The following is a 576716-nucleotide window of genomic DNA, read 5'->3' as shown; positions in this document are numbered from 1 at the left end:
AGAATTGTCAGATTTAGAACTATGCGGGGACTATAGATATCAATGAATTAATAGATTTAGAGTTGGAAGTGACTATAAAAGTCATCAGATTTAATCCCTTCTTTTCATGTATGACAAAACTGAAACCCAGAAAGTGGAGGTGATTTGCTTGTGCTCACATAGCTATTTAGAGATTGAGATAGGATTTGAATTAAGGTCTCTCGACTCAAGGTCCAGAATTCTGTCCACTATCTACCAACCACATTGCCTCTTATTTTGCAGATGAATCTTATAGAAAAGTGATTTGACCAAGATCACACAGGCAATAAGCAGCAGAGTCATGATATGGATGTAGGTTACCTATTCTGAGATCTAAAGCTCTTTCCATGCTACCACCTACATTTTCTCATTAAGCAATTTGTCAGTTAATATTTATTAAGTATTGTAATAAGTACTGAAGATTTAAAAAAAAAAAAAAGGTAAAAAGATAATCTAAACAAAGACTGGATGACCACCCATTAAATATGGTGCAGAGGGAACCCATTAGTTAACCCCTTATCTTTTCCTACTCTTGAGATTTTATCCTTTTGGGACTATCATAACTATAGATAAGAGAGAAAGGAGATCAAGTAGGGCTGGAATGGTCAGAGAAGGTCTCCCTTAGGAGGTGGAACTTCTGCAGGACTTTAAAGAATGGTGAAGATTTGGGTAGGTGGAAGGAAGTGGAAAAGGTACTTCAGGAAGGAAATAGAAAAGGCTCATGTGCAAGGATGAACTGATTCTTTTCACTTAATGGTGAAGTACCACAGCTTCATTAGGGCAAATACTAGATGAGGAGAAGGAAATAAGTTCATAAAGATGCATAAGTAGGTCTATAAAGATCCAGGATCTTCAATCCAAATATTCCTATATATATAAACCCAATCAAAAGGAAAGAAGGAGGAAGCCAAAGAGTGGTGAGAGTGAATGGCACATCCATTGAACTCTAAGAGAGACTTGAAGGACTCATGTATTCATGAACAGACTAGAACTTGGCCATACCACCTTTATTGAGGTTGATACTAGGGAACTGTCAGAGGTTTACTCTGTTGATTGGATCTAAGGCATATCTATCTTATAACCAATTCTGCTTTGCAGTTAATGGTATGGCAAAACTAACTAGGCTACTATGTTTGTACCAGCTAAGGCTCATCACTAGAGTGGGAAGGATGATTAGAAAATCAGACAGCTTCTAGAATAGCAAGCACTTTTCCCTACCGCTTCTGCTTTCCATGTTGCTCTCCCAATCTTAGTTGTAACTCCTTTAATTCTTGACTCCATCCTGGCAAATTGGTTGATGGTTCAAGTTTAATTGTCTCAATATGGCCTACCCCCATTCCCTCTTCTATACTGTACTGACTGAATCTTAGCCAGAGAACCTGAAGAATATGCTAATCTACTCTCACCTGGAAACATTTTATTGAATTTCTCTCTCCATCACCACTGTAAATGAACTATTTACTCTATTGGGACCCTGACTTCAGATATCCCAATAGCAGATGATAACTTTGTTAGAAAAAAAGGAAGGTAACTTGTTCAAGGAAATCTGAGGAAATAGTAGATGGCTAGTACCACATGCTTGGATTGTATGAATAACTTCCCTCACCTCCACATGCAGCCAGAGCAACTTTCTTAAAACAGCCTTGACTGATTCATTCAGAATGTTCAACAGAACTTCATTCAATTATCAACAAATATTTATTCAATGCCTATGTTAGGCACTAGGGATTCAAAGATATTATAATGCAGACAACTTCAAAAAGCTTATAATTTAATTATAATAAATAATTTATAATTTATAAATACATAAATAAGCATAATATAGAGGAAAGTGTAATGTAAAAGGGAGGTCTAGTCAAAATATTAGGTGGAATTTTGGGAGGAAGTGAATATTCTCACTATTTGGGACATTAATTCAGAAAAGGTTATGAGATAAAGTATAAGTTAGGCTGAAAGGAAAGATATGTGTAGATAATTTATTACAAGCATAGTAAAGACAAATCATGGAGATGAACAAGGCAAGAGAAGAATGGTGGATTTGGGGGGCAGGAATGTAGAGAACATGAAAGGTAGCAGTGTGAAAAAATATAAAAAATAGTTATACTCAAAATTTGGAAATTTGAGTAGAGGAATGACATCAGCAGAGCATGCATAATGAAGATTATGTGAGCAGTGATATAAAAGAGATTAGAGAGGGAAAAGCAATGATTGGATAGGAGGCTATTATAATTATCTGGACAATAAGAGGTGAGTGCCAGAACTAGGGTTTTTGCAGTGGCAGCTAGTACATCAAGGAAAAAGAGATCAGAAGAGAGTAATGAAGTTTATTGGCAGGAAGGTCACAAAAGTGACTGGAGGGAATTGTTCCAATCATGAGGAAGGAATATAGATTTCATCAAATTGAGGAGTGAGTGGGTAGCAGGTAGAGGTAGTGACTGTACAATCTATTCTAAAAGATGGATACTAGAAGGAAAAAAACAGAGAGGATGATAGTTTGAAGGAGTCACAGAGTTAAGAAAAGAATTTTGGTTTTAAGAAGAGGAGACCTTTTTGTGTTGGTGGGATAAGGGAAGAAGCTGACAGAGTGAGATATTGAAGATCTATGAGGGATGAGGCAAGACTCAGGAAGTAGTAAGGGGAGATGGAGTACTCCCTCATCTTCTGAGACTAGAAAGGAGGGAGGATGGGTGAGAATATTGAGAGGTTAAAAGAAGTAGAGGAAGACAATGAATAAGTGAATGAAAAAGCATTTATTAAGTGGTAACATTGTTCAAAGGCCTATACTAAGTTCTGGGGACACAAAAAGAAATGTCCAGCTCTTAAGGAAATCACATTCTAATGGGGGAGACAACAGTTAGAGAAGGTTTCAACTACAAGTCATATGAAAAGGTCTAATGAACTTTGATTTGCAGCAGCCAATCATATAGTAATACTGCTTCTTTTATGTTGTCTCCATTGCCAAAAGCAATATCTGATGTTGAGTCATTTGAGAAGTGCCAGGATTTTGGGGGTAAAAACTTATTTTCTAGGTCTTTACTAGCTATGACTATTGAGAAGGCAGGAGGCTGCAGCATCCACAGAGGTGGTTGCCAGGACAAATCTCCAAGATGTCTGGAGGATTCTGCTGTTCCAAGCTCTTGGGCTCTGGGACTTGGACTGCCTCTCCCAAGGTCTGGGGGAGACAGTGGTCAAGATGGGAGAAGTTGTTTGACCCATCTGACACTTCCTGTCTTTCCTTCAGGATGCTTTTGCTGCTTCAGCTAGGTTGGCTTGCCTGCTCCTTGGCGGCAGTTGGTTGTGATGGTGGTGACAAGCCTAGCAAGCCTCTTATCTACAAGATTTGCTCCCCAGGATGGCTGCTGCAGGGGCCAAACTGGAAGCAGAGCTGGTGGTAGTTCAAATCTTTTCAATAAAATAGGAGATAAGGTTGCCTGCTGACAGTGGAAGGGGGAGGTGGAGTTTGAGGCTTGTGGAGAGAGAAGGTTTGGAACAGCTGTTGTGGGGAATGTGATAGAGACTCAATAAGAGAGGAATAAAAATACTTCATACAGCAGAAAAAGTCCAATTGAGGTCAGCAAGAATCTGTCATGGACCCAGTGAGCACAAGTTGGATTTGCTCTATCAGGATTCCTCAATGAGAGGGGGAATGAGCCTTATCCAGGGTCAGAAATTAGCAAGGAAGAACACCAGAGGATTGAGGGAGCATAGAGCAAGATTTTGAGGATGACAAGGATTATTTCCAAAGGGTCAAATGTGAAGTAAGACTGGGAAAAGATGAAAATAAATCCAGAATAGGATTAGCAGACTGAGAGAGCCTTTGGATCAGAACAAGGAATGCATATGGGAAGAGTAAGAGAAGTAGAAGACAGGAGATTGTAGTCAGAGAGAAGAATTCCAAATTTCCAAATACAGAAAATATGCAGTTTTTTTAAAAAGAAGTTTTTATTGATACCTTTGGTTTGACATCACAGTCATTTCCAAAAATATCCCTCTCTGTCCCAAAGATGTGTACGGAACTGAACTATCCTTTATAACAAAAGAAGAGTTCAGCAAAAACAGCTGATACAGTCCCTTGGCTCTAAAAATACATTCAATCATGTATACATATTTAACTTACACTTTAATATATTTAACATGTATTGGTCAATCTGCCATCTGGGGGAAGGGATGGAAGGAAGGAGGGAAAAAATTGGAACAAAAGGATTTGCAACTGTCAATGCTGAAAAATTACTTATGCACATATCTTGTAAATAAAAAGCTATAATTAAAATAAAACATTCAATATTCTTTATCTCTCTACCAAAAAGAGAGAGACATATTTCATTATATCTTCTCTGAGACCAATATTGTTTTTTTATTTATTCAATTAGGCTTCTTTTTGGTGTTTGTTTTCTAATGTACATTATTTTGGTCGTGTATATATTATTCTGTTTCTACTTATATTACTCTGCATCAGTTCGTTATTTCTTTGAATCCTCTGAAACAATATATATTATTGTTTCTTTTGGTGTAATGATATTATATTCATGAACCAATTTGTTCACTCGCTTACCAGTCAATATGCATCCATTTTGTTTTCAATTCTCTCATGACACAAAAAGTTCAATAAATATTTTGGGATATATTAGAACTTTCTTGATCTTCTTAAATAATTGGATTTAAAAAAGAAATAAAATAAACAGGTACAGTGCTAAGTGCTTTGTATTTATCTCAGTTCTCACAGCAACTTTGAGAGAGTTAGGTGCTACTGTAATACCCGTTTTGCAGACAGAAGTTGAATGACTTGCCCAGGATCACATAGTAAGATGCTGAAATCAAATTTAAACTTCAGTCTTCCTGATTCTAGGTCTAGAGCTCTATTCACTGTGCTACCCAACTGTTCTCTATATAAAGCCAGTAATGAGATCATTGGAACAAATGTATGAATACTTTGATCTTGCATAAATCCAAGTTGCTTTCCAGAATTAATGAAAGAAAAACATTTATTAATCACTTCCTCTATGTGAAACACTATGCTTAAATCTGAAAACAAAAAAGAAGCTTCTGGGTTATGCTGGTAGTGCTGGACCCAGAATTAGGAAAACTAAATTCAAATTTGACTTAAGATACTAAGGTAGCTACCAGATCCTAGCAAGTCATTGTATCTTGACCTGCCTTCCATTTCCTTATCTGTAAAATGCAAATAACATTATTGTTACAATGATAAAATAAGATGATATTTATAAAACACTTAGCAAACCTTAAAGTGGTAGCTATTATTATTATTTTTAGAAAGAGGATAATCCCTCTTTTCTAGAGACTCACATTCTAATTGGGGAAGGCAACATCTATAAGCGAGTTAAATTTTAGGGGACTGAAAAAACTCTTGAGATCCTTAAAGTATAGCTATAGGGTCAATGTCACAATACCTTAGGGAGGGTAGAATGGGTCTTAATGGCCAAGCAGTGAAGAGATTCTTGTTCCTTTTGCAAGGGGGAATGAAAATTCATTTTCTAGCCAGGAGGAGAAAAAGGAAAGGTTGTAGCTAGGCTTTAGAGGGAAGGGAAAAGTGAGACACTCCCCTTCCCCCCTCCCCCAAGCTAATTCTGCCTGAAGCCAAACCAGACTAGATGGACCAGTTAATTAACAGCCCATCAATATTTCTTGTGTCTTTTCTGTCAGTCCCTCCAACAGCATGTTCAACAACAAGTATTTATATATTAAGCAATTGCTAGGTGCCAGATTCTCTGTTAAGTTCTGGGAACACAAATACAAACAAAAAGATAGTCCCAATTGGGACTTGTATTGTAATGGGGGAAGATAAAAAGAAACTGAAAAGCAAAAAAAAAATGGGCCATAGTGGAGAGTCAGAAATGGAGTTCAGTGAGAAATGAAGATGGGTCTGGCCTGGACATTTCCTTTACATGGAGATTCTGAAAGAAGCCTGCCAATCAGAAGGAAGGGGCTTTATGTTCAGAGAGTACTTCCAGTGTGAGAAAATCAGGACCTGAGTGAACTTCCATTTTTAAAAAATCATCTTGACCAATTTACAATGTATAAGGTAAAAATCTCAGAATTGTTTTAATTTTCTGGCACTATGAATGGATGCCCATTAATTGGAGAATGGTTGAGTAAATTGTGGTATATAAACATTATGGAATGTTATTGTTCTGTAAGGAATGACCAGCAGGATGAATACAGAGAGGACTGGCAAGAAGTACATGAACTGATGCTGAGTGAAATGAGCAGAACCAGGAGATCATTATATACCTCAACAACGATACTGTTTGAAGATGTATTCTGATGGAAGTGGATCTCTTCGATAAAGAGATCTAACTCAGTTTCAATTGATCAAGAATGGACAGAAGCAGCTACACCCAAAGAAAGAACATGGGAAATGAATATAAACTGCTTGCATTTTTGTTTTTCTTCCTGGGTTATTTTTACCTTCTGAATCCAATTCTTCCTGTGCAACAAGAGAACTGTTCAGTTCTGCACACATATATTGTATCTAGAATATACTGTAACCTATTCAACATGTAAAGGACTGCTTGCCATCTGGGGGAGGGGGTGGAGGGAGAGAGGGGAAAAATTGGAATAGAAGTGAATGCAAGGGATAATGTTGTACAAAATTACCCTGGCATGGGTTCTGTCAATAAAAAGTTATTTAAAAATAAAATTCAAAAAAATTTTCTGGCACTATACTGGATATATATACAGAGGAGCAAAAGCGTCACTCCCTCCAAGAAGCTTCCAGTCTGGTACAGAAGAAAAAATGCATACAGGATAATGGTGGGGAAGGAGCTGGAAAGGAAGAGTAGTATCAAAGACAGAGAAGGAAAGGGGTGAGGAAGTTGGCAGATAATAGCCACAAGGATAACTGGCAGATGGTCAAGGGCAGTCAGGTGGCATGAACTTCAATTAAATCCCAAATCTTATTCATGCTCTTCAGTCACTCCACATTCTGACCATAATCTCCCTGTCCAGCCTTATTTTTTTCCTTTTGATGTCATCTATGCTATAGCCTGACTGCCCTATCCCTACCCCCCCTGCACGCTTTGCTCATATCACTGTCCCATTCTGAAATGCCCTCCATTGCCCAGTGCCCACTGCTACCTAACTTCTACCCAAATCAAAGCCAGTACTGAGTCCCACCTCTTTCTTCTACACTTAATGTCCATCCAATTCATTTAGTACTTGTACATACCGACTAGACTATAATCTTTTCAAGGGCAGGAATTGTGTTATATTCATAGTTACATATCATGCAGCACCAAGCAAGTGCTGCTACAGGGAGTGGGTGTTAGTAATTATTTATTTGATGGATGGATGGATGAATGATAAAGACTATGGAACCCCACAGCTGTCCTTCCCTATTGGAAAACTAGAGAAGCCCAGTGCTTCCCTCCCCTTTCTCCCCCTTCCCCCCACCCTCATTTTCTTTTTCCCTTCTGTGGTGCCAGATGCCAATGAAAATTTCCTTGTAGCTGAAGCTTGGATTTTGGCTGACTTCTTAAATGCCCCCTCTTCAAGCCCTTGGGGGCTGTGCCTCCTAGGCTTAGCCTGTGAAGGGCACCCTTAGGCCTCTCTGCTGGAATGCCCTAATACTTGCCCTGGTTTTTTAATTGTAAAGAATTTACCATTCGCTGTTCATTAAGGATGTGGTCTTGTAAATTTTCCCCAGATTGTGCATCATACCCACATCCCGTCAGTGTAGGGCAGGGTGCCATGATGCATCACCCACATGCATCATCGGTCAGCTGTCACTCTAATGAAGCGTTAGTGCAATATGCCTTCTGAATATAAGATTTTCATGATATGTTTCCAGAAATATAGACTCATGGGAAAGGGTGGAGGCAGTTTAATCTGAAGGAAGGTGGGCAGAAAAAAGTGACAAGAAATTTATCTAAGGGTCTAAGACAAATAGACTGTGAGGGAGGATTCTTCCTGAGGCTTAATCTAGGTCTTAATTCTCCAGCTTTTGACTAATGATCCAGATCCTTCCATCTTACTCTTCCTATCTCTTTTTACTACCACTGGGACCACCTCCATTAAAACATGTATAATGACAGAAACACAGCATTTAGAGTTGGAAGGAATGTCAACAACACCTAATCCAGCCAATAACAGAGAGGATTCCCTACTATCAAATTTATTGCTTTGTTCCCCAAGATTAACATTTACCAAGTCCCCTTGGCTAATAGAAGATTAGTCTGCTAATCTTCACAGCAGCCTGGGATTGAGGTTTTAGCAAAACATTTTTGTGTATGTTCAGAGATGGGAGGTTGGGAAGAATGAAGAGATGAAGAAGAGGAAAGTAACTGGTACAGAAAAAACAATGCTGACTCGGAAGTGAGAAGAACTAGGTTCTAAAATATTCCCTGGTGTTTTACTAACTGTATGATCTTGGACAATTTGTTTAACCACCCCAGACCCCAGATTCTGTATTCATTAATTGAAGGGGATGGTTTATATGGTGGCTAGGATCTTATGATTTCTCTCATAGTGTGTGTGGTGGGGGGTGGGGGGGGAGAGGGTGGTTGTGTGTATATGTGTATGGTGTGTGTGAGAGAGACAGAGAAAGACAGAGACAGGGACAGACAGACATAGAGAGATAGACAGACACACAGAGACAGAGAGCCAGGGGTGAAAAAAAGAGAGAAAGGGAGGGAAAAAGAAGGGAAGGAGAAAAGCAGAAAGAGAAAAAGGGACAGAGACAGAGGGACAAAAAGAAAGATAGTGAAATAGATATAGTGACACAGAGAGACATACATGCATACAGAGATAAAGAAAGACAAAGATAAAATCGTATACACACAGAGGGAGAGAGAGAGGGAAAGAGAAGACATACACACAGAGACAGAGATACAGAAAAGGGGGGTAGATGGGAAGGGAGATAGGAAGAATCCTAAATTCCTTCTGGATGACAGTAAATAAAAGCTAACATTTACATAGAACTTTATAGCTGAAGTGATTCCCCTCCTAAGAATCCTGTGAGGTAGGTAGTACTAATATCATTATCTCCATTTTGCAAGTGAAAAAACTGAATATAGGAGAAAAGGATTAAGTAACTTCAGCAAAGTCTTAGAGCCATCAGGGGATAGAGGTGGAACTTGAATCCAAGTCTTCCTCTTCTATTATGAATGCCCGTTCTACTACATTAAGTTTCCTTTGCAGATTGCTATAAAATTTAATGTTATTGCATAGAACTTTGTATCTTTCCATGAAAACAGGAAATCTAAAATATTGAAGTGACCCAGAGCGTAGAGGCCACCTAAGAATGACATTGAAATGTCCCACAATGTCCAAATCTAGAAACCAAAAAATCACATGAAGGGAAATTTCATATACTGGAAATGTATTTCAACATTCTGCAAAGAGAACTGGGAGTCTGGGGTTCTGGGTTGGAATCTTGGTTCTAAATCTTATTAGCTGGTTGTCCCAGGGCAATTCCTCTGCCTCAGTTTCTTTATCTGTGATGAACATGATAATATTTGTCCTACTTTTCTCATAGAAGTATTGATTTGACAATTACAAAATTTTTAAAAATAAATGTAAGATATTGTTAGAGCTGAGAGATAGCATATCTGGTATAATAGCAGTAATAGTTATAATAATAAGCATGTAATGCTTTGCATAGCATTTTATATACTACTTTTGATTTTTACAACAATCCTATAAAATAGATGTTATGATTATACTCCCTTTATAAGTCATGAAATTGAGGCTGACAGAGGATAAGTGATTTGTCCAGCAACACAAAGATAGGAAGCATCTGAGGTAGGATATGAATTCAAGTTTCTCTGCCTTCAAGTGCAATGCTTAATTTTTATGCCAACTGTCCAGTGTTGTGAATAAGTAGCTGGTTCTTAACATTAGGAAGACGGGCTTTAAGTCCTGACTTTGATACTTAATGATTATATAACCCTGGGCAGGTCACTTAAAACCTTATTCTTTAGGTAAATTTCTAACATGATAGGTTATAAAGCAAATGCTGACCCATATTGGTAGGAAGAGTTTCCTTACTATGAAATAATAAATCCAGTCCCACTCCATTTACCACCTTCCCAAAATTTTATTTACTTCAAATTCCTCATTTTTATAGAGAAGTAAATTAACACTTGCTCAAGGACTTTTAGTTAGTGTCACAATTGGACTTAGGACCTGTATCTTTTGAATTAAAATAGGAGCCTTTCTAAGCCCCACTGTCACCTCACATTCTTTCCTGAATGAGAGGACCTAGCCTTCTCTTGGGAATTCTCAGAGACACTACTTTCTGGAAAGTAAGAAATTAAATACTCAAGACCAAGGGGGGAAAACCCCCCACTAATCTTCATTATACAAAGAGCTTTTTTGCCACTCTCCAGGACATTTAAAATGGTATTTTAATGTCTAGGGGGGAAAGGGGGAGGCAGGGGGCATGCATACCAGCAATTATTACTTTTGTAGCCCCTAAAACCCAGCCGTCACTTTCAAAGAGTGTTTCTCTCCAGTTTTTAGACATAGACAATTGAGTGATGGAAAGATCTTATGCAGGGACTAGACATAAATAAAGTGGGCTTCAGTCTTGTCTGGAATCCAGGCTATATGTGGAACTCGGCTAATGCCTTCAATCAGGTACTAACATGTTGGTAGCTTCTATATGGGGTGCCTGAGTTTTAATGAAGGTGCAACTTGAGGAGACAGAGGAGATGAATTCATGGAATTTAATCTGTCAACACATTTCTGTGTGTATGTGTGTGCACATCTATATGTGTGTGTATAGTGTATATGTATTACAAATAAAATATATGTAATGTATCTCTAATGTTTCATGAGAAGGTGCTACTAATATTCCCCCATGCCAGATTATCAGCTCAGTAGTTTGAGGTGCCAGGTTCAATTCCTGGCTCTGATGTGACCTCAGGAATGTCACTGAATATCCCTGGCCCTTCGTTTTATTAATTTTAAAATGAATTTAGACTCCAGATTCTAATATGTGTGGTCTAATATGACTCCACAATGGAACTACAGATTCTGAAAGTTTCTAATTATTGTTTGAATTTATTTAATTCATATCTTTTGTTTTCCCATCACTCTTATTTTTAATATATTTCTCCCATTCCACCACCTGGATAGCTATCTCTTATAACAAAGAATTAAAAAAAGAAAGAGAAAAGAAGCAATTCAGCAAAACCATCCATCAGCACATCAAACAAGTATTTGAGTATATGCAATGTTCCATTCCCATATTTCCCCACCTCTTCAAAGAAGATTCAAATCATTCTCTAATTACTGTACATTCTCAATGTTAACATAAATATTTTGGGGTATCTAGAAGACAAAGTGGCTAGAGTGTGGGACCTGGAATCAAGCAGACTCCTTTTCCTGAGTTCAGATACAGACTCGGACACTTACTAGCTGTGATCCTGAGCAAATCACTTAAATCTGTTTGCTTCAGTACAGTTTACAGCCTTATCTGTAAAAATGAACTGCAAAAGGAAATGACAAACCACTCCAGAACTCTCTGGCAAGAAAACCCCAAACGGGATCATGAAGAGTCAGATACAACTGAAAAATGACAGGAAAAGAAATATTTTCATGTCTTTGAGACTTTTTCCATCCCTCACTGGCCTCCTTATTTAAAATGATATTTCTGGGTCAAAGAATATTTACATTTTAGTGGGAATATGGAAGAGATGAATCTAGTAATGAAGATAAAATTAGATAATAGATCTCGTAGTGAAGACAAAATTCCACAACAGATTATAAAGTTCTTTAAATACTTTATATGCAATAGGGATGGGGGAAGGAGGAGGAAATAAGCATTTATTAAGCATCTACTAAGTGTCAGGCGCTGTGCAAAGCACAATATGACCTCACTTTATCCTCATAATGATCTTGGAAGATAGACACTATTTGGATCCCCATTTCACATTTAAGGAAAATGAGGCAGACAGTGGTTAAGTGACTTCCTATTGCTTCTGAGAACAAATAGAAAATTCTCTCTCTGGCATTCAGAACCCTTTATAACCCGGTCCCCTCTTACCTTATTCCTTGATGCATACTCTTCAATACCCTGGTCTCCTGTTTATTCCGTGAATAAAACACTCCATTTCTCTGACCTAGTCATTTTCTTAGGCTGTGCTTTATTCCTGGAATGTTTTCTCCTCTACTCTGCCTATTGACCTCTTTTAAGTCCCAAATAAAATCCTTCCACAGAAAGTCTTTGCCAACCCCACTTAATTCCAGTGTCTCCCCTCTATTAATTATTTACTATTAGGTATATTTGTGTATGTTGGTTGCCTATCAGGTTGTAAGCTTCTAAAGGGCAGGGGATGGTTTTTTTTGTTTGTTTGGTTGGTTTTTTGGTATAGCTAGGGCTCAGCACATTACCCAGAACAAAATAAGTGTTTAATAAACGTTTGATTGATTGAATGTCACAGGGATCTGAGGCCACATTTAAATTTGGATCTTTCTGACCATAAGCCCGGTGCTGCACCCACTGTACCACACCACTGAAAGGGATCTTAGGATTTAGATCTGTAAGAGACTTTAGAGATAATTTGTTAAAGATATATGTGCACAACTATACCATAAAATTTATGGGCAGCTGATGTCACAATAGAGTTCACAGTAGATAAGAGTGTTGGAATCAGGAAAACTTCAGTTCAAAGCCAGCCTGAGACATTAGTTATATGACCTTGGACATCCGTTTCCTGTTTCCTCGTTTGTAAAATGGAAATATTAATAGTATTTACAGATTTGTTGTAAGGATCAAATGAAAAAATATTTATAAAGTGCTTATCATAATGCTTGGCATATAATGGGTATGATAAAAAAGTTAGCTAGTACTGTTGTTATTGTTGTGTTATTATTGTTATCATCATAGTATAGGCTGGGAATTTACTAAATACAAATGCAATTTCTCAGGCTAGACTAATTTTGCAATTCATATTATAGTACAAAACAGATTCTGTCCTACTAATCCAAAATTTCATAAATCCAGTCATCTTTTAAATGCTTTTCAAAGGTGGATCTTCTAAGATAAAAGAACATCCCAGAAAAGTATTTGATATCCAGCTGTTCTGGTAGATTCATTAGGCTTCTTTCCCTATATTCAGATGTGGGTCAGGGGTGCTGCCTTCACACATATGTACACATATTCAAGAGCACTAGACACTTAAACACAGCAACCCACCCACATATATGTACATATAAAAACAAAATACATGCATCCATAAATATGCTGCAACATACAAAGACACACATATGCATATGTGCACACAGACAAGCAAACATAGATACACAGAGACATACATGCAAACATAGACATACAATCACTTCTTGTTGTTTAGTCATTTATTGTTGTGTCCAACTCTTTGTGATCTCATTTGGGATTTTTTTGGCAAAGGTACAGGAGTGGTTTACCATTTCCTTCACTAACTCATTTTACAGATGAGGAAACTGAGGCAAACAAAGTTAAGTGACTTCTGTAGGGTCACACAGCTAGTAGATGTCCGAGGTCGGATTTGAACTCAGGAAGATGGGTTTCCCCAATTCCAGGCTGGGTACTCTATCTCTACACCACCAGCATTGGCAATCATATAAACATATATAGACATCACGGAGGATTTGTCAGAGAAACTATATTTAATTCACAGGTTAACATACTCCTTCTAAACAAATTGCTTATTTCTTTGGGGCCTAATTCTTTGTCAGTAAATGTAGGGTTGAATTCAATGGATTCTAGTTCTAAATCTGTGATTGTATGAGGCTCACCAAGACATGGACCTCTCTGAAAGAAGTTTCTTTCTTAAAGAAGTAGAAATTTGCAGAATAAGTATCTGCCAGAATGTTTAAGGCCTGGAGATTAATCTGGAAATTCTCTCCTAGAGCCTACTCTGAGTCAGGCTTTACATTTGTTTCTTTTGTGTTAGGGAGAGGAGATGATGATAAGACAGAGTTTCTCCTCTAAAGCACTTTACATTCTAACAAGAAGAAAGAATATATTTGGAAGAAGAAATCAAAGCTATTTATAGTTATAGAAGAAAAAAATGCTCTAAATCACTACTGATCAGAGAAAGGCAAATTAAAATATCTCTAAGGTATCACCTCCCATCTAATTCGGTTGGCTAACACGACAGAAAGGAAAATGACAAAAACTGGAGAGGATATGAAAAAATTGAGGTATTAATATATTATTGGCAGAATTCTGAGGAATAATTTGGAACTGTAATAAAAGACTATAAAACTTCATACTCTGACTCAGCAATATTCCTACCAGGTCTATATCCAAAAGATATCAAAGGAAAAGAACCTATGTATATATAAAAAATATTTATAGCAACTCTTTTTATGATAGCAAAAAATTGGAAATTGAAGGGATGTCCATCGATTGGGAAATGACTAGATATGTTATGGCATATATTGTGATAGAATATTATTGTTATAAGAAATGGCAAGAATGATTTCAGAAAAACCTGGGAAGACATAAATGAACCAATGCAAAGTGAAATGAACAGAACCAGAAGAGCATTGTACAGAGTAACAGCAATACTGTAAAGATGATCAAGGGTGGAAGTTACCTATGCTATCAAGACAATGCTCCAGGACAGTTCTGAAGGACTTATGATGAAAAAATGCTTTCTGACTCCAGAGAAAGAATTGATGAACCCTGAATGAAAATTGAAGTGTAATTTTTTCACTTTATTTTTCTTGGGGTTTGGAGGGTTTTTTGGTTGTTGTTGCTGTTGGATTTTCATTCTTGTTTTTGCTTTTATTTTTTTTTGCAACATAACTAATATGGAAATATGTCTGTATGATTTCACAGGTATAATTGGTATCATATTGCTTGCTTTCTCAGGTTATAGGCTGAAGGAAGAGAGAAAATTTGGAAGTCAAATTTTTTAAAAAATGAATGATAAAAATAAATAATAAAAGTTATGAAAAATATCTACATTATGTGCAACAACAACAACAAAAAGATACCATGTAAAGCTTACATACCTAGTAATCTTCTAAATGTTTGATAAATGTCATTTATATTGTTGTTAGTTGTTGATTGTATTGTTGAGGAATAGTGGAGAGAAAACACTGTGGACTGAAATGATTAGGGAAAACTTCCTACATGAGGGAAGATTTGAACCTTAAAGATTTGGTTAGGTGGTACTGGGCAGGAAGATGGAAGGAAAGAAACATGCAATGGAGCCAAGTTTGGGAGATACTTAAATAGTCAAAATTAGAACACTTGCTCACACTTCCTGACTTTCTACCATCCTAGATCCAGGACAATGTTACATTATAAGTATGTTTGAAGAATGCACAATAAAGCACAATTCAATTAGTCAGTATATATTTATTGATCACTTATGACATTCCAGGTACTGTACTAAGCACTGGAGATACACCCCCCCCCAAAAAAAAATGGCATATGATAGTCCATGCTCTGAAGGTGCTCACAGTCTAATGATGGAGACAACAAGCAAATGAACAAATATATACACATAAAATATTACATAGGATAAATAGGAAATAATTAACAAAGGAAGAGTACTAGGATTAGGAGTGATTGGGCAAAAATTCCCATGAAAGGCAAGATTTTAGTTGGGATATAAAGGAAGTCAGGGAAACCAATAAGTGGAGATGAAGAGGGACAGCATTCTTGGCCTGAGGAACAGTCAGAGAAAATGCCCAGAGATGGAACAGCTAGAAAGCCCATGTCACTAGGAGAGCAGAGGACAGGACAAGAGAGAAAAGGAAATGAGAATGCATGTCAGGCAGTAAAGTGTAATATTGGAAAGCCAGCAGGAGATTAGGTTATGGAAGGCTTTGAACACCAAGTGGAGAAATTTTATATTTGATCCTGGAGGCGATAGGAAACCACTGGAATTTATTGAGTGGGGGAGAGGGAGTGATTTGGTCAGATCTGTACTTGAGGAAAATCACTTTGATGGCTGAATGAAGAATAGACTGGAGTGGAGTGAGATTTGAGGCAAGGGAATCTGCCATAGTCCAGGAATGAGGTAATGGGAGCCTGCCTCAGAGTGATGGCAGGATCAGAGAGAAATGTTGCAAAAGATTGGATATGGAGAACAAGAGATAGCAAAGTGTAGATGACTGCACTTGGGTTGTAAGCCCAAGACAAGAGTGTTGTCTTCTATGGTAATAAGACAGTTAGAAGAGGGGAAGATTTAGGGGGATAAATAATGAGTTCAGTTTTGGACATATTGAATTTTAAATGTCTATTGGACATTCAAGATGTCTGAAAGGCAATTGAAATGGAAAAATTCTAAGTCCTTAGAGAGGCAATCATCAGCATAGAAATGATCACTAAATCCTTGGGAACTGATGAGATCATGAAGTAACATAGAGGGATAAGAGTAGAGGGCCAGGACAAAACCCTGAGGGACACTTACAATTAGAGGACATGATCTGGATGAAGATCCAGAATAGGAGCCTGAGAAAGAACAATTTGACAGGTAGGAGAAGAACCAGGAGAGAATGTTGATCTAAAATCCTAAAGAGAAGAGATTTGGCATTGATTTGGTAATTAAGAAATCTTTGATTACTTTGAAAAAAGCACTTTGGTAAATGATGAGGCTGGAAGCTGGATTTTAAGGAGTTAAGAAGAAAGGGAGAGGAGAGGTAGCCTTCTCTAAGAATTTTATCATGAAGGGCAAAAGAAATAAAGGATGGTAGCAGGAATGAGAGGAATGAATAAGGGTTTTTCGAGGATCAGAGAGACACAGACATGCTTGTAGGTATAAGAAGGGATGGGGGAAAATGAAAATAAGTAATAGAGTGGAGATGACAGAGGGGGAAATCTATTGGAAGAGAAGGATGGTAGGAGATTGCACAGGTATACGAGTTAGTCTTAGTAAGGAAGAAAGCCACTTCTTCATATAATATGGGGAGAAAGAAATGCTAGCAGACATCTGAGGTATTATGAGTTGAAGAAAAAGGGAGAAGAGGGACCCAGTATTTTTTCTGTAAAATATGAGGCAGGTTTCTACAGCTGAGAGCTGTAGAAGAGGGGAACCAAAGGAGGCTTAAGTAGGGATTTTTAAAAAGGTTTGGAAGAGTCACTGTGGGGAGTGGAATAGTAAGTTGATAAGGGAGGGATAGTAAATTGCCAAGCAGTAGTGAGGGCTCAGTTGAGGTGGTGTAACATAAATTTGTAGTGGACCCAAACAGAAGAGTTGCATGATTTTCTCATTTTTATTCAGTAGCATGTGCAGAGGAGTAAAGAGGGCAGAAGGTAGAAGTGATTGAAGGCTGAAGTTTGTCAAGGTGCAATTGTTGATATAATTGGGGATCTAGGAACAGTGGAGAATTGAACTGGTTCCTCAAGAGATCAAAATGGATAAAAGAGGATATAGTGGGATGTATAAGGGAAATGTCTGGGAGAAAAAATAAGGGTTAAAAGGATTGGAGCTCATAGTGTGGAAAAAGAGCAGGGTTTTTAAAGGAAGACAGAAGGAGAAATGGAGGCCAATAGATACGGTCAGATAAGGGGATTTCAGAATTCTTGAATGTGCATTTGTGGGTGATGACAAGATCAAGAGTTTGACCTTTATGTGTGACTGAGATGGGTATAGGAGTAGATCACAGAAAATAAGTTGAAGAACTGAATAGCGAGGGTGTTGGAAGGCAAGTTAATCTAATATATATTGAAACCTTTAAATATGAAGGCAGGAATTGGAGATTCAAGGTTCAAAGGAAAAAGGTATTGCCCACTAGATCACAAAAGGTTACATATGAGATGGGTTTTAAGGGAAGAATGAAGATTTAAAAACTAAGGGGGAGAGTGAGCATTGGGAATAGTGTGAGCAAAGGCATGGAAGTAGGAGCATGAAGGCTATGATTAGGGGGATAGAAAATGGTTCAGTTCGTTTAGGGTGTAGAGTATGTGATGTGGAATAATATGAATAAATCTAGGAAGGCAAGGGGAGCCTGAGAACAGCTAGTAGAGCAATGGATAGAGCAATGGGATTGGAACCAGGAAGATTCATCTTCTTGAATTTGAATCTGGCCTCAGACACTTACTGTCACTTTGAGCAAGTCACTTAACCCTGTTTACCTTAGTTTCATCATCTGTAAAATAAGTTGGAGAAGGAAATGGCAAATCACTCCAGTATCTCTGCCAAGAAAACTCCAAATAGGACCACAAAGACTGAAATGATTGAACAACAAAGGTAGCCTGTGGAAAGGTTTTTGAACTTTCTCATTGAGCAATAGGGAGCCACAAACAATTCCTGAGCAAAAAGTGCTGTGACCACACACAAGACAGAACCTTTTGACATTGTGTGATGAATGCCTTGGAGGGAGGAGAGAGCAGAGATGAGAAGAATGTGATAATGTTACTCCATTCATTGATATGGGTGGGAACCAGTGCCTAGGGTGGTGACAATGAGAATAGAGAGCATAGGATGGATGTGACAGATGTGGAGCTGAAATTCAAAAGACCTGATAATTAATGGGTTATGAGAGGTGAAGGAGAGGGAAGAGTCAAAAATAACCTGAAGGCTATGAACATGGGAGAACAGGTGATCAGTGGTGCCACAGACATAAATAATGAAGACAGAAGGAGGACCTTATTTAGAAGAAAAGATAATGAGCTCTGTTTTGGACATATTGAATTTGATGTTTTTGTAGGCTAGACAGGTGGAAATGTTCTGTATGCTAGTTGGAAATGAATATCTGGAGAGAGGAAGATAGGTCAGGAATTAGAGAGATATTTCTGAGAGTCAAGTCAACAAGTATTTACTAAGTATCTAAGTTTACTAAGTAACTACTATGCACTGGGAATACAAAGAAATGGGGGAGAAAAACCTGCTCTCTGCTGTCCAAGAGCACACACAAATAGCTATGTACAGATTAAATAAATAGAGGATAACCGAACACAATCTCAGAAGGAAGATACATAGTAGTTGAAGTTTTGAGAGAGAATGAGGTTGCAAAGAGAGAAGAAAAGTCCACAGACTGACCACAGAATTGCCTATATTAAAGAATCAGAAAGATGAAGAGCTAGGAGGATGAGATCCCAAAGGTGGAAATAGTATCTAGTGCTTATTCCTCAGTCATTTCAGATGCTTTGTGACCCCATTTGGGATTTTCTCAGCAGAGATAATGTAGTGGATTGCCATTTCTTTCTCCATCTCATTTTACAGGTAATGAAACTGAGACAAACAAGGTTAAGTGATTTGCACACAGCTAATAAGTGGCTAAAGCTAGACTTGAACTCATAAAAATTAGTGTTTCTAATTCCCAACCCAGTGCTCTTTCTACTAAGCCTCCAAGCTGTCCCTAATGGAATGTATGGTCAATCATATTAAAATCTGCATAAAGGTTTGAGGAAAGAGGGAGAAGATGAAAATTTTTCAAAATCCACTGGATTTGGTAATTTGTAAGTCACTCACTGGTCACATTGGATAAAGCTCTATCAGTAGAGTGATGGAAACAGAAGCCTGATTGCAAAGGGCTTGAGGAGAGGTGGGTACTGAAGAAGAGGAAGCACTTCAACTCTTGTAGGAAGTTTGGCAGTAAAGGGGAAGAGAGAAATGAAATAGTGGCTAGAAAGGCTAAATACATCAGTGAAAGCCTTTTCTAAAAGAAATTGGGGAGATATAATCATTAGATAGAAAGGGAGAAACTAACAAGAGAGACAGTTTGATGACTATTGTAACAAGATCTGAAAATACAGAGGAAATATGACAGAGAGCACAGGTAAGAGCATAAACTTTAGTAAAGAAAAAAAATAAAAGGTGTTATCTTTTCTTTTATAATCTAGAGAAGGAGGAGAGAGAGATAGACAATGCTGAATATGTTTAAGGAATCTAGATAGGGAACTGAGGAAGGTCCATTCCAGATGTCTTCAATTTTCTCAGTGAAATAAATCACCTGCTGTCAATGTGACTGGTGAAGGATTGCTTGATAGCAAGGGAGAGAAGAGAAGAACAGTCATTGTGATGAATTTGATCAGTAGATAAGAATTTCCATAGAAAAGATGAATTGTTGAACAGCTATCAGGACTATGGTTATATACCATGAATAGGTAAAATCGGATCAATTGCATTACTTCTCCAGTGATATTAAGCTTTGTGAAATTAAATTTTTGGAGCAGAAAAAATGATATCAAGTAGTAGGAATTATTCAAAAGTCTCAAATGACAGAAAGTCAAGAGGGCAAGGGATATTAGGATAATAGGCTATTTCTATATTATGGCAGATTGCTACTTAATATTGAAATTGCATAAGGAAAAATTCCTTAACAATTAGGATTATCCAGAAGGAAAATGAGCTGCTTTAGAAAATAGAGGTTTCCTTGTCCAGTTCAAGTGATGACTGGTAAGCTAACCAATGGTTAGAGGTACCATAAAAGAAATTCCAGTCAGGTATGAGTTAGTCTAAATGACTTCCAAAGTCTTCTGTAACTAAATTTCTGTGATCTAAAGATGAGAAAAGGGAAGCTCAAAGAGGAGCGATGACATTCCTTAAAATCCCATTGAGTCCTTGACTCAATAAATATTTACTAAACCCCAACTGTGAAAATAGCTCTGTATTAGATGGTGGGAATGGGGAGGGGTGTGGGTTACAAAGACCAAAATAAAAAGGAAAAAAAAAAGAACCCCTGCTCTCAAGGAACTTACTTAAGAGAAATAACATATCCATAGGTAAGTCACTACAAAATATAATAGTCAAAAAAAAAGTGAGTGGAAGGAAGACACCAACAATTTTTAGGAAATAGGCTTTGTGTAAAAGGCAGCCTTTGAGTTTAGTTTTGATGAAGTCCAAAGATTCCAACAGGTTTAGATGAAGAAAAAGCACAAGGCTAGGAGTAACAGACAAGCTCTCCAAAGTCCCAGAGGTAAGAAATGGAAGGTCATCTTTAGGGAAGAACAAATTGGGCAGTTTAGCTGAAATATAGTAGATATGAGGGGGAGTATTGCAAAATCAGTCTGGAAAAGTAGATTGAAGCCAGAAAGTGAAGGCTTTAAATGTCAAACAGAGAAGTGCGTGTATATATCCTATGAAGTAAGAAAGACAGGTATTTTTATCCCCAATTTAGAAATGAGGAAACTGAGTCTCAGAGAATTTGAATGAGTTCCCGAAAGTCACACAATTGGCATGGAGAGCTGGTTTTGGAATTTACGTCTCCTATCTCTAAGACTAATGTTCTTTCCCCTCTAACAGGCTGCCTCTCTAGAACTGTTGGCTTCCTGTCCATAGAGGAGGAACCTCCCTTAATTCCTAGCCAATAGTTCTGGGCAACCTTTATTGGCACCAAATTCTCTACATGGATGGGATTGCAGGGTGTTACAATGACATTTCAACTCATCCAAGCTGCTTGTCACCTCCGTGTTTTATTCCTATAAAAGTTGTAAGAGCATGGCTCATTGCTGTAGAGAGAGCCCAATTTGTAGATATGGCCTTTTCCTGAAGAATTTTTGAAAGGTTACTGACATGGCATTGGACCTTCATGGGGGAGCTGTGGGCACTACTCACTCCATCCCAGAACCTCACTGTAACTTTTCAAATTCTTTCTTGTCAATAGGCAGCACAATTATAGCAAAATATGGCCTGGAAATAAAGAAATAAAGAATTCTAAGTCATAAACTTAGATTGAGAATAGACCTCAGAGACCATGTAGTCTACATCTTCATATTATATGTGAAGCCCAAAGAAATTAAGTCATTAGACCAAAGTCATATAGGGTACAAGCATTTGTTAAATGATTCCTATGTACCAGGCACTGTGCTAAACTCTGGAATACAAATTCAAACAATGAAAATATTCCTTTTCCCTAGGAATTTACATTCTAATGGGGAAGACAACAATTACACATAAAAAATAAATAGCATAAATATGAACAAATACAAATTCATGTAATATAAATGTATTTTATGTGTAAATATAGTTGCAATATATTTATATTGTACACACTCAAATATACATGCACTTGTTAAATACAAAGCATTTGGGGATGCAGGACACTAACAGTTGGGGGATTGGGAAAATCAGATGCTTTATAAGATGCATTCTGAAAGGAAGAAATGGACCCGATGGCATGGAGGTAAGAGAGTTTATCACAGACATGGAGATGGCAAGTACAAAGGTACAGACACTAAAGATGGAATATTGTATGTGAGAAACAGAGAGAAGGCTACTTTGACTGGTTTGCAGAATGTGGAGAGGGAAGTAATGTGGAGACCAGGGATTTTAAAAGCTAATGGGGAGGAAGGCATCTAGATGATGCAGTAGATAGAGCACTGGTCCTAAAGTCATAAGGATCTGACTTCAAATCAGGCCTCAGACACTTAACACTTACTTATCTATATGACCCCGAACAAATTACTTAATCTCAATTGTCTTGCCAAAAAAAAAAAATCATGTAAAAAAAAATTAATGAGAAAAGTTGTGTTTCATACTAGAGGAAATAGGGAACTACTGATGATAGTTGAATAAAGAGTCATATGGTCAGTTCTGCAATTAAAGACCAAAACCTTGGCAGCTTTTGTGGAGGGTTGTTTGAAGATAGAGAGAACAATTAGAACAATTAGGAGGATGTTGCAATAATCTAGGCAAGAGACACTGAGAGTCTGAACTAAAACGATAAATACATGAGTGGAGAGAAGGGCTGGGCTGTAAGAGATGTTGTGAAGGTAGAAAAGGCACGATTTGGCAGCTCGTTGGATATGTGGGGTGAGGAAGAATGAGGAGCGAGTTAAGGAAGGAAGAAGTTAAAACTGAAGCCAACATTACCAGACTGAGAGCCTAGGAAAATAATGGTGGCTGTGACAGAAATCGTGAAAGGATGAGGATTTAGGAAGAAAGATAATGAGTTCAATCTTATTCATGTTTCAGTTTAAGATGGCTCTAGATAGTCCAGTTTAAAATATCCTATAGACAATTACAGGTGCAAAACTGAAGCTCTTGGGGGAGACCAAGGCTGGATATGTAGATCTGAGGGTCATTTGCATAGAGGATTCAAAGGAAAGTCTCCTGACTTCAGATCCCAGACCCCTTCCATTCCCACAACGTTGACTTCTTAGTTTGAAGCCTGGATTTGACCCTGAACAATTTTGTGTCTTTAGGCAAATGGACCATCTCTCTGAAATTCAATTTCATCAGTTCTAAGTTGAAACTCATAATATCTGTTTTGCTTATCCATAGTATGAATATGAACTCCTCTTTTTGGAATTTAATACCCTTTTCATCTTAGTTCCAATTTATCTTCCTGGACTAATGTCATGGTACTCATACACTTTCTTTTCTTTTCTTTTCTTTTCTTTTTTTAATTTGTACAAAAATATTTATTTTTTTAATTAAAGTTTTTTATTTTTAAAATATATACATGGATAATTTTTAACATTCACTCTTATAAAACCCTGTGTTCTAATTTTTTTCCTCTCCTTCTCTCATCCCTTCCACCAGTCGGCAAGTAATCCAATATACGTTGAGCATGTCATACTCACACGCTTTATGTCACAACTAAAATGACCTACTGGCCATGACCAATGCTAATACACAAAATGTCTTTTATGCCTGGAAAGCACTTTCTCTCTCTCTCTCTCTCTCTCTCTCTCTCTCTCTCTCTCTCTCTCTCTCTCTCTCTCTCTCTCTCACACACACACACCTCAGTCTCCCTATCTGTAAGATGAAGCATCATATAATCTCTAAAGTTCCTTCCAGAGCTAAGATTTTGTGATTTCATCAGCGCCAATCTACTTATCTCACAATGCTGTAGTGAGGCTTAAATTCAATAATGAGATAACCTTTTGTACATTGCAAAGAACCATATGCATCTAAGGGGTTATTACACACAGAAAGTCCTTGCATTTTACCACGGTGTTTCCAGGAATTGCATTTGTAAAGGACATCACTACAAATCAGATTATTAGATCGATATTATTTTATGAAAGGAAATATGGCATAGTGGATAGAGAAAGGGTCAAGGAGACCTCTGACATAGTCTGACTTTGTGACCTCAGTCAAGTTATTTAACCTCTCAAATGCCCCAGCCAATTAAGTCTCCATAGGTATAAACTACAGAACTATTATTCATCTGCATTGGTGGAAGGAGTTTACTTACATCAGTAAAATTACATGTCCAGACCCAAAATATATTATAGTAGTTATGTTATACTGTGTTATATCATGTCATGTCAATTTAATTGAGGGTTCTATTCTGACCAAGCAATCAGAATCACATAAGTCATAATGCCTTTGCCATGGTAGGCATTTTATCAGTATTTGTTTAATAGAATGCATTTGTTAACAATATTACATCATAAGAAATACAGAAAAACTATAAATTTTTATTACCATTTGAAATGTAAAATGATGTACTAAATGTATTCACCATATTAAACACCTTCTTCCCCTCTGTTTTTCCTTCATATCCCTACCCCTCTTTTGGACTACATACTATGATTGTTGCTCTGTCAGTCTGTCTGACTCTTCGTGACCCCATTAGTTCTCATGGCAAAGATACTGAAGTGGTTTGCCATTTTCTTCTTCAGCTCATTTAAAAGAAGAAACCAAGGCAAATAAGGTTAAATGACTTGCCCAGGATCACACAACTACTAAGTGTCTGAAGTCAGATTTAAATTCAAATCTCCCTAATTCGAAGCCCAGTACTCTATCCACTGCACCACCCAGCTACCTGGCTACATATTATGGAATAATATTAGAATAATTTTCAGTCTGAAGTCTTTCTTTCCACCTAAATGAGACACTTTGTCAGTTTCTTCATCAATTCTTTATCAATTCCCAAACAATGTCCTATACTGAAAATTCTTTATATTCTTTACATTCCAAGTGGTTCTATAGGTAAGAGTCCTAGCTCAAGTCAGAAGGATCTAAGTTCAAATCCAGTCTTGTGACCCCTGGGTAAATTGATTAATCTCTAGTTCTCTCTTCTGTAAAATGATGATAATAATAGTACTTAGCAGGGAGGGTGGACCATATTGAGATATCTATAAATCACCTTGCAAATCTTAAAGCAATATATAAATGGTAGTTGTTATTATTTATATCATTCTAATTGAGTGCAAAACCATTTCTAACCCACCTTCCAGATTCATCACTACTCCTGTTCAGTCCTGAAAAGAATCCTCCCAGAAAAGATCAGACTAAGAAAAGATTTCAGAATAAGAGAGGGAAGAAGTCTTGGATTAATTCAAAGAATGATGTCTCTCCTTGGAGGAGGAAATAGTATAAAGAAGATTAAATGGATTCAAGGAAAATAAGTCTTAAGGGTACAGTGACATTTTAAGGTATTACTATTCTAAGACTGATGCAAATATCTGAATTATAATTAATAATTATAGTTAATAACACTAGTTATTTATAACAATGTTGTTGAGGGAGTATATAATGAAAATGCCTGCCCTCAGGGGACTATACAAATTATAATAATAGTGATAATTTGTACTTAATAATATTAGTTAATTAAATACTAATAACATAGTTTTACCATGTGTCCTCTTTTTGTATATAAGGAAACTGAAGCTCACAGGGATGAGGTGCCCTGTTCAGTCACACATTTAGTAAGTGACACAGACAAGACTCCAACTTAAACTTTTAATTAAGTCCAACATTTTTTTTCAGATATAAAATCAGAATCTCTGAGTTGGCTGGGGATAGCACAGTTATTCCTCCCTTTCTTGTACCTACCCATAGAGTTTTACTGGATTCAATATTGGGGACTGGGCTTCTAATGAGAAGGAGCTCCCTTATCTCATAATAACTGGCTCATTGAGACCTCTACCCTGGCTCCCTGGGAAAAAAATTTACTTATAGCTTTCAGGGGTCCTCAAACTACGGCGTGCCGGCCAGATGCGGCAGCTGAGGACGATTATCCCCCTCACCCAGGGCTATGAGGTTTCTTTATTTAAAGGCTCACAAAACAAAGTTTTGGTTTTTACTATAGTCTGGCCCTCCAGCAGTCTGAGGGACAGTGAACTGGCCCCCTATTTTAAAAGTTTGAGGACCCCTGCACGCCAGGCCCTTTCAAAGTGGGAGTGAAAGAGAAGGGTACTAAATGTCCAATACAAATCAAGGTATGGAGCTGGTAATATAGCTCTGTACACAAAAAGATCATAGCACACATCAACAGAATGATTGAAACAGAATTTGGTAATTTATTATTACTGTCACTATCTGCTGAGAGGTTGATATTTGAACCTTATCATAACAGTTTCAGGTGTGCTAATTAGTCATTTTGTATTTCAAATTGTAAATAGTAAAATGTCCAAGTTTGAGACAATCTTTTTTGCTGTGGTCACCCTCTCCAATATACAAACTTGTCATGACACCAGTTTATTTTTGCTGCTGTCACAATTGACCAGTCTTCTCATTGGTCTCGGTATATTTGTAATGTTTTAAACTCAACCTGTTTCCTTCAAAGTTGTGTTTAGGAATCTACTCAGGAAAGGACCATAAAAGAGGTCACCCAAATCTACATTCAGTTTTCTTAAGCAGTATATGTACTCAATCTCATGGAAGTCTATGGAGAGAAAGTGATAATTATCCCACCTTGCTCTGAGGACATATCTAGAAAAGAAAAGGGAAGGGGGTAAAAGAAAGGTAGCTTAATTTTGTACATCCAATAACTCATTAATTCCCCTGGCTTTGGAACTAATTAGGGGATTCCATCTCTCACGGTGCAAGTTCCTCAATGATTAGTCATACATGGGCTAGAAGCTTGTCCCAAAGGTTCCTTGGTCAACCAGAACCACGGAAGGAATGTACGTACATATGTGCTCTCTACAGCCCACATTACAGTCACTCACAGTCTAGTTCTAGTCAGAAGTAGAAAGAATCTTAAAGATAAGCTTAACTCTTTTGACCAATGAGATAACTGAAGTTTCAAGAAGAATGCCAATGAAGGATAGGAAAGACTCAGAAAAAGATTAGAAACTCATTTGTGAAGTTATCAAACTGTGCATACCCTTTGATCCAGCAGTGTTTCTGCTGGGCTTATACCTCAAAAAGAAAAATATTTGTGGCAGCCCTTTCCATAGTGGCAAGAAACTGGAAACTGAGTGGATGTCCATCATTTGGAGAATGGCTGAATAAGTTGTGGTATATGAATGTTATGGAATATTATTGCTCTGTAAGAAATGACCCAAAGGATGATTTCAGAGAGGCCTGGGGAGACTTATATGAACTGATGCTAAGTGAAGTGATCAGAACCAGGAGATCATTGTACATGACAAGAAAATTATACAGTGATCAATTCTGATGGACGTGGCTCTCTTCAACAATGAGATGATTCAGATCAGTTCCAATAATCTTGTGATGAAGAGAGTCACCTACACATCCAAAGAGAGAATTGTGGGAATTAAGTGTGGATGACAAAATTGTATTTTCTCTCTTTTTGTTGTTGCTTCCTTGCATTTTATTTTCTTTTTTTTCACTGGTTTGATATGATTTTTCTTGTGTTGTACAATAATTGTATAAATATGTATGCATATATTGGATTTAACATATATTTCTATGATGTTTAACATATATTGGACTACTTGCTATGTAGGGGAGAGCATGGGGAAGGGAGGGAAAATTGGAAAACAAGGTTTTGCAAGAGCTAATGTTGAAGAATTGTCCACACATATGTTTTGAAAAATAAAAAGCTTTAATAATAAAAAAGAAACTCATTTGTGCAAAAGACCTTGCATAAGAGCTGATAAACACATACACACACACACATACCAGGTATAACATGTGGGAGGTTTATCTTGACAGCTAGCCATATAAATTAGCCACAAGAGATGTAACAAGAAGCAAAAAACTAAGTACCTTGTTTCCAGCAAAAATGGATCGAGCGGAAAGCAATATTTTACAGGGATCTGAAGAGAGAACACTGGAGCTGCTAATGCCAAGTAACTATTATATAAAAAAAAAGTAGCAAATCTTTCTACACTAGAAAATGATGGAAAAGCTAGAAGAGCTTCCCCATACTCTTCAGGGCACCAAGGATAATAACTTTCTAGGAATATCTGAGGAGTTGTAAGTAGGAGGAGGGGTGACCAAGCAACAAAAACATATTCTCTCTTTTCTCCATATTTCCCTCAAAAGGTATGGATTTCAAATACTATGATTCAGCAGCATTACTGTCAGTCCCAATAAAACTTTAGAATATATTAAGAATGGCTTGAAATCTACATGATCAAAAAGGGTATTTCCATGGATATTTCCATGGATAATAGCATTTATATAGTCCTTTAAAGTTTACAAAACATTTTATATATGTTAACTGGATCATACATTGATTTATGAACGAGAGCAAGGGAAACTACAACCACTATAAACCAACATCAGTTCAACAAGAACAGGTTAGCCCCAAGAACTAAGGGATCACTTTTCAGTGATCTATGAAGAATGTGTTGTTTGTGTTTCTGCCTGTATCACATAACAGAAATGTATGCATAAACTATGTTTGGGGTTTTTTTTCTTATTTTAGTTGATGAGTGGGTTAGAGCAAAGCCTTTCCATTATCCAGAGTAGAGAATAGGGTGCATAAAATTTCCCTGTGTTCCCATGAGAAAATAAGGTAGAAAAAGATCAGAAGTCCCCTCTGCCTCTTCAAATTCTACATCAAGATGCTGGAGGATGAAAGATAGAAAAAGATAAGAAAAAGGATGAAGCAACTTTTGGAATTCCTTTAACAAGGATAAGACATTTGCATAGAAAGCAGACTTAGACCAGCTGAAGAATAAGCAGTTACTTGTGCTCCAAGGAATATAATATGAATCTACAAGTAGTATCTGGAGAGAAGTCACCTGGAACTAGTCAGAGAAAGGGGGATCTCCTGAGGAGAGATCCTGACATAGCCATCTATTGAACTAATATGACTTACTAGAAGGCATACTGTCTACCTGGGATAAATAAAAGAAAATCTATTGAACCTTCTCAAGTCTGACATGCAGTCCTTCAGACAGTTGCTAAATCTTACAAAATCTAGTCAAGTAACACTCAGGCATCAAAGCCAAGCCAGTTAAAATTGAGTCATAATGAGAAGTTGCCCACAGCCAACTCAGAAAAGTTATATTTCACAGTCACTTTGCTAGGTATGATAAAGAGGCTGTTAAGGAAATGTCTGATTTTAGTGCATTAAATTATGAAGACTGTAAACAATGTGATAGCAAGAGTTGCAAGGAAATACAGCAAAGAACAATAAACTGTTAAGGACCATCAGTGGACAGAAGATGGGCACTCTCCCAAACTGATATCCAAATATCTTTCTAACTTAATCTCCCACTACAGAGTTTTTGTTGTACAAAAGTAGCATTAATGTCTCCAAACTAGCTATTTGCCAGTTGATAAGCATGTCCTTTATGGGCAGGTATGGATGGAGTTCAAAACTAGTCTCAGATACTCAGTTGTGGGCAAGTCACTTAATCCTGTTTGCCTCATTTTCCTCTTCTATAAAATGAACTGGAGAAGAAAATAACAAACCACTCCAATATCTTTGCCAAAAAACTTCAAATGGGGTCAAAAAGAGTTAGACACAATTAATTCACTAAACAATAATAAAGGCACAAACTCTAATTCTACTTTTGATTAGAACAAAAATGTTGCTATAAATAATTTTTGTATATACAAGTCCTTTCAGCCTATCTTGGTTATGTGTCTAATAATAGTATACTGATTCAAAGAGGATGCATCATTTTGTATATTTTGGTTATTCTCTTAAATTAGTTTCCATAATGATTGGAGCTATCTATAGTTTCACCCACAATGCCTTTATTTGCCACCATCCCTCCAAGTACTACCATTTTCCTTTTGTGCCATTTTTGGGAGCCAATTTGATGGATATGAAGTAAAATCTTATAATTGTTTTAATCTGCATTTCTCAGAGTTTTGCAGCATCTTTCCATATAATCATTAATAGCTCTTATATTATTAAAACAACATTTCATATTCTTTGACTCTTTGTTGACTCTGGGAAATTACTTTTGTTCTCATATTTTTGTATTATTGCCCTGTATATCTTAGATAACAAGCCTTTATTAGAGAAATTTTGTGTAAAGAGTTTTTACAGTTATTTCTTTTTCTTTTAATTTCATCTGCATTGATTTTGCTCGTACAAAAACTGTTTAATTTTACGTAGTTGAAATTGTTTCTTTGATCATTTGTGATCAAAGCTATAGTTATGAAAGATTTCTTCTTCTTCTCTTCTCAAATTAAATTATTAAATGATCTACATTCAAGTCATATATCCAATCAAAGATTATTTTGGTATAAACATAAAAGATGATGCCCTAAATCCAATTTTTTGCCAGACTACTTTCCAATAGTTTTAATTGAATTAGATCCTTAACTCCATTATTGGCATTCTTAAAGATTGCCTAAAATTGCTACTATGTTCAATTACCTTTGGATATTGTGTAACTAATTTGTTTCATTGATACATTTTCTCTTAACCAGTACCAATTAGTTTTAATGATTACTATTTTGTAGTGAGATCTATACTGGTAGGTCCCCTCCACATCTACTTTTTTGTTTCCATTTGATATTGATATTCTTGAACTTTTGTTCCTCCAAAATAAATTTTGTTTTCATTTTCTCTAATTTTATAATTTGAATTACTTTGTTTCTTATATTTGTTTGAATAATAGAGCTATAAACCTGTAAATTTGTTTTATTAATAATGTCATTTTTATTATATTGGCATGGGCCCATAAACTCCTTGTTCATTCTTACACTTTGTGACTCCATATGGGATTTTCTGGGCAAAGACATTGGAATGTTTTGCCATTTCCTTCTTTAGTGGATTAAGACAAAGATAGGCTAAATGATCACACAGCTAGTGTCTGAGAGCAGATTAGAACTTCAGTCCCAATGCTCCCTAATTATGTGAACTACATAATATTTATTTCCACAAAGAGTATTTTTTAGTTATCTTTATGTAATTCATAAGTGTGATGAATTCTTAGTAGATGAAATCCCAAATATTTTATATATTTGGTAGTTATTTTAAATGAATTATTTCTGTCTTTTCTTAATAGGTTTTTCTGGTAAAATACAGAAAATCTGATTGTTTTTTAGTTTATTTTATATTCTGCTATTTTATTTATTCAGGGGAAGCTAAGTGCTGCAGTGGATAGAGTACCAGATCTGGAGTCAGAAAGGCTCATCTCTTTGAATTCAAATCTGGCCTCAGATATTATGTAGCTGTATGACCCTGGGTAAGTCACTGTTTGCCTCAGTTTCCTCATCTATAAAATGAGTTGGAGAAGGAAATGCTAAACCATTCCAGTATCTTTGCCAAGAAAATCCCAAATGGGTTCACAAAAAGTTAGACATGACTGAAATTCCTGAGCAACAATAAATTTTACTGAAATCAATTGTTTCAATTGATTTTAAGTTGACTCTTTAGGGATTTTTAAAGTACATTATCATATCATCTGCGAAAGGTAATAACTTTATTTCTTGCCTATAATTTTTCTCAATTGCTTTATTTATATTATAATAATTAGCATTTCTAAAATGATATCAAATAATAATAGTGGCAAAGGACATACTCATTTTAATCTTATTGGAAAGATGCCTAGCTTTTCTGAATTGTAGATTACAATAACTTTTGGTTTTATATATTAAGGAAAAGTCTATTTATTACTACTTTTTAGTTTTTTTTAAATGTATTGATAAGATATGTATTGTATTTTGTCAAAGCTTTTTTGTATAAATTGACATTATCATATAATTTTTTATTGTTTCATTAACATGACCTATTATGTCTATAGTTTTCCTAATATTGAAACAACCCCCAATTCCTTACCTAATCATAGTAAATAATCTTTTGAACAGATTGCTATAACTTTGCTAATGTATTACCCAGTCTTTTACATCAATATTCATTAGAAGTAGCAGCTCATAGTTTTTTCATGCTTCTGTATTTCTCCTCAATCTGGTTATCAGGGCCATCTTTATCTCATAAGAGTTCAGTAAGTTACTTTCCTTTTTATTCTTTCAAACCATTTATGCAATATTGAGATTAATTGTTTTTCAATGTTTGTTCAAATTTACTTGTAAATCCATGTGGACTTGTAAATCTTTTTTTTTTTTTTTTAACAGAAGTTAATTTATGTCTTGTTCGCTTTCTTTTTCTGAGATTGGATCATTTAAATTCTATGTGGAATCGGACTGGACTGGTCAGGACTTGAGTAGAAAAGTAAATAGGAGACTTTCAAACCCTCCCTCCTGCTTTTGAGATTATGAAAGAATAGGGAGAGAAAATTAGGTGGGAGGGGGAGAGGAAGCAAATGAGAAAGAAAATATCAGAAATTGGATCCAATCAGTGGAAAGATAATAATATATAATATGTTCACTATATGTAATAGTATCACATGATCCCACAAAAGAAGGAAAAAAAAAAGACAAGAACCTTGTAATAAACTGTATCGAGTATTTTGGGGGTTTGAAACCTCAGATCCATTTTTACAAGATGGGACTGTATATTTCAGTACTAACTCCAACTGAGAAAAGGAATTGATTGGATATCCAGGAAGGTACAACTCAAATCCGATTAAGTAGGCATCCACAGGTTCATGACATCAAAAGAGATAAGCAATGAAGTAAAAGACAAAAATAAGTTCAGACCCTTCCAAACCCCCAAATTTGAATTAGAAAATATTTCCCATCTACTCTACTGCCTTTATAGAGAATCAGCTTTGCTATAAGTAGCCTAAAACATACTAGAAATAAAAAGAAGGAACCTAAAAGGAAAAAAAAATTGGAAAGGGGTGTTAGAAATTAACATTACTGAAATTAAGGAATGAATGGGGAGGGCAAAGAGGGTTGGGTGTTAGGTTTAGATTATCACTTTTAGCTGAAGTGGGAAAGGTAGAGATTAAAACAAACAAAAATGAAATAATAATAATAACAATATCAGTAAAAGTAATCTCCAGAAGTTTCAAATTGGAGAGGATGATGGAAAGGAGTATTTATTGAGGAAAGGAGATTAGGTAAGTGTAAGAAACATAAATAACAGAAGTTAAGTATTTTATTGTGTATGCACATATATATGTAAGGTTTGACAAACTTAATCATTATAACTATGAATTGTATAATGTATAAAATTCCTCAATAAAAACAAAAAGAATAGAGGAATGACTAAACAGTGAAACAACATATTCAATTTTGGGGGTTACAACTCCACTAGTCCTCAGAAGAAAAAAAAAAGGTTTTTCCCTGAAGCTTATGTTAACAAAATAGAAAAGAAAGCATCAGTGAACTGAATATGCAATTTAAAAGACTAGAAAATAAATATATTGGCAACCCTAAAAGAATTTAAAAAGGAAAAATCTTGAAAAATCAAAGAATAGGAAAACTACAAAATAAAACTATAGAATTGATCAGCAAAATTAAAAGTCTTTTTTTAAAAAGGTTAATAAAAACAGATTAATAAAATCATAGAATGGTATCTAAAGAGTTGATCTTAGAGTCATAAAATTCTGCCTTTGATATATTCTGAGTGGGTAAAGAGCAGTAAGTCATTTAGGTTCTCTGTGTGCCCACACAACTAGCTAAGACTAGAAGAAGTTTTCTTACTTGAAATTCCCAGCACCAATGAAGTCTCAGGGTAAAACTATGAAAAGACCCTAATCATTAAGCCAGAATATTCTTGGATCAAGAAAAAAAGAGATTAAAATCAAATTACCAAAATAAAAAAGAATAAATAAAGTAAACATGTAACAGAGAAAATGAAAAGAATGAGCAGAAATTGCTATACAAAATTTTATGCCAACAAATCTGAAAATTAAAAAAAAATAATGAATACCTACAAAAAATAAAATATCCAAAATAACAAAACAAGAAATAGAGATTTTAAACAGCTCAGTCTCAGCAAAAGAAATTGAGCAAACTATAAATGAATTGCCAAAGAAAAAAACCAAGAGCCAGATGGATTTATAAGTGAATTCTATCAGACATTTAAAGAGCAATTAATACCTATGCTATAAAAATTATTCTCAAAAATAGAGACAGACGGCTCTCTATCAAACTCTTTTTATGAGTCAAATATGGTCTCTATACCCAAACAAGAGAGAAAGAAAGCAGAGAACAAGAACTACAGAAAAATCTTAATAATGAATATTGAGGCAAAAAATTGAAATAAAATCATCACTAGTGGTTTATAGAAATATATCCCAAAAAATGACTCACTATTACCAAGTTGAATTTCTACAAGGAATTCAAGGATGATTCAGCATTAAAATAATAATAATAATAATTACCACAAGTAATCATATAAATGCCAAAGATGAAAATCATATGATCATTTCAATCAATTCAAAAAAGGCTTTTGACAAAACAAAAAAGCAAAGGCATGAAAGGACTCTTCTTTCCTTTGATCAAAATCATATGTTTAATATCAAGAGCTATTATTATTTGTAATGGAAAAAAACACTGGAAACTTTCTTAGTCCAAATAGGAGTAGGAAGGAAAGAAGGAAGGAAGGAAGGATGAAAGAGAAAGAGAGAGAAAGAGAGAGAGAGAGAGAGAGAGAGAGAGAGAGAGAGAGAGAGAGAGAGAGAGAGAAAGAAAGGAAGGAAGGAAGGAAGGAAGGGAGGGAAAAGAAAGAAAAAAGGAAGGAAAGAAGGAAGGAAGGAAGGAAAGAGAAAGAGAAAAAGGAAAAGAAAGGAAGAGAGAAAGAAAGAAAAAAAGATGCCCTCTCTCTCTAATATTATTTGATATAATCCTAGAAATTTTAAACTATAGCAATAAAACAAGAGAACAAAGTTAAAGATATATTAACAACCAAGAGACAAAGCTATCTCTATTTGCAAAGAACATGTTATTCTATTAAGAAAATCCTACAGAATTAGTGAAGAAATCAATTACGAAAATAGCTTTTATTAAATAGCAGTATACATAATAAACCAACAAAAAATCAGAATTTCTATGATATTAACAAAATGAAAATGGTAATGAAATTGCATTCAAAATAATTATAAAATGCCTATTTTGACATTGGACCATGTCAACATGATAAAAATGATACTATGGCCTAAATTAGTTTATAGATACTTTGCTATATCTTATATATCAATGTCTAAGGTTATACTTTTTTAGAGTTAAAGAAAATAAAAGCAAAATAAAAAATCTTGAACAACAAAAGATATAATATCTCAATGAAAATGAGAAAAGGCATAAATGAAAGGGGAATAATATTATTGTTGTTTTGTTGTTGTTGTATTTGATTCTTTATGATATCATATGAGGTTTCCTTGGGCTTAGATACTGGAATAGCTTGCCATTACCTTTTCCAGTGGATTAAAGCTATTGTTTGTCCTTTGTTCTAGAAGAGGATCAATACTTCAGTGAGGGAATACCATGATGTGCAAGTGAATTGGATTTAAGTGAGGGAGAGTTGTGCAAGGTCATCTGCCTCACTTTCTCCTCCAGAGCCAAAATATAAATTAAGATAAATGGAGATGGCCTTGGATGTCATGGGAGATCTTGGTCTTTTTAATAGAGGTAAAGTGACTTGCCCAGGGTCATATAGTTGGTAAGTGCTCAGACACTGGCCACATTTGAACTCAGGTTTTCCTTACTCCAAACCCAGTACTCTATTCATTGAGTTACCAAGCTACCTTACCACATCTAAAAATAGTATAAATCAGTAGCCATCAGGACCATTTGTTACTGAAAAAAGAGGAGAGGAGAGAAAAGGAGGAGTAAAGGGAGAGAAAAAGAGGAGGAGAGGAAAACAGACAAGAAGAGAGATGGGATGGAGAAGAGATGAGAAGAGGGAGAGGGGAATTAGAGGACATCAGTGGAATAGGCTACCTGAGCCAAAAACAGAAGCAAACAGAAACAATATTTTAAAAACCAGAGAACATAAGTTATTAAGAGAAGGATTCTTTTTGATAAGAACAGATGGAAAAAACAAAAAGTAACTTGGTAGCAATTAGATTTAAATAAATATCTTATATATCACAATAATCTCAAAGCAGATACATGATCTGAATAAAATCACAACATTAAAAAAAACTACAAGGAGATCAGGTTCCTCTTATAATTAAGACAAAGGGGAGAGTTTTTCACTGAACAAGAGATAAAAGGAATAATAAAAGACACAATATGCCTTTTGACTACATAAAATTTTAAAGCTTTCACATAGTGCAAGATTCAGAATTCATCATATAGGTTATCAGATACAGTCTCTGTATCGAATGATTTTTGCTTAATTATTTTTCTTTGTCACAAGGGAGGATTCAGTTTGGAAGAGAAGTTAGAAGAGACAGTGATGTTAAGACAAAAGTCATCAATAAGTAGAAATGTGATCTGAATATTAAAGATGAAACAGTAAAAAATTATAAAAAAAACAAGATCAAATATTCTTAAACTATCTTTTAAATAACAAGGGATAAACAAGATCATAAAAAATTAAACAGATAACTTTAACTACATAAAACTCAATAGCTTTTATACAAATAAAATCAATAAAGATAGAATTATAAGAGAAGCAAACAGTAAAGTGGATAATATTTGCATCAAATATCACTGGTAAAAGGCTGCTATCCAAAATATACAATGAATTGACATAAGCATGAAACACCAAGGGGTATTCTCCAATATAGTCAAAAGATATGAATTGTTTAAAAAAAAAGAATTGCAAACAGTAAGTTACCATATGAAAATACGTTCCAAATTACAAACAGAAATAGAAAAGAAAAAGTTTTAAAACTCTGAGATTTCACTTCATATTCATGATATTGGTAAAGATGTGACAAGATGGGAAAAGCCAATATTGAAGGATCTGGAGAAAGAAAAGATGAACTCTTATGGAAATGTGAAATAATTCAACCATTCTGAATCTCAATTTGGAAGGATGCAAAAAAAGATATCCATATCTTCTGATTCAGAAATCCCACCACTGGGCTTATATAACCCACGAAAGACAAAAACAGAGTAAAAAACCCAATATATACTAAAATATTCACAGACATGCCCTTTGTGACATTAAGAACTAGAAATAAAATGGATGTCAATTGGAAAATGACTGAAAAGCCTGGGATCTAATCATGTAAAGGACTATTTTTGCATATTATGAAATAATGAATATGATTAATTCAGAAAAATATGGGAAGGTTTGTATGAACTGGTGATGTACTATCAAGTAGAGAAGGTTAGTAATAACTAGGTGATCAAAAAAAAAAAAAAAACCTTCTTGAAGGAAGTTTTAGGAGTCTATTATAAGTTGGCTTTTTTCAATTTTAAGGGCAACTAGGTGGCGCCATAGTGCATAGAATGCTGAGCCTGGAGTCAGGAAGATTTCATCTTCCCAAGTTCAAATCTGACTTCAGACACTTATTAACTGTGATGCTGGACAAATTACTGAACTCTATTTGCCTTAGTTTCCTCATCTTTAAAATAAGTTGAATGAGGAAATGGTAAACCACTCTAGTACTTTTGCCAAGAGCACCCCAAATGGAGTCAAGAAAAATTAGATGTGGCTAATGAAAAATAACTGAACAAAAGGATTTCAATAGGAAAAAATTAAGTGGGAAGCAATTACAAGAAAAAATAGTGGTATAAATGAAGGTTCAAAACTTTGATACTCTGATATTTTAAAGCTTAAATAATTAAAAACAGCAGTAGGACTTTTGGGATACCCTGTGTATATTTCAAGAAGAAAAAGTAGTCCAATAGAGCTATTTAACAGTTTATGAAGAAGGAAATATTATGACAATAAGGCTTGAAAGATCGGTAGATACTAGATTGTGGAGGAGCCTATGTGCCAGGGAACTAATTTTGAACTTTACTGAACTTTACTCAACAAAAGTTTTTAGACCAAAAAAGTGACATTATCCTAATCTGTGAATAAAACAGATTATTCTTATCTTAGGAAATGGAAGCAAAGTTTATGTTCTGGGACAGGTCTGGTTCAAGCTAGTCCAGTGTTTCAAGTTCAGCATTAGAACACAATGAGACACTCCATAAAATTTAATAAAAATAAATTTACTAACAATTGAAAAATTAAAATAATACAATTTTCTAATTCAAATGGATAGCTTTTCCCTTCTTATTCTTCATCCACCAAAACAATATTTCTGGGTCAGAAAGATGTCCCTCAGAGCAACAGGAATTCTAGTAAATCTTTGTCAAGCCAGCTCCCCATAGGATGAGATTTTTATACCTTAAAGAACAAGGAAGCAAACAACCAAATCCTGTGGATAGTCTCCTTAAAAGAAGACTTTTTAAAAAAGAAAAGAAAAGAAAAGAAAAAAATACATACCAGTCTATATAAAAATTACTACTCCTACCATATCCTACCCCTTGCTGACAAGATCCTCAAATTCATCCAGGGGAATCTTTTATCACTTAAATGGTTAAACATTACTAAAAAAAATTCTGACCCAGTGAAGAAGCTTAGTACAGGCAAAAAAGAAGAAGGCCTTTAATACAAATAATTTATATGAAAAAAGTATGATCTATACAATGGACATGAAAGGTTGTTTATAATAGGCTTCCAAATACCACATATCAACAATATATAAGGACAGAGTCAATAATATCAGGGCCATAGCACCAATGATGACATCTTCAGCTTGATCACCAATCACCATCATAGATCAGTATAATCTGTAAGAAAATAGCTAAGAAATCACCAAAATACTTCAGAAACTTCATAAGGAGATGATAAAATTTTTCCCCTTTAGAGCCTTCTGTTGAGAGCTGCAAAGAATGAAGATTTTCACCTTTATCAAAAGATCCAGGGTTTCCATCATGTCAACCAAGGATCTCCCTTTTTTCCTGTGAATTCACTTTCCCCATAATTATGCAGATAGTTTTACTTCACCCTTATAGTTAAAAAGCTAAGACTTTCCCAACAATTCCATCCCTTATTCCCCTTTCTAGAAAAGTATTGTCTGAACCATCCCAAAGGGGGGAAAAAAGAGATTTATTCATTTAAGAGGACCTGAACTATTAATTCAGAATATATAGAATCTGTCTTGAGGGCAAACACATAAGACCTAAGTGTTCTTGCAGAGGATATAATAAGAAATGGCTTTAAGAAATGAGGAGAAGGGGTAGATATCAATCCCCTATGTCTAAATGTAGTCTGTCCCCAAGTAAGTATTCCTGGAGGCTCAATCTAAAAAGATTATGGGCTGGAGAGTAGTTCTTCCTCTTTCTAGGTATAGCACATAACTTCTGGAAGAAATGATGTTCAACATAAATGAGAGGTAAATTGTAGAAGCTATTGTTTCTGGAGTCCACTAAAATATTTAACAATACCAGGCTGCCTGAGAATTCATTAAAAGATGGGAAACCCAGCAATTGGAGTGACAAGCCCATCCTTGGACCTGCTTGGCAGTAAAGTGGGAGAGACCTGATCAGAGGCATTGGGATGAAGCCAGAGGAAATATAAAAAAGAAGAATATGTTCTTTATGAGCTTTCCTAGTGACTACTAGGGTGGTAGATTTGATTGGAATTGCAAATGTCATATCTTGGATAAGTATCAACATCAGTAAAGATAAACCTCTTTTCCTAAGGTAGGGACAACACGGTCAATTTGCCAGTTGGATGCCAGCTGAAAACCAGACAAAATCCTGCCAGTCTTTCAAAGATGGATGCTCAGATTGGCACAGGGAACATTATAAAACAGAAATAATTGCCTCATCCTTAGTTGAGAGAATCAAATGGTTCCACACCCACTGCAACATGGCAATACATCCCCCATGTCCAGATTGATGATGGACCTCGTCCCCAGTCATTGCTATTCTCATGAAAGCACCAACCTGATTATTCCAATTTGGCAAAGGAAATATAATATTATTGATGGGCACTAATAGGCCTCCCAAGCAGATGTATATGTTGGGAAGCATTGCCAAAATTCCCCCATTGGTCCTGATTCCAAATGGGAGAATATTTTAATTGTCTACTCCTTTTCTCTTCAGGCCCCATACTATTTAAACCTATGGCCACCATCAAGGAATTAGTATAGAGGAAGACTTTATCTGCTCCATTTGCTGAAGCTCTCTTCAATCATATAACTCAGCCCACTGGGATGACTTGTCAGGAAAAACTTCCTTTTTAACCTGTGGGAGAGTAATATTAATAACTCATTATGAAATAGACCCAGAAACATGAAATTCTCCCAATCCATCATATTGCCCAAGGTGAGCTTGCTAGACCTTAAATTTCTTTAGAGTTGATCTCTTACTCATTTGCTTACATATCAGCCACCATCCAAATTAGAGCTTCTGAAACTATGATCTTCAGACCACTTGATAGTAGAGCATCAATGTAAATGGTTAGCCTTTTTTTAAAATTTTTTTTGCTGAGGCAATTAGGGTTAAGTGACTTGCTCACACAGCTAGGATGTGTTAAGTGTCTGAGGTCACATTTGAACTCAGGTCCTCCTGACTTCAAGGCTGGTGCTCTATCCACTGCACCACCTAGCTGCTCCAATGGCTAGACTTTAATGCCTTCAGAAAATGGAACCTCTTTTAAATTTTCTCCATTTCTTCTTTCCCCCACCCTCACCCCAACCCTGCCCCAATAAACTATAATAATAGGAAGGAGAATTCTAGTTAACTCTAGAACATATACTGACCTCCTGCCTAGGTAAAAGCAAACTGTTCTTGACATGTCTTGGTTACAGGAATAGAGAAAAAGTGAATGGCTAGATTCTTTTTGTACAGCAAAATAACTATTAGGACATGTATACATATATTGAATTTAACTTATACTTTAACATATTTAACATGTATTGGTCAACCTGCTATCTGGCAGAGGGGGTAGGGGGAAGGAGGGGTTTTGCAAACAAAAGGTTTTGCAATTGTCAATGCTGAAAAATTACCCATGCATATATATCTTGTAAAGAAAAAGCTATAATAATAAAAAAAGAAAAAAGGAAAAAAAAAAGAAAAGGAGAAAAAAAAGTGATTGGCTAGATCAGTAATCCTATCCTTGGAGGTACCCAGTCTAGGTTTATAGGTTTAGGATTAGCCACAGTGAATAGCATGGCAACTTTATCTAGTACCTCAAAATTCACTGTGCCTCTAGGTACCATTTGTCTTCTTCAGTAGTCACACAGGGTAATTACAAATGTAGTTTATATAGTGAAATTCTATAGCATCTTTCAAGTGAAAATATCCTAAGATACAAAAGACAGATGCTATTCTTGCCACAACCTGATAGAAAGCTATTTCAGTAATTTATGCTGAATTAAGGTAGTGATAGTGGAAACAGAGAGGTGGAGACAAATACAGAAATAGTGCAGAAGTGGAATTAGTAGGTTTTGGAAACTGATTGGATATGAGGAGTAAGAAATAGGAAAGAGTCAAGATAATGGTAACATTATAAACATGGAAAACAAGGTGAATAGTGAGTACATGGTTAGAATGAGCAAAAAAGAAGGAGATTTAGTGGATAAAAACAAATTCAGATGAGGACATGCAGATTTTTAGGTACAGGTAGGACATTCAAATGGAAATGTCTTAGAAGCAAATTTAGAAGTGGAAGAGACATTAGGTCAAAATCATAGGTTTACATGGAAATGGTAATTAAAGCCATGGGAATGAAAGAGATTGCTAAGGGATAGATTGTAGTGATGAAAGAAAATGCCCCAAACCAGTCCCTAAGGAAAACCTATATCAAAAGATTGAGAAGAGAACAAGAAAACAAAGACAAAGAAGATCCAATAGAAAAGTCAGGAAGACAAGTTCTTTACTACTGGAATTGGCAGGGGATGTTTTAGGTGGGTCTAGACAGGACAAGCTTATATCTCAATATTATTATTCAACTCCAAATAATATTTTATTCACCTGTGTAATAGCCCATATAACATTAAATATGAAAGATTAATGGAATAACAATTTTTTCCAGGATCATTTCTATGTAAACCAGTGAAAAGATGAGAATAACATGGCGATTAATAATGCTAATAATAATGAGTATGGTAATAACACTTCAAATTATAATAATGCTTTAAGGTTTCCAAATCTCTTTATTTGTATTAATTTAATCTTCACAATAGTTCTGTGTGATAAATACTCCAGCAGTCCCAAATTTTCAACTAATTCACCATGTGATTATGAACAAGTCACTCAGGTCACTGTTTAAAATCTGAATATATAAAATGAGGAGATTGGCTAGATGATAATCTTTGGGATTAACCAAAAATGATACAGCTTTTTGATGGTACATAACGCTTATCCCAAAGCCCCTTCTAACTCTGACATTCTATAGTTCTATGAATACTAGAGCTAGTTTCAAACACAAGCAATGAATTCAATTGTTGATTACAGATTACAGCTCCAACATTAAAAGAAAAAGAATTCTTCAGAACTAATGTCTGTAGCAATTGCTTTTTGACCTCTCAACTCAACTTCCCTGTCTACCTTGCTGTGCTAACACCCAGGGCATTCTAGTTAGTAGGTCCTGCATTGTATGGCATAGGGTAATTGTACCAATTTGCAGTGCCCTGCAACAGCCTGAATCTATTATCTAGACATTTCCTAGTTCCACACCCTTTTTTTATTTTTGGTTGGGGGTAAAAGGAAAAAAAAAAATAAAAGTACAGGTGGGATGATAATGAAGGTTATATCTTGAAGTTAAGCTTAAGGTTCCAGTTAGGATAGACTGTGGAAGAACCCATTCAAATTCTGTTTCTGCTGCCCTAGAGTTTTCTCTGCCTCCATATGCTAAAAAGAAAGAAAACAATTTTTTTTTAAGAAAAAAAAAAGGGGGGGGGGGACTTAAATCATTAAAAAAAAATACAAAAAGTCTGACTTATGTGAAATTTAATTTAATTTATTTTTATACCGGCAGCTGTCGGTTCAAAGAACAACAACAAAGTAGCCCATCTGTGCTTAATTTCATCAATCTACTGTAGATAGTCACGTGACAGCGGACTTGGACTGAGACATAACACGTGGCCTGCTCACCACGCTCTCAAGCCATGCTTTCCTATAAAGTCAGATGGAGCTGCTTCCTAAAGGCAGGGAGCCAGACTCAGCCGAAGAGGGGAGGGGTCTTTCACTGAGGGTTGAGGGCTGGTTTTCCAGGACTGAAGCCTTTCAAAAGAGAATCTGAGTTGAATATATTTTTTCCCTTTCACTGGAGGTGGGCTAAAAGTGGTATCATGGGCAAATGAATAAAAAAATAAGATTGTACAGGGCCTTGAAATCACATAGAAGAAATTACATGAACAAAGAATGCTAGTATTGGAAAGGGCCTTAAAATATAGATTATCAAAGATGGAAAGGTATTAGAATCATAGCATACAGAAGGAAAGATGTAAGCATCTCTTACAATCATAGAGCAGCAAATGTTGAAAGGAAAAAAAGTGAACACCTAAGACAACCTGCTCATTTTACAAAAGAGTAAACTGAGACCCAGGGAAATGAAGCAAATTGTTCTATATAACCTGTTTGTTAGTGGCAATACCAAGTCTAAAAACCAGTCTCCTGGCTTCTGGCCCCATGCTTTTTCCATCACATCACACTGTGTCCTCTGAATTTTTTCCTCAACTCAATTCCAATATATATCTGCTTTTATGCCAAAGATGGATCCAGCTTATCTTTCCTGGGGCCCAGACCTCAAAAGGACTCTTGAACTGATTGCAAATACAGTGTCTATCAGGTCCCTGCCTTTGGAAATCCCAGGCAAAAGGGGAACATAGTCTCAGTCCTTTCCTTACCCTCCATCATGACCAATAGAGAATCCAGGGTTAGCCAAGGCTTTATTTATCCTCCAATTAGAAAAAATGCAAGAGGGAGAGTCAGAGGGCCTGTAATTAAAATACAGATCAAGAGATTCACATTTTTCAATTTGCCATGTTAAAAAGTGAAAAAAAAAAAAACCCAATCAGCTTGTCATCTTTCTCATTAAATAACAGATGGTCCAGTGTGAGTCATAGATCCCCGACTGTCAGAAATGTGCAAACTCTTCTCCTTGCTGAGTTTTTTAACTGGGATGATAATAGCGACATCGACTTACAGGATCATAGGATCATCAGATTTTAGAGTTTTAAGGGTATTTGGAGATTATCTAGTCTGATCCCCTCATTTTACAGATTAGGAAACTGAGGTCCAAAGAAGGAAAGTGTCTGGGTTAAAGTCACACAGATAGCAAATAATTTAACTTTAGGTCTTCTGACTCTAAAACCAGTCTTCTTTCTACTTCACTAGCATGTGAAAAAACTAGTCTACTGTCAAGCCACCTATATTGGAACAAGTGTTGTGGGAAACCAGGTGCTAGGCAACACTTTCCCATCCCCTGGCTTCCCTCTTATCCCCACCTCCAAATGAGGATGTGCACATTGACAGTCCCAGTGCCAGACTCAAGAATCCACCACCCTACCCATCCCAACCCTGTTAAACAGAATTAATCATGCTTACTACGCCTCTCTTACTAGTGCTAGGAAGAAGGCTATAATTAACTTGTAAGAGCAAGATATTAAAAGTGCATTATGGTAGGAAGACTTTTGAACTGGTTTGGAAATATTGATGCTACTATAGATTGGATGGATGACATTGGGCAACTTATTTCCCCTCTTACTCATCTTAGGTTCCTGGTCTCCAAATTAGTGAGCTGGATGAGATTATCTCTCAGGGTCCCAATCGATTCTGACATCAGATATATAACCAGGAATTCCAGTGCCTAGGGCAAAGTCACCTGGGGAGCTGCGTTTGGTTAAAGATGGGTAGATGGAGTAACAGAGATTCAAATGTTACTGAAAGGGAGTCCAAAACAATACCTCCGATGCTAATTTTGTTATTGATCCCAGACATCCAGAAAGATATGAATCCTAGGACTGGTGACATGACACTGGGAATCCACTGTGGTTGGGTACAGTTATACTTGCATGGGGGTGAAAGTTGGAAAAAACTTGGAGAATAGTGTGATGGTGGTAATAGGAACAAAAGGCCTAGGGTCACCAAAGGAGAAAAGACAGTCAGGGCAAACAATCCATGGGATAAAGAGGGCAATAAAGTGCAAAATACTGTGGAAGGGAGGATGTATTCCATCCCTCTCTCCCCCCATGTTATTCCCCTGGAGCAAAATTCCAACCACCCATGATAGTTACGGCTTTGATTGACTTCCTCTGGTTCAGTGCTTCTAAGGTCCCATCTTGTTTTGACAGCCCATGACTCATGCCAATCTAATTTCATGTCCTTTTTAACCAAGCTTACCAGACTAATAGATCAGGGAAATGCCATAGACACAGCATACTTGGATTTCAGCAAGACATTTGACAAAGGCTCTCACAATAACTCATAGACAAGATGGAGAGCAATGGGCTCTACATGGTGGAACCATTAGGTGGATTCATGACAGCTTGAATGACTGTACCCAAATTGGGGTCAGTGGATAAATGTCATACAGTAGGTGGTGGTGGTGAGGGGATTCTAGTTGAACTTGTAAAAATAAACACTTTTACCAGTGACTCGAATGGTTGTTTATTTATCAAATGTATGCCTAACACAAAGCTAGGAAGAATAACAAATATATTAAACTACAGTCAGATTTCAAAAGGATCACTAGAAGCTAGAATAATGGACTAAATCTAATAAGATAAAATTTGATAGAGATAAATGTTAGGTTTTACACTCAGTGTTAAAAAATCAATCATACCAATACAAAATGAGAAAGTAATTTTACTTGTTCATAACTGAATCAACATTGTGACCTGCCAGAAGAAGAAAGAAAGATAGAGACAGAGACAAAGTCAGAGGCAGAGACAGAGGGAGGGAGGGAGAGAGGAAGGAAGGAAGGAAGGAAGGAAGGAAGGAAGGAAGGAAGGAAGGAAGGAAGGAAGGAAGGAAGGAAGGAAGGAAGGAAGGAAAGAAGGAAGGAAGGAAAAAAGAGAGAGAAGAGGAGAGGAGAGGAGAAAAAAAGAGAGGAGAGAAGAAAGGAGAGAGAAAGGAAAGCAAATGAAAGGAAAATGCATGGCAGGGAAGGGAGGGCAGAGATTTTAAATACAGTTGAACTACTTCTACAGGATTCTCATTAGTTTTAGGCATCATGTTTTAAGAACAATCCCCAGCCAATCCAAAGTAAACTGATGATGAAGGTAAAGATTCTGGAAAATGTGTCCCAGAAGGAACAGTTGAAAGAACTGGGTATGTTTATGTTGAAGAAACATTCAGTGAGTATTTATTAAGTGTTTATGTTTTGTCAGGAATTCAGCTAAGTTCAGGGGATGCAAAGACAAAAAAATGGTATGGGAAAGGAGACAAGTAACATATATACATATAAGGAAATACAAAATATATAAAGTAAATACAAGGTAATGGGAAGTAGCACTAGCAGTGGGGGAAATCCATAAAATGCATTTGTCAAGTATGTTGTAAATCTAAACCAAAAAGCTTTAAAATAAAAAGGATGGGAGATCTGAAAAACTGCTGATGTGCATCCCTCAAACTAGATTTTATAGAAAATAGCTATAATAAAAGGAGGACAATAGTCCAAAAGGGGAGACAACCAGAAGTTGAAACAAAATCCAAGAAAAGAAGACAATAGAAAAATTTGTGGCCTCAAATGTTTATATACAAATGCCCAAAGTTTAAAAAACAGACACGAAGAACTAAATATCCAAGTAAAAAGGTAAATTTGAGCTCACACAAACTGAGACTGGGTAGGATGAAACTCATGACTGGATTATGTCTCTGTATAGGTAAGAAATGTAAAAAATAGAAGATGGTGAGAGTGTAGCATTGTATATAAAGAAAAGTACTCTCCAAAGCCAGAGGGGAAAAGTCCAGCAAAGATTATTTGGGGCAACAAAAAGTGATTTTTGCCATTGAGATATACTACAGACCACCTGAACAGAAAGAAGAAGTAGATGAGGGGTTTGGGAAACAAATCACAAGTTGGATTCAGAGATATACTTTACAATAGAAATGGTAGGTGACTTCAATGATCCAGACATCAGTCTGGCACTTACTCTCTTTCAGCAAATAATTTCTTAATTTTCATCCCTCAAAAGATAGTGGAAACAGGGCAGCTAGCTAGGTGGTGCATCAGATAGAGCATTAGCCCTGAAGTCAGGAGGACCTGAGTTCAAATTTGTCCTCAGACACTTAACAATTCCTGGCTGTGTGACCCTGGGCAAGTCATTTAACCCCAATTGCCTCAGCAAAAAAAAAAAAAAAAAATAGTGGAAACAAGAGGAGATTCTACTCCGGATCTGATTTTAATAGGGAGGAACAAGAAGTATGGAAATGATAGAAACTCAAAGGGATATAAACTTTTTACTAAAGTTTGTAATAGAATATAGGAAATCCAGGCATGGTCTGACATAGTCCTTAGATTTTTGAGAAAGTCTCCTTCAAAGGACTAAAAGAAAAGATAGGTATTATCTCATGGAATAAAATATTTAAGGGGAAGGAATTCAGCCCGGGAGATCTGGGAAATGCCCAAGAATGAAATTCTGAAGATACAAAAGAAAACAATTCCTGTGGAAAAGAAAAATGTAATTTGTCTTAAGGTACTGTTGTGGCTACACCAACCAACTTAGATTTTCAAAACAAAGAAATATACAGAAGTTGAAAGTAAAGGGGGAGGGAGGAATTAGTCCTGTAGAAATAATGGGAATGTAGGTATTGTTATATATGTTTTTATATATACACACAAACATACAAAGATACATATAGAGACAAATATAGATTTTGATATAGCTATATAGATCGGGACAATAAAGATACAGATATAGTTGGGAGAAAAGGAAGCCCAAAGAAAATCTAGGATCTAAGCTTGGGGTGGAGGGATAATGATTACTGACAACAAAGAAAAGATAGAGGTATTTAATTCTTACTTACTTTGTTTCTTTTTGCTTTGCCAAAAAGAGAGACTTTTACTATGAAATGACTGAAAAAAATCAGCCTAAAGGGAGTTGAAACCACAGATAAGTTAGGAGATGAGGAGAAGAAAATCTAGTCTTTTGATGAATTCACATCACCGGTCCAAATAAACTTACAACTTTTAATCCTGAAAGAATTGACTGATATGATAATTAAGCCATTCTCAATGATACATGAAAGATTATGGGAAATGGGAGATGGATCACAAGAGTGAAGAAGAGCAAATGTCATCCTAATTTTATTTTTAAATGGAAGAGCCAACATCTATAAATTTTGGCCAATGAGATTGATTTCATTTCCTGAGAAAGTTCTAGAAAGGATTATTAAAGAGTGATAGGCAATCATCTACCTGGGGAAGTAGTGATTATAAAGAGCTAGCAGTGCTTTATCAAGATTATGTTATGTCAGACTTAACTCATTTCTTTTATTGATGGGACTAGTCAATAGACAAAAATTTATGAAGTACCTACTATGTAGCAGGCATTGTGCTAAGCTCTAAGGCATGAGAGTCCTTAATCTCAAGGAGCTCACAATCTAAAAGGGGGTGACAACATATAAAAAGAAGTTGAAGAGTGGATGATGGTTACTTAGTGGGGGGGATGATGAAGTCCTGCAGATGAGTTTCCAAATTGATTTCATCTTGTAGAATAATGAGTTTCTTGAGATTATGAAATCCCAGGGGTCAACAGAATGGGAAATTATGAGATGAATTCCTCAGTAGTCATCCCAAAACAGAGAGTCTGGGAAGAGATCCCAGACTTCCATACTTCACTTACTAAATTATGAGATGAAAGGAATTTCTAAATTTTAGAAAAACTTTTGTTAAAGAATGTTATTTTTGTAGAGAAGATGGAAAGATGTACACTGGAAGATAAAAAATTAAGTCAGTTGGTTCAAAGTGTAATTAGTTATTAATGGTTCCATACCAATGGATCAGGAAATCCCTGGATCTTCTCCCTCTGTTGTTTAACATTTTTATCAATTCCTTGGATAAAGGCAAATTTTTATCACATGCTCATCAAATTTGTAGAGGACTCAAAGCTAAGAAGAACAGCTGATAACCTGACAGAGACAAGATCCAAAAAAAGATCATACAGGTCAGAGATTGGAAAATGAATTCCAAAACAAATAAATGTAAGGTCTTCGTTTGGGATATCAAAAAAAAAAATCAACTTCACAAGAATAAGCTGAAGGAGGCATAAACAATAGCTATCTGAAAAAGGTCTAGGGATTTTAATGGATAGCAGGCTCAACATAAATGTTCTGTAGTGGTCAAAAAAAGCTAACAATATCTTGAGCTGCATTGAAGGACTCTGGCTTCTAGGAATAAGTAAATGATATCCCAATGTACTCTACCATTCTAAAATTTATATAGAATATAGCTTCCCCAGCCCCCACTCCCAGACATTATGATTTGATAAGAGCAATGATAAATAGGAGAGTGTCCAGAAAGATGCAACTAGAATTGTGAAGGATGTTCAGTCCATGGTATATGAATATCAGAGAAGAATTGGGGCAGGGGAAGAGGGGAGTTATATTTGAAGAGTTATCCCTGAAGAAGGAATTAGATTCATTCCATTTTGTCCCAGGGGCAAGGCTATTGGTTATAAGTAGTCAATTTAAGCTTGATGTCAAGAAAATTTCGCAAGAATTAGAACTGTCCATAAAAGAAATGAATTATCCCAAGAGGGATTGGGGAGGGGTGGGTTCGTATTCCTTGAAGGTCTTCAAGCTGAGGCTGGTTGACCACTTGTAGTGGGAATTCTTTTTAAGTACAAGTTTAGACTAGATAGCTACTGAAATCCCTTTCAGCTCTCAAATGGCATGATTGTAGGAGATGGTGCTTGAAGTGAGCTTTGAAGCTCTTTTTTTCTTTTACTTTTATTGATATCTTGTTTAAGTATCTCATCTTCCTTCCCCCCTGACCAGTGACCCATTCCTTGCAAAAAAGACCAAAAAAAGAAATAAAGGAAAAAAGCAGTTCAACAAAATTAATACATAACCACATTTGACAGTATATATAAGGTTCCACACCCACAATCCTCCACCTAAAAAAAGAAGGAAGGGAAGCATCTTTTCTCAAGGGCCAAGTTTTCTGATCATATTCAGTATTTATTACTTAGTATTCAGTTTCAATTTTTTATTCTTTCCATTTTCATTGTTGTACCTTTGTGTATCGTTTTCTTGATTTTGCTTATTGTTTCTTTAAGCCTTTCCATGCTTCTCTAAATTTTTCATATTCATCTTTTCCAATAGTATGATAATACTCTGTCTTTCACATACCATGATTTGTTTAGACATTTACTTTATTCTTAAATCTTTGCTTACAACAAAAAGTACTGATAGGGATATTTTGGTATATGGAGGACTTTTCTTTTTGTCTTTTATGCCCTGGAGGCACATATAAAGAACTATGCCCAAGTTGACATTTTAGTCACTTTTGGAGAGAGCTTATGTTGAATTGTTTTCCAGAATCATGAGTCCCAAATCTAGCTCCATCAGCAGTGTATTATTATTATAAATTATTTTCATCTTTTGTCATCTTTGCCAATTTGCTGAGTATGATGAAGTATATCCTCAGAGTTGTTTTGATTTGTATTTCTTATATTTTTGATGATTTAGTTGTTAATAGTTTTAACTGGAATTTGGGGATTCTAAAATGTGAATGAGAGATGATAGCATTTTTTGAATAAGAGACCTTCTAGACAAAAGCACAGACTCAGGTGATGGAATATGTGTAAGGAACAATCATTAAGCCAATTTGTTTGGGCAGTGAAATGTGTGAAGAGGAGTAATATGTAATGACTCTGAAAAAGAAGTCTGAACTCAGATTATGAAGGGCTTTGAATGCCAAAAATATGTTATGGTCCATAGGGAGCTTCTTGAACTCTTTGAACAAGGAGTGACTTGTGCAAAACACCTATACATTAGGAATATAACTCCATGGATGACAGATTAAAAAGGAGAGACACTTGGGACAGAGAGAGCAATTAGAACTCTTGATAGTCCAACTGAGAGATGGAAAGGGCCTGAACTAGACTGATGTGCACCAAAGTGGAGAGAATGGTATGGATGAGAAATGCTGTATCATAATCAATAAAACTTGAAAACATTGTGAGTGAGGGTGGAGGAGGGGAATCATGAGGAACATTGAAAATTCAAGGAAGAAAACAACTGGAGAGTTACTTTTTTACTTCAAATATTTGAAAAGCTGTGATGTGAGAAAGGGGTTAGATTTATTTTTCCTGACTTTAGAAAATAAAATTAGGAAAGAAGTTTAGAAAAGAGCAAAATCCCTTCTGAATAGAGCTGCCTAAAAGTAGAATGTTTTGTCTCAGGATTTAAAGACTTCTCTTCAAATGGAAGTTGGATGGCCACTTGTTAAGAATTCGGCAAGGAGTATTCCTGCTTTTTGTTGCTTGGTCATTTCCAGCTCTTCATGACCCCATTTGGGGTTTCCTTGCCAAAGATACTGAAGTGGTTTTCCATTTCCTACTTCGTTCAATTTAAAGATAAGGAAATTAAGGAAAACATGATTAAATGATTTGTCCAGGATCACACAGAGAGTAAGTGTCTGAGGCTAAATTTGAATTCAAGAAGATAAATCATTCTATCCACCATATCACCTAGCTGCCCTTGTTTGGCAAAACCAAGCCACCTAAAATGGTTACCTATAGGGGAGGCACTCAGAGCTCAAAGAGACTTCAGGAGCCATTTATCACCACCTGGACAAGAATCCACTCTACAACTTGCCCAACAAGGAGATATCCAACTCTTACTTGAAGTTTTCCAGTAAGAGAGGATTCACTATGTGCTGAGGCAACCCAGGACATGTTTGGATAACTTACAAGGAACTTAAATCTATCTTATATGAAACTTAAATCCTTTTTTGTAATTTCTACCCAATAATTCTGATGTCTGAGGCCAAGCAGAATAAGCCTTAATCCTTTTTCCATGTGATATTCTTTGAAAGAGTTATCACATCTATACAAACAGACCCATTTCCTTCAATCAGTTCTCATGTGGCCAAAATATTGTGGATTTATACCATTTCTCCTCTGGATGCTCCATGGCTTATCTATTTCCTTCCTAAAATGTGGCATCCAGAAATAAACACATTAATCTATATGTGCTCTTACAATGACAGAATACAGTGAAACTGCCATTTACCTCTTTCTGAACATTCAGTTAAATATACATTAGGATTTTTTTTAGGGGGAGGAACTATATCATGTGATTATGGATTCATATTAATATCAAGACCACTAAAACCCTCAAATCTTTTTCAGAAGAAAAGCTAGCAAACTATCCTCACTTTAAATTGTATTTGTGGAGTTGATTTTTGAATAAATATAAAAGTTTCTTTAATTCTTATTTCATTTTATATTATTATAATCAGCCCCATGTCTTAACTGTCAAAATCTTGAATCTTAATTCTGTCATCAAATGTATTAGTTATCTCTCCTACTTTTGGGCCATCTGCAAATCTGGTAAGTATATCTCTGCTTTTACCCAGCTCATTGCTGGATAATAAGTACAGATAATAAGCTAAGCACAGATCCCCAGAGCACTTCATTGAAGACCCTAATCTTTGGGTCTGGCCATTCCACTAGTTATTATCCTAATAACTCTTCTATTTGGAGGCTATTCTCTTTGACAGAGAAAACATTAAACAAAATAATGGTTGTGCAAGGTTCTACACTGTTATCATAGTCTCTCCCCTCTTGCAAAAAGATGGGGTCCTATTTTTTTATGATCCCCCTTTCCTTTGTTATATCACATTTTTTGAAGCCTTTAGCTGGGGTCTTCAGGAAGAAATAGAAAATTGGAGAGATGATTCTCATTTTGTATGAGCATTAGTCTAGATGATTTATGATGTCTCCACAAATTTATAATTGCATAATATATATTGCTCTTTCTTTGTCTTTCTTTTAAAAGGCAAATACCTTAACAGTGATCCAGTAATCTCAGTACAATTGAGAGACTAGGTAGAATATTCTTTTTTATATACTGTCAGAGCCCAGGATAGCCTGAAGTCACTGAACATCTGGATCAAGAACAGTTTACCCAAAAAGTAGGAGCATATAAGAAGAAGTGAAAAAATTTCACATGTTTTACTACCTACTATGCCAGAGTAGTAAACTATGTCCTAGTAAACTTCTACAAGCATCCTCACTTCCTCCCCCTTAGAGAACAATATCTCAGTACTTGGGAAGCATGGAATTGTAACTTTCCCTGCTCCCACCCACCTCCCATCCCTTCCCTCCCTTACACACATATATCCACCTCCAAAAGAAGTTTCTTGTTCTTTTCCTTGCAACTTAATATCCAAGACCTAAAGCTGTGCTTGGCGATAGTATCCCCCATGCCCGTGCTTCAGTGTTTAACAACCTGATTTCTAAGAAAAAAAAAAAAGTTATGCAGGACCTTTTTTTCAATTCAATTTGTTTCATTAACATCTTACTTTGCTTTCTTAAGTCCAGATAATTAATGAAATAATAAGTCAAGCTCCAGTGTTTAGTGTTTGCCGATTTATGGGGTATAAATGCTCACATTCAAAATTTAATGAAAGGTTCTCACAGAGCTGGTTAGCAAGCTCCCACACACTTCTGCCTGCCTCCATACCAACACTGAAGCCCTTCCTTTATCACCATGCATACAGGCAGTCAGGACCTACATTAGTAAGCAAATTACTTTCTTCAAGATTATCAAATATCTTTTTTTAAAGAAGATTTTATTTGTAGCTTTTGTTTTTATATGGTCTAAATTTCCTATTATATTTCTTCCATTTCTTCTTTCTACACAGCCATCTAAATAACTGGAAAAAAGGGGGGGGGAGTGGCAGGGAGAAAAATAGAAAAATCCAAGAAAATCTATCAATTCATAGGGGAAAAACATCTACCATTATATATGATGTAAACATAGCAGTATGAAAAGGCTCTGGAATCAGGAAGATATGAGTTCCAATCCAATCTCAGACACTTAGTAGATATATGACCCTGGGCAAGTCTTAGTGTAAAATTAGGATAATGATAGCATCTCCCTCCCTTTGTAGTTGTTAGATCAAATGAGATAATTGTGAAAGTGCTTGGAATTTTGTCTGGCACATAGTAAGTGCTATCTAAATCCTAATAGCTATCATTATTATTATACATCTTCAATGGAGCCAAGCTTGTTCTTGGTAATTTTGCAACATTCATTTTCAATTGTTTAGTGATTGTTGTTCTTTCCATTTCCATTGTGGTCACAGTATATATTGTTTTCTTGGCTCTGTTTATTTCACTTTATATCAATTCATGGGAGCCTCTCTTTGCTTATCTCTCTCTACTTATCATATTTGTTGCTTCTTACAGCACAGTCATATTTATGTACCACTATTTATTTAGCCATTCTCCAATCAATGGGCATTTAGATTGTTTCCCTTTCTTTGCTAATAAACCTTCCTCTCCCTCCCTCCCAAACCCCACTGTTGTGAGTGTATTGAACAGTTAAGTGGTACAAGGAAGAAAGTGCCAACCTAAAGTCAGTCAGACTCATCTTTCTGAATTTAAATCTGACCTCAGACACCTATTAGCTGTGGGAACCTGGGCAAGTCACTTAACACTGTTTTCCTCAGTTTCCTCATCTGTAAAATGAGCTCGAGAGGGAAATGGCAAACTACTCCAGTAGATTTGCCAAGAAAATCTCAAATGTGTTGCGAAGAGTTGGACACAATTGAAATGACTGAGCAATATCATAAACCTAAATGTATTTATGTTTAAGTGTATAATGGATATAGTACATATGGAAGCTTTTTTAAAAAAAAATAAATGGTCTCCTAAAATTAGATACTTAGCAAGGATATATCTGGGTCAAAAGGTATAGATATTCTAACCACTTTATTTGTAAAAATCTAAATTGTTTCTGCCCCTTGGGGCTTTTCCTTCTGATTGGGATGGCTCCTCCAGAACCTCCATTTAAGAAAGAAGCCCACACTATTCATTTCTCCCTTGACTGTACTCTAGACTTCTCCATTATGTCTCCAGATTAAGTACTTCCCCCCAACTCCCCCACCTTCCTCTTTCTTTTATTTGTTGTCTTCCTCTATCCATCAAAATGTAAGCTTTTTGAGAATGCTTAGTACAATGTTGAAAATATAATAAGTGCCAAATAATTGCTTGTTGTTGAATGGCTGACTAACAGAATTGATGGCACCCACTCGCAGTTTCACCAACAATGCATTAATTACTCACCTGCCTTTCAAAAACCCCTTCAGCATTGACTACTCTAATCTTTAATTATTTTTGCAATTTTCTAAGTGTGAGTGAAACTTCAGAGGTGTTTTTTTTAACTTGAATTTCTCTTATTATTAGTGATTTGGCACATTCTTTCACATACTTATTAATAGTCTGTAATTCTTTTAAGAACTGTTTGTTCATATCCTTTGACCACTTGTGTGCTGGGGAATAGCTTATCAACAATGTCTTAATTGCTAAATCTGACTTTCTTTTAGGCATCAATTTTCTTGACCTCCTGGTGCTTTTGAGACTTTTGATCATTACCCCCTCCTCTGGTCCACTCTCTTTTCCTTAAGCTTATGTGACATTATTATTTCCTGGTATTTTCTTATCCTAACATCTCTTCTTACTTTTTTTTGCTAAATCATTATCTGTGTCCCATTCACATACTCCCTAAGATTGTCCTGATCTCCCTGCATCCTCTTTCAATGATCTTTTCAGTTTTCATGAATACAGTACAGATAACTTCCAAATCTATTTATACAGCCTTAATTTCTCTCCTAATACTCCTTCCTGCATCATCAGTTGCTTGTTGGATATTCCACTTCCTTTAAGCATCTTAAATTCAATATATTCAGAACAGAAATCATCATATTTTCCCATAAGCCATCTTCCTCTAAACTTACCTATTTTTTTTTGATGGTATCACTATGCCATCAATCTCACAGGTCTGCAACCTCAATATCTTCTTTGACTCATTCCTTTTCCTCCTTGCCCTTAAACCAATCAGTCACCAAATTTTATCAGTTCTGCTTCCACAATATCTCCCATATTTCTCTTTGTTTCTACTTCCATATGGTTATCACAATCCTAGTTCAGACTCCTGTTACATCGCTATTGCAATAGTCTCCAAATTGTTCTTCCTGGTTCCCATCAACAATCCATTCTCCCCAATATTAACAAAATATTTTCCCCAAACCTGTTTTAACTATTTCATTTTCTTACTCTAAAATATTCAGTGTCTACATATCTCAGATCTCATATATCTCAGATAAAAGGTAGCTCCTCAGCTTGCCATTTATTTACAGGCATCCCCACGTTAACTCCATCCTATCTTTACAGATTTATTTTACATTTCTGCCTCAAACATATGCTTTATTCCACCCACAAGGGTCTATTAGCATTTTTTTCAAACTCATCAGAATCACCGAGTGGAAAGAGACCTCAAAAAACCATTTAATTAGTGTAACTCTTATTCAAAAGGGATCTTCTCTATTATGTACCTAAGAGTTAATAACCAATCTACTATTTGAATGCAAAGATCCCACCAACTCTCTAGGCCACTTTGAGACATCTCTGATTGTGAGGAAATTTTTATTTAAATTCAACCCAAACTTACTTTTTGTATCTTCTACCTAGGGTAGCTTAGATGGCACCACAGTGAATAGACTGCTGGTTCTGGAGTAGGGAAAATTCTTCTTTCTGAGTTCAAATCTAGCCTCTGACACTTACTAGCTGTGTGACTCTGGGCAAGTCACTGAACCATGTTTTCCTGTTTCCTCATCTATAAAAAGAGCTGGAGAAGGAAATGGCAAATCACTCCACTATCTTTATCAAGAAAAACCCAAAAGGAATTACAACTGAACAACAACAGAAACACCTTCTATCTCTTATTCCTTGGGGTTCAATAGAACAAATCTAATCCCTCTTCCGTATGATAGCCCTTCAAATACTTAAAAGCAGCTATATTTGTCCCCACTGAGTTTCCTCTTTTCCAGGTCTAAACATTCTCAGTTCTTTCAACTATTTTTCATAAGACCCCATGGACTCAAGGTCTTCTACTGTCTTGGTTACCACAAATAAGGCAAAATTCTAGATGTGGTCTGACCAGGGCAAAATATAGCAAGGACTATGGTTCTTTTTTTTCTTTGAACTCTGCCTCTCAAGTAACCCAAAATCTCATCAGGTTTTTTTGTCTACCACATCATACTACTGACACATAGAAACCTTATAATCCAGTGAAATGGCCAATATCTTTTCAAATTGCTGTCTAATCATACCTCTAATCTTGGATTTGTGAAATTGATTTTTGAACCCACACATAAGACTTTGCATTTATACTTGTCTATGATCCTGATTCAATTTCATCTTATTAAACTAGTCTAAAAAGATCTTTTTCAGATTTTTTACTCTATTGTCCATGGTGTTGACTAACCCCTTCAATTTGATATTATTTGCAAATGTGGCAATTGAGTCACCTATGCATTTATCTAGTCACAGTTAAAAATGTTAAATACCACAGAACCAAAACAGAGATTCCCATTTCACTGGATACTTTCCTTAAATTAACATTGAATCATTTATGTCTATCTTTTGAGTCTGATCCTTTAACCAATTCAATCAGCTATATTATTACCTAGTTCCCATCTCTGAGTTTTTCCCAAGAATAGCATGGTACATATGTGCCATCAAATTCTTTGTTATAGTCTAAGTAAACTATATCATAGAAGTATTTAGGAATGCTATCAAAAAGGAAATAAGGTTAGTTTGTCATTATGTCTTTTTATTTTCTGAATTTAATACATTTCAACAAATAAAAATCATTGATTGAAATGGTCTTAATGAAGCTATATTAGCTCTTAGTAATCATTATTTTCTTTTCTAGTTCTCAATCAAGCAAAACATTTTTAAGCACCTACTATACAGTCCCTGCCCTGAAGAAGCTTAAATCTAGTGGGGGAGACTACATACAAACATATACAAAATAAAAATAAATAGGAAATAAGCAACAGAAGGAAGGCACTGGAATTGAGAGGGATTGGGAATTGCTTCCTGTAGAAGGTATAGAAAATGTTAGTTGGCATTTAAAGAGAGGTAAAGAAATCATAGTCAGAAGAGAAGAGGGAGAGTATTCCAAGCATGGAGATGACCACAGAAAGTTCCCAGAGCTGTGAGATGAAGCATTTTGTAACATGTCCATGTAACAAGCAGAAGGCCAGTGGCCCTGGATAGAAGGTTGCCTGGCAAGGAGTAAAGTATAAGAAGACTGAAAAGGAAGGAGGCAGATTATGAAAGTCTTTAAATGCCAAACAAATAGTTTTCAATTGTCTTTCTAAATATTCATCCCTGGGGATGGAGATAAGCCAAGAAGTTGCCTGAGCTCCCCCCAGTTTCTCTGAGAATCATCATTAAAGTAAGTCTCTGAAAGAATTCTGAAATGGCAGAATCCATAAAAATATGGAATTTTCCAGCACAATATAACTTGGAGTGATTTCAGATAAGGTCTGTTTCACTTGGGTAAAAGAGAAGCACAGTCCAGGCAAGGTGGTATATGGCAAGATGGCAGAAGGCTCTTAGACACAGCATAATTCAGTAACCAAACCCCACAATTTTGACTCAGCAGGCCAGTGTCACAGAAAGCCAGCTGTGAAGCCTCTAGCTTCAGCACAGAAGGCACACTGCCAGCCCTGGGATCCAGGGCACAATCTGAGTCACCTCAGCACAGTGGACAAGTAGCTAGCTCCAGACACCCTGGTGCAAAAAGCCAGGGACCAGGTCCTTACAATCCTATGCAAGAAGCTTGGGACATTGTGTCCCCCACTCCCCATCCTGGGAGTAGAGCTTAACTTTAAAAAAAAAAAAAGAGAGAGAATAAAAAATAAAAAAGAGCCCTGATCATGGAACAGGAAAGATCAAAGCACAAACTCAAAAGAGAGCAATAATGTCAAAATGCCCACATAAGAAGCCCCAAAGGAGAATATGAACTGGTCTCAAGTCCAACAACTCTTGTAAGAGCTCAAAAAGAATTTTTAAAAATCAAGTAAGAAATAGAAGAAAAAGTATTATATAAGAGTTATACAAAAGAATTATGGGTTGGATGGAGGGGAAGAGTCCACAGCTTGGAAACAAAAATACAAAAATTGACTGAAGAAAAACAACTCCTTAAAAAATAGAATTGGCCAAATACAAAATAATCCACTGAAGGAAAAAAAAACTCTTTTAAAAATAGAATTGGTTAAATAGAAAACGAGGTACAAAAGGTAAATGAAGAAAATAATTCCTTTAAAATAAGAATTGGGCAAGTGGAAGCTTAAGACTCTATGGACATCAAACAAAATCCAAAAAATGAAAAAAAGAAGAAAATATAAAATACCTCATTGAAAATAAAACTGGACTGGAAAACAGAGCTAGGAGAGATTACATAAAAATTAATAAACTACCTGAAAGTCATAAAAAAAATTAAAAGAGCCTGGAAAGTATCTTTCAAAAAATTATCAAGGAAAATTACCTTGATACCCTAGAACCAGAGGGTAAAATAGCCATTGAAAAAAATCCACCAATAACTATCTGAAAGAGATCCCAAAACAAAAACTCTCAGGAATATTATAACCAAATACCAGAACTATCAAGTCAAGGAGAAAATACTACAAGCAGCCAGAAAGAAACAATTCAAATATCAAGGAGCCACAGTCAGGATTACACAGCATTTATCAAATTCTACTTGAAAGGATCAGAGAATTTGGGGAATATGATTTTTCAGAAGTCAAAAGAACTTGGATTACAACTCAAAATCAGATAACCAGAAAAAATGAGCATTTTCTTTCAGAAGAAAATATGGATATTGCTTATAAGACAGAACTTTCAAAGTTTGCTGATTAAAAAAATAGAGCTGCATAGAAAATTTGATCTTCAAATATAAGACTCAAGAGAAGTATAAAAAAGGTAAACAGGAAAGGAAAAAAAAAACATGGGATTCAATAAAATATATTTATAATTTAATAACTATATTTCTATTAGGATAGTTAGTAGGACTATAATTTAAAGAGAAGGTATGGGTATAAGTTGACTTTGATGTGATAATTAAAAAATTAAGGTAGAAAAAGAATTGTGCTGGAAGAAGAGAAAAGGGGGAGGAAGAATAGTGTAAAATATATCACATGAAGAGGCATGAAAGACCAGTAGATGGAAAGAAGAAAGGGAGTGTTTAAATCTTACTCTCATTGGTTTTGACTCAAAGTGAGAAAAACACACACACTCAGTGGGTAGAGAAATCTGTTTTGCCATATAGGAAAGTAGGAGAGGAAAAAGGAAAAAAAGGTGGGAGGAAGGGAAGCTAATGGAAGGGAAAACAGCGGTAGGAGAGGAAAAGGGGGAAAAAATGGAAAGGGAAGATTAGGGGAGGTAGTGGTAAAAAACAAAACACTAGTTAGGAGGGAAAGAATGAAAGGAGAGAGAGAAAAGCACAAAAAGGAAGAAAAACAAGATGGAGAAAAATGTACTGTTGATAATTATGATTATTATGATTATGATATTATGATGATTTATATATGTAAATATGAATGGGATGAATTCTCCCATAAAATGAAAGTGAGTAAAAGAGTAGATTACAAAACAGAATCTTTCAATATATTATTTACAAGAAACACATTTGAAGCAAAGAGCTGGCTTCAATTGAAGTTAAAATAATAAAAATAAACAAAATTAAAAAGCAGGTGAAGCAATCCTGACCTCAGAAAAAGCAAATCAAAGATAGATATAATTAAGAAAGACAAGGAAGGCAACTATATCTTGCTAAAAGGCATCATAGACAATGGACTAATAGCAATACTAAACATATGTACAAAGTGGTGTAGCATCCAAATTCTTAGAGGAGAAGGTAAGTGAGTGACAGGAAGAAATAGGCAGCAAAACTAAAGCAGTGAGGGAATCTTAACCTCTCCCTCTCAAAACTAGATAAATCTAACCACAAAATAAACATGAAAGAAATTAAGAAGGTGAATAGAATTTTAGAAAAGTTGAATACTATAGACCTCTAGGGAAAACTGAATGGGAATTGAAACTGAATTCTCACCAGTACATGTGATCTACACACACATACACACACACACACACACACACACACACACACACACATACACACAAACAAATGTAACAGGGAATAAAAACCTGACAATCAAATATAGAAAGGCAGAAATAATAAAATGCATTCCTTTCAAATCATGATGCAATAAAAATTATATGTAGTGAAGAGCCATGGAAAGATTGATTAAAAAATTAATTGGAAACTAATCTCATTCTAAAGAATGAGTGGGTTAAGCATCAAATCATTGAAACAATAAGTTCATCAAAGTGAATGACAATAATGAGACAACATGCTACAATTTATGGATGCAGCTAAAGCATTATTCCCGGGAAATTTTTTTATCTCTAAAATGCTTATATGAATAAAACAAAGAAAAAGATCAATGAATTGGGTATGTAACTAAAAAATTAGGGGGAAAATTGAAAATTCTCAATTAAATACCAAATTAGAAATTTAAAAATCAAAGGAAATATTGCTAAAATTGAAAGTAAGAAAACTATTGAAGTAATAAATAAATAGCAAGTAGTTTTATGGACAAAAAAAACAATAAAATAGATAAACTTTTAGTTAATTTTATTTTGAGTGAAAAAAGAAGAAAATCAAATTGCCAGTTTTAAAATAAAAAGATGAAATCACCATCAATGAAGAGGAAATTAAAGCAAAAATTAGTAGCTATTTTGCCCATCTATGTGCTAATAAATCTGTCAATCTAATTAAAATGGCTGAATGTTTATAAAAATATAAATTATCTAAATTACAGAAGAGGAAATAAAATATTTAAATGACCTCATTTTAGAAAAAGAAATTCAACAAGTTATAAATGAACTCCTAAGAAAAAATCTTCAGGGCCAAATTGATTTACAAATTAATTCTATCACACATTTAAAGAGCAATTCCAATATTATGTAAATTATGTGGAAAAATAGGCATATTCCTTTTATGACACAGATATGGTGCTGATACCTACACCAGGGAAAGGAAATTACAGACCAATTTCTTTAATGAATATTGATGCAAAATTTTTAAATAAAATATTAGCAAAGAGATTACAGCAATTTATTATCAGGATAATACACTATGACTAGGTGAATTTATATCAGAAATGTAGAGCTGGTTCAATATTAAGAAAATTATCAACATAATTGACTATATCAATAAGAAAACCAATAGAAATATATACTTATTTTAACAGATGCAGAAAAAAGCTCTCATTCCTATTAAAAACACTAGGGAATATGGTAATAAATTGAGTTTTTATTAAAATACTAAGTAGTATGTATCTAAAAACATCAAAAGAATTATCTATAATGGGGATAAGCTAGAAGCTTTTCCAGTAAGGTCATGGGTGAAACAAGGATGCCCATTATTACCTAATTTAGTACTACCCGTGTTTCCCCGATAATAAGACCTATCCCAAAAATAAGCCCTCCCCTTACTGTGTAAGATTCCTCTAAAATAAGCCCTCCCCTGAAAATAAGCTCTATTGAGATTGCTACTGTAGTGAAGGTGATCCCCTGTGTTACACGCTACATTACGGTACCCTCTGTATGCACCGTCTCCCTCCCCCCTTCCCCCCGCCCCAGGTGAAACACAAGCCACGCTCCGAGCTGCATCCAATCAGAGCTGCAGCAGTGAACGCATCATCCTGTTCTTCCCCAGGGATTTGCTTGCTGGCGCCATTGAGAGCAGTGCCGCGGAGGAGAGCTGAGGCAGGACAACATAAAAACCCGGTATGTAAATGGGAGTGAGGGGGCATGATGGAGGATAAAAGGAACATGATGGAAGATAAAAGAAGAACTCAGGGGGCATGATGGAGGATAAAAGAAGAACTCAGAGGGCATCATGGAAGATAGAAGGAGCACTCAGGGAGCATGATGGGGTTAAAACATTATTGAGGGGCATGATGGAGTGAAAAGAAGGACTGATGGTCATAATTTTATTATTCTGTCTGCACGGGTCATCTGTATTTTGGCAATTCGTTTGGATGGAAAGAAAGCCACACCTCTAATCATCAGTAAGGGCAAGAAAGATAAAATTGAACGTGTATCAGGCATTTACGTTGTTGAAACCGAAAAAGCCTGGTAGACACAAGCCGTTATAAGAAAGTGGGTTGATTTAATGCTGCCACTTGTTATGCGAGGTAACCAAAGAGGTCTGATAATCTGGGATTCAGCCAGTACTCGCCTCACTAAAGAAATGAAGAACTTCCTTGCAGAGAGAAGAATAGATCAAGTAATGATTCCTGCAGGAATGATTGCCTATCTCCAGACCCTTGATATTGCAATAAACAAGCCATTCAAGGACCATTTGTGCATGGAAGTCAATGACTACATTGAAAATAGAATGGAAAGAAATCAGCATGAAAACTTTGTGAAGCCCTGTCTGCAAGAAGTCGTGACTTGGGTGAAGAAGTCATGGGATAAAATTACTGACAGCTGTGTCGCCAAGGCACTATGAGCAGGTTACCTGGACAAGACATGTTCATTTAAAGAGAGCTATATTGCTGGACATGACAGGTTGGGTCCACTTCTTCTGAAGGAAATAGAGGCGCAAGACATTCAGGATGGAATTCAGGGTATGGACACTTATGACAATGTTGTTGAAGAAGATGACATGATCATTATTGAATAGAGGTGCTTTTTTTTTGTTCACATTTACCTGTTTATTAAAATTGCTGTCAATGTTCATTAAAATAAGCCCTCCCCTGAAAATAAGCCCTCTGGTGGTTTTTTTTTTCTGTCCAAAAATAATAATAAGACAGTGTCTTATTATCGGGGAAACATGGTAGAAATGTTAGCTTTTGCCATAAGAAAAGAAAAATAAATTGGAGTAATTAGAGTAGGCAATGAGGAAACAAAACAAAACTCTTTGCAGATGATGAGATAGTATACTTAGAGAATCCTAAATAATCAATTTGTAAACTACTTGAAATAATTAACAACTGCTGTGAAAACTGAAAAATAGTATGGCAGAAGTTAGACATAGACCAACATCTCATACCATATACCAAGATCAGGTCAAAATGGCTACATGATTTAGAACAGAAAGGGTGATATCATAAACAAATTAGAAAACCAAGGGATAGTTTACCTGTTAGATCTATGGAAAAGGGAAAGAATTTATGAACAGAGACAAGCCAGAGAATATTATGAAATGCAAAATGGATCATTTTGATTACACTAAATTTAAAAGGATTGTGCACACAATCAACACAACTAAGATTAGAAGGAAAGCAGAAATAGAGGAAATAATTTTTATAGCAAATGTTTCTGATAAAGGCCTTGTTTTTCAAATATACAGAGAACTGAGTCAAATTTATGAGAATACAAGTCATTTCCCAGTTGATAAGTGATCAAAAAATATGAACAAATAGTTTTCAGATGAAGAAATTAAAGCTATATGTAGTAATATGAAAAAATGCTCTAAATCACTATTGATTAGAGAAATGCAAATTAAAACAACTCTGAGGTACCATCTCATACCTATCAAATTGACTAATATTGGAGAAAAAGTGATAAAGTTTAGAGAAGATGTAGGAAAATTGGAACACTAATGCATTATTGGTGGAATTGTGAAATGATCAACCTTTCAGAAGAGTAATTTAAAACTATGCCCACAAGGTAATCAAATTGTGCATATCCTTTGACCTAGCATTACTCCAATTAGATCTGTATTCCAAAGAGATCATTAGAAAAAGGAAAAGGACCTACATGTATAAAACTATTTATAGCAGCTCTTTTTGTGATGACAAAGAACTGGAAATTGAGGGAATGGTCATCAATTGGGAACTGACTGAACAAGTTGTGGTATATGAATGTAATGTAATACTATCGTGCTATAGGAAATGATGAGCAGGCAGATTTCAGAAAAACCTAGACTTATAAGAACTGATACTGAATGAAGTGAACAGAACCAAGAGAACATTGTAGATAGTAACAGCAACATTGATGATGATCAGCTACAATTCACTTGTCAGCAAAACTCATAATGGAAAATGAAGAAATGAGAAAGAACTATGGAGTTTAAATGAGAGTTTGAATGCAGCTTGAAGCATACTAATTTTTCCCTTTTTAAGTTAGCTTTTCCCTTTTGTTCTGTTTCTTTTACAACATGACTAATGTGGATAAATGTTTACATGATTGTACATGTATAACCCATATCAGATTGCTTGCAGCCTTGAGGAGGGGGTGGTAGTGAGAGAGAGGGAGAGAGAAAAAGAATTTGAAATTCAAAATCTTATAAAAAAATTGAATGTTGCAAACTATCTTTACATATAACTGGAAAAAAATATTTTTCCTCCCACCCTCTGCCCAGAAAAAGAAGATCCGTTCTTGATTTTTCTAGGGAATTAGAAATCAAGCTCAATAGTCTATAGCTTACAGATTTTGTTTTTTTCTCATTTTTCAAAACTGGGACATGTTCCTTTGCTCAGTTCTTCAGTCCTCCCATTCTCCACAATCTGAAATATCACTGATGGGCAGGAAAGAGGTGGGTTTGGGGGTTTGAGGGCTGTAGCTTAGCAATCATATCTGTCAATTACTTTAGTTTATTGTTTTTGTGGTTCAGTCATTTCAATCCTGTTCAACATTTTGTGATCCCAATTGAAGTTTTCTTGGCAAAGATATCGAATTAGTTTGCCTTCTCCAGCTCATTTTACAAATGAGGAAATTGGGGCAAAGAGAGTTAAGTGATTGTCCAGGGTCACACAGCTAGTAAGTGAACTCAGGTCTTCCTGATTCCAGGCACAGAGTTCTATCCACTGTACCCCCTCACCTACCCCAATTACTTTGGTACCTAAGGCTATGAGGTTCATCTGGACTAAATGACTTGAATTCATCCCAGGCAGCTAAGTGCTTGCTTTTTATCTCCTTATCTTGAATATCAACTTAACCTTAGTCATTTTTGTCATCCCACTCTCACTGCAAAAATCTTTCTCCTCCCAGATAAAACAAAAGAATTATGAGAATTGAGCAGCTCTGTCTTCTCTTGTGGCATCATTCTTCTTAAGCAGTGACCCTTTTCCTCCTGATCCTCATCTTTTGAACTAATACAGCTTAAAATAAACAAACTTTTTTTGGTCCTTCCTTATCTGCCAGCCAATTTATAATAAGCTTTAGCATTTCTGGTTGTGTTTTTATAGAAGTGTGCCATGCTCATTTTTTCCCCATTCTGCTCTTCCTTCTATCTTTTGAGCATATATATTTTTTAAAATCTAAGTTGCTTGCACATTAAGTTGCATCCATAATAGTGATTTCAGACAATTTCCCTACTTTATATGGCAGATGCAAGTTCCTTAGGCCTGGAATGCACTTCTTAGAATCTTTGGCTTTCTTCATTTCTCAGCTCTAGTACCACCCTCTGCAAAGCCTTTCCCAAGCCTCCTAGTATTTCCTTATCTTCCTACATGTTGTTTCATTAGAATGTAAACTCCTTGAGGATAAAAACTTTAAAAAAATGTCTTTGTATCCCCAGCATCTAATCTAGTGTCTTTAAAATAGGTGCATCGAATTAAAGTGAGTTGAATTAGAATCTAACTGGCTCAGACTTGCTTCCTCATAGACTTACAGATCCCGTCCAGTGGATTTCCATTTTTCCAAGAATGAAGTTTTTTTTTTTTTTTTCATGGAGACATAGATTAAAACTTAATGGAAACTAAAAAATCAAATCCTAAAGACTAAGTCAAAAAACAAGTCATAGAAACAATAATTTTCTTTTCTTCTTTTTTAAATAATAGTTCTTTATTTTCAAAATATATGTAAAGATGGTTCTCATCATTCACCTTTGCAAAATCTTGGGTTCCAAATTTTTCTCCCTCCTTTCCCCTCATCCCTTCCCTAAATGGCAAGTGATCCAATATATGTTAAACATGTGCAATTCTTCTATACACACTTCCACAATTATCATGCTGCCCAAGAAAAATCAAATCAAAAAGCAAGGGAAAAAATGAGAAAGAAAGCAAAAAGCAAGTAAACAACAACAAAAAAAAGTGAAAATATTTTGTTGTGATCCACATTCAGTGCCCACAATCCTCTTTCTGGATGCACTTGGCTCTCTCCATCCCAAGTCCAATGAAATTGGCCTGAATCATCTCATTGCTGAAAAGAGCCATATCTATCAGAATTGATCATCCCATAATCTTGTTGCTGTTTACAATGATCTCTTGATACTGCTCACTTCACTAAGCATTAGTTCATGTAAGTTTCTCCAGGCCTTTCTGAAATCATCCTGCTGATTATTTCTTATAGAACAATAATATTCCATAACATTCATACACCATTCCTTATTCACCCATTCTCCAACTGATGGACATCCACTCAGTTTCCAATTCCTTGCCACTACAAAAAAGGCTACTACAAACACTTTTGCACTTGTGGGTCCTTTTCTCTTTTTTAATGATTTCTTTGGGATATAGGCCAGTAGAGACACTAGTAGATCAAAGGTTTTACAGTTTCAAAGCCCTTTGGGCATAGTTCCAAATTACTCTCCAGAATGATTGGATGGGTTCACCACTCCACCAACTGTGTACTAGTGGTCCCAATTTTCCCACATACCCTCCAACATTTATCATTATCTTTTCCTGTCTTCTTAGCCAGTTTGAAAGGTGTATAGTGGTACCTCAGAGTTCTCTTAATTTGCATTTCCTTTATCAATAGTGATTTTGAGAATTTTTTCATATGACTATAAATGGTTTTAATATCTTCAACTGAAAATTGTCTGTTCATAGCCTTTGACTATTTGTCAATTGGAGAATGGTGTGTATTCTTATACATTTTAGAAATGAGGCCTTTATCAGAACCCTTGGATGTAAAAATTTCCCCTAGTTTTCTGCTTCACTTCTAATTTTCTCTGAAAACAAAGTTTTCTGCACCCAAATTCTAACAGTCAGATTCAAAGCGGGGAAACACCAAGCTCACATAAGTGGACAACTAGGACCAAATATCTCAATATTGTACATGGAGAGCTCCTTAGGTTATATGAAACCACAAGCAACTTGAATATAAAACAGCGATGAGGTCCTGGATAACAAAATGGGGTTACTTAAGATCTTCCTAGGGCTGTAAGGTTGAGCTGATCTCCATCTGTGCCCTTCCCTGTTTACCTCATGAAGTAAACCTTATTAGTACTTCAGGCTTTTTCTCCCAACTCCACCTAGTTACGCAGAACCTTATCAACAATATATTCCAATTAATGATAACCTGCCAAAGTGAGACAAGCAGTCAGATTAGTTCCCAGCATAATGGCTTGGCAGCCATAGTATAATTGTTATCACAGGAAGGGGAGCATTGGCTTGCTAAGTCATTTGTTCCAACTTTGTGACAACTCTTTCCCTTTTTCTGATGTCCAATTGAATATTTTTTCCCCTTCTGACTCAGACTTTAAAAAAAATAACACAATATCTTATGTCTTCTTTGGCTTCTTACAACTAACATTCTATAATTTAATGAATCACTTTTTAAATAGTTACCTCCTCTTTGCTGATATGCCTTTCCCACAATACCTGGGAGATGGGGAGAGGCAGCACACAGTAGGGTCTACTCTGCAGCTCTTTGTTCTCCACAGCAGTCAGCTATGACCCCCTACTCCCCTGCAATCATGTTGAAGAGACCCACAGTTAGCATTGAGAATGGCACCACTTATTCCTGTGTGGAAGTCTTCCAATATGGGAAAATAGAGGCCATTACTAATAACCAAGGAAACAAGACCACCCCAAGCTATGTTGCCTTCATCAAGACAGAATGATTAATTGATAATGCTGCAAAGACTCAAATTGCAATGAACCCTACCAACAGCTTTTTATGCCAAATATCTGATTGATTGAAGATCTGATGATGCAGTTGTACAGTCAGATATGAAGCATCAGTTTTTTATGGTGGTGGATGACCCAGGCAGGTCTGAGGTCCACATGGAGTATAAAGGGGAGACTAAAAGTTGCTGTTCTAAAGAAGTATCTTTTATGGTCTAGACTAAGATGGAAGAAATTGCTGGAGTTTACCTTGGGAAGACTGTCACAAATGCTGTGGCCACACAACCAGTCTACTTCAACAATTCCCAACATCAGGCCACAAAAGATGCTGGAACCATGGCTGGTCTCAGTGTGCTCTGAATTATCAGTGAGCCAACTGCTGCTGTTATTGCTTATGGCTTAGACAAAAAGGTTGGTGCTGAGAGAAATTTGACCTTGGAAGTAATACTTTTGATGTTTCCATTCTTATCATTGAAGGTGGTATTTTTTGGTTCACAGCTAGAGGCACCCACTTGGGTGGGGAAGACTTTGACAACCTCATGGTCAACCATTTCATTGCCGAGTTCAAGCAAAAGCACAAGTAGATCACTAGTGAGAACAAAAGGGCTATTTCCCATCTGGGCACTACTTGTGAATGCACAAAGCATATTTTCTCTTCCAGGACCCAGGCCAGTATTGAAATTAAAGGTTCTATGAAGGTCTTGATTTCTATACATTATTCACAAAGGTATTGGCTTCTATACATCAACACATTTCAAAGAGCTGAAAGCTGATCTCTTCTGTGGCACACTGGATCCTGTGGAAAAGGTTTTAAGAGATTTATCTAGCTAATCTAGATAAATCACAGGTTCATGACATTGTCCTGGTGGGTGATTCCACTTGCATTCCCCAAATCCAGAAACTTCTGGATTTCTTCAGTGGCAAGGAACTCAACAAAAGCATCAATCCTGATAAGGCAGGATTATAGTACAGATGTCCAGGCTGCTATTTTGTCTAGAGATAAATCTGGAAAATGTCCAGGATTTGCTGCAGTTGGATATGACTCCTTTTCCTGTTGGAATTGAAACTGCTAGAAGAGTTGTGACAGTTCTGATCAGACGTAATGCCACCATTCCCACCAAGCAGACAAGACCTTTACCACCTATTCTAATAACCAGCCTGGTGTGCTTTTTTGGGTTTATGAAGGTGAGAGAGCGATGATAAAGGATAACAACCTTCTTGGCAAGTTTGGGCTCACAGGAATGCCCCCAGCACCCAGAGGTGTTCCTCAGATTGAAGTAGAATTTGACATTGATGCAGATGGCATTCTCAATGTTTCTGCTGTGGATAAGAGCACAGGCAAGGAGAACAAAATCCCATCACAAATGACAAGGTTATCTGAGCAAAGAAGACATTGGATGCATGGTCCAGGAAGCTGAGAAATACAAGGCTGAGGATGAGAAGCAGAGAGACAAGGTGTCTCCCTAGAATTCTCTTGAATTTTATGCTTTCAACATGAAGGCTACCATGAAGGATGAAGAACTTTATTGGTGATAAGAACAAATAAATGAAATGCAATGAAATAATCAGCTAGCTGGATAAGAACCAGACTGCTGAGAAAAAAGAGTTTGGGCATCAGCAGAAAGAACTGGAGGTCTGCAACCCCAAACTCACTTAGGCTGTACACTAGGAGGCATCTTTGGTGGGTTCCCAGGGGGTGAAGCAGCCCTATCTAGAGCTACTTCTTCTGGACCTACCATCAAAGAAGCTGACTAAATGCACACAAAAAAGAGCATTCCACACAGCTTTCCAAAAATTGAAGGACTCAAATTTGTAGCCCAGGCAGTAACCATTTAAAAGTAATATTTAAACTACTGTGTAAATCTGGGCATTTTGAATATTTGAATGTGTGTAGGGGGAGAGAAGTAAGCAATATTGTACTTTATCAGTATTGTAATAAACAAGTGGAAATACAATTCTTGTCTTAGAGAATAAAATTTATTAAAAAAAAAAAAAGTCTGGGATAGTTATCTGCCACTGGTTCAGTGGATAAAGCACTAGCCCTAAAGTCAGGAGGACTTGAGTTCAAATCTGGTCTCAAACACTTAACACTTCCTAGCTGTGTAACCCTGGTCAAATTACTTAACCCCAACTGCCTCATGAAAAAAAATTCTGATGACTTTGTTTTAGACTCCATCCTACCGCAAGATTCAGTTCCTAACTTTGCTATTTACCACTTGTATGATTGTAGGCAAATCACAAAATTTATCTGGGCCTCATTTTTCTCATCTACAAAATTAGAAGGTTGGAATCACTCACTTTTAAGACCCCTCCCAATTAGGATTCTATGAGCCTATTACCATGGGCAAATTTCTTCCCCATTCTGAGCCTTCATCTTCTCATATGTTAAAAAAAAAAAGTCAAGAATTGATAGTCGATAAATATTTATTAAGGTCTACTGTATACTAGGCTGTAGTGCTAAGCAGGGAGAATAAAAAGAAAGATTTAAAAGACAGTCCCTCCTATGAAAAAGCTCACAGAAATCAATTATGTACAAACAAGAAATAGAAAATCATCTCAGAAGGACTGAGCATTAACATTAAGGAGAATCAGAAAAGGCTTCTTGTAAAAAATGAGATTTTATTGGGATCTGAAGAAAGAAATCAGGGAAGCCAGGAATCAGAGATGAGAAGATAGAGCATTAGGAAAGCCAGTGAAAATACTTTGGTAAAGGGATGGGGGAGAGGGAGTATCTTGTTTAAGAATAGCAAGGAAGACAATGGCCAATAGCCAATGTCACTGAATAACAGGGCATGTGGAATGAGAGAGTGGTCAATAGGTGCTCATGTTATTGTTGTTGCTGTTTATCTTTTGTTCAAAGGATCAAGACATCAGGGAGAAGATGCTGTGACATGCAAGTGAATTGGATTTAAGTGAGGGAGGGCTGTGCAAGGTCACTTGTCCCATTTGTCCTTCCAGAGCTATCTGGGTCCAATGGCCAGATATAGATCAGGACCACTAGAGATGACCTATGTGCAATGGGACTCCTTGGCCTTTTTAAGATAAGGTCTTCCTACTTTGAAGTACCACTATATACCTCTCAAATTGGCTAAGATGACAGGAAAAGATAATGACAAATTTTGGGAAAACTAGGAGATTAATACATGATTGATGGAGTTGTGAACAGATCCAACCATTCTGGAGAACAATTTGGAACTATGCTCAAAGAGCTATTGAAATGTGCAAACCCTTTGATCCAGTAGTGTTTCTACTGGGCTTATATGCCAAAGATTTCTTAAAGGATGCAAAAATATGCAAGAAACTGGAAACTGAGTGTATGTCTACCAGTTAGACAATGGCTGAATAAGTTTTGGTATATGAATTTATGGAATGTTATTGTTCTATGAGAAACAATAAGCAGGATGATTTCAGAGAGTCCTGGAGAGACTTATATGAACTGATGCTATGTGAAGTGAACAGAATCAGGAGATCATTGTACACAGCCACAATTAATTCATACAAAGATCAATTCTGATGGACAAGGTTCTCTTTAACAATGAGATGATTCAGGCCTGTTCCAATGATCTTGCAATGAAAAAAGCCATTTCTACACAGATAGAAAAATGAGGGTAGATTACAACAGCATTTTCATTTTTTTTTGTTGTGGTTTGTTTGAATTTTATTTTCTTTATCATTTTTGTTTTGATATGATTTTTTTTGTGCAGCAAGATAATTGTATAAATATGTATATTTTGTATTTAACATTTTTTTACCATGTTTAACATATATTGGATTACATGTAATCTAGGGGAGAGAGTGGGAGAAAGGGGGTAAAATTGGAATAGAAAATTTTGTAAGGGTTAATGTTGAAAAAATATCCTTGCATATGTTTGAAAATAAAAAACTTCAATTAAAAAAAGATAAGGTCTTCAATAGGACTCAGTTTTACTGACTTAACACCTATCTAGTGATTAAGGCTAGGTAGTAATTGAAGAAAAGAATCTCCCTTTTCACCTAATCTAAAAAAATCTGGGGCAGACACTTAATGTTTCCTAGCTATGTGACCCTAGGTGAGTCACTTAACCCCAACTGCCACAGCATTAAAAAAAAAATCTGAATGAACTCATCTGGGAGGGGTTTCTGGACAAAGCAGAAATGATAGCTATTTACATTCAATCTAAATCAATTAGGTGATCAGGTATAAGAAGACTAGAAAAGCAGGGAGCTAAGTAAGTAAGGATTTTGAATGCAAAATAGGATTTTCTATTTGATTCTATATCAGGGGTCCTCAAACTACAGCCCCGCGGACCAGATACAGCAGCTGAGGATGTTTATCCCCCTTACCCAGGGCTATGAAGTTTCTTTATTTAAAGGCCCACAAAACAAAATTTTTGTTTTTACTATAGTCTGGCCCTCCAACAGTCTGAGGGACAGTGAATTGGCCCCCTATTTAAAAAGTTTGAGGACCCCTGCGGATGATAGGAAACCACTAGAGTTGGGGAGAAGGGAAATAACAGGGTCAAATCTGCCATTAAAAAATGAATGATTCTTATTTGGTGTCATTTTATCTCTTCAGAGATTCAAGACACATTTTGAAAGAGATACTAGCCAGAGAAAGATCCACAGATAGCAAGCAAGGATACATGATCAGAAAAGGTATAAAAAGAAATGGGTGCAAGCTCTCTGGGGAGGTTAAAGGAATCATGAGATCATAGCATTATATATCTTGAAAAATCTATAACCTCATAGATTTACAGCTTAGAAGGAAGCTTAAAGTCCATTGAGTCAAATCTTATTTTACAGATGAGTAAACTAAGGGATAGCAAAAGTATCTGAGGAAGGATTTGAACTCAGATCTTCCTGACTCCAAATTTAGTTTGTAATCCAGTCCCTCCAACTGCCCTAGTGTAAAAAACAGACAATGGCAGTCACAAAATCTCAAGGACCTAAGAGATCATAGAGTCCAAGCCTCCACCAGAAATAGAGCTTCCCTCTATATTAGTAAGAGGGTCATGCTTTTTTCTAATTCTTTGTCAATCAAATAGCAGTCTCTGTGTTTGTGCTGCCCCACATTCAGTTATTTTCAGTCAAAGGATGTGAGTCCTGTGCACCTCTGTCTCTAGCAAGTTCCCTCTGCTGATTAATAATAGATTGATCCATCCATTAGAAGGGTTCTATGTGCCTAAGCTTGGAGCGTGAAGGCTGCTGGGCTGGTGCAAGAACTCTGCCTTGGGAGGTCTGCCCACTGCTTTCAAATGGACTCTCAGCTAAGATTTTCAGCACCTTAAAGAGGGACAGGGGCCGAAGCTCTGATCAGGAGAATGAACAATAAATAATTCATAAAGAACCACACTATGTATCCTTGCTGGCTCCTTTCCCAGGAGTATCTGACAGCACAGTGCAGTTGTCTTTTTATTTTTGTTTTCTGGAAAGATTTTGTGTGTGTGTGTGTGTGTGTGTGTGTGTGTGTGTGTGTTTAAATTAGCTCACAATTTTATCACTAAAAAGAATAGTGTGATGTCATGAAAAGGGGAACTGGACCAGGACAGAAAAATGGGTTCCATCCAAGTTTGGCTTTGCCATTAATTAATTAAAGATCACCTTGTGATCTTTTATAGAAGGGACTAGAATTTGGTTTTGGTTCCTGGTTCTGCTTCTCACTAGCTATTTAACCTTGAAAAAACCACTTTTTCTTTGCTCAATTTCCTCATTTACAAAACAGGGGATTGGGGATTAGTGAGATAAACTTTGAGCTTCAGAGATGGTGAGGAAAGCACCAGTGTAGAATACTGCGCTTGGGGTCAGGAAGTCCTGAGCTCAAATCTGAACTCAGACACCTTGGGCAACTCACTAAACAAGAGAATCTGCCTCAGCTTCCTTTGCTGTAAAATAATGGCAGTACCTTCTTCAGGATTGTTGTGAGGATCAAATGAAATATTTATGAAATGCTTAGCACAGTGTCTAGCATACAACAGGCATTTAATAAATGCTTGTTTCTTTCCTTCTTCTAAAGAGCCTTCCAGCTCCAGGACTACGACTTAGGTTTAGATCTCAGATCTGCTTATCATCTCTTATGATGTTGGATAAAACATTTCATCCCTTGAAGCATCAGCATCTTTATTTTTAAAAGGAAGTAATTGTATCAAATTCATATCTAAAGTCTCTTCTAATTCAGCTGTTCTGTGGTTCTAAAGCTCCTTCCAACTCTGAAATTTAACATTTTTTGATTTTATCTCAGAAATTCTTAACCTATTTTGTCTCATGAATCCCTTTGGCAGACTGGTAAAAATCTGTGGACCTCTTTTTCAGAATAATATCTTGTCACCTCTACCCATAATTGAAGGAAATGCTAAAGTTCAGTTAGAGATTGGTGGAAGAAATACATACATACATACATACACACACACACACACACACACACACACACACATGCATGTATATGTAGGTTTATTTTTCACATCCAAATTCGTGGATTCCTCAGAACCTCTCAGGAGTCCTTGAATTCCAGTTTAAGAATCTGCATTTTACATAAACTGCAGAACTTATGGAAATGAGTTTGTAGCCATGAAGAATTTTGTCCCAGGTCTCCTTATTCTAGATCCACTTTTTTTATTATTATTATTCCAGTATGGTCTTTGGAAATGGAAGCATCAGGATCAAAAAGTTTGCTTTCTTACTCTAAGTCCGGACCGTTGGAAGGCAAGTTCTTCTGCCAGCTTGGGTGCCACTAAGCACAAAGCAAGCTGCCTTTGCGAGCGTCTTGCAAATGAGATGAGGTACAAAAACATCCCCTCCAAATGAAGCCTCCAAGGCTGATCTCCCAAGCTGCTCGATGAGGAGAGGAGAGAGAGGCCGCCAACATTCCAAGTAGTACAAACTCATTTCATAAAATCAAATGATTGCAAGTAAAATAAAAAACAAACATGTGTGTTTCTCCTCGTCCCATCTGTGGTGATTTCTTGAAGCAAAAGATCTTCAGTAAGGGGAGAAAAAAATGCAAGTGGAATTACTCTGCAAATAATATGGAAAATAAGCAATTAGGAGGAAAAATAATAAGGAGAAAATGAACATTAATAAGACAAACACAATACTCCACTGTTGGGGTATTTTTTTTCCTTGTTCTGCAAACAAGTGGTGACTACATGTCTGGGTTTCTCAGTTCCACAGCTCAGAGTCTAGTTGGACAGGGAAGGTTGAGGAATTTTAAAGATGAGTTCTTAGCATTTCTGGGCATCAGCTTCTAGTTGGTCATTAGAAATTAGGCTGGGGAGGGTGTCAATTAATTATCCTCATACCACTCCACTCTATTATACCTTCTTTGACTCCCTTTTCCTTACTGAATAAAATTTAAGATCTTAAGCTTTAGAGCTGAAAAGAACCTTAGGAACCAAGGAATCCAAATGCTTTGTTTTACAGATCAAGAAACTGAGGCACAGAAATTTTAAGTGACTTGTCCAACATCATATAAATAATAAGTAGTTGATCCAAGGTCTCCTCAGTTTGGTCTTTCTCCAATTCTTGAATCATTTGTTAGACATTTTGGGATGACCCATAGTCCCCTCAAACTCAACATGTTTAAAGATTTTTTCTCCCAAGTCCACCTTTCCTCCTAACTTCCCTGTCAGTGACAGAAGTAGCACCTTCCTTTCAACTTCCCAGGCTTCCAACCTGTCATCCCTCATTCCTTCCTCTGCCTCAACCAGCATTTCAAACCAATTGTCAAGTTTAATTGATTTTTCCTCCACAAAATCTCTCTCGTCACACTACAATCACTCCTGTTTGAGCCCTCATAGTAGCTCATCTAGATTATTGTGGTAACCTCTTAGCTTTCCTGATTCTCTGATCTATCCTCCACTTAGCAGCCAAAGTAGCATTCCTAAAGCACAGACCCTATCATGACACTCCCTGACTCAAACCCTGGTTTTTCCCCCTATAGTCCTATGTTCTCTAGAATCAAATATAAACTTGAAAATGAGATGATGTAAACTCTTCACAACCTGGCTCCAACCCACTTTTCCATACCTTTTTGTGTTCAGTTAAACTAGCTTTCATGCTGTTCCTCACATAAAACACTTTTATCTCCTTACACCAGAACTCATGTCCTCTTCACCTCTATTTCATCCTCCACTCAGATGTCAAAGTCTTCGTAAAGCACAAGTCTGACTATATCCCTCCCCTATTCAATAAACTTCAGTGACTCCATATGAACTCTAAGATCAAATAAAACCTTCTGTTTGACATTGGAAGCCCCACACACACACACGCCCCTTTCCGTCCTTATTTCACCTTACACTGCCCTCCTCCATACTCTTGATCCAGAGACAATCACCTCCTTGCTGTTACTTGAACAATATATTTCATTGCCTGATTCTGGGCATTTTTCTGGCAGTGCCCATGCCTGAAATGTTCCTTCTCAAATCTCTGCCCCTTGATTTCTCCAGTTTTCTTCTAGTCTCATATAAAATCCTACCTCCTACAGGACTTCTCTCAATGCTAGTGCCTTCCTTATTTTCCTTTTATTCTGTATATAGCTTGTTTGCATGTTGATTTCCCCATTAGACTGAGAACTTCTTGAGAAGAGGGACTGTCTTTTAGCTTTCTTTGTATTTTTAGTACTTGCCTTGCACATAGTAGGCACTTAATAAATGTTTGTCAACTGCCCCTTCCAGATGCAATTTCCACTGTGCCTCTTTATGAACTCTATATCCCAGTCCAAATGGACTATTTTCTGTTTCCTGAAATCATGCCCTGAAATTTATCAGGTGCTGCTGCTCTTTCCTCTATTGAGAATATCCCTTTCTCCCCAGCTCTATGTAACTCGTTTTAAAGCTCAACAGACTTCCAATCCCTCTATAAAGTTTTCTTCAATCTCCTCAGTGAAAGTTATGTACTCATTTGACCTTTCCTAGCATTTTGATTGTTTATCTTGAAATAAATAAGCATTTATTAAGTTTCTACTATGTGCCAGACATTGGATTCGGTTCTCCCAAAACAAAGACAAAAATAATATAATTCCTGCACTCAGGGAACTTGTATTTTACAAGGGAAAAAACAGTATAATTTCCTCATTGTAAAATGAAAGAGTTGAACTAAAATAGGGGGATTCTTTACCTAGGGTCTGTGTTCTTTGCATGGTTTAAAAAATTTTTAATGACTCTTTTTCAATAGTTTCTTTTAGTTAGGGCAACTGGTGATGTCCTGTGATGCTGAATGACTTTATTGCCTTTAACGTCTAACCAAGGTCTGAGTGCTCCATGGTACCTGTTTTGGTCACCTTCATGACTGTTAGAACAAATTATTGTCATCCACCCAATCCAGTGAGGGAAGTCTTCACATGCTTGAGGTGAGATATTCTCCTAGCTCACTGAAATCACCCTCAACTTGGTTTAGCCCATCTGTTGATATGGTTTTACTAGAATATGGGCACTGTGCATGCTACTTCTTGGAGCAACAAGTGAGAGCTGAGTGAAGGTGGAACTAAAGGTAGCCTTGAAAAGGACTCTCATACTAGTTTTCTGTCCATACCCCAAACACATTTAGTTGTATAATCAAGGATGATTTCTTTTAGGACAGCAAGCTCCTTTCCATTTTTTTTTGTGATAGAAAATGCATTTAGATTTGGAGTCAGAGCCAAAGGACCTGGATTCAAGCAGTGGCTCTGTTCTTTGCTAGCTCTGGACTTCAGTTTCTGCAAGTACAAAATGAAAAGCCCAGGAGTCCTTTCTAGATGCAGCATTTCTTGGTAAGACATGAGGCTTCTTTTTTCCCTCAGGTTTGGTTGCCAACTGAAAGCCCCAGTGTTTGGAATCTTATGTAGAAATTCTACACAGAAATTTCATGCATCTCTAGGTAACAGATTCTTCAGGAGCACATACTGCCCTAGGGGGTCTGGGGTAAGATGTCCTTCACCATGCAGACCAAGAGGGCATGGCTTCTACAGGAGCACCAACATTCATACAGCAAGTAACAGATGGTTTGCTCACCTTCCTCCTCTGAATGTAAAAACATCCTCCGGTCACAACCTCCTTCTTTTCCACTTATGCATAATTAGAAATTTGTGAAAACAAAGAAGAAACCTTGGATGTTTTTTAGCAAGGCTTCTAAGGTAGCAGCCAAAAAAAGGAGATGAGTGGAGAGGAAACATGACTTTCAGACCTCCCTGGATCAGAAATAAGATTTCAGACCAACAGGAGAGATTCCTGGTTTTCCTTCCTGCCGTTCAATAAACATTTGTTAGGTGACTTCCATGTGCCAGACACTCTTCTAAGTGCTGAGGGTACAAAAAAAGGCAAAACACAGACAAGGAACTTACAATCTAATGGGAGAGATACCATGCCAACAAATATAATCAAAGCAAGCTATATGCAGGATAAATAGGAAATAATTAAAGGAAGGAAAACTTCTTTTAAGAGGGGAAGGTAAACCTTCTTGTAGAAGGTACGATTTAAGTTAGAACTTAAGGAAGCCAGGGAGAGCAATAGTTGGAGCATTTCAGGCATGGGAGACAGCTAAAGAAAATGCCTAGAATCAAGATATGGGGTTGTCTTATTCAAGGAAGATCCAGGAGGACAGTGTCACTGATGGGAAGATGTGAGAAAACTGAATAGGTAAGAAAGGGTAAAGTTATAAAGGATTTGAAAGTCAACCAGAAAAAATTGGAAAGGACTCTAGATTTCCCCAATGTCTTTCATTTGCTTACCAATTCACTAAGAACCTGACAGTATACTAAAGCATGGTGTTAATCTGAGGTCCAGTTTAACTAAGACCCAAAGAAATAAAGACAGGTAGATGGTGTATTGACTGAGTTTGAATCCTACTTCTCACATTTTTATTAGCTATGTGACCCTGGGAAGGTTATTTAATGTCTGTCGGTCACAATTTCCTTATCTGTAAAATGGAAAAAATAATAACACCTGCCATTTTATTATTCCAAAAGGATATATTAAAACTGAGATTGCATGTCTATAAATTGTTTTAAATATGTTTTCTCCCATTGGACTTTTTAATACTATTGTTAATATTATATTATAAGGATGGTAATTAGTGATAGTGCTCAAATAGTAATATTCATAGAAAAGCATCCTCATAGTCAAAAGGTCTATATTAAATTCTGTTTCTATGTGACCCTAACCAAGTCAATCAATCAGTACGTCTTTATTAAGCACCTACTATATACCAGGACAGCTAAGGTGACACAGTGAAAACAAGTTTTGGGTCTAAAATCAGGAAGATTTATCTGCTTGAATTCAAATCTTGCCTCTGATACTAACTAGCTGTGTGACCCTGGGCAAGTCACTTAATGCTGTTTGCCTCAGTGTCCCCATCTGTAAAATGATTCAGAGAAGGAAATGACAAGCCACTCTAGTGTCTTTGCCAAGAAAACCCCAAATAGATTTAATGAAACATGAGTGTCAGCAAAAATGATTAAACTAGGTACCAGGCAACTTAAAATGTCATTATACCCAGGTAACTCTATAAATCACAGTACAGGTGCTGCTCTTCCTCCCCATTTTAAAATTAATTTATTTGTTTGTCTACTCATTTATTTTAGCCTGAGTCTCTCTATATCTCTGAACTGGAAATGCTGCAGCCACTCACAAGCCCTATCTGATTACTGATCAGCTGAGAAGCTTTTGATCTGCTTTGCTTCTGATCTTGGCTGTTTTCCTGGGCAGTCCAGTCCCCACCTCTGCTCTGAAGATTCACCATTTTGGTGCCAAACTTAGTAACAACACCTTTAATACTATTATAGCTCAGACCTCTCAAGTTCAACCCATCCACCCACTTCAGCCTACAAGCATCAGGGATTCTAGCATACCCACTCACTCTCCTCCAATTTTTTTTTTACACCATAAGTTTCTGAAAAGTTTGCTCATGTATATTACTTCATTCATAAAATTAATGAATTTAGATTTAGAAAGAATCTTAGATCCATAGAACATAAGATGTCAGAGGTATAATAGTTTAGGATCATAGGATCATAGAAACCATAGAAAATGTCAAAGCTGCAAGAGAATATTTAGGGCTGAAAGATGATTTTGTTGTCCAACTTTCCATGACCCCATTTGGTTTTCTTGGCAAAAATCCTGAAGTGATTTGCTATTTCTTTCTCTGGCTCATTTCACAGATAAGGAACTCAGGCAACCAGGGTGAAGTGACTTGCCCAGGGTCACACAATAGTAAGTGTCTGAAACCAGACTCGAACTCAGGAAGATGTCTCTTTCTGATTCCAAACTCAGCACTCTATATTCACTAGGTGCCCTGAAAGGGAGCTTAAGCATCAACAAATCTATCCTATTCATTTTACAGAGGAGGAAACTGAGCTTTAGGGAGAATGACCAGGACCACTGACAGAGTTAGTGGTAGAACATGAATGAGAATATAGAGTTCATGAATCTCTAGCCAATGGTTTCCCCATATTTATAATCATTGACTTAGAATTAGAAGGAATGTCAGAGGTCATCCAGAATAAAGCATTATAACTGTCTCAATAATATCAGAAAGACCATGTTTCTTAAAAATTAACTAAGGTGGGAGGGCAGCTAGATGACTCAGTAGATAGAGCACTAGCCCTGGAATCAGGAGACTCTGGGTTCAAATTCAGCCTCAGACACTTAATATTTCCTATCTGTGTGATAATTGCTTTGCAGAAAGAAGAAAAAAAGATGAAAGTTGACTAAAGAAAAATTAAAATATTGAAGCAATTTACTAAACATAAAATATGAATATCTACAAAAGTTACCCATTCCCTCTCAATAAAAGGAAAATGTTTCCCTTGGAATACAATAATATTTCTCCTCGTTATTTTAGCTAATGTCTTCTGTTGAGACCTAACCTGAATCACTGAATGGGTGTTGCCTCAATCAAATTGAGACTTGTTAAACACATTAGCTTAGAAAGGCCAAGGTTTTCCCCTGCATCCAGGGTCATTTCCAGCCTTCCTGATCTATAGATCCATAGATATATCTGGCTCTTTTCATTTCACTATCCTGTTTCTAAAAGAGCAGTTCTTTCTAGGTGGAAATGACAGTTTGCTTAGGGTAGAACTCCCTTAGGGGGGTTAAAAACTATTAACTTCCATTAATATAAAAAAAAGAATAAAATATAAAAGTATGACATAATTATATAAATCAAAGACCATCTGAAGGGAGCTGTACAAAACTCAGATAGGACCACCTTGGAGACAAAAAACACAGCCAGGAGAAAAGACCGGGGACACATTCTCAGTAATAAGCACACCACCTCCTCCTTATTTTCTGCCATTTCAACAATTCACTAACGATTGAGCATCTACTGTGTGCTCAATATTTGGAGGGCACAGAGGTAGAAAGTTGATCTCTACTGGGAAACAACTTTGCTCAATTTAATTTGTTCCTCTGAGATGACAAAAGGATGGCTTTTTCATTAAAAAAGCTATTCCTAAGTACAGCCAATTGCCATCTCATGTCTATTCATTTTTCTTACCCATTTCTAAGTCTCAATTTCTTTCTTTTTTTTTGCTACAAGATATTTTTCTTAATAGTTTTTTCATTTTTCTAAATACATGCTGGAACAGAGTTTTTTTAAACATTCTTTTTTTATAAACTTTGTGTTCCAAATTTTTCTTCCTTCCTTCCTCACCTCTCCCCTATCCAAGACAGCCAGCAATCTGATATAGGTTAAGTATGTGTTATCCTTTTAAACATATTTCCATACTTGTCATGTTGTGCAAAAAAAAAAAAAAATCAGACCAAGGGGAAAAAAAAAACACAAGAAAGAAAAAACAAACAAACAAAGAAAAAGATGAAAATACTTTGCTTTGGTCCATATTCAGTCTCTGTTATTCTCCCTTTGGATGCAGATGGCATTTTCTATCCCAAGACTACTGGAATTTTCTTAAATCATCAGAATCTCAATTTCTTTCTTTGTAAAATGAAGAAAGTGTATTGAAAGACTACTTAAGTCTCTTTCAGATCTGCTCTTGGATTTATTAGCCTGATACCATGAATGCAAAATATTGAAAATATTGCTATAACCTAAAGTAAAGGTGGATAAGACACTAAGCCTCCCTATGTCTTAGTTTCCACATTTATAAGCTAGAGATAATAAAAAAAATTGTATTATTATAAATTCTACCTACCTCACAGATTTGTTGTGAAAAGAATATTTTCTAAGTCCAAAGACTATTAAAAAATTCAAATTCATCATTCATTTCAGTCTTATTTAACTCTTCATGATTCCATTTGGGGCTTTCTTGGCAAAGATACTAGAGTCGTTTCCATTTCCCTCTCCAACTCCTTTATAGATAAGAAAATGGAGAGGAACAGGGTTAACTGAGTTGCCTGGAGTCACACAACCATCTGGGGCCAGATTTGAACTCAGGAAGTTGAGTTGTCTTATTCTTAACCCAGCACACTATATATTTAACCGGGCACTGCTCATATAATCACTACATAAAGGGAGAAAATGTGATATAACAGAAAGAATGCTTGGTTTTAGATTAGAGGATCTGGATTTGAATCCTGTCCTGTGACTTAACATCTAACTAATCAAATGTTAAGTGACTTGTCACCTATGACAATGAGTTAGGCAAGTTGTAACCTTTAGGGCCTCAGTTTCCCTATATGTCAAATGAGGGAGTTGAATTAGATGACCTTTAGGATCTTTTTAAAATTCTAAGCTTATGATATCCTTACTGCTTATGTGACCAAACATAGTGGTCACTTTTCTGAGTCTGTTTATTTATACAATAGGGAAAAATAAAATTTACATTAATCACCTAAAAGTTGGTTGTGGGAAAAGTACTTTACAAACCTTACTATATAATGTGTGAATTTTTATTATGTCTTATGATTCAAAACCTCTTTCAACTTCACAGTATGCTGTGGTTCTTCGAATCTGAGGTCTAGTTTCCATTCTGATGTTGCCATAGACTTTAGGATTCTAAAGCCCTTTCCAATTCCATTGGGTTTTTAGTAAGGCCCTTCAGGCTCTGAAAGGCTGCGTTCAATGATTCCTTATAAGGCCCCTTCTAATTCAAACAGTTTATAGTAAGGGGTTTTCAAACTCTGACACTGTGTTATTTGAAGGACCCTTCTGGGTCTTATATTCCATTAGTCTATGGTCCATTTATGTATCAAATATGAAAAATCAGAATAATTTAAGATAACTATCTGTTCTTGGCTAAAGAAAATTTAAAACAAAACATTTCTTTAAAGAGAAAAAAAAGCAGGGGTTAAATTGTTAAAGATCCTAAATATCGCTTTATTTTCTTATTTTATAAACTCACCAAATCTGAAGGGAAGTAATGCAATATATTAAATGAGAAGATTGGACTAGTGAACTCTAAGATTCTTTCCAGCTCTGGTTTTTAATGATTATATGAATTTAACCCTTTTTAACTTGTGAAGCTGGAGCTTCCTCATTAACTAATCAGGTTGTTCCTCTGGTCTTTCTCATTTTATAAATATTTATACTGATTTATACTACATGGTCTTGCAATATATATTTAATTTAAATAGACTGTCAAGATCCAAATTGTAATTCATGAAGGGTGACATTACTAAAAGCCTGTAATTCAAGGCTAAAATGTCCAGGCCTACAAACAGCTGAGGGAGCCTGGAGTAAGACCATATATTTCACATGTCAAGAGGACAGAATACACACCTCATGAACACTAGAAAAGATCTAAGAATCCTATTAGGTTTAGAAGCCTCTCAACCTACTGTTTCAAATGTCCATTCACTGGAGCTGAGCACCATGAAACAGCCAGGGGAAGCAAGGTGGAATCATTACTGAAAAGAATACTGGACTGGAAATTTAAAGATCTGTGTTGGAGTTTAGGCTGTTTCACCAGTTATGTTACCATTGGGAAGTCACTCCTGGGCCTCAGTTTTCCTACTTATAAATAAAAGAGGTAGTACTACATGATCTCTAAGATCTTACATAGCTTGAACATTTTTATTTTCTAGGATTTTCAGGCTTATTCCAGTGCTAAATTTCTGTAAAGGTATTTGATTAAATGATCTTGAAGATCCCTTCCAGTTCTGATATCCTTTGATTCTATGATTGTAATGTCCCTTTCAGTTCAGTTTTTTATTCTAAGATCTCTTCCCACTGTAAAAAGCCTATGATTCAATTCAATTCTAAAGCCCCCTTTATCTCTTTTAGTCTATGTTCTGTGCTCTAAAGCATATTTCAGACCCTGACATTCTTTCTTACATAATTTTAAGTCCCACTCAGTTGTGACATACTAGGATTCTATCACTTATGGCCAAGCATCCTAAGTTCTGGGGTAAACAAATTTTGTCTCTTTCTGGTTTCCTCTGAAAACCTCAGAGATATCTCTAAAACAATTTATCATTCTCCCTCCACATCCCCTCTCTGTCTCTTTGTCTTTTTCTCTCTGCCTTTCTCTTCCTTCCTGCCTCCCTATCTCTATCTCTTTCTCTTTCCCTTCTCCTCTTTCTTTGTCCTCCTCCTCTTCCTCCTCTTCCTCCACCTCTTCCTCTTCTTCCTCTTCCTCCTCTTCCTTCCCCTCCTTCTCTTCCTCTTCCTCCTCCTCCTCATCTTCCTCCTCCTTTCTCTTTCTCCTCCTCTTTCTCTTTTTCCTTCTCCTCCTCCTCCTTCTCTTCTTCCTCCTCCTTCTTCTCTTCCTTCTCCTCTTCTTCCTCCTCCTCCTTTGTTGTCTTCTTCTAGTTCTTATCTCTCTCTGTCTCTCTCTCTGTCTCTCTCTCTCTCTCTGTCTCTCTCTCTGTCTCTCTCTCTCTCTCTCTGTCTCTGTCTCTCCCCCCTTCCCTGTCTCCCTCTCTTTTTCTTAGTCCTTCCCTTCTCTCTCTCTCTCTCTCTCTCTCTCTCTCTCTCTCTCTCTCTCTCTCTCTCTCTCTCTGTCTGTCTTTCTCCTTCCTTCTCTTCTTCTCTCCCTGTCACTCTCTTTCTGTCTGTCTGTCTGTCTGTCTCTCTCTCACTCACTTTCTCTTTCAGGGTGGAACCCTAAACTCTGAAGGAACTTAACGATATTCAAGAAATTCTACTTCCTTTCTCCAGGAAGTTGGGCTTTAAATTGTCCAAGAATTCAATATTCAAGAAAATTTTCCTTCTTTCTTGAGGAAGTGGGGTTTCACAAAACATCCACCACTTAGCCATATGCTTCCCTTTTCTTAGAGGTTACATGATAAAAAGAAAGCATGAATGTAATAGGCTTCTGAATTGCTTCTCCATGGTGGCCAACTCTGGGGACAGGGAAGGGAACTAAATCAAAATTCAAAGATTCCCTCTGCAAATCTCTCAAGTTTGCTTTCAGGTCCCAGTTCTCTCTTAGGATCTCTTTAGAAAGGTAAAAGGCCTGACTTTATGTCATAAACCCTTCCTCCCTTTATAATCTCAGCCCAAAGGGATAGCCCGAAGCCAATTATTTTATTATCAATTAATGGGACTTAAAATGTCTTCATTCTCAATGTGATATTACTCAGAGTAACTCAGGGGTTGTTCCTTTAATCTTTTCAGATTGTCAATAGGCACGTCCACAACCTCCATAGGAAGACACAAAATCCCAAACAAGAGTTCACCACCCATAAGTTCATCAAGTTGATGATGGTGATGGTGATGGTGATGATATAGCATTCATGTAGTGATTCTTAAGATTTACTAAATTTTCCCCCCACAACAATCTTGGTGTGTTTGTGTGGGTGCTATTATTATCTCCATTTTAAAGGTGAAGAAATTAAGGCAAGAACCAGTTAAATAAATGCTTGGGGTCATCCAATTAATGCCTGAAGCAGAATACAAACTCAAGTCTTCCTGACCCAAAGTCCAGCATCACCTTGCTGCCTAGGAATTCCTTTCATCAGTTGTGTTTTATGAGTCCAAGATCCAATTCAAATATGAAATTCTATGTTCTGAGATTCTAAGACCCTTCCTAGCTCTGACATTTTCTTTTCTAAAATTAAAAGGTCTCTTACAGTTTTCATATTCTGTGGCTCTGTGAAATTCTTAGATTTATTTTTCTAGAGATGAGAATCATGATATTTTATTTATATATAGTATGTATATCAGTGTATGAGGAGAGAGGTTGAAATTATGGTGTATAAAGTTCTTTGCTCACAACAACCCTGTAAGAGGTAACCAAGACAAAACTGATTTCTCTCTGAGAGGTTGTGTCTTTCCCATAGTCACTCACTTAAGAGTCAGGTTCAAGACTAAATTCAGGTCTTTGGATTATATGTCCTGCTTTCTGTTGTACCAGATGCTTCTCTAAAATAAATCTCCCCCCTTCTAAAAGTTTTTATTGATGCTCTTTCCTTTTTTACACTTTACCATAGTTTCCTAATGATTTCTTCTCCATAGAATCAATTAATCGAAAAATATTTATTAAACACCTACTATGTGCCAGTCACTGTGCTAAATACTGGGGATATATAAAGAGGCAAAAGACTGTTCCTGTCCTCACAGAGCTAAGTGGGAGAGAAACAAATATATATATATATGAAGCAAGCTCTATGCAGGATAAATAGGAGATAACTAATAAAGAGAAAGCATCGAAATTAAGAGAGATTAAGGAAGACTTTCTCGGGATAGTAGACTTTTGGTTGGGCTTAAAGGAAGTAAATTTGGTCAGTAGTTGGAAGAGGGGAGAGAGAGTGTTCCAGGAATGAGTGGCAGATGGAGAAAATGCAGAAAAATGGAATGCCTTGTGTGTACCACAGCCAGGAGGCCAGTAGCATTGGATGGAAGAGTTTGTGTTGGGGAGTAAGAAGTAATAAGAGTTTAAAGATAGGAAGGGCCTAGGTAATGAAGGGCTTTGAATGATAAACAGAACACATTCTGTATTTGATTTTAGAAGCATTAGGAAGTCACTAGAGTTTATTGATTAAGAGGAATGACTTGATCAACCTGTGACTTAGGAACATTGTGTTAGTGCTTGAATGGAGAATGGATTGGAGTGGGTAGAGACCTGAAGGAGACAGATCTACCAGGAAGCTTTTGTAAAAATTAAAATGAGAAGCAGTGAGGACCTGCGGTAGAGTGGAGGCTATGTCATTCTCAATTGCATTAAATAACTCAGGGCTGAGGACAGGATATCTGAGAACTGTTGTGTCTCCAAATGCTAGTCCAGCTTTCCAGTCACAGGTATTTGGGATGGATTATTTCTCTCTAAAAAAAAGACTTGCCTATTCTTTAAATCATTCACTGAAGAGTCAAGCATGTCCACATCAGCCAAGGCCAGCCCTTTCCCTTGCAACCCAGGGAAAAAAAAGCCTACTAATATGAGAGGCTAAGGACCAGAGACAACAGATAAGGGGTATGTGTGCAGTATAAGTTAATTTTTATTATAATTTTTTCAGTGCCTTTGTATAGAAATGGAAGCAATGTGCATAATTTATGGAGGCCTGGATATGCACATGCCAACCTCTAGCACTCCTTGCACACGCTCACTCAAGCATGAGATGTATAATGCTAACACATTCAGACGCCTGTGGAGGACCTGGTAAAAAAAAAATTCTACTCCACTTCAGTACATTAAAATGATCAAGGCAGGAATCAGAGGTTTACCTCATTGTAAATAAACTTTGCATTTACAATTTAAAATTAAAACTGAATTAAGTGATTAAAGGCACACTATTTCTTCATAAATGTGTCTCAAGAGGGACTGGCAGAGAGGAGAGATATGGAGTCTTTCTGCTTCATCTTTCAGGAAAAGGCTGCTCTGACTTACATTTTCCCCTGCCAGCTAGATAACAATAGATTTAATAAATAATAATAATAATAGAAATCAAATTAATGTGGGCACAGAATGAGGAATATAACTTCTCCATCATCCTGCTACTGCAGATGTACCAAAGACTCTTTCAGGGAAGCTACAGAAAAGGAGCAAATATCCTAATACTTTTATTTAACAACAAAAAGCAGTTATTTTATCTGTTTCTACAACAGTCCAAAGGACATGAAGTATGAAAAAATAATAGCAGACTAGCAACTTTTCCCGGGTGACTTTTGCCATTTCTATTTGAATTCCATCAAATAAAATGAAGAAAATGATTTTTCTATACTTATAATCATAAACAGCAACCCCTCAAAGCCCCATCCATGTCCATATTGGAAGGAGAGAGGAAAGGTAGAATGCTAGCCATCCAGCAAATGACTCCTTGTGGGCTCTGAGATCACTAAGGCAGCTGTGAAGAACTGACAGAAATTTGCGCTGGTGCTACATCACAAAAAATTAGAAATACATCTCACCAGGTATATTCAAGGACCTGTATTATTTGCCAGCTCCAAGTCAGTCAATGATACAATATAGATCAATGCAGGCCAATCAGAAGAACAGAAATTTAAGTTACTCAAATGTGAAAAAGGAAAAGCTGAAAGATATGAATGCATTGAAAGTATATACTTAGGGGGCAGCCAAGTGGCTCAATGGATAGAGCACCAGTCCTGAAGTCAGGAGGACCGGAGTTCAAATCTGCTCTTAGATACTTAACACTTCTTAGCTGTGTGACCCTGGGCAAGTCACTTAACCCCAATTGCCTCAGCAATATATATATATATATATACTTAATCTTGACCAGATGGCTACCTGAAATTCTGTGAGTAGCAGACCACTCAACTCCTCCATTCCGACTCCAGAAAAGTCCTGAAATTTGTATCAGCCCTCATAATTACCAAGAAATCCAATGAGAAACTACAGAAAGTAACATTGACTATCTCAGAGAGAACTAGCGAAAAAGTTAGCCAGAAGTCAACAGACAACAGAAAAGAGAATGGAACCCTCCTTACCCTGTAATAAAGCCATAGTAAAGACTTAAAATGGTATCAGTTATGCTAACTTGACAAATGTATCACCACTATCTTCCCAGTATGTAGTGAAACAGGTAGCTTACAAAACGCTGTGTTCAGAGACTGAATGAATTGAAAGATCCCTGAGGTCCCTTGTGAGAGCTCCAGAGTGGGCAGAAACTTCAAATATGGGTTATATGAAAGCCCAGGGAAGTAAGGGAGTAACTAGCAAATAGTTACCAATGACCAATGAGCAATATGAAGACATACCAATGATCAGACCAGTTCAGCAATGTTCTGTCCTGAGAGTCCGTACAAAGCCCCATAGTTCCAACACTCTTAACTCAAGTATCCAGGGGAAACCTAACCCTAGGAGGTAGAAATCAGAGTATGAACCTGGTGGTCCCAGGGAACCAAGGACAAGACAAATTCTGGCTGTGACCCCACCCAAAAGCAAGCAGAGAGAAAAGCTTGGCCTTGCCTCAAAGCCCCAATTCAGAAAATAAATCTAAACGGATGAGTAAGTTAAATTAATAAATATAGATAGATAGATAGATAGATAGATACCAACCAGTGTAAAAAAAAATTGCAACTCTAGAGATCCTCCCCCCAAAAAAGGGTAATGCCATAACAACTAAAATAGAGATAGATTTAAAGGAAAAAATTGATTTTCCATAATATGAATAATAAATGAATCAAGAGATAAAAGCCAACAGATTAGAGTAATAAGTCAAAAACACTGTGAAAATTTTAAAAAATTTAACATTAATCAAGAACTATACTACTGAGAGACAAAAAGCAAATTAGAGGAGACAAGCTTCTGTGAAGAAGGCTATAGAAAATGTCTAGTTATATATATATATGTATATATATATATGTATATTCAAAAGACAACCAATACAATGAAAGCACAAGTTGAATCAAATGTGAAATAACAAGCTTGTGTGCATGCTATTATTATAATCAGTGATAGAATAGTTTTACCCCAAGGGAGGTTACTGAAACTTTAACTACTCTGCAAAATTAGAAAATGTCCAGTCCAGATAAGACATATAATTATTGGCTAAAATCCTGAAGAGTATTATATAAATTACTACCCAAGCAGTCAGGGTGTGCAGGAATCAGCTCAAACTGGCTGTTGAGGGAAATTGTTAAGTTGTTAAATTGAGGTAAATTGTTAAATTTTCAAAGTGAACATTTATCCCTTAGGATTCAGCAAATGCTACAAAACAGGATTTGATTTAATGTCTTATTGATTGTATAGACTTTAGAAAGTGATGGAGAATATGTTAATAATGCACCTTAAATTTTTTTTAAATTTTTATTATAGCTTTTTATTTACAAGATCTATGCATGGGTAATTTTTCAGCATTGACCCTTGCAAAACCTTCTGCTCCAACTTTCCCCTTCCTTCCCCCCACCCCCTCCCCTAGATGGCAGGTAGAGCAATACATGTTAAATATGTTAAAGTATATGTTAAACACACTTCATATATATATATATATATATATATATATATATATATATATATTATATATATATATATATATATATATATATATATATATATATACATACATACACACACACATATCCATATAGTTATTTTGCTGCACAAGAAAAATCATACTTAAAAATAAGGTAAAAATAACTTGAGAAGGAAAGCAAAAATGCAAGTGGACAAAAACAGAAGGAGTGGAAATGCTATGTTGTGTTTCACACTCATCTCCCATAGTTTTTTCATTGAGTGTAGCTGGTTCTCTTCATTGTTGAACAAATGAAACTGATTTGGTTCATCTCATTGTTGAAGAGAGCCATGTTCATCAGAATTGATCCTCATATAGTATTGTTGTTGCCATATATAATGATCTCCTGGTTCTGCTCATTTCATTCTGCATCAGTTCATATAAGTTTCTCTAGGCCTCTCTATAGTCATCCTTCTGGTCATTTCTTACAGAAAAATAATATTCCATAACATTCATATACCACAACTTATTCAGCCATTCTCCAACTGATGGGCATCCATTCATTTTCCAGTTTCTTGCCACTACAAAAAGGGCTGCCACAAATATTCTTGCACATGTGGGTCCCTTTCCCTTCTTTAGTATCTCTTTGGGATATAAGCCCAGTAGAAACTCTGCTGGATCAAAGGGTATGCACAGTTTGATAACTTTTTGACCATAGTTCCAAATTGATCTCCAGAATGGCTGGATGTGTTCACAATTCCACCAACAATGTATTAGTGTCCCAATTTTCCCACATCCCCTCCAACATTCCGCATTATCTTTCCCTGTCATTCTAGCCAATCTGACAGGTGTGTAGTGGTATCTCAGAGTTGTCTTAATTTGCATTTCTCTGATTAATAATGATTTGGAGCATCTTCTCATATGGTTAGAAATAATTTCCATTTCTTTACCCGAAAATTGTCTGTTCATATCCTTTTACCATTTGTCAATTGGAGAATGGCTTTATTTCTTATAAATTGGAGTCAATTCTCTATATATTTTGGAAATAAGGCCTTTATCAGAAACTTTTACTGTAAAAATGTTTTCCCAGTTTATTGCTTCCCTTCTAATCTTGTCTGCAATAATGCACTTTAAACTTAAAAAATCTGTCCTGCATACATTTTCCCCAGAAAACCAATTATTAAACATTTGCCAGCACATTCCTGAAAGTACTTTATCAATTTTCTCTCTGGAGCAAGCTTGATCCCATATTTCTTAACAGAAGAATTCACATTTTTATTACCAAAAAATGAGAATACCAGTGACCCTTCTAAATATATGCTAATTATCTGTTTATATATCATATTAAAAATATCATAGTGGTATGTTGAACTGTCATTATTACTCTATTGTATCTTTCAAAAAATCTACAAACATATATAGAAAAACAATATATTATCTGAGGAACAAAAATGTGTGCTAAAAAACTACCAGGAATATAAAGAACAATTGATTGTCAACCAATAATTATTGAGTAAATCATCCCAAATAATTGTAACATTTTTATCAGCTTTGTAAATTATTTCAAATCCTTTAACTTGGTTCTACATTCATAATGACTCATATACTGAAATGTATAAAATAGATGTGAGCATAATGACAGTGCCAGAATATTTGATGTGCACATGGAAACCTGCTTTTTATTTAAAACATGCCACCAAAACAACAATATAAAGAATAATTGATGTAAAATATGCTATCTTTTAAGGCGATCTGCTATAGAACTGACTTGCCTTAAATCTGTTATCCTCTCTAAGTAGATATGGCCTTCACATTAAAGAAGTCTTTTCAAGGGAAAATGAATATTAAATATAAAACTTATTTTATTATTATTAAATATAAATATAAACATATTTATAGCAGCTCTTTTTGTGATGGTAAAAAAAATTGGAAACTGAGGGGATGCCCATAAATTGGAGAATGACTGAATAAGTTGTGGTATATGATTGTGATAGAATATTATTGTGCTATAAGAAATAATGAGTAGGATAGTTTCCCCCCAAAACCTGGAAAGACTGATATATAAAGTGAAGTGAGTAAAAGAAGGAAAACATTATACACAGTAACAGCAGTATTGTAGGGATGATCAAATATGAAAGACTTAGCTACTCTGAAAAAGACAGTGATCCAAGACAATTCAAAAGAACTCATGATGAAAAATGCTAACCATCTCCAGAGAGAGAGCTGATAAACTCTGAGTGCAGACTGAAACATACTTTTCTTACTTTATTCTCCTTGTTTATGTGTGTTTGTTTTCTTTTACGTAATGGCTAATAAGGAATGTTTTGCATGATTTCACATATATAATTGATATCATATTGCTTGCTTTCTTAAGGGATGAAAATTGGGAAGGGGAAGGGAGAGAATTTGAAATTCAAAAATTTTTAAATTGATGTTAAAAGTTTTTTAATAACTGAAAAATATTTAATGAAATAAATAAAAATATATTTTTAAAAAAGAAATCTTACTAAAACATCTTATTTATCCCTTGAAACATGAGTGTCATCAAGTAATAGAGCTTCATAAAAAAATTTAATATTTTTTCTATCTAGTGGAATTTTTTTTTATTGATATCAGAATGTCATTAGGACTCAAACAATGTAAGATTCTTAATGCACACCAAAGAAAGATAAAAATAAATAGGTTTCAAAGTTAAGTACAGAAATCACACAGATCCAAGACATGAAGGTGATACTTACAAATACTGTGGTCACCCCCATGTAAGGCACATTGAGCATAACATTTATGATTCTGAAATCCTGGAGAAAAATGTATTTAAAGCAATTAATACCTATATAAACCAGTTTTGACCTATACTTTCAGAACTGGAAAACAGACTATAACTGATTTGAAAAGTATTTTAACAAACACAAATTAGCCAAACACAGAGCCCACCACTCTAAGGCAGATTGGTAAAGATAATACAATCATCAAAAAGAAAGATTAATAACCATTCTCAGAGCACATGATGAACTGGTTAAACACTTACATAAAACCCTTTGAAAGAAGCAAATATCACATTGCAGAGTACAGTAAAGACTGATAATAGGTGTATGACATTAGATTTATTGGATTTAAGTGGAGTTGGTTTATCTCCAGATGGAGATAAGGAATAGAAGGCCTTCCATGAGTGACATTGATGACAATTCAATCAATAGCATCAAACAAATGACTGAATCATGAGATTTTGTTCATAGAAATAAAGAGGTTTATGATGGTAGTTTTAGACCAGGTCATCACCACCAAAAGTTTCAAATAGGTTATCTTTAAGGAGTTCAGTCTTACTGATCAAAGTAGATTATAGAAATTGCAATTCATCACTGCAGCCTGCTAGAATTTAGCTCTTATCAAGACACACTGCAAAATACAGACCTCATATACTACAAATACAGGCCTCAAAATATGCATTAGAATTTAATAAATAAATTTTATAGGAATTAGACCATTATCACAGACAGAGCTATTAATCAAAATCACCTAAACATAATATTTATTCATAAAAATTTAAGCATATTTTAATAGATGTCACCATATCATGTACTCATGATTTCTAAACTATGCAGAACAAAAACTTTCAAAATATAAAGACCCGGAAGATGAAATCAAAATCATATGAAAACAGGAAGAGAAACATCTCATCTCCATCATCCTATTTATTACTAGAATTGTCTCAAGAATGTTTGGGGTCAGTTTGTAAATTTACTTTAAATTGAGTTTATATGCCAATTACTTTTATGATGTTTTTATGTTGTTACAAAAATCACCTAATTTATCCACCTGGGTAATAAACTGCAAGATTTTAAATATTAAAAAAAATAGGCTAGCAACTTGTTTCAGTACCATTTCTGTCTGAAATCCATTTTAAAAATGAGAACAAAACTAGCATTAATAACAATAATAATAAATAGGTCACCCCTTCATTTGAAAATAAATCAATCAACAAAAGAAGGAATCAGGGGATCTATCAGACTCAACTCTTCACCCTCTGGATAGTTTTTGAAGTAACTAAAGATCTTGGAGGCAATAAATATTTCCTCCAGATGCGTCCATCTGCCTATTTTCATTGTCCCAGCACCAAGGATTCTATAGATTCCTAAATAAAATTTGTGTTTTTCTAGGTTATTTGATGATTATCTGAAACTCAATTTCAATTTATGAAAATGTAACCCAAGAAATTAAGTGTTTAGGGAAGAGAAATAAGCACAAAATTAGGATTCAGAAAAGCTGATTCTAGCTCTACCATAACTATTTATTGTGTTGACCTTGGACAAATCTAATATCTATCAGCCTCAGTTTTCTCAATTGCCAAATGGGGATAATAATAAAAAGATGGAAGAGGCAATATAGCACAAAGTCATTGTGGGATCAGGTAAAGCTACATTCAAATCCTATTTTTAAGAAATATTGTCTATATTACTCTGGGCAAGTCCCTTTATTTAAGTGTCCCAACCAATTTTCTTAGATCAAAAGTTTCAAAACAAGTGCTAATCTGCATTGATAGAAAGATTATTTCTCATTGAGAATCTTTAGTGAGTAGAACCAAGAGAACATTGTACACAGTAACAAGATCATGTGATGATCAACTAAACTTTTCAACAATGAGGTGATTCAGTCCAAATAGACTGATAGACACAATAGACACAAGTCAATAGACTTGGTGATGGAGAGAATCATCTGTAAGCAGAGAGAGTTCTATGGGGACTGAATGTGGATCACAGCATAGTATTTATTGTTATTGTTTGCTTGCTTGTTTTCTTCTTTCTCATTTTTTTCCTCTTTTGATCTGATTTTTCTTGTGCAGCATAATAAATGTGGAAATATGTTTAGAAGAATTGCATATGTTTAATCTATATTGAATTTAAAAAGGTGAATGTTGAAAACTGTTTTTACATGTATTTGAAAGCTATTTTTTATTAAAAAGTGGCAAAAAAAAGAGTGTCTTCTATACCAAAGAAATCACGGGTCTAGTCCAAAATAAACAAATGAATAAATAATAGAATTCAGAGCTAAAAAAAAATCATAGAGATCATCTAATCATGCTCATCTTACAGATTAAAAAAAAATAACAGGGCCCAGAAAACTAAAATGAACTTTCTTGAGGTAATTTTTGTTTAGTTGTCATTTGGTGAGCTTAATCTATAAATTTTTTGAATGGTTTTCAAATAAGGTAAGGGATCTAAAAATCAATGGAATATCTTTTTTTTTTTTTGAAGTATGTAAATAGTGATTTAACTGTTTGGACTTTTTATGCTATATGGACTTGTTAGCCTCTTAAAATTTCTTTTATTGGAATAGGCAAGTTGAATGCTTCTTCAATAGCATTAGCAAGCCTATATGTTCCCCAGCTTATGTTCCCTCTAGTATTGGATCCCTAAGGTCTACTGTCTCAAATGTGAGGTATTTCATAGGGCTGCACTCTAAAAATATTGCTCATAAGCCCCCAGCCGAGTGTTTATTTTGTCTCTAGTCAGCTAAGGGACACAATTAGATGGAAGGGAATGGTAAGACAAGTAGCAACAAAGTATCTCTCCTCATAAATCTGAGTCACATTTTCCCACAAATGCCCATAACTTGGTGGAAACTGAACACACAGAGTTCATGGGTGGGGAAGCATACAGATAGTCAAAGTATATGCAAATAAAGGTAGTTTACTTTTCAAAGTCTACAGGATTGCAGGTGTCTTTCTGCTACTTCTTCTCACCATCGTTTTATAGTCTCCCCTCAATTCTCCTTAATTCTGTTTCACTGTACAGTGTAAGATGTAGCTTGACTTTATATACTGATCCATGGTCCACTGGCAACTGCAAAGAGCTGCTTAGTTTTTGACTTTATCACCTGAAGCATCTGGCTTTACGGAAATCCTGGACTAGATTACTGCTCTGCATTTTCAGAAAGAATCAGAATCCAAACCTAGAGCCAACAGAAATTGTGTCTCTGGGGCTTACTTAGAGGATCCTCAGCTTCAGGCTGAGACTTTCTCTCCTTCTGTTGACTTCTTTTAAACTGACTGGCCAAACTCTACTGAATATTTCCATGTGCTCCTACTATTAGAATATATAACAAAAAGCACAAGCCCTACAGTGTTAATGGTGGAGACGTAAAGGAGAAACTCCCTTCTTTTTTCCTTGCTGCAGTTTCCAAAAGCTGAAAGGGGAAATATGAAATTTTACCTTAGAACACATTTTAGAGACAGACCAGTTTTCTTTTTTATCTAAATCAGGAAAGAAATAGCTGATCTTCTCAGTTAAAGCTTAAAATTCTTCTGTGTTCATCAGGGGCCTTCATCTACTGGCCATTGAACCTATAATTCCATCAATGTATTGAAGATTTCCACACTTTGTTTTTGAGTTATTTAATTAGCTCCTTTATAATCTTTAGTAAAACTCATAATCCTTTATAGGAAGATTTATTAGAATGACTGTTATTGAGAATTCATCTTTTAAAAATTTATAAGTAAGCTAAATACTGTAGGATATAATAGTAAAAATTTATTTCTTATGAAAATCTTTCTTATTTCATATTACAATTTTTTAGTTTAATGTGTGTGTGTGTGTGTATGTGTGTGTGTGTGTGTGTATGTGAGTAAACAAATATTTGGCACATAGTAAGTATTTAAGAAATACTTGTTTAAGGCAATTTTCAGGTGCAGAAATCAAAGCCAAATACAATCATCTGAAAAAAGGCTGTAAATCACAATTGCAAATTAAAACAACTCTGAGATACCACTAATACCTATCAGACAGAAAAGGAAAATGATAAAGGTTAGAGAACATGTGGAAAATTGGAATACTAATGATTTGTTGGTGAAGTTGTGAATTGATCCAAACATCTGGAGAGCAATTTGAAGTTATGCCAAAGGATACTCAAACTGTATGTACTCTTTAATACTACTATTAGATGTGTGTCCCCCAAAAATCATAAAAAATGAAAAAAGACAAACATGTACAAAAATGTTTATAGTAGCTTTTTTTGATGTAGCAAAGAATTGGAAGTTGAATAGATGCCCATCAATTGAGGAGTGGCTATACAAATTATGGTTTATGAATGTAATAAAATGCTATTGTTCCGTGAGAAATGATGAGGATACAGATTTTAGAAAAACCTGGATTTACATGAACTGATGCTGAGTGAAGTGAGCAGTACCAGGAAAACATTGTACACAATAACAGCAACATTGTGTGCATGATCAATTTTGATAGGTTGCTCTTCTTAACAATATAACAATCCAAGGCAATTTCAAAAGATTCATGATGGAAAATGCTATCCAGATCCAGAGAAATTACTATAGAGTCTGAATGCAGTTCAAAGAATACTATTGTGGACATTATATGACGATCAACTTTGCTCTTTCTTAACAATTCCAATCCACAATAATTCCAAAAGACTCATGTTATCCACATCCAGAGAAAGAACTATGGAATCTGTAGATTAAAACATACTATTTTCACTCTTTTTTGCTCTTCTTTTGCAATATGACTAATGTGGAAATATGTTTAAAATTATTGTATATGTGAAATCTATATCAGATTTCTTGCTATCTTGGAAAAGGGTGAAAGAGAGAGAAAATGGAAATCAAAATCTTATAAAAGTAAATATTGAAAAATACTTTTAAAAAACTAAAATAATTTTTAAAAGAATCAACTTTTTCCCCTGTCATTAGTTCTAAAATCTCTCCTTTTTTGTCTGCTTCTTTGAATATTTCCTTGAAAGGACTATTTCTTCTTTAATTTTAAAAATCAATTTTCCAAATACTCTGGATGTTCTTATAGTCAATCATTTCATTGCATTTTGGGGGATCTTGTGGTTATAAGAAACACTTTCTCTTCTGGTATGCTTGCATTACTTTTATCTCAAAAGCAATGTGCGTGTCAAAATAAAATAGAAATGAAGGCTGCAAAACCATTTCTACAAGCCACATGTTGATTTAGGAAACCACATATTAATATATTCTATGTTCTATTATATTTTTATTTATTTTTTAAATTATTTCTCGATTACATTTTAATCTAGTTCAGGCTGCAGTCCAGAATGTTTGGAGTTACAATGTGACCTATGGGCTATTTGTCTCACTCTCAATCTTTCTCTGAAGAACTCTGGAATCGATTGTAAGATGTGGAAGATACTGACACAGGACGCCAACATGGTGTGCCTGAATCAAAGAAAGTGCTGGGTTCTATGAGTAAAGCAGAATTACATTTGCTCAAAAGAAACATGAGATGCATAATTTAGAGACATCTCCACTTCAGACATTCATATGGACTATTTGTGTCAGCTTGTGATAGAGCTCATTCTGGTCTGATCACCACAATTGGACCCACTGTATCTTGATCCCAAAATAATGATGTCATTTTGAATCTCTTCAAGAATAAAGGACAACCCCCAACCAGCCTCTTATATACTGGTTAGAGCTGTCCTTAGAATCAGGAAGACATGAATTCAAGTCATGACTCAGATATATATATATATATATATATACACACTGGCTTGGGATCCTGAGAAAGTCATTTAACTTTAACCTTATAAGTCATGGAAAAGATATCACTTATTTTTGTTAAAGGAGTTTCAAATTTCCAGTGTTGAATTAAATAATGTATCTGAGTCCCTTTATTTTACCTTATAGTATATATTCATTTTATTGGTGTATCTTTTGGATTGCTTATTCATTTCATTCAGTATCTATACTGGGTTTTCTGTGAGATTTTCCTTGTGATAAATTCCTTTCTATCAATTCTTTGTTGTCTATTGTTGTTTGTTTCTTTATCTGACTGATTATTTACCATTTTGAGAAGATGAATGGGAGACAATAATTCACTCAGTCATCTTGCTGGAATTCCCTGAAGTGACTTTCCTCAGGCTGCATGTAACCCAATGGCAGAGAAAAAAATTTAAGCTGGGGTGTGCTGACCCTGAAGCACCAGACTAAGATCTCTCTAATTCCCCTGAGGGCCTAGAGCCTTCACCCCCATCACTCAAGTGATGGCTAAGGTATATAAAGGAATTTATATCTGGCCTGGAAGAAGAAGCATCCAGGCTGCTTCTTTTCTGTTAACTATGAAGGTATCGTAATGTGTTCTTACTGGATAATTAGACCTTATTGCCCTGACTATTCACAGAGCTGATATGTAGATAAGATGGATATGAGAGAACTTTGTAAATTGAAAGTATTATATAAATGTAAGGTGCTGTTATTATTGATAAATCCCTCACCTCCTTTGAGGATCTTTGGGGGAAAAGCTAAGTATATGTAACCTTTCCTTTCAAAGGATCAAGGCTCTTGAGGAAACAGCAATTAAGCCCAGACTTTCTTTGAAAATGGATGAAAACCTATTATCGGTGCTTCCCTAGCAGTCCCTTCACAGGCTGTGCTGAGCAGCTTGCTGGTTAGGCTGTACTGCTTGTGAGCTGGGCACATGAGAACAGTATTTGCACGCCCACATGGCAGCAGACTCTATAGACCACTATACAGCCCAGCAGGAAGTGTTCATTCCCTGCTGGTCTTTTTCTTTAAAATTTCTGGCCATCAGAGGATAAGTTATGTAAGAATCATAGAAAGTATGATATACTAGAAAGAGAAGGAAGGAGTCTTGGAAGTTAGAAGTCCTCAGTTTCAGTCCTACAGTTACTTATTCCACTTCTCAATCTGTCTCCAAGTCCTGCCAGTTCTTTCCTTACTTCTCCCATATTTGCCCACTTTTCTCCTCTGATACTGATACCACCTGATACTGGCCCCCATCACCTTATACTTCAATTATTGCAATAGCCTTCTAACTGGTCCTTCTGCCTTAAGTAACTTTTCACTCTAATGCATCCTCCATTCTACACTTTTCCTAAAGTACTTTCCTAAAGTCCCAAATCACCACACTGCTCAATAAATGCTAGTGATTCCCTATTGCTTCCAGGATCAAATGCAAAATCCTGTCATTTCAAGCCCTTCATGACCTAATCTCCTGCTTTTTAATGCTTTATTCCCCATTCTTTGATCCAATGCCGGCCCCCTTGCTGTTCCAGGAACAAAAGTGCTCAGTAAAGAGGTCAGAACCAAAGATACAGATGTGAAAGTTGTCTGCATAAGGATACTAGATTGCCAAGAGAGACAGAGTAGAAATAAATCAACAAATATTCATTAAGCAGTTATTACTGTGTTGAATTCTAGAAAGAGAGCACAAATCTATAGAGTTCCTTGGAGAATACATATATTAATTGTGTAAGAAAAAGGTGAGAATGCAAAATATGAGGCAATAAAGGACCAAGAAAGAAGAAAACCAGAAGAAGACAAGGGAAGAGATAAATAGTGTACAAGAAATACTCTGTGTGTTCCTGGAGAGTTGGAGCTTGAACTCAGAAAAACCTTCAAGGCTAGAGATGTACACTGGGAATTTTTGAGCTCTGACATCTTCTATAATTTCTAAGGGGATGATGCACTATATCATGTGATAGTCCCCAAATGCCCAGTATTGGATATTAATCTGCAAGTTCCATAAACTTTTCTATTCTTGTGTTAGCTAACTCAGCTAACCAGAGTTATCTCAAACTCAATTCTATTTAGAGATGATACAACACACTTCTAACACTTAGAACCTTAGGTCATTTAACCTTATTCAGCCTTAATTTCTCAACTGTAAAATGGGAATAACCAATAGTACCTATCTCCTAGGTTATAATAAAATATATAATGATATAATATTTGTAAAAAAATAAAAACAACACTTTATGATCCTTAAAAAACTGCTAAATGCTAGTGTTATTATTATTTCCAAAATCCCTTGATACTAAGAGGACTATTTGAGAAAGAGTAGACTCTGAGAATCCTGTGTCTTTCAAATTAATTTTCTTTCTCTCCATCGTGTTGAAGAAAACTCCCAAAAGGTGGGAGGGAGTAGATAAAGCTTATTTTAGAGCAACTTTCGCCACATAAATCAGCTCAAAGGCAGCTGATTTAAGCGGCAGGAAAGCAAGAGTAGCCCAAGCTCTAATTGAGGGCTGTGGAGATATGTCACAGTTCAAAGAGCCTGCCAGTATTTCTTTTTTAATTGAACCTTTAACTACAATGCATGGGCCCTTGCCTTCACTCTAGGCATCTGGTCCATAAACCATGTTTTCCCTAACTCCCTCAGTACAAATAGGATAAGAAGGTAGTTGGCGACTTCTACATACAGCTGGGAAGCTGAAACTCTGGAACCCGAGAATCATTCATTCTGGAGTTCCAGCACTCTTTTATAAAGTTAACAACTACAGATTTCAAGGTTCTTGAACCCTGTTCTTTGGTTTTCTAACTCCATAGGCCCTGCAGATCTAGAACAAAGGGGTTCCAGAATTCTAGAATGATGAACTCTAGGATACCAAAACCATGTGTTCTAGGGTTCTTGAAATGACCAGGGCTTCCTGTGACCAATCAATTAATCAGTAAACATTTATTAAGTACGTGCTATGTGCCAGACACTGTGCTAGGTATGGAAGATAATCTAATCGAGGATACCAGATGCCTAAAAAGGTATTAAAGCCACTGGCCTTTTATACAGGAACAGTATAATACTTTAAAAATAAGTATTGTGATGTTATCCTCTGGTAGTCCTGACATATCTCAGTTAAACTGCTGGCATAGTAGTCAAGTCCAAAGCTGCTAATTTCCCTGATAGAGACTGACAGGCAGCATGATTTAGCTGTCAGAACAGCTAAACCAAATTCCTTAATTCAGCAAAATGTTTTCCTTCTCTGAGCCTCAGTTTCCCAACATACAAAATGGGGAAAGGAGGAAGAAAAAGAACCTTCTTTGTGTTAGATATTCTCTATCAATTATAAATTATAATCAATGTTCAGTCATTTTCAGTCATGCTCAACTCTTTGTGACTCCATTTGATGTTTTCTTGGCAAAAATACTGAAATGGTTTGTCATTTTCTTTTCCAACTCATTTTAGAGATGAGGCAAATAGGGTTAAGTGGTTAAGCCAGGATCACTTAGCTAGTAAGACAAGAAGATCTGAGATCAAATTTGAACTCATCTTTCTGACTTGGCAGGTCTGGCAATCTATTCACTGAACCACTCAGCTGTCCATCTCTAATTTAGAGATGAGAAAATTGAGGGAAACAGAGATTAAGTGATTTGCACAGGACCACACAGCTAGTAAGGGTCAAATGCAATCTAAGATTAATTTTGAACTCAGATTTTCCTGACTATAGACCCAGAGCTCTGCTATTATATCACCTCATTGCCTCCATGAACTAATCACACACACTAACAGGATCATGGGTTTCACAGCTGGAAGGAAGTTTATAGGCCATCCTTCAACTTCAATCATCTCATTTTATAGATGAGGAAACTGAAGCTCATAGAAGTTAAGTGACAAGTTAGATTTGAACTCACATCTTCAGCTACAAGACTAATGTTTTTTCTCCTTTACTATTCTGCCTTCCTGTACCACTTGCTCCCAAAAGATACCACTAATATAGCAAACCACAGATCCTTTCTCAACAAACTGGCCTTCCTGTACCACTTGCTCCCAAAAGATACCACTAATATAGCAAACCACAGATCCTTTCTCAACAAACTGGTCTGTCTAGGTGCTTGGGAACCCTCTTAGTGAGTAAGCAGCAGAATGATTTGATGTATAGACCCAGTCACTCAGGCAAATACATTTCCATCAAATTTGGACCATCATCAGATCATTCTTCCTGCTAGGACAAATTCTGAAGCTCATGAACCAAATCAACATTTATCCAACTCCAGGGAGGTCGGAAAGTCTCCCAGAGCCTCCCAGGATAACTTTCTTTGTTCTTTTAGGGACAATTAGCAAATGTGCTTTACAAATACATCCAACAGATTTTGGACTCTCATTTTCAAGACTTAAACATTTCATTCTCATAAATGAGACATAATTCCCATCTCCCAGGAAGATGTCTTTAGTTTAAAAAACATAGCTCTTAGAAGTGGGGCTCCTGATATTTTCCCCCAGGGCAGTCCATTCTATCTTGAGATAATTGTAATTATTAAGTTCTTTAACAAATTGATCCAAAATCTGTCCCATTAATTTCCATTTCTTAGTTTCAGCCCTAGAGCCTAGCCAAAAAAACAAACAAACAAACAAAAAAAAAAACTAAACCTTATTTGAAGACAGGTAGGTAGCACAATGTGCTAGACCTGGGGGCAGGAAGAACTGAGTTAAAATCTATATTAATACACTTACTTTGTGACACTAGGCAGTCACTTAATCTGTCTCAGTTTTTTCATTTGTAAAAAGGGGATAAAATTAGTACCTACCTTCTAGTGCTATAGTGAGGATCAGATATTTGTACCATACTTTATAATTAGTATAATTAACACAATTGACAATTAGCTTTTATTCATATTATTATATAAATCCAAAAGGGCATCTAGGCAGCATAGAGGATAGACTGCCAAACTTGGAGTCAAAAAAATTTAAGTTCATAGAAGACTGAATGTGGATCAAAGCATCATATTTCCACCTTTTTAGGTGTTTGTTTGCTTAGTTTTTTTTTTTTTTCTTTCTCATTTTTTCCTTTTGATCTAATTTTTCTTGCATAGAATGATGAGCATGGAAATATCTTTAGAAGAATTGTACATATTTAAGCTATATTGGATTGCTTGCTCTCTAGAGAGGAGGAAGAGAGGAGGGAGGGAGAAAATTTGGAGCACAAGGTTTTGCAAAGGAGAATGTTGAAAATTATCTTTGCATGTATTTGGAAAAATAAAAAAAATTGAAAAAAACCCTAAAGTTCAAATCCTGATTTATACATTTACTCTTTTATGGTTCCAGCTAAACTACTTAACCTTTCAACCTCAGTTTTCTAATTTATAATGTAGGATAAATTTTCTGTAAAATAGAATTAATAATAACATTATAATTTATATTATAGAGATTTTATAAGGATCAAATAAGATAATATAATATGTAAAATCTTTTGTAAAGCTTAAAGTACTATATGAATGTTAGCCTATTATCATTTGGAGGAAGAACAAGTATACATAAGATTAGTGCAAGGAAACATCCACAGAAGATGCTATGAAAAATTGAGATGCTGTGGGGTGAGAGGTAAAGGGGAGTTTGCATATTAAAAATGGTACCTGAAGAAGGTAAAAAGAATTTCCACAGTTGCAGACGGTAGTTATCTTTGACAAAAGAAGTCTATTATAGGAATCAGAGATATCATGAGTGCAGGTACTCAGAAACAAGAGAAATATGAGATACTGTCTCTGTCGTCTTCTCTTCCCCATTCTAGATATTATAATATTCACAGATGCCTAGAACATATCTCTTTGGATTTTGTGTAGAATAAATACAAATGCTTAGGTCTGATCAAGCAGAAAGTGAGGCAGAATAAAAAGAGTTTTGGGAACCCATCAAAAAAAAAGTAACATTAATAAAATCAGGAATCCATTGTAGTACATCTTGTACAGTGATTTTTTTGTTCAGAGTAAACCTATCTTTTATCCTTTAAAGGCATTTTCATTTTAAGAGAGCAACCTATATTCAGCTTCTAGTTTGATTTGACAAATTGTTGGATTATAACAATAAATGTTTGAAATCCAGTGTTAGGTTGTTTCTGACCCAAAAGATAGATAGGTGACAAAGAGTAGAAGACAATGAATGAGAAATAATTTGTGATTTCTGCCCCTCTTTCCAATATATAATCTTATTCCTAAATGTTATACTGATACATAAGTTGAGGAAAGACAAATTTAAATTCCATAAAATCAGCCTCAAATGTTAGGGATATATCCTTAATACCCATAAAAAGGGGTAAAGGAGACTTAAGTTTTGAGGGGAAACTATGATATGAATTGCTTAAATCAAAGGGAACATACTCATCAGAGAAAATGGGCAATGTGGTTATAATGATTACAACTTGCCTCGGGTTGAAAAGATCCAATCTTGATTCCATCCTGTATTAGTTGTGTAAATGAAGGCAACCAGTCTGAAGCTTGGTCTCTTCCCTTGCAAAGTAAAAATACTTTTATTACCAACCAACTTCACACACTGCACAGCATTTGGCAAAGTGAAGAAGGTCTGAATCTCTTAACCTGGCATTCAATTTTCTCCACAATCTGCCTCCAACCTACTCCTCATAAAATCTATCTCATGATACTCTTTCTATATTCTATGCTCTTGCTTCTGTATTCTATGCTCTGTGCTCTCTGAATGCAACCTGTACTTTCCTGCCTCCTTCAACCTTTGGGTCCTGCTGTTCTCCAAGTATGGAATGCCCCTACCTTCCTCCCCACTTATTGAATTACTATCCCTGCTGAGTGAGTAGGAAGTTTAGTCAAAAGAAAGGATCAAGCCTAAAGGGCTTTAGCTTGTGGAAGGTCTGGCTTTTTGTTCTGAAGAATTTGGTGCCTGAAGCTGAGAATTCTTTGTGGGAGATGAGAAGTGTGGACAATCCATCAATCAATGTTTATTAAACTCCTATTTTGTGCTGGGTTTTGTGCTAAGTTCTGGAGATATGATGGGGTGGGGGGGAGGAAGAGAGAGAGAGAGAGAGAGAGAGAGAGAGAGAGAGAGAGAGAGAAGAAGAAGAAGAAGAAGAAGAAGAAGAAGAAGAAGAAGAAGAAGAAGAAGAAGAAGAAGAAGAAGAAGAAGAAGAAGAAGAAGAAGAAGAAGAAAAAGAAGAAGAAGAAGAAGAAGAAGAAGAAGAAGAAGAAGAAGAAGAAGAAGAAGAAGAAAGAAGAAGAAGAAGAAGAAGAAGAAGAAGAAGAAGAAGAAGAAGAAGAAGAAGAAGAAGAAGAAGAAGAAGAAGGAAAGAAAGAAGGGAGAAGAAGAAGAAGGGGGGAGAAGAAGAAGAAGAAGGGAGAAGAAGAAGGGTGAAGGGGAAAGAGAAAGAGGTGAAGTGAAGGTATATGGCCTTTAAAACATGGCATCAGTGACCAAAAAGTAAAGTGAAGCTGTTCTGAGCCCTTCCTCAAAATGTAGGTTGTAAGAGAAAGTCTCCAATGGAATAAGGGTGAAGAAGGAACCAGGAAACTCTAAAAATGCTTGAAGGAGAAAATCTCCTTCAACTCTGCCTCAGTGAGGGACCCTGCCCGAGGGAAAGCAAACAAAGGAGTTTCATTCTGTTATCTATCAAAAGAAATTCCAATCCTACTGAATTGAAGAAATTCATTGAATTCCAGCTCAAGCTGAAACCCAGCTAGGAGATAAGCCAACTTGAGACTCCACCCATGAGTTCCCTTCAGCTTGTAGCCAAAGCTACAAAGCTTGGCTTTGCAGAGGTTCCTAACATGCCATGCTAGGCTATGCCAAGGAGTCTCTGTCCACTGGAATATTCCTTTTCAGTGCCACACTCTCTTTACCCTCACCTATTTCCTATTTCCCTAACCAGACTTTATGCCTTACCTCCTAATCCCTATAATTAAACCTCTTTTATCATTCTAGGTTTTTGGGTCAGTTATAGAAAATCTCTGCACTGCCAGAAAGGGGTCCCCCAAACTCCCTACCCTTGCGCTGAATCCCACGGGGGTACAGGGGAGCTAAACCTCTCCATATGGTTCCCTGAACCCAAACCTGCCACTAGACCTTATCATTTAACTCCGTGACCACCAGAAACCCTAATCTCATTTTGGTTCCCTACTAAAGGGAACCCCAAACCTAAACCTCATCAAGGGAGTTGCCAGGGGCCAAGGGAGAAGGCAGCCGAATCATGGAGTTAATGTCATGTACATGGAATAAAAGGGCCAATTTGGCTTGATTGCAGTCAGGGAAGGTCAATCATGTTCAAAGATGATGGAGATGGCCAAGAATGAATACCAATTACTACTGTGTGGTAGGGCAAATCCAATTTACACATACTCAGAGATATCTCAAGTAAAGAATAGAAGTGTTTATTTTAGAATCTTACAAGAAGCAAACATCTTTCCACTGGAGTTCCACCAGTGGAGAGAAGTTAATTTCCACAGAGATTGAAGTAAGTTATATAGTCGTGATCACAAGAATCCATGACACCCCTCCTTTCTCTTATCCAGTCAATTCTCACTATCTTGCTTAATGCTTGGACGTAACATGAACTTGTTAAATTTTGACCTGAATTTTATGATGGTAAGTTTCACAAGGTTTACAACTGTTTGCATATATGTTTTATGATGGTCAGTATCACAAGGTTTACAATTGTTTGCAGGTATGTTTTATGGTGGTCAGTTTTGCAACTGTTTACAACTCTTTACTTTAGCCAGTATGAGCACCCTATTTCATTTTCCCAAGTTCCCCAGATAATCTGAATCTAAGTTATAAATTCAATCTACCTTAGTTAATGATTTTGTAAGAAACCATATAATCCCCCACAAAGAGGAGATTTATTTAGAGGTAAGTAGTCCATTATGCTAGAATAACCAAGGAGACTTAGTTTACCTCAGGCTTCCTCAATCAACAAATAGAAATTAGCCAGTTTAATAGACCTCTTAGAATATCTCCACACCATTAAATAGTTTGATTCTTCTCTAAGCAGTTAAAAAAAGGTCCAGGAGATCACTTCAGATATTTCTACTAGAAGAGCAAGCCTTTTGTTCTCCTTCCCAGATCCCTAATGATTAACAGACTATTGAAATTGGGTCTGGAATTATTAAGTGACTACTCTGAGAAGTCCTCAGTTTCCTGTTAAACTCAATACCAAGGAATAAAAGTCAAAACAAGTGTTTTTTGATTTCTTTTCCTTCCTAAAAAAGGAATTTTTGTTTGTCCACAAGAAAGCTTACTACTTTTCTAAAAGATCTATAGGAAGACCTCCATTTTATCTGAAAGAGTATTCTTCTTATAAAGAAGAGATAGCCAACAATGTCATCAAACCTGAGGATTGGAAGATATCTCAAAGACCATCTAATCTAAACTACACCTGAAAAAGAATTCACTCCATAATGGATCAAACAAATATGTACACTAAAACTTCCATGGACCTCAAGTTTCTTCACTTCTAAAATAATAGAATAATAATATCTGCTTGCACAGGATTGCCATGGTGAAAAAATATTTAATGTTTTTTACAAAATGTAAGCTGCTGTAATCATTAATTGATAGTTTGAGTTGAAAGTGATTTAGACATTTACAAAAGAAAAAAGGGGGCAAAAACTATGTAATTATTGTTGACTTTACTTTTCTTTCCTTATCCGTACTTCATTTCAGTTGTCAAATCTTGTCAATTCTATTTTTACCTCTATAAAATTCCTTACATCGGTTCCCTTCTTTCCACTTCTGTACTACCCACTCTACTTCCAGACCTCGTCACTTCTTTTTAGTCCAATTGTTATAGACTCCTAATTGGTTTCTCAGTCTCCAATCTTCTCACTTTAATTTATTTGCTAGAGGGTTGCCAAATTGATATTTATAAATATATAAATAATGTATATAATAAATAAACAAATATATATATGTATATGTATACATATATATTTATATATATTTGACCATACCACTTTCCAGAATCAGAAGCTAAAGGCAGAGAGAAGATCCATGGCCAAATGCCCAGTGAGTCTGTGCCTGATCACATGCAATCTGGCAGAGACTAAATATCCTGTGGAATGACTTTAGCTGAGAACTGTCCAGCAGAGCAGCCGCTGGAGGAGAAAAATCTCTGAGCAGAAATTAGCAGAGATAACCTCATGAAGTCTGCAACTTCAGAAATGAGTTGTTCTGCATACTTATTTCTGGGTGACAGATTCCCTATGTGTATTCCTATTCTCTGCACATGTCCAGTTGATGATATACATATTTGAGGTAGAACATGGAACAGGTTTAGGTTTGTGGAGGAACTGTTTTACTCATATTTTTCTTACTCTGCTATTTTATTCAATGCCTTTGTTTTGAAATAATTTAGTTATCTGGCTGAATAGTAAAAGCAAACACATTGGTGAGGGATCTCAAATTGTGGACATGGACCTATACCTTAAATATGAGGTAGCTAGCTGCTCCAGTAGACTCAAGCTCTGAAGCTCCCAGCAATTACATTAGTATTATTAATTATCAATTACTCATGCACAATAAGAATTACATTACATACATGTGACATGCAAAACCATAGCCTCACACCCTATCCTAGATTGTTAAAAGATAAGGTTAAAAACTAATTTAGGAACCTACCTTTTTTTTTCCAAATTTGGTTATCATTTCCTGAGTAATCTATCCCAATTGTTCTTTTCTTCTCGGGGGATCATATGCTATTATAGCTGGAAGGGACCTTTATAATCATTGAACACAAAGTCAGAGTTGGAAGGTAGAGCAAAAACTGAATTTGCCTAGGGGGACCATCTCACAGAGCATGCTCAAAATTGTCCTCCCTGATTCCAGTGGACCAGTTTTGGAGACTGCTTTCGGCTGTGTGATGGCTCAGTGCCAAAAGAACTTTGAATTTTGGTATGAGATAGTAAACTCTGAATGGTTCTTCTCCTCTTCTCCTTCCCCACCCCCATCCATGTCTAGAGATCCTAATCAATTAGCAGGGTCTTTCTTTTAACAGATGCAATATTGCATTAGGAAAGTGAAGTTAGATAGACTCTGTCTCTTAACATTGTCTGTAACCTAGAGGATGAGTTAGTTCCCTACTGCTTGTTCCTCAGTTTCTCCTCAAGCTTCTCCTCACTGGCCTTATTCCTACTCTTTCACCATTTTCCTATTCCCTTTCAGAAACGGAGGTAAAGGGTATTTATCCTCCTGCCCTTTTACTGAAGGACTGTAGGTGGAGGGATAGGGATGAGAAAACAGTAGCAACTTCAGAAGATGAAAACCAAATCAGAATTAAAAGAAAAAATATAGAGCAAGTCAAAGTACTGTGTCCCCCAATTTCTGTCTGTTCAGCTCCAGCCCCACTGGCACCCTTGGTCACGTGATCCTTTGATATTCATACAGAGGCCAGATGCATTGCCACAGGTGTTCCACAGCAATTTAGAATTAGCTAATGAACACCCATATCGTAGTGTTAGCCAAATATGATTTACATTTTTTCATTAAAAATGTCACAGGAAGTCCAGTCTCCCAGCGTTAGAGCATTTGAAGCCACTGCCAACAGAGTACACTTTTGATATTAATTAAAGTGAAAGATGACAGCCCTAGGAAAAGGAACAATTTTTTCTCCGCTCAGATAAATGACCTTTCAGGAGCTCTTGTTCGTCATTTAGAGTTGGTCATTACCAGAAATTACGGAATATTTTCAATGAGGCTGAGATAGCTGCCTCCATTTTTTCTGAATCTAACTTGGCCCTGGGGTGAGGTGGAGTTGTTTCACTCTGGGCCCAGCAAAATGCAATTGTCCTTGTCCTAATTTTGCTTATCAGAGAGCTCAGACTCCTGCATCCTCCCCACCTTTCTCTCCTTGCTCTTAAGCAAGCCCTCCTTTCGCAAGTTCAGCACCAGACTCCCAGTGTCACCAAACCAAATCCTGCCCTGATACTTGGAAACATTAACTTAAACATTGCTGTCCCCTCGAATATCTTTCCTTCCTAATTAATCACCCCTCCCAGATGAGATCAGGAGAACATCCCAGTGGGATTAAGCGGTTATTGTTGCTTGATTGTGCCTGATTCTCCAAGACCCCATGCGAGGTTTTCTTGGCAAAAATAGTGGAGTGGTTTGCCATTTCCTTCCCCATGCCATTTTACAGATTAAGGTAAACAGGGTGAAGTGATTTGTCCACAGTTACATAGGTAGTAAATGCCTGAGACCAGGTTTGAACTCGGGAAGATGAGTTTTTCTGCCTCCAGACCTGGTGCTCTATTTACTGTACCACTTAGCTGACCCAGACTAAAAAGACCTACATTCAAATCCTACTATTGGGTTGTTATGTGGACTCTGTTTTTTTCCCCATGTATTTTGCTGCTAATGGTTCTCAACACTAAGATACAAGAAGGATGACCTTCCAGACTTCCAGAGAACCTAGGGAGAAGAGGGTGTGGTGGGATTAATACACCCAGTTTGGGATGAGATTCATCACATCTAAGCATTCCTGCCAGCCCACCAGAGCCTAGCCCCATCCTTGTCCCCTCAGTCTTCTACCTCCTATTCAGGACATAATAATTAAATTAACCTTACAATTGCTCCTGGAAAAGGTATGGTAGTCTAATATTATGTGGCTCTTCTCCTAATCCCTGTGATTCTGGGTCATAGACTGCCTCAATTAGAGCTTCCTTCTATTGCCCCACTTCCTCATCTCCATCTATGTTGGTCCTATCCTCTACCTTCCCCTTACATTATGCTCTATGGGACCTCTATTCTATTTTAAACAAACTGCCCTTCAAATTAGACTTTTTCCTCTCCTGCTCTTGCCATCTCTTTATAATAATAGAAACCTGCTTCTCCCTTGATGCCACTGGAAAGCCAGTTGCCCACTCCCCAGTCCTGGATGATTCTATTGGTATTCTCCCAGGCACACTGGGAGTTAGTTCCTTGCTGCTTGTTCCTCAATTTCTCCTCAAGAGAGGAGAGGAGCTGAAGAGGAGAAAGGCTGCTTATCATTCCTCTACTTCCAGGCTCGCCTTTATTTAGTGATGTCTTTTCCTTTGAACTTCAGTCAATTTGCAAATTGTCTTATCTTGATTCTGATTCCAGTTCTCTACGTTGGATTATTAACCTTCCTTTCTCAAGAAATCTGTTTCTCCAAATCTAATCTTGTTCTTATTCTTGTACATCATATATTCATTTATATATCATTGACCCCTCAAATACCTTTCTTTTCCAATTAATCAGTTTCCACAATTCTTGTGATCTATACCTTCACTCCATCTCAGCCACTAACAGGGATGAATACACTCCTGCCCCCCCTCCCATAGTATTTTTTTTTTCCAATTGCATATAAATATAGTTTTCACCTTTCACTTTTGTAAGACTTTGAGTTGTATTTTTTTTTCTTTCTCTTCCCCAAGATAGCAAGCAATTTGATATAATCATTTTAAATATATTTCCATATTATTCATCTTGTGAAAGAAAAAATCAAAACAAAAGGGAAAAAACATGAGAAAGAAAAAAACAAAGACAAGGTGAAAATAGTATGTTTTGATCTGAATTCAGTCTCCTTAGTTCTTTCTCAGACTGTAATTGGCATTTTTTGATCTCTATTCAAAAGCATTCTACTCCCACCATCTAGAGCCCTGAAATTCTCTTCTTCTGCCTCACCTTTAGATCCATTCTCCATTCTCACTATCAACTTTAAACTCCTTCACTCCTCCCTGACTTTCTAGGCTTTTATTCCAACTTTAGTCTCACTTTCCCCCCCTACTTCAAAATACTGAACTTTTAGTCAACCAATTCAACTTTTCATTATCCTCTATTCTGGAGCTCTTTGTCCTCTTGTCCTTTCCCTACATTCATTACTTTCGCCATCTGTCTTCCCTGTCTTTGGTCTCATGCTGCTGGAAATCATCACAACTATGCTGATTGGATCATCAACAAATTCATGCTATATAATTTCATCTAGGTCCTCTTCACTGCATGCCTTAATCAACTCTTCATTATATACCTCTATTATACAATTGTTCCTAATTTTTTCTTGCCTTTGTAAACTCTTTCTCCTCCCCACAAAGGACTTCATCTTACATTTCACTGAAAAAAAATGAGACCATCCATTGTCAGAACCCCCTCTCCACCATTCTATTCTTCAAATAACTTCAGTATCACTACTTCTATCCTTTTTTTTCCCCTTTGCTTCTATTTTGTAGAATGGGTGCCCTTCTCTTTGCCAACTCCAACTCCTCTTTCTCCCATCCTCTTTTTCTTCCAGAAGTTGTCCCTTTGATTATTTTCTTTCTCCCTAATTTTTAATTTCACATCAATTCTTTCTTTGTTGCCTACAAACATGCCTAGAGTTCTCCCATTCTTTAAAAAAAATTATTTTTAAAACATATGCATGGATAATTTTTCAACACTGACCCCTACAAAACCTTCCAAAGTTTTCTCCCCTTCCCCCCACCTCCTCCCCTAGATGGCAAATAATTCAATATATATTAAACATGTTAAAAATATATGTTAAATCCAATATAGATCTTTCCCATTTAAAAAAAAATTAAGCTTTATTAGACCTTTAGCATTTCTTAAGTTATCTTTTCATATTTCTTTTCCCATTCCAGCTAGTGGATAAAACTCAGAGCCAGGAGTCAGGAAGTCCTGTGTTCAAATCTTACTTCTAACAATTCCTGACTGTGTGTTCTTGGGCAAATAATTAAACTTCTGTATGCTTCAGTTTTCTCAAATATAATATGGGAGCTATGATAGCAGTCCCCATTTAGGGTTATTGGGAAAATCAAGTGAGATATTTATAAAGTGCTTACTTATTAAGTGCTTACCACAAGACCTGGCACATTTTGTTGTTATTTTAGTTATATCCAGCTCTTCCTGACCCTGTAGACCATGAGTCCTTGGGCTTTCTTGGCAAACATACTGATGTGTGTTGCTATTTCTTCTCCAGTAGATTAAGGCAAACAGAAGTTTAAACAAAATGTCTAGAATCACATAGCTAGTAAGTATCTGAAGCTCGATTTGGATTCAGTTCTTCCTGACTAGATTCAACTCTCTATCCACCAAGTTATCTAGCTTCTTTCTTACTATAGTAGGTACTTAATAAATGCTTGTTCCCTTTTTATTCTCTGCCCATCCCCTCTGTGTTCACAAACTTCTAAAAAAAATCTATCTTTACTCTTTTCCTCCACTTTTTTATCCCATATAGTTCTTGATCCTTCAAATTGATCTCCAGTCTACCATTCAACTGAAGTTATTACTTTCTCCAAGGTCATCAATGATTTCTATGTGGCTAAATCTAATGTGCATCTGAAAGAATAATAGAGTATCACAAAGAACTTCTCTCTCCAAATTTGCAAATTCCCCATTTCCACTTTACCCCTTCTAGTTAGTCACAGACTTTCTCATTCCCCTTCTTGCAAGAGAGAACACAGAATCCCATTTTTCTCCTTGAAGAAAAACACTGACTCATCTTTGTCTTTGTATACTCTACACCTGTCATGGCGTCTATATAGTAAGCCCTTAATATATGCTTATCAATTGATATCTCTCTGTGGCCACATTTCCACAGAGTTAAAAAGGGGATATTGGATTGCAGAAACCTTAAGGTTTTTCCTGGCTTTTCTAAATCTTTCATCATGATCACTGCCATTTCCCAAGAGAACCCAGATCTTGAGGGTTCACTGGAGCAGAAACATCTTTTTCAAGGGAAATTGAGATGTCAAGGGCTCTATATGGCCTGACTGGGATTAAATCTACTCCAGGAAAGGTGTCCTATTGCCAGTATTGGAGGGATTGATTACCAGCCACGACTACAGGAAAATGTCAAACTCTTCTTGATAAATTAGAGGTAGCAAGTTGTTTCCAGAGTGTTGCCCTTGGAGACAAGAGACTTGAGTTCAAAAGCTGGTCTCAGCATTTAATAGCAGTTCTGTTGACATCTCAAACTGCAAGTATATGTCATTTCATCTCTCTGAAACTGTTTTCTCATCTGTAAAATGGAGATGATAATACTTGCACTTATCTACCTCACAAAGTTATTGAGAAAAAAATGATTTATAAACATTGAATGCTTTGGAAATTGTAATCAAGGAGCTCAAGCTGTGAAAAAAAAAGGCACAGATCAGAGGAGATCAAGGGTGAACAAAGTAATAAGTTCAGAAAAATAAAGTTGATTTTAGCAGGTCAGAGAAAATAAACTATAGAAAAGAATTTGTTCTGTCTCTTAATTGGCGATAGGTCATAGATTCTGATCTCATAATAACTTGGTGTTTGTTTGTTTTTTTGCCACTTGGGGTGGGAAGACAAGATATTCTTTTATAGAGAAACCATATCTCATGTCTTGCAGGACTGCCAGATCCAATTACTTGGTCTGTAGCTTATTCCCATAAGGTACTGGCACAGAACATGCAAATTAAGCACACAAAGATCCACTCCCTACAACTAGTATGGGTTTTGGAAGCAATTGAGATGGATGGGTCATTGTCTGCCATCAAGGAACTTTGTGAAGGTCCCAGACTGTTCCTGCAATCTTACTCTCGCTGGACCTTCACTTAATCCCTATATACAGTTGCACAGGAACCTCTGCAAAGGTTCCTTTCATAAGAATTTGTATTTTTAGCTGTAATGGTGACTCAAGGGGAAAAAACTACATTATCATTCCTATCAAGATCTTTGATGGCTAAAGATTCAAGAATATATGTATATATGTGTGCACATGGATACTTACCGGGCATAAAGGTGAGAAATAAACATTTATTAAACGTCTACTAAATTGTGCTAAATGCTTTATAAATATTGTCTCATTTGATCCTTTCAATAACCTGGTGTTATTCTCTTTTTCCTTGGTTGAGAAGATAAATGATCAGGTCTGGAGTTAAGAAGATCTGAGTTCAAAACTAGCCTCAGTCCCTTACTACATGTGCAACCTTGAACAAATCATTTAATTTCTATCTGCCTCATTCCTCAGTTGCGGAAACTGAAGCAGGCTGCAGTTACGTGATTTGCTCAGGATCACAATTCTAGTGTCCTAAGCCCGATCTGAGCTTCCTGACTCCAGATCTGGTGATCTAGCCATGATGCTGCCCAGCTGCCCAGAACTAGAAAGGACTTCACTTAATTTAAGCCCTCAATTTACAGATGAGGAAACAGGGTCTAAAGAGTTTAAATGACTTGCTTCAGGTCACAAAGGAACAAGCTTTCAAAACAGGATCTGACTCCTCTTACTTTATTTTCTTTAATCACTGGGGGTCAAAAATTGTAGTAGACAGGGAGGAGGTACTTTGAGGAGAGAAGCTTTTAATTCTAGGATGATGTCAAAGATGGAAGGGACCTTAGATCAAGTTCGATTCCATGATTCAATAATCAATTATTAAGCTCTTTCTACCTGCAATAGCTGCTCTTGGTTCAGGGCCAAACGGAACGGGAGACAGTGAGAGCCTTTCCCCTTGCCACCTGTGTTCCCTTTGCCTTTCTTACCTGGTCCTTCCCAAGTGCAGGCCTGTTGGATCACATGCCAGTGGGCAGCAAGCACATTAGGGCTCAGCAGTAACACATGCTAGCCCAGCACGAGAAAGCACAAGACATGATGGTACATCAGCTAATTGGAATGTACCCCAGATGGATCAGTAGCTCAAGTCACACACAGCAAACACTCATGCTTTAGATTTCATCTATAGCTTAATCCAGATTTCGACATTTGGGTCCCTGGGGAGTTTTTCTTATCACAGAGAACTAGTGATCGGCCCCTCTTCCGCCCCCTCCCCTGTCGCTTTTCACTCCCTGTTCTCACTCCTCCACTAAAGCATTCAGAAGGCAAATCTGGCTGAATAACCCATCTCTGAGGGGGAGTGCAAAGTAGAGCAGGCCAGTCCCTAGGGTAGAGTGGAAAGAGCACAGGAGACACTCAGGATACCTGGGTTCTGGTCCTGCTTCAGCTGCTAATTATCTAGGATTTGGGGAGTGTTGTTCAGTTGTTTCAGTCCAATCTAACTCTCTGTGACCCCATGTAGCATTTTCTTGGCAAAGTTACTGGAGCAGTTTGCCATTTTCTTTTCCAGACAACTTAATAGATGAGGAAACTGAGGCAAACAATTAAATGACTTGCCCAGGATAACACAGCTAGTTAATCTTCCTGAGGTTGAGTGTGTAGGGTGGGGAAAAGATTGGCCTTCTATGGAGAGCATATGATCTACCTAACACAATTAGTGGGGAGAGTTAGAGCTACAAGCTGGGATTCCTACCTCCCAGCCTCAGCCTATCTCTAGTCTGTTCCATGGCCATCTCAGTCTGCTACCAAAGAAGCCTCCACTTACCTGGCCATCTTCAGCAATGAGATGAACCAAATTAGTTCCAATGGAGCAGTAATGAACTGAGCCAGCTACACCCAGGAAAAGAACTCTGGGAGATGACTAAGAATCATTACATAGAATTCCCAGTCCCTCTATTTTTGTCTGCCTGCATTTTTAATTTCCTTCACAAGCTAATAGATACTATTTCAAAGTCTGATTCTTTTTGTACAGCAAAATAATATTTTGGACATGTATACTTATTTTGTATTTAATTTATGCTTTAATGTATTTAACATGTATTGGTCATCCTACCATCTAGGGGAGGGGGTGTAGGGAAGGAGGGGAAAAATTGGAACAAAAGGTTTGGCAATTGTCAATGCTGTAAAATTACCCATGCATATAACTTGTAAATAAAAAGCTATTAATTAAAAAAAAAAAGTGTCCACTTAGTTCAACTCCAAATAGTCCCTAACAAATTTTTATTAACTATAGAAGTTCCCAGCTTTCCCAGGCAAAGTTTATCACTGAGACTGTATGCATTATCAAGAAGGGAAGAGGAAGGACAATATTTATTATTTATTATGCAGCAGAATTTGTGCTTAAGTGCTTTACAAATATTTTAGTGGGACATTCCTGAAAAAAAGGGTTTTCTGATCCTAGAGTAGCAGAATTTGAGATCTAGAAGGGACCGCAAAGACTACCTAATCCACCTCATCCAATCTAAAAACAAAACAATCCCCTCCACAACCACCTAAACTGGCTCATTCTATTTCATCCAAATCTGAATGATCTGATTTTCCCCTTACATTCTATATTCAATCAATTAAGAAATCCTATCAATTCTACTACATATTATAATAAATCGTTTATTCACATTTGTGACCACTTGAGTTCAGGTCCTTGTTAACTCTTCCTTGGTTGATTAGAATAGTCCTCATATTAATGTAGTCCCTTTTGCATGTAGAATCCATCCCAGAAGATTAATCCAGACACAAAGCACTCTATGAATTTTTCAAAGCACTCTATGAATTTACACCTATCCAAGTCATAGCTGAAAAGTATTTACTTCATCAGCCAATTGGAGGACAAATTCAATTCAATTGAACAAACATTTATAAGTTAAGCATCTACCATGTACCATATGTTAGATGCTAGGGATATAAAGACAAAAATGCAATGCTTAACCTTGAGGGAAAATTACATGTACACAGAAAAATAAATAGAAAACATATTAATACATGTTATTTCTTAGTTTAATTAATTCACTTAAATAAATTAAAAATTAATTTCAGGGGATGAAGGCAAGGACTAATAAATGGGAGATCGTGAAAAGTTTCTCGAAGGAAATAGTATTTGAGATGAGTTTATAAGGGTTCAAGAGATTCCTAGAGATAAAGGATGAAGGGAGAAGAACGTTCCAATCATGGGAGACAACTAGTGCAAAGTCCCAGAAGCTAGCCAGTTTAGCAGGAATGTGGAATATGTGAGAAGAAAGAATGTGAAATTGAGAAAGATAGGTTGGAGCCAGATTGTGAACAACTTTAAAAAGGAAAAAAGCAAAGTTAGGAACAGGGGTGAATTTCTTCTTTTCTTCTTTTTAAATAATATTTTATTTTTCCAATTACATGTAAAGGCAATTTTTAGCATTCATTAAAAAATTTTTTTTTGATTTCACATTTTTTTCCCTTCCTACCTTTTCTTCCCCTTCACTAAAATGGTAAGCAGTTATATAGGTTATATATGTGCAATCATGTAAAACATATTTTCATACTAGTCATATTGTGAAAGAAGAAACAGCAAATTCCCCCTTACCCCCCAAAAAAGTTAAAATAATATGTTTTAATCTGCATTTAGAATTCACCAGTTCTTCTCTGCATGTAGATTTCCATCATGAGTCAAGAAGGATGAGTGTCAAGGGAAAGATAGCAAGTTTCATCCCTAGCTTGAAGTGTTAGAGAGCTATGGAATACCAAGTTGAAGTGTCTAGCCATCAGCTGGTGATGCGAGATTGAAACTCAAGAGAGATGAACGTTGAAAATTCAGATCATCTGCCTAGTCATCTGTCTAGAGGCAGTAATTGAAGTAAGGAGCTAATGAGATTAACAAAAAAGGAAGTATAGAGAAGACAATTGGACCAAAGATAACTACATCTCTTGCAGATTCTTTTCTTATGTGCACCTGTACATAACTAGAGACGTTAATAGAACAGCATAGCAAATAAAGTGACAATAAAAGGTTTTCTCATGCACATAGAGGGATCATTCTTCCAAAAGTTGTACTATCACTGGGTACCACTATGTACCACTTGTACACAGAAAGTATGTGTGATCAAGGAACACACATGGAGGGCACACACATAAAGACTATTTGTAGTCAGGGAATGTGAATGAAAGCTCATGTATTAAGGACAACCTGATTTTGTCTTGTGGACCCTTTATAGGCCCACAGTTGAGGACACAAATTAGTGCCAGTTGAGACAAGTTTTACTTGTTGTTCATTTCTCTCCCTACCTTGAATCCCTGCCTTTAAAAGAGACCTTAGAGGTTATTTATTCCCATCCTCTCATTTTATAGGAAAGAAGCCAACCATGAGTATTCAGGAAACTGCTTTCTGCTCAAACATTGACAGGTAGTTCCACAGGTGTGAGCCCTTTGTTAATCTTGAGCCCTTGAGCCTGTACAATAATTGTCTATCTTCTGTCACCAATTTTTAGTAGCTTTTTCACATCTAGACAAATTTGAAAATTTATCCTCTTGAGGCAAAGTAGTGGTCAACTGAACATAAGCATCCTATACAAACTCTACATCATCAAATTTCCTATTTAGTTTTTTCAACTACAACAACACTAAGACCTCTGGATTTTCAGGAACATATAAGGTTAAGATCAGGTCCTCTTCTGTCTTCTATTCATCTTATCTGTTTCTCCACTTGAGTTTCCTATTTCTGTCTTACTTCAGTAGCATGACCTAACTAATAGTGAAAAGGATTCTCATGGGTCAAGTATGGATATCACCATGAGAAGCATTAGATTTTCCTATATTGGGCCCTGAGCAGTAAGATAGTTAGGGTGATAAGCTGCCCTTCATGAATAACTAATCACAGAATTATAGGTTTCTGAGCATGGGCTAAGTATCATATTATGAGGTAACACAAATGGATTTTCATTATTTCTTTAACATGATGGTCTTTTAGAATCAGGATCTACTTAGAATGGTGTTGAATTGTCAACAGGCCTCTTACATACTCTACAATTGATCCTTCTCTAACAATAAAGTATTTTTTTTTTAATTTTATTGTACACAGTGGAGCATTTACTAACTAGTTGCCAATTAGAATTATGTAGAGTTATCACTTCAGAAAGGCTAGAATGTACCAAATTCTCAGACTGTTTATATAATCAAAATTAAGGAGGGACCCTATATGCTATATTAATATGGAAGCTATTCTAATGAGCTAGACAGGAGTCGATGAAGGCCAAAACTCAAGTGGTATCAGGGGGAATGGAAAAGAGGGCACAAAGAAGCTATGACATATTAAGATGGTACACTGTGGCCAAGTTGAATTTATATTATTAGAGAAGTCTGAAACTGAGCACCAGGGCAGGAAATACCAGAAAAGAATGAGATTTCTGGAATATCCCTAAGCAAGCATTGGTTGGTTCCACCTGTCAGTTCTGTCACCCACTACCTAATTCTGAACCACAAATCCAGGAAAGAGAGGACCAGTTGTAAGCAATTCCCTAAATTGTGTCCTGTACATGAAATAAACTCTGGTAAGCAAATATTACTCATGTGATTCTGATCCCAAGAGCAGAGCTACATGTTCTAAACCAAAGAGAAGCTGGCAATTCAAAACTTTCAAACATAAAGAACTTCCTAATGGGTCGATAGTGGCTGAGTTAACTAGAAACCTGCTGAAATTTCCAACTGAAAGCAAAACCAATTTACATAAAGCTGGGTCAGAAACTTGCAGTAATCAGACCAAGCGATCAACAAAAAACCTTCCCTCCAGATTGGGCCACTTGAGAGACTAAAAACTTGCAGGATCCTAGGTGGAGCTGTGAAAGCAGCAGAAGGATCTAAGAAGATGAAATTCCCACCATAAATATGCAGAATCCAGCACCAATATAAAGTCCATAGACAAGAGTGATTGGAGGAATATGAAAACAACAACTACAAAAATAATCCCATTATAAAGAGCTATTATAGTGACAAGGTAGTTCAAGACAAAAACACAGAAGAGAGAGACTCCAAAATACAAGCAAAGCTTCAAAGGAAAAAAAAAATGTAACATAAACACAAGTTCAACAAGAATTTCTGAGAGTCAAAGCAAGAGGAATGAGTTAGAATAAAAAGTTTTAAAAAGACTTAAAAATTCAAATGAGACTAGAGTTGGGAAAAAAATGTGAAAAGAGAATTATCAGCTTAAAATGGAAAAAATACTAATAGAGCAGAAGAAAACTAATCAAAAATACTAAAAGACAGAGAGAGAGAGAGAAACTACTGAAGAAAATTTCTTAAAAGTTAGAATTGGACAAATGGAAATCAGTTATCTCCATGAAATATCAAGAAATAATAATAAAATGTTAAAAAAAATTTAAAGGCAGAACAAAATGTTAAATATAGGAAAATCAATTGATCTATAAGACAGATCAAAGAGAGATAATTTAAGAATCATTGAATTACCTAAATACATGGATGAAAAAAGAATCTAGATACCATATTTGAAGAAATAATATAAGAAAACTGTCCAGATATATTATAACCAGATGACAAAGTAGAAATTGAGATAATCCACAAGTTACTGGAAAAAGTCCCAAAATAAAAATTCCTAGGAATATTATAGTCAAAATTCAGAGTTCCCAATATCACAAAAAATATTGCAATTAGCCAGAAAAAAAAAAAAAAGAATTCATTAAGGAACCACATTAGAATTGCACAAGATTTAACAGCAATGACTCTAAAGAAGAAGAGAGTTTGGAAAACGATAATACAGAAAACAAATGATCTAGGCTTACAATCAAAAGTAATTTATGCAGCAAAACTAAATATAATCTTTAAGGGGGAAAAATGTATCTTTAATGAAATAGAGGATTTCTGGTTGAAAAGACCAGAGCTGAGTAGAAAATTTGGCATACCTACACCAGGAGTCAAGAGAAGCATAAAAAAAATCAACATGTGGGAAAAAATCATTAGGGAACAAACAAGGTTAAACTTTTTACATTCTTTTATGGGGAGATAATACAATGTCTTATATGGGGAGATGATTTTTTTTTTATCATCATTAGGAGTACAGAAGGAATTTAATTAGATAAAGAACTTAGGTGTGATTTTATTGTGTTTGAATGCTCTCAAAAGAAAAATACAATGAGGGGGAAAGATAAATGCATTAGTAGAGGGAAGGGAGGAAGAGGGAAAAGAGGAAAAATTATCTCACATAAATATGCACAGAGAAGAATTTACACAATAAGAAGGGAGTAGTGGGTGGGGGGAGTATATGACACTTGAATTCACACACACACACACACACACACGCACACATCTACAGACACACACACAGAGTTGAATATAAGAAATATATCTTATCCATGTGGGAAATATGAAGGAAAAGGGTTGAGGAAACAAGAGACAATAGGGGAGCCAAATAGGGGAGGCATTAATCAGAGTCAAAAAAAGAAGGCTAAGTATAAAAAGATAGGATAGAGAAAAATATAGTTAGTAATGACTAAGAATTTGAATATGATGAATTCACTCATAAAACAAGATAAGAGAATGTATTAGAAATCAAAATACAGTAGTAATATGTTGTTTACAATAAATACATTTGAAACAGAAAGATACACATAGAATCAAAATAAGGGGTAGAGCAGGATCTATTATACTTCACCTGAAATTTTTAAAAGGGAAAAATCTTAGATATTGTAAAAGCACATGTAGACCTAATTAAAAGAGCTAACCAGAGAAAATTTTGCTGATATTCAGTAATTTCAGTTATGTCCAACTCTTTGTGACTCCATTTGAACCAGAGAAATTTTATGTTGCTAAATGGTACCATAGACAATAAATTAATATCCATATCAAACATATAATGGTAGGAAATATGAAAACATAAAAGATCATACTAATAAAAAAAAAACAAAAAAATGATTCCAGTAGATGCAGAAAAAGCTTTTGACAAAATTAAATATCCATTCCTGTCGTAAAAACAATTAGAAAGCATAGGAATAAATGGAACTTTCTTTAAAAATGATATGTAACACCTGAAACGAAAAGTAAGCATTATCTATAATGGATATAAGCTAGAAGCCTTTCTAATAAGATCAGTATTAAAGTAAGGATGTTGATTTATCACCATTACTATTCAATATTGCGCTAGAAAGTCTAACTACAGTAGTTAGACAAGAAAAAGAAATTGAAAGAATAAGTATAGCTAAAGAGGAAACAAAATTATCACTTACTGGAAAATATATAATGGTTTACTTAAAGATCCTTAAGGAATCAACTAAAAACTAGTTAAAACAATCAACTTCAACAAAGTTGCAGAAAATAAGCCCACACAAATCAGCAGCATTTCCATATATAACCAACAAAAGTTAGCAGGAAGAAAAAGGGAAAGTTCCAGTTAAGATAACTGTGGACAACATAAAATTAAAGAGGATATGCAATGTTTATTTTATCATTTACAACCAATCGATTAACAAATACCTATTAACATTGTCAATATTAACCTATCAACAGATATCTATTATAGCTCTTCTAGGTATGGTGCTAAGCACAGAGGATACAAAACAATCACCACAACAGAATTTAAAAACACAAAAACTGTCCCTGCCCTCAAGGAGCTTACATATTAATGAAAGATCTTACATACATATGGCATAGTAGTTAGAAACTAGGAAGATTTGATCAAATCCTGACTCCAACATATATTAGCTATGCTATCCTAAGCAATTCACTTAAGCATTTAGTGCTCTACATAACTCACCAAGTTAAAATAGCAAAAAGATCATGGTGCAATCCATTTCCAAAATTGAAGAAAATGACTCCAAATTGAACATTTAGGTTCCCTGAGTTCTAGACTCAATTGAAAACAAATTTTTAAGTCAAGTCAGAAAGTAAAGACACATAAAAGGAAATAAATGAGACAAATTATGATTACACACATTCCCAGACACTCAGTCCTACTGGCACTTGTGACATAGACAGAGGTAGTTGCTCAGATACAGTAAATATGATTTACTTAATCTTGCTGGAGACAACTGGATGGTGGTTTTATCATTAGGAACACTTATTTGGATGGGTATTTTCATTGTCTCTGAAACACAACTATGAGGTGCTTATTCCTAATGGGAAAAGGATCTCATCCCTTCTCTATACTTTTTTTCTTCTTCAAGCTTCAGTTCTGAGAATCATTTTTTTTTTTTACTCATTATCATTCAGTTCATTTGTTGCTACCCTGAAACCATACTCAATGAATGCCTTTAATATCAGCTTCTCTTACCTTTTCTCACTTGAAGGAAATGGGTATATAGAAGTTTCCATCACTTGGAGTAGTGAACAGATTGTGATGCTGCTAGAAGAATCATAAACAGATCCTGGCTGTCAACTCTTACTCAAGTCTTCCCATTCAGTGCCCAATGATTCTTTCTCTTCCTTGAAAATCTTTCTATTTCTCCTTCACCTCAGAGGAAGCTTTCTTTTCCTATGAGACTTTACAAATAATGCATTTTTATAGCTGATGAAAATTCAATTTCCACATTGCACATAGCAAGCTTGGACATTTGGAAAGAATTCAAGGAAAGCAATAAAAAGTAAGAACATTAGATGAAGACAGACTGGGGTAACTAATTGGCAGATAAAATAATTGTTACTGACTCATCTTCCTCAAGGAAGATCAACAAATATTCAAACAAATGAAATTGGCAATTTTGATCTATTGATCTACAAGTTCAAATTATGCATTTAATGTGCACCTAGCACTAGGATGAATGCTGTGGATAACAAAAAGAATTATCAGACAAAAATGTTTGCCCTCAGTAATAATAAGAGCTGATATCTACATGGTGATAAAAAATTACAAAATGATTTATATTCATTATTTCTCTTAAACTTCATATAAAGTAATAATAATAACTCATATTCCTATAGAACTTTAAAGTTTACAAAATACTTTTCTCTCACCACCCTGAGCTATAACCATATATCAATTCCCTTGGATTTCTTGAATTAGAAGGCCCATCAACATTTCGAACTTAATGTCCAAAATAGAATTCATCATTTCCCCCGCTAAACCTTCCCATCTTCTTTATTTTCACATTATTGTTGAAGGGAGCATTATCCCCAGGCTTCCAACTTTGGTGTCATCCTCAATTTTTCTTTCTCACTAACTCTTCATGTCCAATTAGTTGACAAATCCTATAGTTTCTGCCATCATGTTTCTCATGGAAGTATATTTCATCATATTTCTTCCTTCTTTCCAATCACACAGGAACCAACCAAGTTCAGGTCCTGATCATCCCTTACTTGGACTGTTGCCATAACCCTTTAATTGGTCCTCAATTGTCTCAATCTGTCTTCCACTTCATCGCCAAAATGATTTTTCTAAAGTTCAGGTCTGATCATGTTACTTCCTTGCTCAACGATCTCCAGTGCTCCCTATTTCTTCTCAGATCTAATATAAATTCTGACATTTAAAGCTCTTCACAGTCTAGCCCCTTTCTACCTTTCCAGTCTCTCTCTCTCTCTCTCTCTCTCTCTCTCTCTCTCTCTCTCTCTCTCTATATATATATATATATATATATATATATATATATATATATATATGTAATGATCACGTATTTAAAATCAGCCAGAGTCAGGAACTCGGGTTAAGGGAAAAATCTTCAGTCTTTATTGAAGTGAAGAGGTGAAAAAAGATTGCAATAGCAATATGGGCAAGAAGGATTGCGATAGCAGTATGGGCAGCTGCAACAGGAAGCCAGCTAGCAGAGAGAGACCTGAGCTGAAAAGCCGTCGCAATCGCAATCGCAAAATGCTAGCAGTCTCTCCTTCCCCTTCCTTTTCCACTCCCCTGCCTCCACCCACCAGAATCGTCATTTCCTATATAACACATTAGGACTTTCACAAAGAGTGGGCGGGGCCATTCTTTCTCCAAGCTTATATATTAATAGAGTATGGTCCAATTACTATTTAGCCTCATGTGCTTGGGACCTCAGTGCATCAACTCAAGCCTCAGCCCATTACATATATATATATATCCCCCCTCCTAGCATTCTATGAGCCAGCCATACTGAACAACTTTCTGTTGCTCCCAAAAACTATATCACTATAGCTTTGTAATTGTCTGTTCTGTATTCCTGAAAGACTCTGTCCCTTCACATTTACTTTTAAGTTTCCTTTGCTTCCTTCAAGATGCCTTCAAATTCCACTATAAACAGGAGACCATCTGAATAGGGACCATCTTTTGCCTTTTTTTTTTTTTTTTTATGTCCAGAGCTTAGTATAGTGCCTGGCACAAAATAGTGTCTAATAAATGCTTATTAATTATTATTATCCTTATTTTCCAAATGAGAAAGAATACTGAAATTCAGTTCAAATGATGTGCCTCAGGTCACATAGCTCACATGAGTGTAATGTAAAGTTAATTTAAGATCCATCAGGCAAAGCTTTGTATTTATTCAATTTTCACACCAAGTTTGTTCTCCTAAGTTGATTATGCAAAGATCTTGTGTTTGAATTTTCTCCATTTTTCTTTTTTTCTTCCTAAAACTGCTTATTGAGGTTCCTAAAGTCTTCATCACATACTATAAATTTCTATCACATGAACTCAGTTTTATTAATAAACTCTAAGACTCTTCATGTAATGATGAATAAGGTTTTTTTAGACTCTATTTCCTTTTTTAAGATAAAAAGAGGGAGGTAGAGTAATGGCATATAATAGAATATAATATGTGTGTGTTAAAGGGGTGGTATTTTATTATAGTTGAATGTGGAATGTGAGCAGTGAAAAATTGTTTTGAAGAGAGAGGTGAGCAATTTCACTTGGCTTGGGATTTCTGATGTTAATATGGCAAGCATATAGCACTGTAGGAAGTCCTGAATAAATGTAGTCTCCAAATTGGTTATGAGAAGCAGCTGCTGTGGTGGAAAGAGCATAGACCGAGAAGATCTTTATTAGAGCTACAGCTTCATCCTACAGTAGCTGTGGGAATTTGGTCAAATCATTTCATCAGTTTCTTCACCTAGAAAATGGTGATAATAATACCTATGGTACCTCACAGGATTCTGGTGAGGAGCAAATAAAATTGTGGATATAAAAATGCTTTGTAAATTGTAGAGTAACATACATATTTAGGGGACTATTATATTATTATTATTCCCACAAACTTTAAAACTTTAGATTAAAGCTTTTAGATTAGTTTAGAGACATTCATGTCTTTAATCAAGAACTCACATCTGGGAGCTTTTTCCTAAGAATTTGTTCAAATATGGGAAGGGAGTGATGAGGAAAATCCGATCACACATCAAAATGTGTTTCAAAAAGGGAGGATTATTTTAATAAGCAATTAACATTTTAATATTATTATGAAAGTAATTTTGACCTCATGAGTTCATGAGTTCAAATCCAATCCAGATACTTACAAATCACTTAACTTCTATGTGCCTCAGTTTCCGCAACTGTAAAATGAAAATAAGAATTACGCCTACTTCCAAGGGTACTCATAAGGATCAAATGAGATAATATTTGTCAAGGGCTTAGCATAGTGTAAGTACTACTTCCCTGATGATATCCAGAAAGTACTCACACAATCCTTATTTCTTATAGAGCTGGAAAAGATCTCAGAGGCAATTTAGTCTTATCTCAATGTTGAATTCAAAGGATTGGATTGATTTACTAGGGATACGATCTTGTTTTAGTTTCTTAATTGGTAAAATCAAAGATCTGCATTATGTGATTTCTCATGTCCCATCTTGTGCTGATATTCCATGTTCTAAGATCGTAAGGCCCCTTCTAGCTCTGATATCCTATTTTCTATGATTCTAAGACCTCTTCCAGCTCTGATATTCTATGCTCTTTCATTTTATAGTTCAAAATCAGTGCTGTTATCCAGTTATCACTAGGTAATCTGTCCCTCCAGGAAAAATCTCTTCCTCTTCCAAAAAGAAAAGTAACAGAATCATTACTGGCATAAATAAATGGAGTACAATAGCAGAATTTATATCAAAGCAAAAATACTATCATGTAGCATAATAGCAACTCCCTACTTCCCATAAGACATTCTAGTGTAGAGGGCCACCGACAGTGGGGGAACTCTCGGTGAGGTAGAAGACTCTTTAACCCAGAGGGAACCTGCTGATGATGTCTGGCTTGGCTCTCATCTCCCCTTGGGGGCTTCTCAGTCTTCCTGAGAAGTCAGGGGTGTGTGACAACCTGTGTTCTACTTGAAACAGAGATACTTACAGTAAAGAGGCATTTACATGATAATAGCAAGGTGCTTATACTTAGCACATGTGCTGTGTGCTGTGGTGATGTAATTGTACTAAAGTATTTAAGGTTGAGAAAACTTGAAATAAACGGACTCCATATTTGACCATCTACATGAGTCCCTGACTCATCACTTCTCCTCTAAGACCAAGAACTTGGGCTGGTCCCAAGATTCTCCAGAGAGCAAGTTTGGATGGTACATTTTGGCACTCCAATGTGGAGCTCTAGAAAACACAGTACACTCCAGGATAAGAAATATAAAAAATTCTGTATTTTTGTCCTTGTGCTGAGGGAACTGTCACTACTAATAAGTACCACTCTAGTTTGATAGAAGGAATACATCATCAGGAGTTCACTATATTAATGAAATCACAAGTCTGGTAAATAAACACTAAAAAATCAAGCAAACAAAAAACCCTTTCCTAGTCAACCTTCTAAAAATGAAATTTCAAACAACATATATATTGGTAAGCTATAAAAGTCTTTAAATTCAGATAGAACAACAGGGCAAGGGGTAAGAGTAGGAGGAGAGGATAAAGGAGGTATTTTTGGAGAGGGGAGAAAGTTAAGTAATAAGAGGACAAAATATCAGGAAGAAGTAAAGCAGAGGAGTCAGGGGAATAAGAAATAAGAAATAAAATAAAGATCAAGAGTAGAATTTATTATGTAAAAAAAGCAGGGGTAGTAGTCTACAGAGAAAGAGGGAAACTATATGTCAGTCATATTAATCAATATTGTTTTAGACTATTTAAAATAACTAGACAGTATGAGATTGGAAGATGGCTGTGGCATAGGAAACTATGAATTAGTGGAGTTAGAAAAATATGGAAAGATTTTTACTTAAAAAGAAAGATATTATCCACTTTCAGAGAAATAGGACAAACAAGTACAGTATGTATGGTCTTACATAGATACATATGAATGTGTGTACATATGTGTATGATTATAGATATCTATACATATGCAAGTGTATGTAGGTTTGTGTATATGGATGTAAAATATATTTATGCTTAATTATAAACTCCTTAGGGTAGAGAAAAAAAGAATAAAGTAAAAAATGCTGTTCTCACAGCAGAGAACAAAGGAAAACCTACAAAGAAGCAAAGAAAAGATGGACAGCTCTAAACATTGTAGTATATATTATGGCTTTCTTGAAGTGGAAATTTATTGCTTTATATTTTGAATACTCTTTTATGTTCTGATGTGCCCATAATCATGTATTTTTTCAATTCCTTAGTTTGTATTTAAGTTTTAATTTTTTTTTTTATAAGCGAAATGTCTTTGAGAGCAAGGTTTACATTTTTCATCTTTATGTGCCTCACACAATGCGTGTCCTACATGTAGTAGCCCCTTAATGTTTGTTGAATTGAATTCTGCATTATCCTAGTATTACTTCTGCTTCTGGGGAAAAGTGACCAGCAAGACAAAGGACAAAATGTGCTCCAACCATGTCACATCCTGCCTTGGAAGCAAAGCAATTGCTATCTCCCAAAAGCTTTCCAGGGATGAAGCTGCCCAACTAAATCGATCATATATCAATTAGATAGATATCATGATCCCATAATTGTCAATTTCTTATTTCCAAAATTTTGAACCAAAATGAAAGTTTCAATAAACAAAAAACAGGTTAAGTAGATTGTATGTAAAAATATAAAATAAAATATAAAAGTATAAAAAAAACCAGATATAGTTTTTTGCATTTTTAGTGGATATTAAACTTAACATAGTTGTAACAAATTTGTACTGTTTCCATCCCTTTTTCTCCTGAATATTCTTTTTTGGTTTAATTCATGTTCTTTTCTTTATTTGAATCACTCCCATTACATACAAACATTTGCATCTTCCCTTGTAACCAATTAATCAAGCAAATCAACACTCTAGGGCATCCACATTTAACCCTAACCCACAATGTTTAAGTCTTAAAATAAGAGTCAGAAGACCTGATTTCTAAGTTCTATCTTTTACCAGCTGTGCATCTACAAGTACTTCCATTCACTTCTTTTGAGAAATATATGGAGGAGGAAACTGAGGCCTAGAGAGGTTAAGTAACTCACCCAAGATGACACAACTATTGAATATTTAGTGATAAGATGGGACAAGAACTTTTTTTAGACGTGTAGTAAAGCCTAATAATAATAATAACTAATACTTTAAAGTTTACAGAGTACTTTATAAATATTATCCCATTTTATCCATAAAATAAGCCTGGCAAGTAGTTGTTATTATTATTCCCATTTTACAGATACGGAAATTGAGGCAAACAGAGGCTAGATAGCTTGCCCAGGATCACACAGCTAGTAAATGTCTGAAGCTGGATTTGAATTCAGGTCCAGAACTCTAGCATTCTATGCAAGTGCATCACGTCAAGATACATTTTTAGTCAGAGGAATTAGGTTAAAAATGCACCTGTTAGGCTACTTACCAGTTGTGTACTCTTAGGCAAGTCACTTAAGCTATCTTGCTGTAACTCTTGAGGGAGACTGGGAAAGACTTCTTGTAGAAGGTGGGGTTTTGGCTGAAGCTTCTCCATAGTGGGCACACATGATCCTAACTGGGGTTCGGTTCTTGAAGAGGGTCAATGACTTCAGGAGGGTGATGTCTTTACTTGCAAGTGAACTGGATTTAAGTGAGAAAGAGCTGGGCAAAGTTATCAGCCTTACTCTTTCCTCCAGAGTCATCAGAGCCCAATGGAAAGGTATAAATCAATAAAACAAGCGATGGCCTCCCAATGTAATGGGACACCTTAATCTTTTTAAATTAAGGTCTCAGTTTGTCTGAGTTTGTCTCTTTTCTCACATTCTCCTATTTAGTCCTTTTATCATGTTAAAAATGTTAAAGGTTCAAATTATTGGCTTATATCTAGATCTTCCCCAAAAAAAGAACTAAAAAGGTATTCTATAAACAATACAAATTGGATAGGGAACAAGCAGGTCTTTTTAACTCACAAACAAAACACAAAATTCAAAAACATTTTACTATCCCACGTTAGTACAACTTAAAATAGGATCCAGTAATTGAACTACTGTTTTCTACTTCATACCCAAATGCCAGATCTTTTCAGTACTGGTTCATTATATGACATGAAGAAATCATAAGGTACATCACATTGGTCATACTGAAATGCTAAGCATTCTGTGTGATTAGCAGGAAGCAGGCAGGGAGTACATCTGAAGGCTTTCCACAATCCATGTTATAACTATGCGCAACTACTTCTCTCCTTATAAATATACAATTAGGCATGGGGAGGCAAATGTTTACAGTATTAATGTTAGTGGATGAGTTACATATATTTTAAAAAGGTTAAGTCTAAATAATGCCATCTAATCTAATAATAAAATAATAAAAATCATTAAGAGTAATACCATATTTTCAAATAATATCTTAGTGAATTTGATCCAACTTAATAAGCTCCTATTAACTTCCTGCAATGTACAAGGCACTGGGGACAAAGTCAGAAGAAAAATTAGTCTTTTACTTCAACCAACTTCCATTTCATCTACTAGGAAGAGAACACAAAGCTATATTTTTATAATCTCAAATACATAAATTTAAAATGAAGGGATTTGAACTTTCTTTGGTTTTCTTTTAAAAGTTCAAAGCATCCAGTTTATGAATGTTTAAGGCAGTGTTGTATCTTCCAGTGTTATTTTTGGAAAAGCAGATGCTGTTGTTCTCCTGTCTTATTTTTTTTAAGGTAGTGTCTTTATATCAGTAGCTGTCACTTTGCACAATGTGGATTCCTGAAAAGTTGAGGGCATATTAAATTTTTTTGTGAACAGACTTACATTTTAATTTCCTTAGAGAAAGACTCAAAAGTTAAAAATATCTTATTGTAAATCCTTAGTAAAGTGAATAATCTTTCTTTATACTTTAATTTAATTTCTTTGAATTAATAAGCATTTATTTGCCTTTCTGTTCACCTTCTCTCCTTATCACGCTTTGCCCCACTGGAAAAAGAAAAACAAGAACAGAACCCTTGTAACAAATATACATGGTCATATATACATACATACATATATATATATGTAACAAAATTACTTTTTATACCATACAAAAATATGTCTCATTCACCATATTAAATTTATTACCTGTCTACCAAGATGTGAATAGTATGTCCATAAGGTTTCTGAAATTATAGTTGGTTATTTCTTTGATCAGAGTTCTTTTTAAAAATTATTTTTTATTTTATTTCCAATGTCACATAAAGACAACTTTTAATATTCATTAAAAAAATATTTTTGAGTTACAGATTTTCTCTCTTCGTCCTTTATCTCCCCCCTCACTGAAATGGAAAGTAATTTCTTGATGAGTTTTTGTTTCAAAGTTGTTTGCTTTTACAATGTTATTATACATATCATTCTCCTGGTTTTACTTACTTCCCTATGCATCAGGAGAGATGTTTTCCTAGATTTATATAAAATCATCCTTTTTGTTTTGTCTTATGGCACAATAGCATTCCATCATAATCATATAATCATATTTTCCATTTAATGGGTCCTTGATTTCTAGATCTTTGCTATTACCAAAAGAACTGATATAAATACATTTTTACATATGAATCTTTTCCCTTTTCTTTGATCTCTTTGAGGTTAGTCATGGTAAAACTGCATCAAAAAGTGTGTTCAATTTAGTGATTTTAGAGGCATAGTTCCAAACTGCTTTCTAGAATGACTGGATCAATTAGCAGTTCCACCAACAATGTATTAGTGACTGTTTTCTTACAGTTCCTCCCACAATTGTCCTTTCCTTTTTTGTCATCCTTGCCAAGTTGATGTGGATGAGATAGAACTTCAAAGGTATTTCCACTTGAATTTCTTTAAAAGTCTTTCCATAAAAAAAAAAAAAAATCATCACCTCTTAATTTCGATTTTTAAATACATATTTTTGAAATTTTATTAAATGAAAAGCATGCTCAGTAAACACAATCCCCAAGTATAATGCTCATCAATGGGAATTCAAGACAATTTAAAAAAAGTTTACACCAGTGACATATGAATTTCCCAAATCATCAGTGAAACAGAAGTCTCTGTTAACTTCTAATAATACAAAAGCTGATTACCCAAAATGTATTTCAGATATGTCCCTCATCTTTCCATCTTCTTCCTTTCAATTGTTCAGTTCCTCCTGCTTCGAGGCTTATAAGCACTTCCACCAGGATGAGAAGAAAATTGAATGATTCTTAGTAGCTGGCAATCCTGAAAAATTTTATAGAGTGTGAATGATTTCACCTTAAGCTTCAACTTCTTTGAAATCAATTCCTTCTCTAAACCTGCCCCCAAGAAACATTCCCATCCCTCTCTTCTCACTTCTTCCATCTCTTTGTTTAGCTTTAAACACTGGGAAGTTGGGACAAAATGTGACACTTGCAGAGATCAACCAAAGAGACATTCAGAGATCAACCAAATCAGTGGGGTAGAGATTCCACTTGGCTGTCTTTTTAAATGTTCTTAAATGACTTGGAAACTGTATCACTGAAGTCGGGGCCAATCAGATCCCAAGGACAGTTTTTTCTTAGGCCTACCTCAAATTGGCTGGCTGTGGAGGAAGAAGGAAACTGCACCAGAGAAGCTAGGACCAATTGCAAAAATCAGTCAGGTCCTAGGGAGCTTTGTCTTTTTTTAAGTCAATATCCCATGTTATGAGAGAAAGAGCAAAAGATGTGTCATAAAAATACTGATCCTATCACACCATCTCATTCAATTTCGCTGAGACAACACAAGGGACTTAAAATTCTGTGGTTTAAATGGTTTAAAAAGCATGCTCTTAAAAATAACCCTGATATAGGTTATTATTGTTGGGTGGGGATCCGACTCTTTGGAACTCTATTTGGGGTTTACTTTGCAAAGATTCTAGAGGAGTTTACTCTCCTCCAGCTCATTTTACAGATAAGGAAACTGAGACAAATAGGGTTTGGTTTTAGTTTAGTGATTTGCCCAGGGTCACATAGTTGGTAAATGTCTGAGGTGGGATTTAAGCTTGGGGAGATGAGCCTTGCTAAGACCTTAGTTCCAGCCCTCTAGCTACTGTACCACTGATGGGATACTGGGATGCAGATTACTGAACCCCAAATATATTGGGGTTCCAGGACTCCCTATATAAACTACCAAATGTCGAAATGCAGGAATTGAACAAAAAAAAATGCTGAATTTTCAGCCCATTGTTGTAAAAAATGTATAGGCTTAGACCATCTCCAAATCAAGAGATAAAGATTTAATTATGCGCTGGCAACAGCTGATTTCCAAAAGGGAGTTCAGTCAACAAGGGGAAAGACATCATAACAAGGGGGAAGATGCCATAACAAGGGGAAAGTTCCTAACGAACCAGCTATAATAAGGGGACAGAGGCCATAAGGCAGGCAAAGTTCCTAAAGAACTTGCTTTTATAAGGCAAACCACAACTCTATAAGAGGAGCTAAATTCCTAAAGAAATTAGTGAAGAATTACACCATTAATTGGTGAGCTAAATTCCCAAAAAGAAGTTAGACATCATGACACTTAGTAAGTGGGCTAACCCTAAAAGAAGTTAGTGAAGTAGAGGGCTCTTTTATAGGAGAAAAATAACCTTGGGGGTTGACATCATTACTTGGCCTTCTGATTGAATACTGCAGGCTCTTGGGCTCACGATAAAGGAATTCAATAAGGATCCATTGCAACAAAAATCTACTTAAGTATAACAAAAGGCCCACCTAAGAACAAAAAGCTTATTTAAGGATGACATGACATAATCCTGTCCATGCTCTTTCCTCCCTGCTTGCCTCAGGGAGTGGCTTGATTTGCTGATTTTTTTTACAGTAATTCGGACCCTCTCCTGTTAATACCCATCTCTATGACCCCCCAGTTAGTAAAGACCAAGAACCCCCTCATCACCTGCCTGCTTCAATTCTGAAGTAGATAATTATAATCATTTTGTTTAGGTTGTATAGAATAGACAAATGAAGATCAGAGGAGTAATGTCATATGTCTAGAATCTCAGTTTCAAGACTCTAAACTATTTTCATTGTATTTCTTTGATAAATAAAACTCACATTTTTTCTCCTACGCTGATCATCTCTTTGAATAACTCCTAAGAACCCTGTTGTCATCTCTCTATGCACCCTGATTCAGATAACTAATCCCTTTGCCATATACTCAGAAATATAAGTATGCTTTTCCTAGGCTGTTTATTTATCATGGAAAAGTAGATTTATAGAAATTACAGATTTTACAAAACTAAGGTTCAGGTGTTCAAAAGGGCAACTTAAATCTGACGCTGCAAAACTTGGGATATTCACCAGCTTCCTAGAGAATAATAAATAATATTTCCCTTGATTAATTGTGGTCATCTCCTCTCAGGTCACAGAATCTCCGGCTTTACCCATGACCCAAAGGCCTTTTCTCCTGTAATTAGCCTCATGCTAGCCATCTGGGAAGCAAGACAAAGTTTACTCTTAAATACTTAGAAATAGTCTTTTGATCCTTCTACCATATCTTTTCTAATTAACCAGAAATATTTGTCATGCCACTGGATCAATAGGTCATAGATTTAGAGATGGAAAGATATCTTGTCAAATCTTATTTTATATGAGAATTCAGGTCAGAGAGGTTGTGACTTGCCCAAAATCTGGTAAGATTTGGTGGTAGGAGGTGATGGGGAGATGAGTAACAGGAGGAGGAGAAGTTATACAATTCTAGGTTTTCTTATTTTTGAATCACTGTTCTTTTCTCTACACTGTGCTTCCCTTCCCCAAGGGAAAGGTCTGCCTCTGGGACTACAGTGTAATTTCAGTGACCTACAGTGTAATGGAAGGACTGCTCAGAATCAGTAAGACTCATCTTCCTGAGGTCAAATCCAGCCTCAGACACTTAGCAACTGTGTGACTCCCAGAAAATTACTGGCAAACCGCTCTGCTATCTCTGCTAAGAAAACTTCAAATGGGGTCAGACATGAGTGAAACAACCCCACAACAATAAATCTATAAAGAAGAGATAATTTTGACTCTTTTTTGCCATATAAACACCTTTAATTCCTCTCATTTAGCTGATTGTCTTTCTAGAACTATGGTAAATAACAGTGGTGAAAGTGACTGCTTTAACAGGAGAACTGTTTGGTTCTGCAAATATGTATTGTATCTAGGATATACTGCAACATATTTAACATATATAGGACTGCTTGCCATCTTGGGGGGGGGGGTGGAGGGAGGGAGGGGAAAAAAAACGAAACATAAGCAAGTGCAAGGGATAATGTTGTAAAAAATTACCCTGGCATGGATTCTGTCAATACAAAGTCATTATTAAATAAAATAAAATTAAAAAAAAAAAAAAGGAATATATCAATGGAAAAAAAAAAAAAAAAGAAAGTGACTGCTTTGCTTTACCCTTGTTATTATTGGGAAAACTTCCAATGTTTTACTATTGTACATAGTAAATGCTTACTATGTGCCAGTCACTTTGCTGATGCTAGCCTTTGCTTTTAGAACTATAATTTTGACTATATTAAGTACTCTTTTTGTGTTTATAATCTTTAGAGTGTTTTTTTAAAACAAAAACAAATGCTGTGTTTTGTCAAAGGTTTTTTTTTTTTAAACATCTAATCAATTATGCAGTTTTGTTTTTTATGTGATTTAAACGATTTCTAATTTTTAGAAAATATTAACAATTACTCATTATTTGTCCAGCTGCTTCCAGAATATTTTTTAGTGTGTTTCAGTTGATTTTTTTAATCTGGCTGCCTTTTCAGTGGTGCATATTGAAAAGTCACCCAACCCTCCTCATCCTCATCTTTTTGTTTAGCATTTTTTTTTTTTTGGTTTGTTTGTTTGTTTGTTTGCTGAGGCAAGGGTCACACAGCCAGGAAGTGTTAAGCGTCTGAGAGCAGATTTGAACTCAGGTCCTCCTGACTTCAAGGCTGGTGTTCTATCCACTGTGCCATCTAGTTGCCCCATCACCCTCATCTTTTGTGATTGTTATTCCCCTCTTTCCATAAATCCCTCAAAGCAAATATACTAAATAAACTACTAAAAAACTAAAGAGTTTTTGCTTATTATCAGAGGTTTTTAAACTGAGATTCATGGATAGATGTCAAGGGATCCATGAACTTGGTTGGGAAAAAAATTACAGCTTAAATTTTACTAACATCTAAACAAAAATTAGTATCTTCTTCAATTTATAAATTGTGGTTAAAATAAATTATCCTAAGAAGAGGTTCATCTATAGGCTTCATGAGCCAGCCAGATAGAAGGGTTCATGACACAATTAAAGGTTAAGAACTCTTACTACAGATATTTTAAATTTCCTGTATATTAGTACAGATCTTGAATCATCCATCTATTGTAGGTTTCTTTGTTTTTTCCCCTCTTATTTCATTACTAGTCCATTTCTTTTTTTCTAGTTGTAGATTAAGGTATTTTGTGTCAAAAAAAAAAAAGTTCTGATAATAATGGTGCTTTCAAAGAAAAATAGCTATTTTGTGTGGCTCCAAGATTTCTGAATCTTAAAATAAGTGGCTTCTCTAGGGACTAAGGAGAAGCAACAAGTTTATCACAATAAGATAGTTAGAAGGTAAAAAAGTGGAAAGTGTCCAAGAAAGTCATTATATTTGATATTATTTTGATACATCCCCCTTTCTTTTTTTTTAAATTTTATTTTATTTTATGATAACTTTATATTGACAGAATCCATGCCAGGGTAATTTTTTTTTACAACATTATCCCTTGCACTCGCTTCTGTTCCGATTTTTCTCCTCCCTCCCTCCACCCCCTCCCCTAGATGGCAAGCAGTCCTATATATGTTAGATATGGTGCAGTATATCCTAGATGCAATATATGTTTGCAGAACCCAACAGTTCTCTTTACATCTCCCTTTTTTAAAAAGATAAAATCAATTCCATGAAAATGACATGTAAGGCAGAAATTCATTTACAAAAAAACAAATTTCATTTATTTTAATGGGAAATATTGTGAAATGAGTCTGTCCTCCTCATCGCCCCTTTTCACTCAAATATGCCCAAATAATAAACAACTAAAAACCTTAGGTAATATTTACGGAAAGGAGAAAAAAGTGATATATGGATGATGAGGATTAATCTGCCACCATACAGCAGGGAAAATAGAAGGATGAATACAGCAAAGAAGGCTAAAACAACAAAGGCAAAATCTTCACAGATAATAAGGGAACCCAACAGAAGCTCCTTGATGCTCACATGGGGTCAGATAAATTAGCTGGCAATCAAGTAGGCAGCAGCATCTCTTGATCACTGTATTCAAATACCATTTGTGTATTGCATGTTTACTACACTAAGAAATTTTTCCATAATTGCACAGTGTAGTTAGGATAATGAAAAATAAATATAAGTTACAATTGTCCACTAAAATGAAAATCTTTTGTTAATATCTTTATAGAAAAGAATAAATGTAAGATATATTTTTATTTCGTAAGCACTAATACTATGCTAACCACGAAGCAACTTGACCTGAAAAATCTTTCAACTAAATGCAAGACTATATTTTATTTAATTAAGGCTTTATTTTACTATGTGCTTCCCCCAGGGACTTCGTTATCTGTTTTTATTATGGTTTATTAATAATATTATTATTATTTCTAAAGAAAATGCTTGCTTACCAACTCATTCCTTGCTGGGATTGAATAAGAATGTCCACAAAGTACTCTGCTAACCTTAAGAATTTATGTAAACATGGCTATTATTATTACTTCTATGTATTATGGTTTGTAAACCACAGAATGTAAGAGGCTGCAAACTAGGGAAATATGTTCAAATAAAAATCACTTATTTTTAAATGTGTATGTTAAATCTTGGGAGATAGAAGACGTAATTGAATGGTTAGAAAATTTACAAGAGACTCTAGCTACATTATACTACTAATTTACACACATTATTTGGGCTTAATTTTTCTATTTCTTTTCTCTATAATCCACTTTCTTTCCCATCAGATACATAGCAATTCTATTCTTTCATTATCAGCTGTTTAATAATCATCATTCTGACAGTAGAATTACATCCTTGTACTTGCTTAATAACTATCATTCTATATCTTCCCTTTTTCAAAAGGGAAGAAGTTAATGCTCCAGAAATTGGGGGAAAAATTGAAATTTGACCTTTATTAACTGGGTTAATTGTCAAAATCCCTGCTTGTAAAAAAAATTTTAATGATTCAAAAGAGTAACTTTTAGAGTTTTAAAGATTAGGTTAATGTCCAAAGAAGTATGAACTCTGACCTTTGGGACATATGTCATAAGTAACAGCTATCCTAGAAAATTACTACTTATGTGCAATTAAAAATTCTTTCCAGTATCCAATCAGATTCTTTAATTACTGTATGACATTTTGATTTTCTTATCGCAATCTTCATGAACCATATGATGCCTATGGGAGGCCATTTACTTATTCTTTAAGAATGATGTACTTGGTTCTATGGAAACTTACTGATTTAGATTTACAGAAATGGATATGTTTATGGGCGAAGATATTTGTCATAGTTTAAGGTAGTAAACAAAGCAAAAATCTCACAGGAAATATGTGGAAATAAATGACTAGATTCGACAATGAATTATGCCGATCTTTGGACAGACCAAACCTGGATTATTTTTCTGTGTATCTACTTTAAGCTGTGCTCATTTTAATTATTTTCCTTTTATGAGTTAGCATTTTAAACAGATATTTGCAACCTGAGGGGGAAATATAGTACAGATTTAAAGTTCTGTCATTTAGGCATGAGGTATCAAAAGAGCTGGACCTGGGAAACCAAGCTCTTTAACGTTTATTCACTATCCTAACCATTGACTCATAAATTTCAACAGAGAAATTAAGGATTATATTAGCATTTATTTACTTTGTAGACTTTCCTTTACTCCCTTCCTATGATTAATCATGCATCAGGATTAAAATGTTTAAGCTGGGATTCATTGCTTTTAATCATTGAAGTTATCTCAACAGTCAATGAGATTTTAATAAATCTGGAAACTTGAATTTTAAAAAAGATTTTGATTATGTGCCCAAAATCAAAACTTAAAACAGAATGACAAAGAACTGGAAATTGAGTGGATGTCTATCAGCTGGGGGGAATGGTTGAATAAGTTATGGCATATGAATATAATAGAATATTATTCTTTTTAAGAAATGATAGGCAGGCTGATTTCAGAAAAATCTGGAAAGAATTAGATGAACTGATACGAAGTCAGCAGAACCAAGAGAACATTGTGTACAGTAACAAGAAGATTATGTGATGATCAATTATGCTGGACTTGGCTCTTTTTAACAATGAGGTGATTCAAAGCAATTCCAATAGACTTGAGATGGAAAGTTCTATCCATCTTCAGAGAAAGAACTATAGAGACTGAATGTGGATCAAAACATTTTCTTGTTGTAATTGTTTGCTTACATTTTTTTCCTTTCTTGTGTTTTTTCCCTTTTGATATAATTTTTGTTGCGCAGCATGATGACTATGAAAATATATTTAGGAAAACTGTACATGTTTAACTATATCAGACTGCTATCTTAGAGAGAGAGAAGATAGGATGGCGTAGAAGAGAGGGAGAAAAATTTGGAACATAAGGTTTTGCAAAGGTGAGTGTTATAAAGTATCTTTGCATGTATTTAGATAAATAAAATACTATTAAAATTTTTAAAAACAGAGAAATGGGAAAAAGAAAAAGAAAACTCAAATGCCTAAAACTTCAAAGAAGTCTGATATGGTGGAAGTGATACTTGAAACAGTGATTTTGATACTAGGCTCCTTAGATTCAAATGATCATAAGAGAGAGTGTAGAATGGACCTTAGAATTTAAGTTAATGTAGGAAGCATTTATTAAGCACCTGCTATGTGTAAGGAGACAGCTGGATGGCTATGGATAGAGACAGCTGGAGCAGGAATCAGGAAGACAAATTCAAATCTGGCCTCATGCACATAGCGCTGTGTGACTTTAGGCAGACTTAGGTAAGATACTTAACTTCTCCTAGCAAGTCACTTACCCTCTGTTAGTCTTAGTGCACTGGAGAAGAAAATGGCTCTCCATTATCTTTGTCAAGAAAATTCCATGGACAGCACTGGTGTGCGATGGTCCATGACATCACAAAGTGTCACACAGAATTAAACAACTAAACAACAATAATAATAAATATGACAGAGTCTGTACCAAGTGCTGAGGATACAAAGAAAAACAAAAATAGTCTGAAGAAGTTTATAGCCTGATGGGGCACAAAGAGAGAAGAAAACCTGCCAACAATTTTAAAAAGTCATGTCTCACTTAGTGAACTCATTGGGGATTTTCTCGGCAAAGATACAGGAGTAAATTTGCTGTTTCCTTATTCAGCTCATTTTCTAGATGAACAAACTGAGGTGAGCAAGTTAATTGACTTAATTTAGGATCACACAAACTATTAAATATATGAGGCCAGATTTGAACTCAATTCCTTCTGACTCCAGAGGCAGTTCTCTATCTATTTCACCTCCTAGCTGCCCTGTCCAACAATTATGTACAGACTATATATATGAAAAATTGAAGCTAAGCTCAGAAGACAATAGCCTTAAGGGAAATATGGAAAGATTTCCTTCAAAAAATGATATCTTCACTGAAACTTGAAGCCAGGAGATGGAAATGAGGAAAGAAAGACTTCCAGGAAAGGACAGGACATTTAAATGGAGAGTTGGGAGCTGGAATGTTATATTAAAGGAAAAATAAGGAGCCCACTATTGGTAGATAGATACCAGTGGAGAGCAATGAGGGCTAAAGAACCTGGAAAGAAAGGAAGAGACTAGGCTATAAAGAGCTTTAAAAGCCCCAAAGAGGACCTTCTATTTGATTACTAGTTATTGAATAATAGGAAATATGGTCAGACCTACACTTTAGGAAAACCACTTTGCTGAGTGAAGGATGGATGGCACTAGGGAAGACTGGACCAAGGAGATCAATCCAGAGAATGAAACTTAGGTTGTGAGCCTAGGTGAATGGCTGTGCTCTGAATAGCAATAGGACAGGTAGGAAGAGGAGAGGGTTTTTTTGGAGAAAGATAATAAATTCAGCTTTGTACATGTTGAGTTTAAGGTTTCTATGGGTTATGTTAGGTGGAGATGTCTAAGAGATGTGAGACTAGAGGTCAAGAGTGAGGTCATGGTTGGATAAATAGATTAGAAACAATCATTTTCACATAGTGATTAGCTGTATGCCCTTGGGCATCACTGGGCCTCAGTTTATTTATCTGTAAAAATAAAGGGAATGAAATAGATGGATATCTAAGGTCTCATCTAGCTCTAAAAATCTTTCCTTTTTCACCACAATCTCTCCTGCCCCCAATTTAAGGGACATAATGGAGCAAACTCCCAGTTTTTTTTTTCATTTTGACTTCAGTAATTTTTATTATTCCACTTTTGTGATCAGTTGATTGGGAAACCTTTAAGTAGCACTCAACGAAGAATTTAAGTACAATTAGAGGGAGAGGAATGGAAAGAAACTCAAAAGATTGAAATTCTATTCCATTTTCCTAAGGAAAAGCAATTTGGCCTCAAAGAAGCAGAATATATTTAAATTATTTGGGAAAGTATCTCATCATCTCTCTCTCACCTTAGGATTTTATACCTTTTAGGTGTTTCTCAGCCTGAGAATTCAAAACAACTTATCCACAGCATTCAAAACTTCAGCTTACCTTTCTATATGGATTCATTTTATAGAAGGCTTATCTCAATTACCTTTACAATAATTGTACATAGTAGATAGTTCAAATACTATTATCATTCCTATTTTACAGATAAATTAACTGAGGTAGAGTTTGAGTAATTTGGCTAAGGTCAAATAGCTAGTAAATGGGAGGCAGGCTCCAAAGTCAGATTTTCTGTCTCTTAGTCCAGTGTTTGAATACCATTCTTCCTTTCTATGACATCTCATATCTGAAAAAAATACTTCCATAAGGATGAGGGAAGAAGATAAGAGAGGGATACATGGGTGAAGGGAGGGTAAGTATTAGTAAAGCTGTTAAGGAATAAAATTAAAGTAAAAGAGTTACCCCAATGGGAAATACAATATATACACAAATAACCAAGATCAGCACTAGAATTTATTAGGAAAAAAAAGTAGGGCTAGAAATCATCAATCTCAGGCAAAATCAAACTTAAAGATTCAATCAAGAGAGAAATGTATATTATATGTCAGCCTTATTAAAATTGTTTTAGATGCATGTTTACATGTGTGTAAATGCAAATCTATGTGTATGTATATGTATCTACATATATATGAATTGTGTGGGTGAATATATATACATGTCTGTATATGTTTGTATTTATAAATATATCTGCTCTTAACTGTATGCTGCTTGGAGGAAATTGGGGGAATAAAAGGAGAAAAAAAGAATAAAGTAAAAAGTGCACATCAGAGAATAAAAGAATCACCTCTAAGAAAGCAAAGATGAACAGTCATAAAAATAATATCTTCCATTATTATACATGCTTTCTTGAAATGAAAATTTTATCATTTTATATTTTGTTTTGTTTTCCTTTTCTGTCTTTTTCTGTTTTGTTTTTTTCTTATTTTGTAATTTTAAATAAATAATTTTTAAAAATACTCTCACAAAAGTTGGGTTACTATTTTATCTATTACTGAATAACCTTACTTATTAGAAAGTTCCTCCTATTATATCCAAATCAGATTCTATTTCTTTTCTCTGGGGCAAAACAGTAGAAATCAATCCCTCTTTTATTTCACAACCCTCTGACTATTTGAAGATAAGACTCAGTCTTCCTTATCCAGGAAGGAGGATCGTAGGTACCCTGTTGAAGTATGGGAGATCCAGTCAGTTTCTCAGCATGACGTTATCTTGCCTACATTCTATTCCTAACCTTTTTTTAGGAGAAAAATATTTTTTTCTTGACTACCATTTGCAAATATCTCCTCCTCTAATTCCTAATTCATTTTGGCTAACTGCTTATATCAAGTGGTAAATTTCTAAAGAAGTTTTTTCTCGTCGTTACCCTCAAGTAAAAAGCTCAAAGTCCAGTATTACTTGCCTTGTGGTCCTTAAAGTACAGAATGTAGTTAACTTATGCAAAACACCCAGAAAAATTCAGTTAAACACTTTGCACCAAGTTGGTGGCTTTTGTTCAGTTGTCTGCTTGAATGAGTCATGCTGTTCCCACGGGATCTCAACATGTGGCAAAAATGCACAAAACCGGGTAGATCTTGATGCTCACCCTCTACTCAGATTCTAATTCTTGCAAAAAGAATATTATTGAGACTTTTATGCAAAACCCCACCTTTGTGAAAGTGGGGCTGATATAGTTACAGTTGTGTCACAGGCCCTATGATAGCATCTACTTTTAAAGAAAGGAGGAGGAAATGATGTGAAAGGAGGGAAGTTTTTAACGTGCCCTTAATTTGCTCTCTGCTTATTTTCAACAAGCAAAACACAAAAGAGGATTCATCTATCCCCTGCTCCAAATTTCCCTATTAATGCTGAAGGCACCAGGCTTGCAACCTTACTTGAAACTCATTCTCTCATCCGACCTAGCAAATTAGTTGCCTTATCTTGTCATTTTTATTGCCTTATCTTATCATTTTTGTTTCTCTCCAACATCTTTTGCCTATGCAATTTCCCCCCACACATTTATTATCTTATTTTAGGCTTTTGCTGTCCTAGACCATTGTCACTGGCTTCTAATTGAAATCCCTTCTTCAGGTCTCCCTTAGCTCCAATCCATCCTCCATCCATTTAACACAATGGTTTTCCTAAAAAGAAGGTATGATTGCCACCCCTCTGTGAGACAAACTTCAGTGATATCCCATTATATCAAGGATCAGACAAAAACTCCTTTGTTTGACATTTAAAGCTTTTAACAACTAAATTCCTTCTTATCTTTTCAGTCTTTTAACACATTCTCCTTCATGAACTTTACTTTATATTCCAGCTAGACTGGCATGTTTGCTTCACAGATAGCTAAATAGTACCAAGGATAAGGTGCTAGTATTGGACTCAAGATAACTGGAGTTCTAATCTGACCCAGAGAGATTAAATGACTTTTCTGGTAATTAGGTGCAAAAATTAGGCTTAAAACCCAGTTTTCCTAAACCTCTAGTCAAGAGTCCACCATTTTTTGTGGTTGTCAAGTCATTTTTCAGTTGTGTCTGACTCTTCATGACTCCATTTGGGGTTTTCTTGACAAAGATACTGGAATAATTTCCCTTTTTTTTTTTTTTTAATCCAGCCCATTTTGCAGATGAAGAAACTGAAGCAAACAGGGTTAAGTGACTTGTCCAGCATCACATAGCTAGCAAGTGTGTAAGGCCAATTAGTAAGTGAAGATAAGTCATGCTGATTGCAGGTTTGGCACTCTGTCCACCACTCCACATAGCTGCCCCTCAAACACTTAAATGGTTCCGTGTCCTCATTTATCTGGGTATTCTTTTTAGTGATGCTCATTGCAATCCATCCCTTATACCCAACCATTATATCTCTTGTTTAACTATTTCCATGAGTTCACCAGAGAGGATCCACTTTGCATCTTTTTCTTGAGACTGCAAGGAGCTTTTAAATTGCTCTCATTTCCACAGAGTGAACAATCCATCCTATTTGTACATTTCCCCAATAACATTCTTTCCTCTACCATCTCTTTGAAGTTCTTTATTAGATGATGCAGCTTGCTCATATCTAATATATATCTTTCCATTGCCTTCTTGAATACACATTTTTAATTCTTTGGAGATTATAGTGTTCCATGATTTGTAGGCTCACAACTTCATTAGGCAATGGGAGAAGTTTGGGGCCTTTTTAGCAGCTTTTTAATTTCCCAAAGGCAAATCAGCCCACTTGTTGCCCATTTGAAACAATAACAAATATTAATATACATGTTGAATACATATCCACATACATATATACATAAACATATATGCATTAATACAAAAATATATTTAACTATGTGCATATATAAACTTGTGTTACATAATAAATATAGATATACATACACAGATGCTTGTCTGTATACATATATAGATTATGCATGTGTCTATGTAAATATATGTTTATACATCTCTGCTTATACATGTGTGTGTGTGTGTGTGTGTGTGTGTGTGTGTATATATATACACGCACACACTGATAGATGAGCTCTACCATACACCACATTAGCAATAAATTTTCATGGAGCATGTAATGCTAACATCAGGCAATTATTTTCTTCTCAATTAAGTCTTAAGGAATGTACCAAAAGAAATAAAAATAATTTTTTTTAAAAAAAAGCAAACCTATCTAGAAGCCATGTATGAATCTTTGCAAAAAAAAATAAAATTTTCCATCTCAAAAATAATTTTTCTCTTTTATCTAGATAATATTGGTATCAAGCTGGCATCAAACTATTAAGAATGCTATTCTATACTTATACCCATCTCTCATTCTTTTAACTGTTCTGATATGAAAGGTGATAGATCAAGTCATCTAAAGAATGCAGAATTTCCATTTTCTTTGTCTGCAACTAAAGAACATGAATTTTGAGAAAGCTTAACAATTATCTATGTCAAAACAAGGGGACATGCATCTGCTTATGGAGGGAATAAAGCAAGCAACTGGCCTGAAATAGTAAACATTTACTTAAGGCTGTCAGATAAGGAATAGGAAGTTGGAACTAGTCTGACTTCATCTGCTCAACTCTTAATTGTGGTTCAGAACCTTGTGAGTATGAAAGTCCAGGCATGTTTTGCTTTCTCTTTGAAGGAATTATCATTTTAAAAGAATTTAAATGCAAGCAGTTATTAATAGAAACAGTCTTCATTTCATGCAAGGAAATTTTGCCTTTTCTAGTTTTTAAATATATTCCTATTAGTATGTAGAAAGAAAGCTTTTAAAGAATCTGTGCCTTAAGCAAACTTTTTACATTAGATGGTGGGAAAGTACAGGATTTGAGATCAGAGTAATTTGGTTCAAATCCTAATTCAGTCACTTACTACACATAGGACCTCTAAGATTGCTTCTAGCTCTGAAGCTATAAATTAACTATAATTAATAATATATCTTAATATCTACATTAATATTTTCATAAACATAAATAAATAATATGACATAATTAATAATAAAATAACAATCTTATAAACTTAAATCTGGGAAATTATTATGAGAAATAGGCTGAAACACTCCCAAGAAAAATCTGTATCATCATTTATCCAGGCTTAAACTTTAGTCATTTTTTTATTCTTCTCTCTCCCTTCACATACAATCAGTTCCAAGCCCTGTGGATTTTACCTCTATAATATTTTTCACATCTGTTCTCTTCTTTCTACTCCCACAGTAACTCTACTTCAGGTCCCTATTGCCTCCTACTTGAACTATTCTAAAAGTGTCCTAACTGGTCTGTTTGTTTCAACAAGTCTATTCTTCAAAATGCTGCAAGAAAACTCTTCCTAATGTCACTTGCCAACTCAGAAAGCTTCAGAATGGCTTTTCATTACCTTCTGATTATAGTATAAATGTTTGATCATAGCATTCAGAGTCCTCTGTGGTCTGATGTCAATCTACCTTCCCATTTCTTTCTTACATTCATTATCTTTATGCTTTGCTCATGTTATTAAACATTTTTTTGAAAGTAATTCCCATCTTAACCAGGTGAAAAATCTTTATCTTCCTTCAAAAGTACAACTTAGGTAGTATAACTGCTTCATGAAAACTTCCTTGTTCCTCCAGCTGAAAATTATCTCTTTTTCCATTACATTTTCCATTGGCACATTCACTAGAAATCTTTGCACTTTCCATATTTTGCCTTATATTACATTTGTGCTTAGTCTTTATCCCTCCTGTTAGATTGTAAGGTTTTTGAAGGAAGAAACTATGTCTGAGAATGCACAAAGCAGTTCTTCCTAAATCCAGACATAATGCCATGCAATGTTTGAGGATAAAAAATCCTTGGCTGCTTCTAGCAGATCTTATATGTGACTAAACACTAAAAGACTCTTGAAGTTTGAGCTCATGAAGTAATCCCCTACTTGGCCACTGTGCAAGAATTGATGACTCAGTGACCTTCAACGAAGGATTGAGTATGCCTTCTGGATAATAAGTACTTCCTTATTTCATTGGTACATGGCTCCTAGAGATAAAGCAAGTTTGCACCTGAGCCCTTAACTAACTTTTCCATTTTATATTTCCTTTCCAGAGTAGGTGACCAAATACTGATCTTGAAAAGGATGCGTCCAGTCTTGAAAGAGAGATTTCCTTACTAAGACTTGATGAAATAACCCTTTATATCTAAATCATATATCCATTTAAAGATTAACACTGTATAGTCTGAGATGTTAATCTGTACTTGGTTTTTCCCAGCCTGTTTTCTGGTTTTGCAGAAATTTTTATTTTACAACCTAATAGCTGACGTCTTTGGGTTATGTTCCTTGTTGTATACCTAGTCTGTTCCACTAATTGACCTTTCTATTTCTTAATAGTGCCAATTAAAAAAACTTACTGGTTTGTCTTCCTTCCCACCCCACCCCCAATTGTTTCCTTGGAACTTTTTGGCCAACTTTTAGATAAATCTTGTTCTCAGTTGTTTTTTTTTCCTAGCTCTATAAAATAATCTTAGTAGTTTAGTCACTATAACAGAATAAGTAAATGGCATTTTTTATATTGATTCAGCATATACATGAACAATTAATATTTCTCTAGTCATACATAAATATGCTTTTATTCTGTAAAGAATTTTTTAAAATAATTATATAAATATAATTTGTATATGAGAAGTTGGTAGATTCCTATAGTTATTTTCAATGGATTTTATTTCTTTCTGCTGGCTTTTGTTGGTAACATATAAAAATATTGATGATTATTTTATGAATCCTGCAATTTTGATGACTATTGTTTCAAGTAATTTTAGTTGATTGTATGAGGTTCTCTAAGTACACTATCATATCATCTATAAAAAGAGATAATTTTTTTTTGCACATACTTATTCTTTGGTTTTTTTTTCTTTTCTTATTACTATAGCTACCATTTCTAGTTCTGTGTCATATAACATTGTTGATAAATGTCATTCTTGTTTTACTTCGATCTTATTGGAAAAGCCTCTGTAAGTACATTCCTAGATCTTATTTTTGGAGAATTGTTGTTTACCATATTAAGGAAAGTTTCCTTTATTCCTATGCTCTTTCATTTTTTAAAAATAAAAGTGGGTGTTATATTTTGTCAAAATCTTTTTCTGTACTGTTATAAAAAATATATGATTTATTTCTTATTTATATAGCTTATGTTTATAATTTTCTAATATTAGATCAATTCAAAATTGCTAGTATAAATCCAATCTGCTTGTAGTGCACAGTATTTCTGATGTATTGTTTTAATTCCTTACTAATATTTTGACATTCTTAAATATATTCATTATGAATATTGGTATAATTTTCTTTTTTCTGCTGTGGCTTTCTGCAGATTAGGTATCAAAATCATATTTGTATTGTAGAAAGAATTTAGTAGGATTTTTCTTTTACTATTTTAAAAAGTTTATTTAATATTAGAAATAGTCTTTAAATGTCTGATAGAATTCCTCCTCCCCACAGCACTTGTTCAATTTCTTTTTCTGGAATTGATTTACATTTGTTTTTTCTAGTATCAACATGGTAATTTTAGATTTTTGTTACCATTCACACATTTCATTAAATTATTTTTGTTGACAACAGTTTTCAATATATTTATCTTTTCATTTTTTTGTATTGTAATTTTTATTTTCAATACTGATTCTATGTATTTCCTTTCTTTTTAAAGTTGAATTAGTGAATGGTTTGCTCATTTTATTTAAAAAAATAGCTTCTAATTTTATTTTAATGTGTTTTAAATAATTTTAATAATTTAATGAATTTTAAATAAGTTTTAATAACTTAATGAGGTTTTAGTAATTTTTAATCATTTATAATTTTGTTAATCTCTCTCTCTTTGATTTACAAAATATCTATTTTGGTGTGGAATTTAGATTTCTTAATTTGTGGGTTCTTTTTAGTTTTTTTTTTAGTTGCATTCTCAGTTCTTTGATCTGTTTTCCACTTTGTTGATGAAAGTATTTAGACACATGCTCTTTTTCTTAAGTACTGCTTTGTCTGTGTTCCACAAATTTAAGTATGTCATTGTTATGATCTTTAATTATTTACTGTTCATTGAAGTTCATTGAAGAAAAGTAAATTTTGCTCTATCCCCTTATTTTAGTTCTTTATGAATTTATATATTTTAAGTGTGCTTCTTGTACTTACTATATTATTGAATTGTTTTTTAATCTGTTCCATTCTCTGCCATAAGGGGGGTAATTTCACCTTATTCATATTTAGTTATTATTGTTAATTGTGTATTTTCCTCCATTCTATTTTTGTATAAAATTTTCTCTTTGCCTAGCCTACCTCCTCTCTTTACAAAGAAGAATGGAGAGAGGAGAAGTGCTTAGCGCAATTGTCATCTATGTTATTGCAATCTATCATATCATGTGTATTACCCTCTTTCCTTGTTAAATTACTTTTCATAATCCACTCTCCAAAATTTTGTCTGTTTTACTTATGAATAATCCCTCCAACAATCCTTTTCATTCTGTCTTATTTCTCTACTGAGTTGAACATTTTTCTACACCAAACCCTTTGTCTTAAGTGCTTTGTCCTTTACTGACCAGTTCAAATGAGAAATTTCTCAAACTATCAAATGAGATAATCTCATTATTAAATATATTTGTCAAGCATTTGACATAGTCCCTGGCACATAGAATAAATGCTTATTCCCTTCCCCTAGTTCAGATTTAAGTGAGAATCAAGTAATGTCTACTTTTTTCCTCTTTGTACCCCAGTTATATGATATTGCAAGTCTCTCCATTTCTTCCCTGAGATATTCCTATTTTAAGGGATCTTTAAGATCCTTTTTTTTCCTCTTTAAGATCACTGAAAAAAAAAAAAAAAAACCACTCCCAATTGATCCAGCAAAGTTTCTACTGGACTTATACTCCAAAGATATTTTAAAGGAGAGAAAGGGACTCACATGTGCAAAAATGTTTGTGGCAGCCCTTTTTATAGTGGCAAGAAACTGAAAATTGAGTGGATGCCCATCAGTTGGAGAAGAGCTGAATAATTTATGTATATGAATGCTATGGAATATTATTGCTTTGTAAGAAATGACCAGCAGGATGATTTCAGAGAGGCCTGGAGAGAGACTTACATGAATTGATGCTAAGTGAAATGAGCAAAACCAGGAGATCATTGTACATGGCAACAAGAAGATTCTATGATAATCAATTCTGATGAACATGACTTTTCGACAATAATATGATTCAAGCCCTGTTCCACTGATCCACTGGGTTATCTACACCCAGAGAGAGGACTGTGGGAATTGAGGGTGGATCACAACATAGCACTTTCACTTTTTTGTTGTTTGCTTGAATTTTATTTTCTTTTATCTGATGTTTCTTGTGCAAGAAGATAATTGTATAAATATGTAGGCCTATTTTGGATTTTACCATGTTTAACATATATTGGATTACATGCCATCTAGGGAAGGGAATGGGGGGAAAAGGAGGAAATTGGAACACAAGATTTTTCAAGGATCAATGTTGAAAAAATTATCCTTGCGTATGTTTTGAAAATAAAACTTCACTAAAGAAAAAAAAAAACACTTCTAAGACCTCTATCTTAATCCCTCTCTGCCCTTTAATAGCAGTAAGGCTTAGAAGTGACATGTTTCAGTTACACACTTCTGTTTATCTAAATTTTCAAAGTATATATGATCTAGGTACTGAGATACTATGTTCAAGTGTCTAAGGAGAATCTTAAGCCAATAAGCTGCAAACTTTTCAGTGTTCCTTAAATGGTCTGGTGTAAGGGAAATCTGAGCTCTGCAGTTATCTGGAAGGTTATGTAATTCAAAGTAACAGAACTATGGGTCTGCTCTTAGTCTAAGGAGCTTGGACTATATTATTCAACCATAAGCCCTAGCCAGAATGTATGAGCTCAATGTAAGAACGGATCCTGCAGGCTTGCTTTTGTTCATACTGGAATTGTGACTACCTTATCCTAGTACAAAGTTCTGGGTGACCACCTTTCTCCACAATGGAACCATCACTGGTTCTTGCCTTGGTATAAAATAGCAGGTCCCTGGTCTAGTCTCTGTACAAGGCTCTACATGAGCCTTATCCCTATTCCAGTGTCCTTGGTTCTGTAAATCTTCTTATACTGATCTGGCTGAAAGAAAAAAAAAATCACTGTTTCATTAGGTTTCCCAGTAACTACTAGGTCTTTTGCTCTATCTCAATATTTACTGTAGTAGTTGTGGGACACCTAAGTTTTACTGTTCCCCCTCTTCTGCCATTCTTTTCATGTCGTTCTTCACACATGACACTAACTCTCCTTTCTCTATACCTTTGCATAAGCTATCTCTAAAGCTTGGAATACATTCTTTCCTAACCTTAACCTTCTTAAAATTCCCAATTTTCTTTATGTATATATGTCTCTTCCCTTGGATAGAATTTAAGGACTGTTGCACTTTTGTCTTTGTATACTGAGTATCTAGCACCGTGCTTGGCCTATGGTAAGTACTTAGTAAAACTTCTTTTGATTGAAAATAGAATTCTTCCATGAAACAGTCCAACTATTCAGAAAAGCTATTTGGAATTATGGGGGGAAAAAAGTGAAAAAATGCCTATATCTTTTGATCAAGATTCTACTGCTAGACATATATCACAAGGAGGACAATGGAAAAGTGAAAAGATGTACACACACACATACATGTACATGTGTATGTATGAGTGTACATATATATGTATGCATGTAAAAATATATACAGCAGTACTTTTTGTAATCACAAAGAACTAGAAACAAGGAGTACATAAATTGAAAAAAAGTTAAACAAACTGATAGAACATGATATAATATTAGTACATGGTACAAAATAGCACATAGGATGAATACAAAGAAACATTAAAAAACTTTCATGAATTAATGCAAAATGAGATTAAAAGAAACAGAAAAATAATACATGCAATGACTACAATATAAATGGAAAGGACAATTAAAATAAATGCTGTTAAAATATAATGATCAAACAATCTCAGAGAAGAAATATATGAAGAGGTTGGATATGAAAAGTAATCTCCTTTCTAAAGGAAGAATACTAGGTAGGTGTGAAACAATGGAACATTGAACATAGTATCAGACTTTTTTCATGTATTAATTAGTATTGCTTTTTTCATTACTTTAAAAATGGTTCCCTGGGAGGGGTGTACAAATGTGGTTAATGTAAAAATAAAAGATAACATTAAAGAAAAAACTTTCTTAAGTTGATTTAAAATGATTTTATTTACATACATATTTTAGGGATTGTACCTTTTATCTAACATGAGGGATACCTTTATTTTCATACAAAAGTATTCACAGAAGGGAATCTGAGCTGATAGGGGCCTTAGAGGTTAAAGACCAATCTTTCACCCACTGCGGGAATCCCCTGTAAAACAAACCTGATGTATAGCCATCCTGTAGCCTTGTGGACATGGCATTGCATTGCTAGTCAGCTTTCATTATTAAACAGGCCTTCTGTGATAACGCGCTGAAATAGGCCTTTTTAAATTCCTACCTAGCTGGGTTAGTTTGGTACTCAGTAATTAAACAAAGCAAGTCTATCTTCGATGTCAGTCTTTCATACATCTGAAGATATTATTATGCTTTAACTATGTTACAAGGAAAATATGCCTATGTGCATATGTCTGTGCACACTCACAGATGATAATGGCAAAGAAAGGAGAAAGTGGTAAAGACTGATTTAAAAAACAAATGACATCCAGGTTCTTTTTGTGTAGTTCCTTTAGGACAGCAAAGTGGTGCTAAGAGCTAGGTATGTAGTCAGAAAGACTTGAGTTCAAATCCAGCCTCAAACACTTCCTAGATGTGTGGCCCTGAGCAAATCACTTAACTTGTTTGCCTTTATTTCCTTAGCTATATAGTGTCTATCTTGGAGGGTTGTGGTGAGGATAAAATAAGACAATATTTGTAAAGCACTTAGCCTAAAGTCTGGCACATAGATTTTAATAAATACCCATTTCCTTTTTTCCTACATAAATGATGAATTAATTTTGCATTTAAAATATGATTTATCAAAATTTTACTCACATTTTTTTCAGGAAAAGATAAAGTTCCTATGAAACATTTTTTATTCATCTGATTAACACAATCACATGGTCCTTTAATTGGGTAAATTACTAAACACCAATATTTACTTACCTGAAATCTGCATTAAATAACCAAGGTGAAAATCTGAAAAATCCATGATCCAATGAGCTTGGCTACATACCACTGTAACATACTCATTTTGTTAGATCAATAAGAATCTGAGATAAATATAACACTATACATCTTATAAAAGTTTTCTTTTTGAAGCTATCACTCCTCTATAAGCCTGTTGACAGACTATACATCTATCATCAGAAGAAAAGCACAGCTTAAGTTAATCAGAAATTGAGGACTGCTTATCAACTGGGGAATTACTGAACAAGTTATATTATAGGAAATTTGAGAGAATACTATTGTGTTGTAAGAAACATTGAAAATGATGGTTTCAGAGAAACCTGGAAAGACTTGCATGAATTGATACATACACATACATATATATATACACATATATATATATATACACACACATATACATATATATATATATATATATATATATGTAATATAACAATAATATTATAAACAACTTTTAAAAGACTCAGGAACTTTGATTAACACAATGACCAACCACAATTCCAGAGGACTCATAACACAACATGCTATCTCCAGTTAGAGAGGTGACAAACTCATAGTGCAGATTGATGAATATTATGTGTATGAATATATATCTATATATACACCTGCATTTTTGGAAGTAGTCAATGCAGGAAATGTCTTGCTCAATGCTTATGTATGTATATTTGTGTGTACATATGTATATAACATATGTGCATATATATGCAATTTTTGATATGATCAATATGGCAATTTGTTTTGCTCGATTATATATGATTGTTATGGATTTTATTTTTCTTATTTTCTCAGTGTGAGAGAAGGGGAAAGAGAAATTTAGACATGAAAATAAGTTTAAATTGAATTTAATCATAAAAAATAAGTATAGCTAAGTGTTGGAGAGGTTCATAATCAGGTTGGCTAAAAGTTGATAGAATTTTGTTCACTGCAACTCTCAAAGACATAGTCATGGAGGGATTGCCATCTGTGTTGGTAAAGGGGATACCTACAATGATAAATTCACAGATCTTTGAAGAACCAAAGTAACCAGTGACTCATCAATCAGTGAAGCATTTGGGCTGTGAACATCTCCCCCATGCCCTACTTAACATGTATATCTTAACTAGAAAATGTCACATGCAATGGTTTACAGAAATCAGATTTTTAAATCAGAATATAAATAGGGAAAATCACCTATCAATTGTCGGGCAGTATGAAGAACTTTTGGTGCTTTTTCTTGTCTGGTGAAATCCAATTACCAACTGTTTACATGAATACTACACATGGCTAACTAAACAGAAGCAAAATCTGGCATTTTCCCAATGAATAGCCCAAATAGCCTTTTATCCAAAGCATTAAGAAAAGTAAACTTTAAAATCATTTCTGAAAAAGGACTACTTCATGACAGATGGCGAAGAGGGCTCTTCAATGCCAATTTAATCACTTTCCCTCAATTTTCAAATCCTTAAGCTGTAGCTTAAAGTGTTTGTGCAAGTGATGCTATATCTACTGAAATGTAATAGGGTAAAGAGGATGACTAATATGTGCTATGACTTCACTAACTTTAAAGAGTCATTTTAGGGCAATTCCACAATTCCAAGTTAGGATTCTTTATTCTGATTTTGTACAAATACACTCTATTTGATTAATTGAAAACATGATCATTTTTTGCTCTTAAGACTGCTATAAAAATGTCCTGCAAAACTGAGATAAACATTTAGACAATGCAAAATATATAGATAGATATATTTATATCTATCTATATATATATACAATTACAAAATTCTCCAATGTCAGAACTAGAAAGGACATGAGATCCCTGATTTTATAGATAGTTGAAGGCCAAAGATGCTCAGAACTTAAAGTATTAAGAGCTGGTGGCAGTAAGGACTACAACCAAATCTCCTACAAGTCCTTTTCCTACCATCTATTGACTACTTCATTCTATTGAGAGAATATCATTTGCTATTAGTTATGGGGAAATTTTTTTCTTTGTAAATTTTAACAATGGGCCTTTGACTTGACTGATGTAAGTTACATCTGGCAACTCAGCAATTATTCTGCAATTTCCTGTCTTAGGGAACTGTCTAGAGTATTGAAAGTCACCAGCCCAAGTCACCCAGAGCAGCCTCGTGGCACAGAAGATGAGTGCTCACCTTACTGAACTAAAATCCAAGCTCAGACACTTCCTAGCTGTGTGATCCCGAGCATGTCATTAAACCTTGTTGCCTCAGTTTCCTCATCTGTAAAATGAGCTGGAGGAGGAAATGGCAAACCACAGTGTCTTTGCCAAGAAAACTCCAGGGAGAGAGAATCTCCTTCCCTTGAAGTGGTCCATTCCCATCCATTTAAGTCATTTCTATTAGTAAATTTTTTCTTAGATCAAGATTTAATCTGTGCCTAGGCAACTTCCACTGGTTAATCCTAATTTTGCTCACTGGGGCCAAATAGAACAAGTCTAATCCTTCCACATAATAAAATTTCAAATACTTGAACAAAGTTTCCAAGTCCCCCTCCTAAGGTTTTCCCCTTCTTTAGGCTATTACAATCAATACTGAGGCAGCCTTTTGCCTCGTCAAATTTAAAATGATAAATTTGAAACCTTAAACTACAGAAAGATGTACCTATGAGAAAATTAGTCACAAATAAATTGTTCCTTAGTGCTAATGAGCCAAAGAAGAAAGAGCAAAACTTGCATGACTCTTGGGAGAGCACAAAGGCTTTAAAAACTAAATAAAACAAATAAAAGAATACTTTTGTTAAAGTGTCCTAACTACAATGGTTGCTATGAAAGTTAACAATGATGTTTGGCCCTAGCTTTTTAACCTACATTATAGTTGCACAATCTTCTAAATTTCAAAAAGCAAAGCCATCAATCAGGAAAACCCTAAAACTTCAGTAGATGATTTTGCATATTTACAGAATGTAGCAGTTGCTTCTCCTCCATTTAGAGAACTCTTGGAATCCTTCTAGTGTTACATAGTACAGGGGAAAGATTGACTCTAAAATCAAGAGACTCAATGACATATTCAGGCTCTGCCCCTTACTGTTGGCTTTGGACAAATTCTTTCTAAAACTCAAATTTCTTTCTCTATATGTTTCCCGATGCCCTATCTAAACAGAGTCTAGAAGATCATAGATATAGAGCTGGAAGGAACCTTAGAGGCCATCATATCTTATCATTTTACAGAGAAGGAAACCAAGGCTTAGATAGTTAGTTAAAATTAGTTCAGTCTCTGACTACAAATCTAGTGTTCTAACCACTACTCCACATTGCCTCTTTTTCTTCTTGGCTGGATGTCACAACCACAATGTTTTAACTCCAGAAAAATTTCCTGATCAAAATTTGAGAATAATTCACCAAAATTTCTCTTGCAAGTAGATGAGCAATTCTTCTATGAACGCTCATGGTACAATACGTGTACCAGCCATGTAATAACCTTTATTTCACAAGCTACAGAAAATACAAGACAAAAACAGAATCCTAGGCACATGCTTATCACACCTCCCCAAGTAAATAAATAAATAAATAAGCAATTAAATAAATGGATGAATGAATGAATGAATGAATGAAAAGCACTCAAATCACCTGTTGGACTTCCCCTTGAAGATAAAGCCACTTGACAGACTGCTAAACAAACATTACCCATTCACAGAAGAGTGCTGGTGCAAATGACTCACAACAACATTGGGACTGTCAAGATTCATCCAGATTTCCCATCCTCCCATACTAAGCTCTACTCTTCCCATAGCAGGGGGCTATTTAGATATTCCTGTTTCTTCTCTGAGAAGCATTTTGAGGAAATGTTCCACTAGTTTATCCAGGGCTCTAAAGTCAGGACCTCTTAAATTTGAACTTGCATACAAGATAATCCCCAAAGTGGAGAAAGTCCGCTCTTAGGCTGTGTATGGACACACACTCACCTGCTAGGACTCAATACCCTTCTGTACTCCTACATCTTACCTATGGAAACTCCATTTTCAGGAATCCTAGAATAGGACCCATATTCAGAAAAGGAAACAGAAAAGCAGACAGGAGCTGGAAGTCTAGTAACTCCCCTTTTGTACTTCTCCTACAAATCATCATTATTATTGAGGTGGTTGGGAAGAAACTTCTCTTTAGTCTCCAGGAAGCAGATTTACTCTGCTATATTCTGGTATCAAAATCAAAGGAAAACTGGCCTGGGAAAGGGTTGGGAAGATGGCTCATTTTTATTTATCACAAAGGAGATTGACTCTTTTGATAAAAGTCAACTAGGGAAGCTGGGTGGTGCAGTGGATAGAACTGAGCGGCGCAGTGGATAGAGCTGGACCTGGAGTCAGGAAGACTCATCTTCCTGAGTTCAGATCAGGCCTCAAACACTTACTGACTGTGTGACCCTGAGCAAGTCACTTAATCCTGGATGCCTCAGTTTTCTCATCTGTAAAATGAGCTGGAGAAGGAAATAGCAAACTCCTCCAGTGTCTGCCACTACTGAAAATGACTGAACCCCAACTTATCAAGGAAGCAGTTACAAAACTCAATTAAGGACCTTTTTTTTAACATATAAAACAGGAACATAATAGTTGTATTACCTACTTCATATGTCAGTTACAGGGCAAATGTTTTGTTCTCATCATACTAATGCTCATTCTATGTATTTCAAGACACTTTTTAGATAGGGTAGCCAAAATTTACCAAGTACATTAATATGGGAAATAGTACAGGGAAAGGGACATTTTGTAGTCAAATGATGCTTAGATTACCCCAATTTGAAAGTTTGCCGCTTTGCCTGGGTAGAGATGGGAAGGTACTTTAGGATGCTTTCTCAAATTTTAAAAATTGTTTAAAGATTCACCATTAGATGAAAATAATTTGCATAAAACCTCCAAATTATTTCTCCCCAATCCCCAAAGAAGGAAGAGACAAAAATATTAATCACATTTTCCTTTTAATAATGGTTTGTAGTCAAAAGTGTAGCTTTGAAAACCTCTAGCTTGTTTGTGAAAACCTGAATAAGCTGAGGGGAAGAGGGGCAGGGGAGTGCATCCTCACTTGGAACAAGTTCTGTAAAACTGTGCATTGGACTATATTTTTGAAGTTGCCATTACCAACACTATAAATCAAATGTACCACTTTAAAAAGTCAGCTTTTAAAATTAGGTGAATGGTATAGTATAGTACCCTACTCTGATTCAAGGAGGAAGGACACACTTAGTATAGTAAACAAAACACAAAAAGTAAACAAATCTTAAGAAATCACTAAGAATATATAATTCAGATTATCATTAATATTTAAAACTATTAAAAATAAGTTTGCCACCTTACCATATGTGTATGTGTGTGTGTATATACACATATATATGCACACGCACGCACACATATATATATACACACATACATATATATGTATATATATTTAATTTTCCTACTCAAATACTTTTCCCCCTGTATTACTTTCTCTATTTAAAAGAAAAATAATTGCCCAATTTATCAAGTTTCTGATCTTTGAACACAGATTTTCACTGTGCTGCACTTCTATTTTCATATAGAACATTTTGTTCATCGTATTTTCTTGGCAGAAGGCAAAGCAGACTTTTAATTTTGGTTGTCAGAAAGATGGACCAATAAAAAAGTACAACTAATACTTGGGAAGAAAATACATTTGTCCTACAATGGGTTTGTAAAATCTTCCAAAGGTACCGCCTCTACCACCATTATCCCATCCCAGTCTTCTGTTTCTTTTGCCTGAAAGCAAGATGGCAATCTTATTTGAAAAGGAAAGCCAGATTTCTTAAAAATAACTTAAAAAAAAAAAAAAGAAAATCATTTTATATAAAGCAGCAAAAACATACTTTCTTCTCTGCAGAAAGAAAAATGTTAACAAGAAAACACACCAATGTAAATGTATTGTTCATAAATTTTTGCTAAATTTAATTTCACAATAAAGTCAAGATTTATTTCATGACTATTGCTTAACCTCATTGGTACTGTCAAGAGAAGATTCTTTGGCATCTTCAGTCTCTCTTATATTTTCTTCTTGATTTAGATTTTCGATCTCAGATTTGGTCCCATTAGGAATAGAGTTTTCACTATTTACAAATCCATTTTCTGTGACTTCTCTATCAGTGATAGCTTCTTCAATCTTTAAGTCCTCCTGCACTTCAGCCTCATCCTCTAGGTTTCTGAGGACAATTGGAAGTCTAGAGTCTGCCACGGTATTCTCTAACAAGGCAATATTGCTCTCTTCATATTTGGGAAGTGGGGTACCTTCCTCCATTTGTTTGCAATAGTACTCTTGGTTGGCAGCTGCACTCTTTACAGCTTTTTCCAAAATCTCTTTTTCTCCTAAGCGTAGTTTGATGGCCATTGTTGCATGAAAGGTAAGGTCATGAGTTGCCAAGAAGGATTTATCTTCCTGGATGGGAGGAAGAAATGATAATCAAATTCATTAAAATTAGTCTAAATGAAATGGTGTACTAGTACATCCAACAGAGAACGTATATGGTTTTAAACAATTATTGTAACAAAAAAAGATGTGTTAATTTTATGGTTGTATGAGCAGAGAGAGGATGATAATAAATGACATTTCTGTATTTTGTTTTACATAGATATGTCATTTGATGATTGCAATAATTCTATGACATAGCTATAGCAGTTTATAGGACAGAAAAGTGAGGCTCAAAGAAGTTAAGAACTTGTCCAAAACCATATGTGCTCAATATGTTAAGTGGTCAAGTTGGGAAATGAATCCTGGTCTCTGACTCTACCTCCAGCAATCTTGGCATTGCCTCTCAAATTTTAAGTCAGTAAGCAAACAATTAAAGCATAAAGAAAAACTTCTATTGAGAGTGATATTTCAATAAGAAATGAGGATTAATAAAAATAATGTCTACCTTTGTTTTTTAGTCAACGATGTCAATACAATTTTTGCACCAAAATTTTAAACAGAAATAAAATGGACAGTGCTGAATAATGATTCAGTAAAGAATTATAGTAAAGTGCACGAGTATAATGATGACATAAAAAATAGTAATGACATAAGAAATAGTCCTGATCCTCAAGGTGCTTACACTCTAGTAGAACTGATGAGAAAAGGAACTGTCTAATACACTGGTGTGAAACTCAAATAGAAATGGCAGTCACTAAACTACACATAAGGATCCTTATGGGATGCATATGGACTTAGAAAACCATATATAAATATTATCTATTTTTACTTTTTAAAAATTCATTTTGTTAAATATTTCTTAATTGCACTTTAATCTGGTCCAGAATGCATTCACATGTGTTGTGGAGCCCATGGGCTGCATGTTTCACATCTTTAGTCTAAAGCATTATAAGAAATGTGAGAAGGGAGAAATAATTTTCAACTGTTGTTAATCAAGCTTCAAAAACCACCACCACAGGGGTAGCTACTTGGTACAGTGGATAGAGCACCAGCCCTGAAGTCAGCATTATTAGGCAGTGGGAATATGCAGAGAAAAACAAGACATAGATCCTTGTTCTCAAGGATCTTACAATCTAGTAGTAAGATGGCAAAGTACAAACCAAAGCACAATTACCAATCAGAATTACCTCAATGGTCGTTTTATATGTTTTTAAAAGAAGGGATGCTCTGGCTTCAAGGAATGTCCAGAGTTTGACTTCATTGTCCCAGCTGACAGGAAATTCAGAGTTACCCAAAGTGAAGATTCGGTCAATAGCATGTTCTCCTATCAAATGTTCTTTCAGCTCTTCTATAAGAAATACAAAGAAAGGGGAAAACAATAGCTCAAATATTAATTTCAGTCACTAATGTTCCTTAGAAAATGTCTTTTCCAATCATCCTTGGTTTTCCCTCTAGGCATACTCATCTGACCATGATATTTCTATATGCTCCATACTCATTTGACCATGATATTTCTATAAGCTCCATAGTGGCACTGGCAGTTAAAACTTTTAGGTAAGAAAATGAGGTATAAACCTTCATTTTCATTTCTATTTAAAAACAATAGCATTATTATCATTGTATATAACACTCCCCACATTCCTCATTTTTAATGAAGAAACTGTGATCAATGAGATCGTTTCATAAGCCATCTTTTAGAATTGTATGTGCATATATCTCATTTTGACAATGCCCTCTTCTTACTTAATTACTTAGGGCAAAATGTACTGAAGTTGCAATGACTTCAAAAGTGCAAATGTCTCCAAAGCTAACAGCAACACATCCTAAAATTTTAATGCAAGAAGTTCCAATTTAAAATTCGCATGAAACAAATTCTGATGGGTTGACTTAACAAATCAGCTCCTTTACCCTCAAAATAAAGTAATTCCCCAAACAAAAACAATCAAGAAAATATCCCATGAAAATCTTAGTCAATGAAAATTTGATATGTCTCATTCATAAGAAATTTAAATACAAATCACAAGTAAATGAGTGAATGTCTAAATTACACCTAAATATATTTCACAGGACAAGGAATTTAACACAACTGCTGTAGGCATATTATTTCCTAAAGACCCAAATGTGCCTAGCCTATTCATAACAAGAAATATACTGAAGCTTCATTTGTAATTATGAGGACAGTATCTCTATCAAAGCAAAATGCCCCACAGCTGTCCTTATATAGAAATTGAAATGAAGAACTTTTGTTCTCAACAACATACTTTTATTAGTATCAGATAGATCTCCTCAAAGACTAGAGTATGAGAATAAAGTCCTCATCCTACATATGAAATGCAGACAAATTCTACTGAGCTAGAGAAGTGTTCTAAATAATTATTTTTTTGTGGTGAAGGGGAATAAGATAATCTGCTGATAATCTGAGAAATTTCATTGGTGTATATTTTTACCAAGCATCATTAGAAATTCAGGTTAAGATTTTTCTCATATTCTAAACAGACCTCTCATGCCACTTTGTTTACACCTGTCTTAGCATACTTATCTTTTGAAGTATGAAAGAAATAAAATTAAAGAATCAAAATTCATCAAGAGAAATCTGAATCTATTCTAGTCACCTGTGCATGTCATCTTAAGCTTCCTTTCCCTGCATTAGAATTCATGTTCCTTGAAAGAAGTATATTTTATTAATCTTTCTGTTTCCTTCTACTTCCATTTACCTCCAATTCTATCCAAACCTTAGAAACTTAACACAATGCCCTTATATAATGAGCATTTTATAAATGTTTCCTTAAGTGAAATCAATCTCATAAACATCCAGAACTGATATATTCTACTTTTGACAGGCAATAAGGCAAGCAAAGGCACTACCTAAAGTTTTACAGAAAATTGCTACTTCACAGGGAAAATAAACAGAAATTAATAGAATGTTTAGCTAAGAAAATGAAAAATGAACTTTAGTAATAGAAATATGTAGAAATCAAATTGGATGATATAATTTCACATTCTTCCCTGATTTTAAACTCTATAAAAGCTTACTCATATAGTAATGGAGAGCCAAGAGCTAGCTACTGGTATAACAAGAGCTTAACTCAATTTATACCAATTATCAATCTCTGTTCAGTCCAAGGTTCACACTGAAGGGGAAGAAAACAAGGTAATACCAAGACTTACTAAGAACATTACCAAAATGATAAACAGTCTTTTTCAGTAATCTTTGTCATATTTGTAAATGAACAACATATCACTTCATTTTAACTAGAAAATTTTTTGTCAACTACATTAAAAAAATATTATGAAATATTTACTTCTACCTACTCTGTATGTTCTGCATTGCTATAAATTATGTCATTGAGCTATTTACAAACAGGCCTTCATTTCCATAGAGATCAGTTATCTTCATTCTTTTCCAAAGACAAAGACTAAACTCTTAATCTCTGCCAGATATTTTTCAAATGTGTCCAGAAGAGAAAAAAAAAAAACTGTGAAATAAACCACTATGTGATTATTACTAGTACTTGTCCAACTACTTGAAATACATGCAGAAAAAGTATTGAATCAAGGAGCTGTCGATTTCCATTAAGAGTTCTAGTACGTCCCTTAACTTCGTTGAAACTTCAATGATGAAAATAAAATCTGTATGACCTACTTCACAAGGCTGTGGTAAGATAAGTATTTTGAAAGCTATTAAGTGCTAAATAAATGAGAGAATCACATATGATACTGTGAATTTATATATATTGATACATTACTCTATATATAAAGTTTGCAAAATAGAAAATGCAAAATGCATTACATGATTTCATTTGAACCTCACCACAAGTCTATAAAGTGGGCCTTAGAAATATTACTATCTTCAATATACAAATGAGGAAACAGAGATAAGTAAACTTATCCATGATCTCAAAGATAGTAATTATCAGGATTTGAATCCATGTCTCCAAGTTCAATAGTCTATTCACTATGCCATGCTCAATCAGCACTTTTTCCCCCTGAAGAAACATGTTTGTCAATACTCTAAAAATAAAAAAAAATCAGCAGATAGTCTTGAAAACTTTGAAGTAATTTATTTTTAATTACCTTGGGAGCAAATGAAGATGAGAAAAATGTGTTTCTTTAAAGTTCATAATAGTTAATTACACTATGGATTTATAGTCAGATGATTTTTGCAGCGCTTACTGCAACCTCAGACAGTTGTTGTCTATGAGCCTATTGCAACAGCTATAAAATGAAGCACTAGGAAAAGATGATGTCAATTGTCCCTCTTAGCTCTAAATACTATGACTCCATACTAAGTAAAATACAAAATGGAACCAAACTATGATACACAGTGTCATTCCACTTAACTTGAACCTATTTGAATAGACTGCTGATTTCTACCTGCTCACAAAAGAAAGGAAATGGTCATTTTTAGGCAAGAAAGGCACAACCTGGAAATTCCATGCTATGCTGAATTTTAGAACTAGTCAAAACACAAAGGTCACTGGCAAATGAGTGCCTTCTGATGATTTTACATATTCTTATCAACTGTCTGTCAATACATATACAAGCTTACTTCTTTTTAGGCTAGACAATTTGGGAATGAAAAAATCCAAGCATAATTATTATATACTATGATGAATTTCCTAGGTTTGTTTAAATTCTTTGGCTATAAGCTAAAGCCTTGATCACAGTTGATATCAGAAAAAAAAAAAGTTAAATTGAATCTAAGAAATCTTTTTGTGCTAGAACAGGAGTTTTCAACCTTTTGGAGGAAAACTGGAGTCCTTTGCCTAATTGGTAAAATCTAGGAACACTTTCTCAAAATAATATGTCTTAATGGTAAAGTAAAATACATAGGTAAATAAAATTACCATAAGTTCACAGATGCAAAGTTTAGAACCTTTGTTTTGGAGAAACTTCTGTGGCAAAACTAGTTGTTGCAACAAGGTGTTTCCCAAATGAATATTCATTAAGCTAATTGACATTATGTCTTAATTTTTGTCTGACAGTATGTGCTTAAGAAAAAACTCAGATTAAAAGTGTACAATTATGACATGAAATTGCATAATTTGTTTCCAGTTATTACTTAGTGAAAATAAAGATGTCCTAAAGTCACCTGATTACTAAATTTCTTTTATTTACTAAACTTAAACTAATGTTAATTTTTTGAAAGCATAGGTTATTTGATTCTAATGAGATTCTAAAGCACATAAAGATATGTTACTATGTAACCTATGAAAGTGGATTTGGGAGACACCTGAAAATGATAATTACTATAATAAAAATACTCACATTTATAAAGTGCTTTAAGGTTTACAAAGTACTTTCTTCATACTCTGAAGTAAGTAGTGATAAAAGTGACAAAAAATAGGTAGCATTTAGCAAAGTGCAAAGCATTTACACTTGTTATCTGATCTTCATAACAACCTTGGGAGGTAAGTGCTACTACTACCTCTATTTTACAGAAGAAGAAACTAACATAGAAAGACTAGTGTCACTTAGCTATTAAGTATCTGAAATGGGATTTGAATGCAGGTCGTTCTGATGTTGATTGTAGTACTTTTATTATACACTGTGTTTGTTTAGCTATGTAGGGGTACAAATGCTATTATTCCCATGACAGATAATAATAGCTAACATATGTTTGTTCCAAATTTTGTAAAGTACTTTTACATATATTATTTTCATTCAAATTTTGCAACCCTGTGGCTATTATTATTCCAATTTCATATCAGGATAACAATAAAATTTAGGCTAAGAAAGAGTAAGGGACTTATCTCAGATCACAAGGCCTGAATTCAGGCCTTCCTGAGGCCAGGTGCAGGACAAGTGCCTCTTCTCAGGTCATGGAGTTGCTGAGTAGTCAATGTGGGAATGAACCCAAATCCTGGATTTGGAAAACCTACAATTCTAAATCCTAGATTTTTTCTGATATTCTCAGCTGCACCATTTATAGTGATACCAAAAAAAAAAAAAGTTTGCAATACATTTAGTCAATGAAATATTTTCATCATAAAACAGCCAGATTTCTTTTGTCTCTAAGGTTGCCACCTCTCTTTCTCTATAAACCATCTTCATTTTAAAGCATTTCTAACTTTAATTAGAAAATTTATTTTCTTTACACTTCCTGAAAAATTCTTTTTAAGACAAAAGGAATTTTTCTGAAATGATTTACCTTCAGTCATACAGAATACTCGAAGGAAGGCCAGAAGTTGGGCAGAGATGGGAGGCTCAGTAAAGTGCAAGGCAAAGACACTGGAACTAACAGAAACAGTAAGCAGAGAATCAGTCACAGCAGTGTAGTTATCGACTCTCTCCAAAGAAAAATCTTTTTAATTTATGATACATGTGGTTTTTTCTCTAGGAGAACTAACAGGATGGATGAATTATACAAGTCTCAAGTATGAATTATACAAGAACAAATTTCAAAACTTTCAAGCAGAAGCAAAGGTATTAAAAACATAAAGAACTTTTGCAAAAACCTTTGTGAATTTTTGCTATGTGCTAATATATTTTTAATTTCAATTTGCATCTAGATTATAGGAACAAATATAATGCAATAATTCAAAACCTGATTTTAAATATATTAATAATTTATAATTATTACTTTCATCATTAGTCAAATATTGATAAGTTTGAACACTAAAAAGGTTCACATAATAAATTTCCACTAAGGATGATTCTTCTACTACACAACAATAAATCATAATTCTTATCTTCTTCATCATTCCACATACTGGAGAAAAAGCAAAAAAAGTTTAACTAGAAATTCTTGAATACTAACAGTCATTCATTATGGCCTATTCAGCATGGTAGATAAAGAAGAAAAAGAATTAAATTGATCTACAATATTAACCTTTTCAAGGTAAAAGACATTGATGATACTTAAGTACATATTTAACTTAATGAAGATTTCAGTAATATATTCCTTGAAATTGATTGTGAATGTTCCTAACAATTATGTTTATCTAAAACATTTGTAAATTACCATGCATCTAAATGTTCTGGATTTGCTAGGTAGCAGGCATAAAAGGATTAAGACAAACTACTTAGCAGTTTTATTAGCACTTCAATTAAACACTATGCAACTACAGATATTTCAAGTTATCAGAGGGAAAGGGCAATCAGCCTTTTTACTTACGTAGGAATGCCAGCTCGAGCCAAGACTTCAGCTTTCATTGCATATAACCTGTCACTTTTGCTCACTCCGAGCTTTATTTTCACTCTGTCATGTGAATTATTGTCAAAGAAAAAACCACTGTGGATCACAAACTCTGCATTTGATCGGGTGCCATAAAAAATATATATCTAAAAGGATGTAAAAAAAAAAAAATGAAGGCACATAAAAAAGCTGAACACCTGTTTAGTTTAGTCTTGAAGTGTAGTATTACTTCTTGTAAATTTAGCTCCACTTTACATTAATGAGACAAACTGTCTATAAAGTTCTAATCTAGGAGCCAGGGAATGGGAAGAGAACATTATCTTACTCTCTTATTTTTTAATTTAATTTTTTATAAAGCTTTTTATTTTCAAAACATATGCATAGTTTTCAACATTCACCCTTGCAAAACCTTGAGGAGAATACTATTTCTCAATTAGTGAAGGTAGAGGCCTCAATCCTTCTCAGGGACAGATTCAAAGCCCTATGCAACCTGGAACCTGCTTCCCCAGGACCCAGTGACATGGAAGAACCTCCTTCTTTGACAGGTATTAACAGATCCATTGGAGGAAAAACACACCCAAGAATACTGTACACTGTCTCAAAGTACCTATTCTGCCCTGTGTCTCTATTCATCTGAGAAAATCATATCACTCCAATCTTCTATTACCCAAATGCCATGGTAGATGAACATGTTATCTATTCTATCCTATGCCTCCTTTCATTGTCTGAGAAAAATTTATAATCATTGAGCACCCAGGTATGTGGCAGCCAATTAACAGTCCCAACTTCTACAATTTCCTTTAGTAACTATAGCCAAGAGCAAGGAGTTCTACCTAAGATTCGCAGAGAATTCTTCAGGAGATCCACTTGTCTAGGAATCTACTGCTTTTTACAGAAGCATTATCTACTCTGTTCTGTTAACCTAAGAAAAGTGGTTCAGCCCTCATAACCCATAATCTATGTTTATCCAGACATCAGGCTTTTTACTATGAGCACCCCACAATGGACTATGACCTCTGCCAGCAGGCACAACTGGGTAACAAGTACATAATCCATGTATATATAATCCATGTATGTGCTGTCTTCTGGATGTATGTCATTCTTTCATCATAATTAAATGAGAAAAGAAATAGTGCCAAGTATAAATTCAGAATTCAGTCAGATAGCTGGAGACCTAATCAGAAGTACTGAATGAGCCAGATGCACTAAATAAATAATCTTTGTGTTTGTATTCCTCCCTAGTTTTGGGAGATAGAAGAGACTGACAACCATTTTCAGTATCCTGCAGAGTGTTTGCCCTCTTCATCTAGTAACTCTTCTATACTAGCCTTTTAAATTTCCTTCTTCCCCTGAATATGTGTTATTCAGTCTAATCTATTGGTCCTCTGTTACTATTTCCTGCTCTCTCATCTCCATCTAGCTCTTCTTTTACTTTCTACTATGCTCAATTCCTCTATTCTATTTATTTGGTTTTTTGGAATCTCTATTCCAGGAGTCCTCAAACTACGGCCCACGGGCCAGATGCGACAGCTGAGGATGATTATCCCCCCTCACCCAAGGCTATGAAGTTTCTTTATTTAAAGGCCCACAAAACAAAGTTTTTGTTTTTACTATAGTCCAGCCTCCAACAGTCTGAGGGATAGTGAACTGGCCCCCTATTTAAAAAGTTTGAAGACCCCTGCTCTATTCCATGGCTAAAAAACTTCATTCTGTCTTAACCTTTTACTTTCACATTCCTTTCATGGTCTTGTACTCACAGAAGACATCCTATGTATCCCCCTGTCTAGAGCTGAGTGCATCCGATAGACTACTCCTAATCAATCTCCTTTGCTGGATTATTATTCTTTTCCTACTCCACTAAGTGTGGGTGGCCCATAAGGCTGTACTGGGTTTTTCTCTCTCTTTTCAATATAATGTTATTATATTTGGTGATCTCACCAGCTATCAAGAGCTCAGTTAATATTTCCAAAGAAATGACTCCTAAATCTGCCTAATTAATACAATTCCTCTCTAGTCCCATACTGCCAGCCATCTATTGGATTTTGCTACTTCAATTTTCATTCTTATATTTCAAACTCAACCAGAAGTACATCAACTTCTCATCTAAATCCACTCCTTGAAAACCTCCCAAATTCTTTTGAGGGCACCATTCACCTAGGAATCATCCTTAACTTTTCCTTCTCATTCAGTTGCTAAATCATGAAAATTCTATTTTCACCATATCTCTTGCATCAGTTGTCTTCTCTCCACACACATCCTCATTATATTAGTTCAAAACCATTTATCTGGACTATTCCAACAATCCTGGTTGGTTTCCCTCCTTCCAATATCTCCATGTTGCAATTAAAATAATCTTCCTGCAGATCAGAAAGGAATGACCATGTCATTCACCCACTCTTTTATAGCTCTCTATTGACCTCAAAGTTAAATACAAATGCTCAGTCTGTCATTCAACGCTCTTCAATCTGTCTTCCATTTACTTTTTTAGACTTAATATCTTCACATCTTTTTTCAAGCTTTTTTCTCCATCACTAGTATAGCCAATCTCCTCATCACCTTCTCTTGGAATTCTTAGTCTCCTTCTAGGCACAACCAATGTACCATTTTCTTTCAGAAGTCTTTTCTGATCATCCTAGCTGTTAATGTGCTCCACCCCAATTTTCTTGTATTTACTTACAGTATTTACATACTTATGTGTGTATGTATACATATATGTATATTCACTTTGTCCATCCTTCAGTAGAAAGTAAATTCTTTCAAGATAGGGATTGAATATAATCAGTACTGTCCTTTTATGCTCAATGTTTAACATATTGTAATCAATAAATATAAGTTGATTAGTCTTGAATCTACCTATTTAACACATTTTCACTTGGTATTTTAAAAAATTTATTGCTATGGTAAAATGTAAACAAGTTGTGCAATTTTCTCAACACCCTCTTGACTGAAATGAACTGAGGAAAAAACCATCATTTTCAATAACCATTATGTGAAGGGCAGCAAACAATTCTAATGTAGAATTAAGGGTACTAGTATTATACAAAGGATCCTTGTTCCCTGAATTCATCTGACCTTTCATTTTACCCTCTTCTTCTTTCAATATACTATTTTTAAGACTACATTTTGAAATTTATTGTGTTCTTCCTCTCCTTTTTATACAGGAGATTCTATTCTAGAAAGCAATGAGTATCAAAAATTTATTACTAGATCACAATTCTCTAACAAGTAGTACGTTCTATACATTCCTTAGGAAATGGAAGCTCAATATATTGCTAGACAAAGACTTTTCTATGGTTTCAGCTGAGGTTCTAGCAACAGTGTTGTTAGTTTTATTGTTCATAAAATCTGTATTATTATAACATGAAAATAAAATAAGTTTGGAACTTATACAGAAGCATATGCAATAATTTAGTGAAAAAGATTACTTACTGAAATTCCCAATTATTAAAGGGAGAATTTTTATAGATTTAAATTCAGGAACAAAACAGGAATAGATCTCAAGCCTCCTGTCTCTGCGCTGTATTTTTACCATCAGACCCAATAGTTTCTTCACAAATTAAAAGACATTCATTTATATTGCTAATAGGAAAGGGAATAGAATATAACAGTAAGATCTTATTTTCTTAGAAAACTCCAGCATTTATTTGGAATTACACTGGAACAAAATTTATTCTTAGCTTAAATTGTTACAAATGTTCACTTTAGTCATATTTTGCTACTTGTTTTAATGAGTACAGACCAAGATCCAACTCAACTCACAACATGTTTATTCTATATTTCAAAGAATGTTGGGTGTTGCAGTTAACACATGGTTTATAATGCAAAGATATTTTCAAGCAATTTTATACAAGTGAATGAATAACTGCAAGGAATTTACCTGATAAGAATCTTTCAGTCTACATAATAGATGACACTGTATAAAACATACCTGTTCTCCAACATTAAAATCTTGTAGCGCAACACATTCACAACGATCATCTTCTAGGTTGTAACCAGTAGTAATCTAGTCAAGAGGGAAGGGAATAAAAGCAGATTGATGAAGATATCTATAATTCTCTTTAATTCATCAGTTTTGCATTTTTTTTCTATTGAAGAACAGAACTTTGAATAGTATTCTTCAATATCTACATATCTGGAGATCATTCCTGAATATTTTCTAAAAATTACCACAACTGCTGCATAAAAGCTCAGATTAGTTATATCTATTCTAGAAAGTCTCATAGAAAAAAAAAAATTAAACTTGCTTGAAGAAAAAGAAATTCTCTAAGGAAAATATATTCTGCAGATTTTAAGGGGATTGAAAACAAAAGTTTATTACAAAGTAGTTGCATTCATAGTCCATCTCATGTGACACAATCATACAAACTAAGAATTCTATGTCACATTCATCAACTACCAGTGCTTTCTTTTCTCTCAATAAAGGAATAGATAACTCTGGCTCTTTGGGGAATACTATTTTTGGAGAACTCCAATTTACTTGCAAACAATCCCTTTATCAAAAATTAGGTAATTATTCTAAGAGACTTAAGAGGGTTTTCTAAGGCAGTATACAGATCGAGAACAAGGAAAAGATTCGTTCTATAACAGATACATATTTTATTCTAAAATCATGACAATAGGCCCCTTAGGTAAGTAAAAGAAAATGAAAAATAAAATTAAAATGATAATTTCATTTTTATCATTATTGCAATTCTTTTTGCCTATAATATGAAGATTTCTGAGCACTTCACAGAGTAGCTCAACCTCTGAAATGCCCTTATATGAGATAGAACAATAGTTTTCATCTAGACTATAGACTCTGAGGTCTTTGAGGGCTGGGTTGACTAGGTCTGATATGCAATGTATCTCCCAAGCAATTAATATGTTGTTAGGCAACCATCAGAGGGTCATCAGAGAAGCAGAACATCAGAGTTGGAAAGAATGATAAGGAGCATCTAGTCTGTTTATTTGATAGATGAAAAAACTGGAACTTAGAGAAGCAAAGTCACTCGCATAGTCCCACAGAACAGAAAGAGCTGGGATTTTAACTGACGTTTCCTAACCCCTTATCTTTCTATAAACTTCTGACAAACTCACTTCATAAATGGGTAATAAAAGGTTTTTTAAAAAAAAAGCCTAAAGCACATAGATTTTTTATTTAGCACACAATTGGACCTACAGTTCCAGATCTCTGAAAGGCAGTTAGAAATGTGACACTGGAGGTCAGCAGGGAGATTGGGGCAGGAAAGATAAATTTGAGAATTATCAGAATAAAAATGGTAATTAAATTGATAGGAGCTGATGAGATCATGAAATAAAGTAGTATAGAGGGTAAAGAGAAGAGGGCCCAGGACAGAATCCTATAAAACATATATGTTTAGAGGAGATGATCTGGAAGAAGGTTCAATAGAGGACAGAAGGAGCAGTGAAATAGGTAGGAGAAAAACCAAGAGTGAGTGGTATTCTGAAAACCTAGACTGAAAAGAATATCAAGAACAAGAGTGCTCAACACCATCAAAAGCTGCAGAGAAGTCAAGGAGAAAGAGAACTGAAAAAAAGCCACTGAATTTGGCAACTGAGAGAGCCTTAGTAACTGAAGAAAGGAGTGATGGAGTGATAAGGTCAGAAGCCAAATTATAAGGAGTTAAGAGAATGAGAGGAGAGAAAGTATAGGTATCTAAGATGTTTCCCAGGAGTTTAGCTACAAAGGAGAGAAGAGATAGAAAATGGGGATGAAAAGATCAAGTGACAGTTTTTTTTGTTTTTTTTTTTTTAGGAGAGGAGAGATATGGGAATGCCTGTAAGCAATAAGGAATGAGTCAGTAGAGAAGGAAAGACTAAAAATAAGTGAAAGAGTAGTGGTAACAGGTATGATAGATGAGCCAGGATTCTAGCCTTGGTAAGGAAACTTCACTATGTGAAACAGAGAAGAGGAAAAAAGTAGTAGAAGGCACAAAGAAGAAAGAGGGGGGAAAAAAGGAAATGCATGATAAATGGGATCAATTTTTTTCAGTAAAATATAAAGTAAGGTTCTCATTTGAGAGTGGGTCTGCATCTAGCAATAGAGTGGCCAAGGAGACTGTGTCATCAAAGGGAAACTAAACTACAGTTAGAGCTACATGGATGGAGTGGAAAAGGAAGAAATTTAAGATAAGGAGAAATTTCTTGCTTGTGGAACAGGTATTCCAGATGATATAGTAGAAGGATAGGTAAAATTAGAATGAAACTTTAGGCTAGGAAGGTTAAAGGTGGATGGGAATGAGGAATTGGATGATAGAATAACAAAATGAGAGTTAGATGATGACCTGCAGGAGGTTCAGAGGTACTGGAATGTGAAGGATATGACCAGGTATGAGAATGATCATCAATGAGTGAAGGGTGTCACTCCTCTATCCTCAAAGGACAGGCATGGTAGGAGGTAGGAGGCCTGACGTCAAAGGGAAGTTGGTTGTTTTATGCATTGGAAGTTCTCCATAACAGAGTTGAGGGACCAGGCTAGCAGCAGGATGTGGAAGATCCCCTTGTACTGATACAGATGGAAATAGTTCCTTTGGGACAGATGAAAGATGTCCTATCTGGCCCCCAGCAGCCTTTCCTCAAGGGAGGAACAGTACCTAACAATGAGAGCCAAATATTTCGGCATATTTGGCAAAGGCAGACCTATCAATTTTTTAAACAATTGTATCAGGTAATTAAAACATCAGATAAACATTTTTTGGCAAAAAATATTCTTCTAATTAATTTTCTCTGGTTCAAAAGCAATACTTTATCAATGAACTTTGAAAAAATGAAATAATGCTTTTTCAGTTCTCAGCATAGCCAAGCAACATTCAACCTTTGTTATAATTATATATGTTAAGATCATAAGTATGGAGCAATTAAAAGAGGGGGGAAAAAAGAACTTGTTGAAAAGATGACTTCCTCTGACTAATAACTTTAGTTGCTAAGGGGCAATTGGAATATTATAATGACAAAGGGCATATTTCCACACATAACATTTTTATAGTAACATACAAAGTTTGACCTATGTCCCAAGTTTTGAAATAAAGGTAAAAAAAAAAAATGTATCCAATTTATCTGGATATCATTATGAAAATTTTCAAAGAATGAGTTTTAATCCAAAGAAGTAGAGGACAATTGGAGTCTATCATTATTAACTTTTTCCCTGCTTAAGGCCAGACTTAAAAGAGATTTCCAAATGAAGCAGTATAATATGGACTGTACTCTCAAGTACCAAGGGAATTCCCATTTCTCATTAAGAAGCCCTGAAAGCTAGGTGATACAGACTGGATCACTTTCAAATTAGCTATTAATAGACAAATGCTGACCTTTTTCCATTTAGGAATACCACTATTAGCAAAGTTAACTTTGAATGAAAATTTTTTTTCTCATCAATTTTATATTTCAGCTTTTCAATCATGTTAAGGAAGGGAAATGGGATAGTGTCAAGTCTAGATCCAGCACAGTCTGGTTATGATTTGGGGAAATCACCATATTCCTCTGAACTGCAACTTCCTTATCTGCAAAAATGAGGATGATCATATTTTTCACTCTCTATCTTATGGAACTGTAGTGAGGGAAGTGTTTTTTTAATTTATAAAGTACCAAAGAAATATAGTTTTTATTATTTTTGAACTATTCAAATTCTCCATATCCTTTTTTAAAAATGTGAAATTCCCTATTTAGCACTATAATTTAATATAAATCTGGCCACTGAAGATTTCAGATAATCACTGACCTCAAGGTTGAAAAGATGTCAGAGGCTATTTAGTAGAATCCCATATGTTACTAAAAATTTCCTCAATGTTTTAAAATCATTTTGACTCTTGGCAAAACCATTCTGAGTTATGCTCATGCTACTGATTGCTTTCATCTTTGCATCACCAGGACACAGAATTTAGAGCTGTAATGGGTTTTTGAGATAATATAATTTATATAATTTCATTTTACAGAGGAAGAAACTGAGGTCCAGAGTTACACAGTAAAATAAAAGACATGGGATCTATTACATGAAGTTACAGAAAATCGATACCAACTTCTGAGCTTTACTTCGCTTTCTCATAGTTTTAACAAAGTAGGAGAATAAGGTTAAACCAAACAGAAAAAAAGGCAATAGAAAGGAAAAGACAAAAGAAAAAGGGAGAAAAACAGCAGAGAATACTATCACCAACACTGAAAAGCAAACATTGAATAGCTAACAGTATTCAATTATAGGGAAGTTCTTTAAGATCAGGTGACCTCCACTGGTAAGTCTAAGATGTTTTAAGTTACTTTTTAAGCGTTTCATTTGCTCTTACTCTTTGACCTGCCAGTTCTGGTCTAGTTCAATACTTGTACTAAGCTATTTCTTTACCTTTCCTTCTGCATTCCTAAGACTTGGAAAACCACACTAAAAGTGAAAATTATTCTGCCTTGACTAATGGATTTTCTTATTATTATTTTCAATATGCAAACGGAAAGGCCTTGAAAAGAAAAAACACCTCTGTTAATTCGGCTCTTATTTTCAGATGGCCTTTCATCCTAGTTGGCTGAAATTGCACATACTCAAATAAAAGAATTGATTATTCATACATCACATTTGTGTACTTGGGCTACCATTGTGGCTAAAAGCACATGCAGAATCTTTCTTCTTTGCTTAAGCTAGACAGTCCTTAGAAAGGCAGCTTCTGTTCACATAAGTTTAAGAGCAAATGAAGAATTAAAAAAAAAAAATTCCTGTAGTTCATAAATAAATTAAAAGTTGTCTAAATTTCTTTATTCAAATCCTGAATAATCCAGAAAAATGGTTTACACTACCCAACATTTCAAAGGGCTGGCATTTTTGAATGTTATTTTTGTTGGCTATATATACTAGTTTCATTTTGATGAAAGAGACTAAATTCTTCCCTTTCTGTTTCCATAACCAGGTTTTTGGTACATCGCTAGAAGCAGATAGCGTTGCTGGGTTACAAATTTCTACCCACTTCTAAGTGATATAGTCAGGTTAGATAGAAAATTAAAATAAAATAATCAGGACAGGACTGATAGAAAAAGAAAATTCTGGTCAACAAGCTAATTTTGGCTTTTAGGACTATTATTTTCTTAGGAAATCATTCCTAACATGTGTAATCTACAAGATCAGAAGATTATATTGAAATTTATCAAAGTAAAGCCAGGAAAATTCCACTTTCATATTTGGAATAATGGAAAAGGTTCTTAAAAGTGGGAAGGGCTTTATTTTATTTTTTGAGAAAAAATATGTAGAAAAAACAACAGGAGGAGGATATCAAATGACATACTTTTTACATAATGATAATGTCCTTGGCAAGGACTGAAACCAAATGACGGACTAGTTTAGGTCAGGTCTGATTTAGCAAATATTTTGATATTGTAGTTTTGTTCCAGGTCAGAAATTTAAAAAAATTTACAATCTTTGTTACTGGCCCAACCAAACAGGTTCATTATTTTTATTTATGAATGTATTTTTTTTAATTTAGGAAAAATGTGAGACTCTTCGAAAAATTTAACAATTTAAATTGAACAAACATAATGGATTTCAAATGCCTCAATAAAAATCAGCACAGTTCAAAATTAATGCAAATGCATAATTTGGGGAAAGTAGGAACCTTTGTTTTCCCATCTTAACTACTTTGATTCTTCAAGACACCTGTTGATATGCCTTTTATAATTTGCCCTGAGATTTCCTTATCATGTATTTGTTATACACTTTAAAACTATAAGTACTTTTCTAATTTTGCTTTGCTCTCTATAAAAGATTTTAAATTTTATTCATGTTGTTTCTAAATGAGCAAATGACATAACAAAAAATTAAAATAAACGTATACATGATACAAAAATGCTTTTCTGAAATGTCAGAAATTTTTCTGTTATGTGACCATTTTATTCACATGGAATTATAGTTATTAATTTTATTATTAACCTAGGCACAAAGAACTATTAATTATCATGCTATTTTGTTGTGGTCTTAATGAAACAAACAACCCCTTCCTCCCAATTTAGCATTCCTAAAAATTCATCAAGTCTGTCCTATATCACAAATGTCCCCTGAAATAGTCAAATAATGCCAAATGGAATCAGGAATAAGGGATCAAGAGGAAGTTCACTTCCCCATCCCAAATATCAGTCACAATATAAATAACAACTCTTTGAACAGAGAAATATTTAATAGTGCTATATATGAAGAAATGGTGGGCAGGTATGGAAGTATATACATGAACATTACTTTCTATCTAAAGTGAAAAAGAAAGAACAGTGGAGGAAAAAGAAAGAAAAAGGACAAAAAAGAAAAATTTCAAATCGCCTTTGCAAAAAAAAAAAAAAAAAGTTGGCTCAGTTTGTAGCACAGTAAAAAGTTTAATATTAATGCTCAGTGGTCCGTGAGAGATTCATAAAGAAGTATGGATATTTGTGTGCATGTTTTTTAGTGTGTGTTTGTAAGAAGGGCAGGTGGAATGAAAATTTTAAGAATGTGATGACAAAAGGCCATTTATTTTAACAATAATTCAGCATTGCTTCTAAATTTAACCAACACTTATAAATGACATATATGAAATTTTTACCAGTCCATTAGTGTGATTGCACATATCCCATAAAGGAATCAGAGCCAGTGTCACTCGGGATCCATCTTCAGTCGGAATCTGATTTTGTCGTGTCATAACAGAAGATACTGCCCACCTGTAAGAGTGAGAAATTCACATTATCTGGAATCTAAATGCACACCAAAACATAACAATAAGAAACTCAAGTTTATGTTCTCACAAATTTTCAAAATCTTCTCCTTAAGCAAGGAAGGTAATGCTTAGGCTTTTTAACACCATTTTAATATAGATTTAAGAAGGGGTAAAAAAAGGAAGAAAAGTAAAGGAAAATTTAAATTTCAAAGGAAATCAGTGTTTCCACAAAAAGGAGAGTTAAAGATGGGATAAGATATTATGAAGTTGGCATTAATGGGTCAAATAAGATTTGCTGTGGATCTTTATTACAAATAACATGTCATTCCTTACAAAAAGAAACACTGTAACTTCCTTTTTAATCAAATGCTGACTTTGCATCTTATTTCAATTTCAGTCTCAATATAAAGTAGTCTATTACTATTTTATGATCAGAAATCCTCTAAGAATTGTATCATGTGGTGTATATTATTTTCTGATTACTTTGCATAATAATTTAAGTCTTTTTGTTAAAAAAAGATGACCCTATTTTACACTAAAATAGTCTACTTAAAATGAAAAAACCTCCAGACCACCATACTAATCTTAATCTCAAGTGCCATTCGGTTATCTAGACTAATCCTTCTCCACTCCAGTTTAATGGCAATTTCTACATGGCTATTAAAATACTGATACTTATCCACTCTATTCATTATAACTTCTGAAAGAGTATCACTGTTATGATGTTTTAAATGGTCACAGCAGGCTTACTTCTTATTGAAGCATTTCCCTTATTTTCTAAGACCCCAAATTTCACGTGAAAAACCCCACCTTAGAAAATACAGTATACCAACCTGTAGTCCTCATAAGTAAAAGAATCCTTCAAGGGCAGTTTGTTGGCATTAGGATGGGTCTGAGAATTAGAAGTTTTAAGAAAGAAAAGAGAAAAAAAGGGGAAAACAGAAATCAGTCAGCAGAATTTCATTATTTAGCTGCCTAACAGATCCTAACAAGAGCCAAATGAAGCAGGAGGCGTCCAGCCGTGCTACAGAGGGATCATCATGCTATTATGCTCTCATACATCACTGTCAACTTAATTTGTTGTGCCCAGCAGCCGCCATAAATCTGCTTCTTCATATTTCGAGACTGGAATCCACAGACACCACACAAAAATAAAATTTAAGGTGGACTGAGTCTCCAAAAGGTAAAGAATAATGTGCTATAAATGTCTGATATAATAAAAACACGAAGCTTCAAAAATAATGTGATTGTCCTATTCCTCTTTTGCATCTTTATTCATTAATGCTTAAGTATGCATTATGAATTTATTTCAAATCTTTTTTCATGCCAATAAGAGAAATATTTAAAGACACTCTAATAAATTGAAAGTTCCTTCATTTACCTGATTTACATCAATTGTAAGATAATACATTTCTGTTTTGTTCAAGTACATTTTACATGCACATGTTTCCAAAATCAAGAAAAATACAACATCAAAAATAATTAAATGTGAGATAATGAATTATATAAAAAATGACTAAATGTATTGTAGTTAAAATAAAAGCTTTAAGTCTTTCAAAAATGTTTGTTATACTTTCTGGACAAAAGAACAGTTTGTAAAATATATAAAATCTAGCACTCATAAGAGTATGTTGCATATTTAATATCTACTCTGCCCACCCTGCCACCCACTTCACTCTAGACCTTTCAAGTAGTTTAAAACTTTGCCTCGATTAAGAAATTAAAAGCTGTAACAGTATAATTTCAATCTTCAAGTTCAATTATAGTCTGATAGACAGATTGCAGTAAGTGATCAAATGAACAAATGGTTATTTCTGAGCTACAAATGAAATTTTGCTTGGCTGTATCTTTGCACCACTGTTAATGCATGAAGCTCTATGTAGTATGCAGTTTTTACTCTTGACGCATTAGCATCACAAGTGCATGGTAATTTATCATCTCTCACTGTAATGTACTCGCTGGCACCGTGTGCAGGACAGTAGGGGATGAGGTAAAAGTGGCTCAAACCGTAAATCAATTAGAAAACAAAAGCTTGTGCTCAGTGCGCAATTTTAGGCAAATTATATATTACAAAAGGCTGCCAATTGGGTGTTAGCTCCCAGGTGCCTGCTTTCCCCCACCCCCTCCAGTCTTCAGCCCTGTTTTAACCCTTTGGAAGAAAAAGAACCAAATTACAGTCACATATTCATACAAAATTAAAATTGCTATAAAAATGAAAATAAAACAAACAAATCTCAAGTCACTATGCAAAATAGCATACTGATTTCAACTTTTAAATCAAGAATTGAAAGATTTGCTAAATAAGGAAAATTCATAATCTAGCATAATACTTTGCACACAGTAGGCACTTAAATATGTTCTTGAAATAAAATTAAATGAAATCACTATTGATTTAAATATATAGCTGAGGCAAGTATAGGTCATTTACAGAGTTACTTCATGACATTTACATTAAAGTTGTTCTCACTGTCTGACAAGATGAAAAAATGTGTGGCCTAGGAATAAAACTGAAGCTTTTTAATTGTATTTTATATTCAACTATGGATGCTATCTGAGGTTAAATTTCAGAGCATAGCATTCTTTTATTCCTAAAAACATTTCTACATATTTAACAGTTAAACCATAACTTTCACATTTTATTTACAATACTAAAAAAGGGGAAAGAATATGGTTTAGAATCTAATCAGTGACAAGTAATTTTTTTAAAATGTTACTTTAAGGTTAAAAATTTGATTCTAAAAATTCTCATATTCTTAATGCACAAAAATTAAGAGCTTTAAGGATCTTTTAAAAATGTTACAAATTACAAAAATTTACTGTATTTTTAAATGAAAATCATGAGAAAGCTCAATTCTTGCTGCTTGAAAGCATTACAATATGCTTTTTTAAAAGTATATTGTATACTGTGCCATATGTCAGAATTACTGCAAATTTTAAAAAATAGTTTTACTTATTAAGCATGACATGTTGTGGCAAGTTTCAAAATTGGACCCTGAAGGGCTGTTCATGACTGATGTGGAAATCTCTTTATTCTTATTGTTAGGTTATTTTAAACATAACCTACTACTGTCCTGCCATGAAGCAAAAGTACTTCAGTAACTACCATAATAAATAGAACAAACTCTATAAGATCAAGCAATAATGGGGAACCAGATCTGACACAAATTCAGAACCTATATCTCTATGTTTGTTAGTCATAGCTATTTATTTGAAAAGATTTAGTAAATTTGTTTCTGAAGAAAAAAAATTGAGTTTTTATGAACTGATCTTTTTGGTAATACATTATGGCTGTAAAAAATATAATATTTGCATTAATATTTAGAAACAGTCTTCTATAAAACTATATACTTATATTTAAATTTCATTTTTAAAAAGCTATTTTGCCATAGAACATGAACTTAACAGTTATGTTGAGGCAAAATTTGACACCATGAATGTTGGCAAATAGTTCCATTTAGAAAAGGATCTCATTATTGTGGCACTAATGCCACCTACTGGAGTTATGCTAAAGTAAAATATGTTTCTAACAATAATCATAGAGTTGTCAGATCTTTCTTACAAAATGATTCATCGATGCTAGGGCAAGACCTTTGCATCATATTCGAATAAGAGTTGGATTATAAAGGCAATCAAAAGGGTTACCTATTTTTTTATCTTTTGAGGAAAAAGTAATTGAGTTACCTTAAGAAAATGTAATTAAGATTAAGGTGATTTTTTTAACTTCAAAGATTGGGAAAAGATTGTTCATGAAAATGATGCATTTTGATGCATGATGGAAGACGTGGGTAATCAATAATTTTCCATTTATCTAAAATACATCATTTTCATGAACAATCTTATATACCCACCCTCAAAAATAAAAATATTTCTAGTCAAAATAGATTTTATTTAGAAGTTTTGACAGAATAAATATCTTAACATATAGCTTTTACTACTAGATATTAGTGAAATATAGGAAAATTTCTTCAAAAACCCCTAATAACCCATTTACAGTGACCTTGATTTTTCCAGAAATGTATTTGGCGCAATCCTTTGGATATAATTTTACAAAAAAGGCATTACCTAAATATTTCTCAGTATCAAGGATAAACTCTATCCAGGCTTTCCTTTTTTCTTCCTAATGTGCATTTCCATTTGATAGTTATTCTTTAAACAGTTATGAACACAGAAATTTATTCCCTCTAAAAATTAGTTTGGCTACAATTAGCAATATAATATAGAGAGCTATATACTACTGGACAATTAGCTATATAATATAGAGAGCTACATACTACTGACATTAAATAGTTTTCCATCAAAGGGTCCATTATAGATAAGACATCAAAGGCATTCCATATGTAAATACCAATATATGGCCAAATTTGAAAACAAAATAAATTCTCAAATATAACATCTTCAAGAGAATAAAATAAACAATTTAAAAAGTCTAATCTAATATATTACATGGATTATTTTTACTTATTTGTTTAGTGAGATAAAAATTTAAAGTTGGAGAAAAAAGATATAGCTATTTTCTTACAGTTGACAAAGCATTAAAGAGAGCTTGTTGTATATTTAAAAAGGTTCTTTCCCGCATTGTTTTTGGGCTATTATTCTTTATGACATCCAGAGACCTAGCACATTTAATACAATCTAATTAACATTTTTGTGATAATTATGTCTAAAATTATTATATTTCAATAAAAAAGATGAAAACTAACTAAACACTACCAAATAGATATGTTTTTAAAACCTACCATATTTGATTCTTTTAGCTATGCTTAAAGAAACTGAGACAAAATAAAATAGGTATATTTAGTCATACTTAAGTTCTATACTGTACCATAAAAGTATAAATAAATTTGCATGAAGACCTATAGTTTACAAACATTTGAAGATTCAAAAAAAAGAACAATATTCTGATTTTTAAAACTGATTTAGCATGCAGTTTCTCTTTATAGTCCCCTGATAAAAATAAAATCTTTCTAACAAACACTTAATAAAACCTGTCAATATATCTGGAAAGAAAAATGACACAAATGCATTAAGTATTAAATACCCTTGGAAAAAGTCACATATTCCATGAATTTTTGATGCACTATCTTGACATTAATGTAAAACCTTGATATTTATAATTGACAGATATTTAATAAAGTATAGGAGAAGATGGCTGCTGCACAGCGTGCAAATTTTTCAGGTTGATCAGAAATGAGAGATACAGAAATGTACTAAAACTAAACAAACAGTTAATATATGTTCCACAAATCAGCTGCAGCTTTATTTTAAGCTCAAACAACAAAACCTCTGTGGAGAACCAAAATAAACAGAATTCATTATTATTTGAATTCCTAATTCAGAAACATCAAGGATATGTGGAATAGCTTTGAAAAGCTTTGTAGAAAAGAAAAAATATTTGAAATAGAAAAATTTCCTCTCTAAATAAATACAATGATGAGTATTTCATTATGATAATTTTCAAAAGAAGGCTGTTTGAATTAAAGAGATGATTAATTGGGGGAAAAGGAATTTGGGCTTTTTCAATTTTAAATTATCCAAGGCATGGCATGTGCCTCAAAATTATGTATACAGTTACATGATATTCATCTCTTCCTACATTGATTTTCCAAGGATCCCAAAGTTCTATCTTTGCACAAACAATTGACATAAAGTATTTAAATATACCAAAAAGAAAATTATTTTCTTAGTGCAGAAAAAAACAATTTTGACTTTAGTTGAATTCTAATTTATTTTTGAAGAATTTTGTGAATAACCCTCATAAAATCCACACAATATGGGTATTTCAAAAAATACAAATGCCAGTCTAGTAACCCATCCAAACAACAAGCATTTATTAAATACTCACTGTATGCCAGGCCATAGTACTGGGTTTACATAATACTGGGTTTACATAATACTATGAATAAAACAAATGAAATACAACATCCTTAGTAAAGTGTAAGGATGTCCAAAAGTAGTTTTAGAATGAATATATTAGCTCTAGTTTAATTTATAAAACACATTATATACATAAATTTTTTAAGTGAAAGTGATATTTCTTTGTCATATTATACCACACGAATTAAGTCTAGCTTTCATTATGTTAACAAGATCATAGATAAGAGAGCTAGAAGGGGTCTTAAGAGGTTATCTAGTTTACTCCATAATGTTATAGGTGAAGGAATTTAAGTGACTTGTTTATTCATGACCATTAAGAAAGAAGGTAAAGATGAACTACAGAGCTTTTTCAATGGATAAGTGGATCTAATTTTAAGGATAGCTCCATTTTTCCTAAATTAAAAAAAATTAAAGAAGTCAGAGATATGGTCATTGAACTTTGAATCTTATCCTTATTTGATGTATGTAAGTTAAAAGAAGTTCAGAAACCTTGATCCCATCTAGAACAGACAAAGTTATATGGTATTTCTTTGCTATTCAATAAAATCCTGAGATGAAAGGTCTTAAAGATAGCAACTGTATGACACTGTCTTTGCTGAATCTTACAGTTTCCTGGCTCAAATGATCTTTGAGCACAACTCAGACTCTGCAGAGAGTGGGCGTAGGAGAAGGCAGCATGAACTGACTCAGAGTGTCGTCCACCCACCCAGCAAGATGAAAAAAGCCTCCTCCAAGCCAATATATAATAATGTTCCAATCACATGGTGAAAAGGAAAAAATAATGAGATTTAAAAAATAGGGGCACTGCTTATGAAAACAAAGAGAAAAGAGTGGGATAAAGAATGAGAACACATAGAAAGAAAATTGATGATTGAAAGGACAGCAAATTATAGAAGGTAGAGGAATTAAGAAAAAATTAAGGGGAGAAACTGATTAGGCTAAGAAGGAAATGTGTAAATATAAAGTTAAGAGGTTATTGTTGTTTTTTAACTTCTAGATGAAGGACAGCTACAAGAAAAAAAGGAAATGGAGAAGTGAAAGAGATTACAACTAGAGTAGTTTTATTACTCAAGCAGATTTGTCATGGCTAGATATAACGGCCAACAAAAACTGTATTTCAATTCTATAAATTTAATTCAATAAAACATTAATTAGGTACCTACTATGTATAAGCATTGTATAAGGTACCAGAGGAGCTCAAATTTTTATAAATACCATATAATTTACCAATTTTTTTTCACTATATGTATGTGGTCAATACGAATAATATTTGCCAAGAAAGATGATATACTTTATAGCAGCCTTTTAAGTCTTACACTACTTGACCATAAGGTGACTTAAATTAGTCCATTTTGTGACTTCCATTATGTGCAGAGGCAGTTCATTCCAACTCTAGAAAGCTCTAATTTGGGAGGAGTTTTTCTTTTTTCAAGCCTAAATTTGCTTCCTTGAAACTTTTAGTCATTGTTCCAACTTCTGTCCTCTGTGGTCAAGCAAAGTCTAATTACAGCCCTTCAGAACAATAGCTGAAGACAGTTACTATTTTCTTCCTCACACCTACAAAAGTCTTCTCTCCAGGTTAATCATCCTTAATTTCTTTAACAGAGTCTCATATACTATGATCTTGAGGCTTCACCATCCTGGTCATCCTCTGAGATAAGTTTATCCTAAAATATGATGCCCAGCGGCCAACATAATATTCCTGTTGTGGTCTGACAGTATCAAAATACAATGAGACTACCATTAATCTAGTTCTAAGCATTATGCTAAATGAAATTCTATAAGCTCGCTTGGCCACCATATCTCACTGGTGACTCACACCGAATTTCAAGACCAAGAAAGGTCCTGGTTCTTTTTGAGACAAAATGTTTAGCCATATTTCCCTCAACTTCTAATTGTGAAGCTGATCTTTGGGAGCCAAATATAAAATTTTATACCTATGTCTATTTAATTTCAACTGATATGATTTGGCCTAAGTGTTCTAGTGTGTAATCTTTTTGGAACTCTCACCCAATGTTATCAAGCCTTTTTAGCACATATAATACATATAAAATACAAATAAATATATAATACACATATGCTATTCATGTATATATGTATGTTTATCCAACCGAATATAAGCTTCTTGAAGGCAGAAACTACTTATGTTTTTACACACTGACTAGGCAACTAGCATGTGCTTTGCTCACTTGAATTAAATTTTTAATTCATCTTTGGGCTTAACTAATCAGTCCTGTGCTCACATTCTACCTACCTACATTACTGTCTAGTCCATACATTTTATCCATAAAAAGATATGAGAGACTTTTCAAACTTGGGTAAAATCTAAATAAGACATATTTATAGTGTGAGAAACATTTAGATTTTCACAAGATGTTGCAAGTTTCAATGTAATGTAGGATAACAAGCACTACTGACCAATCAGCTTTTAGAAAAAGGAACTAACTTACCCACAAAGAAAAGATTTTAATAAATGGGGTTAGAACTACACACCTCTCAGATTGGCTAAGATGACAGAAAAAGATAATGCGAAATGTTGGAGGGAATGTGGGAAAACTAGGACATTGAGGCATTGTTGGTGGAACTGTGAATGAATCCAACCATTCTGGAGAGCAATTTGGAACTATGCACAAAAAGTTATCAAACTGTGTATATCCTTTGACTCAACAATGTTACTAGTGGACTTATATCCCAAAGAGATCTTAAAGGAAGTAAAGGGACCTGTATGTGCAAAAAATGTTTGTAGCAGCCCTCTTTGTAGTGGCTAGAAACTGGAAATTGAATGGATGCCCGTCAATTGGAGAATGGCAAATAAATTATGGCATATGAATGTTATGGAATATTATTGTTCTGCAAGAAATGACCAGTAGGATGAATACAGAGAAGCCTGGAAATTAATGCTAAGTGAAAGAGCAGAACCAGGAGATCATTATACACAGCAACAAGACTATACAACTATCAATTCTGATGGACATAACTCTCCTCAACAATGAGATGTTTCAAACCAGTTACAATTGTTCAGTGATGAAGAGAGCCATCTACACTCAGAGAAAGAACTGTAGGAACTGAATGTGGACTATAACATAGCATTCTCACTCTTTCTGTTGTTGTTTGCTTGCATTTTTGTTTCCCTTCTCAAGTTTTTTTCTTTCTTTCTAGATCGAATTTTTCTTGTGCAGCAAGATAACTTTATAAACATGTAAACATATATTGGATTTAACATATATTGTAACATATTTAAGATGTATTGGACTACCTGCCATCTAGGGAAGGGGTGAGTGGAAGGAGGGGAAAATTTGGAACAGAGTTTTTGCAAGGGTCAATGTTGAAAAATTACCCATGCATATGTTTTGTAAATAAAAAGCTATAATAATAATAATATAAAAACTCCACAAATAAATGGATGAATGAATGAATGAATGAATGACCAAATAAATAAATAGATAAATAGATGGGGCTAGACTAGAAATTGACTTAAACCAGCTAGAGTAAATGACCAGGAGGAGAAAACTTTTCTTCATTGTGCTTGCTTTATAGGCTCATTGCATATTATCTGACACCCCTCCAAGGAGGGAGATCTCAGCCACCATTTTTGAATGTGGGATGTATGACTAGGGAGTGGGGGGAAAATGTATCTAGAGGAACAACATGCAAGGGATGAATGAGGAAGACTGTAAACCAGAAGGGCTCTGGACAACCAGAATACTGAAGGGAAGAAAAGGACTAACCTTAAAAGTGTTGTCCTTTCTCTATCAAGTATATGAACTCAAATGAAGTTGCTTCAGCAGGAGTGGATAAAAAGTTTAAACTGCTTCATTCATTTTGAAGTTGTTAATTTACTGCACCCTTTTGGGGGTTCAGAATTTTATTAAAAACAATAGTGCTTCCTTGATAAATTAACCCTATCAAAAAAGGAAATAAGGTTAATTTTACATTACTGAAGAAGCTATGCTCTTTGTGATCACTACTTCTTTTTTGTAGATGTTCAGTAATCATCCCCTTAAAAATGTCCTAGAATTTTGTTTCCTTATATGTGCACAATATCTATCCATTTCAGACAATAAGAAACATGCTTCTCATATTTCATTTCCATCTTTAAGCAAACATGTTTTGGGGTATTTTTATATGTAAGAAATATTTTTATTTTATTGTTAATTGTTAGAACACGAGCAGTCAACAAGCTTTCTATGTACTAAGCAATGTGCTAACTGTAGTGGTTACAAATAAATGCAAAAACATGATCCTTGATCTTAAGGAGCTCCCATTCTAATGCAAAAAAGAATTATACATAAGATATATATGTTAGTGATCTCACCTAATATGCTAAGGGCATGAGACAATAAGGAAGAAGGCAATGAAGGAAAGGCATCTTCATAGGGTGGGATTTGAGCTGAGTCTTAAAAGAAGGTACAGGAGGTAGAAGCCTTGTCTAGGAGGACAGGCAGTGGAAAATCAGTTAGGAGATAGATTGAAGTATTAGATGAACAGCAAGTAAGCCAGTGTTTGATGGACTAGAGCATACAGGAAGAAGGTGGGAAAGTAGGAAGGGGTCAAGTTTTGAAGGCCTTTAAAAGACAAAATCCTACATTTGAATCAGGAGACAATAGGGCTTCTGGAATTTAAAATGGAGGTAGGAGAAAAGAAGAAATGACATGGTCAGACCTGTACTTGAGAAAGATCAATTTGCCAACTGAGTATAAAATGGAGTGGAGAAATCCTTGAGATAGAGAGAAGAAACAGAACACTTTTGGCCATGAAGTGATGAGGATCTGCACTAGGGTTATGGCTTTTGGGTGAAAAAAAAGAGAAAGTAGAGTAGTAATGTTGTCAAGACTCGGCAACAGATTGGATATATATACAGCCTGTATGAGTTGACGATGGCACCACTTGAGAATCTGAATATCAGTCAAGTCATATCTGCTTGTTTACTTCAAGAATTTCAAAAAGATTTTAAAAATTGAATGCTTTTTTATTTTATCAAATAAGCTAAAAATTTTTAATGATGATTCTGTATTTATCTTTTACAAAAAAGTTCTGTTGTCTTGTTTTTATGCTACTTTCCCTTATTATACATAGAACCCTTCCTTGGTATTAAGAAAAAAGTATACAAAATAAATCAGCACATCGATATGCTAGTATATATTTGATTCCATATTCACAGTCCCTTCCTTTCCACTGAAAAGAGGGAAGTGAATTTCACTCTAATTTTTTCAAGATATGGCTTAAAATTTATCACCCAGCTGAAGCATACATTTTAGAAATGTACATCTAAATCTTGATCACTTGTCTAAAGAAAAGCAGAATGAAGCACAAACACCAGAACCATTGGACTTTACTGTTAAACATATTTCCCCAAGCAGTTACGACTTTTTAAAAAATCTGTGTGGTGATTCTGAACGTATCTTGTCAAACCTGTGGGCAGAGAGTAATCCTCTTCACAAAATCACCTAATAGTAACTATCAAGTTTCTAAGTTAAGGCCTCTGCTGAAAAAGAACTCATGACCTTCTGAGGTAGACTATTCTTTTCCCATCTTCCATATCTGTGCTTTTGCAGAGATTGTACCACAAGCCTGCAAAGACTTCCCTTCCCTTCCCTTCTTAGAATCCCTAACTCTCTTTATGGTTCAGCTTCAGTGTCACATCCTATTGGCAGTCTTTCTTGATGTCTACAGTTAATGGTTTCCCTTTTCCCAAGATATTACAAAAAGAAAAAGGAAGGAAGGAAGGAGAGAAGGGAGGGAGATGTTTTATATTTATTTGCCATTATATAAATTTTGTTTTTCTCCAATAAAATATAAGTTCCTTGGGGGCAGGGACTGTTTCATTTTTAACTCCAGTGTTAGCATATAGTAGACACTAAATAAACATACACTGAATTAAAATGGATTGAATGGGTGACAGCTCTAATTATTAGTTTATTCTTAAATTGAATTGAAATCTAACTCTCAGTAACTTAAAATCCTCAATCCCCTCCCCGCCCACTCCACCTACCTTCAGGAATCAGGCTGAATAAAATATACTCCTTTCATTGCACATTGTTGCTTAGTCATTTTCTGTTACATGTGACTCTTTGTGACCATTTTTCAAATTTTTTTTTTTGCTATAATGGTTTGCCAATTCCTTCTCTGACTCATTTTATAGATGAGGAAACAGAGGCAAATAGGGTTAAGTGATGGTCATTAATAAGTAAGCCACTAAGTGTCTGAGGCTGAATTTGAACTTAAGCTTTTTTGACTCTAGGCCAAGTACTCCATCCACTATGCCACGCTGCCCTCTTCACATGACAGCCCTTAAAAAGACAACTTTTATGCACTGTTACCAGCTTCCTCCAACCTTTTCTTCATTCCTTCAACAATTCTAGTTTCCAGCTTTTTCACCATTCCTGGTTGCCCTCTGTCAATTCATTTCTAATATGTAGAACCTAGATGTAGTCTGATTAGGATGGCATATAGTAAACAGGTACATCACTTTCTTCATTTGGGATGTTATTTTGCCTGACCTATAGATTGCTTATCTAAACACTGAACTTGAATTCCACTAAGATATCAAGTTGTTTTTTTTTTTTTTTCTTTTCCCCTGCTAAAAAGGCTCTTGGTCAATTTCTGCCAGTAAAAACTCTCTCTATAAAAATATAACTAAATCAATCTTTCTCTGTCTCTGAATAAACAGTAAAATCTCTCTAGGCTTCAGCTTGTTCATCTGAAAAAAAATTAGATTAGATCAAGGGTTAAGAATTTCTATATAGTATCTTGTGACCCTGAAGAAGCCCAAAATGTTCTTATCTCAGCAGACACAAATTAGAATACCATTTTGATAACAGTAAATACAGGCTCACAGATGTGTAAAATAGTTCTGACAGTCAAGGACTTTGTGTGCAATCTTTTCTTTATCATCACAGTAGTGGATGTAAGCAGTTACATAAGACTCAACAAAACTGCTTTCCTATTTAAAGTAGGTCTTATGCAATGTAATAGTCCCATTTGTAATTCATCCATTTTAGATAAATTTGAATGAAAATGTGCCTGCTATCATATTTGACAAATGCTCATTTGAAAGACCAATTCAGGCTTAGGACAATAATAGAACAAATTATCATTCTGATATAGATGAGTTTCAAATCTTCTCCTGTACTATATACTCACATCTGTATGTTATACTGGTATTTCACACAACCCACATCCCAAAACTGAAGTTTATAATTTCCCTTTTAAAAAATCTTTAAACACCTCTGACAATGGTACTATCATTCATTCAGTTTCTCATGTTCAAACTTTAATGTCACCTTTGATTTTTCCCTTCTTTCATCTCCCTAACCAATTATTTACCAATTCCTGACAGTTCTAATGCAAAAATCTCTCCTCCATTCAGTTCATCATGGACACTGCCCTTTTCATATCGCTAGTCTAGGCTACTACAATAGCCCACTAACATATCCTATCACTTCTTATTTCCTCCAGTACTTTTCCACAATACTGACAGAATAAAATTCAAGGCACCTCACAATTTAGCATCATTATATTCATCCAACAATTATCACATACTATTCCATCCTTTGTGAACTCTATACTTTGGTCAAAAATGGATTACTTATTGTTCCTTCTCCATATCTCTGACCATGATGTTCTCTGTACTTAGCTCATTATTGTTGGACTATCTTGCCTTTAAAACCCCTTTCCACCAGTGAAATCTCCTCATCTGCATCTTGAATTCCTTCTCCTATTTTAAAGTCCAACCTAAGTGTCAGCCTTCCCTGATTCTCCTAGGAGTAATGACCTTTCCTCCTCTTAACTGTTACTGAATAGATTGTATTTAGGATCATAGTTACTTCTGTCTATAATATATTCCCCTAAAAGACTAAGTCCACAAAGACATGAGTAGCAGCTTATTTAAACTCTCATTTCCCTCAGCATCCAGGACATCATCCTATACACCGCAGTAACAAATCAATGCTTGTTGACTGAATTCTTAATTACAAATTGATACCAAAAAAAGTCAACAAATTGAACTTGCTTCTTTGTAATTAAAAACATTGCTAAGTGGTTCCTTTTGTTCACTTCTGTACATATGTAAATGCATTTGTATGCTTTACCTTTAATTTTTTGGTCAGGATGGTAGGTTCTGATGCCAATAATAAACTTCTTGGACAGACTACTGGCTAACAATAACAAGAAAGGTTTGCCATGTCTGGACAACATGCTCTCTTAGGTCATTCCCAGTTCTAAAATTCCTTGACTCCTGACATTTCTCTCCACAAGTCCTAAAAAGATAACCTCTTATATCATGGTAAACTTAAAATTCTAATGAGTACAGCATATATTATTAAATGGCTATTAATAACAAAAACTAGAATGCATATTTTCATAGTTCTTTCTTAAAAGTATGTTTTTTTCTTACAATAAAGTCACAGTAAAGTCATGCTAAAGAGAATGGTAGATAATCATTGTCAGTTTTTATAAGAATACAAGTATAAAAATTAGCCTAGGAAAAATAATGTGGCATTTTTGTTGTTGTTGCCTCAGTATATTAAGTTTCAACAGCTCCTAATAAAGCCTTTGGAAATAGGTTGAATTATTCTAGTTAGTATGGGCAAGTCCAAAGATCAGACTTAGAAGCTATAGATCTTATCAGCTATCATCAAAAAACTGTTGATTTTTGAAAAATTTCTTCTGCAGGGTAACAGAAAACTATTATGGAAATATATGCACAAATGTTTACAAGCACAATATCTTGTGAATAATATTATTCAGTCTCCCCTTAGAGAAAGGCTCTAAGTATATTCCTTTCTTTAGTCATTTGTTTCCTGGAATGAGCAACAGGTTAAGGGTGCTCAACACCACCTTTAATTATATTATTCAACAATACATTTAACTGTATTAACTGTGTGCAACCAAGTTTATAAATAAATTTTTTTCACTGCTGACAACTCAGTTTTCTTCTTGATAAAAACCTTAGCTATAAACTTGCTAATAATGAAAATCCTTGGTTCATGTTAATGATTTAAAAATGCAGCAAGGATATGTCAAAAAAAAATTGGTGGAAAAGCCAGTGTTCATCCTCATTTAACTCGGAAAATAAGCAATTTCTATGAACTTTAATTTTTGAAACCATTAGAAAATGAGTTAGTATAATGTAATTCAGAGCTTGAGATCTAGGTAAATTTTTTCATTTTATAGATGAGGAAACATGGTCAAAGAAGTTATGAACTCCTCAAGATCATACAGGGGGAAAACAACTAAAAGTTAAACTCTGATTATCCAAACTCTGGTTAATTATCCTATTTTGGTTTTAGAGAATCAGTTAACAAATACCATATCCTCCTGCCTTTGCACAGGTTGTTTCCCATGCATGGAAATGTTTCTTCCTTTCATTTTTACTTCTGACTCTTTTATTTCCCTTAAAAGCTCAGTTTATGTGTCATTTCTTTGAAAAGGTCTTTCCTGATTCCCCCAGTCTTAGAGATTTTTTTCATCTCCAGTTATTTTTTTTTCTAAAGGTTATATATACTTAGCTATGAATGTCTTCTCACACTAAAAAGACTAGTTCCTTGGGAGAAGGAAGGGACTGTTTCACTTTTGTCTTTGTATCCAGAGCATCTAGTACAGTTTCTAGCAAATAACAGCTTAGTAAGTATTTGTTTGCTTGCTAACATCATGAATCATGCTTCCCTTCTCTTAATAAAGAAGTGAGAAACTAGGGGGAGAATACCGATACATTGTAAGATGCATTCATTGTATTAATTTTTTATTCTTGACTTTTTCTTGTCTCCAGAGGGTTCGGGGAATCAAAAAACTTTTAAAATTCTTTTTCTCTTTTTTAAATGGATCATAATAGAATAGGATAGATTAGAATTTTTTTTTAAAAGAAACATACTTTTCTACAAAAATGACACAGATATATAATTTCTTAATTTAATGTTTTCCCAGTTAATACTCTTAAAAAAGTGGAATTTACTTATAATTGCCCAGAATTTTTCTCCCCAAGTCTAATCAATTTGAGGATAAATTATCAATTAAAAGATACTCCAGATCTCTCTAAGTATTCCCATAGGCACAATTACTATACTGATAATGATCTCAAACATCCTGGCCTCCCAGTTCCTAACCTTCACTCCAACTCAGTCACTGAGTTAGGATCTTGCAAGGAATGAGTTACAAAAAAGCAAGGAGGCAAAGGATTTGAGATCTCACCACCAACCACAGTCCTATATTTATGATATAGAACATTGAAATTTCTTTGATAACAACTACCCATCCTTCCCTCCTTTTCCTTAATATACCTGATACTCACTGGATCACATTTTTTGTCCTCACCAGAACTTCTAATCATCTCATGTCTCCTTGTTTTTTTGGTCCATCAATACTGCTGGAATTTCACTTTTCTAACTTTGTTGCCTTTTACCCTATTAATGGTCAACTCAACTATATATTGTCCTCTACCCTTAAATCCTTTGTTCCCAAGTCCTAATAATGCTCATGCCTTGTAAGACCCCAGTCCTGTTATCTCCACTATTTATATTCTCTATTTTTTATTCAAGTTTTGCTGAGGGCTACATAAAATCGACTAAAGAGTAATTTGATCTAATTGTAAACTGGGACCTTGCTGATGAAAATCAATCCTTTCATTCTATATTAGTATATTATCTACTGCACTACTCACAGTGGTTATTTCAAAGCTTCTCTTTTTAGGTCCCCTGACTTAAGGAATGACAGAAATAGAATCCAAAAGGACTATGACAAGCTATAGAGGACTGGGCTGAATCTAATTAAGATGAAATTCTATAAAAATAAATGTCAAGCTTTGAACTTGGATATAAAAAGTTAATTTCACAATGTTTAGCTGAATTAGATATATAGAATGATATATTTCACATATATTTGATAATGTATTTCACAAGTTTTCTTGAATTCAAGTCATCCTGACTTTAGGGCTGACACACTATTCACTTAGTTAGCAGCCCTCCCAACCACCAGAACTATGTAAAAGTGGGATGCACTTCCTTAAAATGCAATGAGTATCTTGAAATTTTTGAGTAGAAGCTCAATAACTACTAGTCATATACATATTTTGGTAGGGATTCACCCTTCACTTCTGATATCCTTTTCAACTCTCAAATTCTGAGATTTTGAAGACATGCCACCTATATCAGTCTATCTTCCCTCTTAGTAGAAAACCTGATCTCTGGCTTTCAAGAGCAAAGAGGCTATCTATGGTAAACATCCTAATCTTCTTTATTTTATTTCTTATAAACCATCTATACCATCTTTTGCCTTTTTTTCCTCCTTTGTTATACTTTCTGATAAAGATCCCTTCTTGCTAAGGCTATCTCTTCTATTTATGCCCTTGATGCCCTTTTTTATATTCTACTGTAAAACTTCAATCATCTTTTTTTCTCATCCTAAATTTTGCCTTTTCTACTGGCTTCTTTTCTGCTGCCTTACAAACATTTCCAAATTTCCAATATCATTAAAAAAAAAAAAAACAACAACTTCAAATTATCATCATAGCTTTTCTTCTTTTTACAACAAAACTCCCAGCCCGTTCCTGTCTTGCCAATCTTCTTATATCATGCTAAGCAAAACATGCTCTTCGATCCAGTGATATTGGTTTCTATCCTTTTCACTAACAAGGCACTCCCCCATCTTTTAGTTCTAGGCATATTCTGTGGCTGTTCTCCACATCTTGAATATCTTCCTTCCTTAACTACTAAATTCCTTGCCTTTCTTTAGTTCCAATTAAAGAACTAAGTTCCAATTAAAATCCTATCTTTTACAAGAAACTTTTCCTAACTTCTTAATCTCAGTATCTTCCCTCTGTTAATCACTTCCTATTTATAATTCATTTCATTATATTTTGTTTATATATTGTTTCCCCTATTATATTGTGAATTCCTTGGGGGACTGTCTTTTGTCTTTTTTTTTTTGTATCCCCAGCCCTTGACATCATGTCTGGAACATAATGGTCTTTTTTTTTTTTTTAAATGAAATTTTTTTTTTAAATTAAAGCTTTTTTATTTACAAAACATATGTATGGGTAATTTTTCAACACTAAACCTTGCAAAAATTTCTGTTCCAAAATTTTCCCTCCTTACTTCCCTTAGATGTCAGATAGTCCAATACATGTTAAACATATTAAAATATATGTTAAATCCAATACAGAATATCATAGGTCTTAATAAATTTTTATCTATTATTAGGTTTGATTCTATGCAACAATAGACTGTGTGGATCTCAGATGCTAGGAAGTTCTGCTAGTTCAGACTGACAGAACTGAAGATTTCCCTTTTATCTGGAATGATTCCTTTGTGCTACTGCTGCTTCACAATATGTTCCTTTCTTGGCATCCCAACTAAAGTCTTTCTATGTGAGGAAGCCACTTTCAGTTGTCAATCATGAAATGTCAACTATTCATCCTGGATCTATCACCTAGAATTGGGTAGTAAGCAATAAAGTTTCCAGTTAACTTCTATTCCTGTTAAAATGCCTCAGTATATGAAGCAATTAGGTAGCAAAATGAATCCAGAGCTGAGTCTGGAGTCAGGAAGACCTAAACTCAAATCTAGTCTTAGATACTTACTAGTTGTATAACCTTGGGGCAACTTAGTTAACTTCTGTTTGCCTCAGTTTCCTCAACTGTAAAATGAGAATAAGAATAGTTTCTGCCTCCCAAGGTTATTGAATGGATCAAATGAAATAACTGCAGTGCACTTAGCTTAGGGTCTGGCACATGGTAATGTGCTTTAGAAATATTAGCTATTATTATTATGGGTCTGAAGATTCTTGGTAAGAGTCTAAGACTTCTGCATGTTCTGATGAATAGCATCTCCCTGTACTAGAATGCTCCTACATGAAAAAAAAGGATCCACATGTGCAAAAATGTTTGTAGCAGTTCTTTTTTTATGGTGGCAAAGAAATGGAAATTGAGGGGATGCCCATAAATTGGGGAATGGCTGAACAAGTTATAGCATATGAATGTAAAACCTATATGACTAAGTTATAAAATGATGATAAAGAGGAAGATTTAGAAAACCCAGAAAGACTTACATGGACTGATTCTGAGTGAAGTGAGCAGAACCAGGAGAAAATGTTACCATCCATGATAGAAATAGCTCTTCTAAACAATATAGTGAAAACTTAAGATAATTCCAATAGACTTGTGATGGTAAATGTTATCCATATCCAGAGGAAGAACTATGGAGACTAAATACAGATCATAGTATACCTTTTTCATTTTGGGTTTTGTTTTTCTTTCTTAGTTCTGATTTTTCTTTCACAACATGACTAACACGGAAGTATGGCTTAAAAGATTATACACATATAACCTATACCAGATTGCTCTCTTGGGGAGAGGGGAAGAAAGGGTAAAAGGGAGAAAAAAAAACTGGAAGTAAGAATCTTAAAAAATGAATGCTGAAAACTATTTTTACATGTAATTGGAAAAAAATAAAATACTGTTAAGTGGGGAAAAATATATCAGACAGAATAATAATAATAATAATAATAATAATAATAATAATAGTAAAAAGAATCCTTTGCCTTCACTGAAATTCAAGTATCTTTTATAATACTGTTAAGTGGGAAAAAATGTATCAAACAGAATAATAATAGTAAAAAGAATTCTTTGCTTTCACTGAGGCTCAAATACCACTACCTTTTATACAAGTTCCCTCATCTTCTTATGTTGGTCTCTTTCTCTCTTCAAATCACCTTGCATTTATTCATCCACATATATATTCTATTTCTTCTGTAGAATGTAAGATCCTTGAGGGTAGTTATTTAAGATGAAGGAACAAGCATGAGCAAAGACATAGATGAAGGAAGGTAAGAGAAGGGCATCTGGGAAAGAACAAATAGTCTAGCAAAGCTAAAGCATGGAACAGGCAATGAAGAAATAGCCAACTGAATAACTCTGATTCAGGTCCTTTTTATTTGGTCTTGTGTAAAAAGCTCCTTAATGTTCTCCTTGCTTCTGCTCTTTCCCCATAAAATCCACTTTTAATACAGTTGCCAGATTAAAGCAGAGCTTGTGATATATAGCTCAAAGACCTTCAGTGGTTCTCTACCATTCATCATACTGTTTCCCAAATTGGGATTTTTTTTTTTATATGAAAGAAGTATCACGAGAAAATATAGATGGTAATTATATTTTCCCATTTAAAGTACTTAATAAGAAGTTATGTAGCAGAAAAATAAGCTCAAGTTCTATTTTCTCTTGTCATTTTATCCTGGGGCCATCATACCCAGACAGACATGGATGTCAATTTATTTTAACAAGCACACTGGTGCACACCAATGTAAGAAAGTCCTAGAGCAACAGATTCAGGACATCAGATAGAGCTCTATGTAAGAATTTATAAGCCATGGATAAAACTTGTTTAGAATAGAAAACATAGACAGGTTATGACTTATTTTGTCATTGTATCTCTACTGCTTTACAGAAAGACGATTAATGATAACATCTTGACTAAGAGACTAGTAAGTACAAGGCACTTATTCTAGGCTCTTAGAATAAAAATATAAAAATAAGACAATTATTAGCCTTATAAATCATTTCCAATTTATTTTAAAAATAACAATGTTAGATTTCTAGTCTAATTATCCAGGATAAACTATTTCATATGGTTTTAAAAGATCTTCATGAATGTTATCATTCCAGATTTATTTTACATTCTTCTTTTTAAAAATTCCCTAAGAAAACACAATATACTTTCTTATCATCATCCCTTTGCTCACCCTATTCCTATTTCTCTTTTAATCTTTTTCTCTAAAATGAAAGATCCAATTTATGTAACATCTTCTTCATAAAGTTTTCCTTGATTCTCCAAGCCAGAAATAATTACTTTCCTTCTTGAAGAATAAAAAAAGTACTTTTCTTACTTTATCTCCACAACACATCCTGAAGTGTATTTATATTCAATGAATCACTGTCTCATTGAAGGATAGTCTTAAAAGGAACTCTAGATACGATCTAACTCAACCCTCTAGTTTTAGAGATGGGGAGAGAGTTTAAGAAATGTAGTGTCTTCCACAAGTTTACACACCTGATCCTCAAGGGGTAAGGACATCTTATTCTATTTTAAATTAACTAGTTTCTGGCACTGGTCTTGTCAAAGTAGGCACTCAAACATTTTTTAAAAATGAGAACAGAATGAGTATTTCATTTTATACACTTTCATGATAATTCTCTTTACATTGGTTGCTCATACTTATAAATATGGGTGAGAATGGAGAACTTATTCTAACTATAGTGTATGCTGATAAACTAGCTTATGGCAGAGAGATGACCTTTGAACCAACTTTTATTAAATAGCTATGATTCTACTTCTGTGGTGACAAAATACACTGTAAAGTTTAGGATAAACCAAGATTACTTATGATATTAAAGCTATTGCAGAAGGAAATCTATATCTAAGTACTGAGTCTCCTGAAAATTGGGAAAAAAAAAAAATCTGCTTCGCCACTTGAAATGTCAAAAACCCATGAAAAAGTAACATTTCTTTCCAGTATCAATTTTTTTAGATCATTGATTTTGTCAGTTAAGAAATTCTGTTAAATGAACATTATTTTCTTATTTAGTATTTAATGTCTTAAGCAAATGGACAAATGAGCTAACCTTTCAATTTATTTATCCTCTCCCATCTAAAAATTAAGTTGGAATACATTCATATTCTCTGCTCATATCAGAACAGTGCCAAATATGTTAACCATTCAATAAATGACTAAATGAGACTATGACCCCAAGTGGACTTTCTCTCCACTCCTCATCCATCATCTAAACCCTATCTTATCCTCTAAGACACTTTCACCTGAAACTTTTCCCACCAACTTCTACCCCAGCGATCCTTTCCATCTCAGTTCTATAGACATATAGACTGCAACATACCACTGAGCATTAATTGTTTATCACTTATTTTTAATTGTTTTTTCTTATATATTAATTCTGTTATTTTAGCTAGATTATGAGGTCCTTGAGGGCAAGAGCCATTCCTTACATTTTTCTTATGTCCCTCAGAAATTAGCACCAGGATTCAGCATAAACTACTGTTTATGATTAGCAAATCATATATATTGAGTTATTAAAAGACATTCAAGGGGCAGCTAGGTGGTGCAGTGAGTGGATAGAGCACCAGCCCTAAAGTCAGGAGGACCTGAATTCAATCTGGCCTCAGGCACTTAACACTTCCTGGCTGAGTGACCCTGGGCAAGTCACTTACCCCATTGCCTCAGCAAAAAAAAAAAAAAAAAAAGACATTCAAAATGACTGGAGGATGTCCCAGTCTCTGAAACTTCCCTGATATACAAATTTATTTGAAGAATAAAATGAAGGCTATCTCATATTTACATAAGATTAACTTAGATATTTATACTTTATAAATAAACTTGTTTTGAAAATAACTAAGATAGAATTAACCAAAAGGAAAGTTTCAACTATATTACACAAATCATAACTAGAAGTTTACAGCTACTATTAAGTCTCTTCCAACTCCATTCCCCACACCCACCTCTCATTTTTCTGTAACCATTCATCCATCCTTATGTGATTTCATTGGGAATCCTTGAAAATAAGGTCAAGGTCTTAAATTTCTTTGCATCTTCCACATGCCATTTAGATACATGCATTAGGAACTTAATAAATGTGACCAATGGATGTGATGGATTTTTTGTTGGATATAGGAAGAGGATGGAGGGATGAGTCAAAAGTAAGTAAGTTTTCCCCATTCTTTTGACAAGAATGTAGAAAGATCCAGTTTTACTTTTTCTGACTATGCCTCTGCTATTAGTACATTAAATTTAAACCTCAACAAAAGATGACTGCTACAAACTAATCTTTCAATTTGAAAAATATGGCAGAAAATTTGAAAGCTGCTGATTACCAGTGGTGTAGTGGAAAATGTACTGGATTTAGAGTCAGAAGACCTGGGTTCTGGTCCAAGTTCTGCCACTTAGCTGTGGAACTGTAGGCAAGCCACGCCATCTCTCTGAGCCTCAGTTTTCTCATCTGTAAAATGGGGATAATAATACTTGCATTACCCACCTCACAGGGTTGCTGTGAGGAAAGTGAATTGCAAGCCTTAAAATGATCTAGAAATTTAAGATATTATTGTTATTGACCTAAAATCCCATGCATCCACACATACACACATACCCTTCACATTTTAGATTTATCAGGGCAAATCAACAATAAAAGACAAAGCAACTAGAATTTTTTATAATTAGTAGCCATAGTATTCAATTTTACTCAGATGTCCATTGTATTTTGAGTGGAAAAACAGTTTCTTATCTGTGAAACAAAAACTAAGTTCAACTCTAAAATGCCCTGATAAAGGTATAGCATTCTTTATGACGACAAGAATAATATGTGTCTTTTGGTTTTCTCATCCCACTAAAGCATATATCTAGAAAGAAACAAGTATATACAATAAATAATGATGTTAACAGGAGTTCACTGTCTGCTTCTTACCACTTAAGCTTTTAAGTAAATATAGGATGTAAATATATCTGAAAAACAGAGAGAAGGGGATCAGGTGGAAAGAACTATAAAAATAACAGTGAATGTTCTATCAGAAATGTTCACCAAATAAGATGGTTATTCATTTATAAGAAATTTAAAAGCAACTGTTTATAGAATATTTCAGTATACAACCTCTACTACCATTCTAAATAATTAGTACCCAGTAAGTCCATTAATTCTAATGTTATTTTATTTTCACACACATTTAATTCAACAACATCCTGGGCTTTATATGTTTAAGACACTGTACTAGTTCTGGAATATAAAGATACATATAGTCTATTAACTAAAGTCTATTAATTAAAATCTATTAACTGACATATCATACTGGGGAATAAACCGTGCGTGAAGAGGCAATAGAAAGATCAAGATAAATTGCTCTAAGACATTTGAGGAAATCCGAGAGAACATTTAGCTAGGAGGACCAAGGAGAATGTAGTCCCTGAGCTATGATTTGAAGGAAGAGATAAGGAGGAAATCTATTCCAGTAATGGGAGGCAGTCTGCTCAAGGGTAGAAAGGGGAGATAGCTTGTAGCCTAGATTGTAAGAAAAGAGGTAATGTGAAATGAGATTGACAAAGCAGATTTGGAGGCAGATTGTAGAAAGCTTTAAATGCCAAGTTAAGAATTAAATCTTGTCCTATTGGCAACCAGAAGCAACTGAAGGTTTCTAAATAAGATTATTTTAGTAGTTATATAAAGAACAGATTGTAGTTGGGGATGCCTAGTTGCAGGGAAACCATTTTGAAGACTATAATAATGGTCCAAGTGAGAAGTGATGAGGACCTAAATTAGCATGTGGTGGCAATTTCAATGAAAAGAAATATACATAATATCTGGAAATCCAAAATAAGGATGCATGCCAATGTTACTAACAGGGCGTTTGATTCAGTTGATGTAGGTGAATATAAAAACACAGAATGGATATCGGGGCTAACAAAATGAGCCAAACAGAGTCAAAAATGAAAGCCAAATGATATAATGAAAACATATCACAGAATTTTAGACTTGGAAAACAATGCAATAGCCATGTACATCAGGGCAAAGTCTCTACTTTACAAATCTTTGCTTGAAGACTTCCAAAGAGAAAAAAAAACCCACTTCCTAGGGAAACCATTCCATTTTTGGATTGCTCTAATAATGATTTTTTTTCCTTGACATCCAACTATCACGCTGCCTCTCTCTAATCTCTATCCATTGTTTGTAGTTTGGCCCTCTTATGCCCAGAGCAAGTCAAATGCCTTTTCCATAAGACAACTCTTTGTTTACTTTAAGATAGCTTTTATGTCCCCCCCTTTTCTTCTGCCATTTAATTGATCCTTATAAAACACGGACTCAGTAGCCTTGTCACTCAATTTGCTCTCCTTTGCACACTGTCCTACTTGCTGATGTCCTTGCTAAAAATGGTACCGAGAAACAAAGACAGTATTTCAGATGTGCTTGACTAGGGTAGAGTACTAAGCAACTATCACCACCTTCTTTAAGGGATGCATCGATTCAGCCCAAGAGTCAATTAGATTTTTCAGCTGCTATGCATACCATATTGCTTATTCATAGTGCAGATCATGAAAACCTGTAGATCTTTTTCAAACAATCTGATATTTAACTACGATATCTCCTTTATCTAGTCCTCATGAAATTGATTTTTAAAAAACTTAACCTAATGTATAACTTTACATTTACTCTTATTAAGTCCAAATCTAGCTCCATTACATTATTTGAAAACGATAAACCTTGTTTAAAAAATGGGTCTACTTTGCCCATCTCCAAGTACACAGTTCTACTATTCTCCATATTTCAAAAATCACTAACTGTTCAGCTTTCATATCAGCCAATTATTTGGATACTTACTTATCAAAGGCAACCATTTGCTTATCTTGGGTATCAATTCCCTGTTAGCATTTTTCTTTATTATTTCCAATGGAAGGGTCATTTCTCCTTGGTAGAGAACATATAAGCAAAATAAGAAATGATCGGATTTGTCTCCTTCCCATTACTAATTTTATCAGGGTTCCATAAACTCTTTATAGCATTATCTACTCTTTGATCTTCCTCTTTAACCCAAGCAGATTTTAAAAAATACAAACAACTTTTTTGATAGCTTTTCTTTATCTTGATAGAGTAAGTTCCCTCTATTGGTCTACTTAATACTATTTTTTAAAATAGGATTCTGACATCGTCTTGTATCTGTCCTCTGCTGCTATCTCTTGAATTCTGTCAAGGGACTGAATATTCTGAAAAATTTAAGTTAATTGGTAGAATAACCCCTGTATCCTCAAGTCAAGACAATTCTTGTTACTACTTTCCATCAAAATCATTTCTTTTTATGTCTTCAGAATTTCATTCTTAGGAATCTTCCATCCCACTTAGGCTAAATTCCCATTTAGAATTTGAGTTTATGGTATCCTATCTATCTTTGTTCTGAACCTTTTTATATCTAATCTCTCCAAATTCAGAGTACATATGAGACCGGTTTCCTTCTTCTCTGCCATAAATTGTAGAATGGAAGAGTGGACAGGTCAGAGAAGTAGAAGCCAGTAGCAGAAGACCAGAAAAACAGAGACAGGAACAGTAAGACCAGACTTTCCCAACCAAAAGTATGAAAGGAAAGAAACCTGGTCTGAGCACAAGAACTCAAACCCATAATTCAGGTTAAAGGTATATAAAGAAATTGTTATATATAGTAACACATACACACACACACACACACACACACACACACACACACACACACACACACTCCCCTATACTCTTGGTTAAGAGATACCAGTAAGTACAAAAGAGAAACTACAAAAAAAAAAAAAAATACAAGTAGAACCTCAAGGGAAGAAATGATTCAGCTTCAAGAAATCCATGAGTAGTTGGAAGAAATGCAGCAAGGATTAAAAAAAGAAAAAAAAAAAAAGGAAATTGTAATTGACATAAAGAGCTCTGGAAGAAAAAAAGAAGTACTAGAAAGAAAAAGCTTAGAACAGAAAGTTATTACTGATATAGTTAATGGATTCCCTGAAAAATAAAATGAAACAAACTAAACAGATCTGAAAAATAGGTCAAGGAGTAATAAGAACACTGGACTCAGTGAAAATAAGAACCAAACAAAAAACCTTGATGCAAAACTTTTTAAGAAATCATAAAAGAAAACTACCCAGAGCGATAAGAACCAGAAGCCAAAGTGAAAATGCAAAAAACCCACTGCTCACATCCTAAAAGAAACTTCCAAATGAAAACTCCCAGGAATGTATATAGCCAAACTCCTAAGCTTTTACATCAATGAAAGTTTTCTATCAAGACATATAGATAAAATTCAAAGCAGGAAAAAAAAAAGAAAGAATTCAAGAATCAAGGAATTACAATCAGGATCTCACAAAACTATGGTACAAATACTATATGAGAGAAAATACTGGAACAGAAAACTTGCAAAGATAAAGGATATCAATTTGTAACAAAGAATAAGTTATCCTAAAAGACTGAGTATAAGCCTGTAAAAGAAAAAAAAAAATGGATCTTGAATAGAAGAAAGAACTTTCAAGCATTCCTCATGAAAAGACCAGCCTTTTTTCATTCCTATCTATTTCTTGTTTTGTTTTTTGTTGGGTTTTTTTTTTTTTAACATTGTATAAATTCAAATTTAACATGGTAGTTTCATAGGAGGGGCTCTACGCGTTGCCCCTTTCAGAACTACCTTCTAATCTATTTGCTTTTAAAGTGATTCCCGGAAGCTCACACAATCACCATGTCTGAAAATCTATGTCTCATTTTGCAAATCTAATCAATCACTTTTCTTTCAGGAGGAAGGAGGCATGGTTAATTAGTCTTCTAGAAATATGTTTATTGATCAAAGTCCTTAAATCTTTCAGTTTATTTTCTTTATGATTATACAATCCTTTCACAAGTTGTTCTCCTGGTTCTATTCAACCAATTCTGTGTGAAGTCATAAAAATTCTCCCAAGTTTCTATGCATCTACTCCTTTCATCATTTATGAAAGCCTAATAATATCCTATCATATTCATATTCCATAATTTGTCCAGCAACTTTCTAATTAATGGGCATCCACACTTCTTATAGTTGTTACAATAAAAAGTGCTGTTGCAAGTATTTTTGATGGTTTTTCTAATTCTTTAAAGTATGACAACAGTAGTAGGACAAATGGTATACAGAGCTAAGTGACTTTTTGAATACAATATAAATTATCTTCAAAAATAGATAGACCAATAGCATATGTGTCTCCCACACCACCGCCAATAACTATCATTTTTCTTTTACCAATCTGATAAGTGTAAAGTGAAACTTAACAGAGTTGTTTTATTTTATATTTCCCTTAATATTAGGTGTTTGATATGGTTTTTTTTTCCATTAAAAAAAGTCATTGGTAGTTTGCTTTTTTGTTCTCTGAACTGTACTTGTTCATATTCTTTGATCATTTATCTATTGGGAAATAGCTCTAGTTCTTAATTTGTATCAATTCCTTACATATCCTGGATACAAGACTTTATCAGAGAAATTTGCTACAGAGATCCATTTTACAGTTAACTATTTCACTTCTAATACAAAATGCATTAATTTTGATTGTTCAGAAACAGTCGCCACCCTCATTTAAGAAATCATCACTTCTTGTTTGGATTATTAAAATAGTCTGTTAATTGGTCTATTACTCTCCCTATTTCAATCCATCCCTCAATGAGCTGCCAAAATAATTTTTCTAAAGCACTGATCTATCCATGTCACATTCCTACTCAATAAATGTTAGTTACTTTCAAGATTAATGATGGAGTCCTTTGTCAGGTATTTAAAGACCTTTCATATACTTGCAATCTTCTTATACTTTATTTTCCTTTACTCACTCTAGGTTCTATAATACACAATTTGCTGTTTTTTCCATATATAACTAGGATTTATAAAACATTTTAAAGTTTACAAAATGCTTTAAAAAATGCTTCATTTTTTCCTGAAAAAAATCCTCAGAAATAGGAGCCAATATTATCCTCCCTAAATCGATAAGAAAACAGATGCTGACAAAGGTAAAGTGACTCTTCAGGGTCACATAGCTAGTAAGTACCTGAGGCAGACTTTGAAACTGTCTTTCTTACTTTAATATTACACCATTCTAACCATTCCATCATCTAGCTGCACTGACTCTTCCTTTTATAATCCTTGCTGTTCCCTTTAAGACCCAGAAAAAAACTAAATTCTGTAGGAGGCCCTTTTTGGTCCCCTTATTCTCATTCTTTCCTGGTACTAAAGTCTTCTCCTCTAAGGATCTCTTCCAAAAATTCTATGAAGTCTTATACTAATCTACTTACATGAATATTATCTCCTTTTAGAATGTAAACTCCAGTATAACAAATACTTATTCTTTTTTTTAACTATCTCTGATTACCCATACTTTAGCAAAAGTTCCTGATATACAGTTAGCATTTAACTAATGTGTGTTAATGACTAATTGTTGTTTTAATAAGGTATATTAGTTTATGCTTTTCAAATATTGAACTTTTGCATTCCTACTATAAGTCAGGTTTCATTATAGTGTGTAATCTTTTAATCTTTTAAACATATTTTTGTGATGTCCAAACATTTATTTCAATATTTCTGCACTGACATTCCTTAGGCATAGTGGTCTAAAGTTTTCTTTCTCTACTTATTTCTTTATCATTGTTGACTCATGAAAGTTTGATAGACCACTTTCCTCTCTTCTTTTTCTATTTTCCTAATTTTTAAAATATTTTCAAATTTGTGTAATCTTGCAAATAATTGTATTCTTAACACCTGAATTAATTTTATATCTATTTTATATCTATATATTTACACATATACCTCTTTCCTCTCCCTTCCCCCCAAAAAAAATTCATTTGGCAATGTTTTTCCTTCATTTAGAACTTTTTTTATGACTTGTTCAATTTCTTTTTCTGAGATTACTTTACTTAAATTCTCTATCCCAAATTTAGTTAATTTGAGAATTTTGTATGTTGCAAATATTCGTCTGCTTTATTTTATTTAATTCTGGTATTAGTTTTTTGGACATTTAATAGGAAAAACTTTATATATAATCTTATTTACATTTTATTTGTTGCTAGTTATACTTTTGTATTTTTGACACTGGAAATTTTATTTTCCTCATTAAAAAAATAGAATAGTCAACAATTTATAAATGTGATTAGATTTCTTAAAGCATCTTCTAAACTTATCAATCCATACTATAGTTTTTCCACTGTCAATGTAATCTATTCAATTTTCAGAATTTCTATTTCTGTATTTGGTAGAATTCTGATTTATTTAATAGTTTTCTTGGGTACTGTATTTGTTCAGATCTTTGACTTATCTCTCTTGATGAAAGTGTTTACAAAATAAATTTTTCTTTATGATTACACCCTAAACTTGGTGTAATTAAACTTAATATTGTCATTCTCTTCAATTAATTATCTACTATTTCTATAACTCATACTTGACAGAACAAATCTTAAGGATCATTCAGTTTTCATTTAAGCTTGCAATCTTTTTTCCAAAGGTCTTTTATAGATTATAATTTTTATTGCAATGTGGTCAGTAAAGGAAATGTTTAATAATTATTTTCCTTCACCAGTTTATGAGGCTTTTATGCACTAGCATAAGTCAATTTTTTATAAAGATGTTATGTAGAACTGAGGAATTTATATGTGTGTGTATGTATGCATTATCTGAATACATTACCTCCTATTCCCATGAAATCAATCATATGTAAGATATCTAAAATTCAATTACAGTTTTTAATTACTAGATATTGATATTATTAGACAGCTAGGTAAGGAACTGCATAGAGAACTGATCTTGGAGTCAGGAAAACTCACATTCACATCCTATTTCAAACATTTGCTGGTCAACTCACTTTCTATTTCAATTTTCTTATCTATACAATGGTGATAACAAGAGGACCTAACTCACAGAATTGTGAGGATCGAATAAAATAATACTTATGACAGTGAATTCAAGCATTGGATTTGGAAGTCATTAAAATCTAAATTTGAATCATGCCTTAAACACTTTCTGTGTGACTTTGGGCATATAATTTAATCTCTCTGTGCCTCATATTCCTCATTTATAAATGGAGACAATAATAGCATCTATCTCAGAGAATTATTGTGAAGATTAATGAGATGGGGGCAGCTAGTTGATGTAGTGGATAGAGCACCAGCCCTGAAGTCAGGAGAACCTGAGTTCAAATATGGCCTCAGTCACTTAATACTTCCTGGCTGTATGACCCTGGGCAAGTAACTTAACCCCAATTACCTTAGCAAAAAAAAAAAAAAAAAATTAAGGAGATGTCTAATGTAAAATACTTTGAAAACCTTAATGTGTTATATAAACACTAGATATATCATCTAAGGTGATTTTAGGTATTATGTTGTTTTCCTACTTACCTCTACTAAACATGCCTATTTTTACAGTTGACTTTTTGGAGATCATAATTACTATACCTAGTTTTTAAAACTTCAACTGTGTGAATATTTTAAGTATATTTTTAATATAATGTTGGATTATTCTATGTAGTTGATTTTGTTCCTGTCCTCATATTATGGATGAGTTCATTCCAGTCACATTTACTGATAAAATTATTAATTCTGAATTTCATTCTATAATAGCCTCTTCTTTTTCTCCTATTACCCTCTTACAAAGAAGAAGGATGGAGAAAGAGAATAGATTTGATCAAGAACAGTATTCTAGAATTATACCTTCTATACTATAAGTACTATGTCCCTCCTCCTCTGGTCCTCCTCTCTTCACCATGTCAAGATTACAATCTGAATGGTTTTGTTGTTAGTTTTTTTTTTTTTTAAACCTTCTAATTAATCACCTTTTCAAATAAATCCTCAAAAACTAAAATTTGTTTTGCTTGAGACTATTCTTTTCAATACTCTCCCTCTTGTACTTTCCTCCCTTTTTCTTATTCTTATCAGAATCCCTATTGAGTTTAATATATGACCTAAAACAATTTGGATTTTTTTCTATTTTCACTTTTCATTTTAATAGTTATATATTTTCTTTCATAATTTCTTGAAATATTGAGGTTTTTCTCTTGATTCTTACTTTATTTTTCCAAAATCTATTTTTCATATAAGTTGGTTTTAAAAGTAGGCAATTACCATTTTCTTTTATTTTTTTCAGTCATTTCATTTTGTTACTTAATCTTATTTCCTGATGTTGTTTCCTTTGTTTCATTCTAATTTTCATAGATTCTACTTCCATTACCACCAGTTATTCTAGACTATGTATTTTGCTTCTTATTCTTTTGGTCAGAGTTCTTAATTCATATACAGTATTATTCTTGATACTTTGCTTCATTTTCCCTCTAGTGCTGAAGGTCCAAGACTTTTTTATTTTTTGGAAGATGTGAGGTGTGAGGGTCAATGATTTAAATTCTGCATATTGCTGATCATCTCTTCTTTAGTTTTTATTTCTTGGCTATCTCATGACCCATAGTATTTTTTCACTGTTTAATACTTTCTTCTGTTTACTTATATCCCTAGCCTCAGTTCCTGATTTAGGACTTTATGCCAGGTACTTCTCCTTCAGCATTTCTGAATATGGTAGTCAAGCTTTATCTAATCCTATCCCTACTTCCTGAGCTTCTCTTTATTCTCTGAATTGCTTATCTTCTCTGTCTATTCTAGATTCTCATTCTGTAATTCATGAGTCTATAATTATTTGGTCTCTTTTCTCTATATTGCTCATGCAATAAAAGCTTTCAAGATATCTAGTCTAGACTCTCCTCTCTAGGAAGTTTCTAATACTGCCCTGAAAAGTTTATTCCAGGATTCCCCTTTTACATTGTATCTTACTCCCAGAACAATACCAATTATTGCGAATGTCAGAAAAGGACACTTCCCCATGGCAGGGCCTGGCCCCATCCACATTCCTGATAATGTAGTATACCACTGGATCTATATGCTTCCCTGGCTTACTTTCCACCATATTTGCCTCAAAATATACTGCCTAGGTCCAGATTCTCTTACAGATGCCAATTGCTTCCAGAAGTTTCAAATCCCTCCATTCTTGATTCAGGATGAGCACACTTTTCAAGTGCCAAACCTCCCAAGCCACACCTAATAGAAAGTTCATGTCTCCCTTCACAGACCATCTTTCTTCATTCTCTAAGAATGAGGTCATCAGGTCCATAATGCCTCATGTTATTTGGGATAATCCAAAGGTTCAAAAGAGAAAGGAGAATTCAGAAAATAAATTTGGGAGTGAGTAGGAAATAAAATGAGCATAACAGAAAAACTAGAATCTACAATGGCAAGCATCACCAAAGAAACAAAAAAGATAACAATGGCTATGAAAGGCAGATATACAGAAATGAAGGACAATCTAGAAAAAGAGAAACAAAAACAATAACACTCAAAGAACAACTGTTCACCATGCAAGCAAAGCATATCTATCTTGAAGACAAGACACATAAGGACAACCCTAAGGACAACAATCTCAGAAGAACACAAGAGGACCAAAAACCTTAACACCACAATGCAGGAAATAATAGAGAAGAATTCCAAAGAACTTTTGAACACACAAAATTAAATACCAATCGCAAGAATTCACAAAGCATCTCCAGGAAGGAAACAACCCAAGATTGAAAACTCTAAAACAAAATTTAATAATTTGAGATAGCAGAATGAAGAAGGAACCCTCTGAAGCCCTCCCAAATTCCCTTCCAAACAACTAGAAAACTGCCTCAGAATTGATTTAGGAGCAGGCCAGCAGCTTATCAGCCCAGCAGGAAAGATATCTCACTAGAGAGGGAGGGGAGCAAGGTCTACCACAGCAGCAGCAGTCAGCCTCACAGCAAAGGACCTGCAGCAAAGATCCAAGCCTGGAACAACCTATTAGAAAGGCACACCCTTCTGCAAAGAAGAGCTTCCTAGACAAGTGAGAAGTGACTCAAGCTCCAGCACAAAACACTAGCAAGGTCAGGACTCCACTGCTAACTAGTATTGAAGCTCTCTTTCCAGTCTGGGCAAGGGAAGATCCCACTTCTGGGACCAACCAGCAGAATGATACTGATAATATAATGTAACAGCAAGGCTCCGCCCTGTGGGCAGATCAGCAACAAAATTATTTCTCCAGGGTTTACTATAGAGAGACCTTGTTTCCATAGCAATCCAGCAGCAAGGCCCCACCCTGGGTCAGATAAAGCAACAAGATCCCTCCTCCACAGCCAGCCACCAGAAATATTTCTTTACCATAGCAATTCAACAGCAAGGTGTCACCCTTGGAGTAGGCTAACAGCTAAGCTCCACAAATAGGAGAGGCCAATGGGGAGGTTCCTATTCCCCACTCCCAATACAAGCCAGAAGGGAAACCTATCCACGAGAGAAAACAAAATGCAAAATATTTCATTCTAATTATATAAAATTACAAAATAATTTGCATACACAAAACCAAAGCAACCAAAATTGAAACAAAAGCAGTAAAACGGAGAAGGAGCAAGGGAGAAAATTTGCAACAAGTATCTCTCTTTCCAACAGATAAATGGTCCAAGGATATGAACAGGTAGTTTGAAGATAAATAAATAAAAGCTATTTTTGGTCATATGAAAAAATTCTCTTAATCACTCGATTAGAAAAATGCAAATTAAAACAACTCTGAGTTACTACCTTATACCTCTCAGACTGGCTAACATGACAGAAAAGGAAAATGATTTGTAAATGTTGGAGAAAATGTGGTAAAATTGGAACACGGATGCATTGTTGGTGGAGTTGTGAACTGATCCAACCACTCTGGAAAGCAATTTTAAACTATGCCCAAAAAGCTATAAATCTGTGCATACCCTTTCACTCAGCAATACCATTAGTAGGCTTGCATCTCAAAAAGATCATAAAAAGGGAAAAGAACCCAGATATACAAATTTTCTTACAGCAGTTTTTTTTTAGATGACAAAGAATTGGAAACTGAAAGGATGCACATCAATTAGAGAATGGCTCAACAAGTTATGGTATATGAATGTAATAGAAAACTATTATGTTATAAGAAATAGTGAGCAGACAAATTTCAGGAAAATAAGATTTACAAGTACTAATGTTGAATGAAGTGGGCAGAACCAAAACATTGAACACAGTAATAACAACAATGTGTGATGATCAACTATGATATTTATCTCTTCTTAGCAATACAATGATCCAAGATAATTCAAAAAGTCTCATGATGGAAAATGCTATCCACAGAGAACAAAGTAAGGAGTATGAATGCAGATTGAAGTATTCTGTTTCTATTCTTTTTAAAATTTTTTTCTTTCTCATAGTTTTTCCCCTTTATACTGATTTTTTTTCACACAATTAATGTGAAAATGTATTGAATTGTACATGACTGTATAAATATTACCTATGTTAGATTGTTTGCTATTATGGGGAAGGGCAAAGAGAAGGAGCAAGAGAGAAAATATTTGGAACTCAGAATCATATAAAAGTGAATATTTATACCCAGGGAAAAAACTGATTGTATCCGAATACAATTGAAGCATACTTTTTTTGAACTTTATTTTTCTTGAGAGGTTTTTTTTGGGGGGAGGGGGAGAGGGGAAGAGCTATGTTTTCTTTCAGAACATGTCTTTTATGAAAATGCTTTGCATAACTTCACATGTGCATTCTAATGGGGGAAGAGGGGGGAAGGGAGTAAATCTGGAAAAGATCAAATAAATGGAAAAAATGAATGCTGAAAACTATATGTGTAATTGAAAAAAAATTAAATACAATTAAGTGGGAAAAATATATGCTAAATAAATATATAAAAAGAATATTCAGGCATACATAAAAATTATCTCTGCTAAGAGCTTCATTTCTTAAATATATAGAAAACTGAATCAAATGCACAAAAATAGAAGGCATTCCTCAACTGCTAAATGATGAAATGTGAACAGACAATTTTTAGACAAAGAAATCAAAGCTGTCTATAGTCATATGAAAAAATGCTCTGATTCACTTTGATCAGAAAAATATAAATTTAAAAGAATTTTGAAGTACAACCCCAACCACACCTATCAGAGTTGCTAATGTGAAAAAAAAAAAAAAAGGGAAAATGTTAAGATGTTGAAAATGATGTGAAAAACTACAACACTAATGCATTGCTGGTAAAGTTGTGAAATACTCCAGCCACTCTAGAGAACAATTTGGAACTATGCATACCCTTTGATCCAGCAATACCAAGGTTATGTCTCTATCCCAAAGATATATAAAAAAAGGGAAGAGAATCTATCGGTACAAAAATATTTATAGCAGCTCTTTTTGTGGCAGTTAAGAATTGGAAGTAAAAGGGATTGGGGAATTGGCTGAACAAACTGTGGCATATGATGTAAAAGAATATTATTATGCCATAAGAAATGATATGTAGGATGATTTCAGAAAAACCTGGAATGACTAACATGAACTTATACATAGTGAAGTAAACAGAACCAGGAAAACATTGTACACAGTAATAGTAAACTGTTCAAATGAAGAATTGTGAATGACTAAGGTATTCTCAGCAATACAATAACCTAAGACAATCCCAAAGGATTAATGATGGAGCAAAACATCCCCCTCCAGAGAAAGAACTGATATTGATTAAATACAGAGTGAAGAATGTTATTTTTCACTTTCTTTTAATTTTTTTTCTTTTATTCGAGTCTTCATGGTAAAAAAAATAATGACTAATATTTTATGTAATTGCACACACATAACTTATATTTGCTTACCATCTCAGAAAAGAGGGAGTTAGAGGGAGAGGGACGGAATTTAGAACTCAAAATTTTAAATAAAAATATCAAAAAATTTGAAAAAAAAATCAGTTCAGAAACATGTTCTACAAGTAATTAGAAGAAAGATTTTCAAATACAAAGGAAAGAACGTTTGAATAATGCAAGACTATTTTGCACCTACTAGCAAATATTGGCGGGAATGAAAAAATGAGTTTTGAAGAATAGTAAAGCGCAGTGTGCAGCTCAGGGTTAACTTACCAGAAAATCTAAGCATCATCAAACAATAAAAAAAGACAAACATTCAAAAATAAACAGGCATTTGAAATATTTTAAAAAGTAACTTAGAATTAAGAGATTATTACTTCTTAAATACCCTAAGCAAAAGAAACTCATAGGACAAGTGAATAAATACAGAAGTCAAGAACAGCAACAGAGTGGCAACAGAGTGAGTAGGGACTTTTTTCTAAATGTACACATGAAGACAAAGGTGAAGGCAGAAATATTATAGAGATTCACAGTGAAAAAACAAAATAAGACTTTAAGGACAGAACTTAGCAACATTGTATCTATAAGTATATAAATGTTTTTTTTTTTTTTTTTTTTTTTTTTTCCCCATGGAACTATATTGCAACATGGGAGCACAAGAAAAGGAGGAGGAGGAGAAGAGGGAGAAAGAAATTGATGAGGAGCCAAGGAGAAACCAACTAGCAGTAATAAAAAGGTGACTCCTATGGTCTCAGAAAAAGAAGAGGCTATGGGGAGTAGATGAGGAGTAATGGGGAAAAACTGAAAAGAGAGAGAAAGAAAGAAGGCCTTGTTTTGATGGTGGGAGAGAGTTCCACTGGAGAATGAATGCTTCTATGGGCAAAGAGATGATCTATAAAGGACGATGTGGACCTTCAAATTTGAAAGGCTATCACCTGTCCTCTTCCTTAAAATTGTCATTGTTGTCGTCTTTTTTTTTTTTTTTTGCTGAGGCAATTGGAGTTAAATGACTTGACCAGGGTCACACAGCTAGGATGTGTTAAGTGTCTGAGACCAAATTTGAACTCAGGTCCTCCTGACTTCAGAGCTGGTACTCTATCCTTTGTGCCACCTAGCTGCCCCAAATTGTCTTCTCTTTAAACTAAAACACTGCTATTTCTTTGACTATTTTTTATATGATAGTTTCCCAAACTCTAAATTTAGTTACTATATTTTGAAATATGTTCTCATTTTTTAATTTATTTTTAAAATATGGTGCTCAGAAGTGAATCCAAATGTTAACCAAAAAAGTAAAAGAGGATGATTTTTTTTTTTAGTATGGCTTTTTATTTTTATGTAAGTTTGATAGTTATATATGAAATGTTAAATACAACTTTTTTCCTGTGTCTTTAATTACTTCAATTCTTCAGAATTGTACAGTATGATTTTTGTGGGCATTGTTTCCACCAAGGCAAACTACAGCTCTAATATAAATCAGCAGATCTTTAAAAGTTATTATGGCCAAAAAAATCAATCTTCCTTTAGTTAGCAAATGAGGCTTCTCTCTTAACTGGTCCTCAAACAGTACAGGCTGATACCTGAAGGCTGGTAAGACCTGGCAGTCTATATATTGCTTATATAGACTTCAAGAATTTACCCATCAATTTTATGCCACAATGAAGCAACCAATTAGGACTTTAATGAAAGGTCTTTTCTACAGTTTAAAACCAGAGATATCCAGTTTGAAATCAAATATTGTTCTTTCTTCCTTTGACTTAATAGCTCTACTTCCCCTCTATTACTAATGCTACCAATATAATTTAGATCCTCATTCTCTCATATCCATATTACCAACTTTAATGATACTCCTGAGCCCAGATTCTTGCCATTCAATTTACTACATTCTACAATTCAATCACTATATTATTGCTTATATAAACTTCCAATTTCATCATGTCATTTCCCATTCTCAAGAACTTGCAATAGCAATAACATCAAGGACAAACTCATACTGTATTCAAAAAATGTTGATTAATGTGGCTGATGTCAACTTGAAAAGATCACTAGATGGTAAACCACAGACCCTGTCCTTGACCCCATTCTAAAACCAACGATGTGGATGAAAATATAAAAGTCAATCTTATCAAAGTTGCGAATGATACAAAACTACAAAGGATTGAATAAGAGACTATTAAACAGCATCAGAACTCTGATTATCTTGAGAGGCTCAAACAATGAGACAGAAAAAAAGGGAATATAAAGTACTAATATTAATATTTATAATCAACTATTGTTCACATATTTAAGTTAGTCATGCACTTCAAGTCAGAAAAAATCTGGTAAGCTGAAAAAATAACATGCTTCATGTATCTGAAATACATAAGAAAATTAGCTATTGAATTTTGAGCTAATTGAAAATTCAGTTACCTTTAAATACAGTGTGAATATTTCAGTATATTTCAATAATACCAAGGTGAAAAAAAAATCATCAGTAACTGCAAAGAAAAAAGCTAATAGATTCCATTACAGTCACTAAGAGAAAAACAGTATGAAAAAGCTATTATATTACGTAAGAACATTTTTGTAATTTTTCTAATTCAGAAATCAATATAGAAGTTTCCATTAATGTCAGTTTTTTTTTTTTTTTTAAACAGTTACATCTAGAGAACTATAAATACAATTCAAATAGCCAGAGGGTAACAGATTTCAATCATTGTCAACAATGGCTGCATTTAATATATGATGTAAATTTATAAAGGCTGGAAGCCATTCCATCCTTTTCCCTAAGAATCACAATCATGAATAACATTAATTAACAGTTTTAACAAAGCACATAAGCCATGACTACTTTTAATTGATTCAGGTGAAACAGAACATTTCTAAATAAATCATAAGGAAATGTCTAATTTCCTATGCTCTTTGTATATAGGATTAACTATTTAGTACTGTTGATACAGAAATTTGTATAGCTTTATTTGAAAAAGATCCATCATCAAGTGAGCAGACTACTGATGATGAGTCTCCCAGTACTTAGTTAAGATGACCTTTAAAAAGTCAACTCAAAGCCTTTCTGGCACGCTAAAACCTTCAAGAATTTATATTCCACTAACAAAGTTTTCAAAAACCCAGGGTCACATCTATGACTATAGATGTAAAGGCACATCTCATGCAAATTTCAAAACTGTACAAAATTTCTTGAAAGATAAAACAAAAGTGATAAACTTATTTGACAACCTTTTGATTTAGTAAATGAAGCTTACACTTACCAGAGAGGTTATTTGTTACTATAATGAAAGAGATCAGCAAAATAAAGACGTAATTCCCTAGAAACGAGTAAATGAACACTTATTAAGCACTTAGTATTTACTGAGCACTATGAAAAGAATTAGAAATAAAAATAACAAAGAAAAGTTCTTGTATTTAAGGAACTTTCATTGTAATAGAGGAGACATCACATCTAGAGGAGTAGTGGCCAGGAAAGGCCAGGAGTTTGTATCTGGAGATCAGTCAGGCCCTTGACACTTCCTTTTCTGAAGAAATAGTAGTATGGATTCGATTACTCTGCAAGAGCTGGGAAGGAAAGAATGGGTATAACAAAAGCATCCTGGCACAGCAGGAAGATGGAAGTGAATTATGATCAGCTTGGTGGAACCTGTTAGATATGGTAAATGTTATAATGAGGCCAGCAAGGCCTCCGGCAGGAAAAGAAGGCTAGAAGTTAACTAGGGAAGTTGTAGCTATATCAGGAATATGGTAGTAAAACAGTGTTGGTTCGCTGGAGCCAGATCAATACAGTGATCTCTGACCAATCAGAATACCATGGCCCCAGGGCAGGGACTAATAATCTAGTTATGATCTAAAGATACAGATTCTAGTTCTGAAATAAGACAATATGGTAGGAAAAATGAAGAAGTATGGTCAAGTATCCAGGTTGAATTCCAGAAAATAAGCTCTTACTAATCAGGATAGCATAGCCACAGATTGGGAACTGGAATCAAAGAATTAATCAACAAGTATTTATTAAGTACCCACCATGCAATAAACACTGTGCTAAACTCTAGGGACGCACACAGAAAGAAGGAAATAATTACTACTTGTAAGGAACTTACAAATGAATGGGAAACAATTAAGTACATAAAACATTTGCAGCATAAATATAAAGTTAGTAGATATAAATATATAGAGAGAATAGTTTAAAGTGAGGACACTAGCAATTGTGGGGATCAGAAAAGACTTCTTACAAAAAACGGTGCTTGTGAAAGGATTCTGGGATAGCAGAAAAGATCAGAAAACTTTTGGCTCTCCAAATTTCCTCCATACACACACAAAAAAGACAAAACTTTTGTCTTTCTAAGACAATTTAAGAAGATCTCCGGAAAGACCAGACTTCTAGGACCTGTAGGGGCAGAGTGAAGTGTAAACACCTAAAGTCCAACTCTACAGAATCAACCAACAACTAACCCTGGGGTGAGTTAGGTGAGAGGTAACCTGAGGCAGGCAGAGTGTAAGGGATCTCATGATTAAGAGAAGACTAAAAAGACTTTTCACTACAGAGGTATGCAAAGCACCAGAGTGCTGAACAAGATTGTCTGGGTCTGGAGATCCTGGAGGAGCTAGCACATACTTGGTGAGTGCAGGAGCGAAGGGTGGGAATCTTGTGGGCTGTGGGAATTTGAAAGAGAGCAGAGTCTCTGGTTTTAGTTTAAGGGCACAGTGAATAGCTCTAGTGTGCAGTCACAGGAGGAACCATGAGGTGCAAGATCACTTGTAGGACAATGTAGCTAGAGACCCTAGCCATGGTTCAGGAGTGAAGAAGTAACCCTAAGGTTAGGCCCAGAGACAGAGCTCATAAGATAACAATAAGAACCTGAGACTTGGAACATTTTTTGCCATACCTTGGGACCACAACCTGATTACACTAATAACTTAAAAACAAAATAAAACAAAAAATAAATATAAATGAGTAAGCAAAGGAAATTTTTGATTATTACTATGAGGATAGAGAAAATCTGAGGTCCTATACAGAGGAAGATAAATAGACCTAAAAAAGCCACTCTGTTTTCAATGAGAAATGTTAAATGGTGGCTTTAAAACCAAGTAAGACAAGAAAAATTAGGAAAAAAATAAGAGCAGTCTAAGAAAATGTCAAGAAAAGTATGAAAATAAATAGAGAGTCAAAAACTTAATAAAGGAAATAATTTCTTGAAAACTAGATTTGGGCAAGGAGAAGTTAATGATGTTCTAGACATCATACAATCAAAAGAATGAAAAAATAGTAGAGAAAGCGAAACATTAGAAAAACAACTCATTTGGAGAAAAGATTGAGGAGAAATAATTACTTGAAAAATGATTTAAAAATTATCTTTACATAAATACAAAAAATTATCAAGAAACATTTCCGTGAAATTCTATAATAAAAAGGCAAAGCAGAAATAGAAAAAAACCAACCTATCGATCACCATCTGAAAAAATTCCCAGAAGGAAAACTTACAGTAACATCAAAACCAAATCAAAGCTCCCAAGTTAAGGAGAAAACACTGGAAGCAATAAGAAAAACAATTTTTTTAAATTTCATGGCACTTTAATAACTATTACAGAAGACCTAGAAGCCACTACATTCAAGGATGGTCTTGGAATACAGTATTCCACAGAAAAGAGCTAGAGTTACAACCAAGGATAACTGACTCAACAAAGTTAAATATAATCTGGGAAAAAAAAAAAAACCAAAAAGGACATTTAACAAACTGAAATATATTCAGATTTTTGTAAACCCAAGAATTTAAGGGAAAATTTGACATATAACATTCAGGAGATGTATATGGTAAATATTAAAGATCAATTATAAGGGACTCAATTAGGTGAAATAGTTTTCTTTGCATATGTGAAAATATCAACAGTACTCTAAATTATTACTTGTGTAGTTTGAAAGAAAGGCTTTGGCTGAGCCGAGGATGATAAGATGATTCTTAAAAAATTAAAATGAAGGGAGAGAAAAGAAGGAGTAATTACCTCATACAAATGAGGCATAATAGGAAAAACTGATATAAAAGAAGCTAATGGGGTGAGGGGAAGTGAGGAAAAATACATATATCTAGAAGAATATAAAAATCTTCTAAATTCAGAAAGAGTATAGAGATAGGGTGGGGAAAGAAAATAAGGAAGGGACTTTTAAAGAGGTGGGTAGATTAAGGACCAACAGGAGAACAAGGTAGTGGGTACAAGTAAAGCAGAGGAGTGAAGAGAAATAGGGTAAATAGAGTGAAGACAGTGAGGAAAAATAGGAAGGACAAAATTATAAGAAGTAATTGTATCTTAGAATGTAAAAGGAATGAATTTACCCTTAAAACAGAAATGGATAGATTAAAAACCTGAATTCAATAACAATATATTGGAAATGTTATAAACCAAGTAAAATAAAGGGCAGAAGTAGAATTTATTATGTTTAAAAAAAAAAAAAAGGAGGGATAGTAATGATGATCTCAAGCAAAGTTAAAGTTAAAAATAGATTTAATCAAAAGCGAAAAACAGAGAAACTATATTGATTTAGATCATTAAAATAACTAAAGGGTATAAAATACCAGAGTATATAGTTGCCAAAACAGACACAGGAACTATATGAACATAAATCTAAAACACTTTTTATACAAATAAATTCAGATCTATATAACTGAAGTAATATTTATAGTTAATGGATAGGTAAAGCCAATATAATTTTTAGATGACAATTTTAATTTATTTATTCATCATCATCCTAATTAGACTGCTAAAAATATTTTACTGTATTAAAAATGATTACAAAGTTCATTTGGAAGAGTAAAAGGTCAGGAACTTTAAAGAAACAAGAAAAAATGTTGAAGTATATTCAGCAGTATCAGAAAAACTACATTGTAAAAGAGTGCATTGTTGAAATATAAAAAGGATAATTCTGATTATTTTAAATTAAATTTTTTTTGTATAAATAAAACCCATGTATCCAAGAATAAAAGGAATGCAGAAAAGTGGGGGAAAACTCCAATATGATATGATTGGGTTCCATTCCAATATAATACTGACATGGTACAGGAAATGATAAGCTAGCTGATTTAGGAAAAATATGGTAAGACTTGGACTATGAAGGAAGAGGCTTACAACAGAAAATAACGTAGCTGAAAAGTAAAATCCATGGGAAAAACATAGATCTTAAGTGGAACAGAGGACTGTGATGCATTGCTGAAGAAAGGACAAAGCCTGAGTAGATACTTTACAATACAAAGATGGGAGTCAAGAGAAATCTAAAAAAGCAAATACATTTGAACTGGAAGGATCTGAATAATGGTGAAGTGTCTAATGAGAGGGAGTGTGATGTGTCCCTTCAATACTCTAATGTAATGAACTTTGATAGAGGGAGACAAATAGAAGGCCAAGGGGTAATTATGTTCAATTGTGATGTTTTTAAGAAAAGAGAGAAAAGGAAGGAAAAAATAAATACATGAGGAAAAAATGAGGGAGGAATAGAATTGCTGTTTCTCATAACTGGGATGCTCCAAAAAAATGCAAAAACTTAAAGAAATGTGTTTTGGTGGAGGAAGGGGAGGAGAGGAGTTTACAAATATCAGGTTAACTTCAATTTTTTCTAAACCAAATAGAAATGGGTTGAAAACACAAATTACCCCACCCCACACCCTCCACTCACCTATCCACACACATATTGTTTAATGTGGAAATTATTAAACTCTTCAGGAAATGGAAACAAGTCGGGTTGGAGAGGAGGGAGAGAACATTTAAGAGAAGATAAGAGTTGAGGAGGGAATATTTAATCACAATCAAAACAAATTTCAACTTGAGAAGTTGGCTCATGGGCCTAAAAGGAAAACATATAAGAACCTGTCTTTAAGGAGAAAAGAAGAGAGAAAATTATTGCTCACTGGTCTTGATTATGTGCCTTCTTTTTTTTACCACCTTCCTCTTGGTAAAGAGCGATGTGGGAATAAAGAAAGAGAAAAATGTAAGAAGATATGATTAAAGGAAACATACAATTAACAAGCATAACCATGACTGTGAACATGATCAACTCAACTATAAAATGGAAAAGGATAGTAGAACGGATTGGAAAGAAAAATCCAAAAACATGTTGACAAGAAACAGATGGAAAAAACTTTTCTCTTACAGTTAAAAAGAGGGGTTGGAATAGAATTTATGATGTTCCTGAGAAACTCAAAAAAGTAGAGAAGCAATCAGAGCACACAAAGTAAAAGTAAAAATAAGCATGATTAAACCCCCCCCCCACTAATAAATGACATTATACTTAATCGTACACAATGTAATAAATATTAATACTTAATATGCACTGAATGCAAAAGACTTTAAAGGAAAATTAATCAAATTACAGGGGAAAATTGATAACAAAGCTATTAATAGTTAAGAACAGCAATATACACTTTTCAAACTTAGATAAATCAAACAAAAAAGAAGTTAAGGACATAATATTTTGGAAAAACTAGATATGATAGATGTCTGACAATTACTAAATGGGAATAAAAAGGAATAAATATATATGTGCATATATATATATATTAAAATGTACTACATGGCAACTTTACAAAAAATGATCATATATTGGGGCAAAATAACAATGAAGAAAAAAAAGGAACATCAAATATAAATTTTATTGACCACAATATAATATAACCTATCATCAACCTATATAGGAGCTTTGAAAAAAAAATGATTCAAACATAAAACTTAAATAGAGACTAAATCATTTGATTCTAAGGAATTGGTGGGTCAAATATTGACAAATATATTGGGGCAAAGTAGTCACTAGTTCAATAAAATTTTATAAGTATATTTTGCTATATAACTCTCTAGACTGCAAGGGTCCTCAAACTACGGCCCACGGGCCAGATGCGGCAACTGAGGATGATTATCCCCTTCACCCAGGGCTATGAAGTTTCTTTATTTAAAGGCCCCCTATTTAAAAAGGTTGAGGACCCCTGCTCTAGAGGAATTATAAAACTGAGGCATGTTTTGCTAAATTCAGGTTAATGATAACTGGTAACAATGAAAAAGAAAAGAATATTATAGCAAAGAGTCTTCATCATTTGGCAAAAAACCCACAACCAAATTGCTTCAGAAAAACTATTTTCTTTAGGAATGAATCTCATTCAATTCAACTACACAGAGGTACTAAAGAATCAATCACTGTTGCTGATTATATATGATTTTACATATATAACATATATATATGATTATAAATACATAAAAATAATTAACATGACATCTTTGACTCAGACTCTTCTGATAACAGTTGTACAAATGATCTGCCTTATCATTCTCCCAGTAGTTATGCAAACTGAGATGACTTTCAGTGCATCTATGTCTAACTAAGAAAGCATTTTTTAAAAGTGTTTCTCTTCCATATTTTGATAGATCTGATTTCTCACTCCAAGAGATGCCCACTAATTCATGAATACAGAATGTAATAACAAAGGTAGTACTTTGTCTCAAAGTAATCACCAATCAAAAAGAAAAGCTTTAGAAATGAAAATAACCAAAAAACTATTATTATTTAGGTTAAGTCAATCCTTAGGGGTCTATTCTTCCAACTACTTTTCTTGGTTTTTACTAATTTCCCATTAGACAGTTATATCTATCTGTCTTTACTCTTGATTCCCTATGTGGCATTCTATTGATATACTGTTTATATCAGTTCAACTGAATGTTTTAGAGTCAACTCAAAAAAAAATCGAACATAGAAGTGCTTATCTTCCTTTCATATCCGTAGATTCTATCTTTTCTCAATTATGTTATTGAGGAAGCAATGCCCTATACCATAGGTCTCAAGAAAAAAACCTCACAATTACTTATTAACTACTGACCTTCATTCCAAACATCTAATCTTGTGCCAAAATCTAACATATTGGTCTTCAAGGTATTTTAAAAATACATCCATTCTAATTTGTCCTCACATCTCTATGATATACCTTTGAATAACTAGGAAAAATATTTTCCTATTTTTTTCCTAAAAAATCAGTTGTAAAAGAAAATTCCAAGTATTAAACATTATTTACAAATGATACCCATAGTAAAAGTGTTTTTTCTAGAAAAATATAAAAGTCATGAGGTCAGAATAATAGTGATTAGTGAACAACATTTAGGACAGGCAGCTTCAAATTACCTAACAAACTCAATTGTACCATCATCTAAAAAAGTTCAAGCAAATATTTATTAAATGTCTGCTATATCCTAGGTACTTGGGATTATTTTCAAATGAATTTATGATTTTGTTTTTTGGATGTTTGCTCCAAAGATATGGCTCCAACTTCAGGTCAATCTGTAAAACAGACCTTTACCCCCTTAGTCTTTGATCAAGTCAAATAAAACTCAAGTGATTATATAGATCTTCAGGGGACTGCAGTGTCCTCTAAATTGATGTGCCCAGCACAATGTCATCAACAAACAGAAGCAGCTAACCTAAGTTAAGAAATTCTTTTTCAAATTAGATTCTGTGCTAGATCTCCTCCATCAAAATGCCAAAACTTTTGACGAGCATATATATTTTTTATATATGTTTTTATAACTAGCTTGTTGTTGGAGATTGAATTGTTATTTTTGTAATTTTTCTAAGGATCTCTAATGTTTTTGATGTATAGGAAGAGAGACATCTTATTGAAAGGGAGCCTTTGAGGTCACATTTTCTATGCTGAATCAAAACCTTTTTTTCATAATTAACAAATAATAAACTTCATGGAATCATGTATTCTCAATGACTATTTCAGGTAATTGTGATATTGTAAAAAGTAGTCTATTGTACAATATCTTCAACAGGAATATTCTAGATCGGTGTACAGAAGAATCTCAAAAACATTACAATGGAAAATTTTATAGGTATATGATAATTGTTGATGTTTTCTTGGTTATCTCCCTCCTTTCCCAATATTACCTAAGTCAGAGATGTTTCCCCATCTTTAGTTTATTTTTCCCTCCTTCACATACATGATTGAACTAGAGGGCCTCAGCTCCAAAATTATAAGCCAATAAATAATCCAACCTATAATGATCCCTCACAATTATGTTGTGTTCAGCACATAACATAACTTCTTTTATAACCTGCATCCAATCCAGATACTTTTCCAGTCTTTTTCCTCTTTAGTGACATTTCTCCCTCATATCTGAGACTTTGATATGAGAGCCCCAGTGTGGTGTTATTGATCTTGATAGGTTTAAAAAAGAAATCTTCTATTTACTGTTCTCACTGTTAAATGCCCTCAGGAAGCCTTTGCATAGTTGGTTTCCTGCTAAGCTTTCTTTAAATTAATTTTACCTGCTATTGTTTTTCTATGCTTTACAAGACAAAACTGCCTATAGTTATCCATCAGCCTCCCCCATCAGATTCTATGAACGAGTTTATATTCTATGAGTTTATATAATGAATTTATATTCTTGCTTGGCAAGTAAGTCAAGCATTTATTAACTAAGATGCTTGAGGGGTTCTTCTAGTTTTCTTGTAATGGCAAATGTTTTTTGTAAGATTACTGTTGTCATTATCATTTTCCATTATCAAATGCTTAAATAGTTTAGGATTGAGTTATTTTAATTACATGTTGTATCTTTTTTTCATTATTCCTTCTTCTACAATTCAAATAATTTTGATCATTGTTCTGACAAATCAGTGGCCTGACTGAGCACAAAATCTCTAATCTCTGGGGATATAAAGACAAAAAGGAAATAGTCTCTGATCTTCAGTTCTTTTGGGAGGAAACAACATGTATATCATTAAGTAACTACAAACCATAAAGGGAAGTAAATACAAAAAAAATTTAAGGGAGGGAAAAGCATTCTAACAACTAGGAGATAAGGAAATACTTCCAACAAGAGATAACAATTGAACTGGGCCTTGAAGGAAAATGCCAAAGTGGAAGATTAGGAAGAATGGGGAGAATGGGCAAAGATTCAAAAGGAGGAAGTGAATGAGAAGGTATAATATTAGCATACTGCTTTCTATTGTTTCCTGGTCTTTTCCTAATCACCATTCTTGTATAAACAACAAACTACAAGGCATCAGATCTCAAGACTGTATCTAAATGAGCTCCATTTCACAATATACCTATTGGTGTATATCTAGTCTTTATTTAAAAAATTACAAACTAGCTCATCCTGAGATATGCAGATACAACCTGTATGTCTACTGATAGAATAAGATATTACATCCTAACTTTTTTTTAGAAAGTCACACCCAAATTGAAGACCACAAAAGGGAATTTATATTATGCAAATCATAATTTTTTAATTAAGGGAATCCCCAAGCATAAGAAAGATATGAGGAAAATAGGAACAAAAAGAAAGAGAAAACAGTTTGGAATATACATAAAGTTGGACAATTGTCTAGCAAAGTTCTAAGATCATTTATAAAAGTGTTCCTAATATTGAAGAACCCAGAATGTTATGGGATTCACTTTTCACTAAAAAACAAAACAAAAAAAAGACTTTCAAAGTCTTTTAAAAATCTTTGTCTTATTTGCTATGATACCCTATGAATTATTTCAAAATTTCTTATATCTTTCCAACCTCACAACCATAAATCTAACATAGATTTCTTTTTCCTTTTAATATTTATCTGACTTTTCTTAATCCATTTTCAGTTCATGCTTTCAGGGTTAACTTCCTCTCTACTCTGACTCTCTAGGTATCAAAATTCCATCAATCTTTCAAGGTTTAAACCTGATTTTTGCCAAAAACTTGATTTTTAGACACATGGACTTTTATATTACTCCATATTATTTTTCTAGTATTCTATATTTTGTATACATCATATTTTCTCAATAAGATTGTAAATTCTTTGAAAGCAGTAATATTTGTACCCCCAACAGAATTTTCAGTATGATTCTAAGTACCTATTTACTGAGTAAGCATTCAGTACATGCTTATTAAAATGAGTTGAAGATATAAAGGAAAATAATACTGGAAAATTGCAGATGATTTGTAAGCTTTCTTTCAATCTTTTGCTCCTCTTCTAGTAAAATATCAGAGACAAACATTAATAATAACACTAAATAGAAATAACACTAAAAAGAAATTGAACTGTCTAAAGAAATGTAATCAACAATTTTCAACCTAGAAAACTAATAAAGAATATTGTTTCCTCTTAGACAACATTGAAGAGGGGAAATGATTCTCTGAGAGAGATGTTTAAAGTGGAAATATCTGACTTATCAAAAACCAAAAGGTAATAATAAAACTTCTCTTTAAACGCATACTAGCTTTTTGCCAGGAATAGAAAGCAATCTTGTGAAGTGGTCATGAACAAAGAATTCATCACCTTGTTGTCACTTTACTAGTAATGAGTCTCTTTATACTTAGCTAGACTGGTCCTTGGCAACAGATTATTTATAATCTGGACCATACCTGAAGCCTTTCCAGCATGGTAGAATTTGCAATACTCTGTATGCTCTTGACATAATCTTCCAGAATTTAGAGTCACCTCCAACCTATGATGAAGGAGGACTTCTGGAATCTTGACACTATAGGGCAGTGAATTGGACTTCTTCAACTTGATTTTGTCTTGAAATGTTAAAGAAGTCATGGTCACAGGTCTATAGTTAGTCTGTCCTCTTCCCTTTTTTCCAAAACCAGACACATTTACCTCTAATCCTATAGTATTTTCCCTATTTTCTAAGATCTTTAAAAGACCATTGACAGCAGCTTAGCAATACTATTGGTCATTTTTTAGAACCCTAGAATGTAGTTCATTTAGGCCTAGTGACTTGAACTTGAGGGCAGCTAGATGCTGTCTTACCATCTCCTCATTGATCTTGGGTTTTTACTCCTTGAAAACCATTTTTGTTCTTTCCTCCCCAGTCCAAAGATCATTCTCCTTTTAAGAGAAAACAGAAGCAACATAAGAGTTGAGTAGTTCAGCTTTTTCACTATCATCTATAATCATCATCCTATCCACTATGAGCAGTGGTCCTATCATTTCTTTTATCTTCTTTTTGCCTCAATCATCACAAACAAATAAAAAATTATTTCCCAAGCATTTATTGCCAGGTGTCGCTCATTTGGAGCTTTACTACTGCTGATACTATTCTTACATGACTGTGGTACTTTTCTGTATTTGTCCTGTTACCTTCTCTTGCTTCCATCTTCTATATTATGTCTTTAAAAGTCTCAGTTGGTCAGTGAGGTTCCTGTACATACTCATTAGTCTTTTTAGGCAGCACTGACTTTCATTTCAATGAAATCGATTTTTTTGTGTCTTCAGAATTTCATTCTTGAGAATTTCCTATCTTGTGAGGGCTTTTCTCTAAAATCATTAGACCTTCAGGTTCTACCTATACTTTCTTTGTACTGTTTGAAATCTGTTCTCCCCAAAACTTAGGGTGCAAGCCAAATCATGCCCATCCTTCCTTTCTTCTGTTATGCACTTGGAGAGATTGGTCACTCGCTTTTGCTGCCAAGGTTCATGCAATTTCTACTTCAGCAACCAGTTGCTCTTTGTAAATGAGAATCTGATCCAGAATTGCAGTTCCCCTTATTACTTCCTCTACCTTTTGAAGGATAAGATTATAATTAAATCAAGTCACTAATCCACCAGCTGTTCTGTTTTTAAGACGGCAAGAGAAAAAGATGAAGCAAAGGGAAAATGAGGGTATGACCAAATAAAGAGAATTCCAATAGATGTCTAAATAATTTCATTATTATGTTTCCATGCTAAGTTTATGATCTGATTTCCAAATTCCCTAGATAATTTCACCTTTTTAAGTGATCTGAATTATTAATCCCCGTTTGTCCCTTGTCCCCCAGGAAGCATTGCTTTTCTTTTCCTCCTTTTAGTGATTCTCATCCAAACACAATATACTATGTTTCCCTTACTCAGGGACTGAATTTTCTCACCAAAGTATCTTCTTTATTTTAGATTACTATACTATTATCCCCTCCTCTATCAATGTTCCTTTTAAATAAGGTGCACTCTTCCAGTCATAATCCAAGCATGAGTCCCATTTCACCAAGTATCAGTGATGTCTAAGAAGTCAAACAGCTCACTGTGGAAGATATTGCTGGATGCTGAAATTAGAAAAATATCATTTGGGACACCTGGGTACCAAAATATAGTTAGTATGCATATTCTTTTTGAATTCACATTGACATATTCTGTTGTTTTAAAAAAAAGAGATTTTTGTTCATCAATTTGCTTTCGATATATAAAAGAAACACGCAGTAAATAGATTCCATATTTTCCAAGTAACAATAGCAGTATCTCTACTCTGAAGTTACCTCTGATCCACACCATGACAATTTCTTAAAATATTAGTAAAAGTTGCTATAAAAAGTTCCATTGGTTTGTTAAAAATTGTGTCCTCTTTGCTAATGTTAGGTGACTAAATTTTCTTTGTAAGATAAGAATTATATATTGTTAAAACAAGCAGTGAAAATGATAAAACAATATGGACTAACCAAAAAGTAATCTAATTAGAAGTATTTTTTAACAAGAAAAAATTGTAAAAATCATGATTTTTGCCTATATTTCAAGTAATATGCTACTCCTTTAATTTCCTGTTCTCTTTAATTTGCCCCTTTGGGGAATATTCACATAAACAATTCTTATAGATCTCATTGTCATGTCTGACCTTCTCTCTTTAAACCTCATTCACATAAGGCCTAATTCTCTCCTACCCAGCATTCATGTTCTCCTTTCTTCTAAAATCTTCCATGATTAATCTGGAGCTGTGAACATTTCTCTGCACCACACTCTAAATATGTGATTTCTTCTTCACTCACCATTATAAAAATGTATTTAATCCTCATGGAGTTTCTTCATCTGTCCATATATCTCTCACATGACAACTGTATCCACATCAGATCTTAAGACTGTAAGCTCCTAAACAGTAGGAGTCTCAGCTTAACTAGACTGTACTGTGCCATAAGTAAAAAAAAAGTCACTAATAAGTCAGCTTACATGGTCACCAAACGTGTTTATAACAATAATGGTAATGTCTGAAATGAAATAATAGACTTTTTGCTATACATGATATCACCTGTTTGAGTAATAGTGATTTTAAATATTTGCTGTTTTGTATTTTCTAAGTAAAACTGTCTGAAAGAAGTAAATAACATGAAAATTAGAGATTTTTATAAGGCTAGTTATTTGTCAAAAAAAAGATCACAAAATTTTTTCAGATCTTTTTAATTTCTATGAAAGAATTTCTACTATTTTTATAGACAACAGAGATTTAAAGAACACATATTTCAAGGCCATAAGGTACAAAGCAATGCATATAACAATGTAAATTTTAAAAATCACTAAAAGGAACATGAACACTGAATAATTTTTAAAATATTGTTTGTAGAAAAGATTTTTAAAAAGTCTCCCTCCTTTTAGCACAGAAGTAAGAAGAGATAGAATACTGTAAACAAGTGTTTCCTTTATCAAATTTCTCACTTAATTATTTTGTTATTGTTGCTATGTGGAATAGTTCAATTTCCAAGTGCAGTGGGGTGATAGGGTATATTTCACAAAATTTCCAAGATGTAAAAAAGTCATCAATAAAAATTACTTCTTAAAACAAGTTCATGAGGAATGAAAATATCTACATTTTAGAAAAATAAGAAATAAATTATATTGCTACTTATATTTGATGTATTGTGAATTCATTTTGAATTCTGAGGAGGTTTACCACTTCAAGTACTAAAAGGTCATTATTATAAAAGTAATTTGGGTTTTACTTTTAAGGCAGTTTTATGGCACAGAGACCAGGAATTTAGAAAACATGGATTTAAATGAGACCTCAGATTCTTGCTGTATGACCCTGGGCAAGGCACTTAATTTCTATTGGCTTAAGATTTTTATCAGTAAATTGGAGACATAGATAGTACCTACTTCTGTGAGTTTTGTGAGGATAAAATGAGATAGTGCTTTTAAAGAGCTTCGAAAATCCTAGACACCATAATTATTATAATGATACAGACGATGTTTCATTAAAGCAAGGTTTTATATTTATATCTCTAGCATAGGACACAAAGTAGACAATAAATAACTTCTTATTTATATACTGATATTTGTAGGATTTTAAAGAGAAATTTAACTTTAACTTAAAAAGTGATGTAAGAAACAATCTTGCAAATGAAAGTCATATGTCAAAAGTAATGCACTAAGTAGATTTTCAGATTATTTGCTACTGTTTCAGTGTATCTACTTTGAAAATGGATCTGATTTCTCTCAGAGAAAGTTATCAAGTTTCTGGCAATACATTTGTTATAGTTAAATGAAAAGAATTGCTATTCCATTTGTTGTACTAGAGAGTTCAGAATGCCTTACAACTACTAGAAGCAGATACTGCTTAGTTATCAAAATACAATTAAAAACTTAAAAAAACTTTTAAGAGTTTGGGTTGTAATTAACATTAAAACCAAAGTTTTAAATAAGTGATTTTAGAACTATACTTAAGAAATCATTTGTTTTTATTTGATTATTTTGGTGTTTTCAAAAATCTAATTGTAAAGTCTTTTAAAAAAATCTAACAGATTTTCTGAAATTACTTAATTTTCAAGTTTAACAGTTAAATATAATTTCTTTTTATTTGAATGCTCTGTCCTAAGAAAAGCCATCTCAACTTTTTATTAGGGTAAGATACAAACCATATGTATGGAAAAGCTAGGAAAAAAACAGATTTTGATGTATTTGTGGTAAATATGCAGAATGTTTAAATGTTGCTTAGATAAAAATAACACTTAATAGATAATAAGGATGAATCTAAAAATGACAAATAATATCAGGGACAGAAAATATAGGCATTTAAAACAGATTTAGCTGAAATAAAAGACTAACAGATAAGCAAATATAAAGTAATTTGAAAACAAACACGAAACTAGAGAAAACTAACAAGGGAATGGTGATTTCCCAGAAGAAGTGGTATCATTGCAGAGAGATAAAAGAATCTGGGAAATCGATATGAGAATTGAATCCATTCTAGTTACATGAGATAGCTTTTACAAATACAAGGATACAGGAGATGACATGTCAATTTCAAAAAAAAACACTAGTTAGACTGGAGAGTCCAGTAGACTAAGAAATAAATAAAGGTGGGAATATAGGTTGGAAACAAAATAGCATAAAAACCTAGGGGACTGACTTTTGAGAACTTTAAGAAGGGAAGAAAGAAAGTTGAACAGGCTTCTCTTTTTTCTTAATTCATAAAGGAACATAAAAGATCTCGGTTCTTTTTCAATTGCTAGTTTACAATAATAGTGGACCACATGAGTAAAACACAGAGAATACTAAGTTTTGAATAAAATGCCCCTAATCCTTTAATGAATTTTCTTATATTTTTCATAGAGTAAGATTCTATTTAAAATTTAAAAAAATATGCATCTCATTATGTAATTATTTAATTTGGTCATGACAAAAAGTTATGATTTATTAAAAATTAGATGCCAATCATTATCACTGACATGTAACAAGGATTTTCAAATAAACTTCAAAGTCTTTTCACAATCCTGCAAAACAAAGAAATCCTTTCTTTGTGCTTTTAAAAAAAAGTGATGCAGAAGCTACTTATAATCTGTTTTTTAGCCAAAAAAAAAAATTCTATGACATTAAATGATATCTATTTACAGTAATTATTGGTAAGTCATAATATTCCTTTTAAGGAAACATAAAATGAACAAAAGTCTGTCCTTTTTAAGCTTCTTTAAATAAAATATGAAGTTAATTTTTAACTTTCTTAAAAGAGATTCCTCTTTATACCATTAATTTCTTTCATTCACCTATTTGAACAATTTTGAACAACGACTCACCTGAATAACTTTATAGAAATAGGCATATTGTCGAGCTGTATTTTTATATTGACTGAAGACATCATGTATAGCCTGTGTTGATTGTAGATGCTGAACTTCATCTTCTTCAAAATAGAGAGGGGTATCATATTCGCTGGGAAGGGTCTGTATGTATGGCAGCCAGAAAGAGCTAGGATTTGCTCGTTCACACAGAAGATGAAATGCCAGTGTGATGTTTCCCATAGCTTGAAGGATTCGGTCTTGAGAATATAAGGCCCCTGAATTAACCCAGATATTAACAGTAGTAAGTTGAATGTATTTCTAAAAATCTTTTAGAAAAATATATGTGAATTCAACAGGATTGAATGGTTCCAACTAGAACCTTCATTAACTATAAAATGTATTGGAAAACAAACTGCATATTTCTTTCAACACAAGAGTTTTTTTTTTTTTTCCTTTTGTTGTTGCAAACACTGTATTTTAATTTATGTAGGAAACTCTGGGCAAGGAAATTTATTCTACTTATGTGGATCTTCAACTTATCTGCAATTACAAAATACCCTGAAGCAATGAGAGGTTAAGGATTTGCCTGTGGTCACACAGCTGGCATATATCAGAGAGGAACCCAGGCTGCTTTAACTCTTAAGCTCTCCCATACATTGCCTCAAACTGTGCCTAACACTATTGGTAACCTTTACATTTGGTAAATATTATTATGGGTTTAAAGAACATGTTATCCTTCAGTAATAATAAATTAGCATGACCATTAGACATATCCACACAAATTATTTAATATTCCATCATAGGTAGTTTATTATAATACATTCAAACAATCCAAAATGGTTCTCACCCAATACTGAATTTTTAGCAGATTCAACAGTCATTAACAATTTTCGTGGGACCCATAAAAATAATTCTTCTGCCTAGGGAAGAAATAAGAAAATTAAGCAGTAGTATCATAACTAATCCTACAATATACAATTCCATTTTAATTGTAAGTCATTTATATGATCATATTTCATAGTAACAGTGCCCAGAATTACATCTCAACACACACACACACACACACACACTTTTAAATGATCAGCAGTTTATTTTCCTATCCAACACTGATTTACAAATCATGTATCTAGGGGAAGCAAAAGGTTTACTCACATGCATGTGCACACACCCAGATGTTTATATATTGATACGTGCATGTATATGTATGTTAAAGGCACACATATATTACATACATGTGTATACACACACACACATGTAAACATATAAGCACTCTCAAAACGCCAAGTAACAGTAAAACAAAATCATCTCCAATTCAGCTAAAATATTAAGCACTTTCTCCGTGCAAAGCATTATGCTAGGTACTGAAGACATGAAGGTAGGATCTAATTCCCCTTTCAATGAAATTACAATCTAGTGTGGAGGTGGAGAATTTGGTGAAAGTCAATAAATTTTTGTGTGTGCCTATTTCCTCACCTATAAAATGGGAACAATGTCTACTATTTATTTTACAGTAATTGTGAGATGCAAATGAATTAATGAATATATTTTAAAACTAGAAACTATTAATAAGTAGAGATCTCTACAATAAATAAAAGCTACTATTACTCCTCTTTATCTAACTTTGTGCTTTTGCCTTAAGACACTCAGATACTGGTCCTCATAACACATATCTACATGATTTAAAACATAAATTCAGTGAAGGAAAAGACCATCTTTAGTGAGTAGGGATTAGCCTAAGACACAACACTTAAACACTAATGATTGTATACTATTCATATGATACTTAGGCACGTACTATCTTACATCTTTTAAGTTTTCTTGTACTATTTAACTTTTATTTATGTCTTTTTTCCCTAGCTAATTCATAATTTTGAGGACAGGAACTATTGTGTTATCTAACACCTACCTTCCATTTACTCTTCACAGGGCATAATGTGGTTTACTTAAGTTGCTGCTCAGTTTCTATGAAGTAGATGTATAACTATATCTGCAACTAGATCCCAAGCAAGATACATCACGTACCTAACAAGTTCAATATGGCTCACCTGAGACTTTTAACAAAAACAATTCTTTAATTAGCTAAGATATATAATTTGACAAGTTTGTAAGACCTAATCATTTGCCCATTACTACTATAACTGTACTACTGACTGAAATCATGTTATAAGATGAAATCAATAAATAATTGTAATTGGAGATGAACACACAGTCATCCCATCAATAATTTCAACTGGTTAACTGAATAAAGTTAACTATTCTTCATGTTACCCACTACTGAAAAATATGTGAACATCTCTGAACTAGTCCAATGGCTCATTTCACATTCTTTTTTCTTAAAAATCCCCAAAATCTTATCTTGTATTGATTCATTAATTAAAACATAATTTGAGTATTTACTATGTGTAAAATACTATATTATATTGTTTATGCAGGCTCTGTTAATATATATTTGTTAAGAGTAATGAGATTAGTTGCACACACTGTAAGGCTAGGACTGTTAAAATAGAAAAAAAAATCAAAGAACCTGATGAGATTAATATTTTGAACAAAATCCTAACATCTGCAATCCTTTAATAAAAATTTTTTTTTCATTAAAAAGTTTCAAAACCATCTAATTTCTAATATTATCACAATTGGAGTTTTCATCAGAATTTTACAAGAAACTCTGCAAAAGAGGAAATTCTAAACTTTTTCCTATTTCTGGTATGATCATAACAGATATTATTACAACTGATGTTTTCTCCATCATTTTGCAAATTTTTGAAAAAGAATTTTATACTAATTTTCATATTTCTGACATATTCATACCATCAATTCCTAAACTCACCTTGATTTCTCTTGTTGCTCTCAAACCAAAGCCCTCTTCTTTGAAGTTAACCAGTTCAAAACCATCAGTAGAAGCTCCATTTTCAGCAGCCCATTTTATTAGATCAGGGAAATAATCTTCTCTTTTTCCATCAAAGGTAACTGATAAACCTAAATTCAAAAGGGAAATTTTTAGACCTGTATGTATGGCTTTCTTCAGCTAACAAAATTAATCTGTGATCAAAACTAGTCTGGCTTAGAAACAAATTCATTACAACTTTAAGAAACATTTATTAAATAATTACTATGTAAAAAGCATTGAGCTGGATACTGGGAGAAATATGATTATTAAATATGGCATAGTCTCTGAGTTCATGGAGCTTACAAGCTAAGAGATGGAAATTATTACTATGGCATAAAATTAAAATTTATGAAATTGTGAAATAACGAGCTTGAAGAGAAAAAAAATATTAAAAATCTGAATTCTCTACCACTTTTCTGATGGAAGGGAAGTGGGAAGACAAGGAAAGAAAAATTCTCTTAAAAAGAATGTTCTGTACCAAAAAACCCTCAAAATCTAAATTTATGCTGTTACAGTAAAGGGTTCTCTGTAATCTCCGTTGTCCAACTCTTTTACAGCCTGTGGCTGAGAGCTCTGGAAGCTGTTGCTGCTGATTCAGTCACCCTCCAAAGGCTGTCTTGCTGGGCAAGGCCTGTGCTGCTCTTCTTTTACTCAATGAGACAGACCTTGTCTCATGTTAGAAAGTTGTTCCACCCATTCTTTTTGTTGGTTCTGTTTTTCCAGAATTTGTTTTGAGGTGTTATTTTAAAGTTGTTTGGATGGAAATTTGGGAGAGCTAAGGCAAATATCTACCTTTACTCTGACATTTTGGCTTTGTTGTCCCTCCAATATTTTAGTACAATATAGTCTAACAATCTTAAATAGTATGCTATTATGTTATTTCTAGGAAACTACTGTAACATTCTCAACTTTACCTTTTTGCTTTTTTCGGATTTTCTCAACCAGAGCTCGAATCTGTACATATTCTTCCCACTCCTTTCCAGGGCCAGGTGTTGGGCTGCTGCATTCTGAAAATTAAAAAAAGGGGGGGGGGCAATAAAAAGTTTCCCACTTTTTTTTTTTTTCAAAAAAATGAATTTCATCAAGACTTTTAAGATACTATGTTCATAGGGAATTTCAGGATACAGAAAGATGCCAGATGTAGCAATTCAACCTAGGTATTTCTGATACTGAGGATGGATTTCTTTTAAATCTGGATATTCATCTCAAAATCACAAATATTTGCTTCTTCCTGTTTTTTTTTTTTTTACAAAGCATTAATTATCCAGTTCACATATAGTTGACTCTCAATTATTAATTGCTACTGTTTTTCAAAAATTACTTTTATTAAACTTTAGAATGCACCAAATTTTTTGAGCAACAAATTTACCTTCCTTATTATATTTTGCTTAGAACAATATTAAATTGAATTTACTCAAACTATGGAATATGCCAAGTGAGAGAACAGAGGATATGGGATATGGGGATGAAAGGAATAGGGAATTTGCATATATACTAGAAATAAAATGGATGGGAAACAAAGTTGAGAAGAAGAATTTATCATGAGAAAGTTTATAAAATGGATAACTGACATGAATATAGCTGATCACAGCTATATTTTTAAATTATAATTACTTAAAAAAAACCTCACCAACAATCCTTTGCAAGTCAGGATGAAAGCAGTAAAAAATCAAATATCCTACAAAAAGAAAAAGATTTACTAACATTTGAAAAATAAACTTACTCTGCAAGAGTTCACTAATTAGGTTCAGCATTTCCTTTGGTGACACTGTTGCTGTAGCGCCAGTGCCTGATTTCTGAGTTTTCACTCGGCTCTTCTTACCCATCTTCTGACTAGTAGGATAAGAGGGAAATACATATGAAAAGTAATAAATAATTATTAGTTACCATGAAACAAAATCAAATAATATAAATATGAGGTGGCAATGTCTTACTCTTAGACTTTAAGAGGACATTAATAGCTATTTCTTACCAAGAAGTTGCCATATCCTGAAGTTTCCTTCCAGAAAAAAGTGTGCAGCAAATGTTAGTATTTTGGATCTCAATGAAAGAAAGACTGCTTTGCACTCTCTGGAAGAAAAGCTCATTACTTTTTCACTTATAAAAACTACAATTGAAGTAAATTTTACTCTAAAATTTAAAAAAAATAACAAATAAAATTCATATTTATTATTAAATTCATATTTAATTTAAAGTAGGTAGCTAGAGAGAGAAAGTTTACACAAAAGAATATTGAAACTGGTAACCTAAGCAAGCAGAAAATATTATTTTTTCTGATCAAGTTTTATGATAAATTCAGTTACAGATAAAAGTCACACCTGAGGTCATATATAAGGAAGAAGGGGACTGACACAGAGAGGAAAGACAGAGAGGTTGGGACTCACATTAAGGTTGCTCGACCAGAGTTGGTACTAGAATTAAGAGAAGAAGAAGCCAGGGACATAAGCCATCTGCTAGCTTCCTGTATAATTATCAATGTAAGTTAAGTGTTAAGCACAGTCTCTATATTGCTGCACTAGTTATATGTGCTCCAACTCCTACAAAATATCAGTGGCCTGGGACAATGTCCTCATCATCCTACTGTAATTAAAGCTCTAGTTTATTTATATTCAAACTGCCTACTTAAGCACAGAAATGCTTTCCTCCCTACTTTGCTTTAAAAAAGTAATCCTATAGGGTCACACGATTTATATATAGAAGGGATATTAGATATCTAGTATAAAAAATAAATATGAAGTCAGATTAAAAAAACTAGTCAGCAAAGACTGACTAGGGCTGAAGATTTCACAAAGTGGAAACGGAAATATCAAAGACAAGAGAAATGAGATCTAGAATAGATTAGAAGATAGGCCTAAACTATAATTGGTTTGAGGAATTGGGAGAATAAAAAAGACTGTGAATTTGAATGTTATGAGAAGGACCAACAGAAGAAACAGTAGATTTGAGAAAAAGAGCAAAAACTGAAAAGTAAAGTGGGAATAATTCAGAGCAGTGTGGGAAGACCACTTTGATATTGGAATACCTAAAACCAACGCTGGCTTTGCTCCTTAACACCTTTGTGTCTTTGGAACAAGTCCTTCTAATGTGGATGGGCTCTATATCCTCATCAGTAAAATAAAGGTTTGAAACTAAATCAAAGCTTCTTAAAGCTCTGACCCCCCACATAAAGTCACATAAATGAATGTGGTAGGCTGCAAAATGATGTTTGTTATCAGTAAATATTTGATCTATATAACTATTTAATATATCAATATAACCAGGGTTGTATAAAAATGTCTAGAGCAAAAAGGGGTCACAAGTGGAAAAAGTTTAATAAATCCTGAACTAGATAATCTCTCAAAGGTCTTTTCTATCTCAAAAATTATTTACAGATGGGGAACAAAGTTCAACAAGAAACCAGCTGTAGGGATACAGATACCAAAAAAAATGAACAATCCCTACTTTCAAGAAGGTTACATTTTATCAGAGGAAAAACACAGCACCATGATATCACGTAAATATAATAGAACAAAATAATTGTGGAATTTTTTAACTAAAAAGGACCTGAAGCATCAATTAATAAAAACGCCTAATCTGACAGATGAGAAAATGAAGACAAAGTAGAAGAGATTTGTTAAAAGGCACACAGAAAGACTAAGAGACAGACAGACAGAAAAAAAAAAAAAACTTTAGGGAGAGTAAAGAGGGAAGAAAAAAGAAGAGGGAGGAATATATAAGGACAACAGTTTTCTTGATTCCCAATAGTTCAATAGCTTTCCTGTTTTCATCTAAAGCAAACAAAATACAAATGTGTGCAAAATAAATGCTAAAACAATATGAGGCATATAAAAAAAGACTATACTGATGTCCTGCTAGCTTGAGAACTTCATGTAGGAAGTGACCTTGAAGAAATTAAAAGAATTTAGATTGGTGACTGATGTAAGCAAAAGAAGGAACAAATTTTGATAGTACAAAGGAGGTATAGAAAGGAAATTGGAATAGTTGAAACCAAGACATAATATCAGGAAATAGGTTAGGAAACAAGGCGAGATAAGATAGGTAGTACTAACAAGAGACTAGCAGTGCAAACTCCATTAAAAGAGAGACCTTAGCTAAAATTATGTAAAGTGGAAGATGTTAAGAAAATGAAAGCAGGTGGACCAATGAGAGATATTCTAGAAATTAGTATGTTCTCCACACACATGAAGCACTTAATAAATATATGTTGGTCCGAAGAAACCTTATAAATTCAAAACTAGAGAATGTGATTTGATCTGAATTACTGAAAGTTCTTAAGAGAACTAAAAGAAAACAATGCTTTATAAAGGGCAACTAACCTGAACTCAGGGCAGTTGAATGGAGTGTCAGGTCTGGGATCAAGATGCCTCCTCTTCCAGAAATCAAATCTGGTCTCACACTTAACAGCTGTGTAACCCTGGGCAAGTCATTTAATCCTGTTTGCCTGAGTCTCCTCATCTGTAGAATGACCAGGACAAAGAAATGGCAAACTACTACAGTATCTTTGCCAAAAAAAACCCCAAATGAGGTCACGAAATTACTGAAGAACAGCAAGAAATCTGAGCCCAGGAAACATTTGTGGCACAATGCATGAATGGGAGGCAGCCCTCAGCTAAAGTCAGAAGGATATAGATTCAAGTTAAGCCTCAAGACTTACTATGACATTGGGCAAATGGTTGAACCTTTCACAGTTTCCCATCTTTCTATTATAAATAGCAGAACAGTTGCCCAACTATATTCAATATCAGGAGATTCCTCAATAGGAACTCCCTACATAGATGAAATCAGATTAAAAGCAAAATAACAGTTAAAAAAAAAAATCTGAGTGCAATATAAGGAAGAAATATGAATGAGAGAAACTACCAGTTAGGAGATCACTGCAGAAATCTAGGTATAAAGTAATTACAAAATCCTCTAACAAGTAAGCTTTGAGATTGTAGGAAGTCATCCTAATAGAATAGGTAATGAAGTAACTTCACCAGATTGGACACAGAGAAATAATTAAGTTGGTCACAAGGAGAAAAGAAACAGAAGGTCAGTGAGGATATGATAAGCCCAAATGGGCCAGCCATTAAAGGAAAGCCTGAAGAAATGCTCTTGAAGACATACTAAAGTAACCATACCAAATGATTTAGTTTCATAATGTTATGCAACAATAAATATAAAAGAGCTGCCTAATACTTTGGATTGACTATAAGAGAAAAAACAAAGGTGAAACCAGAACATAAAATGAGAAAAGCACCAAGCACACCACTTGACTTCTACAAATTCAATCATATACAAAGAATCACAAAAACATAGACTTAGGGCTGGAAGAGACCTTCAATACCAACCCTATAATCAAGTCCTCTCCAAAAGGAAAAACTGAGAATATAACAGAATAAGTAACTTGACAAAGATCACATAGAGGCCATATTTGAATTCATATTGCTTGCTTCTAAATCTAGGGTTCTTTCCACTACACATATCTCAGTGTGAGAAGCTCAGGAAACTGTTACAAAGGAGGTGGCACCTTTGCATTGAACCAAGATGAATATTCTAAGAAGTGACATTGAGGAAAAGGTATATTCCAAGCAAAAAGGACAACCAAATGTGTAAGATCATAAGTGATTATGTTACCAGAGAGCTGCACCTCCACTATAGATCTAAATAACTTGAAGACCATCTAGAGTCCAATACTTCCTCATTTTACATCAAGCAGCCCAGATTAGCTAGAATTTAGGGTATGTGGGGGAGAGAAATACTGAAAAAAGAATAGAAGGATGATTTGAAGCCCACAACTGTGGAACTCTATTAAAAACTAGGCTGAGAAGTTTGACTCAGAGAAGCAAAGAGGAGCTATCAGGCCACTAGACCTTTGGAAGGTAGCTTTTGTACAGAAGATGACTTGAAGAAGGAAGAAAATGAAATCACAAAGACCAATTAGAAGTTCCTTAAATCTTAGAAAAGATAAGGATTAGTAGATAGAAGATCCCAGAAGGATTAAAACTGAGAAAATAAACATTTCTTTGAAATCAAAATGAGGAAATATAACACATTTGGACAATTTGAAAACAATTATCAAGATCACACAAACTACTTTCCTAAAGTTTCACACAGCCACCCCAGTAACTGTAGTACCTTTCAAGCAAGCTCCTCCAGAATAGGAACTGTTGTTTCACTTTTGCATTGTTATCCCAGTTATTTAGAACTGTTTGGAACATACTAAATACTTAATAAATGCTTTTTCATTCATTATTCATTCATTAAAAACACTCACAAATAAAACACCCCCAAATCCCAACATTTATTCTTTCATTGACAAAAAATAAAAAATCTAGAGTGAATAGTTATGTTAACAAATGAAATCATCTAAGATTTTCCTCCATTTGTATTTAAATATACTTTATATCTACCACTGACATTTCTGTAGAACTACTGTATTTAACATTAAAAAAATATATACTTTCAAACTATAGGAAACTATAGGAAAGTACAGTCACATTCCCAAATCAAGTAACTTGGCTATAAGCCCTATACCAAAAACATTTTCAATGACAGATTTAACAGATATACTTTTTTAGTACTGTTGGAAAGATGTTCTGCTGTTCCAAACAAATAAAGAACATAACTTTAATGGTAAGCTATAAAAATAAATCCCTTTCACTTAATAGTTCTAAAGGGAAAAAAAATTAAGTCACATAGGCTCTACCTATTTTTGTACATTGTTGCCTATGACTTAGTATGAGCTGTCTTTAATCAGAAAACCTTGATTCTATCTAATCCAAAATATAGACCTTTAATGTGCGAAGAGAGACTGGGAGGAACCATTAAATGTAATAGGAAGCAAACTTTATCTGCTAAAGATTCCTCTAAATTTGAGTATTAAATTCACTATATGTTTTTAGCTTTAGCTTTTATAATTCTTTTATGATCCAGCTTATATCATCTCTCACATGAGGCATTCCAGGTCACTCTATCTGACTTTCTACCCACCAAAATTACTTTTTGCTTATTTACATATTTGCATAGGTCAGTTGGGAGATATTTTGGAGATAGAAATAGATATACTGGGTGAAAAACATGGAATTGAGAAGTAACAATGAGATTACAAAACTAGATGACTAGAAAGAAAATGAACCTTTAATATAAATAGGACATTTTGGAAAAGGGGTTGTTTTTAGAAAAATGAGTTGTGGTTTGAATGTGTTAAGTTTGATGTTAAAAGCAATTCAGTTTGAAATGTCTCATAAGAAGACACAGAATTGAAGCTTAGAAGAGAGAATATAATTAGATACAGAGATCACTGAATGATTCAAGAAAAGAAAATTAAAGGACTGATGAAATAAATAAGAGCATCAAGAAAGGCTTTTCAGAGAAATTAACTCTTGGTAATACAATTAAAGATTTAGAGCTGTAAGGATTCTTGTAGTTCTAAGTTTGGTCTTAAAGAAACATAATAAGCATTTTGAATATCAAAAATGTTTCTGTGAAATGACAGAATAAGATAGAATAGTGAGTTCAGAAAATAGCTAGTAGTACAAATTGGCCTGGAACATAGAATGGGAAGGACAATACCATGGCCAAAGGTAGAAAGGATAGAGAAGCCATACAATGCAGGAACTTAACATCAGACTAAGGAATCTGTACATTCTTCGAGAGGCAACAGGAAACCAGTGAAGGTTTTTAAGTAGAGGAATGGCATGGTAAAGCATACATTAAGAAGATTACTTTAACAGTTATATGGAAGATGAGACAAGAAAATGGGAGAAACTAATTAGGAGGCTACTACAATATCTAGATGAGATAATGGGAGCCCAAAGAAGTGTGGTGACAAAGTAGAAAGAAAGGATATGAAATCTAAAAGCAGCATCAACAAGATTTGTCAATTCTATAATATCACTCCCACTGATTATTACCTTTTTTTAACTTTTTTTTTTTTATTTCAGCAATCCTATTTCAGGTTCTAACCTATTCTCACTAGACTATTTTTAACACCTTTCTTGTTGGTATTTTTGCTTCCAGTCTATTGTTTCAATCCTAGTCTTCCTGCCACAAGTCTTTCCACTATTTCAGTCTATCTTTTACTCAGACATCAGTGCAGGCACAACCATATCAGCCCCATATTCAGTAAACTCTAGTGGTTCTCTATCATATATAGGAAAAATATTAAATCCTCTCTTTGGTGTTCAAAGACCTTTATAATCCACTTGCCTTTTCAATTTTCTGAAACTTGACCATATATTCTTCAATTCAATAACCTGGCTTCTTGGCCGTTCCACAAACAAGACGCTCTTTTCTCTCTCCAATTTGGGCATTGTGTCTAATTGTCCCCAACCTGGAATATTCTCTTCCTCAATTTTGTCTACTGTGTTCTGTGGCTTCCTTTAAACTTCAACTAAATTTCATCTGTTACAGAAAGCCTTTCCCAAACCTTTTTATTATTATTTTCTATTTATCCTGTTTATAACATGTTTGTAAATTATTTGTTTGCATGTTGTTTTTCCCATTTGACTGGGGCTCATGGAGGTGAGGTATCCCCAGGTACTTAAGCACAGTAATAGGTACCAAGTAGGTGCTTTGCTGTTATTGTTCACTTGTTTTCAACCATGAAAATTCCTTTTGTGACCTATTTTATTTAGGTTTTGCTTGGCAAAGATACTGGAGTGATATGACATTTTCTTCTCCAGCTAATTTTATAGATGAGGAAACTGAGGCAAATAGAATTAAGTGACTTGCCCTGGGTCATAAAGTTAGTAAGTATCTGAGGCTAGATTTGATCTCAAGAAAATTATTTCCCTGAATCCAACCTTGGCACTCATCTATTGACCCACCTAAATGTTTAGAGACTATCTTGCTCCAGATTCACATAAACAAGTCTAATTGGACTTTCCTTATCTGTTTTTCTCTTCAATCAAGCATACATAGCTGTAACCAGATTATTCTTTCTAGCACAATAGGAAAAGTTCTAGATTTAAAGTCAGAAAATCAGTTAAAATGCTAAATTCTAAATTTTATTATGTATATGTCTCTTGCCTAATTCTTTTACCTCTCTGGGATTCAGTTTCCCTATTTATAAAATGGAGATGATAAATATCTTGCATTCACTATATGCCAAAAACTGCTAGGAAAATTAGAAAATATACTATAACAAGTTTCAAATGGATATAGCCCTAGATATACAGAGGAATAAGGAAGAAAACATCTTTTATAATTATGGACAGGGGAAGAATTCATGACCAATGACAGAAAAAAAAAAATCAGAGAAGGCAAAATATACAATTTTGATTAAATAAAATTAAAAAGCTCTTGCCAAACAAAATCAAGGCAGTTAAAATTAGATGAGAAAGTTATCTGGGGAAAAAAATCTTTGCACCAAATATATCTGGTAAGGATCTCATATCCAAACTACAAATGCAATTGATTTAAATATATATCATACATATATTATATGATACTTATTTTTTAAATATGTATATGATAGCTATTCCCTATTAAATAGTGAAACTATAAATATATATGTAGATAAATATGATAGATAGATAGATGTAATTCCCAAAGAAAAAAAGAATTAAGGAAAGAGGGAAAGAAAGAAGGAAGAAGGGAAAAGGAAGGAGGAAGGGAGGGAGGGAAGAAAGGAAGGAAAGAAGGAAGTAAGGAAGAAGAGAAGAAAAGGATCATTGAAACAGTTTTTAAATGTGCAAAAAAAAAAAGTATTGAAGGAAACAGACAAGATAACTTTTAAAATAACATGATGAACTTAAATTTTATTTAACAACATAAAATTTATGTAATACAAATCCATAGTTTTGCCTATCATATTCATTTTGTGTTGTTTTACATATTGAAAACATTTATTTTGGTGTTTGGGAAGTTTAGAATAAAAAGAAAAAACATATTTTAAAATAACACTTACATAACCTACCTTATGTAGCATTGTGGGAAAAGCACTTTGTAAACCTTACAATGCTATAAAAATGTAAGTTATCTATAAAATAGTAAGGATAATGCCTATAATACCTATCTCTCAAGTTTTGTTAAGGAAATTGACAGGTGTTATAGTACATGTATTATCATTATTACTATTACCGCTATGTTTATCTTAATTTACTCAGATTTTGTTGAGGTAGAAGCTGTATCTAAAACTGCAACTGGTAATGGCTGGCTAATGTTCTTATTAATACTACTGGACTTTGCACTGACTCAGTTACCCTGGTCAGTGTGTTGTTCTTGAGTATAAAGTGTTTTTCCTTGGATGGAACTACATTCAGAGTTTTAGAAAAACTGGTCCTAATACTCCTTGGATTCCACTGAGGCTATTTTAAAAGTTTCTGGTTCCACTGCCAAGTATAATATTAGGAGTTAGGGGAACAGTGCCAAAATAGCCATTGAGAATTCAGTCCTGAGCCATTTCAGCGTCTGAGATCTGGGATAGATAGATGCATGACCACTTTTAAAACAATCTCTTCCCTTTTCTCATTTTAAAAAATCATTTTTGAGGAATAAACGATAAGAGTATTAGAATTGGGAGTCAGAAGAGAGGTTCAAATCATAGCTTCCCAGGGGCTATTTCCAATTAAAATGGAAGTGATAATAATTTCAATACCTGGATTCTGAGTTGTAAGGATTTTATTATGATATAGAAAGGATTTTAAAATCAGATTTGCTGGGGGAGAATGGGAGAAGTTGACTAATTCTTTAATGTCTCTTTCAACTTTGAAGTTTCATGTCTAAGGTAAATGAATATAAAATACTTTTGTGACTATTACAGAAATATAAGTTGCTATATTTATTATAAAATGACAACAGACCTCAAAGTTTGGGGAGGCAACAAAATATAGTGGGAAAAACAGTCATAGAGTTAAAATATTGGCTACATGATCTTGGGAAATTCATGATTTCTTGGAGCCTCAGTTTTTTCATCTGTAAAATGTTGATAATACTTGTGTAATTACTGTTTATGTTTATCACAGGAAAAAAATAAAAATCCCAAAGGATAGGAGCAACATAATGTAAAGCATGTGAAGAGCGCTGAAAAATTTCAAATATCTTTAATGATTCACTAATGTTGGATAAAAAATTCACTTTCCCTTGCCTAACATTTGAGGCCCTCCACAGTCTGGTTTCATTCTACCTTTACAAGTCTTGGTTCATGTTACATCTTTTCATACATTCTAAGTGACAAACTAAACCACTATGCTCATGGCCTTCAACACAGTTGGATCTTAAATACGTTAAACTATTATTAGTAATAATTATAATGGTTGTGCAAAAATGTTTGTAGCAACCCTTGTTGTAGTGGCAAGGAATTGGAAACTGAGGGGCTGACCATCAGTTGGAGAATGGCTGAATAAGTCATGGTATATGAATGTTATGGAACATAATTGTTCTATAAGAAACGATCAGCAGAATGATTTCAGAAAGACCTTTAGAAACTTGTATGAAGAGATGCTAAGTGTAGTGAGTAGAATAAAGAGAACGCTATATGGTGTACACACAGGAACTGATTTACAAGTTTTGGCATTTTTGGTGGGGAAGAGCTTTTTGAAAATTCTGTATATAGGGATACAGAACCAGAGACAGATAAAGAAAAAGGTGGAGAGAGAAAAAGTGAGATGGAGACAGACAGGAAGAGAGCAAGAAGCAGAGAAAATATAAAAGAGGAAGAAAAGGAAGGTGAGGAGGAACTGGAGAGGGAGAAAAAAATACAGAGATAAAGAGACAAAATTTCCAGACAGAAGGCAGGCAACAAGAGTCTAGATGAAACAATGTATCTCTATTTCATACTATCTTTTAAAAAAATATATATAAAAATTTTATATATTACTTTCAAAAACTGTCCTGCTTGTTTATGCTTCCTTATGAACTTCCTTCTATCCCCTTCTGTTCATTTAAAAAAATATTTTACAATGGCCTCTTTATTTTTTTAATCTCTATTGTTCTTTTCCTCCCCACAACTGGTACTCCCAATTAAAAACAGAAAAAGGCAAAATGAATTCAAATAGTGACTATGTATAAAAATATATGTCTTTCTGCATCTTGTGTACATCACCTCTTTGTCAGGAGGTAGAGAGCATGTTTCATAAGTCTTCTGGAGACATAGCTGATCACTGGACTGATCGGAGTTTTTAAATCTTTCAAAATTGTTTTTCTTTATAAGGGCAGCTCCTCTTGTATAGACTGTTGGAATTCTTTTTGTTTCATTGACAATTCATACTACACATGATTTTCTGAAATCACCTTTCCTTAATTTATAACATAATACCCTATTAACTTCTTATTCTATAATTTGTTCATTTTCCAATTAACCAAAAGAAGATCTAAGGAATTCATCCTCTCAGATTTTCTTAGAATTCCTTCCTCTGATTCCCGTTTTCTTAAACCTGTTTTGCTTGTGACTTACCTCTCTATTACCTTCCCTTTTAATGCACGACTTCCTTATACCCTATTCCTTTACCCTCATTTGTTTCCCTATTGAATTTGATGTATTTTTACATCAAATTGTGTGTTCAATTCAGTAGTTTCAGAGAGATAAGGTTCATCCTTTTGCTCACTCACCACCATCCCTTAGTACATTATTTGTAAACTCTTCTTAAGTACTCCAATTACAAGAACTGCAAGTTTCATTCTTCTCCCTTATACATCATACTTTTATACTTATATACATACTTTTTTTCTTATTTAACTCCCTCAAAACTCTTTGGAGATATTAATGTTTTGGAAGACATTTGTTTCTCTCCCCCCCAATTCCCACAATTAGAATGTTATTACTACTTCAACATATAGCTATTTTAAGTTACTCAAATCAATTTACTTGAGTTTCACTGGACTCTTGGGCTTTATATTTCATAGTTCCTACTCAGCTCTGGCCTTTTTATCTCAAATCTTTTAAAGTCCTTTCTTTCATTAATGTCCCATTTCCCCTGAGAATTATATTCAGCTGTTATTGGCTATAAGCCTTCTGTTTTGCAATTTGTAATACTATATTCTAAGATCTCCTTTCTTTTATAGCAGTCTTATGTGATCCCAATAACTTATCCTTGGTACATGAACTGCTTTTCTGGATTGTTAGAGTACTTTTCTTTGGCATGGAGCTCTTCAATTTTCTTATGACATTTATAGGATATTTCCTGTAGGTTTGCTTTGAGGAGGTAGTTAGGCAAGTTCTTTCTATCTTTTCTTTGCTCTTTGGTTCTAATAGATATAGGCAATTTTAATTTCCAATTTTTTGAAATATTATATGCAAGTTGCTTTTTAAAAAATCTTGCTTCTCAAAGTAATTCAATGATTCTTATATTGTTTTGCTTTGACCACTTTTCCAAATGAATTATTTTTCAACATAGATATCTTACATTTTTTCAACATTTTGATTTTGTTCTAATATTTGTTGCTGTCTCATGTAGTCAATTGTTTGTTCAATTCTAGTTTTGGAGGAAACCATTTCTTGTAGCAATGCTTTTACAAGTTATGTATTCTCCTAATTCTTTCTTCTGGGTTTTTATTGAATTAGCTTTTCCTTCGATTCTTCTAGAGATCCATGTAATATTCATGGAAAAGCAATTTCTTCCTTTGAGTCTTCCCTTGAGAACAGCAATTATTATGAAGTTACTGGCTCCTTTTTTGAAATCTCTGGATTTGCAACAATTTTTTATACTGGTGGGCATTTTCTTTGATTTACTCATCTCTTTAACCTTGTTCCTGAATAGAAGATTTGTACCATGGACAAGATTTACACTTTGCTCCCATTTTTTTGAACAGGGTATTATTTATCCCTGCTTGGTCTTGCCCCAGATTCCATGCTGACCAATCTCTTGGGGTTCAGCACTCTTTTCCCCTTTTTTGAAGTTTAAAATACAAATCCTCATGGCCTTTTCTGGTATCTCAGGAAAGGGTATTAAGTTACCTGAGTCCCCAAACTAGGACTGTCCTTGTCTGATGATGCAATCCATGGCTTTCAAGATCCCCACCCTTGTACTATTTTAGGGGAACCTTCGACACTTGCTGGCTCCATTCACTGAATCATGCAGGCTACACATATCCAGTTTTTGATTACATTAAGTAGCAGCCTTCAACTGCTAATGGCTCTGCAGGTGGGGACTCCCTTTCTAATTACTTGTGGATTTCTGACAAACTTGTTCTGTAGTGCTGGATTGAATGATGTCACTCATTATAATTTCTCATTGGATCTCAAAAATTTTTAGGTCTGGGACAAACTTTAGGATTTTGATAGAACAGGTAAGGATATGTAATTGTTATTACTATATAGCAGTTGTCCTTCCACTTTCACATATATGTCACAACCCTGGTCTACAGTTTTATATCTCTAGGTGCGCAGGTCCACAACTAGTTAAAACTATGATTCAGAACAATTTAGTTGGGTGAAAGGGTGATGGGCACTAAGAACTGCCATTTAAATTGTTATCGTTTTTGCCCTTCGTTCTCTGATGCCATGAATCATAGCATCAGAGAAGTGATGTCATGACATGCAAATGAAGTGAATTTAAGTGAGGGAGGGCTGTGCAAGATCATCTGCCTCACTTTTCCCTAGAGAACCATCTGGTTTCAGTGTCAAGATATAGATCAAGATGACTGGAGATAAATAGCAAATTCTAGGACCACCCTTGAGCTAAACAGGGGCAAGGAGGAAAGAAGCCAAGGAAAAGAAAATCATATGGAGTGGAAGCTATTATTCTACCATGTCACTCTGAAATATAAAGACAAGACTTTTTAAGGATATTTTGCTGCACAGAAAATAAAATTCCAATAGGATGGGATTCAACAGGGCTTAATAGAGACTAAAGCTATAATTTGACATATTAAAAACTGTTGGGAACCGATATTCCCTCCACAAATGCAAGTTGGCACCTTTTCTGAAATTTCTAAACTTAGAAAATTACCTAGAAGGAAAGTGGAATCAAGATGGAAGAATGGGAGTGAGCACTTTTATTCGGCTCACCCAATTCAATCCTCCACAATAATTGAGAAAACTGCCAGACTGAATTCTGAAAGGGAAGGTAAAGAAAAATCATTTTACCCAGCCCAGGGCAATGCAGAAAGATAGAGGAGTCTGGAATGACTGAGCCAGGGATTGTCCAGGAACACAGAACAGCAGAAATAGAAAGCACTTTGCTTAGGAATGTTAAGGGGGCTGAGACTGAACACCAGGGCTGGAAACCCTGTTGCAGAAAAAGAACCTAGAGGATCCCAGAACCAATGCAAGGAATAGGAACAGGAGCCAATTGGCAGTTCTGTTGTCCATTATCCGGGTCACAATTCCAGGACAGAAAGGAATAGTTGAAAGTAAAAGAGACTCTAGCTATGTATAATAGCTAGAAATAGGGCAAATAAGGAAGAATTCACATAATGGAAGGGATAGTAGGAAGGAAGACAAACATTTGAACATCACTCTCATCTGAAATGATTCAAGGACAGAAAAATAAACATACACACACATTTGGGACAGAAACTCCTTTTACCCAGAGGGTAAATAGAGGGAAAAGGGGTAAAGAGAAATGTCAAGGTAGAATAAGAGAAAGGGAAGTAAAATAGACTTTTGAGGAAGGGACAAGGGAAAAAAGGAGAATAAGTTTAAGAAAATAGGATAGAGAGAAATATAGTTAATAATCATAACTGTGAATGTAAACATAAATAGAATGAACTCACCAAGAGAAGGATATCAGAATGGATTAGAAACCAGAATCCAACAATATGTTGTTTACAAGAAACACACTTGAAATCTAAAGACAGACATGAGTTAAAATAAGAATCCAGAACAGAACCTGTTATGCTTGGGCTAAAGTAAAAAAGGCAGTGATAGCAATCATGATCTCAGACAAAAGCAAAAATTGACCTAATTAAAAGAAATAATCAGGGAAACTACCTCATGCTAAAAGATATCATAGACAATTAATAGCAATACTGAACATGATATATACCAAATAGTATAGCATTCAAATATTAAACCAAAGTTAAATGAGTAACAAGATTAAGTAGAGAACAAAACTATATTAGTAGGGAACTTCAATTTACCACTTTTAGACTTATATAAATCTAACCACAAAATAAACAAGACATTAAAAAGATGCATAGAATTTGAGGGAAGTTAGATATGCTAGCCCTCTGGAAGATACTGAATGAGAATAAAAAAAGGACTCTTTCTCAGATGTGCCTAACACTTTTACAAAAGTTGACCCTGTATTAAGGCATAAAAATCTCACAAGCAAATGCAAAAGTATTATATATATATTTTTCTGACCATAATGCAAACAAAAAAAAAGTTATATTCAATAAAGGACCTCTGAAGCACAGATTAACAAAAAACTGGAAACTAAATGATATAATCCTAAAGAATGAGTGGGCCAAAGACCAAATAATAAAAATAATAAATGATTTTATTAGTGATTTAGAGCATTTTAAATGGCTATATTAAAAATGCTCTAAATTACTAATAATTAGAAAAATATACATTAAAAGAATTGGAAATTGACTTATTTAGAGTCACATAGTATGTTAAATAAGGTATTTAAAGCCAAGTTTTCCAGGCAGCAAGGTCAGTCACCTATTCATTATCCTACATTGCCTCTTGGCATTCAATGCCACAATGATGTCCCCTACTATCTGACATAAGCTACTCAGCTACAGTTTGGCTAACTAGGTCTGGCTGTTTGTAAACATTCCTTGTATGCAGATAGTTTCGTTCACAAAATATTCCTTAGCTAGATTGCCCTCTCTTCCCGTTTGCCTGTTCAAATAAAACATATCTTTTAAAACCAGGCTCAAGTTTTGCATATTCTATAAAAACTCTTACCTATAATCTCCCCACTTTAAAATCCTAAAATTTAACTCTACTACTGATCTCTCCAGCTATATATTTAGTATTGCTAATGAATTCTGCTATAAACTACAGACAACACACAAAGAGCAGAGGGGCAGGAACTTGTTAAATCTTTGAAGCACTTAACTATCACCAAGAATCAAAGTAGGCATTTGGTTTGTTAAATAAAACTATTCTCTATGCTTTTCATATATTCTTGAGTGCTATCTTAATAACCAGACTTCCAAGCTTTTCATAAGGCAATGATCTGGTGCCGAAACTTTTTTCTTTCTAGATCTTCCAAGACTTAATTAGTGGACCAACATACCATCTCCAGCATTTGTCATTTTTAATCCCCATCTTATTTCCAACTCATCTTAGTTAATCTGATAGGAGTGAGATTTACCTCAAAATTGTTTTAAAGTACATTTCTCTTATTATTAATGTTTTGGAACATTTTTTCATGTGACTAGTGGTATCTTTGATTTCTTCCTCATTCATATCTGACCATTTATCAATTGGAGCTATGCTAGTGCCTAGTATAGTATTCTGAATAAGAGGTGAATGGAGTCAGGATAGAAGGCTAGGACTGGAGGTAGAAGACTGGGTTCAAATCTATCCTCAGATACTTAGCAGCTGTATGAACTTGAACAAAACACAACCACTGTTTGCCTTAGTTTTCTCAACTGTAAAAAGGGAGATATTAATAAAACCTATCTCCCAGTGTTGTTGAGGAGGAACATGATCAGGAGAATGATGGCTTGTTGGAAAATGGAATAAAAAATGAAGATAATACAGAGCCTGGAGGTGCCGAATCTGCTGAGAACCTTGAGAGAATGGATCCGAACCAAGAGACAAGTGAAAATACAGATGGTGAAAACGAAATGAAAAGGGAGGATATTTGTAAAGCACATAGAACAATGCTTAGAAAACAGTAGGTATTACATAAATATTAAGAATTATTATCATTGTCATTAGGATATTCAATAAGTGTTTGCTGAATATTTTTGAAAACAGTCATTGTAGTCAAGGTCCTAGAAGAAATACTATTCGATTCACATACTAAATTAATTTTACTTGAAAAGACTAGGCACACAAAAACCCAATTTATGTGTTATTAAGCTTCCCAAGGCAGTTGAAAACCAACCAAATTAGGATAATTTAGTCTGCAATTCAAATAACTCCAACCTAACCTAAACAAGTTATTGATGTCTAATGATGGGATATGGATGAGAAGATTACAAGTTATCGCTGTTTCATAATGAAGCTTAGCCAGTGTCAATCAACCATTACAAAGGGGAGCCCAAAGAAACCTGGAAATTGCTTCAGAGGATTTCCTTGACATGGTACCGAAATATTACAGCAAGTGGTAGTGCCAGTTTAGAACATAAACTCACTGATAAAATCTTGTGAAGAAATATGATAAAAGTTTATAAGCAATATATCTCCTCATAAAAACATCAAGAAACAGTTAAAGAAAATAAAATTTGTAGATGATTTGGTGAGAGAGCTGATTGAACTAGTTCAACTCCAAAGAGAATTTAAGAATGAAATGTTGGCGGGGAGTTTGGGAGAGGAAGAAATGTGAAGAAAAATATAAAATATTTGTCAAAATTTCTCAAAATTTTTTTTCTCTATCAATGAAAGAGAAGCCACAATACTTGTGTTCTAACGTAGTAACACTGGCGCACTACATGAGGAAAGAGAAATCTCTTTAAACAATTTTAGGGTTGGGTTTTGGCAAGAGGGATTTGCCTTCTTATTATGTGGGGTTACTGAGAAGGAAAGAATTTGGAATTTAACAAAAATTTAATTTTAAAAATCACATTAAAGAAAGCTATGATGGGAAAAGCAGCTGGACCAAAAATAGGTCAATGGGAAGGTCCACTCAGAAAGTAACATAATTTAGGGATAGTAACTTAGTAACACAATGGAGGGATCAATTTTCAGGATGGAAAGGGAAGGATACTGGTACTTAGAAAAAAATCATGGAAATTGTTGCTAATAGGAAACGATGAATCAGAAGATATCTGTAGTTGCTAACCTATATGCCTGGTTACCTATCTTTGAGCAATCTTTATAACAACAGTCTACTTCAGAATAACCTTGTTGGGGATACATGGGAGTGAAAAGAAGAGTTAGGTTTTTTTAGTTGTATTCCATAATGGATTTGGGGTGTCTGGTCACGTGGTTGACTGAAGGGTAGAGATTAAAAAAGATCTCATTGTGCTTGTTTGCTGACTAAAGAAGGACAATTGATTCACTGGAACAGAATACTGCCTTAAGGATTCTCCTACAGCAGGGTGCCCTCCTATAGTGTGAAATTCTACTGGACTTATAGAACAGCATAGGTTACAATACAACAGAGATGACTTGGTTTGACAACCAATTACTCTGAAAGGAAAAACAGGGAAGTATGAGTTCATTAATATCATTTGCTATTATGATGGAGGATGTCCAGATAGAAAAGAATATTTTTTATTTTATATTTATCTAGAGATAAAGAAGTCTTAATTATGCTCTCATTTATTGATTTTAAAAAAAGGTTCTGACTACACAAGCCCCAGAATATCAGTCTCTTAAATGAAAATAACAAAGGAAAATACAAATGAAAAAAGAATCCTGTTTTTCAGACTACTATATATAGTTGAATGGAACTTGTCTATCAGTACATAGACACACACTTTTGTGTTTGTATAAATGCATGTATGTATATTAGATAGTATATGTGGTCCAGAATTGAAAAGAAAATGATTCTCTTGGAAGAAATAAGAAATATAGTTTTGGGATACTGTTTAGTACTTGTAGTGACTACAATTTCAAAAACTATATTTTTAACAGCAATATTTTTTAGTAAGAGTCAATACAAAATTACAAAATAATTGGGGGAGAAGGGAAAAAAACTATCCTCATAATCAAAAAACTTAACTTTAAGACTTATCTTTGATGTATAGCACTTCTGTGACATGGGAAATTTATCTTTCTTTGCTATTTAATAAGTATTTAATATACTTACCACATTGATAGAACACAGTAAATTATAGCAAAATACTATTTGATGAATTAATACTAACAGTTAATTATTGGTGAATTAAAACTCAAGGTGTCCCAAAAGTTTTAGATCAGTTTTAAGCTTTAAAAGTTTTTTAAACTATTTTTTAAAAATTTGAAGCTTTAAACTACACTAAGTCTTTTGGGACATCCTTAATTTCCCAATTTTTTGGCAATAGAAACCAATAACAATTACATTGTCCTTGCCTGTAGGACCCAAAACATGATAAATAGCTTTGAGATATTTACTTATACTATATCCATTTAAAATATAAGGCAGATGATGGAACTTGGATAAACAAATAGCAACATCTTAATATGCAGTAACGATGGATGGGGTATCATCTAACAGAAAAACAGTAACTTTTGACTAATCTAATGATTCCTTTATAGAATCCACATTAGTAGAAAGCAAGTAAGTCATAAAGAAAATGAACATTTAAAGCCCTATAAAGAAAGATAAAAACTTTTGGAGAAAGTGGTTTCCTTTTTAAGAATACTGCATTTGCTCTTAGAAGTACATTGTAGTTGCATATTATTTTTTTTTAAATCAAAATAAAAAGGATGTGCTTTGGTATTTTTCCTTTCCCCCTCCCCTGCCCCCAACATGTTACTTTCAATTAAAAACAACGCAAATAAACACTTTTAATTACATTTATTTGGTGACTTATCCGGGAAACCCTAACTCAAACAGAGCATCTGTTTTTCAGTGTAGTCCTACATTTACCCAATTTTACAGGTGGTTTAGCTATAGAATGGGGTAGTACCATGTTTTATTCTTGGGCAACCCAGCTATCAAATTCATTTGAAAAGATTGTGGAAAAGCTACTAAAATCCTTTGTAAAAAAAAAGAGAGAAGAAAATTTTCACCCAGTTTACAAGGGTAAAGTACTAAAGTTGTTCATTTGGGCACCATTAAATTTTGTATTAAATATATAAATTATATAAATGATGAGTTAAGGCAAATCAAATAGTTTCTAAATTTAAGCTGAGTGAATATATTATACTATATACCAAAAAGATATGTCAACGACCAATGGTATTAAGTAAGAAAGAATTTCTTTCTAGATACGTCTGAATCCTCAGGATTGAACAAAAGTAAAAAATTGAACACAACTGAACAAAAACAGGATTGGAAAAAAAAATCTTATTTTTCACAGACACACAAAAAATCTATTTTGAGTATAACAGCAAGTCAAATTATATTTTTATTTGTGAAAAGAAGCTTTTTGAGGGCAGGAACCTTGTTTTTACTTTGCCTCTGTTTCCAATATACTGTCTTACAAAAAGTAAGTGTTCCATCCAGCCATTCTGGAGAGCAATTTGGAACTAGGCTCAAAAAGTTATCAAACTGTGCATACCCTTTGATCCAGCAGTGTTTCTACTGGGCTTATACCCCAAAGAGATACTAAAGGAAAGGGACCTGTATGTGCCAAAATGTTTGTGGCAGCCCTGTTTGTAGTGGCTAGAAGCTGGAAAATGAAAGGATGTCCATCAATTGGAGAATGGTTGAGTAAATTGTGGTATATGCATGTTATGGAATATTATTGTTCTGTAAGGAATGACAAGCAGGATGAATACAGAGAGGACTGGCGAGACTTACATGAACTGATGCTGAGTGAAATGAGCAGAACCAGGAGATCATTCTATACCTCAACAACGATACTGTTTGAGGATGTATTCTGATGGAAGTGGATCTCTTCGATAAAGAGAGCATTAATTGATCAAAGATGGACAGAAGCAGCTACACCCAGAGAAAGAATACTGGGAAATGAAATAAACTGCTTGCATTTTTGTTTTTCTTCCCGGGTTATTTATACCTTCTGAATTCAATTCTCCCTGTGCAACAAGAAAACTGTTTGGTTCTGCACACATATGTTGTATCTAGGATATACTGCAACCCATTCAACATGTAAAGGACTGCTTGCCATCTGGGGGAAGGGGTGGAGGGAGGGAGGGGAAAAATCAAAACAGAAGTGAATGCAAGGGATAATGCTGTAAAAAATTACCCTGGCATGCGTTCTATCAATAAAAAGTTATTAAAAAAAAAAAAAAGTAAGTGTTCAACAAATGCTTTAAAAAACAAACTTGAATTGAGATAAACGCCATATAGCTAACCTTGGTTTATGCAACAAAAAAGTTTTTCTTTTTAATTAATATTTTTTGATATGCTTATATATATAATGTCTAATCTTCAATTCTACTAGAGTAAAGAAAGATATTATAAGGACAGGTACCCAGTCATATCTAATTTTTTTTTCTGCTACAACAAAAGGAACTTTATTTAAAAATAATTTTTTGACAGCATGGGAGTATGCCAGGAAAAACTCTTTAGCTCACTATAAATGGGAATAAAAAATAATTAATAAATAACATGAGCATAACAGACCTTTAACATTAACTTTGCATTGGCAAACAATGAACTTAACACAAAATGAATCTTAAAGCTCTGTTACTATTCCCTGAAAGAATATTTACATTCTGTTTCTTTTCATATCTAGTTTTTTAAATCATCCTTAATTAGCATAATGCATTCCATATATAAGATTCCCTCTCTTTTTTTAAATTATAGCTTTTTATTTACAAGATATATGTATGGGTAATTTTTCAGCATTGACAGTTGCAAAATCTTTTGTCCCAATTTTCCCCCTCCTTCTCTCCCTCCTCTCCCCCAGATGGCAGGTAGACCAATATATGTTAAATGTTAAAGTATATGTTCAATACAATATATGTATACATGTCCATACAGTTATTTTGCTGCACAAAAAGAATCGGACTTTGAAATCGTATACAATTAACCTGTGAAGGAAATAAAAAATGCAGGCAGACAAAAATAGAGGGATTGGGAATTCTGTGTAGTGGTTCATACTCATTTCCCAGAGTTCTTTCACTGGGTGTAGCTGATTCAATTCATTATTGCTCTATTGGAACCTATTTGGTTCATCTCATTGTTGAAGAGGGCCACGTCCATCAGAATTGATCATCATATAGTATTGTGCTAGAACCTATAATGATCTCTTGGTCCTGCTCATTTCACTCAGCATCAGTTCATGTAAGTCTCTCCAGGCCTGAAATCATATAGTCTTGTTGTTGAAGTCATATATCAGATTCTTAATAAATGACTACAGAATATGTAATGGTTTTAATCTTACAATTTCTCATTAAGTAGTCTATATTCTTTAAAGAAATTCTCCAAAATACTAAACAAACTCATTTAAAAGGAAACTTGCAGAATGTTTATGGCAGGCCTCTTTGTAGTGGCCAGAAACTGGAAACTGAGTGGATGCCCATCAATTGGAGAATGGCTGAATAAATTGTGGTATATGAATGTTATGGAATATTATTGTTCTGTAAGAAATGACCAACAAGATGATTTCAGAAAGGTCTGGAGAGACTTACATGAACTGATGCTGAGTGAAATGAGCAGGACCAAGAGATCATTATAGGTTCTAGCACAATACTATATGATGATCAATTCTGATGGATGTGGCCCTCTTCAACAATGACATGAACCAAATAGGTTCCAATAGAGCAATAATGAATTGAGCCAGCTACACCCAGTGAAAGAACTCTGGGAAATGAGTATGAACCACTACACAGAATTCCCAATCCCTCTATTTTTGTCCTCCTGCATTTTTTATTTCCTTCACAGGTTAACTGCACGCTATTTCAAAGTCCGATTCTTTTTGTACAGCAAAATAACTGTATGGATACATATATACATATATTGTATTTAATATATATTTTAACATATTTAACACATATTGGTCAACCTGCCATCTGGGGGAGGGGGTGGAGGTAAGGAGGGGAAAAATTGGAACAAAACGTTTTGCAACTGTCAATGTTGAAAAATTACTCATGCATATATCTTGTTAATAAAAAGCTATAATATTTTTTTTTTAAAAAAAAGGGAAACTTGCAGACTTTTATTTTTGGTAAAACAAAAAAATCATCTGATTACTTCCTGATTTAAGTGCTTCTAAAATTGAATTTCCTTAAGCCTGAGGGCACACCTACCTATATTCTTTCTGCCAAAAAGTAATCCTCAAAGCATACATTTCACCAAAGAAATGTTCAATATAATAATACATTTTGGAGAGTATGTAGTTCAATTTTCCGTCCCCCCCAAATCAAGAATTTGTCTCATCAGTAACTTTGACATAGGGTCATCCCAAGTGACAGATAACATAAAACAGCTCTAAACATAAAACAGTTCTAATTAAAAAGTCAGAGGACTACAAGATTCACAGTTTGAAAAGACCTTAGATACTCTTTTCACACAATGAAACTAACTAAAACCCAGAAAGGGGAAGTAATTTGCCCATACTCCACAGATATTAGGGGGAAAAAATGCTCCAAATTCAGTATTCTTTCCATTGAATTGTCCTTCTCTAAGACATAATGCTATTACCAAACAGGCTTCAGGAAACAAGAAATTGCTTTCAAGATTTAAAAAATTTTCTTATTGGATACAAAACTCTGGTTCAATTAAACATTGCTTAACAACTTCTTCAAAGAAGACTGAAAACCCACATTGTGGTTGGTCCCAATGTTAGAAAAAGTCTTATTGTCTAAAGACTAATGTTCCATGAAATATATGTTCCCAAACTATTTTTTTGGTCCTTGTAGTATACAGAGTAAAGCTACAAAGCAATTCATTTTATTTAAATAGTTGGAGAAGAGCAGTAAAGCATTGATAATCCTATTGTATTGATAAGACTCTTTGATCAGAGCAAGGAACTGAGGACAAATGGAAGAAAAAAAATCTCTCTATAAATATGTTTAACCCTAAAATATAGTAATTGAATGATCTCTACTAGACCTATCCCATACATTCTAATCTACTATACACAGAACCAGATTTTGTATATCTGTATGTCTATTGATCTAAAATAGCTCATCTACAACATTTTGGTCAGTCATTGCTAATCTGGTCTCTAGTAATTTGAGCTTAAAAACTGGACAGATGTACTTCAGAAGGATTGTGGGGATTTCAGCAAATTATAAAAGAAGACATAGTCCTATTTATGCAGCTTTGAGTTAAGGATTAGAATTTCCAGGTTTTCATACCAATAATATATGTCTCTTAATTAATCAAGGTGTAATGAGGTAGCTCACTTGGGTATTCATAATGCATATATAAAATAATCTATTGATATTGTTATTTAGTTGTTTTTCAGTCATGTCTGATTCTTCATGGCCTCATTTGGGGTATTCCCACAAAGATACTGGAGTAGTTTGCACTTTCTTCTCCAGGTCATTGACAGATGAGGAAACTTGGACAAAGAGGCTTAAACTTGTCTAGAGTCACCCAGCTAATAAGTGTCTGAAGCTAGATTTGAAGTGAGGAAAATGGTATCTTCTAAACTCCAGGGTCAGCACTCTATCCACTGTTCCATCTAACTGCCCCCTAGTTATCTATCATCAAATAAGAAAATGTTTTAAGTAACAAACTTCATTAAACTGTTCTAATCAATGAGAGAAAGTGGAGGATTTGTCTATTTTGATCATATTGTTCTTTTCCTGTCTTCTAAGAGGAAAGACCTCTAAGAAAGTCTCTACATTAAAGAACCTCTCTATATTAAATACATTTTAAGAGATGATACAATGTTCCAACAATACATTCATTCCTAATACATAATAACATGCATTGTATCTATATTGACATTAGCAATGGATCTCAAGTCAGGTAGAAAATAAGCAAATCAATGACATATTCCCACACTCCTATGTGAACTTGCTACATCATCTAGGACAAAGTAACACTCTCTAAATCTTAATTAAAACAAGCTTTACTTCCATGAGTTAGAGATACATTAAAAGAAACCAAGATAGACTACACAGCAGACAGAAGTAAAATGAGTCGTTTGTTATTTGCTCTCTACTCCTGTTATGTGGCAAAGAAAAAGCATTAAGCATCTGAATGGAGTGTCTATCTCTAGTCCTGCTATTTGTGTTCTATCTCTTCTAGGTACTAGCATTAAGTGATCTGTGAAGAAGCAGAGCTGAATTAAACCTCTATGCAAAAACATTCAGTAAGCTAAAATATCCCTTGCTGTACCTTGTACCCATTGATCCTAATTTCCCATTACAATGCAATCTTCCCCTGAAAAAAGGGATTATTTCCTTTTTTTATTTGTATACTCAGCTCCTAATATACTGTCTGGCACATAGTAGGTTCTTGATGCATAATGACATGTTCTTCTCCCTTACTTCAGTTCAAACAACCCGGATTCTTTCAATTAATTCTTATAACTATGTTTCAAAATATCAATGTTCCCTTAAAAAGAGTGATTTCCAGAAAAGGCTTGATTAAGGGCATTATTATACTTCCTTCTGGATATTATATTTCTATAAATTCAGTCAAAGTTCACATTACCTTTTTTACTGAACTCACAGATAATAATCTCCTAATTTTTTTCAAATTCAGGTCTCCTCCTCATACCTGTATAATTGGGTTATTTTGAACTTAAAGGAGAGATTTAACATTTGCATCTTAACAAGCCTATCTTTTTAGCCATTAGCTTCAAACCCTCATTTTCTTATACAATATATTTGTTATTCCTCTGTCATCCACAAAGTTAGTAAAATGTATCTTCTAAGTCATCAAACTTGCTGATGAACACAATGAAACAAGGTTAAATGGGCTAAGTATGTTGACAATATATTGATCAAGACACTTTGGCTGCAGTTATTCAATTATCTAGGAATCCAACTAACCAAAGTTATATACATCCCATCATACTGAGGACATAAACAGGCTTGTGACAGTCAACACTTATCACATATTCTATTGCTGCTATACTGATGAATATTCAACTGTTCAGGCCAATGGGAAAATCTCATCCAATCACTTCTTCCCCTGGATTGGCTTCACAGAGCTCACACAGGTGAAGAGCTGACAATACTCTAAAAAGGTTACCAGGATTTAGAAATAGGATATGGCCCACGTAAATGAAAAGATAAAGAGGCAATGTTTAAAAAGTCAAAATGAAAGTTACCATGGCCTTTAAAAGAAGCATTCTCAAGTTTATTCTCTATGCTGTAATGCCTGACATAAAAGAAATGGGGTAAAATCTCTATCCTGAAAGTGTTTGATCTTAAAAAGAAATGGGCTTATCATGTAGCAGTGTGGAGAGATATAGAAACCTGAGTACTACATTGATATATACAAACTGCAAAGTTTGAGACCTTAAATAAATAACTAACACATACAAAAACTGAATTTTCAGTTTCATCTCAGAATTTATAGCTTGTTTCATTTTGTTCCCCCCAAAATTAAGAAGTTAAACCTTGGAATCAGCTAAAATTATTCCTTCAAATAGTTTATGATGTCACTACTCTGTTAAGGCTTCAATTTCACTTTTGCAATAGCTCTCTCATATAACCCCCTCTTCTTTGCTGTTGAAGTTGTCACTCTAATAATAGGTGCTCATTACCTCACTAATACAATAAACTGCTGGTGGCTCTACCTACCCTAAGTCTTCCCAAACTCAAAGCTATTCTCCATTTGGCTGCCAATGTGATTTTTCTAAAGTGCAGGTCTAAGTATGTCACTCCCATACACAATATTCAACTCCAGTGGCTTTCTATCATTTTCATATTAAATATAAAATTCTATTTGGCTTTAAAAACCTTAGCACCTCATCACCTTTCCAGTCTTCTTAAATTTTATTCTCAACAATATATATACTCTTTTTGATTCAGTGACACTGGACTTCTTGTTCCAAGAAGATACTTCATCTCTCAGATTCTGTCATATTCTCTGACTGTCCCCACATACTTACTTAGAATGTTCCCTCTCCTCATTTCTATCTCTTGGCTACCTTTATGTTCCAACTAAAAGTTTATCTTCTACAGGAAACTTTTTCCAATTTCTCTTCATTCCAGTTCTTTTCTTCTGCAAATTATTTTCTATTTATCCAACAAAGCTTCTCTGTACATATTTGTTTGCTTGTGGTTTCCCCCATTAGACTGTTCCTTGAAGAAAAGAATTGTCTTTTGCCTTTGCATCCCCAGAACTTAACAGAGTGCCTGGCACATATAAGACATTTAATAAATGCTTCCTGAGTTTATAGTGAGAATATATTTTAAGATAACATTCCTATAGTTTTTAGTTGTTAAGTGGTTCCAATGGATAGATACTAAGATTATTAATTAATGCTGAATCAAAGAACTATTTTAACAGCTATTTTAAAGACTAAAATTTCAAATATCAGTGATTAGATAGGCAGGAAAAAAAGTCTAATAAAGAAGTGTTCTTTCTTCAGTCTTAGTGAATTTTCTAAAGCAGGGGAAACAGATAACTCTCCCAGATTTTCTATTTCCTTACGCTGGTTTTGGTAAATTTTCCTTCTATTTCTTTACTTTTTGAATTGGCACCTCTACCACGATAGATAGATAAGATTTCACAGTCCATAGAATGCTAAGCTTGGAAACAGAAAAACCTGAGTTTTAAATCCTGTCTCAGACACTTGGTAAGTAATGGGACAGGTCATTTAGTCTCCAAATTCTGAATTTCATCTTCTGCACAATGGGGATAACAGCACTTCTGTCTCAGGGTTACCAACATTATGTGAATTTAACAAATAAGACGCTAAATAAATGAAATTATTATTGTTGCTATTACAATTATTATGTCTTCTTTTCATCCTAGACTAGTGATTCTTAAGCAGGATCTGGGAACTCTTAGGGATCTCTGAAACCCTCTCAGGGGTCCAAAAAGTCAAAAGTTTTTCATAATACCACCAAAAGATTTTAATGCCTAATATAGTAAATACTGATAAGAGGTATGCTGCATCCAGATTGTACTAGCTGTGCTAACTGTTATATTTTCAGTAATAGTAATTAACCTTAGAAATAGATAAATGACCTATTTGTTGTTTTGCTGACAGTCTAGACATAAAAATGTGCGGAAATAAATATTAATAAAATAGATTAAACTTAAGGATGTTATGTATACTCCCTTTTCTCCCCTTTCCCCCTCCCCAGAGCCAGTTGTTAAATATTTATCTAGGTATAGCCCACATAAACAAAATCTCTTTGGGCAGGGGGTTAGTGAAGTCCTCAACAACTTTTATGAGCCTAAAGCACTCTTGAAACTGAAAATATTAAGAACCACTGATTTGGACCAGATAATCATTAAAGAAATCACAAGTGTGGACAAAAAGGAATAAACTTACATTTACATAATGCTTTGAACTTTACAAAGCATTTTCCCCAGAACAATCCTGTGACATAAAAGGATCATTCCAATCCATCCAAGGATCACATGAATTTTAATGAGGAAACTGGAGCTAAGAAAAGTTTACCCATAGTCACAATAGTTAAATGTTATAGCCACATGTCACCAAATCTAAGGTCAAGCCTCTTTCTACTATACCAAATTTCTAAAACAAAGTTTTTTCCATCAAATGGAAATACAATCTGATTAACCAAATATCCGTTAGTGTGGAATACTGGGAGGTATTTAGTAGAAGACATTTAGCTTTAAATATAATGAGGTCTTTTCATTTAAGCAGTCAATTCTCCTCCTTCCCCAAAAAACTTTAGGGAAAAAGGACAAAAACAATATCCTAGTCACTTTGAATTTGGATTATAATTACATATTAAGAAAAATACTTTTTCTATTAAAATTAGTTGTTTTTCTAAGTTTTGTTGTATTTTTGGTTGGTTTTTGTAGCTTTATATCAATGAAAAATACAGAAACATGTAGAAAACCAGTTCACAAAGATCCCTTGAGATTATAAACTATAGATCTCTGTACTTTGTAGAAAATAAATGTTTTTTGAATTGCAATTTTGAATTTTGAAAAGCAAGGATCATTGTTCTAAAATTATGAATAAGTCAGTAAAAACTCATTGTAGAAACAAGAAGGTAACAATGTGAAAAAAGCAGAGCCCCCCAAAAAATACCAATTTATTTTTTCTGTATTGGACCAAGTACAAAGGGAAGATTAACAGATCTTCAAAATCTATTTATTATGAAAACAAAATTGTAGCTAATCTTTTTACTAAGGAAAAAAAAAACAGAGAAATATTAAAAAGTGACAGGGAAAGAGAAGGAACATGTGATTTCAACTGGTATAGAGGAGGAAATTCCCATTACCAAAGCAGGTAACATCTTATTGTCAACTTAAAGTCACCCAGAGAATAGACCAAGTTACTTGCCCAGGGCTACACATATAGTTGATGAACTTAAACTTAAGGCTCCTAAGATCAGAGGTTAGTTCTCTAATCAGTACATCCACCCTTGCTTCTCAAGCAATGAATACTTATGAAAATGTATATTCACTAGCACTTAATAAGTGTTGAATACTTCCTGACTGATACACATATTGATTCTCTCTTGAAATCGTGCAGCCTCACTTGAAAAATAACTAGTCAAAGAAAAGTTTATCCATGGAATTAAAATACAAGATTTGCTTGTAGTTCTAGCCTAACTGTGCATCTAAAGTAGTTATTTTACTAGAAAAAAACCATCAAATTTCATTTCAAAAATGAAAAAAAGCTAAAGTGCAATATACCTGTATAAAAATTAGTAAAATTATTTAAGATTCTATATGAGGATGAATATGCTCAAATTTAAGTAGTTAATAAAAGCTGGCATGATAAACTACAGTGTGGCACAGGAGGTAAAGAACATGATTTAGTTAGAAAGAGCTAGTTTCAGGTCCAGCCTCAGACATATACTAGCAATTTGACCCTTAACCTCTGTTACTTTCAAATCAGATCACAGTTCTAGAGCTAGAAGGGAACTTAGAAGTTGTCTAATCCTTCTCCTCAAGGAAGTTCTGTCTGACTATAAATTTCAAAGCACTTTTCAACCTACATTGGTGGAAATTTTCTCAAAGGGAGTTCCGTATACCAAGAAAAATCACAGGTGTAGGCTTAAAAGGATAAAAGAATTTTTTGCTTTAAACTTCCTCCTACCACCCCACAGACACAGACTTTTCAGAGTATGTAAAGCTAACCCAGTCAGTTTTTGAAATTGAAAAGCTTTCTATTAAAAGATAGTATGGCAAACACTTGGGGGGTGGGGGGGAAGAAGGGGAAGGGAGATTCATAAAACCTAGACATCAGAGAATATTCTCCAGGTTCCTCCCAGAATACAGGCCATCACCAGACCCCATTTTCACTGGCTATTCCCCATGCTTCTCCTGGCTTCCCTGGTTTTCTTCAATTTTCAGCTAAAGTCTTACCCTCTACAGAAAACCTTTCCCAGTCCTCAGCAATCTTTGAGCCTTCCCTCTGAGATTATATCCAATGTTTTTCTTTATGTTTCTTTTTTGGACAAAGTTATTTGCATATTGACTTCTCCATTAGACTGTGAGCTCTCTGAAGACAAGGCCTGCCTATCACCTTTTTTTGTACTCTCAAGGCCTGGCACATAATAGGCACTAAATACATGCTTCCCCTGGCATTGTCATATGAAAATCCTACCTTATAAAAAAGAATTCAAAGAAATTCTGAGATAAGAAGTAAATCACAGATATTTATTCATACTTAGCAAAGACTGAGCAAAATGGTAGTATTTGTTGTTAAGAAGTTGGTCATAATTCTAAAATAGCCTAAATGTTACTTGACAATAAAAAGGTGTGGAAAAACTAATGCTAAAAGGATAGATGCTAACATCTTATTAACTGAAGATAGCAACTATTCATGTCACTTTATATTCCCTTCTCCCCTATATCAGAAATTTCTACTCTACCAATAAAAGATAAGTATAATAGGATTTTTGAAAAAGAAAAAGTATAGTAAATAATTTTCTTCTTCCAGTTTAGATTCCCATCTCAGGATAGAACTGGATTTACAATTTTAAATTGGGATAAAAAAGGGAAATGCAGTAGGAAAAAAAAAAAAAACTAAGGGGAAAAGGAAAGCACTACAGAAGGAATAACACTGAAAATTTTATGTTAATGAATTATATAAGTTGGGTAGTTCTCCGGGAAAAAAAAAAATGCTTAGAAAACTACTGTTCTAATTCAAACTTCTTTACAAAAAAAAAAAGGAATTCAGAAAAATGGAGTACTTCACCAGACTAGTACTAATTTGAAGTACTTAACTATTACCTATTCCCACATACAGCTACAACTAGACATGCTATAGATCCAAGAAATGAATAAGATAAAAGGTGGTTTAATGGAATATGGAAAACATTAAGAAGCTTTTAACAACTTCAACTTTCTCAAAATAAAAATAACTTTTTATACACCAACACTTGTTTTATACACCAAAGGTCAACACAAAGCATAAGAGGATATCAATAACCTGCCACATAGTTCTAATGAAAGTTTACACATAAGAAGCAGCATAAAAAATATCAACTAAAGTATAATTATAATAAAAAAAGAAGCTAGTTAATCATACATTGATAGTAAGAGATAACAGGTGGGAAGCTATTATTGGTATCCATATATTGTCAAAGTACCAGAGATGGCCCCTGCAAGCTAGTAGATCCCCCTCATGGAGCATATACAAGAACACACAGACCAAAGTTACACAAAATGAGATGGTGTAAATGAATTGCAATCTGTACCACTGGAGGGAGTATCCATATCAATGAAATATTTCAAATACCATGGGTAAAGTACCGAGAACTGACTTATTTTGCTTCTCAAATGTTAAAATTGTCATTTCTAATCAAAAGTTTTGGGAAAACATGGATATAGATTTCTCTTTTGAAAAGTAAACCCTTAGAGGAAGACTTTATTTAAAAATAGAAAGAATATAAAGGGTATCACTAAATGTGCTTTTATTTAAAAACAAAATAACCATAACCACTAAGAGAAGGGATAATGAAGTTCTTCCACTAAAATCATTCACTTTGCATTGAGCTTCTAGATCACATTCAGAAATTTATTAAAGATAATTATAAAATAAAAAATATTCACATATCTTACTATGGTATTTCCTGATTAAAAGTGTAAAGGACAGGGAAATGAAACTCAAAATTGCTACTCTTTTCTACCAAGTTCTAAATTTGAGGAAGCAGACACCACTGAATGAAGTAGTATGTGAAGAAGGTAGGATATAGAATCACAGATTTAGAGCTGAAAGGGATCTTGGAGATCACAGTACAGATCCCACTAATTTTATTGATGAGAACAGAAGTCTATGCCCAGGGTCACACAACTAAGTCAAAGGTAAACTCAGACTGTAATCAAGTAAATTATTGCCCTCCCCAGTAACTATATGTGTATGGATTAAGAAGATTTTTTTATCTATGAACAAATAGGACCTATTTCCTATAGCTGAAAATTTTTAGTGGGGAAAAAAGGAGAATATTTCCCTAAGAAGCCTATTCAGGGTACTAGGAACTAGTAGATGAGAAAATGCTATTTCTTTCCTTTCCTATGAAAGAGTTGCTATTGAAAGAAAGGAAGGAAACAGTGCTACTTCCACTGTAATAAAATGAGAAATGGGGAGGGGAAGGGGGGAAGAGAGAGTGATGTTGAGGGAGCATGAAATCTACCGTTAGGCCTTGGATTTTATTTTCAGGAGTAGCTAAAGACCGACCAGTAGAAGAAAGGAAATAAGTTTGCTTTACCTGAAATGTGGAATTTTGACACGAAAAAGTCCCAAAGGAGGGAGGAGAGATACACACATAGGAACCCAAGAAAAAATTGGGAAGAAAAAACTGAGACACACGCAGTGACACAAGCAGTGACCTAAAAGGAAGGGACACAAGACAGACAGTGACAGAACACACAATGACACAGACAGGAAATAGACAGGCCCACAGAGTGGATCTTGGGGGAAGGGGGAAAGAAAGAGGAGAAATACAACCCGATAGGGTTAAGGGGGAATAGAAATCCACAGGTTGAGAGAGCGACAAATGGGGTGGGAGGGGGGTAAGACAGGAAGGGAGAGACAAAACTGGAAGGTAAAAGGGACAGACAGACGTGGTGAGAAGGGGTGGAGACAGACATTTTGGGGGGGGGGAGTAGATACTGAAACGGGAGTGGAGGTGGAGAGGAGACAGGCGGACACTGTGATGGGGGTGTGTGGGTAGATGGATTGGGTAACTTGGGGGGGGGGCATCACGGATTGCCGCGAGGAGGGGGTAAAGTGAAGGGGGGGGGGGGGAGGAGGCGGAACAGAGAGAGAAAATAGCCCGACAAGGTGACGGAGTAAAAGACCAGCACACGCCGTGACGTGGAGATAGACACATGGTGACACAGAGGTGGGGGGACAGCCACAGCACCACAGAGGAGGAAGCGCAGGGATGGGGGAACGAGGCTTTCTTCATTTTCCCCTTAATTCCCCTCCCCAGAAGCATTTGGAGCAGCGGGAGCAGAGCAGCCATTCTCCGGCCGCTTCTTCCCCAGACTCCGAGACCAGTTCCTGGGGGCAGCGCCCTCCTCGCTTCGCCCGAGAAAAGACAGGCCAGGAGAGGCAGTGGGAAGTACGGGGCCGGAGGGCAAGGTGGCGCGGGATGGACGGAATTCCGGCTCCCGGGCCGAGAGGGAGCTAGGGTTCCCTTTTCGACTCGTGGGGCGGGGGCGGCGACCAGATGCGGCCACCCCACCACTCACCTTTCGTCTTCTCTCCTTCCCCGGGCGGCAGTGGCGGCGGCAGCGGAGGCGACAGCAGCAACAGCGGTAGCAGCAGCGACGGCGGCGGCAGCAGCAGCAGCAGCGGCGGCGGCGGCGGCGGCGGCAGCAGCAGCAACAGCGGCAGCAACAGCAACAGCAGCAGCGGCGGCGGCGGCAGCGCCTCCACTTCAGTCAGCACCCCACAGTCCGCCTCAACCAACCCCGCGGACGCGGCGGCGGCCCGGGAGGCGGGGGAGGCCGGGGGCGGAGGCAGCCGTGAGAGCACCGCAGCCACACACCCAACCCCGCTCCTCCAGCCCCCCGAGAGCCCCACCCCTGACCACCACCCCCGCCGCTCATTGGTCGACGAAACTCTCCCCCCAACCCCCTCCCGCGAGTCGCGGGAGCGGCCCCAGTTGGAGCTTATTGGTCGGTTGCACCTCTCTATTCCCCCCACGCCATCCAGCTGTCACTCCAACCGTTCTCTATCCAGCCCTTTGAGCCGGTAGGCTTCTGGAGGCCCGGAAAGCCGGCTGAGTCCTCGCCAGCTCCAAAAGAGCGATTGGAGGAAGGGAACCTTTGCACTGGCCCTTTCGGCCATTTAATTGGTGAATTGCTGCGGCTAGTCACGCCCTTGACGCTCGGGGTTCCGTTAGCAGGCTAGGTTGGTCGCGAAATCATATTTTCCAACAAGGGGGCGGGACTGTTAGGCTTTTTTGCTCCTCCTCCTCTAGCACTACCAAACCCACTTAGCATCGCCCCGCCTCAAGCCTCGGCTCTTGCCTATTTAAGTCTACTTCTCCCTTCTGATTGGGTGAAAGGTATGTTCTTCGCCCTGCCCCACCACCCCAGGCTTTCCCACCTCTTCCTCAGCTTCCTCCGCTTTTCACGTTTCCCTAAAAGAGGACGCCGCGTAATGACGTCTGCTCCCTAGCACCCCGCGTCCAAGATGGCCGCCGTCAGCAATGAGAGACGTCGCTAACTAGGACTTCGTGAGGTGGCGGGTGAGTGGATCGGAAAGAACGTCGCGCGGGTCCTGGCGCCTCGCGTGCCCGGGTGTTAGGGACGGGCGGGAGGGCTTCTCCCCGGTTCAGCAACGGCAGAGCTTTAGTAACAGTTAACGGGGACGACACGGGCCCGGCCTCATCGGCGCGGCTCTGTTGGTAAAAAGAGCGGGCCTCGGGTGTGGGCTCAGGGCGCGCTGATATCTCTTGAAAAAGGGAAGGGACCAGATCGGATCTTGGTGCCCGGGGTCCCAGTGGTAGCCTTCCTGGAGATCCTCAGAGTCGGGGGCACTTTCTTTCGTTAAGTAGGCTTGGGCCACGAAGGGAGGGTGTCCTGCCGGCGGCGCGGTCTTAGGGAGAACCCAAGGCAGTCGTGTTCGGTTTTAGAGCTGGATCTAGCTACTTAATCGCCCTCCTCAAGCCTGCCCCCACCCGTGGCCGGAATCAGCGTTGAGTCCCGAGCTAGGTCCAGGGATGTGAGGACCTGAAGAAACACATCTGGGGAAGCGGTTTAAGTAAGGCTCTGTCCTGTCCTCCAACCGTCGGGCCGCTCAGTCAAGGGCGATTCTTTACAAAAGTTACCGTCGAAAGGTTTTTTCCTCCGTTTTTTGAAAAACAAAACTGTTGCTTTATATTAAGTTTTGTTTTTAATTTTTTTTGTCTACAAAAAAGTTTTTAATCTAAATGACGAAGATTTTTCAGGCATTGACCCTAAATTCTTAAATTTCTCTGGTCAGATAGCATGATGAATAATGCAGCCTTGATTTACGTTGGCCATTACAACCCATTTTCAACTAAGTCTTCTCACTTGAAATAACTTAGAGAAAAAGGTTCCTTCTCTCCCTGGCATTGTTCATTTCTTGTTTTAAAAAATACTTTGGAAAAGAGTTCCCTGCTGAACAAATCCCTGGATCTAATTCTTTCCCTCTCTGTCACAATTGGCAAGTCACTTCCCTTCTTTCGAGCTCATTTTGCCTACGTGTAAAATGAAGATGGAGTCTATAATCTCTTGTAGTTTCTTTAGTTCTAAGACTTTAATGAAGGTTTATACAATATTTTTTGGTTGAGACTCCAAACTTTTCATTAGGTATACATATATGTACTTACACACACTTTCTGTAAGAGTTTGTAGTCTATTGGGAGACACACTATGTATGTGCGTGGCTATATGTATGACACATAGGAAACTTCAGAGAAGGCAACCGGGAAGACTAGATAGTGTTTCTTGCAAGTGGAGGCATTTGAACTTAGACTTGAAGACAGGCATCCTTAAGAGGCAGAGATGAGGAGGGATTGTATTCCAGACATGAGGAAAAACCATTGAAAAGATTAAGAATAGGAGATGGATTGTTGTGTATGAATAAGTCAATGACTGGACTTTGGAAGACTAGAAAGATATGAGGAACCAGATTATGGGTAACCGTTAAATAAAAGGCGTTTATATTTGAAATAATTGCAAGCCAATAGAGTTTATTGAAGTTATGGTCAGAGCTGTGTTTTAGTAAAAATTACTTTGGCAGCTAAAAGGAGGAAGACTTATTAGAGTGGGGGAAAAGACTTGAGGTAAAGAGAACAATTAGGAAGGTATTAACAGTAGTTCAAGCGAAAGGTAATGAGATCCTGAACTAAGGTAGTGGCTATGGAAAAGGGGTCACATATGAGAGTTGTTGGATAAAAATTTTGAGATTTAACTGATTGGATATAGGGGTTGTCAGTTTATTAAATGTTTAATAAATTTAATTAAGAATTAAGTGCTTATTCTGTGGCAGACAGTACTAAGTGCTAAAGATACAAAGAAAAGCTAAAGTAATGGAGTAGCCTATATATATATATATATATATATATATATATATATATATATATATGTGTATATATATATATGCAAAACTGTACATACAGGATAATTTGGAGGTCTTCAGTAGAGGAAAAGGACTTTGTATTAAGGGGAATCAGGAAAGGTTTTTCTTAAAAGGTGGGATTTTTTAGCTAAGACCTGAAGTGAAACAGGGGGCAGAGATTATGGGAGAGAATTTCAAACATGGGAGATGGAAAGTGAAAATACCAAGAGTCTATTTTGTTTTCTTTAATAGGAGACAGTAATTGTTTTGGTTTGTTTTTTTTTTTTTTTTAATTCTGGACAGCATATGTCTTCTATTTATCATTCACTACAGTGTGATAATCATTCATATGCCTCAATTTTATTTAGTCATTCTTTAATTATTGGAATATAGTTTCCAGTATTTTGTTACTAAGAATATACTATGTGAAGTTTTCATCAATAAGATAAGCACCAAGCTAGCTCACTTGTATTACCTAGGTTTTTTGTTTGATGTTTCCTTCATTGACTTAGTCACTATTTGGCTTTTTAATCTTCACGTTTGTCATTCAAGCACAATAGTATTGTTATATTCATATACCATAATTATTTTTAGTCTTTCCCTCAATCACTGGTCAGTTTCCCAATGCTGTAATAATCATTAAATTTGTATGCCACAATTTTATTATTTCTGTATTTTGAAAATGTAGTTTATAGTAACATATATAATACTGTATATAACATTAGGCTGTCATGACACTACCTGCTGATATAAGGCAATATATTTTCTGATGATTTTGCTGGATCATGTACATCACTTCTCCTAAGTGTTCCCCAAGGTTCTGTCTCAGCCCCTCTCTTTGCTTTTCACTTTTATTTTGTCTCACTTAAAACTACATGCAAACTTTTGAGTTCAACTGGGGCATTTATATAAATAACTTCCAGAGCTACATCAGATTTCTCGATTCTCTTATCAGTGTCAGTTGAGGTGTAAAAAAAAGAGCCAATGTCATGGTGACATATACCACAAAATCCATCATCCAGATGCTTCAGTTTGCATATAACGCTGTTGTGTCAGGTTAAAAATTTATGATAGACTTCTCAGATTTTGGACCATTGGTCCACAAAGTAGGAGATTCATGTAATAATACAGATTTGAAGGGATACAATGTAGACTAGAGAAGGAAAAGAATAGTAATGAATTCGAGAAATAATTTTTAAAATATTTAAGTTAATCTGTACTTTCTTCTTCTCTCTCCTTCTCCTCACTCCTCACATTGAGCAGATCTATTAAAAAAATAAAGCCCTCAAAACGTAAGGTACAGTATGGCTTGGCAAAATACATTTCCACATTGGTCATGTCTGAAAACATATCTTTTTCTGCATATTCAGTTTATCACTTTTCTTTCAGATGGTTAGTAATGTGTTTCATCTGCATAATTTTTGGATTTATAGTTTATCATTTCATCATAGTTCTGAAGTCTTTCAAAGTTGTTTTTCATATATACATTGTTGTAGTCTTGCTCACTTCACTGTCATATTACAAAGATCTTTGCAGTTTCTTCTGAAGCCATCCTTTAATTTCTTATAACAACATATTCATCTATCATAATTTGTTTAGCCATTCTCTAATAGAAAGATACTTCCTTTCAAATTTTTGATTACCATGAAAAGAGCTGCTATAATTATTTTTGTACATGTAGATACTTTTCCTCTTAAATTTTTTTGAAATGGAGGTCTATTAGTAATATGATTTAGTCTAAAAGAGTATACCAAATTTAGTAATATGAGGGGCACAGTTCTACATTGCTATCTTAGTAAATGGTTTCATGAGTTGTTATAGACAGAACTATATTTTAGTAGTGAACTTCTCCATCAAACTCAGGCTGGTCCTCAAACCAGTCTATTGCCATTGCCTTATAACTAATGGAATCATAGAACTCACCCTTAGAGATCATACATTTTACAGATGAATCTTGTTCTCAATTTGAAATCACTTCTGAAGAAAAAGGCAGCTAGGTGGTGCAATGGATAGAACACCAGCCCTGAAGTCAGGAGGACCTGATTTGAGTTCAAATCTGGTCTCAGACACTTAACTCTTCCTAGCTGTGTGACCTAGGGCAAGTTACTTCACCCCAAATGCCTCAGCAAAAAAAAAAAAAAAAGAAGAAGAAGAAGAGGAAGGAGGTTTGTTTTTTTTAGTTTTTAAATGAGATAGTATGAAAGCAAGGATGCCATTTAGGAGGTTATTATATTGAACCAGGTTTGAGGGTATATTTTATTTAGTCATTTCAGTCATGTCCAACTATCTGTGATGTTTGATGCTGGAGTGGTTTTTTTTACCATTTCCTTCTCCAACTCATTTTATAGATGAGAAAACTGAGGCAATCAGGGTTAAGTGACTTGCCCAGCATCATACAGCTAGCAGAGTCTGAGGCCAGATTTGAACTCAAGAAGATAAGTGTTTTACCATTGTGCCACCTAGCAGACCCTTTAGAGTGTATAGCTCAGTATAAAGTACAGGGAAAATAAAGTGGAAGTTATCACATCTTTGATTTTGATTTTACTTTTTTTCTGAATTTAAAGTATACATCAAGAAAAATTGGACATATCATAATTAGGAGAAAAGGGTTATATGTAAAACCGTGAATCTCCATTGGGTACAGCTTATTTTTCTTTAAAATATATAATGAATTTAGTTACATTTGGTGCTTTGCTGTGAACTTATGTTTTCTTCTTTGCATTTTTAAAAATGTTTCATTGGTCCTCAGAAATATTTCAGAATAAAACATGTAAGTCTGTGGTGATGTATTAAATGAAGAAAAGGAGTCTTATTTTTTTATCTCAGAGAATGGAAACGAATAACTCCATGAAAATTACAGAATTCAAGAATTGGAAAGGACCTCAGAGGATTATCTGATCCACTAATTGTTCCTGCAGCCTACACTCTTGTCTCATCTCCATCTCATAAAATCCCTCTTTCAAGACACAGCCCAAGCACCTTCTCTGTGAAGGCTTTCCAGATTTCCCAAATATTTTTAGTTCCTTTCCTCTGAAACTTACCTTGTATTTAACTATTTTGTAGTTCGCCATCACACTTGTTTTAAAAACTTGTTATTATTCCCATGGAACCATTAACATTAGGAAACAATTTCAGCATAACAAGAATTTTGTGTTTGCTTATTAAGATGACAGTCATTGAGGAAAATTGGACCATAGTGTCAGAGTATGTATAGGGAGAAGAGGGAAGTGACAGAATGGTATGCTGCTGGCAAGTTGTGGAGCCAGTAGAAAGAAGAGATATCTTCTTCCACTTGGGGAAAGGTCAATGCACCGAGAGTTCCTGAGGTGGGTAGGCTGCGGTGAATGCCTGGGGTGGATAGTCAGGAAGGTAAAACAGGTAGATATCCAATATACTTTACTTGAGAATAAAGCAATGATGACCAGATCTCCATCCGGGCCCCTACCTCTGCAAAGAAGCCAAAAGTAATCAAGATATACTGCTTCAGTTGAAATGGGCCCAGCACTGGTGGAGGGAAAAGAGGATCCTTGCTGAACACTTCACAAAAAAAATACTAAGTTGAAGGTCTTATAATCCCAGTCATCACCTGCCCCTCACAGGGCAGCATCTGGCATTATTGGTGAGGTGGCTTCCATACTGCAGTTCCTCATATTGAGGTTGCTGTGACCCCTGGAAGGGAATCTGCTACATCTTGAAAGAAGTATTTTCTACTTTTAGATATGTTATCAAGAAATTTGTTTAAATCATACTTAATATCTGCTTCTCTATAATGTCTGCTCTCCTGTTCCTACTACTATCTTCAGCACTCAAACTGAATAAAGTTCAATATCTCTTCCAAGGGAGAGCCCTTTAAATAATACATAACAGCTATCATATTCTCTTTATATATTCTTCAGGGTGAATATACCAGTTTCTTTAAATATTCATTCATATAGCATGATCTATAGATTTTTCACCATATTGGTCACTATTGATACTTTCTATGTTCCAGTTTATTATTCTTGCTAAAAATCAACCCTGAACTGAACATAACACTATGGATGATACTGTCTCACCTGCATATCTGATAAAACTTTTACTTTTATCTAGTACTAACATTTGGACCCTACTAAGGCAGCTTTTGAATGCTGCCATATCACATTAAGCCTGATAATTTATTTGGTCTCATTTTAGGGGAAAGAACTTTTGTGTACCAGAAGTGTACATATGACTAGCAAAATTCTGGAGAAATTAAATTTTAAAGACATAAAATCAGTTTAGACTATATAAATGATCTCTGCAGGGTCGATTTATAAATCTTAGCTTTCTTTGATTTTTGACAAATTCAGGAAAAACATTAAGTTTTTAGAAATATTTTTATAATAACCTAGATAGAAAAAGAAAGTTAACAGAAAGTGAGACACTCAGATATGACAAGATAAACATCTCCCTCTTTTCCTGGTTCCCCATTATTCTTACCAACTTTGATATCTAGTTTTTGACCAGGTTTCTGCTCATACAAAAGAAGAACTTGTTCCATCAGAGAGATTAGACTATGAAACTTTGAATTATAGCTGTGCTTTTCATTCCCCCAGAAGGAAAAGGGTTCAAAATGGGTAGGAAGTCATAGAAGAGCAGCTACAGCAGTGAGGTGTGGAGCTTTCAATAAGAAATTCTGTCTCTTAGGAATTGATGCAGTGAGGTGTAGAGCTTTCAATAACAAGACATTCTGTCTCTTAAGAATTGATTGTGATATAATAATAATGTAGGCGGTACCCTCCTTTCTTTAGAGTATTTTAGAATTGGAAGAGACCTTAGAGATCATATGGCCCATCCTTTACAGAAGTAAAATTTTAGAATCAGGGTATTTATATCTTGTCATTCAGCTAATTAGTGACTGAGTCTGAATTAGTTTTTCCTGGCTTAGAACCCAAGACGTTTTCTACTAAAACATTTTATATTGTAATGGAGAAAACACTAGACAGGACATCAGTAAGTATACTTGTTCCAAACTAGATAGGTGGCTTAAGAATCATTCTGTGCAATTTGATCCTTATGTGCAAAATAATGTTAATGGATATCTGTCCTACCTTCTTTATAGGAATATTTTTAAAATTAAATAATCCAATATTAAAGAACTTTGAAAAGTTAAAAGCCTTATATAAATCTAAAATATTTCTAAGCTATTGAGGAATTATCATTGAGGAATCTGAATTGGAACTCTATATGTTAATTGATTTTTCCTTCCCATAATGAGTGTCAGAAGTTAGAATAGGATTGGTTGTCAGCCTTTCAGTAGGGGAAATTTTTTTTTGAAAATTTTAGAATTTCCTCAAAACCTTTTCATTCCTATTAGGACAAGGGAGGAATGTGTGAAAGCATGCAAATGGAAGTAAGTAAAATGACTTAAGTGTTTTGAGGCCATTCCTTACTGTCTTTTCCCATGTTCCTCTTACCCCCAGTCTGGCCTACTATCAGTTTCAGCTTTATTGAGTAGTTTTGAAATCAAGAGCTGTTCTTTTCCTATTTCCAGATCTAAAATGGATCTAATATCACAGTGTAAGAACTAATAATTGAATTAATGATATTTGTGACTTTTTTCCCCCCTCAGGATTCTGACTTTCTCAGGAAACTTTTTGAATAAGAACAAGTTTACTTCAATAAATGAAGGAGAATAAAGAAAATTCCAGCCCTTCAGTAACTTCGGCAAACCTGGACCATACAAAACCATGCTGGTACTGGGATAAAAAAGACTTGGCTCATACACCTTCACAGTTAGAAGGACTGGATCCTGCTACTGAAGCCCGGTACCGCCGAGAGGGTGCCAGGTTCATCTTTGATGTAGGAACACGTTTAGGACTGTATCCTATTCTCCAAAAAGTTTTTGTTTGAGTAGATTTCTCCACACCCATTTCTCTTGGAACTAAATTAGAAATTGTAGAGAAGGTTCTATGGTGACTTCTTGGATATGTTTTAAAAAAAAAAAATCTCTTTGAAGTCTACTTCAAATTTTATTGCAATAAAGTATTTAGATTCATTTGAGGGGGCAGATTTTTCCTTTAAAGCTCCAAGTTCATCAGTTATATCTATAACCCTAACTTTTTGAGCACAAAGAATACATAAATAAGGAAATTATCTAGCTTTAAGATCATGGTTGATTTATTTCTAAAGGAAACGTGTTTGCCTATAATTCACAAGTCTAATATTTAGTTATAGCTCCTATCTTTGTTAACTTTGGCTGTGGAAAGGCTTTGTTCTTAGGTTGACTGTTGAAGTAAAATCTTGATTTCCAAAGATTCTTCATTAATGGCCTTAATTAGAACTCCAGACATTATGATACCCTGGCAACTGGAATAATTTATTTTCATCGCTTCTATATGTTTCATTCCTTTAAACAATTCCCAAGATATGTAAGTGTTATTTTAATTTGATATTTGTTTTTTCGCAATATTTATCTGATAAATGATTCTGATATCTTTGTAACTTTGTTTTCCTAATTGTAAGAATAAAACCTCTTAATGCCATTTTAACACTACTTCCTCTAGCAAATCATTATTATGTTGTGGTGTAAATTATGGTCATATTGCCTGGGGACAGAAAAAGTTTTTTGTGTTGAAGATTATGCTTTTTATTAATGCTTCCTTAAACAGTATAAACAGAAGCCAGAGCTAGTAGTATCCTCATTTTAATTTTAATTTATTTGGGGCATAGACTAAGGTGGAATGTTTTTGAAATAACTACTCATGCCTATTTGTTTATAGTTAGGAACTGCCAGAATGAAAGTGAAACTTGGATTTTACTTTAGGTATATAAAAACTATTTTATACCTTTCCAAAGATGGACATTTGAATTTTTTTTTTATTAAGCTCAGAAAATAATTAAGAAAATTATGTTAGGGGTAGCTAGATGGTGCATTGAATAGAGCACCAGCCCTGAAGTCAGGAGGACCCGAGTTCAAAACCAGCCTCAGACACTTTAATACTTTTAATAGCTGTGTGATCCTGGGCAAATCACTTAATCCCAATTGCCTCAGAAGAAAAAAAAAAATATATATATATATATATATATATGTATATATGTATATATATATTAAATGAACTTTTATAATCAGCTCTTTTGTGTCAATAATACATTTTTAATTGTATTTTTTTAATAAAGCTAAGAATTAGTGAGTTTTCTTAAAACCATCCTTTTGTATAAGGAAAAAAAAGATTTTCATAGTTATGTTTGGCATTTATTTAAACAGATTAGACCAATAAAATTCATATAAAATTTAAAAGTTTTTTGAGACTGATCCATATGTGAAGAACATATTGAACAATTATTTGCTTTTTTGTTTTCTGAATAAGAGAGGTATTCTAGGGATAGAGCTAGAGTAAACTATTTGCTTTTGTTTGCATAGTTAATTATGATATAATAGTCTTAACACTTTTTTTGTTTGTGTGTTTTTTGGTGTGTGTGTGTGTGTGTGTGTGTGTGTGTGTGTGTGTGTATGTGTGTGTTTTGTCTATAGGTGACAGGAGCATGCTGTCTCTTTTTGGCAGGGAAAGTGGAAGAAACTCCTAAAAAATGTAAAGATATTATCAAAACAGCTCGCAGCTTATTAAATGATGTACAGTTTGGTCAATTTGGAGATGATCCAAAGGTAAAGTTAACACAACCCTCCTTATCCTCCCTCCTACTCCTCCTTAACCTTTCAATATTTAAAATTATGTTAGTGTCATTAATCCTTCCACTGACATTTATTGCACCTTTTAGTGCTTCAAGGGATAGTTTCTAAAATTACTTTGATCAAAAAAATTAACTGAATACCAGATTTTCTAATGATAATCCTCTTCAGTCTGTCATCCTTATCTAAGGTGATCATAATTCTGTCTATTCCTGGGTCTGTATTGGACCCATTTTAGGTAGTTTCCATAATTCCATTGAATTTCTCATTTGCAAATTAGCACCATATCAAGTAAACCAACTTTCAACCCTTTTCCCTGATCAGAATCGAAACTTCTGTGACTTTGAGGATTTTGGTAATCAAAGAGTGTAAATAGAGACCATCTTCAGTCTGCAACAGAAAGACCTACTAATCATCTTGAAGGAAATTTCCACTTTTTTTTTTGTTGTTACATTTTAAGTTCCAAACTGTTTCTCTTCCTCCTTCTCACCCCTATAAGGCACCATTTCTCTGTCTCTCCTATATATACTTAAACAAATATAAGTATGCTTTTACAAAAAAGTTCACTGGAGGTGGCTACACCGGATCTTCCTTTTTAGGTTGACTTGAATATATTATTCAAAATAATTTGCTTTGTCATAGTTGTCCTTTGAATAATATTGTTATTACTATATACAGCATTTTCTTGTTCTGCTAACATTTCACTCTTCATTACTTCATGCAAGTCTTTTCATGTTTTTTAAAATCAGCTCATAATTTCCTATGGCACAGAAGTATTCCATCACAATTACATACCAAAACTTGTTTAGCTGTTCCCCAATTGATGGACATCCCCTCAAATTCCAGTTCTTTGCCACCACAAAGAGAGCTGCAATAAATATGTTAGAACATAGGGATTCTTTTCCTTTGGTTTTATTTGTTTTTATGTAATAATTGGTTTTATTTGTACAAAACCTTTTTGATTTAATGTATTCAGAATTACTCCACTTTATATTACATAGTGCGCTCTCTCTTATTTATTGATAAATTCTTCTCCTGTCTATAATACTTGTAGTATTGCTGGGTACAATTTTATTACTCACTGGGCATAATTCCAGATTGTTCTCCAAAATGGTTAGATCAGTTCGTAACTCTACCACCAATGTATTAATGTTCCAATTTTTTTTTTCACATCTTCAACATTTGTCATTTTCCCCTTCTGTCATTTTAGCCAGTCTGATAGATGAGGTGATAATCTCAAATCTGTTTTAATTTGCATTTCTCTGATCAATAATGATTTAGAGATTTTATCATATGACTATATAGTTTTAATTTTTGGTTGAAAAATTTCCTCTTAATTTCATTTGACCATTTTATCAATTAGGGATGGCTCATATTCTTAAAAATTTGATAGACTTCTCTATATTTTTGAGTTAAGAAACTTTTATCTAAGAAACTGTCTATAAACTTCTCCTGTCCTTTGCCAATTTTCTGCTTTTCTTCTAGTCATGGCTGTATTGGTTTTATTTGTACAAAATCCTTTTGATTTAATGTATTCAGAATTATTCCACTTTATATCACATAGTGCTCTCTTATTTTTTGATAAAGTCTTCTGTCTATAAGTCTGATAGCATGTTCCATACTCTAATTTTCTTATAAAATTTCCCTTTATATCTAAGTTATGCATCCATTTTGACCATATTTTGGTAAATGGTATAAAATGTTGATTTATGCCCAATTTTTCCCAGACTTTTTTCCAGTTTTCCCAACAATTTTTACCAGATAGTGAATTCTTATCCCAAAACTTAAGTCTTTTCATTTGTGAAACACTTAAGTTAATTACTATAATCATTTACTGTTGTCTATTGTATGTCTATTCTGTTCCACTGATCTACCAGATCTGGCCTTACTTGCATATTCTAAAGAATTAACTTAAAGGCCTTTTGCTGCAGGTTTTTACAACTAATTTTTAATTTTTAAAATTCATTTGTAGAAGGAAAAGAAAGTGGTAAGGAACAATTTTTAAATTTTTTATTTGTTTTCTGATTTGAGATAATTAGGAATAACTTTTCTTCTGAATCTACAGATAATTGCTAAACACTAGAAATTTAATCACTTAAACTGAGAGATCCCATAACGATTACTGACTACTCAAGGCAGAATTGAGATTTATCTCATTAATAACAGGGATCTTTCCTTCTGATTGAGAACTGTCAGACCAGATCAAGACTAACCAGTAGTCAAGACTGTCAGTACTGATAAATGACAATCATATAAATCTCTTGCCTAATTTACTCACCTTATTAGGTGAAAATTTACAGGACTTGGAAAATTCCTAGTTCTAGCCCAGGTATTCACAGAGAAAAAGGATTGAGAGAATAGGAAAGACTTCAGAATTTCTCTGCCCAGCCCTTGTTTTCAGTTCTTGAATCACAGTGCCATATTCAACAGAGAAATTGATGCATTCCAGAATTTTAACAATTTGTCTTATTGATTATTCAGGAACAAGAGAGAGATAAACAGACAAGGACACAGAATACTACCTTTTGTCTGCAAATTTTCTAGAAGGAATAGCAACTTTACTAGTCAGTTTTTCCTACCCAGAAATCATCCTATATAAATTTTACCCTGTACATGGCCTGTACATTGAATTGGAAAATTCAATCTTGACCCAACCTATCTGTCCTTTAAAGTGATTGTCAGTTTGACGTAAAAAAGATCCAAAGATTTGTTGGTAGCTGCTGCTGCCAATAGTACTTGTCATTACACGGAAACATTTTAATAATTGGTTTATTATATATATACTTGGGGCAGAGAATACAGCATAAAAAAAATAATGGGCCTTGAGCCTCAGTTTCAGCAACTTTATATAGTTACATAAACAACACATATACAATGGAATTTTACAAGAGGTAAAAAGGAAGGTAGAGATATATACATCAAAGAGCAGCTGAAGGGGAAGATTATCAGTTAAAATCAGAAACATAGTAAACGTTAGGGATATAACTGGAATTTGCAGGCTAACCATTAATTGTGATTATAATTATGCCTAGTTATTTGACATGCTCATTTTAAGTAAATAAAGATAGTGAAAGCTGAATCAAATTCAATAACCAACTGATCATCATCTCTAACCAGTTAATCTTTGGAGCTAAAAGTTTTATGTCAAGCTAAAGTCTTCATGCTCTAACAGGGGTGTTTCTCACAAATGGTGGCAATAGAGGCAAACTAGAAAAATTCTTATACCAGTATATCAATATATTGAGGCAGAATTCACTGCTGCTTCTGGAGACAGAAACAAGAAATGTAGAGTTGAATATCTTGGGTCCTTTCATTACCCAGAGGTGATTTTCAGAAATTGCAGTTGAGCCATAACTTTGCTATTGGCTAACAAACTGCTGACAAAAGGTGATTCTCCTAAAAGATAATCAAGTAGCCTCAGATAATCAGATAAGGCAGTTCTTCTGTTACCAAGATTGACATGGAGTACTTCTACTTTAAATATAATCATATGATAAGACTTTATTCTGGCCTGAGGCACTCCCTGTTGTTGTCATATTGACTTAGAATTACAAATTAACATTATCTCTTATATTATTGTTATTTTTACTTTGTTAAATATTTCTCAATTATATTTTAATCTACCCTGTGGGGTTGCTAAGTTTGACATTACTAAGGTATTACTAAGAGGTGAGACATTTGTAAGTATCCATTTTTAAGGGTCTCATCTAGAGTTTTTACCTTTATGACATCAGGTGAATCGACCTCACCTCTCTGCCTACTATTTTTCATTAATGAAATGACAGTATAATGTTCTCACTACTATTAATGCCTCACTAAGCATTTTGGATTTGATTTAAAACATAGGAAACTAGGACGCACTCCAAAGAGATCAAAGAAAAAGTCTTTATAGATACATAAATATTTATAGCAGCTCTTTTCGGAGTAGCACCACACTGAAAACTAAGAAACTGCTTCTCTTTGAGGAAATGGCTAAACAAATTATGGTATATTAACATAAAAGAAAGTTATAACATAAGACAATAAAATGGACAGTTTCAGAGAAATTGGAAAGATCTTTATGAAATGATGTAAAACAAGAACAATGACAGCAACATTATAGATCAGAAAATTTTTAGAACTCTTGATCAGTGTAATGATAAACTACAAATCCAATGAACTGATGAAAAAGTGTTCTACCTACTTCCATCAAGACTTAAAATACAAAATAAGATGCTTGCATTTTGGGACATGATCAATGCTAGAATATGTTTTACTGGAGTATGAACATTAATTAGGGTTTTCAGTTGTTGCTTTTAATCGCTCCCATGGTTGGGGAGAAGAGAAAAAAATAAACGCTTATAAAAATAGAAATGGGTTTTTTAAATTCCAGTTTAAATGCTTTGAATTATGAGGACATTAGAAAACATAATAGTACCTTTTGTAGTTAGCAGTGAGTTTTTATATATACTTTGAAAGTAATTAAAGGTAACTAAGTTTCTTACTCTTAAGTTAGTAATAAACAGAAATAGTCAACTTTAAAATTTGGATCCATTTTTGGATGAAGGATCATAATTTGAGTATACAATTGTATCAGGACAGTGACTATTTTAGTTGTAGAACACTGGATACTTTGCCATTTAGAGGCAAAACATTACACCTGCTAACATTCATAATATAAAAAGTCAGACACTATCATCTTGTAATTCTATCTAGTTTGCAGGTGGCTGAGGATAGACTTAGTAAGATCAGAACACTTAGTAATAGGAGGCAGTTTCTAAATGTAGAGGAGTTTTGAAACCACTGGAAACTAGTGGTTACAAAGCAATAAAATAAAATCTTAACATAATACTTTTATACTTTTAAAATATTTTTGAAGTTAAAAAATTTTTTTTTTTTTAGCTTTAAGTGGAAACCTGAAATATGGGGCTTACTCTTTGAAAATTAAATAAAAATATCAATCTAAAATGCATTTCCTTTTACCTATTAATGATGTATGAAAAAAATAGAATCCATAGTGTAACTTAGCTTACAGATGTAATCTGTGTTAAATTAGTGATTTCATATACCTAGTAATAATGGCATTTATGTTATTATTTAAGGTATCTCAAAAATCTTTCTCATTTACATATATATGTGTATATGTGTGTATGTATGTATATTATATATATGTATATATAAAATGAGTGCTCAAGAAATATTTTCTTATTGACTGTTCATTATCTCAAACCCTTAGTTTTTCATTACTGGTTTTTTTTAATAACTTTTTATTGATGGAACTCATGCCAGGGTAATTTTTTACAGTATTATTATCCCTTGCATTCACTTCTGTTCCGATTTTTCCCCTTCCTCCACCCCCTCCCCCAGATGGCAAGCACTCCTTTACATGTTGAATAGGTTACAGTATATCCTGGATACAATATATGTGTGCAGAACCGAACAGTTTTCTTTTGCACAGGGAGAATTGAATTCAGAAGGTATAAATAATCCGAGAAGAAAAACAAAAATGCAAGCAGTTTATATTTATTTCCCAGTGTTCTTTCTTTGGGTATAGCTGCTTCTGCCCATCTTTGATCAATTGAAACTGAATTAGCTCTCTTTATCGAAGAGATCCACTTCCATCAGAATACAACCTCGTTTTTCATTACTGTTAATAATAATTCCAACAGGTCATTTCTATAAAGTAAAATGAAATTAGAAACAAAACATGATATAATATCCACTCTAATGAATGCTTTGTCTTATGTAATATATGGTCTTTACTTATTTAAAAATATATCATAGAAATATGTTTTTATATAACATCATTTATAGCAATCTTAAAAGAGATTAATTTTTTCATCAGTTACAATACTTTACTGTAGTATACATGCATGTATATACAGACACAGCAGCCTTACTTTAGCACTATCCTTCCCCATGTGCTGACTTTATAGGTAAAATTACTTGATGGCAGTATCCCCTTGATGTGTCTGTAGTTAAATTACATATAGATCTACTCAATTAAGTTCTATGACGTCTAGTGAGGTCTTTATGTTAACATATATATTACACGAAATATTCCTTTTCTTGAAGAATTTGCAAGTTAAATAACTGATAAAATTGGACATTACCCAAAGCCAGTCAAAATAATTTTCAGACCAAAGTGCATACTTCCCAATTAATGGTATCTTTTTTTTTTTTTTTTCCCCTGAGGCATTGGGGTTAAGTGACTTACCCAAGGTCAAACAGCTAGGAAGTGTTAAGTGTCTGAAGTCGGATTTGAACTCAGATCCTCCTGACTTCAGGGCTGGTGCTCAATAGTAGTATCTATTATCAAATTATGATGTTGCTGCTGCTATATATGTCTTCTGGATATTCCTCTCTTTCTCCTTCAAGGTGTTAAGTTAAGAGCATCTTAGGCCCCTTGGAATGCAATAATAATAATAATTTAAAAATTTCCTTTGTGTGATCCAAGAGAGAGAGTTGAAAGGAAAATGAGTTGTCAATGGCTAGAGCATGGGTATTTGGATCAAATGCAAAAGTAAACTATGAAATTGATATAAATGTTAACAGGATCATAAATTTAAAGCATTAAAAGACTTTAGAGGTTAGGTCATCTAATCCAATGCTTCATTCTATAGATGTGAAAGTGAGGATTAGGGAGGTAAAATGACTTGCCCAAAATCATTCAGATAGTGAATGGCAGAAATTAGATTGAAGCCCATTTCCTGGGACTCCAAATTCAACCATGCCATTCTATTCTCACTGTTTATATTTAAATGTTTTTTATGTTTGTGGCCAGATGTTTTCACATTGTCTTCATTACTAAACAGTTTCAATTGCAGAGGATACAGTTCTGATTAGAAAGAAAGGCCTGTTCAAAATTGTAGTTATTTAATTTTCTAGCCCAGTATATAAGCTAATTTATCCAGTATTTGTTTTTCCCTATCCAGTTCTTGAAGAGGCACATAAATTACACCTAATTCAGGTGTCAAAAGCATAACTAGAAATAAATAAATTGCTAAAATGTACCTGGAGCTTAATTATACCAGAGAGCTTAATTTTCAAGCTGTATTGAATTGTGATTGTAAAGAGCATCACCTTTTTTATTTTTTTGTCTTAGGAAGAAGTTATGGTTCTGGAGAGAATTTTATTACAGACCATAAAGTTTGATTTGCAAGTAGAACATCCTTACCAATTTCTCCTCAAATATGCCAAACAACTCAAAGGTAAAAGAGTCAGTGTTATATTCTCAGCTCTGTCACTACCTGAACAACTGGACAAGTGATTTCCCTTTCTAGACTTCATTTTCTTTTTTGTAAAATAGAGGTGGTAATTTGGGTTGTAACGATAAAATGGACTAATATGTATGAAATACTGTGTTCTGTAAAGGAATAGATCACATTAGATAGCACTCTGCAGTTCATGGTTTTTTCCTCACAACAGTCCTATGAAGTGGGTATCTTTTTTTTTTTTTTTTTTTTTTTTTTTAATGTACTTGTGACTTTATTAGTGTGGGAATCCTCCATATTGTTTTAGAAAGTTGACTGGTGGGGTGAGAGATCAAATGACTTTCCTAGGGTAACTCAGTCACTATTTGTCAGGGATGGAACTTGAATCCAGGTCTTTTTAACTTGGAGGCCAATTCTCTATTCGCCATGCAATGCTGCTGCTTATATTCTATTTGAAAGTTTACAAAGGATTTTCTTCAAAATAATCTTTAAGTAATATAGTCTATTCAAATCAATAAATATTTAGGTACTACATATAGGCACTGGACGGTCCTGGATAAGCAAAGGCAGGCAAAAACAGTCCCTGCCCTCAACAAACTTACTTTCTAGTTGGGCAAATGATATGCAAAACAATCATGTACATGAAAGACATAAGATAATTTAGAAGTAGTTTTAGATGGAAGGCACTACCATTGAAGGGGCTCAAAAAAAACTTCTCAGAAAAGATGGGATGTGAGCTGAGACTTGAAGGCATCAAGGAAAACAAGACAGAGACAAATAGTAGAGCATCTCAAGCATGGGGTATACTCAATTTAAAAAAAAAAAAAAGCAGAATCAGTAGATGGTAGAATGCTGCTAGATCATAGAAAATTTGGAGGAGAGTAGAATGTTAGAAGACTGGAAAGGTAGAGAGACTCAGATTGTGAAATGGTCATAAAAATGGAACATTTTATATTTGATTTTGATAGGGAACCACTGAAATTTTCTGAGGAGTAATCATGAGACCTGTGCTTTAGGTAGATAATTTCATCAGGTAACTAGAGGAGAGAGATGGTATTACCCCCATATTAAAAATAAGATAATTGGAAGTCTCCTGCCCTTTCTGCTATATCATATAAATGAAATTTATTTTTGTTTGATGATAATGCTAGAGATAAATTATCTGCCTGTCTCCAAATATGACATGCTGCATAAATTTCCTGATAGTACCTTAAATTTGCAAAGGGCTCTTTATTTCTTTTATAAAATTCATTTGAGATTTTTGAAATGGCAGGAAAATGAGAAAATATATTCTGTGATAATTATATTACATAAGTACATTAATCTTCAAGTTTGTTTGTTTGTTTTAATCAGTATGGTGGGAGGAAAAGATGAAAATATAAATAGGAATTGGTATTATTTCCATTTTTAATTATCCTTTGCCTATCTGGTAGGGATTTTTTGCTTTCTGTGTATTTGTATTCTCTATCTGAACAATATTTCACTTTTGTTAAGACATTCACTGATCTCTTAAGAGTTTTTAACCCATATTTTTGTTAATTTATTCCTTTTCTTAGGTGATAAAAACAAAATTCAAAAATTGGTTCAAATGGCATGGACATTTGTAAATGACAGGTAAATTTTTACCAATATATAAAAATGATACATATGATATATAGTGTTATAAGAATTTAATAATTGGTTTGAATAATTCATGTCATTTAGAACTGCATATTTAAGAACTCTTACCAGTTCATTTACATTAAGAGTGCCTTTCAGAAAGATCATTCTTGATAGTGATTTTAGAACAAGGGTTGTTAATTTGGCTTCCAGGAAACCAGGCGGTCCATAATAACAGATAGGTTGAAAATTCCTATTTTAGAACTATGAAAGGTTAAATAACATTTTTTAAAATGTCAGCTCGATTTTATTATAAATCCTGGAAGAAGTATATTGGCAAAACTTGGGAAGCTAAAGGGCAACTCTAAAATCAAGAGTTGTTTTTTCCTCATCTCACTTTCTATGATTTGTGCATTTTACTTATCTTGATTTTAAATTACTTTACCAAGACAACATGGATTCTACTTCTTCAGTAGTGATGGAAGACTCGTTTCTGTATTATTGCATATGCTATCAGACATAGTTCATGTTTTGCTTGGTTTGGGAGAATGACTTTTTTTCTTTTTTTACTTTTTATTCAAGAACTTATTCATTGGGTGGGTGATGGATCAGGGCTATATTTGGAAATGAATGCAATGTAAAAACAATTGATAAAAATAATATAAAAATGTTTTTTAAAAAACCTAAATGAATATAATTACCTCGTAAGTGGTTATACAAGTTTTATTACTTCCTATAGACTTTGGATATAGTTATGTGACTAAATGCATTTAAAATAGTTCTATTTCTTTATTCTAGCTTGTGTACTACATTATCACTACAATGGGAACCTGAGATCATAGCAGTAGCAGTCATGTACTTGGCAGGTCGTTTATGCAAATTTGAAATACAGGAGTGGACATCAAAACCAATGTACAGGAGATGGTGGGAACAGTTTGTTCAAGATGTACCTGTTGATGTACTAGAAGGTACTGTAAACTTGGCCATATTTATTAGTAGTCTCAATCAAACTTGACAAAATCTGCCTTTTTAAAAGGCTTAAGTTGAATGTCAGCCTTATTTTCATCTCATTTCTTTCTGTCTCTGAAATACACACACACACAGCACACACACATATGTCTATGAACTTCAGAGGAAGCTAGAACTAGATATTAGGACTGGAAGACAACTTTAATTTTTAACTCAATTTCCTCATTTTCCAGATGAGAAACAGAAAGGTTCTTTCTCTCTCTGTTCATGGACAGGGATATATGGAGTTGAGAAAAAAATGAAATCCATAGTTTTAAAAGGCACATGAAGAGGAAATGGTATAGATTTTTTTTATATTTGAAATATCAGTTTAAGATGAACTTATATTTTCATTTTATTTAGACATTTGCCATCAGATCCTGGATCTCTATTCCCAAGGGAAACAGCAGATGCCTCATCATACTCCTCATCAGTTGCAGCAACCACCATCTCTTCAGTCAACACCTCAAGTGCCCTCAGTACAACAGTCACAGCAATCTCAAAGTTCTGAACAGTCACAGCCACAACAGAAAGAGTCCCAGCAGACAGTACAGCAGCAGCAGCAGCAACAGCAAGCACAACAATCAAAGAAACCATCTCCTCAGCCTAGCCCTCCTAGGCAGGTTAAACGATCAGTGGTAAGTTCTTCTGCTTTCATATTACCCCAAAATCTTCTTTGTTGCTATTTTAATTTTTAATGGATACTTAAAATGGTGGTAACAGTCTTAAAATCATCGTCTTAAATGTTAATTTAGAGACTAAATGGGTGAGTAGTTATTAGGATCGTAGACTAACATAGAATTATTAGGAATCTTAAAAGCTATTTAGTCCATCCCACTCATTTTATAGATGCATAAATTGAAGGACAGAAAGGTGAGGTAACTTACCCAGGGTCACACACATAGTGAGAGAGGCAGGACTGGAACCCAAATTCTAGAGCCAGGGTTCCTTCCATGTAAGAGTGTCTCACCATTTAAAATTCACTCAGGTTTCCAGACTCAGATAGACTCCTTTGTTAGGGTATTGACTGATGTAAGTGAAAAACCATTGTCATTACTCTTAAGAAATCCAGAAGGGAGAAAAAACCAAGATGAGCATTTACGAAAGATATGATTGATAAAAATTAACATAAGAATAAGCCATTCCTATTAATTCATCCATCTCTTTTGAGAATTTCCAGATTGGGGGAGCAAATTTAAGCTATATAATATTTTATATTTGTATTCCAGCAAGCTATTTAACAGTCACTTATAGTGATCTTGAGGATAAAAAGGAAAAAATGTAATTGAATGCTTTAAACGAAGTCTGTTTGAATAATGCTATCAAATTTACCACATGACAGAGCACTCTATATTATTCAAAAAGAAATTCTCTACTCTCAAGTAATATCTTTGTTCCTGTTCAACAGGTATTGTGTTACTAAGGACTTCAACTTCATTCAAAAAAGGAAAACTTTTTCATAGCCCCAAGGAATGTGAAAAATGGAAAGGATCTTATTAGCCACCTCATTACTATAAAGAAACTTAATTTTTCTCTTTTTATGATAATTACCATTTTTGTTTCTTCTGTAATGCTTAGGATAATATCTTATATACTTCAAACATTTATTGAAGGTGGGGAAGGAAAAGAATAAGAATAATACTTTACGATGTGCCAGGAACTGTGCTAAGCATTTTAAAAACATTATTTCATCATATTCTCACAACATTCCTAGGATGTAGATATTGTTATCCCCATTTTACAATTGAGGAAACTGAGGCAAATATACTAAATGATCCAGGGTTACACAGATATTAAGTGTCTTGAAGCTGGATTTGAATTTAAGACTTCCTGATTCTTGAGCCCAGTGCACTATACACTGTACCATTTAACCTCCTCAAATTTAATTTTAATCAATTAAGTGATTAAATCAAATAACATGAAACTGGACAAAAAGCCATGTAGGCCAAAAATTATAGGATAAAATAAAATGAAATTTTCTCCATTTTTATATGGATTTTATTATAGATAATCCTTTCATTGATCCGGTTTGCAATTTATTCATGCCTACCCATTCTATTTGACTTTTTGGTTATTTTTTGTAAGTCCTCACCTAATATGCAGTAGACCTTTTTCCCCACATTCTCTTCATGTTTTGAAGATAACTAGTGAAGCATATGAATTGTACATTAGTTATCCATCCTTTAATATTTGGCACAGCTCATGAAATTTAACAAGGATAAATGAAAAGTCATGAATTTTTTATTTCACGGAAAACAAAAATTACTAAGAGAAGGAAACTTGGTACGCCAAGTATTGTTAGTTGACCTTTGGAGTGAAAGTGTGAAGAGGTGGATAAAAATATCAAGCAATCATAGTACACATGAATAGAAACATAATATCCAGGTCAAAGAAAGTAAGCTGCATGACATTATTTTTTGTATTTGTCATAATATGTCTAGAATATTATGTTCTTAATAAGTACTTTTGAGATTTTGATTACTATCTTAAAATATTTTTAAGAGCTTTCATTTCTCTGTAGTTCTAGGAACTAGAACTAGAAAAGCATTGTATGGTAGACTGGCTCAGTTTAAGAAATTTGAAAAGTTAAAGGAGACTGTTTGATACAGTAGTATGTTTTTCATTAGGATCAGGATGTTCAAGGACAATATAAATGAAGATCTGTCAGATGTTTCACAGAATTTCATAGTTAGAAGAGACCCCAGAGGCTGTCTCATCTAATCAAAAGTTCAATAGTATCTACTTAACATTCATCACAACTGGTTATCTGGCTTTTGCTGAAACATTCTTATGTGTAAGATTGATAATAAGTCATAGTAATAATAACAATAAGATTGTTGAAGTAAAAAATAAATTTTCATAATTTAATCATAAATTAATATTAAATCATAAATCATATTAAATTATAAAAGTTGGAAGGGATTCTAGTTTTGATATAGTCCAGTCCCATAATTTTCTGTGTGGTAATAGACTCTGGGAGATTAGATCACTTAAAATCAGGTCTTGCCCCCTTCAGTTTTCCATTCTGAAAATAACTACCCCAAAATCAGCATGTCTGATGAGACATATTTACTAATATCTTATTTTTATGTCTGCATTTCCCATTGTATCTCCTCTTTTCTCCCAGACACTTCCAAAGACTGTTCCTTATAACAAAAAAATTAAGAGAGGAAAAAAGCAGCTCACCAAAACTAACCAACATGTCAGGAGTTTGACATTATTTTCAGGATTCCTTATCCTTTGTCCTTCATCTTTCCCCAGAGAAATCAGATCTTCTTTGAAATCAGGCTCATATTCTTGTGGTTTTTAGTTTCCCATTAAGATTTTGGGAAAAAAATATAATATGACAACTGTTTTTCATGGCTATTTTAGAGATTAAAATGTTCCAACACCAATCCTTTTAGAGGTTATAATACAGGGAAGGAGGGAAAAAAAATTTCACAGATGGTACTCATCGTGTTTCTACTGTATAGGTGATGTACGTATGATCAGATTTAGTGAATTTATAAAACTAGAGAAATTGACAACTCAAAAATTTCACATTTTTGTGGCTAGTTTAAGTAATCCTTTTCTCCTGTTTTACAGATGAGAAAAGTGAAGCTCAGAGAAATTAAATGATTTGTTCAGAGCTAAAATTTAAACCCAAGTCTCCTAATTCCAAGCTTAGTGCTTTTTCCATTATATTTGCTTGTCTTCAGAAGTTCTTATCAGATTTTCTGACACTTAATTCATCATACTTATTTTTTTTAAATGGTAGTAGTATATACCTTCCAATGCAGAAATCTGTTTAATTTGAGACTTAAAATATTAAATTTCTTTAATGTAACTTCTAAAATAATCACAAGTGAAATAAACTATCATTGAATATCACATAGGTGAGTATATTGGGTGAGAATTGGCCAAAATTTTCTTCTTAGAAGAAAGCAGTAGTAAATTTGGTCTAATATCTAAATTGAGATGGAAGAATAAAATAAGATAGAACACAGTTCTCTCAGGAATTCATCATCAGTCAGATGTTAGTCTTAGATAAATCACAATAGGTTTTTTCTAATAGACTAGCTTGCGAGGGTGGGGGTGGGGGGGAGGGGGGGAAGGAAAGGGGAAAATGTATCTAAGATCTTATCTATAAGATCTTGCAAGGAACTATTATCTATACTACCTTGCAAGGAACAGTTAAATAATCCTTTTTCCCCCATACATAAATCAGGTTCTTAGTTAACATTTAAAAACTTTATTTTATTAGGTTGTTTCTCCAAAGGAAGACAACAAGACAGCAGGTAATCTCATTTAAATGTTTTAATGTTTTAATTTTGCTTTAACCAAAATGTCTATTTCATAAAGATATTGCTTCTTTTAGAACACATTTTTTCTTTCCAGGACAGTAGTAGCCCTAAACTTTGAATTCCAGGGCCTGAAGTTATTTCTTCTTGAGGTTGCATTCTACTAGTGAAGATATATAATAAGAAAAGCACCAGGGTTCTGTAATGGGGGACAGGATAAATGTGTACTTAGTAATAAATTAGCTAATAAAAGTCACATTAAAAATGTTTAAATATTATTTTTGTACCCAAACTTTTTGTGTGTGAGGTAACTCAGTGTTCTTCTCTAGTCTTAGTCATACCATTTCATGAACTAATGAAAGATAAGAACTTCAGAGTACAGAAGGCGAACCAGCTAAATCTCAGAGATAGGGTAAATTAGGATACTAGCTAAATAGGAATAGTGCTTAAAGAAATTATATAGCAATTCTCCTCTCACAATGAGCTTTGTAATAAGCCAGGTTTTTTATTAGGCTCTTTCATCCGATTTTTAGTTCTACAATTTCCTTAGGATGTGAAATTGTTTATTAAGAGTTCATAGAGAAACCTCTAAAGTTATGGGAAGACTGAGAAAGTATTCCAAATAGAATAATTTATTCCTTATCTGTTCCATATTGTCACAGAATGAAATGCTCCATCTATAAAAATTTGAGAAATCTATACCCTTTTGAATTTCAAGATTATTCATTTTTTTGATATATTGAATGAAAATCTTTGTAAAATAAATAATATGCTTTTTAGCATTCCTAAAGAAGGATATAATAACTGTTATATTTACACTGATAACCTTGGAGCAGTTAAAGCATAAATAATTATTCTCCCTCATGCTAAATGGTCCTAGACTACTGTGCTTTTTGAATTCTTGAGTCTGCTTTTTCTGTCTCTGCCCTTGCTGTCAGTAATCATTTCTTGCTATTATCAGTGTGCCTGTCTCTCAGGTACCATTCTCCATCCCTCCCTGTACATTGTTCTGATATGTTTTGACTTGAAAATAAAATATTGTTGAATGCACTGTGGCAAAAATAAGACTAAATTGATTTTGAGTGAGAATTTTGAGGAGGATCTCTCCTTTGAACAGAAATGTATTAGCTTTAGTGAAGAGGACTTTGAAATTTCTTTTGACTGAATAGGGCTTTATTTGCTTCCTTTAGTCTCAGCTATGTATTAAAGAATTGAGGTTGCTTTGTAAGTGAACTTTTTGAGGTGTTTTTTAAGGCCCAAAAATTATTTGAAAAGATTTTTTAAAGTAGGTTTATTAATTTTTCCCCCATCTCAACTAAAATTAGAAAATAATGGTTGGAGAAAAATTGGAAAATTTTTTTAACAATTTGTCCTTTTAAATATAAATGTGTAATGGTTTAAATAGATCCTTTCTAAAGTTTCCTTGCAAGCCATATGATTGCTTTTCAGTTATTTTTCCTAAAAGCCCAGATCATTATTTAAAAAAAAAAAAAAAAACTTTTTTATTCTCGTGAAGAAGTATGGGTGGCTTTTTAATGCAGTTTTTCTTTTTAGAACCACCACCATCTAAAATCCCCAAAATTGAGACCACACACCCACCAATACTACCTGTACATCCACCTCCAGGTAAGTTTTCCTCTGAGATTAGCTGATTGGCAGCCAGGTTTTTTCTTTATTTTGTTAAGAAAGATTTGGAAAGAGTAGTTACTGTATTGGATTTGTAATCAAAAGACCTGAATTCAAATCCCACTTCTCACTACTTGTGTTATCCTGGGCAAAGTCACTTAATCTCTCTAAGCTCCTATGGCCTTTAAGGTCACCTCCAGTTTAAATTTATGAACCTTTGTATCATTGTGGATCTGAAAAAGGAAAGGGATAGTAGTTACTATTTCATAAAAATTCTTTTCAAGGACAATTGTAATGAAAATCAGCCCACAGATGAAGTTACAAGTTAGAATCATCTTTTAGTTTTTATGGATAGGCTTGTCTAGAAACTATGTAGAACACAAGGCTTCACTGCCAATTTACTCCTCAGATTTTTCCACTTTGAAATTTCAAACAATAATGAAGTAAATATTAAAGTAGATATTACAGAGAAATCCTTATGGAACTCTTGACTCATTCTTCTAAATCACTAGGAGGTAGCAATAATTTTTAGATTTCTTTATTGTCAGTAAAATAAAGGGGAAGATATGCTAGGGAAACCTCTTTGTTTTGAGGTGACTATTAGATGCAATGTTTAACTTGGGACGGAAATCTATTTAGTTTTTTAAATAGTAGGAGTCATTATTGTTGAACATGAATCATATTGCCACCATTGACCTGTGCATGTCTGAGAAAACTAATTTTTCATTGGCACACTATTTCCATCTTCTGTTTTGTAAAATTTGTGCATTTGTCCAGTGTCTATTTGCATATAGCATATATTAAAATTTATTATGTCAGATATCTAATATCCATGCTATTTCTAGTTTTTCCCAGTAGAGCTTATCATAGCTTCTTGGAGGCAGAATCACTTTTTAAAATTTACTTGTAAATTCCCATGATTAAATATAAACTTAACTTTTGTGATTTTTTTTTTAAAAATCCCCACAATCAAGAACAAAGTTTGAGTTGTTCATTTGCTATGTATTTAACTTTGCATTAAAACATAGTCTGTTCCCTAAAGTTACTACTGCTTTAAGTAGGAAGATCACGCAATCAAGTTTGTGTGATGTGAATTATAAGAGCTAATGGAGTTTAAAGAAAAGAACATGTTATGTGCTAGAATAATCAAAAAGAACTTAATGGAGAACTTGATACCTCAGCTGAGCCTTGAATAGTTAAGAATGCACTCTCCCTCCTTCTGTTTAGGTAGAGAATAGAATGTACAAAGGAAGAATCTTCACAGTATGAAGACTAAAGCAGGAACTATAAAGGAACAGACTGTTAGAACTTTAAGAGCAGAGTGTGATCTCAAAGTGGCATGTAGACTAATCTCCATCTAATATAGGAATGTCCTTTCTGGGACCTCTAACAAATGATCTCTCAACCTTTAAACAGTTATTTGTAAGAGGTCTATTGTAAAGCCAGGGTGTAAACACTTTTGGAAACTTCATTTGATAAACAATAGAACTATTGGAAACTTCATTTGATAAACGATAGAAATAAGAAATCTCCTAGTTAAAAGAAATATAACCAGTAATCTAATAAATCCATACTGGTATTCCAGGATCTTTTTTACAATATATTTAGCAAATAGTCATTTAATCTCAGTTTTGAAGACCTCTGGTGAAGGGGAAATCCACTACCTCCCTAGGAAAAAGCCTTTTGCACTTTTTAATAGCTCCTGTTGTTAAAGAAATGCTTCCAACATCAAGCTCAGATTAGCCAAACTGTGGCCAAACTGAACAAAAATAATCACTCTTCCACTTGACAAGTACTTGAAGATAACATAGTTTATCAAAGCCTCCTAAATATTTCCTTTAGGCTAAACATCCCTAGTTCTTCGACCATTCATTAGGAGGTAGTACCCTTTATTATACTTTTTGCCTATCTTTAATATTTTATATTTTATCAGTTTTTAAAACATGACAGCCCAAATCAAACATATGATCTGACTATGGCAGAGTATTGAAACAATTAAAGTTCCCAGGAAACTCTGCCTAAGATCATAATAGCTATCCATACATTATTGTGCCTACTCTATACTCTATTGGGCATATAATAACCAAGAAAAAAGAAAAATCGCCTCCCAAGGAGTTAACACTCTTTTCAGAGGAGAGTGCATGCATGTACATAAATAAATGTGGAATAAATACAAGGTAGTTAGGGAGGTCACTTGGAATCAAGTAGCAGAAAAGACTTCTATAAGGTGATGCTTAAATTGCAACTAGAAAAAAAAAGAGGAATTTGGTAGAACAGAAGCAGAGGTTCAGAAGGGAATGCATTCTAGGCCTGGAGAAAAGTAAGCGTAAAACTAGAATGACATAAGGTGAACATTATATAAATAGACAACCAATTTGATTGGACTGGAAAGAGCAGGAAGCAGAAGAATGTATAGTGAAACTGGAACAATAAATTGGGATCAATTTCTGAAAGATTTTAAACAGTTGTTTAAATTTTTATATAGAATGTCTGGAATTTTGAGTGCTATAGTGACTTGATCACATCTATCCTTTAATGGGAAGACAAGAATATGTGACTAAGGTTGTGACAATAGAAAGGAGGAGTCAGATGAGAGGATTGTTGTAGAAATAGAAACTAATTGGATATGTGGAGTGAGGAGTTGAGAATAACACTGAAATTAAAATTTTACAGACTAAAAAAATAGAGCCATGACTTATGGGAGTGATTGAGGTCTGCTAGTATAGTGTGTAAAGAACAAAAAGAAGAGCCTCCTGGATTATAGTATATCTACTGTGAAGGATCACATTATAAATAACGAATCCAATGTATTTATTTTTTAAATTTAGCTTATTTTTAAAAACAATACCAATATAAAACAAAAGAATACATTGTCGTGTGCCCAGCAGAACGTTAGGGAGGATTCAAAATGTATAATAACAAATTATATTCATGAAATGTACATCCTTTTTTTAAAAAAAACTTTGTTGTAAATTATTGTTTTGTTCTCTGGTGCACACCTTTTTTATTTTATTTTTTTCCCCTTTCAATCTTAAACTATAGTATACATTTCCCATGTTAAAAAAAAAAAAAATTATCCATGTTGTGTTCCTTGAAATCTTTCACATTGACTCTTATATGTTAAATTTTCTATTAGCTTCGGGTTTCATTGATCAGAAAGGCCTGAAAAATCTGCAAGTTCATTGAATGTTCATTTTTTTCTCATTCAATATTATAGATGATTTTGTTGGATATTATTTTTTTGGCCACAGACCTAGTTCTTTTGATTGCTGGCAGATATAATTCCAGGATCTGTGATCTTTTATTGTGGCTGCTCATAAGTCCTAAATAAAATCTGAATTTTTTTTTCTTGCTTCTTGAACATTTTTCTCTTTGATCTGGGACTTTGGAAATTTAACAATAATATTCTTATGTGTTTTCCACAAAAGATCTCTTTGAGGTGGTGATTGGTAGATTTTTTCTATTTCTACTTTGTCCTCTTATCATTCCAGGACAATTTTCTTGAATTATTTTTTGCATTATAGTGTCAAGGTTCTTTTTTTGGTCACAACTTTCAGACAGTCCAATTATTCTTATTCTTGATCTGTTCTCCAGATCTGTTGTTTTTCTCATAAGCTGTTTCACATTCTGTTCTATTTTTTTATTCTTCATAATTTTATTTTATTTCTTGGTCTCTTATAGCTTTATAACTTCACTGGCTTCCCCTTGCCCAATTCTAATTTTCAGAGAATTAATTTTCATCTTTGAAATTGTGTCTTCTTTTCTAATTAGCTTTTTTTTCATTATCTTGTTTTTCTTGGGTGGTTTTGATTTTTTCTTTAATGTCACATTTGATTTCCTATATTATTGATATTCTGTAAATTCTTTCTGGGAAGAGAGCCATTTCACTTTGAGGTAGAAGCTTTTTTTATTTCATTGTCCTCCCCTGAAGATGAACCTCAGTCTTCCCTGTTACCATAATAAGTTGCTATGGTTGGGTTCTTTCTTCTTAGCCTGATTGTTTTTTGTTTTGTTTTGTTTTGTTTTATCAGAGGTATCAGTATAAGCACCTATAATCATGGGGTGGGGAGATGGTGCCTCTAATTTCACTTCAGCTTTCCCCTATAACCTAGGAACCCCAAACCAAGAACTCTACCTCCTATAAGTATCCACAGCCAGCAGTGCTCCTGTCCCTCTGCCTCTGCATTCACCAGGTTCTAGTTCCTTCTTGCCCAGCAGCACAGCTGGGCCTGGCATTCCTAATCAGCTGAGGTTCATTCAGTCTTCCTGGACTCAGACCCAATTGTCCAAACAGTCCAAGGAGTGAAAGTTTCTGTGGTTCCTGCTAAGGCTCCAGCCAGATTCGATTACCTTGGGGCTCTCCATTTGATGTATTTGCAGAGCTAGCACATAGGTGTTTGTACTTCACAAGGGTTAGTCCCTGACTCAAAATTTCCTCTTGATTTTTCACCAGTCTATGTTCCGCTTTGAGGCACAAAGTTGTTCTATTTGTGGGGGATATCTGGAGAGCTTGAAATTTGCCAACCTACTCTGATGCCTAGTGTTTTTTAAACCAAAGAGGAAATGATATGCAGAAGAAGAAAGTAATTAGTAGTATCAGATTCTGTGGAGGAGGCATGGGTGATTGAGAAAATACCATTGGATTTGCCTAACAAGATCATAAATAATTTTGGACAGGTTTCAAATTATGATGTTGGTATTTAATCTATGTCTTTTTAATCCCCTTTTTCCCTTATAAGAAATATCATCTGTTCTTGAGTACCCTAAAAATCATGCTGTGTTTCCTCAGCATTTACTTTGGCCCACCTATTTTGCCTATTTGCTATCTTTAATGTCATTTCCATTTTTCTTATATGGCACATTTAGGGACTGAGCTTCAAGAGTCCAAATTCAGTAGTCCCATTTATACTGATAAAGAAATGTGTTAAAGGAATTTTCATGATCTGTCTTTGTCTCACACCATACTTTCTTCCATCTTATTTTTACCCTTTACCATTTCTTGTGCTTTATGAAGTGATGTTGCTTATAATTTTCTGTCATAAACTCTGCAATATTTATAGAAGAGTTGATACTATAAAATAATATGGTCTTTGTCCACATCTCATATATCAAGGTCAAGTTTTTGAGAGCTGAGATGGTTTCTGAACTAGTTGTCTCCACTATAATTGTTTATGTCAATCAGAGTTTTATAAGGGATGGTAAATAGTCTGTGGTGTTCTTATTTATAATGGGATAACCATCTCCCGTTTTTAAATAGGTCAATTTCCAGATGGTGAATAAATCTTATGCTGAGAGGATTGTCTGGAATTCTTCCTCAGTATAAATATTTTGATTGAAAGGTTTTTTTTGGTTCTGTTTTATGAATGTTTCTTATTTTTATCACAGTCATTTCTAGATATACTTTCTCTTCACCCTTTCATACTGAAATTGAACTTTTCTTTGGAGCTCACAGCATTAAGTAAATAAAATACCAGATTACTTCATCTAAAAACATATACAGTATTCTGCTAGAGTAGTCCCCTTCCAGCCATACAGAGAATATAGTAGGCATGTTTCATTATCTGTTCTTTGAGATTGTTACTGATGAAAGATTATTCTTTAAACAGCTTTTTAAAAACATTTTTATTTTGTTGAATAAGGCATAGTATTATAGCATAATTAATAATAGACATTTTTATTGTGCGTTATTATTTACAGAGATTTTTACATTAAATATTTCATTTGATTCTCCCCATTTTACAAATTCCTTTTTTGTTTGTTTGGTTTTAAAGGCAATTGCAGTTAAGTGACTTGCTCACAGTTTTGTTTGGTTTTAAAGGCAATTGGAGTTCAGTGACTTGCCCACAGCTAGGAAGTATTAAGTGTCTGAGGCCAGATTTGAATTTAGGTCCTCCTGACTTCAGGGTTGGTGTTCTATCCACTGCACCAATTAGCTGCCCCCATTTTACAAATTCTTAGCAGAATTAAATGATATTTCTGTATATGGGTTTCCTACTTTTCCTCGGTATTGTCATCATTTTTCCATGTTATTAGAATATTTACTAAAACTTAGCTCCTGAAATGTTTAGTCTGTTAAAAGTTTGCCTGTTGTTTGGGACAGTGAGAACAGAGGCCTTTTCCGAAAGTCATTTTAGTTGTAATATATACATATAGCAGATCCCTAAATCAGAGCCTCTTGAATAGTATTTACATTGTTTTGGTAACTGAAATTTCTTTGATTAAAAATTGAAAATGTAGCAAAAAATGGAAATGTAAATCAGTTTAATAGCTATTCCCTTCACTTTTTGTAGTCCCTCTTTTTTTTCTTTTCCTGGGGCAACTGGGGTTAAGTGACTTGCCCAGGGTCACAGAGCTAGGAAGTGTTACATATCTAAGGTTATTTTTGAACTTAGGTCCTTCTAATTTCAGGGCTAAATTTTATTTTTTTTTAAATAGACCCTGAATTGAATGATTATGGTCACTCATAACAGCCTTTCACAGTACTGGAGCATTTACCTAGACTAGAAGAGCATAAAAAAGCTTCCTAATAAGCGGAGCTATCCAAAAGCAAAATGATTGGTCTCAAGAGGTAGTTGCTTGCTTCTCCACATGAAGTCTTAATGTTGGGTGGCTACTTGGGGGAGAACTTATAACAAAGGAATTGGAATAAAAAGCCTTTAAGGTTCACTCTAACTAAAGTGAATCTATAATCTTGTGTAAACAAAGTAGTAATTCTTTGATAGAGCTTCCAATTTATAGCCATGGTTCAATGATGGAGTATAATTTAAAGCTTTAGCCTCTTAGCATTATCATTGTACCAACTGATGAAGAGCTATACCTCTTCTTTTTTCAAAGATAACAAGATTTTTGTTCCCTGTTTTATAATAGCTTCAACTTTCATGATATCGAAGTAGACAATTCATGTAGAGATTTTATTTCTAAAGAGTTGCTTTCTATAGATTTTTGTGGGTTTGGCCATTATTTGTCATTTCACAGTGTCATAGTTTGTGATCTTTTAAGTATAGTGAGTTCTAAAATAGAAATTTTGAGTTCTAAAGAAAAGATACTTTAAACGGCTGAATTATTACTTTTAGTAATCTCATTCTCGGTGGCCTAGAGAGGAGAAAGTACATTTCTCATTTGATAGCATAGGAACCTATTGCTCTCTCTTTTTATGTCACTTCTAGACCTTATGGTAAAGATTGAGGGGAAATTTTGGAAAAACTAACCAAGTTAGCATTGTGCTACATTTATAGACTCATTTGTTAGCTAAGATTCATGAGCATCATCCTCGTATCACTGGACCTAGCACATAGGAGCTTAGGAAATGTTGAAATGAACCTAGTTTGAGAATGAATAAGCATTTCAGTACATGCTGGAGAAAAAAAGACAAAAGCAGTCCCTAACTTCAGGAGTTCATTTTGTTGACAATAGCACATTCACACAGATGTTATATTTACATATATACACATACAGAATAACTATGATTAATTGAAGGATGTGTACCAACTATGAGTTTGGAAAGGAGTCTTAAAAGGAAGGTGGGGGTGTGCTGAATCTTAGAGGGAACTGAGAGTTCTAGGCCAATACAGTACATTAGGCATTATTAGCACATAGCCAAGGAGGCCCACATGCAGAGGCTGGACTGTCATGATCGGAGAAGAGCAAGTAAACTAGTTTGTCTGCAGTGAGTAAGCAGAAATAATGTATATAGTCACCTTGAAAAGGAGAGTTGTAGACAACTTGTGAAGGGCTTTAAGTGACAAGTTTATAGTTTTTTTTTTCCTAGAGGAGATAACTGGTTGTAATTATGTGTGTCTTATTTCTCTTCATATATGACTGACCAATTGAGGGAAGTTCTGAACTGGCTTATTCTAGCTATTAGAACACAGGCTTGAATTCGTATTCCAATGTTTACTAAATTGTTTGCATTTGGGCAAGTCCTGTTATCTCTTAAGATTTACAGAAAAAAAGAATTTACCCCTTAGGATTTTTAGGAAGAAAGCACTTTGGGGATTTACTTACTTTTGAGAGGCAATATAGAAATGAAAATTTGTTATGATTATTACTTCACATAATGCTAACCATGACTTGAGTAAGTTATTTTTTAAAAAATAATTTAGATAGTCATTGTTAAACATAAATCTAAATTAAATTCCTGCTTGTAATAACTAGCATTTTAGTTTGACATTAACAAAAAAGATAAAGATAATATGTAAAGAAACCAGGAAAAGTGTAAATAGGTTTTTTTTTTCGCTGTGTGATTATGACTTTTGGTAATTTATATTTAGCTAATGGTATAACTTTTGACAAAGCATTTCCTGAAATATAGCACTTGTCTCATTTGTATAGTGATCCCTGTTTTGGCCTTTTCTTTCCTCTTTAGAACGTAAGCCAACTCTCACAGCTGCAGTTTCAATGGGAGAGGGCGAGCAGACCGGCACAGTGGAGGCTGGAGATCTACCAAAAGTCCAGATTCCTCCTCCAAGTCATCCTGCCCCTGTACATCAGCCACCTCCTCTTCCTCACCGCCCCCCACCACCACCACCTTCCAGCTACATTACTGGAATGTCAACTACAAATTCCTACATGTCAGGAGAGGGTTATCAAAGTCTGCAATCCATGATGAAGACAGAAGGACCAGCCTATGGGGCTCTGCCTCCAGCATATGGACCACCCACTCACTTGCCATACCATCCTCATGTATATCCTCCTAACCCTCCTCCACCTGTCCCCCCGCCTCCAGCATCATTTCCACCACCCAACATTCCCCCACCAACTCCTGGATATCCTCCCCCACCAACATACAACCCCAACTTTCCACCTCCACGATTGCCTCCAACTCATGCTGTTCCTCCCCACCCTCCTCCAGGGCTTGGGATGCCACCTGCTAGTTACCCTCCTCCAGCTGTGCCCCCAGGTGGGCAACCCCCAGTGCCACCTCCCATCCCCCCACCTGGCATGCCTCCTGTGGGAGGATTGGGACGGGCAGCTTGGATGAGATAACATGATGCCTCTTCTCCCCCTCACCCCACCCCCACCCTTTTTTTTTTTTTAATCAAAAACCAATTTTTTTTTTTATCACCTTTGAAGTTTAGTTTAAATGGCAAAATAGTTGAACAGCAGGGTACCTTGTATAAATGCTACACAGCTGCAATACAGAAAGGGAATGAAAGGGTGAGCTTGAACTCTAGTGGGCCTTGTATGGTATAGCTTCTCGTATAGCTATTGCAAAGCCAATTATAATCTGATTTTGTACACTTGATTAATTTAAAGTCAGTTGTTACTGCACTGGATTACTTTATACTAGTGAAAACGTTTAACCAGCCATATTGGCTCAATAGTTATCTGTAAGGAGTAAATTTCCTTTTAAAAGTCAGTGCCTACTTTTGCTGAAAAATAAGTTTTAAATAATCCAATATTATCTAAAGTCAAAACTGTTTTTCTTCAGTAATACTCTTCAGCGATACATGATGCTGTTGTCAGACTTTCTTGGTTTAACTGGTATTATCAGTCCTTTCATTTTAAAATTGTTTTGGACAGGTTGGCCTTGCTGAATTTGGGGCTGTTTTTTTTTGTTTGTTTGTTTGTTTGTTGTTTAGTGGGGGGAGACAAGGGAATAGAAACCAGACCTTGGAAAGTAATGTATGTTTACATCTATTTACAAATTCCTGTACATACAGATATATTTTTAGAGTGTGAATGTAACATCATACTGTGAATTCCATCTTGGTTACAAATGAGACTCCCTCAGTTACCTACCCAAATAAAATCAGTTCTAAAAATATAAGAATGGTTTGTTTGGGGGGTGGGGAGGAGGAAAGTGGAGAAGTGACTTAAAACCTCAACTGTTGCATCCCTTCCCTGCCTCCTTATGCTTCTGGAGTTCATTTTCCCTACTGAATCTTATGGGCTAGCTTATGGGGACTAAACTGCCACTGTTTTGTGAACTTAAGGGGGAAAAAACCCATTGCTACCCAACTATGTCATCTTATTTCTGTTCTCTGAATGACCAGGAATCATATTGAAGTACTTTCCAGGATCCTTGGGAGAGATTTTATAACTGAATTAGAACACTATACTGGATTACTCTGGAAACCGGTGGACTTGCCTTTCAGAAAGGACCTGAATTTAGGCATCTATATGGGGGAGATGTATGGGTAAGGAGACTCCTGGTATCTGCTCAGGTGCAGAGGCAATTTGAAACCCAATAGTGAGGCTGACCTTAATCACCAAGTTTGGAGACATCACAGCTTGATTACAAAGAAGTTTATTTCATTTAACTGCAAGTATACACTATCACAATCGTATCTCTGACTTCATTTTACTAAAATATTTCAAATCAATGTTTTTAACCACACATTATTCAAAAACTATTTTCCTCCCAAGAAAATCAAAGGTTTCAATAAAAGGTAAAAATCCGTGCTAAAAGTCTAAAGGGCTTTTTGCTCTGTACACAAAACAGTAGGAACATAACTGTTCCAGTTCTCATGTAAATCACAGTCTACGGAAAATGGGGGGTGGGATAAGTGGGGCACTGTCAGGTCACAGGCTATACAGAAATCATACATTTGCCAGCAGATTTCCACAGAGCAGCGCAAAGACCCCCCACTTTATGAAAAAGTTTTTTGTAGTCACACACTTTATGTAGTATCATTCAGTAGTATCATCAGTATCATTCTTAATTTCACCAGTTCAAAAAATATGAAAGGTCACTTTCCTTTTGTTTAAACACTGAAACATCCTAATGACATTTGAATTAGAATGTGCTGCCTTGTGCTCAACAGATTTGGATTCTGAGGTCTAATGGGTCACCCCAGCATAGTGTAGCAGTAAGCACTGCAGTACAGGTGTTTTAATGAAACTTCAGAAAAGTTGTTAAATTGCTCTGGAAGACAGGAAAGACTTAAGATTAAGGACAACTAGAATCTAGGCTTAAAGATTCATTGGTATTCAGGTGTTTGTTTCCATTTCTAGACTTATGCCACTTTGTACTTTGACAGAGTTATATCTTAGATTCTTAATAAAATTTCTTGTGTCCCCCAAATAAAATTTGAAACTTAAAAGTCCATAGAGGAAACAATAGCTTCTATTTTATTTGGGAACTTTATTTAGTGCCACCTTCCACTCAGAAGCTAAAGTTTCTTTCTGGTTTTGATGCTGATGCCAAATTAATAAAGAGACTAAATTTACATGCCAGGGTGCTGCCAAAAAGGTGTGATTCTGTGGGAGAACTGCTTCATAACTTGTACCCCAGTTTGGAAACCACGTTAGCAAAAAGTCTTGAGCTAAAAGATACTTGTAACAGTAACTATTTGATTTTGGATTTATGGATCAAATCAGTGTGATTATTGCTGCTTTGTGGAGTTGTCTTAGCCAAATCATTTCCAAATACACATCAGAGATGTCGATTGTCTCTTATCAAACTGAATTTCTCTCATTTGCAGGTTTGCAGTGTGGAGAAAAATTGAACCTTGTTAGAAGGGGTCACTCACATCCAATAAAGGACTCTCTTCAAGGCCATTATGTTCAGAAGTCTTTATAAAGATATGAAATCTTCCTCATAACTTTTACAACTATTACAAAAATGTACTTTATACTTACAAACTGTATTTGCATCTCAAGATTGAATTAATAGTGTTAAGTCTTCATTATTACTCAAAAGCCCCAAGATGATTGAAAGAAGTCATACAAATGAGGGAAACCACTGAGTGGAAGGGATAACATCTCATAATCATATCCCATGAACAAATGAAGATTGGTTTCAGTATTTTTTAAAAGTGAATTTTTAAAGATAATGTAGGGAATGGAACTGAACCTTTGGTATAGGAAATTCCCACTACCAACTTAATACTTTGCCACAACTTTTATAGCTTTAGAGAACTGGAAAGTTAAGAGATGTATCCAGGGTTACATCTTGCTGGCTTTAAGAGGAAATTCATGTACTATACTATCTCAATTTTTAAGGAAGGGAATTCAGATCACCATATGATGTTGAAAGAGAAAAATGATTCAGGAGAGAGCTGTATTTCCCCTTTAGTAAACAAAAGGAAACTTAAAAAAAAAAAAAATTATCATTTGTCCTATAACTCATTGGAAATGACTGAACTAAAACTACTGGGCCATCAATGAATCAAGACTTTAGATTTAGAAATCTAGAACCTAGGGCTGAAATATATAGTCCAACCTCCCCACTGTACAAATGAGGAAACCATTGACATGACTAATCTTAACATTTTCCACCTTCCAGAAAAATATCATTTTGTGGAATCTTCAATTTTGCAAGCCTTTTTATGTCCATTATCTCATTTGATTCTCATCTGTATGAATGAGATAAATGATTCAAGACAAAATAGCCCTAGAGAGAATTAACTTAGCTAAGACCACATAATAACTGAGGAAAGACTGGAATACAGATCTATGAATTCCCAATTCGGTACTCTTTCCATTATACTAGAGGGTCAGATCTGATATCCCAATAGTTAAGTGCCAGTCTTCTTATCCAGGTGGTCCTTGGGCAGTGCCTTAATTTTCTTTGACTTTGGAAAATTACTTCCTGACTCTAGTCAGCTTAGGTCAGCTCTGGCTCTGCTTTCAAATCCATTAATTCATTCCTAGAATTAAAAGGTCAAAAATAACATTTCATACCAAACGTGTTTTTCAACATAGTTATTAAATGGTACATTGGGGAAACAATAGTTTACCTAAATTTTAGCAATGCAATATAAAGTATCTGGAGAAATACTGAATAGATGATAGCGCTATTAAATTGATTCAGAAATGGATAAATGGTTCATGGTCAGTATACCAATAATTCCATATGAACTTCATAGGATCAGGGATATATGCCTGAACTATAATAGTTTTTGTCAAAGATTTAGATAAGTGGAGATGGCATCCTTATCAACTTTGCAAGGTTAGAAAATCAGACCAACTCTAGAGATGCTATAAAGGATAAATGTAAAGGCTTACACAAGTTCCAAAAAGCCACAAATACAAGATTGGGTCAGATTCATTCATTAGAAAAGGTCTAGGAATTTTTAAAAATCCATGCTCAATATGAGTCGACAGTATGTGGCAGCCAAGGAGAGCTGTTTTCTTGTGCTGTGTATGAAGGCAGAATTTGTGGAATAAAGTGATTTTTTTTTTTTTTTTGGCTCTGGTTGGATCACACCTAAAGAATGGTCTTCAATTTTCTTCACTACATTTTAGAAAGGATGTGGAGAAACTGGGAAGGGGAAGGAAAAGATGAGGGGAAAGAATAAGTGCAACTAGAATGACAAAAGTTCTTGTGTCCAATCCATAGAAGCATGAATCTAAGGAGATTCTAGGAGAGATTTGACAGCTGCCTTCAAATACTTAAAGGGCTATATAACATAGAAATATTTGATTCATTATATTTTGCCACAGAGATCATTACTAGGAGCAATGGCTAGAAATTGCAATTAGAGGTAAATTTAGGCTTGATATGAGGGGACAGCTTCCCAGTAATTAGAGCTATTTGTCCCAAAGTGAAATTAGGAATTAGTTGGTTTCCTCTACCACTGGAGATCTTTAAGCAAAAATCAAATGCCCACTTGTCAAGGGCTGGTTTTTGAAGTCCCAACTCTAAAATGTGTATGTGTGTGTAAATAAGCAAAGGATATTTCTGAGATAGCAATGTTTACTTTCTGCAGACCTCTCCATTTGTTTTCCCTTCTTTCAATTAAATTGAACTAAAACATCCCTGAATTGGAAAGAAGGTAGCCTGTGATGTAAAATCATCATGAACCCTAACAAGAAGCAATTCAATGAAGAACAAAAACCCTCAAGATTTTATAAACATCCATTTATAATGAACTGATAAGAATCTAGATTCTCAAAGTCTTTTTTGTCAGCAGAATATGAGACTTGTCAAGTCCTTTCAAGCAAGAAAAGCTTCCACGAAGGGCCCAAGAAAAGAATTTTATTTCATCTAAAGAATATTCACTTTCTGGAGAGCCTTATCACTAAAGTCTGGGCCACCCAGGAATAAACCACAGCAAACTAATGAACTCCTATGTGGAAAGTGTAGGAAGGAAAAAAATTTACATTATGAAATTCTTGGATACCTGAAGTTCTCAGCAAGACTTAAGTGGGGAGAAAAAGTAGACTAGAAAAAAGGAAAGACTCATTTTGGTCTTTGCATTGACTTATACTAAAGAGCAGCTGAGAACTAATTCCTCAGTGTTTTCACAGAGCACTTCAGGCCCTGATGGGAGGGCTGAACTTTTTTTTTTTATACTTGCCTTATAGGACTCAATCTCAGATTTCAAAAAAAAAAAAAAAAAAAAACAACTATCCCTGGCTCATGGCAGAAAGGACCTGGACTATGAAAAGAAAACTGGTGGATTGTGAGAATTGGCCACCGTTGATACTAGGTCATATTTATCAAGATATAAATGTTCAGCATGAACTGGTATTCTGGTCCATAGTATCATAAGGAAAGTTATTCACATGGGGGAGAAAAATCACATGATAACTTTTATTCTGAAGTAAGTAAAGGAACCAAAATAAGCCCCAAATTTCATTAGTTTCTTTCTGGGTTGGATTAAGTATGAGACAGGATGAAATGAATCTTCTGATATCTCGAGGGTCTTTTCCCATAGGGGATTCTAAGAACAGAAACTAGACTTATCAAAAATTGGTCATTCCCCCCCTCCATACCACCATGATCCCAGGAACTATATGGCTGACAACCCCCCAAAAGGAAAGTGGAACTTCTAGGCTATGTTTTGAAAAATCCAACCAGGAATTTGCATGTCATTCTAATTTCCTCTTGAAAAAGCCATTTTAGTAACAAATATGGGGAAAAGCTAGCCATATATTCAAGCAGATGAGAGGGGCTTTATTGGCCACCAAAACCTCTTCAATTGGGTATTTCTGAAACAGGATGATCAGGAGTCTATTTTCAGTATATGGAAAAGGATTGCTTCCCCAGTGAAAAGCCATTCCAGGACCTCAAGAGAACAGTAGGCCAAAGCTGCCATATTTACAAAGAACACCACAAAAATAATTCTGGCAGCCAGAGAGTGAGAGGTCCCTCTCTCTTATGCATCTCTCATTGTCCCATTCCTAAGAAGTCGTTCCTCCTATACACTCATTCCCAGTCTTCAGAGTAAAACTCCTACAAGGGCCCCTTGAACTGGTTTCCTGAAAGGTGCTGTCGGATGGAAGGTTTGGAACTTGCTGCATCTCCAAGCTTTCTCCATACAACCTGTGGGAGACAGAAACAAGTCTATAAATAAATGTGCATGCCTACTGAACTAGTCCAATCTGCCACTGAGTGGTCCAAAACCAACATAATTGCTTTCACATTTCATTGATCACACTATTGTCTCAATCACTAAATGCTTTATATAACTTTCTAATTGCTTCACATAATAATGGAATAGCAGAGCTGTAAAAGAACTTAGAGATCATCTAAGTCCAGTTTCCTTGCTTTAAAAAAGAAGCTAAACCTCAGAGAAAGGAGCCTGCCCATCTGGTGCAGAGGGGGTGTTAAGGGTGGAGGTATTCACATACCTAGTCTCGGTCATCAATGTTTCCCATTGCCTTAGTATACAATGTTTGCCTTAACAGAGAATATTAAAGCAAGGAAAAGCCTTAGGAATCTGGTCTTTTGTGTTTCCCCTTATTTTTTCAGATGAGGAAACTGAGGCTTTTAAAAGAAATATAACTATGGTCTCATCCATCTCAAAATTCTATGATTTTGTGTCTCTCAAAAGACCCACCAAAGAGCTGAGCACGTGTCCTTATGCCAACGGTTGCTTTTACTAATTTCCGCATTCTGAGTTGAGGTCCTTATTCCTGTACTGTTAGTAAAGGTCACTAGATGGCAACAATGGTTCAAAATGCAAACTAATTCACATAAAGAACCAAGAGCTTTTTATTCTGTCTCTAATTTCAAGCCTAGGAACCAATCTGGCTAAGAAAAATGTCACCACAGGCTGAAGTAATGCTTTTATTTGGATGGTGAGGGTGAGGGTACCCATGTGAATGGGCAAGGAAAAGCTTAGGAGAACCAGACTCCAAGGTCTCCCTCCAGGTGTAAACATTCACAGAACTTTTTAGCAATGAAACTTTGTAATATTTCACTATATGTCTGAATTACCACAGAAGCTTCATTCCCAGTAATCAACAGTTTCTCTGGATCATTACCCTCCAACAAGAATAAGAACACAATAGGATGTGAACAGGCCAAATCAATCGACAGGTTGGTGGAGTAGAATGAGTATTAACCTAGCAGTCAGATTCAACTTTACTAGTTCCCTTTGTGATTTTGGAGAAGTATTTTCCCAATTCTCCTCAGTTTATCCTGTAACAATGGAGATTTGTAAAGCTCTTTGGAGTTTACAAAGTATCTTATATTCATTATTATCTCCTCTGGTCCTCACAGTGATTCTGGAACACAATAACAATTATTATCCTTATTTTCCAAATGAAGAAATTAAGACTCAAGTGGTAGATAGCTCTTATGTTAGAAATGGGCCCAAGTTTCTGGTCTTGAAGGCAAGGGACCTTTCAATTATATACTTTGCCCTGATTCCCTTTCCCTCTCCATGAATCCCTCAATTCACCTAAGACAGGTAGACAAGGGAATGTTTCTATTATTAATTCTCAGAACAGGAATCACAGAATGTGTGTGTGTGGTGGTGGTGGTGGGGGACATGAAGGGGAGGAAGCAACAGAGATCATCTACTTCCAGTCTCATCATTTTCCAGGTGTAGAAAGAGAAGGAATTTCAAAGAAGTCATATCACTCTGAAATTGTACATATATAGCTTTGTGCAAAGCTATATAAAATTAAACTAAGATATTAGAGATGAAGATGACACTATTATTACAGTCACTGTGAGTAATGGCCACATTAACTATGACACACAGAAAGGCACTAAATTGATGCTGCCTGATAAAAAGCCACTGGACTTGGGAATCTGGAGATCTAAAATTTCATCTTAATTCTACCACTTGGATAAGTCAATTAAATTCTAAGCCTCGGTTTGTATCTCTACTTAGGCTACTGACCTCACCAGGTTGTCTTAAGATAAAAATATAAAGGGCTTTATAAACTGTAAAGCACAATTCAAGATTAGTGGTGCCATGTCAGGCCTGGATTCAGGAAGGCCAGAGTTCAAATATATCCTCAGGCACTTCTTGGCTTTTTAGTTTCCTCATCTGTAAAATGAAGTAGAAGAGGAAATGGCAAATCGTTCTAGATTCTTTGCCAAGAAAACCCCAAATACAGTCATGAAGAGTCAAAGATGACTGAAAACAATAACAAAGAACTATATAAATGAAAGTGATTTTGAATGAGGAAACTGTAGTCTAGAGAGGTGAAGTGATTTCTGGTCTTGAAGGCAAGGGACCTTTCAATTATATACTTTGCCCTGATTCCCTTTCCCTCTCCATGAATCCCTCAATTCACCTAAGACAGGTAGACAAGGGAATGTTTCTATTATTAATTCTCAGAACAGGAATCACAGAATGTGTGTGTGTGGTGGTGGTGGTGGGGGACATGAAGGGGAGGAAGCAACAGAGATCATCTACTTCCAGTCTCATCATTTTCCAGGTGTAGAAAGAGAAGGGATTTCAAAGAAGTCATATCACTCTGAAATTGTACATATATAGCTTTGTGCAAAGCTATATAAAATTAAACTAAGACATTAGAGATGAAGATGACACTATTATTACAGTCACTGTGAGTAATGGCCACATTAACTATGACACACAGAAAGGCACTAAATTGATGCTGCCTGATAAAAATCCACTGGACTTGGGAATCTGGAGATCTAAAATTTCATCTTAATTCTACCACTTGGATAAGTCAATTAAATTCTAAGCCTCGGTTTGTATCTCTACTTAGGCTACTGACCTCACCAGGTTGTCTTAAGATAAAAATATAAAGGGCTTTATAAACTGTAAAGCACAATTCAAGATTAGTGGTGCCATGTCAGGCCTGGATTCAGGAAGGCCAGAGTTCAAATATATCCTCAGGCACTTCTTGGCTTTTTAGTTTCCTCATCTGTAAAATGAAGTAGAAGAGGAAATGGCAAATCGTTCTAGATTCTTTGCCAAGAAAACCCCAAATACAGTCATGAAGAGTCAAAGATGACTGAAAACAATAACAAAGAACTATATAAATGAAAGTGATTTTGAATGAGGAAACTGTAGTCTAGAGAGGTGAAGTGATTTCTGGACTTGAAGGCAAGGGATCTTTCAATTATAAACTTTGCCCTGGTTCTCTTTTATCCTCAATTAAGAGTTTATTCCTCAATTCACCTAGGACAGGTAGACAATCAAGGGACCGTTTGTGTTACAAGTTTCCAGAACCACAGAATGTCAGAGCTGGGGGAGGAGGAGGAAGGGGAGTAGAGAGGGGAAGAGAGAAAGCAATAGAGAGATCATCAGCCTCAGGTATTCAAGTATTGCTGCAAGGAAGAGTGGGAACTTCAAAAATAACAAAAAACAAAAAAAAATGTTCCTATTCTAGATATTTGTCGGTAGAGGGCAGCACTTACCTTGTTACAAAAGGCAAATGAGTCCAGGGACCATATTCATTTGATTTTTCCCTCCCTCTTCCTCTCCCTCCCTCTTCCTCACTCTCGACTCCTGCCATTGATATAGGATATTATCAATTTTAAAAAATCCTCTACAAATGGAAATTTATAACTCATAGTGACTGCCCCAGGGTAACACAGCCACTATGATCAAAGAGTAAAGATGAACTCAGGTCTTCTTGTCTCTGAGACCAGATATTTATTCTATCTCACCACCTCCCTTTTAACACTATACAGTATCCTTTCCCCAACTCCAAGAAAATGGTATCCTCACAATTTCCCTGTGGGTTACAGGCAGAGAACTGGTCTTTGGAGAAACAGTAGAAGTCATAAACCCCAGGACCCAGAAACACTCTCCTCCCAAAGTAGGAAGAGACCAATGCTGCCTATGGGCTCAGTGACTAAGGGTGAGCAGAGAGAGCAGTGCAGGGGACAGTAAACTATAGGCTAAATTTGGCCTGCTATCTGCTTTTGGAGAGCCTATAAACTAAGAAAGGCTTTTACATTTTAAAATAAAGTTCATATTTAAAAAACATAAAACTTATTCTTCACTCTTAGGCCTTACAGAAGCAGGTGGCCATCTGGCAACCTTTGGTATAGTGGAAACAATTCTGGTTAAGAGATCTGAGAATGGGAGGAAGGAAGAGATCTGAGTGGACATGTATGACATTAGACAAGCTATTTACCTCCATCATTACCCCCAAGAAGAAGGAAGTGGAATCTTTAAGTCAATGGACAACTAGAAACCAATCAGATCTGAATTCTGGTCCTGCCTTCTGTATTCACTCAGAAGGGAACATAGTAAAAGGGAAAGAACACTGGCTTCTGAGTTAAAGATCCCAGATTTAAATATACCTTTGTTAACATCCACCCATATGGTCTTGACAAGTCACTTTATCTCATTGGGCCTGGATTTCCTCATCTGTAAAATGAAGGAGTTGGATTACATGGCCTCTAAGGTCCCTTCCATCTCTAAAACTACATATAACCCTATGAACTTGCTATGTTTTTTTGAGAATAAGAACTGTCACATAGTAGTTAGCTTACAGGACACATGTAAAATGCCTATTGCCATTACTGTTGAGCTGTTCACTTCTCTGATCTCTGAGGTCTTTAGCACTGCTTCTAAAAATATAAGAATGTTTCCGATCTGCCAGGGAAAAAAAATCATTTCTCAATCAACTTTTTACTTACTAAAATCCATTCCCATTCATTGTTAATAACTTTGTAAAAGAAGCAAGGCAAGGATTTTTCATCCCCATTTCATACTTGAGGAAACTGAGGCCCACAGTGGTCAGGTGACTTGTCCATAACTCACAGAGACAAAGCTGGGACTAGAAGGCAGGTTTCCCCCTGCTGACCATTCTGTCTCTCACTTGAGGACGTGAGGACATATCAAGTGCCCCTTTGGTGATTAGAACCCAAACTTTATCCATTCTAGAAAGTTGGGCAAGAACCACGAGAACAATTCCTCCAAGACCCCACAGAATTTAAAGTCATTACATTGCACATTTCACGGACGATTGCTTTCTCCTTTTCGCTCAGGTCTTCTTCATAACTGTCCTGTATCTGCCTGTCCAGGTTTTCATGAACTTCCAAGACCTAGAGGCAAATGGATGCACAAAGGTTATTAGGGCATATTTCTTTCCTCCAATTGAGGTTTACATTTAGACTGGTCTAAACTCAACTTTCCAGTTCTAGATTCTGTCAGAATTGCTAGATAAATTGAAAATATTTTTCTTCCCTCCTTGTTTCATAATTAGAGGAGCCCTTGAGGACTGAGTGATCTGTATTTAAAGGACTCTTAATAATGTTCAATCACTATTCCTTGATAGCTATAATCCAGAATTCAGCATGAGATTCCACTCTTTTATTCCATATAAAGTTCAAGTTTACTAGTCTAGCATTCAAGATCCTCCTGACTTGACACCCTATCTTCTCTTTATATTCCACCTATACCTGTTGCCCAATATTTACACAATGCTCTGCTCTTTCAAGAGAGAAAAAATTAAGTCTCTACCACATATTAGGTTCATGACTGGGAGCATCTATCTCATCATGTATCAAATGAGGAAGTTGAATTTGATGATTCCTAAGATTTCTTTCAGCGCTAACATTTTATGACTCTTCAGACCCTTCTGGTTTTGACATTCTATGATTTATGATTCTAACAGCCACTACTGTTTGTATACAAACTGCACATTTCCAAAATTATTCTGGGTTCATGTTAGAGAGGCTCTTTTCAACCTTAAAAGACCACATAATGAGGAATTGTTATTGTTGTCAATATTACCAGTGCTTTCACAATTTTCCTGTGAGGAAGAGAAAGGAGGCACGCACTTCTATCTCCCTGTTTTGTAGAAATCAAATAAGGTTAAATGACTTGTCCAAAGTTGTAGAGTGAAAGAACTGGGAGTGGAACTTGGCTCCCCTGCCTACTCCTTTCAGGAAGCTACATTGCTACTTATATTCTGGAGTTACAGAAAGGTGGCATAAAGGTAGTTAGCACAAAAAAATAAAAATCCTACTTCAAAATATTCTGCCACTGTTATCTAAAGATCTTTAGAAAAATCTACTTCCAGCAAATAAATGTATGTGTGTTTAAGTGATATCCATATTATGTATAAACACATAAAATACTAACATGCATGAAATACATGCATGCATACATGCATACATACATACATACATAATCAAAGGTAGATTCTTAGTTTCCTGAAAAGTTTGGAGATAGTTCTATCTGAAAGCAATGAAACTCAAAGAACATCACATCCAAAACCTTTAAGAGCCCTTTTTTAATTATTCTCATAATTACATATACATATACATACACACACACACACAAATTGTGTGTGTGTGTTTCTATCTGCCTGTCTCTCTCCCTCTCCCCATCCCACTTCCCAATAAATGACAGGAGATTCTTCAAGGAATGAAAAATCAAAAGAAGTTACATGTTCAGACACCTGGTGGCACATAGAGGACATAGACTCCTAGGATACTGTGGTCTAGGGTGCTCTCTGAGCATATATGTATACATCAGAGAGAAGGGTAGGAGTGAAAAGGGGACCCAGAGACATACCTTCATAGCATGCACTACTGCCTCAGGTTTCTGTCCCATAGGGACATAGCCCACTGCAGGGGAAGAAGAAAGCTCGGCTGTCATGTGAGCAGGACCCTGTGGAGAAGTAATTATACCTTTTAGCTTGGCTTTGATTTCTCAGTAAAAGTTTGAATCATACTGCTAGGCAGTATGGTCCCCAAAACTGGCAAGTCAAGACAACAATTATGGAGACTTAGACTCTTAGAACTGGAAAAGATCTTAGAATCACAGAATCCTACAGTGGGAGCTATTTGTTGAAGATGTCATCAAGAGGATTCATAATATGGATAAAGCTCAGATTAGATGTCCTTTGTGGACTTTCTAACTCAAGTTCTATGAGTCTTTGACAATACAAGAGTTGGATGGGACCTTAGAATCATCAAACCAGAAATTGTCAAAACCAGAAGGGATCTCACAATTGTGGAATGTCAGACTTACAAAGAGCCTTAGGATAGGAAAGAGGCATAAGGGAGAAAATTTGGAACTGATTTTTTATTTAAAAACAAACAACAACCAACAGGGTTCTTCAAGTTGTAAAGGAGAAATTAAGAGAGATCTAAGCTACTTGCATTTATTTTGTCAATTCCACCTCTTCCGTGAGTGGCAGATCTGTCCCTTATTTCTACTCAAATCATAATCACCTTAGTCCAGGCCTTCATTATCTTTCACCTAGATTAGTGCAACAGCATTCTAATTGGTCTTCTAGTCAACCCCCACTCCAATCATGAGCTCTACTCCTATATCATAATTGTTTTTAGATATCACGAACTGAATGTTCAATAGAAATCCAACACAGAATTCATTATCTTCTTGGGCAAACCTTTCCTTCTTCAGAATTTTCCCATTACTGTCAATCCCAATCACCTGGGATCAAAATCTTGGTGCCATCCTAAAATCCCTTCAAGGTTCAATTTAAGTACTACCTCTACAAAAGAAATCTTTTCTTTTAGCTGTTTTACACACACACACACACACACACACACACAGAGTACACACACTGGCTTAAGTTCTTTTTGGGTAGATTCTCTGCATTTATTAATATATTATCTCCCCTTAGTAGAAGATAAGTTTCTTGAGAGCAGGAACTGTTTCTCTTTTGCATTGCATTGCATCCCTAGATTTTTTTTTTTAATGTTTGGAACCCTACTTCATTTAAAAAAGAAAAACAACCTATTTGTTGTGAAGCAAAACAAATTTCCACATAAGCCACATCCAAAATGCACACCACATTCTTCATCCTAAATCCTGGTTCTGGCCAGAAGCATCAATCTGGGAAAATAAAACCAGCTCCATCATCAACTGAAGCAGGTCATTTCTTGCCTCTGGGACTAAGTGTCGCATCAGCCAAATGGGACCAATTTTTCTATTCTACCAATTTTTGAAAAGATCAAATAGGGATAACAGATTTTTAAAAGGTACTTGGAAAATATAAAGTGACGTTAAGTCAATTCTTTATGACCTGAATTTGGGTTTTTTTGGCAAAATTATTACAGAGATTGTCATTTCCTTGTCCAGTTCCTTTTACAGATGAGAGGAACTTAGGCAAACAGAGTTATGTGATTTGTCCAGGGTCTCATATAAGGATCTAAGTCCAGACCTGAACTTTCTTCCTGACTGCAGACCCAGCACTCTATCCATTGCAATATCTAGTTGCCCCTAAGTGATGAAAAGTGATATAGAAAGGTAGAATCCCGGAAATAGTAGTAGTAGCAGTATTAATAACAATAATAATGGTATAGAATGGACCTATCATTTCAAAGACATAAAGAAATCCCAGAAGAAATTCCCTCTGCCAATGTAGGTCAGCACCTTATAGGCAATTTACAGTCCTAGAAAACTGCCTAGACTGATTTCAGAAAAGCCTCAAAAGATTTACATGAACTGATGCTAAGTGAAGTGAATGGAATGAGGAGAACACTGTACACAGTAACAACAAGATTGTATGATGATCAACTATGACAGATTTAACTCCTCTCAGCAATATAGTGATCCAAGACAATTTCAATAAGTTATCTAATAAATCTAACAGGTGAAAATGCCATCTGCATTCAGAGAGAGAACTATGAAGACCAAATACAAGTAGAAGCATACTATTTTCACCTTTTTTTGTTTGTTTGATTGTTTTTCCCTTTTGTTCTGATTTTTCTCTCTCAACATGATAAATATGGAAATATGTTAAAAGGATTATACGTGTATAAGCTATGTCAGATTGCTTGCTGTGTTAGTAAGGAAATTAGGAGAAAGGAAGGAGAAAAAATTGGAACACAAAATTTTACAGAGATGAATGTTGAAGACTATCTTTATATTTATTTGGAAAAATAAAAATACTATGAGAAAAACAAAAGAAAACAAAAAATTAAAAGAAAAAAATGCCTAAAGCAGGTGTCAAACTTGACCTCTCTTCTAACCAGATTAAAATGGAACTGAGAAATGTTTAGAATAAATAAAATTACAGTACTACATAGATTGAGATTTGCCCAGGAGCCCAAAACTAATACGTGTCACAAGCAGAGCCTGAACCCATTGGGGTAGCTAGATGGCAAAGTGGATATAGCACTGGCTCTAAAGTCAAGAAGACCTGAGTTCAAATCCAGCTCAAGACAGTTAGTACTTCCTAAATGTGTAACCCTGAGCAAGTCATTTAACTCCATTTGCTTTGAAAAAAAAAAAAAAAAGAATATAGATCCTCTTAGTTTCTAGCCTTATTCTCTACCCACTATCCCATGCTGTGTCATAATCATATTTTCTCATATTCTCATCATAAAAGTTACTATGAACAACTAGTTAGTGAACTGGATAGAATCAGCCCCTGGAGTCAAGAGGACCTGAGTTCAAATCTGACCAAAGATACTTACTAAATGTATGACTCTGGGCAAGTCAATCAACTCTGACTGCCTCTCAAACAAAAAAAAGAAAAAAAAAAGTACTGCTTCCTTAAGTTTAATGAAAAGGATTTGCCCTTGTAACATTCCAGTTGGAGAGATTGTTCCAGACCTATGATTCAGAGGTTAAGGATATCTGTGGCAAATTATCTTTGGTAAAACACTGCCCAGAATCCATTTATCACTTGCAGTCATACCGCCACTTCTCACCCTGGTCACCTGCTATATGTCACAAGAAGCAGACGGTTTATTTAAATGTATATCCACCCCCATTAACACCAGCCACAGCACATCCCATCCAAAAGAATAGGAAATCTTTGTCTAACTCATCAAAAAACAGATCAATTGAAATAAGAAGCTTTCCCCAAAATGGATTTGTAAGTGACATGAAACAGTAATTGTCAATCACAGTTTCTATTTTGGAGATAATCACTTAGACTCAAAAATGTAAGTAATAGAAGGAACTGTAGAATAATGAAAGTTAGAATCCAGAATGTCAAAGCTGGAAGGGGCCTTAGAGACCATCTAATGTAGCTCCCCCCTGTTTTATGGATAGAAAAATTAGGCGCCCAAGAACAATTATCCCAAGATTCCAGAACATTATAACAAGAGCAATGGATAAATAGTTTTATTCTCTGACCACTTAGAGACTATATCCTGTTCTTTCCACTGGACCTTATTTGTTATGGTAATTCTCTTCAACCACATACTACAGGTTTAAGGCAAGATGCTCTAGTGTCAATTCCTTAAGTATGCTTGGGCTTTTACCAAAGTGACTTATTTCTTGGGCTCTTTAGGCAATGTGAATGAGGCCTCCATTATGTGGGGCCACAAAAGGCTTTGGATATTGAACCAGACATTTGTGAAATACAGGGCACAGAGAAAGGAAAGTGGTCTAGGGCTGAGGGGAGGGGGGGGGGGGAGTTTGTCTTGAGTTCCATACAACCTTTGTCTCTTTCATATATGTATAAACTGCTAGACCTGGAAGAAATCTTACTGGTCACTGAGTTCAAATTCTTCATTTTAGAGATGAAGAAACCAAGACTCAGTGAGGGGAAAAAGTTAAATAATCCAAGCTGCACAGCTTATTAGAGGCAGAGCCTTACAAGCTATTATTACTTGTACGCAAGAATCCAGCTTTGTCTTTGGACAAGTGGTCCATGGCATCTGAAATGCACTCTCCCTTCACCTCTGACTCAAAGAATCCTCAATTACTTTCAAAGTGCAATTCAGGGCATTTCCTGATTGTCCACTTTTGAGTATTACCTCTTTCTCTTCCAATCCTCCTCACCATTTACTTGCTTACACAATTTTCTATATCCACTACAAAAATATAAGTCCCTTAAGGTAGAAATTGTATTGTTCCTATGCCTTCTGCATGGAATTATTTTCAAAATGTTTGTTGAAGTGAATTAAATCAGTTCTCTTCACTTCTTACTCAGAGCTTCTTCCAATATCTTGTTCCTAGAGTCACCCCCATTTTATTTGTCCTGTGTTCACCATACCCCCATGCAAAGCTGCATTATGCCCAGACCTCTTCCCCCAACCCTTGCCAAATGTTCATGTCCACCTTCTGCCACCCCCAATCCAGAGGCAACAGGTATCCTCTCAAAGATGAATGATTCAAAATACTCATTCACACAGGTTTGGAATGATCTTTTGGAATTAGTCTCAGTTCCCTGGCTATATCATGTGTTTAAGGCTGGCCTTCCCCAAGCAGAGAGTGTTACTTGCTTGAGAAGCAGGGGCTATGTGCCTAGAACTTGGAATTCCCTCTTGTGTCTAGATTAAAGTTAGGGAGTTGGATATAGTAGGAACCAGGGGGTCTATATGGGAAGCCTTCCTCCTCCTACTCAGCAGCTACTACATTACCTTCTGCAAATCCCCATCACCTCTCTGAATCTCCATTTGCTCAGCCATAAAATGAGAATAGCACTGAGCCACAACTCTCACAGAAACATTATAAGGATCAAACGGGAAATTATATGTAAAATAATATGTAGAATTGCAAGCTATTCTATAGATATAAGTTGCTGCTATTGTTATTCTTCTATTTTTCAAAAAGGTCTCTAAATCACTAAGTAGATCCTTTAAGGGAAATCTGTTATCTCTTTGAATTCTTTGATAAATGTTATTTAAACACATTGTGCAGATCCTCAGAGTACTCATAGTTGATACCACTGTATGTAGACCTCCCCAGACCCGCTACAAATTAACAGCATATGATTTCAGAAAAGCCTGGAAAGATTTCATGAACTGATGCTGAGTGAAGTGAATAGAACCAAGAGAATATTATTCATAGTAACAAGATTATGTAATTATCATTTGTAATGGACTTGGCTCTTTTCCAAATGAGGTGATTCAAGGCGATTCCAGTAGACTTGAAATAGAAAATGCTGCTTGCATCCAGAGCAAGAACTCTGGAGACTGAATGTGGATTAAAGCATACTATTTTCACAATTTTTTGTTTGTTTTTTCTTTCTTATGGTTTTTTCCCTTTTGATCTGAGTTGTCTTGCACAACATAACAAATATGAAACATGTTTAAAAGAATTGCACGTCACTATTTCAAAGTCCCATTCTTTTTATACAGCAAAATAACTGTTTGTACATGTATACATATATTGTATTTAACTTATACTTTAACATATTTAACATGTATTGGTCAAACTCTATCTGGGGGAAGGAGTGGGAGGAAAGAGGGAAAAAATTGGAACAAAAGGATTTGCAACTGTCTGCATATATCTTGTAAATAAAAAGCTCTAATTAAAAAAAAGAAAGGTAAATTAAAAAAAGATTAAAAAAAAGAATTGTACATGTTTAATATATCAGATTGCTTGTCGTATTGGGAAAGAGGAAGGTAAGGCAAGGAGAAAAATTCAGATCAGATTCAAAAATGAATGTTGAAAATTATCTTTACATGTATTTTTTGGGAAAAATACTATTGAAAATTTAAAAATTAACAGCATAAATCAGCAATTATTTCCAACCATTTCCATCTCTTTGGAAAGTAGGACTCTGCTCTGGCTCTATAGGCTAGTTTTTTGCCTTGTCTATTTGGGAACCGTATGACTTCTTACAATTTACCACCATGGCCTCTAATGGATACCCATTCCCTCTGCCCTCCTTCTTGCTCTTCTCTATGCCTTCAGCACCTCTTTATAAGTATTACCTTTCCACATTAGAAAATGAACCCCTTAAGGGAAGGGACCACCTTGTTTGCATAATGTGAGTGTGTGTGTGTGTGTGTGTGTGTGTGTGTATACAGTACATGTGTTATGGCATGTATTGTGTGTGGGCATGTATGTGCATAATGCATGCACATGTGTGCAGTTTCCTGTTGTGCCCATCACATGTGAACAAGACCACCCCTGCTTATACGTTCATTACCTACACGTGCTGTACATGTGTCTATATGGTATGCCTGTAGCCTGCATGTTTATGGCATGCACACACTAACAAGATCATTTCTAGCAAGATATACACACATGTACACATATGTACATGCAGACACAAAGAGCAGTCCATGCTCCTCAGGGCAAGGATTTGGACTCCACAATGCATAAATGATATAGAGAAGGGAGAAAGTGAAGACAACTTTTTTCTCTTTCCTAACTTAAGAATAAACACACATGCATATGTGTATATACATAAACATAAATACATTTATTAAATATACACATGTTTACATGTATTACACACAAAGTTTAGCATATTGCCTGCAATACAGTAAGCACTTAATAAAGATTCTATCATAATTGATAACAGTATATGCAACTTTGTATCAAGATTGTTGCAGTTTAGTTATTTTTCAGTTGTGAGCTACTCTTTATGATCCCATTTGGGATTTTCTTGGCAAAGACACTGGAGTGGTTTGCCATTATCCTCTCCAGCCCATTTTACAAATGGAAACTGAGGGAAACAAGGTTAAATGACTTGATCGGGCTCATACAGCCAGTAAGTATCTGAGGTTAGATTTGAACTCAGAAAGATGAGTGTTCCTGACTGACTCTAGGTCCAGCACTCTATACACTGTGCAGAATCACACAGCTATTAATTGTCTGAGGCTGCATTTGAATTGAGTTCTTCCTGATTCCAGACCCAGTGCTCTGTCTCCTATGCTACCTAGCTATGAAGAAAATCTATGACTAATATAATAATAATAGTTGACATTTATATAGTGCTTATTAAGTGCCAAGCATGGTGCTAAGCACTTTACAATGATCTTATCTCAGCAAGGTAGATGTTGTTATCCTCCCCATTTTACAGATTAGGAAACTGAGGCAAATAGGATTAAGTATCTTGCCCTGGGTCACACAGCTATTAAATGTCTGAGGCTGGAATTGAATTTAGATATTCCTAACTCACTGCTCTATCCACTTAGCTGCCCCCAGTGGTGATATTTAGATATAGGGCTTTAAGGTTTCTGAAGTGCTTTTATAAATATTATCTCATTTTAGCCTCATTATAATCCTATGAGGAAGGTGAGATAGAAGAAATGAGGGAGATAGAGATTAAGTGACTTGTCCAGTGTGTCTGAGGCTGGATTTGAACTCAGTTTTTTTCTGACTCCATATCTAGGACTCTATCCATTATGTCACTTAGCTACTTCACATACTTAATCTGGAAAGGATCTTAGAAGTCATCTAATTCAATCTTCTCATTGTTTAGATAACAAAATGAAAGCTCAATGAGGTGATTTGACTTCCCCAACATCACATAGATATTTGAACCTCATAGGGAGCCTTGCAATCTCACATTCAGAAATCATTTAACTGTACGAGATTGTGTGTTGTAATAATACCTTGATTCAGAATAAAGTACTGTGTCTAAGTCTGTGAAAAGTTTCTCTTAGCTTGAGAGGACCATAATTCTATCAGACCTTAGAGGTTTCCAAACCCCCCATCATACAGAAAAACAAAATAAGATCCACAAGTGACTTTTCAGTGGTCACAGAGCAGGCATGCGGCAAATTTGGGAAACATAAAGATCACAAAGTATTAAGCCAAAGATTCCAGTATATTTCCACATTCTCTCTAAGCTTCACTCCAGGTCCACTGAACACCTCCCCAGTTAGCCAGCACCAAGGACTCTTACGTTCTGCAGGGCATCCTGGTACTGCGGCAACGATGATAACTGTGACTCTGAGTGATATGGAGACAGCCCCTTCCGAAGAGTCCTGAAGTCCCCAGAACTGGACTGCTATATAGGAAAGAAGAAAAAAGGGGAAATCATGTGAAATGGTTTATGGGCAATACCTTTTTATTTTAATATATTCTAGTTTAGATTCTCCCATTAACTTGATATTCTCTTGAAAAAGTTAATTCTCCTATCTGGAAAATGAGGCCATACTAAGACGGCTTCCTAATTGCTGGCCCATGGAACTTGAAAGGTTAAGTGAAAAGGTAGACAGAGAGGGATTGCAAAGGATTCATAAATCTGTAAAAAGTATTTTTTTTAGAAATGACAATGAATGTGGAATAAGGAAAGGCCTGGATATGAATCTCACCTCTGACACATAACAAACTCTTCGATCCTCAGTTTGTAAAACATATATAATCAGCATTTTCAAATGTCTGCAAATACTATTGTGATTAATAAAATATTAAAGTCATTTAATTCATCATAACATCTATTATCTCAAAATATGAATATGAATGATACAACAATTATCTTGTAGGAATTCTAGTTTTTTTTTTTTCCTTTAAAGTGAGTATCTGATGATTAGAAAGCACTCTTCTATGATTTCTTCCAGAACTGAAATTCTATGATTGTAGAAATAATCAATAAATTGAATGCTCCCATCATTACAATGCTGTAAGAGATTAAACAAACAAACCAAAAAACAGAAACAAAAACCCAAGATGATAGAACTACACTTTCATCAGCCTTGGAAGAAAAATCTATTAACCAAGAAATAACTACAGTTTTTCTAGGGTCATTGACTCTATCAACATAGCTACTTTTCTCTCCCTCCCCTTCCACAAAGGTACCTCCAAGCCTTTGTAGCTGCTTTTTATGAGCTGCTGTGTTGAAAAAAGTTTTCTGCTTGATTGCCAACCCTATGGTGATGAACTCTTCTTATTAGCTAAAATGATTTAAAGTTAAGCTAAAAGTTTAAAGTACCTAATATCACCTCTACACACTTTAGTGGAGATAACTGAGAATGGTTCAATAAAATGAGATATATAAGTGCTTTAACTAAACTGTATATAAATAGATACTCAATGGGAAAAACACTAACCTAGCAGAGTAAAAAGACAAAGATCTCAGTCCTGGCTCTTTGATTTTATTTCTTAGTGCCTTCAACATACCCTTAAAAAAAAAAAAAAAAACTTTCACTAGATTCCTTTTTTTGGGTGGTGGGAGATTAGTGGGGTGTCAGTCAGTCATTTCTAACCTCATTTGGAATTTTCTTGGCAAAGGTACAGGCAAACTACTAAGTACCAGATTTGAACTCAGGTTCTCTTGAATCCAGGCCTGGTATTCTATCCACTGGGCCACCCTAGGCGGCCTCTCATTAGAATCTATCACACCCCACTATATATGCCACTTCTTTCCTCTGCCACTGTCACTACCTTTTTTTTTTTTTTTTTAATTTTTTTTCTTTTTTTGGTCACTACCTTGATACAAGTCCCCAGTCATTTATATCTGGACTACTACAATAGCCTGCTGGTTGTTATCCCTATATCAAATCTTTCTCCACTCTGGTCTACTTTCTGCTAAATTGTCAAATTAATTTTTCTAAAGTACAAAACTAACCCTTATCACCTCCCCTCTTCAATAAAGTCTAATGGCACCTTATTATGTCAAGGATCAAAAAAAAAAAATTCTCTACTTGGCTTTTAAAGCCCTTTATAACTCAGCCCTTTCCTATAATGTTAATCTTCTTCCATCCTCCTCTCCTCCACATCCTGTGCCATTGGCCTCCTTGTTGTTGTTCTTTTGACAACACCTCATCTCCTGATTCTGGGCATTTTCACTGACTGAGCCCCATGTCTGGAAGGTACCCCCAACTTCATTTTGGACCACTGAGGTTCCCATCTTTCAAGTAAGCTACATTCCCATCTTTATCAGGAAATCTTTTCCAGTACTCCTTCATCTTCCTTCTGAGACATCCCTCAGAGAATACCCCCAATTGATCCTGTACATAGATCTTGTTTGTACAGTTGTTTGCAAAAGATTTGAGAGCAGGAACTGATTTTTGCCTTTAGAATTCAAGAAAATACTCAAGGGTCTTAAAATTCTGTTAAAATAAATTTACTCACAAAAACATCAAAAGGATATAATTCATTACAAATATACTCTGATCCTCTCTCCCTAAAGGGAAGATTCTCTCAGGTATTTTTCAGGGCAGCGACCTGAGTTAGAAGGACTTCTGCAGGGGAATAAGAATTCTAACAAATACCAGGAACAAACTCTATCCATAGGTTGGGTTTTTTAAAATCCATGTCATTCTGACCAATCAAATTCAGAGGATAGTCTCACTGACTTCTTAAGGGAATTAATTAACCTAAAAAAGAAGTTGGTCCCTTCACAAGGCCCAGTCTCTAGCCTGAGCTATAATCTCACATCACTTAATGCCTACTGGACATTTCAAACTGGATATGCCATTGATGGGGGCTGCTAGTTGGTGCAATAATTAGAACACTGGCCTGGAGTCAGAAATACCATCATTCAAATCTGATCTCTGCCATTAGCTGTGTTATCTTGGGTGAGATACTAAACCCGGCCTGCATAAAAGTAAATGAGAAAATAGCAAACCACTATAGTAAAGATTTTCTCGTTCACTTTTAAAAATCCCATGGATAGTTGGGCCATGAATCATATGAAGAATTATATATATGACTGAATGACTGAACAGCAACATGTCATAGATACCTCAAACCTAACATATCTAAAACAAAAATCCTCTTTCCCTTTAAATCCACTTCTCAACTGAACTTCTCCATTTGTTAGATGGTACCACTGTTTTTCTAATCTTTCAGATTTATCACCTTGGTATCACCATAAAATGCTGAGTTTTCCTGATATTCCACTTAGAAGATCACAGATTTGGGACTGAAAGAGGCCACTTCATTCAACTCTTCCATTTAAAATGAGGAAACTGAAGCTCATAAAAAGTTAATTGACTTGCCCAGGATCATACCAGTTGCTAAATGTCAAGGCAGGAATTGAACTGCTTTCTGACTCCAAACCCACAACTCTACTATGATTTACTGCTTCTAAATATACAGTTTGCAAACCTTGCCATTTCTGTCCTCAACATTACTCACATTTATCTCTAGATTATTTACACAACCTCTACTTCATTTGGGGGCCTCATCATTGCTTGTCTGGACCATGATAATGGCCTCTACTTAGTTTCTCTACCTCAAGTTTTTCTGCACACCAATCAATTCTCTACTTAAGTGATTTTCCTTAAGTTTAGATGTGACCATGTCACTTCTCTAGTCAAAGAACTCATTGCTTCTAAGATAAAACAAATTATTCTATTTGGCTTTCAAAGTATTTTTATAATCCAAATCCTTATTTCTCCAGGTTCAGCATACCCAGTTCTCCTTGCCATAGTCTATAGTCCAGCCCAGTGGTCTTCTCTCTGTTCCTTCTATCTGGCACCTAATCTACCATCTTTATACTTGTGCACTGGTCATTGCTCATGAAATAACTTTTCTCTGCATCTTATAGCATTTCCCACTTCCTGTAAGACACAGATGAAACTTTCTATACAAAGCCTTTCTTGATCTCTTTTCCAGTTGCTAATTGCCTCCCTGCCATCCCAATCTGCAGTAACTGTGGTTTTGAAAACTTTAAATATTGACCTTTCCATGTATAGAATCTTTGGCAATCCTGATGGATCCTGTCTAGGCAAACTGTTGAAATTTCTCTTTTAACCAAAGCTATATTTCTTCCTCTCTCCAAATCTTCCTCACTCCCCCTTCCTTCCCCCCGATCTTACAAAACAACAACAAACATTGGGCACTGCAGGGAATGATGTTTGAGCCTCAACATGTCACCAAAGACAAACACTCCTGATAAAAGTTTATTCTGTGTCCAAAGCAGGGTTAAATGACTTCACTCAATCACTCAGTGTGTTCCCAGATGTGCCACATAGTTCCCTACTGAAAGGAGTCTGGGGTGTTTAATGAGATCCCAGTAAGACTTTAGAGGATAAAAGGATGATCATTTTATATGTGAGCTTTCTCCCAGCATTTTACTTCATGTTCCCAAGGGAAAAAAGAAAGGACTGGGCAACTTTCCAGGAAAGGGACAGGGGTGGGAAGGAAAGGAGAAGTGGTAGAGAAAAGGAGGCTAGAGGTTTAAAGAAAGGAAAAAAAAATCTGAGATATAAGAAGAAAATCAAAGAAGTCCCAATAAAATTTTTCATTAAGTTTCATGTTTCCTTCAGAATACAGCAAGCACCATCCCCAGATTTTGACTGATACAAAACACATGATCTTTTCCATCTCCTTTACTCCATTTCAACCTTTAAGCTGCCTTTCTGAATGAAATGCTACCTTGCACTTCAAAGGAGCAGAGGGGAAACTATCAGGATAATAAAATTAAATGGAATGTTTCATGAATAGACCTTTACTGCATGTTTAAAAAAAAAAGTGAGACAAGAGACCCGATCTGGGAAGGCAGGTAAAGAAGAGAATGCTAGAGTGATCAATACTGAAGCACTTTTCTCACTGATATGTGGGGAGAAGGGAGAGGAAGGAAGAGGATGGTCTCTCAGCTGGAAGACTAGAAAGAATAAAAGTAAAATAAACTCCTAGGATTTAGATTTGCAATAGCTCCTGTTGAGAAGAGAAATTGTAAGTAACTGGACAATTTGGAAATGGCAACGATTCATCTGTGTGAGACAAGTTAAGGCTAGAGGCCACCAGGAACACATGTATTTGCCATATGTTGAGTATGGATCCTTAAGAGTTTAATACAAAACACCTGGCTGGAAAAAGCTTTGGATCTCTAAATGAAGAAGCAGGAACTGAGGGTGGAGGGGATCAGAATGGTGAGAGGAATAGAAATCATGTTATATAAGGAATGGCTGAAGAAACCAAAAAGATTTACATAAAATAAAATAAACTTCAGTAAAACATGATGTCTGTTTTCAAGTATGTGAAGGGTTGTCATGAAGTAAAGTAATTAGATTTGACCTGTATACCTCTGGCCCAGGAAAAGAAGTAAAAGAAGGTAGATTTCAAATCAATATAGTAAGGAACTTTTAATGATCAGAGTGAGCAACAGCATAACGAGTTGATTCATGAAGTATTCAGTTCTTTGTTATTGGCTGGATATATTGAAGCAGAGGCTAGCTGTTCATCTATCAGGAAAGGTTATACATTATACATTAGAGGAGAAGCTAAATTAGATACCTTCTGAGATCAAACAGACCTGTAAACCTAATGAATAATGTAATTGTTAATTTAGTACATACCCCCCATTTTATAGATAAGAAAATTGAGATCTAGTGAGAAGTGTGTTCAAGGACAATATAACTAGTTAATAGCAGAGCTGGTGATGATGTAGAGGATTCATGGTTTGGGTAGGGGTTGGACTAAATTAATCATAAAATTCTTCCCAAATCTTAAAATTATATACAGAAACCAGGTATCCCAACTTATTATTTTCCCTTTAGAATGATCACATCATCTTGCAAGACAAAACATGAAAAGAACATCCTAGAGTAACAGGTAATTTGCTGTTGGATTTATAAGATGAATAACTAAGGTAGAAAGGACCAAAGATAATAGAATGTAAGGTACATTAGAAATATAAGGCTATCACAGATGGAAAGAATTTGGAGATCACTTAGTTCAATTCTCAGCTTAAGCATGAATACTTTTCAACATTCAGTTTCCAAACAAACATCCTCGTGCTAACAATGATTTCACTACCTCCCAAGGCCCCTTGCATTGACAGACAACTCTATTAAGTATTTCTTAATAATCTATCTCCCTGTGACTTCAAGTTTAAAAATGCTTAGCACCTATGCTAATCCCAGCCCTGTCTAAATGATAGCTAGCTTCCTGGAGCTGCATCCTCCATAAACAGGCCATCTAGAAGCATGGAAGGGAAAATGGTTGAACTGTTCATTACTTAGGAGAACTGATCCCATATCCTGGGTCTAAGTACTGACATCATTTTCCTCTTTGACATGCCAAATCTCATTTCTTCTTAGTTGGATTCATCCCTCTTGACAGGACACTGTCAACTCCTTAAATGAAATGGCTTTATTAAGCAGCATTCATGTGGTTAAATCCTGAAAACACCCTATTTCTTAAGAAATAGAAATTTTTTAATTAACAAGCTGCAATTAATTACTTCCCATGTGCACTCTGTTCATTTATAAACACATATGACTACAACTTAGCAGTGTGATGCAAGAGATTTGGAATCAGGGGGCCTAGTTCCTGCCCCTCCTTTCTGGCTGTGTAAGGTAGATTAAGTTATTTGATTTCTATTAGTCTTAGTTTTCTTATCTATAAAATAAGAAGATCCAACTAGATGACCTATATGTTCCCTTCCAGCTTTAACTCTATGATCCTTGAATTGATGAAGTCCTAAATCCAGATAGGAGAAATGTGAAATCCCTCATTAACTGGCAATATAACTAATGATGCACAAAAATGATTAACCATTATTCTACTTAGACCCAAATTAAAACCCCCTGGTATTTGCATTATCACTTCAGTCACAAAATGAAATTACCTCGCCTCATTTTCATCCCTAAAATGAGGCAAGAGCTGAAATTGCTTGACTAGAACCAATTGTACTTAAGGTATCATTTCTCAGTAGTAACATCATTTGAGTGAATACACAGATGTCTGGAAATATGCATTTTTTAGATAAAAACATTTTGTTCATTCCATAAATGAAAGAAAGCGTGGCCAAAAAACACAGAAGCCATTCCTATGTAACAAGGTGATATGGAGACTAGCTTATAGTCATAGATCTTTCATTATCAAGCACTAGGTTGGCTTTTAAAGAATAATTCACAGATATACACACACACTCACACAGATGCACATATATTTATATACATATATATCTGAAATATATATACATACATTCATAAACACTTCTAGATATATATATATATATACACACACACACACACATATATACAGATACAAGTGGATATATGCGCACACACATTATACACATATATACATTGTTGCTTTTCAGTCATTCCCAACTTTTTGTGACCTTATTTGGGATTTTCTTGGCAAAGATACTGGAGAAGTTCACTATTTCCTTCTCCAGTTCATCCTACAAATAAAGAAACCGAGGCAAAATAGGGTTAAATGATTTGCCCAGAGTCACACCCCAAATCTGTCCCCAGGAAAAGGAATCTTTCTGAGTCCAAGTCCAGGATTCTATCCATTATGCCATTAGCCATGCTCACATAGACACACATGCATGAACACACACACATATATATATACACATGTACAACATTTGGGTGGGTGCAGCAAAAAATGAATAAACCAGGAATTGACTAGGAGATCATTCAGGAAAATGGCACAGAGCCCTTACAGATCCTAAGCAGCATGCCACTGTAAAAGTCCATTTGGTACCCAGCAATATGACACAGCTGAGAATTAAGAAATACTACAATTTCAGGAGAGTAACAGATACAGGTGATCCAAAGAATATTGGTAGATGTAAATAGGATGTGATAATTGGCAGTTCTGGTATTGGCAGAGGTGGGAAAACATACTTCCATATGTTTATACAAACAATATTATGAAAGGTATTATCAAGGACATGTTTGAACAAAGAAGTGGTGGGCTGATTATGTAGCAACAAAGATAGCTGGAAGATAGATTACAAAAATGTTACATCTGTACCCTTGAAACTTTTTTTAAAATTTCATTTTCCCCAGTTACATGTAAAAAACAATACTGGAGGGATTATAATGTACTCTTTTATTTATTTCTTTATGAATCATGTCGGAAGAGAAAAATTAGAACAAAAGGGGAAAACCATGAAAGAAAAAAAAAAAACAGAAGAAAAAGAGGGAAAAAATGAACATAGCATGTGTTGATTTACATTCAGTCTTCATAGTTTTCTCTGGATGCAGATGGTGTTTTCCATCCAAAGTTTATTGAAACCTGGATCACTGAACTGCTAAGAAAAACCAAATCTGTCGCAGTTGACTATCACACAATTTTGCTGTTAGTGTTTGCCTGATTCTCCTTATTTTGCTCAGCATCGGTTCATGCAAATCTTTCCAAGACTTTCTAAAATCAGCATGTTCATCAATTTTTGTAGAACAATAACATTCCACTACTTTCACATACCATAACTTATTCAGCCATCCCTGATTACCGGACATCTACTCATTTTCCAATTCTTTGCATCACAAAAAGAGCTGCTATGTTTTGGCACATATGGGTCCTTTCCCCTCTTTTGTAATCTCTTTGGGATACAGACTTAGTAGAGACATTGCTGGATCAGAGGGTATGCAGAGTTTGATAGTCCTTTGGGCATGGTTCCAAATTGCTCTCCAGAATGGTTGGATCATTTCACAACTCCACCAAATGCATTAGTGTTCCAGTTTTCCCAGATCCCCTCCAACATTTATTGTTATCTTTTCCTGTCAGCTTAGTCAATCTGAGAGGTATGAGGTAGTACATCAAAGTTGTTTTAAGTTGCATTTTTCTAATCAATTGTGATTTAGAGCATTTTTTTTATATGACTACAGAAGGCTTTAATTTCTTCATCTGAAAATTGTCTGTTCATATCAGTTGACCATCTATCAGTTTGGAGAATAACTTCTATTTTTATAAATTTGACTCAGTTCTTTGCATATTTTAGAAATGAGATCTTTATGAGAAACACTGGATATAGGGAAAAAAATTTCCCACCTTGGAAAATAATCTTAGATGCATTTTGATTGTCTGGGCATAAAACTTTTTGCATTTCATAATGTTCTTTAGCTCTTCTTTGGCCATAAATTCCCCCCCTTCTCCAAAGGTCTGATAGGTGGACTATTCCTTGCTCTCCTAATTTGCTTATAGTATCACTCTGCACCCTTGAAACTTAAAGAGAATCATCAAAAGATCTCCAGGGTGAGAGCACTTTGGAGGATTTAAGGAAGCACTTGGACAAGAATCACATAGGATAAGAAGGACTGAATGGATTCTGATTCGTACCAAGAGAGGGAAATGCCCATGTCAATGAGATGACAGATCACTGAAGCACGAAGCAGCTATTTGTTTGCTAAACACACAGGAAAAGTCATAACGTCATAAATTGACAACTGGAAGAAATTTTAGGCAATCCAGTCCAATTCCCTCAGTTAAGCATGAGAAAAGTGATGGCAAGCGACATATGCAACGTCACTTGAAAGCCAAGGGCAGAGTCAGAATCCAGATCATCCAACTCCAAGGTTAGTATTTCTTTGGACTTTGTGAACCAAGCTCAAATGCATTTTCCATCTGCAAGCTGGTCCATGATCCACACCTCCTCCTGCTAAGAACTTTAAAAGCTTTTGTTTATACCTCTCTTATAGCACTGGGATCTACATGAAGGGTCATAGTAATGTGTATACAAATCTTTTATTACTCACTAGACTGTGACATTCTTTAAGCCAGATGTTACTGTGGCTTATTTGTCTTTAAATCTCTTACAGTACCAAGCACAGGGCCTTATCCATAATAAAGGCTCCATGAAGGTATATTTAATAAGTCAATTAATGCTACCAATTGATTGCTAAGTTTCTTATTCCTACGTAACAGGGTTTAGAGCTAGAAGGGACCGCAAAGATTTTCTAATCAAAGGTAGATGCCGGAACTTGAGCCAGCAAAGTTAACTAACTTGTTGAAAGTCACATAGGGCAGTAAGTAGCAGGCAAGGTCATGTCTCATTTCTTCTGCAGCCTCTAAAAAGTAGCTGACATATACAAACAAGGAGATCATAGATGCAGAAAATGCTCTGGTAACTCCTTTCTGCCTTTACAATAAAATACAAGTTCTATGTTTAGCTAATAAATCCACATAAGTGCCAGGCTATCTTTCCAGATCTACCAGACATTACTCCCTCTCCCACATTCTGGCAACCAAGAAACTATTCTTCATTTTGTTCTTCACTCATGATTCTCCATCTCTCATTTCCATATCTTGTCATGGATCCTTCCCTATGCATAGAACATACTCCAGAATACCCAGGCTTCACAGAATCCCTCTCATCCTGTAATGTGGAACTCAAGCACTATTTTCTCCAAAATGCCTTTCTGGGACAGAAATTTCAATAGAGCAGATCTTCTTGTGGTGGCAAAAAAAAAAATTGAAAACCAAAGTGCTCATCGATTGGAAATGACCGAATAAGTTATAGGACATAAATGTGATGGTATACTATTGTGTTATAAGAAATGATATAGTGGATGGTTTCAGAAAAACATAGGAAGACTTTCATGAATTGATGTAAAGTGAAATGAGAAGAGAGAGCAATCTACATAGTAAAAACAATATTGTAAGGATAATAAAAGGCTCAGTAACTCCACCACAACTTGAAAAAAAAGTTATGATGAAAAATGCTCTCCATCACTAGATGGGGAAGTGTTAGATTAAGAGTACAGACTGAACCATATTTACTTCTTTTTCTTGTTCTTTTCTGATCATCCCCATCCCATCCCCCACTGGAATATAGCTAATATGGAAATATATTTTGCTTTAGTTCATATGGATAATGGGTATGGTAATTCTTGGATCTTTGGGGGATTTTTTGTTTTTGTTTTTTTGCAGGGCAATTGGGATTAAGTGACTTGCCCAAGGCCACATAGCTAATAAGTATTAAGTGTCTGAGACTGAATTTGAACTCAGACCCTCCTGACTTCAGAGTCAGTACTCTACTGTATCATCTAGCTGTCCCAAGGATATACTAATTCTTGCCTTTTCAATGGGAGAGAGAAAGAGAAAGAGACAATTTGGAATGAAAAATTAAAATTAAATTGAATAAAATTAAATTAAATTTAAAAAATTTTTTAGAAAGCCTTTCCAGATTCCTCAACTATGAATGCCCTTCCCTTGTACCTTGTATCTTGAAATAGATAGATAGATATGTATGTATATTATTTAAACTCTCTTAATTTTTATATATGATTGTCTCTGCCATTAGAACGCAGGTTCTTTGTCAATAGAGATTCTTTCATTCTCTGTATTTTGTGTTTCAGTATGTGACTGATACAAATGCTTGTTGACTGACTGATTAAGATTTTATCTTCCATAATGACAGAAAAGATGTCTTTCAAACAGCAGGGACTTGTGAGGTAGGGAGATGTATCCTAAGGAATGGAGGATTACTTATAAAAAGATTTTGGTGACTGACTCATAGATCTGGATGTTTTTTTAAATCCAATTAACTAAACCCAACTAATAATCCAAGCCTGTCTCTCTCAATCAGCTCCTTTCTCCCTTATCCTGCAATGTAAAAAACTTAAATCAACAAAGACCTTGGAAAAAGTCTGCCTCACTCTAGAGAGACCCTAGAGAGATCACGTAATTTGAATCACAGAATTTTCTGCACAGAATGCAGAAAAAAAGAGTTCAAAAAGACTTTAGAAATAATGTGATTCAAGTTACTTTATGGAGAAAAACGCTGGGATCTCGAGAGCTAAAGTGATTTACCCAGTCAGCTGAGCCAAAATTAGCTCCAAAGTCCTCCAATTCCAAGGCCAATCAATCCACTCTCCTTTATGCATCACTAACAACATAGACCCAACCAAGACAACAAATGCAGAAGGGCATGTCAAAGGTTCATTTGACATGGATCCTGTCATGAACACATGGCCTCATCCTCTCTATACTCTTCACCCAAGATTGCAGGAGACTCACTGAATAGTTTAAAGCACAATATTTCACCAGGGACACACAAAGAACAAGAGGAGATACAGGAGTAGGGCTGTCCCTTCCCCGACCTCCTCAGATCTACATCACTCTGCCACAATTAGGGCTCATTTGACTTTTACTGTTTTTCCCTTTCCCCAAGACTAAAGCCCTTTTCAAGTGACAGAAAGGGACACTCCATAATATTCACTAGCCTAAATATTCAGTTCTAATAAATGCAAAGAGGCTGGGACCCTTAGCAGAACAGGTGGCTTCAGTTATTACTTGCTTCCCTCAGAGCTTAGCTCAATGGTGTGGTGGATAAATTACTCTAGAACAGAGATCTAAGATCAAATCCTGCCTTAGATACTTATTTAATCAGTGTAAATTTACTTATCAACGTAAAGGTTTTTAACCTCCTAAATTTGTGCATCTGTAAAATTAGGAGAAATGATTTGATAATCTCCAAAATCTATCCTAAGGCAGCGACGTAGACATGCTGGGCAATACAGTGAATAGAGTACTGGACCTGAAGTGAGGAAGACTCATTTTCTTGAGTTTAAATGTGGCCTCAGACACTTATCAGCTGTGTGATCCTGGGCAAGTCATTTCACCCTATTTGCCTCAGTCAGTTTCCTCATCTGTTAAATGAGCTGGAGAAGGAAATAGCAAACCACGCCAATATCTTTGGCAAGAAAACCCCCAAAAGACAAGTCAGACACAACAAAAACAACAACAACAACAACAACAACAAAAAAAAAAAAAAAAAAAAAAAAGAACAACAATAAGATCCCTTCTAGCTCTATGGCTGCCTTCTCTGACTTCATCCGTGTGATGAGATTCAATAATGATTCTATTAGCAACAGGACTTTTAGAGACAGCATGGTATAATAAAAAGTGTTAAGGAGTCTGACCCAGTCAGAAGATATGGGGATTACATGCTCAATTTTTTCATTTACTAGAGTCAATTGCCTTCTCTGAGCCTCAACTTCTTCATCTATAAAATAGGAATACTGTCAGAACTTGGGATTTCACTGGCATAAAAATCCTCCAATAAGGGAATTTCCTCTATCAATGTAGCTCTGCAGTAGATCTGTAGCTTTTAATATGAATATTGTTTGGGGAATTGAGAGAAGCAAAAGTGACTTATGCCCAAGGCTAGGGTTACACAAATAGAAGATGTTAGAGACAGGTTTTAACCCTGATCATGCTAACTCCAAAGTTGGCTCACTATCTGCACAAGACAGTATCATTGTCTGTTGGGAATTTCCTAAGAAAATGAATATGAAGTACATAGCAAATGTAAGCTAAATTAATCTAAAGGTAATAAACCCAGGCAAGAACTGCCTGTGACTCTGTTATTCAAGTGGGTTACCATAAAAAATTGTGTGAGTAGAATGAGAATGAGAGAGCCAAAGGCAGGATTTAGGATCTGGGCTTTCTAGGAATGTCAAGAGAGGTAAGGATGCCCTGCAGTCTCTGGATAATTCATGTATGTCATCACAACACAGAGAGACTTAACATCCCCAGGGAAATGCTTACATAGAAAGGTCACCAAGGTAAAATCCAAGCATCTAACAAAATGTTACTGAAAGCTAGTAAGCATGTGAAGCGGAGTGCTTGGGGCTGGGCCCTAGCAGCCCTAATTAATTCCAGGCCTTTAATCATCCATCATAACGCCCATAATTGAGGACAGGAAGAAGAGGGAGTGGAAAGGAATGAACATATTCATTAGACTTGAGTTTATCTTGTGGAGACTTTTCAAAAAAAAAAAAATCTGAACAATTTCCATCTGCCAGAAACTGCAGTTACTGAAATTAGGAAACTTACTTAACTGGAGGGGAAAATAGCACTTGACTAATATACTTCAGGAAATCTAGTTTCTAGTCATAGGAACTCAAAAGTTGAAAGGCCATCTATTCCAACCTATAAGTGTCTGGCACATTGGTTGATTGGTTGTTGTCCTTCATTCTTAAAGATGAACAAAAAGACATCACTATGCTGAGGTCAAAGTACAGAGGGTCCGTTGTGGCCAATCAGACAATATGAGCTCAGAAAGTTTTATCACAGGTCAGGCACAAATAGAACATTTGAAGTAGCGATGTCTCGAAATTTGCACATCTTATATTTCCTTTGAGCTACTCCAATTGAATTATAAGTGCCATAAGTGCCTAACACAAAGTAGGCCCTTAAAATTTTTTTTACTGATTGATAAATGTCTTTTCAGAAGTCCCTAAAAATGTGGTTATCTACCCTCCATCTGAAAAGCTGCCATGGGGAACCTACTATGGCTCCTTAGTTAGTATTATATTCTACTTTTGAAAAGGTATTGTAAAATACTTTATTGAAATACAGATGTACTACATCATAGATTAGTGCTAAAACAGATCTAAAAGATGAAGACAACTCTTAAAATTTCACTTAGCCTACTGACATTTTTTTTTTTTTTTTGCCCCCATGCTGTTCCTCTTCTTGAGAGATTATGAACCTAAAGAACTGGAAGGATGGTAACATTCTTGACAGTAAAAAGGAAGGTCAGAAAAAGGATAGGATTGGGAGGAAAGATAATAATCTGTTTTGAACCTGTTGAGTTCAAATCCCAACAGGATATCTAATTTAAAATAGTCAAAAAGCAATCATGATAGGGGATTGACATTTAGGAGAAAAACCTGGAATAAACACACAGATCTTAGAGTCATCTTTAGAATGAAAAATGAAACCTATGGGAACTGAGGAGATCACCAAATGAGAGAGGTATGAAGAAAAAAGGACAGAAGCGTGGGGCATACTCACAGTTAGTGAATGTGACAAGAATGATGAACTAGCAAAGAAGAGGAAGGAGAAGGACCAAATAAGAGCAGAGTCTGGATTATTATCCAGAAAGGAGACAGTATCCAAGAGGAGAAAAATGCTACAGAGAGATGAAAAAGGATAAGGATTGGGGGAAAGCCATGAAATTTTGCAATTAAAAGATTATATATAACTTTGGAACTTTTGATTACATGACTTCAAAAACTTATTAGCTGTATGACTCTAGGCAAGTTACTTAAGCCCAATTGATCTCAGTTTTCTCATCTGTAAAAAATGAGCCAGAGAAGGCAATGGCAAACCACTCCATTATCTTTTGCCAAATAGGTTCATGGAGAATTGGATACTATTGAAAAAAAAATGAACAAAACAATATATGTGGAGAATAAAAATTATATGCTACATATTACATATATGATAAAATATGAGAAAGACGCAGTCAAAGAGATGAAGTAAAGATGATGAAACTTGTCCTAATCTAGGAGTCAGATCTAAGATTCTATTTCCTTTAGTTCAATAATTCTAAAGCCTGCATTAATTAACATCTCCATTGTGTCCTCAATTATTTCAAGAAGTGTCCAAATAAGGTCCCTTTCTCCCTAAACAAAAGCTAAATTGCATACATATGAATTTAAAAAACAAACTTATTCCAATACTTTTTTTTTTTCTGGAGGAAGTTAGGGTGACTCCCAGGGTGAGAATGAGGTGTCACAAAGTTGAACAAATGGAGAAGTATAATAATAATTCACACTGACATAATTTTTTACCATTTATACTGCCTTTTCACATACCCAGCATGTGAGCTAATGTAGGTATTATTAGTATCTCAATTTTATAGATGATGAAACTCAGTCACAGAGAAGCAAAGGGATTTGCTTATAGTCACCTCACCAAAAAAAGGCAGTCAGGATTCAGATGAGTGTTGGATTCTAATTCTAGAATCTTTCTCTTATATCATGCTGATTCTCCCAAATTTCTCATTGCCTATTCTAGTTCCACAGAGGAGAAAGGAGGAATTTAACTAGATAATCACTTCGGACCCCTACCCGTACTCCAGGGTACCAAACAGAAGCACATAAGTTCTATTTCAGATATTTAATGTCTACTTTATCCCAGTCATATGTATCTTTGTTCCTACCATGTAGGTCAAGGTGATGATTAAACTCTTAGACATTATAACAAAGGAGGCCTTAACATTCCTGGCCCCCAACCTGAAAGTTGCCCATATCGTTGGTCTGCTCTGCAGTCTGCAAACTGTAAAGGGCTGGATAAAGGTGAGTAATCATTATTATTAATAAGGGAATCACCTTCCAGTGCTTTAGTTTCTTTATCTATACAATGGGGACAATAACGCCTGCCTTGTTTCCTCAAGCAGATGCTGAGAATAAGATAAGATCTAAGAGCTGTCTTTACTATTGCAAGTCCTGGGAATGGTCTTCTACATGTTTAAGAGCAAAACAAACAAACAAACAAAAAGACATTTAGAAGAACTGGAAGGTGGTAATCTATCACATGAGGAAAAAGAGGAAAAAGCTAGTCCAGAAAGGAGTCACTCAATAAGATATATAAGATATCATCCAGAAGACATCAACCAAAAACACTGCACACCTCCCTTGCCTGAACCCCAGACACTGCAGCCCAGAGCTCCAAAACACAGCATGCCTCTCTACCTGAAGCCAGCTCCTTGACCGGATGTGGCGGCTTGTTACCTAGAAAGGGACAGAGTATGGTCACACACTGGGAAAAGCTCTAAAATCATCAAAACATGACATTTCATTAATAGTGCAAGGTTAACTCTAAAAAAAATGCCAAGAAAATGGTTAATACAAACAATTTGTCTCCCTTCTATTACCTACTGCCATACACAGATAGACAACCACTATAAAATTCAAGGGTGGAGAAAAAAAGAGAATAAGAAGAGAAGGGTGAGAGACCAATACCTTACACCATTTACCAATATAAAATCAAAATATATACTTGACCTAGGAATAAAGAGAGATATTACAAGAAAATGTGAGGAACATGAAACATTCCTTATCAGACCTATAGATAGATGAACAATTTATAAGTAAACAGGAGATAGAGAGCAGTGAGATGTAAAATGGATCATTTCATTACATTAAAAAAGTTTTGTAAACATAGAACAAATGTAGCCAAGATCAAAAGAAAGTAGAAAATGGATGAGGGAAGATGGAGAGTGGAATTTATGGACACCTACTCAGATAAAGATCTCATATCTCAAATATCTAAAGAATGTTGTCAAATATGAATCATTCTCCATCTGATAAATGGTCAAAAGAGAAGGACAGGCAGTTTTCAATGAAGAAATCAAAGTAATTTATAGTCATATTAAAAAAAATCTTGAAATCATTATTGATTAGAGAAATGCAAATTAAAACTACCATGAGATTATCATTTTATACCTATCAGATTGGCTAAGATGATTGAAGGAAAAAGCAACAAATGTTAGAGAGGATGTGGAAAATTAGGACACTAATTCAGTGGTGGAATTGGTGAACAGATACAACCATTTTGGAGAACAAGCTACATTTATGCCCAGATAATTATTAAATTGCTTATATCCTTTGGCCCAGCAGTATTATTATTAAGCCTATTTCCAAATATGGTTAGGGAAAAAGGAAAAGAACCTATATATTCTAAAATATTTATAGCAGTTCTCCTTGTAGTGTCAAAGAACTAGAAATTGCAGGGATACCCATCAATTGGAGGAAGCCTGAACAAGTTATGGTATATTTTCGGAATTGAGAGAAGAAAATAAGTAAATTTATATAACATTATTATATATTTAAAAAGAATAGCAAGTTTGACATAAAATTTGAAGTTTCATGTTTAATCACTTTTTAAAATACTATGTTATGGAAATGGTTGTTTTATTCCATAAATTAAAAATCAAATAAATGACATTTTAAAAAAAGAAGATAGTGAGAGAAATTATTTGTCTATAATATTAACAATGATTATTAAATTAGGATCCAGGCTTTTTCATCCCTATATACACTGAGAGCCAGCTACAGTAAAAGATCAGTCTCTGAAGTAAATGGCTTATTGGGATTACCCCTACCCTTCAGGGAATATGCTTCCCCCCCAAACTAAAAGGCTTCATTTCTGTTTAGAGTGTAAACAGAATTTATTCTAGGTGAGTTCTTACCCAAAGGTAATGAGCCCCTGTACTTGTACCCCTCCATTAGAATTTAGGGTGATCCAACTTATGAAAGAGAAAACTTCAACCAGAATGGTCTGGATGGAGATGGATTCCCCCATCCAGATTGTTAGAGGTGGCTGAGTCTCAACATCAAGCCCCTGTTCTCAGCAGGAGAAGCAAAGGATTACCTGTCTACCTCCTCATTAAATGTCCACCACTCAGGGTTCATTTTCATTTCTCAGGGGCATTCCCTTTTACAAAGGCATTTAAGGCATTCACTGTCTCCACTGGGGGTCTTTGAGAGAAACCACTGATGATAAATTTGTTGATCATTAGCTAGCCTAATTGATAAATTTATTATTAATTGCTCAGAAATGGTCTCTCAGGTATTTTGTTGGTAACAGTAGAGACAGCAGAGAAAGACAGGAAGGGGGTCTAAGAATAGCTGCTTGGGAATCATTTGGGCCAAGGATGATGACCACTGAAAGAGACAGAAGAAACCATTAGACAAGGAGAAAGAGAACCAAGGGAGTGAGGTATCTTTGAAGACAAAGGGGGGAAGAATATCCAGTTGGAAGGGACAGTCAATCAATCAACAAGCACTTTATTACAGACCCTCTATAAACCAGGTACTGTATTGGATTCTGGAAACAGAGAAAAAACTAAAATCTAATAGTTTCTGCCCTTTAGGAATTTAAATCTAGCTAGAAGACACAAATACAAATAAAGTTATATACCAAATAAGATAGAAGGTAATTTTGAAGGGAAGGGACTAGAGGTGTGAAAAAGTCAGGGAAAGTTTTATGGAAATGGCAGTATTTGAGCTGAGCTTTGAAGGTAATTGGGGATTCTAAGAAAGATAAAAAAAGGAATGAATTTCAGGCTTAAGGTTTAGTTAACATACAGGCACAGAGATGGACAAATATTAAAGGACGCATACATGAACAAGGACTGACAAAAAACCTTTGATTTTAAAAACTGATAGTCTCTCAGAGAGATAATAATACTCCAATTGCAACTCACACCTGCATTTCTTTGTTCCTATCCTGGTACTCTTTCCACAGTGTCAATGTTCCTCCTCAAGGCCTGACACATGATTTTAATCACCTAACTTGTTGGCCCTAGTTACATCTCCTGACCCAAAAAACTAAAGTATGATATACTGGGACTAATGCTAGGTTTGAAGTTAGATTCATAGCAGTCCTAGTGCAAACAATTATTTGGGATCATTTTGGCAAAGTCACTTCAGTTTTGTGAAATTGGGAAGATTATAATTTTTCTCTACCCTACCAATTTCTCTGGAGCTGTTGTAAGGATAAACTTAAGTAATGGATGGAAAAGTGCTTTATAAGCTGTAAGATATTCTATAAACATACTAACAGGCCAATGGAATCTACCTGCAACTAGGATAATGAAGAATTTGAAAAAAGTAGTAATAATAATAATAGTTATCATAATAATTAGTGTTGATATAGTTCCTACTATACACTACAAGGAACTTCATAAATATTATCTTACTTGATCCTCATAACTCTGGAAGATAATAGGTGATATCATTCTTATTTGAAAGTTGATGTACCAGAGGCAAACAGGAAAAGTGCTTGCCCAAAGATAGACAATAAGTGTCTGAGGCCAGATTTTGATTCCTTTTTTTTTTTTTTTTTTTTTTTTGGGGGGGGGGGACTCCAAGCCCAGCATTCTACCCAATGTTTCAACTAGCTGTCTATGAACAAGGAACAATGGTTTAAAAAAAATAGGGGTGATTAGGCGAGAAAAGGTAAGATAAAGGGAAAATTTGAAGGGAATATGAAAGAAAATGATTTAAAATTTTAAGTAAGAAAATGTCATAAGGCCCAGGTGGAGTTTATGATTTTACTTTCATCTCAATTTAAAAATGAATCATGACATAGAAATTATCACAAAGCAGGATACTGTTAGCTCGGAGACAGACAAAGAGACTGGAGACTCTTTTGGCAACCTTTGGATTTCCAAGTATTTGGGGGACTGGGAAGAATGAAATGGGTCCAGAATGGAGAAACATGAAGTCTTATTTATTTTTATATAGGAATTCAGAGGTGGAAGAGAATTTGCAGTTCAGCTCAACTCTTTCAACAGTCAGAATTAATCTATGTCTGAAAGACAGTAAATGATTTTACCTAACCTCATAAAAATTGTAATAGAATCAAGCTTTGAACCCAAGTTCATGATTTTAAAAAAATATTCTGATAACTATTTTTTTTAATATAATTGGTTTCTTTTGGAATCCTGTGTAGTTTATTTTATGCTTTTAAAAATATTATTCTGAGAAGGGATTCATAGGCTTCACTAGTCCATCAAAGGAACATAAAAAATGTTAACAACTCTTGGTCTAGAAATGGGGTCTGAATCAAAGATGATGGTACAGCTAGACAACAATTGATGTAAAAAAAAGAACTGAAGGGTTTAGTGAATTTCAAGATCAACATGAGTCAACAGATCCACTAAGCAGTCAAAAGCATTAAAATGATTATCTGAAGGGCAGTCATAAGGAAAAGGAATTAAATTTGTTTTGGTTGGCCTTAGAAGATAAGACAAGGACTATGGATGGTAGTGAAGAGACTCAGTTTGATGTATGGAAAAATTTCCTAAGAATGAAACCTATCCAAATTGGAATGAACTGTCTCAGGAAGCAATGGGTTCCCCTTACTTTGAAATCTTCAGTCTAGAGTTGGATGAACACTTGTCAGGTATACTTTAGAGAGAAGAAAGAATTCTTAAGATGTAAATTAATCTAGCTGATCTCTGATTTCCTTTTCAAATGAGTTTCAATAACCTCAAAGCTAATGTTTTCTTTCTTTCTCTTTTTCCCTATAGTTATCTTTTAAAGAGCATGGCTTAGTAATATTAATAAACAGATGTTGCATTAAAAGAAATATAACTGAATTGAATTGAACATTAGTGCTGAAAAAGGATCACTTAGTGATTTAGTCTGATTCCTCACCTGTAAGAAATTTAGGCTAAAACTTAAGGATGAGCATTTATTGAGTACTTATTACAAATAAAATATTTTGCTAATTCTGAGAATACAAATAAAGAAAACAGTATCTATTCTCAATAAACTCATATTCTCAGTAGGTGAAGACATTACATATTGCTTAAATGGAAAACCCAGCAGTCCTTAAGTTGGAGAGGCAAGACAGATGGAAACATCTTATTTTGTGTCATTTCCATTAATAAAATCATGTCAGTTTTTGAGGTTGAAGCATTTAAGGGGGAAATGATTACTTTCAATCTAGTCTAAATTGTCATCTTAAATGCTATACACATTTAGAAAGAACTGATAAAGTCTGAATATAGATCGAAGTATACTATTTTTACCTTTTTTGGGGGTGAATTTTTTTCCCTTTTGTTCCATTTCTTTTTTCACAACATGACTAAAATGGATATATGTTTTACATGATTGCACATTTATAACATATATCAAATTGCGTACTGTCTTAGGGAGAGGGAAAGGAATAAGAGGAGGGAGAAAATTTGGAACTCAAAATTTTATATAAAAAATGAATCTTAAAATTGTCTTCATATTAATTGAAACATTTTTACACATAATTATAAAAAATTTTTATAAAAAAATAAAATATTTATCTCAAGGGTAGATATAAGCAAAGAAAAGATGATTATTAAATAATTATTAACATTGCTTTTTAGACAGAGATGATGCAAATGAGATCCCCCTAGACTCATCTCACAGACTTCTGCTTAACAATTTGTAGATTGTGATTATGAATTTTTAAATGTTTAAATTAATTAGAATTTGACCAACCTTTGATTCTGGTAGCTATTCCTTGAGAAATAGTCCCTTGGGAAGCAATCTCTCTAATTCAGATATCTTAAGGATGAAATTTTTGACAGAACCATTCACTGATTTTTCAGATCCCTAAAGGAATCATAACTCTTTTAACTTGAAATCAATATGTTACAGGTTTTAGAGTCAGAGGATATGGATAAAAATTCCACCTCTCATACTTATTTCCTATGTCATCTTGGATATGAAATGTAACTAACCACGGGGCTAGTGTCCTTGTATAAAATGACTTTAAAAGGAGAAAACCTTTGCAAACCATAAAATACTATATAAACATAAGTTGTGAATTGTTAGTGTATCTCCCCTTCAAAGAGCCATCCAATTATAACTGGGAATTAAATTTCAAGAGGGATTCCACTGAGGGTAATTCCTAACTACTTCCTTCTCAATTCATAGTAATTGTCACCTTATTTAGAAAGCATAGCTTAGGTCATGAAGTTATGATAGATTTTAGTTTTCAATTGTTCTCAGGCAGGAACCAAATCACCTCAGATTTGAGAAAACAATTCTAGGAGCTATGTGAGCTATCCATTTGAATGTGCTTTCAAGGACAGAAATGATGTTTTGTTTTACTTTTTTTTTTTTTTTTTTTTTTGGCATGTCCAAAACTTAATACAGTGCCTCATACATAATAAGTACTTAATAAATGCTTGCTAACTATCTTTCAGATTGGGGTTGATTGGGGAAAAGAGTATCTGTGCTCTCCGATGACTTAGGACTGGCTGTTTTACTTTCTGATCTTTCTATCTCCAGCATCATCCAGCACTATTATCAATACTGTGCAATACACATTCATAGAAGTGAATTTAGTTAAATGGTGACATTGACTCCCTTAAAGAAATGTTACAAGTTTATAGTATTTTTAAAATATTATTTTAACATGTATTAATGTTTTATATTGATGAGGCAGCTAGGTGGCGTAGTGGATAATACACCAGCCCTGAAATCAAGAGGACCTGAGTTCAAATCTGCTCTCAGACACTTAACACTTCCTAGCTGTGTGACCCTGGGCTAGTCACTGAACCCCAATTGCCTCAGAAGGGGAAAAAGTTTTATATTGTTTTAATATGTTATATAACATTCCTGATGGATTTTTTCCTGATTAAGAAAATGATACAAAAAATTGCCAGTTGTTTTTATATATTGAGAGTGTTGTCTTGGGCTTTCAATTAACTGCTAAATCAATACATCAGACACATTTGGGTTTTAGTTGGAATTTTACATAGGTTTCATTTTAATTCTTTGGTCCTTTGCTGTTTCTATTAACCCATAGCATTATATTAATAAATGTTATAATACCTATCTTTAAAAAAAAAATGAAGACCTCCCATAAAGAAAAACAACTTAAAAAAATCTAAAGAACTCTAATCAATACAATGGGGTAATCTTATTTCCAGAAGAACTGTGATGAAAAATGTAATGACACCTAAACAAAGAGGTAATGGAATCATAATGCAAAGACATATATTTATACATATATAATATTCATATTAACTCACACTATAGATTTATTTTGCTTGATAAAGCTTATTTCTTATAAAGGTTACCCCATCACTAATTTTTTTTAATAAGGGTCAAAGAGAAAGGGAATTAGAAATTGTTATGCCAAAAAAGCCATTGAAACTTTTTTTTAAAAAACAAGCTATAGATTCATGGTTTCATGCACAATTGTTTTTATATTCTACTTTGTATACACTAATGAATTCTCTTTTTTTTTTTTGTACTTATTAAGTTCAAATTTCATTTCATTAAGTTCAAAGTTCATTTATTAAAAAATAAAACTAAAATAATTAAAGAGGAATATCAGGGACCTGGAAAAGTTAATCTGTTTTAAGACTTCAACAAAACTAGGAATTAGGGTACCAATTCTTTTTCATTTAGGACATAACCTAAGCACTTGATTTTTTTGCCTTATGTTGGCTTTCTGTTCCTTATACAAAGGTTAAGATAAAATTATTTAAAAATAAGTAAAACATCAATTGGAGAATGGCTGGGTAAATTGTGGTATATGAATGTTATGGAATATTATTGTTCTGTAAGAAATGACCAGCAGGATGAATACAGAGAGGACTGGCGAGACTTACATGAACTGATGCTAAGTGAAATGAGCAGAACCAGGAGATCATTATACACTTCGACAACGATATTGTATGAGGACATATTTTGATGGAAGTGGATTTCTTTGATAAAGAGACCTGAGTTTCAATTGATAAATGACGGACAAAAGCAGCTACACCCAAAGAAAGAACACTGGGAAACGAATGTGAACTATCTGCATTTTTGTTTTTCTTCCCGGGCTATTTATACCTTCTGAATCCAATTCTCCCTATGCAACAAGAGAACTGTTCGGTTCTGCAAACATATATTGTATCTAGGATATACTGCAACATATCCAACATATAAAGGACTGCTTGCCATCTAGGGGAGGGGGTGGAGGGAGGAAGGGGCGGAAAAAATCGGAACAGAAACGAGTGTCAATATAAAGTAATTATTAAATAAAAAATTTTAAAAAAAAATAAGTAAAACAACTAAAGTAATTATGACCAAAAAAAAAGATAAAATTGTTGGCTTTTTTTTTAAAGTTATAAGGATACTATAGTAAAAGAACCATTAAGTATTAAGCAAGTCCTTTAATCTTATCCCAAAAGAAAAAAGCTGCTAATAGGTACCAACTGAAGTTGCATTTCTTCAAAGAGAAAAATCTTCCTGAAGCCCTTATATATTAAACAAATGTTCATGGAATAATGGACAGACCTGGAGTCAAACCCTTACTAGCTATGTAACTGAGTAAATTATTTGACTTCATTCATCTTTAAAATGAGAATAAGAATGTATAGTATTTTAATGAAAAGAGCAAATGAGAAAAAATAGGCAAAGTGATTCATAAACTTTAATGAGCTATATAAATCAGTCATTATTCCACAGGTACTATCAAGAAAGAGATAATCCCATCAAAGGTCATAGATAAGTAATGATGGTTGGTGACTTCTTCATGAAATATTGAGGCAACCATTTGTCAGCTTGACAAACAACAGATAAATTTGTTACCATTTGAGAACGTATATATAGGAAAGGGATGGAAAACCACTCAAGATTTACTAAACCAGAGAACTGCTATCCATTTCTGGTGATTCATGTGGGAATGAATTGTAGAATCTAGGAAGCATTATTAAAGATTATGAATCCTTGAACAAAAAATCTACAGATATAAAGGCTATGGATGGGGGATATCCTCCACTACTGCCAATTTAACATTAAAAAAGAATTCATAAAAGAAAAATGATATTCTAAGTTAAAGGCTGACTAAGAAGGAGAGTCTGAGAATGAAATCCAGATTTTTGGATCATGGTTTAAAGCAATTTTGTGATGGGCTCTTGAAAGTTACACCTTACAAAAGAAAGCCCATCTATTCGCCCACAGTCTTGATTAAAGCTGGTTTTAAAATGAAAAAAAAAAAGTAAGGTGGAGAAAGTTGTCCATATAAATAAGACAAATCTGTTATTACAAAATATCAAAGTTTAAATTTCCTAAGTGTGACCACAACATAGCATTTCCACTCTTTCTGTTATTGTTTGCTTGCATTTTTGTTTTCCTTCTCAGGTTTTTTCTTTCTTTCTAGATCCTATTTTTCTTGTGCAGCAAGATAACCGTATAAATATGTATACATATATTGGATTTAACATATACTTTAACATATTTAACGTATGGGACTACCTGCCATCTAGGGGAGGGAGTATGGGGAAGGAGGGAAAAAGTTGCAACAGAAGGTTTTGCAAGGGTCAATGTTGAAAAATTACTCATGCATATGTTTTTGTAAATAAAACTGTAATAAAATAAAAATTAAAAAATATAAAAGTTTACATTTTCAGTTAAGATAGCAATATGAAAGACAGAAGCCTAGTGTTCCCACTCTAACAAAGATCTAAAAAGGATCAAGTTCAAAGGGATCAGTTCAAATAATGACCAAGAAACCCAAAAACCCAAAAAACTTCAAAACTAGGACCACACAAAGACAGCCAGAACCCCCAGGTCCTAAAAATAGAGTCCTGCCAAGGAAGACAACACTATTTTGGGTAAATATACCTGAATATGAAAGCAAGACTCTGACCTCAGAGGATCCTGTAAACCACCTAAAATCCTGGAGCATCTACCTACCAAGACAAATACAGAAATTATATGAACACAACTACGACAAAAAATTCTTTCCATACATAAAAGCAGATTTAGATGATCAAAGAAATATTGCTCATGTCAATATCATACAAATTACAATGCTACTTAAGTAAATTTATAAATTCAATACCATTGTAATCAAACCACAAAAATGTTATTATAAGACTAAAGATAATACTTTTGAGGAAGAAAAAAAGGTTAGGAATCGAAAGGAAAATAATTTTTCAAAAAGTATAACAGATGCCAAGCTAAACTATAAAGCAGTAATCATCCAAACTCTTAACTATGGAGATTGAATGTGAATCAAAGAATATTTTTGTTGGTTGGTTGGTTGGTTAGTTGGTTGGTTTGTATTTTCTTTTTGTTTTTTTCCCCTTTTGGTCTCATTTTATTTGTATAATATGACAAAAATGGAAATATATTTAAAAGAATTACACATGTTTAACATATATTAGAATGTTTGCCGTCTTGAGTGGGGGATAAGGAAGGGAAGGAGAAAATTCTGGAACACAAAATCTTATAAAAATGAATGTTGAAAATTATCTCTACATGAATGTGGAAAAATAAAATACTATTAAAAAATAAACATGAAGACCTTCTTTTAAAAAATTATGCAAACTCTGGGCAGCTAAGTGGGGCAGTGAATAGAGCACCAGCCCTGAGTTCAAATCTAATATCAGACATTTAACACTTCTTAGCTGTGTCTCTGTGGGCAAGTCACTTAACCCCCAATTGCCTCAGCAAAAAAACAAAAACAAAAACAAAAATCATGGAAACTCTTTGGTAGTAATTGAAAAATAGAAAAGTTCATCAGTACTAATGAAGTACACAGAACCCATAAGATCCATGTACTTGGGTAAGGTCTCTCCATTCAACAGACATATGACCTAAATAAAACAAATAAAAAGGATCAAAAAAAATAAAATAAAATGGATCACTGTGATTACATAAAACTGAAAAGCCAAAATGTAATAAGAATTAGAAGGGAAACAATGAACTGGGAAAATTTTCTGATAAAGGACTGATAACCAAGAGAATAACTGCAAATATATAACAAGTCATTCACTGAGAGACATGGAGAAAGGATATAAGGCAATTCTTAATGAATTAATAAAGACTCAAACACCATAAGAGAAAAAATTCCAATAAGAAAAAAGCAAATTTAAAACATTCTAAGATTACACTTTGCAACCATCAGATTGGCTAAAATGATACAGAAAAGAGCAGCTAGATGGTGTAGTGGATAGAGCCCTGAAGCGAAGAGGACCTGAATTCAAATCCAGCCTGATTTTTTAACCCCCAATTGAGAGACACACAGACAGATATAGAGAAACAAACAAATAAGTAAATAAGTAAGCAAGCAAATAAATAAATAAATAAATGGAAAACTAAATGAATGAATAAATGAAAGATAAAGAAAAGAAAATGATGATTATTGGAAGTTCTATGAGGATACAGGCATACCAATTCCTGTTAATGGAACTGTTAATCAGTTTAAGCATCATGAAAAACATTTTGGAACTAACCTAAAGAACAACTAAACTGCCTCCACTTTGATAGAGTAATACTACTACTGGAAACATCACCCAAAGAGTTCAAAATTAGAGAGAAGAAAAAGATCTTTATGTACAAAAACATTTATAACAGTATTTTTGGATTGTAGCAAGGAATTGGAAACAAAGTAGGTGTCAATCAGATGAACAATGATTGAACAATTACTATGGCATAGTAATGTAATAGAATATTGTTGTACTATAACTAATGATGAAAAGGACAGAGTCAGAGAAATCTTGATGGACACATGTGAACCAATGTGTAATGAAGCAAGTAGAAACAGAAGAACAATTTATACAAGGGTAACACAGTAAAGAAAAACAATTATAGAAGGCTTAATCATTATTAATGCAAAGAGAAATAATGATTTTAATAGACTAATGATGAATCATTCTTTCCACCTCTTGGCTAGCAAATGATAAAGAACTGGTACAGAGTGAAAAATACATTTTCAGTCATGGACAATGTGTGACTTTGTTTTGCTTAAGTATCTTTATTTGTTATTTAAGAGGACTTTGGTGGGGGCGGAGTTAAGGGGAGGGAGAAAGGCTTGTTATAGTGTTACCCTCCCCAAAAAAAGGGGGGGAAGAAAAGAACTAAAAAAGCATCAATGAATCATTAAAAATACACAGAAGAGAGTAGAAGAAAGTCATAAGCAGGGCAGTGTCTGAAATAACACATTAAATTTGAAATATACACTTTAAAAAATAAACTATACCTAGTACAGAATTGCAATTTAATTCCAGTTCTTTCTATGAAGAATGATTATTAAAAAAATAAAAAGAAAAAGGCTTGTCAAATTCATAATAATAAAAAGGAAACTTTTACAAACAAAATAAGAATTCATCTGATCCATGGTCTAACTTGGAACAGTGTTTCCCCTTTGGAAAATGCAAAGCCAGATGTCTAAGATGGCAGGAACCAAGATAGTTATCTATATTGAAATGGAATAGGGATGGCTCTTGCCACAGGACTATCCGGAATGACAGGATAGTGAATTGGTTTTCATTTATTTCTTTCTCTAAGATGTCTTTTGTGGTGGGTTGTTTCTGTTTTCTTCTCTATGAATAGAGGGGCTTTTTACTTTTATTTCTTAGTGTAGTATGAACAAAGCTGCTGCTAGAAAACCTCTCAACTCTTAACACTTTTTTCCCCTGGACTTAGAATCAGCAATCTCCACATCTTCCTGAGTTCAAGTCTGGAATCCGACACTTATTAGCTGTGTGACTCCAGGCAAGTCATCCTCCATTCCTCATCAAGGAAAAAAAAAAAAAAAAAAGAGCAGGAAAAGAAAATGATAAATTATTCCTGTAGCTTTGCCAAGAAAACCTCAAATGGGATCAGGAGAAGTTGGACACAACTGAAATGACTGAAGAACAACACTTATCTGCTTATATTTATATCCCCTCCCCTGCAGTGGAATGAGACCTCTTTTGATGAAAGACATTTTTTCTTTTTCAGGTTTTGTCTTTGTATCCCCAATGCCTAGCACAATGCTCTCGCACATAGTAGGTGCTTAATAAATGCTTGTTGGTTGGACTGAAATTGAAGATGCTACGACTATGGAAGAGAAGAGTGATAGAGAGTAATAAATTGTTGGGTAGCACATCAAATTTTTAGGAATCTGAAGATTTGTTATGGAAAAAAGAGATTGTATTCATGTGTAGCTCTAAACCTAGAGTGAAAACCAACTGATCCAAGTCCAAGGAAAGTGCAAATTTTAGTTCAATATAGGTAATTATTGGAGCAGCTAGATAAAAGTTCCAAGCTTGGAATCAGGAAAAGTTGAGTTCAAATCTGGTCTCAGACACTTACTAGCTATGAGAATCTGAACCCTATTTGCCTAAGTTCCTCATCTACAAAAATCAATTGGAGAAGGAAATGGCAAACCACTCCAGTATTTCTGCCAAGAAAACCCCAAATAGAGTCTCTATTAGACATTCACAACTGAAAATGATTGAACAGGGCAATCATTTTCTAACTCCTGGAGATCTCCAATAAAAGATAGCAAGGTCTGCACATCCTGGGATGTATGCAAGTGGACAAACAGGTAGGAAATATTGTAGGGAGATTTCTGCTTTGAGTAGGAGGCTGCATAAATGATCATTAAGGATCCTTCCAACTCAGAGTCACTTAAACCTGCCAAAGTCTATCACATTCTTGCTTTTTGCCTGGTTAGCAAGATATTAGAAAAAAGGAGAATGAAGATATGTGACCCGAGTCAAATCGATTAATTGCATTATGCCTCAGTTTCCTCAATTGCAAAATAATAATGAAGTTGAACAAGAAGACCTCTAGATCTAATGCTGAGACAAATCCATGGGTGTGTACTGGAGTGCTAGAAACTAGAGTTCTTAACCAACAGTGTGGAGGAAGTTTAGTAATTGGCAAGAGACTGTTAGGGCATTAGCAGAGATATAAAATTTCACTTGTGAAAATATTTAACTGTCAGCGTTATTATTCAATGTAAGAAATAAAATAAATAATTAAAAGAGATGGGGAACTTCCTCAGGAATACAAACAAGGCAATCTGGGTTGTAGCCCAAGTGTTCTTCCATTAAAGATCTCTTCTAATGGCTCATTGGGGAATAAAAGAGTCCATGAGCTCAGAAATGTTACTTTTAGGAGAAGAAAAGCTCCAGCATGTCTCACAAAATTGCAAAGGTTTTTAGCATCAGTTAAGCTTAACAATATGCCATAAGTCCTGAATTCAGACAGCTATGGAAAAGAGACCTTACAACCACAGTACCATAGATTAAAATCCTAGAACTAGAAGTTTTGCCAGCACAATTTCTTCATTATGCAAATAATAAATTATAGCAATAGCTGGCATTTGTATAGCACTTAAAGTTTTACAAAGCACAAGTATATATGTTATTCATCTGATCCTCACAAGAATCCTGTGAGGTGGGCATTATTATTATCCCCATTTTAGAGATGGAGCAACTGAAGTTAGAAGAAGTTAAATGATTTACAGAGGATTACATAGCTAGAAAATATCTGAGGCAAGATTTGAATACAAATTTTTCTAACTCCAAGTCCAGCACTCTTACCCAACGTATCACACTGCAAGGTGTTTCTGGCTGTTTCTGGCCTGTTAAATGAGTTGCTTGTAGTAACATTAAATAGGTTTAAACATTAATTGTGGGATTTGAATCCACATCCTCAGATGTGACAGTGTTCTTTCATCCTTAACATATTAGTTTTACTTCCCATATCATGGAACATAGCATAGCAGAGCTAGCTTTGAGACTTGAAAATTCAATCCAAACCAATCAGTAAACACTGTGTACACAACTTCCTACAGGAAGCATTGCCTCCAGAAACATATATAAACTGCAAACAAAACAATGCTCCTTATATACATTCCCAGGGCTTGAGTTTATTAAGAGGGAACAGAGCACATATAAAAATAACCATAATACAAAATAACACATTATATGTGATTCAAAAGTCTAAGGCTAAAAGAACAAATTTAATATGATAAAGTTTGTTTTTAAATGGATCTGTGAATGTGATCATAACATATGATAAAGCTCCCAGTGAAGAAACTTGAAATCTTTCCTTGTCCACTGATCCTGTGTTACTCTTGTCCCTATCCTCCTATAATTTCTCCACAGGAATTCATCCACTATGCTAAGGACCCACTTCTATCTCTCCTGATAGCTCAAATTTAACAGTTGAATTATTTACAAGTAATTCTTCCCTCTTGCAAGGTTAACATATAAATTTATTTGCAAGATCTAAGAGCAATGCTTATATATATTATGAGCAGTATCTCTTCAGAAACAGTGGGGGTTAAAACAAATTTAGGAAGAGATCCACCTAAGCAAAGTCAAGAAAACAAGAAAACAAAACAAAAAGAAAATAAACAAAACCAAAAAAAGGGAGAAGATCTGCAAAGATTTTTTTTAAAACAAATATTTTGAAGAGTAGAACCATCACTTAGGCTATTAACATCACTATCCCAGATGTTCTTAACACTTAACAGAACAAAGAGGGATAAAGAAAGTAGAATAGGCCAAATGCTTATAAAGGAGATCAGATAGGGAGTGACAAAATGTGGGGTGTTGAAGGATCACTTGATGAGGAATCTTCAGATTTTTTTCCTTCAAATATCAAAGAAATAGGAAAAACAACAACAATCTAGATCTTTATTAATTTCACAAAAAGGAAACCAATTCAATATCAGCAACTTTCAACTTATGAAATAGTTTAATAGGAATTATGTAAAGACTTATGCAAAGGAGTCCTCATAAGTAGATAACATTTCAATGAAAATGAGATGTGGATTTGGGTAACAAGTTCACTAGAGTAAAAAGTGTAACATGGAAATCAATTTAAAAAAACTAATGAAGACTTTCATTTATATTAATATAAGCACAGAGCATGGAAATGATGGTCCCATTGAATTATGTTCACATCAAGGCCCTATCTAAATCATTGTATCCAGTTCTGAATATTCTATTTGAAAAGCAACATTGCCAGAAAGTAAGATTCATCTTACCAAGTTCAAATCTGGTCTCAGACATTTACTAGCTGTGTAACCATGGGGTCTTTACTTGGGACTCTGGTGGGGAGAAGGATGGGCAGAAAAATTGGCTTACAAGCAGACTCATGGAGTTTAATCCACTGGTAGGTTAGAGACAATTTTTAATGTGTCCCAGACACTTAATAACTATGTGCCCCTGTGCAAGGAGTGAAAACCACTGAACACCAGTTGTGATAGTTCCCCAAGAGGAGATTATATGATCATTTGTCAGGAATACAGAAGGGATTCATAGTTGGAGATGAGTTAAATTACATGACTTCTAACTCTGAGGTTTTATGATACTAGGTAAATAAGTGTAAATGAATTAAGTTCAAGGAAGAAAGATCATGACTAAGTGGACTTGGTCATGGAATGCTGTTTATAATGAGGTTATAATGAGCAAAACTTTAAAGAATGGCTAAGATTTCAAAAGGCAAAGAGGTGGAAGGAAAACAATTGAGACACAGAAAACAACATGAGCAATATATCACAGGTATACAGAGAATGCTATATGAGAATAGCAGAGACTTTTTGAAGATTAGTATAAAAGACTAAAAAAAAAAAAATTGGCAGTGTCAGCTTACGAAGGGCAATCAATAAGTAAGACCAAAAAAATCCCAAAAAACAAACAAACAAAAAACTCACAAACTTGTATTATATAGGCAATAAAGGACATTGACCCCAAAGTTATAAAACAGAGGATGTATAAGCTGGAAATCACTTTACAATCACAGAACATAAAATTTCAGAGTTGGGAGTTTTGGAATTATAGAAGGATTATCAACATCAGACCTTAGTCAGAAACCATAGGATCTCAGATTTAAAACTGGAAACCTCCTTAGAGGGTTTTTAGTCCAACTCATTTTACAGATGAGGCAACTAAGGCCAGAGAAATTTAATGATTTGCCTGCACTCACCCAAAAAGTTAATGACAATTCTTATCAGAAATTGGCTTCTGCAATAAAATACTAGCCAAATCAGTCAAACGTTGGCTAACTCGAAACTTTACTTAGTTGTAATCTTAGGGGCCCAATTAGTCCTTGTCTGCAGAGGAAATAGACTGGAGCAATTGAAGTGACTTGCCCATCTAAGGTCAGATAGCAGTAGTATCAGGATCAGGAAATGAACCTCTCTCATTTAACTTTCTCATGTAACCTACTTCTTAACAGCCCCTCTACCTCTACCTCTACCTCCATCACAGGTCAAACTGAGCAATTAACGTTTTCAAAGAAAGGTAGGAGTGAATAACAAAAAAAAAAAATTATTCTCTAATACCTTAAGGGTAGATGGGATGTGGGATTTGGGGTAGGAAAATAGAAAGCAGCTCCTCCATGAGGGCTTTTTTTTCTCAGTGTGGCCTCTATTTAACACCAAAATAGTTTTAATTAAAAATACACTGGGGTGTTCACAGTCCAAATTACTGTATTGCCTTTTGTATTGTCTTTCTCATCTCTGCCTAAAAATTTCATCAACACAGCTGCTTCCTCCAAGTGATTCATCCTGAGTCCCCATACATGTTATTTTTCCGTCGAATTTTCTAAGCCATCCCCCCGGGGAGACTGTAATTGATATTGGAGTCCACATTGTGGTTATTCACTCCAGCTGACTCCCCTGCTGGGCTAATAAATGAAACAGCTATTGTACCCCAAAAGCAAAGCTTACAAAAGAGCAAGAGTCGCTTGTAATTTTCTCTCAAAATAAGAGAGAGGGCACACAGCCTGGCACAGGGAATGGATGCAGCACTGACGGCCAAGAGAGGCAAGAACTCTGCCTTGAAGCAACCACTTATGACTCCCTTCACCTAGTTTAGAACAGTAGAATAGAGAATGTCAAAGGCAGAAGGCTTCTGGGAATCATAGAACACAGTCTGTGGGAGCTGGGCTTGGAATTTCAGAGCATGGAATGTTAGAAAGGGGAAAGGATCTTACCAAAAACTACTCATTCATTCATTCAGCCAACAAATACTTATTAAGCACCTACTGTGTAAAGATAATTATATCAGGTTTTAGGAGAAATTATATAAAACCTGGTTAAGAATTGGTCTTCACTCTCATTGGATCTTGAGAGCTATTAACTTATAGTCTAGACAATGGAATGGCAAGAGCTGAAAGGAACCTTAGAATCAGTGAGAGTGAGAGAACTGGAAGGGACCTTGAGGTCATCTAATCAATCTATTAACAAGCATTTACCAAGCACTTAGTGTGTCAGGAACTAAACTAAGAAAACATTAAAAAAAATTTTTTCCTGCCCTTAATGAGCTTACAATCTAATAGAAGAAATAAATAGGAATTATAAGTAAAAGTGAACATACAAGAAACGAATTACTACAACAAACATTTATTAAGCACCTATTACGTACAAGAGATTATGGTCGGCACTAGAGTAAAGTTCCTCCTGCCTTGAAGGAGCTTTCAATCTAACAGGGAATAGGACATTACACAAGGTTGGATTCAAAAGGAACAAAGAAAAAATTCTTGCTACTCTAAGAAAATCTCAAGAGGAAGGATAGGAAGAAGATAAGAAAGTTTCATGGAAGGGACAGCATCTGGGCCTTGAAACAAAAGGATTTCAACATACAGAGAAAAAAAGAAATCTGGTCCTCAGTATACAAATAGTGACAGATACTATCTATGTATACAATAAACAGGAAAGTAGTAATCACTTTTTTAGGCTTTCTAGATTTGAGATGTTCTCCAGCTCACTTCAGTACCTAAATATGCTGTATTAAGCTCTCTCCTTGATTTGCCTCTCAGCTCTTTCCAGAATCATTCTGAATAACAAGTAATAGCAATATTGTATAATGATCAACTGTGAATGACTTAGCCGTTCTCAGCAATCTAATGATTCAAGACAAGCCCAAAAGACTTATGATGAAAACTGCTATCTATCTCCAGAGGAAAAAAATGTTGGAGTCTGAATACAGATCAAAGCACATTTTTTTTTTAACTTGCTTTCTTTTTTTCTGATCTGTGTTCTTTTTTGTAACATGGCTAATATGGAACTATGATCTTCATGACTGCACATGTATAATCTATATCAACTGTTTTGCCAATCAATGAAAGAAGAAGAAATTTGGAACTCAAAAATATAAAAAACAAATGTCAAAAATTGTTTTAAATAAAAATTGTTTAAAAGCTGTTTTTCTGGAAGGCCTTGAGATGGGATCTCCAAAACCTTGCTTTATAGTATCATAGAATTAAAGCCTTAAGGGACATCAAGAATGTGGGTACCTTATCTTGTTTGAGTGTGAAATGCCTCATCTATAAGTATTGAATACTTATATACATACACACACACATTGACACACACACCTTACACTATATATGTATTTAAGTATATAATGTTAAGTGTTCTATACTTACATTACCTACATCACATGGTTGTTAGGAGAAGAGTGAACTGTATTCATCCATGAATTATGGGTAATTCAGATCCTAGCTCAGATTCCACTTTCTTCAGACTACCTCAGCCTAAAGTGATTTTCCCTTTCCAGAGCTCTCAAATGATGTCCAGTGCCACTTAAGCCAAACCAGGCCTTAAAAGGAATCCATTGTGTAACACTCTCAACACAAGGTCATCCACTCTCCACCTGAAAAACTCCAATAAGAAAGAACCATTTCTTCATGAAGAAGCCCATTGCATTTGGGCCAGCTCTAATTGTTAGGGACTTTTTCCCTATTTGCACCTGAAATCTGCCTCTTGATGACTTCCATGCACTAATCCTCATAGTTTACAATCTATGTGACTAGTTAGTCTTCATCTTTATGTCTCCTCAGAGCCTAATATATGATTTTGCATCCAGCAGACCCCTACAAAATGTTTGCATTCAGTTTTTCCCTCTAAGCCTAGGGCCTGTCTATATCATCCAATGTCATCCTCTGCAATTGGTACTTTTTGACGCTAACTCAGTACTCCAAACAGGCCAATTTCCTTACTATCTTGTGGACATACTGCAAGAAGGTCCTTCTCTTTGCCACTGTTTCCACTATCTGGGAATGAAATGACCACCACACTAATTCTCAGGCCTAGCCAGGCTCATGCAGCCTTCAAAGCTCAGGTAGTATCTTCTCAATAATAACTTCTTTGAATTACAAGGTAAGAATATTCTCTTCTTCTTCCTCCTTGACTAACCAATTTAGCCAGATGCAGACCCTGCTCTGCATCTCACCATTTGCACTCTTCACTTTGTCATTTTAATTACAAGCAAAAAAAAAAAAAAAAAAGAATGAAAGTCCCTGCCCTCAAAGAGCTTACCTCCTAATGAGGAAAAACAACATAAAAGGAAACTGAAAGTCAGGGGATCTAAGGGACTGGGAGAGAAAGGCAGAGATGTATGATGGAGAAAGCAGTCTATAGATGCAGGAGTAGAACCCAGTGAAAAATAAAGAAGAGAACATGGCTGATCTGGATCCTTTCCATAAAATGAAGGGGGAAAAGGCTGCTGAGTCATAGTGAAGAAAGAAGTCTGGAAAATCAAGAGAGGAATTTAGGAGTGAAAATCCAAAGCTCAGAACATCAAAGCCAGAAAGCTGAATTTAGAAATCTCAAAGAGAAGGGGAGAAAAACAGAAAGAGATACACAAAGAGAGAGAGCAAGAGAAAATGATAAAGAAAACAACAAGGCAAAAATCTGGCTCCATCTTAAAACTGGTGAAACAATTAATTTAAGTGTTTTGATTCTAAATATGCTCCTTCCTCTTCAAGACTGCTCTTCATACCTCCTGTTCCTGCACTGTGACACTAGAGAGAGAGCCTTAGAATTTGGCTCTTCAATTTTACTGCCTAACAGCATGGGTGACCTTATTTTGTATGCCCAGCACTTAGCAGTGCCTGCATACAGTAGACATTTAATAAATGTTTACTGATTTACCACATGACTTTGGACAGGTTGCATGATCTCTCTTAAACTCAATTTCTAGAAATGAGGCCATACCTTCCACGCCCCATTCTTGTGAAGATTAAATGGAAATTTTCATTGAAAAGCATATAGCATCATGGTGGAAATAGATTTCCATTTTCTCTTTTATCTCTAGGTAAGAGTAATAATCTTGGGTAGAAGTAATTGGTTAGAGAGAAGGAGGAAGAAAGAAGAAAGGAGAATAGCAAGAAAAAAAAAGGGAAGGGGAAGGTGCGGAAGAAAGAAAAAGAGAGAGAAAGAAAGAGGGAAGGATAGAGAGGAAAGGAGAATAAGAGAAAAGGAAGAAGGAAGGAGGAAAGAAAAGAGGAAGGAAAGTAGGAAGGGAGGAAGAAAAGAAGGAAAGAAAAAAGGAAGAAGTGAGAAGAAGTCATGGGGATATTATATGGTACTATTCATGGGGGGAAAATATATCAACATACTTATGCAGCATGGATTGACAGTTGTAGCCATACCTGAGAGAGAAGCTTGTTGTCATCCTCAAGCAGTTTCACCTTTGTTTCCAATTGTCTGATGTAATTGCAAGAGGAGTCTTGAAAGACAAAAAGAAAGAAAGGGAGAAAACATGTTTACTTCTAGAGAAATCAATTGCTGTTCCATCAACACAGAATTTCCACAAGATATATACATGCATAAGGGTATGAGTGTATGAACTGAGAGAGTGGGTCCTGGCTCTGAAGAATGTTAGACTTGTGAGGATAATGGAGTTGGGTTTTCCTTTCTAGTATTCATATCACTATTTTTCAAATGATGATTATTTGCCCTTCCCACCATACAGGCATAGTCTAATGAAATGACAGGATGCTTTTTAAAGTATATTATTTTTAAAGTATAATATTTACATATTATAAATATTAGTTTTTATGGCCTAATATGATCACAAGAGCCAATACTGCTGCAAAAATTCTGGCTTATGCACCTTCCCCTAAGCTAACCCTCCCAGCTTCTCTACAGATATGAAGGACTACCGTATAAATAGGAAGACCCTGGACTGAGAGCCAGGAGTTATGAATTCTATTCCTGGTCCTATCAATTTGTAGCTATGTGACTTGTGGCAAATCATTTCACTTTTTTGCCTTCAAGTTCTGAAAGGCTGGACAAAATAGATGATCTCTGAAGGCTCTTTAAACTCTGATAAATGAATCTAAGTTCTATGATTCTAAAATATGATTTAGCTCTGACATTCCATAATTCTACCCCACTCCCTTAAAGTTCTGATATTCTCTGATATTCCTACCTCTTCAACCTGTGACTAATTAGGACTTGTGATTCTAGTCCCTTCCAGCTCTGCTATTGTATGTCCTCTGATTCTATGACCTCTCTCACCTCTGGCATACTATGTTCTAAAATTCTACAGCAACTTCCAGAGCTTACACTCTATAAATCAGTGATAGTCTGATGTATGATCCAAGGCTAAAAAAAGAAATTTACACAAAAGAAAATTAAATCTATTCCCCTTGAGACAGACAAGATTTTTTTTGAATATTTCAAGTACTTTTTGCAATAAAATCACAATAATAGACTAAATATTCATTTCCCATGTCCCATCCTATTGCTTTGTCTATCTCCTCAATTCAGACAATAAACCAGATTTCAGATGAAGGTATAAGGACAAATAATTGTTGTATAACATCAATGCCAGAAAATGCTGAGAATTTAAAAGGAGTAAAAGAGGAAGATGGGAGAAGGAAGAGAAAGAGAAATGAAGAAAAGGAGGGGGAGAGGGAGAAGAAAGGGAGAGGGAATAATTACACAAGAAGGCAACAAAACAAGGGGAGAAGGAGGGAACTTTGGAGGAAAGAAATAATAGAAAGAGAATATTCAAAACTTAAAGGGACCATCACAGACACATGTAACATTAAAACTAAAAGAGTCTTAATCACTTCACTGAGGATAAGAATAAAAAAGGAGCAAGGAGGAGAGGAATAAAGAAGGGAGAGTAAATAGGGAAAGAGCCTCTCCTGAAGCAGGTGAATTTCATATAATTAGTTCCCAACTCTCTTCTCATATCATTTCCCATAACCAGGGCCAGATTATTATGTTTGCTCCCTTAGGAACTTTTGAAAGCATTAAGACTTGGCTTTAGACCATTCCTGTGAAAAACTGGAAGATGCCAGAAAACAAAAATAAATTGTGTTAAAAAAAAAAAAAAGACTTGTTCATATATTGATGATATATACTGACATATACCAACTGCCCATGTGCTGAATAAATGAGAAACAGTTCAAATTTCTATAGTGCTCACTCCCATCAGAAGAGTTGTGAGACATATAAAGGATGATTAGCCCAGTTTTAGAGAAGAGGAAAAAGGCTGAGAGAGATTAATCCACTTGTTCATGATCACTCAGCTAATAAATGTCAGTGGTGGAATTTGAACCCAAATCTTTCTGGTTTTGAGTCTAGTGGCTTACACTTTCCAAGGAAACTTTAGGAAAAGAAAGAGGCCTAAAAAGACACTTAAATCCAACTCTCTCCTTCTATAGATGAAGCTCAAAAAAGGAAAGGGAACTGCCCACATTCAGATCAAAGCATTTTAGGTCATGTCTTCAGAGATCATTTCTCTCAATCCCTGAATTTTATAGATGAGTAAACTGAGATGCAGAAAAGTAAAGCAATTTTTCCAAGGTCCTAGATCTTTCATTTAAAGTTGGATAGGATTCTGTAGACTGCAAAAGCAGCAACTGGTAGAACCAAGGATCACTCCCAAGTCCTCTGACTGCAAATCTAGCGTATACTCCCTTTAAATTTATACTTATTCTGTACCTGGGGAAAATAAAAATTTGAAATAAAGAAAAAATTTTAAATAATAATAAATTTATACATGTTTCTTAAGTAGAAGGAAGAAAGATACAGAACCCAAAGCACATATTTTTGCCTTTAAAACAAACAAAAATCGAGCAACAAGGTATAATAAAAGAGTACAGGAAAAATAATTAAGAGAGCTGGGTGTAAGTCTTTATGCTGACCCTAAGGCATCATTTACCTCAGGCAATTCCTTTTTCTTAATTTCTCCTCAGTAAAATAAGGGGCTCGGTTCTAGATGATTGGTCCCGGTGCTCTCTGACAACCCATGATTTTATGCAGTCCTGGGGGAGTGCTCAAGAGTGGAGGAGGGGAGGAAGATGGAAGGGAAAGAAGTGGGCCAAACGGGTAGCCTAGCAACTAAATGTCCCAATGCGAATGACTGAGAAATCTGCAACTTCACACAAACAGCTGACAAATCTCTGCAGGTTTTTCCCTTATCAGAAACCACATTCTCAGAATACTTCTTTTTTGCCTTTCTGACCTTCACGTTATCAGTTTTTTTTTTTTTTTAAAGCTAGATGTAGCACTTTTCCAAAGGCTTATTTAACCCCACCCCATTCCACCCCACCCCACCATTCACCCAACTATTCTCCATACAACCAGTCGGGAGGAATGTGAATGACTCACTAGTCTACTACTAGGCACAGTTGAGGAATTAAATAAACAGGTCTCTCTTCCCTGAGACCATATTCCTCCGGCCTCACCCTCGAAGAATGTGGTTGAGGTAGAATTTCCTTTCTCAGACACAAATGGGACAAATGCATTTAAGTATTACCCCTAGAAAGCATAAACTTTCCAGGTACTTCAGGTCCCAGTAATCCCAAAGACTCTTTCCACTTCCCCTTCCCCTTTATAGTCTCAGTTCTAAGCTTATTCTCTAACTCCCACCAATCCTCTGCTCAAGTACCATTTGCTTTAAATGGCTTTTCCTTTCCACACTCCTCTCTCCCAGTTGTTAATACCCCAGGCTCATTACTGTGTATTTTACATTTGTTTATTAGAATCTGCTCGCAAGATGATCATTAAATTTTCAGTGTGAGCATTATTGTTTTGTTGACTGTCTAGACTTGAGTAATGGAGAAAATATTATTAATGCAAATTAAACTTAACATGTGTCCTGGGAAACTGTTTTTTTTTTTTTTTTTTAAGGTTCTGGTTCTTAAACACTTATCAATCTACCAATGAATATATTTTATATATTCATCTTTTAGTATGTCATTCTCCAGTAAAATTTCTTTTTTTTTTTTTTTTTTTTTTTTGAGAACAGGGATTATATCACTTTTGCATTTTAAATCCCCCGGTATATAGCACAATGCTTAGCAGAAAGAAAACAATTAATGCTTATGGATCAAGTAACTGTCATTAATTCACTGTGTGATCTCATTAAGCCTCAGTTTCTTTGTCCATAAAATGGGGTTAATAATCCTTGATTTGTTTTTGAAGAATTGAGATGGAAATTAGATCTTGCAACAGTTACAGAAGAGAATATAAATGCTTGAATAACGGATACTATAGCAGAGCATCTTAAACTTTTTCCGCTGGTGACATCTTTTCACCAGAGAAATTTTTACATAGCCTTAAGTATATAGATAAATAAAATAGATATATAAATCAAACATTTAATGATAATAAATCATAATTTTGCAACCTCCCACACTCAGTTACACAATGCAAAATGGGGATGAAATCCATAGTTTTAAAAAGCTTAAGAAGTCTGAGAAAACTCTCTGTTTTTACTTCTCTTCTTCACTTCATCATCTATTCATTCTCTCATATTCTCAGAATGGGCATTTTTCTCTATTTTTTCTCTTTTATCTCTCAGGGAGATAGGAATTTGGGTTGGTTCTATGAGACAGTAAGTGGTACAGTGGTTAGTGGACTGGGTCTAGAGTCAGGAAGACCATAAACATTTTCTTGCTGTGTGAACACTGATGCTTCTTTCTTTTCTCTTCCCTTTATTGTCACAGAGAAGTTTCTGATGCAAAAACTCCCTCTACCAATGCAGGTCTGCACCATCCTGCAACTGAAGAGCCTTAGAATACTGAAAGTTAAATGATTTGCCCAGTGAAAGGGACCAAGTATGTGTCAGAAGCATCATTTGAATCCAGATCTTCCTGATTTCAAGGTATGTTCTCTATTACTGCCCCTCAATCAGTTTTTTGTTCAGTCATTTGACTCTTCATGACCCCAATTGGGGTTTTCTCAGAAAGGACACTGGAGTGATTTGTCATTTCTTTATCTGGCCCATCTCACAAATGATGAAACAGGTCAACAGGGATAAGTATTTTGTCTAGGGTACATAGCTAGTAAGAATCTGAGCCCAAATTTGAACTCAGGTCTTCCTGACTCTAGCTTTAACATTATACCACATAGCTACCCAATTAGTTATTGAAATCTTATTTATTTTTCAGCTTTTGAATCTATTTCATCCTCTCTATTCCCCATTCTGATAGAAGCTTTTATTACCAACTACTTTGGCAATTATAATAGTTTCTTTTTTCCTTTACTGTCTCTCCCATCTATACTATATTTCAAACCAATGACAAACTAATATTCCTTATTTATAAATCTGCTCAAAACACTTTAGGGTCTCTTTGCTGGCACTCAATGCCTCCCCACAATCCAGCACTACACTATCTTATCAGCTTCTGGGAAAACATTGTTACAGTTAAAGGTTCTGATAAAGGTCTCATTTCCAAAATATATAGAGAATTGACTCAAATTTATAAGAAACCAAGCCATTCTCCAATTGATAAATGGTCAAAGGATATGAACAGATAATTTTCAGATGATGAAATTGAAACTATTTCTACTCATATGAAAAGATGCTCCAAATCATTATTGATCAGAGAAATGCAAATTAAAACAACTCTGAGATACTACTATACACCTCTCAGATTGGCTAAGATGACAGGAAAAGACAGAGACAAATGTTGGAGGGGATGTGGGAAAACTGGGACACTGATGCATTGTTGGTGGAACTGTGAATGGATCCAACCATTCTGGAGAACACTTTGGAACTATGCTCAAAAAGTTATCAACCTGTGCATACCCTTTGATCCAGCAGTGTTTCTACTGGGCTTATATCCCAAAGAGATCTTAAAGGAGGGAAAGGGACCTGTATGTGCAAGAATGTTTGTAGTGGCTAGAAACTGGAAACTGAATGGATGTCCATCAATTGGAGAACGGTTGGGTAAATTGTGGTATATGAATATTATGGAATATTATTGTTCTGTAAGAAATGACCATCAGGATGATTTCAGAGAGGTCTGGGGAGACTTACATGAACTGATGCTGAGTGAAATGAGCAGGACCAGAAGATCATTTTACACTTCAGCAACAATACTACATGATGATCAGTTCTGATGGACGTGGTCCTCTTCAACAATGAGAGGATCCAAATCAGTTCCAAGTGATCAGTAATGAACCGAACCAGCTACACCCAGAGAAAGAACACTGGGAAATGAGTATGGACCACAACATAACATTTTCACTCTTTCTGTTAGTTTTCTTGCATTTTTGTTTTTTTCTTCTCAGGTTATTTTTACCTTCTTTCTAAATCCATTTTTTCCTGTGCAACAAAATAACTGTATAAATATGTATACATATATTGTATTTAACATATACTTTAACATATTTAACATGTATGGGACTACCTGCTATCTAGGGGAGAGGGTGGAGGGAAGATGGGGAAAAGTTGGAACAGAAGTTTTTGCAAGAGTCAATGTTGAAAAATTATCCATGCACATTTTGTCAATAAAAAGCTTATACACACACACACACACACACACACACACACACACACATATCTTAACAGCTTTATTTCAATCTGTTTCTAACAAAGAGGACAACTCACTACCTCCTCTGTTTGTCTGATAGATATGTATAGCCTCCACACTCTTGATTATGTTGCTCCTTATTTTTCAAGTGCTTTTTAATCTCCTGTTTCTTACTCATCCTTCAAGGCTCAACTCAAATAACTATCTCTACTGGCAATCTCTGATTCTTTTAAGAAGGCTCTCTCATCTAAAATTTACATTTTTCTGTCTCTCTGTTTCTTTCTTAAACACACACACACACACACACACACACACACACACACACACACAGAGCTTACCCTTCAGATGAAAATAAGTGGATCCCTTTAAAACCTAAGATCAGATTTTCTTTTCTCTACAGTTGCTAAAATACAAGTAGCTGCCTTATCTAACTGAAATATGAGCTATGAACAAGATGTCCTGAGAAAGTAGAATGACCATTTGGATAAATCACTTTTGTGAGCTATGAGAATTCTGTCTGCTCTTCTAGAAAAGATGCTGATAGCACTAAACCCAATTAGTTTTTCTAAATTACCAGTTCACCTCTATGGCCTACAAGGAAAGATGACTGCCCATTCCATGTTGACTCAGTCTTTTATAAGGCTCTCAGACAGAATGAATAATCAGTTAAATTCCTTCTCTGTGCCTAACCTGCTGGCCACTGTCTTCTCTCCTCCAGTTCCCTTTGAAATCAGATACATATTATAAATATGAGGTCTCTGACAGGTTTATGACCAACTCTCAGATTTGTAGTCAAAAGGACCTAGGCATCAGGTAGCTGAACAAATGTCTCCGAAAAGAATATTGGAAGCTCATTTGAAGAATGGCTCAAAGACTTTGGCTTTAGTTTGAGGATCTCAGGGAAATCAAGATTGCAGGTAACACATGGAAGTAGATAAAGTACACTGATTTAAATAAACCGAAGCATATTATCAATACTTACCTGCATAATAAGTTGCTATTAACATTAATTAATCATAATTAGTTAATAATAAAAAATCAATTAATCAATAAACCTTTATTAAGAGCCATGTCATATAAGGATCAGTTGAGAAATTTGCAATATTTAGAGTAGAAAAGACAAATCATAAGAAAACGCTGGTGGTTGTTCAAGTAGCTAACATGTGGCAAAGGGTAAGTATCTATTCTACTTATCATTAATAAGCAACAGGATTCATGGGTAAAGGCAGACATTGATTTTATAATAAAAACAAAAATTAAAACTTTTATTACAATCAGACCTAATCTAAAGTAGAATTGACTGTCTCAGACTGAAATATTACCAAAGAGCTCTTCAAGCATAGGTTGAAGAAACGGTTTTCAGTAATACTAGAAGATAAAGACTCTTGCTTCAATTTAAAGGATGGATTAGTTAATGATCTTGGAAGTAATATATAATTCTAAGATTCTAGGAAATCCAAGAATCTAGGAAAAATTGTAGGGCAAATACTATAATTTACTCCATAGGAGAAAATGTAAGTATGGCTCAAATATATTTAAGTTCCCAAGTAAGCATATCTTTCTCAAATGATCCTGGACCCTATGAACACCTATTTACATAAGGTAAAATCTCATAAAGGCTACTGTACTCAATCCTTGAAATGCCAATTTATAATTTTAAGATGAATCATGTGTTAATAATCTTTTGTTTCTGATTTCATAATCCTAAATTTGTGCTGCATTTTTATACTTTCCTAAGAGTTTTCATAAATAATTTATGTAACATTGAAATTAGTTATTTGTTTGTTTTGGATGTTTGATAGAATTCATTAGTAAAAGCATCTGGTCATTGGGGGTTTTTTTTTGGGAAGTTCATCCATAGATTATTCCATTTCTTTGATGTCATTGAGTAATTTAAATTCTCTATTTCTTGGTTCTACTGTAAAAATCCTTAAGTTATCTATTAATTGGGCCATATCATTTCTAATAATCTTTGCTTTATTTTCTTTTCATTTACTGTGAGTTCTTTTTTTAGGTTTGTTACTAGCAATTTGGTTTTCCTCTCTCTGATCAAATTAGCTAACAGTTTATATTTTACTAGCTTTTTGAAAAAGCAGTCATATCAACTTAATGAGATGTTTTTATTGCATTGTTTTTAACATTAACTCTCATTTATGTTTTCTGTTCTTTTATTTGGATGGGATATTTTGATTTTTTGCTTTTCTAATTTTTTAAAGTAGCATATATAATTTACTGAATAATCCTTTTTTGTGTGTGGATGAGGGTGTTTATTTTGAAGTATATTTTCCCTGTGCTTCCATCTCAAAAGTTTTAGTATGCTGTCTCTATGTTATCATCTTCTTTAATGAAGTTATCTATGGTTTCTATGATTTGTTCTTTGATCTATCAATTCTTTAGGATTACATTATTTAATTTCCCTTTAAGTTTGATTCCTTTTCAAAGGCTCTTTATTGATTTTAATGAAATAACTGTGTTGTTACCCATAAAAGATGAGCTTAAAATTTCTATTTTTCTGCATTTATTTATAAGATTTCATGGTCAGTTTTTGTAAAGATACCATGAGAAGCTGATGTATATACACTCCTAAAATTTTTTTTCTCTCAATCTTGGATATTATTTCCAATTTCTTTTTTTTTTTTTTTTTAATCTTCTGCTTCCTTTCTTTATCCTGCAGTCAAGCTATTATGTTCTCTGAGGCTGTCAGGGTTTATAGTTGTGTGTCCAGTGTCTAAATTATTCTCTTTGGGTTTTACTTCTTAGGCTTCTTTAAATCCACAGATTTCTTCATTGTGCTCAGTGTTTTCTTCAATTAGTTGTATTTTCAACCTCAGTTAAATTCTAAGTTATTCCAGCTCTCATGGATAAAACCTGTATGGTTTGGATGTCAATGCTGCTGCTAAACTAAATGGAGTATATGGTATTAGGTGCCACTATCTGGCTCAATGCTCGTTAGTTTCTTCTATAGGTTCTGGTCTCTGTTTTTTCAATGTAAAATCCCCTGTCAGGACTTGACTTCTTTCTCTGCTGGGCCCCACAGACCCCAGTGGGATGCTAGAGATTACACTCTTGTCAAGACTTTTTAAAGAACTTTTTTTTTGCTGATGAATGGGGCTCTTAGTAGTCTAAAGAGTCATATCTGAGTCCTGCCTCTTTGCCTATCCTACATATCCCAGTAACAAATTGGGTCATTTTTAGTTTCCTAAAATCTCTTTTACAAGTTCCCTTACCTATACTCACACAGTCACCATCCTATTTCAAGATCTCCTCACCATGGACAAAGAACCAAGTTATCCCTTCCACATCTCAACTTTCTCCATCTCAATTTTGATATATGGGGGGGGGGGGTCAGCATAAGAAATTAAATGGGAATTTTGGGGAAGTTTTGTGTAAGCCACAAATAATATTAAAAAAGTTTAGAAACTCAGAAATGCATAAAATGTGCTGAATACTATTAGCCCAAATTTTATAATGAGGTACTATATATATATATATATATCTCATAAAAGGAAAAAAAAAAAAATTCAGACTTTCTCTGGTAAAAAGGGAAAGCCAAAAATATTTACTCAGATTTTCCAGATCTTGGGGGCCCTATTCCCCTCAATGTGTAATAGAATGTACTTAGAATAGCCTTCTGTGGCCTTCTTGTCTCAAATTTCTCTTTACTCCAAACCATCTTCCATTTATTTAGCTGTCAAGTTGATTTTTATAATGCATACCTAGCATAGGTCTCACTCCATTATCACCCTATTCAGCAAATTCCAGTAGCACCCTATTATCTTTTAAGATCCAAAATAATTTCTTAGTTTGTTACTTAAATTTTTTCACAACCAGGCCCCCTCCTACCTCTCTGGTCTTTTTACATTCTATTCTTCTACATCTAAATGCAGCCATAATGACTTACTTGTTATTCCTCGCACATGAAGATTCTCGCCCTTAGAACAGTGCCTGTCACTTAGTATGTGCTTAACAAATGTTTGTTGATGACTGCCTCCATGCCTTAGCACTGGATGTCTTGAATACCAAGAACGCTCTCTCCTCACTTTCTCTTGTTAGCATCTCTGGTTTAACTCAAATCCCACCTTCTGCTGGAGGCCTTTCTTGTTCCCTCCCTGCTGCTGTGGCCTTCCCCTCTCAGATTACCTTCTATCTATACTACATGTATTTTGTATGTGCTTAATTATTTACATGTCATATTCCCACACCAGAATGTAAATTTCTTGAGAGTGAGGAGAGCCTTTTGCTTTTCTTGTGTGCCCAGCATAATGCCTGGACACAGTAAGCACTTAGATGCTTGTTAGATGTCTTCACAGTGAACTATCTAGTGCAGAATATAGAGGAAACACAAAAATTATTGAGCAGATAAATGGCACCAGTCAAGAAGCATTTATTAAGTTTTGATTGTTGCCAGGCATTGTGCTAGGCACTTGGGATACAAAGACAAAATTCAGAAGTCCATGCCCTCAAGTAGCTTAATTTTGCTGTGGCAAACAAAGATACAAATAAAGTTCTATTCCTAATAGATGCAAAATAGATAAAAGGTAATTTGCTGGGAGAAGCTGGAGGGTATGAGGAAAGATTTCATTTAGAACAAGGTTTCTTAACTGGAGGGCTATGAACTGCCCCTCTCCCTTAAGAGATCCCTGAACAAATTTCTAAGAAACTATGATACAGGTTTGGCAAAACAAACAAACAAAAAACCCCACATCTTTCTTTTTACTAACCTCTAACTAAAATTTAACATTTCCTTCCATTATGATTGTAGACCATAAATAGCTTTCTGAGATGGGATTCATAGGTCTCACTTATCCACCAAGAAAATTCATGAAAAATGGTTGAGATCCTGAAGGTTCCCTAGAGGGTGATGTTTAAGTTGAGTGTTGAAGGAAACTAGGAATTATAAGAAGTGAAAAAGGAAGTATTATTTCAGACCTGTGTAAATGCCTAAAGATGGATGTAATAGCACCATGTATGAAGAGCAATTAAGAAAATCTGTTTGGCTGAAGCAATATCTGTGCAAAAAAGGATAAAACGCTAAGTAGGTGTCAGATTGGGAAAATATATTCAGATTTATGCAAAGGAAGATTTTTTGGCAGATATATAATTATATATATGTATGTGTGTGTATACATGTACACACACACCCATACACAAAGGATAATTGGGGATGGAAGTCCCTTGCAACTGAATTGATAGAGATTCCAAAAACTGGGGCAGAAGGAGATGCTCTGATATGGTTCTTGTCATAAGGAACCTTTTAAATACTAGTTCAGAGGCTTTACTAACTGTGCATGGAGCCAAGTCCATTCTTGTTAGCTCATTAAGGTTCTCCTGAAGTTTAACCAGTCTCAAGACAGTCTGTAAGCCTCGGATAAGTTAGCTCCCTTCTACTCTTTCTCTTTATCCCTGCTAGGTCCCAGAAATGACATTTTCATCAGGGAATCGGTGACAGTCACCAGGAACTGCAGGGCTCCAGTTATCTTATCAGAATTTCATTAGGAAAAGAGCCCCCTGAAAGGCTCTGAGCTAAAGAGGGTATGTCTATGCTGGAGGTGGGGGGAGGGAACAGGACATATCTGGCTTCTTGGTTGGGTGACCTCCCTGTGACTAACCTCACCTTTTCTCTCTGAGGACTGGCAGATCTATTATGCTCCTGCCAGTCACACAGCTAGTGGAAACGAGTATGTAATTAAATTAATCCTGGGGTTTTATGTAATGGGTAGGGGAAATGTCAGGAGGATAGGAAAAAAAACCTTTGCACATTGGCAGGCTAGAGAGAGGAAAAGGAAAAAGGTAACATGGGAAACAAAGGGCTCAGTTCACACTGACAAGGCATCTAGTCCGCGCCATTGCCTTCAGTCTGGGGACACTTCCCCACACTCACAAAAAGACTAAAATCTTTTATACTTTATTTAAAGCCCTCTGGAAGAAATGTTTATAGCCCTATCAGTCACCCAAGCCCAGGGTCACTGTGAGGAAGTCCTCCATTGACTCACTTATTAATCAATAAATACCACTAGGTAGACACTCCCCAAGGTGCCATTATTCACCATAATGCTTATAGTAATTTTAGCAAAGACCTGGAAACAAAGTAGAAGATCATTTGCTGGGAAATAGCTTGAGTTTTGAGAAACAATGAACATAGAGAGAAGCATGGAAAGACTTACACGAACTGATGCATAGAAAGATAAATAAATTTAGGACAACAATGTACATGAATTACTGCTGAATACTATGAGACCATTCCACTGTTACAGTCATAACCTTACATATGTGGTTGTTTTTCCCCATTAGAAAGTAAAACTCCTGAGAAGAAAGAGTGTTTAATTTGTTTCTATTTGTATCCTCAGAGGACAGCACAGTGCTTTGCACAGAGAAGCCCTTAATAAATGTTTCATTCATGCATTCATTCATTTTTGTGTCTTTGATCTTAGAGTCTTGGACAGTCTCCATCGAAAGACATAGAAAGACATAGTGATCAAGGTGGCGATGGTAATCTGACTTGCCCAGTATGCACTGCCTCCTGTCTCTCTCTCAGGGGCTTTGCTGCTTCAGTTAAGCCAGCTTGTCTGCCCTGTGTGTGACAGGTGGTTGTCAGGGAGTGGGGATACTGGCTCCCTCTCCACAAGAGCAGTTTCCCAGATGATGGCTGTGAGGGCTAGACTGAAAGTAGAGCCAGTGGACAAGAGGCCAGCTATCCTCACCAACTGCCAACTTTAACTTCCATATAGAAGGCAGGCAAGCCAGCCTAACTGAACCAGAAGAGATTAAGAAAAACACATCCCAACTCTCCTTTGCAGAACACATCTCAATTCTCTTTTGCAGACCTAGACTGTGGAATGCCAAATACTCATGTTAAGAGGTTTTTTTTTCCCCCCTTTCTTCAAACTTTATCATAAGAGACAATTGAAAGTAGGAGGAGACAGAGAATATAAATGATAGTTCAAAAATATAAGTTTTAAAAAGTCATTAAACTTCTCTTATCTTCCCAATTGCTAATATTCTCTCTTCCCAGAAATTACTTGCTTAGCTTGGTATTTATTTATTGTATATATTTCCCCCACCTTCCAGTAGAATGTAAATTCCTTGAGAGAAGGAATTGTTTCTTATTAGACTGTAAACCAGTGCTTAGTATGGTACTTTGCTCATAAAAAAAGGGAAGAAGATCCTTAATTAACATTTGTTGAAATGAATTATTGAATTTATCAATTAGGTTTTTTTTTTTTTTAGCCAAGTTGGGTATAAAATGAATACCTGAAAAAAAAAATTCCTATGTTTTTAGTAAGTTGACAAGAGAGAGAGAGATGTGGGAGAGAAGGAGGACAGGCAAAGACAGAGTGGTTGTGTGATCCTGGGGCAAATAATTTAATTATTTAAATAACTTTTAAGACTACAAGTTACAGAGAAAATGCCAGTCAGTTTCCTCACCTGGGATTTTCTCCTATCAGTGAAACCACAGATTCAGTCCTTAAACCTACCTACACAAAACCTGTCAAAACAAACAGGTTTTTAAGTCAGCACACTAAAGATAAGCCTGAATTAAAAACCTGTTCAGAACTTGGGTAAAATCAACATTACCTCCTACACCATTATGACCTTTGTGGCCCAGCACACTGCAACAATGGGTTCAACATTGATCATTTTCACAAAAGGCAAAGCTGGATGGCAGGACTAAAGCAATTACAACCCTTGGTCTCTACAAGCAACACACTTCTATAACCAAACAGCAGCTGTCATTATTCCATACTGGAGGAGAAAATAAAGGGAGGTATGCCTCTAGGTGATAAACCACCTTGGATAGAAATTTGCACTAAGTTAGGAGACCCAAATTGGAGAGCTAATTTGGCTGTTTACTACTAGGGACACTATAGAAACACCACTTCCTTTCTCTGAGCCTCATAATGGAGCTATTCTCTCAAAACCAGAAATTCCATTACTAGGTTTATACCTCAAGGAGACCACTGATAAGAAAATAGTGTGGATTTGCATGAAAATATTTATAGCAGCGTTTTTTGTAATAGCAAAGAATTGCACTCAGCGTAGATGCCCATCAACTAGGGAATGGCTTTTTTTAAAAAGGTACATAAATGTAATGGAAAATTGCTCTATATAACATCATAAATATTTCATGTTTAGTTTTTTTCCCCCTTTCCTTTAAAATGAAATAATGAATGTGACAAATGCAGAGAAGCAAGGAAAGATCGAAACAAAAGATGCAGAGTCAAGTAAGCAGAGCTGAGAAACTAATATATACAAGAACTAAAATAGCATAAATTGAAAGAATCACCACAAAAAGTCAAAAATTAATGCTGCAAAATTATAAAGAACAAAAATGGCTGCAAAGAACAGATGTGAAAAGAATAAATACGTAAAACTCATGTTACTGAAAATGTTCCAGTCACTGGCTCTAATAATTGAAAAATCATAGCTTCTTAGAATCTTAGTATCTCAGACACTCTTAGGATTTTTAAAATAATTTAGCTTCTTAACTGTAGTTTATGATTCCATATAGGGTCTTATAATGCAATGTGGGAGTTGTGAAGTTATGATTTATTATCAGTAAATGTTTGATTTGTCTACTATATGATATATCTATATACCTGGGGTCACATAAAATTTTCTTGTGTTAAAAGGGGTCAGGAGTGGAAAAAGTTTAAGAAACCCTGATTTGGACAAACCTTCTTTGAACTGCAATGTTTTTGACAGGTGGTCATTCAGTTTTTCCTTAAAATACCTGCAGTGCCATGGAACTCACTACCTTTTAAGAAAGGTTATTAGAATTTCTGTTGGTTGAGTTCTTATGAATTACAATCTAGAAAAGAAAATGTCAAACCACTCCAATATCTTTGTCAATAAAATTTCAGTGTCATAAAGACACAGACACAACTGAAAAAAAGATTGAAAACAAGAACAATTGAAACTATATTTTCTAATTCCTTAAAATGAGTCAAGATATATTTCCCTAAAACGAATTGACAGTTCTCTCTCTTTCCCTCTCCCTCCCTCTCTTCACTAATAATCAGTGAAAATGTTAAAATATGAGTAACAAAAAAAAGTCTGGGAGGAAAGGACACCAAAGAGGATACCAGAACATTAGTACTAGATCGCTATATTAAATTGTGAGTTTAGATAAGCTATTTTTCACTGAGAAAAAATCCTTCTCTTTTAAAGTAAGTCTTTACTTGCATCCAACCTTGAGATGGCCAAGAGAAAAAAGAATGTGGGATTTAGAGTGAAGAAAATTGGATTTGAAACTCAGTTCTGAGAGAATTGAGTGGTGAAATGGATAAGAATTCTGGTCAGACGTCAGGAAAGCCCAAATTCAAATCTAGTCTCAAATATTCACTGTGTGCCTGGGCAAATCATTTAAACTATTTGTCAGTTTTCTCAACTGTACAATGAGGATAATTACAATACAAACCTGTGAGATGTGTATGATAAAGACCAAAGGAAATAATATTTGTAAAATATTTGTAAATATTTGTAAAAAGCTTAGCACAGTGCCTAACACAATTAAGTCATTTTTCAGTCATGTCTGATTCTTCATGACCCTATTTGGGATTACCTTGGCAAAGTACTGGAGTAGTTTGCCATTCCCTCCTCTGGGTCATTTTACAAAAAAGGAAACTGAGGCAAATAGGATTAAGTGACTTGCCCCAAATCATACAGCTAGTATCTGAGACCACATTTAAACTCAGGTCTTCCTGAATCCAAGCCTAGCACTTTGTTTGCTTCACCACCCAACTGCTCTGAATGAATAATGCTGCCCCCAAATAATAAGAAATTGATTTTTAAAACAAAAATATCATACTGCAACATATTTAACATATCTAGGACTGCTTGCCATCCGGGGGGGGGGGGGAGGGAGGGGAAAAAACGAAACATAAGTGATTGCAAGGGATAATGTCGTGTAAAAATTATCCTGGCATGGATTCTGTCAATACAAAGTTATTATTAAATAAAATAAAATTAAAAAAAAATTAAAAAAAAAAAAAAGAAGAAGAAATTGCTAAACATGTTATCTAGAGTGGGTTGGGCAAGGGGGTAGGAGAAGAGAGATTGGAAAAATTAAGCCTGGATGCTAAATCTATTGATTTATGAATGTTTGTTTATGTAGCGCTCAAATCTGAGACATCTCCTGTTTTGATAAAAAATTCAAAAAAAAAAAAATATCATGACAGTGGAATCAGGATAGTGATCAGAATAACTTTATCTCCTCTAAACTGGGGTGTTCTATGTTCAGGCTATGTGCAGAGAGATTCATTAACAGAAGGATGGCCACCAGTTTGCAGCCAGTCATGAAGAACTATTTATTAAAGAGTGGAGGCAATATATATACTATTAAATTCAGAAGTTGGATATTAACCTGGGTTGAGCTATTTGGGTAGACTTTATGCACATATCCCTATATGTAAAATGAAGATAATAATGTCCTCCATCTCCCTTAGAATTAGAGCTGTAAGGGGCATTTGAGAATATACCCCAATCTTCTCATTTTTATAGATGAGGAAATTAAGGCTTAAACAGAAATTCCCAAAGTTAGAAAGATACTAAGTACATACAAAGTCAAGTACTCTTACATAGCATAATATAGAAAAGCTACTACTGGCTCTCACAAAAGGATCACTGTTTGAATCCAGAATTTTTCCGAGGCCCTCATGTTGCCCATCTGAAAAACCTGGAAGTTGGACTAGATGGTCTCTGAGGTCACTTCTATCCCTAGAGCCATAATCCTAAGACTTGTCTCTAGACCCCAGCACTTCAAAGGGCCACTGTGACAAAGGCATCTTGTAAACCTTCAATGTGAATTGTTATTAACCAAAAGAACAGAGCAAAGCCCTTGTACCAGATCAGTCGAGGGCCAGCAGTGACAGCCTCGGACCAAGTACTTTGTAAAGGAGGATGTGGTTTCTCTTCTTATAAATGGTTAAGACAACAGTTTTATTGTAAGTCACCCATCATTTCACTGATAATTTCATAAGCTAGCCTGTGATATCAATGGAAGCCCTCCCTGAGAAAGTGGTTTCAGTATAGCCTAGAATCAAAGGCAACTATATAGAGTTTCCTTTATCTCACTACTCTATTTTTGTAAGAGTTATTATTATTCAGTCATACACAGTTGTGTCATTTGGGGTTTTTCTAGCAAAGATATTGAATGGGTCTGCCCTTTCCATCTCCAGCTAATTTTCCAAATGAGAAAACTGAGGCAAACAGGTAAAGTAACTTGCCCAGTCACACAAAAAATAAATATCTGAGACTAGATTTGAATTCAAAAAGAATGAGTCTTCTCAATTCCAAGCCTAATACTCTATCCACTGCATTATCTAGCTGCCCCACTTTTACAAGTGAGAAGAAACATGGCCAAACCAACTCTCCTAAGATTTCTTCTGAATACTAGTCAAAATCTCCCTTTCTGACCTTTTTCTCAAGGGAGAAGGATTTTAAATCATAATCTTTGAGCTATTCCTTTCTGATGGATTCTGCCTCAGCTTGCCCAGATCATTAAGATGATTTACAATGTTTTCAGTCCCTTCTTTACCTAATCTTCTAAGGAGCTCTCCATTAGTGACTAGAGCTTCTAACCAGAGTGATAAAGGTACCAACCTTTAAACAATCCAATTAAGTGGTTTGTAGTTGGTAGGTTAGGGTTAGTAGTGAAGCTTATACTTCAGCAATTTTAAAGGCTTAATTTAATTAGAGAAAAGACATTCATAGAGTCCCAAGCTTTTTTCTTCACGTTCTTTCATATTTACCATCTTACTCTGTGCTTCCACATTCTTCCCAAGTCCAAAATGTTTTGCTGTCTTATTAGAAGAAACAATTACAAAAATATTGAACTCAAAAGACTTGTCTTCAAGTGATGTTTCGACTACTAACTAATATCACGAACATTTATAAATGAGCCCTCAGTTTTCTACTGTGGAAAATGGGGATAATGCTCAAAACTTCTACTTCCCAGGAATAATGACACAAAAGTACTTTGTGAATTTTAAATCCTATAGAAATAAGGAGTAATATTAGATTATTATCATCATGATTCTAATTCTCCAATATCTGACCTTGACACATAGGGAATGATAGGTCCTAGAAAACATTGTCTATAGAATGCAAGCTATGGCAGCTTCCATCAAGCTGGAAAGACTTCACGTACAATCTTGACAATATCCTGTGACTATTGTGCAAAAAACAGACCAATTAAATATAGAGAAGTCATCATTATAGGCTAAACACTAGCTGATAGTGGTTGGCTGTAGCAGCCCCATGAAATCAATAAAAATACAAATTGGTCCTCTGTCCTCACTAGCCCCTTTATATTTCTGAAATAGGAAGGAAGGAAGGAATGAAGAAAAGAAGAAAAGAAGGATGTTATGGAAAGTATTACTATGGCCCCCGTTTTACAATTGAGGAAACTGAGATAAACACACATTAAATGACTTGCCCAAATGACCTGCACAGCTAATATATGTCTAAGGCTAAATTTGAAATTGGGTCTTCTGACTCCAGACCCAGTTTTCTATCCAAGGTGCAATCTAAGCTAACTCCATGACAGTAATATAAGAAAAGGCAGATTGTGTGGACCTATGCAATTTTTAAATATCATTTATAAATAGAGATTTAAAGGATGGTACTCTACTTGGAAAATTAACTTAGGTTCAGCTAAGAAGACATATTCTTCGGTACTTGAATCATACTAATAATGATATCCCCATCATAATTAAGGCAGAAAACATATGGAAGTTTTGGCCAAATTGGAAGTTCATTCTTCCTTGGAAAAGCACATAAAAGGTATTGTTAGTAGACTAAATTTTTTTCAACCCAATAGAACAAAAAAACATAATTTCACAAGCCACTTGGACCTTTTTTTCTTGTAGTCTTTACAGGATTACAGAATTAGGGAGTTGAAAGGATCTTGATTCCCATTTAGTAGAACCAAAACCTGAAAGGAACTCCTATGTAACATGCCCAACAAATGACCAACCAACATCCGCTTTAAGATATTTAAGGAAAGAGATCCTCCATTCCACTCTGGGACCAGTTCTATGTGTTAGGAAGTTCCTCCTGGCATCAAGTACAAACTGGCCCCCTTTTCCCCTTCAGCCAAAGTTCTTGGTTCTTGCTGTCTGGTACCCCAAAGAAATAAATATGCAAACAAACAAAAAATCTAAATCTAATGTTTCTTCCATCTAAGATTCTTTCAAACACTTGAAGACAGCCACTTCCATTTCCATAAGTCATCTTTTGTTCAGGCTAACCATGCTCAGTTCCTCTAATGATTCTCAGGTCACAAACTTAAGGACAATTCTCATTCTGATTGTCCTCCTATGAATACTCCAGCATACCAATATCCTTAAACCATGACAGCCATAAGTCAAAACAAGATTCCAGAAGAAATCTGATGAAGGGAAAAAATAGTAGAACTATCTTCTCCCTCTTCCTGTAAGCTCTGCCCTGTAAGAAGCCAAAACATTCCTATTACCAGATCTTTCAGTGAATGCTAGTCTACAAGCCCTATTAACTATTTCATATCAGCTGTATATCTATACAATCCTGGGGCCTTAGTTTAGAAAAAAGGAAAAAGCCAACAGCCCTGGGTCTTGAAATCTGATATCGCTGAATGATTTCATTTCTCAGGTATCTGAGTCTGTGATATTAAATATTTGTGTAGACTCTTTGAAGTCTATTGGGGGTAGCAGAGCTGCTCTGGTCATCTGGAAAGGTGCCTGGCAAAGTTTTCCTTCTTTTTATTGCCATAAATAGAATTCCCTTCAGAGAATTCTTGAATCGAGGAAGAATTCTGTAACTGAGTCTTATCTGTTCTCTGGCCTTCGAGGGAATCTAGCCTGTTCAAAGAATCATGTAATGGTAAAAATGCTAGACCCTGGAGAGACCTTAGAAATCATCTAGTGCAACCTACAAACAAGCAGAAATTGCTGATACAAAAAAAAAAGACAAAGTCTTTCAGTCTCTGAGCACCTCTAGGGATGGGAAACTCATTACTTCAGCAGGTAATCTTTCCCACTTTGTTGTAGCTAAGTCTGGCCTACTTTTAGAAATATGCAATCATATAATGATGATACTATTAAAGATCTTAAAGCCCATACAGTATGTTTTCCTTTGCATAGGGAGTTAAAGTAATTGTGATATAAACAGATCAGATATCTGTTGGAGATGTTTGTGGATAGAGATCATAGAACTGTCAGGGGTCTTAAAACCATTTAGTCCAATCACCTAATTGAAAAAAGAAAGATAAACTAAATTGAAAAAAAAGTTACGTCTGGTGCTATTGTCGTTGCCATTGTTGTTCAGTTGTTTCAGAGTGACTTTCCAGGGACATGTGTTTTTGTCATTCAATTATTTCTGAATCTGTGACTCCATTTGGGGATTTCTTGGCAAAGACATTGGAATGGTTTGTCATTTCCTTCTTCAGATCATTTTTACAAAAGACAAAACTGAGGCAAACAAGATTAAATAAATATACTCCCTTCTTCCATTTCAGAAAATGTCAAGGGCCTGAGCACAAAACAAAGGGCATGCTATTAGATTTTATAGTTTGGTATTAATCTGATAGCAAGTGAACTTAATTAGGATCAAAAGACTGTATACAGGGTAGAGTAGGTTATGTCCAGTCACACCATAAGAGTTCAAATTTAGCTGGCAATTTTAAGAATATTTAGTTAATATTTAGTTTTATTTGATTAATAATCGTGCCTTTTATGATTAAACACTCCATATAATGTTTCTCTTAAAAGAGCAAAAGCTTGGGTACATACTCATAACTCATAACTCCACATAACTACAACTAGAACTTCAATTTCAATATCCCCCTCAGAAATTCCTGGATTATAGCTCTTATTTGGAGACAGGCTATAAAGAAAACAAATATTTCTACTCTCAAGATTGTATGCACCTTGGCCATGATCCCATCTGACACTCCTGAATACCAACGAGTGTTAAGTACCTCAAACAGGAAATAGGACACCACAGGATTCTAAGTAACATGCCCTCAAACAGATACTATACAGTATTTCTGGGATAATTTCAGATGTGTTGCCTCTATGACCAGTAGGAAAAATCTGTTTTGTACTTAGAAATTGTTTTAAAAAATAATGAAAATTAACCTTTGTCAGAAGATTTGTCTATTACCTTTGGAATTTTTTTTCATTCTCAAAATGATCTGCAAATTATTATTTTTTAAAACATCTCTAAGGGGATCAGCTAGGTGGTGCAGTGATTAGAGCACCAGCCTTGAAGTCAGGAGGACCTGAGTTCAAATCTGACCTCAGATACTTAATACTTCCTAGCTGTATGACCCTGGGCAAGTCACTTAACCCTAATTGTCTCAGGGAGGGAAAAAATCTCTAAGATCCATTGCCTAGTGCCTAGTGGATCTTCCATACCATTTATGAATCCATTCTAGCACATAGGTAAATTAGTCAGCATGGCATAATGGGATTGAGTGCTTGACGTGAGGGCTTTGGGTTAAAATCCTGCTTCACACACTTGTTAGCTGTGTGCCTTTAGGCAAGCCATTTAAACTCTCTTGATCTCTGTTTCTTACTCTGTAAAACAAGGGGACCAACTATATGACCTCTAAATCTACCATCCTATGATACTTTGATTTTTCCATAAATGGGAAGATATATAGTGATTACATTTAAAACTGTCTTCTAGTTAGATAAATCAGAATAAAACTTCCACTGATAAATGGAATTCACCTTATCACATAGCAATTAAATTTATATGAGGCAAAAGGAAGCTCTTTTTAGTGAAAACAGGGGAAAAATTATTTGGAATAAAACAAAACTAATGATTATGTTAATTTAAAAATTGAGCATATTTGCTCTAATCACTTAATAATTCCTGATTAAGATAAATAACAAGTTTTCTTTGCATTTCTGGAGTCTATCTAACATGGGCCCTAAAGCACATATTACTTAAGAAAGTGGTCAGATCAAAGCCTTCTTTATCTAGGAGATGGAGAGGGTGAATTAGTAAAGGGGAAAAGCTCAGAGTATTTATTATGGATCAATAATAATGTACTTTATCAAACTCTCTGGAATATACAATATACACTAGCAAAAAAACGTTACAATGAAACCTCATTAAATCAAGCTACTGTTAATACCATAGATTTTCAGACATCCAGAGCTGGGGGCAGCTTTAAAACTATAGCATGTCAGAGCTAGAAGGGGTCTTAAAATTATAGAAGCATTAAGATCAGAGCTGTTAGGGGCCTGAGAAACATAAAACTAACCTGTCTCCTCATGCCCTTGATCTCACCCATCCCATCAGGAGATGGGACGCTTTCCCCATTGATCATTCCCTTCCTCTCTCTCATCTTCAATCTAATGCCTCCTTCCTTGCTGCTACAAACATTTCCTGTTCTCTTTCCCATCCTTAAAAAAAAACAACAACAACAACAACAAAAACCCTCCTCTTGACCTCACCATCCTGCAATTATCATTTTCTATCCATCCTCCCTCTGATGACCCCACTTTTAGAAATAGCTATAAACTCTACTTGTTCCTATTTCCCCACCATTCAATCACTTCTCAACCAGACCCACTTCAGTTGAAACTGCTCTCTCCAAGATCATCAATGACAGGCGTCCCTGCCCCAGGGAGCAGTGAAAAAAATGATGAACTTTAATTCCTGGGAACAAGAGGTTGTATTCGGCTCACTGTCTTACCAACTATCTGCCTGATCTTGGGCACATAAATATTCTTCCAGAGCTAGATTCTTCTTCCTGCTCATTCCCATGACTACTTCTTAGTCTGAAGCTTCTCCCTACCCATCAGCCTCCCAGATAGTGTTTCCTCCTCTGGCTGCTTTTATAACCACTGGTCTGGACTTTTGTCGAAACTTCCCGTCTAGCCCAAGTCTATCCCTCATCCTTCACATGGCCATCAAAGTGAAATCCTTGAAGTATTGCTGTGATTGTATCCCTGAGAGCTCCTAGGGTCAAGGCAAGGATCTTCTACTTTCTTTGTCTCCCTAGCACTTAGTGCTGGCATGGAGTAAGCTTTCATAAAAACTGACTTGACTGTTCAAGATGTTTTGGTGGCTCCCTTCTGCCTCTAGAATAAAATACAAACTGTTCTGTTTGACAAGCCCCCTGAAACCCAGATCTAGAAGACTTTTCCATTGCACATTCCTTTCAACTCACTGTGTTCCAGTCAAGCTAGTCTGACTGCTATTCTCTGGTATTGAATATAGTTGTTATATTTAGTATTGTATTATTAGTTGTGATTATTGTACAGAATATATAATATTCCAACACAGGAATATGTAATACAGTGTTGTAATTTTTTATTATTATAGCTTTTTATTCACAAGATATATGCATGGGTAATTTTTCAGCATTGACAATTGCAAAACCTTTTGTTCCAATTTTTCCCCTTCTTACTCCTATCCCCTCCCCCAGATGGCAGGTAGACCAATACATGTTAAATATGTTAAAGCATATGTTAAATATGATATATGTATACATATCCATACAGTTATTTTGCTGCAAAAGAAGAATCAGACTTTGAAATGTTACAGTGTTGCATTTTTCAAGCATTCCCTACTCTTCATTGACTCCATTTAGGATTTTCTTGACAAAGACACTGGAGTAGTTGCTATTTCCTTCTCCAGTTCATTTTACAGATAAGGAAACTGAGGCATACATGATAGAGTTACTTGCCCAGGGTCACACAGCTAGTAAGTATCTGAGGTCAGTGAAATGACAAAGATGAGTCTTTCTGACTCTAGACACCCTATCCGTTGCATCACCTAGCGGCCCACAACATAAAATATAAAAGATCCCATAGAGACCCATGATACAGAATAGAACCAAAACCACAGAAGGAACTTAATAAACACTTGTTGAATTGGATCACTTTTTACCCTCCAAATGTTTCCCATTCATCTTCTGACTCCCAATGTATAAGTATCTCTCAAAGCCTGATTTTGGGTACATTTTCTCTAGATACACTATCTCTCCCTTAATAATCTCATTAGCTCTCATGGTTTCAATTATTATTATTTACCAAAAAACCTTCCAAAATTATATCTCAATCAGAACTCATCTGTTCTCTGAACTTTCCATATCCCTAACTTTGTAATGGATATCTCAGACTCAGAGAAATCCATCAATTTCTCCCTCAATCTCCTCAAAACTTCTCTATTTCTTGAGAACAATAAAATCCTGAGTATTGATATAGTCCTAGAGTCTTTTTCCTTCTCCCTCTCTCCCCCATTTCTCACATTTAGTCATCTGCCAAGTCTAGTCAATTCTGCCTTCAAAGAATCTCCTACATATTTCTCTCCATTCATACAATCACACTGATTCAGACTAACATCACCACTCACCCTGAGTGCTACACCAAGGATCACACAGCTAGGAAGTTTAGCTTCCTAATAGAGGGAACACTAGATTTGGACTCAAAAGGCCTGGGTTTGAATTATGGCTCTGCCACTTACAAGATGTGAGTTTGGATATATCATTCACCTACCTAAGCCTTAAATTTTTTATCAATAATATGGAGCTAAACTTCCTAGCTGTGTGATCCTGGGAAAGTCACTTAACCCCAAATGCCTTGGCAAAAAAAAAAAAATAATAATAATAATAATAATATGGAGCTAACTACATATGAACTTCTCATGGCACAAGGATGGTATAAAAAAAGCACTTTGTAAACTTTAAAATACCATAGAAATGTCAGCTATTACAATTAACAATACTACATTTCTGTTAGACATCTATTTATTTCAATTTCTTCAATAAATATTTACTGAGTTATTACTCTGGAAAAGACTTGGTCACAACTCTAAAAGAGCTTATAATCTATTTGAGAAAGTCAAGATATAAGTGAACCAACAGCAACCAACATAGAACATGAAACCCAATGCTAAAATGTGATGTTGACTCTATGTCTTCAAGGGAGAAAGCTCAGTGTGGACTAACAGGGACCAGGAGGCAATCAGGTTTATCAGGACACCTTTCAGGTGGAGAGATGGATTCCAGGCACACTGGACAGGAAATTAGATAACCCTCTGCCTTAAATTCTTCTCCAGGGGGTCACCCTTTAAGAGTTGTTTATACCTATACTAAAAACATTCCAAATTGATAGGCATCAATTAAGCTCATCCTTCAACTTCCAACTCTAGGGGTAGAATAAGCTAATTGCCTTAAGCAGAGAAAAAGGCCCAACAGTAGTCTTGCTCAGAAGAACCAAATATATTTCTTACAGATCTTAATTCTACTCTAAGCTAGACTACTATAGTAATAATACCTTTCTGGACCTCAAAAGCTTGATTTCTTTGCCTTCCAAAGCCCCTATTGGTTTTCCCTCCTTCACTCACCCACAGTAACATATAAGCTTATTGGCATAAATTACTTTTTCATTTTGTCTTTACATTCTCCAGGACAGGGGTGCTAAATGATGCTTATTTATTAGAATGTATATGTCTCTTCTCTGAGCCTTAGTTTCCTCTTCTGTAATGTAAGACAGTTGAACTGGATGATGATTAAGATTCTTTTTCAAGTTTCTTATTTCATTTCTGAACCATTATGAGTGGCTTTTCTTTGAAAAACAACAGGGATGATACATTGGAGATGGAATGGGCAGGGATAGGAGTGTTTACCTACTAATAAGCAAGACTGATTCACTGTGGAGAAAGCAAACAAGGTTTCCTATTTCATAAAAAGCTAACAGTGAAATCATTGTAGATGAAGCAATTAGAAGGTCGAGTTTATCACCAAGTGCTTGTTATACTTTAAAAAAAAAAGACTTTCTTGGGGGGGGGGGCAGGAGAGGAGTGGCCAATGTTTTTCTAAACCAAGAGTACTGTAAGAATAAGCTGATTAGTGAAAATCATTTCAAGAAGTTAAAAAAAAGTGCTACACATGTGTAAAACATAATTATGTTTATGTCTATCAATAGTAGCCAGCTTTAGGTGAAAGGACTTTGGACTAGAAGTGAGGAAACATGAGACATTGGTTCTGTACCAACTTGATAAATTAACTTGGGCAAGTCACTCCCCTTATTAAGGACTCAGTTAAGCTCACCCTTCTAACTTTGTGTTTATGTCCATACATTCCCATCCAATCTGCTCTAGTATGAATCTGCTTTCTTCAAGCAAAAATTCCAACTTTCTTAGGGAGTCTCTTGCCTTGGGTATTAAATTTCTTGTCCTGTTCCTGTTTCTTCTTTGTTTCTCTGAACTAGGATGCTTTACACACATTATTCTTATTATTTTTCAGTTCTTCCTTTCCCAGTGGACTGAGAAGTTGCCATGACACATCATTCACTCAACAACAGCCCCTTTGAGAAATCTTTACTTCTCATTTTGTAGGTATGTGAATTCCAAATCACAAACTTGGCTAAATGGAAAGAATTAAGGATTGCAGAACCATAAAACATCAGAACTGGAAATGAAGAAAATGGCTAGTCCAACTCCCTCATCTTACAGATTAGGGAACTGAGGCCCAGACAAGTAATATGCCTTGTTCAAGTCACCTCAGGAAGTAATTAGCAGAATTGGCATTTGCACATTCTTAAGTCTAATATTCTTCCCCATTATCTTATATAATTAAGTATTCTACTAACCCTATCTCCAATGTGCTCTCTACTCTCTCCTAAGAGACAACTTGTCACCTATATTAGGTTTTGCTTCTTAAATGCACGTCACATCTTATGGCTCTCTTAGATTCCCCACAACACAGTATAAAACATCATATAGCAGTCTTTCAATAAATGCTTGTTGGTTGATTAAATGATTAAAAAGTAAGGAAAAGGCAGAATTGGCCTGACCAATTATCCGAGAGGGTTTCTTTGCAGCTATGATATCTTCCCTAAGCCTGTTCTTCTCTAGACTAAACATCGCCACTCCGGTTGATCCTCCACACTAGAAATTGGTTTCTAATCATTTCATCACCCTGATTACCCTGCACTGATAATGCTTCACTTTGTCAATGTCTCTCCTAAAACACAATGCCCTGAACGGAACTCTATAATCCTTGTGTGGGCCAACTAAGCAGGAGCAGGTCACCTAGACCTCACTACAGACTTCATATTTCTTTACAGTAGACAACAAGTCTACATACAGAGAGAGAGAGAGAGAGAGAGAGAGAGAGAGAGAGAGAGAGAGAGAGAGAGAGAGAGAGAGAGAAACAGAGAGAGAGAGAGAGAGAGAGAGAGAGAGAGAGAGAAAGAAACACAGAGAGAGAGAGAGAGAGAGAGAAACTGAGAGACTACAAGAATCTCCATAAAGGAATTCTGCTTGAGCCAAAAGGCAACAACAAGAAAGGCTTTCTTACCTTGTCTAGATTTTGGGGTTCCATTTGGTCAGGGAACCAAATGGTGAGGTTAGTGGCAGGTTTGGGGTTCAGAGTTTCTGGAGGTCAGGGAGTCAAATGAAGAGATTTGGGGTTGTGTCCCCAAATGATTAGGTTCAGCACAGGGTCCCCTCAATTCCCCTAGGATTTGGTGCAGGGTAGGAAGTTGTAGGAACCCCTTCTGGTGGCACAGGGGTCCTTCATAAAGGAATTTATGAACCCAAAAAGATAAACTAGTAAAAGAAGTTTATTACTGGCATTGGGAAGTCAGCCTTTACTGTGCATGAATAGAAAGATTGAATTCCTTGGTGGCAAGGTCGCAACAGAAGGATGTAAGTTTCTAATGAAGGAGTCCTAGCAGAGAGAGTTTCTAGCAGAGAAATCCCGACAGAGAGATATAAAGTCTTGTTAGGAAAATAGGTGAGAAAGAGATAAAGAGAGGGTAACACTCAAAGAGAATATCATTTCAGCGGGCAGAGGGTTGCTGCTATGCCAAGGAGAGAAAGGTTTCTAGGCTTGGCATGTTTTCTACCTCCCCACTTCTCTCCACTCTTACTCACTGAAAATTTACCCATCTTCCATGACCTAATTCAGATCCTAAGCCTTCCAAAAAACCCTTCTTGCCTTTCCTGGTGCAGATTAGAGCTTTCTCTCTTAGAATCAGGAACAGCACTTGGCAAAAAAATACACACACACACTCTCTCTCTCTTTTACAAAATGAACAAGATAAGAGAGAGAGAGAAAGAGAAAGGAGAGGATACACACACACATACTCTTTTACAAAATGAACAAGATGAGAGAGAGAGAGAGAGAGAGAGAGAGAGAGAGAGAGAGAGAGAGAGAGAGAGAGAGAGAGAGAGAGAGAGTGTGTGTGTATGTATCCTCTCCTTTCCTGGATTCTAAGCAAGGAAAGGAAAGGGGGCCCTGCTTAAATGAAGGTTGTCCTTTCCCCACCCTCACTATCACTCCAGTTAACAAAGGTGCTTAGAGAGTATGGAAATCAGAAATTCAGAGCAATTATAGAGCCCTGAAGCACCCAAGAAGGAAGTTACCAACATGGATCTGGGGAACCATTCAATTTTATCTTTGCTATCAGCTGATAATCCCTCCTGACTCACTCACTCCCAGCCATTAAAACTATGACACAATTCTTAATATATATTACCTAAAGTTTATATAAATGGCAGCTATTATAATCCAGCACTTAGTGTCTGGCACATAATAAGCATTTGGTTAAACACTCCTTGACTGACTGATGAACAGTTCTTTTCTTGTTTCTTAACATTTTATTTATTTATTGGGGGTGGGTAGGGGGTGTGTACATCGGTGCAAATTAGGACTAAGTGACTTGCTAGTGTCTGAGGCTATATTTGATTTCAGATCTCCTGATTACAGAGCCCAATGCACCAGATTGCTGAGTGAAAGCTGTCCTCCAATTTATATTTCCTATGCCACATGATATTTAAGAATGATAAATTTATACTGAGCAACTGTTAGTATAGTACTACAAAAGGGTGACAGCATGGTTGAGTAGAATAATAAAAATTGCCAATACTTATACAATGTTTTAATGTGTGCACAAAGCATTTTATACATATTATCTCATCTGATCCTCACAATAATTCTGGGAAGTAAGCGGTATCAACCTCATTTTACAAATAAGTAAACTGAGGCAGACAGAAATTAAGGATTTGCCCACTGTCACACAGTTAGTAAATGTGTGAGGCAAGATTTGAACTCAGATCCTCTTGATTCCAACTCCAGTACTCTATTTACTATACTACTTACCTGCTATATTTAAAAAAAAAAAAAAAAAAAAAAAAAAAAGGCAGGAAAAAACCCACATCTGAGTTCCAACTCTGATCCTTATTATCTATATGACTTCAGTAAATCATTGAATCTCCGTGAACTTTTCACATCTGTAATTAATTGAATTATCTAACCTACAGGGTTGTTGGGAAATAGGTAATGGATCACAAGACATGGAATAAGGAAATCCTGATTCTCAATCCTTCCTTAGACATTCAAACCATCTGTGTGATCCAAGGAAACCACTTAACCTCTTTCTGCCTCAGTTTCTTTATTTATGAAATTGGAGTGATAACATCTATAATCTAAAGTTATTTGTGAGGATTTCCAAACTTTCAAAGGCTTATATAAAAATTAACTATTGCTATTGTAGGGAAAGAACTTAGTAAGCCTTTCTCTCTGTGTCTCTCTCTCTGTATATATAAAAAATATAAATGCAAACTGTTACTAATAGTGGTAGTCCAGAGAAAGAGAAAAAATGAGAGATGGGGTGAGGGTGAGGAGATATAGAGAGAAAGGAGGGAAAGGGAGAGAGAAAGAGACAGGGAGACAGAAGGAGAGACACAGGAAAAAGGAAAGAAGAAAGAAGAGGGAGAAGAAGAGAAAGAGAAAAATTGGTGAGGAAAGAGAGGGGGGGAGAAGAAAAGAGAGAGGAAAAGGAGAGAGGGAGGGAGGGAGGGAGAGGGAGAGGGAGAGGGAGGGAGAGAGGAAGAGGGAGAGGGAGGGAGGGAGGGAGGGAGGAAGAGGGAGAGGGAGGGAGGGAGGGAGGGAGGAGAGGGAGAGGGAGGGAGAGAGAAAGAGAGAGAGAGAGACTGTTCTCATTCTCTTTCCTCAGCCACTCCCACTATGTGTAAGTCCTGGGTTTTTTTTTTTTTTTATAACTTGTTATATTCCATAGTCCAAAGTACAGTTAGACTCAGTGAGTGGTCAGTTCTGGATTCCAGATGCATGGGTTGTAAACGGCTCCAAAAGGAAGTTCTGCTGCAAAAGTTATGAAAATAAACTATGGGTGCATTTTGAAGTAGGATTTTTAGTCAATGATCCAATCAAAGGCAAATGTAGCACTTCCACATGGACTACTTTCTATTCAATGCACTCTTCCATTATCAGACTGACTCCTCAGAGAGTGGCTGGTGATTACTCACTCCCATTGGATTCTATGGATATTCCTGAAGAATGGGGATGATTTCTTTTGTACTGTTGCTCATGAACCTCTATTTGATATGCACCAATTGGTCAGCCAATGCTAATTAACTTTCAGTTAGGAGTATTTGCTAAGCAGATATATTAAAAACATGTTAAAACACATTAAACATATTAATTAAACATAAAAACATTAAAAAGCTGGTACTAAAGATAAAAACCAGCACCCTTCTCCACCATCCCACCTCTCAAAAGTCTGGGACACATTTCCCACAAGTATATACAAAATCTACAGAAAGTGAATTCAAGTCACATACATGTGGCAAAGAGGTCAACAACAGGTCTCTAGAAGTTCTTTTTTCTCTTTAAGGAATCCCCATGAAGTTCCCTTCAATATGCATAGCTCTTCTGGGATGCAGGATTGGTACCCTTGTAGAGTTCTCAAGCAGCCTTTTTTAAACATGTCTAGTTTGTCTTTGGTAGCTACTGAGATGCTAGTCTCAGGTCCTGGTGTTCTGGGGGTACTATTACTGATTTTGGGAAGCCCTGATCTTCCAGTGTTTCAAAACTCACAGGTCCATTGAAGGGAAAGAAAGAGGAAGGAGGAAAAGATATCTCCTATCTAGTATCTCTAGTCATTTAACTCATTGCATACTATTGTCTTGTCCACATTTCTAACACATGTCTAAGAGATTGTGACTGTCCAAAATGTTGCTAAAACTAAACAATCTAAATCTATAGCATTCTCAAGATTTTCTAGTCTATAATCAGGTATGACCTGTTCCTGATAAAACTATATTGGCTCATGATTTTTTTTTTTTTTCAGTAATGTCCAATTCTTTGTGACCCCATTTGAGGTTTTCTTGGCAGAGATACTGGAGAGGTTTGCCATTTCCTTCTCCAGTTCGTTTTTACAGATGAGGAAACTGAGGCTCAGGTCACACAGCTACTAATTGTCTGAGGCCAGATTTGAACTCAGGAAAATGAATCTTCCTGACTCATCTTGTACTCTACTACGCCATACAGTTGCCAGACCACATTGTGATTATTGTTTTCTTTCTTAGGAGATAATTAGCCATTTTGTTAATAATGTGTTCTAGAGCTTTGGCAGGAATCCAAGTCAGGTCTATATTATTTGGCAAATGCCATGATTTTCCTTTCTTCCAAAATCAAGATGTGTCTGCCTTCTGCAAGAGTACAATACTGTTTCAATTCTCTGTTATGTTACAGAGATTACAGACAGACTGAGCTAGACAGTAGCTCAGTCACATCCACCATTTTTTACCTAGACCCTAGGATCTAGTTCCCCTTTGCTTATGATCTTCAACTCATCAAAGACAATGTTCTTTTATAACAGTATCTCCTTATATTGAGTTTCAAATCTGTTATGGCCTTTTTGTTATATGCTTTCTACTTCAAATATTAAACTCAGCAGAGCAAAAAGAAGCAAAATAACAAATTATATACCTGAAGCACTTACCTCACCAAGAAGCATACAAGTGTTTTCACTCTTTAAAGCTTTATATAAATATAAGCTAATTACTACAATGATGCTATGAATGCAGCCATAATCAATATACTCAGTTCTTTATCTCTCATTACTGGTCTTAATTAAAATATTTTCCCTGAAAGCCCATTCAAACATCTAGGGACACAGTTTTTCTCACCAGGTACACAAAAACCCCATTACTGGGAAATGAGCTTTGAATTTTCAATAAAGACAATAGAATGCTTTGGATAAACAGTTAAACCCAGAAACCAGAAATCTCACTTAGTTCAAGAGAATGCTTAGGGAATAACTGTCCCACTTCCCAAACCTCCTGTAATTAGCCAATAAGGGGAAGTATGACTTGGTCACATCACATAATGTCCCACTATATCTCAGAGCTTTACTATTGTTGGCAAAGATCAGGATTCTATATGTCACCATACCAAGGCCCCTTCCCTGACTCGAGACACCCTGAATATAAGTATCAAGTGAAACATTAGAAATATCCTCTAACTGGCTAAGGAATCAAGTCAGTGAATTCCTCCTTGCCCCAACACAATGCCAAACCTCAAACTTCTTAGTTGATGGTTTTCTCTCATTAGCACCCAGAAGATTCTGGCCTTCTTAGACCTAGTTTCCAAATTGATTCTCTTCAGTTATGGCAAACTACAGCTCTTGCATGAAGCAAATGAGCATCATTTAATGTGATACATCTGGTTACATTAAAACACTTGACCTTTGGCAAATCTTACTGGACCCAAATTTCTTCAGCTATAAGAGAAAAGGGTTGGACTGGATGGCGTTTAAAGTCATTTACAGTTTTAAAGCCTATGATTTTATGATATTATTGCTATCATTTTTATTGGAATATCTGAAGTTTCAGAGGTATAGAAAATCCACTGCTAAGTCAGTAACTGAGCTAAAGAAGCATAAATAGCAATTCAACAGAATTCCCAGCTTTATCTCACCTGCCATTTTTTGGTTCTGTTAGCAGAACCATCAGTGAGAATGTTACCACACTGATGAAATCAGGAAGTCAGGGATCATTCAATCATAGCTATTAAGCCATGAGGGCCCTTTGTAGTTGTTATTTAATCATTTTTCAGTTGTCTGATTTTTTGTGCCCCAATTTGGGGCTTTCTTGGAAGATAGGAAATAATTTGCTATTTCTTTCTCCACCTCTTTTATAGATGAGGAAAGTGAGGTAAATAGGAGTGAGTTGCTCAGAATCACAAAACTGGTAGGTATCTGGGGTCAGATTTGAACTCAGGGCCTAGCACTGTATCCATTGTTGCCACCTAACTTCCTGCCAATAGATGTGAGATTTCCTAGACATTCAGAAACTCTTCCTCTTTATTATAGATTAGATTCCCCTTCTTTGCTGTAGCAAATCCCTTCATTAGTAATTTGGCTCAGTGATAGAAAACACAGAACCAGTTAAGCTCCTGGAGTGGAATACTCCATGCCAAGAAAACACAATCTTCTGTTTACAAATAAATAGAAAAATATTTATGCCTATAAGCTTTCAGAAACCTGCTTTACCTTCCAGCTAGAATTGCCACACAATACAGCGAGAATGGGGTACTTAAAGGGAGCACTAATCAAATATCAAATTGATCCAAACAATATTTATCAAGCATCTACTATACACTTTGGCCATTTCTAGACAATACCCCCAACCCTCTAGCCATTTCCTTTAAAGATCTCCTACTAGAAACACCCAATCTCTGACCTCTGGGATCTTGGGCTTTCTGATAATTGAGTCTTTGCCTTACCTGGCCCAAAGAATCATACCTTCATGTTACTTCATGCCTTCTCCCCAGCTCCCAATTCTAAGTCCCCATTAAGGTGCTATCTTCCCTCAATAAAATACAGGCTCATTGAGAGCAAGGAATATCCACTTTCTTATATCACCAGAACTTAACACAATACACATAGTAAGTGCTTTGTTAAATTAGCTCCATTCATTCACAGGATCAGACATAAATAGTATAAGGGAATTTTTTTTTAATATTTTATTTTATTTTATTTTATTTAATAATAACTTTATATTGACAGAATCATGCCAGGGTAATTTTTTTACAACATTATCCCTTGCACTCGCTTCTGTTCTGATTTTTTCCCTCCCTCCCTCCACCTCCTTCCCTAGATGGCAAGCAGTATATGTTAGATATGTTGCAGTATATTCTAGATACAATAAATGTTTGCAGAACCAAACAGTTCTCTTGTTGCACAGGGAGAATTGGATTCAAAAGGTAAAAATAATCCGGGAAGAAAAACAAAAATGCAAATAGTTCATATTCGTTTCCCAGTGTTCTTTCTTTGGGTGTAGCTGCTTCTGTCCATCATTTATCAATTGAAACTCAGCTAGGTCTCTTTGTCAAAGAAATCCACTTCCATCAGAATACATCCTCACACAGTATCGTTGTTGAAGTATATAATGATCTCCTGGTTCTGCTCATTTCACTTAGCATCAGTCCATGTAGGTCTCTCCAAGCCTCTCTGTATTCATCCTGCTGGTCATTTCTTACAGAACAATAATATTCCATAACATTCATATACCACAATTTACCCAGCCATTCTCCAATTGATGGGCATCCATTCAATTTCCAATTTCTAGCCACTACAAACAGGGCTGCCACAAACATTTTGGCACATACAGTCCCTTTCCCTTCTTTAGTATTTCTTTGGGATATAAGCCCAGAAGAAACACTGCTGGATCAAAGGGTATGCACAGTTTGATAACTTTTTGGGCATAATTCCAGATTGCTCTCCAGAATGGTTGAATTCGTTCACAACTCCACCAACAATGCATCAGTGTCCAAGTTTTCCCGCATCCCCTCCAAAATTCATCATTATTTTTTCCTGATAAGGGAATTCTTGAGATTAACCAGCTAAGGGGTGCAATGAACAGAGCACCAGCCCTGAAGTCAGGAGGACCTGAGTTCAAATCTGGTCTCAGATACTTCAGCCCCCCCAAAAAATATTTTATAGAAAAGCAAGGTGTACCAAGGGTATAGTGACTTGCCCAAGATCATACAAAGTGTCAGAATCAGCATTGGAACTCAGATCTTCTGACTCTAAATACAGATTATTTCTTTGCCATGTTATCAAAATGCTCTTTACACGATGAAACAAAGGGAGCTTTAAAGACAGGGACATTAATAACTAACACAATGCAGACATCCCCCTCTGCCTACTGAATGGAGCCCTGACACCTGAGCTTAGCTCTGAAGGCTCTCCTTCAGCAAGAGGCATCCTCCCTTCCCATACTACACTACATCCCCAGGCATATCAACCAAATTGGATTTGTCAGGTTCACAAGATGGGAGAGATGGAAAGAATGTTACAACTAGAAGGAATCTCAGCAATCACCTCATTTAACAGGATAAAGTGGGGGAGGGAGCCCAGAAGAAGTGAGTTGCCCAAAGTAACCTAAGAAGTGGCTAATTAGGCAACTTTGGAACCTCTAGAAATGTCAAATCCAACTTTCTTTCCAATACTGACGTGGGACCAGTAGACTAAGGACATTAGTCACTAGCCTTTCAGCAAAAATCAGAGGCTGTATCAGGTTAGGAACCAAAGGCTCTTCAGAATGTCAAATCTTGTAACTGGAGTAGGAATTTCAAATTAGGGAGGTATATTCTATATTCTGTAGTAGTAGTAGTAGTAGTGGTGGTGGTGGTGGTGGTGATGGTTGCATTTCTATAGCTATTTTAATACTAGAAGTAGTAGTACTACTAGTAACACTCCTAGCAGTTCTTATAGCAGCAGCAGTAGTTAATATTTCTATTAATATTTTTAAGATTTGCAAAGCACTTTAAATATGTTATTACCTTTGATACTCAGAATTCTGTAAAGGTAAGTGTGACTATCATGCCCATTTTACAAATAAGAAAACTAAGACACAGAAGCAATAGGCATTGTGGTAGGCACAGTACAACAGGAATATGGAAATGACTGACAGAATCTTCCTCCTTAAAAAGTTCCTCCATTTTATCTCCATGATAACTGCTTCCCATACTCAACCAGCTCCGACATGAGAGCCCACTAAAAGGAAATTCTTTCTAGTCTATTGTAAGGGTCTATATTCTAAGACTCTGTCTTTAGCCCTCTAACCTTTATCCACACTCTTTTTCTTGACAAACTCATTAGTTCCCAAGAGTTCAATGATGATCTTAGCGCAAATGGTTCCCAGATCAATACCTAGTCTCTCTCCTGAGCTCCCACATCATTAATGGCCTATGGGATATTTCAAAGTGAGGATCCCCAGAGGCATCTAAAATGAACTAGTTATCTTTTTTCCCCAAATCTACTCAGTTTTCAACAACTTTAACTCTTCTGAATGGGGAATTCTTCCAACCCTAACCTCACTCTACATCTCTATACCCCAAAGGCACATGTAGCATGATGGGGCACAAATAGCCTGACAAGGCTAGTACACATAACTCAGAGCCACAGAGCTAAAAGAATCAAGCCCTCCTGGCAGAATACTAATGCTGGGAAAGGCTTGTCTTAGCTTGGCCACGGAGAACAAAGCATTTGAAGATGCATTGAACCAAATGCCAACATGTTAAAACACCAAAAGGGAAGAGAAAATAAACAACATCCAGGCTGTGGGATCAAAATCACAGAAGAATCTTCAAACACTTAGCAGCTTAGAAGCCACTTGCAAGGGTAGCCTCCCAGAAAAAGGTCTTCCTCTCTCCCTCTGAGAGTCAGACCTCACGCCAAACACTAAGTGTCTCAGGATTTGGTCTATAAAACACCCCGGGGAGGACGTGGAACAGGCTTGCAAAAGCATCACTAGGGATTAGACATTTCACACAAACTTCCCCGAAGGGCTTTTTAATAATGTTAACTCAGTCTGCTGGCCAGCCCTAGGGAACACAAGTAAATTTGACTCACTTTACCAGGCTAGGCAACGGTTTTCTGATGTTGGTCTGCATTACAAATTACAAAGCAATTCACAAAATGCGCAGGGGTAGGCAGGACCAGAAGGACTGGCAGGACCAGAAGGACTGGCGGAACCTTGAAATGCTTGAAGTAATCTCTTCCTCCATAAATTTTCATAGAGATTTGTATCTGAATCTTTCTTTTGTCCACCTCAGTCACTACCTTGTATTACATTTATCTGTGCTAGAAACTATATAGCTCCCTGTCACACAAAAGTTGGAGAAAATAAGAAAGGCAGGTACTGTGTCACTCAATTCAATAAGAATTTATGAGAGAAAAGGAGCTTAGACATCACAGATTTCTAGAAAGCTGACCTTAAAGTTAGGAAGACTTGTCTTCAAATCCTTCCTCTGACATACTAACTGTGTCACCCTGGGCAAATGACTTGACCTCTCAGTGTTCTAGGCAACTCTTGATACGACAGAGAAGGTACCCTTCTGCATTGATTTGTAGAGGGAGTTTCCTTCTTTGAGGAGTTGCTAGATCAGTAGAATCAAATGTGGCTATCACCTCAGACTAGTCTTAACCTGGCTTTAAAATACTATATTGTAGATATAGATTTAGAAGAATTGCACATGTTTGGGGGGGAGAGGGAGAGAAAGAGAAAAAATTGGAACATAAGGCTTTGCAAAGAAAAGTGTCAAAAACTATCTTTGCATTTATTTAGAAAAATAAAATACTATTAATAAAGTTTAAAATAAATAAAATACTATATTGGAAGGAATATAAATTGTGCCCTGTATATAAAACCATTTTCTTAAAATGACATCTTTTTGAAAGGAATAAAATACACAGGTACTACAGGAAAAAAAAATAATTCTCTTATTGGTGTTATTCATAATTTGTACAGTCAACCAGTCAATCAACATTTATTAAATCCTCCTATGTGCCAGGCATTATGATAAGCACTAAGCATACAAAAAAAAGTCAAGCAACAGTTCCTGCCCTCAAGGAGTTTACAATCTATTACTATGGCTCACAAAGCCAACATAGGGAAAAAGTAGTTTATAGTAGGCCAATCAGTTAACCTTGGAACCTTAGTTTTCTCTTTCTGTCTCTTCCCTCAAATCCTTGTCCTTTACAAGGCAAGGTTAACAGTAACTGTCCTATATAACTACCCTCATAGCAAAAACTATGAGATTCAAATGAGAACATATATAAAACATTTCATAATTGTAAAGTCCTTTATGAAGATTCTACATTTATTATTACAAAAGCATTCCCTTGTGTTTTCTTAATGGAAATGGGAGCTTAATTTTTCAATTCCAAATGTGCTATCCAAAGCTATGAAATGGCATGTTTTGCAGATTCGGTCTATTTGAGATTTAAAATCAATGGCCCATCCTAAAGCAAAACATGACTGTTGACTGAAAACTGAAATAGTTGGAATAGCCCAGGGAAAAGGCCATTTCAAAGAACCCACCCTACTGTTCCTCCTTTGAAGAAGGATGACTGCAAACAGTAATGAACAAATTAGGATTTGAGGGCAAAGCATTCTGTGAAAATTACACTTAGATGTATTTTTATCCTAAACTCAATGCTTCCTTCTCCTTTTCTCAATTTATCTCCCATGCCCAGCTGAAGTCAGCCTTTCTGATATCCATCCATATGATTTGCTTCTAAAAGTCATCTCTAAGGATTTTTTTTAATAAGATATTGCTTTTAGCAAGACGGGATAGGCCTGAGAGAATATTCATTCATTCATTCAATGAGCATTCATTTACCAAGGGTCTGTTGGTGCCATTAGGGCCTGTGTTTCTGAGTATAATCAATAGTGATATGCCTGGATATCTAGCCACAGGGTGTTTTTCCCCCCCTGTTTCCTATTTCTTTTTATATTCCCAGGTAGACAGTGGATGATGAGCTATGGGCCCTGCTCTGTCCTTCACTAGTTTCCATACAACTCATTTTTAACTATAATCCTAAACTGGCAGACTATATGTGAGAAGTAATAGGGTTTCCTATTAAGAAGATATTAAAATAAACATACAAGGATTTTTGTTGTTTTTTGCTAAGAAAGAAAAAAAGGAATTGCTACTATATATTTTCTAGTCAGTACGGGAAGATGCAGTGCAAAGGATGGTATTTGGGAGAAAGAAAATCATTCCTTATACATTTCTTTAACCTCGTACATAGAGGGTGAGGAGTAGGGTGGGGTAGAAGGAGGCATATTTAAAAAGGCTTGTTTGGAAATCTTTTGTCAAACAAATGTAAGTCTTGGAATTAGCACATTATGCCTCTTCCAGAATTGGGGGGAGGGGAAGAGGGAGACTCTAAAGGGAGAAGAAAAAAAAGCATGCTGGGAATGTTGGAGGATGGAACCCAGCAACTGGCCTGGGGGGTTTAGGAGGAAGGGTGGGGAGGGCCAGAGAATGTGATTTACAGCAGCTATGTGATGGATGTAGGGAGGTTAAAGATACTTTCTATACACACATCCCCCTCACCGCAGACCGCATCCTCCCTTTGGCTGGCAAATACAAAAAAGAAGTATGGCATTTCACAAACTGATATCTTATCATCCCTGCCCTCAATGTCCTGTCCTCGGGGCCCAGGAAACGGAGAGGGGCACCATGTACTGGGAAAGGTCTGTGGTCATTGTCAGATGTGCTGGGGCCAAAGCTCCTCTTGTGTCTCCTTCCTCACAGTAGCCACCACTGGTTCCTGACAGGATGAACAATTAGTTTGTTTAGAGAGATACACTAATCTATGCCATCTGTTCAGGACTATTGTTGACAGAACAAAAGATTTTGGACAGAGAATGGGGGGGGGGGGGAGGGAAGGGTGCCTTTTAAAATGGAAAGGGCTGAAAAAAAAAAAAAAAAGATGCCCCTGACTCTGACTGAAATCTACAGAGACAGGATGATTCTCACCTTACTAAGTTGGGAGTAGTCTGATGGCTTGGTCTTTTGGGGGAAGGAGGGAAAGGAAAGGGAGACTGGGAGAGTGCCACTGAAGGGTGGAAAGCAGGCTTCAACATCTGCCCGTGTCTTTAGTTAGAATCCATTAAATAACTCTCCTCAATTGATTTATTGGTTTGCTAAAATGCAGAGACAATTCAATGTCCTAGCTAATTAAATGGCCTTACAAAAAGGGAAGAGAATAAGTGGCTGCTGTTTTAATAATTAAAATAAATGACCCCCTGACTGCCTCAACCTCAAGCTTCAGGGTGTTGGAGTGTAAGTGTATTTGTGTTTGGAAGAGGGGAAGAGAAGATGAGAGGGTCAGATTATATTTCCACTCTTTTGTTATTATGTGATTTTTCTTAATCCCTAATCTCTACCCCATCCCAAAAACTTTCTGTGATTCCCATTCAGGACCAAATAAGGTCCAAATTCTTCAACTTGATATTCAAAGCCCTCCATGACTTGGACCTTACTCATATTAACTTAATTTTCCCACCATGAAATTCCCTATTAAAGGTTATTAATAGTTCCACAAAATTAGGTGAAACAGTTTGGGAAGGGGAATGGTGGGAGGGGCAGTTAATTCTATAAGAACAGTATCATAAATGGAAAATTCCTGGGTGGGCAAAATCCCAACTAGAAAAGAAAAAAAAATAGCAGGAAGGGAGTTATAACTCTTTCCAGATTGGCAGGATCATAATGATGAGGGGGGACCCTGAAACTCTCAGAAAACTCCTTCAAGGAGAAAGTCTCCTTGAATCCTGGCCTCTGTAAAAGACCCCACCCAAGAGAAACAAACAGCTTCATTTGGTTATCCAGAGAGAAGGGCACCACCCCCATTGATAACACTCACTAGTGATTAAGCTTCCCATTGAATTAAAAGATCAGCCTAGAGACATTCATTCAGTTCTAACATTCTCTATTCTGATTCCAGCTTAAGCTGCACCAGCCTCCCCTCACTTTCCCCCCCACCGCATCAAGAGCAACCCCCAGCTTGTAGCCAAGGCCTCAATTATAAAATGAGCCAACCTGGGGCTCAGTCCTTGCAGAGGACCTAATATACCACATCCCTGGCTAGCAGCAACCTCTGCCTACTGAAATGATAGTCTCTTTTGGTGTTACCCTCTCTTTATTTCCCTAACAAGACTTTATACCTCTATGTCGAGATCTCTCTGCTAGAGACTTTACTTCTCTGTCAGGATTCCTCCACTAGAAACTTTACTTCTCTGAAGGGGCCTTGCCACCAAAGAATTCAATCTTTCTATTCATGCATAGCAAAAGCTGACTTCCCAATGCTAGTAATAAACTTCTTTTTGCCAATCTAGCTTTTTAGATTTGTAGATTCCTTTAAAAAGGACCTCTGTGCCACCAGAAGGAGGTTCCAACAACTCCCTATCCTGCACCGATCCCAAAGAGGATTTAGGGGAGCCAAACTTCTTCATTTGGTTCCCTTTACCCCAAACCTGCCACTAACTTCATCATTTAACTCCCTGACCATCAGGAACCCTAACCTCATCATTTTGGGTCCCTCACCAGGAACCCCGAAATCTAGACTTCATCATTAACATTATACAATTTTAGAGCTGCAAAGAGCATTAAAGACTGTATAGTTCCACCCCATCATTTTACAGAAAAGGATCAAAGACCTAAGGAGACCAGATAATCTGCCCAAAGTAATACAGCAAATTAGGATCAGCACATGGATGGAAAACTATCTCACATGCTCTTCACAAATGGCTTTTCTTCCTTTCTAGATGGACATTTGGTGAAATTACATCCCAAATAAGAAATGTTACACTTTAGGCAGTGAGATCCTTAAGAGTTCTAATGTCCTCAATTGGTCCTACATTCATGGTTTTATAATCCCCAGTCTTTGGCAGATTTTTTTCCCCCAGTTCCCAAAAGTTTTACTACCAAAAACTCCTTCCTTCTTAAAATTGATAAGAATTTTTTAAAAAGACACCCCCTTCCCCTTTCACATCCCTGTGCTCTCTCCCTGAGCAATTTCCTTGGCCCTAATTGCCATTTTGATCTTTAACTACATTGACAAGCACAGTGTCCAGGGCTGAGAAGGGGATATTGTCTGTTCTGCTTAGACCAACACTGGAATATCATGTTCTGTTCTGTGCAACACACTTTATTTTATTTTTATTTTTAATAGCATTTAAAAATAATAGCATTATTTTAATAGCATTTTATTTTTCCAAATACATGCAAAAATAGTTTTCATCTTTCACCTTTGCAAAACCTTGTATTCCAAATTTTGCTCCTTCTTCCTACCTTTCCCCTTTCCCAAAATAACAAGCAATCAGATATACATTAAAAATATACAATTCTTCTAAATGTATTTCTATATTTGTCATGCTGAGTAAGAAAAATCAGATCAAAAGGAGGAAAAAACAAGCAAAAAAACAGCAACAACCAAAAAGGTGAAAATACTATGCTCTGATCCACATTCAGTCTCCATAGTTCTCTTTCAGGATGCAAATGACACTTTCGATCATATGTCTACTGGAACTTGTGCAACACATTTTAAGACAAAACTTGATATGCTAGACAATACCCAAGAAGGCAATTAACATCGTAAGTACCTTCAGTTTCCTACTATTCAAAACAAAGTTAAAGAATAATGCTTAGCCTTGGGGAAGGAAGACTTGGTAGGAACATAATAGTTGCCTTCAAATGACATATTTAAAGTCTTGAAATGTGTGAAAGGGATTGGAGTTTTTCTACTTGGTCCTGGAAGGAAGGAATTAGGAGCTCTTGTTGGAAATGTAGGGACAGATTTAAACAAAGACTAAGGAAAAATTTCCTAATAAATATACGAAAGCAAAAGAGACTACTTCAAGAGGACTTCAACAATTCCAAAGGACTCTTGATAGAAAATACTATCCATCTCCAGAAAGAGAATTGATGAACTTTTGAGTATGGAATGAAGCACATTTTTTTCCCACTTATTTTTCTTATCTTTTGTTTTTCAACTTAGCTAATGTGGAAATGTTTTTCATGACTTCATATGTATAATGATATCATATTTCTTTCTCAATGGGTGGGAAAAGGTATAGACGGAGGGAGAGAGTTTGGAACTGAAAATAATTTTTTAAAATTAATTTTTAAAAGGGAGGGTGTGGTGTGGTAGTTAAGATTTTTCCTCACTGGAACTCTTCCATCAGAACTTGGATGACCATGCTTTGAAGAGGCTCTAAAGGGAATTCTTTTCCAGGCTGGACTCCTATTCCTTCTGGCTTTGAGCTTTCATGTAATAAAATTTTTACTTAGATACAGATTGGATTCTTCTAGTTTAAACAGCTGTCTGTATCAATTATCCTGGATTGTAAATTGAGAGGTAGGATGAAAGCATTTATTATGAGCTACACTAAGTACTTTACAATTATTTCATTTGATGCTCACAACAACAACCCTACAAGGTAGGTTATTCTCATTTTATAGTTGAAAAACTGAAGCAGTTAAGTGACTTGCTCAAGGTCACAGAGCTAGCATGTACCTGAGATCCTATTTGAACTCAGGTTTTCCTGACTTCAGGTCCAGTGCTATCAGGTCACCCCAGAAGCTGAGATAAATTACGTAGGGCCATCATATTCCAAAGCATACTTTGAGAACCCTTACTAAATAGAGAGAACTGAACTGAAGATTTTCCTCAAATAATTAAACTGGGCTATGGAAGAAGATTCCATTAACTTTGGAATCAGTGGAAAGGAAGGAAGGAAAGATAGCCTTGCCAAAAACATACCAGCCTCAATTGGTTAGGTTGCAAAGCCTTCTGTCTTTGTGCACACATGGCTAGTATACAAGGACTAAATTTATTAATAAGGTGCCTCAATGTTAATTGAAACAATATTAGAGGAAACAACTGCAGTATAATTAAAAGTTTCAAGCCCTTATTTGTTTTCTGGGGCATATAACTAAACATATGATGTTAACACTAAGAGGAGGTTTTAGTTCCATGGTGTTAACTCCTTTAATACAAAACCAAATTGGCCTATACAACATATAAGAAACCATGCTTTCTGATTCTTAGACTAATGCTCCTTTCATTCCTGCCTTCTGTTTTTCATCTCCTGCTTTTCTGGCTTATCAAAGCTGGGAGAGTGCTGAATATGTAGTCATACTCCTGAACTAAGAGACTGAAGGAAACTTCTGAAATTTATTCTCAGCCCATCATTCTCTGGAAAATCCCCAATAACCTCTACGGAATCTATGATCCATGTGAAAGCTCTCTTTTGTTGATAGATTTGAGCAATGAGCACCTCTATTTTTTATAACTCGGGTTTTCCTTTATAGGATTCAGGGTTCTTTATGAACAAAACTCTTTTTCTTGCTATCTTCAAAAAAACAAAATCTTGTTGATCCAAATATAGACTGCCCCTGAATATAAATCACACCACTAAAATGCTCTTTCCTTAGAGGGGGAAGTAGAATAAAAATAATCTGCAAAACTATACAAAAATACTCTATAATTTAAAAAAAATTTCTTCCCACTGAAATAAAGCCATTTATCTTCTTTTTCAATGTTGCTGCTCCTTTTTCTATGTTACTTTCATTTTCTTTTTTCCAATAATCCAAAAGGGGGCACCTATATAACCACCTGCATCATTTAAAAAGCATTTTTTGAAACCAACAGGAGAGTCTGGCAATCTTCTTATCTATTTCATTTACAAACAATGACAAAACTTTCAGCTTAATTTTTGGCTTCTCAATCTATGGCACTCACTGTGTAACACTGACTTACACTTGAGTTTTCTACATATGAGATTTGGTGCAGCTCTTAAATTCTCAATATTCAGAAGACCCTCAACATGCTGGGTAAACTGCCTGTGGCAGACTTATGAGGACAGGGAATACTGATACAAAAAGCCTTGTAATGAGAATCACTGGGGCAAGATTATAGCAGATCCATCAAAGTAATGTATTTGGGGTGAGGAGGGGGGAAGTAACCACTAGTCAAACCAATAGGAATAGGGGGGAGTGGAGGAAATCTCTCTTTTTTCTTTCTATTCTTAAAAATCCATCCTAAAATTCTTCTTTACCATAGAGTCCATGAAGCCTAGTTGCCTTCTATGTCCTGAAGCAAATGAGGTCAAGTTCAAATACTTCTTAAGGTAGCCTTCCCTAACTACCCAAGGCAATAAAAATCACTGCTTTTCTGGCTCTTCCAACATATGTTGCATAATATATTACAATATAATTCCATATGGAATGGGCACAAAAGAAACAATTACATCATTATGGCAGGGAACAATAGTATCCAACCTTTTTTGGTCACATTTATTTAGAATTTTTTATTTTTTTAAATTATTATTAAGAATGTTTTCCTTATTTTTAATTTTATTTAAATTTAGTTAATTTTAAATTTTTAAATTCAATTTAATAAAATTTTTTATTTATTAAGAAAATTATGATTCTTAATAAGAAAAATGCTTATTACAAAAAAAAACTTGATCATGTAGTCCTAATACTGTATTAAAAAAAAAAAATTATCCAATACTGTTGCTGCTGCTGCTGTTCAACTGTACCTAATTCTTCAGGATCCCATATGGAATTTTTTGGGCAAAAATACTATAATAGCCTGTCATTTCGTTTTCCAGTGGATTGAGGCTAATGGAGATTAAGTATTGGCTACGGTTATACCGCTCTTATCTGAAACTAGATTTGAATTCAGGTCTTCTTGACTATGGGCTAGAGCTCTATCTACTGAGTCATCTACCTGCTATTAGTACTATTATACTAATATATTTTGGACATCATAAAACATACACATATAAAAAAATTAAAAAGAATGATGCAAATGAAATAATAATTATTATTTTAATAATGGCATGAAAACCCTTTTTACTCTCTAAAATAATGCTAAGAGCAATGGGACTGAAGATATTTCTTTTTTTTTTTTTAATTCCTTAAATCTTGGCTTAACATTCTATCATATAATTTGAAGATCTGGTTCTAAATTCAAATGCAAAAGATGTTCATGAAGATACGATATTTCATTTTGATAGTTGGCTTTAATGGCTATCACAGCTGGGAAAGCCTCCTTGCAAAGATATTTGAAGACCTAAATGGAAAGTAATGTGGCTAACCAATGGAATCACTGACTGTACATTAATAATTCATGATACTAATCTTTCAATCCTATTCACCAATTATGCACAGATTTTTGTTGAACTTAAGCTAGGAAATGTTTCTATTTCCAGATTCTAATCAGTTTTTCTTACAAAAATGCTACATTTTTATATTTAAACAAAACACTTCAAACCTCATCATTTGGCAAGTTTTTCAACAGACTGGAAAATTGTTTTCAAGCTAAGTGTACAGAAACAAGAATTTTTATACATAATACAATTAGAACAATAAAATCTCAGTTTTTCAATATCTTTCTTATTATGATGGCTTCACACTATCACTAACTAATATCTCAAGGCACAATATAGCCTTTTGGCAAGGTTCTCTGTTGATGATAATGAATGTAAAACTGTATTTGAAATAATCTTGCTAATATGGTAACATGTTTTGCATGATTGAACATCTATAACCTATATCAAATTGCTTACTGTCTCAGGGAGGGAGAAAATGAGGAAGAGAAAGGAAATTTGGAACTCAGTTTTTTAAAAATTGTCTTTACATGTAATTGGGGAAAAATAAAATTTATTATTTAAAAACAATCTTGATAATTTCTCCTGGAAAGTTGGGGTAGGGGGTGTTTTGTAACTGCTTGTCAGATTTGATTAAATCATCATCTGTTTTTAACCTTGCAATGTGGCTAACCAAGAATTTGTATTAGAAGTAGAAGAAATGTCAGGTGTAGAGTTTTTCTATTGCTTGCTAGATAGCTTGGCAATAGACAGCATTGGGATTTGAGAAAAATTAGTTAAATCTTGCATTGGGTGCTTACTTCAAGGTGTGATCCTGGAGTAGTCACAATTTCTCTCAGAATCAATTTCCTCAACTGTAAAATGGGACTAATGATAATAATATTTACCTCACAGGATAGTTGTGAGCATATATGATTTAACATATGTAAAGCTCTTTGCAAATCTGAAAGTACTCCATGAATATAAACTATTGTTCTGGCATTATTAATATTATTTTTAATTTGCAGATTCTTTAAATATTTTAAAAACCATCTCTCCATTTTATGAGCATTAGTTAGTTAAAAACTATCAAATAATAATAGGTAACTTGTATACATTATCCTAAGGTTTGCAAAGTATTTTAAAATATTATTTTATACTCTCAACAACACTGGGAAGTGGGGGATATTATTATCTTCATTTTACAGTTGAGAGAGGTTAATAATTTGCCTAGGGTCACAGATTTGGAAGTGTGTAAGGCCAGATTTGGATTCAGGACCTCCTGTTTCTGTTCTAGAGCTCTATCTACTATACCAATATCTAGTTGTCTCTGTAAATAATCTGTAATTCTATTTAAAATGCAATATATCATAATACATTGAAAGGAAATAAACAAATCCTACAGATACCACAATCAATGCTTCCTTATCGTGAGACTCCCATTCTTCCCTAAGTGGTAAACGTGGCATGTAACTCAAACATTTAAACTGAGCAGAAGTATCAGTGTCAATCCATATATTAAATATTAGTCAAATTCAATTTCTTTCCTCTTTTTTAGATAAAAAAAATAGGAATGATGTTCTTTCCATAATTCAATGGATCATCTCACAGACACCCACCCCTTCTTATGTATATCCCACTTTTGAGACCATTAGTGGAAAGAACACTAGACAAAGGACTAAACAGAATCAGATTTGAATCCCAGATCCACCATTTATTTCTATGGAACCTTATGTAATTTGTGCTGCTTCCCATGGAACTCAGTTCCCTCATCTATAAAATATGAAGACTTACCTCTATACTATCTATGTTCCTTGGCAGTTGCCAACATTATGTCCTTAAACACTGGTTCACTTTTTTAAAAGTTCATTTTATGCAAGCAACAAAAACCTGCCTTCTTTCCCTCTTTCCTTCCCAACAAAAAAGAAAAATAAAACCCATGTAACAAATATGCAGCCAAGCCAAACAACTTCTTGCATTGGCTGTGTCCAAAAAATGCATGTCTCAATGTGTACTCCAAGTCCATCTCCTTTATGGAAGGTGACATTTTTTCCTTATGAGGGCTCTGAAGCCACAGCTGATTACTGCACTGATCAATTCTTAAGACTTTTTAAGTTATTTGTTTTTACGATGACTTGTTATTAAATATTTATGAATTGCTCTTCTGATTCTGCTCCCATCACTCTGAATCAGTTCATATAAGTCTTTCCAGGTCACTCAGAAAATGTTCCTAGGTAATTCTGAAAATGATCAGCCTTTCCAATTAACAAGTACCTCATTAGTTTCCTGTTCTTTTCCAGTGCAAATGCATGGTTTAGTAACTTTTGAAGAATAATTCCAAACTACTTTCCAAAATGACTGGACCAGTTCCCAAACCCATCTGAGGAGGAAGGAAAGAAGGAACAAGCATTTATCTGGCACCTACTATGTGCTCAGCAATGGGCTAATCACCTTCCCAACATCACTCCTTTTTTTCCTTAATAAATATAATCTCATTTGTTCCTCCTATTAATCTTGTAGGATAAATACTATTATTATCGATACTTTAAATTGAGAAAAATGAGGCAAATAGAAGTTGTGTCTTATCCAGGGTCACACAGCTAACTGGTTTTCAAGGTTGAATTTGAACTCAATCTTTCTTAGTGAAGAATCAGTGTTTTATCCATTGTTACCTACCTGCCTGTAAGGCGGGAATGAGGGTCAAGTATCTTTAATATGCAAATCAGGTTTTCATGCTATACCTGGTAACAACAGCATAGTTATTATATTCCTTTAATCTAAAATCATATGTAATAATAATAATAATAATAAATATTATTTCTATAGTGCTTTAAAATGTCAATGGCAGCATTTGGTGTAGTAGATAGAGAGCCAAACACAAAGGCTCCAGTTTTATTTCTGACACATCTTGGCTGAGTGACTCTGGGCCAGTAACTTAATGTCTCACATCTTTAAATGGTTCAGTTTTTGTTTTGCCCCTCAAATTCCTTTGCAATAATTTTTTTAAAAAGAGAACCATTGGGATAATTTTATATAATGCTCATAAAATTCTTTTAGATTTATTAAGTGCTTACAATAACTACAATGATAACTTTTGCCCCCCAAATTTCAAATTAAATTTTTATTACATAATTATAAAATTTATACTACTTATAATTATGGAACCTCTAAATATAAAATCATGGTACTAACTATAAAACAATCATGAACATTTTATGTGCAACTTTCTGTTACAATTGAAAATAATCATTCAAGAATTTATATGCTTGCTAAAATGATCATTTTAGACACTGTCAGATGAAAATAACAGTTTAATGAAATAAGTTACAAGTGGAAAGATATATAATAATAAAACTACATACACAATTGCAATATTTGCAACAATAACTAGGAAATTATTTTACTCTTTAAGGTGCCATTAAAGAATTTTTAGTGTGAAACCCTTATACCAAAGTAAACCCCTTAGCAGGTTTTTGAGCCATTAAATGGGACCAGCCACTTCTAAGTAACTAAGAATGTAAGCTACAGAAATCTATAAGTTGTATATTGATAAAGGAGAATGTCCACTCTTTTTCCAAAGTCTGTATAGCACTTTACTCACAACAAGTCTGTGAGACAGTATAAGTTTCATTATTCCCATTTTAGAGATGAGAAAACTGAGACTTGGGGAGATCAAATGATGCTCACTGGGGTGGAGTTGATATTTAAAACCAGATCTTCTGACTTGAAATCCAATTTCAACACAGGAAAGTTTGGTGACTTACTTAAGACAAAAGAGGCAAAACTGGAATTATAGCAGAGAATTAAGCATGTAAAAATGGAATTGTCATCCCAAGAGAAATAGGGGGAAAGGACTGATACTGCTAATTGTTTTGCTTGGGACTTTAACTCAATCTCACAACTCTTATGAACCTGCTCCCTCAAAAATCTAGTGAGTAGTTAAGACTATTGTTAAAATAACCGTTGGGAAGAATGGCATTAGTTTCCATCAGTCTCTGAGGAGCAATGAGAAATTCTTAAGCAAAAAATTATTCTTTCCCAAATCAGTGAACCAGAACTAATGCTCTCTAAAACTGTCCAATGTGCTTTTTATTTGCTGGCTTGCCTTTCTCTCCATTGCCCTCTCCCATTAGCCTTATGACATTGAGCTTTGTGTTTTAATTAAGACACTCAGAACCTTTTGAGCAAAATTCTAGATCCAAAGCCCTTTTTGGTAATTCTTCTGAAACCCCTGAGTAAAAGACAAAACATGGTAAGCCCATAAATGGAACAGAACAGAAGGGGAATCGTTCCAGGGATAAAGACCAACCCAGGACCAAAATTGGTCCTACAGAAGGTCATGGAGTAATTCAATTTAATTCAGTAATAATTTATCACCTACCACGAGCAATTGTGTTATGACTACAAACACAAAAATTAAATCAGTCTCTACCTCAAGGAGCTTACATTCCACTGAAGGAAGAAAAAAGCAACAGCTGCCCATCTAGTAGCATAGCATACTATAAGCAACAAAATAGCTACTTACTCTACTATAGACCAGTCTCATTCTCAATGAGTGGCTCTTAGCTATTTGAAGATGGAAGGGAAGGAAAGAGAATTTTTAAATATACTAATGAAAATTTACCAGAAAACTGATGAATAAAATTGATGGAAAAGGGAAAGTACTAGCCCAGTAGCAGGGCTTGAATCCTGAGTTTTCAACTGAATTCTGTTTAAACTCCAAAGCTGCTTTTAGCCCTAATATTCCATGTTCTGTGATTCTAAGGTCCCTTCTACTTCAGACAGTCCGTGGCCTATGATTCTAACGTCCCTTCAAATTCTAGCACATCACTAGTCTATGATCTTGAAGATGACAAAAGATGAGAATATAACTATCTAATGTTATAGATGTTGTAGCACACTAATGAATTGTTGAAGGAGTTGTGAATTGTCCAACCATTACCAGGTATTTTGGACTTATGAAGGAATTAAACACCTAAATCCCTTGACCAAGACATCTCACTGCTAGGTATATCCTCCAAAGAGGTCACTGTTAGAAAGTAACAAAAAGAAAGGATTCATATAAACAAAGTATTTACAGCATTTTTTTTTTTAATAACAAAGAACTGGAAATAAATTGAATGCACACTGTTTGTAGAATGTCTATACAAATTGTGATACATAAATGTAATATTCAACAAGAAACGTAATATGCAACAAGAAATTATGAATATGATAAATATAGAGAAGCATGGAAAAGCTTATATGTAAACCAAATTAATCAAAACCAGGAAAGCAATATATACACAATGACTGTTGTTTTTGTTCAGTCATTTCAGTTGTGTCCAACTGTTTGTAAGCCCTTTGGAGTTTTCTTGACATTCCTTCTCTGGTTCATTTTGTAGATGAGGAAACTGAGGCAAACAGGATTAAAGTGACTTGCTAAGAGTCACAAAGCTTTAAGTGTCTAAGGCCAGATTTGAATTGAGGAAGATGAGTCTTCCTGATTTGTGGCTTGGTAGTATTCTAGCCACTGCATTACCTAGCTACTCCTATACAATGACTATAACCATATAAATAAAAATAAAAATAATGAAACTTTAAAAATTATAAATTATGGTAGAATTGGGTACCAAGTATTTAACAAGCACTTGTTGAACCATTTACTAAAGTATCCCATTTGGTAGGAAAGGGGCTATGGAGTTTGTTCTCTGGGGGTTAAACTTTACAACTTGGAATATCTCAGTCTCTGAAGCCTATTGCCCAAGAAAATGGTCTCTAAATGCAGTTGCCAGATCAATCAAAATGAGCTGGGATATACATGGCTCAGCTGAGCTTTAAAATATGTCCCTTTCCATATGTTTCTGAAGCTCTTTGCCTTCTCCTAGTCAAATCAGCAGAAAAACAGAAATCACCAATATGCTACAAAAGCATTGGCAAAATGCCAGTAGAAGGGCTGAGCTTCTAAGGAAAAAGCACAAAATATCCAAAATCATTCTCTTCTATTACTATGCCTCGTTTTTCTTTTCAAAAGCACTCTGAATTGCAACTCACCTTCTTGCCCCACTCCTAATCCCACAGTCCAGCTCTCTCTAAGAAGGGAAACTAAATGTAGGGAAAGGGGGAAAGATTCCAAAGATGACAGGAAGAAGGTAGCTTAGAGATGAAAGTCAAAGCCAAGAATCACTGGCTAACCTCCTCAGCTAACCTCCAGAGAACCACTGGGCCAGAGATCTTCAGAGTTGGAAGGAAGATTTCAAGGTCATTCAGAATGACATCATCCAATCTCTCCATTTACAAAGGGGGAGGGGGGAGACCTGAAAATCGGATAAGTTAAATTACTTCCTCAAGATAAAAAGAACAATTAGAGTCAAAGATAAGGTTTAGACTTTGGTTGCCCAGTTCCTAGTTCCCATCTCTTTGCATGACATTTTCTTCTGCTTCTTAAAGGTAGCTCAGAAGAGCAAATTTCCTTCCCTTCATATTTGTTCAGCGACTGAAGAAAATGAACAGGTCACCACAGTAAGAGAGTTATCTGTTAATTCTTTTTTAAATGTTCAAGGATTGACTGCTCTTGAGGTGTAATCTCTGTCTCTTGAGAGATGGTATGTGCATTACACAACAGGGATGAAAAGTTTATCCAGCTATTACTGAAATGATAAAGGAGAAATTTTCAATAGAAGATCAATCAATAGACAGGTATAGATCTATACAAAAGTACCTACCCCAGATATTTCATTGTTTTCTTTTCCTTCAATTTATATCCATCTCCAAACAATCTATTCTGCATATGCTGTCATATTCATTTTTCTAAAGGACATCTCTGAACATGTTCAAATATCTCCATTGTCTTTTAACTGTCAGGCAGACTTGATTTCAAATCCTGAAAGTTGCATGACCCTGGTCAGCTCATTTTAATCTGTCTGCCTCAGTTTCCTCATCTGTAAAATCTGGATCAGAATGTCATCTACTTCCCAGAGTCCTTGTGAGGATCAAATGAGATAATATTTGTAAAGCAGTACATAAATGTTCATTTTAGTAAGGCTTGCCATGGACAGGTAGCATGTTTTAGTGAATTGGGTCCTGAACTCATACTCGGGGAAACCTGAATCCCATCTCAGGAACTTAGTTACATGATGTTGGACAAGTCCTTTAATCTCTCCCTGCGTTTAATAGCAAAATGAGGATAATAACAGTACTTATCTCCCAAGGTTATGGTGAAGCCCAAATAAGATAAAATATTTTGCAAAACTTAAAAAAAAAACATAAAGAAAAGTAAGCTGTTAATATAGCAAAGCAATATCAGCAAAACATTTGCAAAAATTGATCACCATATCCTATAAACCAGTTGGTAGTATAATCAGGGAAATGCAAACTGGTGGCCCCATGGACATAAAAGATGGTGATCAGAGATCAGGTATCAATTATAATCATTATACAAATGGCTCCCCAAAGTAAATATCCAGTCTTAATCTCCTTTTGTACTCTTGTCTAGCAACTACAAATGCATGCCCAGACTGGACTATCAGGGTCAATTAAGCATCTTGTTATAAGATTAGACTTGAGGATTTTGAGACCACCATGACAATTTCCCTTTAAGGGAAGCTAAAAGCTTATAGAACATATTCGTGAAAAAAAAAATATTGACAATAATACTTTTCAAAAGTCAGTATAGCTGAGTCCCCCAAATATCTATTACCAGCTTGTTTTTCTCCCTGATAATCCCCCAATAATATTTTGTCATGAACCATGATATGAAATTTAGTCAGTCCTAGAGGGTATCTTTGGAAATCAGAGAAGTTCACTCTCAGAAGAGCATTTTGGAGCAAATCCTTTCCCTAGTAAGAGTATCCCCTTTCTGAGGAATGGACCTGTTTCTGTACTCCCTAATGCAGTGCTGTCCTTATATGAATCACTCTATGTTACAGTGAACTCCTGACTTATATACTGGGCCCCCCTTTCCTTTATCTTTTCCCCCTCTTCTCTATTGTGACAAAACTTTGCACTGAACTTAGTCCCATTGTTTTAAATATTGTTCTTAGCAACCAAACTCATTAAGGGATTTTCCCCAATAACTCTGACTGATCCATAAGTTTTTCAGTAATATAAACAGTAGTGGGACAAGAACTTATCCTATTGATAACCACACCTACACTGGGGGAATAGAAAATAAAGATCAATAGGAAAATCCTATTTTCTCCTAAGAGAGATTTCCTTTTGCCAGAGAACTGTCTTAAAACACATCTCAAACAAAAAATGTTTAAATTGGAACCCATTACCATCCCTGTAAACCCACATCTCCTCCAAATTTCCTTGTTTCTGGAGACCAACATCCTAATAGTCATCGAGTTTGAAAACATCTGCCCATATTGTTATCCTTTCTATATTATGGGGATTAGAAGAACAGTGCTTATCTGGGTAAAATTTTTTGGCCTTCCCCCAAAAAAAGAAGTCTCAATTTTTTTTTTCTTTTCTTTTATAGGGTATTTACAGCACTATATTATAAAATTTAGGTTGATATATCTAATACTCTACATATATTTTATATATTTCTGGGTTTCTGGTGACCTTCATGTGCCATCTGTGACTTCTGCAAAACTCTCCCAAAATTTCAATTTAATGCTTATGCCAACTTGTGATACATGAAAACCATGATGAAGAAAGTCATCATGTGAAAGGAATATCTGTAGTAAGCACTTAATAAATGTTTTCTGGTTTTTTTGCATTGAGTCCTCATCTCCTTACTCCCTTCGTCATCTCATATACAATCAGTTGCAACTTTTATTGCTTATGCCTCTCCAACTTGCCTAGCATCCATTCTCCTCTCTCCACTCACAAAGCTACCATCCTACCCTAATTTATGTTCCCCTCACCTCTCTTCTGTCCTATTTTAAGAGACTCCCAATTGTTCTCCTTTAAGTCTAGTGCATACATTGCCAATCCAACTTCCAGACCACAACCAAAATAATCTTCCCAAAGAACTGGACCTAACTATGTAACTAAACTGTTCAGGAATTGTCAGTGGCTCCTAATTGCCACTAAAATAAAATATTAGTTACTCTGCTTGGCATTTAAAGCCTTCCACCTTCTGGCTCCAACCTAATTTTTTCTAGTTTTTTTCCTTTACTCCCATTCATGAACTCTATTCCAGCCAAATTTTGTTCAGTTACTACTCCCCAAATCCAGCATTTCTCTTTCTGTTAAGTAGGCTGTACCATCCAAACCTGGCATACTCTTTATCTGACTCTTAGAATCCTTATCTTTCTTTAAAGCTTTGGTTTCCCTCCTTTGGGAAGCCTTTTCTAGTTTTTCACATTTCACCTTTTTAAATTTTCTGCTCCCTCCTGAAATTATTTTGAATTTAATTATCTATATTATACTATATTCTCCCAATAGAATATAAACCCTTTAAATTTGGAGATTTCATAATAACTATTTGTTTAAACAAATTGAAATTCTAAAGGCCTTTCCATCTCTGACATTCCTCAATCTGTGGTGCTGAAGTTCCTACTAGCTTTTTGAAAAACATGCTGACACCAGGAAGCAAGCCCAGAATACTCAAATAACTAAACAGTGAAATTGGAATAAAAAGAGTCTCTCACAATCACTACATCTCCTACCACAGAACTAATAAATTATAACTGGGAACATTAAAACATAAAGAAAGCATTAGATTGCAAGATTTTTGAGGGCAGGAAATGTTTTTGTTTTTGTTTTGTTTTGTTTAATCCTTAGCCCTCAGATGAATAAGAATGTGATATTTATTGAACAGAAAATATATGTCACAAAAACCTACAGAGATGCCCTCTGAAAAGGGTCTTTCCACCTACTGGAAGAGGGATCTAAAGTTCACAGCATCACACATAAAGCTGAGAATAACCAACCAATTGAGAAAATTGAAGCCCAGAACTTTCCTTGCCTAAATAAATAGCAGAACAAGGACTTAAATCCAAGTCTTCTCATTTAAAAACCAGCATGCTTTCCACTGTATTACATGTATGAGAACTTGCAATAACTAAAATCCAAACCAAAGTGTTGAATTCATATCCCACAGAATGAGAGAAAATTTCACTTTCTAAGCAAACTGTTGTCAACTCGCTGTTTTTGTTTAATCATTTTCAGTAATTTCCCACTTTTCTTGAACCCATTTAGGGTTTTCTTGATAAAGATATTAAGATGTTTTGCCATTTCCTTCTCTATTTTATTTTACAAATGGGGAAACTGAGGCAAATAGTGTTAAGTGACTTGTCTAGCACCACACAGCTAGTCTGAGGCTGGATTTGAACTCAGGAAGATAAGTCTCTTTCTGATTCCAGGCCTGGCATTCTATGTACTTTGCCCTCTATATGCCCTATGTGTCTTCAAGCAAGTCCTTCTCTGGGTCTCAGTTTCCCCATAGTAAAAATTGAAAAGTGTGGATCAGATGATCCCTAAGGGCTTTTTCTAACATGCAGATCTGACCCTGTCAATCTCCCACTACAACCAATAAATTTCAATGGCTCTCTATCCCCTCCCAGATCAAATAGAAAGTCCTCTTTGGTATCCAAGCCCTTTATAACTCAGGCATCCCTCTCCTTCCTCACCCCTCAATGCTCTTTCCAATCTTCTTACTTCTTAGCCCACATGCAAACGCAGTGACACAGGCCTCTCTTCCCTAGTTGTGGGCATTTTCACCAGCTGTATATCATTCCTGGAAGGTGAATTTTCTTCTTTTTCTCCTTGCTTCTCTGGCTTCAGTCTCAGTTAAAAGCTCATCTTCTATAAGAAGCCTTTATCAATCCCCTATTAGACTGTGGGCCCTTTGAGAGCCAGGACTGTCTCTGCTCTGTTTTTGAATGCCCCAGTGCTAAGGACAGTGTCTGGAACATAGACGACACTTAATGTTCGCCTATTGACTGACTGACTAATGTTCTACAGAAGCACTGGAAAGAGCCATAAAACCTCTCAATAGCTGTGTAGTCATGGATTTCCCTTTGGGGTTCAGCTTCATAATTTTTAAAAATAGGGATAATAATACATACGCTACCCACTTCACATGACTGTTGTGAGAAAAATGCATTGTCAACTGTAAATTGATGTTCAAGACAAGCTTCTATGAAGTCGACTATGAATCTCAGTTTCTACAATTCTGTGTCTTGTCATTGCCACTGTCTCATCTAATAACCCTTCCCTTTCAGGCAGGCTTGTGGAATTAATTGCCAGGCAATTCCTCTATCTGCTGTCACCTGTGAGGAGTCTATGTTGAGTGTATAGGCAGAATGCCAGCCCACTGAGGCTTAATAACCTATTGTCTCATTGTTACATTACTGTGGGATTCTCCAGCAGCTTTCCAACCCAAACAGAGTCCAAAATTCAACAAATATAAATAAGTATCTGGCAAAATGTGCTAGTGGGATGAGGAGAGTTGCAGAAACAGGAGAACTGAGGTCTGGGTTAAGACTTTTTTGTTTGTTTAAAAACAACAATGTCTACAAAGTCACACTGCAAAATTCAGGTTGTAAAATTATCAAATTTAAAACTGAGAGAGAATTTAGGGATCAACAAGTCCTTCCCCTTCATTTTACGGATGAAGAGCAATTGATTAATAAGGGGAAAAGGACTTTTCCACAGAAAGAGCAACAAGAGTTTAAATTCAAACTTCAAACTCAAAATTCAGCACTTTTTTGGCCACACCATATTTAACATTGCTGCCCAGACTACTTTTTTTATTTCGCGATTGTACAGGGCCTGGGTAGCACCTGATCTTGGAACAAAGTTTTTCGCAGTCATCAGAATGCTATGTTCCCATGATGAGCTACAATGACACATCGACTGAAATGTCTAGAAGCTTCTAATAGGTAGTAATTATATTGACAAAGATGCCCCTGACATCAAGAGGAGTTTTTTATTTAGTAGCATTAGGTATGAGAACAAATTACAACATACAGTAAGGAGATCACAGAAAAAAAGGAAGGCCCCATACACGTCAAAATACATATAAGCAGCACTTCTTGCAGGAGCAAAAAACTGGAAATAAATTGGGGCCCAATGACTAGCTTTGTGGTATATGAATGCAGTGGAATATCTTAACACTATAAGAGTCACCTAATATGTGAGGACTTTAGAAAGCATGGGAAATTATAGGCGCTAATGCTCACTGAAGCCAAGCAGATGGAGGAAAATAACATCTGCAATAACTACATTTTAAAATGGCAAGAAACATAACAAACTAAACAATGTATAGGGAAGTAGGTGATATAGTAGATAAGATAGTTGAGCCTGGAATCAGGAAAACTCATCTTCCTGAGTTACTAGGACACTTACTAGCTCAGACACTGTAGGCAAGTCACTTAATCCCATTTGCCTCAGTTTCCTCATCTGTAAAATTGGAGTTGGAGAAAAAAATGGCAAATCACTCCAGTTTCCTTACCAAGAAAACCCAAATGGGATCATGGAGAGTATGACACCACTAAAAAATGACTTAGCAACAAAATTCGATAATTACAAGCTTGAACCTTGTTATGAGCCAGGATATTTGGGGAAAATGAAAAGACAAGAGTTGATCTCCTCTACTCTTATCCCTCCTATACCAGCCAGGGCCATTGGGAGCCAGGAAGCATTAGTACTGATCTGGGGCAGTTGGAGTTCATTTCACTCTGAGGTGGGCTGATCTCATATCCAGATATGGTCAAGAAGAAATGTTTTTTTAAAAGTAATTATTATTTAGGATCTTAGAAGGGAGTTTCTTTCTTTCTTTTTTCCTACAGGTCAAGAAAATATTTTATTTACAAGTGTCATATAAAATGTTAGTAAAATAAGTCATTCTGGCTATCTTAAGCCAAACAACAAAATAAAAAACAAAAACAAAATAGGGACTTGAGCATGATCTGTTTATTAATTAAACTAGCAATAACCAATAAACTAATCAATGGCCTCTCTCAGTAACCAAAAGATCCCTAGTGAGGGTAAATAGAACCTTTTATTTTATTTTTTATTGGTAAATTTATTTCTTTTTAATGCATATTGCTTTATGAATCATTTTGGGAGAGAAAAATCAGAGCAAGAGGGAAAAACCACAAGAGAGATTAAAAAACAGAAAAAAGAAGTGAACATAGAATATGTTGATTTACATTCAGTCTCCTTAGTTCTTTTTCTGGATTCAGATGACATTTTCTGTCCACAGTCTATTGGAATTGCTTTGGATCACTGAACCATTAAGAAGAACCAAGTCTTTCATAGTTGATCACATTACATATTCTTGCTGTTACTGTGTACAATGTATTCCTGGTTCTGCTTGTTTCGCTCAGCAACAGTTCATGTAAGTCTTTTCAGGACTTTCTAAAATCTGCTTGTTCATCATATTTTATAAAACAATAATATTCCATTATCTTCATGTACCACAACTTGTTCAACCATTCCCCAATTGATGGGCATCTATTCATTTTCTAATTCTTTGCTACCACAAACATTTTTGCACATGTGGATCCTTTCTCCTCCTTTATGATTTCCTTGGGATATAGAGCTAATAATGGCACTGCCATGTCAAAGAGTATGTACAGTTTTGATAGTCCTTTGGGCATAGTTCCAAATTGCTCTCCAGAATGATTGGCTCATTTCACAACTCCACCAACAATGTATCAGTGTTCTAGTTTTTCTACATCCCCTCCAACATTGTCATCTTAGCCCATCTTAGCCAATCTGTGGAGGGGAGTTGCAAAGACCTCAGGAAACATTTTGCCTTCTCCCTAGTTTCCTATATAAGTTTTTCTCTTTTATTAATTGTCATTAACCATCCTGGGAAACATTTCTACCTGTAACAGCATGAAATAAGGTTTTTTGGGTGGTTATTTATCTGAATCCTTGGTTCCAAATTACTGAATCATTGTAGTAGATGTAAAGAATAGCAACCTCAACAGCCCAGGAGAATCACTGAGGAAATGCAAACTTAAGGGCATTGTCAAGATGGAGGAGTAGAAGGAAATAACATAGACAAACCCAGGAACACCATATTTCTTTAAATAGACCCAGAAAAAGCACAAGACAAGAGCATGGTGGGGAAATCCAGAAAAAGTCACAATAAATCCTTTGTCCACTCAGGGTTGGCATAAGGAAATGGGGAAATTTACTGACATTGGAAAGTGGATCAAGACAAGATCCTTTTGGAGTGTTATACTCAAGTAAAGAAGCTGTGCACTAAAGCAAAAGTCCCCAGACCCACACTGAACCATCTCTAGACTAAAGTTTTGTGGCCTAGTCACCAGTTCTGGGTCACATAGCTTTGGTGGACTGAGAGCAGGAATCCCAGACCAAAGAGGAGCCAGAAGTTCTAATATTTTGAATCATCAGACCTTCCTAGCTGATTGATAGGGACTGAATCTAGCATCATCTCTTGTTGTTTTGACTGTAACTCAGGTCAGGAACTTGTGAAGTTCCTTCCAAAAGGAGGAGCAATCAGACTTTGCCCTAGATTAGACTGTTCTGGAAGCATTAGAAATTTACAGATCCTGAATCTATCCTAAGATTTCCATGTAACACAACCATTAAAACTCCAAGAAAGAAACAACAGGATCAGCCCAAACCCTGCTTCCAGAAATGTGGCAGAGTCCACACCAAATATCACATCTGAAGTCAGGAAATATGCTGGAAGAATGATGGGTGAGAGTGGGAAAGCTCACCATAATGAGCTATCATAGGAATCAGAACCTTGAGAAAATGCCATCTCCTTTCCCTTTTTTGCAGAAGAGGGGGATTATGAATTCTATTGTACTGAACTTCCTCATCTGTGACCCTATTTGCTTTATAAAATCTTTGTTAAAAGAAACAGCATGTTGGTTAGGAAAGGGGGGAGGGACATATTTGGGAATAAAGGTGATATAATTTATATTGTTTTTACAAAAAATAATGAATTTGTAAGAGATTCCATTTTTTTTTCCTAGACATGGGAGCTGAACCTATAATTAACATAATTAAAGCTTAGCTTCATGTACATTTTTCATGATATAAATAAATTTAGGTAAGATAAAAGCATATTTTATTAAAGGTTTTTGTTTTTATTAGAGATAGCAGAGGTAAGGAAGAAGGAAAACTCTTAATTAAGTACTTCTTGGGCAGATAGAAGATACAATAGATAGAGCCCTGGGTCTGCAATCAGATAGATCTGAATTCAAATCAGGCCTCACTAGCTGTGTGATCCTGGGAAAGTCACTTAACACTGCCTCAGTTTCCTCACCTGTAAAAATGAGCTGGAAAAGGACATCTAACAAGAAAACCTCAAATAGGATCATAGAGTCTGATGTAGCTGAAAACAACTGAACAGTAACACAAAAAAACACAGTTTTGACTCCCACTAACAAACTCCAAGTCTTCTGCAAGTCATCTTGATCATCTGGTACTCTGAAACATTCAAAAGCATTAAGTGAAGGAATATTGCATAATAAATAAAAACTGACAAGGGAACTAGACTGGGTGATTTCTAAGAACATTTCTAGATCTACTATTCATAAAGTCATAGATTAAGAAGTGGAAGAAACTTTGAAGGACATCTAATCCATCTCCCTTTGTTTTACTGCTAGGAAAAGACTAAAATATATCGAAGAGCTTGTGCAAAATCATGTAGGAACTAAGTAGTAGAACCGGAATTTGAACTCAGATCCAGTCTTCTTACTTCCTCATGCTATCTCTCTGCTATCTTTTATGATTTTTATGAGTTCTATGATTTTAGAATATCATTAAAGAAAGAGTTTGTGAAGGAAAAGCATCACTAATAGCTCAGTCAAAAAGCTCAACTCATTAGAAAGTGCTGGGCCTAGAGTCAGGAAGGTCTGAGTTCAAATACTGCCTTGGATGTTTGCTAGCAGTGTGAGCCTGAGTAAATCACTTAAATTGGTGTCTGAATCAGTTTCTTCAACTGTAAAATGAGGATAATATCACCCATTTCACAGGATTGTAATGAGAATCAAATGTGATAATATTTATAAAGCTCTTTGCAAATTTTAAATATATAAATTGACATATATCATCATCATCATCATCATCATTATTATTATTAATCTAGATCAGGGATCTTTTTTCTGCCTAGGGTCATTGGGATACTTATAAAAAAATTATCAACTTATAGAATTCAAGCAGTGGGAAGTTCTTGTATCTATCTAGCTTATCCTCACCTAAAGTTGCCTTAACTTATCCATCACCTTATGCAGTCTGTAGGCTAGATATTCCCCACCTCTCTTCTAGAGAATTTCCACTCAAAAACTGTCCAATCATTATCTTATATCTACTTTTCTATGTACAGCCGCCTCCACATAATTTTCCAGTCCAAGAATGGAAGTAGACAGTGACTTCCCTACCACCAAATCTTGTGAAAGACCAGCAAGATTTTTAATACTTGCAAAACCATGGCAACTACTGATACCATCCTTCAGTCATGAAGTACCCCCACAATTCAACAATGTTGATAAGAAAAATACTTCGATGCACTTATGTAGTATGTACAGTAAAGATGACTCTCAAGTTTCAGACGTGGATAATTGAGAACCATCAGTGGTAAAAGACTATTTAATAAGATGAAGGATAGCAATTAAGCAGCTCAGTTTTGATCATGTTGCATTTGAGGTACCAGTGATCAGAGTTTCTCTGGACTTCAGTTTCCCTTATCTGCACAAAGGAATAGGAAACCTTCAAAGTCTGTATCAAGTCTAAAACATAATTTCTAGATAATGTCCCCCTGATGCCTTGCAATAATTGCAGACAATCTGCTTTTATTTCCCTGGGGAATGGAGAATGATGGAAACAAACATTCTTCTATAGATACCAAAGAGAAGAGCTTCTAGAATGCCCTTGATAGTTGTCATTAGGAACATTTGTTCTTGCTTATTTAAAAGGTTAAATAATCTTAGAGCTTCAAAAAACAAAATTAAAAGGAGTAGAAGAGAAAACAAAAGGCCTAGGAGTAGTACAACCTATCCCTACCCTCACCCCCTGCAGGATTAATGGTTTGAAGGTATTTATGGGATTAGTGAACACTGGACCCTGAATTTCAAAGTAGGTGGTATTAGGAAAACAAAGACAAAGGTTTTAGAGTTCCCAGCTGGGTCACAGAGTGAGGAGAATCCCAGCACCCACATTTGAAGTCCAGAGGGTCAGCTCAGCCTCCACTCAGTAAGCAAGAAAGCTCAGCCTGTGAGGTCTTTGGGTTAAATCTTAAAAACAAAGACTCTGGGTGGTCACTCAAATCAAGAAGACAATAGAAGTTCCATAGCAGGGATTCTTAATTTGGGGTCCATGGGTAGATTTCAGGGGCTCTATGAACTTGGGGGAGGGAAAGTACATCTTTATTTTTTAGTAACATTTGGTTTCCTTTGTAATCTCATGTATACAATTTTATGTTTAAAGTTTTTTATGTTTCAGCAAACTTCCATAGAGATCTTTATCACACAAAGATAGGTTAGGAACTCTCTATTCTAGAATCCACCTTTTTTCAGCACCCTAAAGTATCACTCTTCAAAAGACTAAAGGAACAGCATTCATGACAAGGCTAAATGATAGCAATGGGACTTGTGATTTTATTAATACAAGGAAATCCTTAATGAGAAAAATGCCCTCTACCAATGGAGGTCTGCACCTTCTCTGAAATTCATTATCTTAGTTGGAGACTGGATCCTTAGTCACTAGAATACTGGGAAGTTAAATAATTTGTCCATGATTGCAAAACCTAATATGATGGGATTCTAGCCCAATTCTGCCTGCATTTGAGGCAGATGATCTAGCCTTTACTCCATGCTGTCTTTCTAAAGGCAGGACATTAACATGGATGGCAGGTGAAATCTTCAAAAATTTGGGGGTCCTGCCAGAAATAATTATAAAATAGAACTCTCTCAATCTTCCATTTCCTAGGACTCATTCCAATTTTAAATCTTGGAATTATCTTCAATTCTTCCTTCTCCTTCCCCCACAATAGCCAAATCCTGCACATTCCTTATATTTATATACATATTTATATGTGTGTGCATACATATTTGTGTGTACATGTATACAGAGTGTGTACACATATATACATATTTTAGTTATATTTTATATTATATATAATACATACATAATGTGTATTTATGCTGTACAATTGTTCCCAAATACTTTCTAATATAATTTTGCCCAATTGTTTGCTTAGTTCTGAATGTGTGTTTTATTTATTCCATGAATAATCACTCAAGTTCACAAAGTGCACACATACACACACACACACACACACACATTTATACTCATATTGGCTTTTCTCACATTGCTACTCTCCTTACTCAGGGCCTCATTATCTCTCCCTAGATTATTGTTACAGCTTCCAACACGGTCTCTCAGTTGAAGCTGCCAAACCAGCTTTTGTGATGCACTGGTCCAAATTTCCAGTGGCTCCTTGCAAATGGAAGCCAAAGCTCTCCGCCACAGAGAGATAATCTAAATTCTCAGTGTTTCTTTCACCATTCCTCTATCATGTACTATATACTCTAAGCCAAACAGGACAACTTGACATTCCTCAGCTGACTTACTTCCTCCAACCTCCAAGGATACCCCCTTATTTTCTGGAATGGGTTCCTCTTTCCCTCCCCAACTCTGCTACATGAAATTCTTATCGTAGGAGCACAGATTGAGAGCTGAAAGGGACTGTACCTAGACCAAACTCCAGGTTTTACAGATGAAGGAAACTGGGTATCAGAAAAATTGAATAATAATTGAGTAATTTACCTAAGGCCATATAGATAGAAAGAGGTAGAACTAGAACTTGAATCCAGTTCTGATTTAAATGCAACACTCTATTTATTGTATAAGTTTTTTCTATAGGGCCTCTCTTCTCCAAGATGTCCTTTCCTGTCCTCACCCTTCACATGGCCTATGGGGTAGAAGTGACCCTAATTCCTAAAATTTCTCATCCCACTGTCTGACTTCTCTTATTCACACAACAGGGCAGCTACACAGTAGATAGAGTGCCAGGTCTGGAGTCAGGAATACTTGTGCCCAAATTGGCCTCAGACACTAGCTGTATGACCCTGGACAAGTCACTTAACCTGTTTGCCTTAGTTTTCTCATCTGTAAAATGAGCTGGAGAAGGAAATGGTAAACTACTTAAATATCTTTTCCAAGAAAACTCCCAATGGAGTCACAAAGAGTGGAATAGGACTGAAAAATAACTGAACAAAGACAACACGCACATAATATATTTCTAATTTATAATGTAGCTACTTGCTTAGGTTTCCCATGGAAGAAGAGAGGAGGAAGAAAGAGAGGGCAAAGAAAATAGATTGTTTTCTAGCTTTGTACTGTCAGGACAAAAATTTTTTCTTTACTTAATCACAATGCATGGGGGGGCATTATATTAAATATACAAAATTATAAAAATTTAACACCTATCCAATAATAGCTAAGTCATGACTTAGTGGTTAGAATTACTTAGCAGATGCTTGCCATAGATGATATTTAACAATTAGTATATCGCTGCACTACAACTACAACTGCAAAACATCATTGATAAAAAAAAAAAATACACCATACAGACTATTATCATAAATAGAACCATCACCTACAATCTCCTGTACATCAATATGTATCAGTATGAGTCAATACCCATAAAAATTCAAAAACATTTTAAACAGATGTCACCAGACCAAATACTCAAACTGCAAGCTATATGCAGCAGAAAATTTTCAAATTATAGAGATTCAGCATAAGAAATCAAAATCACAGAGAATCATAATTAGGCACTATCCCCTTGTTTGAAAGTCACTTAACTACTCTGAGTGGCCATTTTCTAAGGAAGTTTGACTTGATCTCTGAGGTCTCTTCCAGCTTTTAATCTATCATCTCATGAGCTGATGTCCTTTCAGGAAACCTATTAAGAAAAGTTTACATACCATTATGCTCATTGGAGCATCGATTTAGAGTTGAAAAGTCATGGATCCAAAGCTTTTTATACATGAGGAAACTAAAGAAGACAGAAAAAAAATGTGACTTGACTACAGTCACACAGCTAATAATTGTCTACAGCAGGCTCTGAATTCAGTTCTTCCTGATTCCAAGTCTAGCACTTTATCATCAATGGAAAAAGCAGTTATTTTTATCCATTGATACAAGAGTCCGAAGAGCATTAAAAATAAATAAGTGACTTGTCTCGAGACTATTTCTATCTGAACTCTTTGGGAAAAAAATAAGGAGATGATGATGATGACAATGAAAGCAATGGTTGTTGTTATTTGCCACACTCCACATTGGTATAGAGTCCTATGCCTTTGAAAATTATTTTTAAAATAATATACCAAGGACCAGACATGATTACCAGAACTAATAATGACTTTGGAATCACAGGACCTGAATTCTATTCCCAACTCTGACACTTGTGATTGCTCTTGTGATCTTAGACATATCAAGTCATTTCCCTGCACCTTATTTTTCTCATCTGTATACTGGGGTTAATAATACCTGTTTAGCCTATGCCACAGGGCTGCTAATAGGAGAATTAAATGAGATAATGACTGGGAGCCTTTCTAAACCTTAAAGCTCTACATAAATGGTTGTAAAGTGGGACAATAGAGAAACCACTATGGGAGAAAAGTTGTATGAAACAGCTAATTAATCTAATTAATGGTCTTAAAGCACCCTGTGGCATATTACGTGTTAGATAAAAACAAAAAGAAGCGAACATCTTGTTTAGAATGAGCCTCTTCTATTGGGATTTATTGGATGTGCATTGTGCCTCAGAGATGGTAAATAAGTCCAGAGAAGAATCCATACAGAAAAAGAAGGGTGGGGAGAAAAAAGGGAAGCTGTGTTAGGACCTAAGTTCAGTGGGTATTGAGACATTCATGTCTCAGATTGCCCAGTCTTTGTTTTGAAGCTAGAAGAGAGAAGAGGACACAGAAGGTAGGGTGACCTGGATATACAAAGATTATCAATTGCTGAAAGCCTTTCACTAGGAAAACACAAAGAAAAGGACTATCTTCATAAGCATCATGGGCAATCTTGTTATAAAGTCCCTAATAAACAGAAGATCCCAAATAATGGAATTTTTAGGGTTCTACAGTTGCTTTCTACCTCTAACAAATGAGGATTACAATTCTAATGTCCACTTAAGCCCAAAATTCTTTTCCTGACTTGCAAGCTATTACTCTTTCCATTAATAATAGCTAGCATTTCTATAGCACTTTGGGATTTATAGAACAATTTACAAATATTATCTCCTTTTATCCTTATACTATTACTAAGAGGTGGGTGCAATTATTGTCCATATTTTATAGGTATCACAGAGTTATGTGATTTACCAAGAGTCACACAGTCACACAGGATTAATGTGAATGAACATTTGGAACCTATCCATTGTACCACCTCTACCTGCCTATTTATAGAACCATAAAGTATCAGAGAGGGATAGGGCCATAGGATCAAAGAAATAGAAGATCAGAGTTGTACAAAAGTACATTATGCTGAATTGCTATGTCAGACACCACATTCTCTAAAGTCAATGGAAAATCAATATTAAAAAGATTAAATTAAAAAATGTTTCTTAAAAGAATAAAGAAAAGCAATTTGAGGAATATCAAGGGGCTCATGACAAAACAACACCAATCTTGTAAAAATGAGAGTACTACCAAAATTAATTTGTGGATTTTATGCTACCTCAATCAAAGAAGGATACTTTAAACAGCTAAACAAAACAAAATTCACTTCAATGAACTGAGAATCTAAAATATCAAAGGAAAAAAAATTGGGAGGGCGGGGAGCAAGGAATCTAGAAGGAATACTTTCAAACCTCAAACTGTATTATAAAGCAAAAATTATCAAAACCATTTAGTGTTGTGTCCTGCTTTCTAGAGCCCCCAAGCTGGGGTAACAAAACATATTGTGCTTTTTAGAGCCCCCATACCGGGGTTATTGAAATATACTGTCTTTGTGGAGAAGTAATGAGACAAGACTTCTGAGGATGATGGAAAAAATGGAGTCTATTTATTCCAAGAACTTTTTCCCTTTTTATACTCTCATACCCTTAAGTAACAAAAACAACACAGGGCATGCACCAAATATATACTGAACGCTTGGGACCACATAAACAACTTCGTAGTTTGCCCCTCCTATTGCTCTGCTTCAGTTACAACACAGGTTGTCACCACTCCCTGACTTCTCAGGAAGGTTGAGAGCCCTTAGGGGAGATGAGGAGCTGAATCAGATATTGTTAATATATTTCCCTCTGCGCTAAAGGGTCTTATATCTCACTCAGTTTCCCCACTGTCTGTGAACCTCTACAATTTAGCAACATTTTTTAAATGAAAAAGGAGATAAATTGAAAAGACCAGACAAGGACAAACCAGAAATAAATTAATTCAATAATCCAGTATTTAACAAAATTGAAAATATAAATTCCCTAAAAGAATTAATTTCACAACAATCACTTGTCAAACTGAAAAGAAGTCAAGACAAATTAGGTTCAGATCAACATATTATACCACATACCACTAAAAAGTCAAAATGAATATATGACTCTGGTATTAAAGATAATACCATAAAAATATTGTAGGAGAACTAGAATAAATTCTTTTCACAGCTAAAAGGATAGGTAGGGTGAAAAAGAGAATTAATTTAATCCCTCAAAAAAATATAGAGACAATCATAAAAGAAAAACTTATTTTGATTCTATGAAATCAATAAACTTTTACCCTGAAGAAAACTAATACAAGAGAAAGCAATCAACTGGGGAGAATGGAAAGGGGAACGGGGAAGACAGAAACAAAGGACTTTTTATTTATTATCCATCATAAAAGTCTGATATCTAAAATTCACAGAGAAATAACAGAAATATGCAAGACCAAAAGCCATTCTTCAATGTGTTCAAAGTATGAACAAGAATTCTCAAAAAATTTGCTAAGTATATACTTTGATCCAACAGTATCTCTACTGGGCCTGTATCCCAAAGAGATCATAAAGGAGGGGAAAAGATCCATATGTGCAAAAATGTTTGTGGCAGCCCTTTTTGTAGTGGAAAGAAACTGGAAACTGAATGGATGCCCATCAGTTAGAGAATGGCTAAATAAGTTATGGTATATGAATGTAATGGAATATTATTATTCTATAAGATATGATCAGCAGAATGATGTCAGAGAGACCTGGAGAGACTTACATGAACTGATGAATAAAGTGAGTAGAACCAAGAGATGCCATGTATACATGGCAACAGCAAAATTATATGATGATCAAGACTGATTTTCAACAATGAGGTCTTTCAGGCCAGTTCCAATGGTCTTGTGATGGAGAAAATCATTTGCTCCCAGAAAGAGGACTGTGGGGACTGAGTGAGGATCACTCTTCTTTTTGTTGTTGTTTGCTTGCATTTTGTTTTCTTTTTCATTTTTCCCTTTTGATCTGATTCTTCTTTTTTTCTTTTCTTTTTTTTTTTTATTGTACTGATTTTTTGTTTTAAAAAGTATCTGAATTATAAGCTTGACCAGGATTGCTTTTTTTATTAAAGCTTTTTATTTTCAAAACATATGCATGGAAAAATTTTCAATATTAATCCTTACGAAACTTTGTGTTTCAATTTTCCCTCCCCTTCTCCCACTTCCTCTCCTAGATGGCAAGTAATCCAATACATGTAAAACATGGTAGAAATATATGTTAAATCCAATATATGAATACATATTCACACAATTATCTTGCTGCACAAGAAAAATCAAATCAAACAGGAAAAAAAATGAGAATGAAAATAAAATGCAAGCAAACAACAAAAAAAGAGAGTGAAAATGCTATGTTGTGAACCACACTAAGTTCCTACACTCCTCTCTCTGGATGCTGATGATGTTCTTCATCACAAGATCATTGGAACTGGTCTGAATTATCTCACTGTGGAAGAGCCACATCCATCAGAATTGATCATCATAATTGCCTTGTTGCCATGAACAATGATCTCCTGATTCTGCTCATTTCACTCAACATCAGTTCATGTAAGTCTCTCCAGGACTATCTGAAATCATCCTGCTGGTCATTTCCTACAGAACAATAATATTCCACAATATTCATATACCATAATTTATTTAGCCGTTCTCCAATTGATGGGCATCCACTCAATTTTCAATTTCTTGCCATTATGAAAAGGGCTGACACAAACATTTTTGCACACACAGGTCCCTTTCCCTCCTTTAAGATCTCTTTAAGATATAAGCCTAGTAGAAACATTGCCAGGTCAAAAGGTATGGGCAATTTGATAACTCTTTGGGCATAATTTCAAATTGCTCTCCAAAATGGTTGGATCCATCACAATTCCACTAACAATTCTTTAGTGTCTCAGTTTTTCCACATCCCCTCCAACATTCATCATTATCACCTGTCACCCTAGCCAATCTGAGAGGTGTATATGGTGATATCTCAGAGTTGTCTTTATTTGGATTTCTCTGATCAATAGTGACTTGGAGCATCTTTTCATATGAGTAGAAATGGTTTCAATTTCTTCATCAGAAAATTTGTTCATATCCTTTGACTACTTATCAATTGGAGAATGGCTTGAATTCTTATAAATTTGAGTCAGTTTTCTATATATTTTAGAAATGAGGCCTTTTGGTCTGATTTTTCTTGTGCAGCACAATAATTATAGAACTATGTGTAGAAGAACTGCACGTTTAACATATATTGGATTATTTGCCATCTATAGGAGGAGGTGGGAGGAACAGAAGGAAAAAAAATTGGAACACAAGGTTTTGCAAGAGTGAATGTTGATGGAAATTGAATGGATGCCCATCAATTGGATAATGGCTGGGTAAATTGTGGTATATGGATGTTATGGAATATTATTGTTCTGTAAGAAATGACCACCAGGAGGAATACAGAGAGACTTACATGAACTGATGCTAAGTGAAATGAGCAGAACCAGGAGATCATTATACACTTCAACAACAATATTGTATGAGGATGTATTCTGATGGAAGTGGATTTCTTTGACAAAGAGACCTAACAGTTTCAATTGATAAAATGATGGACAGAAGCAGCTATACCCAAAGAAAGAACACTGGGAAACGAATGTGAACTATTTGCATTTTTGTTTTTCTTCCCGGGTTATTTTTACCTTCTGAATCCAATTCTCCCTGTGCAACAAGAGAACTGTTCGGTTCTGCAACCATATATTGTATCTAGGATATACTGCAACATATCTAACATATATAGGACTGCTTGCCCTCTAGGGGAGGGGGTGGAGGGAGGGAGGGGAAAAATCGGAACTGAAGCGAGTGCAAGGGATAATGTTGTAAAAAAATTACCCTGGCATGAGTCTGTCAATATAAAGTTATTATTAAAAAAAAAAAAAAAAAAAAAAAAGTGAATGTTGAAAATTATCTATGCATACATTTTGAAGATAAAAAGCTTTAATAATAAAAAATTGCAAAACATCAAAACAATTCATAGTGGTGTAATGGAAAGTATTTGCAGTCATGGAACTTACATTGAAATCCCAGCTCTTCCATTTACTATCTGTATGAAATTGGGCAAGTCATTTTACTTAATCGCTCTCAATTTCCTTCTCCAGAAAAAAAGAATTGGGCTAACTGATTTTTAAGGCTTCTTCTAACTCTAATTTAGAATCCTATGATTTTTCTGGAACAAAGGATTATTCAAAAATTTGTTTTTTTGTTTTGTTTTGTTTTTGTTTTTGTTTTTTAAGATTCTGGTTTTAAGGGATATATTTTGTAGTGGACATTAGGTCAGAAGACCTAGATTTAAATACTACCTCAGACATTAGCAGTGTGACCCTGAACAAGTAATTTTAATTTCTCAGTGCTTCAGTTTCTTGATCTGCAACATGGAAGATTTCAAAGGATAGCTGGAGGATTAGGAGTGAGGAGGTCAGGGTTAAAGGAAGAATACAATATGGAATGTAGATGTTTTAAAAAATGAAAAATATTAGTAAAATTGTATTTTTAAAATCAAAGGTATGATCATGTTATAACTGCATCGGAACTTTTCATGACTCCTGATTGTCTGTAGGATAAAATATAAACTACAGCTCTGCATTTGAAATCCTTCACTCTCTTCAACCTGATATGTCACTTCGCTCCCATGATGAGATCTAGCCAAACTACCTCATTTTGATCCTCAAATCATTCTCCATCTCTTGCCTCTGTACTTTTGTTATTTGGCGATACCTTTTCCATGCTACAATACATTTCTTCCTTATTACTTTTTACCAGAACCTCTAGTTCCTATAAGGCTCAGATCAAGTACTATCTTCTAGATGATAAGGTTTTTTCTGGTTCTTCCCAGTTGCTACTGCCTCCTGCACCCCCACAAAAACTATCTTGTAGCTATTTTGTATATGTCTATGTAAGTACATTTTTTTCCTTCCTTAGTTAGACCATCAGCTCCCTGAGAAAAGGGACTATTTGCGTTTTTGTCTTTGTTTCTCCAGGACCTAGCACACAGTAGGTGCTTATTAAATACTGATTTCTGATTAATTTGAGAATATTTGTTATATTGTATTCATTCATCTATATGACTATTTGAAATATCCAAATAAGATGACTGAGGATCAGAAATGGCAAACCCTAATGTGATCCTAGCTTGCTACTTCTCTTCTTTCTTTCTCCAAAATGATACATGGATGATTTGAGAGAGTACTCATACCCTAGATTAACAAAATCTTCAGTCTTTATATGTAGAGAGTAAGTGGCTCTGGTTGGTTACATAATATGATTTAATAAGGTCATACAATAACAGAAGGCAAAGAGAGAGAAGCTATTGAATTTATAACCTGAAACAACTGTAAAAATAACCCATCCTATATAGTTCCTTGTATATTAAAACTACAGTGTAATTTCTTTTTTTTTTCCACTGAGGAGAAAGCAAATTAGAAACAAGATGGCATAGTGAGAAAAGTACTGAATTTTGAAACAAATGCTCATAGCATTTATTAAATACCTATTATGAGCAATAAGTATTTATTAAATACCTACTATGGTAAAGAAAAAAGAAAAGCTCTCTTTTTCTCTACTTTCAAGAAGCTCACAGTCTAATGGCAGTACAATATGCAAATAGTTACAGATGGACAAAAAAGATACTAACATTAAGAAAATCTGTATCTGAATCTCAGCTCTTTTGGTTACTATATATCTGACTTTCAGCAAGTTATTATGTATCTCTGACCCTCCATTTGTAAAAATGAAGTGGGGAGGGAATTGGTATAATGGTAAAAATACTGATTGTGGGTCAGAATAGGCTCATTACCTTGTGATTAATGATTACTTTGTTATCCTTTTCAGATGATACTGAGTAATATTTAGCAAGTTATTTAACCTCCCTGAGCCTCAGTTCCCTCACTTGTAAAATGAGTTAGATTGGAAAGGCTCTGAGTACCCATCACTTCTAAAATATAGCACAATAAAGAAAATGACCTCTACAGTACACACAAACTCTAAAATCACATGATACTCAAATTAAACTATTTATCAAGACTGAATCCTGGCTTACATTTAATAAAGGATTCTGAGCCTTAGACCAAAGCCTCCAAGGTCACCACATTCCCATCCATCCAAGCAAATTATAGTTTGTATTCAATAGGTAGCCAGCTCTATAGTGACAGAGATCCAAAAAGCCAGGTTTGTTTCATACTCTCCAAAATTAGGTGCCTGATCCAAAGTTATACACTGGTCTATGAAGACTCATCAAATATATACACACACATACATATAAATGCGCACGCGTGCACACACACACATTATACAAAAATTCCTCCCATCTAAAAAGACTATTCTTTTCAGAAACAGCTTGTGTTTTATTCATCAATCACAGAATTTATCAATCATAAAAAACCTCAAAGACTATCTAGTCTAAACCCCAATTGAACAAAGTAGCCCTCTAGGACATCATCAACAAGTGGTCATCTAGTCATCTTTGAATATCTCTTGTGAAGAATTCACTACTTTTCTCAGTCAACCTTTTATACTTGGACAGCTCCCATTGTCAGCTGCTTTTCCTGATAGGGAGCCTACATCTGCTACTCTGCAGTTCTGAACCACTTCCAAGATGAACAAGTCTAATACCCTATCATGCCAGCCCTTCAAATATTTGAAAACAGGTTATTATAATTCTCCTAAGTCTTCTCTCCTCCATGTCAAAGATCTCACTCATGATAATAATGTCTACAATTTTAAAAGAAAAGAACATCAAGGAGACTCAAAGAAGGGATAGAAGTTTTGCTTGAGGTAAATGAGATGATAGTAACTGACAAAAGAGAGAGGGAAGAACTCAATTTTTATTTTCTTTCTCTCTTCTTTGCAAAAGAGAAATGACCTTTTCTTTGGAAATGACAGAAGAAAAATGACTAACAGCAGAATAAGAAAGAAGATAATAAAAGAGCACCTAGTGCCTTTAATGAATTCGAATCACCTGGCTCAGACAAACATCCTCAAGTGCTAGAAAAAACTTGCAGCTGTGATTGCTGAGATACTGTGGGGTGATATTTGAAAGATAATGAAAGTAAGAAAGGAAACTCAAGATTAGAAATAGGCAAAGGTTGTCTTGATTTAAAAAGGGAAAGAGGGAGATGATGCAAACTACAGACCAGTGAGCTTAACTTTGCTTTCTAGGGGATTTTTTTTTAAAGCAAGGACCATTAAAGAGATAGTTTGTGTGAATATCTAGAAAGGAAAGTGATATTTACCAAGAGATGATATTCCTTATTTGACAGCATTACTAACCTAAGAGATGAGAGAATGGACATAGTATACCTTGATTTTAGCAAAGATTTGATAAATAATCTTATACTATTGTTACAGAGAAGGTGGAGGTTTATGGATTAGATGAATTCAAAACTCACTGGATGTCTAGGCTCCAAGAGTGGTTGTTAATGACTAAGAGTCATGGTGGTATGGTAAGAGATGTCCAATGAAGTACTGCACGGATCTGTATTTGGACCCGTCTCGCTTACATTTTTCATTAATGATTTAGATTAAAGGCATGGATGGTATAATCTTTTTTTTAATTGTATTAAAGCTTTTTATTTATAAAACATATGCATGGGTAATTTTTCAACATTGACCCTTACAAAATTTTCTGTTCCAAATTGTTTCCTCCTTCCTCCCACCCCCCCCCCCAGATGGCAGTTCAATACATGTTAAATATATTAAAATATATGTTAAATCCAATATACATATACATATTTATACAGTCTAGAAAGAAAAAAAACACCTAAGAAGGAAAACAATATACAAGCAAACATCAACAGAAAGCATGAAAATGCTACATTATGGTCTACGCTCAGTTCCCACCATCCTCTCTCTGGGTGTAAATGGCTCTCTTCATCACTGAACAATTGGAACTGGTTTGAATCATCTCATTATTGAAGAGAGTCACATCATCAGAAGTGATCTGTCATATAGTCTTCTTGTTGCCATATATGATGATCTCCTGTTTCTGCTCATTTCACTTAGCATCAGTTCGTGTAAGTCTTTCCAGGCCTCTATGAAATCATCCTGTTAGTCTTTCTTACAAAGCAATAATATTCCATAACATTAATATACCATAATTTATTCAGTCATTCTCCAATTGATGAGCATCCACTCAGTTTCCAGTTTCTAGCCACTATGAAAAGGGCTGCCACAAATATTTTTGCTGAATGAAATTCAATAGGGATAAACATTGTCTTGCATTTAAGTACAAAAAATTAATTTTACAAATATAGATTAGGGGAAGGATATCCATTCAGTTGCCCTGAAATACATCTTGGAATTTTAATAGACTGCAAGCTCAATGTGTGTGCAGTTTTGAACTACATTTTGAGGTAAAAGGGTGAAAATAGTTTCCAGAAATAGAACAATTCCCCTCATCAAAATCAGATAGATTATTGTGTTCAATTCTAGGCACCTCCATTTAAGAAGGACATTCATAAGCTAGAGTGTCCAGAGAAAGGCATACAGAATGATGAAGAGCTATGAATTCATGACAAAAGAAAATCAGTTGAAAAAACCTGAAGATGTCTATCCTGGAGAAACTAATACTTGGGGGAAAGGGGAGAGGAGGAAACAGAATAGTCTTCAGGTATTTGAACAAAGGATTACACTTATTCAGTTTAACCACAGAGGGCAGAACCAAGATTAATAGAGGGAAATTGAAAAGAAGTAAGTTTAGGATTTAACATTAAAAAAAAAAATCTTCTTAATAATCAGAAGTATCCAAAAGTGAAAGGCTTGCCTCCAGAAGTAGTGGGTTCCTCCTCCTTTGAAGTCAAGGTCCATCAATATGAAACAGATGACCACTTTGGAGAAATGAAATAATCAGGAATTTTTTACTTATGTGTTGGACTAGATGTTAGCTAAAACCTCTTTCAACTTACTCAATTAAATATTTTTTAAAATACACAAAAGAACTAATACAAGATAGAAGAGGACACAAATGGAGTAACATTGGTATGGTACAACCACGCTAAATTTAACATTTAGCATTAACTCATAAGCTTATGTAATAGAGATTCATGGTTTCATACATAATTATCTTTTTCTGTTCATTGGACAAGAAAACATTCGTATCTGTTGATACATGTCAAGTTAATATTTTTCAAGAGAATATTTTTTTTTAAAAGTCATGGGAATAAGTATTGCACATTGCACATGTTCTCAGATTTTTTCCAAAATATTGATCAATCATGCTGTTTTCTTCCTTCCTTTTTCTATTTTTTGTCTTTAAAGGTGCTATTTTTAATAACATTTAATAGCATATTAGTAAATAATATTAGCATTTAATATGAGATGGCTCCCTGACAGAAGGAAGGATATTGGAGAAATTATGATGATGTAAAAAACAGAAGACATCAATCAAAACTTGGAGGAAAAAAAGATCATGGTACCTCCTCACTGAGTCTTTAAAAAAAAAAAAAAAGGCCTTTTCCCCCCAATCACATGTAACTCAGTTTTAAACATTATTTTTCATAAACTTTTGAGTTCTAAATTTTCTCCCTTCTTCCTCTTCTCCCTAAGAAGGTAAGTAATTTAATATAGGCTATAAATATACAATCATGTAAAACCTATTTCCATATTAGTCATGTAATGAAAAAAGAAATGCACTTGAGATCTTTAAGCGAAATGTGGGTAGCTACTTGTCAGGTCTGATGTAGAGGGGATTCTCACTCAGGTACAAGTTTTATAATGAGTACAACAAAATTCCATCTCGAGATCTCAGTTTTATGCAAGCAAGAAACAATTACTTGTTTGGAGTCCCTGACCATTAAGACAAATCCTGAAACCAGAAACACCACTATTTTCCCCTGGGATTATATGCTCTAAGAGCTCTTGTCTCTTCAGGGAACATAATGCAGCTTTATCAAATTTGTTTGAATAGGAGACCCCACACTATCATGGTCTGATGCTTTGGCTTGCATTGTTGATCCTTTCCAGGAATGAACACTGCAATTCAGCTACAAAATGAGTTGTAATACTCTGAAATGAGTCTCTATCGACCCTAGGAGGGCTCAGATTAATAAAGGAGAGAAATTAATAAAGGAGAGAAAATTGCACTAGAGATTCATTCATTTTTTAATGCTTCACAACAAAATTGGTTAAATATCTCAGTGCTATTGTGCTCTGCAGGGAAGGGATGCCCAATTTTATCCTGAATTCAATGGACCAAAGTCCTAACATTCCCTCAATTCTCTGGTCTCTTCCCCAAATAAAAACCTTTTCTTCCTCCTTCTGGCATGCTACCTGTCACCAACTGAACTCTTGTTCCTTTAGGTAGAAGGCCCCAAGATCCCAGTTCTACAAATGTTCTCTCAAGCATTACATTTGGATTCCTATCAGTTGTGAGTGCCTCCATTAGCAAGTTTCTTGAGCTCAGTCTATTATATTTATTTTTGCATCCCTAATATCTATTATATGGGAAGAAGGCATTGTCCAAACATGTGATTTCTTACCTATAGAAAACTTCCAGTATGCAAACTACTCTATACATTGCAGTCTTAAGGAACTGCCTGGGGCAGTGAGAGATTTACTAACTTGCAGCAAGATGGTCAGACAGCCAATACATAGCAGAGAAGCTGGATTCATTGAAGATTAATTTGAACCCAGTCATCCCAACACCAAGATAGTTCTCTATTTGTGCCACACTTCCGATAACAGATCCTGCATGAACATTTGTTTTACAGAACTGACAAATCCCAGAGGTTAGGTTAGCCAGATCACTGGTATTTTAGACACCAAATCTATATAAATACATATCCCTCTTCTTTTTTTAAGACAGTGTATGCTCTTTTGGAAAGAGCACTGGATTTGGAGCCAGCTGGTTCAGATCCAAAATCTCTGCTCTGCTATGTACTAACTGCAAGCTCCGTCAAGTTGGTTTGTCTCTCAGGATCGACTTCAGTCCAGTCGTCTGTAAAATGAGAGTCCTTCCAGATCTCAGTCCTTCAATTATTTGCTCTCTTGATAGCCTGAAAATCAGCATAATCACATACCATAACATCAGTGCTTATAGCACTGACATCTAATTGGGTCTCAAACTAAGATGAGGAATTACTGCCTTATGGGAGCAAACTAGAGATTTTAATTCTGGTATGGGGATTGGGTGGTTAATTCCTTTTCTTTCCTTAAAGCAAGGGTTTGTGTCATTGGCCCTTCTCAGAATAATGCTTTTAAAAAACGTAAAATAAAATACATAGGATTACCAAAGAAACCAATTCCATTGAATCTATCTCTCTCTCTGTACATATTTTAAAGTTCCTAGATCCCAAGTTAAGTCTGAAAATGTTATATAGTTCCTGTTTTTGGTGTTAATAGTCATTAATACTTCATTAGGAATTAGGTTCATCACTAGACCTAACGTTTATAGAGCGCTTTAAAATTTTCAAAGTGCTTTATATGGAATATATCATTTGGATGTTACAATTACCTTAGAAAGTAGATATTATAAGTATAATAAGAAAATGATAAAGGGGATATTCAGAGAAGTCTAACTGTGGCTACATAGCTATTAAACTCCAGAGGTAAAATTCAAACTCAAGTCTTTCTGTTTTACAGGTCTAAAATTTCATCTTAGCTACCCTCTGGTCCAATACCCTCCTTTAACAGATGAGAAAAAGCAGACCCTGAGAGCTTCAACATCTTGCCCAAGGTCAAACAGCAAAATAATGAATGGGGGAGGGGGGAGGAATAAATAGGAGAAGAGGGAAGGCAGCACAAAAACAAGAATTTGGATCTTCAGATTCTTTCCAGTCCTCCTGTCTACTCAACATTATTTTCATAGTCATTCACCTTAATAGGGCTCTAATTTTAATGGATGGGAATGAGGTTCAAAAAGCTCTATAATATGAGATAATAATACAAAGAAATAAGGATGACTCATAGCGGGGTGATTCATTAATCTTTAGTTTTCTTATGTCTAAAATGAGAAGAATAAACTAGATGTTCTCTAGAATCTTTTAGGCTTTGCATAGTCTAGAATCTCTTCTAATTCTAATATTCTATGGTTCTAATATTCTTTTTACTAGACCCCTCATCTAATTTTTTTAGATAGTTCTATGATTTATCAGACTTTAGGATACTCAATCTTTCTGTGGGATTTATATGGTGTGTACTTTTGATTCAATCAAGTGATTATCATTATTAACCATGACAAAGGGAAAGCACAGGGTAAGTATGATTTCTAGTGATTCTAGAAGGAGATGGGCTGTTGCAAACACTTTCCCAAGGTTTACAATTGCACTCTACATTTTGGAAGGAAATTAATAGGGGGCTCCAGGTCTTGCTTGTAACTAATGCAATCCAAAGCTTTCCAAATGGCTGAACTATCCAACTTAAATAGTCTCTGTAGACCACACTCTTTTAACAGCCTACTAGCTTTGGATTTACTGATGTTCCCTCTTGGGTGGGAAGACTCTCCCTCTAGACAATGTCTGATTCTTCTTTTTGCTTGTGTTTTTGACAGTGTGTGACCAGATGGAGAGTTAAATAGATACTGAAGGACGAAAAAATCCACCACAAAACCTGTACTTGTCAATTGTTACTAATAGGCAGAGAGGTCATGGATGTATTCCTTCAAAGGAACTCAAATGGCTTTTGGGAAAGGATCACTTCTGAGCATTTATTGATGCTCCAAATAGGAAGATTTCTATAGATGTGCTTTCTATAGATGTGCTAATTTGCTTATTTGCTATTCATAGGAAAAAGGAAACCAAATATTGACCATTTATCACATAAGATGGAAGGAAGGAATCTGAGTGAAATATAAGCTGTAGAAATGTAGGACAAAAATTCATATTCAGGGTTTTGGTGAAAACCTTAGATTTGGGATCATAAGACCTACAGCTTACTAGTACTTGGTTGGTTGTTGTCCTTCATTCTTAATGAGGACCAAGATGACATCACTCTTGGAGTTAAGGTACAGTGTCTAACTGTGGTTGATAGACTTAATAAAATCCATCTCTTGCTTCCTCCTCTATAAAATGGGGATAAAACTTTTGCTACTTATCTTGATGGGTCTGATGAGAATGGGGGGAGTAAAGATTTGTGACAGAGCTTTATAATCACCAAGTACTACATACATGTAAATAGTTATCATCATCATCATGGTATAATTGTAAATAGGGTTATTATTCTAATTTGATATTTTATCTACATATTTTTAAAGGCAAACTAATTATAATAATAACTGACAGTTATCTAGCAGTCAAATTTTGCTGATTACTTTGCAAATATCTTGTTGGAGCTTCATATTAAGTCTACGGAGGTAGATAGCATCAACATTATTATCCTCAATTTAGGAGAAGAGGATTAGAGAGGTTATGTGACTTGTTTGTGCTCACACATGTCTATTTGGAGCTCTGAATAAATATCTCCGCTAATAACTTAAATTTATAAAGCACTATCATAAAAGCAAGGAATATGACAATGATGATGCTCATCTGACAGATAAGGAAACTGAGGTACAAAAAGATTACTCCTTCAAGGTCACATGCAGAAAATTAAGTTGAATATCAAGGATAGAACCATGACTTTTTCAATGAATCATTTTACCTCCAAGTTTCCAAGGTAATATAAGTCTCCTCTTCATCATGAGCAATTCTTGCCAACTCAGCCTTAGTGAATATCCATAGTAGCTAATTCTTACTCACAACAGACAGGAAACTTGATCCCCATCCTCCCTACACTAACATCCTGAAGGAAAGACTTTTAAAAGCTAACCAAGCAAGAACAGCTTGGGATCTCAGTGATGCATAAGCTGAAACAGGAAAGGCTAAGCAAGCAATAGGTGTGTGGGGAGGGGGGAGGAGGAGGGAAGGGGAGAAGCAGGGATCCAAATTCAGGTAAGATAATTGACAAGAATACAGATTAGTCATTGAACCCAGCTTCATTTCATTCAGTATAATAAATAACAAATGTGAACAGCTGTCCCTCTTTATCACCTCCTCCTCAATTTCCCCAAGTTCTTGTCTTTGTTAGTGATAACTTTTTTAAAATTTAAAATTTTTATTTTAATGTTAATTCATGGAATAAAGCATGCATTTTAATAACACAGAACAATAAAAAAATGATTGTACATGAAATTGCAAATCTATTATATACAACCTGCTATTCTTTTCAAATATGCAACAAAATAACTTTAAAACCCTAGAAAATCTCAATTCTTGGTTCTGTGGTTATAAAATCAACATATAGTTTCAGAACTTTGCCTTTCTCTGACTTCAAATATTCACTGAAGACTCTTATCTCCCTGCCTACACAGAAGACAAATCATGACAAAGAGCAAATGATTTCTACCCTAACATTAGGTCACAACCCTATTGATCAATACCTCTCTCAGCACAAGCTGTCTCTCTTGTGAAGATCACATGAGATCATGTATGTGAAAGAGCTTTAAAAGCACGAGGCAAAATATAAGTTATTGTCCTAGAACATGCAAGGCATGGGCTGAAAGCTAACTTGGAACACCATTTATCTAAGCTTCTTCATTTGATAATGGGGGAAAAAAAGACAGTTGAAGCCCCCTCATCAATAAAGTCACGAAATCTGAACTATTTACATTTTTACATGGAAAAATATTAAATATTACAAAACAATAATTTGTTCCCCATTTGAGCTTTTATTCTTCTATATCCCTATGTAATTGTAGTCTTAAAAAAAAAAAAACAGATTCCCAGAAAGTAAGAGGCAAGGCTTCTGGCTTCCATGGGTTGGAACTTGAAGAGACAGTATAAATATTTGAAGCCTTGGTGCCATTACTTCCTACCATTTGGATCTTCTAATTTTTTGATCTTCCAAGGAAGATGAGCGATAATTCAGCACCAAAGGAGAATAACCAGGATTCTTGTAAAAAAGCTCCTGGCTCAATGAGAAGAAAAAGAAGAGTATTTACAAAAGATCAACTCAATATACTTATTCAGTATTTTGAAAACAACCCCTATCCTGGCATAAGTGAAAGAGAAGAACTTGCCAGGCAGCTTAATACAGAGGAGTCAAGAATACAGTTTTGATTTCAAAACCGAAGAGCTAGACAATCAGCACAACAGAAAAAAACAGATCGCTCAGAATTCAACAAACTTCTATGAATTTTTATGGTCAACTTTTAATTTAGTATTTTATTTTTCCCTAGTTATGTATTTAAAAAAACATTTTAAACACTCCTTCCTTAGCCCCCACACCCAATGAAAAGGCAAGCAATTTAATATAGATTATACATATGTATCATGAAAAACATTCCTACAATAGTCATATAGTTTAAAAAAAAAACAGACTAAAAAGCAAATTCAAGAAAAATGAAGTAAAAAAAATATGTATTTAGATATTATAGTTCTTTCTCTGGGGATGGATGACATTTTCAGTCTTAAATCCTTCAGAGTTGTCTTGCATTATTCTATTGATGAGAATAACTAAGTCATTTATACTGATTATCTTACCATATTGCTATTATTTTGTGTCCAGTGAGTACATTTCAATTTGCATCAACTCATGGAAGTTTTTCTGGATTTTTCTGAGAGTAACCTATTCATCATTTCTTATAGTATAATAATATTCCATCATAATCACTAACTACAATTTGTTCAGCCATTCCTCAAATGATGGACATTCCTTCAATTTCCAATTCTTAGGAATTTGAAAAGAAAATGCTATAAATTTTCAGAATTTCAGAATTCTCAGAAAATTGCTGCTATAAATATATTATCATTTTCCCCACTTTTCAGACTGAGATAAAACTTTACAGTTATTTGATATGTATTTCTATTATTCAGAACACTTTTTTTCATGTAATTATTGAATACTTTGAAGTTCTCTTGAAGATGTTTGTTCATATCCTTTGATAATTTGCCTATTCTGAAATGACTATTTACTGTATGTATTTTTGATAATTATTTATATGTCTTGGATACCAAATGCTTATCAGAGAATTTTGATACAAATATTTTCCCTTCATTCTACCATTTCTTATTCTAGATATATTAATGTTGTCTGTATGAAAGCCTGTTCTTCCCTCTCTCCCTCCCCTCCCTCCCTTCCTTCCTTCCTTTCCCATTCTTCTCTCCCTTCTTTCCTTTCCCTCCTTCCTTCACTCCCTTCCCTCCTTGGACCTGAGTTCAAATCTGATCTCACATTTGATACTTACTAGATGTTTGGTCCTGGTCAAGTCACTTAACCCTAATTACCTCCCATCCTCCCTGCCCTCTCCTCTCCCTGAAAAATAAAATGTACACACTAATCCCCAGAAATCTATCATATTTAACTTTTCTGAAATTCCATTAATGTACTTAATATAGTTCTTCCAAAAATTTGTAAAAGCTAAAGGCAGTACAACGAGTTTCCCAATGAGAGTTTTATTGGCTATTAACTGTAAATCAATGACTATTTACTTTTAAGTATTTAGATACTATGTAATTAAGTTCATGTTTGACATATGCATAAACAGATATACATATATACAGACTGAAAAAAAAAAAAAACCAGGGCCATTTGTGTTGTGAATTTGTTTTGTATTTACTTACTATTAATCTTCATGGATTTCTGTGTATTATTCATATTTGTCACTGTTAATGGAACAGTAGCAATAAAATAAAATGAGAAGTTAACAAGAGTAAATTAAGGATTAAAGAAATATATGATGCCTAGGGTTATACATGCAAAAAAGTCAGAATTGGAAGGGAATGAAACCCAAATCTTCTGATTCCTAGTCAAACTTTTTCCAACATATTTTTTATATCTGTATTATTTTCTTTCTCCTTCACTCTGACCTTCCAATACTTTGGCCTCTGCTTGTATTTCTTAATCCACAAAACATGCCTCTTCTTCCTCATTTTGTCATATTTCCCAGATCTTGGGCCCAGTTTATCAGGATTTACAGGAATCACCAAATTTCAGAGATGGAAGAAGCTGTCTAGTCTAACCTGTATATAAGCAAGAATCCTTTCTGCCATATATTCAACAAGTACTCATCTAACTTTTGCTTGAAGACTTTCAGGAAGGAACAAGCTGTTCATTCCACTTTTACATTTTTAATTATTAGGAAGTCCTCTCCCCATCAATCTTTAAAGCATAAATGTATTTCTTGGTTCTCAGAAGCCAAACAAAAGGTCAATTATCTCACTCATGTGACAGCCCTTCAAATTCTTGAAAAAAACTTTTTTTATCCCATCTAGGTCTGCTCTTCTCCTCACAAAACACCTTCAACTTATTCAACATTTCTTCATTTAGTGTAACCTTCAAGCCATAAGGTCACCTTCAGTAATTTATATCCTTCCCAAAATATTGTTCTCAGAACTAAACACTACTAAAATGATCTGAGAAAGGAAGAGTCCAGCAGGAGTATTACCTGTGAATGACAGACTTGGAATCTAGGTCATGGGTTCCAGGATTCCAGCCTCAGTTATTTAGAACCTGTTTGATCTTAGACTGGGGTACCTCTCTGAGTTCTCTCTAAAATGAGGAGATTAAGCTAGATGGCCTCTAAAATCCCTTCCAGGTCTAAATCTATGAGCAGATGACCTCTCTAGGTCTCAACACTATGCTTCTCAATGTAACATAAAGTCCCATTTGCTTTTTAAAATTAAATATTCTACTACTGACTCATAATGAGCTTCCTATCTCATTGTTTAATGCCCTGACCTTGACTTGTGATGGCTGTGAGAATCTTCCTGCCTAATTTAGCCTCCTGTCCTGGCATACCTTGTGGCTACTTACACCCTTGCACGAAGCTAATATTCCCATTTATCCCATAGGATATATTAATCAGAAGTTCCTCTTCTTTGACCACATTTGTTTAATTATGAGAACGCTACAAAAAACTTATAGGGATTGGGAGCAGAACTATATATCACAGATATTATGAGTACAGAAAACTTCCAGATAAGGAGATTTCTACCAGTGCAGATCATCAGCCTCACTGCAACCTATAGTCTTAGAAAGTAGCCTAGAACTCTGAGAGAGATCATGAATTGTCCAGAGTCACACAGAGCAGTGTATCAGAGGCAAACTTGAACCCATACATTTGAACTTACATGGATATAGAGTAGTGATTCACAAACACTTAGATCTCAGGAACCCTTTATACATTTAAAAATTATCAAGGACCCCATAGCTATTGGTTATAGCTATTAATATTTACTATGTCAGAAATTAAAATATCTTAATATTATTATAAAAATAATTTTGACTTCATGGCCCCATGAAAAAGTCTCAGGAACTCCTAGAGGTATCCAGACCATACTGTGAAATCCAGTGATAAAGGGTTATACTGTAAAGTGGATCCCACTGCTTAATGGATAAAGTTCAAATTCCTTGCTTAATCAATATACAAAGTTTTACACAATCTGAACCCAAACTAGCCTTCCTGATTTCTCTCATATACCTCTTGCCCCTTAATGTAGTCTTACTCCAACAAATAGGACAAATAACCACTCATACCCACTCATCACCACTCCACCATTCCCTCCCTCCTTCCCCCACCAATTAAACCAATGTTTTCCCACTTCCATATTCATATAATCCCTTCTACCCAAACTATCTTTGGCCTCTATTCTAAAGAAATCCTTTTGAGTCGAGCTTAAATACCATCTTCTCCATGAAATTCCCTTTTCTTTCCCATCAAAATCTCCCCAGTGGGAAAACTTCAGAGTTTTCAAGTTATATTGTTCAAATCACTTACCACATTCTATTTTATATTAGTTATTTGTTTCTTGTCATCACCATTAGAAGGCAGGTTTATTTCTATTTCCCCTACTACCTAGAACACGGTCTCACATATAGTAGGTAAGAACATCACTTGTTTTTAAAACATCTGATCCCTTCTCATCACACTGAAGAGACTAGATCAGTAGGAACTTGGTCTCTGGACAGGCATTAACTGGTCCAATGCCACACTCTAGTAATAATATCTTGTCCTTTTCCACTCTCTAGTTTCAAGTGAGTGACTTAATACTTCTTGCTTTCCTCTCCAAGGGCCCATCTGGGAAGCAATGCTTCATAGAACATATGCGAGAAACTGATCAAGCTTTAAGTCCTAAAAGGAAAGGCAAGAGAGTGACTTAAAAGATACCACATTCCAGAAAGTTCAGAAATCAACCACAACATTACAGGAAATACCCTCATCTCCATTTCCTCTTCCACCTATTCAAGCAACCAGAGAAGGAAGGTTTCAGGTAGATCGGTTTCTCCTTTTTGGCCTATTAATTCGGGGAGTGGTGGATGGAAAATGTGAACCTAGTTTCAAAGTGACAAGAACTGATGAGTTGATCACTAAAGAGCAGAATAACATAATACAAGAAACAAGTTCCTAGTGGATTAAAAATTTCTCAACTTACAATTTGTCTTCCAAGCCATCACTCTCTTGATTTCTAAACTACTAAATCAAATAGCCTCTTAATCTTCATCATTGTCTTTGGTCTTTTTACAGCTTTTATTACTGTTGACCACCTTCTACCACAACTTCTAATGCTCTTCTCCCTTAGCTTCTGTGCCACTGACCTATTCTGATTTATCCTACTTTTCTGTTAAGTGCTCAGACCTGGACTGCCATCCAACTCTTATCCTTTAAGCATGCATGTTCACCAGAATTCTGTCTAGCACTTTCTCTTATCTATCTATTCCCTCTTGGTGATCTCTATATATACAACTCTCATATCTGTAACCAATGCTAATCCCTCTCCTAAATTTCAGTCTCATTTCTTCACCTCTTTCTAGATATCTCCACCTAGATGTTTCCTCAACATCTCACATCATTGGGTCTAAAACAGAATTCATTATCTCTCCCTGCAAACATACATACTCTACATATTTCCATATTTATCATGCTGAGTAAAAAAAAAAATTACAAGAAAGAAAAAAGCAAGCAAATAAACAACAACACACAAAAAAAGGTGAAAATCTTTGATCCATATTCAGTTTTCACAGTTCTTTCTCTGGATGTGGATGGTACTTTCCACCACAAATATATTAGAAATGCCATGAATCACCTCAGAATCATCTTTAATGCTTCCTTTCCCTAACTTATTTCCTCTATATTCAGTCAATGTCAGATTCTATGTTCTCTACCCTTGCAATATTTCTATCATTTGTTTCCTTGAGGGCAGGATCTATTTCATGTTTTTTCCCCAACACTTAACACAGGGCATTTTACACAGAGAAGATTTCTCAAAATTGAATGTAATCAAGAAGTCCCCAAATCTAGAACAAAAATCTGCCTTCAGAATTTACTAACTTTGTGATTATGAGCAAATCATTCGGCCTCTGAGTCCTACTATCCTAATTTGTAAAATAGGGAAAATTCTTGAAAATACTTTTTCAAATTCTTATGACTCTCAAATGGCATAATGTTTGTGAAGTACTTTGCAAGTTCTTTAAATGTTGACTATTATTATTATTTTACTTCTCATATATAATGTCATCAAGTAATTTCAATTCTTCTTCCTTAAGTTCTGTCAAAATGATACTCTCTTCTATTCTTACAATATAAACTTAGTAGACTGCTTGTAACAACATTCTAATTGGCCTTCCTACCTCCATTCTTTGTGCCTTCCAATCCATTCAGCAAGCTGCCTCCCAAATAACTTTCTTATACAGAAATTTGATCTTAAGTGGCTCCTTACCACTGTCCAGAATCTAAAGTTCAACCTCTTCTGCATGGCATTTGATTGTCTCCACAATCTTCCCTATTTTCCAGTTTTATTTTTCTCTACTCCCTCTCCAAGTATTTTTTTAAATGTTCCAGTCAGACTATAGTAAATATTTTCTCTATACAATCTTCTCCCCCTCAACTCTGAACCTTCACTAATGTTGTTATATAGTGAAGGAATGTTTTCCCATTCCCTTCTTTAGTTATTAAATTCCTATACCTCTTTTAAAGGCCAACCACAACTCCTTAAGAGACTTTCCCTGATCTTATCTATCCCTAGTCATTAAAAAACCTGTTCTTCCTTCAGACTAGTTTGTTTGGACCCCATGGATTTAGAACTGGATGGTCCATCCAGTTCAACCCCTTTATTTTTACAAAAGAGGAAATAGAGATGCAGAGAAAGTAAGGGACCTGCAAAAAATATGAACAATTTTCAAAATGCTGAAAATCACTATTGATCAGAGAAATGCAAATTAAGACAACTCTGAGGTACCACTACACACCTGTCAGATTGGCTAAGGTGACAGGAAAAGATAATGATAAATGTTGGAAGAGATGTGGGAAAACTGGGACATTGACACATGGCTAATAGAATTGTGAACTGATCCAACCATTCTGGAGAACAATACGAACTATGCCCAAAGAGCTGTGCATAGCTTTTGATTCAGCAGTGTTTTTACTGAGCCTGTATTCAAAGATCCACCCACAAAAAATCAAAGGGCTCACATACACAAAAAATGTTTGTAGCAGCCCTATAAGGAAAGGAGGGAGAAAAAAATTTGGAACATGAGGATTTGCAAAGGTGAAAAACTATCCATGCATATGTTTTGAAAATAAAAGAGAAAAAAAAGGATTAAGGTACATGTCAAAAGACTCAGAAACAGAAAGCATCATAGGTGAGATCTGAATCCAGGTTTTCTGATTCCAAAACTGTTGTTTTTTTTTCACTGTATTACACTGCCTCTACTCTCACAAGCTCTTCGTTGTGTTTTGTATTACATTCAAATGAGGATAGATTACACTTTGCTAAAAGAACATAGTTAAAGAATCAAAAGTCTACTTTCCTTAGCACTGTGCTAAGTGCTCTGCACACAATGCTGAGTAAATGACTGTCCAACTAAATTCTAGTTGCAGCTAAGATAAAGTTATTACACTGCAAGTTCTTTGAGAGCAAAGACTTTTTTAATCTTTATATTTTCAGCACTTTGCACAGTGATTACCACACAGTAATGCTTTATAAATACTAGTTGAATGACAACCTCTCAGTTTCCTACTCTAAGAAATGAGTATAACTCATGTTCAATATTTAATTATAAATTTAACAAACATCAACAATTATATCTAGTAATTATTGTTTGTGTCCCCTCCTAAACTCCTTTTTTCTTTTAGATATTTCATTATTGCTCTGTACTCTCGCTTCTCTTTCTCTATCCTGTTTCTATCTTGCCATGTGTCTTTCTCTGCCTCTTTGTCTCTCATTATCCTCATCTCATGCCACAAATAGTAATCAAAAGTATGGTGATTTAAGAAGAATCAGTACAATTATTTTAGAATGGAATTTGGAATTATGCCACAATTCTTTTTTATTGTCCAGACTGTTTTCCTAATTATCCTGACCCAGTCCTGCCCCTTTCCCTAATTGTTCTGCTCAACCACCCTCCTCTCCTAATCTCGATGATCCAGATAAAGAAAAAGACCTTCTATCTTAGGCATCATCAGAATGTTGGGTGCCTCTCTCCACTCTGTAATCCCAATTATCAGACATCCCCCATGCCTCCCCTCACCCTGTCAGAACTGGATTGTCAGAGTCCTGTTCCCGCTCTTAGCACCCTGATTTCACCCTTGCCTCACTCTACCCTCTGAGTCTGAGCCATGTGTATATGTCATTGAGAACTCACATTGTTTGCTGGATTCTTGGAGATGACAGCCCATTCAGCTCTGGAACCAAACCATGGATCCATTTGGTCCCAGTAAATCTCTCCCTTTTAAATAAAATATTAAATACTCTCTAATCTCTATCTTGCCTCAGTTTCTCCAGCATTACATGCTAAAATGTCCATACCACCTTTGGAAACAGAGATTCAATTATTAGGCTTCTACTTCAAAGAAGCCATTGATAAGAAGAAAGTCCCCATATAAATCCAGATATTTAAAGCAACACTTTTTGTGATAGCAAAAAATTGGAAACAAAGTAGATGCTCATCAGTTGAGGAATGGCTAAAAAAAAAAAAATGTGATTTATAAATGTATTAGAATATTACTGTACTATAAGAAATGATGAATTTGACAATTATAGGAAAGCATGGAGATATGCACATGAATGATGCAGAGTGAAATACAGTCAAGAAAACAATATATACAATGACAACAACAATGGAAATAGAATGAACAACCCCCTGTCCCCCAAAAAATCAAAAGATAATGGTACAAAATTATAAACAAGCAGGGCTTGAAAGAAGAGATATGAAAAGACATATCCACCTCTCCCCTTTGCAAAGGTGGGAGGTTCATGAGTGTTATATATTGTTATTACATCAGTTATGCTGGATTTTTTTTCTTTCTTTTTTGTCTTTAAAAATACTAAAAATAAAAAAAAATATTAAATAGTATTTAAAAATCCAGTGATACTGGATGGTTCTCTGGGAGAGGGAAGCAGAATTATGCTTGGTGATAGCCTAAAAAAAAAAAATCCATAAAAACATATTTAAGAAATCAAACAAAAATAGAGCAGCAGATCAAAACAAATCAATACATTGGACAAGTCTATCTACATTTTTTTCTAAAGGAAAAGAGAAAAAAGAAACATTTCTGTCCCCTAAATGATTATAACAAGCTAATCCTTTAACATATCTTTTTCTTATATTCATACACAAGATTAATCCATATTGTGAAAATGGGGAATGAAGGAAAACCCATCAGAAATTTAAGTATTTAAAGTATAAAAAGCAAAAATAAAAATTATGGAAACATTTTAAAGTGGTTGAGTAAGACCAAAAGGATCAGAGGTATCAAGTTGAAGAAGACTTATTGTGAACTTAGAATTTCTTTACCAAACCAAAATCATCTAGTTTCTGTTTCAGACACATATTTATCTAAAGATTCCAGTTCTATTCCATAAACTAATTTGGTCCCCTTGCCTCGACCTCTCCCCTCTTCAATTCATTTTCAACACAACTATCAAATGGACATTCCTAAATCACAGGGGTTTGACCCTAACACTCCCATGCTCAAAAAGCTCCCGTGACTTTCTATTGACTTTAGGTTCTAGAGTCTAGGTTATAATACAAACTCCTCTGTTTGACATTTAGAATCCTTTAGAGTGTTTCTCTAGCTTACCTTTTCAAGTTTATATATGACTACTACTCCCTTCATAAATTCCACATTCCAACCTAACTAGACTACTTATTGTTCACATTCAGAACATTCCATTTCCATGCCTTTGCACTCAGTTTGTCCCTCATAACTGAAACATACTCCTTTTTCATTTCTGCTTCTCAAAATCCCGAGCTGCCTTTAATACTCAACTCAAATGCCAGCTACTGCGTGAGGCCTTTCCATTCCCTTCCTAGTGTTCTTCCAAATTTATTTTGTATTTACTCATATGTGTTAATTTCTTTCCCAGTAGAATGTAAGTTCTTTGTGGGCAAGGCATTTTTTCCTGCATATTTTGTCTTTATACTTTCCATGTGTTTTCTTATTTAGTTCACATTTTTCAGATGAAGAAACTGATGTTTCATATAGGTAATAAATGTCTGAGCCAGGATTTAAACACAGGTTGTCCTTATTCCAAGTCCAACTTCATTATACCTCACAATGTCCAATATGCAGAATACATAAAATAAATGCTTATTGAGTGATGAGTTGATAGGCTTTACGGTAAGTACACAGGATACAACGATTTTTAAAAGGACAAAGTTTCTACTCTGAAGGACTGTCATAACAATTGCAGTATGCCTTGTCAGGTCTGTCTATTTCTATCTGTGTCTATGAATGTTTGCTTCTCTTTCTATGTGTCTGTCAGTCTCTGTCTCTCTCTCTGATCTCTATTAGCTCTCCTAGTTTTGATTATGGCGACAATTCAAAGATCTATCCCCCCAAAAATATAACAGGTACCCAAAGGGACCAAAATATTTATGTAGAAAAAAGTACTCTAGAAATATTTAAGAAGGGATCATTTTCAACTAAGAAGTCCAGAGAATACTTTATGTAGACGATGCCATTTAACTTGAAGACAGAGAAGCATTTCAAAAGGTAGAAATGAGGAAGGAGCGTTTCACAAATACTATGAAAATGCACAGAGATAGTGGAGGCCAGAATGAGACTAAAGAACAGTGAACCCAATGTGGTTGGAAAAAATATGGAATAAACTAGGAAAGGGAGATTCGAGTCAGTGTTGTGAATATCATTATACCTATATATGAAAGCCACATTCTCTATTTCAGTAGCCTGGTTTTGATCATGCAACCCTATCAGTAAATTGGAGGAAAGGAGAAATATTTTCCCAATGATACTGTGTAGTTTCTGATGAGGATGCACTAATTAGAGGGTTAAGCTATAATTGATCTGAGGGATCAATGCCTGGCTCAGAAGAGGAAAGGTTGGAAATTTGTGCTAAGAAGAAGTAGAGTCATAAACGTAAATGGTGTATGTGATTGTCTGGAGACAAGCCTCATGGTTGAATGGCTACCTCTATTCCTCTCATTTCCTACCCCCAAAATTATTTTGTACCTACTTTGTACATGAGCAGCTAGGTGGCCCAGTGGATAGAGCACCAGACTTGAGGTCAAGAGAACCTGAGCTCAAGTGTGACCACTAATACTTACAAGCTATATGACCCTGGGCAAGCCATTTAACCCTGTTTGTTTTCAGTTTCTTCATCTGGAGCTAGAGAAGGAAATGGCAAACCATTCCAGCATCTTTGCCAAGAAAACCTCAATGAGGTCATGGAGAGTTGGACATGACTGAAATAAGTCAACAGCAACAAACTTTGTACATACATTTTGAGTTTGTTTTCTGTGTTCACCTTGTTTTCTCAATAAAAGGCTACTTTTTTGTCTTTTTGTCTTCAGCAACCAGCACAGTCACTGGGACTTAATAAGCATTTAATAAATGCTTGAAAAAGTGATGGGATTAATAGCTCCATCTTACAGGATGAGGAAACTGAAATGGAGAGGCCAAATGATTTACTGAAGTTATATATCTAGAAAAAGACTGAATCATAACCACAGCTTATGCCCCCTAACTCCTTCCTAGGCCAGGGCTTTTTCCCTCACAGGAAGTTCCACATCTGAGTGCTTCTTGCCTTTAGAAGGATGATAGAGAGGTAGCCCCATTGGAGCCCAGTCTCAATTCCTGGAGACAGCAAATTCTAGACTTTTAGCATAATGAGAGCTATACTCTGTCATTACTCTAGCTCTTCACATGGGTGGAGAATATTTTGATTGTACAAGGAAGGAACTTTTCACCCCTGTTAATGAGGATTACAAAATAAGTGGGAATATCTTCTAAGAAATAGGTTAACAATGAGGAAACTACAGGATTAGTCAGAACAAATAATGGGGGGAAATGGGAAAACTGTTAGGGGAAGTTTAAGTCACATTATACTGGGAACAGGTTACTCCTGCTTTTTTTTTTTTTTTCTGACAAAAGCTGTTCAAGTTAAAAAACAGTATTAATAAGGCCAAGATGGATTTTATGAGTTTGAAGGTTCATTTTAACTGCAAGAAATAAAGATGAAAGGAGGGAATAGCCACGAGCCAAACAAACATCCTAATCCAAAATTGGTACAAAATGAGGGGAAAAGGAAAGCAAAGATCTGAGGGAAGAGAGGAGGATTGTGCCCATCAACTGGGAAAATGGCTAAACAAATTGGGATATATGAAATGTAACAGAATACTATTTTGCCATAATGTATTGACTTCAGAGGATACTAGACGATATATGAACTGATACAGAATAAAGTCAACAGAACTAAGGAAACAATGCATGTAGCAACACTGCAAAGAAAAGCAACCCTAAAAGGCTCAATAATCAAACAGTTCTCCAGAGGATCTATATAAAGCACATTTCTCACCTCCTGACAGAGAGGTGATAGAAACAAAATAAAGAAAAAGACACACATTTTCAGAGATGACCATTTGTCTTTATGCTTATTTCTTCCCTGTCCTTTTTTTTTTTCTTTTAATGTTTAATTGGGGATGGGAAGAGAAAGGGTTAGCAATGGGGATTTACATTTTTTTTTTTAAAGTACAGAATAAGTTCAGAAGGAAGCACAAGCAGGATAGTTTTGAAAATAATGTGTCAGATTTCATATTTATTTATTTATTTATTTTTAGAGCAGTTGGTATGAAATGGAGATTTACTATTTCATATATAATTGTCTTTTTGTATTCTGAAGTGTTCATGGAATGTTTTGGTTTTTTTCCTGGTACTAAAGTTCCATATAAAAATTCACAAATAAGGAAAAAAGAAATGGAAATTTTTATATATTAAAAAACTCAATAAAAAATTTATAACTAAGAAAAAAGAATTGCTCTGGGGGGCATATTTGTTACATTCATAAGGAAAAATGGAGGAGAAAAGAATATTTTCAAAACAACAAAATTTTCTTAGAGTATGCTGGAGCTATTTGTCTTCAATTGTATACCTCACAGTATTTTTATCCCTCTAATGCTACATTCCCCCTTCTTCAGTAAAATGAAAGCTCTTTGAGGGAATGTATTGTGTAATTTTGTCATTTTCACTTCCCTAAAGCATATTAAATAGATGTTTAATAAATGTTTGTTGAGTTCTTTTATAGACACATTGTAGAATCACAGAATTCTAGTTGGCAAGGGCAGCTTAGCTTATACAATTTTCTCCTCTCAATCCCACTCCTGTCTTGCAGAGGGGAAAACCAGGCTAATTTAGTTCTCTTCAAAAATTATAGAATGGGCCCCTTATATTATTTCAAAAATAAGTCCAATTGGCTACAAGACAAGAGATTGTTTCTAGTTCTCCACTGGAGACCAGGGATCTGAGAAATAACATTTGTACTCTAAAAAGAATCATGTCATTACTGAATATGGAGTCAGGGATGTTGAATTCAAATTCTGATTTTTTCTATCGTGACTTAGATGCTCTACAGTCACAAGGCAGAGTTTACATAACCATATGCAAACTGTTGGTCCTCAAAACGTAGTCAACTATGGATCTGAGAGTTGTCATGCTAAGAATTTGAGGAAAATATTTCTACAAATAGAATTATCAAAAAGTAAAATGAGCTGCTTCAGGAGGTAGTGAGTTCCCCATTACTAAGGGTTTCAAATAGAAGCTGGATGATCATTGCTGGGGTTGTTACGGTAGTAATTCCTATCCTGAATGTTCCCACAGAGGACATGCCAGATGACCATTAAGATCCCTTCCATCGCTAATATTCTGTGATTAATGAGGCAACTGCTCTGCCAGACCCGCTTCTTCCCTTTACTTGGGGCTGCTTTGTCTAACTCCCTTTCCAGGCACATTTCCATCCTCCCTACCACCAAAGTCCAGGCACCAATGAGCAGAAATCCAATTATGTGGACAATAGACCTGTGCCAGCAACAGACAGGGGCAGATACACTGACCTCAAATCTAGGAAAACCCCAAACAACCAAACCTTTTATTTCAGCATTCCCTCCATTGTCTATCCTCCATTGTTTGTAATTCTCTCAGATTCCCCTCCCTCCCCAACAGAGGCCAAAGTAGGGCACTTTCTAAAGGGGATTCCTGAATAGCCTTTCAGAGAAGCATCCTGTGGGGACAAGAAATAGATACATAAAAAGAACAAACTAAAAGGAAGGTAGAATACCCTTTCTGAAATATCCCCAGGTGACTGGGGATAGGAAAAGAGAAGGACAGTTTATTTAAAATCATATGGAAGCTGTATAATAGGAATAACCAAGGAAGCTTATTAAAAACCAACATTGCAAGAGGGTCCAATCCTGGGGGGGAAAAAGCTCAGAAGCTCAAAGGACATCAGCTTTGGTCAGCTTTTAGCTTTTAAAAACAAAAATTAATCCTCTCCCCCAACTTGCTCCCTTCCCCCCCCCCAAAAAAAAAAAAAAACAACCCTAAAGCTTAAGAGAGATAGGCATTCATATCATTGAAAAAATAACACTAATCTTCTACTCTTGTTCTGGTACTTCCCAGCTATGTGACATGGGCCAATCACACCTGAACCTCTATTTCTTCTTCTATAAAAATAAGGGTGATAAAATTTGTCCCTTTCATCAACCTCACTGAGTTGTTGTAAGGGATATGCTTTGTGAGCCTTAATATACCATATAAAATGCAAGATTATATCATGTCCTATATAAGGTCACATATATAAGACATGACTGAAAACGTGTCCTATCTCTTTTTTGAAAGGCAGCAGCCAAAAGAGCCCCAGTTCAAAGGCACATGGTGTGTACTGCATGAAGACCCCGCTTCAGCAAAACTGCTGAACCTAGAAATTTGGAACAATTGCTTTACCCCTATCTCTCATCAAAAGCTTCTTAAGAAAAGGAACAATTTTGGGAGGACTACAGAAGTGAGAAATGTTTTGATTAGATTTGGTTGTCTTTTTAAAGCTGTTGTTTCCCCCATCTAGGGAAAATACAACAAACTGGCCTCAGGGTGAGTAAAAAAATGTAATCTTTTAAATTAATATGCCCACTAGGACAGTGAGCCTGGGTGCTCAAGGCAGCTTGTGCACCCCTTGCAGTGCCATATGGCCAGGGGAATGAAAGCTGAGGAGGCAGGCAGAAAGATGGATAGCCAAGTGCTTGCCACCCCCACACTGAAACTGCTTCCCTGTTAAAGCCAGGGAAATACAGTGACAACTGAGGCTTTAAAGTGACTGAGACATTAGGGCTGTCCCTGGTGAGCCTGTTCAAGTAGAAGTGTCACATTTATAGGTCTGCCTATCAAGAGGACTTTTTATCTTCTCTGGCAATAAATCAGTGTGTTGGGGGGGGGGGAGGTTGGAGGGGGGGAAAATCCTCTTTCAGGGCCTATTGGGTAAGACAGCAATAGAGGTCTCTGAAAGGCAGCTCTAGGAGGCCTCCCTCCTCTGCTGGTGGAACAAAGTTTATTAGAAATAATGTATGAAGCTTGTCACCATCTGAGCTCTGGGTTGGTTCTCATTAAACTAGTCCTCCACCACACAGCCCCATCACAGACAAAGGCAAAGCAGGCATCGCCCATTCATCACTTTCAAAAGGATGGGATTCTGGCCTAGTTTGCCTCCCCAGCCTGCTTTATGTAGGCTAATCCCAGATAAGTAACTGTTTTTCCTACACCATCCAGACCTTTCACTCCATCCTAGAATAAATTGGGAAGATAAAGGTCTGGCTCCCAGGCTAAAGCCTTGCCTAGACAGAGCTGGAATTTTAGGAAACTCCTGAAGGAAAACAGACAGCCTCGGAAAAGAAATTAATCTGTAACTGGATTGAGGGGGTAGACTAATGCAGTAAAAATCTCACTGACCTTGCAAATCATAAAGCCCGACACTGGACACTAATTACCGATATAGCTTTGGCAAGTCACTTCTGTTTCTATGAATGTCCCTATATAAAATGAGGAGGGGGGAGTAGATTAATTCATCATTCTGATTTATTCCATATTTAACATCTGGGGTTTCTAAGTTATCTTTCCCAGATCACTTGTACAAACCCAAGCTCTAATATCAGTAGTTTAGGGTAAATAGTCCCAACTTACTCCCTGAAAAAAAGAATCCACTACCATAGAAAAGAATTTTTTAAATGAAAAGCGGGGGGGGGGGGGGGGGGCAAGGGGGGAAATAATAGCTAAACATGTCTGTCTGTCTTCAGTTCTAGTAGCTCTTGCCAAAACCATGTAAAAGAAGTTAAAATATCTGACCAAAAAAAAAGTAGCAAGAGCAAGAGTAGATAGAGTACTAGACCTGGAGTCCTGAGTTCAAATGTGACCTCAGACACTTACTAGCTCTGTGACCTTCTTATCTCAGTTTCCTCATCTATAAATGAGCTCAAGAAGGAAATGAAAAACCACTCTAGTATCTTTGCCAAAGAAATTCCAAATGGGATCACAAAAATGATTGAAAAAGACTGAAAAGTAATAGTAGTAGCAGCAACGGTAGTAAATAATTAACATTTATATAGAATTTTTCTTGGCACTGTGCTTAAACACTTTACAATATTCTAAGTGTAATTTAATCCATCATAGAAAGAACATAAGATATTTTGAGCACCTTCTGTGATGCTACATGATTTTCAGCAAATTACTTTTTATTTCCAAACCTCAGTTTCCTGACTGTAAAATCATACTAATAAACTCTGTCCTACTTTCCTCCCAGAACACTGTGGGTTTCAAATGAGAAGATACAGAAAGGGCTGTATCATTACATATGTCAAGTGCAAAGCACTTAATAAATATTAACTATTACTAAAATAGGCTTCCCTCAATAAATTGGGAAAACATTTTTACATTAAAAGGTTCTGATAAAGGCCTCATTTCTAAAATATATAGAGAACTGACTCAAATTTATAAGAATTCAAACCATTCTCCAGTTGATAAATGGTGAAAGGATATAAACAGACAATTCTCAGATGAAGAAATTGAAACTATGTCTAGTCATATGAAAAGGTGCTCTAAATCATTACTGATTAGAGAATGAAAATTAAGACAACTCTGAGATACCACTACACACCTGTCAGATTGGCTAAGATGACAAGAAAAGATACTGACGAATGTTGGAGGGGATGTGGAAAAACAGGGACACTGATACATTGTTGGTGGAATTGTGAACACATCCAGCCATTCTGGAGAGCAATTTGGAACTATGCTCAAAAAGTTATCAAACTGTGCATACCCTTTGATCTAGCAGTGTTACTACTGGGCTTATACCCCAAAGAGATACTAAAGAAGGGAAAAGGACCTGTATGTGCCAAAATGTTTGTGGCAGCCCCTTTATAGTGGCAAGAAATTGGAAATTGAATGAATGTCCATCAACTGGAGAATGGCTGAATACATTATGGTACATGAATGTTATGGAATAGTATTGTTCTGTAAGAAAGACCAACAGGATAATTTCAAAGAGGCCTGGAGAGACTTACATGAGGAGATTACTGTACACAGCAACAAGAAGATTATATGATGATCAATTCTGATAGATGTAGCTTTCTTCAACAATGAGATGATTCAAACCAGTTCTAATTGTTCAGTGATGAAAAGATCCATCTACACCCAGAAAGAGGACTGTGGGAACTGCGTGTAGTTTACAACATGGCATTTTTCACTCTTTTTGTTGTTGTTTGTTTGCATTTCATTTTGCTTCACTTTTTCTCTTGTGCAGCATGATAATTAAATATGTATGCATAAATTGGATTTAATATATATTTCTACCATGTTTAACATATATTGGACTACTTGCCATCTAGGAGAGGGCATGGGGGAAAGAGGGAAATTGGAACACAGGTTTTGCAAGGGATAATGTTGAAGAATTGTCCATGCATATGTTTTGAAAAATAAAAAGCTTTAATTTTTAAAAAAAATAGGCTTCCCTGAAAGTTAACTCAATGCTAAGAATAACTGTCATGAAAAGACAAAAATTCAAATCTTAATTCTGGATGCTGGCCAAAACTTAGAAAAATCACTTATCAGTTGGGCTTTTCCTCATCTATAAAATGGGGATAACTAGACCTGTGTGTGTTACCTTACAGATTATTTGAAGAATCAATAAAAACCATCAATAAAACATACTGCAAACCTTAAAGTATTATATAAGTTTCTTGTATTATTAGGGATTATAGTATATTTTAGAATACAAAATTCTAAATGTTGAAATCAGCACTACCTGCACTGGTGTACACACACACACACACACACACACACACACACACACACACTTATTTATTTCTCTCTGAAAAAATTTTGCAAACTCTTAAAATAATAAAAGCTAGAAAAATGCTATCAAGAAAGTAAACAAACAGCATGAGAAATCAAGGTAAGTCTTTAAATAATATTCACATTTTCTCATGTTTCTAGTTTGCTTATTAAATTGTGAAGAAAGCAAATAATAAGGGAATCTGTTAAAGATAGGATCTTCAAATTTCTGATTTATTTTGGTTCTGCGTTTCCATGGCCCATCATCCCCACTTAGGATTGGTAACTTATTCAACCTATATGACTTAAGGGAAATGCCTTTACTTCAAGATAAGTTAATATTTCAATTGGGACATATTTTCAGAATATACTCACAAGTGTGAGGCAGTAGGCTTGAGAGGCAGAAATAAAAATGGCGAATAAGGGCAGCTAGGTGACACAAAGGATAGAGTACCAGGCCTAGAGTCAGAAAGATCTGAGTTCATGAAAACTGAGTGGATGCCTCTTAATTGGAGATTATGTTATGGTATATGAATATAATGGAATATTATTGTTCTATAAGAAATGATGAGCAGGTTGATTTTAGAAAAGCATGGAAAGACTTATATGAACTAATGCTGAATGAAGTGAACAGAGCCAGGAGAATACTGTACACAGTAACAAGTTTATGTAATGATCAACTGTGATGGACTTGAACAATGAGATGATTCAAGGCAATTCCAACGACTTGGGAAAGTGCCATCCATATCCAAAGAGAAAACCATGGAGACTGAATAAGGATCAAAGCATAGTATTTGCACCTTTATTGTTGTTGTTTACTTGGTTTTTTTTTCCTCTTGTATTTTTTGTTTATTTTTGGTTTTTTACTCAGCATGACAAATCTGAAAATATCTTTAGAAGAACTGCACATATTTAACTATATAGGATTGCTTGTTGTCTTAGGGAGGAGAGATGGAAGAGAAAAGGGAGAAAAAATTTGGAACATGAGGTTTTAAAAAAGTGAATGTTGAAAACTATCTTTGCATATATTTAGAAAAATAAAATACCATTAAAAAAAAAAAAAAAGAAAGATTTGAGTTTAAATCAGTCCTCAGACACTTCCCAGCTGTGCCACCCAGGACAAATCACTTAATCCTATTTGCAGCAGTTTCTTCATCTTTAAAATAAGCTGGAGAAGGAAATGGCAAATCACTCCAGTATCTCTGGCAAGAAAACCCAAATGAGGTTAAGAAGTCAGACAAAACTAAACAATAGCAACAATAATTAACATTTATTGTTATTTTATGGTTTGCAAAGTGTCACATGGTATTTTATGTTTGCAAAGTGTCCTGTGTATGTTAACAACACCTTTATGATGTAGATAACACTTATTATCCTCATTTTTATACATAAGGAAACAAAGTTTGAGAGGATAATTGATTTGCCCAAGTTTGCATAGCTAGTAAGCATCTGAGGCAGGTTTGGAATTCACATCTTTCTGACTCCAATTTCAATACTATCCATTGTGCAACCTAGCTGTTTCAAACAAACCTAAGAAGACCTGAATTTGTCACACTTCTGAAATTATGACCTAAAGCAAGTCACTCATTTCTCAGTGCTGCCAAGCCTCTGTCTAATCAAGCAATCAATATGCATTTAAATGGTGATTATCTGCCAGACAAAACTGGAAAGGAAGGAACAGTTGCTCATTTGCACTGGTAGAGTTTTCTAACCAGAAAGCTCTCTATGCTGAAAGTTCAGATCAAAGACCTTACATGAGTACATTTCTATGATGCTTTACTATTTACAAAGCGTCTTCTTCACAGCAATCCCCAGGCAGATGATGCAAGTATTAGCTCCACTTTAAGGGAAGAGCTCTTGCCCAAGAAGACAGATAGAAAATGGCCCAGCCAGCACGTGTCTTCCTTCAAAGTCCAGTGGCTTTTCCAAAGCACCATGTTGCCTCTCTAATATGAAGATTCTACCCAAGACACCCAGGAATTCAATGGTGATGCAAGTATCTGGGTCATGAGATTCATAAGTGTCACCTACCAAGTTCACAACAGCTCTACTTCAGAGGAGGACAGAAAGACTAAAAAAGAAGAAATATTACAGAGCTACATAATAAAAGAACTAAAAAGGGTCTCACAAGCTGAGTCTCATTCTCCACATTTTATAAAAGGAGACTAAGTGTCTGTCATAAAGGCAAAGTGGTATGCCAGCCACTTCATTAGGCTTGTAAGTAGCAAGACCAGAAATAGAATGAAGGTCTCAGTTACTTGTCCAACTAGCTTTTTTTCCTTAAATCACTAAGAATAAATCAAAGTCCAAGTATAAAGATAGCTACTTGAGTTCTCCAACCCAGCGGTGGAAAATCCGCAAATGATCAGAATGTTAGAGCTTGGAAGAAGCCTTAGAATCCTGGGACACAGAAGCTTAGAGATTCTTTAGTAAATATAAACCCTTCCTTCATTTGACAGGGGAAGAAACTGAGGTCCAAAGAAGAATGGATTAATCAAAGTTATACAGTGAACTTGTAGCAGGACTTAAAATCTAATTCTCTTCTAGTACTAGGGCTTTCTCTCAGATTACCTTCTAATTTTACTTTATATGCCCAATTTTTTATTTGTTGACTCTCCCACTAGAATGCAAGCTCCTTGAGGCAAGGACTATGTTTTTAACCTATCTTTGTACAGTGCTTTGTACAGTGCCTGGCACACAGCAGGTACTCAGTAAATCCTTTTTGGTTTTTGACAAAGTGTCTGGATTCTCATTTCAGAACTCTTTCTATCCATGCTGACATACTAAAAAGGAAGAAGATTCTTATCAAATTACTTAATAGACATGAATACTGCTAGCATTCTTAGAAAAACTGCATACAGGAGATCTGTGAGCTTTAATCCTTGCCAGACAACTCTGCTATTTCCTAACCATTCCTCTGCTACTCTGGGGCTCTTCCTAATACCTCTGGAAATCAGACTCCTACTCTTAGATCCCCATCATCTGATAAGTGAATTTTCACCTTAATTTTTATTTAAAAAAAACTTTCTGGGTGTTTAGTAGATGCAGCTGTCAAACATGTAGGCTACTTCTCCATTGCAATTGCTTCACAGAATGATGATGATTGAGGGCACTGCACCAAAAGCATTATTAGACTCTTGGGTTCATGGTCTTGAGATGACTCCAATTGGGCCTGAAGGGGACCTGATAGTCAAGATAATGCTACTTTCTGTTACTCCATAAGGGTGTCTTGCTACTTTAGTCAGACAAACTTGTCTGTCTTGTGGGAGGCAGTTGAGTTAGTGGGGATGGCTGACCAGAATGATGACTCTGAGCTAGAAGCAGGACCAGTGCCAGGGAGATATTGCCACTCCCAACACCTTTATGAGGTAGGTAATATACTATTATCTGCATTTTTTTAGATTTAGAGACAAAGGTTGAGAGGTTAATTGATTTGCCCAAGTTTGTATAGCTGGTTAGCATCTGAGGCAGGATTAAAATTCATATCTTTTTCTTATCTGCTCATTTGGTGACATTTGGTTAGCAATTATTGCTGTTGGTAGTGAGAAAAGTGGGCCCTTCTCCACAATATTTTTTCCCCTCAATGACAGTTGCAGGGAAAGAATGCTTATCTCTGGGGAAGCATGATGTTCCATGGAGTCAAACCAAGCAGAGTTGCTGATAGAAAACAGAGAATGCTAAAATGAAGGTGTGAAAAAGGTCTTACCATACAAGAACTAGTGAAAAGAATCAATCAACAAGCATTTATTAAGCACCTCTTATTTTCCTCTTAGTCATTGTGCACTTAATAAAAGAAAGGGGGATAGTTAACTTCAAGAAAACAAAGTTGGATGTGTTACAATACTCATCTTCAAGGACTTCAAAGGCTGTCATATGGAAGAATTATATTGTTTTTGTTTGTTCTAAGAGGTCAGAACTAGAAGCAGGGGCAGATTTTTACTCAATAGAATGAGACATTTCCAAAGAAGGAAAGCTAAAATGGGATGTCTTCAGAATGTCATAGAAAAGTTCCTGTGTCTAGGTAAAGACTGAACTAGGTGAGCTGGGGGATCCTTTCACACTTGAATTCTGTGATTCTTGGACTGTATTGTAGGCCAGAGTACTGGAGTTCCTGAAACCCAATTTAACACCCAAATGTGATCTCTTTATTTTCTTTATTTTTCTTTATTTTCTATAGGGGAATACCCAGCTCAGATTATAATCTAATTTAACCTTCCCTGTTGCTACAAGTTCTGCCCTCCCTGTGATCCCCTTAAAGAATAATAAAGGAATTTGAGGTAGCTGGCTATTTGTGAGACTTTCCTGGAGAAGTTTCTTGAAGAAGCCTTGGAGAAGACACTCTCTAGCTGTGTGATCCTGAGCAAGTTACTTAATGTCTGCTTGTCTTAATCCACTGGAGAAGAAAATGGCAAAGCAGTTCAATATCTTTGCCAACAAAGGCCTAAATGGAGTCCTGAAGAGTCAGATTAAACAATGACAAATTTATTCACAATGAGAATATACTAGTACATTTTCCAAAAGAGCTCTTCAGTTCTTTCTAGTAATTTCATTCAGAACTGAGATATTTATAAAGCACTTCTATTTGTAAAGTGTCTGGCACACGGTGGGCGTTTAATAAATGTTTGACGCAGGTAGGTGGTACAGTTGATAAAGTGCTAAATCTGAAGTCAGAAAGATGAGTTTCTGAATTCAAGTCTGGCCTTAGACAGGCTGTGTGACCCTGGGCTAGTCACTTAATGCTGTTTACCTTAATGCCCTCATCTGTAAAAAGGGCTGGAAAAAAAATGGCAAAGTACTCCAGAATCTTTTATCAAGAAAACCCCAAATGAGGTCTATGGAAAGTTGGATACAATTGAAAAACAAGTAAATGAAATAAATGCTAGTTCCTGCCTTCCTCTATCTCCCTACTCACAAGCAAAGATAGTACTTATTCTAACAAAACACCACAGGTCAGAAACTAGCCTGAATATTCATCTGGTCCTTTGTTGAAAATCTTTCAGCCTAGAGCTATAAAATTTGCCCAGCACATGATTTTTTAAAAAGCCACTGACTGATTTCTTCACATGACTTCCACCAAGGCCTTAGTGGCAACACTCAGTTCCAGAATAATCCAGTCACTTGCTATTCATAGATCAAGAAAAGGAAAGCAATTTCAAGATGATTTAGGTCAACCCTCATTTTGCATGGGGGAAAATGGCAGCTAAAGGAGACAATATTTCCCCAAGTTCACAGAGTAAATGGCAGCACCTGAATTAGAAATTCAAGTGTTTTGACTCCTAATCTACTGCTCTTTCTTCTGCAGCACTGCTTTGGAATACTGAACTTTACTTCTCAGTTGTCCCTCGAATCCCCTTCTCCCACCCCACCCCCTTACTATGCCTAAAGTGCTCTCCCTCCTTCTCCTTCTCCTCCTCCTCCGCATGAAGTCTGGTGTCCTTCAAGTTCCACCTAAAATCCCTCTTTCTACAGGAAGTCTTTCTCAGTCCTCCTTAATTCTGGTACCTTCCCTTTGTTAATTATTTCCTATCTCTCCTATAGCTATCTTGTTTGTATGTAGTTTTTACTGTTGTCCCTCCCATTATACTGAGTTTTGGGGGGCAGGATCTGTCTTTTAACTTTCTTTGTATCCCTAATACATAGCATAGTATCTGGCACACAGTAAGTGCTTTGTAAATGCTATAGATTCCTAATCCAATATTGTTCCTATATGTGCAACTTCAGTATAAATAGATAGAAGATTGCATTGGATATCTGAAGGCCTGAGTTCTAGTCTCAGCTCTGCAACTAACTCATTGAATGTCCTTGGTCAAAGGGAAGAGATAATAATACCTTGCTCCCCCCCTCAATGAATTCAAGTTAGCAGACCCAAATCAATTAAACCCCATTACTGGAAGGGCTGGCAGATATAATTATTAATTCATGTTCAATGATCTTGAAAAGATTATAGAAAATGGGGGAAATACTTCACAACTGGAGAAAAGCAAATATTGTTTTTTCAAATAAGGGAAGAAAGAAGGTAGAAGCTGTAAATTATAGGCAAGTGAACTTGATTTTAATTCCTGTAAAAACGCTAAAATATACTGAGATGCATGGTTAGTGAACAAAGAGAAGGAAAAGCAGTGATCACAAAAAGCCAGCACAGATTAATCAAGAAGTCAGGCCAAAATAATCCTAAAAAAAAAAAAAAAATTGAATGGAGCATTGTAGTTATGGCTTATCTATATTTAATTCATAATATTTTTTACATTTAAATTTGACAAATTCTCATTCTATTCTTGTGGATTAGATAGAGAAATTCAGTCTAGGTAAGATTACAGAGAAGTAGAATTGAAACTGATTAAGTAGCCAGGCTCAAAGAGGAATCATTAATTGTTCAGTGTTATCATGGAAGGATGTTTCTAAATAGAGTATCCTAGGAATCTGTCTTTGGTTTGGTTATTTATTATGATTATTTAAAGACTAGGTAGAGAGGATTCCGTTATGGCATATTTATCAGACATGAAAATGACCCCAAAGAGAAAGAAAGATTAACAGGCTGGATCATGGTATGCCAAATAGAAACAAATATTTGAAGGCGGCATATTAACTTAGAAAACTACATATCAGAGTTGTGAACTGATTCAATCATTTCTGTAGAGCAATTTGGAATTATGCAGAAAGGGCTATAAAATCATACCTACCCTTTGACCTAGCATTTATAGCAGCTCTTTTCTCAGGGCAAAAAAAAAAAATGGAAATTGAGATATGTCCATCAGTTGGTAAATGACTGAACAAACTGTGATATGTGTTCATGATGGAATACTATAAGAAATGCTGTAAGTACTCAGGATTCTCTCAGAAAAACCTGGAAAGACTTCCATGAACTGAAGCAAAACGAAATGTACTTTATACAAAGTAACACCAATATTGTAAGATGATCAGCTATTAATGACCTAGCTATTTTCAGCAATACAATGACCCAAGACAGTATTAGTTGTCTTTTGAAGAAAAAAAAATGTTATTGGGGCAGCTAGATGATGCAGTGGATAGAGCACCAGCTCTGAAGTCAGGAGGACCTAAGTTCAAATCTGGTCTCAGACACTTAATACTTCCTAGCTGTGTGACCGTGGGCAAGTCACTTAACCCCAATTGCCTCAGCAAAAAAAAAAAAAAAAAAGAAAAAAGTTATCCATGTCCTCAAAGAATTGATAGTGTCTGAATACAGATTGAAGCATACTTTTTAAAACTTTATTTTTCTTAGGAGGGTGAGGGAGAGAGGGTCTATGTTTTCTTTTACAACATGACATTTATGGAAATGTTTTACATGACTACACATACATATCCCTATATCAAATTGCTTACCTTCTCAATGAAGAGGGTAGAGAGGGAGGAAAAGAGGAAGTTTTAAAAACAAATGCTAAAAATTGTTTTTATATGTAAGTGGGGAAAAAATACTAAAGAAAAAAGAAAACTACGCATCAACATTATCTATATTATATTGCATTTTAAAAAAAGGTATTGTTAAGACATTTCCCAATTTCATTTTAATCTAGTTCATTCCATACTCTAGAGCAGTGGTTCTCAAAGTATGACCTAGAATATCCTGGGGAAACTCTGAAACCCTTTTAGAGGGTCTACAAATTCAAAAATAGTTTTTATTTCCAATATAGTAAATGTCTATAAATATAACCCAGACTTTGGAGAGATCCTCAATAATTTTTAATAGGCTAAAGATACTGAAAACAAAAGTTTGAGAACCACTGCGTCTAGACTTTTGTATCACCCAAAATTGATACCTCTTGGCTAGAAAACAGTCATGATCTCAAGGGATCTTTGTATATAGACCCTATGATAAGGGGCCAATAAGATGAATTTTAATAAGAAGAAATTTAAAGTCTTACTTTAAGTTCAAAAAAATCAAATGCATAAGTGTAAGATGGGGTACTGTATGAATAGCAAAGTTTAATTGAAAAGGATGGGGAAGGGGTATTGGTGTACTATAAATTTTAGTCAACAATTTGATAAAGCTGCTGATATGATCTTGCTTGATGATCTCTGAGTTAGAGGATGAAATTATAAATACAAAAACAAAATCCTAATTTCAAGGAGTTTACATTCTAAAAGGGGAAGAAAACAAATTCTTTACCAGGGATGTACTCCTGACTAGTTAGATATAACTTGATTCAAACCCAGATTTCTGTTCTCCAACTATCTATATACTTGTGAATAGAAAGTATGGTTAATCAAGAATACCATTCCTAAAAAAGACAGTCAATCAATTGTTTGATTGGTTCACTCACCCTTCCCTGTTCCTTCCCAGACCAAAATATTCTTTTCTTGGCCACAATTCCTCTATATGTGACATCTTCCTTTATTACAATGTAAGCTCCTTCACAGCAAGGACTATTCTAGGTTTTGTATTTATATTCGCATATTTCCTTATGTACAGAATAGTACCTGTCACAAGTAAAATAATAATATTTTTATAATGCTTTTACTATGTGCCTGGCACACAGTAGATGCTTAGTAGATGCTTTTTCATTTCTTCATTGATTTTGTTCATTCATTCTAAGGTCCCTTCCAACTCTGACATTTTATGTTTTTAATTTTTTAAGACCCCTCACATTTCAGGCATTCTAAAGATCTTTACATATGGTTCTATAATAATCAGGTCTCTTCTACCTCTAATGGAGTCTGTAAAACCCCTTCTAAATCTCCTCTCCTTCATTTTTGCAAGGAAGAATTCTCCTTTCTAAATACTTCAGGACTTCTTACCTAAAAAATTTCCATGTCTGAGCTCAGTACCTATACATAGAGACTTTTAAAATTTTTATTACTACAATTATTAAATAAAAAGCACTTCTCTCCCTCAGGCTCCATTTCCCACAGGGCTCTAAGTTGCACCGAGGATTACTGCCAACATGATTGACTCATGTAGTTCATACTATTCTTTCCCACTTTTTCCAACTGTAAATTAGTAAATCAGACAATTTAGTAATGTGACTTGTTCTAGTCCCCCAACTCTAAAAAGCACAACAAGCCCAATTTTAATAAAGGAAGGGAGGATTTCCTCCTTTCCCCCAATGACATTTTTTTTTTTTCATGGAGACTGTTTAAGGCAGGGAAATCACACAACCAACAGGAATATAAATTGGTACTTTTCGCAGCAAGATTTTTCACGTTGCTAATTGAAAAGAGATGAACAACAGCTGACTTTTCCAAACTGGGCTGTATAAGGTGGGAGCACGCTTCTTTGCCCAAGAAGGGTAATGAAACTTTATCTTGAACAAAGATAAATAACATACAAACACATGCATTTAACGATGCATAAAATACAAGGCCTACAACCTTATTCCCATGACTTCTTTTTGAGAACTTGGGCAAACAGAGAGCCTCTTTGGTTGTAGGAGGAAGGAAGCAGAAAGGTTGTAATTCAAAAGAAGAAAATTAAGGCTTTTCTGTTTCTATTCTGCTCCTACTGATAATGGTTCATAAATGGCTGGTGCCCTGCCTGCCGCCCACTGGGTTCCGTTGAAAGTCCAAAGCAGCTACCTTTTCTTTCCCTCCTCTTCTCCCTCCCTCTCGCTTTTCCTAGGGATTCAGCTTCAGAAGAAATGAATATTAGAGCCAGAAATGATCTTAGAGTCATAAAACAGAAAATATTAGAATTAGAAGAGGCCTTGGAGATTATCAAAGACTTTATGCATTAACTCTTATTTTTTTGCAAGGCAATTGGGGTTAAGTGATATGCCCAGCTAGTATTAAAGGTCTGAGACAGGATTTAAACTCAGGTTCTCCTGACTTCAGGTCAGTGCTCTAATCCACTGTGACAGCTAAGTGTCTACACTTCTTTATTTTTTTTTTAATTTTTTTAATTTTGAAATTTCTTTACAATATTATCCCTTGCACTCACTTCTGTTCCAACTTTATCCGTCCCTCTCTCTACCCCTTCCCCCAGATGGCAAGCAATCCTATACATGTTGAATATGTCACAGTATATCCTAGATACAATATATGTGTGCAGAACCAAACAGTTCTCTTGTTGCACAGGAAGAATTGGATTCAGAAGGTAGAAATAACCCGGGAAGAAAAACAAAAATGCAAGCAGTTTATATTCATTTCCCAGTGTTCTTTCTTTGGGTGTAGCTGTTTCTGTCCATCATTGAACAATTGAAACTGAGTTAGATCTTCTCTTCATTGAAGAGATCCACTTCCATCAGAATACATCCTCAAACAGTATCGTTGTTGAGGTATATAATGATCTCCTGGTTCTGCTCATTTCACTCAGCATCAGTTCATGTAAGTCTCTCCCGTCTTCTCTGTATTCATCCTGCTGGTCATTTCTTACAGAACAATAATATTCCATAACATTCATATACCACAATTTACCCAGCCATTCTCCAATTGATGGGCATCCATTCAACTTCCAGTTTCTAGCCACTACAAACAGAGCTGCCACAAACATTTTGGCACATACAGGTCCCTTTCCTTTCTTTAATATCTCTTTGGGATATAAACCCAGTAGTAGCACTGCTGGATCAAAGGGTATGCACAGTTTGATAACTTTCTGGGCATAATTCCAGATTGCTCTCCAGAATGGTTGGATTTGTTCACAATTCCACCAACAATGCATCAGTGTCACAGTTTTCCTGCATCCCCTCCAACATTTGTCATTATCCTGTCATCTTAGCCAATCTGGCAGGTGTGTAGTGGTATCTCAGAGTTGTCTTAATTTGCATTTCTCTGATCAGTAGTGATTTGGAACACTCTTTCATATGAGTGGAAATAGTTTCAATTTCATCATCTGAAAATTGTCTGTTCATATCCTTTGACCATTTATCAATTGGAGAATGGTTTGATTTCTTATAAATTAGAGTCAATTCTCTATATATTTTGGAAATGAGGCCTTTATCAGAACCTTTAACTGTGAAAATGTTTTCCCAGTTTGTTGATTCCCTTCTAATCTTGTCTGCATTAGTTTTGTTTGTACAAAGGCTTTTTAATTTGATATAATCAAAATTTTCTATTTTGTGATCAATAATGATCTCTAGTTCATCTTTGGTCACAAATTTCTTCCTCCTCCACATTACACTCCTTTATTTTTGTATACGTTGTTCCTTTCATATATTCAAAGTTAATGTATGTTTTCCTATTTCTACTTTGTTCTCATTAACTACTTGTTTCTCCCATTTTTATTTACATTTGGCATTCTTAAGTAAATCAAATATAAAAATATTAACACGTTTAAAAACCATTTAATGATCTAAGGACTGAAAGAGAAGTATGGAGGCAGGTAGATATTATTTTAGTCATTTAAGAACGAGATGATAAGGGTTTAAACCAGGGTAGTGGAAATCAGAATGAAAAGGAATAAATGCAAAAGATATTACAGGATTTGGCTTGGTAGCTGATAAAAATGCATCATAGTGCAATCAATAATACACTGGATTCATATGGGGCCTGGATTCTACTTCTCCCTCTGCACTAAATAGCTGTGTGAACCTTAGGCGAGTCATTTAATATCTCTAGGTCTTAATATCCATGTTTGTAAAAGGTCAAGCTGGACCAAATTCTCTTTGACATCCCTTCCAAATCTAAAAATCAATGTTCTTTAAAGATACTTATTTTACAGAGGTCAAAAGAAAAAACGCTGTGAGTTGGAAATCAGTGCCTGCAATGCTCCATTCTTCACTTAGCCAGGAAAGTAGACACTTCACTCATTGCCCAAGCATAAGTGTATCTAACTGTATAAAGATCAAATGGAAAGTGCACAGTATTAGGGGAAAGGTTTAGCTATTAGCTACTTTTGTGACATGAGGCAGATTTCTCCACCTTAGGCCTGAGTTTACTTCTCTATAAAAATCAGAAAATGTAGGGAGTTGAAGAAGTGATTCTTAGAGTTCTTCAATATTCTAAAATAGAAGTTCTAATTTTTCTTTTTTTTGCATCATGGACCCCTCTTAGAAGCCTAATGAAGCCTTATGCACCCCTTCTCAAACTAATATTTGTTTGTTTTTTTTAATGAATAAAGTAAAATATACAGTTACTAAAGAAATTAATTATATTGAATAAAAATGCAATTATTCCCTCATTCAAGTTCATAGATCCCTGAATTTCATCCATGGACTCCAGGTTAAGGATCTTTGCTCTAAAAATCTCTCCAATTTACTAATTCAATTCTCAGTTGGATCATTATCCAAATCTGATATGAGCTTTGATAGGTGAATTAGGATTAGGGATAAAATCACTACATACCCATCCCCAGGAAAACAAGGCTCTCAACACAGGATGGTAACAGGGATTCCATTATCACCAAAATAATGAAAGAAAATCAATGATTTCTACTTACTAGAAACCTAGAGAAGAAAATGGCTTGGAAATCAATTCACTGACTGCTCTAGTTGGAGTTGCTGACCAGACTTCTGGAAGAGGAGGAATACAATAGTATCAAATTTTGGCTTCTGTTCTTCCATCCACAGAATTCTGCTAATACACTCTATAGCAACTTGTTGTTATGGCTGGAGATGAGTCAAGTTTTAGACCTGGGTGTGACACTAATTTATAGTAGGATTTCAGGAAAGCCGATCCTGATGCTCACTTTTCTCTTCTCTAAAAGGAATGGTTTGAGTTTTCTATGGATTTTCTGTTTAATCCTTCCAACTGCTAACATTCTGGGTACTGAAAAAATTCTACCAATGACGTTCCAACTCAACTTTCTAAAATCTTATGACTGTCAGGTTTCTTCTAGCTCTGACACTAATAGAAGTGGTGCAATGGATAGATTGAGCCTAGAATCAGGGAGAACTAAATTCAAATCAGGCTTAGACCCTTATTAGTTATATGATCCCGAGGCTCTTTCTACCTCAATTTCCACCACTAAAATGGGTATAACAACAGCACCTATCTGCCAGGGTTGTTATGAAAATAAATGAGATACCATTTGTAAAGCTCTCAGCACAGAATCTGATAGATAGTAGTAACAGCCTTTCTTCCATTCCATTCCATGGGTCTATGACATGCAATATCACTAACAAATTTGTTATTTTAAGTTAGGGAATCAAAATCATATAAAGTAATTTCAGGTTTGAGCTTCACTCATCCAAGAATGCCTCACATAGGCTAGTGATAACTACTGTCCATTTAATTTGAGGCTAAATGGAAATAAATCTTAGTTCTTTTTCTGAACTATCTCACACTTTGTAGTTACAAAACACTTTACAATCCAATTACTTCATTAGATTCTTCATAATCACTGTGAGGTAAACAATGTTTTTTTGTTTTGTTTTTTTTTTTTGGAAGGGGAAATTGAGGCTCAGGAAAATAAAAATTACAATATTTTATTACAATAAAATACTACAATATTTATTACAATAAAAATTATAACTCATGGTAGAGTTAACCCTAGGAATCAGAAGACTTGGACTATTTCCACACAATTTGACCTTCAAATTGCATATAAAAGACATATTTCAGAAGCTATCTCCTACCCAAGTCAAAAGATTAAAAGGGCCTGCTCCCTATGATTCTAAACTATCTTCCTGATACAGACAAAATAATACCAGATAAAAAGAAAGTAGGGGAAGACAGTAGAGAAGAGCCCTATCTCTCTTCTAGCTGAATGAGCCAAAGTGATTCCACAGCCCAGAAAACAAGAAGCCTTTTTTTTTTTTTTTTTTTTTTTTTCTTTTTTTTTCAGTTTTTTCCCATAATATACCACATTAACACACTACAGGGCAAATCACATAACCTCACATTCAGCAGTGCACAAGCTTTTTAAACTCAGTGGAACAGGATTAGGAGCTCTGCAAATCCAAGGGAAAGATCAAAGTGACATGGGCTATTTGAGTTCAACCCCCTCCCTGCTTCACAGGCTGCAAGGGAGTGGGAGGGCAAAATGAGAGGTTGAAAAATGAGGCAGGACTAAAAGAACAGTGTGTCCTAAATATCTTCAAACTACAGGTAAATAAAAGTCTCTCCTATCTTAACATCATTATTAGAAGGGTTTAATAGCCACAGAGATAGCGTTGTATACAATCATCATACCCAGAAGAAACACTTCACCTAAAAATATTCCCAAAGGGGAATGAAATCCCAAATGAGCATTAAAGATTTTTCTTTTCCTAAAGTAAAATAGGAACCCACAAATGAAACACAGAAGAAAGAAAGAAGCCTAATACAGCAAAGGAGCTAATGATAAGAAAAACTGTAAAAGTGGATTATACAGCATGAAACAATAAGATATAATGGAAAAGGAACCTAAAGTCAGGAGACCAGGGTTCTAGTATATAATTCTAGTATGTAACCTCTCTGGGTTTCATTTTCCTTATTTAAAAATATATATATAATTTTCTGATTCTAAGTTCTCTTCCTTTTTAAGGCTTTAAAATTCTATAGCTCCTAAAAAAAACAAAGTAGCGTGTAATTGCAATAATCAAGTTTGGTACAAGAGAAAAGTTGAGAAAATGCCCCTCTCTGAATAGAAAAAAAAAAAAATCTCAGTAGCACATTTCTCTGATAAAGATGACATGCAGCATGTTTAACATATATGGGATTACTTGCCTATGGGGGAGGGAATGGTGGGAAGGGAGGGAAAAAAAATTGGAACACAAGGTTTTGCAAGGGTAAATCTTGAAAATTATCTATGCATCTGTTTTGAAAATAAAAAGCTTTAATAAAAAAAAAAAAAAGGGGGGGGGGGAGTGACATCCAGCATGCAAAATGGATTAACTCAATTATATAAAGAATGATAGCCATTTTCAAGAGATAAATGACCAAAGAATATGAACAGACATTTCTAAGGGAAAGAAATTCAAGAGATCAACATCCCTATGAAGAAATGTTCCAAATAACTAATAATGAGAGAAGTTAATATTAAAATCTGAGGTTCCAATTGATGCTTAGATTAGCAGAAATAGATGGCCATTGTTGTAGGAGCAGCAAGAAAAACACATACTCTCAGTGGAGCCATTCTCTTGGTCCAGCCATTCTACAAAGCAATTTGGAATTATGGCCAAAATATCATTTAACTGTGCAAATCCTTATAACCCAAAGAGAACAAAGAAAGAGAAATCTACATACAAAAATATCAAAGAACTGGAAACTAAGGCAGGGGAGGGAAGAAGAGGCATCAGTTGGAGAATGGCTGAACCACTTATTGTTACATGAATATAAAGAACTACTGATGTGCTGTAGGAAATAATAAAAAGGGACAGATTCTGAGCCAGAAAGTCTTGTATGAATTGATAGAGAGTAAAATAAGCAGATCTTGGAAAATAATTTATATAATATCAACATTTTAAAGAAAAATCATTTTTAAAGAATTTAAGAAGTCCAGTCAATGCAATGACCAGTGACGATTCTAGAAGAACAATGATGAAACATGCTAGCCCACCTTTTAATAGTGCAGTGATGGATGAGACATAAATTCTGATATGTGATCAAGGTAGGGATTTGTTTACTTAAATATGTATATTTGATACAGAGTTTTGTTTTTCTTTCAATTGGGTGAGGGTGAGGCAGGGGAGGGACTAGTGATAAAGTTACTAAAATGAAGGGAGTAGAAGAAAAGAAAAGAAAAATGGGTCATTTGGAACATTGGAAAAAAATGCAAAGAAGAGAATAGAGAGATCAGCAGAAAACAATCAGAGCAACTTTGAAAAGTCAAATGTGTTGTGTTTTTGGAAGAAGAAAGTCATCCATGGCACAAATTTATGGCTGCAAATGTAATTTTCCTTTTCTGTTTTCTTCTTTATATGGAAATGCTCATCTTATTAATGTTTAAATTCAGATTTTAAAAATCATTTAAATGTACTTCCTTTCATTCTTTGCAGACTATGGCTATGGTATATAACATATGCTCTCAGATTTGACAGATATATTAATTGGTTTTGCTGAACTGTTTTTTTCCCTTTGATTTATTTCTTATAAGGGATGACTCAATGAGAAGAGAAGGAAAGGCTATACTCCAACATGAAAGTGATATAAAACCAGAAAAACACATATAAATAAAAATAATTATTTAGTTCCATGCATTTTTAATCCAGCAAATTTCTGATATGTCATTATTTACTCTAGTTACAAAACAGAATGAAAATTCCCTGATCCCAGGTGGGGGAGAAAAAGGCTGCACTTTATCTAAAACTAAGCAGAAGGCACTGAGGAAACCATGCCCTTATAAACAAAACAAATAGCAGCTTGGAGAGACCTTAGTTATGTGCTTACCATTAAAAAAATCTAGTAATAGAATTTCTACAGCAGCACTTGTCTGACATGGCAAGAAACAACACTCTAAAAAACAAAATAAAAGATGCCTAAATGAAACACTGCTGTTATTAGGAAATATAGATGATATAAAAGCAAAATAAAAATGTCTTGGATTAAAAAAACAAATGCACCACTTTTAAGTGTATCCAGAATGCTACTAGGTCCCTCACCGTATACTCCTCATCTCCCGTTCCAAGTCTAGAACAGAGCCCTGGATCTTATGTGATGGTCTGATTCCCTGGTCAAGCTTCTAAATGCTAAGGCTAGATCAATATAACTAGGGGCTGGACCTCAGACAATTAACTCATTTAACCTCTCACCTGATCCCCAAGCAAAGAATTAATGACAGATAAGGCAGAGATAAATAGACTCATCCCAAAGCCTTCCATTGAAATCTGGGCTTCCCACAACTGTAGTCTGTAATGTTTTATGTGGTAGAAAGCGCTCTACATTGGAGCCAGGAGACAAGCTTGGGTTCATATTTGAGCTCTCACACTACGATGTGACCATGGGGAAATCATTTCACTTCACTGAATCGAAAATCCCTCACCTATGAAATAGAAATGACAATCCCTACTCCACCAAACTTTATGAACGTGTTGTGATTAAAATGATGGAAATGACATATATGTGTTCAGTCATGTCTTAACTGGTGAACGTACCACTAACATCCAGTTCTATAAAATTTCTGTAATATGTGTCCTTTTCATCTTTTTTTTTTTTAATGATTACTTTATAATGACAACATTATTCCTTGCACTCGTTTCTTTTCCGATTTTTTTCCCCCTCCCTCCCTCCACCCCCTCCCCTAGATGGCAAGCAGTCCTTTATATGTTGGATATGTTGCAGTATATCCTAGATACAATATATGTTTGCAGAACCAAACAGTTCTCTTGTTGCATAGGGAGAATTGGATTCAGAAGGTATAAATAACCCGGGAAGAAAAACTAAAATGCAGATAGTTCACATTTGTTTCCCAGTGTTCGTTCTTTGGGTGTAGCTGCTTATGTCCGTTATTTATCAATTGAAACTCATCTTTTAAAAAAAATGTTTTTGTGGCATATGTTCAATAAATAATTGTATGACTGAGTCGGAGTATATGTAGTTTAGTGAAGGCAGGAGTAACAAAAGTGACTTTTTACTTCCAAAGTGCTTTTCAAAATAGCTGGATTAATTCACAGCTCTACCAATAGTGTATTAGTGTATCTGTTTTGTAAATCTGAAAATGCTATAGGAAATGGAAACAATGATAAATACTACAACCTATTAAAAGGCTGTCCTACAATAGGAGTGCTGAATTCAGAAGATTGAATTACAGCCATAAAACCTAAGGTCAAATGCTAACTCTGCCATTTATTGTAACCAATGCAATTTTGGGCAAATCATACTTTATTTCTCTTCACTTGTAAAATGAGGGGGTTGAACTAATAGACTTCTAATAGAAGTCCCTTTTAACTCTTGATCAATAATCCCTTATCTGGATCTGTGTTTTATCCCTATTTTTTTTTTTTAATCATATTGGTTTCTCTCTCCCTCCTTTGGCAATTAAGGTCTTAAGAGATTATGTTTCTCCATCTTTGTATTTCTAGTGTCAAAAGGGCAATGTTTGGCTAATAAATAGGAACTGAATTTTAATAAAAAAGCTGAGTTCTAAGTGATGTCTGAAAGAGGGTAGGTAGGAAAGAGTAATAGAAATCTTAGCTGTCCAACCTTTATCAAAAAAACTAACCCTATTCTGAATGGCCAGGTTGAGGATTACAGTGACCGGAACTACCTTTACAAAGGATGCATTTCCAAAAGAAGAGCTCATTAGGAAAGAGAAAATGCTGGCGTTCGAGATCTGTGATAGAAAAGGGCAGCTTTACCAGCTGCCACAGACAATAATGCTCTTGTGACTGGGAAGGGTGAGCCTGTGTTCCTTGTGAAGCTGTTAATTCAGAAGACAAGAGTTAACCTCCTTATATTACAACCCTAGAGTCAACAAAAAGACAGATTTGAGTAGACAATTAGACCTTCTTTTTCCCCTGACAGTAGACTGTCTATTTTTAGAAATGGGTCAACTTCCTCTCAGTGGCTGTGTTAACATGAGTATGTCTGTCAGCCCTGCCTACTTATATCTGGCTATTTTGCACCCAAGGATCTCCTCTCCATATGCCTCTTTGTGACAAATGCTCCACAAAATACAATCAGAAGAATATGGATGAAAATGGAAATGGTGATGAGAATGGGGGAGATTGAGCAGATAGGAGAATGCTGAGTGAAAATGGTAAAAGTACATTAACTCACAGACATTAAAAAGTCAATCTAACTTCATCAAGATATTACTCCTAAGTTGCTCACATTGTCACAGGTCAATGATGGGCCAATCTAAAAAAGGCAGATTTCTTTCATTATTCATTTTCAGCACAATACCTCATGTGGCTTAGCACTTTTATTATAAAGGAGACAGTACAATTCACTGGAAAGATTTAGGAGCCAAGAGACCTGAACCTTAGTCTTAGCTTTTCAGTAACCCATTATGTGAAGGGGACCTAAAGGGATCATCTAATCCATCTCTGTCTCATTTTACAAAAACAGAAAACTGAGACCAAAGTCAGGGAGTGACTTAGCCAAGTTCACAAAGTAAATCCATTAGCAAAGGCATGAGTATGCCAGTGTCCCCGACCAGGTTTCTTTCCGCTTCAGCTTGCCAGTCCTAATATAATGGCTCAGAATAAATAGGTTTGTAAGACAAAGTATTATAAGTATTACTTTCCTCGATTTTATAGTTGAGGTAGCTCCAGCTCCAATGAAATGATTTCCCCAGAGTAACAAGGCCAGAAGAATAAAAGCCAAGATTTGAACTGGTCTCCAAGTAGCTCCCCAGTGCAGTGAGCTGCCTCTACTAATAGCATCGGTTGTATGTGATAATGGTCCTTCAAAAGAGTCAAACCACTAACTCGTCTTCACTCTGATTATTTTTGACAGAGCTAAGTGGGCATTTCCACCAAAAGCTATAAAATACCACTATTTATCCAGAGAATAAAGTTTGTCAACAATGGTTTCCAGTAACAAAGGTCTTTCCAGAGAGAAGGGTATCAGACTCCTACTTACAGACAATACAACACTTTGTCAGTATGGCTGGGAAATGATTATTGCTCTAGTAGCTCAGATCAGGAATCCAGATACAGGAAAATGAGGATGGTAAAAGTGCAGGATACTGTCACTAGTAAATCCCATAAAAGTCATCAATTCCCTTACAAGTCTTGTGAAGCTGTAGGGTCTTAAATCACAAGAAGAAGGGACTACAGGAAAGACAAAAACACAATCAACAATGCTTTTCAGATATGTGATTTATGTGAGACAGCAATAACTACAAAAAAGGAAACTATTTGCATGCTCAGTCTTAATTTTCATTCTCAGAAATGTAGCATTGGAGAGGATCTCAGACTCATATAACTTATGGCTATTAGATGATTCCTAGAAGATGGAAATAATATGCCTACAACAAAAGCTTTCTCTTAAAATGATTGACATCTGAAAGTGCCATCTGCATCCAAAGAGAGAACTATGGAGGCTGAATGTAGATCAAAGCATAGTATTTTTGCCTTTTTGTTGTTGTTTGCTTGGTTTTTTCCCTTTTGATCTGATTTTTCTTGCAGAGCATGATGAATATGGAAATATGTTTAGAAGAACTGCACAGGTTTAACCTAAATCTGATTGTTTGCTCCTGGAGGCAGTAAGAAGGGAAAGAGGGAGAGAAGAAGAAAATTTGGAACCCAAGGTTTTGCAAAGGTGAATGTTGAAAACTATCTTTGCATGTACTTGGAAAAATAAAATTATACTTAAAAAAAGACAATGTGGTACAATAAAAAAAAATTAGTGTACATCCAACCTCAATGATCCAAAAAGGTTTAACCTCAGACATATAACATTAAACTGGAGAAAACCTTAAATTTATAAAAGTAAATAATATTAGAATTGGAGATCACACTTCCAATCCAACAACCTAATTTTTACAAAAGGATAAATGAAAACCCTCAAAATGAAATAACTTATGGTTACAGAGTGAGTTCAAATAATTTACCTTTGTTTCAATTTCCTAAAAATCAATAGAAGAAATTTACAATACTTAAAATAATCCAGATGTTGGAGTAAATAGACAATTCGGTTGTACTTCATTTAATTGCATAGTGTGGCACTTTAATTGTTTTCTAATTGTTTCTTGTGTTATCCATCTTGTCTCTCCAGGGACTGGAACCATTTCTTACACTTTCATAATTTCAATAGAACCCTGACCAGTATTCAAAATGCAGATGTTTAATAAATACCTTCACAAGGATTAAAGTAAATATGGATAACAGTGGGATACTATTGCCCCATGTAGCTAGTTAAGAGTCACTGAAGTCTTAGAAAGAACTTTAAGGTACAAAAAGATTCTATGTAGAGTTAGCTATTATTTTAAAACAAAAGCCTATGAAGATCCTTTTGTTCCACTTTTGAGAAGCAAAACCTAATATGGATGGAATTGGTTTTCAGATTATTTTATATTTGTTTTTGTTTGTGCTTAGTGGGGAAAGGAAGATGAAAGGATAAGGGAATAAAAAATATTCAATACTTGAAAATAAACTTTTAAAAAATATCACCAAATCGTTTCTATGCCAATAAAGTTCTTTCTTATTTATTTTAACTCTGAGTTTTTAAAAGCTAGATTGTGAGGCCCTTTTAAAAATCCAAAGTGCTGCCACATAATAAAACCTCAATAAATACTTGTAGATTCATTAATTTGTTCAATCTCAGTTCATAATAAGTGTCCAGAAGTTGCATTATTGTATAAGAAATAGTGTTAACAAACCTTTCCTACTCAGATTCTGTTGAGGGCAACCCAACACCTCATATGCCCCAAAGCATCCAAAGTAGTAGTACACCAGACCTGTTAATGTTGGTGATATATTCATTTAGAAATTACTGTAGTACCTGTAATGAGATAATGATCCAAACCTAATTTTAGTTGGAGTGCTTTCTAGTTTCCCCAACATTTTTTCATTAGATAATGAATCCTTACTTTAGTATTTCAGGTGTTTAGGTTTACTGAACACTATACTACTAAGTTCATTTGCTTCTGAACTTGATATCTAATCTACTGTTTTATTTTTAACCAGCATTATATAATTTTGCTAACTACTACTTTGTGCAGTATAGTTTGAAGTCTGATACTGTGAGGTCTTTAGATACATCTCTTGCTTTATATAAACTAACCAAATCATTGATATTTCCTCTGTTAAGTTAATCATTTCTTAGAATTATATCATATAATTCAGTATAATGTAAACCTAAATCTGCTGATCCAAATAGATTGAGCTCCATGGAGGAATCAAAATGTTACAAGTGGTAGGAGCCTTAGAAATTATATAGTTCAATTCCTCCTTTTAAAGAAGAGGAAAGCACAAGAAGAGGGAAGGACATTTACTTGCTATGTAGCCATAAGCATGTCATTTAACCTCCCAATATTACCAGGTAACTCTTTAAGACCTCTAGGAGTCTAAATCCTTGGCAGAGTGAATAGGGCCAGTGAATATAGTGCTGGGCTTGGAGTCAAGAAGATATGATCAAATTTGGTCTTAGATATATACTAGGATAAGTCACTAAACTGTCTCAGTTTTCTTGCCTGTCAATGAAGATAACAATAGTGCTTATGGTGGTGGTGATAACAGTATTACCCAAACAGGGAATTTTGTCACTGGGGTTTCCCTTTATCAATTAAATGGTCTGAACAACAACAACAAAAATTAAACCACATATCTATTTTTGATACTTAATTTATCCAACATCATTGGAGAAATGGTCTGTTACATATATAGCATTTCCCTGATAATTGGATTAATCATTTAAGTATCCCAAATTGTATTTTCAGCATTTTTTAAAAAAGAAAATGACTGTAAATTTTATCATGTCCTTCCTTCAGCCTTCTTATACTGTAAAATCTGAATAGAATTAAGCCTTTTCTTAATAATTCAGGAAGGTGAGAATTGAGTCAGATTGTAAAGAGATACAATGTTGAACAAAAAAGTTGTATTTTACTTTAGAACCAAGAGGGAACCACTAGAACATTTAGAGTAGAAGAGGGACATGGTCAAACATATATATGGATGTGTGTGTGTGTGTGTGTGTGTGTTCTTATTGAAGAGTAAAAGTAATTATTATTAAAGAGCTAAGCAAGAGCTTAGCAGGCAAAGATGCAGATCAGAAGAAGCCATTGTAAGGAAAAAGAATTGATCAAATAAAGGTAGGAAGCCAGAATCTGTTTATGTCCAATATGTAAGTAGAGTACAGGAATCCTGAAGGAAAGTAGTGGAGGTAAGGCTGGAAAAGTTGACTGAGATCAGATGATAAAAGGCATTGAATATCAGCCCAAAGGATTTATTTAGTAGACATTGGGGGACTATCAAGGGTTTAGGTCAATGAACTAATGTATCAGATCATCACTGATTATGTTTACAAAAAGAAAAAAAAAAAAAAGCCTTATCTAACCATGGCCATCAATCTTTGCTGACCTTTGTTCACTAGACTAGGTTATGTTTAGAAGTGTAACATGTAGTAGCTTAGATCTTGGCTTTCTTTCTATGCTCAAACACAAAATAAAGGGTTCATTCAGAGTGGTTTTCTTTTTAAACAAAAGTAGCAGAGGAACAAAGACCTTTATCTTTATCCATTACCTTCCTCTCTGTTGAACCAACACAAATAGGGTTTGTCCTGTTCTCTTTTTCCCTTCTCAAAGTTTTAATAAAGTTTCAATTAGTAAGTAATCCCATCTGAGCAATGGTAAAGTTTCTCCAATTTAATAGATGATGGATACAAAATCATGACTTCAAAGAACAAAAGTAATTGGGTCATAGATGTAGCATAAGAAGGAACATCTCCAGGTCTTCCAGACCAACTCTCTCAAAAACGTTATCAGATCTGAGGATCTGAACACAGAGATCACCACAAAAATAAGTGGCCATTTTTTTGAGTCGTTAACCTAATTTACTGGATTTTTTTTTAACTCTTCCGTCTGAATTTGGTATTCTGATACCATCACTGAGATCCATCTAGTTAAGCTAATAGAACACAAGAGCAGTTCATGACAGTAGAGACTTGGGCTTTGCTGCCCATTCTGTCCCTGACTGTATGCTCTTGGAAGGGTTGCTTTCTCTATGGGCTCCTGATAAATGAAGTGCTTGGGATAAATATTCTTTAATGTTTCTATTAGTTGCAACATTCTATGCCTGTCTAGTCTCAAAACTGATTCAAATCAAATTTCCTTCTGTCAATGCAAAAATGCCAGAGAAAAAGGTACATGTGCCTATTTATTCAAAGGATTTTCTCCATTTTTTATGGATACTGATGCCATCTCCAAACTGAAATGATTTAAATTTTTTTCCTACAAGAATCAGTCAGATATTCTACAGATGTATGCATATCATTAGCTCGGGACTTGTGGGTTTGTTTTTCCTAGCAGACAAACATCTATTCAGATTCACAGTTAAGAGCATCACAATGTATAAGTTAAACAGTAAACAGAACCCCCGAGGAAGTAAAATCCAGTTTGTTTAGAGGTGCTAATAGGTCACCATAATTTTCTTGACCCAGTCTAACAAAAAGACTAAAGAGAAAGGGTTATATGGTTTGATGAAATTACATGCCCTAGATGGGAATTTAAAGCAGTTCAATTCTCAGGCCCTTGAGCTAGAGAACAAGATGAGTCACCATGCATATCAGAATGAATTCTTAGCTTCACAGAGTTATAGAGCATCAACATTAGAAGAAAATCTGAAATCATTCAGTCCAACACCCACACAAGCCAGTCAAGTGCCCTCAGCACAATGGTGCAGCAGTCTGCTATCATGAAAACTTCTTTCTCTATACTCACTGGATGGTTTTTGTGAAAAAAAAAAAATTTTTTTTTTGGTGACTTTTGTGAAATTTCTGGACCTTCTGGATGTTCTGGATAAATGATGTCAAGTGATTTCCTGGCTTTTGTGCCAAGTGGATTTGGATTCTAAATCTGGCTAACTCACCCTTGTGAAACCATGACCAAATTAGTTATCAAATGGGGATGATGCGACCTGCTGTGCCTCTTTTACTGAATTGTTGTTACTCAGCTAAACTTAATTTCACCCTTCTAGCACTGAGTTCCATACACTACAGGGGCTTAATATATGTATTGATAAAGCAAATAACAGATATGAAAGTGCAATTATATCATGCTATACTACATAGAGATAATACATCATTATTATAAATGAACCCATCCAAAAGATATTCTAACAAGAAAAGTCAGTGAATTAAATTCAAACCCTAAATACTTACTATGTGCATAAGAAGGAATTACAGATCCATTTTGGGAGGTTGGTGACAACTCATTAGTGGGACTGGAGAAAACACAGAGGCTGGAATAAGAAGTAGGCAATTTACCTATCAGTAACATCTTTGGACAATCAAGCACTGATCACTCCTTCAAATGAAACTTGAAGCTGTGTATTTTATAAAGTGTTTTAGAATTTTTGTTTTTGATTGTCCAGTGATGGGAAAGGATAACTAAGACATTAACAGGCAGAAATGCTATCCTGCCAAGTAAATAGCATCCAACTGAAAACAAAAAGGAGTTGAACAATGAAAGATCTCTAGTATGTAACATTTAAACCAAACTTTTTACCAGGCCAAGTAAAAGAATAATAATTCATTTTTCATTTAAGAACTACCATTAAAACTACCTTGCTCTCTTGATCAAGATCTAGATGTGATATCGAGTCATTTCTCTTGCTTCTGCCTCAGTCAAAAGAAGGTATTGTATTTAAAGGTATTAAAGCGCCCTCCCATTTCCAACAAATCAAGATTCCTCAATTTACTATCCTGCCACTCCCTACCCCACCCTACAAACAGGCATTTTACTAGATAATCAGAAATATCAAATCCTGATTTCTAGGCTTAAGCAACTACAGAGAAATTATTTTCATCACAGAGCTACTATCCTAAAATAGAAAATAAAATAATCTTCATTAGTTGTCCAAAATACCATTTAAAGAACACTAGAAAAGTTGAGTTTAATCTTCACCTGCAGGCAAATAGTTTAGAATAGCCACCAGAAGCCGGAACTGAGCAGCCAAAAATGTGGAAGAACGAGGAACTACCATCCCTTCTCTGAAGGGGAGGAGAGAGGAAATTGAGCCATATACAGTCTGGAAAGTAAGAAGCATCGGCTTTTAAAAAGAGGGAACAGGCTGTGACAGGCATTTACTGATCTGAAATCCCAAGGTTTTCTCCAGGAAAAAATTGATCCAAAACTTATTAGCATAGGATGACAATTTTGTTGTTTTCCTTCTCTCATATGATTTCTATGTATAAAAAGTAAAGGCAGTTTAAAAAAGGCAGTTTAAAAAAGAAACTGCCTTCATTTTCCAAGAGACCGTGGGCAACTCAAAAAAATCTCAGAGCTTAACTACAATCTATAATCAATAAAAAATTCCTCTCCAATATCCTTGACAATTGGGTGGATCATTTGAGTTTGAAGAATTTCTGTGACTGAAAACCCATTACACCTCCTAAAATAGTCCACAGCATTCTTCAGAGACACTTACTTGCCAGGAATTTTTTTCCCTTTGTATCAAGTTTCCCGTCAGTTATTTCCACCAAGTGCTCCTACTTTTGTCCCTCAGGGCAAGCAGAACAACCCTAACCTTTCCTACCTTTAGAACATTTGAATAGAGGAACAGTCTTCCCTTTTCATACTGATGCATTCCCCTATGCTTAGGCTGTCACCTATTTAGGCATCTCTTGAATATGCTGTGACAATCACAAATTTCCTCCATTTCTTCATCTGGAAAATGGGGCTATCCCTATTTGATTGCTTGCCCCACAGAAGCAAATGAGATATTTGATGTAAAAACACTTTATACCTAATATTATTGATAACACTCTTTGCCAGAGGGTACTATATGTGTAGATATGCATGTGTGCATACATCTACACAGGCCTATACATGTGTGTATAGAAATATTGACATATATCACAACTGTGAATTGAAACACTCAAGATATTTCTTTATTCTCATGAACCAAAATAGTGTTTATAAAAAAGAATTGGAAATGAACACTTATACTATAATACAGCATAATCCTTGTAAATTGGTAAGCATATTTATTGTTTTATTTCAATCTTAAAACTCCAGTTTTGCTATAATCAAAGCCGTGCTTCCCTCAAAAATAACATGCAAGGTTGTTTTAAATTGTATTGCAGACTAAAGTGGCCTTCAATTTCATGTTAGGATGTCAACAAAGACATGAGGAATTCAGCATCAGCCTAAACTCTGGGCCTTCTTTGCATTTTCTCTAAAAGTAATTTCCTTCCCTGGAGTAAATAATCCCAGAACTGATTAGGCTTTAGGCTCTAGGCTCTAGGCTCTAGGCTCCAGGCCCCAGACCCCAAGCTAAATCCTCTCACAATTACCCCTGGCCTCTCACCCACCCACCATTCTCTAGGGAAGGTGGAAAAATTCTAAACCTGCCTAAAATCCCCAGAACCTTATAACCTTTGTTATAAGGTTGGACCAACCCTCCAGACCTCCCCATCAAATCAATATTTTTCCTTAACTGGCTAGGGTTATCCCCTTATTAAACTTAAAGACAAACATACCCACGCCATTGTCACAAACCCAATCACCCACTTAATGCTGTAAATCTATGCGTGGACCGCCCACACAGTATTCCAGGAAAATATAAACAGTGAGTCAGGACACAGTTTGAACTTCAGGTTAACTCCCTTGAGAGCAATGCAAAATTGAAAAAGGAAACTGACTTCTGGATCAGGGAGAGTAGAGGCAGAGATGGAAGCAGAGAGGAATCAGGGGTTAACTGGTTCTCTTAAAGTAACAGGTGAAACCAGAGAGAGCAGCAATCTCTATCCTCTCCAGGGGTTCAAGCCCTCTACCGACCAGACAACCCAGGGGACTCCAAAGAGAGAACATTACTCCGGGTCTTGAACTATAAAGAACTCAAAAGGGAACAGAGCATTCCAAATCCAGATCAACACCCACACCCACATCCTTCACACAAACACCCACTCAAAAAAGTGGCTACTCCTACAGCCCATTACGAGTCTTTTAAGTCTAGTAAAGATCAGGCAATCTAGCCAAAATTAAGAACAGCGCCCTACATTCCCAAGTATGGAAAACTCATTTTGAAGAATTGTCCCAGGGAAACCTAAATCCCGAGGAATTTCCAAAACTCGAACTTTCCCCCCCTAGCGGGAGTCCCCCAAAGCACTTTCACTACCGGTTTTTAAGACTTGCAGACCTCCTGCGGAGAGGAAAGAGAGATCCGGCATCTTACCGTTGAGTCCATTGGAGATGCTCCGATGGTGCAGGGGCGCGGACAGGTCGTCCAAGGATCTTCGGGTGGCGCCGGCCTTGGCGTCCGCCGCTTTGTGAAGAGGGGGCGCAGGGGCAGCGGGTTGCTGCTGCTGCTGGGGGCCTGGCGGCGGCAGGTGCCCGTGAGGGTGCAGCGGGTGGTGGTGGTGGTCTGGACTGCCGCCGCTGCCCGTACTAGATGTGCTGCTGCCATCGCCCACATCGCGGGGCCCCGCACCGCCGGCGCCCCCCGCCAGGTTGGTGAGACTAGCCTGGCTGTCGATGGAGCTACGGGAGCCGGCGCCGCTGCGCTCTTCGTCCAGCATGAGCACGATCTCCTTGAGCTCCAGATTCTCCCGCACCAGGGCCTCCTGGCGGGCCTCCAACTCGCGCAGCTTCTGCTGGGACAGGGCCACCTCCTTCCACAGCACGCCGGCCGTGTGGCGACCGAAGCGCTGCCACTCGCGCGACAGCTTCTTGCCTTTTTGCCGGTCGTCGTCCAGAAAGCAACAGAGCTCCCGCAGCTCGTGGTTGTCGTCCTGCAGTTTCTGATTGACCTCCTTGAGGCTGCGGATCTCGTGGAGGTGCAACTGCAGCCTCCGGTTTACGTCCTTCATCAGGTTCCCGTGTTCCACCATGAGGCCCATCTTCTCGCCCTCTGCCCGCCGCAGCCGACGAGCCAGCTCCTCTTTGCTCCAGCGTAGCAGCTCTTCGTCTGGAACCTTGCTCAGATCTTCCTTACCCGACCCTTCCGACGTGTTTTTAGCCATCTCGGTCCCGAGAGGGAGGCTCTGGACACCTTCAGGTGGGGAGGAGGAGACAAGTGACTTTTTTCCTCCTCCTCCCCTCTCTCTGTCTCTCGCTCTCTCTCCTTGTATTAGCTCCCAGATCCCCGGTGCATCTCCGCTAAGTTGTGCTATTCTCCTGTTCTAATACACTGGCACCAAAGAACACCTCTGCTTTGGGTGGGAAAGGCAGACAGACTCCCCCAGCGCTCCTTCCCCCGGCCCGGAGGCGGGGTGAGAGCAAGAGCCGGCACCTGCTGGACTCCGGACTGCACAGCAGCCTGTTCTCTTTAGACAATCAGGACTTGGGCGCTCGACTCTCCGCTCCTCTCCAAAGTGCACCTGGGACTCTGGGCGGTCGTCTCGCTCCGAGCAAGAGGTGGAGAAATTTCACTTCCCCGAGCAAAGAACTAGGTAGTCAGTCCTAGAGAAAGGCTCCGGCATCTGGCAAGTCTCAATGGCCCCGCGGCCGAGGGAGACCCTCACCGGGCCAGTTCCTACTCGCCATCTGCTTCGATGTGGCTGCCTTGCCCTTGCCCCACCAAACAACGCACGGCTGCACCCAGGTCCCCGCACAGCTCGCGCACTGCCCCCGCCTTTGGCTTCAGCTTCGCCCCTACACTAGCTTGTCTTCCTTCTGGTTGGCTCGACTCAATGCACAGGGAGCCCGCTCGCGGTGGCTAAGCGTTCGGCTCTATGGTCCGGAGGAGGAGGAGGAGACCGAGACAGAAAGACCCCTCCCCCCTTCCCCCCAACCCCGGCTCTCGGAGCCCGAGGCAGCCCCACCTACCCTGGGAGGGAGGAGCGAACGTAACAGCTCCGGCTTCGCCCGCCTGCCTGCGGGAGAACTGGGGTGAGGGGGGAGGGAGGATTGAAGGAAAGGAGGCGGAGAGAAGCGCTGACCAGCCCACCTTGTAACCTCCCCCACTCCACCAGTACCTCGCCTAGAGTCCTCCGGACCGGGCGCCAAGCCAGAGGTGGAGAAGAGCTGGGCTCCCACCCTACACCAGTCCGATTGGGTGATTCCGAGGGGGTGTGGGAGGGGCGGGATGAGCTCGGGGGGAGGACGCCTAGATGGTTGAGTCTTTTCAGGTTGTGGTTGCCTCCTCCCTCCCGTGCCCCAAAGCTCCCCTCCCCTGCTCTCTCCCGGCAGGTTCAAGTTACTGCTGCGAGAGAATGGATGTTTCGGCCCCTCCCCCACTCAACCAATCAGAAAGCTGTAAAGCGCTTTGAAAATACAGGTACAAAATAGGCCTGGGACAGGATTGAAAAGGTAGAGTTGGAGCTTGTCTTAAAGGAGACTGTGTTGAAATTCTGCTTTTCCCTACCCCCTACCACGATTCTAATTCTTCTACTCCCCGCCCGCTCCAGATAATCATTGAGATGGCCTTTGCTGAAATCCTCTTCTGTCTCCCTGAAATGCCTGCGTAGGGTAAACAAAATCCATTTCTATTCATTAGTCTGCGATCTGACGGGGGCGGAGAGAAGCGGGGCGGCCTCCCAGTTCTCAGCTGATATGGCTGTAGTTCGGGCGGCCTGAGAAGGCTGAGCGGAGGGAAAGAGGCAGCAGGGTGGAAGGCTCTTTTTCTACTCCTCTACCTGGGGGAGTGTGGTGAGATGGGAGAGGGGAGTTAATATGGCCTAGGGTTGGCTCAGTAACTTCGCTGAATCTCTGTTTACTTATCTGCAATTAAAAAAAAAAAAATCGCATATTCTTTGGGTTTTTAAGGTTCACAAAGCCCCTCTCTCACTGTCTCCTCTAGTAGAGCCAGTTATTTTGTAAATGAGAAAACTCAGACTAAGCAGATGGTGTCTAAAATACTTTACTGTTCTTAATCTTATTATTCTATATAAAGTCATCGATGAGTTCTTCATTGCCGAATTTAGTGGTCCATTCTCATGCAGAAGCTGATGCTCTAGCTTTTCTACAGCATTTAATTCAGTTTACCACTTCTTACCTCTTCAGTCCCTGTGGGGACTTTCTACCTTCATCTATTTTGGCTCTCCTCCACTCTTTTTAAGGTCTGAGCACTCTTTTTAAAAAGTCTCTTTTAAAATCCTAATGGAACCTTAATGAATTTGATGTATTAATAATAATATGGGGGATATATAAAAGAAAAGAAAATCCTTGAAAATAAATGAATAAATAGTCTCTTTTGCAGGATTATTGTCCATGTCAAGTCCTAACTTTTCCGTCCATCCTTTGATTTGGTGATCTTACCAATTTTCTTTGGTTGGATTACCATCTCAAATATGGAGAGAGAGACAGAGAGAGGGAGAGACAGAAATGATCCAGCTCTAGTCTGTCTTCTGAGCTCCTGTCTCTTATCGCCAACTGTTTATGAGCGTTTCAAATTCGAACGTCTGGTTGATATCACAAATTTGTACCTAAAACAGAGCACAGTATCTTTCCACTCGAGCCCATCCCTCTTCTGAATTTTCTCTTTTGAGGGCAGCAACCTAGAAGTCCTTGCTCTACCTTAACCCATACATCAAGAGATGCAAATCTTGTCATTTTTAACTCCCTAACATGTCTTGCACTGTTCCCCCCCCCCCCCTCTGCTCTTACTGCTACAATTCTTATTCAGTCAAGACTATTACCATAACTTTCTAACTGGTGTCTCCCCACTTCCGACAATCCTCTACAAAACCAAGGAAGTCATTTTCCAGGCCCCTAGGTTTGATGATTCTTTCACCTCTATGATCAAAAATTCTTATATAATTTGAAGTTCACATGATGATTCCTTTTTTTTTTTTTTTTAACATTTTACTCCTTTCTATGGTTCAACCAAACTGGTCTGGCTATTCTTCACATGGAACACTCCTCCTTTCTTGGTGCCTTTTTCAATGGCTCTCTTCCATGTCTCTCCCCTACTACTTGAAATCCCTGGTTTCTTTCAAGACTCAGTTCAAGTCCTGTCTTCTGTTGGAGACTTTCTAGGTCTTGAAGAAGGTACACTCCTTGAGAGTATCAACTATTTTGCTTTTGTGTTTATATCTCCAGTGGCTGAGGTGTTATTGTCAATGTTTAATAAAAGCATGTTCTAAGACCTGAGATAGTATGACTTTTTGTTTTAATTGAAAGGACCAGGAATGTTTACAATTTTAGGGAGCCTTCCCTGCTATTTGGGGTATCTTTAATGTTGTCAGCTTCCCTACAGCAGCTTGTAATAATAATAATCACAACTTATATTTATATGATGCTTTCCATTTTTTACCCTAAGAATAGACAGAATTGATGTTATTTTTCTTTTTTTTCAAATGAAGAAACTGAATCCAAGAGGGGATGATACTTGCCCCAAACCACAGAAGCCCAAAATCAAGAACCTAGAACTTGAGTCTTTATGCACTTTTCACTGACAATTAGATTTTCTTTATAATTGGAAAACATTTATTGAGCATTTACTATTTTCCAGGCAACTTACCAAGTGCCAAGGATGAAAATACTAAAAAGAAAGAGTCCATGTCCTCAAGGAGCATATAATCTAGTGAGGAAAAACAACATACAAAATGAAGCTTAAAAGAGGAAGGGTTTGAAGCATGGGATAAGTAGTTGCGCATGCATTCAGGAAAATCCAAGGGAGCATAGCCAGGTCTCAAATGAAGAGATGGCTGACTTGGCTTCCCTTCTCAGTGAAGGCTTTAGAAGCTCTTACTTGTATCTTCCCTCCAATTAGAGGGGTGGAGGGCATTGAGGGTACTGATGAGTTCTAACAAATAACAATTATGTAGTAGGCTATTTCTTGTAAAAAACCATTTCTTTCCTGCTGTTAAGCATTTTACAAATGTGATCTAATTTTTTTTCCCACAACACTCTGGAAGATAGTTGCTTTTATTATCCCCATTTTACAGTTGAGAAAACTGAGGCAGACTGAGGCTAAGTGACTTGTCCATTGGCACACAGCCAGTAGCTATCTGAGATCAAATTTGAAATCAGGTCTTACTAACTCCAGGTTCGGTGCTCTATGTATTTACTTTGACATCTGGCTACTGAGGAACCTATTTATATGAATGGATCCCAGATATTCGTTCAGATCCCACCTTACTTCCATCCACTTGGGGAAAAGCAAAAATTTCATTTCTATAAAACCAATAAATTATGTCTGTATCACTGTCAACAGCAAAGTTTACAATAATGATTATGAGAACTAACTTTCCAATACTGCTTTTAAGATCTACCAAGGACTTCCCCCACAGCAGTTTATAGTTGAGGAGAAAAAGAGAGAGAAAGAGAGGTGATTTTCCCAGATATCACAGATAATAAGTATAGAGCAGTAATTTTAACCCAAGTCATAGACTCACAGAATGGGAACTGGAAGGTACTTTGACATCCATTTATTTTTAAAGAAATTGATGCTATATAACATATACAAATAGACCTTTAAGGGGAACCCCTCATCTCTAAAAGAATGACAAACCATGATTTCATAGGAATCATGATAAAACACGTTACCTACCTTCTGATGGAGAGGTCACATATTAGAGGATTATTTTTTTTAAATATGGCCAATATGGGAATTTGTTTTGTTTGACTACATAGATATGTAATGGGGATTTTGTTTTTCTTGTTTTCTCAATGTATGTGTGTTAGAAGTGGGAAGAGGTAAGAGGGAAAGGAGAATTTTCATTAAAAAAATTAATTTAAAAATAGAACAAGTCTGTTTCACTTTTATTTATTATCCTCATTTATTCCTGATTGTAGGGAAGTAGTTTTGTTTTGTTTTATTTTTTCTGACATAAATTTGCCTATTTGCAACTTCAAATTACTGCTTCTGGTTCTTCCCCTCTGAGTCCAAGATGAATGTATCACAACAATCATTCAAATATTTGAACATTCCCTCATGTCCTTAGGAGTCTTCCATTCTCCATTCCTCCATTCTCTCATCCCCACTTTCTGCAACCATTATTATCTGACATAGAACCAGGGCCTTTATAACCCTAGGTACCCTCCTCTGGATGTTCTCCAGTTCATCAATATCCTTCTTAAATGGTGATACTGATGAGAATAGAATGGAATTGGAGATCAGTTTAACTTAGTGTTCCCACTTTCTGTGGAGGTTCCCTGTGGTGGGTAGCCCCACTTTGCTGTGTCCAGCCAAAAAAATCCAAGTTTTGTCAAGCCCTTGAGGCCAACCCTCTGGGGGCTTTGGGGCAGCCTCACCTTGCTATGTTCTGTCAGAAATAGTAGTCATGTCCTTGAGGTTAAAATCCCTTTATAAATTCGCTTATGGCTATGCCATCTTTGCTGTATTCCTTTGAGTCACTCTATCACAACACTGCCTCATGTTGTCTATCCCCTTAGTACTCCCTCATGCAATGGTGGTGTTTCTCCTCTGATTTCCCCCCATCATGCTTCATGATGACTATCATCTTCTACTTTATCTTATGGTGTCTTTCTCCTTCTTATAGTTAGCTAACTTCTCTCTAGGTGTTTGTTAGGTAGTATCTATCAGGTAAAAATATATCAATAAATTTATTTCTTAAAAAAAGATAATATTCACTAGAACAAAAATTATTTGTTTATCTTTCTGGGTAGTCTGTGAACTTTTTTCCATGGCATTCATTTATGGCCTAATAAAGCTCTTTTTCTGACATTTGAGTTAGTTATTTCTTTCTGTCTCAGAACTTTATTTTTTTTATTTTTTGCTTAGGCAATTGGGATTAAGTGACTTGCCCAGGGTCACACAGCTAGGAACTCAGATTTGAGTTTTGGCCAGATTTGAACTCAGGTTCTCTTGATTTCTTCAGGGCTGGTGCTCTATCCACTGCTCCACCTAGCTGTCCCAAGAACTTTATTATTTTTTTTTTAAATAATAGCTTTTTATTTACAAGTTATATGTATGGGTAATTTTACAGCATTGACAATTGCCAAACCTTTTGTTCCAATTTTTCCCCTCCTTCCCTTCACCCCCTCCCCTAGATGGCAGGATGACCAGTAGATGTTAAATATATTAAAGTATAAATTAGATACACAATTAAGTATACATGATCAAACCGTTATTTTGCTGTACAAAAAGAATCGGACTTTGAAATAGTGTACAATTAGCCTGTGAAGGAAATCCAAAATGCAGGCTGGCGAAAATATAGGGATTGGGAATTCAATGTAATGGTTCTTAGTCATCTCCCAAAATTCTTTCGTTGGATGTAGCTGGTTCAGTTCATTACTGCTCCATTGGAACTGATTTGGTTCATCTCATTGCTGAGGATGGCCAGGTCCATCAGAATTGATCATCATTATAGTATTGTTGTTGAAGTATATAATGATCTCCTGGCCCTGCTCATTTCACTCAGCCTCAGTTCGTGTAAGTCTGTCCAGGCCTTTCTGAAATCATCCTGTTGGTCATTTCTTATCGAACAATAATATTCCATAATATTCATATACCACAATTTATTCAGTCATTCTCCAATTGATGGGCATCTACTCAGTTTCCAGTAAGAACTTTATTTTTAAAAGATATTTATTCATTGCATTTTTGTTCACATAGAACTATATATAATAGTTTTTGAAAATTGTGCTTATTTTCCAATTATTTCTTGTGTTTTTTGCTTCTTATTTTTTGTTAGTAATCTTTATATTTATTTATTTAAAATTATATATATATATTTTTTTTCTAAGAAAGAAATGTGGTTTTGATCATTAAAGCAGGAAAGAATAAAGCAGACAAAGATAATAGTAAACCAAGATTACCAGTGAATACCACTGCAAATATATTTACATGTTAGCAAATATATAATAATAATATATGCTAAAAAGAATTAATTATGATGGGTTGATTTTATATCAGGAATATAGGGATGGTTCAACATTTGAAAGTCAATGAGCATGATTAATAGAAAAACAAAACAAAAAAAAAAGAAAAACAAAAGCTATTTTGCTTTTAATCCAAACTATGTGGATAAATGCTGGAAAAGCCATTTAGAAAATACAATGCTTTTTGGTGAAAACACTAAAAAGCATAACAAAAGAAAATATTTTTCTCAACATGAGAAAAAGCATTTGCTGAAATCAATGTGAAGCTTTATTTGTAGTGAAGAAATATGACATAATCTATTAAGAACAGAGGTGAAACAAAGGTTCCTACTATCACCATTATTATTCAGCGTAGTTCTAGCAATGCTAACAGTAGGAACATGACAAGAAAAATAAAGGAATAAACCAAGAAGAGGCTAAAATATCTCCTTACAGATGACATGATGGTTTGCTAAAATAATGAACAGCAAAAATCTAACTTGAAGAATAAATAGCTTTTGCAAAGTAGCAGGATACAAAATCTCATAAAATCAGTATTTTTATGTTTTTTTTAAACTAGGAAAAATAAAAAATATCATTCAAACAAATAACAAAATATATTAAATATCTAAAAGCTACCTTTCTAATATGTAGATAATTTATATAAAGATATTTTTAATAAAAATGAAGAACTAGATACCTGGAAAAGATAGAGGGGAGGAAATAAGCATTTATTTGCCAAGTATCTAATTTGATCCTCACAGTAATACTGCAAAGCAGATGCTATTTTTATCTCCATTTTACATTCAAGAAAACTAAGGCAAACAGAAACAGAAATTAAATGACTTGCTCAAGATCACACAGGTAATAAGTATCTTGAAACCAAATTTAAACTCAGGTCTTCCTGACTCTAGGCTGCCCATTCTATCTATTGTGCCACCAGTTACCTCTGGAATTCAATCAATGTTCTTGGCCTTATTAACCTAGTATAGTAAAAATTACATTACTACCAAAATTAATTTACATTTTTAACATTAAATCAAAATGTAAATGGAATATTTAAAGAACTGGACAAAAAAACCAAGATTCATATGGAAACACAAAAAGACTTAAAGGAAAGGGAGCAAAGTGAAATAAGAATGACATTTTTCAGGTGTAAAATGATGTTACCAAAGCTACCTGATAATAGATTTTTAAAAAATATATCAGTAGACTAGATTAAAGAAGCAAAATTTATGAATCAAATGCTTATTGCCATTTATTTTTGACAAATCTAGGAACTAAACTCATTGGGGAAGAAACATAAAATTCAACAAAAACTCCAGGAAAACCAAATAGGTATTTTTTAAAAGAAATCATGAAAGCAATATTTAACATCAAACACTATGATAAATTCCAAATGGATTGATGATCTAATTTTAAAAAAGAAATTGTACAGTTGGAATACTCCACTGCTCCCATAGTGATGTCAATCAGAAGAGAAGTAGGATTTCAGCATGTTTTTGAATTCCCTTTGGGAAATTATGAGAGAATATGAGCAGGCATCACATGGATCGACAGGCATGAATGCATTTTGGAGGGTACTTCCAAATTGATGAGATCACACATCCATATTTGAAGGTACCATAAAAAAAAATACAAAAGATTGTAACACAAAACTCTGCATAATAGGACAAAAAAATTCTTAGCCAGCTGTGATATAGAAGAAATAAAGACACAATATTTTATTTTAGTTATGAAAGAATGCAAAGAATTTGCCTAAATAGAAGCAATACTTTCAAAATAAGAGGAAAATATATACTAGAGAGCAACTTTATATTCCATCTCTCTAATGAAAGTCTTACACTTCAGTTTTACTGATGCATTTTGTTTCTGTACTGCAGTTTTGCAGATCACTCTCACTTTAGGAAAGGAAGCTTGTAACAAAATAGTAGTAAAGTAACTTAATAAAACTATTAACACAGTCACCTCATCTGAAAGTTCAAGTAACATTTCATGTCTGTAGTATATCTTCATTTCTCTATTTAAACAATCTATTTTCTTCCCTCTTGTCTCTACCCCATTAGAGTAAAAAAAGAAAAAGAAAAGAAACAGTAATTTTTCTCTAACAAACATACACAGCCCAGCAAAACAAATTCCCTCAATGGCTATACACAAATATATAAATTGATGTTTGTCCTTCGTTCTCAAAGGCGACTATAACATCAAGACCTATGACATGCAAGTGAATTGGATTTAAGTGAAAGAGGACTATGCAGTCACCTGCTGCACTTTCCCCTCCAGAGCCATCTGGGTATAGATTAAGACAACTGGACATGGCCCTAGATGTAATGAAAGAATTTGTCCTTTTTAAGCTTCTACAGGTCTCAGTTTGACTGAAGCCTCACCCATTCAGTGATTAAAGCTACATAGCAACTGAGGCAACAAATCTCTTTCACCTAGACCAAAAAAAATCTAAATAAATGAATAAGTGAATCTGGAAGGGGAAGACTCAGGATTTCTGGCCAAAACAGGATTTTAGACCCAAATCATATGATTGTTATTTACATTCGTGTAAATTTCCTTTTGCACCCTAAATCTACTACCTTAATGTAATGGAATAGTCTATTGGATCCTTGGCAGCATGTGTGTTCATTGTTTTGATCATAGTTCTTAAAAGTTTTAAAAATTATTTTCATTTACAGTGTTGTCATACATATTGCTCTTCTGGTTCTGTTCATTTGATTATTCATTAGTTTATAAACAAATGCCCTCAATATTGTTCATTTTTATAATATTGGTATTATAAGTTATTTTTTCTGTCCATATCAGTCTGTATTCACTTAATTTATTATAATTTTGAAATCATTTATTTCTTTATTTCTTACAACATAATAATATTCTATCATAATTACATATCACAACTTATTCAGACACTTGTTAATAGTTGGATACCCTCTTAGTTTCCATTTTTTTGCAATCACAAAAAAAGTTGCTACAATATTTCTTTATGTGAAGAACTTTTTCTTCTTTCTTTGAATAGTTTTGGATTTAAGCCTAGCAGTGGTCAAAGGTAGGTCAAAGGGCAATCACTGTTTAATAATTTTTTGTGTATAATTCCAAATTGCTTTCCAGAATAGCAGTATTCAGAGAACTGATAAGCATCTTTCATACAAAATTTATGAAAAATTGACATAAATTTATAAAATAACTACAATATTCTCCAAGATAAGTGATCAAAGGATATAAGCAATCAGTTCTTGAAAGTAATAAACAACCAACTTGAGATAGCATTCAAAATCTTTTAGACCCAGATCAAAACAACTCTGAGATGTTTTCCAACACTCATAAAACAAGCAATAATAGCAAAAGGTGACAAAATTTGGCATTGGCAAGGATGGGGAAAATAGCCTGCTAATTCATTGATGGTAGAGGCATAAATGTTGATCCTATCATTTTGAATTAGTGAACAAGTGAAGCATTTCTGAATCATTTCCTTTGTGTGAAACACTGTGCTGAGTACTGGGGATATGAACAGAAAATTAGGAGTCCTGACTTTCAAAGTCCTGACTTTTTACATTTTAAAGGGAAAGATAACACATATTGAAGATTCAGTCAGAAGTCAGAGGGAAAGTTTTCTTGGTTCTTAGGTTGTAGCTTCAAAGCAGAGGTTAATAATTTTTCTTTTTTTTTTTAATGTTAAACACGGAATATTCTTTTTACATATTTCCACAATTATCATGCTGCACAAGAAAAAATCAGACAAAAAAAAAGGATAAAATGAGAAAGAAAACAAAAAGCAAGCAAAGGTTAATACTTCTTTAATTTCATTTCCACTAATAATATCTTATCAATTTCTAACACTGAACTAATTTGACAGTACCAAATATTTTGGTGACAAAAATTGTCTTTTCTGGATCTTTGATAGATGTGACTATAGTATCTACAAGAACAATTGTCCAGCTGTTTCACAGAATAATAGTCAAGGATGCTGGGAAGCATTGCTATTCTTGAGGCTCTTGGGTTTGAGATGAAGGTCTGTCTTCATCATAGTATGTGAGAAATAATGGTCAAGGTAGTTTGACCTGTCTGATCTATATTGTTCTGTCTCTGTCTTTGTCTCTGTTTCTCTCTTTGCTGTCAGTAGGTTGGCAGTCAGGTAGATATGAGTGATCACTTCTTCATAGGAATTAACTTCCTAGAGGAAAACTTATGTGGAAGCAGGACTGCATGTCTGGGTAGGAGGGAAAATTATTGTCACTCCTCGCTGTTGGTAGGAATTGGTCAGCTTTTGTTTCTGATAGTGATAACATTACTATGAGTATACCCAGAAATGGTGGAAAATAGACAGTTGATTTCCCTTTTGTCACACTGATGACAAAGCTGCTTTGAGTTTTCTTTGGTATCTAATGATTGTCCAGGTCCCAGTCTCCTGTGTGAGCTAACTGTGTTCCAACTTGCATGAGACAAGCTGTTGAAAAGCTTTAGTTAGGATCTTATTCATTACCTTTCATAACTATAGCTTTTAGTGGTCAATCCATTAGTAGGTACCCTTTTTATAAAAATAAAGCACAAATAAATTACATTTTCTCCATATATTCAGTGATATTCCAGAAATCAGATGAGTATCAAAGCTGATAATCTCCCTGAATAGATTATGAAGGAATGAAATAAATATTTGTGATGGTAGAAGCAATACAATATATCAAAACACACACAACAACAACAACAACACAGTAGCCTAAAATGTAAAAGACCATTCTCTTGTTCCATTTCTGGTGACAGTAATCTTAGGTCATATTTCCTTGAAGTTTACAAAGCACTTTTCATCTGCTATTCTACTGATGAAGAAGTTGTTTAAATGACATAAGATAGCTTCTCTTAGTCAAATAGTTAGTGAACTCAAAACTTGATTCCAAGGGCAGTGATCTTCCCACCATGCCATTCTGCCTGAATAGGAAAGCAAAATCTCCAGAGGTCAGAAAAATTAGGATGGGAATAAAGGCCATGGCCCTGGCAATTAGGAAGTCATTGGCAAAAACTTAGAGAGGCAGTTTTAATGGAATAGTGGGAACAGAAGCTAAGTTGAAAGGGGCTGAGGAAAAAGTGGGTAACTACTCGGATCAGTAGGATCAGTAAGGAATCAGTAGGACTCAAGTACTTTAGCAGTGAATAGGAAAGAAAGAGTTAAGACAGTAGCTGGATGGGGTAGAAATGCCACAAGAAAAATGTTTTGGGTTCTTTGGAGGGGAGGTTAAAAATTCAGAAGGAGTCTTCCAGGTACAGGACTCTGTTTACCAAAGGCACCAAATATATGATGGTGAATGAATTGGTTTGCATTGAAGGATAGGGGAAGTCCTGTCTTTCATTCATTAATGCAGCATGCCTGCTATATAAGTGACTTGGAGAAGTACCTTCTCTCATACAGATTACAAATATATATTAGGTAAAGACCTTTTTTATAGAGATATATGGATGTAGATCTGTGCAGCTCCATACAATCTTTACTTTTCTCTCTATATTTTGAAGAAAATCTAGAGAAAGAAGCTTTCCTTATTGTGAATATTGATGTATAATCAAGGGATTTGTCTTATCTGGGATAATAAATTTTCAGGAAAATTTTCTTTATCTTCCTCTCCCTTCACTCCCCATTTCTAATGCCTTCTGAGATTATTTTCTATTTGTACTGTATAATATACATAGTATAATGTACATAGTTATTTAGTGCCACAGTGGATAGGATGGCAGATCTAGAACCACAGAAAGAATCATTTTTCCTGAATTCAGTTCTGGCACAAAATACTTACTAGTTGTGTACCCTAGGCAAGTCACTTAACCACTGACTGCCCCAGTTTCCTCATCTGTAAAAAGAAGATAATATCTCACAATCTTGCTCTGAAAATAAAATGAGGTAATATTTGTAAAGTGCTTTGAAAACTTTAAAGCACTATATAATTGCTAAGTATTACTATGATTAGTAAATCCTTGTTTATTTTTGCTCTAATCCCCAGAAATGTCCAATTGGTATGCCCCCATTAACAGATCTGCATAGAGCCACTACACCCAGCTCTCGTCTGTGGCTCTAAAACGTTGTAGCATGTGTTGTGATCACATTCTGGTAAATCATCTCAGCAGATGGTCTAAACCAGGTTAAGGATAACCAACAGGCCTCAGATCCATCAGTGAGTTAAAAGGGTGACTACCCCAAACATGTGACGATTTTCCCTGACAGAATGGTCAGATGAAATCAATTTGTTCCAGTGTCCACAAAGGCGGGTGAAGTACTAAAATCTTGGTCACACATCAAAGACACCAAGGTCATCCACTGCATCCTGGGCCATCTTCAGTCCTCCTGACTTGTCTTGCCACTGAACATTGATGATTCGAGAAGAAAGTAAGAGACTGACAACTTTGAACAACTCTGCCTCACTTAAATCCACCTCATCCACAAGTCAAACCATTGCCCCTTCATGTCATTGGTCCTCTTCAAAAATAAGAACAAACAACTATTGGTCCCACACTTCACCTGACACCTTCCACACACACACACCAATCTGCTAGTTCCTTCCTCCAAAATTACTTTTTATTTACTTAGATATTCTTTTATGTGCATATGAGATCTATAAAAATATAAGTTCCCTGAGGGCAAAAATTGTTCATATTTAAATCTTTGTATTCCCAGCACCAAGCACAGTGCTTAATAAGTGCTTGTTGATTGATTAACAGCAAAAAGCTTTTTACTCTCTCTTCTGGGAGGAATCTAAGAAGGAATCTATTCCTTACATTGTCCCTATGGGAACCTTCACAAATCCCCTCCTCTAGAGGCTTCCCCATAAGGATGGAAGTTAACCTAGGTTTTCAAAAATATGCAAGTAGAACATGAACCCAAAGGGCCTAATTTTCCCAACTGGGAATATTTCAAGTATGAGCTTAATTAGGCACCATTCATCCATCATCCAGATAACCAGCCTCTCTGGGTTTTTTCATGAAGATGATTGAGGTGGGTACAGATTGTCTGGATGAAGGGAAAATAGCAGATCCTTGCAATATGTATTAAGTTTAAGGATTCACAGGGTGGCTAATTAGCATAGTGGATAGAATGCCAGGCCTAGAGCTAGGAAGAGTTCAAATCTGGCCTCAGACACTTACAAGTTATGTGATCCTGAACAAGTGACTAAACCCCGTTTGCCTCAGTTTTCTCAAATATAAAATGACCTAGAGAAGGAAATGGTACACCACTCTAGTAAATATTTAAAAAAAAAAAAAAACTATTAGTCATGGAGAGGACATTCAGGACTGAAATGATTGAATACCACAAAAATGGATGCTCATTAAAACAGTCTGTAGAGATTTGTCGCTGGAATCCTATTCCACTTTCCTCTTTACTACCAAGGCAGTGCTTCTGGAAAGAAGTCCTTGATAGATTTAGGATCTAGATTGTTGGGCCATTTAATGTCTTCAAGTTGAGCCAACTCATCAGCTGCCCTTATACAATGAAGTGAGTGTCTGCATGCCTCAAATTAGAAGAGACTTTCTATGGCTCAGATCAATTAGTAATCTAGCTGCTGCTTCCTATCAAATTGTGAGCAAGAAGGAAGCCCTAACGTCATGGACAATAGAGATAATAATCACCAGAGTCTTACATTTTGACTTGTAAAAGCCATGTCCAAGTCATCAGCTCTGAATTCTGAGCCAGTCAGAAGCAGGCACAAAGCTTTGATGCAGAAGCAAAGTCATGAGGTTTTCCTCCAAAGGTTAAGAAATCAAAATATGCACCATGATCCATCCTTTTTGCCACTAACCTGTAATCAGCAAGATGAGGCTCTTAGCAAACTGAAACCTCCTAGTGTGGATGTGCACTCTCAAGTAAGGTACCAAGGCAAATTACCTTGCACATAGTAGGCACTTCACAAAGATTTATTGACTGGCTGATTGGTATTTCCATAGCCTTGGACAATTAGCAAAGCTGTAAATCTTTCCAGATCGAAAAACAAGTGGTATAAAGTGGAAAATTCAAGCCCCCTAAATGAAAAAAAAAATGTTTTTAAACACCTTTATTCTTGTCAATAACATAATCAAGAATCTCTAACTCATATCTTGTTTAGAGGAATGTGTGTTAATAGGTTTATTTTTTGTAAGGAAAAATAATAGTAGTAATTTATATGGAAGTTTACAAAATGCTTTATATTTTTTCCTTGGCTTTACTTTGTGCTATCCATATGACTTTGGACAACTAATCTGAACTTCACTTTCTTTATCAATAAAATGAAGATGTTATTCTAAACCTCTAAGGTCCTTTTTACCTATAATTTCTATGATTTGAGGATGCTTCAGTCTCATTTTTAAAAAGTCTTCTGATAAATTTGTTTTAATTTCCATCAACAGTAGGAATGACGAGACATAAATAAGAAGCAAAGCAAGAAGAACAAAAGCCCTAATACAACATACTCCCAATAAAACTAGTGTATTTCACTTAGTTCATATGTTCAAAGAATCCTAGATCCAGAGCTGGAAAGAACCCTGTAGTCCAAAACTTTCATCTTGTAATTGCAGTTAAGGAAACTGAGACCCAGAGAGGCTAAATGATTTGCTTAAAGCCATTCGAGTTTTTGCAGTGATAAGTAAGATTTGAACTCAGGTCTTCTAACTCCAGAAGTAGTGCTTTTTTACTGTATTACTAAGCCCTGTGGCTTACACAATAATAACAAATGTATAGTTGATAATTCTTTTTTATATAATATCTTTTTATTTTTCAAAATATATGCAAAGATAGTTCTCAATATTTACCCTTGCAAAACTTTGTGTTCCAAATTTTTCTTCCTCCCTACCTTCCACTTCTCTCTCCTAGATAGCAAATAATCCAATATATAAATTAAATGTGCAATTCTTCTAACCATATTTCCATATTTATCATGCTGTACAAGAAAAATCAGATCAAAAGGGGACAAATGAGTAAAAATAAGCAAGCAAACAACAACAAAAGGTGAAAATATTATGCTTTGATCCACATTCAGTCTCCATAATTATTTCTCTCTCTAGATGCAGATGTCTCTCTATCACAAGTCTATTGGAATTGTCTTGAATCATTGCATTGTTGAAAAGAGCCAAGTCCATCACAGTTGATCATCACAGAATCTTGTTGTTATAGCTGATATTTCTTTAATATTCTAAAATTTGTATATAGTATTTTCCTCACAACTGCCCTATGAAGTTGGCCATACAAGTTATTAACCCAATTTTACATATTAGGAATTGGGAAAACCAACTGAAGTTAAATGACTTTTTCAAAGTCATATGAATAGAAAATGACAGCCATTAAGACTCAAAACCTGGTCTAACTTCAGAGCCAATGATCCTTCTACAATACTATGCTGCAAGTGGGTGGAATATTGTTGCCTTTCACAGATTCCCTAGGTCAAGCCGGGAAACTTGAGTTATTATTCAAGCATTTGACTAATTGATCTTTAGGAAGTGGTATCCACTTCAGATTTAGAGGGTTTAACTGAAGCATGTCAATGCAGTAATTCATTAAGCCCTGGAGGTCTCTGTAACACTCCAATTGCCCCTTGTTTGATGAGCAGAAATCCGAGGCCACTATCCTAGTCATAATGTTATGACTTTTCCCATGGTCTCTTGGGGGCAATTTTATCTTACAAGACAAAAACCATGCCATCCCATTCAGTCAGCAAATTAAAGATGCTCTCATGCTGAATGTACTGTATTTGATAAGTACAACTATTTCAGTTTGATACTTTGTAAAAAAAAAAAAAAAAAAAAAGCAAACCCAAAAAGGAAACAAAATGTGTGCCTTCTATCAATTGGGAAATAACAGAACAAATTGTGCTGCATGGTACAATGGGATATTACTGGTCTGTAAGAATTGATGAATATATATAAAGAACATCTGAAGAAAGATACTATCTGCATTTAGAGAAAAAACTGATTAACAGATGTATAGAATAATTATATACTTAATTATGTCTAATGGTAGCCATTGTGTCTAATGGGGGAGGGAAGAGGGAAGAAAAAAAGAAAAAAAAAGAAATTTACATAATTTTGTTGTATATTTGAAGAAATAGTAATTTGTGCATAGTAGATATGCAGTTTCATATGCAATCATCTTTTCTATTGTATTATATTATGGAAATGCTTGTTTTATTCCATAAATTAAAAATAAAACAATTTTTTTAATATGAGGAATTTAGAAAAATATGGCAGAATTTATATGAATTGGTGAACAAAGCAGAATCTAAGCAATATATACAAGGATTAAGTTAATGTAAATTAAAACTATATTAAACATCAGAAGGCAGATTAAATGCAATGGTCAATCTCAGGTGATGAATTATATATCCTTTCTCTCAGTGAAGAGGTGGTGGGCTATGGATATACAATGTTGCATAGGTTGTCAGATTTAGTAGATTTATTATTTGATTACTATTTTTCTTTATTATAAAGGGATGATAGGAGGGAAAGAGAGATTATCTATCCTTGATAACTTTGATGTAAAAAATAACAAATACAAAAAAAAAAGAGTATCAATAAAACCTCTTTAAATTAAAAAAAAATCCTATAAGCAAGATAGAGCATTTAAAGATAAAGCTGAATAGTCTATAAAGGAAATGGGAAAGTAATATTATGATGATGTCACTAATAAATAGAACCACAAAATTAATAAGATCTAGAAAATACCTTTAGATCATAGAACTTAGAATGTCAGAACCAGGCTTTAGAGTCATAAATATGAACTGGTGAGTTTAAAAGGACAATGTAATCATTTTGCCATGGGATGTTAGGAACCTAAGGATCATGTGACAGAATGTGAGAGCTAAAAGGAATTTTAGAATCATAGAACATAAAATGTCAGAGTTGTAAAGAACATTGAACATGGAATATCAGATCTGGAAGGAATCACAGAACAAGGAATATCAAAGCTAGGAGGGACCTTAGAACCATGGACACAGATCACCAAAACTAGGACCATTGAATTGACTTAGTCCAATCCTCTCATTTCATAGATGAGAAAATTGTACTCCAGAGAAGAGCATCATAGCAGGGTAGGAAGATCAAGACTTTACCCCAGATTCTACATAGGTAGGGGGAGTTGGGGAGTGCACTTTGCAGTGTGTGCCAGGAATTCTCTCTCTCCCCAGGCATGCTTCTGTCTTAAAGTCCTGCCTTTTTGCTATTTCCCTCAGCCTCTGTCTTCAATCAGGGGTAGTCTAGTTCAATTGTATCTCTCTCTCTCACCCCCTCCCCCCTTGAAGTAGACTATTCCTTGCATCACACCCTCTACTCCTCATTACCTCCAGGGGCCAGTGAGACTGAATCTGATTGGGGGAGGAAGGACAACTGTTTTTTGTTGGGTAAGAGGGAGGGTTAGGACAAGCAAATAAATTCTGCCCTGGTACCGGCATTCCTAATGAAAGCTCTGCTTGATTTCAGGACCATTCCTTAATAGAGTGTGTGACAGAGAAAGAGAGGCAATTTGGTCATAGTGTGACATTTGTCTTTGATTTTGGGAAAGTAGATTTAAAGTAATTCAGAAGAAAAATAGGTAAGATCACACAGACTAAAATGCTGCAGGGATAGTCAACCAGGAAGCATGTGTAAGAAGCCTTGGGTACATAAGAATTTCACCAACCTATTTAGATTTTAAGAAGAAATGTCCAAAAGATGGAAGCAAGACCAGAAAACAGAAGATGAATAGAAGAACATGGTATAATACTGTAAAAAAATTAATGTGAGAATTATGAAAGCTTAATGATTTGAGGTTGGTAATGAATACAAAGGAAAACAAAAAGGAGGAGGGGGAATGGTTATTTTTGTTCATCCTTTATTTTTGAAGAGGAAACCATTATAAATTATCTTGACTTGAGCATGAACTGGATTTTAGTGAGGCACAGAATCATCAGCTTCATTCTCTTCCTGAATCATTGAAGTCCAGGGATAGGACAAAAGTCAACGTGACTGCTTGATAGCCTGGGATTCAGTGGAAGAGCTTAGTGGCTTTAATAGTCAGTCCAGACTCTGAGCATTACACTTTGCCTATTCTGCTATCTTCATGGCTGTAGCTAAAGTAGGGGGAAAAAGAAAGATCAAAGAAGGAATATTACTTTGCTTGAGATGGATGTGTCAATATTAAATGACAACAGAGAAAAACAAAGGAGTTGCAAAAAACATAATTTTGCTTCTGGCTTTTTTTTTTTTTCCTGCTAAAGAAAATGACTCTTGCCCTGGACATGACAGAACAAAAATGAATAAGATGGAATTGATAGCTAAGACTCGTAAGAAAATAATAAGAGAATATCCAGATGTTGTTGAAGAACTCAATTGCTTGACCTTGATGTACTGAAAGGACTGGTTGTTGGTGTGATTGATAGTTTCTGCAATGTGTAAAAGTTCATGGAAATTAAGATTGGAGAGGGCAACAATGGCCATCATTTTCAGAAAGGAGTAAGAACATAGTGTTCATACTTTAGACCGATGAATTTGGGAACATTTTAAAACAGGCCATTAAAGAGAGGATGTGAACATCTTGTAAGGAAAGCCTTGACTACAAAGGGCAAGAATAGTGCCATCAAGAACAAGTCACACCACACTAGCTTTCTTTTTTTTTAAGTTTTTAAACAAATTAAAATAAGTAGATGAAAAGATTGCTATTGATGTAACTTACAAAATTCTAACCAAGCTTTGAATAAAGCATACTTTGCCACTGTAACTCTCCTTGCTACCTGAGGGGTAGAAGGCAGCAGATGAAAGCCTCATAGGATGCAAGAATCTAGTTGCATAGTTGCCTTGGGGTTTCTATCATGATGAAGATATGCTCTAAGATTGGAAACTGGGCAGTAGGAGATCTTGAAATGGTATGGAATCTAATTTTCCAGGGTTTTAGTTGTCAATGCAGGCAAAGAAGAAATGGCTTAAGAAATGGAATATTGGGTTGGCAAGGCAGTGGAGAGGTAGTAGAGGCAGCAATATTAGAACTCTTGCAGTGTTGTCACTGACGGAGGCTGGGAGAGACAGAGTTCTTCATATAGCACTTGCAAAAAGCTTCACATACTGGAAGTAACAGAAAAGTAGTGGGACTAGAAAATGAGCCCTGAGTTTAGCAAATATTCCTGCTCCATAGAATTCAGGTGCAGGTCTTCTTTTTTCACTCTTGCCATCCATTCAGAGAGAGCTAGAAAAAACAACCCTGGCTTTCTTATTTTCTTATTGCCCACTGCCAATGGTTTGTACTCTTTTTACCTTTTTTTTTTTTTTAATGGGGGCAAGTGGGATTAAGTGACTCAACCATAGCTAATAAGTGCCTGAGGCTGAATTTGTACTCTTTTTTTTTTTTAATAAACAAGTTTGTTCTCATTGTTTGTTTCCATTTCATTATTTGTGATCATAATGTGCTGTGGAGGATAACTCCAAGAAATTTCCTTTATCTCATGGAATGCCCTAACTGGAAGTTCCCTCACCTTTATGTTAGGAGGCTATATGTCCCTCTGGTTATTACTGATCTACAGTTTAGTATCATGAATGATTCTATAAATCTCCCTAAAATAGTACCTTAAAATCTGAATTCAGGATTCAGTTGGATTTTTCCCTACAACAACTAACTGGTGAGACATAGACCACAGGTAAACTTTTTCCCACAATCATCCAAGAGAAGGGGTTAGGACTAGAGGAAAAGTCCTACCTCTGAGACCACCTTGCTTCCAGTTGGGAGTGGAGTGTGAGAAAGCATAGATATTTCCATGCCATTGTAATATCTGATGATTATACTATTTTTGTGGGAACGAATAGAAAATATAAACTAGATTACAATTGAATTGGAGGAATTCAGAACTGTTTGGATATCAAAATCAGTCAGAAAGTTATTAATGGTTCAATCTCAACACAGCAGAAGATTGTCAGTGAAGTAATCCAGACTTCTTTGCTTGGCCCTGTGCTATTTAACATTTCTTTCAATGTCTTGAGTAAAGGAATAGATGGCATGCTCATCAGATTTGCAGATGGCTGGGATGGGTAGATAACTGGTTGAATGAGAGAGTTAGGGACCAAAAAGATGTTGACGGGCCAAAGCATCTAGCTGAATCTAATGAGATGAAATTAAGTTAGAATAAATGGAATATCTTACACTTGACTACTAAGAAAATCACCTTCACAAGTGTAGGGAAGAACAATAATTAGGCAGCAGTAGTTCAGCAAATGATCTGAGGCCTTTAAAGGACTACAATCTCAATATAAGTCAGCATTGTGATGTGGCAATCTCAAAAAGCTTTCGGGCTCTTAGGCTTCACTGAGCGGTACAGCTTCCTGGAACAAAAGCAAGAATCTCACGGTACTGCCAGACTTAATCTGGATATGAGATTAGTCCTCAGTGCCATGATTTAAAAGAAAAAAGACATTTACAAGCTATGTGACCATGGACAAGGCCATCTTCATAGCTATTGAAACAAATTGCTCTCATCTGCTCCTTCTACCAGAGAGAAGTCACATGCTTGGGGTAAACATTCCCCTAAAGCACCAACCACTGGTTTCCTCCTCCTTGGAGGTCTTCAAGCAAACACCGTATGACCACTTGTCAGGTATGTTATAATACTTGTTTCTTTCCTGCATGGGTTGAACTAGATGGCCACAAAAGTCCTTTCCAACTTGGAAATTCTGTGGTTCTAGTCAAATAACGTTTGTTTAGTCATTAACAAGAATTAGGAAACTTCCTGGTTTATATTGAAAATCATAGGGGTAGTAGGTTTTTGTTTCTAATTCTCATGAAAAAGGTTATAAGAGCCCCTTTCTATAAATATCTATGACATCAGAATTTTTATTGATGCCTTTTTTTTTTTTTTTAGCAAGGCAATGGGGTTAAATGACTTGCCCAGGGTCACACAGCTAATAGGTATTAAGTATCTAAAGCCATATTTGAACTCAAGTCCTGACTCCAGGGCGAATGCTCTATCCACTGCACCATCTAGCTGCCCCTAAATTTTTGAATAGGTAAAATATCTCTAGATGAGAAGCTGAGTTCATTGCTTGTAAATTCATCTATCATTTGATTATCTGATACACAGACTGATAAAATATAATCCATGCTGAAGGGGGTCAGTTTAGCTCCATTTTCTTAAGATGGCAGCCATACCATTGAAAAGATAAAATGTCTTTTTGTACAGGCTGAGGTACCTTCTTTGAAAGCATGAGAAGGATCTAGACTATCTTATTGCTGCTTCTTCTAAGGGTTCTCCTGCTACCTGGATTTTTCTGTTAAACATTCTCTTCTCATAGCAACTCTCTGATTTAGTAGAGTGTTATCCCCATTTTGCAGAAGAGAAAACTGTGGTTCAAGAGTTAGGAAGTGGTTTACTAACAGCTAGTAAAATAACAAGGCCAGAACTTCGGTCCAAGTCTTTTGTATTCAAATCTAATATCCTTTCTCTTACACCACTGGAAATATGTAACTTTTTAGAATTTATGATTTTAGAAAACATTTAATTTTTCACTATGAAATTTGAAAACATGAACATATAACAATAGAAGAGAGGATTATATATACAACTGTGAATTTTTGTTAAGTACAATGTATTTCTTTTAAATAGTATATATTTAATTTAGTACAAAAGTAATAAAATCACCCACTTATATGTTCCCTTCTGTTTTCTTCTATTTTCCACTTTTATTTTAAATATTTCATAGACACTTTTTTCTTTTGTTTATCCACTATCATTACTCCTTCTCTTCATTCTTCCCCCTTTACTCTCCCTTAGTAAATAGAAATTACTCCTTGTAACAATTAAGTATAGTCATACAAAATCAAACCAACATATTGGTTGTAATTGAAAACATGTGTTATCTTGCAACTGTCCTCCTGTCCTCCTTCATTCCTCTGCTAATAGATGGTAAGCATGCATTATCATCAGTATTCTGAACTTATATTTGGACATTTCAATGATTAGGGTTCTTTCAAAATTATTTTCATTTACATTATTGTAATCATTGAATAAATGGGTTCTGCTCAATTCACACTTCATTGGGTTCATATAAGTCCAAGTTTCTTTGAATCCATTCTTTTTGTCATTTAGTCTAGATGTCATTCTTCATTTTCAAAGATGGCCAATGACATCACAGGATGATGTCTTGACTTGTACATGAATTGGATATAAGCGAGACAGTTATACAAAGTTATCATTTTCACTCTTTCAGAGTAACAGAAATCTAGAGACAAGACAAAAATCAGGACAATTGGCAATGGCCTAGGATGCAGTGGATCAAAGGTGACCTTGGTATCTTTGATGTCTGACTCAAGCTCTAAATGCTCCACACTTGCTTCAGCTACTGTAATGGCCATTGACAAATTGTTCTCCTCTATTCATTCCTCTGGGGGAAGTCTTTGCATGCTTGGGTAGACATTCCCCTAATTCCCTGACCGCTAGAAGCCTTTCAATTACTTTCAATCTGGTCTGGAGTGTATGGGATATTCAGGAGGACTAATGCCTCTGGTGTGAGGGCTTCCCAAGCCTTTTTCAGGGTTGTTCATGCCTTCACTCAAATCTCATCTATGGCTCCAATGCAGTGGCCATATCCCCTAAAACATTTAATATAGTACAATAGTATTCACACATTATAATACTATGAATCATATTCATATATAATAATTTTTTAAAATTTCAATTGATTTACCCTGGGCAAGTCACTTAACCCCAATTACCTCAGAAAAAAAGGTATTATTAAATTTTGATTCACATTTATTTTATTCCTCATTCTTTGCTAAAACAAAGCATTTCCTTTTAAATATTCTTTTTTTTTTTTTTTTTTTTTTTTTTTTGCTGAGGCATTTGGGGTTAAGTGACTTGCCCAGGGTCACAAGTTAGTCAATGTTAAGTGTCTGAGACCAGATTTGAACTCAGATCTTCCTGACTTTAAGACTGGTGCTCTACCCACTGCTTTACCTAACTGCCCCCTTTTAAAATATTCTTGTATTTTATGTGATTCCTTTCCCTCTGTCCTTACTTTTTTTAAAGGGATACATGCCTAATAATGATACCATTGGATCAAAGTTATACACAGCTTGGTGACTTTGTATATATTTCCAATCACTTTCCTAAATGGTTAGAACAATTCACAATGCTACCACAATACATTATTGTGCCTGCCTTCCCACAGGCTTCCCCAGTAGTTGTTTTCATTTTCATCATCTTTGTCAATCTCCTGGTATGAAGTTGAACCTCAGTGTTACTTGAATTTGAAATTTTTTTATTAATAATAAGTGATAATCACTAATAGTGATTAGAAATAATTCTTTGTATCATTTCTATTAGAACTAATTAGAATTAGTTCTTTTGACCTTTTTCAAATTAAAACATTATTTTGCCAAAATTTTCATTTTTTGAGATGAAAATAAAGAATTTTTTTATAGTAGAAGCATAACTTCAAAATGTTATGACCTCCTTTTCATTCTCATTTTTGTCCAAGTTTTGGAACTAAAGAGGAAATTCTTGGCTTTCAATCTTCCCACCCTACTTCCTTTCTATCCTTCCTCCACAAACATTTATAAAAACCTATTAAATAGAGTTGCAACATGGTTTAGTCTTTGAGTCAGGAAAACCCAGATTTATTAGCATTGTAACCCTGAGTTTTGTCACTTAACTTTTTTGTGTTTAGGAAATTCCCCAGGACTTAATACTTTTATTGTTCAGTCAGGTTTTCTCAGCAAAGATACTGAAGTGGTTTGCTATTTTTTTCTCTAGCTCACTTTACAAATGAGGAAACTGAAGCAAACTGAATTAAGTGACTTGATCAGGGTCATATCACATAGCTAATAAGTATCAGAGGCATCACAAAGATAAATCTGTGATTTTCACTGAGCACCTACCTGCAATTGCTTACATACTTAGTCATTAGTACACTAATTTGTAGAGGGAATTTCCATATAGTGTATTCCCTATGCTGTGAAAATCACAGATCTAATGTTAGAAAGTCCTACAAGTGTGTTGATCGGATCCACTAAAACTTTGGTATCTGATCTAAGATGGATCCTCACTGCAGCAAGGCAATCTTTTTATTCTCTTCTAATTGAACCTCTGTCATATTCTTCACAATGGTTATTCTAAATCTCATCTCTCCTCAAGGTTCTCACTGCACTCTCATCCTCCCAGTTGGGGTATTTCCTTCATACTTTAACCACCCTCCAAAACAAAACAAAACAAAACAAAACAAAAATCTCAAGGCAACCCACTGAGAACTCACTCTTTCCCCCTTCCTCATATTACAATTTCTTCAACAAGACCATCTCTTCTGTAAGTAGCCTTGATCCTCATATTCTCACACACATATTGCCCCACTATAACCCCACTTCCCCTTAATCTCTAATCTCTAATGATTCCTTCTCTATTTAGTTGCAAACAGTCCTATGAATCCCCATCTTTATTATTGTTATTAGCAGCTAGTATTTATATAATAATTTGAGGTTTGCCAAGTTCTTTACATTTGATTCTCAGAATAATCCTGTCAGATGGGTGTTATAAGAGTTCAAGGAATTTGTGCAAGTCCAGTCTGAGGCTATAGTTGAACCTGCATCTTTCTGACTCTAAGTCAGATGCTCTAAACATGATACCACTTAACTGCCTTGGTCCTTAGTCCACCTTACTATTCCTTTAAACTAATTAGCCTACATCCCTTTTCTATTTCTTAGTAAAACTCTTTGAATAAGCCATCTGTAGTTGGTCCCTCAACTTTTCTACTCATTTTCTTTTCTTAATGCCTTGCAAATGATTTCCAACCTCATTACTAACTGAATTTTTCTTCTACAACTATCTTCTGTCTTTCAGTTCTAATAACCAATTCTTAATCTTCATTACTCTAACCTTTCTATTTTAACTAAAACTCTTGTTTTCTCCTTTTACACACTGTCTCCACTCTGAATTGTGGGGGGGTACTTATCTCTTCGGGTTCTTGTCTTTCCTTTCCACCTTTTCATAAGCCTTCTTTGCTGATGAAAAATCCATGTTATACCCACTAAATGCTGGTGTCTTCACCTCTATCACCTGTCCTAATACCTTCTTTTACTTCTGCATTATCTTGTGATGAACTTGTCAGCTTTTATCAGCTCAATTATCATCTCTATGTTGATGATTCCCAGATCTATATGTCCAACCCAATCCTCTCCCAAATATTAGTCCCATATTGCCAACTGCCTATTGGATCTTCCCAATTAAATATACCAGAAATAGTTCAAACTTAACATATGAAAAATAGATAACCCAGTATTTTCCCACCCTTCTGAAATTTCTTGTTACTATTGAGGACATCACCATTTTCCCATTCACCCAAGATGAAAACCCTTGTGACATCCTTGACTCCTTATATTCTCTCACCTCACATAGCTAATTCATTGCCAAATTTTGTTGTTTCTATTGTAACAACTCTTCTGTTGTCTCCTTTCTACTTATAGAATCACAGTCCTAGTTCAAGTCTTCTCATCTCTTAATCTTCATCACTACTACAAGTGTCTTCTGGTAGGTCTCTCTGCTCCAAATAGCTTCACATTCCAATTCATTCCTCACACAGCTACCAAAGTGATTTTCCTAAAGCATGGGTTTAGTCATCTTTCCCTTGTCTCCACTAAAAAACTCTAGTATTTCCTTTAGGATCCAATAGCCTATCAAACTAGAAAGATTTTTGAATAGAGTACTGAAGGACTGTTTAATTATACTTAATATTTGTTATCCTGGAAATGAATTTGATGCCTTGTATAGGTACCCTAGTTTGGAGGATATAGAGTTCTTGTCAGTGTCAAAAAGACCTGGCTTCAGATCCTGCCTCTGAAATCTCTTAAATTTTTAGTGTTTCAAACTCCATGAAATCCTAAGATTCAGAGAAGGTGGCTATTTGTTTTGGTAGAAGGAAATGACTCACAGTGGGAAGGGGGGGAGTTCCTAATACCAATGAAATCACTGGCCTAATTGAGGGGGGGAAATCAAAATAGAAAGTAACTAAATCCAAAGACATGGAAGGAGAATGAAATAGATATATATTAGTAATAATAATTCACAATTTTTTAAAGTTTATGAAACATAACTTTGTATAAGTGTACCCATTTATAGCTGAAGAATCTGGCTTGTCCACAGTCTCTAGTTAGTATGGAAATTGGAATTTGAACCTAGCTCCAAAGCTCTAACCCCCATGCCTTGTTGGTGCTCTTGGTGAATTCTCTTATATTATATTGTAAGGATCTAGAGGGAAAAATGAGTCTTCACCAGCTTTTCTGGAGCCCATTTCTTGCCACTCCCTGGGGCACACCTATGTTAAGAATCCTTTCCTGGGGAGTGAACACTTGTCTATGATAGCTGGGGATCAGGCATGCTCTATAATTGGATAGTGTCTGCCAGGAGGAAATCGGAGCTATGAGCAGTGATGAGGGATGAGTGGCATTGCTTCCCAGGTAGACTTTTTTTTTTTCTGACACAGAGAAAGAATCACATTACACCCTTAATGAATATTTCATTCCAAGTTACAGCAAGAGGTTTAAAAATTCATTCTCCTTTGGCGAGCCTCGGAAATTATATATATATGTATGTATGTATGTATAGATATAGATATGGACATATATATATGTATGTATAGATACAGATATGAATATATCTATATCTATCTATCTATCTATAGATATATATCCTCCAATTCTTTTTTATTTCAGTTTTCTTTCTTTACATAATCACTGTTTCTTAACTTTGAGAAATATTTACTTTATGGAGGCACTTTGGGATAAGAGAAAAACCATGAGGGATAATTGGTTTTGAAATCTTCTTTATAAAATGAATTTTTTTTGGGGGGGAGGGGAGAACTGAGTCTCCCCATCTCAGGGTGTAGTGAATATAGTCCTGGTCTTGGAGTCAGGAAGACTCACCTTTCTGAGTTAAAATCTGGCTTCAGATACTTACATAGCCAGTGTAACCCTGGACAAGTTACTAACTCTCTTTGCCTTGGTTTCTTCAGCTGTAAAATGAGCTGGAGAAGGAAATGGCAAACCACTTCAGTATCTTTGCCAGGAAAACCCCACATAGGATCATGAAGAATGGGATATGATTGAAATGACTGAACAATAACAATTCCCTATCCCAGCTAGGCTGCAGGAATGTGCTGGAGTTAGTTACAACCTGTTTAGGAGAGAAAGCTGATTGTTAAATTTTTTGTTTGAGCTGTTACATCCCAGAAATCAGGGCTTGATTTATTTTTTGTTGATTGTCTAGACTTAAGAAAGTGTTGAAGAAAATGTTAAGAATTAAGATTAAACTTAAAAGTGTGTCATCTAAACTTTTGCCTCCTCTCCATCTGTCCCCCTCTCCAGAGAGTTGGTTGTTAAACATTTACTAGCACATACCCACTATGGATCATCTGGGAGCTTTGACCTGCTTTATTTCTGACCTGGGCTGATTTGCTTCTCCTAGATGACCTGGTGTACTCCCCCTTACCACCCCATTGCTTCCAGATTTCATTAGCCCACTATATACAGCTCAGAAGTCATGAGCTCCAGAGATCTGCTAGCCCTAGTCTCAGCCTCCTCAGCAGGTATGATCATGATTTGTGCCACTAATCTGAGTTTGAATTCTACCAGCAGCTAGCTGAGCAGGGATAGAGCACTGGACCTGATGTCAGGAGGACTTCAGTTCAAATCCTATTTTAGACACTTACTAGCTGGGCAAGTCACAACCTCTAAGTTTTCACATATATAAAATAATAGCATTTATCTCCTAGTGTTATCATGAAGCTAATGTATATAATAAAGCACTTTGCAAACTTTAAAGCACTATGTAAACATTAGTTATTATTGAAGAACTGGATTTTAATCCCAACTTGAACAATTGCTAACTGTGACCTTGGTCAAGTTACATTTCTTAGTTATTATATCTGCAAAATAAAGAGTAGAGGTTGTGAGATACAATAAATAGAGTCATTGTCAGTACTAACAAGATTTGGGTTCAAGTCCAAACTCTGGCTCAGACTGATTCTGTGACACCAAATAAGATATTTAAATTCTTAATACCCATTCTCTAAGATTGTAAATTAGTTCCTATCACTATTGGTAGAAGGAATTCTCTATATCAATGGTCCAAAAAAGACAAAAAGGAAAGGGCAAGAAATAAGCATTTATATAGCATCTACTATATTCCATTTACTGTGTTAAATACTTTTTACAAATATGATCTCATTTGATCCTGTTGAGAACTCTGGGAGATTGGTACTGTTATTTCTTATTTTACAGTTGAAAAAAATGAGGTAACCAGAGGTTGCCTAATGAATAGGAATATTCAGAATTATGCTTTTACACCTTTAGTATGAGGAGAATGATTTGCAAAGCTTAAACTGTTAAAGACATGTGAGGGATTGATGAGGATGGTCAATGATGTCAATGATAATACTAATAATCTACCCCCATTTTGCTTTTCTTCTGCCCCATTTACTATAATAATAACTTTTTTATTTTTTGAAATACATGCAAACATTCATCCTTGCAAAATCTTGTGTTCCAAATCTTGTTTTCTCCCTTCCTTTTCACCTCCCCCTCTCCCCTAGAAAACAAATTATCCCATATAGGTTAAACCATGTGCAATTCTTCTAAACACATTTCCACATTTATCATGCTACACAAGAAAAATCAGATCAAAAAGGAAAAAATAATGAAAAAGAAAAAAAAGCAAGCAAACAATAACAAAAGTAAAAATAATATATTGTGATCCACATATGTAAAGGGCCAGTATTGAATACTATTAGCTCACCATCTCTCTGATAATTGTAAACACATATTTGGTCAATTTAGGATAATCATTTAGGATGGAGAATGCCTATGATGGGAACAAAGCATTTTAATTATACAATGAATCAAGGACATATTTGAGATAAATACATTAGTATGATAATTTCTATTCACAACTCTGTATTGATAAATATCACATCTATTTACAATTCTGTTGATGCTGATAAGCACCACAACTATGCTATTTACAATTAGAGAGACGATGAGCCAATAGTATTCAATACTAGACCTCTACACAAATATCCCCATAGTCCTCTCTCTGGATTCTGCTGTCTCATTTTAGAGCTGACTTTGAGTTTTAGAAGATTTTGCATTAGGAGAATCTGAGTTCAAATCCAGCCTCAGATATTTGCTAATAGTGTGACCCTGGGCTAGTCACTGAACCCCAATTGCTTTCCAAAAAAAAAAAAAAAAAATTGCTTCCTTCCAAGCTGGAAAGGCTTCACTTATGGTTTGGCAGTGGAGTGGTTTTTTTTTTTTTTTTTTTTTTTTTTTAGTCGGCCTTAAAAACTCACAAAGACTAGCTATTAAGGAATGGAAGGGCCATGTGATCTGCACTGGGACAGAGAGGACTCACTTATAAAATCACAGCTCCTTAAAGTAGAAGATAAATAATATAAATAAAAAAGTATGAGATAAAGAATAAGATAAATAATAATAAGCAATAGCACCTCACACAAATATGGTATTTTGCAGTTTTTCTGTTGTTAATTTATTCAGTTGTGTCCCCCTCTGTGATTTCATGGACCATAGTGCACCAGGTCCTTCTTTCATCCACCATCTCTCAGTCTGTCCAAGCTCATGTTCATTGTTTCCATGACACTATCTATCCATGTCATCTTCTGCCATTCCCTTTTCCTCTTCTTTTCAATACTTCCCCAAATCACGATCTTTTCCAATGAATCCTGTCTTCTCATTATATAGCTGATGCCGTTCTAGTGGTAGAGAATTGAGAGTGAGAATCCCCTCTGGTCAGTGCAGGTCCAATGTGAAAGAATTCACAAACCCAAAATCTGAATGTGGCAAGAAATGGGATTTTTTTTTTTATTGGCACTGAGAAGCCAGCTTTGCTAGGAGGGCAGACTTCTTAGTGGCAAAAAGTCCTGTCAGGGAAAATGGCAAAGGTTAATACTGAGAAGAGGGTATCTTCACAGCAGGCAAGAGTCCTGGCAGGCAACTGTGCCAAGAAGAGAGCTTCTTGGCAAAGCATAATCCTACTTCGGACTTCTGCAGAGATTTGGAGTTCAAAATTGCCTTTTTATAAAAAGGCTGAAGCTGTAGCTTCTATTCAATGCCCCCAGGCCTAGATTTCCAGTACTCATGTTGGAGTTTCAAGCCACTCAATAGGAATATCAGGTCCAGATCTCCAACTGAATGAGATCACTTAAGTTCAAGCTTCTGGGAATGATCCTGGGCTAATCTTCAACTCAATAGAGGGTGCAGCTAGTCCCTGCCAAGATTTCCAACAGAATGAAACCACTTAATTGCTCTGAAAGGTGGGTCTCTGTCAGAGGAGAATTTCAGGTTTCACCCCCATGGCTTTCCCCCAAAAGTCAAGGGGGACAGTTTTAGGGTTCACTACCATCATAGCCAAAGAATTTAAAGTTTGGCTTAAATTAAATGACTTTTGTTTGGGGAATCTATATGGCACAGTGGATAAAACATTGGCCCTGGAATCTAGAGGTTCTGAGTTCAAATCTAACCTCAGGCATTTAACACTTACTAGCTGTGTGACCCTAGATAAGTCACTTAATCCCAATTGCCTTGCCAATAAATGAATGAATTTTGACTTTCCATTAAAGCCTAAATTAATTTCTTTAAGTGCAAAATACTTTAGTGCACATCCAATCTAGGAAAAGCAATTATCCCCACTTTAGAGATGAGGAAACAGAGGTTCAAGAGATGAAGGGACTTTACTACTTAGACAGCTAGTAAATAATGGAGTCAGAACCACACCTCAAGTACTTGGAAATGCATCACTGAACTTGGCATCAGAATGTTAGGGTTTTAGTCATAGACTCAATGCTTACGTAGCTGTGGGACCCTGGATAAATCACTTCCTCTAATCTGAACCTCAATTTCCTCCTCTTTAAAAGGAGAAGAGTGGTCCATGTTACCTCTGAGATTGCTAAATCCTATGTAACATCATAGATCCAGGTTAGGAAGGGCCCTCAGAGCTGCCAGCCACTCTAAGCCCTTTATTTTATAGATGGAAAAACTAAGGGCAAAAGAATTTAAATAACTTGCTCTAGATTATATAATTAGGAAACATTAGAGACAGGGTGGACAGAGAAGAGGAGAATGGGGCTTTGAACACATCTCTGACTCCTAAGTTAATTCTCTTTCCATTGTACCATATTGTCAAAGGCTTTGAAGTACTTTGTGATCGTAAACTTCAAAATTTCATTGTGAGCATTCCCTTCACCAATGCAGATTGCAGCCCCTACTACACATTTGTAGAGAGGCTTCAGGAACTATTGGGGTTAAAAGAACTCCCATGGTATTTGGTAATAGTGGTGGCAATGATAATGGCAAGGGGTCTTAGATTCATAGAACATGGAATTTCAGAGCAGGAAGTATCATTGAGATATTTAGTGATGAGCTTCTCCAAAATAAGCTAGACTGACTTTCAGATGACAGGCACAAAGTAAAGTAGTAGGGTGATATATTCAGGCAAGGAGGATTAGAGTAGAGAGGGGAAAGAGGAGAAGAAAGAAAAGGAGTGGAGAGGAAAGGAGAGGAGAAGAGAGGAAAAAAGAAAAGAGGAAAGGAAAGGGAAAAGGAGGGGAAGGAAGAAAGAAGGAAAAGAAAAGAGAGGAAAGAAAAAAGGAGGGAAGAGGGAAAGAAAAGATTTAGAGATTATTTCTGATTCTTACTAGTTATGTGATCCTGGACAAGTCACAACCTCTGTGTTGTGACTTCTTAAAACTTTTCTACTAAGTCTTAGGTAAGTGAATTCTCACACCAGAGTTCCCATTCCCCATGATGAAAAAATGACATCCTATATTGCATTCTAGTGTGTGTGTGTGTGTGTGTGTGTGTGTGTGTGTGTGTGTGTGTTGTAAAAATCAGGCATTTTTTTTAAGAGAAAATGCTGAAAGGGGCATCTGCCCAATAATCTCAGGGTTTATTGAAATAATGCCCATCTTTAACTGTCTTGGTATATAGTAAAGTACTGTTCTAAGCCATGATCTTTCAGCTGAATCCCATATTCAGTCTCTGTCTTTATAGGGTGGACCACTGTCTAAATATCATTTGGAGAAAGGATTCCAGTCCTTTATAGCTCTCACCAAATGGAGACCCAGATGGTGTGGGAAGAACTTTAGATTGTGGCAAGAAAGAGCCTCATTCTCTGGCAGGGAGGGACTTTTTATTAAATTTGCTGCTGTCCAACCCACATTCCCATGATTGGAATGACCACAGACCTGTACTCCTTGTCTGTCTAGCATTGTTATGCTTGGTGAGTCTGTGCTCAGATCTTCCTTTCCTGGAGTTAAAGAACTGCCTTCTATGTTTGCTTTGATTCAGATGGTGGAAGAAAGACTAAGGAGATCGATGGCAGAGAAGGCAAGACATGTTATGTGTGACAGCAGCAAACTGGTTGTTCCAAAAGTCTCAGTGTAGTTGGAGCTTTAATAGCTTAACACTGCACTAAGTCCTTTAGGATGCCCTGTATGTCATGGAATATATGATGTTAGGATTGGAAAGAATCATAAAACATAGAGTAACAGAGCTGGGAAGAAGCAGTGCAATATTGACTTCATATCAGGAGGGAACTAAGTTGGAATTCTGCCTCTCTAGCTTTATTTCCATGGATAGGTCACACAGTCTTTCTGAGATTCAGTTTTCTCCTCTACCAAATGAAGATAAAAATACCTATGATGCTTACCTTATAGAAGGTAAGTCAAATGAGGGTCAAAAACATATGTATACTTAGTAAAGCTCAAAATACTATATAAATACCAGAGATTATTCTTATTATTAGATTAGAACCAGAAGAAATCTTAGAATCAGAGAATCATGTGTCAAACTTGGCAGGAATGCTAGTATTATATTATTATATTATATTATAAATTATTATAAAACTTAGTATTTATAAATTATTATATTTTATTATTAGTAGTATTATAATATGTGGTGGTGGAAGGGACTTTAGTATCACATCCTATGGAATATTAGAATAAGTCAGTCAATCAATGAGCAATTCCTAAGCACTTTCTATGAACTAGGCACTCTGCTAAACATAGGAATGCACAAAGTGAAAAAAAAAAATCCCTTACATTCTGATTATGGAGATAACATGTAAATAACTAAGTATCTATAAAATATATACTAAGACATGGTCATGGTAATCTGAACTATTTCAGTAAAATGCTGATTGAACTCCTTGCCTCAAGTCTCTCCCCACTCCAGGCCATCCTTCACTCTTTAACTGCTGCCAAAGTAATCTTCCTAAGTGACACATGTCTGACAATGCCCTGTTTCCCTCCCCTACTTCCCTTTCTTCCTCATTCAACCAACTCAATTGGCTTTCTATCACTCCAGGTGATAAAATATAAAATCCTCTTTTTGGCTTTCAAAGTTCTTCAAAACCTGGCCCCCTCCTACCTTTTCATTTTCTTTCAATACCTTATTTGCCTCCACATATTCTGCAATCTAGTGACTCTGGCCGCCTTGCTATTTCTCACACAAAAACACTCCATCTCCCAAACTCTGGGTATTTTTTACGGGTTTCTCCATGTCTGGAAATTTCTTTCTCTCCTTATCTCTATCTTCTGACTTCCCTGATTTCCTTTATGTATTTATTTACTTTTTTGAGACAATCAAGGTTAAGTGACTTGCCCAGAGTCATATTATTAATAAGTCTCTGAGGTCATATTTGAACTCAAGTCCTCCTACTCCAAGGCCAATGCTCTAACCTATGTAACCTATGCAGTTTACTTTAAATTTCAGCAAAACATTTACCTCATACATGAAGCTTTTTCAATGTCCCTTAATGATAGTGCTTTCCCTCCATGGATTATCTCTAATAATCCTCTAATAATAATTTCTAATAATCCTCTAATAACCTAATAATATCTTGTTTTTACATAGCTGTTTGCATGTTGTCTCCCCCATTAGATTCTGAGCTTCTTCCAAGCAGGAATTGTCTTTTGTCTTTCTTTGTACTCCTGTGTTTAGCACAGTGTCTAGCATATAGTAGGCACTTATTAAATGCTTATTGACTAACGAAAAACTTTTGTATTTGGCATATAGTATTTGGCATACAGTAAGTACTTGATAAATGCTTATTGTCTCAATGACAACTAACCTTAGAGATTACACAGGAAATTTTTTTTATTTCCCCCTGTGCCTAGAACAGTATTGCAGAGTAGGAAGCTTGATGCGTGCTCTCTGATTGACAAATGATCTGCTGAGTCTATATGTAAAGCCATGATGAGCAAGCCTTCTACAATTTTTGGTCTTTAGCCATTCCATCTCCAAAATGGAGCATCCATAACCCACAGCGTTATTTCAAGAGATAATTATCGTTCAACTTCTTGGAAATTGCATGGTGCTTTGAAGACGAGAAACAGAAGCCACCTCCTAAGTATTGTCATTATTGTTAATAATACTGCCTTCCTTCTAAACAAATGATCAGGCTGTTCTTATTTACTTTTAATTAGTAGGTAAAATAATGATACTATGTGTTTATTTGTTTAAGAAAATATAAACATAATGTGTTTAATCCTATCCTGCAATTACCTACCTGGCTATAAGTCTTCTATAAATTCCTGGACCACATCCTGGGCAGGGATGCCTTTCAGGAATTTAGGAGCCATGATTCTGGTTTATAAATAATGTCACATGCCCAGGCTTTTGGGCATGGAAAGGAAGCCCAAATATGCTCATACAAATAACTACCTGAACCATTAAATGTCAGAGCTGAAGGGGTATAGAATCATGGGCTATATAATGTTGGAGGGGAGAGGCTTTAGAAACTAAACTCTTGCTCAGAGAAAGGCCCAGAGAGAAGGCACTTGATTAAAGTCACTGAGTGTGCTTTTTTTTTTTTTTTTTAAGCTTATGGGAGAGTTTTGAAAGCAACTTCCATTTTTTGATTCCTAGCTCTCCAATCCCTTTTTTGCTCATGAATAGCTTCTAAAATCTTTAATCGAATATGGAAATATTTTATATGATTGTATATATATAAACTATGTCAAATTGCTTACTGTCTCAAGGAAGAGAGAGGGGAAGGGTGGAAGAAAGGAGAAAATTTGCAACTCAAAATTTTATTTTAAAAAATTAAATTTTTTCAAAAGGAATGTTAAAAATTAGTTTTACATATAACTGGCAAAAAACAAAACACCATTTAAAAGAAAAGAAGCAAAATTTTTAATCTACGTAAGGGAAACTTATATTAAGCAAACTTGATATGTTAAAGCCTGAAAAAAAGAAGGAAGGGAGCAGGAATGGAATGAGAAGAATGGGCTTTATATCCATTTATTTCAATGAACATTTTTCTAAACTGCCTACAATTTTTTTGGCCCAATGTTCAGACTTCATGGAAAGAATCAGCCTGAGAAAGAATCAGCTTCTAAAACACAACCTCTCTCTTCAGCACTCCTAATGCTTGTAAAATGATTTTTGATTTCAAAAAATATGAACTTTGGGAAAAAGATTAATTACATAAAGCAAGGTTATAAGATTTAGAACTGGAAGAAACCACAGAGGTCAAGTCCAATACCCTCATTTTATAGTGGAAGTTACTAAAACCCTGAGTGATAGTGCTGTTGTTATTTGTTTGTCCTTTTCTTGAAGACAAGAAAATATCATGAGGGTGATGTCTTGCTTGTGAATGAATTGAATTTAAGTGAGGCAGAGATGCATACATTCATCACCCTTATTCTCTCTTACAGGGCCATTGGATTCAGTGACTCCAAAGAGAAAGAATGATTTTTTTTTTTCCAGGGTCACACATGAAGTAGTAGAGACAGAATATGAACCCAGGTTCTTGAGTCAAGATCTACTACATTTACAGCTATATGTCCTCAACTCTTTGCTTCCACCACATGCAACCAATCAGTTGCTAAATCTTGTTATTTTTCTAACCTTCTACCTTTATGTCTTTTATAGGACCCATTTGCTCACTGCCATAGCCACCATCCTAGTTTAAGACTCAACTCAAATGCTACTTTCTTCAAGAGATCTTTCTAGGTTCTCCTGGCTGCTAATGCCTTTTACTCTAAGGCTATCTTTGATCTCTGACTCAGTATCTTCTAAATACCTATTTATATTCATGTTATTTCTCCCTTTAGAATGTAAGTTCCTTGAAGGCAAGAACTGTTTTTACTTTTTCTTTTTATTCCTAGTACTTAGGACAAGGCCTGTTACATAATAATTGCTCAATAAATGCTTGGTGATTGATTGACTACATTATGATGCCTCTCTAGGGAATACAGAGATGGTTATAATACAATATTCATGGGATGATCATATTAAAAGGTTGTAAACCTCGTGTCAAAGAAAATGGATATTAATCAAATTAAAGTACATACCCCTTCCTTTTTATTAACATACAGAAGAAGAAGAGGAAGAAAGAGGAGGAGAAGGAAGAGGAGGAAGGGAAGAAGTAGGAAAAGAAAGAAGAAGAGATGGAGATGGAAGAGGAAGAAAAGGAGGAAGAGAAAGAGGAGGAAGAAAAGGAGGAGGGGTAAGAGGAGAAAGAGGAAGAGGAGGAGGAAGAAAAAGATCATCTATTTGAATTCCCTTATTTTAAAAATAAGGAAACTGAATCCCAGAGTGGGATCATGAGATCATAGACATAGAACTGTGATCCTTGGGCTGTAACTTAACCCCTTTATGATTCAGTTTTCTCAACTGTGTCTCTGAAACTTTACCAGATTTAATGTATGATCTATGGCTCTATGATTTATGATCAAGGACTTAAAAACAAGCAGATAATTGCTCTCCATAGATGGAAAGAACATTAAAGCTGTCAAGTCCAATCCCTTCATTTTTCAAATGTGAAAAAAAGGAGGGCAGAGGAGATTAAGGAATTTGTACAGTGTTGACCAGATAAGTAACTGTCTAAGGCAGGATTTGAACTCAGATATTCCTGATTACAAGTCTAGTGCTTATAAACTGAATCACTCTATTGCTGATTTTGTAATCTGTATATCAACAAGTGTGTACTGGTTGCCCCTTATAGATCTAGTCTTGTGCAATTTTTAGAATAGTAACATATTTATGAAATCCTTTATATTATCTCTCTATATATCTTATTTGGCTATCACCACACTCTAGGAAATATTGTAAGGCAAATGAGATAATGAAGTACAAGTATGATTATTTGATAGGGAAGGAAACTAAGGCTCAATTAAAAGAATTATTGATGCAATGCAGATGATTAGTAGGAGAACCATAAGTTAAACCTAGACCTGACTACAAGTTGACTGTTTATTTTACTATATATTTCTACACTCTTTCCTTGCCTTCAGAGAGTTCATAGTTGAATTAAGAAGACAAGAGAAATACACATTAAACAATATATATTAGTTTATGATGACATTCTCTTTTAGCTCTGAGCCATTATGATAAATAGAAATAAAATTGTTAAATTTTTATCATTATTAAATTTATAAAATAGCATTTCCAAAAAGTTTTACTGCAATGCCTTTGTGGTATGGAATTGAACATGAGTTCTTGAAAGTTATGTAATAGAAGACGTCAGAAAAACCTGGGAAGAATTAATATGTACTGATGCAAAACAAAGTGAGTGTAATTAGAAGAACATTGTACACAGTAACAGCAATGCTGTAATGATGATCAACTATAAAAGATTTAGCTACTCTGATCAATGCAATAATCCATTACAATTCCAAAGGACTAATGATGAAAATATTAGAGAGAGAGGGGAGGAGGGGGGAGAAGGGAAAAAGAGAGGGAGAAAGAAGAAAAGAAAGAGGGAGAGGGGAAAAAGCGGGGGGGAGAGGGAGACAGGAAGAGAGGGGGAAAGAGAAGGAAAGTGTAGATTGAAACTTTTGACTTTATTTTTCTTATTTTGTTTTTTGCTTTTGGTAGCATGGCTAAAATGACAATATATTTTGCATATCTTCATTTGTAGAATGAGTATTACATTTTTTGGCTTCTCAATGGGGTGAAGGAGAGGATGGAGGAAGGGAGAGATTGGAAATGAAACTAAAATGTTTAAAAAAGTTGTCAGTAGTTCATAATCTTTGGCAGATAATACCATGTTGGATAGCCTTTGTCCAAGTGACAGATTGTGTCTGTAGTGTCTCTTGTTTGGCTCTGTTAGTTTGCAACTAAATAAAAAGACACATCATCAGAAGGCTGGCTACTTGGACTGAGTCTTTTGGCCTTTGGGGGAAAAAGGGGGTAAAAATGTTTCTCAGTCCTATGTGGATCCTTTCTTTTTTTTTATTTTTAAAACATATGCAAGGATAATTTTTCAACACTGACCCTTGAAAAACTTTGTATTCCGCTTTCCCCTCCCCTTCCTCCCACCCCTCTCCCCTAGATGGCAAGTAATCTAATATATGTTAAACATGCCCAAAAAATTATGTTAAATCCAATATAGGCATCCATATTTATAAAATTATCTTTCTGTACAGCAAAAAAAAAAAAATCAGATCCAAAAGGAAAAAAAAAATGACAAAGAAAATAAAATTCAAGCTTACCACCACAAAAAGTGAAAATGCTATGTTGTGATCCACCCTCAGTTCCCACATTCCTCTCTCTGGATGTAGATGGCTCTCATCAGCCCAATGTCATTGGAACTAGCCTGAATCTTCTCATTGTTGAAAAGAGCCACATCCATCAGAATTGATCATCGTATAATCTTGTTACCATGCACAATGATCTCCTGGTTCTGCTCATTTTCCTTAGCATCAGTTCATGTAAGTCTCTCCAGGCCTCTCTGAAATCATCCTTCTGATCGTTTCTTATGGAACAATAATATTTCATAACATTCATATACCAAAACTTATTCAGCCATTCTCCAACTGATGGGCATCCACTCAGTTTCCTTTCCTTGTCACTATAAAAAGGGCTGCCACAAATATTTTTGCATATGTGGGTCCCTTTCCTTCCTTTAAAGTTGATCCCTTTTACATTAATGATAGTATAGAAACAGAAGGAGGGATAACAAGTATTAAGAATCACACAATTTTTTTTCTTCATCAATAAATTTTGACCCATGTACATACACTAAAAGGTATGATTTTCATGTCAATGATCAATGAACAGACATACGATGCCTGTTACTCATCAATACAATATTATCATCACACAAGAAAAGAATTAAAGAAAAAGAAGTTAGAAACAAATTGAAGGATAACTCAGATTCTAGTTAGAGAGCAGAACAGTACAGTTAGTAGATTTGGTCTCATCATGTGCCCCAAAACAACATGAAAAAATAATTTCTTGTAATAACTGCAATTCTCATGATAATCAATTTAAAAAAAGACCACTATGAAGATAATTTCTGTTTATGTGCTCATATATGTACATATATACATTTGTATGAATATAGAGGATTGTAGAAGCAGAGTCTTCTTGCAGAAGAATTGGAAAAGATCTTGCAATTCAAGTCAATATATACTTTGACATATGATGATTTCAATGTGAAGTTGGGAATAAGAGATGATAATAAAAATATGATGGGAAATGTGATTCAGGTTTGAGAAATACAAGAGGCTAATGGCTTGTAGATAACTCATAAACCTCAAGCCTAATAGAGACATATCTAGAAGAAAGGCAGGAAGCATTGAACACGGAAAGTACCAAATAGCATCACAAAGAGGGAAATGGACCATGTGAATAAAATGAGAATATATTAGAAGCAGCTGTCTATATGTAGTCACAGCACTGAATACTTAGAATAAAGGTCAATTAAGTATCAAATAAGATGTCTAGAAATGAGAAAAAAGAAAAATCGCAACTATTTCAGCCTGTTCTATTTAAACAAACCATTGATGTCTAAGAGTGAAAAATAGAAAAAGGCCAAAATATTAACCTCAATCATCACATTTCCTGTGAAAGTTTTAATGGTATATAGTCGTCACCATAGAAGCAAGTCCAAAAGAACTCATTAACTACTTTAACCAGGAGATACTTGACCTTCTTGACAAGCAGAGAGATAATGCAGTAAAGGTCAACATTAGTTTAAAATACAGACTAATTTATAAATTATCACCAAAGAATTACTTTATAAAACTTTTTTTAAAAAAAAGCAGTAGAAGTAAAAACAAGTATAAGGCAGCAACTTGGGTGTAGTTGTAAGAATATTGGACAGGACAAATGTCACCCCATTTCTTGGCAACCTTTTAGTATTTCTAAGTAAAGCTTCAAGGCTTTGAAATCAGGTGCTAAGGGCTTGATTGGAATTGAAAGTAATTTACTAATCTCAAACCAAATACCCACTAACCCTATGGAAGTTTTCAGTGAGGGGAGAAGAAAAGTAGTCAAAAAGACAAATTTGATTTCAGGAACTCTCTTTGTAGTGACTATGTATGTCTAAGGTATGACTTTCAAAAGAGTTAAAATAACACTGAAGCTATGGGCTGATTCACAAAACTATACAAGTTGCTGTAATTCAGCAAAAAGGCAAATGATGATAGTTATAACTCTGTAGTGAAATAACCAAGAAGCTTCTCAGCAAGTATTTCTCAGGTTAAATCTGCTTATGTTTATTTTACTATTTTGCTTCACTTGCAATGGGAAAACCTTCAAATCCTACTTGAGACTTGTTTTGGGGTGAATAAATTCCTTTCCCCACCCATCAAGCTCCTAGTAGCTAGTATTAGAACCATTGTAAGATAAGTTTACTTGGCAAAATTGAAAGTAGCAAGGTGGATCAATGGCTAGAACACTAGGCCTGGAGTCAAAAAGACCTGAGTTCAAATTTAACCTTGGATACTTCCTTACTGTGTGACCCTAGCCAAGTCTTTTAATCTTGTTTCCCTCAATCTACTGGAAGAAGGACACGACAGACCATTCCAATGTATTTGCCAAGAAAACTCCCAGTTTTGGTGGGCTGTGGTCTATGGGATCATGAAGAGTGGACAGAATTGAATGACTGATCAGCAACAGAGCTCTTGACTTTTGTCCTGCATCACTGAACCTATATTTAAATCTTTGCCTTCCTTACATAAGTCTATAGATTGTTGATCCCACAGGTTATGATACTAATTGAGTCACATCATTCTCAGAACTCATAGGTATAACTGTTAATAGGAAAATACATAGTGGAAAATAGAACAAATTTGTCAGGATGTTTTAGTTGTCTATTTTTTATATCACTGACAAAGAAACTACTCTAGTAATGTCAATTCCTGTTGTGCCACAAGTCAATTGAAAAAGCTATTAAATATGAAGCTCTGAAGAGTACATGGAATAGACCAAATGTACAATGAGGAAATCTGTAAAATGATATACACCAGCTCCAGAAGGGGACTATACCAAAAAAAATGGTAAAAAGAAAAAAAGTGATAGATTAATATTGTCAGGCTCAAAAGGTGATTAAGAGAACATCTATTGTTACCAACACATAGTTCTATTTTCTTATTTTCATATAATCTTTATGAGAATCATTTAGATACATAACAAGGATATCCTTATTTAAAATGCTGGAAGAGAAAAAGTAGGCTTTTGGAAATGATTTTTTCTTTTAGGAGACAATTGACTGAAAGGTGAAAAGAACATAAAACCTTGCTGTGCTTATTATGTGTTGATTATAGAAAAACATTTGACACTTGCAGGGTAAAATGAAGCCTTAATGGCTCTCATCTATTGAGGGGCCTCCCAAGCAAATGTTAAGTCACAATGGCTTAACTGCTAAATCTGACTTTTCTATAGCTTTTTTACCCTGTCAACTCCTATAGCCCCCCACCTGGACAATCTCTTTTCTTGGCTTTGCTTTTTTTGGGTATTATTCCTTCACAGTTTCCTTTCTTGAAACATTGCTTTCTCTACAACACTTATAACTGTATCCAGAGCTCTGTCTTTGGCCCTCTTCTTCTTTATAGTCTCTCCTTTATTGATCTAGGCAGCTAGGTGGTGCAGTGGTGGGAATGCTAGATTTGGAATCAGAAAAACTGAATAAAAATCCTTCCTCAGACACTTACTTAGCTATGTGACCTAAGGAAAGTCCCTTAATTGTTGTCTGTTTTGGTTTCCCCTCTTCTAAAACATTTATTAAGCATCTATCTTGTACCAGACATTGTGATAAGTACTGAGGATATAAAGAAAGGTAAAAGACAGTCTCTGTTCTTAAAAAGCTCATGATCTGATGGACTAGACAACTATATACAAATAAGCTATATTCAGGATAATTAGGAAATGCTTAGCAGAGGGGAGATATTAGAATTAAGAGAAACTGGGAAAGGTTTCATATAGAAAATAGAATAATGCTTACCTCCTGGAGGTTATTATGGGGATTAAATAAGACAATACTTATAGACCTTAAAGTGATTTTATACACACACACACACACTCTCTCTCTCTCTCTCTCTCTCTCTCTCTATATATATATATATATATGTGTGTGTGTGTGTGTGCGCACATATATATTTATACATATATAGCATATACAAATAATTCTCAATTCTATATAACCAAAATCTTAATCTTTCTCCTGAATGCCAGTTCTGCATTATCACTATCATTAGCTGCTGAGTATCTCCATCTAGATATTCTGAGACAACTTTCTGTCCAATATGAAACATTTTCCTGAAAAACAATATCCTATTTCCAGAATTCTCTATTTATTTTGAGGTTGTCAATATCTTTCCCATCACTCAGGTTCACAACACTGAAGGGAGCTTCAGCTCTTCCCATATGCAATCTTTTGATCACTTTTGTTAATTCCCTTTCCCTTGCCTTCCCTTCCTTTCCTTTGCCTTCCTTTTTCTTTCTTTCTCTTCTGTTGCTTTCTCTTACTTTCCCTTGTCTTCCCTTGTCTTCTCTTCCTTCACATCTCCTTCTTTATTCCTTCTTTCTTCTCATGCAAGCCTCTGCCCTCATTACCCTTGTAATAGCTTCCTGGTCCACCTGTTTCCAGTCTCTCATTCCCTACAATGTCAATTTGTCTACACATCTGTCGATTTGATATTTCCTAAAACTGGAATCTGTCTATATCACTTCTAAATCTCTAAGGTTCCCTATTATCTATAATTTAAATTTTTTCAATCTGGTTCTCATCTCTCTTTCCAAGTTTCTTTTCTTTTACTTCCCTTCCAGAACTATCTATGAGACATTCTCCCTCCTCTCACTTCAAGTTTGGGATGCATTCTCTCCTCAGTTCCATACCTTAGTATCCCTACTTTTTTTCAAAGCACAATTCGGGTAACATCTCCCATTCCCTTCCCTTAATATTCTCTTGAAAGTACTTTATATTATTTGGTATGTACTTTGTATTTACTGATCTTTGTACAGTTTCTATTTTCCTCCTTCCTTCTCTCAATGAAATATGAAATTCTTCAGAGCAGAGACTATTTTTTGTCGGTAGCTTCCATCCCCTATTACTTTGTGCTGTCTAATGGATGTTGAATTGAAAGGCTTAAGAGAAGGTCAGGTCTCCACCAAATAAAGGCTGCTTTCTTTGGTTGTTATAGAAACAATTCAAATCTGTTACTCCCTCTCTCTCTGGCTCATGGCTGCTATGCTTTACTTGCAAACTTTTGGGTCAGTCTGACATTGTTGTACAGCAAGGTATACAAGAGAGCCAAGGCAGCCGTAATGGAAAGAAGTGTGGGGCTGAAGTCACAAGAGTTTCAAATATCAGCTCTCACATTTGCTAGTTATTTGATTAAGCATAAGTCATTTAAGTACTCTGAGCCTTAGTTTATTCATCTGCAAATTGGGGATAATAATAGTGCCTACTTTGCAGAATGGTCATGAGCAATCAAGAAAATTCTACTAAATGCCTACTACAGAGAAAATCATTGAGCTGGGCACCATTGATAAAAAAGGAAACAGTCTCTGCTCTGCACTGTGTAAATATGAGCTATTGTTATAATAGAAAGAGCATTGAATTTGTAGTCAAGAGAGAAGTTTAAATCTTCTTTGCAATATTTTTCTATTTGATAGTTTAGGCCAATAAATACCATCATCTCTCTAAACTCTCAGTTTACTCATCTGTGAAATGAGAAGAGTAATTGTTGCACCAGCAGCCACATGTGGGTGTTGTGAAGACCCATTCTGTGAAGAAAGCTTTAAAGTATCCTAGAAATGTAGATTTTTGTTATTATGAAGTTAGAGTCAAAACAAAATTTCTTACCAACTCACTCCCACCCCTAATGTTTCTAATACAGAAATTCCTTGCGTTAGTCATAACAGTAATCTTCCCCTTCAACTCTCTGGGGAAGAAGACTATTGTGGGCATGGAGGGAGGGAGGAGGACATGGATTAGGAGTGAGGATATGATGGTATAACAGGTCACTTAAGCATGCTGGAGTAAAAAGAGACAGAAATATATCTTCAAATGATGTAATTATTTCACAGAGGAGACACACCCTGGGAGGGAAATTCAGTACTTGGGAGAGGTGCACAGGTCCCCTCCTAACCCTCTCCCCTCTTTCTAGCTTAGACCTGTTAGATTAGGCCAAACCTATGACCCAGTTTCTTTCTCTTAATCTTGCCAGGCCCAAGGGCAGATGAGGTTCCTATGGAGACGAAGGGAAGGGAATCTAGGGTGGCAAGCCAAGTCTATGTGGATCAACTGAAATTGAGGCTGTGGTAAAAGGAAGGTAATAAAATCCAGCTTCTTGTGGGGGTGGGAGTGTCGATGGATGGTTTAAATCAGAATCTCCTGTTGAATCAAGTTAGAATTTGTGTTTAGAGGCACAGAGCGTAAAATAGGAGAGCCAGAAAAGGCTTTAGTTAGAGCTGGGAGGGGCTTTAGAATGATAATACATAGAAAGTCATAAGGGGCTTCAAAATTATAAATCATAGTTTGTTAGAATAAATTAATGACAAGTTTAGACAACAACCCAGTTCTAACCCTTATGCCAACATTCTCTTGTCCTTTTATTAACCTGTAAGCTTTTGCACTTTATCATTCTTTTGGAGACAAATCCATGGGGTCTTTGTGGAGGTTAAGATCTCAGTCTTAACAAAGAAGATAAAAGTCTCAGGATAATTTGTCTCTTTATAATACAAAGAGTAAATTTGAGTAATAACTCACATATGTCACCTTGAGGGCAATGGAGAGAGTGGGTAGGGTATAGAGTTATATCCAGGATAGGGCAATTTTGGTGCCAAAATTCTAAGGAGAGCATTTTCTACCCTTATATGCTTCTATTTCATCATTCCCATGACTTGTGGTCTTTTGCCAGTCCAATAGCCCAATTCCAACATGAGCTCCCTTGCTTTCTCACTCAATCCTTGTACTGCAACTCCAGACTATATTGTACCCCAAGGGGAGTGACTCCTTTTATATTTTTGCTGCATCCCAATGTTGAGAAATGAACTGCATTCTTTTTTTTTTTCCTTTTTGCATGACAGTTGAGGTTGGGATTAAGCCCAACATCACACAGCTAGTAAGTATTAAGTGTCTGAGGTTGGATTTGAATTTAGATCCTCCTGACTTAAGGACTGATGCTGTATCCAATCTAACTGCCCACACTCTTTCCTCAATACCATGTCTTCTTCCTATTCCCCCTCCACTTCCTCCCAAGGATTAGAGAGCCGAAGATTAGGGATCATTAGTGTACTATGAGGTTACAGAGAGATTCTTTGGGAGATAGGCTAAGTTTCCCTTGGCACCTGACTGTACCTGTCTACTAGTGAATTATGTAAAGTCACCTATTACACATAAAAGTAAAGGCCAGTTTTACTGGGTGGGACTCCTAAAGTCTTCCTGCATGCCTAGTGATTTCTTCTCTTGATCTGCCCTCCTTACTCTCTCCCCCAGCAGTAGCCACACCAGCAACAACCTGGAGGTCTCTCCCTGGGGACTCTTCCCCATAATTTCCTAAGCACAAGAATATCTAGTTATGGCTTGGGTAGTCTGTAGTATACTACCAAGAAAGAATTATTCAAAAGAAGCAATAAAAAATAAAAACATTAATATGGATGTATGATTGGAAGAGAAGGTACATTAGTCATATAGGAATTATTATACAAGGTAACTGATAGACATCGTGTATACTCTGTTGTTATACTGCCATGTCAAAAGATCCTGAGGAAGAGTTCTAACACTGGATGGGCTTCCTATGAAGGCTTTATTAGAGGATACAGTTAAAGTTGCATAGGAGGAGAAATTGTGAATGGATCCCTGGGTTGGAGGGATAACCCACATGGATGAGATCATAGACTTCATTGAAGTACTACTCTTTAGAATATTTCTTCTATCATAAAGCTTAATCACAAGGCTAGCCTTGCCTGAACCCACTAAAACTGAATAAACTCTTATTATGTATATTGTAAAATAGATTCTTATTTAGGTATGGATAGGTTGAGAGTTACTTTCCAGTTCTGAGTTTCTGTGATTTTATAATTACAAAGCACTTCATATTCATTATTTCTATCGGTTCTCATGATAGCTTTGGGAAGGAAGCAGTGCAATAATTGTTATTGTATGAACAATTTGTTGTAGAAACTGGAAACAAAGCAGGTACCTATTTAATTAAAGAATGGTTGAACAAACTGACACAGGAATATTGTATTGTAATAAAGCTTGTTTGGTAAGGATTCACAAAAATTTGAGAAGACTTGTTTGACTTGATGCAGAGTGAAAAAAACAGAACCAGGATAGCAATTTATACTGTGACCACAATGCTGTATTTTGGGATCACTTCCAAGAAGTGATCAGAGGATTTTGTCATTTTTTACTTTGTCCTTTGGTTATATGATACCTGGGCAGCTTTCCTTTATAATTTCTTGAAATATCATGTGTAGGATATTTTTAAAATTGTGGCTTTCAGACAGTCTGATAATTCTTTAATTATTTCTCCTTCATTTCCCAGGTCAATTGGTTTTGCAACCTGACATTCCATATTTTCTTCTATTTTTTTTTCATTCTTTCAACTTTGTTTTATTCTAGCTTGACATCTGATGGAGTCATTAGCACCTACATCATCAATGTTAAAGTTTTGTACTTCTCTTATTAAGCTGTAAATTCTCTTTTCATCATTTCATTGCATTGCTCTCATTTATTTTCTCATTTTTTCTCATTTTAATTTAATTTTTAAAAACTTTTTTGCTCTTTTAAACCATTTTTTTAGTTCTTTTGGGAATTCTTTTTGGCTTGTGTTCAATCTGCCATTTTTCTTTGCTTACACATATTTTCATGTCATTGTCTTCTTCTGAATTTGTGACTTGACTTTTTTAGCTCCACAGAAAATTTTTGTTTTTATTTTTGTTTTTGCTGAGGCAATTGGGGTTAAGTGACTTGCCCAGGGTCACACAGCTAGGAAGTTGTTAAGTGTCTGAGGACAGATTTGAACTCAGGTCCTCCTGACTTCAGGGCTATTGCTTTATCCACCGCACCACCTAGCTACCACAGAAACTTTTAAATAGTCAGATTATTTTTTGTTGTTAGCACATTTTTTCCAGTCCATTTTTTACTTTGTAGTTAGAGTTGGATTCTGTTTACTTTGGGTGTGGAGGGGGATGTCTAACTTTGGTGCTTATAAGATGGTATATTATTCTAGGGAGAGTTCTGGCCACTATTCCTAGTCTTGTAGTCTAGTCCTTACCTAGGAGGGCCTATGCTTCCATAACTAACTAGTCCTCTCTGCCCTGGAACTAAGTAATAGACAAAGGAGTTGCTAAATGGTGTCATGTCTTTCCTATGCCCAATGCTAATTTTTGAAGCAGTCAGTCTGTCTGCTGTTCTTTGGGTCTATGTGGTCCACTTTTCTGTGACTATTTTAATGCTGAGGAAGGTTCCAGGACACAGTTATCCATATTTGGATAATCCTTGACTTTATAACAAAGGTTAAGAAGCCAAGTGTGGTATTTTCACATGGCAGGGATAGTAAGGTTGTTCTGCATGTGGACAAGGGCTTGTAGAACAAGTTCCCAGACATTAAGGCCTCATTCAGCTACAAGTCAGGCATTAAGTAGAAGCTTGTTTGTGCTAGCTCTGCCCAATCCTGCCTGAAGACCTGAAAAGATGCAAACCTAATTGTGTTCCTCATCTAGACACTGCTTGCAGGATTTCAGACCTGCTAAATGGGTGTTACCAAAGCCTTGGTTTAATGGCAGACCTAAGTCAGAGCTCTATCATCTTTAAACAAATATAAATCATTTTAGGCTGAGCATTATTTATGTGCCAGATTATATCATTAATATTTGCCCTCAAGGGGTATCTCTATGGAAAGACAAAATGAACATGAAACAATTAAAGAATAATTCAGTGCTAAATTACACAATGTTGATAATAATAAATATAAGCTAACATTTCTAGAATGCTTAAGGGCTTGCAAAGTGCTTTGCTTACAAAAATATGTGTAAGTTAGATAGTCTAAGTATCATTATCCCCTTTTTAAATATGAAGCAATAGCACAGAGAAGTTGCCCAAGGTCAGACAGCTAATAAGAGGTAGAGCTGGGAATAAACATGACTGCCTATGAATTCTGGATAGGAAAGATCAAGGTGGGATGGGAGTGGTTGGGAAAAATTTCCTTCAAAAAATAGGACTTGAATTGGGCTTTGAACCATATATAAAATTTGAACAAAGGGAGAAGAAAAAGGAAGGCCTTGCCATTCATTCAGTCAGTCAACATATATTTATTGAATTCCTATAAGTAGACCACTATTTCTATGTGTAGAGATGATGGAGATAATACAAAGTTCAAGAAGATAGGTTCCAAGCTTAAACTGGAAAAAGAATTGGAGAAATGAACTCCCTTTCCTTTAATTACAGAGTTGGAGGTCTATGGGCATGTGATATTCCAAAAGTTGACAGATATAGTCAATATGTTGGTTGAATCTTTCCCCCTTTTTCTTTTAAAATGTCTTACCAGCTTCATTGCTAGGGTTGGAGAGATATAAAACAACAGAAGACATCAAAAAACTTAAAAGAAAAGAAAAGAAAAAGAATGGCCAAAGTTTGAAGAAGGTTACCCACTGATTTGCACTAAATAAGTGATACAAAAATTTCTGGTTGTGATTAAAAAAAAAAAAATAGAAAGACCACTCAGCTATTTTCTAATTTCTCATCTTGCAGTACTTTCTTGGGACTTTTCAGACTGACTTCTCCACTATGTCCCCAAATCCAGAAACCTCTCTTCTATTCCTTTTCCATTCACTACTTTTCATCTTCCTTTTATATTGTTTTCCCTCATTAGATTATAAACTCCCTGAGGGCAGGGATTATCTTTTCATTTTGTATCCCTACCACTTATCACTTTGCTTGATATGTATTAGTGTTATTCAGCCATTTCAGCTGTGTCCAATTCTTGTGACCCCATTTGGGACTTTCTTGGCAAAGATTTTGGAAGAGTTTGCTATTTTCATCTCTAGCTCTTTTTTTTTTTAACAGATGAAGAAATGTAGGCAAAATTGGGTTAAGTGACTAAGTGATAAATTTGAACTCAATACTCTATCCACTGAGCCATCTAGTAATATGTACCATTTTGTACATGCTAGGCATTTAATAAATGTTTATTGATTGATTGAAATAGTATCCCTTCAGGGCAAACTGAGAACAAGTGGCACTCTGAGGCTAGGATGGGACTAGATTGTAAATAACATTAAATGTATTTGGTATTAGAAATAATTGGGAGTCATTTGAGTTTATTCAGTTGTGAAGTGACATAGTGAGAGTTAATTTTAGGGAAGTTACTTCATTAGCTATTAAAGGATAGTTGGAGTGGGGAAAAAATTGAGGCAAGGGGACCAATTAGCAGACTATTGTGATATTTCAGGCTGGAGGTGATAAAGAACTGAATTTAGATGGTAACTGTAAATGAAGAGAAAGGGGAGTATGTGGGAGATGTTGTGGAGATACAAACAAGACCTGGTGACTGATTAGCCATATGAGGTGAATAAAAGTGATGAGGTTATGAAAATGGATTACTCAGAGGATGATGGTGCCTTCAAAAATAAAAGTTAAGTTCAGAAGAGAGATCGGTTTGGGAGGAAAGATAATGAATTCCCATAGCCATCTTAATGCAACACATCCAAAACAGAATTAATTAATCTTTCACCTCAAACTCATCCTTATTCCAAACATTCCCATTTCTGTAAAGGATAACAAACACTATCTTTCAGTCACTTATGTTTACAATCAGTTACAGTTATTCTTGACTCTTCATTTTCCTTCATTCCATATATCCAATCATCCTTATTGACCCTATTCTTTACATTAGTCCCTTTTTTAATCCAACCTTATCCATCATTTTCATCTGTTATTTCGTTTGCTTAATTGATTGGCTTGTCTAAAATTTTTCCTTTCTTTAATCCACAGTGATATTCCTAAAGTACAGGTCTGGACATATGGGTCCCAATCCCACTCATTCAGGTGGCTCACTAGTTCTTGGCAAAGGGAAAGCCCTTTTAACCAGTTAGAGTCTTTTCCCCATGACAAGTTGCTTGCCCCAAAGGACAGGTATATTGTTGTCTATAGCTTCTGCAATTGGGGAGACTGAGGTTGATGAATTGCTTTAATTAGGAAGGTCTGACATACAATAGGACTAAAGCAAATTGAGTATTTAAACTAAATCTGCCTCCAAGAAAGTGCGACTCTAGGGACTGAGAACCACTAGGCTGAGGTGAAGTAGCCTAGTCAGAAACAGAGCAGGCCAAAGTTTCTGTACTAGTCAACAATGGGGTTGAACCTATGTGTGACCACTGTATTTTCTGACTGATAGATCCAATTTAGGAAGGAAGGAAACAGGAAGGAAGGAGGGAGAAGGAAGGAAGAATAGACCTGATCATGGTCTCCTGCTCAGTAAACTCCAGTGACTTCCTATTACCTTTGGGATTAAATATCAACTCCTTTGTCATTTAAAATTCTTTACTTTCTGGCTCTAACCTACATTTCAGTCTTATTAATTCCTTATACAAACTGACCTTCCTCCATTTCTCAATTTATGTGCAAGTCCTAGATTGCATTTCTTCCTCATGTCTGCTTCTTAGAAAATTTTATTTTCCTCAAAGCTCAATTTATGTCCCACCTTTCCCCATATAATAATGCCTTCCCTCTACAACCAAAAAATTACCTTTTATTTATGTATTATAGTTTTTGTATATGCTTATTATACATGCATGTCTTTCCTATAGAATGTGAGTTTCTTGAAAGCAGAGACTGTTTCATTTCTATTTTTTACCCCTCCCCATCCCATACTAGCAGAATTGTTATGGTTGTTGTTTGTCCTTCATTGTCAAAGAAGACTCTGATATCAGGGAGATGATGCCATGACATGCATGTGAACTGAATTTAAGTGAGGGAGAGTTGTGCAAAGTCACCAGCTTCACTTTTCTCTCCAGAGCCATCTGAGTCCAGTGGCAAGACACAGATTAGAATGACTGGAGATGACTCTAAATGCAATGACAGATCTTGGTCTTTTTTCAGCTAAGATCTTGAACAGATCTCACTTTGACTGAGGCAACACCCATTCAATGATTAAAGTTGGGTAAGAATTAAGGCAAAGAATGGCTTCTTTTACCTAACTAAAAAAAAAACATACAATCTAGAAGGGGAAGACTCTCAGGGTTTCTGGTCAAAACAAGAAACAATTGCTAGCACAATAGGTGCTTTATGAATGCCTGTTAATTGATTAAGGTGTGTTTTAATCAGAGATATGTCAAAACCATCTCTTATTGGTTCCTGAGAGCCCATTTTAAATTTTCAACATGAGCATTTACACCTCAGTATTTTGCAAAGCTTCAAATCAATGCCTTATTTATTGATCTGTTGGTTGTCTAGATTTAAGAAAGTGATGGACAATATGATAATAATGCAAGTTGAATTTAAAAGTGTGTCATTTGTGTGTGTGTTTCCAGAGTACAGGGTGTTAAGCATTTGCCACACATCCCTGCTCCCTTGCCAGGACTTGGGAAATCTCTGAATAGTTTCTGAGTGGTTCAATAAGTCCTTGGTTGCTTATTGATCCATTTTCAGACTCATGAATGAATCTGAATTGTTTGAGGCCCCCTTTGGCTTCAGGATCACAGGGAGCAACCTTGGAAAAGGTTGACAAACATGGGAGATAAGATGTATCCAGATAAATATAATATAGATTCCAATGTAATGATACATACTATTTTTACATATTGACAACTTTTTCTTCCATTAAACTTCTGAGTCTCCTGAACTATGAATGAACTCTCCAAAGCTATTTTGTTTACCTCTCCCATGCACTTAATTATTGCATAATTGTTATAATTATTGGATCAGATACAATACTCTCTCTTTTCATCTTGGGCAGCTAGGTGGCGCCATAGTGTATTGAGTGCTAGGTCTGGAGTCAGGAAAACTTGGATTCAAATCCAGCCTCAGATACTTACTAGCTGTGTGACAGAGCAAATCATTTCCCTTTTTTTGCCTCAATTTCCTCATCTGTAAAATGAGCTGGAGAAGGAAATGGCAAACCATTGCAGTATCTTTGCCAAGAAAACCCCAAAAGGGGTCACAAAGAGAAAAACAACTGAAATGACAGAACAAATAATGTAAGAATCCATAGCTTCTTTCAAGGTACTCCCTCCCCACCTCTGCCTAATGGAATTCCTGTTTTCCCTCAAAGCTCATCTTCTATGTTAAGTTCTTCCCTGATCTCTATTGCTTTTTAAACTTTGGACAAATCACTTAATCCCTATTTGCCTCAGTTTACTCTATTATAAAATGAGGATAATGAGAGTTTCCCAAAGTGTTGGGAAAATCAGATGAGAAAATATTTATAAACAATAATAAATATAAAGGCGTATTTTCTTTTCCTACCTTCCAGCTCTCAATCTGTTACAATAATTCCTCTCCAGATTTTGGTGTATTTATTTAGTATAGGCTTATATGAGTACATATTGTCTTTCTTTCCCTTCTCCCCATTGAAAGTGAGCTTCTTGACATGGGGGAAATATTTAATTTTTATCTTTATATTCCCAGGATCTAACACAGATGCAGACTTGGTAAGTACTTATTGAATGATTGGAGGTCTGATAAAGTACTTTTTTTTTTTTTTTACTGTATTCTTATCTTTTTAAAGTAGCCCCCCTTTTATGTGAAGATCTGAGAAGAGCTAAGTTTATCATAGTTGATCATTACATAATCTTGCTGTTACTGTGTACAGTGTTCTGGTTTTGCTCACTTAACTCTATCTGCTGCCTTTTCTCCTCTGTTGTGGGTTGAGTGGGGTAAAGGTACATTCTACAAACTTCACAGAAGTTTGGTCTTTGATCCAGGAAAGCCACCAATGCAGTAGATTTTGAAAAGAGTAATTCTGCCCTTAGCTATGCTCTTTTCTTTGACTCCATACATGGGGTAGAACAATCTTTCTCTTTGTTTTTGAACACATGTGTTGTCTAAGTAAGCTTCACTCTGAGCACTGGACCTCTAATTGCTTCTGCTTTGTGTTTTTCCTCCCTAAGCATAGGGCATAATAGATTCTATAGGGGGAACACTTGCATCAGGAACTTCTAGGTCTCTTGATGTCAACTACAAGGGAGTTGTCTCCTATAGCTGCTACAATGCTTCTTCTTTTAAAAAATTATTTTAAACATTCTTTTCTTTTTTACCTTCAAATTCTAAATTCTCTTCCTCCCTTTTATCCTCTCTCACACTCACTAAGAAGCCAAGCAATATATTAATTACACATACGAAATCATGCGAAACATATTTCTATATTAGTCATATTTCTTTCTTTTTTTAGACAAGTGAAATAAAGAAAATGAAAAAAAATTACATTTCAGTTTACACTCAGAGTTTATCAGTTCTCTCTCTGGAGGTGGAAAGCATTTTTTCATCATTAGTCCTTTGGAATTGTCTTTGATCATTGTCTTGATCAGAGTTATAGTGCTTCTTGGAGGAGAAAGCAAACAATTACAAGAGAGTGAGTACAACCAGAAAACATGGACTTTGAGGAAGTTGTTCAGATAGTACAGAAAAATTAAGGAGAAATGCCTACTAGGCAATTCCAGTAAATTTTGTTTTAATGTTTTTTAATGTTTTAATTATCAACTTCTTGGGAGAATATAACTATAGTTACAAGTGATAGCTTTGTGTTTAAGTCCTTGTCAAAATATATTGGTGAGTTTTTAGTGTTTTAATAATGTCTTTTAAGTAGAGGAAAGAAATAGCTGTTCTAAACCTGATCTGTCAACAAACATTTGTTTAAATAGTTAACAGAAGAATCTGTATTTGATTCCAGAGGTAATATGGAGTCACTAAAGTTTATTGAATAAGAAAGTAACATAGACTCGAAAATTTGGAAATTTGAAAATCATTTGAAGGATCTGGGAATAGTTACACTTGAGAAGAGAAATTCAGGAGGGATATGATAGGGTCATTAAGCATTCGAATGGTTGTCATGTGGAGGCAGAATTAGTAGCAATATATAGATGGCAGGAATTCTTTTAGAGGAAGAGTCTGACTTGATGTCCACTGAGACTAGGGGAATAACCTTTAGAATATGGCATTTTGGAAATGAGGAAATTGAGATTCCATTAGAATATTAGTTCCTTCATTAATGCATTATTGATGGAGTTGTGAACTGGACCAAACATGCTGGAGAACAATTTGGAACTATGACCAAAGGGTTATAAAGCTGTGTATATCCTTCGATCCATCAATGTCACTACTGGATCTGCATCCCAAAGAGATCATAAAAGACGGAAAAGGACACACATGTGCAAAAATGTTTGTAGCAGCTTCTTTTTTTGTGTGATGGCAAGGAATAGAAAATTGAGCGGATGTCCATCAATTGGAGAACAGCTGAATAAATTATGTTTATATCAATATAATGGAAAATTATTGTTCTATAAAAAATGATGTACTATCTGAAAAACCTGGAAAGACTTAGGTGAACTGAAATTAAGTGAAGTGAGCAGAGCCATGAGAACATCATGCACAGTAACAGCAAGATTATGTAATGATCAACTATAACAGACTTAGCTATTCTCAGCGATGTAGTGATTCAAGACAATTCCAATAGACTTGAGATGGAAAGTGCCTTCTATCTCCAGAGAAATAGCTATGGAAACTGAATACAGATCAAAACATGTTATCTTCACCTTTTTGTTTGTTTTTTTCTTTCTTGTGGTTTTTCCTTTTCTTCTGATTTTTTCTTTCACAACATGACTAATGTGGAAACATGTTTAAAATGATTGTATGTGTATAATCTATATCATATTACTTGCTGTCTTGGAGGGAGAAGGTAAGGGAGAATTGGAAAAATGGAACACAAAATCTTACAAAATAAATATTGAAAATAGCTTTATATGTGTTAAGAAAAATAAATACTATTGAGGGGGAGAAATGTCAGTTCCTTGTGGGCAGGTGCTATTCCACTCTTACTCTCCTTTTTTGTATTTCTGTGCCTGCAAATAATAAGGATTTAAGGAATGCTTACCACTTATTAGAGAGATTAGAGAGGCATCATCCAAGTAGAGTCTGGATAGCAATTCAAATGGAGATCTTACAAACATTCCTGGCTCTTTCTACTATTTCAGTTTCCCTTTTCACAGAAGTTTGCTCAGGTTTCAGGAACTTCACCTTCCCACTTCCATCCCTATATTCCTGTACTACAAATTATCCCTAAGAAAATCTCTATCATTCCAAAAGCAGATTGGGATAAGGTGACAATGAACTTAATATCCTCCTCGCAAACAGTGTCTTGTAGTGTGTGTATCTCTCCAGAATGAGTACTCTTCATGGGTCAAAAAGCTTTACAAAATTTCCCTAAATCTATCCCAAATTATCTCTCATTAAAAAAAAATTTCAACTAGCCAAAATTTGCTTTCTCTCTCTCCTTCACTTTTCTCTTCCTCCTTCCTTCCCTCCTTCCCTCCCTCCCTCTGTCTCTCTGTCTCTTGCTCAGTTTTTTTTCTAAAAGTGTATGATATTGCTTTTGGGACATGTAGGAAGGGTATGATATGAGGTTGCTACAAAATTGGATCAAAGGATAGGAGAAGCTCCTTAGTTATTACTGAAGGCTATGGAAAGAGGAAGAAAAATAAACAGCTTTGCTAGGAGATTAAAATCCATGACTGACTATGTTACTTTCCTGTTCAATAAATTCTAGTGACCTCCAAAGGCCTCTGGAATTAAATACAAATTCTTTTCTTTGTACTTAATAAAGCTTGTTGCCATGGATATCAGGTATATCTTTTACACAAAAGAAATTATTAAAACACAAATACACTTTGACAAAAACTTAAATATAAAGCTATAATATAACTATTATTATACTCTTATGAGACATGAATAATTAAAATATCATTTAGTGGGACTACCAAATAGGCATTTTTCCATTACTTTCTCTACACTGTGTGAACAACTCTATTAAAATACCTATCTTCTGGTTGTGTTTGTTGTTATTTTGAATAAATTTGTACTAATATTTTTTGTTTCTTATATCACCATAGTTATATAAGTATTCTTATCCCTCCCCTTCCCAAAAAGCATGTAAAAAGAGTATTTTTATTTTTAAAATAATAAGTTTTTTGTTTTTCAAAATACAATTTTCAAAAATACAAAATTCAAAAAAAGATAGTTTTCAACATCCATCCTTGCAAAACCTTATGTTCCAAATTTTTCTCCCTCCCTCACACCTTGACAGCAAGTAATCCAATATAGGTTAAACATGAGCAATTCTTCTAAACATATTTCTACATTTATCATGTTGCACAAAAAAAAAAAATCAAATCAAAAAGGGGAAAAGGGAGAAAGAAAAAACAAGCAATCAAACAACAAAAAGTAAAATACTATGTTGTGATTCATATTCAATCCTCAGAGTTCCTTCTCAGAATGCAGATGACTCTCTTTATCACAAGACTATTGGAATTGCCCTGAATCACCTCATTATTGAAAGGAGCCATGTCCATCAGAATTGATCATTGTATACTGGTGCTGTGTTCAATGTTCTCTTGGTTCTACTCATTTCACTCAGCATCAGTTCACACAAGTCTCTTCAGACCTTTCTAAAATTATCCTGCTAATCATTTCTTATGGAACAATAATATTCCATTACATACATATATCATAAGTTGATCAACCATTCCCCAACTGATGGGCACCACTCAGTTTACAATTCCTTGCCATTACAAAAAGGGCTGCTACAAACATTTTTGCACATGTGGGTCCTTTCCTCTTTTTTTTATAAGTATTTTTTTAAGAGCATAACTGATTAATACATTGAAAAAGGCTGAAAATGTGTACAATGTGTGACACCTGTGGATTCCCACTTCCATGAAAGAGTAGGTTGGGGGGATGTTCTTTTCTATGTCTTTATTCAAGCCTCACTTGTTCTTTATAATTTAATTACATTTATTTTTTATTTTTTGGTGTGTTGCTCTTTCCATTTACACTATTGTGGTTACTACATATATTGGTGTGGGTTCTTTTTTTGTTGTTTGGCTCTGCCTGCTTCACTCTGAATCAGTACATATAAATCTTATCATGCTTTCCTTTATTCATCATTCACATCATATTCTACTGCATCTCCTATGCCACCATTTATGATGAAAATATACTTTATTTCCAATTCTTAACTCCAGTCAGTATAGAGAGATAGAGGCTAAATTCAGAGAGACTATCACCAGATTGGTTAAAGAGTAGAGAATTTTAACCACAGTTCTTGAAAACTATTGGCCAAGCTGTTGATGAATTTACAACCTATGCTAGTGGCAAGAGCACCTACACGGAGGAAATCACAAGCCTTGAAATACTGAAATACATAGATAATGCAACAATTATACATATTCACATGCATACCACATATATATATATGGGGGGGTATATATGAATATATCTGGGGAGAGAGACACATGCATAGAGTAATAGAGAGACAGAAACAGAGAAATTGAGAGAGAAACAGAAATGTTGAGAGAAAGAGAAAGATTTAGGGAAAAAGAAGACAGAGAAAACAGAGAGAGAGGAGGAAGGTGTACTAAAGGGGGGGGGGGGAGGTCAAAAGGAGAGAAAAAATAAGTCTTTTTTCATGAAGCTGCTTCCTGAGCCTTTCACACGTAGAAAGTGTATATAAATTCAATTTCTCCTCTTTTCCAAGACAAAGAAACTTAAAAGGATCTGGAAGATCTGGCTTGGGAATAGTTGGTCTTGGGAAATGTAAAGAAAATCCTCAACACTGCAGCTTCAATTGGATGAGTGATCTCCCCTGCTTTAATGAGGTAGGTAGAAAGGGAAGGAGGGAAGCTGTTCAGGGTCAATCCTTTTTGAGAAAAGTCTAGAAGGGGAAGGATGTCTTCTGTGCTATCTATGAAGGATAGGCCCAGGGCTATTATAGGAAGGATTGGGACTCCACAGTCTATCTCAGAAACTAGGTCAACAACAATTTCAGGAAGGGTGGAGGCACTCAAGTCCATCCCAGGGAGAGGGAAAGGTACAGAAGTATCCTAGAGCTATGAGAAATAGTTGCCTAAGGGCACTCATATTCCTATTTAAATTTCTCCAAGGAAGTAAATCTAGTAAATCTGTGGCTCCACCAATTGAGATAATTCTCTGAAGTCACTAAGAGAACAGCCATACCACGACTGTGTTCAAATGCCCCCTCATGGCCTTGAGAATTAAATGCAACTCATGGAGGAGGGGGAAGAATAGAAGACTATTGTCCAACATTAAGATACCAGTTTACAAGTCTCAGAATTTTAAAATGTTTGCAGTAGAAGGAAATCTCAGGATTCACTTGGTCCAACTTCCCAATTGAACCAGGAATTCCCTAAATAGCCTTTCTCACATCCATTTATATGAATCTGTGCATGTTGTCAAGGGAAATCAGATTCTAATAAGGTTATTCCACTTTAAGACAGTGACAGTTATTGGAAAACTCTTTACCTCAATTGTCACCATAGCCGATATTTCTTTTCTTTTCTTTTTTTTTTTTTTAACTTTAATAGTATTTTATTTTTCCCAAATACATGCAAAGATAGTTTTTAACATCCACCTTTGTAGAACCTTGTATTCCACATTTTTCTCCTCTGCTCTTCCCCAGACAGTAAGCAATCTAATATAGGTTAAACATGTGCAGTTCTTATAAACATATTTCCATATTCATCATGTTGCACAAGAAAAATCAAATTAAAAGGGAAAAATGATAAAGAAAAAAAAACTAAGCAAACAAACAATACCACAAAAAAAGATGAAAATGTTATACTTTGATCCACATTCAGTCTCCATAGTTCTCTCTGGATGTGGATGGCATTTTCCATCTCAAGTCTATTGGAATTGCTTCGAATCACCTCATTGTTGACAAGAGCCAACTCGAGTTTATCATCCCATAATCTTGTTATTGAATAGCCAATATTTCCATGGTATTTCAAAGTTTACAAAATATTTTTTCCACAACAACCTTGACAGGTCAACAGCTCAATTATCATTATTCCCATTTTCTGAGAAAAGAAACAACTTCAGAGAAGTGAAGGGACTAACTTGTATCTAAATATAGGATCAATGAACATTGGAATCAGAATAACTGTCTTTCCACAGTGCTGTGCTATCTCTTTGACATAGGTCTTTTTGTAACTCTTCATTCTTATCCTGACTCAATGAAGGAACTCAGTAAAAATCCAGATCAGCACCTACTCTGAAACTTAAAAGGAATCTTAGAAAGTAGTCTGTGTCACTGTGGAGTTAAGTGATGTATCCAGAATCATGGAGTCAATATATTAAATATTAGTATTATTTATTATCTCCTTTTTGAAAGGATAAATTACTATAATAAATTAAATAAATTACTATGCAGGCTAGTAGAGCAAGAAAATGGCAATTTATTTGAATTTCAGCAAAACATTTGACAAACTCTCTCATGCTGTTTTTGTGGATGAGATAGATGATGTCAGGACTAATTGAACAACTGGACCCAAGGGCTTGCTATCAGCTTGTAGGTAGGTCTCTAATGAGTTTTGCCCTTGAACTTGTGCTAACTACTGTTTTTATTAATACTTTGGATAACATAATTGATGGCACACTGAGCCAATTTAAAGGTTGACTGATAAGAGAAAAGGATCTTGCAAAGCTAAAACAATGGGTTAGAATATAATTACATTCAATTCACTTCAATAGTTTTTTGAAAGCATTTGACAGATGATTAATTTAAAACTTAGAGGCAGCTAGGTGTTGCGGTGGTTAGAGCACTAATACTGGAGTCAGTAGGACTTGAGTTCAAATCCCATCTTAGACACTTGACTTAGTAAGTGACCCTAGGCAAATCATTTAACTTGGATTGCCTCACAAAACAAAACAAACAAACAAAAAGAGCTGGAAGGCCACTGAACCGTATAGTCTCTCATTATAGTTGGTAACCCATCATCTCATCTCAAGACATGTTTATATATTTTCTTTCCTAGATCTTTCACAGGGTATCTGCTCAACATGCTCAGGGACTTACTTAATTAGTATTATTATGGGATGTTTGGTGAATAAAATGTACATTTTATTTTCTTATCATACATTTCCTGGATTGTATCCCTTTATACTGATTATGATATGCTACTTGTCACTTTCATTTAAAAAATGAAATTTAAGAGCCACAACTATAGTGTTATATTTGGGTACAGAAAGTATTGTCACAAGTACAAGATGGTGTTAAGACAACAATCTATATGAAAAAAAGATTAATTAAATATAAATTCCTTGACTGGTTTTTGTCTCTAATTTTCATGTCACCACCATGATTGAGCTTGACCTCATTCTGGAATATCCCTCAGTGCCTGGAATTGACCATCTTAATGGGCAATAAAAAAAGTTTTATTGGTTTTGAAACAATGAGACATTCATAGATTATTTAATAGTTAATAAAAAAAAGTTTACCTAGCAATAGCATAGAAATGATATTCAGCAAAGACAGAATTGATTGAGTCGGGTTCAACTTCCCTAATTCTAAATTTGCTATGGTGTAGCTCCTACAACAATTGCATTGAGGGATGTGTAGGTCCAATATGGCGGGGGATACCCTCTTGTCAGATCACACCTAGAAGATCACATTGAGTTCTGGCCATTACATTGGGGCGTCCAGAGGAGCCTGAGCATGATGGTGAAGAGATGGAAGACCAGGCCTACAAGGTTCATTTGAAGAATTTAAATAAATTTATGCTGGATAACACTTGAGAGGGATAGGATGGTCTACAATTCAATGGAAAGAAAATTCCAGAGCAGGGATTGATGGTAACTATGAAAAACATCTTGCGCATAGGTAGGCATTTAATAAAAGTCTGTTGAATTGAATGAAATTGAATCTATTTAAATTAAGTTATAGTATTTGAAAGATTGACATATGGAGTAGGAATTAGATTTGTTCGAGAGGACAGCATGGGGTTAAGTTACTTAGAGGCAGATTTCAGGTCATTATAAGGAAAAAAATGCTTCTTAACAAACAGTCCTATCTAAGAGTGAAATGGGCTGGGGTAAAGGAATAAGAATTTATAAACTGCCTTTTATGTACCAGGCACCATGCTAAGTACTTTTTACAAATATTTTTTTCATTTCATTTTCACAAATATTTCATTTTATTTTTAATTTTAATTTCATTTCATTTTTCATATTTCAAATATTTAATTTCATTCATTTCACTTTTCATTTTCATTTTATAAATATATTCATTCATTCCATTTCATCCTCACAATAATCCTGAGAGGTAGGTGTTAGTAAGAAACTCATTTTATAGTTGAAGAAACTAAGGTAAAATAGAGGTTAAGTGACTTGCTCAAATAACACAGCTAGTTCCTGAGGCTAGATTTGAATGCAAATCTTCCTGACTCTGGGAACAGCGGTCTATTCACTGTACCATAGGCCACTTCTGTCAGCTGGCTCTGGAAGTAGTATGAGTATTACAAGTATTCCAATGAAGGCTTAATGGCCATTGTTCAGAATGCTACAGTCTGGACTCTTGTCAGATAATTTTAACTAGAGTTCTTTTAAGACAATGACGTCAAACTCAGATAGAAATGGGAGTCACTAAACCTATTTATAAAGATGCCTGAAATTTACATATTGACTAGAAAACCATTTGTTAATATTATTTGTGTTTTGTTGTATTTTTATTTCCCAATTACATTTAATCTGGTTCAGGTAGCATTCAAGAGTATTATGGATCACATATGACTATATTTTATTTTTCTCCTGTATGGTGTCTTTATATTTTGACATTCTGTGATCCTATTCCCCCATTCTCATTCCCATCTTTCCCATGTCCATGCTTCTGTTCCCATTATTCGTCCATGTCTGGAATGGAGTCTCTACACATCTCAATGTAATGACCATTCTCTATTTTTTCAAGGCCCAGCTCAGATAACCCATAATCCTTGAAACTTTCTCTGATTTTTATCCTTTTCACTCTAAACTCTCTTCTGTTACTCCCCCTAAAATTTCTCATAGAACTTTGCTTGTAACACTTCTTTGCACTTACCTCACTTTCTTCTATATTAAAGTTATATGTAAGGGAGGGAGTTCCCCCTCCACTCAATTGATGTAGAACCAGAAGCTCCTGAATGTAATCACAAGGTGTTAATGATGTGTTAAGCTAACTGTGAAGATATATCTAAGTCTTGATCCATTTATGAGGTACAAACACCTCCAGATAAAGTCAAAGAGGACAATAAAACAGCTAAGCCCTAGGCAGAATTTTATCAGTTTGAGTGGAGAAAAAAAAATTTTAAAGTCAGAAGCTACTTATGGAGACCCAGGGAGGGGCAGAGGAGAAGGAAGAGGAAACTGTATTCTTCTCTTATTGCCTTTTATGTTTGGTTTTGAAGGGGAACCCCTTGGCCAATAAGAGAAAGTGAGGAGCAGAGACATTCAGATGCTGATACCAAAATGGAAGAAACACCATCAAGAAGCATTGAGAACTCATAAGAGAAATCCAACCTGAAGAGATACTATGCTGAAGGGAAATTGCATAAGGACTTTATAGAAAGAAAAAGGTTTTCCAGGTCCTGTAATACTAACACTTAATGAGATACTTTTGCCATACATGTATACTATAATTTCAACAAATTCTTCCCATGGACACTATGTGCATGTGGGAGATTGTGTCCTAGGTTTGTGGGGAAATGTTTTGTAACTACTGCTTTTGTTATGCCATCTGGGTAAATGCCTTTGCTAAGGGCTAATTAGGTTGACTGGCTGACTGTAAATGAAAAGCAAGTTAGTGGAAGTTTATGAGTTTTCATAATAGGAGTATAACTCTACAAGGTTACCCCTAGAATCCAAGAATAATAACCCAAATGAAACATATTTATCATATACATACATAGGAATTTGTGTGCATTTGTGAGTGTATCTGACTCAGTCTACATATGACAGATGCATCTGACCATCCCTCATTAGACTGTAAGTTCCTAGAAAGCACACTTAGTATAAAGGGAAGAATATTGATCTTAGAATCTGAAGACTTGGGTTTTAGGTCTGTTTTGTCAGGAGCTCTATCACATCAAGCAAGTTACTTAACTTCTATTTGCTTCAGTTTCTCCAAATATAAAATCGGAAAAATAATATTTGAACTACTATCTATTTTTCAGAATAGTCATGAGGAAAGTATTCTGTAAACTTCTGGTGGTGAGTAATGGTGGTTGTTATCCTTTATTCTTAAAGAAGACTAAAATGACATCGCTATGTTAGAATCCAGTTACGGTATGTCAGACTTTGGCTGATCAGATCAATACGAGCTTGGAATGCTCTGTCAGAGGTTGACACTAATAATTCATATGAACATTTTGGGTAACTTCTCTAATTTTGCACATATTGTGTTTTTTTGGGGGGGCTTCTTCAATTCTGCTTTGCTCAGTGAATATGGAATGATGAATTATCATTGAAAAACACGTTATGTATATATATCTTTGTATCCTTAGTGCCTAGGACAGAGTAGATCCTTAATAGATATTCATTGAATAATTTGAGGTAGGCCTCGAAGGTGCATGCAATTTAGTTAGGCAGAAATGTCAAGAAAAAGAAGACTGACTCAAGGAATAGTAAGTCCATCTGTGAGTTAGGAATATAGATTGAGAAGCAGAGAAGTAGTGAGAGATGAGGAGGGGGAGCTCAGCTGAGTCTGGATTGAGGCTTTTCTGGTTCTCCAAAGGGAGGGACTCTTTACAATGATGGCTCAGTTATGTACAATTTCACCCAGTTCCCTGAATACTCTTCCAGTGGTTCTATTTATTTGGAAGGACCTTTTAGAATTCTATTGATAGTTATACTTGGCAATGACTTTGTATCTGCCCCAGGGCTGGCATTTGGTCTAAACCCAGATATTTAAATGTGACTAACTGATTAAAATTAGAGAGATTTCTTGGACTTCTAGGAATGAATCATTCTGGCAAAGGGCACCCACCCAATTAATTCTGGGCAAGCATTGTCTTTTTGAGCACAAGAGGCTGTAATAACCATCTTCTGGGTAGAACAAAAGAAATAATCAGACTCAGGTCTTTTTGACTCCAGGTCTGGTGCTCTATCCATTGTACTATCTAGCTGCCATAATGTATCATATACTTCTACTTATAAAGAAAGTCCTAAAAATGTTGGTAGCAGCCCTTCTTGTAGTTGCAAGGAACTGTAAGCTGTGTGGATACCCACCAGTTGGGGAATGGCTGAATAACTTATAGTATATAAATGTTATAGAATATTATTGTTCTGTAAGAAATGATCAGGAGGATGATTTCAGAGAGGCCTGGAGAGACTTACATGTACTGATGCTGAGTGAAGTGAGCAGAACCAAGAGAACATTGTACACAGCAACAGTAAGATTATGTGATGATCAACTGTCATGTGATGGACTTGGCTTTTCTCAACAATTAAGTGATTCAGAACAATTATAATAGACTTGTGATGGAGAGAGTCATTTGCATCCAGAAAGAGGACTGTGGTCATTGAATGTGGATCACAACATAGCATTTTCACCTTTTTTTGTTGTTGTTTGCTTGCTTTTCATTTTCTTTCTCATTTTTTCCCCTTTTTGATTTGATTTTTCTTGTGCAGCATGATAAATGTGGAAATGTGTTTAAAAGAATAGCACATATTTAACATATATTAGATTATTTTCTGTGTAGGAAAGGATGGGGGAAAGGGAAAGAGAGAAAAAAATTAGAACACAAGGTTTTGCAAGAGTGAATATTGAAAACTATCTTTGCATATATATTTTAAAAATTCATCTCATTGTCTAATTATTACAAAGTTATCCCTGATATTTATGTAAATATATGGTTTCCAATAACTTCCAACAAAGGATTCTATTCTCTAGAGCAGGATTTTTTTTTAGCTTTTTACTTTCAAAATAAATGCAAAGATAATTTTCAACATTCACCCTTATAAACTTTGCTTTCCAATTTTTTCTTCCTCTCTTTTCCCCACCCCTTCCCCTAAACACTTTGCATATATTTTGAAAATAAAAAAGCTATTAAAAAAGACAGTGCTAACCCCTGAAACAATATATATATATATATATATATATATATATTCATCATTTCACATGCTACCCTTTTTTTGAGTTTTATTTTGTATATATATTTTGTATTATAGTTATATTTTATATTATAAGTTCTGCTTATCTGTGTTTTCTTTTGACTTTCTTCTGTCCATTTCCCAGTTTCCAGCTAAAGAAGCTGAGGTTCAAAGATGTTAAATGTTCTGTTCAAAGTAGTAACAAGAGAATAACTACTGGTCTTGGTATGTTAGGGTTTGAACCTGGTTCCTCTTATTCTACATAGAATGTTCTTTCCACTGTACCATACTTACTCTCCACAAAACAGTTCAACTAATCCAAGCATCCAAAGTGATCCAGGTAACAACACCCTTGGAGCCATCCTGCTTTGTCATGAAGACATGAAAAGGGCCAACCTGGCTCACCCCACTCCATCTTTAGAACATAACACCTCTGGTATAGCAAAACCCCCACCATTGAAACATATTATGGGAATAGGGAAGACTGGGATTCATCTCCAGAGGAGGACATTTTAGTTTAAAAAAAAAAAAACAACAACAACAAACATTTTTATCCCAAAGAGTAATGTGAATGTGAAATGGCTCCCTGCCCAGAGAGAATTTATAGAAGATTCAAAATTCAAATGAGAGACATTAAGGAAAAATTAAAGAAAAAAATTAAAACCATCTAAGAAAAACAAGAATAATATATATGTATATATATATATATATATTTTAAAGTTAACCAATTAGAAAAGTAGGTAGAATCTCAAAGATGAAAAGAGCTCTTTGAAAATTAGAATTGGGCAAGGGAAAGCCAGTGAAGCTATGAGAGACCAAGAAATAACAAAACAGAATATAAAGAATGAGAAAATAGAACAGAATGTGAAACATCTCATAAGAAAAATGACAGATCTGAAGAACAGATCAAGAAGAGAAAATGTAAGAATAATTAGACTGTCAGAAAGTTGTGACCAAAAAAAGAACCTTGACATAATAATGCAAGAAATAATTCTAGAAAATTGTCCTGGAATAATAGAACATGAGGGGAAAGTAGAAAGAGAAAAAATTCACTTATCATCACCTCAAAGAGATTCTTTGTGGAAACAAATAGGAATATTATTGCCAAATTTCAAAACCCTCAGCCCAGATCAAAGAGAAAATTTTGCAAGAAAAAAGAAAAAAACCAATTCAAATATGCTGCAGCTATAATTAGAATTGTACAAGACTTCGCAGCAGCTATAATAAAAGATCACACGTCTTGGAATCATATCTATAGACAAGCAAAAGAACTAGGCCTGTGTCCAATAATATCATATTCAGCAAAAATATCTATAATATAAAATGTAAATGTATAAAATGTAAAATATATGTATAATATTCTAATATATAAATGTAATATAAAATGTAAAGTAAAATATAATGTAAAATAAAATGGATGATCAATAAACTTGCAAATTTTCAGAACTTTCTATCAATCAATTCAAACTGCAGAAAATTTAACATATAAGAAAGCCAATATCAAATGTTATGGTCCAGAACTTGAAACAAGGAACTAAGTCAGTGGAATTGGTAGAGACAATAGTTATCTAATTTAGTATAGTGCTTAACAATTCTCTAGTTCAGTACATGTACTTAGTACTTATTATAGTTCTACAAGATTCACACCTTTGATAAGAGAGCATATATAAGCTAGGAGCCTCAGCCAGGATTCAGTTGGGGAGATTCAGAAGCCAGAGAAGACAGGCAGGAGCTCAAGCTCTCAGAACCAAGTCCAGAATGAAAGGCTCTCCATAAAGCTGCCCAGCCCCAAGAAGGAGATAATAAAGGATCTGGACTATAAGAAAGCTAACCAGGCTGCAGGAAAGGAGACAAGACTTGGAAAGAGACAATAAAGGATTTGGATTTTAACCCCTGGCTACTCGTGTGGTGATTACTGAACTGAAAGGAAGGCTGCCTCCAGAGACCCCACGAAAAACCCAACAAGAGAATATTACATTTTTTTCAAAATTTTTTTGTTTTGTTTTTAATTTTTAATAGCTTTTTATTTATAAGTTATATGCATGGGTAATTTTACAGCATTGACAATTGCCAACCTTTTGTTCCAAAATTTCCCCTACTTCCCCCCACCACCTCCCCTAGATGGCTGAACGACCAATACATGTTAAATATATTAAAGTATACATTAAATACAAAATAAGTATACATGTCCAAACCATTATTTTGCTGTACAAAAAGAATCGGACTCTGAAATATTGTAAAATTAGCCTGTGAAGGAAATCAAAAAATGTAGGCAGGCAAAAATATAGGGATTGGGAATTCAATGTAATTAATGGTTCTCAGTCATCTCCCAGAGTTCTTTCGCTGGGTGTAGCTGGTTCAATTCATTACTGCTCCATTAGAACTGATTTGGTTCATCTCATTGCTGAAGATGGCCAGGTCCATCAGAATTGATCCTCATACAGTATTGTTGTTGAAGTATATAAAGATCTCCTGGTCCTGCTCATTTTACTCAACATCAGTTCTTGTAAGTCTCTCCAAGCCTTTCTGAAATCATCCTGTTGGTCATTTCTTACCGAACAATAATAGAATGTTACAATCAAAGAGCAAATTTAAGGAACTCAACATGGACAAACTGTTTAAACATGGACAAATTGTTTATCTTTTTTTAAGATGGGAAATTTATTCTTTATGTTTAAGATGCACATCAACAATAGGGTAAGCTCAAAAGAAAGATTGGAAGAGTAAAGGTAAAAAGAGTAATCATGTTATACAAATGAGGTGCAAAGGAAGAATAGGCATAGAGGCATTAGAGAGGGAAGGAGGGCTCATAGTTCTGAAAACCTATTCACATTGGGAATGGGTTCAATAGGCAACACTATATATATACATTGAATACTATATATATATATATATACATATATATAGAAAAATAAGGGGGAAAGGATAGGTGGATGGAGAAGCAAAGGGTGAGGTAAGAAGACAAGGGAGGAATCTCTGGATGGGGAGAGTTAAGTAATAAAGAAGCCAAGTTATGGAGCAGAATTTAACAAAAGAGTCAGCAGGTATAGGAAAGACTTGTATGTATGTAGGGTATGTGGGTGTGTGAATGTGGGTATGTGTATGTACACATATATAATATATATATATACACACATACATATGTATACATAAATATATCCTTTCTTAACTGTAGCTTGCTTGGGAGTGGTGGGGAGATGAAAGGGAGATATGTGTGTGGTTTTGTGTGAATGTATATGTATGTATGTATCTACATATGTATATAAAAATATCCTTTCTTAACTATGACATTCTTGGATGTGGGGAGGATGAAATGGGAAAAAAAGAATAAAATAAATAAGGTGCTCAGCAAAGAACAAAAGAACAATTTATAAGGAAGTAAAGAAAAGATAGATGCTGGTGAATATAATTTCTTCTACTAATATATATGCTTTCTTGATTGATATTTGTTGTTATATATTTTGAATCCTTTTTGTTTTGCATTGCTTTTCTGTTTTTCTTTTTGCTTATTCTGTTTCTTCAAATAAAGTAAATTTGGGGAAAAAAGAATTGTTCTTTCCAAGGAATCTTGTTTTTGAAATGTAGATCTTCCTTTGGAGGAGGAAAAGCATAACCTGGGCTGGGTGTTTATCAGTTAGATCGTTCCCTGAATGAAGAACCCTTATATATGTCCTGGCTATTTAGTGGTGTGTGCTTGGCTAGATGAGAGGAGAAGAGAAGAGAAGAGAGGTCAAAGATAGAAAAATAAGAGGCAGAAGGGGGAGCTGGGAAGTTGTTTAAAAGATTCTTCTTCTATTTCATAAAAAAGTGAGTCTTTCTTTCATTAGCTCTCATCACTACACATGTCTGTATCTGAACCTTCATAGATGAGATAGAGGAGAGGCAAAGAAGTTCTCGAGTCCTTATGATCCAACTGTTAAATTTTCAATTTGAGCACTTTTATTTCAAACATTGGCAAACAACCAATTAGAACATAATTTATTGCTTTATTGATTTTCTAGACTTAAGAAAGTGATGGAGAAAATGTTAATGAAGATTAAGTTTAAAAGTGTCTCTTGCATACATTTCTTCTTCTCCAGAGTTGGTTGTTAAACTTTTAAAACCATACCCTTGGAGAAAAGGCTAACACCTGTCTTTTGTGCTTTTTCATTCAAGTTCAATCTCATGCTTAGACATGAGCAACATGATAATATAAATCTATCATATTTGAATAGTAGTTTACTATTGTTTAGTACTTATACATCCAATATCTCTCTTTTACGTTCCATAATAGCATGCCTCTGTGAAAGAGGCATGGTAGGGGTTATTAATCCCATTTTACAGGAAACTGAGGTAAAGGGCAAAAAAGTGCCTTATGTAAGGTCTTTGTTTCACTATACAAGGCTTCAAAAAAGGGAAAAACCTCAGATGCCAAGAAGCTCTTCATTATAAACAATAAAGATGATTAGGTAATTCACTGAAGAATTCATTCAAAAGATTAAAAAATCTTTGATTCTCCAGCTATGCTATCCTTTTTGATCACATTTGTTGGCTAAATGCTCATGATCACTTCCCCTATCCCCTCCCCCAGTCCCTTTAATTTATTTAGGTAGATGCAGGCTTGATCCAAATAGCTTGAGTAAAGTGGAAACTGGAACTCTCCATATTGGTGTATTCTGTGTCACTTGCTAGATGCTTGATTGGTCTGCCTGGGGAGCTGGAGCTCCACCAAGAGCTTTACTCTGGACATATGTCACCTTGCCCAGAGCCTGAGGCCAGCAGATGCCTCATCAGCCTGTCTGGTTACATTTAAGAATTTGACCTACTTTTCAGTTATTTACACTCATCCTTCCCAGTGTGTATGGGAATCAGAGGGGAAGGAGTACAATATGGGAGACCTACTTAATACATATTCTTTATATAAGCATTAATTTATATCTATATAGTCAAAGGTGTACCCAGACATATATACACATATATAAAATTAAGTCTAAAATACATGTTATGTATTCTCACATATTCTTTGTAAATGTGTGTGTGCATGAGTTGTCTATGTAATATATGTATGAGGGTATGTTTTACAAATATGGAATGTTCCATTCCTCTTTTATAAAACAAGGGAGTTAAACTGAATAATCTTAGGGTCCCTCCTAGGTCTGACATTCTATGTTTTGTGATTCTAAGAATCTTGCTAGTTCTACAATTCTATGTTCTAGTGTTACTGGAGTGAATAAGGAGCCCCACTAACTTGCTGGATCAGGTCACCTCTTCTAGAGCTGGACACACATCCCTGATCACCTCTGTTAGATTGATTCTAAGGCTCTTTCCAGCTGACATTTTTTGGTTTCTTGCACACTGGGCTCTTGTTATGACTGTTGTCCAGGAGAGGGATTTCAGATTTTCAAACAGTGGAGAATAGGTAGTCAAACCTCATGTATCTGAAACATAATGAGTGTTCCAAATTAATCAGGATTCCCTCATCAGCTTTTAAGAGAGAGACGTATCATGCATAGCAACCAATAATCTGCTACAATTTGCTGAATTTTTATATTTTTACTGAATTCATTGCTATTTAAAATGAACTTGAATGTGATCTTCTTATTCTCTGAAGTAAGGGTTAAAATGCTTTATGTACAGTACAACACTACATCAATGTGAAGTGTCATTATTCATAGAGATTGGTTTTACTAGGCTGCTCTCTGTGCAGTTTCCTTGTGAGTCAGTGATGGGTTGTTACCATTTTCCTGGCACGGAAGAAGAGGCCAAGCCACAAACCTTAGGAACAATAAACAGAAAGGCAGAAAGACTGCTTTGTGGTTGGGAACCTTGCCCAGTTCCCAGTGTGCTGGCTCTCTTGGAAAGAAGTGGGCTCACCTGGAAGCTCTAACCTTTCTCTTCATTTAAATCAAAATTATGGGGACTGTGTCTCCTTCCCTTATTCTCCATAGCACAAAGGCTCGACTTACCTTCCAGGAAGAGCTGTAGAGAGATGCTTGTTGAATGAATGAATAAATAATAATAATAATAATAATAACTGACACATAGCATTTTTAAATGGGCAGCTAGGTGGCAAAGTGGATAGAATACTGGTCTGAAGTCAGAAAGACTCATTTTCACAATAACAAATCTGGTCTCAGAAATTTACTAGCTGTGGTACTCTGGGCAAGTCAATATTTGCCTTAATTTCTTCATCTGTAAAATGAGCTAGGGAAGAAAATGGCAAACCATTCAAGAATCTTTTCCAAGAAAATCTCAAATAGGGTCACAAAGAGTTGTGCACCACTGAAAAACAACATTATAACAGCATCATTTTAAATACATAAATAATCTCACTTTTTCTTCCCAACAACACTGTTCAAGTTCCCATTTTACCAATGAGAAAACTGAAATGTGGAGACATTTGCCCAAGGTGAATAATAGAAGTAGGATTTAAACTCAGATATTTCTGATTCCAAGTCCAGCAATTTTTCCACAACCACGCTACCTCTATAATTAAATGAATGAATGAATGGAGTCCATCTCTTGGGCCAACTAACAGTGGACTTTCAGATGAGCAGCCTGTAAATTCATGCTCTACAGAGCTCCAAGTATCCATTGCCAAGTATCTTAGAATACTTGCAGAAACATACACATACTCATACTTAGATGCATATTGTCAGAAGATAAGGATAATACAAAGCTGGAAAGGTGAGAGGCACAGGTGCTAGTGCCTGCAGGGGAAGATTTCTTCCCTTGCCCTCTCTACTTTAAGGGCAGCTGGGGAGAAAATGATTGATTTCAGATTTGGAGGGGAGGACATATCTGGCAACAGAAAATAATGTGGCAAAAGATGGCAGATATGAAGTTAGACTGAGTGCAGAAAGTCCAAGAGCCTGATGGGAGAGTCAGATTTATGGCAAATATGATGACAAAGAATGAGAATGTGGGATGTTATGAGTTAGATCTTCCAAGATGGCCAAAGTGTGTGTGTGTGTGTGTGTGTGTGTGTGTGTGTGTGTGTGTGTGATGGAATGGGGTGGGGGTGGAGTTTGAGGGGAAGAGAAAGATACAGTCATTGGAATTTGCCTTAATAATAGCTTGTGGTTTGCCTATCCTAAGATATAGGCTTTAGGGTTGGCTTATTTTTGTCCCCTGCCAAGCTAGCTTCTTCTCACCCCAGGGAGCTAGAGGCAATCCCAAGATATTGGAGTAGCAATGTTCTGATACTGTTGCTTACTATTTAGTACAAGGCACTGAAGAAGGCATTGAAAAGGGAAAATGCTCTACCTTCCCAAATCACTAGATCATCATCCTGAATTTGTAACTATGGACTTTGCTAAACACAATCCAGTAGATTTACTAAAAATAAAAAAAATCAAACTGAGGGCAAAATGTAAAGGCTGGGGGTCAAGTGAATTAATCATTTCACCCTAAATGAAAGTGATTAGCAAAATGGTATCTCCCAATATCCTTATTTTAATCAACTAATTGGTTAAGGCATTGAATTAGGTGCAAAAAGAAAAAATCCTTTATTTGAAAAGGGTAAAAGCTATTGGATTAAAATGAAATGATGCTACTACCCACAGGGTATCATATTGACTAAAGAGACTCAGTAATGACCCATGGGTCACAGATAAAATATCAAGGCATAGAACGTTGGAGTTGGAAGACATTTTAGAATCAAAAATACATTGGGACAATCCAGTCACCACTTGCATTTTGTTATGACCACCTGCCACCAGAGGGCATAGTGAATATCAGCTTAAGCTTCCTGTTCTCAGGCTACTGGGACCTTTCTCATTGTTAAACCCTGACCAGTTAATGAATGAATGAATGGGTAGATTTTAAAAAGTATTTATAAAGTGCTTACTGTGTGTCAGGCATTGAGCTAAGTGCTAGGGATACAGGTACAAAAAGAAAAGGATAGTTTTTATCTGACAAAGCTTTTATCCTAATGGGAAAAGACAACTTATATAGGGGAATGGTGGCCAGAGAAGGGTGTTTTGGTCTGGGAAGTCCCAAGGATGGTGAGTTATATACAAGACCTTTCCAGGAATGGTAGTATTGATTTGATTACTAAATGGGCTGAGTTCTGACATTTGCATCTGTGAGGTTTACCTATCTTCTAATAAAAATTTGTTGGCTACTATAATGTTCTTCTTTTTTTCAAAAAATATGATGGTTGTTCTCTAGGAGCAGGTTTCTTGGGGAGGTTTTCTGGAGGCAGCCTTAGTTTCAGTTCAGAGTAATAATCACCTCAAACGCAGCCAGCTGATAAAAGTTCAAATCTTTTATTGTCTCTTCCAAAATAGCCCAGTTAACTTTCTTTGGTTCTGAGAGTTCTCGTTGCTAGTCCTTGGCCTTTAGCTCAACTCTGACTCCTGGCTTCTCAATCTCCCAACTGACCCTCGCTGAGACTGAGAGCTTCTTATATATGATCTCTTAAAGGTGTGAACCCAAAGGTTGACTCCTCCTCTGACAGAGTGGGATTGTGGGAGGTGTAAACTTAGATATCTCCAGACTTGTGAACTCCAATGTGTGAACCAATGTGTGAACTCTCAAAGGTGTGAGCTCTAATGTGTGAATTCTCTTAAAGGCGTAAACCTAAGCACACAAGCATCGTTTCTATCAATTCCAGTGAGTCAACACTTTATTTCAAGTTCTGGCCCATAACAGGCTACACACACACACACAGAATCAATCATCCAATAAACATTTATTAAGTACTATGTGTCAGGCACTGTGCTAAGCATTGGGAATACAAAAAAGGCAAAAGACAATTCCTATCCTCAAGGAGCTTAAAATCTAATGAGGAAGACAATATGCAAATAACATAAAAAGTAAATTGTATACTGAATAAACAGGTAGTAAATAACAAAGGAAAGGCACTAGAATTAGGAAGAGTTGAGGAAGGCTTCCAATAAAAGATGGGATTTTAGTTGGGATTTAAAGGAAGTCTAAGGAGGTCATTCATCAGAGGGAAGGAGAGAGAGCATTCCAGGCATAGCAAAAACTCAGAGAAAATGTCTAGAATCAAGAGATGGAGTATTTTGCTTATGGAACAAAGGAGACCAATCTCATTAGACTGAAGAATGCTTGAGGGAGAGTAAGGTATAAGAAGACAGGAAAAGTAGGAGGGGGCAAAGTTATGATGGATTGTGAATGCTAAACACACCATTTTGCATTTGATCCTGGAAGTAAAAGGGAGCAACTGGAGTTTATTAAGTGAGGGGAGGGGTATGCATCACATGATTGAATTTGTACTTTAAGAAAATCATTTTAGTGGCATATAGAGTATTCTCTATTTAATATTTTCATTTTTGCTTTGTTTATTCCTTTTTCTCAAAGTCATTTCTTTAGAAAATGTGTAATCAAATTACTAATAACTTTTTCAGAGGAGGAATTAGGAGTTGTAACTCCATTAATGTTGATAAAATTCCTTTTATCAGTGTAGATCAATAATTATTTTGCCATTTATAATGTTAACAAGTTGTCTTTGGTGCTGAGAATTTAAGAATCTTAATCAATGAATATGCATCTTGAACTTGAGGGAGGTCTTGAACTTAAGTTGCCCTGACTCCAAGATTTGATATTTTATCCACTATTTCATGCTGCCTCTAATAAAACCATGAAGAAAATAACCTCAGGCACATCTCAAACCACATGTTCTATTCCATCTGCTCCAACCCCCTAAGCAAAACCGTGGAATTTCGGTTCTCAACTACTCCCATCTGGGAAATGAGTAAAAATTTTTCACTGGTAAATTGATTGGTAGCTCAGACTATGCTACTAAATGTAGGAACCCTAGGGAAACTGGGTCTTTTCCTGAATGCCACAGGAGAGACAGAGGAAGAGAAAGCAATTTTGTTTTCCATGGCTCTAACAATAGTTTCTTCTTCTCTCTGTTTTAGAGGAATAGATAGCTTAAGTTAACAGGTATGTATATACATCTATATCCCAGTCTTTTCTGCACTAGAAAAACGACTATAGGAAAGTTGCAGTGCCTGGTGTTGTAGGCTAAGCCATCATGATTTAGGATAGCCTGGTACTTCAGGTTTGGAAATTGAACAAAAATGAGACTTTTGAGGACAAAGGATGTTTATCTAGCTATAGCAGGGAAAGGATATTCAGCAAGAGGCAGCATTGATTCAGATGGGCACAGATTCCCTATCTCTATGTTGGCTTCCTGGCCAAAAGCCAGAGGGAAAAATTATATTCTTTCTGTGCTAGCTTTTTGTACTTTAGACACTAGGAAACTGATGGTTAATGGTTAAAGGATGGTCCAAGCTTTGATTCCCAGGGCCAATTAATCTTCAAAATATCTTTTAAGAAAAAAAAAATCTAGTCTAACTTTTCTGTAATAGGCCTATGGGATATTGTTCTTACTACATCTATCTGAGTCCCCTTCAAGACAAACTGCAGGAAAAAAAAAATAATGAATTGAACTCTATACAGACTGACTTTCCCAAGTTCCCCCCACTCCCATCTGGAACCCTCCCTCCCCCATTATTCATTCTTTCGACTTCTCTCTGGTCTTCTTTTAAAATTCCCTACTCTGAATCTGGGGGCAAGTTGCTGTTTGCCAAGTCACACGAATGAGAAAACTGCAGTTCAGAAAGTGGCACATCTTTGCCCAAGTTCACCCTCTGAGTCAATGATAGCATAATAAATAGGTTGATGGACTCCCTGTCAATCCAAAGACCCTAAATGAGATGGATTTTTAGATATTAAAAACAATCAAATAAGACCAATAAATTAAAAGAAAACAAAAATAAAATTAATAAAATACAAAATTAGATAATCTGAATTGGAGAAAAGATTAAGGTTTTTTAAGTTGGAAAGGGGAGAGTAAACAGCTACAATTCTCTGAAATCAGAAAAAGCAGAATCTCATTCTCCCCAAGTATACGTAAATAATCAAAGGAATATGAAAGCAATAATTGATTGATTAGTCAGAGTCAGTTTTCGGGTGAAACATATGGGTTGCTTGATTGTACAATTATGAGAAAACTCATGAGTTTTTGGTCAGTAAAACTTAGGTCCCTGAGGGTAGTCTCTCTAAACAGCAAGTAAAGGTAGTCTAGCTTCCCAGCTTTGTAGGGCTAGATTCAAACAGTGTAGTAAAGTTTTTTTCATAATTCCCATAATTGAATAAAGTTTTCTCACAAGAAAGATATTGTACTAGCTTCGGAATTGAATCGCAAGATGGAGTTTAATATGGTTCACTCAATTCCCACACAATGTCCCACACAAGCAATACAAGGAGAGAATGACTCCAAAACATTTAAAAATAAAGGATCAGAGTTAAACACACCTTGGACACAAATTGAGCTAGAATTCCTAAAAGAGATGAAGCAAGATTTTAAGACTGTTTTTTGAAAATAAATTGAGGTCAGTAATAAAAATTATAAGGGCACAGGAAAGTACAGTACCGTGGTCTCTGTCATAAATCAGAATCCAGGCAAAGTCCCCAAAGCACTGCTGCTAAATAGAACTGTTGTATGTCTTAGCAGAGTTATTGTAACTGGTTTTGTGTTTTGGTCACTATTTTGTGTTTTAATTGAATACAGTTTTAATAAATCTATCAATCAACATAGAAAATTGATGTAACAATCAATATTATAACTGATAATGAAATCTTATATTTTTGACTTATACTAAATTATATTCTTCTAATTAATTTAAATTGGGAGGGCTTATTATAACTGAAGAAAAGATTCTCAGAGCACTTTGTAGTGCTTCAGTGTTTTAGTCCTAATTCTACAATTGTTTTGCTGTGTAATTGAGGAAAGTTACTTAGGATCAAATTTAGGATTATAAAAATATAAATCCAGAGCTGAAAATAAATTTAGGAGGTCATCAAGTCTAATCCTCCCAGTCAGCAGACTACAAATAGAGACTATGGAAGTGAGAGAGTTGGTTCAATTTCACATAGGTAACAACTATTAAAGATGGGATTTGAATCCAGATCCCCTGATTCCATAGATCTTTCTGATGTTCCATGCTGCCTTAGTTCCTCAATTAAGTTATTTTCGCACAACATACACACAACACACATGGATGCATAATACAGACATATACATATAAACATATAGACATTACATATATATGTAGCACTACTTTTGGGACTACCCTCTAATGTGGTACTTGCAGGTTGCAGGCTGGTTTTCATAAGAGCAACTATTCTAGGGTTCAAAGTACTCTGTCAGTTTTACACTCCCAAAAGGATAGCTCATGAGCCCTCACTGATATAGTTTCCCAGTAGACACAATTAGCTCAAAATCTAAGTCATGGCATTGAGTTATAAAATAATTTTCATTTCCCCCTTATAAGGGTGAGTTTAATTCTCTCAAAATATATAAAGCGTCTGTTGGAAGAGTTGGCACAATGATAATGAATTACACATATAGGAGATATTTGACCAAGGCAACTCATTCCTTTGAAGTTACAGGGTCTTTCTCTTATAGTACCCTCATGCTACTCCTTCTACCACTCTTCCTCCTCTCCCCCATTCTGTGTCTCTTTTAGGCAAGTTAGATTACTTGAGTCTTCTCCTCTCTGCAATTCAATTTATGACTGCTAGGATGTCTCTCATTTTCTCCACTTCCTTAAAGATTCTTTTTATTTTTTGAGGACCATAGGGGACAATGTGGAAGCTCCTTCAAGTTAATGGCTAATTGTCCTCTCTTTCCATCAAGGAGAATATCTTTACACCTGATAAAAGGATATTAGAGAAAATCCTTCTTTATACTTCACTGAAGACATTAACACAGTCTCTTACTTCTCTTTTAACTTTTGATTATATCAACTGATTGGAGGAGCCTGAATCATCTCTCTTTATCTCTCCCCCCCCCCCACTACATATATATTGGCTGTAATTACTTCTTTCCCTCCTCATCATACACACTATCCCCTTCAGATATAATCAGTGATAAGCAGATTCCAGAATAGTTTATGTGTTGCCCTGAAACCTTTGTTTATTACACTCATTGTCTCCATTAATCCAAGAAACTTGCTTCCCTTAGATCAATGTTAATGAATTTAGGAAAATCATTTGACCTCTCCATGCTTGTTTCCTTATCAAATGATGGTACTAGACTGAGATGACTTCTTTCTACTTCTGACATTCTTTTTTTTTTTTTAATAGCTTTTTATTTACAAGATATATCCATAGGTAATTTTTCAGCACTGACAGTTGCAAATCCTTTTGTTCCAACTTTTTCCCTACTTCCCCCCACCCCTTCCCCCAGATGGCAGGTTGACCAATACATGTTAAATATATTAAAGTGTAAGTTAAATACAATATATGTATACATGTCCTAACAGTTAATTTGCTGTATAAAAAGAGTTGGACTTTGAAATAGTGTACAATTAGCCTGTGAAGGAAATAAAAAATGCAGGCAGACAAAAATAGAGGGATTGGGAATTCTATGTAGTGGTTCATAGTCATCTCCCAGAGTTCTCTCCAGAGTTCCAGTGTAGCTGGTTCAGTTCATTATAGTTCTATTGGAACTGATTTGGATCATCTTCATTGTTGAAGAGGGCCACGTCCATTAGAATTGATTGTCATATAGTATTGTTGTACTTCTGACATTCTTTCATCCTTTGATCAGAGATCTCTTTTGACTCTGATAATCTAGGTTTTGTAATCCTAAAATTTACCTTGAAATTTTATTCTCAGTATGAAGTGTTTTACAGATGGTGATACAGTGGATAGAGAATTGGGCCTGATATCAAGAACCCTTTTCCTGGGTTCAAATATGACCTCAGACACTTACTATCTGTGTGATCCTTAGCTAGTCACTTAATCCTGTTTGCTTCAGTTTCCTCATCTGTAAAAATCTGGAGAAGTATCTTTGCCAAGAAAATCCCAACTGGGGTTATGAAGCAACTTAACAACAACATAAAGTATTCACATCCTCAGTAGGGATATACTGTGATTGAACTTCTCCCTACTCACCGTTCCTTTGCTTCCTTATAATCTTTTTCTTCTTTTGTCTTCCACCTAGGATATAGCTAAAAGGGACCTGTGAGGTCACCTAATCTAGCTCCTTTATTTTACGATTGAGGAAATTGAAGTTCATTAATGAAGAATGCCTAAAACCAGAGTTTGTTAGTAGAAGAAATGGGATTAGAAAGTAAGCCTTTTAACTCCTGGACCTATATTTGTTCTTCTATAATAGGGATTCTCTCTATCCCTTTCCCTTGAGGAGCTGAGAGATTGGCAAAGAATGGAAAAGATTGGTAGTGAAACTATTTTGATTCCTGCTGAATAATCTGTATTATTCAAACTCTAATTCTACAACTTCAGTGTAAGTTTGAGAAGAACAAAAAGGCAAGTAGAGAAAGAGCAAGCTAGTAGGGGAAAAAAATCCAACAAAACTAATTCATCTGGTGATTAGCCCGTGTGGCTAGAATTGCTAAACAAAATGTAAGGGAAAGAAGAGGCTGAGGTATTGGGCTGCTGCTACATTTCCATATTTAGCATATGATGATTTCATAGTTGGAGGCCCCTGTGGGTAGCTGATCTCAGAGTTTTACAATGTGTTTGTCTGCATAAGCTTTATAGCTTAAAACTGTCTGTCTTGCTGGGCCCCATTACACAGTGCCAGTCTTTGCTGGGGCTGAAGGTGTGTAATGTTCTCTAGATTACAACTACTAATATCAGGTCCCATTTCTATAGTATTTGGCAAAGCATTTTTAGATTCATAAGTTCTGTGGAGTTGATAATGCAAGTATGTCCATTTCACAGAGGAGAAAACATAATAATAGAAGCTTAAAGCCTGGAATGACAGAGGCAAAAATACTATTGTTCTTTGCTCTGGTCAGAGACCATTTAGAGAATATTAGCTAAAATCTATTGTTGTTCAGTTGTGTCTGACTCATCACTACCCCATTTGTTTTGTTGTTATTTTTCTGTTTTGTTTTGTTTTTTTGTTTTTTGGCAAAGATACAGGAATGATTTGCCATTTCCTTCTCCAGATACTTTTATAGAAGCAGCAACTGAGGCAAATAGAGTTAAGAGATTTGCCCAGGGTCACACAGCTAGGAATCATCTGAAGCTAGATTCGAATTTAGATCTTCCTGACTCTAGGCCCCAGTGTTTTATCCACTGCACCACCTAATTGCCCTAGTATTTATATAAAGTTTTATTTAAGGTTTTCAAAATGCCACCTAGCTGTCCCTGTTCCCATCTCTTTTTACTTCTAGTGCCTTCTCTCTGTTGATTGTTTCTAATTTATCCTGGATGGGGCTTATTTGTGTATGGTTTGCTTTTTGTATGAGTTCCTTAAGGACAGGTAGTATCTTTTAGCTTTCTCTGTATCCCTAGCACTAGCACATAATAGGAGTTTAATAAATATGTATAATTGATTCACTTCTCAATTACAAAGTGATTTTTAAAAAAATTATTGATTCTTTCTTTTTTGCATATAATATACAATTTCTCCAATTATTCTTAGAAAGTACAGTCAGAAACACTTGGTTTCCTGATAGCTAACACAAAGGAAGCTCTAACTTTTCACTCTGGAGTATTTTCACATCCATGTCTTCATTTGATTCTCATCACACTTTGATGATGTAGATTATGCAAGTGATAATATATCCATCCATTTTAAAGAGGGACTGAATCTTGGAGAAGTGAGGTGACCTTGTCAAGTTCATGCAGCAAGAATTAGTGGCAGTATTGGTGCCAGATTTGGGGTTTAATCAGTCCAGGAACTCTGTTGATGTTGGGAACTTCCAACAGGAAAACTTTCTCCATCAGAGTAGATTGACAACCACTGTGATTTAGAATCTTAGAGAATTATCTAAGACACTTAAAGTAACCTGCCTAAGATGACAGAGTCAGTATGTGTCAGAGGTCAGCCTTGAACCTAGGTTTTCTTTACTGAGGCTGCTTGTGGCAGATTTAATATATGGTGATGTTGGCTTTTATTAGTGTATGAGGATTATAAAGTGTTTGCCCACATTGTCCCATCATAACAATCCTGTGAGATCTAATGTGTAAGCTACAGAGGAATAAATAGCAAGATGAAGGTATCTCCCTATTCAGAATTACACAGGTAATATTAATGTCAGTGGTTGTGAGTAGTCTGTTATGTTCTGCTGCAGAAAACCTGCAGCAAAATAACTCCAATTCACACTTAGACATATTACTCAACACTTGAATCTTGTTGAAAGTCTAGACATGATTGAAGATTGTTTCTAGTGGTATATTGGATAAAGGGCCAAGTCTGATTAGATGAATGATTGTTCTCTCTGGCTTTGGTGCTCATGCGGATAGTTTCCTTTTGTTCCAAAAGCTTCCCTTTAGGAGTAACTTTCTCTTTAGTCACTGCTCCAGGCTTTACCTTATGGGGGAATGGCTTCCTTAAATTTCCCCAGGGAATAGAATCGTGGGAAAATCAAAGGCACATAAGGCAATCTTTTCCAAAGAGCAAACTCCAACATTCTCCCCTTTATCCTGAGCAGGATTGCTAATATCAAATTTCTTTGACTAGGGGAATTTGCATCCATATATTCTTTACTGAGGTTGATGGGAGGGGTACTTGGAAATCAAACTTGGAAATCAATTGATAAGATCTCTTTTGTTTATCTACAGCCCCCAGTTGGCAGTCCTCAATGATTATGTATCATATGATAAAAATCATCTTCTCTTCCATCTTTTTATCACCCCTTGTTTTCTTTCTTCATTTTAACCCCTAAACAACACACATAAATCAGTAACAAAATGAACAAAATATGGGCTCTTAGAGAAACTATTATTTCCATAACCCCAATTCCAAATAGTATGACTCTCTCCTCAGTGGTGGAAATCAATGGCCTATGCCAGATACAGGAGGGGAGGAGAGGAGTTGGTGAGAGCATATGAGTGGAAAGCTCTTCAGTTTTTTTCAGATCCCGTCTGTTCAGATCTCCTCAGTCTCTTGGGCTTTGGATGCTTCTGGTTTTCATCTTTGAGACTGAAGATGAATGAGGCTAGTCACATTTCAAGTTGCTAAAGGGGAAAGAAAAAAATGAGAAACATTGGCATGAAAGGAATTACTAGTCTCTATCATGTCCCTATTCTCAGCTTGCTATACTATAGATTTTGGGTAACTTCCTCTTGGGTGAGCTTTAGGATTCTCTCTCTCCCTCTCTCCCTCCCTGTCCCCTTAGTCTGTTTCTCTGTCTCTCTGTCTCTGTCTCTCCTTTTTTTTCTTCTCTCCCTCTCTTTTTCTCTCCTTTCCTCCCTCCCTCCCCCCTCCCCATCTGTTTCTCTGTCTCCCTCTCTCCCTCCCTCTCTGTCTGTCTGTCTGCCTCCTCTGTCTCTGTCTCTCCTCCATCCCAATGGATGAGCTCTTTCACTCTACATTGTCTGTTATATACTCTCATATATACTTTCTTGTTCTTCAGTTGTGTCTAACTCTTTGTGACCCCATTTGGCATTTTCTTGGCAAAAATACCAGAGTGGTTTGCTATTGCTTTCTCTAGTTCATTTTACAAACGAGAAAACTGAGGCAAAGAAAAATTTGTACTCACCCTATTTCTCAATGAGAAAGAAAGAAAAACAAACTCTATTAAAAAATGTATAATCAAAGTTAAGTGACTTGCCCAGAGTTACACAGTTAGTATGAGTCTGAGGTTGGACTTGAATTCAATTTTCCTGATTCTAGGCCTAGTGTTCTATCCACCATTGCTAAACTGCTCTCATGCACATACTTTCTCTATTTTCTGTTTCTTTACTATTTGCCACATATATGTTCATTGTGAAACTAGTATTCTGTGGAACAGGGAGAGAGTCAAGTCTTGGCTATAAAGTTTGAGGTCCTTCTTGTCTCACTTAGTGAAACAGTGATCAGAAGTTAGTTTGTACCTGAAAATCACATCCCCCAGACTAATAATATTTAATGGAATAGATAGATATAATTATAGTCTAGAACCCCATCTCTTTGAGAGGAGGAGGAGAAGGGCCAGGGACAAGAAGATAGAATTGTTCATCTGTTTCCCTTTAAGCCACACAATGATACCCCTATGGTACATGTTGGGGATAGTTCTAACATTGTTGCATTAAAAAAAAAAAACATAGC

The 576716-nt window shown here is 35.3% G+C and overlaps 3 protein-coding genes and 1 pseudogene across 7 annotated transcripts; 2 read left to right on the top strand and 2 right to left on the bottom strand.

The window, feature by feature from the left end:
• The first annotated feature begins 68480 nt into the window (after window positions 1-68480).
• On the top strand, window positions 68481-70386 carry LOC127546456 (heat shock cognate 71 kDa protein-like; annotated as a pseudogene).
• Window positions 70387-160172: 89786 nt separating this feature from the next.
• Window positions 160173-271565, bottom strand: SETD3 (SET domain containing 3, actin histidine methyltransferase). 2 transcript variants are annotated; one of them, XM_051978404.1, is made up of 13 exons: window positions 271477-271565; window positions 238824-238933; window positions 238015-238107; window positions 237041-237189; window positions 235061-235133; window positions 234232-234488; window positions 180249-180307; window positions 179305-179419; window positions 172695-172769; window positions 168746-168912; window positions 167780-167865; window positions 162816-162976; window positions 160173-161655 (listed from the first exon to the last, which is right to left on the bottom strand). In XM_051978404.1, exons 2-13 carry the CDS (start codon window positions 238924-238926, stop codon window positions 161206-161208), a joined length of 1788 nt encoding a protein of 595 aa, XP_051834364.1. In that variant the 5' UTR covers window positions 238927-238933; window positions 271477-271565; the 3' UTR covers window positions 160173-161205. The 2 variants fall into 2 exon arrangements, with proteins under 2 accessions (XP_051834364.1, XP_051834363.1); XM_051978403.1 differs by lacking the exon at window positions 271477-271565 and adding an exon at window positions 239073-239182.
• Window positions 271566-272036: 471 nt separating this feature from the next.
• Window positions 272037-307444, top strand: CCNK (cyclin K). 3 transcript variants are annotated; one of them, XM_051978405.1, is made up of 11 exons: window positions 272062-272480; window positions 279909-280158; window positions 280626-280707; window positions 281811-281942; window positions 289051-289156; window positions 290716-290773; window positions 291557-291726; window positions 292130-292404; window positions 296010-296043; window positions 297601-297672; window positions 306038-307444. In XM_051978405.1, the coding sequence occupies exons 2-11, from the start codon at window positions 279962-279964 to the stop codon at window positions 306655-306657; spliced, it is 1746 nt and encodes a 581-aa protein (XP_051834365.1). In that variant the 5' UTR covers window positions 272062-272480; window positions 279909-279961; the 3' UTR covers window positions 306658-307444. The 3 variants fall into 3 exon arrangements, with proteins under 3 accessions (XP_051834367.1, XP_051834365.1, XP_051834366.1); XM_051978406.1 differs by lacking the exon at window positions 272062-272480 and adding an exon at window positions 279272-279289; XM_051978407.1 differs by lacking the exon at window positions 297601-297672 and having other exon boundaries at window positions 272037-272480.
• Window positions 307445-307905: 461 nt separating this feature from the next.
• CCDC85C (coiled-coil domain containing 85C) lies at window positions 307906-498169 on the bottom strand. 2 transcript variants are annotated; one of them, XM_051978408.1, is made up of 6 exons: window positions 491824-498168; window positions 364487-364563; window positions 327307-327411; window positions 319308-319403; window positions 317732-317830; window positions 307906-312886 (listed from the first exon to the last, which is right to left on the bottom strand). In XM_051978408.1, the coding sequence occupies exons 1-6, from the start codon at window positions 492608-492610 to the stop codon at window positions 312797-312799; spliced, it is 1254 nt and encodes a 417-aa protein (XP_051834368.1). In that variant the 5' UTR covers window positions 492611-498168; the 3' UTR covers window positions 307906-312796. The 2 variants fall into 2 exon arrangements, with proteins under 2 accessions (XP_051834368.1, XP_051834370.1); XM_051978410.1 differs by lacking the exon at window positions 319308-319403 and having other exon boundaries at window positions 491824-498169.
• Between the last annotated feature and the right edge of the window lie 78547 nt (window positions 498170-576716).

This window comes from Antechinus flavipes, chromosome 2 (assembly GCF_016432865.1).
Source record: "Antechinus flavipes isolate AdamAnt ecotype Samford, QLD, Australia chromosome 2, AdamAnt_v2, whole genome shotgun sequence".
Taxonomy (NCBI): Eukaryota; Metazoa; Chordata; class Mammalia; order Dasyuromorphia; family Dasyuridae; genus Antechinus; species Antechinus flavipes.
Note: the sequence above shows the minus strand (reverse complement) of the source record. Positions and strands in the feature narration are given on the sequence as shown.

What these genes read in the sequence shown, in the direction of transcription:
- CCDC85C (XM_051978408.1), bottom strand. Translation starts at nt 492,610, where the DNA reads ATGGCTAAAAACACGTCGGAAGGGTCGGGTAAGGAAGATCTGAGCAAG. An exon ending in ACAACAAGCTTCTCTCTCAG is followed by an intron (nt 327,412 to 364,486) that starts GTATGGCTACAA and finishes TTTCCTATATAG; the next exon opens with CAGTCCAGTTCTGGGGACTT. An exon ending in ACCAGGATGCCCTGCAGAAC is followed by an intron (nt 319,404 to 327,306) that starts GTAAGAGTCCTT and finishes ACTTCTCCACAG; the next exon opens with GGTCCTGCTCACATGACAGC.
- SETD3 (XM_051978403.1), bottom strand. An exon ending in GAGCAACAAGAGAAATCAAG is followed by an intron (nt 235,134 to 237,040) that starts GTGAGTTTAGGA and finishes TTTCTTCCCTAG; the next exon opens with GCAGAAGAATTATTTTTATG. An exon ending in GCTCGAGCTGGCATTCCTAC is followed by an intron (nt 167,866 to 168,745) that starts GTAAGTAAAAAG and finishes TGTTTCTGTTAG; the next exon opens with TTCCAGTGTCTTTGCCTTGC.
- CCNK (XM_051978405.1), top strand. Translation starts at nt 279,962, where the DNA reads ATGAAGGAGAATAAAGAAAATTCCAGCCCTTCAGTAACTTCGGCAAAC. An exon ending in AATTTGGAGATGATCCAAAG is followed by an intron (nt 281,943 to 289,050) that starts GTAAAGTTAACA and finishes TTTTTGTCTTAG; the next exon opens with GAAGAAGTTATGGTTCTGGA. An exon ending in ATATGCCAAACAACTCAAAG is followed by an intron (nt 289,157 to 290,715) that starts GTAAAAGAGTCA and finishes TCCTTTTCTTAG; the next exon opens with GTGATAAAAACAAAATTCAA.